The sequence below is a fragment of the Elephas maximus genome, chromosome 11, assembly GCF_024166365.1.
Source record: "Elephas maximus indicus isolate mEleMax1 chromosome 11, mEleMax1 primary haplotype, whole genome shotgun sequence".
In the NCBI taxonomy this organism is placed as follows: domain Eukaryota; kingdom Metazoa; phylum Chordata; class Mammalia; order Proboscidea; family Elephantidae; genus Elephas; species Elephas maximus.
In genome coordinates, this window is record NC_064829.1 from 94,905,331 (window position 1) to 95,399,120 (window position 493,790).

General features: G+C 43.1%; 10 protein-coding genes and 1 pseudogene across 39 annotated transcripts; all 11 read right to left on the bottom strand.

Annotated features, from left to right (window-relative positions):
- Window positions 1-2,402: 2,402 nt before the first annotated feature.
- On the bottom strand, window positions 2,403-169,795 carry LOC126086050 (zinc finger protein 613-like). Of its 12 annotated transcripts, XM_049902074.1 has the most exons (12): window positions 61,993-62,374; window positions 61,134-61,401; window positions 55,091-55,135; window positions 43,553-43,747; window positions 40,154-40,280; window positions 39,777-39,872; window positions 17,838-34,852; window positions 12,371-12,524; window positions 12,088-12,297; window positions 9,352-9,478; window positions 8,985-9,080; window positions 2,403-6,482 (listed from the first exon to the last, which is right to left on the bottom strand). In XM_049902074.1, exons 9-12 carry the CDS (start codon window positions 12,100-12,102, stop codon window positions 4,774-4,776), a joined length of 1,947 nt encoding a protein of 648 aa, XP_049758031.1. In that variant the 5' UTR covers window positions 12,103-12,297; window positions 12,371-12,524; window positions 17,838-34,852; window positions 39,777-39,872; window positions 40,154-40,280; window positions 43,553-43,747; window positions 55,091-55,135; window positions 61,134-61,401; window positions 61,993-62,374; the 3' UTR covers window positions 2,403-4,773. The 12 variants fall into 12 exon arrangements, 11 of the variants coding, with proteins under 11 accessions (XP_049758031.1, XP_049758029.1, XP_049758030.1 ...); XM_049902072.1 differs by lacking the exon at window positions 61,134-61,401; XM_049902073.1 differs by lacking the exon at window positions 61,134-61,401 and having other exon boundaries at window positions 43,543-43,747.
- Window positions 64,353-64,961, bottom strand: LOC126086072 (cysteine dioxygenase type 1-like; annotated as a pseudogene).
- On the bottom strand, window positions 68,446-99,916 carry LOC126086060 (zinc finger protein 350-like). 2 transcript variants are annotated; one of them, XM_049902101.1, is made up of 5 exons: window positions 99,535-99,916; window positions 87,407-87,608; window positions 79,994-80,120; window positions 79,626-79,721; window positions 68,446-75,153 (listed from the first exon to the last, which is right to left on the bottom strand). In XM_049902101.1, exons 2-5 carry the CDS (start codon window positions 87,419-87,421, stop codon window positions 73,703-73,705), a joined length of 1,689 nt encoding a protein of 562 aa, XP_049758058.1. In that variant the 5' UTR covers window positions 87,422-87,608; window positions 99,535-99,916; the 3' UTR covers window positions 68,446-73,702. The 2 variants fall into 2 exon arrangements, with proteins under 2 accessions (XP_049758058.1, XP_049758057.1); XM_049902100.1 differs by having other exon boundaries at window positions 99,506-99,916.
- LOC126086036 (zinc finger protein 350-like) lies at window positions 109,543-428,563 on the bottom strand. Of its 16 annotated transcripts, none has more exons than XM_049902020.1 (6): window positions 265,650-265,876; window positions 260,911-261,119; window positions 201,904-202,030; window positions 201,525-201,620; window positions 199,020-199,619; window positions 188,945-188,977 (listed from the first exon to the last, which is right to left on the bottom strand). In XM_049902020.1, the coding sequence occupies exons 2-6, from the start codon at window positions 260,944-260,946 to the stop codon at window positions 188,964-188,966; spliced, it is 873 nt and encodes a 290-aa protein (XP_049757977.1). In that variant the 5' UTR covers window positions 260,947-261,119; window positions 265,650-265,876; the 3' UTR covers window positions 188,945-188,963. The 16 variants fall into 16 exon arrangements, 15 of the variants coding, with proteins under 15 accessions (XP_049757971.1, XP_049757977.1, XP_049757975.1 ...); XR_007519393.1 differs by lacking the exons at window positions 188,945-188,977; window positions 199,020-199,619; window positions 201,525-201,620; window positions 201,904-202,030 and adding exons at window positions 236,373-236,974; window positions 238,673-240,899; window positions 255,666-255,761; window positions 256,024-256,150 and having other exon boundaries at window positions 265,650-265,776; XM_049902009.1 differs by lacking the exons at window positions 188,945-188,977; window positions 199,020-199,619; window positions 201,525-201,620; ... (1 more) ...; window positions 260,911-261,119; window positions 265,650-265,876 and adding exons at window positions 286,336-290,386; window positions 294,735-294,830; window positions 295,101-295,227; ... (1 more) ...; window positions 305,778-305,973; window positions 317,890-318,084.
- Window positions 142,879-156,150, bottom strand: LOC126086042 (zinc finger protein 432-like). Its single transcript, XM_049902048.1, has 7 exons — window positions 155,689-156,150; window positions 155,042-155,167; window positions 154,366-154,424; window positions 152,240-152,450; window positions 150,742-150,868; window positions 150,370-150,465; window positions 142,879-144,942 (listed from the first exon to the last, which is right to left on the bottom strand). Exons 4-7 carry the CDS (start codon window positions 152,252-152,254, stop codon window positions 142,979-142,981), a joined length of 2,202 nt encoding a protein of 733 aa, XP_049758005.1. The 5' UTR covers window positions 152,255-152,450; window positions 154,366-154,424; window positions 155,042-155,167; window positions 155,689-156,150; the 3' UTR covers window positions 142,879-142,978.
- On the bottom strand, window positions 163,711-188,856 carry LOC126086056 (zinc finger protein 613-like). Its single transcript, XM_049902094.1, has 4 exons — window positions 188,767-188,856; window positions 185,890-186,016; window positions 185,518-185,613; window positions 163,711-166,048 (listed from the first exon to the last, which is right to left on the bottom strand). Exons 1-4 carry the CDS (start codon window positions 188,779-188,781, stop codon window positions 164,499-164,501), a joined length of 1,788 nt encoding a protein of 595 aa, XP_049758051.1. The 5' UTR covers window positions 188,782-188,856; the 3' UTR covers window positions 163,711-164,498.
- Window positions 358,604-370,576, bottom strand: LOC126086047 (zinc finger protein 613-like). 2 transcript variants are annotated; one of them, XM_049902066.1, is made up of 4 exons: window positions 369,438-370,576; window positions 364,444-364,570; window positions 364,079-364,174; window positions 358,604-360,952 (listed from the first exon to the last, which is right to left on the bottom strand). In XM_049902066.1, exons 1-4 carry the CDS (start codon window positions 369,495-369,497, stop codon window positions 359,235-359,237), a joined length of 2,001 nt encoding a protein of 666 aa, XP_049758023.1. In that variant the 5' UTR covers window positions 369,498-370,576; the 3' UTR covers window positions 358,604-359,234. The 2 variants fall into 2 exon arrangements, with proteins under 2 accessions (XP_049758023.1, XP_049758024.1); XM_049902067.1 differs by lacking the exon at window positions 369,438-370,576 and adding an exon at window positions 369,227-369,428.
- LOC126086223 (zinc finger protein 350-like) lies at window positions 391,070-401,971 on the bottom strand. The gene is made up of 2 exons (XM_049902390.1): window positions 401,362-401,971; window positions 391,070-391,144 (listed from the first exon to the last, which is right to left on the bottom strand). Exons 1-2 carry the CDS (start codon window positions 401,969-401,971, stop codon window positions 391,107-391,109), a joined length of 648 nt encoding a protein of 215 aa, XP_049758347.1. The 3' UTR covers window positions 391,070-391,106.
- LOC126086224 (zinc finger protein 350-like) lies at window positions 423,859-424,935 on the bottom strand. The gene has a single exon (XM_049902391.1). It carries the CDS (start codon window positions 424,933-424,935, stop codon window positions 423,859-423,861), a length of 1,077 nt encoding a protein of 358 aa, XP_049758348.1.
- An 8,647-nt stretch (window positions 428,564-437,210) lies between the features above and the next one.
- Window positions 437,211-450,376, bottom strand: LOC126086059 (zinc finger protein 350-like). Of its 2 annotated transcripts, XM_049902097.1 has the most exons (4): window positions 450,287-450,376; window positions 445,500-445,626; window positions 441,477-441,542; window positions 437,211-440,724 (listed from the first exon to the last, which is right to left on the bottom strand). In XM_049902097.1, exons 1-4 carry the CDS (start codon window positions 450,320-450,322, stop codon window positions 439,247-439,249), a joined length of 1,707 nt encoding a protein of 568 aa, XP_049758054.1. In that variant the 5' UTR covers window positions 450,323-450,376; the 3' UTR covers window positions 437,211-439,246. The 2 variants fall into 2 exon arrangements, with proteins under 2 accessions (XP_049758054.1, XP_049758056.1); XM_049902099.1 differs by lacking the exon at window positions 441,477-441,542 and having other exon boundaries at window positions 437,213-440,724.
- A 15,376-nt stretch (window positions 450,377-465,752) lies between these two features.
- LOC126086064 (zinc finger protein 613-like) lies at window positions 465,753-486,562 on the bottom strand. Its single transcript, XM_049902114.1, has 4 exons — window positions 481,210-486,562; window positions 474,748-474,874; window positions 474,383-474,478; window positions 465,753-466,933 (listed from the first exon to the last, which is right to left on the bottom strand). The coding sequence occupies exons 1-4, from the start codon at window positions 481,273-481,275 to the stop codon at window positions 465,753-465,755; spliced, it is 1,470 nt and encodes a 489-aa protein (XP_049758071.1). The 5' UTR covers window positions 481,276-486,562.
- Window positions 486,563-493,790: the final 7,228 nt, after the last annotated feature.

The following is a 493,790-nucleotide window of genomic DNA, read 5'->3' on the forward strand; positions in this document are numbered from 1 at the left end:
GTTCTGTGTGGTCATTGCAACACATTATCTAACCCCAAAAAAGAAGTAGAGTGCCATGGGAAGGATAGCTGGTGTCAGAATTAGTAAAAAGGTTGGAGAGTGGAGGTATGTCTGAACTTTTCCTCACAGGGTGAGCCCTGAGCTGACAGTTATTCACCTTATCCCCCCTGAAGTTAAGACAGCTTCTGATGGTATTACTTGTTGTTAGGTGCCATTCAGTCGGTTCTGACTCATAGTGACCCTATGCACAACAGAACTAAACAATACCTTGGTCCTGCGCCATCCCCACAATCGTTGTTATGCTTGAGCCCACTGTTGCAGCCACTGCGTCAATCCATCTTGTTGAGGGTCTTCCTCTTTTTCACTGACCCTTTACTTTACCAAGCGTGATGTCCTTCTCCAGGGACTGATCCCTCCTGATAACATAACCATAGTATATGAGACAAAGTCTCACCATCCTTGCTTCTAAGGAGCATTCTGGCTGTACCGCTTCCAAGACAGATTTGTTTGTTCTTTTGGCAGTCCATGGTATATTCCATACTCTTCTCCAACACCACAATTCAAAGGCATTAATTCTTCTTCAGTCTTCCTTATTCATCGTCCAGCTTTCAAATGCATATGAGGCAACTGAAAACACCATGGCTTGAGTCAGGCGCACCTTAGTCTTCAAGGTGACATCTTTGCTTTTCAACCCTTTAAAGAGGTCTTTTGCAGTAGATTTGCCCAATGCGTCTTCTGATTTGTTGACTGCTGCTTCCATGGGTGTTGATTGCGGATACAAGTAAAATGAAATTCTTGACAATTTCAATCTTTTCTCCATTTACCGTGATGTTGCTTATTGGTCCAGTTGTGAGGATTTTTGCTACCTTTACGTTGAGGTGTAATACGTACTGAAGGCTGTGGTCTTTGATTTTCATAAGTACTACAAGTCTTCTTCACTTTCAGAGAGCAAGGCTGTGTCATCTGCATATCGAAGATTACTAATGAGTCTTCCTCCAATCCTGCTGCCCCCTTCTTCTTCATATAGTCCAGCTTCTTGGATTATTTGTTCAGCATACAGATTGAATAAGTATGGTGAAAGGATACAACCCTGACACGCACCTTTCTGGACTTTAAACAACGCAGTATCCCCCTGGTCTGTTCAAACGACTGCCTCTTGATCTATGCACAGGTTCCTCATGAACACAATTAAGTGTTCTAGGATTCCCATTCTTTGCAATCCATAATCTGTTATGATCCACGTAGTCAAATATCTTTGCACAGTCAGTAACACAGGTAAACATCTTTCTGAGATTCATCTGACATCAGCCATGATATCCTTCATTCCACGTTCTCTTCTGAATCCAGCTTGAATTTCTCACAGTTTCGTGTTGATATACTGCTGCAGCCACTTTTGAATGATCTTCAGCAAAATTTTACTTGCGTGTGATATTAATGATATTGATAATTTCTGCATTCCACTGGATCACCTTTCTTGGAAACAGGCATAAATATGGATCTCTTCCAGTTGGTTGGCCAGGTGGCTCTCTTCCAAATTTCTTGGCATAGTTGAGTAAGCACTTCCAGTGCTGCATCCATTTGCTGCAACTTCTCAGTTGGTATTCTGTCAATTCCTGGAGCCTTATTTTTTGCCAATGCCTTCAGTGCAGCTTGGACTTCTTTCGGTATCATCAGTTCCTGATCATATGCTACCTCCTGAAATGGTTGAACATCGACCCATTCTTTTCGATATAGTGACTCTGTGTATTCCTTCCATCTTCTTTTAATGCTTCCTGCAGTTTAGTATTTTCCCCATAGAATCCTCCAATATTGCAACTCAAGGCTTGAATTTTTTCTTCAGTTCTTCCTTTTTGGTTTTCTATCTCCAGGTCTTTGCACATTTCATTATAATACTGTCTTCTCGAGATGCCCTTTGAAATCTTCTCTTCAACTCTTTTACTTCATCATTTCTCCCTTTCACCTTAAATACTTTGCATTCAAGAGTAACTTTCAGAATCTCTTCCGACATCCATTTTGTTCTTTCTCTCCTGTCTTTTAAATGACTTCTTGCTTTTTTTCATGTATGATGTCCTCTACAACTCTTCTGGTCTTTGATCATTAGTGTTCCATGAGGAAAATGATGATGACTTTCCTCATTAGACTGGGGTTATACAATTTTGAAAAGAACACCTCAGAGTTGAAGTGTACTGCTCATCACCTCACACTGAAGTACATAGTATCAAAATGACTTAACATTGGTATCTGTTAAAGATAGGGTTTGACAGTTTTTCCCATAGTGAATTTACTATTTTTATCATTTCATACTCTATTCTTTGGAAAGCAGGTCACAAAGTAGTCCACACTCAAAGGCAGGGTAGTCAATTCTGCCTCTCGCTCAGTAGGATGTATCTACATATATAACCTTGAATTATCCCTAAAGAATATTTGTCCCTTCCCCATTTATTTATATAGTCATTATGCTTGGTAAAGGGTCAGTGAAAAGGGGGAAGACCTTCAATGAGATGGATTGACACAGTGGCTGCAACAATGGGCTCAAGCATAGCAACAATTGTGAGGATGCCACAGGACTGGGCAGTGTTTTGTTCTGTTGTGCACAGGATCACTATGAGTCGGAACTGATATTATGGATATTTATTTTATACTTTCAGCAAGTGACAGCTGTTACCACCTCCAGGGGAGAACTCTCACCACATGCAGGATAGTTCACTCACTCTATAGTTGGATGTGTCAGCTTGCCAAGAAAGACATAACTTAAACACAGACACTGGATGAAACAATGTTTTATTCAACCAGGGAAGAGACAAAGCAAGGCCAGTTTCAATAGGGGACCTCAGTTTGCCATGGCCAGTGGGTCACTCCCCACAGCCACTCGTGCAGGGATGAGGGTCTGCACACACCCCTCTTGTGCTGCAGAACACAGACCACCTTTCCTCCTCGACAGGAAAAGATAAAAACAGGGTTGGTCAGGTGTGATCTAATGCATATTTAGCTAAGCAGTTCATAGGAATGTTGACACGTGTTCAGGACAAGAGGAGATGATATGCTGATAGGCCACCATCTGCTGTAGAATGTGTGTTGCATCAAGATCCCTAGGCAAGGGAGTCAGCCCACACTGTCATCCCATCCAAAGAAGCAAATTCTTTTGGTGCTAAGCACAAGATTCATTTGTAGCTCCCAGGGAAAGCCAGCAGGTTGTGCTCAAACTGCCTTCTTCACATATAATTTGGAATATAATCCAATAGCATCATTATTTCATTAGTGAAATTGCTCCAGCTTTAGCTGTTGAGTGCTGTTTCAAGTTGGCTCCTGTCTTCCTTTGGCATGCCCCCATCCTTTTATGTTTTAGGCAATTCTGTACTTTCTGTCACTTCAAGATATTCCAAGGCTAATCTTGTACTCTACCTGTCCCAGCCCTAAAATCAATCATTTCTCTAAAGAGCCCTGGTTCTTTTTATAGGAGAGTAGCATTTAAAAACAAAGGTCTGGACTGGGGTGTGCTCACTGCTACTGGGGTGGGGGGGTCGTTATATCTAGATACTTTCTGTGAACATTGTTATTAACCCATGTATACCCACGTCTATAAATATGTATTCACCTAATAACATACATATCAAAGTAAATGAGTATATATTATATTCAGCTCTAATTCAGCATCGTAGGGTGCAATAAACACTTCATCCCTAAATTAGCTGTAGCTTCTTTTTTGACAGTGAAAAAACTGGCTACCATTATCTAAAATTGATTTACTTATCTCTTTAACCCTTGTATACATGTAAAAAAGTTGCAAAATTGTTATTCTATGCCTCTGTAAGGAAGTTTCCGGGTGACAATTCTGTTCTGTAAACTACCTTTCAATGGCTCATTCACTTCAATGCAAAACATTCAATTTATTGGTTCACTCACTCACTTTTCAAATCAATATATTATTTTTCTGTGTGCTAGAAAATATAAAAAGATGTAAACCAGTACTCTCCAATTATAACCTTCTGGAATAACAGAAATGATGGACATTTCTCTCAGTATACACATTTCAGCCATTGTCTGTGCTGTCCACATTGGCAGACAAGAGTCACATATGTGTACTGAACACTTCAAATATGGCCAGTGCTATAAGAAAGTGAATTTTAAATTTTGTTTATAATTTAACTTTAAAATTTAAATAGTCACAAGAACTATCAAGAATTTAAAATCTATCCAAGGAGATGAGATATGGGCATTAAAAAAATTAAATCTGTTTCCTAGGATGTTTTTAAATACCATTAAAAAAAATCATTGCTCCAGGAGTCTGTGTGTGGAAGAAGCAGTGAAAATGCTCAGGAGCTAATGAAAAGGTTGGAGGTTCAAGTCCACAGATACCTCAGAGGAAAGGTCTGGCAATCTACTTCCAAAAAGCAGCTATTGGCAACCTTTTGGAGCACAGTTCTAATCTAACATACACAGGATCACCATAAGTTAAAATCAACTCGATGGCCACTGCTTTTTGAAGAAGAAAGTATCGTAAGTTTTTCAAGATTTTCTAACTCCTAAAAATCTAACCAAACTCCTCATATAAATTACTCCATGTTTATTTAATCCATTGTAAATAATACATTCTTTGACCAGATTAGGAAACCCTGGTGGCGTAGTGGTTAAGTGCTACGGCTGCTAACCAAATGGTCGGCAGTTCGAATCCACCAGACGCTCCTTGGAAACTCTATGGGACAGTTCTAATCTGTCCTATAGGGTCGCTATGAGTCGGAATCGACTCGATGGCACTGGGTTTGGTTTGGCTGACTAGATTAGCTGCAGAGTAACATTTTCTGTGACATAAAATAAGACATAATTGATCACTGAAGGCACTACCACATTCCCTGGATTAATAAGGTTTCTCTCCTGTACAAATTCTCTGTTATTTCCCAAGGGCTCACATCTGGCAATAGGCTGTCCCACAAAGACTATATTCCTACTTGTTAGGCGTCCACTGGTGTTTAATGAAGACTGAGATGCCACAGAAGGCATCTGCAGGGTCACCGTATTAACTGGGGTTTTGTCCTGCATGAAATCACTGGTATGTGATGAGCTGTGACTCACTGAAGAAAGCTCTTCTAACTTGCCTGAATTTACATGTTTCTCTCGTGTGTGTATTAATTTATGGTTAAAACGTTCAAGCGTGGAATCAAAAGTTTTTCCACACACGTTGCAGACGCAGGGTCTGTTTCTTGTATGCATTCTTTTATGTAAATTTAGTTGTTTCTTTTGGTAAAAGGCTTTCCCACATTCACTGCATTTAAAGGATTTCTCTACTTTATGCATTTTCTGATGTATATTGAGCCATGATTTCTTAAGAAGGATTTTGCCACAGTCTGTGCCTGCAGAGGATATCTGTCTAGTATGAGTCCGCTGATGAACAATGAGACTTAACTCACGGATGAAGCATTTTCCACATTCACTGCATATATAAGGTCTCTCTCCTGTATGAACGCCTTTATGTAGAAGTAGTTGTTTCTTTCGGTTGAAGGCTTTTCCACATTCACTGCACTGAAAGTATTTCTTTACTTTATGTGTTTTCTGATGTATAGTAAGCCATGATTTCTTGACAAAGATTGTACCACAGTCTGTGCATGTATAGGATGACTGCCTATGAGTTCGCTGATGAACAATGAGACTTAACTCGCGGCTAAAGCATTTTCCACATTCACTGCATACACAGGGTTTCTGTCCTGTGTGAGTTTTCTGATGCATATTAAGTCCTGATTTTGTGACAAAAACTTTGCCACATTCTGTGCATTCGTAAGGTTTTTCTTCTGTGTGAGCTTTCTGATGGGTAGTGAGCATGAACTTCCGGAAGAAGGCTTTCCCACATACACTGCATCTGTGGGATTTCTCTACTTTATGAGTTTTCTGATTCATATTGAGCTCAGATTTCAAGGTAAATGCTTTGCCACATTCTGTGATTTTATAAGATTTTTCTACTGTGTGAGCTCTTTGATGTTCAGTAAGCATGTACTTTTTAGAGAAGACTTTCCCACATAGGCTGCATCTATGGGGTTTCTCTCCTGTATGAATCATCTGATGATTCATGAGCACAGACTTCCAGAAGAAGGCTTTCCCACATTCACTACATACATGCGGTTTTTCTGTCTTGTCGGTTTTATGGTACTCAGTGAGTTGGGACTTGATGTTGTTAGATTTGCGACTCTCATCGTAATTAAATTCAGTATGAAATTGCTCATAGTTTGTATGGAGAAAGATTTCCTCATCTTTATCAACCTTAGCAGAGTTCTTTATTTCGTATCTTTTCTGCTGACTGATTAATGTTAAAATTGATTTCACAGTTTTTCTGCGTAAGTCAAACATACTATGGTCTTGCTTTAAAGCAAAATGACTGTTGTGCTGATGAACAGTATTTTCAAACGCATTATCTTCATAGCATTGTTCTATCTTATTCACCTTGCTTTCATTTGGCATGGGCCCCAACAGATGATCATTAATTTTCTGGATTTCTAGAAAAGAAGAAAACAATGAATCCTTCCATCTTCTTGATTTGGAATAAAGATATTTCTAAAAATGCTCTGACGTGAGGTGACTCTTTAGTGACAATCTTATGATATGAGTATAAATAATACTCCATGTTTAATGTTCCTTGCACACTGGTTAAAAACACAACAATATAAACAATCTAAAAGGTAATGGCAGTCAGCATAGAAAATAGGTGAGATAATACATAATTGATAAATACATATTTGACTGTTCCTCAACAAGACCTTGCGATATATATAGAAACTATAAAATACAAGCAAGTCACTTTGAGTGCCAGACTACAGAGGCTGGAGGGCCACCCGATCCAAACTGGTGAAGAACAGATTCATTCCACAAATCCTCACTGAATGACAACTATGTACCAGGCATGGTGCTAGTGTTGAGGATATACACACACATTCCTTAGGTTTATAGAGCTGTGGTGAAATGAGTTGCTTCATGTGACCTTTTGCCTTGGTTCTTTGGAAAAACAGCTTGAGAGATTTTTCTCCTAAGCCCCAAGGAACTACCTTAGCCCTAGTTTTCTACCCCAGAAGGTTTGTTACTTTTGTCCAGGTTAATTGACATTTCCTAGGTAAGCTGTAAACAACTTATGGTTTGATTACTTTTTGTCTGGCCCTGGGCTATATATAGCCTGCCCTGTGATTGGTATACACCTTGCAGAATTGGTCAACAGACTATGCAAATCAGCTGTCTGTGGCCTTTTGAGAGGGGATTCGTCAACTCATGGCCCAGGTGGGAGGACTATGCGTTAAATTGATGAGGCGTTTGTTTACATACGGAGCCAACCCCACACAGGCAGGTAAACAGAAGCAGAAGGGAGAAAGAAAACAGAAAAGAAGGCAAGAGAGGGGAGGCCAAGATCCTCCTAAAAAAGCTGTAACAGGGGTTGAATGCTACAATACTGAAGACATCGAGATGCCCAGAAGGGGCCTGTAGCAGATCCAGTCGTGCAAGGCTTGGAAAGGGGCCTGTGGCATAGTCAGTGGTGACAGCGGAAACTTGCTGCTATGAATCCAGCTAAAAGAGCTCAACAAAACTGCTACACTGGTTACGAGTTGGGTCAGATAGCAGTGGAGATGCTGACGTCAGGGAGGCCAAAGACAGCACAGGCCAAAGGCCTAACTCTTGCATGGTGATCCTGTTCCTAACACATGTCCTTCTTCATTCTGTAGACCACCACCAAACAAACTTTCTCAAAACACTCATCTCACATTTACTGGAAATATCTTGTAGTCAACACTCCAAACTTTGGTCTAGCTAGGCCATTCTGCTCTATTCCTACAGAAAGAGGAAAACAATAATCCTTAGGAATATTACAACCAGACAAAAGAACACCTAATCTCTAGAAGCAAACAACTTGCCGCACTGGTTATGAGGATTGCCACCTTTCTCCTCACGCTGTACCGGCACTAGTTAAGAAATCGTCATACACAGACCTGTAAAGGAGAGGGACCCGACAAAGGCAGAATTCAAGGTTAATGACCAGATGACTACAATTTAAGAGATAGAGTACTAAAACCTAAACGTATAGGGTTGTCTGGGAAAGAATATGATTCTAGTTCCCTGGGGATATTGGGATATTGGTGTTGACAAGATAAGCAAAATACATAGAATTAAGCTGTATCTGCAGTCCCTAGGTGATGCAAACAATTAACATTCTTGGCTGCTAACCAAAAGCTGGAGGTTAAAGTCCACAAAAAAGCAATTCAGAAGAATGGCCTGGCAATGTACTTCTGAAAAACTAGCCATTGAGAATTCTATGGAGCACAGTTTTCCTCTGACACACATGAGGTTGTCATGGGTTAGAGTCGACTCAATGGCAACTGGTTGAAGTCTACATTAGACGATATGAAGGGAGATGTCAGTTGGCAGTCTCCTAGGGAACAGAAAGAGCTTAACTCATCAGAACAAAGAAAACTTTAAAGGTTATGAGAACAGATGAGAGAATGGAGATCAGACCTTTGGAGAACCTCAGAATAAGTGAAAATAGAAGCTAAGGAAGCAGGTAAAGGCACAATAAAAGACCAGTTTACTGTGGGAGCACAACATTCAACATGAGGTTGAATGTTAGAATGTGAAATCAGTATTACCCAATGGGTAGGAAGGTGCTGTACTCAGTAGGCTGTTATGAACTCAAAGTTCTCTCTTTGAAAGGCGGAATTTCAAAGCAAGGGAGGTAGAAGGACGTGATGAAAGAGGGAAAGATTTCAGAATCTTAGAAAGAAGAGTACTATAAAACAAAAATATCAAGATATAGAGCAAATAAACAAGGATCTGATTTCAGAAGAGACAAAGAGGTATATTTTTCTCTAAACTCAACAAAGAAAAAGAGGTTCCACACAGGAAAGGGATCCATGATGGCGCTGTTATGTACCCTCAGACACCCTTCACAGCTGTGATACCTTCTCTCACTAGAATGTGACTTCCACAGCATTCTCCCTTGATGGTTTTCATTCACTCACCTGAAAACTTTCGACTATGGATTTCATCTTCTAAACTCCAAGGTGGTTCTCCTCGTTCCAACCTGGAGAGTGCATCTGCTTTGCTGACTTGACACCCTGTTCATGGGAAATCATAGAATCTTAGACTCACCAAATTGGGCTTGGGTTTGTGAAGACTGCAGAATGTTACATTTGGGACAAAACAATTTCCACACATACAGTTTTTCTCTCAGGAGTAGGGAGTATATACCCACTCATCTAGGGCCAGAGATTAGGCTGAGGATCTACTACTTCAGAACACCAGAGACACTCCTAAGCTTTCAATAGATGAGAAAGGAAAGGTCACTGACTCGGCACCCCCTGAGTGACACAGGGAAGCTGTCCTTACCCACAGACACCAGGTTGTTGTAGTTCTCTAACATCACATCCCAGTACAGGTTCTTCTGAGCAGGGTCCAGGAGCTTCCACTCCTCCCAGGTGAACTTCACAGCCACATCGTCCAATTCCAGTGATACCTGTTACAACAGGGTCTTGTTTAGTGAAGTGATTTCCTTTTGATGATATAAATGAAATGTGAAGGAAGTTTTCCTGCTCATTTCCTCTATACAGGCTGCATCTATATACCTAATGTTGTTTTTTAAAAATACCTTATAAAAAATGCAAAATCATAACAAAATATTTTTTAATTGTGCATTCAATCATCCATCCATTCATCAAATGAGATGTTTCCATAATGTGGAGCAATTAAATGTTCTTGGTAACCTGGAATGTCTCACATTTACACATACATATATATATATACATACACACACATGTACGAGTGTATGTATGTATGTGTATATAGTTGTGTGTGTGTGTATGTGTTTGCATATTTGGCCACCTATTTGCTAAGTAATAAACATAATGGAAGTGACATCTGGGGCAATAAAATATGTTATTACATTAAACATGGGTCTTCACAACCAATATCAGAATCTACAGTGATGAGACTTGACATGTCCGAAGCAAGGAAGCACAAATGAAGAAAGACTGATGTTACGTGGAGATGAGTAAGGAACTGACAAAGTGAAGCTAAAGAGATGGAGATTTTTTCCCCCATAGCAGACAGACAGAGCCTTCCCCTATAGCTGGCACCCTGAATGAGGTCTTTTAGTCTGCTAAACTGTGAGAAATTTCTGTTCGTTAAATCCACCCAACTTGTGGTATTTCTGTTACAACAGAGTTAAGAAGCTAAGACATCACATATACCCTTCTCCAGGTTTTCTTACATAACTGTAGTACAATTTAATAACCAGGAAACTGACAGTGATACATTCAATCTACCTTATTCAGATTTACCAGCTTACATGACCTCTTTGTATGGGTGTGTTTAGTTAGCTGTATACAGCATTATCACATATGCAGACTCATGTGATCACCATATAGAACACAGTGATGGGTTCACAAAAAGGCATATGTAGACTATTGTGACCACCATATAGAACATGGTGACAGGTGCACAGCAGGGCAAATGTGATTAATGTCACTGAACTGTCCAACAGGTTGAAACAGCAAAGTTTTTGTGATATATATTTTACCACAATAAAAAAAGGAAACCAAACAGTTCCATCACAAGGATCTTTCACGGTACTTTTCTAACTTTGGACACTTCCCTCTCCCTCCTCCTATCAACCCTTGGCAACCCGTTAATTCACTTATCTCAAAAGGTTACACACTGTATGACTGTATTTATATAAACATTCTTGAAATTACAAAATTATAGAGATGGAGAATATATTTTTTAATGCCAAGGTCTGCCTCCACACACAAAAAAAAGACTATATGTATGATCATGTCCCTTTAAATCTGTTCAGATTAAATACTTGGTTCTCTCCCAAACCCCACTGTTGACAAATGTAATTTATTTTTTTCCAGTATGACTATGAACTCATGGAAATGCTCTTCAATGATACAGTAATAGTCTTTAGATGCTCAAACTATACCATCTAAGGCCAATGGAGAGTCCTTTCAAGTTGGCCTCTATGGTCTCTGTCATATGATTCCATTCATGTAAAATATGACAATATAAGTATTTCTGTATATATACATACTTATTCATATGTATATATACATAAACAATATAAACACACAAATCATGCAGGAAGTAATATACACATATACATCATGCAAGAAGAAAACACTACCAACAATTTAAAAAAGGAGATTAGGAAAGAACTGTACGTAGAGAGAACTTCTTTTTTGGTATGTTACTTTCTTACGATTTGAATCTTTTACCATTCAAATGTATCCATGAGTCATTTGTGTATTTTAAAAAAAATAATAAAGGCAATAAAGGCAGGTAAGAAGTGAATTTGAACATGTGGAAAGGCTCTGCATTTTCTAAGATGAGGTGAAGCTCTAAAGTAAATCTTATACATTCCAAGAATCCAAGCCATTATCAACTCGCTACTTCCAAGTCTGTACTCAAATGCGGGTTCACTGAGAACTGTTTAAAAGTTGTGCAATGCTTCCATTCTCCTAGAATGTTCAGGTTTCATCCCTGGATAAACAGAGACCACCACAAGGCTGAGTCCACAGGTTAGTTTGCGTTTGTCTCCTGTGTCCACTGAGTTTGCCTCATCTATTCCTATAGGGGTCTACGAGGAACCTGGGAATAAACAGCCATAGGAAACTTGCTTTTGCATTTATGAGAATGCTGCTGTTCAGGACACCATCCCCCACATCGCCTCTAGGAAGAACCATCAAAGAAACTTACTCAGACAAAAGTCCCACAAAATATTGAAATCCCTAAGAAACTGATCTTCTTTCTCCTTAAATCAGTGTTTATCATGTAAATTATAATGATTTTCTCATTTTTTGGTGAGAGATATTAAATGTAAGTTCACAGCAAATACAACCCACATGGTCTACCTGTCATACACCCTATTTCAACATCAGTAATTTGATGTTAATCCTATGAACAATACATTGGATCCTGCTTTGCCTCATGTTGAAGTCAGAGTCTAAGTTTATTTCTCTCCAGCTCCTATATTTCTACACTTTTCAGACTAACTGAACTGATATTTTATAAGTGTCTTCAAATCTATTAGGGAGCAAAGAAAAGCACAAAGCAAAGCAAAGTCACCTGTGTCTTCACCATTTTCTTTTGTTTTCAGGAAATGGCCAGCAACTGGGATGCTGTCTTTTGTGTCTTCTAGATCAGCTCTAAATTTCTCTTCAGCTATCTCAATCTCTAGTGAAGGGCGTCCCCAGAAATGACAATACCCAAATCCTGGAGCTTCTTCTTCCTTACTTCAATTGATTCTTTTGCTGCTGGGGAGTCAGGGCCTATAGGCTGAAGGGAAAGTTCGATATGAGTGGTAACGTTACCTATAGGCTCAGATGCTGTCACTGATTCTGGCACTCACCTTAACACAAGGCCTTCAATATTCCTGGCTGTCTCTTTATTTGGTGACTCAGAACATTTTCCATACCAGGGCGATAAAACTAAGACACAGAATTTGCACAGATATGGGTAAAAGATATCTTCGCAAAAAACGGTGCTTGGACAATCAGATATACCTGTGCAAAAAAAATAATAACGTTGATTCCTACTTCACAACATACACAAAAATCCACTGTGACCCTCAATAAGAAAGGAAAATCAATAAAGATTTAAGAAGGTAAGATGAAACTATGGTATGGAAACATATTTAAACAGACCACATAAAGCAGTAACTATACAGAGAAGAATATTCCACTGTTGGAACTGCAAAGTGGTAGAACCACTTTAGAAAACACCTGTTGCCGCTGAGTGGATTTCGACTCATCGCGAACCTATAGGACAGAGAACTGCCCCGTAACGTTTCCAAGGAGCAGCTGGTGGATTCAAAGTGTCAACCTTTTGGTTAGCAGCCAAATGCTTAACCAATGTGCCACCAGGGCCCCCAGAAAGCAGTTAAAAAAAGAAAAATTTAGGCGTCATCTATTAGGCTGACATTATACATACCCTTTGAAATAACAATTTAAGTCTAAGGTACACATCTAGGTATATATCCTCCAAAATTAAGTGCATATTTGAATCATAAGACATGTATAATTTTTACAGCAGCATTATTTATAATAGCCCAAACTTCAAACAGCCCAAATGTACATTAATAGTAGGAAAAACTGGTATATATTCAAACAATGCAATGCCATAGAGCAGCTACATCCTTTGAAAGGGAAAAATGCTTTTTAACATTTAAAAATATTATAAAACTAAACAAACAAAAATAAAGAATCATATGAGAGACCTCATGGGACCTACAAAGCCTAAAATATTTACAGAATAGCCATTTGCAGAATAAATTTACTAATTCTTGTTACAAAGTAAGTCCTAACAACATGAGTGATTCCCACAAGTACTAAGCTAAAGAATCTTTACACCTCCCCCCAAAAAACCCATGATACACAACTTATTTTCAGTTGAAAAAATATGAAACTAAATAAATTATAATGATTACATGGCAAAGGTATAAACAAAGTGGTGGAAGTGCATCTTATAAAGACCAGGATGGTAACTACCTTTGGGTGTGAAATCTGGATACGACTGGGAATACTGGGTGCTGGCAATGTTCGATTTGTCTAAGCAATGGTTGCTTACTTGGATATTGTCCCTTCACAGCTGAGCTGTACTTTTTTTTTTAAGATACATTTGGAAAAGTTAACAGAGAAATGATGGAAGAGCATCAATACAAAAATCTTGTTCTCTCAAAAGACCAATAATTATTTACATTTGTACTGAGATGATCAAAACTGAAAGTGATGCAAATAAAGAATAAAAGGAATTAATGGGGGTATGACCCAGATTAGACATTTTTTAGTCTTGAAATAATAATACAAACTTCATTATTTCATTAAGTTTCAAAACCTAGATCAATTTATAATTTGATGACACTACCACCTGGAAAGGTGCTAACTCTAGGCAATATGGCAAGTGAATTCTGTACCCCAAACCACAACCCTACTTTCCTATTTTGCACTAAAGGTACAGTACAGTGAATGACTTAATATGGCCTTTCTAGCCATAATCTTTTTAACTCCCACCAAATGACCGGGTGGGGCTATGCAAATGAGGTACTTGTGGCCCACCAAGGTGATTGGATAGTTTGCTAATAATGCAAATAAGGTAAATGGCACCTTTATGGGGGTGGAGCCATGCAAAAAAGATGCCTGAAAACCTAACAAGGGGATTGGTCAGTTTTGCCATCCCACTCTGCTTAAAAGGAGACATGGGGAGAGAGAAAGAGGAGCTATAACACAGAAGACAGCAAGAAACGGTGACGCAGCAGTGACAAGAGCAAAAAGCAGCAGCAGCAGAATCAGGAGAGCAGCAGGAGATGGCATGGTGGGCTTCCTGGCCAAAGAAGTGGGAGCTGAGCACCTTCGAGCCTAAGATTCCTGGTGGAGTGGAGTGCATTTGGGCACTTACTGGCGGAGTGAAGGGGCTTTTTAACACTTGCCCAAGCAGGGCAGAGGCCAGGCAGAGGGGCCAGTGGGCTGAAGGGTCAGAGAGAGACCTGTCTGTGAACATGGCTATGAGGAGTCTGTCCTGATGGAAGAGCTGCATCCTATTTTCTGTTCCTGAATTGTAACCTGTTACTTCCCTAATAAACCCCATAATCGTGAGTATGGTCTATGAGTTCTGTGTGGCCACTGCAATGAATTATTTCACCCAACAAAGAAGTAGAGAGTGCTGTTGGGAGGGACAAATGGTGTCAGAATTGATAAAAAGGTTGGAAGGTGGAGGCATGTCTGACTTCCACTTCATAGGAATAAGCCTTGGGCTGGTGGATGCTGATAATAAGTGTCTCTTCCCCTCCTGAAGTGAGAGGAGGTCAGATCCTGCTCCCAAGCCATTCTTACAGAAGGGCTGAACCAATGCATCACGATGAAAACAAGATGTAAACATTACAAAGTGGGAAAGAAAATTAAGGTTATCTTCAGACAATATAATCATCTATGTAGAAAAATAGACTCAAGGGATTGCCTATTTAAAAGAGAAAATGCTCTTCCACAAACCACAAGCAGATTTTCACAAATATCCTTGGCAAGGATTGTACAATACTCCTCAACTCATTTCCATGCCAACACTGTCACTCAACTACTAATGGGAACTGGAACCAAAATGACTGGCTAAGTGTATGAATAATAGCCAACAGAAGGCTGATTTCCAAAATGTGAAGATAACTCATATTCATCCATCTGCACGAGACACCCACATGGCACTACCTTTCTTTGACCCTAACCACCCAGAGCTACTCTGTCCTTCCAGCTCCTACATATAGGCAAACACTAGCCTCTCTGTTGGCTTTAACTGCCCTGCCCCTGGTCGGTTCAATAATTCGTTGAATGACTCACAGACCTCATGGAAACTATTTCCTATACTTATAGTTAACCATTTATTATAGCCAGAAATGATACAAATGAAGACATGTATCAAGCAAGGTTTATAAGAGGTTCCTGCACTGGGGCTTCTTTGAACCCAGGGCGGTGCAGGTCCCTCTCCTGTGCATGGATGTTCTTACCAATCCAGAAGGCCCCAAAGAGAGCACTCCAAGGTCTCAGGTCTCCTCGTTTTCCAGACCTCAATGAATATGCACGACTTGGGCCTTAATGCATAGCTATGATCCATCCAATAAACAAATGTGCATGACTACATCAGCTCCCCCTCCCTTCTTGAAATTAGTTCACCAGGTGTGGGGTCTATGTACCCCATACTTGCCTGGCTCTTTGGGAAAACAAAAGCATCTTGATTGCTCAGGTTATTTTCAGAAACCTGAGTCAAAGGGCCAAAGCAAGTTCTCTGTCCCACACTAAGATGCATAAGAACTCATTAACAAACTGGTATGAATAATTGCCAGAGGTATGAATAACTGACAAAACAGAGATTCAGTCAGCAGAGTAGAAAGAGTATACACGTATGAAGTTTTGTGGGCCCTAAAGTTTCTGTCACAGATTAGAAACAACTGCTATACAGGCAGGAACCCTGGTGACACAGTGGTTAATGTGCTCAACTGCTAACTGCTGAGGTTGGCAGTTCGAATCTACCAGCAGCTACACACGGGAAATATGTGGCAGTCTGCTTCCATAAAGATCACAGCCTTGGAAACCCTATGGAGCAGTTCTACTCTGTCCTTAGGGTCACTATGCGTCAGAATGGACAGGACAGCAACGGGCTTAGGCTATATACTAAGACAACGAATGCTATTGAGCAACTATCTGTATATGGCAGGGAAGCAGCCATAAACAATAAATAAACCTATGGGCATGACTGGATTGCTCCTTCTGTCTCTACTTAGCCAACCCATGAATTGGAGGAGAAAAGATAAATGATTATCTAAATCAAGGCTTTCAACTACTACCTGGAAACTGTTCTGGCTTCTGTCCCAGGAGTCGAAGTTCAAACCTCAACCCAACCACCATCCAAAGGTCCTAAGCTTCCAAAGCTTTAGTCCTTTCAGGACTCTGTACACAGATACAGATCACCCCCACCCCTACATTAATGGGAAATCTGGACCCGATGTCCATTCCCTCCCCCTCCAACATCACTGAGTTCCATATTAAATCCTGAACCCCACACCGCATTCATCGTAAATACTACCTCCACTCCTTACATGCAGAGTGGTCTGCAAAGACCCTGTACCCTGACAGTCGGGACAGCCTTAACCTTTGTACAAAGATGCTCCCTCACTCCATGTCTCACGTCTGTTAAATGTTCTAACTCAAGTCATAAATTTCAGCTATTTTCCCGGTAAACTGGGACATTTCCCAGGGCTATTTTACGGAGCTGCACACAATTTATGCCAAGTGTCCTGGGTAAAGTCTGACCTCTCTCAAGAGATGACGTTGTTGTTAGCTGCCATCGAGTCATGGCAACCCCATGTGTGACAGAGTACAACTGCGCCCCATAGAGTTTTCTTGCCTATAATCTTGGCTATAAGCCCTGGCGGAGCAATGGTTAAGCGCTCAACTGATAACCGAAAGGTTGGCGGTTAGAAGCACCACCACCCCCACCCCACCCACCCCCGCGCGCGCCCCAGCGGCTCCGCGGCCATAAAAGACCTGGCCCCCTCTGGTTTTGTAAAGATTACAGCCAAGAAAACCGTATGGGGCGGTTCTACTCTGCCACATGGGGTCAACTATGAGTCAGAAACAACTCCACTAAACACAACAAACAAATCTTTAAGGAAGTACATCACGCCAGGCCCTTTCTTCCCCAGAGCTGCTGGTTGGGTTCCAACCACCGACCTTTAGGTTATTGCCCATTGCAAACCGCTTGCACCACCCGGGAATGCACTATTTGGGAACTAAGAGACGGGTTTATGTCAGTTTGACTGTTAAAAGTTTCTCTGACCTAGTCGATCGAAGCCAACCAATTAAAAAGACATCAATACCCCATAGTAACCAATGAGTTATCTTTCGCCGTTTTTATAATTCTTCCCCCCCTCAAATTAAGATTTCTCGCTTAACCAATCCCTTAGAACTTCTGTTACCACTTCCTTCATTTTCTTAAAAACATTTTCCTTCGCTCCCCAACAACGAGTTTAGCATCAGTCATCTAGCAGATGACCCACTTAATACACTGTTTAAAGAACTCTATTTCTTTTTTCCTTTCCACACCCAAAAGGCACCGGACTCCCACCTGCTTGCCCCAAACACCTCCATCCCGGTGTTCCACTCAGGAACTCCATGGGTCCTCGCTACATGACGTCAACACACCTCCCCTACCCTGTTACAACGACAAAACACACACTGGCCTGTTTTTCTCCTGAACCACGACTTCCCAAACGTTGCACTTATTTCCATTAACGGATTCTATTTCTCGACCCCTCGCCCAGAAACCCCTCCCACCTACGGCGGCCGGCGAGGGTCTGCGACGAACAATTGGATTTAGGCAGGGCCTCGGGAGGTAATATGTCTGCGCCTTTCCTGGAGGCGGCCATATCTTAATACCGGCCGTACAGGGGGCAAAGTGACGTCTTTTCATGTCAGTAGCCAAGGACGACCTGGAGGCCGAGAAAGCCACGAGAACTGTGCGGTTTCCTGGCTCCTTGCAGAAAAGGGATAGATTTTCAGAGGCTCGAGCTTCACAAGGAAATCATGGGCCGGATTAAATTGCTTTCAGCAGGCTGGCCGAGACGCAATATGGCCACGCCCCTCTACAATTTAGTTTACCAAAAAAAAAAGTTCGGACGTGTAAAAGTGAGAATTCAAGGGTCTCTACAGCGGAGACGTGTTCAAAAAAAAAAAAACGTTAAGCGGACAACCACGGAAAGTTTCTGAAAGAAAATGAGTTGCAGGAAGCGGCTTTTAATGGCAAAAAGGTTTGGAGAAGGTGGTACTGTATGAGTGGCCAACACCGACGAGGACAAAGAGTGCGTAGAGTGAACCTAGGTTGTATTTGGACTGGGAACATAGGGAAAAGGCCACTAAAGGTGAGGCCAATAAAAGGCAGTAAAGTTCTGAAGCCAGTGGGAAGGTCAGAACAGCACTGTTCAGAAGGCAACAACAGAATTTAGAGTTCAAAAATATTATGGTCAATAGCTTTTTGCCATCGTTTAGGCTTTTCTGTAAGGAAGATTTGTCTTTTCTCCCATTTATTTATTTAGTCATTCAGTATATTTTTAATGTTAATATTGATCATGCATATTTGTCTTCTACTTTGGATTATAATCAATAGCATCATTATTTATTTGTTGTCAGATAATTCCAGCTTTAGCCATGGGCAGCTATTGCACTTTGGCTCCAGTGCCCCTTTGACCAGCACCCATTCTTTTGCTTTGGAAGCAATTCTTTCCTTAATGTAACTTCAAGATGCTCCAGGCTCACCCTGTTTTTTCCCTGTTGCAGCCCTAAAATCAGCCATTTCTGCATGGAGCCCAGGTTCCTTTTATTGGAGGGTGGTACTGAGAAACTGAGAATTGAATGGGGTATGCTCATTGCTATTGGGTATCATTGCTTCTGGTTCCTCTCAGTAGACACAGCTACAAATGTATCCTACATAATAACCCATGTGTACACATGTATCTCTAAGTATTTCTGTATCTACCAAATAATATATATACAAATGTAACTTTTGAGTGTTGTTACAGTCATCTCTAATCCAGCAACATTAGGTTTCATTCTAGTCTTTCCTCTTAGGTTAGTTTTACCTTCTTTCTATCAGAGTTAGAAGTCTGCCATTATCTAACGTTGATTTACGTTTCTCTTCAACCTTAGTATATATGTAAAGTAGGTTCAGAATTGCTATTCCATGCCTCTGTAATAAACATATTCCTAGAGAAGGAATAAACAAACTACAACTAGCCAACAAATCTAGCTTACAACCTGTTTTTGCATGGCTCATGAGATAATAATGGTTTTCATATTTTCAAAGTGTTGTAAAAAAAGCAAGCAAATACATGCATTAAAAAAAAAATCATGTGTGGTCTGGAAGGCCTAAAATATTGACTATCTGGCCCATTACAGGAAACCCTGGTGATGTTGTGGTTAAGTGTTATGGCTGCTAATCAAAAGGTTGGCAGTTCAAATCCATCAGGCACTCCTTGGAAGCTCTATGGGACAGTTCTACTCTGACTTACAGGGTTGCTATGAGTCGGAATCAACTCGATGGAAATGGGTTTTGGGTTTGGCCCATTACAGTGTAAGTTTCCCAGCGCCTAAAATCGAGTAAACTTGTGGTGCAGTGAATTACTTATTATGCCCTTCTAGCCATAGTTTTGTAACTCTCACCAAAAGATTCGGTAGTACTATGCAAATGAGGTGTTTGTGGCCTATCAAGGGGATTGGATAACTAAATGGATACTAAAGGAGCATAGCGCCCTTTTGCGGGTCGTTGTTTTTAGGTGCCATTGAGTTGATTCTGACCTACAGAGACCCCATGTACAACATAACAACGCACTACCCAGTCCTGTGCCAACTTCACAATGGTTGTTATGCTTGGGCCAATTGTTATAGCCACTGTGTCAATCCATCTCCTGAGGGTCTTCCTCTTTTTCCATGACCCTTGACCAAACATGATGTCCTTCCCCAGGGACTGGTCCTTCCTAATATCATGTCCAAAGTATGTGAGACGAAGTCCCGCCATCCTTGCTTCTAAGGCTGTACTTCTTCCAAGACACATTTGTTCATTCTTTTGGCAGTCTGTAGTATAATATTCAATATTCTTCACCAATACCGTAATTCAAAGGCATCAATTTTTCTTCCATCTTCGTTATTTAGTGTCTAACTTTCGCATGCATATGAGGTGATAGAAAATACTATGGCTTCAGTCAGGGACACGTTAGTCCTCAAAGTGACATCTTTACTTTTTAAACCTTTAAAGAGGTCTTTCACAGCAGATTTGCCCAATCCAATATGTCTTTTGATTTCTTGACTGCTGCTTTCGTGGGCGTTGATTGTGAATCCAGGTAAAATGAAATCCTTGACAACTTCAATCTTTTCTCTGTTTATCATGACGCTGCTTATTGGTCCAGTTGTGAGAATTTTTGTTTCCTTTATGTTGAAGTGCAATCCATAGTGAAAGCTGTGTGTGCCTCAAGTCTTTGACCTTCATCAGTAAGTGCTTCTTCACTTTCAGCAAGCAAGGTTGTGTCATCTACATATGACAGGTTGTTGATGAGTCTTTCCTCAATCCTAATGCCATGTTGTTCTTCATATAGTCCAGCTTCTCAAATTATTTGCTCAGCATACAGACTGAATAAGTACAATGAAAGGATACAACCCTGATGCACACCTTTCCTGACTTTAAACCAGAGAGTATCCCCTTGTTTTGTTCAAACGATTGCCTCTTGATCTTTGTACAGGTTCCTCATGAGCACAGTTAAGTGTTTTGGAATTCCCATTCTTCGAAATGTTATCCATAACTTGTTAGCGATCCACACAGTCAAAAGCCTTTGCATAGTCAATAAAACAAAAGTAAACATCTCTCTTGTATTTGCTTTCAGCCAAGATCCATTTGACATCAGCAGTAATATCTCTTGTTTTACGTCCTCTTCCAAATCTGACTTGAATTTCTGGCAGTTCCCTGTTGATGTTCTGCTGCAACCATTTTTGAATGATCTCCAGCAAAAATTTGTTTCTGTGTGATATGAATGACACTGTTTAATAATTTCTACATTTGGTGAAATCACCTTTCTTTGGAATAGGCATAATTATGGATCTCTTCCAGTTGGTTGGCCAGGTAGCTGTCTTCCAAATTTCTTGGCATAGACAAATGAGCACTTCCAGTGCTGCATCCATTTGTTGCAACATTTCAATTGGTATTCCGTCAATTCCTGGAGCCTTGTTTCTTGCCAGTGGGTTCTGTGCAGCATGGATTTCTTCCTTCAGTACCATTAGTTCTTGATCATATGCTGCCTCCTAAGATGGCTGAACACTGGCCAGTTCTTTTTAGTACAGTGACTCTATATTCTATCTTCTTTTGAAGCTTCCTGCATCATTCAGTATTTTGCCCATAGAATCCTTCAATATTGCAACTCAAGCCTTGAATTTTTTCTTCAGTTCTTTCACCTTGAGAAATGCCAAGCATGTTCTTCCTTTTTGGTTTTCTAACTCCAGGTCTTTGCACATTTCGTTACAATACTTTACTTTGTTTTCTCGAGCCACCCTTTGAAATCTTCTGTTCAGCTCTTTTACTTCATCATTTTTTCCTGTTGCATTAGCTACTGTACATTCAAGAGCAAGTTTCAGAGTCTCTTCTGACATCCATTCTGGTCTTTTCTTTCTTTCCTGTCTTTTTAATGATGTTTGCTTTCTTCATGTATGATGTCCTTGATGTTATTCCACAACTCATTTGGTCTTCAGTCATTAGTGTTCAATATATTAAATCTATTATGAGATGGTCTCTATCTTCAGATGGGATATACTTAAGGTCGTATGTTGGCTCTGGTGGACTTGAATTTTTTTCAGCTTCAGCTTGAACTTGCATAAAAGCAATTGATGATCTGTTCCATATTCAGCCCCTGGCCTTGTTCTGACTGATGATACTGAGCTTCTCCATCATCTTTTTCCACAGATGTAGTTGATTTGATTCCTGTATATACTACCTCATGGGGATAAAATAAAAAAAAATTAGGACCATAAAAATAAGGTGTATGGAACCCTAACAAGTGAATTGGTTATTTTTGCCATCCTGCTAGGCTTCAAGGGAGACAGAGAAGGAGGAGCTATAACATGGAAAATGGCGACAGATGGTAGCGCAGAAGTAGCAAGAGCAATAGGACTTATTCTGGGATGTTGTGCATGCATGATGCCTCTGGATCTTGGTTTGAGCCCCGGCGAGGGGTCCTTGTTCATGTTTGTCTCGTGTGAAAGGTCACACATAGTCCGCGTTGATCTTTACTGTGCATGCTCTGTACCTGGTGAAGCCTTGAAATATAACTCGGGAGGATTATCAGTAATTTATAGCTGGTCAAGCACACAGGGCTTTGAAATGTAGCCCCTTATCTTGTCTAAGCACCTAGTTTGTTAATCACAAGTAGTTCTCGGTTGCCAACAGTAAAAGTTATATGGTGGTCTGCAATTAGGTTTAGATTTAATTACAGCTGGTTGAGCACAGAGGGCCTTGAAATGTAGCCCTTATTTAATTCAACCACCCCGATCTCGTCCCTGTCTCACCCTGAGAAGGGAAACTGCCCCCTCCCCCTCTAAATACCCAGTGAGACACTCCAGAGGAAGCAGCTGACGTGGGCAAGAGAGCCCACTATTATTGTAACTATGTAATCCTACCCAACATGAATGGGGGTGGACTGAGGAGGAAGCACTTGCTGGACTGATCCTGCTACCAGCAATTTGGACTGGCACAGCAACTGAACTGATGTCCCTTCCCAAGGTGGAAAAGTGTGGGTAAAAATAAGTGACAAATGGAAGGAAGGAGAAATAATAGCTAAAGGTAAATAAATGAATAAATGCATTATGCAGCACGGGAAAATCTAACATTATGCTGATACCTGGAGAAAGACTCAGAGCAAGGGAATAACCTCTCAGTTAAATTTGATCAGAAGTCACAGAGGTGAAGCTGATTTCTGGAGAAACTGACCAGATTAGATGGTTACCTACAGCAGACCTGAATAATCTCACCCTTATGACTCCATAGGACTAATTGTTAATGACTGTTTTAGACTGGTAAAATGATTGGGAGGGGGAAGTTAATCTTCAAGTATGAAAGGGCCAATGGTTAGAAGAGCCAGGGGGTGGCCTGTGGTGCAGTGAATTACTTAATATGGCCCTTCTAGCCATAGTCTTTGTAACTCCCACCAAATGACTGGGTGGGACTATGCAAGTGAGGTGCTTATGGCCCACCCAGGGGATTGGATAGCTTGATAATAATGTAAATAAGCTACATGACACCCTTGTGGTGGGTGGGACCATGCAAATAAGTGTATGGAACCCTAAGGAGGGAATGGGTCAGCTTTGCTATCTGGCTCTGCTTAAAGGGAGACATGGGGGGGCAGGAGCAGACAGAGTGAGAGGAGCTTTAACACATTAAACAAAGAGAGGTAGTAGAGGTAGCAGAATCAGGGCAGAGAGGGAGAGCTGTAATACTAAAGACAGTGAGAAGCAGCGGCAGGAGACAGCGCTGTGAGCTTCCCAGCCCACTTAGCGAGAAATCTGAGGGCCTTCAGGCAGGAGGCTTGCTGGTGGAGTGGGGTGCCTCTGGGAAGCTGGTGGAGCTAGGTTTGCTAAACCACGAAGACAGAGCTAAGCACCTTCAAGTCGAGGCTTCCTGGCAGATCAGGGTGCCTCTGGGCACTTATCAGTAGAACTAAAAGAGCTTTTTATGACTTGCCTGAGCAGGGCAGAAGCTAGGTCATGGGGCCAGGGGCCAGTGAGAAACCTGCTTGCTGCAGGGCTGAGAAGAGGCTGTTCCTATCAAAGAACGGTATCCTGAGCATTTCTGAACCTGAATTGTAACCTGATACTTCCCTAATAAACCACATAATTGTGAGTACTGTCTGTGAGTTCTGTATGGTCACTGCAATGAATTACCCAGCCCAGCAGACAAGTAGAGTGCCATGGGAAGGACAGTTGGTGTTGAACTGGTAAAAAGGGGAGAGGGAGGAGGCATGTCTGACCTTTGCCTCACAGGAATCAGCTTTGGGATGTTGATCTTGATTCTCCTTCCCCCATCTGAAGTTAGAGCTCAGAGGACCCAGCCATGCCATTTTTATATTAAGGTAGGCTTTGACACGTTTCTCCATTATAGATTTACTATTTTTACTGTTCCATGCTGTATTCTTTTGGAAGCAATTCACGAATTCAGTCCACACTCGAAAGGACGGAAGCCAATTCTGTCTTCTGCCGGAGGAGAGGGTATATACATATAACCAAAAACCAAATCCATTGCTATGGAGTTGTTTCTGACTTATAGTGATCCTATCGGACAGAGTAGAACTGCCCCATTGGGTTTCCAAGGAGTGGTTGGTGGGTTCAAACTGCCAACCTTTTGGTTAGTGGCCGAGCTCTTAATCACTGCACCCCCAGGTCTCCATATACATAGATAACTTAAAGTTTATCTCTAAAGAATATTTGTCCTTTTCCCATTTATGTAGTCATTCAATAATTTTTTATATTGGTTTGGGTTATAGATATTTATTTTATATTGTCAAGTAAGTGACACCTGTTACCACCTCCAGGGGAGAATTCTCATCACATGTAGAATAGTAAGTAAGTCTGTAATTGGTGTCAGGGTCACCAAGAAAGACACGACTTAAACACTGGACCAAATAATGCTTTAATCAACTAGAGATGAGAAAAAGCAAGGTCAGCTTCAATAATGCACTTCATTCCCTGCAGTGCAGTGAATTACTTAATATGCCCCTTCTAGCCATAGTCTTTGTGACTCCCACAAAATGACTGGGTGGAACTATGCAAATAAGGTGCTCATGGCCAACCAAGGTGATTGGACAGCTTGCTAATGTAAAAAAGAGGTATGGAACCTGTGATGGTTATCTGTCACATTGGCTGGGCCAATTTTCAGTGGCTTAGCAATTATATAATGATGTAATTTGGCAGTTATATAATAACGAAGTCATCCTGCATGTTGTAGTCTGATGTAATTGTCCTACATTTTGTGATGTGTTGTAAATCCTAGCCTCTATAGGTCACATTCATTGTCAAAAAGATTTCAAGATCTATTCTGAAGTACAGCGCTGTCACTGATAGGATAATATCCACATGCCCACAAGTAAGACCAGTTAATATGACTACTAGTCAAATTTATGCACTAACCACTAATGCCAAAGATGAAGAAACTGAAGATTTTTACCAACTTCCACAGTCTGAAATTGATCAAACATGCAATCCAGATGCATTGATAATTCCTGGTGATTGTAATGTAAAAGTCAGAAATAAAGAAGGATCTGCAGTTGAAAATTTGGCCTTGGTGATAGAAATGATGCTGAAAATCATGACAGAATTTTGGAAGCCCAATGACTTATTCATTGGAAATGCCTTTTTTCAACATAATTGGTGACCATATAGATGGAGCAGAGCCCTGGTGGCACAGTGGTTAAGAGTTTGGCTGCCAACCAAAAGGTCAGCAGTTCAAATCCACCAGCCACTCCTTGGAAACCCTATGGGGCAATTCTACTCTGTCCTATAGGGTCACTATGAGTTGAAATTGAGTCGATGGCGGCAGATTTTTATACACATGGACCTCAGTCAGAACAAGGCCAGGGCCAACTGTGGAACAGATGATCAAGTGCTCATATGCAAGTTGAAGGTGAAGCTGAAGAAAATTAGAGCAAGTCCACAAGAGCCACAGTACCTTGAGTATATCCCATCTTAATTTAGAGACCATCTCAAGAATAGATTTGATACACTAAATACTAATGACTGAGGACCAGATGAGTTGTGGAATGACATCAAGGATATCCTACATGAAGAAAGCAAAAGGTCATTAAAAAGACAGGAAAAAAAGAAAAGACCAAAATGGATGTTAGAAGAGATTCTGAAACTTGCTGTTAAACACAGAGTAACTCAAGTGAAAGGAAGAAATGATGAAGTAAAAGAGTGGAGAGGAAAATTTCAAAGGGCAGCTCAAGAAAACATAAGTATTATAATGAAATGTACGAAGACCTGGAATTAGAAAACCAAAAAGGAAGAACACGATCAACATTTCTCCAGCTGAAAGAACTGAAGAAAAAATTCAAGCCTTGAGTTGCAATATTGAAACATCCTATAGGAAAAATGTTGAATGACACAGGAAGCATCGAAAGAAAATGGAAGCGCACTGCAGCACCACTTGGGGTGACCCTAAAGAATGGTAGTGATACGAATTCCTCCCAGGGAAAGAACTTAGGGCAATGAACCTTGTTGTTCATTTTGCTTGGAAGAAAATCTGGGCAGAGCTATGGATCTAGCTAGCTAGTCATGGACTTGTAAGGCACAAAATTGGAAAATTGTTATAAGGAGATCTAGAAAAGAGATATGCAGATAGACCTCTCCAAACTAACAGAATATGAGGGTATTTGTGTCCCATGTAAATTTTCACCAAAGGACTATCTCAGCAAAAGAGACTTAGAATAATCAGAGAGACAAAATGACCCTATGTGTGGATGTGAGTCAATTTTCCTCCACCAGCCACACCTTTCACTGCCCACCGTGCTTATAGCAGCAGGGATGAAGACGGTACAGTGACTTCCACTCACCAACGCTGCTGGCTACGGCCTATGCTGAGTGACAATATGCCAACAACAAAGATCAATACTGACTCCCCAAATATGGTACAGTTCCCTGGGAGGACCTGCCAGATGCCTGGTAGCAGTGATTTGTGCTAACTGAAATAAACACTTAGTCTGGATATGGTGGGGGGAAAGATAAAGATGGAAGAACTATACAGGGTCACGGTACCAAAAAGAATTGGTTGACATTTAACCACTTCAGGAGGTGGCATATGATCAAGAACCGATGGTACTGAAGGAAGAAGTCCAAGCTGTACTGAAGGCACTGGCGAAAAACAAGGCTCCAGGAATTGCCGGAATATCAACTGAGATGTTTCAACAAACAGATGCAGCTCTGGAAGTGCTGACTCGTCTGTGCCAAGAGATTTGGAAGACGCTTCCTGGCCAACCGACTGGAAAAGATCCATTTACATGCCCGTTCCAAAGAAAGGTGATAAAACAGAATGTGCAAATTATCAGACAATATTATTACATGCAAATAAAATTTTGATGAAGAAAATTCAAAACCAGTTGCAGCAATATATTGACAGGGAACTGCCAGAAATTCAAGCTGGATTCAGAAAAGGATGTGGAACAAGGGATATCATTGCTGACGTCAGATAGATCCTGGCTGAAAACAGAGAATACCACAAAGATGTCTACCTGTGTTTTATTGACTCTGCAAAGGAATTTGAGTTTGTGGAGCATAACACATTCTGGATACCATTTCGAAGAATGGGAATTCCAGAACACTTAATTGTTCTCATGAGCAACCTATACATAGACGCAGAAGCAGTCAGTTGAAGAGAACAAGGGGATACTTCGTGGCTTAAAATCAGCAAACCATACTTACTCAATCTGTATGCTGAGCAAATAATTTGAGAAGCTGGACTACATGAAGAAAAACATGGCATCAGGATTGGAGGATGACTCATTAACAACCTGCTATACACAGATGACACAACCCTGCTTGCTGAAAAAGTGAAGAGGACTTGAAGTGATTACTAATGAAAATCAAGACTACAGGCTTCTGTATGGATTATATCTCAACATAATGAAAACAAAATCCTCACAACTGGACCAATAAGCAACACCATGATAAACAGAGAAAAGACTGAAGTTATGGATTTCACTTTACTTGGATCCACAATCAATGCCCATGGAAGCAGTGGTCAAGAAATCAAACAACATATTGCATTGGGCAAATCTGCTGCAAAAGACCTCTCTGAAGTGTTAAAAAGCAAAGATGTCACCTTGAGGATCAAGGTGCGCCTGACCCAAGCCATGATATTTTCAATCGCCTCACATGCATGTGAAAGCTGGACGATAAATAAAACAGACCAAAGAAGAACTCATGCCTTTGAATTATGGTGCTGGCGAAGAATGTTGAATATATCATGGACTTCCAAAAGAATGAACAAATCTGTCTTAGAAGTACAGCCATAATGCTCCTCAGAAACAAGGATGGCGAGATTTCGTGTCACCTACTTTGGACAGGAGGAACGAGTCCCTGGAGAAGGGCATCATGCTTGGTAAAGAGGGTCAGTGCAAAAGGGAAAGAACTTCAGTGAGAAGGACTGACACTGTGGCTGCAACAATGGGTTCAAACAGAGGAATGATTGTGAGGATGGCACAGGATTTGGCAGTGTTTTGTTCTGTTGTAAACAGGGCCGCTATGAGTCGGAACTTGACAGCACCTAACAACAAACAAAACTATGTCTGTGGTTATGGTCCCAGTTGAGAGTGAGTTGTTATGTTAATGAGGCAGGATTAGGTAGGAAGTATCTGGAGTCATTGCCTTGCTAGAGGGTGTGACTCAAGTCATCACCCTTACCACCCTTATTCAAGTCACACTGTTGCACCACCTTACTCAGGTAAGGGGAGTTTTCTTGAGGGTATGATCTTCATGCAATATATATACAGATGCTCTGGCAAAGCTCTCTCTCTTGATCTGGATCCTGCATCTAGCTTGTCAGCATGTGACTTCCAGTTCTTGGCACGTGAACCAGCAGCCTATCACCTGACCTGATTTTCCAGCTTACCGTGGCCTTGTGAGCCAGCAGCCTGTAATCTGACCTGCCACTCTGGGTTCGTCAGCCCCTGCAAGCACATGAGTCAGCAGAATCCTCCAGCCTGATGCCTAACCCATGGATTTGGGACTTGCCAGGCTCCACAACTGCTTGAGCCATTGCCTTGACAGTTTGTGAGTTCTGAGATGTCGTGGCAAATTACGGAACCCAAAGATGGGAGGAAGAGTACTGAGTAGTTGATGTTAGAGGTGGAAAAACTGGAAATTTGAGACATCTTTAACCTCTGCCTCATAGGAACCAGTTTTGTACTGATTTTTATATCCTTTAGTCCCCCGTGGCCAGTGGGTCACTCCCCATAGCAGCTGATACAGGGATGGTCTGCACACACCCCTCTTGTGCTGCAGAAGAGACCTCCTTCCCTCCTTGACAGGAAAAGATAGAGAAATGGGGTCAGCCAAGTGCAATCTAACCTACACTTTTAGTTAAGCATTTCCTGAGAATGCTGACATGTGCTCTGAACAAGAAGAAAGGATGTGCTGATAAGCCACCATCTATTATAGGATGTGTTCTGGGTCAAGGGAGTCAGCCCACTGTCACCCAACCAAAGCAGCCAGGCTGACACTTCTGGTTCTGAGCACAAGGTTCATTTGTAGCTCACAGGGAACCCCACCAGGCTGTTCTCAGACTGTCCCCTACACATATACTCTGGACTATAATCTGATAGTATCATTATTTATTCTGTTACTAAAATTATTCTAGCTTTAGCTATTGGGAACCCCTGGTGGTATAGTGGCTAAGTGCTGTGGCTGCTAACCAAAAGGTCGACAGTTCAAATCCACCAGGTGCTCCTTGGAAACTCTATGGGGCAGTTCTACTCTGTCCTATAGGGTCGGAATCAGCTCAACGGCAATAGGTTTGGTTTTGGGTTTAGATACTGAGTGCTATTTCAGATTGGCTCCTGCGTCCCTTTGACATGCCCCCCCTAGTTTTTTTTTTAAAAAAGCAATTCTTCACTTTTTGTCACTTCAAGATATTCCAGGCTAATCTTGTATTTTAGCTATCCCAGCCCTAGAATCACTCATTTCTCCAAAGAGCCCTGGTTCTTTTTAGTGGAGAGTGGCATTTAGAAACCAAGATCTGGAAAGCAACATGCTCAGTGCTACTGGGCTGTCATTATATCTAGGTCCTCTTGGTAAACACAGCTAGTAACCCACATATATACACATCTGTAAGTATTTCTGTATCTTCCAAATAATATATATACTAAGGTATATATGATTTTCTATTACTATACTACTCTAATTCAGCACCATAAAGTTCATTATACACTTTACTCCTAGGCTACTTGTAGCTGAAAAATCTGGTTACCACTCCAGTATGAAGGATTACTTTGTGTGGCCTTTCTCACCATGGTCTTGAACTTCCCAGCCCACAGAGCGAGAAGCTGACTGCCTTTGGGTAGGAGGTTTGCTGGCAGAGTAGGGTGCCTCCAAGTACTTGGTGGAACTAGCTTTGCTGATCCATGGAGCTAGTTGAGTGGCTTTAGGCCGAGGCTTACTGTCAAGTGGTGTGCCTGTGGGCACTTATAGGCAGAGCTAAAAGAGCTTTCTAACACTTGCTGGAGCAGGGCACAGGCTGAGGGCCACAGAAGAAGCATGCCTGCAAGCACAGCTGGGAAGAGCCTGTCCTGATGGAAGAACTGTATCTTCAGTGTTCTTGAGCCTGAATTGTAACCTGTTACTTCCCTAACAAACCCCATAACTGTGAATATTGTCTGTGAGTTGTGCATGGCCATTGCAATGAATTATTGAACCCAGCAGAGAAGTAGAGAGTGCTGTGGGACTGAATTGGGGTCAGAATTGGTAAAGATGGTGGGGAGAGGAGGCATGTCTGACCTCTGCCTCACAGGAATCAGCCTTGGGCCACTGTTCTTGTTTCTCCTTCCCCCTTGTGAAGTTAGAGGAGGCTGCCACCCCCACACCGTTTTTCCAACCATTATCTAAAATTGATTTACTTATCCCTTCAATCCTAGTATATATTTAAAGGAGTTTCAAAATCGATACTCCATGCCTCAAGAAGTTTCCGGGCAGCAAATCTGTTCTGTAAACTGCCTTCTAATGGCTCATTCATTTCAATGACAAAACCCTCGTAGTTTACTGGTTCACTCATTCACTTTTCAAATCAATATATTAATTTTCTGTGTGCTGGGAAATATAAAATGATGCAAACCAGTGTTCTACAATATAACTTTCTAGAATAATAGGAATGATGGACATTCCTCTCAGTATATACACTTTCCAGTCACATGAAGAACTACAAAGTCTTGGTCATCATCTATGCTGTCCAAACTGTTACGCAACTGGCACATATGGGTACTGAACACTTTGATTATGGTTAGTGCCATAAGAAAGTGAATTTTAAATTTTATTTGTTTTGTATTTTAACCCTCGAATTTAAATATTCACAAGAACTATCAAGAAACTTATACTTGGAGAGATAAAATACGGGCATGTAAAAACAAGAAAAAAATCATATTTGTTTTCTAGGATGTTTAAGTACCATTAAAAGGAGTCCTTACCCCGGGAGTCCGTGGGTGAGACAAACAGTGGAAATGCTCAGCTGCTAATCAAAAGGTTGGAAGTTTGAATGGTTTCAGGGGATATCTAAGTCAATTGGCATAACAAAGTTTATTAAGAAAATGTTCTGCACCCCATCTTGGTGAGTGGCATGTGGGGTATCAAGAGCTAGCAAGCAGCCATCTAAGATGTATCCATTGGTCCCGACCCACCTGGAGCAAAGGAGAATGAAGAACGCCAAAGACACAAAGAAAATATGAGCCCAAGAGACAGAAAAGGTGATATAAACCAAAGGCTCCATCAGCCTGAGAGCAGAAAACTAGATGGTGCCCAGATGCCACCAATGACAGCCCTGACAGGGAGCACAACAGAGAGTCCCTGACAAAGCAAGAGAAAAGTGGGGTGCAGAACTCAAATCCTAGTAAGAAGACCAGACTTAATGGTCTAAGACTGGAGAGCCCTAGAACACATGGCCCCAGACTGTTAACCTTGAACTAAAACCATTCCTGAAGCCAACTCTTCAAAGATTAGACTGGACTATAAGATATAAAATGATACTCATGAAGAATATGCTTCTTAGTTCAAGTAGGTGCATGAGACTAAATGGGCAGCTCCTGTCTGGAGGTGAGATGAGAAGGCAGAAAGGGACAGGAGCTGGTTGAATGGGCACAAGAAATACAGGGTGGAAAGGAGTGTGCTCTCACATTATAGGGAGAGCAACTACGGTTACATAACAATGTGTGTATAAATTTTTGTATGAGAAACTAACTTGACTGTAAACTTTTACTTAAGGCACAATTAAAAAAAAAAGGGAGGGCCACATGAACCAGAAACCTGCATCATCCTGAGACCAGAAGAACTAGTTGGTGCCCGGCCACAATCGATGACTGCCCGGTCAGGGAGCACAATAGAGAACTCCTGAGGGAGCAGATCAGTGGGATGCAGACCCCAAATTCTCATAAAAAGACCATACTTAATGGTCTGACTGCGACTAGAGGAATCCCGGCGGCAATTCTCCCCAGACCTTCTGTTGGCACAGGACAGGAACCATCCCCGAAGACAACTCATCAGACATGAAAGGGACTGGTCAGCGGGGGGGGAGAGAGATGCTGATGAAGAGTGAGCTAATTAAATCAGGTGGACACTGGAGAGTGTGTTGGCAACTCTTGACTGGAGGGAGGATGGGAAGATAGAGAGAGGGAAGATGGCAAAATTGGCACAAAACGAGAGACTGAAAGGGCTGACTCAATAGGGGGAGAGCAAGTGGGAGAAGGGAGTAAGATGTATGTAAACTTACATGTGACAGACTGATTGGATTTGTAAATATTCACTTGAAGCTTAATAAAAGTTAATTAAAAAAAAAAAAGGGTTGGAGGTTTGAGATCACCCATAGATGACTCAAAAGTAAGGACTGACAATCTGTTTTCAAAAATCAGCCATTAAAACCCTTTGGTGCACAGGATCACCAAGAGTCAGAAGCAACTGGTTTTTCAAGAACAAATTATCGTGAGAAGTTTTAGGACTTTCCAACTCCTAAAAATCTAACTAAGCCCCTTATGGCAATTATTCTGTGTCTATTTCATGTAATGTAGATAATGTATCCTTTGACTAGATGAAAAAATGGTGTGGTGGAGGCATCTGACCTCCTTTAACTTCACAAGGGAGGAGAATCAAGGTCAGCATTGACAGCCCAAAGCTGATTCCTATGAGGTAGAAGTCAGACATACCTCCCCTCCAATCTTTTACCAGCCATCCCTCCCATGGTACTCTCCACTTCTCTGCTGTGTTTGATAATTCATTGCAATGGCCAAAGAGAACTCATAGACAATACTCATGATTATAGGGTTTATTAGGGAGGTAACAGGTTACAATTCAGGATCAGGAATGACTCAAGATACAGTTTTTCTATTAGATCAGCGTCTTCTCAGTCATGCCCGTAGGCAGGCCTCTCCCTGGCCGTTGGCCTCTCAGACCAGCTCTGCCCTGCTCGGTCAAGTGTTACAAACCTCTTTAGCTCCACCAATAAGTGTGCAAGGGAACCCCACTCTGCCACCAAGCCTCCTGCTCAAAGGTGCTTAACTCTCTCACTCCATGGGTTGGTGAGCCTAGCTCCGCCAAGTGCCTAGAGGCACCTCACTCCACCAGTAAGCCTCCCCCTCAAAGATGCTCAGCTTTCTCACTCTACCATGTCATCTCCTACCCATCTGCTAGTTCCGCTGCCTCCCTTTCTTTGTCACTGCTTCTCTCCTTCTTGCACCATCTCCAGAGTTACAGCTCTCTGTCTCCTGGTTCTAAGTTTCTCAGCATAGAGACCCTGGGTCCAAAGGATGCACTCCGCGCCTGTCTCTTTTTCTGCATTGTACTGAGGTCTCTATCTCTGCTTGCTTCTCTTTGTATCTCTTGTAAGATAAAAGGTGTGCCTCAAGTAAGGGCATGACTTGAAAAAAGGTGGTAAGGGTGGTGACTGGGGTAAGGGTGGTGACTTGAGTCACAACCTCTAAGAGGTGATGACTCAAGATATATGCTCCTTTAATCCTGCCTCATTAACATAACGAACAACTCAATCCCAAATGGGACCATAACACAGGCATAGAAGCTAGGATTTTCAACACATCACAAAATAGAGGATAACTACATCAGATCACAAAATGTAGGACAATTACATCAGACCACAAAATGGATGATGACATTACATAACTGTCAAATTACATCATTACCTAACTGCCAAACCACTGAAAATTATAGCCAACTTGACACACAACCTTAAAAATCATATATACCTCTTATTTGCATTAGCAGCAAGTTGTCCAATCCCATTGGTGAGCCACAATCACCTTATTTGCATTGTCCCACATATTCACTGTGTGGGACTCATAAAGACTATGGGTAGAAGAACCATATTAAGTAATTCACTGCCCTGTACTAGATTAGCTGGACAGTAATGTTTTCTGCAAGATAAAGTAAGACATAATTGATCCCAGAAGGCACTACCACATTCACTGGATTAATAAGGTTTCTCTCTTGAACAAATTCTCTGTTATTTCCTGAGGGTTCACATCTGGCAACAGGCTGTCTCACAAGGACTATATTCCTATTTGTTAGGAGTCCATTGGTGTTTAATGAAGACTGAGATGCCATAGAAGGCATTTGTAGACTCACTGCACTAACAGGGTTTTTATCCTGCATGAGATCACTGGTACGTGATGAGCTGTGACGTGCTGCAGAAGGATTTTCCACATTGACTGAATCTACGTATTTTTCTCCTGTGTGTATTAACTTATGGTTAAAATGATCAAGCATGGAGGCAAAATTTTTTCCACACACACTGCAGACATAGGGTCTCTTTTTTGTATGAATTCTTTCATGGAAATTTAGTTGCTGCTTTTGGTTGAAGGCTTTCCCACATTCACTGCACTGAAAGTATTTCTTTACTTTATGCGTGCTCTGATGTCTAGTCAGCCATGATTTCTTGAGAAAGACTGTGCCACAGTCTATGCATGCATAGGACAACTGTCTATGAGTTCGATGATGAACAAAGAGACTTAACTTTCGGATGAAACATTTTCCACATTCACTGCATATATAAGGCCTCTCTCCTGTATGAAAAAAAATTAAAGAAAATTAAAACAAGTCAACAAGAGCAAAAGTATGACATTGAGTATATCCCACCTGAATTTAGAGACCATCTCAAGAACAGATTTGAAGCACTGAACACTAATGGCAAAGACCAGACGAGTTATGGAATGACATCAAGGACACCATACATGAAGAAAGCAAAAGGTTACTAAAAAGACAGAAAAGAAAGCAAAGACCAAAATGGATGTGAGAAGAGACTCTGAAACTTGCTCTTGGAGAGTAGCTAAAGCACATAAAAGAAATGATGAAGTAAAAGAGCTGAACAGAGTATTTCAAAGGGCAGCTCGAGAAGGCAAACTACTGTAATAAAATGTGCAAAGACCTGGAGATAGAAAAACAAAAAGGAAGAGCTCATTTCAAGCCATGAGTTGCAATAATCAAGGACTCTATGGGCAAAATACTGAACGATGCAGGTAGCATCAAAAGAAGATGTGCCAAAAAGAATTGGTTGACATTCAACTATTTCAGGAGGTAGCATATGATCAAGACCCAATGGTACTGAAGGAAGAAGTTCAAGCCGTACTAAAGGCACTGGCAAAAAAACAAAACTCCAGGAATTGACAGAATATCAATCAAGATGATTCAATAAACTGATGCAACCCTGGAAGCACTCACTCATCTATGCCAAGAAATCTGGAAGAGAGCTACCTGGCTAACTATCTGGAAGAGAGCCATACATGTGCTGAATCCAAAAAAAGGTGATCGAACAGAATGCAGAAACTATCAAACAATGTCGATATCACACTCAAGAAAAACTCTGCTGAAGATCATTCAAAAATGGTTGCAATAGTACATCGAAATTCAAACCAGATCCTGAAGTAGATGTGGAAAGAAGGATATAATTGCTGATGTCAGACAGATCATGGATGAGCAGAGAATAACAGAAAAAATTTACCTGTGTTTTATCGACTGTGTAAAGGCATTTCACCGTGTGGATATTAAATTATGGATAACACTGTGAAGAATGGGAATTCCAGAATACTTAATTGTGATCATGAGGAACCTGTATGTAGATCAAGAGACAGTGCTTTGAACAGAACAAGGGGAGACTGCTTGGTTTAAGAATCAGGAAAGGTGTACATCAACTTTCTATCCTTTCACCATATTTATTCAATCTGTATGCTATGCAAATAATCTGAGAAGCTGGACAATACGAAGAAGAACGTGGCATCAGGACTGGAGGAAGACTCATTAACAACCTGTGATATGCAGATGACACAACCTTGCTTGCTGAAAGTGAAGATGACTTGAAGCACATACTGATGAAGATCAAAGACCACAGTCTTCAATATGAATTGCACCTCAACATTAAGAAAAAAAAAAAATCCTCACTAGACCAATAAACAATATCATGATAAATGTAGAAAAGACTGAAATTGTCAAGAATTTCATTTTACTTGGATCCACAACACCCATGGAGGCAGCAGTCTAGAAATCAAATGACATATTGCATTGGGCAGATCTGCTGCAAAAGACCTCAATGTTTCGTTCTGTAGTAGACAGGGTTGTTATGAATTAGAACTGACTCAACGGCCTCTGGCAAACAACTCCTATATGAATATTTCTATGTAAAAAGTTTTCTTTCACTTGAAGGCTTTCCCACATTCACTGCATTGAAATTATTTCTTTATGTGTTTTCTGATGTCTAGTGAGCCCTGATTTCTTGACAAAGACTATGCCACAGTCTGTGCATGCACAGGATGACTGTCTATGAGTTCACTGAGAAACAATGAGACTTAACTTGCAGCTGAAGCATTTCCCACATTCACTGCATATACAGGGTTTCTCTCGTATATGAGTTTTCTGATACATATTGAACCCTGATTTTGTGATAAACACTGTGCCACATTCTTTGCATTCATAAGGTTTTTCTCTTGTGTGAGTTTTCTGATGGTTAATGACCATGTACTTTTAAGAGAAGACTTTCCCACATAGACTGCATCTATGGGGTTTCTCTCCTATATGAATCATCTGATGATTCATGAACACAGACTTCCTCCAGAAGAAGGCTTTCCCACATTCAAAACATATGTGCAGTTTTTCTATCTTGTCAATTTTATGGTGTTCAGTCAATTGGTACTTCATGTTGTTGGATTTTCAACTCTCATGGGTATTTAAATTCAGTATGAAGTTGCTCACGGTTGGCATGCAGAAAGATTTCCTCCTTTCCGTTAAACTTAGCAGAGCTCTTTATTTTATATCTTCTGCTCTGATTGATTAATGTTAAAACTGATTTCACAGTTTTTGCACATAAGTCAAATATACTACGATCTTGCCTTAAGGCATAGTGACTCCTGTGCCGATGAACACTATTTTCAAATGCATTATCTTCATAGCATTTTTCTATTCTATTCACCCTGCTTTCATCTGGCATGTGCCCCAACAGATGATCATTAATTTTCTGGTTCTAGAAAAGAAGAGAACAATGAATCCTTCCATCATCTTGATTTGGAATAAAGCTATTTTAAAAAATGCTTTGATGTGAAGTGGCTCTTAGTGACAATCCTATGATATAAAAAAAAATAAAATAAAACTTCATGTTTAATGTTTCTTGCACACTGGTTAAAAACACGATATAAACAACCCAAAAAGTAAAAGCAGTTAGCATAAAAAAAAGGTGAGATAGTACATAATCAATAAATACATATTTGGCTGTTCCTCAGTAAGATCCTGTAGAACACACAGAAACTGTAAAATACATGCAAGTCACTCTGAGCAGCAGACCACAGAGGCTAGGGGACCATTTGATCTAAACTGAGGAAGAACAGATTCACTCGACAAATCCTCACTGAATGACAACTATGTACCAGGCATGGTGCTTGTGTTGGGGACACACACACACACACATTCCTCATGTTTATGGAGCTGTGGTGAGTTGACTCCCTTGATGTGGCCTTTTGCCTTGGTTCTTTGGAAAAACAGCTTGATTTTTCCCTCTAAGCCCTGAGGAGTTTCTTTGCTCTAGTTTTCTACCCCAGAGGGTTTGTTACTTTTGTCCAGGTTGATTGACATTTCCTAGTTGAGCTGTAAACAACTTGTGGTTTGATACATTTTATTTGGCCCTGGGCTACAGACTGCCCTGTGATTGGTACATGCATCACAGGGATTGGTTAATAGACTATGCAAATGAGGTGTCTGTGGCTTACCGAGAGGGAATTAGTCAACTCATGGCCATGCCTTGAAAATGACCAGGAGTTTGCTTATATAGGCAGCCAACCCCACAGAAGCAGACAGAAGCAGAATGAATAAAGAGAAAAGAAGCAGTGAAAGGGGAGGTCAGGATCTTTCTAAAAGAGCTGTTAACACGGGTTGAGTCCTTTAACACTGAAGATACTGAGAGGCCTGGAAGGGGCCCTGTGGCAAAGCCCGTGACAACAGGCCTGGAAAGGGCCCTGCGGCAGTTGGTGGTGACAGCAGAAACCTGCTGCTAGGAAGGCAGTTAAGAGAGCTGAACAAAACTTCTACACTGGTATCAGCTGGGTCAGGTAGCAATGGGGAGGCCAACGTGAGGGAGGCCAAAGACAGCCTAGGCCAAAGGCCTAACTCTTGCATGGTGATCCTGTTCCTAACACGTGTCCTTCTTTATTCTGCAGATGACCATCAAACAAACTTTCTCAAAACACTAATCTCACATTTACTGGAAATTTCTTATAGTCAACACTCCAAACTTTGGTCTGGCTAGGCCATTCTGCTCTATGCCTACAGAAAGAGGAAAACAATAATCCTTAGGGAATATTACAACAGGACAAAGGAGCACATAATCTCTAGAGGCAGACAACTTGCAGCACTGGTTATGGGGATTGCCACCTTTCTCCTCATGCTGTGCCGGCACTAGTTAAGAAATTATCATACACAGACCTGTAAAGGAGAGGGACCCAACAAAGGCAGAATTCAAGGTAATGACCAGATGACTACAATTTAAGAAGTACAGTACTAAAACCTAAATGCATAGAGTTGTCTGGGAAAGAATATGATTCTAGTTCCCTAGAGATACTGGGATATTGGTGTTGTCAAGATAAACAAAATACATAGAATTAAAATCTATATGCAGTCCCTGGATGATGCAAACAGCTAACATACTTGGGTGCTAACCAAAAGTTGGAGGTTAAAGTCCACACAACAGCACCTCAAAAGAAAGGCCTGGCAATCTACATCTGAAAAATCAGCCATTGAGAATTCTACGGAGCACAATTTTCCTCTGAAAGACGAGTCATCATGAGTCAGAGTCGACTCAATGGCAACTGGTTAAAGTCTATGATAGACGATATCAAGGGAGATGTCAATTGGCAGCCTCCTAGGGAACAGAAGGAGCTTAACTCATTGGAATGAAGGAAACTTTAAAGGTTATAAGAATACATGAGAAAAAGGAGATCAAACTTTTGGAGAACCTCAGAGTAAGGGAAAATAGAAACTAAGGAAGCAGACAAAAGCACAAGGAGAGACCAGTTTATTGAGGAGGTGCAACACTTCAGGTGGGGTTGCACGTTAGCATGTGAAACCAGTATTACCTAATGGGGAGGAGGGTGCTGTACTCAGCAGACTGTTACAGACTCAAGTTTGCTCTCTGAAAGGTGGAATTTCAAGGCAAGGTAGGTGGAAGGACAAAAAGGGAAAGATTTCAAAATCCCAGAAAGAGAACTATACAAGCAAAAATATCAAGATGCAGAGCAAATAAACAAGGATCTGATCTCAGAAGAGGCAAAGGGGTAGGCAAAGGGGTACATTTTACTCTAAACTCAACAAAGAAAAAGAGGTTCTACATGGGAGAGGAATACGTGGAAACACTGTTATCAATTCTCAGACACCCTTCATAGCTGTGACGCCCTCTCTCACTACAATGTGATTCCACAGCCTCCCCCTACTTGATGGTTTTCATTTGCTTACCTGAAAAGGTTCGACTATGGATTTTGTCTTCTATACTCCATGGTGGTTCTCCTCGTTCCAACCTGGATAGTGCAGCTGGCTTACTAACTTGATATCCTGTTCACAGGAAATGACAGAGGACTCAGACTATATCAAATTTGACTTGGGTTTGTGAAGACTGCAGAATGTTACTTTTGGGACAAAACAATTTCCACATGTATACAATAAAGAATGTTTTCTCAGGAGTGGGGACTATATACTCACTTATCTAAGGCCAGACTCTAGACTGACACTTTACTGTTTCAGAGAACTAGAAACACTTCTAAGCCTTCAATGGCTGAGAAAAGAAAGGTCACTGACTGGGCACCTTCCAAGTGACACAGGGAAGCTGTCCTCACCCACGGACACCATATTATTGTAGTTCTCCAACATCACATCCTGGTACAGGTCCTTCTGAGCAGGGTCCAGGAGCTGCCACTCCTCCCAGGTCCATTTCACAGCCACATCATCAAATGTCAGTGATTCCTGTTACAACAGGGTCCTGTTTAGTGAACTGATTTCCTTTTGATGATATAAATGAAATGTGAATGACATTGTTCTGCTCGTTTCCTCTACACAGGCTGCATCTATATACTTAATGTTGTTTTTTAAAATACCTTATAAAATAGAAAAATCATAACAAAATATTTTGTAATTATGCATTCAATCATCCATCCATTCATCAAATGAGATGTTTCCATAATGTGGAGCAATTCATTCTTCTTGATTAACCAAGAAACATCTCACATTCACATATACACACACACACACATGCACCTATATATATATGTGTCGGTGTACGTGTATATATAGGTGTGTGTGTATATATGTGTTCGCACATGTATGTGTTCACATATTTGGCCACCTATTTGCTAAGTGACAAACATTAATAAGTTACATCTGAGGGAATAAAACATGTAACTACATTAAACATGAGTCTTCACAACCTGTGTCAGAATCTGTGCTGAAGAGACTTGACATGCCAGTAGCAAGGAAGCACAAATGAAGAAAGTTCGATGCCACATGGAGATCAGCAGGATCCAAGAAAGAGAAGCTGAAAGAGACAAGGATTTTTCCTCCACAGCAACAGAGAATGTCTTCCCCTAGAACTGGTGCCCTGCATTTGAACTTTTAGCCTCTTTAACTCTGAGAAAATCAATTTCTGTTAGTTAAAGCATACACTTCTGTTTGTTAAACACCCCCAGCAGCATAGAGAACTAAGACAGCACATACACACTTCCCCAGGTTTTCCGCAACAGTAACACCTTAACATCAGGTCCTACAATACAGTCATCAGGAAACTGACGTTGATACGATCACTCTACCTTATGCAGATTTACCAGCTCACATGGCCTCTTTGTGTGGGTGTGTGTCACTAGCTCTACACAGCACTATCACATATGCAGACCCATGTGATCACCATATAGAACATAGTGATGGGTGCACAACAGGGCAAATATGATTAATGTCACTGAATCATACACTTAAAACAGGTTGAAACAGCAAAGTTCTGTGATATATATTTTACCACAATTTAAAAAAAAAGAAAGAAACCAAACAGCTGCATCACAAGGATCCTTCAGGGTACCTTTATAGCCTAAGACACCTCCTCCTTCTCTCTCCTCCTACCTAACCCTTGTAACCCATTAATCTGCTTATCACAAAAGGTTACACACCGTATGATTACCTTTATGTAACGTTCTTGAAATGACAAAATCATAAAGATGGAGAATATATTTTTTAAAGTCAGGGTCAACTTCTACACATAAAAAGACTTTATATGTATGATTACGTCCCTTTAAATTTGTTCAGATTAAATACTCGGTTCTCTCCCAAACCTCATTAGTGACAAATGTACTTTTTTTCAAGTATGACTATGAACTCATGGAAATGCTCTTCAGTGACACAGTAATTGATCTTTAGATGCTGTTACGGATTGAATTGTGTCCCTCAAAAATGTGTGTCAACTTGGGTAGGCACGATTCCCAGCATTTTGTGGTTGTCCACCATTTTGTGATCTGATGTGATTATCCCATGTGTTATAAATCCTAACTTCTAGAATGTTAATGGGGTAGGATTAGAGGCAGTTATGTTAATGAGGCAGGACTCAATCTACAGGATTAGGTCATATATTAAGTCAATCACTTCTGAGACATAAAAGAGAGAATTGAGCAGAGAGAGATAGGGGACTCCTACCACCAAGAATGAAGAACCAGGAGGGGAGCACACCCTTTGGACCCAGGGTCCTTATGATGAGAAGCTCCTAGACCAGGGGAAGATTGATGACAATAATCTTCCCCCAGAGCCACTACAGAGAGAAAGCATCCCCCTAAAGCTGGCACCCTGAATTTGTACTTTTAGCCTTCTAGGTTGTCAGAGAATAAATTTCGTTTTGTTAAAGCCATCCACTTGCAGTATTTCTGTTATAGCAGCACTAGATAACTAAGATAGATGCTCAAACTATACCATCTTAGGCCAACAGAGAGTCCCTTCAAGTTGGCCTCTGTGGTCTTTGTAATAAGATGCCACTCATGTAAAAATGTGGTAATAGTTGTGTTTCTGTATATATACATATTTATGCATATGTATACATATGAATAAATAATATACACATATACATCGTGCAGGAAGTTAACACTGCCGTTTAAAAAAGGAGATTAGAAAAGATGTGTAGAAAGGGAATGTCTTTTCTTGTATGTGTACTTTGTTATGATTTGAATCTTTTACCATTAAAATGTATTCATGAGTCATTTGTGTACTTAAAAAAATAATACAGGCAATAAAAGCCAGGTAAGAAGTGGATCTGAACATGGGGAAAGACTGCCTTCTCTAAGATGAGGTGAAGCTCTAAAGTAAATCTTATACAAGAATTATCAGACAAGAGTACTTTCAACTTCCTACTTCCAAGTCTGTACTCAAACACAGGTTCATTGAGAACTGTTTGAAACTTGTGCAATGCTTCCATTTTCCTAGGATGTTTAGGTTTCATTCCTGTGTAAACACAGACCACCACAAGGCTGAGCCCATTGGTTAACTTGGCGTTTGTCTCCTGTGTCCACTGAGTTTGCCTGGTCTATTCCTACAGGGATCTATGAGGAACCTGGGAAGAAACAGCCATAGGAAACCTGCTTTTGCATCTATGAGATGCTGCTGTTCAGGACACCATCCATCACATCACCTACAGGAAGAACCATCAAAGAAACTTACTAAGACTAAATTTCCACGAAATATTGAAATTCCCCAAGAAACTGATCTTCTTTCTCCTTAAATCAGTGCTGATCATGTAATGGAGACACAGTAGCACAGTGGTTAAGAGCCCAGCTGCTTATCAAAAGGTCAGCAGTTCAAATTCACAAGCTGCTCCTGGGAAACCCTATGGGGCAGTTCTACTCTGTGTTATCGGGTTGCTACAAGTTGGAATCGACTCGACAGCAATGGGTTTTTTTTTAAATCATGTAAATTATAATGGCATTCTTGTTTACTGGGTGAGAGAATTATTAAATGTAAGCTGATAGCTAGTGCAACCCTCAGAACCTACCTGTCACACACTATATTCCAACATCAGTAATTTGATGTTAATCCTATGAATAAATTCTGGATCCTGCTTTGCCTGATGTTGAAGTCAGAGTCTAAGTTTACTTCTGTCCAGCTCCTATACTTCCAAATATACACTTTTCACATTAACTGAACTGATATTTTACAGGCATCTACAAATTTATTAGGGAACAAAGAAAAGCATACAACAAACCAAAAGTCACCTGTGTCTTCATCATTTTGTTTCTGGGAAATGGCCAGCAACTTGGATGCTGTCTTTTGTGTTTTCTGGATCAGGTCTAAATTTTTGCTCAAATGTATCAGTCTCTGGTGAAGAGTGTTCCCAGAAATGATAATTCCAAAATCCCGGAACTTCCTCCTTCCTTCAATTGATTCTTTTGCTGCTGGGGAGTAAGGGTCTGTAGGCAAAGGGAAAATGCAAGCTGAATGGTACATTCCTTCCAGGTAGGGATGCTGTCACTGATCTTTGTACTCACATTAACACAAGGCCCCCAATACTGCTGACTATCCCTTTATTTGGTGACTCAGAACATTTTCCACACCTGGACAATAAAACAAGACACAGAATTTGCAAAGATATGGGTAAAAGGTGTCTTTTTAAAAAATAGTGCTTGGACAACTGGATATATAGGTGAAAGAAAAAATAATGTTGATCCCTACCTCACAACATAACAAAAATCAATATAAGGTCAACTGTGATTCTCAGAAAGGTACATCAATAAGGCTTTAAGAAGATGATATTATGGTATTGTAAAAATGGTATGGCAGAGGCACATGACCTCTTCTAACTTCACAAGGGGGAAGGAGAATCAAGATCAACAGCCCAAGACTGATCCCTATAAGGTGGAGGTCAGACATACTTCTCTCTCCAACCTTTCTGATGTCAGCCATCCCTCCCACGGCACTCTCTACTTCTCCGTTGGACTCTGTAATTCACTAAAATGGCCACATAGAACTCACAGACAATACTCGCAATTATGGGGTTTATTAAGTTAGTACCAGGTTACAATTCAGGATCAGAAACAACTTAGGATACAGTTCTTCAATCAGGACAGTCTCTTCTCAGATGTACTCACAGGCAGGCCCTCTCTGTCCCCAGGCCTTTCAGGCCTCTTGGGCTGGCCCGGACTCTACCTTGCTCAGGCAGGTGTTACAAAGCTCTTCAGTTTCACTGGTAAGTTCCCAGAGGCAGCCCGCTTTGCCAGTAAGCCTCAATTGGAAGGTGCTCAGCTCTCTAGCTCTGTGGGTCAGGAAGACTAGCTCTGCTGACAACTGCCCAGAGGTACTCCACCCCACTAGCAAGCCTCCTGCCTGAAGGCACTCATCTCTCTCACTCCATGGGATGGCAAGCCTAGGTCCACGAAGTGGCCAGGGGAACCCCACTCAAACAGAAAGCCTCCTGCCCAAAGTCACTCAATTTTCTTGCTCCATGGCTAGGAAGGCAACCGCACCATCTCTTGCCAGTCTTCTGGTTCTCCTGCCTCTGCTGCCACTGTTTCCCTGCCACTGCTTCTTGCGGTCTCTTGCTTTCTCCAGGGTTTACAGCTTTCTCTGTCTCCTGGGTCTCTCTCAGCAAAGGTGTCCGAGTTCCAAAGGCCACGACCTGCTCTCATCTCTTCTTCTTGGTGGTAGTCAAGTCCCCCTTTCTGCCTCTGGGATGGCTCATTTTAAGCCATTTTAAGCCCAGCAGGATGGCAAAACTAACCAATCCCTTTATTAGGGTTCCATACACCTTATTATCATGGTCCCACTCCCAGAAGGGTGCTGTGCACCTTATTTGCATTAGTAGCAAGCTATCCAATCCCCTTGGTGGGCCACAAGCACCTTATTTGCATACTGCCACCCAATCATTTGGTGGGAGTTACAAGACCGTGGGGAGAAATGCCACATAAAAGAGATCCATTGCACCACAGGTATGAAAAACTATTTTAAACAGGCCTCTTAAAGTACTAATTACACTGTGAAGAATATCCTGCTGCTGGAACTGCAAACTGGCTCAACTGTCGACAGCACTGGGTCTTTGTTGTTTATTACGTTGACGTTATACAAACCCTTCAAAATAACAATTTAAGTCTGAGGTATACATCTGGGTATACATCCACCCAAATTAACTGCACATCTGAACAAGACATGTAAAATTTTTATAGCAGCATTATTTGTAACAGCCCAAACGTCAAACAGCCCAAATGTATGTTGAGAGTAGGAAAAACTGCTATACAGTATATTCAAACGATGGAATGCTATACAACAAATATATCCTTTGAAAGGAAAGAATGCTTTTCAACATTTTTAAAGGATCATATAAAACTAAACACACAAAAATAATCATATGAGACACCTCATGTGACCTGCAAAGCCTAAAATATTTACAAAGTACCCACTTGCAGAATTAAGTTTGTTAATTCCTGTCACCAAGCAAAGTTCTAACAACATGAATGACTCTCACAAATGAAATGTAATTTTGAGCAAAGTAATCTTGACCCCTCTAAAAAAAATCCATGATACACGATTTCATTTATTTTCAGTTGAAAACAGGCAAAATTAAATAAATTATAATGATTAAACGGTAAAACTATAAGCACCAAAAGGCTGGAAATGCTTCCTATAAAGACCAGGATGCTAACTACCTTTGGGTGTGAGATCTGGATACGACTGGGAACATTGGATCCTGGCAGTGTTCTTTTTCTTTGCCTAAGCAATGGTTGCTTACCTGTATACTGTCCCTTAATAAATGAGTTGTATTTCTTTTTTTGGTTTAAGTTTGTGTGTGTGTGTTTTAGGTGAAAGTTTATAGCGCAAATTTCTCATTCAAAAATTGTTTTGTGACATTGGTTGCAATCCCCACAATGTGTCAGCATTCTCCCCCTTTCCCTTTATATCCTGAGTTTCCTGTGTTCATTTGTCCAGGTTTCCTGTCCCTCCTGCCTTCTCGTCTTTGCTTTTGGGCAGGTATTACCCATTAGGTCTCCTATACTTGACTGAACTAAGAAGCACATTTCTCATATGTGTTATTGTCTTATCTTTGGCTGAAAGGTGGACTTCGGGAATGGTTTCAGCTCTGAGTTAGCAGTGTGTCTGGGGGCCATAGTTTTGGGGGTTCCTCCAGTCTCCGTCAGACCAGTAACTCTGGTCATTTTCTGTGAATCTAAATTTTGTTCTACATTTTTTTCTCCCACTCTGTCCAGAAACCTCTATTGTGAGCCCTGTCAGAGTGGTCAGTGGTGGTAGCTGGGCACAATCTATTTCTTCTGGGCTCCGGCTGGTGGTGGTTGTGTTTCATGTGGTCCATTAGTCCTGTGGACTGATATTTTCCTTGCATCTTTGGTTTCCTTCATTCTCTTTTGCTCTGAACATGAAGGGACAAATAGATATATTTTACATGGCTGCTTGCAAGTTTTTAAGACCTCAGATGGCACTCATTGAAATAGGATGTAGAACATTTTCTTTATGAACTATGTTACGCCAATTGACCTAAATGTCACCCTGGACCATGGTTCCCAGGCCTCAGCCCCAGTAACTCAGTCCCTCGAGGTGTCTGGATGTGTCTAGGAAGCTTCTATGGCTTTGCCTTGGTTAAGTTGTGCTGACTTTCACTGCATTGTGCATTCTTTTCTTTCACCAAAGTTGATACTTGACTGCTATCTAGTTAGTGATTTCCCCTCCCCACTCTTCCTCTCCCTCATAACCATCAAAGACTGTTTTTTTCTGTGTGTAAATGTTTTCTTGAGTTTTTATAATAATGGCCTCATACAATATTTGTCCTTTGTGACTGACTTATTTCACTCAGCATAATGCCCTCCAGATTCATCCATGTTGTCAGATGTTTTGTGGACTTATCATTGTTCTTCATCATTGCATAGTATTCCACTGTGTGTATGTACCATAGTTGGTTTATCCATTCATCTGCTGATGGGCACTTAGGTTGTTTCCATCTTTTTGCTATTGTGAATAATGCTGCAGTGAACATGGGTGGGCATACGTCTATTTGTGTGATGGTTCTTATTTCTCTAAGATATATTCCTAGGAGTGGGATTGCTGGATCATGTGGTATTTCTATGTCTAGCTTTTTTAAGAAGGCACCATATCATTTTCCATAGTGGTTGTACTATTTTACATTCCCAGCAGCAGTATATAAGAGTTCCTATCTTCCCACAACCTCTCCAACATTTGTTTTTTTTTTTTTTTTTATTCATGCCAGTAATGTAGGGTGAGATGGTGTCTCACTGTAGTTTTGATTTGCATTTCTCTAATGGCTAATGATTAAGAGCATTTCCTCATGTGTGTGTTAGCTGCCTGAATGTCTTCTTTGGTCAAGTGTCTGTTCATATCCTTTGACCATTTTTAAATTGGGTTATCTTTTTTTTTTTTTGAGGTGTTAAGGTATTCTATTGATTTTAGAGATTAGATCATTATCAGGTATGTCATAGCCAAATTTTTTTCCCCCGTCTGCAGGTTCTCTTTTTACTCTTTTGGTGAAGTCTTTTGATGACCTAAATGCTTAATATTTAGGAGATCCCAGTTATCTAATTTATCTTCTGGTGTTTGTGCATTTTTACGGTTTGTATGCTATTTATGCCATATATTAAGGCCCTCAGAACTGTCCCTATATTTTCCTCCAGTTCCTATAGTTTTAGGTTTTACATTTAGGTCTTTGATCCTTTTTTAATTAGTTTTTGCGTATGGTGTGAGGCGTGGTTCCTGTTTCATTTTTTTTTACAATTGGACATCCAGTTTTGCCAGTACCATTTGTTAAAGAGACTGTCTTTTCCCCACTTATTGGACTTAGGCCTTTGTCAAAAATCAGCTGACTACAGGTAGATGGATTTATGTCTGGGTTCTCAATTCTGTTCCATTGGCCTATGTGTCTGTCATTACACCAGTACCAGGCTGTTCTGACTACCATGGCTGTAAAGTAGGTTCTGAAATCCCGTAGCGTGAAGCCTTCTACTTTGTTCTTCTTCTATTATGCTTTACTAAGCTGGGCCTCTTTCCTTTCCATATATAAAGTCAGTGGTTAGTTTTTCCATCCCATTAATAATGCTGTAGGTATCTAGATTGGGACAGCATTATAGCTGTAGATCGCTTTTGGTAGGATTGACATTTTTAAAATGTTAAGTCTTCCTATCCATGACCATGGTATGTTTTTCCATTTATGTAGGTCTCTGTTGGTTTCTCGCAGTAGTGTTTTGTAGTTTTCTTTGTATGGGTCTTTTACGTTCCTGGTTAGATTTATTCCTAAGTGTTTTACTTTTTTAGGGGCTATTATAAATGGCATTGTTTTCCTGATTTCCTTTTCAAAGTTCCCTTTTTTGATGTATAGGAATCCAACTGATTTTTATATGTTTATGTTGTATCCCACTACTCTGCTGAATCGATTAGTTCCAATAATTTTCTTGTGGAATCTTTAGGATTCTCTATATATAGCATCATATCATCAGCAAATAGGGACAGTTTTACTTCTTCCTTACCAATCTGGATGCCCTTTATTTCTTTTTCTTGCCTTATTGCTCTAGCTAGGACTTTCAGCACAATGTTAAATAGGAGTGATGATAAAGGGCATGCTTGTATTATTCCTGTTCTCGGGGGAATGCTTTCAGTCTCTCTCTATTGAGAGTGATACTGACTGCCATTGCCATCGAGTAGATTTCAACTCAAAGCAACCCTATAGGACAGAGAACTCCCCATAGGGTTTCCAAGGAGTGGTTGGTGGATTTGAACTGCCAACCTTTTGGTCCGCAGCCAAACACTTAGCCACTGTGCCACAGATACCTTTTATTTTGTTGAGTAATCTTCCTTTTATTTCTATTTTATTGAAACTTTTTATCAGGAATGGGCGTTGGGCTTTATCAAATGCCCTTTCTGAACTGAGATGATCAAGTGATTCTCTTCTCTTGTTGTATGTATGTGGTGCGTTACACTGATTTTCTAATGTTGAACCATTCTTGTATACCTGGGATGAATTCCACTTGCTTACAGTGTTTATTATATTTTTGATATCATGCTGAATTCTACTGGCTAGAATTTCATTGAGACTATTTGAATCTATATTCATGAGAGATATTGGTCTGTAATTTGTTTTTTTATCGTGTCTTTGCCTGGCTTTAGTATCAGGGTTATGCTGGCTTCATAGAATGCATTCGGGAGTATTCCTTCATTTTCTGTGCTCTGAAATAGGTTGAGTAGTACTGGTGTGAACTCTTCTCTGAATGGGTGGTAGAATTCTCCAGTGAAGCCATCCAGGTCAGGGTTGTTCAGAGTTTTTGTTTTTTATTATTACCTTTTCAGTCTCTTCTCTTGTTATGGGTCTTTTCAGATTTTCTACCTCAATTGTATTAGTTTTAGAGCCCTGGAGGCACAGCAGTTAAAAGCTCAACTGCTAAGCAAAAGGTCAGCAGTTCAAATTCACCAGCCACCCCTTGGAAATCCCATGGGGCAGTTCTGCTCTGTCCTACAGGGTTGTTGTAAGTCGGAATCGACTTCACCGCAATGGCAGCCAACATCATTCTCAAAGGAGAGAGGTTGAAAGTATTCCCCCTAAGAACAGGAATAATACAAGGATACTCCTTGGAAACCCTATGGAGCAGTTCTACTCTCTCCTATAGGGTCACTAGGAGTCAGAATCAACTCAATGGCAATGGGTGTAGCTGGAGGTGAGGGAGGTGCACAGGCCAGCATGCTCAGCTGCCAGGCAGCGCGGCAGAGCCTGTGGGGAGTGCTGGGGCGTAGACATGGAGGCAGGTCAACTCGCTGCTGCGGCTTGGAGCAGTCAGGAGTAAGGGGGTGTGAACTGCAGTCACCCAGCTGCCGCACACCAGGGAGGGAGTGGCTGGGCTGGGATGCACAGCTACTGGGGAGTGGGACGAAGCCAGTGGGGAGGGAATGGCACAGCTCCTGGGCAGTGGGGTGGAGCCAGTAGGGAGGGAGGGGGTGTAGGAATGGAGCTGAGTCTACTAGCTGCAGTACAGAGGCTCAGAGTCCACGGCGAGGGAAGTGGCACAGGTCCAGGTCACTCCACTGTGAAGCAGCTGGGCTAGTTGGCAGGGAGAGAGGTGTGAAGAGGTAGGTCACTAGGCTGCAGTGCAATGGGCTGTGGCTGGCAGGAAGAAAGATGTGGGTGGGGGCAGGGGGGGATGACCGAGTCTAGACTGGGGGAAAAATAGAGGAGTTTTGTACTGTGGTCCCTGTCAGTCAGGGCTGCTGGGGTAGGGTGGTTCTTGCCATTACTCACCAGAACAGTGGGAGCTGTAGGACCATGCTCTTCCAGTTACCATGTGAGACTGTCTGGGCACTTTCTTGAGCTATAGCCAACAAACAGGACCTTACTTTGCTCTGGGTATGTCCATGGTGTTCCTTATCTTCTATGCGGAGTTCTGTGAAGGTGCTTTTCTGTGTCCTTTGTGCTGGGTTTTTCAGCTTATCTCAAGGTGGTTGTGTTGTGCCGTGCCAGTCAGCAGGGAACCTCCACTGTGTATCTAACAGTTTCTTCTTCTCAGTAGCTTCCAATTTAATGCTTTTTCTGTGTCCTTTGTACCGGGTTTTTCAGTTTATCTCAAGGTGGTTGTGTTGTGCCGTGCCAGTCAGCAGGGATCCTCCACTCTGTATCTAACAGTTTCTTCTTCTCAGTAGCTTCCAATTTAATGCTTTTTCCATTCATTTAAAGTTCAGGGTTCCAGGGTTGATGTCTGAATCTGTTCTATTTGGTTTTTCAGGTCTTTGTTGCAGAGGGATGGCTTAGTGTGTCTGACTAGTCTGCAATCTTGGCTCTGAGTTGTATTTTTTTAAAGATACATTTAGAAAAATTAACAAAGAAATGGGAGAACAACAATATGAAAATAAAAGCATTAATTATTCACATCTCCATGGAGATGATCAAAATTAAAAGGGAAGTGACACAAACAAACAATACAAGGAATTAGAGATATGACCCAGATTAGACATTTTTCAGTCTTGATATTAATACAAACCTCATTATTTCATTAAATTTGAAATTCTAGATGAATTTATAATTTCATGACACTACCTCCTGGAAAACTGTTCAGTATACACAATTTAGCAAATGAATTCTATAAGTAAGCAACAAAACAAAGATTTGTACCCTGAACTATAACCTTACTTTCCTACTCTGTATTGAAGGACTGAACCAATGCATAATGATAAGAATAAGATGTAAACAATACAAAGTGGGGAAAAAAAGTAAGGTTATTTTCAGACAATATAATCATCCATATGGAAAAAGATTTAAAGAATTGTCTACTTAAAAGGCTCCTCCACAAACTCCCAAGCGGATTTTCATATATATACACATATGGACATACTTGGCAAGAATTGTACCATATTCCTCAACTCATTTCCATGCCAATCCTGTTACTCGCTACTAATGGGTACTGGAAACAAAATGATTGGATAAGTATATGAATAATAGCTGACATAAGGCTAGTTTCCAAAATGTGAAGATAACTCATATCCCTACTTTTCCACTTCATCCTTCTGACACTAGATACCCACCTGGCATTTTCTATCTTTAGAACTCTAACCACCCACTGCTGGGTCTCCACAAGTTAAGGCTCCGTCTTTACAGCCCCTGCCAAATAGGCAAACACCAGCTTCTCTGGGGCTTTCACTGCCCCTGATGGGTTCAATAATTTGTCTGAATGACTCACAGACCTCATGGACACTATTAGCTATACTTACCGTTATCCGTTCATTATAACCAGAAAGAATGCAAACGAAAAAACCTTTCAAGCAAGGTTTGAAGAGAGGCCCCTGCACTGGGCCTTCATTGTCCCCAGGGTTCTGCAGCTCCCTCTCCTGTGCATGGTTGTTCTCACCAATACAGAAGGGCCCAAAGAGAGCACTCCAAGGTCTCAGGTCTCCTAGTTTTCTAGACTTCAATGAATATGCATGACTTGAGCTTTAATGCATAGTTATGATCCATCCAGTAAATACATAAGCATGACTATATCAGCCACCCCTCCCTTCCTGAAGCTAGTCCACCAAGTGTGGGGTCTCTATACCTATACTTGCCTGGTTATTTTGGAAAACAAAGGCACTTTGATTGCTCAGGTTAGTTTAAGAAACCTGATTCAAAGGGCCAAACCAAGTTCTTTGCCCCACACTAAGACACACAAGAACTTATTGAAAAACTGGGATATGGGTCACTGCAGTGCAGTGACTTACTTAATATGGCCCCTCTAACTACGGTCTTTGTAATGCCCACCAAATGACTAGGTAGAACTATGAAAATGAAGTGCTTGTGGCCTCCCAAAGGGATTGGATAGCTTGCTGATAACGTAAATAAGATACATACGACACTTGTGGGCGTGTGTCATGCAAATAAGGTATATGGAACCCTACAAGGGGACTGGTCAGTTTTGCCATCCTGCTAGACTTAAAATGAGCTATGCCAGAGGCAGGAAGGGGGAACCTCACAACCACCAAGAAAAAGAAACAGGATGGGAACATGTCCTTTGGACAAAGGATCCCTGCACTGAGAACCTCTTTGATCCCAAAGACAGAGAGAAAAAGCTGTAACACCAGAGGTGATGGAAGACAGCAAAAAGCAGTGGCAGCAAAACCAGGACATCAGCAGGATATGGCGTGATGGGCTTCCCAGTCTATGGAGAGAGAAAGCTGAATGCTTTCGGGCAGGAGGCTTCCTGGAAGAGTAGAAGCCTCCGGGCCCTTGGTAGAGCTAAGTTTGCCAAACCATGGAGCTAGAATTGAGGGCCTTCGTGCCAAGGTTTACTGGTGGAGTGGGATGCCTCTGGGCACCTATCAGGAGAGCCAAAGAAGCTTTGTAACATTTGCCCAAGCAGGTTCAGAGTTCAGGCCAAGGAGCCAAGGATCAGTGAGATACTTGCCTGTGGCATGACTCAGAAGAGGCTGTCCTGATCGAAGAACTGTACCCTGAGCATTCCTGAACCTGAATTGTAACCTGTTACTTCCCTAATAAACCCCATAATTGTGAATATTGTGAGTTCTACATGGCCAATGAAATGAATTATCGAGCCCAAAAGAGAAGCAGAGTGCTGAGGGAGGCAACGTTGATGTCAAAATCAGAAAAAAGGTTGAAGGGTAGAGATGTCTGACCTCCGCCTCACAGGAATCAGCCTTGGGCGTTGATCTTAATCTTCCTTGCCCACTGTGAAGTAAGAGGAAGTGGGATGCTGCCCCCACACTATTTTTACATTTGGTGTCAGAACTGGGATTGCTGCAATTGCTCCATGCTCAAAGAAGCGTGGGACTCAGTAAAGACAAAGAACAAAAGGGCTTGCGAAGTAAAGTTTTGAATCTTAGACGGTTACTTGGTTGTTGTTATCTGTAATGGCTGATAGAAAAGTAAGAGATGTTACACTGCGGCTAAGGGGATAAAAGCCACATCTGGAATGGCTAGGGGCAAGAGCCAGGCCAAATAAGCAAATGACTGCAATGCAATGATTTACTTAATGTTGCCCTTCTAGCCACAGCCTTTATGACTCACAGACAATGATTGAGTAGACTATGCAAATAAGGTATGTGGAACCTATAATGGCTGGGGTTGTGTCAACTTGGCTAGGTCATGATTTCCAGTATTGTATGGTTGTCCTACATTTTGTGATCTGATGTAATTATCTTAATTATCCTCCATTTTATGTCTTGTAAATACTAATGTCTACATGTTAATGAGCAGAGTTAGTGTGGGATGCATTTTGAGTCACAGCCTTGCAGGAGGGCATGACTCAAGTCCCACCCTTATTCAAGTTATACCCTTTGCTGGGGCATGGCCTGCATAAAAGGTATATGTGGGTGCTCTGGAGGGGGTTCTCTCTCTCTCTTTGCACCTGTATCCTGCATCATTTTCTCTGACCTCTGGTTCTTGGGACTTGAGCTAGTGGCTGCCATCTAACCTGCCAATTCTGGGATTCACCAGTTTCTGCAGTTCTGTGGGGCAGCAGTCTATGATCTGACCTGATTCACCAGCTTCACAGCCTTGTGAGCCAGTAGTCTGTCACCTGGCCTGCCAATTTGGGCTCACAGGCCCTGGAGGCCACGCTTGTCAGGAGAAGCCTATACCTCTCCCATGGATTTGGGATTTGCCAGCCTCCACAACCACATAAGGCATTTCCTTGATACGGTTCATGAGTTCTGTGAGACATTACAGAAAACAACAGAACCCAGGGATGGAAGGCAGAGTGCTGAGGTGGGAAGAAGTAGTTGATATTAGAAATGATGTAGTGGTAGCAGACTGAAAAAGTTGACATTTGGGATGTTTTTAATCTTGACCTCATAGAGAACAGCTTTGTGCCAATACTTATAAAATAAATTATTTATTTAACCATTGGCAGGAGGCCAGGGTCTACTGGTAACACCCAGCTGGAGGCCCAAGGCCATAGGCATATGAATGGAAAAATAGTCAAGGTGCAAAGAAGATGAACCTGGAATGTTATTTAAAAGGGTCATGTGTTTATTGACTGTACCATGAATATACAGGATGTTTCTCCTACCTAGTGTTGTAAAGCAGACCCAAATATATGATAGAAATGAATACTGGATACATTTTGATTACAGAGTGCGTAACTCCACCTTCAGCCAATACTGGATTGGATATGCTAAAAGAGGAGCTAGGATCTGCCCGAAGAAACACAGGCTATTACAATGCGGTAGCTCTGTGTATCCAGTTTGTAGTCTTAGGTCGAAAACCTAAGCTCCACCCGTAACCTTCATACTAAGCAAATTTGCATTTGAAAGGCATTCAGACTCACCTAGAACTGTGGAAAGAACAGGAGATTCACATTTGAAGGAAGGACCTGCAAAAAAAAAAAAAAGACTTTTGCTTTTTAAATTTCAAGCACCAGTTTGTCTTTGGGTGCACTGAGGCAGGAAATGTCAGTGCCCATCAGAAACCCCTTCCAGGACTGAAAGTTAAAAAGAGCTGTGAGTAGACAGCCTTGTATGCTTGCTTTGGTAACCACCTAGGTTCACTTGATGACTGGAAATGGGAGAAGTTCAGCAATGAAGAGACAGGCTGAGTTTAGACATGTTACATTGGCACCCACTGAACTAGCCCATAGGGGGCTAGGTATAAGAGAGAAAGAGAAGCAGCTCGCTGATCTGAAGTGCTGGGAGGTGTGTGGACTCCTAAGCCAATGGCAGGTACCCACTGACCTAGATGGATGGCTAGGGAGGAGCTGACCAGAACCCAACCAAATGAAGAGAAAGATGTTTGACATCATAAACTGATATAAATTGGTACAATTTGATGGCTTACACTGGACTAGGCTTTGCTTATGAATGCAGATGCTCAAAGTTCCAACTGGAACTCTTCTATTCTTCAAGCCCAAGAAACACGCTTGTCTCCTCAGAGTATTGGTTTGATAAAAAAAAAAAAATTTTTTTTTTTTTTTTTTATAGGGACAGACAATTTAAACATCAGCTATCTACAATGGGGAGAGACAAAGGCATGAAGTCATGGCTATCTTACACGCTTTCTTGAGTGTGCTTACCCTCAAAATGAGGAGGACAAGGGAGGATCCCCACTGAATAGATTGCTATTTTCCTGCTGGGTCTAGGGAAGAGAGGGTGGGGAAGATGCTGATAGGATTATAGGATTCAGTTGTGAGTGCTGATTACAAGGTTATTGTGATTATAAAAACAGTAAAGCCTTAGGTGTGAAAGAGTAGACTAAAGCAGACTGCAATGCAGTGAATTACTTAATATGGCCCTTAAAAACATAGTCTTTGTGACTCACACACAATGACTGGGTGGAACTATGCAAATAAGGTATAGGTACCCTAACGAAGGCAATGGTCAGGTTTGACATCACACTATGGTTAAAATGAGTCATCCCACAGGTGTAAGGAGAGGATATCGCCACCACCAAGAAAGAAGAGCCAGGAGTGGAGAATGTCTTTTGGACCCGAGATCCCTACACAGAGAAGCTCCTGAACTGAGACAGACAGGGTTAACTGTGCCAGGCAGCTAAACAAGAGGTGTTAAAAGATTAGAAATAAGCACCTTCAGGCCAGGGCTTACTGGCAGAGTGGGGTCCCTCTGGGCACTTATCAACAGAGCTAAAAGAGCTTTGTAACACTTGCCTGAGCAGGGCAGAGGCCAAGGACCAGAGAGAGGCGTGCCTGCGAGCACACTTAAGAGACTGTGCTGATCGAAGAACTGTATCCTGAGTGTTCCTGAACCTGAATTACAACCTGTTACTTCCCTAATAAACCCCATAACTGTGAGGATTGTCTGTGAGTTCTGTGTGGCCACTGCAATGAATTATCAAACCCAGCAGAGAAGAAGAGAGTGCCATGCAAGGGACCGTTGGTGTCAGAACTGGTAAAAAGGTTGGATGGTGGAGGCATGTCTGATCTTTGCCTCATAGGAATCAGCCCTGGGTTGTTGATCATGATTCTCGTTCCCCTTGTGAAGTTAGAGGAGGTCACACAGCCCCACCACACCATTCTTACAACTGGTGTCAAAAGCAGTGATCATTGCAATGGCTCCAAACTCATGCAATCAGGCAACTTGGGAAGAGAAAGAACGAAGGGGCTTGGGAAGTAAAAGTTTTGATTCTTAGTTAGTTATTTTAGTTTTTGCTATCTGTAATGGCTGAAAGGAAAGTAAAAGATATCTGCAGCAGGGGAGAGAAAAGCCACATCTGGAATGATTTGGGGCCAAAGCCAGGCCGAATAAGCAAGATGATTGATAGGGGGCCAGGGCCTTCCGGTTCCACACAGCCAGAGACCCAGTGTCATATGCATATGAATGGCAAGATAGTCAAGAGGTACAGAAGATGAAACTGGAATGGTCTAAAAAGGGTTACATGTTTATTGGAATGCACTGTGCACACTGAATGTTTCTCCTACCTAGTGTTGTAAAGCAGGCCTAAACGTATTCTAGAAACAAATATTGGGTATTGTAGCTTATAAAGACCATGTAACTCTGACTTCAGCCAATATCTGATTGGATATACTAAAAAAAGGAACTAGAATTTTCCAAAAAAAACTCATGCTGTTGGTTTGAATACAGTAGACCTACATACAGAAAGAGCCCTGGTGGCTCGGTGGTTAAGTGTTTGGCTGCTAACCAAAAGACCAGCAGTTCAAATCCACCAGCCGCTCCTTGGAAACCCTATGGGGCAGTTCTACTCTGTCCCATAGGGTTGCTATGAGTAGGACTTGATTCTACGGCAATGATTTTTTTGTGTATAGAGTATATGGACCTTAGGTCAAAAACCTGAGCCCTACCAAGGAATTTTACATTTGAAGAGATATGCAGGCTGTCATGGATAAAATTGTGTCCCCAAAAATATGCATCAACTTGGTTTGGCCATGATTCCCAGTATCGTGTGGCTGTCCTCCATTTTGCGATTTTCCTATGTTATAAATCATAACCTCTGCCTGTGGTTAAAGAGGATTACAGTGGGATATAACATCCTTGCTCAGGGCATTATATCCCACCATAAAGGAAGCTTCCCTACGGTATGGCCTGCAACAGCTTTTATCTTACAAGAGATAAAATGAAAGGGAAGCAAGCAGAGAGTTGAGGTCCTCATACCACCAAGAAAGCAAAGGCAGGAGCAGAGGCTGTCCTTTGGACCTGAGGCTCCTGCACGGAGAAGCTCCTAGACCGAGGGAAGGCTGATGACAAGGACCTTCCTCCAGAGCCGGAAGCGTTCCCCTAGAGCTGTAGCCTACTAGACCGTGAGAGAATAAATTTCTCTTTGTTAAAGCCATCCACTTGTAGTATTTCTGTTACAGCAGCACTAGATGACTAACACACAGACCTACCCAGGGCTGCTGAGAACAGAAGATTTGTATTTGAAGGAAGGACCTACAGAAAAAAAAAAAAAAATGACTGTTTTGCTTTTCTGAATTTCAAGCAAACAATTTGTGTTTGGGTACACCAAAACAGAAAAAGTCAGTGCCCATCAGAAGGAGCCCCTGTCCAGAATGGAAGTTAAAGGCAGCCGGTGAATAGACAGCCTAGTCTGCTCGCTTGAAGTCACCACCTAGGCCCAGTCAATGAGTGGAAATGGGGAAAGTGCAGCAATGAAGAGATGGGCTGGTTTTGGAAATGTGCCATTGGCACCCACTGACCTAGCCCATGGAGACTAGGGATGAGGGACAGAGAGAAATGGCAGGCTGGTCAGACGTGCAGGGAGTTGTGTGGACTCCTGAGCTTCGGATGGTGCCTGCTGACCTGGCCCATGAGGGATAGGGATGAGAGAGGAGAGAGAAGGGGCTGGCTAGTCTGAAGTGCCGGGAGGTGTGTGTGAAATTCCGAGCTTACAGCTGGTACACATTGTAACCTAGCTTGGATGGCTAGGCGTGAACTGACCAGAACCCAAATTAATGAAGAGGAAGATGTCTGATACTGTGAGCCGGCATAAACTGCTACAATTTGATGGCTTGCTCTGGACTGGACTTTGCTTATAGATGCAGATGCTCAAAGTTCCAACCGAAATAGAAGATTCTGACCTCCACCTCATAGGAATCAGCACTGGGCTGTTGACGCTGATTCTCCTTCCCCATTGTGAAGTTAAAGAAGGTCATATGCCCCGCTGCGCCATTTTTATAGGGACACAGTGCTGGACTACAGTAGCCAAATCTAAACTCCCTTAAAAGTTCTGCTGACACCTGGTGAAGCTCAAAGCAATAATCTCTCAGTTTAATTTTATCAGATGCCAGAAAAGGTGAAGCTGAGATAACTTGCAAAGAACCTGACCAGATTAGAAAAACCTACAACAGACCTGAGTGGCTGGTACCTGAGTAACCTGACCCTGAGGACTATTTGCTACTGAAAGACTAATTATTAACAATTAAGACTTGTAAAATGATTGGAAGGGGGAAGTGAATCCTTCAAACACAAAAAGGCCAACAGCCAGAAGAACCAGAGGGTGGCCTGTGGAGCACTGAATTACTTAATACGGTCTTTCTAACCATAGTCTTTGAAACTCTCAACAAATATGTGGGTGGGACTACGCAAATGAGGTACTTCTTGCCCACCGAGAGGGCTGGATAGCTTGCTAATAACGTAAATAAGATGCATGGCATCCTTGTAAGGATGTGACCCTGGAAATAAGGTATATAGAACCCCAGCAAGATGATTGTTCAGTTTTGCCATCCCATTAGGCTTAAAATGAGTGATCCCCCAAGCAGGAAGGGGGGATCTCATGACCACCAAGAAGAGACAAGAGTGGTGTCAGTCCTCAGATCTGGTATCCCTGTACTGAGAAACTCTTTGACCCAAAAGACAGAGAGAGAGAACTGTAGCACCAGAGATATTGAGAGATGGCAAGAAGCAGTGACAATAGTACCAAGAGACAAGGAGGAAACTGGTATGAGATGGAACGGTGGGCTTTCTCACCTATGGAGTGAGAAAGCTCTGTGTCTTTGGGCAGGAGGCTTGCCGGCAGAGTAGGGTGCATCTAGGCACTTGAAGGAGCTAGGTTTGTCTACCCATGGAGGTAGAAATGAGCACCTACAGGCCAAGGCTTACTGGCAGGGTGAGGTGCCTATGGGCACTTACCGGCAGAACTAAAGGAGCTTTGTAACACTTACCTGAGTAGTGTAGAGGCCAGGCCTAGGGGCCAAGAGCTAGAGAGAGACCTGCCTGTGAGCATGGCTGAGAAGGGACTGTCCTGATTGAAGAGCTATATCCTGAGGGTTCCTGAACCTGAATTGTAACCTGGTACTTCCACAATAAACCCCACAATTGTGAGTATTATCTGCGAGTTCTGTGTGGCCACTGCAAAAATTTATTGAACCCAGCAGAGAAGTAGAGAATGATGTGGGAGGAAAAGCTGGTGCCAGAATTGGTTAAAAAAAAAAAATTTTGGAGGATGGAGGCATGTCTGACTTCTGCCTCACAGGAATCAGCCTTGGGCTATTGCTCTTAATTCTCCTTTCCTTATGAAGTTAGAGGAGATCATATGCCACCCCTATACCATTCTTACAGTCACTTTGCCAGAGGAAAGAATAAAGAACAAAATAGAGATCAGAGAGCAAACCAGAAAGTATCCATGCATATGAAGCTTTGTGGGCCCAAAGGTCTCTGTCACAGATTAGAATCAACTGCTATACATTCAGGAGCCCTTGCGATGAAGTGGTTAAAATGCCCAGCTGCTAACTGAAAGGTCACCAGTTCAAACCCCCCTGCCACTCCAGGGGAGAAAGGCATGACAGTCTGGTTCCAAAAAGATCACAGCCTTGGAAACCCAATGGGGCAGTTCAACTCTGTCCTGTAGAGTCCCTGTGAATCAGAAGGAATGGACCACAATGGGCTTTGGGCTTGGGCTATATATTCAAACAATGGAATCCTACTGAGCAACTATATGTATATGGCAGGAAAGCAAACAATACATAAACCAATGGGCATGACTGAATTGGAACCTCCACCTGTACTTAGCCAACCCATGAATTTAAGGAGAAAAGACATGTGATTATCTAAATCAAGCCTTTCAAACTACTGCCTGGGCACTGTACCTGCTTCTGTCCCAACAGTCGAGGTTCAAACCTCAACCCAACCACCAGCCAGGGGTCCTGGACATCCAAAGCTTCAGTCCTTACAAGCCTCTGAACCACAGGAACAGATCACATCCCCACCCTAGCATTACTGTGAAATCTGAACCCGATTTTATCTATCCCCCTCTTCACCCAACATGGCTGAGTCCCATTTTAAATCCTGAACCCTACACCGCGTAAACTGTAAAAACCACCCCCACTCCTTACAGAGTGATTCGCAAAGACCCCCCTTCCCTTAATCTTTGTACAAAGGCATGCCCCCCTCCCCAATGTCTCATACCTGTTAAACGTTCAAACTCAAGCCATAAATTTCAGCTATTCTCCCGGTAAACCAGGACATTTTCCACGGCTGTTTTTCAGAACTGCACACAATTTATGCCACCTGTCCTGGGTTAAGTCAGACCTCACTCAAAAGATGATGACGTTAGCTCCCATCGAGTCTGTACTTCATAGAGTTTTCTTGGCTATCTCTGAGGAGCCCTGGTGTCGCAATGGATAAGGGCTCAGCTGCTAATGGAAAGGTCGGTGGTTGGACCCACCCAGCGGCTCTGCGGAGAAAAAAGAACCGATGCTCGGTTCTTGTAAAGATTACAGCCAAGAAAACCTCATACGGCAGTTCTACTCTGTCTCATGGAGTCAACTACCAGTCAAAATCAACTTCACTAAACACAACAAACAAATCTTCACGGACGTAGACCGCCAGGCCTTTCCTTCCCCAGAGTTGCTAGTCGGGTTTCAACCCCCGACCTTTAGGTTACAGCCAAATGCAAAATGCAAGCGCCACCCGGAAATGCACTATTTGGGAACTAAGGGACGGGTTTATGTTAGTTTGACCGTTAAAAGTTTTTCTGACCCAGTCGACTGAAACCAACCAATCAAAAAGAAACCAGTACCCCATAGTAACCAATGGGTTACCTTTCGCCGTTTTTATAATCCCGCCCCTCAAAATTAAGACTTCTCGCTTAACCAATCCCTTAGAACTTCTGTTAGCGCTTCCTTCGTTTTCTTTAAAGCATTTTCCTTCGCTCCCCAACAACGAGTTTAGGGCCAGTCAGCTAGGAGACTATCCACTTAATACACTGTGTTTAAAAAAACTATTTCTTTTTTCCTTTCCACACCCAAAAAACACGCTTGCCCACCTGCTTGCCCCAAACACCTCCATCCCGGGGTTCCAATCAGGAACTCCATGGGTCTTCACTACATCAGGTCCACACACCTCCCTCGCTCTGTTCCAAGGACAAAACATGCACTGGCCTGTTTTTCTTCTGAAGCACGACCTCCCAAACGTTGCACTTATTTCCATTAACGGTTTCTACTTCTCGACCCCTCGCCCAGAAACCACGTCCGCCTACGGCGGCCGGCGAGGGCCTGCAACTTTTGGAGGACCGCGAACAATGGGATTTCCGGCACGGTCGGCGCTTTTCTCCTAGGAGGCGGCCATATCTGAATACCTGCCGTACAGAAGGGAATGTGACGTTGTTTTATGCCAGTAGCCAGGAACGACCTGGAAGCCGAGAAAGCCACGGAAATTGTCCTGTTTCCTGGCTCCTTGGCCCTTGAGGAAAAGGGATAGATTTCCAGAGGCTAGCGCTTCACAAGGAAATCATGGAACGGATTAAATTGCTTGCAGCCGCCGAGCCGAAAAGTAATATGGCCGCGCCCTGTTACAATTTTGTTTTTTAAAAAATTGGGGAACGTACAAGTGGGAGTTTAGTGTCTGACAGCAGAGACGTGCTCCTGGGAAGGGAAAAGACCAAAAAAAAAAAAAAGCCTGTAAGCAGACAATCACGGAAAGGTTCTGAAAGACAACGACTTGTAGGAAGCGGCTTTTAAAGACAGAAAAAGGTTTGGAGAAGCTGGAACTGTATGAACCAATACAGACCAGGTGAATGAGCGTAGGTTATATTTGGGCTGGGGAGATAGAGGAAAGGCCAGTAAAGGTGAGGCCAATAAAAGGCAGTAAAGTTCTGGAGCCAATGGGAAGATCGGAACATTGTTCTGAAGGCAGGAAAAGAATTTAGAGTTCAAAAATATTAAGGTTAACAGCTTTTTGCCACTCTTTTGAATTTTCCGTATGAAGATTTGTCTTTTCTCCATTTATTTAGTCATTCAATATATTTTTAATGTTAGTATAGATCATGCATATTTATCCTCTACTTTGGATTATAATCCATAGCATTATTATTTATTTAGTTGTCAAATAATTACAATCTTAACCATTGGGAGCTATTGCAGGTTGGCTCCTGTGTCCTTTGACCAGCTCCTGTTTTTTTGTTTTGGAAGCAATTCTTTCCTTTCTGTCACTTCGAGACGCTTCAGGCTCACCTTGTTTTTTCCCTATTGCAGCCCTAAAATCAGCCATTTCTCCATGGAGCCCAGGTTCATTTTACTGGAGCTTGATATTTAAAAATAGAATTGAATGGGGGTAGGCTTATTGCTACTGGGGTATCATTGCTTCTAGGTCCTCTCAGTGGACACATGTTAAGGATTGAATTTTGTCCCCCCAAAATATGTATTGTAAATCCTAACCACTATGCCTGTGGTTATATCTCATATGAGAGTGGGTCATCTTTGTTATGTTAACGTAGTACAATTAGTATAGGGTGTGTTTTTCGTCAGTCTCGTGTGTGTGTGTGTGTGTGTGTGTTCAAATCCAGTTTTAATTAAAATTTTTTGGCAATTTTGCTAGCAGTACAAATTCTTTGACTGTGATCACTGGATACATTAGACATGAGTTTATTTTGGTTTATTGTGGGTTTAGACAATTGTACTTTCCTAAATCCCCTACCCTTTGTTTCATTACCAGTTGGCAAAATGCCTTACGTTTCTCTATCCACAACAACCTATTACGCATAAAAAAAGGAATTCGTAAAATAAGATTGAAAAAATAAAATTCCCAGATTCAAAATATTCTCTTCAAATATTAAGAACATACAAAGTATATTAAAGACATCTACATTTAGTCCTCCAGGTAGCAAGGCAGGCTATTTGATGTCTGTAGTTTCTTGTTTTTACTTATTGCTAATTACAGTTCAGAGACCAAAGAGCTTCCAAAACCTATAAAACCTTCACTGACATTCCCAGTTCCAATGGAATTAGAGGGTAGAATAAGGAGAGCAGTTGATTTTGGTCTTTAAAATCACAAAGACTTTTTCTCCTGCAATAGCTCAGGACACTATCTGCATACTTACCCAGTGCCATCGAGTCGATTCCGACTCATAGCGACCCTATAGGACAGAGTAGAACTGCCCCATAGAGTTTCCAAGGAGCGCCTGGTGGATTTGAACTGCTGACCTCTTGGTTAGCAGCTGTAGCCCTTAACCACTACGCCACCAGGGCTTGCATTTGCATACTTAGTGCCTTCTAATTAGTGTCTACCCTACAGTAGATCTAAGTATTGGCTAATTTAAGTGTATTACTAGAGAGCAAATGATAGGAGGCCTTCCTGTTAAGGCAAAATGTTCAGCAGACCTTAACACTTCACAGGGTCTGGTGCTCCTTAGTTGTTCTCTAGTGAACCTTATGTTGTAAATGGTGTCCTGATTCCAATTTTTCTATGAAATGTCATGGTGATTTTGCTTTTATGTCCTGTTCTTTTATCAAAGGCATGGCACGTATCAAAAGGTAGACTGTACAGATGAAAGTTCACAGCAGATTCCTTTTGGCTGATATTCTCTACCCCATAAAAGTAAGCCAATAAAATGGTTGATGTAGGCTCACTCATTTCCCCTCAAGGTTCTTTAAGACTTCTTGATCATCTCATTGAACTTTTTGTCAGGCCAGGCAAATAGTGTCTCCTTTACAGTTCCTTGTAGCATCTTCAGAAAGCAGTAGGAGTCAGTATGATCATGGATACTGTTGCCGTGTCCTTCACCCCAACACAGAATCATCAGATTAAGTTTTCCATTTCCTTGATCCACAAGATTTCGGGTATATCTGCACTGGTCAAACTTAGCATACACTGCAGACTCGGTGGGGGGTCACTCTAGTATGTTTCCATGGCAATCTGCATCTCCCCCACATTGATCTCATCCCCGGTGAAAAACTGCTGTAGCATGCCGATCAGATCCGCCAAGGTTCCTGGCTTTAGCCCCTCGGTCCACTCCATCCCGCTCAGAGCTGGCGGCGCACGTGTCTCACTGTTGAGCTGCGGTGGAGTCACTAGCAGAGGAGCAGCGCGACGCACCCTAGCTGCCAGCTAGACAGCTACAGATACACACACACAAATCCCCCAGATGATCGAGTGCCAAAATGTAAAGAATCCCTCGCAAAGATGTTAAGATACCTGGGCTCCCTACAGCCACAGGTGCACACGAATCAAGATCAAATCTGCCTTGAATTAATCTTTTAATCTATAAAAGAGATTAAACAAGCAAGCCAGTGAGCAGAGATAGAGGAAGAAAGATGCCAAGCCAAATGAAGATCATCCAGCAGGAGAAGCTCAAAAAAGACACCTTCCTCCAGAGCCGACACAGAGAGAAAGCATTCTCCTAGAGTTGGCACCCTAACCTCAGATTCAGACTTCTAGCCTCCTATACTGTGAGAAAATAAATTTGTTCAAGCCACCCATTTGTGGTATTTCTGTCACAGCAGCACTAGATAACTAAGACAGAAGTTGGCACTGGAAGTCCAGTGCTGCTCTAACAGATACTTAAAATGTGGAAGGAGTTTTGGAATTGGGTAATGGCTGGAGGCTGGAAGAGTTTTAAGGTGATTAATAGTAACAGCCTAGATTGCCTTGAAGAGCCTGTTGGTAGAATTATGGATGTTAAAGGCAATTCTGATGAGGGCTCAGATGGAAGTGAGAAGAGCTACAAAGTCTCTATCATCTTAGAGAATACATATGGAACCAGCAGCAGAATGTTACTAGACATGTGGACTATTAAATGTGCTTCTGGTGAGGCTTTAAAAGAAAACTATGAATGTGTGATTGGACAATGGAGGACGGTCGATGCTTTTTTTGCAGTGGCAAAAAACTTGTCTGAATTATGTTCGAATGTTTGGTGGAAGGTAAAACTTGTGAGATTTCTAAGCAAGACCTTAAAGGGGTCACATGATTTTTTCTTGCTGCTTATAGTAAAACGCAAGAGGAAAGAGATGGACTTAAAAATGAACTGTGCAAAATGAAAACAGAACTTGAAAATTTGGAAAATTCTATTGTACAAACTAAGGACAGGTGTCTTAGATGTCTACACAGTGGCTACAAGGACATGGCTACACAATCTTTTGGTAACGAGATTGTCTTAGGCTGGGTTCTCTAGAGAAGCAAAACCAGTAAAGCATATAAATATATATAGGAAGAGATTTATATCAAAGAAATGGCTCAAGCAATTGTAGAGGCTAGAATGTCCCAAGTCCGTGGATTAGGATAGAGACTTCTCCTGATTCATATAGCTGCAGGGGCTAGCGAACCCAAGATAGGCAGGTGGGAAAGCAGGGCTCTTGCTCATAGGCTGTGAATATCAACAAATCTCACGACTGGCAGGCAAGACTTCAAGGCTTCTCCTGATTCACATAGCTGCAGGGGCTGGTGAGCCCAAGATTGGCAGGTGAGCTGACACCTTAAGTCCCAAGAACCGGAGATCAGATGAACAGGAGGCAGCTGCAGGGTCCGGAGCGAGCAAAAAGCCAGAACATCTGCTTTTAACGCCCTTTAAACTGATTGGCTACTCACAGTAGATTCCATCATGGGAGTGATCACATATAAACATTGAAAATCATGGCCCAGCCAAGTTGACACACAATCTTAACCATCACAGAGATTAAGCCTATGACTGAATGATCTAACCACTTAATACAGCAGAATACCCACCAGCTTAGACCGAAGGGGACAAAGAAAGGTTGACAGGAAAGAACACTGTCTGCCTTTTGGAATTCTATAGGCAAGAAACAGGCCAAAGGAGCTATACCTGTTGTCTTCCAAAAAAACAAAAGGACCATCCCTGGAGCAGCTTGGAGATCAGCAGAGCTGCTGGAAGGAGTACAGCAAGCAGGGTCTTCTTGGGTTCAAAGGGTGGAGCCACGGTCTCCTGGATCTCAAAGGGTGGGGCCACAGCCTCCAAGATTTCAAAAAGTCAGATCTTCACCAACTAGGTTCCGGAGTGTGGGGTTGTGCAGTGTGGCTTTTCTAGCCATGGTCTTGTAACTCCCACCCAAGAAATTGGGCAGGACTGTGAGATAGGGTAATTTTAGCCCATCAAAGGGATTGGTCAGTTTTGCCATCCCTCTGGACTTGAGGTGAGCCATCCCAGAGGCAGGAAAGAGAAGATCTCATCACCACCGAGGAAGAACATCCAGGAGCCAGCACATCCTTTGGACCCTGGGATCCCTGTACTGAGAAGCTCCTAGAGCCAAGATAGAGAGCTATAACACTGAAGACAGCAAGGCGTGGCAGCTGAGGCTTAGCAGCAGGAGATGGCAAGGTAGGCTCCCTGGCCCATGGATCAAGAAAGCTGAGTGCCTTTAGGCAGAGGCCGAGGGTCAGGGAGAGGTGGTGTTCCTGGGATCACAGCTGGGAAGAAGCTGTGCTGATTGAAAAAATGTATCCTGAGTGATCTTGAACATGAATTGTAACCTATTACTTCCCTGATAAACCCCACAATCATGAGTATGGTCTGTGAGTTTTGTGTGGCCATTGCAGTGAATTACCGAGCCCAAAAGAGAAGTAGTGTGCTGTGGGCTGAACAGTTGTTGTCAGGATTAGTAAAGATGGTGAAGGGAGGAGGCATGTCTGAACTCCACCTCATAGGAATCAGCCTTGGGATGTTGATCTTGATTCTCTTCTCCCCCTTGTGAAGTTAGAGGAGCTCAGACACTGCCTCCACGCTGTTTTTACAGGTTACTGTTAAGGCATACCTGTGGAATGGGGCCACCAACCAAAGCTAAGGGGGTAGGGCTGTCACGCCCAAGGAGCAGAAGGATGGTGCCTGCTGGGGCTGAGTTGGTGGGGCAGCCACTCAGATGGACTAGGAGAATGGGGCTGCCCAAAGCTGAGGGAGCAGAGCTGTCATCCCAGTGAGCCTGGAAGGCGGAGCTAAGGCCCAGGGCCGAGAAGCCTCCACCCAAAACCCAGACAGCATGGCCAACACCTAGAATCTGGAGGGCAGGGGCATTGCCTAGATGGTTCCAAAGAACAGAGGATTATTTTCAAGCCTTGAGAACTAATGTAAATTGTTCTGCTGGGTTTTGGACTTGCTTGGTGTCCATTATCCCTTCTTTCTGTCCAATTTCTCCCATTTGTAATGGAAATGTCTACCATGTGCCTGTTCCACCATTGTATTTTGGAAACAGGTAACTTTTAGATTTCACAGGTTCATAGTTGGAGGAATTTTGCCCCAGAATGGAATATGCCTAAAGTCTCACCCATATTTGATTTAGAAGATAAGATTTAACACTTTTAGGACCATGTTATGGGGTGAATGTGTTTTGCACATGGCCACGGCATGAATTTTTGCAGTCCAAAGGGTAGAATGTTATAGATTGAATTGTGTCCCCCATAAAATGTGTTGTAAATCCTAACCTCTAGCACATAATTTTTTTATAACATACACGTGTTTATACTAAGCAGTGATGAAATCAAATATCTGATTTTAATAAACCTTTTTTTATTTAGGAAAAAATTAGATTTACACAAAAGTTGCAAAGATACTACAAACAATTCCCATATAAAACCTTTCATTTTCCCCAATGGTTTAAGTGTCTTTGATGAGTATTCCAAACCACACCTGAAGGTTTATGACTTGTGTTGGGTGGAGGCTGACTGTGCCAGGAAGACACACCACATGATATCAACCTCCTGATACGAACCTCATGGTATCGACCAACCTAAGGAGGGGGAACTGTAATTAAAATATGTAATGAGGCCCTCAATAAAAGTTCTGGATACTAAAGATTCCTGGACTTCTTGGTTCATAAAAGACATTCCTATAGGTGGGAAGATAGCACATCCCTTTTTGGGACATAGAAGTTCCACGTTGAGAGCTATTGTGGATTGAATTGTGTTCCACATGATGTGTCAGCATCCTAACCCCTATACTTGTGGATGTAATCTCATTCAAAAATAGGGTTTTCTTTGCTATACTAACGAGGCTACATTAGTGTGTTGTTGTTAGGTGTCGTCAGGTCGTTTTCGACTCATAGCAACCCTATGTACAATGGAACAAAACACTGCCTGGTCCTGCAACATCCTCACGATCATTGTTATGTGTTAGCCCATTGTTGCAGCCACCGTGTCAATCCATCTCATTGAGGGTCTTCCTCTTTTTCACTGACCCTCTACCAAGCATGATGTCCTTCTCCAGGGACTGACCCCTTCTGATAACATGTCCAACGTATGTGAGACATAGTCTAGCCATCCTTGCTTCTAAGGAGCATTCTGGATATACTTCTTCAAGGCAGATTTGGTCATTCTTTTTGAAGTCCATGGTATATTCAATATTCTTCTCCAACACCACAATACAAAGGCATCAATTCTTCTTCAGTCTTCCTTATTTACCATGTAGTTTTGACATGCATATTAGGCTATCGAGAACACCACGGCTTGGGTCAGGCGCACCTTAGTCTTCAAGGTGACATCTTTGCTTTTTAACAATTTACAGAGGTCTTTTCAGGCTTAATGGTCTGACTGAGACTGGAGAGACCCCAGAGGACATAGCTCCCAGACTCTCTGTTAGCCCAAAACTAAAACTATTCCCGAAACCAACTCTTCAGACAAAGATTAGACTGAACTTTAAGACATAAAATGATACTGATGAAGAGCGTGCTTCTTAGCTCAAGTAGACACATGAGACTAAGTGGGCAGCCCCTGTCTGGAGCCGAGATGAGGAGGCGGAGGGAGACAGGAGCTGGTTGAATGGACACGGGAAATAGAGGGTGGAGAGAAGGTCTGTGCTGTCACATTATAGGGAGAGCAACTAGGATCACATAACAATGTGTGTATAAGTTTTTGTATGAGAAACTGACTTAAGGTCTTTTGCAGCAGATTTGCCCAGTGCAATGTGTCATTTGATTTCTTGACTGCTGCTTCCATGGGTGTTGATTGTGGATCCTAGTAAAATGAAATCCTCGACAACTTCAATCTTTTCTATGTTTATCATGATGTTCCCTCTTGGTCCAGTTGTGAGGATTTTTGTTTTATGTTGAGGTGTAATCCATACTGAAGGCTGTGGTCTTTGATCTTCATAAGTAAGTGTCTCAAGTCATCTTCAGTTTGGCCCACCAAGGGGAATGGACAGCTTGCTAATAGTACAAATAAGGTGTATGACATTCTTATGGGGGTGAGACCAGAAGGTGTGTGGAACCCTAACAAGGGGATTATTCAGTTTTGCCATCCCATTAGGCTTAAAATGAGCTATCCCAGAGGCCAAAGTGGGGACTTGACTACCACCAAGAAGAACAGACAGGAGTGCAGCGCATCCTTTGGATTCAGGATCCCTGCGTTGGGAACCTCCTAGGCCCAGGAGATGGAGAGTGAGAGCTGTAACACCAGAGATGGTGAGAAGCAGCTGCAGAGAAATGGCAGCAGCAGAGGTAGCAGTACCAGAAGACCCGCAGGAGACAGTACAGTGGGCATCCCAGACCATTAAAAAAGAAAACAGCACCTTAGGGCAGGAGGATTGCTGGTGGAGTAGGGTGCCTCAGGGCACTTGGCAGAGCTAGGTTTGCAGACCCACCCAACCGACTGACCCAACTGACGGAGACAGCCAAGCACCTTAGGACGTGAGGCTTGCTGGCAGAGTGGGGTGCCTCTGGGGACTTGTCGGTGGAGCTAGGCTTGCCAACCCCACGGAGTTAGAGCAGAGTGCCTTCAGGCCAAGGATTACTGGTGAAGTGGGGTTCTTCTGGGTACTTATCGGTAGAGCTAAAGAGCTTTGTAACACTTGCCTGAGAAGGGCAGAGACTGAGCTGGCCCAAGAGGCTCGAGGGCATGAAAGGCTAAGGGCCAGGGAGAGGCCTGCCTGTGGCACAGTTGGGAAGAGGCTGTCCTGATTGAAGAACTGTATTCTGAGTATTTCTAAACTTGAATTGTAACCTGTTACCTCCTTAATAAACCCATAAGTGTGAGCATAGTCTGTGAGTTCTGTGTGGCCATTGCAATGAATTACCAAACACAGCAGAGAAGTAGAGGGTGCTGTGGGAGGGATAACTGGTGTCAGAACTATTAAAAAGTTTGGAGAAAGGAGGTATGTCTGACCTCTACCCAACAGGAAAAAGCCTTGGGGTGCTGATCTTGATTCTCCTTCCCCTTGTGAAGTTAGAGGAGGTTAGTCGCCACCCTAACATTTTTACAAGAATAGTAACTCAGTCTATAGTTGGAGGTATGAGGATAGCCAAGAAAGACACGACTTACACTCAGGAACTGGATAAAACAATGCTTTACTCAGCCAGAGGAAGGACAGAGCAAGGTCAGCTTCAGTAGTGGAATTCCGACCCCTATGGCCAGCATGTCACTCCCCACAGCAGCTGCTGCAGGTATGATGGTCTGCATGCACCCCTCTTGTGATGCAGAAGACCTCCTTCCCTCCCCAACAGGAAAAGATATAAAAATGGGGTTATCCACGTGCGATATAATGCACACATTTAGCAAAATACTGACATATGCTCAGGACAAGAGGGGAAGATGAGCTGAGAGGCCACGATCTGCTGTACGATGTGTTTTGGGTCAAGAAACCTACGCAAGGGAGTTAGCCTACACTCTCATCCCCCCAGAGCAGCCAGGCTGACACTTCTGGTCCTAAGCACAAGATTCATGTGTAGCTCAAAGGGAAGCCAGCAGGCTGTTCCCAGACTGATCCCAACACATATACTTTGGACTATATAATCTGTTAGCATCATTATTATGTGACTAAAATTATTTCAGCTTTAGCTGTTCAGTGCTATTTCAGGTTGGCTCCTTTGTCCCTCTGACATGTCCCTATCCTTTTGTTTTTTAAGCAATTCTTTACTGTCACTTCAAGGTGTTCCAGGCTAATCTTGTATTCTACCTGTCCCAGCCCTAGAATCACTCATTTCACCAAAGGTATTTGATTTCTCTCAGTGGAGAGTGGTATTTAGAAACTAAGATCTGGACAGGAGTGTGCTCAGTGCTACTGGGGTGTCACTGCTTCTAGGTCCTCTCTGTGAACACAGCGAATAACCCATGTATACACTCATCTGTAAGTATTTCTGCATTTGCCTAATGATACACGTACTAAAGTAAATACGAATTTATATTTTTATATTCCACTCTAATCCAGCACCATAAAGTTCCTTATACACTTTCCTCGTAGGTTAGTTGTAGTTTCTTTCTCTGAGAGTGAAAAATCTGGCTGCTATTATCTGAAATTGATTTATTTATTTCTTCAACCCTAGTATATGTCTCAGAATCACTATTGAATACCTCAAGAAAGTTTCTGGGTGACAATTCCATTCTGTAAACTACGTTCCAATGGCCCGTTCACTTCAATGACAAAACACTCTTAGATTAGTTTACTGGTTCACTCATTCACTTTGCAAATCAATATATTAGTTTTCTGTGTGCCAGGAAATATAAAATGATGTAAACCGATGCTCTCCAATATAACTTTCTGTAATGACAGAAATAACGGACATTTCTCCCAGTATATACCTTCTAGCCATATAAGAGCTACAAAGTCTTACTCATTGTCTGGGCTGTCCAAACTGTTAGGCAACAGTCACATACTGAACACTTCAAATATGGCTAATGCCATAAGAAAGTAAAGTTTTAATTTTGTTTTTTTTTAACTTTAAAACTTAAATAGTCACAAGAACTATCAAGAAATTTATAGAGAGCAACGAGGAGTATATAGCAAGGTGTACATAAATTTTTGTATGAGAGACTGACTTGATTTGTAAACTTTCACTTAAAGCAGAATAAAATAAAAACAAAAAAAGAACTTCATAATCTACCCAGGGAAAAAGATATGAGCAAGCTAAAAGAAAAAAAAAAAAAGGTATTTTTTTCCTAGGTTGTTTTAGTATCATTACAAGGAGTCCTTACCCCAGGAGTCCGTAGGTGGGTGTCATGGGTTGAAATGTGTTCGCCCAAAAATGTGTGTATCAATTTGGCTGCGCCATGATCTCCAGTATTCTGTGGTTGTCTTCCATTTTGTGATTATAATTTTATGTTAAAGATGATTAGGGTGGGATTATAACACCCTTACCAGGTTACATCCTTGATCCAATGTAAAGGGATTTTCCCTGGGGTGTGGCCTATGCCACCTTTCCTCTCTCAAGAGATAAAAGGAAAGGGAAGCTAGCAGGGAGTGGGAACCTCATACAACCAAGAAAAAAGCACTAGGAGCAAAGCATATCCCTTGGACCCCAGGTTCCTGTGCAGAGATGCTCCCAGACCAAGGAAAGATTGATGACAAGGACTTCCTCCAGAGGTGACAGAGAGAGAAAGCCTTCCCCTGGAGCTGACTCACCGAATTTGGACTTGTAGCCTACTAGATTCTGAGAGAAAAAACTTCTCTTTGTTAAAGCCATCCACTTGTGGTATTTCTGTTATAGCAACACTAGATGACTAAGAGAGTGGGACAAACAGTGAAAATGTTCAGCTGCCCATCAAAAGGTCGGAGGTTTGAGACCACTCACAGATGCTTCAGAAGAAAGGTCTTACAATCTCTTTCCAAAAATAAGCCACTGAAAATCCTTGGAGCACAGTTTTAATGTGACACACATGGGATTACTACAAGTCGGATTCAATTCAATAACAACTGGTTTTTCAAGAAGAAATTATCGTAAGAAGTTGTTAGGACTTTCTAACTCCTAAAAATCTAACTAAACCCCTTATAGCAATTACTCTGTGTCTATTTTATATAAAGGAGATAATGTATGCTTTTACTAGACTCACTGGAGGGTAACATTTTCTGCAACATAAAATAAGACATAATTGATCACTGAAGGCACTACCACATTCACTGGATTAATAAGGTTTCTCACCTGTACAGATTCTCTGTTATTTCCTGAGGGTTCACATCTGGCAATGGGCTGTCCCACAAGGATTATGTTCCTACTTGTTAGGAGTCCACTGGTGTTTACTGAAGACTGAGATGCCACAGAAGGCATTTGTATAGTCATTGTATTAACAGGGTTTTTATGCTGCGTGAGACCACTGATACGTGATGAGCTCTGACTTGCTGCAGAAGGGTCTTCCACCTTGTCTGAATCTACACGTTTCACTCCTGTGTGTATTAATTTATGATTAAAACGATCAAGCATGGAAGCAAATTTTTGTCCACATACATTGCAGACATAGGGTCTCTTTCTTGTATGAATTCTTTCATGTAAATTTAGTTGTTTCTTTCGGTTGAAAGCTTTCCCACATTCACTGCATTGAAAGCATTTCTCTATTTTATGTGTTTTCTCATGTATATTGAGCCATGATTTCTTAAGAAGGACTTTGTCACAGTCTGCGCCTTCATAGGATGACTGTCTATGAATTCGCTGATGAGCAATGAGACTTAACTCACGGCTGAAGCATTTTCCACATTCACTGCATATACAGGGTTTCTCTACAGTATGTGTTTTCTGATGCATGTTGAGTCCTGATTTCGTGATAAATGACTTGTGACATTCTGTGCATTCATAAGGTTTTTCTCCTGTGTGAGCTTTCTGATGGTTAGTGAGCATGAATTTTCGGGAGAAGGTTTTCCCACATAGGCTGCATCTATGAGATTTCTCTACTGCATGAATTTTCTGATGCATATTGAGGTCTGATTTCATGGGAAACCCTTTGCCACATTCTGTGTTTTTATAAGGTTTATCTACCATGTGAGCTCTTTGATGTTCAGTGAGCATGTACTTTTTAGAAAAGGCTTTCCCACATAGACTGCATCTATGAGGTTTCTCACCTGTATGAATCATCTGATGATTCATGAGCACAGACTTCCAGAAAAAGGCTTTCCCACATTCACTACATACATGCGGTTTCTCTCTCTTGTGAGATTTCTGGTGCTTAATGAGTTGGGACTTCACAGTTTTGGATTTTCGACAATCAGAGAATTTAAATTCAGTATTAAATTGCTCATGGTTAGCATGGAGAAATATTTTCTCATCTCTATTAATCTTAGCTGAGTTCGTTATTCCATATCTTCTGCTCTGATTTATTAATGTTAAAATTGATTTCACCGTTTTTCCACGTAAGTCAAACATACTATGATTTTGCCTTAAAGCAAAATGGCTTTTGTGCTGATGAATAATAGTTTCAAACGCATTATCTTCATGGCATTGTTCCATTCTATTCACCCTGCTTTCATTTTGAGTGTTCCCCAGCAGATGATTACCAACTTCCTGGATTTCTAGAAAAGAAGAGAACAATAAATCCTTCCATCATCTTGATTTGATTTGAAATTGTGATTTTTAAAAATCCTTTGATGTGAGGTGCCTCTTTAATGACAATTCTGTGATATAAGTATAAATAAAACTTCATGTTTAATGTTCCTTGCACACTGGTAAAAAACACAATATAAACAACCCAGAAGGTGAAAGCAGTTAGTGTACAAAAAAAGGTTAGCTAAAACATAATTAATACATACACATTTGGCTGTTCCCCAACAAGACCTTAAAAAACATAAAGAGACTGTAAAATACAGGGAAGTCTCTGACCAAAAGATTACAGAGGTTGGAGAGCCACCTGATCCAAATTGGGAAGAACAGATTAATTCCACAAATCCTTACTGAATGACAATTACGCACCACGCACAGTACTAGTGTTGGGGATACACAAACACATTCCTTATGCTTATGCAATTGACATTTTAGTTTGGTAAAACAACCTAAGGCAAAAAAGCAAGGAAAGACATAGGGCTTATAATTAATGTTATCCAAACTTGGTCTTTGAGGGATATGGTTCCTGAGTGATAACTATAAACTCTTGGGTTTTCCTGAGTTACACATAGTTACATATAGTTTTCCAGAATGGATTTGACAGATTATGCTAATGAGGTGACTAAGGTGGGGTTCGCCAGGGGCAGTGCAGTGAATTACTTAATATGGCCCTTCGTGCCATGTATGATCTTGTGACTCCCACAAAATGACCTGATGGGACTATGCAAATAAGGTGCTTGTGGCCCACCAAGGGGACCGGACAGCCTTCTAATATTGTAAATAAGGAATATGGAACATGTGTAGGGGTGGGACCATGCAAATAAAGTGTACAGAACCCTAATGAGGGGATTGGTCACTTTTGCCATTCCTCTAGGCTTAGAATTAGCCATCTCAGAGGCGCAAAGAGGGGACTTTAATACCATCAAGAAAGAAGACCCAGGAGTGGAGTACATTCTTTGGACCTGGGGTCCTTGCGCTAAGAGCCTCCTAGACCCAGGAAAGAGAGAGAGAACTCTAACAGTAGACATGGCACAAGATAGGAAAAAGCGGCAACCAAAGAACAGCAGCAGCAGAACCAGGAGACCAGCGTGAGATGGCATTGTGGGCTTCTCATCCCACAAAGCAGGCACCTACAGTGTATTTGTCAACCCACAGAGCAAGAGAGCTGAGAATCTTTGGACAGGTGACTTCTTGGCAGAGCATGGTGCCTCCAGACACTTGTTGTAAGGCAGCTACAGTGGATGTGCCAACCCACGGACTGAGGGAGCTAAGAGCCTTGAGGTAGGAAGCTTCCTGATGGAGTGGGGTGCCTCCGACACTTGGTGGAGCTAGGCTTGCTGATCCATGGAGTGAGAGTGCTGAGTGCCCTCAGGCAGGAGGTTTCCTGGTGGGTTGGGGTGCCTCTGGGCACTAATCAGCTGAGCTAAAGAGCTTTAACACCTGCCCAAGCAGGGCAGAGGGTGGGCACCAGCAGGGGAGCGAGGGCCAAGAGGAACCCTCTCCTGAGGGGGCCAAGAGGAGCCTGTCCTAAGGGGCCCAAGAGGAGCCTTGCATGGCGGAGAGGAGCTGAGATAGATAGCTGTCCTGCAGTGAAGAAGGGAGACTTTCCCTACATGCTTCCTGATCCTGATCCCCAGTTGTAGCCTGTTGATCTTGATCCTGAGTTGTAAATTCTTACTTCCCTAATAAACCCCATAATCCTGAGTATTGTCTGTGAGTTCTATGTGGCGACTGCAACGAATTATCAAACCTAGCAGAAAAGTAGACGATGCCATAGGAGGGACAGCTGGTGTCAGGATTGGTAAAAAGCTTTGAGGGTGGAGTTATGCTTGACCTCCATCTCATAGGAATCAGCCTTGTGTGGATGCTGATGATGATTCTCTCCCATGATGAAGTCAGAGGAGGTCAGACTCCACCACCGCCACTTTTACGCCAGGCCAGGAAATCCACCTGACCACAGGGAGGTGGGCTGATTCAATCAATCATGCCTATGTTATGAGGCCCCAATAAAGCCTCTGGACATAGAAGCTCCGCCGGCTTCCTAGTTGGTGAAAGACATTGATGCAGGTCTTTTTGGGAAATAGAAGCTCCATACTGGAAACCCTCCCAAACATCTCCACATGTGTCTCTTCATTTGTATTCTTCTGCTACAACAAAACTGTAATCGTAAGTATACCACTGGCCTGAGTTGTCCTAGGGAATTATCAAGCCTCAAGGTAATACTAGAAACAAGCAGGTCTGAAGTGAGGAGAACCCCTGAGCTTAGGCTGTTATCCTGAGGGAGTGGAGATTTTGTAGCTAGTAGGTCAAAACTGAGAGATCCTGGGGGGCCCGAGAGCTTTGAGCTGACATTGTGAAGAGGTAGTGGGGAAACTCTGAATCTGTGGCCAGGGGATCCGAAGTAAGGGGGGCACTGGGGGCTTCCAAGCTCGCAGGCAACATCTGAATCTTGGGCCAACTTGGAAGCCTAGAGAACTGTGTCCTCTAACTTGTGAGCCCTGACCTAGCTCCAAGTGATTAGGAGAAGAAGTGCTGCATGGGCAGCTGGTGTCAGAATTTAACAGAGTTACAAGTTAGGTAGGGAATTTTGATTTATGAAAGACATAAAGTAAGAAGCTCAAGAGTGTGAAAGTAGTTTGAAAGAGGGGGATGGGAGAGGTGTAGGAAATCAAGATACATTTTAGAGGAAGAGAAGGCTCACTGATGGGTTCATTGTTGCCTGGGTGAGGATGGGAGGAGGAAAACAAACTGAGGAATCAAGGATTACTCCTAGTATTTGGCATGAGTGTAGTAATGGCTTTTAACGAGATGAAAAGTATCCTTGAAATACAGAATGTGGGGCGAATCAAGAGAACATTCTGAAGCATATCAACTTTAAGTGGTTATTACACATCCCAGTACATAAATGAAGATATCTGAGCAGGCCAGTCCTAAGGGAGCCAAGAGGAGTCCTTCGTGGCCCAGAGGGGGCATGCATGGCAGAGAGAAGGTCCTGCTTACTTGCATGGACAAGAGGACCTGAGAGAGATGTCCCGCATTGAAGAAGGAAGAGATGTGTTCTCTACTTCAAAGGAGCCTTCCAGGCTTTGCCTACATGCTTCCTGATCCTGAGTTATACCCTATTACTTCCTTAATAAACCACTTAACTGGAAGTATGTAAGTACTGCATTGGGCAAATCTGCTGCAAAAGACCTCTTTAAAGTGTTAAAAAGCAAAAATGTCACTTTGAGGCCTAAGGTGCACCTGACTCAGCCATGGTATTTTCATTCACTTCATATGAATGCCAAAGCTGGACAATGAATAAGGAAGATCGAAGAAGAACTGATGCCTTTGAATTATGGTGCTGGTGAAGAATATTGAACATATCATGGACTTCCAGAAGAACGAATAAATCTGTCTTGGAAGAAATATAACCAGAATGCTCCCTAGACACAAGGATGTGAGACTTCTCATGTACTTTGGACATGTTATCAGGAGGGACAAGTACCTGGAGAAGGACATCATGCTTGGTAAAGCAGAGGGTGAACGAAAGACCCTCAATGAGATGGACCTACACAGTGGCTACAACATTGGGCTCAAACATGGCAACGATTGTGAGGATGGTGCAGGACCAGGCAGTGCTTCATTCTGTTGTACACAGGGTCACTATGAGCTGGAACTGACTTGATGGCACCTAACAGTGACAACAATGGTCTGTGAGTTCTTTGTGGCCATTCCAACAAACTATCAAACCCAGCAGAGAAGAAGAGAGTGTCATGGGGAGGACGGCTGGTGTCTGAATTGGTTAAAAAAAAAAAAAAAAAAGGTTGGAGAGTGGAGGTATTTCTGACCTCCACCTCATGGGAATCAGCTTTGGGCTGATCTTGATTCTCACTGCTCCTCCAGAAGTTAGACAGGTTCTGGATCATACTGCTACCACAATTCAAGAACAAATGAGAAAATGGAAACCGAACCTTTCCAGAGTAACAGAAAACAGAAGCTAAGGAAACACATAACGGCACAGTGAGAGACCGGTTTACTGTGGGGGCACAACATCTAAGGTGGATTGGATGTGAGGAAAGGAAATTGGTATTACCCAATGGGGGAGGAAAGGTACCATATTCAGTAGACTGTTATGAACTTAAAGTTCGCTCTTCGAAAAGTGGAATTTCAAAGCAAGGGAGTGGAAGGATGTAAAGGAGGGCAAGATTTCAAAACACTAGAAAGAAGAGAACTATACAAACAAAAATATCAAGATGTAGAGCAAATAAACAAGGATCTGATCTCAGAAGAGGCAAAAGGAGATATTTTTCTCTAAACTCAAGAAAAAGAGGCTCCACATGGGAGAGGGATACGTGGAGGCACTGTTAGGAATCCTCAGACACCCTTCACAGCTGCAACGCCTTCTCTCACTAGAATGTGACTTCCACAGCCTTCCCCCTCTTGATGGTTTTCGTTCACTCACCTGAAAAGGTTGGGCTATGGATTTTGTCATCTAAAGTCCATGGTGGTTCTCCTCGTTCCAATCTGGAGAGCGCATCTGGTTTGCTGACTTGACACCCTGTTCATGGGAAATCACAGAATCTTAGACTCACCAAGGTGGGCTTGGGTTTGTGAAGACGGCAGAATATTACATTTGGGAGAAAAGAATTTCCACATGTACACAGTAAAGGTTTTTCTCTCGGGAGTAGGGAGTATATACCCACTTATCTAGGGCCAGAGATTAGACTGAGAATCCACCACTTCAGAGGCCCACAGACACTCCAAAGTTTTCAGTAACTGAGAAAGGCCAGCGACAGGGCATTCTGAATGACACAGGGAAGCTGTCCTCACCCACGGACACCAGGTTGTTGTAGTTCTCCAACATCACATCCTGGTACAGGTCCTTCTGAGCAGGGTCCAGGAGCTGCCACTCCTCCCTGGTGAACTTGACAGCCACATCATCGAATGCCAGTGATACCTGTGACAACAGCGTCTTGTTTAGTCATTTCCTTTAGATGATATAAATGAAATGTGAAGGACGTTGTTCTGTTCGTTTCCTTTATACAGGCTGCATCTATATACCTAATTTTTTTAAATACCTTATAAAAAAAACAAAATCATCACAAAATATGCTGTAATTATACATTCGATCATCCATCATTCATCAAATGAGATTTTTTTTTAATGTGGAGCAATTAATTCCTCTTTGTAACCAAGGAACATCTCACATTCACACATATATACTTAAATACACACGTGTGTCTGTGTATATATGTGTGTGTGTAAGTATGTGTTTGCATATTTGGCCATCTATTTGCTAAGCGATAAACATAATGTAAGTGACACCCAGGAGAATAAAACATGTTCTACATTCAACATGAGCCTTCACAACCAATATCAGAATCTACAGCAAAAACATCCTAGATATCAGAATTACAAGAAACTATGTATTTAATAACTGTGTTTAATATGATGAAAAGAATTAAAGAAACTATCAAATATATTTAAAGAATAAGAAACAAGATGATTAGGTGGATTTGGGGAAAATTATACACACACGTATGTCTGTATATTAACAGATCTATTAACAGCATGTTAAACACACTGAACAGATAATTAGTCAGCTGTAATGTACAAATGATGAAATTACACAAAGTGTAGCAGAGACATAAAGAGACAATAAAAAGGAGAGGCTAATAAACATGATAGATCGAGAATATGTAACATATGCCTATCCATAATTTCTGAATTATACCTCTTCCTTCAGAAGATGGAAGGATGCCAAGCAAGAAGGAAAGAAGCAATATGCTCTATACACTCAAAAATAATTTCTTACTGAATGAAAGACCTGTGGCAAGCAAGTTCTAAGGTGACCCAAAGATCGTCACCCTTCCAGTATTCACACCTTTGTACAGTCCCCTCTCCCTGAGCATGGGAGGGCCTAGCAACTTGCTCATACCTAACAGAAAGTGGTAAATGTGATGAAATGTAAGGTAGGACTTCTAGTAATAGTACCTTCAGAACCTATCTAACTTCAGGGAGGATGACAACCAGGATCAGCCCAAAGTTGACTCCTATTAGGTAGAGGTCTGACATACGTCCATTCTCCAACCTTTTTATCAATTCTGACACCAGCTGCCTGCAGTGTGATGGATCGCTTTTATATGGCCTTTCTCACCATGGTCTTGTAACTCCCACCAAATGACTGGGTAGGACTATGCAAATGAGGTGCTTGTGGCCCACCAAGAGGATTGGATAACTTGCTAATAACGTAAATGAAGTGGATGGGACCCTTGTGGGGTGGGACCTTGCAAATAAGGCGTATGGAACCCCAACAAGGGGATTGCTCAGTTTTGCCACCCCACTAGGCTTAACAGATGACACTGAGAAAGAGAGAGGAGCTGCAACATGGAAAACAGTGACAGACAGCAGTGCAGCAATAGCGGTGCAAAACAGCAGGAACCAGGAGGCCAGCGTGAGACAGCTGCAGTAGGGCTTGCTTGCCCATGGAGCTAAGAGTTGCAGCAATGCTCCAGCAGGGCCCAAGGCAGCGGGTGAGAAGGAGCTGTCCTGAGTTATTCCTGTTACTTCCAAGTTGATCCTGATCTTGAGTTGTACCCTGTTTTCTCTAATAAACCACTTAACTGTAAATATGGCCTGTGAGTTCTGTGTGACATTGAAGTGAATTACTGAACCCAAAGACAGGAGGGAGAGTACTGAGGGGAGGGGGAGTAGTTGATGTTAAAGATGATCGAGTAGTACAGCAGTTTGGAAAAGTTGCACATTTGGGACATCTTTAACCTCTGCCTCATAGGAACCAGCTTTGTGCTGATCCTTATAAAAGAAATTATTCGTTTACCATCCCTCCCATGGCACTCTGTACTTCACTGCTGGCTTCGATAATCTGTTGCAATGGCCACAGAAAACTCACAAACCATGCTCACAGTTATGTGGTTTATTAAGGAAGTAATAAGGTACAACTTGGGATCAGGATCAGGATCAGGATCAGGAAGCACATAGGCAAAGTCTCCCTTTTTCTATGCAGGACAGCTCTCTTAGCTCCTCTTGGCTGTGTAGGCCTCCTCTCAGACACCTGAAGACAGGCTTCTTCTTGGCCCCCGAGGACAGGTTTCTTCTCAGCCCTCTGAGGACAGTCCTCCTCTTGGCCTCCTCAGCACAGGTTCTTCTGGGCACCCTGAGGGTAGGCTCCTTTTGACCCTCTCAGGGCAGGCTCCTTTAGGCTCCTTCAGGACAGTCTGTTCTTAGCCCTGCAGTCTGTCATCATTGACGCTGCCGCAGAGCCCCTTCCAGGTCTGTTGCTGCCACCTCTGCCACTGTGTCCCTTCCAGGCCTCTCTCTGTCTTCAGTGTTACAGCCCTTGAACCGTGTTACAATTCTTCCTTGCCTGCTCTCTCTCTGCTTCTCTTTTTTCTTTTCTTCCTTCTGCTCCTACCTGCTGCATTTTTTCCTGTTTCTAAAATCTCTGTGATGTTGGCTGCTTATATCTAATACTCTTTGTCAATTTCAAGGCATGGCTCTCCCACCAGGGCCATGAAATAAACCATCCCTTCTCAGGTTTCTCAGTAGGCCACAGATACCTTATTTGCATAATAGACTACAGATACGTAATTTGTATAGTCTACAGTTACTTCATTTGCATACTCTTACTGACCAATCCCTGCAAGGTTCAAACCAATCACAAGGTCACTGAAAAAGTATCAAACTATCCTTGTTTACAAATTACCCAGGAAATGTCAATCAACATGCACAAAAGTAAGGAACACCCTGGGGTAGAAAACTAGGGCAAAGGTAACTTCTCAGGGTTTAGGGGAATAATCTCTGAAGCTGTTTTTCCAAAGAACCAAAGCAAAAGGCCACATAAAGAAACTCATTTCACTTCCATGATTAGATTATATATTAGCTGTTACTTCTTCCACCTTACTGGTTTTGATGAAGGAAGTTGCTATTTTGGGGAAGTTCATGTGGCAAGAGGGCTGCTTCTGGGCAACACACAGTGAGCAATTGAGGCACTCTATGAAACAAGCCTTGTGGAACTGATATCATCCCACAATCTAGTCAGTGAAATTGAAAGCAGAGCCCTCCCCATTTGAGCAGCCTGGTGAGACACCATGAAGCAATGCACCAAGAGAAACTGGGCCCATATTCCTGACCACAGAAGCTGTGTACTGCTTTAAGCCTCTAAAACTTTGAGATACTTTGCTAGGAAGCAATAGCTAAGTCATTGTAATGCTGTGAAATGAATCATCTACATTTACGAGGCATAAGAATTAGGATCAGCACAAAGCTGGTTCCTATAAGGTAGAGGTCAGACATAACCTCTGCTATCCAAGATTTTTACCAATTCTGACATCAGCCCCCCTCCCAGCCCCCAGGGTACTCTCTACTTCTCTGCTGGGTTCAATAATTTGTTGCAATGGCCACAGAGAACTCACAGGCCATAATCAGAGTTACGTGGTTTATTATGGAAGTAACAGGCTACAACTTGGGATCAGGATTGACTTGGAACTTGGGATCAGGATTGACTTGGAAGTAACACCATTAGGGTAAATTTTTATGATTTGTGTATTTTTTATGTATGCATTAAAATATATTTATAAGTTTATATGTAATCTTTCTAACCCATAAGGATAAATAAGGATAAGACTTATCAAGAAACTGATAATAAAAGGCAATCACAATGAAAACTACAATAAAAAAGAAGTACTTGACTTACATCGAGTCACCAGAACAGAACCCTGTCCTAAGTCACGGACTACCAGTATATACATATGTATGTATAAATACATGCACACACACACACGCACACACACACACAATCATGAAGAGAGTAAACACAACCAACAATTTAAAAAAGGAAATTAGAAAGGAAGCGTATGAAGAGAACTTTTTTGGTATGTGTACTCTGTTATGATTTTAGTCTTTTACCATTAAAACGTATCTGTGAGTCATTTGTTTACCTAAAAAAAAAAAAATAAAGGTAATAAAAGGCAAATAAGAACTGAATTTGAACATGGGAAAAGACTCTGCATTTTCTAAGATGAGGTGAAGTTCTGAAGTAAATCTTTACATTCCAAGAACCCAAGCCATTACCAGACAAGAGTACTTTGAACACCCTATTTCCAAATCTCAACTAAAATACCAGTTCATTGAGAACCATCTGACAGCTGTGCAATGCTTCCATTTTCCTAGGATGTTTAGGTTTAATTCCTGGATAAACACAGACCACCACAAGGCTAAGTCCAGAGGTTAGCTTGTGTTTGTCTCCTGTGTCCACTGAGTCGCCTCATCTATTCCTACAGGGGTCTTTGAGGAACCCTAGAAGAAACGGCCATAGGAAACCTGTTTTTGCATTTATGAGAACGCTGCTGTTCAGGATACCAACAACCACATCACCTCTAGGAACAAACATCAAAGAAACTTACTCCGTGTAAAATGGTGAAAGAAGTAGTAGTTGTAGTAGGATCACCTGAACCTGTCTAACTTCAAGGGGGATAATGACTAGGATAAACCCAAAGTTGATTTCCATGAGGTGGAGGTCAGACATACTTCCGCCCTCCAATCTTTTTACCAACTGTGACATCAGCAGTTCCTCCCAGGACATTTTCTATTTCTCTTATGGGTTTGATAATCTGTTGAAATGGCCACATAAAACTCACAGACCATACTTAGAGCTAACTGGTTTATTAAGAAACAGGGTACAACTTGGGATCAGCAAGTAGGCAAAGTCTCCCCTCTTCAGTGCAGGACAGCTTTCTCAGCTCCTCTCAGCAGGACAGGCCTCCTCTCGGCCCCTTGAGGACAGGCATCCTCTCGGCCCCCTCAGGACAGGCTTCTCTTGGCCCTACTGTCTGTTGCCACCAGCTCTGCCACTGGGCCCCTTCCGGTCCTCTTGCTGTCTTCAGTGCTATAACCCCTGGCCAGTGTTACAGCTCTTTTATGAGTTCCTTGCCTCCTCTCTCTCTACTTCTCTTCTTTCTTCCTTCTGCTTCTTCCTGCCTGCTCAACCTCTGTGGGGCTGGTTGTATGTGTGTATACATATATATATATACACATATATATATACACACAGACATAACTCCTTATCAATTTCAATGCATGGCCCCTCCCAATAAGGGGGCCACAAACAGACCAATCCCCTCTCAGTAGGCCACAGACACTTCATTTTCATAGTATGTGTAGTTGAGCTACAACTCATCTCATTTGCATTTAGTCTATTGACCAATCGCTGCAAGACACATACCAATCACAGGGCAGGCTGCAGTCCAGAATCAGAGAAAAAGCATCAAAACCAGGTTGTTTATAGCTTCCTGAGTAAATGTCAATCAATCTGGCAAAAGTAACAAATTCTCTGGGATAGAAAACTAGGGCAAAGGTAACTCCTTAGGGCTTGGGGAAAAAAATCTCTCAAGCTGTTTTTCCAAAGAACCAAGGCAAAAGGACACATAAAGAAACTCATTTTGGCATCTCCTGTCTGGAGGGGAGATGAGAGGGCAGAGGGGGTCAAAAGCTGGCCGAATGGACACAAAAAGAGAGAGTGGAGGGAAGGAGTGTGCTGTCTCATTAGAAGAGCAATTATGAGTATATAGCAAGGTGTATATAAATTTTTGTATGAGAGACTGACTTGATTTGTAAACTTTCACTTAAAACACAATAAAAAAAAATTCATTTTACCACTCAGACAAAAGTCCCATGAAATATTGAAATCCCCCAAGAAACTGATCTTTTTTCTCCTTTAACCAGTGTATATCATGTAAATTATAATGATTTTCTTGTTTGTTGATAAGAGATATTAAATGCAAGTTGATAGCTAATGCAACCCACAGTATCCACCTGTCATATATTGCAATATCAATAATTTAATGCTAATTATAAGAAAATGGTGTGGTGGGTGGCATTAGACCTCATCTAACTTCACAAGGGGGAGGAGAAAGAATCAAGATCAGCATCAGCCCAAGGCTGATTCCTATGAGATAGAGGCCAGGCATACCTCCTCTCTCCTCCCTCTTTACCATTTCTGACACAAACCGTCCTCCTATGATACTCTCTACTTCTCTGCTGGGTTTGTTAATTCATTGCAATGGACAAACTGAACTCACAGACAATACTCGAAATTATGACATTCATTAGAGAAGTAATAGGTTACAACTTGGGCTAAGGATCAACAGGCTACAACTCGGGATCAGGATCAGGAAGCATGTAGGCAAAGTTACCCTTCCTGAGTGCAGGACAGCTCTCCACTCCTCTAGACTGCGCAGGGCTCCTCTCGGCCTCCTGAGGACAGGCTTCTCTAAGTCTCCTGAGGATATGCCTCCTCTCTTGGTCCTCGGCCCCCACTCAGGCCTGGCCCCTGCCCTGCTTAGTCAAGTGTTACAAATCTCTTTAGCTCTGCCAGTAAGTGTCCGGAGCCACCCCACTCCACCAGTAAGCCTTGGCCTCGTGGCACTTAGGTCTCTTGCTCCGTGAGTCAGCGAGTCTAGGTCTGCCAAGTGCCCAGAGGCACCTCACTCTGGCCAGAAAGCCTCTTGCCCAAAGGCACTCAGCTCTCTCACTCTGTGGGTCAGCATGCTCATTGTAGTTGCCTTGCTCCATGGGCTGGGAAGCCCACTGAGCTGTCTTCTGCTGGTCTCCTGGTTCTGCTGATGCCATTTTTCTGCCATGCCTGCCGCTGCCTTCTTGCTGTCTTGTACCTTCTCCAGTGTTACAACTCTCTGTCTCCTGGGTCTAGGAGGCTCTCACCACAAGGACCTGGGATCCAAAGAACACACTCCACTCCTGGTTCTTCTTTCTTGGTGGTAGTGAGGTCCCCGTCTGCTCTGGGCTTGGTGATCTTTTAAAGCCTAGTGGAATGGAAAAACTAGCCAATCCCCTTGTTAGGGTTCCATGCACATTATTTCCATGGCCCCACCTCCACAAGGGTGCCATGCACCTTATTTGCATTATTAGCAGACCATCCAATCCCCTTGTTGAGCCACAAACAACTTATTGTCCCACCCATTTATTTTTTGGAGTTACAAGACCATGTAGAGTAAAAAGGGCCGTATTAAGTAACTCACCACATGCACTAAACCTGTGAACAATATTCCTGATTCTGCTTTGCCTAATGTTGAAGTCAGAGTCTAAATTTATTTATCTCTACCTCAACATTTCCAAATGCATACTTTTCAGATTAACTGAACCGATATTTCACAGGCATCTACAAATCTACTAGGGAATAAAAGATGCATAAAACCAAGCAAAAGTCACCTGTGTCTTCATCATTTTCTTTTGTTTTTGGAAAATGGCCAGCAGCTGGAATGCTCTGTCTTTCTGTCTTCTGGATCAGCTCTAAATTCCTGTTCAGACTATCCCAGTTTCCCATGAAGAGTATCCCCAGAAATGATACCCAAATCCTGGAACTTCTTCCTCCTTCCTTCAATTGATTCTCTTGCTGCTGGGGAGTCAGGACCTGTGGCAGAAGGGAAAACTCAGTGTGAATGGTACATTCCCTCTGGGTAGAGATGCTGTCCCTTATCTTTGCACTCACCTTAACACAGTTCCTCAATACTGTTGACTGTCCCTTTGCTTGGTGCCCCAGAACATTTTACACACCTGAGTAATAAAATTAAAGCACAGAATTTGCAGAGTAAAAGATATCTTTTCAAAAAAATGGTGCTTGGATAGAAAATCAGATATGTATGAGGGAAAAAAATTACACTGATCCCTACCTCACAAGATACACAAAAATCAACTGTGACTCTCAATGAGAAAGGTAAATCAACGAAGGTTTAAGAAAATAAGATGATATTACGGTATGGAAACATTTTAAGTAGGCCCCATAAAACACAACTATACAGTGAAGAATATCCTAATGATGGAACTGTAGAGTGGTACAACTACTTTAGAAATCACTTAGGCATCTCTATGAGGTTGATGTTACAGATACACTCTGAAATAACAACTTAAGTCTGATGTATACACTAGGTATATATCCATCCAAACTGAATGCACATTTGAACCACAAGACGTGTACAATATTCATAGCAGCATTATCCATAATAGCCTAAATGTACACTAATAGTAAGAAAAGCTAAATACAAACAATGAAATGCCGTACAAAACTACATCCATTGAAAGAGAAAAACAATGTTTAACATTTTAAGGTATTATAAAACTAAACAAATAATAAAGAATCATATGTGGGAGATCTCATGCGGCCTGCAAAGCCTAAAACATTTACACTGTAGCCATTTGCAGAATAAGTTGGTTAACTATTGTTACAAGGCAAAGCAAGTTGTAACAACACAAATGACTTCCAAATACAATATTGAGCAAGTAATCCTGACATAAAGGGTGCATGACACAATTCCATTTATATTCAGTTGAAAACAGGCAAAACTAAATATTAATGATAAGGAATAATTAACTGCATAGTAAAACTATAAACAAAAAGCTGGAATTGCTTGCTATAAAGACCAGGATGATAATTACCTCTGGGTGCGAGGTTTAGACAGGATCGGGAACACTGGGTGCTGGCAAGGTTCTATTTCTTTTTCTAAGCCATATTTGCATATATGTATATTGTCCCTTCAACGGCACTGGGCTTTTTTTTTTTATATTGTCCCTTAATAATTGAGTTATACATTTTTTTAAAGATACATTTTTAAAAAACAACAAAGAAATGGAAGAGTTCAACAATACAAAAAGCTTGTTGTTTGAACAGACCAATAAGATACACACATTTGTACTGAATTGATAAGAAAAAGAGAAGTGATGAAAATAAAAGAATATAAGGAATTAACAGGAGACATGACTCAGATAACAGACATATTTTTAGCCTTGAAATAATAATACAAACCTTGTTATATCATTACATTTGAAATACTAGATGAATTTATAATTTTATGGCACTTTTCCTGAAAAGATGCTAACTCTAGACAATATAGCAAGTGAATACTATGAGTAGCCAACAAAACAAAGCTCTGTACCTCAACTACAACCCTATTTTCCTATTCTGTACTGAGAGGCTGATCCAATGCATCATGATAAGACTAAGATGTAAACATTACAAAATGGGAAAGAAAATCAAGGTTATTATCAGACAGTAAGATCATTGCAGTGTGATGGGTTGCTTTTACATGACCTTTCTAGCTATGGTCTTATAACTCCCATCAAATGATTGAGTGAGACTATACAAACAAGGTACTTGTGGCACACCAAGGGGATTTGATAGCTTGCTAATAATGCAAATAAGATGCATGGCACCCTTGAGGGGATCGGACCGTATAAATAAGGTGTATGGAACCCTAATGTGGGGATTGGTCAATTTTGCCATTCTGCTAGGCTTAAAGGGAGACACGGGGGTGGGGGGGGGGGGGAGAAGAGAGAGAGAGGAGCTATAATACAGAAGACACCGAGAGATGGCAGCACCAGCAAGGCCCCCAGCAGGGCCTGGCGGCAGAGGGCAAGAAGAAGTTGTTCTGATCTAAGAACTATGTCCTGAATTGTTCCTGTTACTTCAAGTTGATCTCAGTCATAAGTTATACCCTGTTACTTTCCTTATAAGTCACTTAACTCTAAGCATGGTTTGTGAGTTCTGTGAAACGTTGCAGTGAATTACTCAACCCAAAGACAGAAGGGAGACTACTGAGTAAACAGGGAGTAGTTGATTTTAGAAATGATGAAGTGGTACAGCAGTGTGGAAAAGTCGGGCATATGCAACATTTTTAACCTCTGCCTCATAGGAACCACCTTTGTGCTGATGCTTATAAATTATTCATTTGGTTGGCGTCAGAAGTGGGATTTGTTGCAATGGCTCCAGACTGATGGAACCATGGAATTTTGCAAGAGAAAGAACAAAGTGATATAAGAAGTAAAACTTATGATTCTTAGATGGTTCCTTTGGTTGTTACCTGTAATGGCTGAAAGGAAAGTAAGAGGTGTTATGCTACAGCTAAGGGGAGAAAAGCTGCATCTGGAATGACTTGGGCAAAACGCTAGGCCAGATAAACACAATGATTGATAGGGGACTGGGGTCATCTGGTTCCACCCAGCCAGAGGCCCAAGGCCACATGCATATGAATGAGAAGATAGTCAACGTGCAGAGAAGATGAAACTGGAATGTTTTGGAAAGGGTTATGTGTTAATTTGAATGTATTATAGATACTGAATGTTTCTGCTACCTAGTGTTGTAAAACTGGCCTATAAGTATTATAAATAACAAAGAGCGTGTAACTCCGCCTTCAGCCAATACTTGATTTGATATGTTAAAAGGAGAACTAGGATTTTCCTGAAAGAACACAGGCTGTTGGCTTGAACGCAGTGGCCCTATGTATAGAGAGTATCAGGGGCTTAGGTCAAAAACCTAAGCATCTGAGAAGACACGCAGACCTACCCAGAACTGCTGAAAAAGTAGAAAATTTGCATCTGATGAAAAGCTTGCAGAAAAAAACTGGCTGTTTTGCTTTTTGAATTTCAAGCAAGTTGTTTGTTTTTGGGTGCATTAAGGTAGGACAAGTCAGTACCCACTAGAATGACCCTCTTCTGCAACTGGAAGTTAAAGGGAGTTGGCAAGTAGACAGCCTGTGGCAAGTAGACACCGCTTGCCTGCGGTGACCACGTGGGGGAAGACGCAGCAATGAAGAGATACGTTGAGTTTTGGACATGTTCCACTGGCACCTGTTGTCCTAGCCATGAGGGTAGGGATAAAAGAGAGAAAGGGCTGGCTGCTCTGAAGTACAGGGCATTGTGTGGACTCTTGAGCCTATGGGTGGTGCCCACTGCCCTAGCCTACAGGGGCTAGGGATGAGTGAGAAGGGGCTGGATGGCCTGAAGTGCAGGGAGTTGTGTGGATTCCTGTGCCCAGAGTTGATACACATTGACCCAGGAGCCAGGGATGAGATGAACAGAACCTGACTGAATGAGGAGCAAGATGTTTGACACTGTGAACTGCTGTAGACTGCTTGCTCTGGACTAGACTTTGCTTATGGATGCAGATGCTCCAAGTTCAAAAAGGAGGAGAAGATTCATCAGATAAAGGAAGATGCTTGTCCCCTCAGAGTACTGGTTTGATAGGGCTGGGCAATTTAAACAATGTCTACCTAGAATTTAAACAATGCCTATCTATCTACTCTGTCCTATAGGGTCGCTGTTGAGTCAGAACTGACTCCACGGCAGTGGGTTATCTAGGATGGGGGAAGATAACAGCATGAAGTGGCTGCCTTACATACTTTTGTGGGTGTGCTTAGACACAAAATGAGGGGGACATGGAAGGATCTCTACTGAGTAGGTTCCACATTTCCTCATGGGTCTAGGGAAGAAAGGGTGGGGGAAGATGTTGATAGGATTATTTGATTCAGTTGTGAGTGTTGACTGTTAACACAGTTAACTGTGATTGTAAAAAACTTTAATTGTAGAACCGTTAAGTGTGAAACAGTGGACTAAAGGAGGCACTGCTGAGCTGGAGTACAGTGGCTGAACCTAAAGTCCCTTAAAGGTTTTGCTACGCAGATACTTCATGAGGCTCAGAGCAAGCGAATAATCTCTCAGTTAAATTTTATCAGAGGCCAGAAAGGGTGAAGCCTAGACGACTTTTGGGGAACTTGACCAGATCAGATGGACATCCGCAGCAGACCTAAATGCCCGGTAACTGAGTAATTTCACCCTGAGGACTCATTACCTTATTGAAGGACTAATTGTTAATGGCTGTTTTGACTAGAAAAATGATTGGGAGGGAGAAGTTATCCTCCAAGTATGAGAGAACCAAAAGCCAGGGGGTGGCTTGTGGTGCGATGGGTCACTTTTATATGGCCTTTCTAGCCATAGTCTTGTAACTCCCACCAAATGATTGGGTGGGACTATGCAAATGAGGTGTTGGTGGCCCATCAAGGGGATTAGATAGCTTGCTAATAATATAAATAAGGTGCTTGGCATCCTTTTGGGGGTGCAACCGTGCAAATAAGGTATACGGAACCATAACAAGTGGATTAGTCAATTTTGCTATCCCACTAGGCTTAAAGGGAGATGCTGAGAGAATCCTTAACATGGAAGACAGCAAGAAATAGCCACAGCAAGACTCCCAGCAAGGCCTGACAGGAGAAGGCCTCTGGCAGGGCCTGGTGGCAGCAAGGCTCCAGCAGGGCCTGAAGGCAAAGGGTAAGAACAATCTGTCCTGAGTTGCTTCTGTTACTTCCAAGTTGACCCTGATCTCAAGCTGTACACATTACTTCCCTAATAAACCACTTAACTGTAAGTATGGTTCATGAGTTCTGTGAGATGCTGCAGCAAACTACCGAAACCACAGTCCAAAGGGAAAGTACTGAGTAGAGGAGGAGTAGTTGATGTTAAAAACGATGGAGTGGTACAGCAATTTGGAAAAGTTGAACATTCGAGACATCTTTAACATGTGCTTCATAGGAACCAGTTTTGTGCTGATCCTTATAAAATCAATTACTCATTTTACCATCTACATGAAAAAAGAGATTCAAAGAATTTTCTATTCAAAGATAAAATGCTATACCACAAATCCTCAAGCAGACTTCATATATATACACATAAACACTTGGCCAGAACTGTACCACACACCACACATACTCACTTCCATGCCAATGCTATCACTCACTACCAATGGCAACTGGAACCAAAAAGGTTGTATAAATGTATAAATAACAGTCAATATAAGGCTTATTTCCAAAATGTGAAGATAACTCATATCCCTACTTTCCCATGTCATCATTCTGACAGCAGCCACCTATGTGGCACTTTCTCTCTCTGACCTTAATAACCCAGAGTCAGATCTCCACAAGTGAGGACTCTCCTTCCAGCCCCTGCCAAATAGGCAAACACTAGCCTCTTTACTGGTTCTCACCGTCCCCGGAAAATTCAATAATTGGCTAGAATGACTCACAGAACTCACAGAAACTATTAGCTATACTTACCCATTTATTATAACCAGAAAGCATACAAAGGAAGAGACGCATCAAGCAAGGTTTCGGAAATGTCCCTGCATGGGGCCTCCAGTGTCCCCAGGGACATTGCAGTGTAATGAATTACTTAATATGGCCCTTCTAGCCATGACCTGCATGATTAAAAGTCAGGAAAGGTGTGCATCAGGGTTGTATCTTTTCACCATACTTCTTCAATCTGTATGCTGAGTAAATAATCCAGTAAGCTGGACTATATGAAGAAGAACACAGCATCATTAAAACCTGCCATATGCAGATGACACAACCTTGCTTGCTGAAAGTGAAGAGGACTGGATGCACTTACTGATGAAGATCAAAGGCCTTCAGTATGGATTATATCTCCAGGAACCGACTTGACAGCAATGGGTTTGGTTTGGATCAATAAGCAACATCATGATAAAAGGAGAAAACATTGAAGTTGTCAAGTACTTCATTTTACTTGGATCTACAATCAATGATCATGGAAGCAGCCGTCAAGAAATCAAACAACGCATTGCATTGGGCAAATTTGCTGCAAAAGACCTCTTTGAAGCATTAAAAAGCAAAGATGTGCTTTAAGGACTAAGGTGTGCCTTACCTAAGCCATGGTGCTTTCAATCGCCTCATTTGCATGCAAAAGCTGGACAATGAATTAGGAAGACGGAAGAAGAATTGATTGATGCCTTTGAATTGTGTTGGTGAAGAACACTGAATATACCGTGGACTGCCAGGAGAACGAACGAAATGCTCCTTAGGAGCAAGGATAGTGAGATTTCATCTCACATACTTTGGACATGTTATTAGGAGGGCCCAGTCCCTGGAGAAGAACATCATGCTTGGTAAAGTAAACAGCCAGAAAAAAAGAAGAAGACACTCAAAGAGATGGACTGACACAGTGGCTGCAACAATGGGCTCAAGCATAACAATGATTGTTAGGATGGCGCAGGACCAGGCAGTGTTTTGTTCTGTTGTACATCGCGTTGTTCTAAGTCAGAACCGACTCGATGGCACCTAAGAACATAACCTAACAGCCATGGTCTTTGTGACTCACGCAGAATGATTATCAAAAGACGCGTTGCATTGGGCAAATCTGCTGCAAAAGACCTCTTTAAAGTGTTGAAAAGCAAAGATGTCACCTTGAAGGCTAAGGTGAGCCTGGCCCAAGTCATGGTGTTTTCGATTGCCTCATAGGCGTGCGAAAGCTGGATGATGAATAAGGAAGACTGAAGAAGAATTGATGCCTTTGAATTACGGTGTTGGCGAGGAATACTAAATATACCATGGACTGCCAAATGAATGAACAAATGTCTTGGAAGAACAAACAGAATGCTCCTTAGAAGCAAAGACAACTAGACTACCTCTCACATACTTTGGACATGTTATCAGGAAGGATCAGTGCCTGGAGAAGCACATCATGCTTGGTAAAGTAGAGGGTCTGCAAAAAAGAGGAAGACCCTCAAAGAGATGGATTGACACAGTGGCTGCAACAGTGGGCTCAAGCACAACAATGACTGAGAATGGCATACAACTGGGCAGTGTTTCATTCTGTTGTACATAGGGTCGCTATGAGCAGGAACCAACTCCACAGCACCTAACAACAACAACAATGCAAATAAGGTCTCTGGAACCAGTGATGGTTGGGGTTATGTGTCAACCTGGGTAGGCCAAGATGGCCAATATTGTATGGTTGTCCTTCATTTTATGTGTGACCTCCATCTGTTGATGAGGCAGGATTGGTATGGGGTGTGTCTTAGATTGAAGCCCTGCAAGCAGGCATGACTCAAGTCCCACCCTTATTCAAGTTACTACATTCCCTGGGATGTGCCCTGCTGGGGCCCTCTCTTTCATTTCATCTGAATCCCACGTCCAGTTCATGAGATCATCTAACCTTCAGTTCTTGGGACTTGAGTCAGAGGTCTGCCATCTAACCTGCTGATTCTGGGATTTGCCAGCCTCCACAGCCCTGTGGGCCGGTGGCCTATCCTATGACCTGATTCACCAGCTTCCACAGCCTTGTGAGCCAGCAGCCTATGGTGTAAACTGCCAGTTTGGGTTCATCAGTCCCTGCAGCCACATGTGTCAAGAGAAGTCTATGCCTGACCCACAAATTTGGGACTTGGCAGCCTCCACAGCTGCATGAGCCATTTCCTTTACACAGTGAGTTCTGTGAGATGTCGCAGCGAATTACGGAACCCAAGGTTGAGAGGGAGCGTACTGGGTGGGGGTTGGGGGGAATAGTTGTTATTAGAGATGATGGAGTGGTCCAGCAGTTTGGAGAAGTTGGTCATTTGGAACATCTTTAACCTCTGCTTCACTTGGAACCAGTTTTGTGCTGATCCTTATAAAAGAAATTATTCGTTTAGATGTGCAGCTGCGTCTCCTGTGCATGGATGTTCTCACCAATCCAGGAGGTCCCAAAAAGGGCACTCCAAGGTCTCAGGTCCCCTAGTCTTCCAGATCTCAATGAAAATGCAAGACTTGGGCCTTAATGCACAGTTATAATCCATCCAATCAATGAATATGCATGACTGCATCAGGTCCCCCTTCCTTCCTGAGGTTAGTTCACCAGATGTAGGGCCTGGGTATCCCCAAATGCCTGGCTAATTTTGAAAAAAAGGCATCTTGATTGCTCAGGTCATTTTCAGAAACCAGAGTCAAAGGGCCAAACCAAGTTCTCTGAGCCACACTAAAAAACACAAGGACTTGCTAATAAACTGGCATACGGGTCACCTTGCCAGAGAGATGATGTGGTGAAATGAGTTCCTTTATGAGGCCTTTTGCCTTGATTCTTCGGAAAAACAGCTTGAGAGTTTTCTCTCCTAAGCCCTGAGGAGTTACCTTTGCCCTGATTTTCTACCCCAGAGGGTTTATTACTTTTGTCCTGGTTGACCGACATTTCCTAGGTAAGCTGTAAACAACCTTTTTGTCTAGCCCTGGGCTGCAATCTGTCCTGTGACTCGTATGTACCTTGCAGGGATTGGTCTATAAAATATGCAAAAAAGTAACTATAGATCATGCAAATAAGGTGTAGCCTACAATACAAAGTGTCTGTGCCCTACCAAAAAGGGATTGGTCAGTTCTTGGCATTGGTGGGAGGTTCATGCCTTGCAATTGACAAGGAGTTTGTAGATATAAGCAGCCAACCACACAGAGGTTTCACGGAGAGAAAGCAGGAAGAAAAGCAGCAGGAAGAAAAGCAGCAAGAAGAAGCAGAAGGTAGAAAGAAAAGAGGGAAGATGCGGAGAGAGAGAAAGGAGGCGAGGAAGCTCCTAGAAGAGCTGTAATACAGGTCATGGGCTGTTACACTGAAGTTGCCAACAGACCCAAAGTGGCCAAGCACAGAGGTGGTGGTGAGAGGCCCACAATAGGCCTTGCAGCAGAGTCAGTGGTGACAGACTGCAGGGCCAAGAGGAACCTGTCATGAGAGGGCCCAAAGAGCCTGTCCTCAGGGTGCTGAGATGAGGCTTGTCCTACTGAGAACTGCTGAGGACTGTCTTGCACTGAAGAAGGGAGAGTTTGCCTGCCTGCTTCCTGATCCTGATCCTGAGTTGTAGCATGTTGATCCTAATCCTGAGTTGTACCCTATTACTTCCTTAACAAGCCACTTATCTGTAGGCATGATTTGGTACAGTGAATTACTTAATATGGCCCTTCTAGTCATGGTCTTTGTAACTCCCACCAAATGTCTGGGCGGGACTATGCAAACAAAGTGCTGTGGCCCAAGGGGATTGGATAGCTTGCTATTAACGTAAATAAGGTGTACAGTACCCTAACAAGGGGACTGGTCAGTTTTGCCATCGCTCTAACCTTAAAATGAGCCATCCTAGAGGCTGACAAGGGGAACTCACTACCACCAAAAGAAGAGATGGGAGCGGAGCACATCCTTTGGGCCCAGAGTCCCTGCACTGGGAACCTCCTAGACCCAGGAGACAGGGAAAAAGAGCTCTAAAACAGAAGACAGTTAAAGATAATGGCAAGAAGCAGCAGCAGAGGCAGCAGAACCAGAAGACCCACAAGAGATGGCTCAGTGGGCTTCTCAGCCTTCAGGCAGAAGGCTTGCTGGCAAAGGGAGATGCCTCTGAGCACTTGGCAGAGCTAGACTTGCTGACCCACGGAGCTAAAAGCTCTATCACTTGCCTGAGAAGGCCTCGAGCAGGGCCCAGTGGCAGAGGGTTAGAATAAGCTGTCTTGATTAAGAATGGTATTCTGAATTGTTCCTGTTACTTTTAATTTGATCCTGATCCTGAGTTGTATCCTGTTACTTCCCTGATAAACCCCATAATTGTGAGTTTGGTTCATGAGTTCTGTATGGCCACTGAAATGAATTACCAAACTCAGCAGAGAAGTAGAGAGTGCCGTGGGAGGGTCAGTTGGTGTCAGAACTGGTCAAAACGTTGGTGAGAGGAGGTATATCTTACCTCCATATCACAGGGATCAGTCTTGGGTGGCTGATGCTGATAATGATTTTCCTTCTCCCTTGTGAAGTTAGAGGAGATCAAGGTCAGACACCTGCCCCGCCATGCCATTTTTACATATGGTCTGTGAGGTTTGTGTGTCCATTGCAGAGGATTATGGAACCCAGAAGAGAAGGAGAGAATGTCATGGGAGGGACGGCTGGTGTCAGTCTGCTAAAAAGGTTGGAGGGCAGAGGTATGTCTGACCTTCACCTCATGGGAATCAGCTTTAGGTTAATCCAGGTCATTATCCTCCCTGAAGTTAGACACGTTCTGATGCTACTACTATGACTTGACCATTTTTACAGATAAATAATTAACAAAATAGAGATTCTATCATCAAACCATAAAGCATGTATGTATGTGAAGCTTTTCGGGCCCTAAGGTCTCTGTCACAGATTGATAACAACTGCTGCATATTGGTTTCTCTATCTGTACTTAGCCAATCCATGAAATAGAGGTGAAAAGACATATGATTATCTAAATCAGAGCTTTCAAACTATTGCCCAGGGATCATACATCCTCTGTCCCAGCAGCCAAGATTTCAACCTCAATCCAACCACCAGCCAGGGGTCCTGGGCTTCGAAAGCTTCAGGTCTCACAAGCCTCTCTGTACCAGGCACAGCCACCCCATGCCCATATTAATGCAAAACCTGGACCAGATACCCCAAACGATGTCCATTCCCTGTCCCGCCCCAACATCAATGAGCCTCATATGAAATCCCAAACCTGAACCAGACACCGCATCCAAGATAAACACGACTTCCACCCCTTAGAAACAGAGAGGTCCACAAAGACTCCATACCCTGACAGTTGGGTCACCCTTAATCATTATACAAACATGCTTACCTCAAGCTCATGCCTGTTATATAAATGTTCAAACTCAAGGCATAAATTTCAACTACTCATTGCAGTACGCTGAGACTTTTCCCAGAGCTATTTTTCAGAGCTGCATAAAGTTTATGCCATGTGTCCTGGGTAAAGTCAAACCATACTCAAGAAATGATGCTGTTGTTAGTTGCCATTGAGTCATGGTGACCTCATGTGTGACATAGAAAAACTATGCTCCATAGGGTTTTCTTGGCAGTAATCTTTATGCAAACAATGGAATGCTACTGAGGAACTGCCTGTCTAAGGTAGGAAAAAAAGCAGCCATAAACAATAAGGAATACGGAGAAGGAAGACGGAAGAAAAACTGATGCCTTTGAATTACGGTGTTGGTGAAAAATACTGAATACACCATGAACCTGCGAGAAAAATGAACAAATCTGTCTTGGAAAAAGTAAAGCCAGAATGCTCCATAGAAGAGAGGACGGCGAGACTTTGTCTGACATACTTTGGACATGTTATCAGGAGGGATCAGTCCCTGGAGAAGGACATCACGCTTGGTAGAGGGTCAGTGAAAAAGAGAAAGACCCTCGACAGAGATGGATTGACACAGTGGCTGCAACAATAGGCTCTAACGTAGCAACGATTGTTGAGGATGGCATAGGACCGGGCACTGTTTATTTCTGTCGTACATGGGGTCGCTGTGTGTTGGAACGACTCAATGGCAGGCACCTAACAACAATTTAAGACGTAAGAGACTGGTTTATATCATTCTGACATTCAAATGTTGCTGACACAGTCAGTCGAAGCCAACTAATCATAAATCGATACCCATACTAACCAATGAATTCTTTCGCCGTTTTTATAATCCTTCCCGCCAAATTTAAGACTTCTCGCTTAACTAATCCTTCGGAGCTTGTTAGCGCTTCCTAACTTTCTTAAAACATTTTTCTTCGCCCCCAGCAACGAGCTTCGTGCCAATCTGCTAGCGGATTATCCACTTAAGAAGCCCTGTTTAAAGAATTTTGCATTTAAGCTTTTCTACACCCCAGAGGCACCGGACTCCCAACTGCTTGCCCCAAGCACCTCCATCCCGGCGCTCCCCTCACTACACCACGTCCACGCACCCCGCCCCCCCTCACCTTGTTCCAAGAACAAAACACACACTGACTTGTTTTCTTCCTGAACCACGAAGAGTTCCGAAACCTTGCACTTCCGTAAACAGCTCCTACTTTTCGACCCCTGGCCCAGAAACCTCGTCCACCTACGGCGGCCGGCGAGGGTCTGCAGTTTTTGACGGACGGCGAACAATTGGATTTCTGGCATTGCCGTAGGAAGTAATATGTCTGCGCCTTTCTCGCCGTGTCTCTCTGGAGTCGGCCATATCTGAATACCTGCCGTACAGAAGGCTAAGTGGCCCTTGTTTTATGCCAGGAGCCAGGGACCACCTGGAAGCCGAAAAACCGTGAAAACTGTCCGGTTTCCTGGCTCCTCAGCCCTTGCGGAAATTGGATAGATTTTCAGAGACTCGAGATTCACAAGGAAATTATGGACCGGATTAAGTTGCTTTCAAAGGGCTGGGCAGAGACTATGGCCACGCCCATTTACAATTTTTTTTTTTTTTAAAGTCTGGAAACGTACAAGTGTGAATTCAAGTGTCTGTACAGCAGCCAACGCGCTCCTGGGGAAGAAAAATGCAACAACAAAAAGCCGTTAAGGGACAACCCCGGAAAGCTTCTGAAGGAAAACGACGTGCAGGAAGCAGCTTTTAAAGACACAAAAAGGTTTGGAGAAGCTGGTACGGTATGAGAGTGGCCGACACAGAGGAGGAGAAAGAGCAGGTGGAATGAGCCTAGGTTATACTTGAGACAGAGGCATAGGGGAGAGGCTGTCCGTTTTTGGAACACGTAAGTTCCTCTTTGGGAATCCTCCCAGTCATCACCTAATGCATCTCCTTTTTTATGCTGACCCTAATTTGTATTCATTTGTTAAATCTGTAATAGTAAGTATAGCACTTTCCGTGACTTCTGTGAGTCAGTCCATTGCATTACTTAACCCAAAGGAGTAGGTGGAGCCAGCAGGTAAGGAGTGAGGGAGCCCATAGGCACTCCAGAGCTTGCCGTGGGAATCCTGAAGGGGGAAGGGAGACCTCAAATTCGTAGCTATCAGTTTGAAAGTGTGGCCGTCATGTGGATTCCCAGACTATGGCTAGCGTCTGCCTATTTGGCAGTCTGAAGGGCTGTGTACTTTTAACTTGTGAGATTCGACTTAACTCTGGGTGGATGTCGTTGCTGATAGGTGCCATTAAGTCGATTTGGACACATAGTGACCCCATGTGACAGGAGAACTGCCCCGTAGGGTTTTATTGGCTATAGTCTTTATGGGAGCAGATTGCCAGGTCTTTCTCCAGCAGGCCCAATGGGTGGGTTCAACCCGTCAACCTTTGTTTAGCAGGAGCTGGTATCAGAACTTAACAGAGAAGTGAAAAATTGGGTATTGTGATAATATTTTTTATTTGATATTGATTTGATTTGAGATTTCCATACAAAATGCACCCCAAACAACACTTGTTGTTTGTTAGGTGCTGTCAAGTTGGTTCCGATTCATAGTCACCCTATGCACAACAGAAGGAAACACTGCCCAGTCCAGAGCCATCCTTACAATCGTTGTTATGCTTGAGCTCATTGTTGCAGCCACTGTGTCAATCCACCTCATTGAGGGTCTTCCTCTTTTCCGCTGACCCTGTACTCTGCCAAGCATGATGTCCTTCTCTAGGGACTGATCCCTCCTGACAACATGTCCAAAGTATGTAAGATGCTGCGTAACGACACTTAGTAAGTGAATAATTCATTTTATAAGGATCTGCACAAAGCTAATTCCTATGAGGTGGAAGTTAAAGACGTCCCAAAAGTCCAGCTTCTCCAAGCTGCAGTATCACTCCATCCTCTCTAACATCAACTACTCCCCATCCCCTCAGTGCTCTCCCTCTGGTATTTAGGTTTGGTAATTTGCTGCTGTGTCTCACAGAACTCACAAACCATACTTACAGTTAAGTGGTTTATTAGGGAAGTAACAGGGTGCAACTTGGGATCAGGAATTTCTCAAAAGTAACAGAACAACTCAGGATACAGTTCTTGATCAGGACAGCTTCTTCTTGCCCTCTGCTGCTGGGCCCTACTCGGGGCCTTCTGCTGCCAGCATCTGCTCATGGACTTCTCTGGCAAGTGTTACAGCCCTTAGCTCCATGATCAGTAAGCCCCACTGCAGCCGTCCTGCGCTGGTGTCCTGGTTCCTGCCATCTTGCACTACTATCGCTTTTGCTACTGCTGCACTGCCATCTCTTGCTGTCTTCCATGTTATGGGTCCTTGTCTCCATGTCTCTCTTTAAGCCTAGCGGGATGGCAAAACTGGCCAATCCCCTTGTTAGGGTTCCATACACCTTATTTGCATGGTCCCATCCCCAAAGGTTTCCATGCCCCTTATTTGCATTATTAGCAATGCTGTCCAATCCCCTTGGTGGGCCACAAGCACCTTTTTTTGCATAGTCCCACCCAATCATTTAGTAGTAGTCACAAGGCCATGCACAGCCAAAAGCCCTATCTATATACCCACTCCTCGTTTATTGACATAGGTAGTACACGTAGGTCTTGGTTCAAATTACATCTGTCCAGAAAGTCTTTCTCTGAAAATTGTTACTAAAGCAGCTCCTCCATTACTATCTCCTCACTTCCTAGGATTTATTTTTCTTCATAGCACTTATCAGTTCTAGACATTATATTTTCTACTATTTGTCTCCCTTGGTATAACACAAGGTCCATAAAGGCTGTCACTTTGCCTCTTTTGTTCATTGATGTATCCCCAGTGTGTAAAAGAATAGTTAGTACAGTGATAGTGCTTTACAATATTTCTGAAGGATAAAATTACCCACTAACCCAGGATTTCAGACTGAATTCTGAGACAGCCATGGCATGGCAAATGTCCATCTTATTTCCTATAAGTAGAACTCACTGTAACTTTATATCTGTGAGTTAATGAATAACAATTTGTTGTCCTTGGTTTCTGAGACAACTCTTGGAAATTTTCTTGAGTAATTGCAGTGCTATGGAGCATTTTTATGTGGCCTCTCTCTCCACGGTCTTGTAACTCCCACCAAATGACTGGGTGGGACTATGCAAGTGAGGTGCTTGTAACCCAACAAAAAATTGGATAGCTAGCTAATAATGCAAATAAGGTGCATGGAACCGTTGTGGAAATGGAACCATGCAAATAAGGTGTATGAAACACTAATGAGGTGCAGTGTCATGGATCACTTTTATATGACCTTTCTCATCATGGTCTTGTAACTCCCACTAAATGACTGGCAGACTATGCAAATGAGGTGCTTGTGGCCCACCAGAAGAGATGGATGGATGGTTAATAATGTAAATAAGGTACATAGCACCCTTGTGGGAGTGGGGCCATGCAAATAAGGCATATGGAACCCTATCAAGGAGACTGGTCAGTTTTGCCATCCCCCTAGGCTTAAAATGAGCCATCCCAGAGGTGGAAAGGGGAAGAGGGGATCTCTACCACTAAGAAGAGACAAGAGTGAAGTGCATCCTTTGGGTCCAGGATCCCTGTGCTGAGAACCTTCTCAACCAGGACAGAGTGAGAGAGCTGTAACACCAGCGATGGTAAGAGACAGCAAGAAGGAGGGGCAGATAAACGGCCAGTGCAGAGGTGGCAGAACCAGGAAGGTGGCAGAACCAGGAGACTGGCAGGAGACATTGTGGTGGGCTTCCCAGCCCATAAAGCTAGAAAGCTGAGTGCCTTCGGGCAGGAGGCTTGTTGGCAGAATGAGGTGCCTCCAGGCACTTGTCAGCAGAGCTAGGCTTCCTGACCCACGGAGCTAGACAGCTGTGCACCTGCGGGCTGAGGCTTACTGGCAGAATGGAATGCTTCTGGGCACTTATTGGTAGAGCTAAAAGAGCTTTGTAACACTTGCCCAAGCAGGGCAGAGGCCAGGCCGGCCCAAGGGGCCTGAGGGGCTGAGGGTCAGAGAGATGCCTGCCTTCCACATGGCTGAGAAGAAGCTGTCCTGAGCAGAGAACTGTATCCTTAGTGTTCCTGAACCTGAATTATAACCCCATTACTTCCCTAATAAACCCTGTGTCTTAGGCTGGGTTCTCTAGAGAAGCAAAATCAGTAAAGCGTGTAGGTAGATAGGTGGGTGGGTAGGTGGATAGGTAGGTAGGTAGGGAGAGAAATAGATATATATACCAAAAAAAAAAAAAAAACCCCATGGCCGTCAAGTCAATTCTGACTCATAACGACCCTATAGGACAGAGTAGAACTGCCCCTAGGGTTGCCCAGGAGTGGCTGGTGGATTCAAACTGTCAGCCTTTTGGTTAGCAGCTGGTCTCTTAACCACTGAGAGATTTACATTAAGGAAATAGCTCACATAGTTGTAGAGGCTGGAACATGGCTCAAGCTGGAGGCTTCTCCTGATTCACGTAGCCACAGGGGCTGGCAAACCCAAGATTGGCAACTCAGACAATAGGGCTCTGACTCACAGGCTGTGAAGACCAATGAACCCCAAGATCGCCAGGCAAGACAGAAGGTAAGCTACTACCTCAGGTCCCAAGAACTGGAGGTCAGACGAACAGGAGCCAGCTGCAGGATCCAGTGTGACCAAAAGCCCTCAAGACTTGCCAGAAAGTCCGCTTATATTTGATGCAGAACACACCCCCAAGGGAACTCCCTTTCAACTGATTGGCTACTCACAGCAGATTCCATCATGGAGGTGATCATGTTATATCAAATCTCATCATGGAGTGATCACATCACTGCCAAACTACATCATAACTGCCAAACCACTGAGAATCGGTCCAGCCAAGTTGACGCACAACCTTAATGATCATACCCCATAACTGAGTATGGCCTGTGAGTTCTGTGTGGCCATTGTAACAAATTATCAAACCAAGCAGAGAAGTAGAGAGTGCTGTGGGAGGGATGGTTCGTGTCAGAATTGGTAAAGATGGTGGAGAGAGGAGGCATGTCTGACCTCCGTCTCATAGGAATCAACCTTCCACAGTTGACCGTGATTCTTCTGGCCCCTTGTGAAGTTAGAGCAAGTCAGACGCGTCCATCACGCCATTTTTACAGGATGGGATAGGTCAGTTTTGCCATCTAGTTGGGCTAAAAATGAGCCACCCCAGAGGCGAACAAGGGGAACCTCACCACCAAGAAAAAGAAGAGACGAGAGTGAAATATGTTCTTTGGATCCAGGGTCCCTGCACTGAGAACTTACTAGACCTAGGAGATGAGAGTTGTAACATCGGAGATGGCAAAAAACGGTGAGAAGCAGCAGCAGCAGTACCAGGAGACTGGCTCAAAATGGGGTAGTGGGCATCCCGGCCCATGGAGTAAGGTAGTTACAGTGGGTATGCTGACCCATGGAGTGAGAGAGCTGAATTCCTTTGGGCAGGAGGTTTCCTAGTGGAGTGGTGTGACTCCGGGCACTTGTCATCAGAACTAGGCTTACCAACTGCCAAGGCTTGCTGACGGCGTGAGGTGTCCCTGGGCCCTTATTGGTGGAGCTAAAGAGCTCTGTAACACTTGCCCGAGCAGGACAGAGACCAGCTGAGGGGCCAAGAGGTTGAGGGCCAGAGAGAGGCCTGCCTGCGAGCGTGGCCAAGGAACTGTCCTGACCAAAGAACTGTATCCTGAGTCATTCCTGATCCTGGCTTGTAACCTGTTATTTCCCTAATAAACCTCGTAACTGTGACTATAATCTGTGAGTTGTGTGTGGCCATTGCAATGAATTATCGAACCCAGCAGAGAAGTAGAATGCCGTGGGAAGGACAGCGGGGTCAGAATTGGTAAAAAGTTTGAAGAGAGGAAGTATATCTGACCCCAACCTCATAAGAATCACCTTTGGACTGATGCTGATGGTGATTCTTTGTCCCCTTTGTGAAGTTAGAGGAGGTTAGGTGCCCCCACCATGCCATTGTTACAGTAATTGAGGTGCTTTTTGTTATGTAGGATTACAGACTATACCTGAGGATTTGTGCTAATGAATAGGGCTTTGCCAAGCCAGAAGGAGCACCGTGTGGCTGACCTCAGGAAGAGAGGGCGGCATGATTCAATCAATCATACCTATGCAAAAAAGTGAGGCCTTAATCATGACTATGTAATAAAGCCAGTAAAGACTCCGGACATAGAAACTGTATGGGTTTCCTGGTTGGTGAAAGATATCCATGCATGTGAAATGGATGTGCATCCCTTTTTGGGGAATGGAAGCTGCCGTTGGCGCCCAAACCTTGTCCTCTTCGTTTGTATCCTTTTTGCTATAATAAAGCTGTAATTGTTTAAGTGTAGCATTTTCTGTGAGTCATTCCATGGAATTAACCCACTACCCACTGCCGTTGAGTCGATTCCAACTCATAGTGATCCTATAGGACAGAGTAGAACTGCCCAATAGTTTCCAAGGAGCACCTGGCGGATTCCAACTGCCGACCTCTTGGTTAGCAGCCGTAGCACTTAACCGCTATGCCACCAGCATTTCCACCATGGAATTGTCACCCCTAAAAGAAATTGTGGGGGTCAGAATCTAGGGGCCCCAGGGAAACTCCCGAGTTTGTGGTTGGTATCCTGAAGGGGTAGAAGAAACCCCCAAATTCATGGTCAGCAGGTTAGAAGTTAGGATGTTATGTGGATTCCCAAACATGAAGCTGGCATCAGCCTGTTTGGCAGTCCGAAGGACAGTGTCTTTTTAACTTGTGAGATCTGATCTGGCTCTGGGTGGATAGGGTCAGAGAAAAAAATGCTGCATGGGCAGCTGGTGTCAGAGCTGAACAAGGTAGGGAAGATGCAGGATTTGCTTGATCCTCATAGTGGGATTTCATTTATGATGATTTTCACCATCTACACAATATTATTATGGGATTAAAAGGAAAAACTCTAGATAGAGACAAGAGACAGTTCATGAGTCCCATTCACAGCAAAGTCAGAAAAAATGATAAAGAGAAATCACATCACAACTGAGCAGATTACAGAGAACCTGTAGTCTTTGAAATGGTGGCAGCTCTCAACAGTAATGTCTTAGGCTGGGTTCTCTAGAGGAGCAAAACCAGAGAAGCATATATATAAATATATAGAGACTGATTTCAAGAAAATGGCTCATGCAGTTGTGGAGATTGGCAAGTCCCAAATCCATAGTTACCTGGAGGCTTCTCCTGACTCACATGGTAATGGGCTGACGAACCCATAATCTGCAGGTCAGGAGGCAGGCCACTGTCTCACAGGGTTGTGGGAGCTGGCGAATCCAAAATCTGCAGGTCAGGTGGCAGGATGCTGATAAGATGAATGCAGGATCAAATACAGGATCAAGAGAGCGAGCTTTGCCAGAACATCCATATATATTAGATGCGGGCCACACCCCCAAGGGAACTCCCCTTTTAACTGATTGCCTGCTCACATCAGGTCACAAAATGGAGGATAATTACATAATGTCTGCCAAACTGAGAATCATGGCCTAGCCAAGTTGACGCATAACTATCACAGGTGATATGAGGGTTTATTTCTAAGACAACCCAAAAAGATTTTATCCTCTCCCATCTCATATACTGGCCTCCATTCTTAGAAGACTAAGCTTCTTCTCTTTTTGTTTGACTTATTCTGGGAATTTTTTTCCTTTTATGCCCTGCCCCTATAATATTCAGTGATTGCATCTCTCTAATCACTCAGGAAATGTTTCTGGGAGACAATTCCATTCCTTAAACTGCCTTCCAATTGCTCATTCACTTCAATGACAAAATACTCTTTGATTATTTCATTGGCTCATACATTTTTAAAAAAATCAATAGTTAAGTATCTTTGTGCTGAGAAATGTAAAATAATGTAAACCTGTACTCTCCAATTTAACTTTCTAGGATCCTGAAAATGATAGTGATTTCTCTGAGTATACAATTTCCAGCCATGCAAAGTGCTACAAAGTTTTGCACATTGTCTGTATTGTCCAATTTGGTAGGCATTAGTCACACATTGTAAAAAAGGTGTGGCAGAATGCCATCTGATCTCCTCCAACTTCACAACGGGGAAGGGGAATCAAGATGAACAGCCCAAGGCTGATTCCCGTGAGAAAAAGGAAAAACATACCTCCACCATCCAACCTCTTTACCAATTCTGGCACCAACCATATCTTCCACAGCACCCTCTACTCTCTGCTGAGTTCAATAATTTGTTGCAATGGCCACACAACTCACAGACCACACCCTGGAGTTTATTAAGGAAGTAACAGGTACCAATTCAGGTTCAGGAACACTCAGGATACAGTTCCTTAATCAGGACAGCCTCTTCTCAGCCGTGACAGCAGGCATGCCTCTCTCTGGCGTCTTGACCTCTGCCCTGCTTGGACAACTGTTACAAAGCTCTTTTAGTTCTGCCAATAAGTGCCTGAGGCACCCCATTCTGCCAGTAAGCCTTGGCCCGAAGGCATTCAGCTTTAGCTCCATATGTCGGCAAACCTAGCTCCACAAAGTGCCCAGAGCACCCTACTCCATCAGCAGGCCTCCTGCCTGAAGGCAGTCAGCTTTTTCACTCTGTGGGCTAGGAAGCCACTGCACTATCTTCTGCCAGCCTCCTGCCTCCGCTGCTATCATTTTTCTGCCACAGTTTCTCACCGTCTTCTGTGTTACAGCTCTCTCTCTCTGTCTCTGTCTCTCCCTCTCAATCTCCTGATTCCAGAAGCTTCTCTGCACAGGGATCCTGGATCCAAAGGATGCACTCCACTCCTGGCTTTTCTTCTTGGTGGTGAGATCCTCTGTTCCTGCCTGTGGGATGGCTCATTTTAAGCCTACTGGGATGGCAAAACTGACTAATCCCCTCTTTAGGGTTCCATATACTTTATTTGCATGGTCCTACTGCGACAAGGGTGCCTTGCACCTTATTTACATTATTAGCAAGCTATCTAGCCCTCTTGGTGGGCCACAGACACCTCATTTGCATAGTCCCACCCAGGCATTTGGTGGAAGTTACAAAGATTATGGCCAGAGGACCATATTAAGTAATTCACTGCACCACAAGGGAAAAAAAATACCTCAAAATCTTTGCTTTTCCAAAAAACCAAAGCAAAAGGCCACATAAAGGAACTCATTGCACTACTCGGGGTGTTCACTCTGACTTTAAAATATATTCTCTATGTAATTTTGTCCTTAAAAGAATGTTGTATAAATGTGATCATCAGTGTGTAACATTTTTAGATAGGCAGATTAGTGGGTTGCCAGGGGTTAGGGAGGTGGAGAAGGTGGGAAGTAGGTGAGGCTATAAAAGGGTGAAATGAGGGATTCTGTGATGGAACTGTTATGTATCCTTGTTTTAATGATAAAATATATATATCACCAAAAATTTGCTATTTCAAGAACCCCTGAGGGAGCAGGAGTGCAGAGGATACAGACCTCAAATTCTCATAAAAAGACCAGACTTAATGGTCTGACTGAGACTAGAAGGACCCCGGAGGTCACGGTCCCCAGACTTTCTGTTAGCTCAAGACAGGAACCACTCCCAAAGCCAACTCTTCAGACAGGGATTGGACTGGACTATGGGATAGGAAATGATACTGGTGACGAGTGAGCATCTTGGATCAAGTAGACACACGAGACTATGTGGGCAGCTCCTGTCTGGAGGGGAGATGAGAGGGCAGAGGGGGTCAGAAGCTGGCCAAATGGACACGAAAATAGAGAGTGGAGGGCAGGAGTGTGCTGTCTCATTAGGGGGAGAGCAACTAGGAGTATGCAGCAAGGTGTATATAAGTTTTTGTATGAGACTGACTTGACTTCACTTAAAGCACAATAAAAAAATTTTTTTTTAATTTGCTGTTTCAATGTGTCTTAGGTGTAAAATTCACTGCACACGTGGCTATTGAACACATGAAATGTGGCTAGTGCAACTAAGGAACTTAATTTTAGATTTATTTAATTTTTTTTAACTTTCAAATTGAAATACAAAAACTATCCAGGAATTTATAAACTACTTAAAGAAATAAGTCATGGGTATTAAAAAAATAATTTCTTTCCTAGGATGCTTAAATACCAATAAGGGAGTCCTTATCACAAAAAAAAAAAAAAAAAAAAAAAATTTTTTTTTTTTTTTAATCACAAGAATCCATGGGCGGTACAGATTGTTAAGGCACTCAACTGATAACTAAAAGCCCAACCAAAAGCAGCTTGGTAGAATGGCCTGGTGACTTGCTTTATAAAATCAGCCATGGAAAACTCTTATCGAGCACAGTTCTACTCTCATACATGAGATCACCACGAGTTGGAATCAACTTGATGGCAACTGATTTTTTTAATAAAATATTACCATAAGAACTTTTTAGGATTTTTCTCATTCCTAAAAATTCTAACTAAACCCCCTGTATCAATTAGTCCATGTCTGTTTCACCTGATGTGGATATTGCATCCTCTGACTAGATCAACTGAAATGTCAAAACTCCACTTAAATTATAATCCAGCTAACTCAGTGCTCTCCCCAAGAGGGCATGGAATTTTCCTTTATTAACTACTTCATCCTCACCTACTGGAATGGGACCATGTGACCCAGGAAGCATGTGACAAATATTCATTACATTAATGAATAGACTCAATGTAAGTCTATTGTTTCCTAGGTCCTTCTGCATAATATGAAGTTCTAAAACTTTATGGTGGATATTCTGGTTTTCAGTTAATCCTTCACACTGATCTGGGGAAAGTAAACTAACATGTATGTGCTTCAAATACCACCAGTCAAATATTGCCCCTTTCCAACCAACCAAGGACCTCCTAAGTGGTTTTTTATTTACAGCAACATTCCAGATACTGATTATCTTTTGTTTTAAAAATTCACATTACTTATTTGCTCCACTGAGATTAACTCAGACTTTTCTTTGTTTAATTGATACAGTAGACCAATTGATGTGTATGTGTTCAGATTAACATCAGATTATATCTATATTAAATTAGGATAACTTCATGAATAACTTTGACTATGAGAAACAGCATAAACCATCAAGTTGGTTCTAATGAGGCAGAGATTAAATATATTCCCACTTTCCAACTTCTCCATTACATCTGACACCAGCCATCCCACAACTCTATATATACTGAGTTCAATAATTCATTGAAATTCTAGCAGAGCTCACAGAAACACCGTACCTGAGATAGCAACTTTAATATAACAGAGAAGAATACAAACAGAGAAAGATATAAACAAAGGATGTGAACAGAGAAACATATAGTGTGAGGTGTGGGAGGGGTACAGCACAGAGCCATACCATCTCAAAGGGGACCCGCTTACCCTCCCAAGAACATATATTCACTCACATTAATCAGGAAACTTTCAACCAGGAAACTGTGGTCAGGACCTGGACAGCTCCCTACTAGCTGTCAATGAGGACCAAGATAGCTGTTTTCCAGGTGAGCTCTTTTTCAATCACTTCTTCCTACAGGGCTTTATTGTCATGCAGTGCTGTTTCCCTTGCTTGGGGCTCCAGCTTGGGTCAGTCCCTTTCTGTGGAAGGCCAGTTCAGCGCCACACACTTCTTGTACTCTGGGCCCTGTGCGCTGCTGCTTCTGTCTGGGCCAGGCCTATGCTTTCTACTTGGGTGCTGGTATATGTGCTCGCTTGAGGTGTCAGGCTCTGTACTGTCATTCTAGTCCCACGTCCCACGAAGCAGCAGCTACTGTCACTTGTGCTGTCTCTCTCTCCATGGCTCCTCTTCACCAGCTCTGCTCTTGTAGCTGACTGGCTCCAGCTCTCAACTAGCAGCTTCAAGATAGCTCCACTCATGCCACAGTCACTCTTCTCCCATCTTAGCTTTCATCAACACGGCTCTTTGCTCTATGCTGGCTCAGCATCCACTTACACTTGTCTCCACCGCTTATGGCAGTTACAGCCACTCCACCGTCCACAACTCTAAGCATGTTACACCTCTTTCATCCAAGCCTGGGATGGTTTCTGGCACGGTGCTTCTATGTTCTAATGGACCCGCCAACCCTCTCAGCTCTCAGCAAGAAGTCCCAAAAACCCTCTGTGTTTCCGTCCATTATGTAAGTCATTACTCATACTCCTTGTCGGTTACAAGTTAGGGTCCTCTCCTAGCCACACCAGAGCCCGACCAAACTTCAACTACCCAGGAAATGTGAATAAACTCATGCTCTGTGAATTACTTGGCAAAGGTATCTTGTGTTAGCTTTCTTGTCATTACACTGTCAATTACTAGGTGAGGTGGGGCCACCTAGACAGAACAGACAAAAGTAACAAACGATAAAGGGTAGAAAACAACTCTGGGTATCTCCTAAGTTATTTATCCAAGAATCAAGGGCAAAAGGCCACATAAAGGAACTCACTGTACCACAGATATCAATGCAATATTTACACAGGATGAGCCTATCAGGCTTTCCCAGTGTCTGCATTCATATGATTTCCATCTGGAAATCATATAATGAGGTATCAGCTAGAAAGTTTTGCTCAACCCTTTCCACACTGAATGTTTTTGAGCTTATCCTATGAGTTTTCTGTGACATAATAAAGGACATAATTGATCACTGAAGGTACTACCACATTCACTGCATTCATAAGGTTTCTCTCCTGTACAAATTCTCTGGTATCTCCTGAGTGTTCACATCTGGCAGCAGGCTGCCCCACCAGGACTATGTTCCTATCTGGTAGGACCTCGCTGATGTTTACTGATGTCTGAGCTGCCATGGAAGGTATTTGCATAGTCACTTTATTAACAGGGTTTTTGTCTTGCATGAGATCACTGGTATGTGATGAGCTGTGACTCACTGCAGAAGGGTCTTCCACCTTGACTGCATCTACATGTTTCTCCCTTGTGTGTATTCTTTTATGTTTAACAAGGCAGGACATGTAAGCAAAAGTTTTTCCACACTCTGTGCAGCCATACGGTCTCTCTCCTGTATGAGTTCTTTGATGTACAATTAGCTTTTGCTTTGTGGCAAAGGCTTTCCCACATTCACTGCATTGAAAAGGTTTCTCTCCTGTGTGAATTCTTTGATGTTTAATGAGACCTGACTTCTGAGAACAAGATTTTCCACATTCACTGCAAACAAATGGCGTCTTTCCTGTGTGAAATCTTCGATGTGCTATGAGACATGTCTTCTGGATGAAGCCTTTTCCACAATCACTGCATGTATATGGTTTCTCACCTGTATGAATTCGTTGATGAACAATGAGATTTCCCTTCTGGATAAAGCCTTTTCCACATTCACTGCATGTATAGGGTTTTTCTCCTGTATGAGTTTTCTGATGTATATTTAGCCGTGATTTCTTAAGAAAGGCTTTCCCACATTCTGTGCATTCATAAGGTTTTTCTCCTGTATGAGTTCTCTGATGTTCAGTTAGCATAAACTTTCTGGAGAAGGCTTTCCCACATAGACTGCATCTATGGGGTTTTTCTCCTGTGTGAATGATCTGATGATCAGTTAGCCAAGACTTCTTGATGAAGGCTTTTCCACATTCACTGCATACATGCAATTTTTCTATTTTGTGAGTTTTCTTATGCTTAATGATTTGGGACTTCATGCTGTTGGATTTTTGACTCTCAGAGAATTTAATTTCTGTATGAAATTGTTCATGGTTAGTATGGCAAAAGGCTTTTTCATCTCTATTAAGCTCAGCAGAGTTCTTTATTTCATAGCTTCTGCTGTGGTTGATTAAAGATAAATTTGATTTTGCAGTTTTTCCAAGTAAGTCAAATATACCATCATTTCGATGTAAAGTAAAATGACTTTTTTGCCAATTAAAAATATTTTCATATGCATTATATTCATGGCAGCTTTCCATTCTATTCACCCTTTCATTTTGCGACTGCCCAGGCAGATGATCATTAACTTTCCAAATTTCTAGGAAAGAAGAAAACAATGAATTCTTGCATTATCTTGATTTGGAATAAAGCTATTTTAAAAATATTTGGATGTGAAGTGGATCTTTAGTTAAAATCATATGCTGTGAGTGTATATAAACTCCACGTGAAATGTTCCTTGCACACTGGTAAAAACACAATAATATAAACAAAGCAAATGGTAAAAGGAATTAGTGTAGAAACAAGGTTAAATAATACATAACAAACAAATACAGATTTGACTGGTTCCTAAATAAGGCCTTGTAAAACATGCAGAGAGCGTAAAACCCAAGCAAGACACTGTGAACAGCAGACTAGAGAGGTAGGAAAGCCACCTTATCCAAACTGCTGAAAAATAGATTCATTCCACAAATCCTTATTGAATGACAACTATGTACCAGGCATAGTGCTACTGTTGGGGATACATAAACATATGCCTTATGTTTGTGTAGCCTATATTCTAGTTGGGTAAAACCATCTGAAAAAAAAAAAAAAAAGGAAGCAGAGTTTACAATTAAAGTGACCCAAACAAATTGGGTCTTTACCCTCAGTTCCTGGGCCATAACTCTAAACCCTTTGAATGTGTTGAGTAATTGAGGCACCTTTGTTATCAACAGATAACATTAGACATGACATATAAATATATTAGACATGACAGCTAATGAAGTGATGAAGGTAAGAGCTGGTAAGGCCAGAAAGACCACTCTGTGATATCTGCTGATCTCAGAGGAAGTAAATTGATTTGATCTATTATGCCTAGACAATGAGTCCACAATAAGTGTTCTGGACACAAAAGTCCTATGAGGTTCCTGTTTGGTGAAGGATAGCGATGTAAGTAAAAGGGCAGCATAGCCCTTTTTGGGACATGGAAGCTTCACATTGGGAACATAAGCAGACTTTGCCCTATGCATCTCCTCATTTGTATCCTTTTGCTATCTTAGAACTGTAATCATATAAATCAAATATATGGATGTGATCTCAGAAGAGATGCTGGTGTTGTTCCGACTCATAGTGACAATATAGGAAAGAACAGAACTGCCCCATAGGGTTTTTTTAGGCTGTAATCTCTATGGGAGCAGATCGCAAGGTCTTTTTTCCCACAGAGTGACTGGTGGGTTCAAACTGCCAATCTTTTTACTAGCAGCTGAGTGCTTTAACCATTGTGTCTCCAGGAATCCTTCAAAGACATAGAGGGGTGTATTTTTCTCTAAACTGCAATGAAGAAAAAGAGGTCTCACACAGGGAGAGCTACACGTAGAAGCACTCTGTTATGGATTGAATTGTGTCCCCCAAAATGTGTGTCAACTTGGCTAGCCCATGATTTCCAGTAGTGTGTGGTCATCCACCATTTTGTGATCTGATGTGATTATGCTATGTGTTGTAAATCCTAACCTCTATGATGTTAATGAGGCAGGATTAGAGGCAGTTGTGTTAATGATGCAGGACTCAATCTATTGGATTAGGTTGTATTGTCAGTCAATCTTTTTTGAGATATAAAAAAGAAGTAATCAGAGAGGAGGGGGGCCTCATTACCCCCAAGCAAGAAGACCCAGGAGCAGGGCACATCCTTTGGACCAAAGGTCCCTGTGCTGAGAAGCTCCCAGACCAAGTACAGATTGGTGACAAGAACTTTCCCCCAGAGCCAACGAAGAGAGAAAGCCTTCCCCTGGAGCTGGCACCCTGAATTTGGACTTCTAGCCTCCTAAACTGTGAAAGAATAAACTTCTCCTTGTTAAAGTCATCCACTTGTGGTATTTCTGTTATAGCAGCACTAGACAATTAAGACACACTCTTACATATTTTCAGATACTCTTTATAGCTGTGATCCCCCTTCTGGCTAGACTGTAACTTCCACAGCTTTCCACCCCTTGCTGGTACTTGCTTGCTTACCTGAAAAGGTTCGACTATGGATTTCATCTTGTACAGTCCATAGCTGTTCTCCTCTTCTCAACTTGCATGGTGCATTTGGTTTATTAACTTGATACCCTGTCCATGGAAAATGATAAAAGACTCAGACATAACAAATTGGCCTTGTGTTTGTAAAGAACGCAGAAAATTACATTTGAGACAAAAGAATTTTCACAAGTAAAAAGTGAAGATTTTTCCCTCAGAAGCAGGGAAAATATACCCACTGATCTAGAGCCAGATAGTGGACTGAGAATACACCATTTAAGAGCAGCACGGATACTCCCAATTTAAGTATCTGAGAAAGTAAAAGCCACTGACAAGGTGCCCTTTGAGTGACACCAGAGAGCTGTCCTCACCCACAGACACCAGGTTGTTATAGTTCTCCAACATCACGTCCTGGTACAGGTCCTTTTGAGCAGGGAGCAGGAGCTGCCATTCCTCCCAGCTGAACTCCACAGCCACATCGTTGAATGTCAGTGATTCCTGTAATAACAAGGTCCCATTTAATAAAGTGATTTCCTTTTGATGGTATGGTTGAAAAGTGAAGATAGTTGTTTTACTTATTTTCTCTATATATGTGCATCTATATACCTGTTGTTTTTTAAATACCTTGTAGAAGAAGAAAAATCCTCACAAAATATTCTGTCATTATGCGTTCCATCATCCATTCATTCATCAAACTAGAAGTTTTTATAATGTGTAGCAGTTGCAGTTAAGTCCTCTTGGTAACCTGGAAATATCTCACATTCATATATGTGTGTGTGTATTTGGCCACTGATTTGCTAAATGATGAATATGTTAGTGAAACTCATGGACTAAAACATGTCCCTACATTCAACATGAGCTTTCACAGCCAATATCAGAAACTACAGGGGAACTTCAGATGTCAGAATTATTAGGAAACTACATGTTTATTAGGTTGTGTGAAAATGGCATGGGGGCAGCATCTGACCTCCTCCAACTCCACAAGGGGGAAGGAGACTCGAGATCAACAGCCCAAGGCTGATTCCTATGAGGCAAGGCTCAGACATGCCTCCTCTCTCCACCATCTTTACCAATTCCGACACCAACCCTCCCTCCCGTGACACTTTCTACATCCCTGCTGGGTTTGGTAATTCGTTGGAATAGCCACACAGGACTCACAGACCATACTCACGATTATGGGATTTATTAGGGAAGTAACGTGTTACAATTCAGGCTCAGAAACACTCAAAGATACAATTCTTCCATTAGGACACCCTCTTCCCAGCCATGCTTGCAGGCACACCTCTAACTAGCCCTCAGTTTCTCTGCCCAAAAGCATTCAGCTTTCTCACTCCATGGGCCAGGAAGTCCACTACACCATTTCCTGTGGGTCTCTCCTGCTGGTCTCTGCTGCCTTCAGTGTCATATCTCTTTCTCTCTCTGTCTCCTAGTTCCAGGAGCTTCTCAGTACAGGGATCCCAGGTCCAAAGCCTCCCGGGTATTCTTCCTTGGTGGTGGTGGAATCTTCTTTTTCCTGCCTCTGGGGTGGTTCATTTCAATTCCAGCAGGATGGAAAAACTGACCAATCCCTTTGGTAGGACACAATTACCAAATCTGCACAGTCCTGCCCAATCATTTGGGTGGAAGTTACAAGACCACGGCTAGAAAGGCCACACAAAAGTAATCCACGGTGCCGCAGTTTGAAAGGAATAAAAGAAAGTATCAAAAATGTTTAAAGAACAATAGTATAAAAGATAATTAGGACCATTTACCAAAAACACCAAATCCGTTGCCATCAAGTTGATTTCAACTCAGCAGCACTATAGGACAGAGTAGAACTGTCCCACAGGGTTTCGAAGGAACAGATAGATTCGCACTGCCAACCTTTTGGTTAGCAGCTGTAGCTCTTAACCACTGCGCCACCAGGGATGCAAAAACAATTTAGGAAAAATACATCTAATACACATGCACAAATACACACATACATATATAAATACACACAATGTATGTATATTAACAGACAGGTTAACAACATATTAAATACACTAAACAGATAATTAGTAAAGTGTAATGTATAACTGATGAAATTTACCCAAAATGTAGCACAGGGAGAATGTAAAGAAGAGGTCAGAAAACATGGTAGAGTGAGAATGTCTAATATATGCCTATGCATAAAATGAAAAAGAGAGTAAGGGATAAACAATATCTAAATCTAACTACATGCTCAAAAATAATTTTTTACTAAGACTTGCAGAAGGCAGATTGTAAGATAGTCCAATGATTGTTTTACATCGAAAATATTTATCTTTATATGAATTTATTTTTACCTTTCAAGATAATTGTATTTATGTTTAGTTGTAAGAAATACAGAATGAGCACATATACCATTCACCCAGTTTCTTCCAATGTTAACATCTGCATAGCCATACAAATAGTAAAATAAAATAACCAGGAAATTGACATTGTCACAATAAATCCACCTTATTTAAAGATTACATAAACTTATTTGTACGTGTTCATGTTTTTAGAGCTCTATGCAATTTTATCGCATCTGTAGATTCATGTGACCACTATAATTAAAAAGGGTGCTGCAGTGCAATTGATCACTTTTGTGTGGCCTTTCTTGCCATGGGCCCACAAATCACTTGGGTAGAACTGCGCAAATAAGGTAATTGTGCCCAACCAAGGGGACCGGTCAGTTCTGCCATCCCGCTGAGCTTGAAATGAGCCAACTCAGAGGCAGCAAAGAGAAGGACCCACTACCATAACGGGAGAACAGTCAGGAGTGGAGAGCACATCCTTTGGACCTGGGATCCCTGTGCTGAGAAGCTCCTGAAACCAGGAGATGCCGGGGGGAAGGGGTGTGTGCAAAGTGAGTTCTCAAGAAATGGTGGCAGAGAAACGACGGCAGGAGATGGCACGGTGGGCTTCCCAGTCCATGGAGCAAGAAAGCTGAGTGCCGTTGGGCAAGAGGCTTGTTAGCAGAGTAAGGTGCCTCTGGGCACTTATTTGCAGAGCTAAAAGAGCTTTTTAACATTTGCCTGAGCAGGGCAGAGGCAGAGGGCGAGAAAGACATGCCTGCGAGTACGACTGAGAAGAGGCTGCCCTGATGGAAGAACTGTATCCTGGGTGTTGCTGAGCCTCAACTGTAACCTGCTACCTTCCCTAATAAACACCACAATCATGAGTATTGTTGTGAGTTCAGCGTGGCCATTGTAACGAACTGTCAAGCCCAGCAGAGAAGTAGAGAATGCCATGGGAACAATGGCTGGGGTCAGAATTGGTAAAGATGGTGGAGAAAGGAGACATGTCTGACCTCTACCTCATAGGAATCAACCTTGGGCTGTTGGTCTTGATTCTCTTTCCCCTTTGTGAAGTTAAAGGAGGTCAGACACCACCCCCATGCCATGTTTAAAGGCACATATCATGGCGAATGTAGTTAATGTCACTGAATTGTATACCTAAGACATGTTGAAACAGCATTTTTTTTTTATATTTATTTTACCACAAACATAAAAAAAAAAAATACAAAAGTAACACCAACAGGATCCTTCATGGTACCCTTTTACAGCCTCAGCCACTTCCCTCCCTCCCCTCCTATCTAACCCCAGGCAACCCGCTAATCGTCTTATTTCAAAAGGTTATACACTGTATGTGGTAAAATAAGTTTGTGTGGTCTTTTGCCTTGGTTTTTCAGAAAAAAACAGCTTGAGAGATTTTTTTCCCTAAGCCCTGAGGAGTAACCTTCTGTAAAAATAGTGTGGGAGTGGCGTCTGACCTCGTCTAACTTGACAAGGGGGAAGGAGAATCAAGACCAGCAACCCAAGGCTGATTCCTCTGAGGCAGAGGTCAGACATGTCTCCTTTCTCCGCCATCTTTACCAATTCTGACACCAACCATCCCTCCCACAGCACTCTCTACTTCTCTGTTGGGTTTGATTAAATCATTGCAATGGTCAAACAGAACTCACAGACAATATTCATGATTATGGAGTTTATTAGGGAAGTACCAAAACCAAACCAAACCCAGTGCCGTTGAGTCGATTCTGACTCATAGCAACCCTACAGGACAGAGTAGAACTGCCCCATAGAGTTTCCAAGGAGTGCCTGGCGGATTCGAACTGCCGACTCTTTGGTTAGCAGCTGTAACACTTAACCACTATGCCACCAGGGTTCCCATTAGGGAAGTAACAGGTTACAATTCAGGTTCAGAAATGCTGAGGATACACCTGTTCCATCAGGGCAGCTTCCTAGCTGTGCCATGGGCACACCTCTCTCTGGCCCCTTGGCCTCTACCTTTTTTGCTCCATGGGCCAGGAAACTCACTGCACCATCCTGATGGTCTCTCCTGCCACCACTTCTTGCCATCTTCAGTGTTACAGATCTCTCTGTTTCCTGGTTCCAGGAGCTTCTCAGCAAAGGGATTCTGGGTCCAAAGGACACGTTCCGCTCTTGGTTCTCCTTCCTTGCTGGTGATGGGATCTTTCTCTCTTTTCCCTGAGGTGGTTCATTTCAGGCCTAGCAGGATGGCAAATCTGACCAATCCCCTTAGTAGGTCACAATTATCCTATTTGTACAGCCCCACCCAATTACTTGGGTGTGAGTTACAAGACCATGGTGAGAGAGGCCACAAAAAAGAGATCAATCTCACCATACCTTTGCCTTAGTTTTGTATCCCAGAGGGTTTGGTACTCTTGTCCAGGTTGATTGACATTTCCTGGGCAAGCTGTAAACTACTTTTGTCTGGCCTTGGGTTGCAGCCTGCTCTGTGATTGGCATGTACTTTGCAGGGATTTGTTCAATAGACTATATGCAAATGAAGTATATGAGGCCTACCAAAAGGAGACTGGTCAGTTCATGGCCTGGATGGGAGGGCCACACTGTGAAGCTGATGAGGAGTTTATAGATGTAAGCAGCAAACCTCACAGAGGTTTTTCAGATGGAAAGAAGCAAGAAGAGAAACAGCAGGAGTAAGTGGAAGGAAGAAGAGAGATGAAATAAGCAGAGAGGCAAGGAACCTCCTAAAAGAGCTGTTAACATGGGTCAAGGGCTATAACACTGAAGACAGTGAGAAACCCACAAAGGCCCAGTGGCAGAGCCAATGATGACAGGCCCAGAAGGGGTCCAGCAGCAGAGCCGGCAACAACATACGGCAGGGCCAAGAGGAGCCTGTCCTGGGGGCCCAGAAGGATATGTCCTGAGAGAGTCAAGAGGAGCCTGAACTAAAGGGGCCATGAAGAACCTATGCTCAGGGGGACAAGAGGAGGCCTGTCCTCAGGGGACTGAGAGGGGGCTTGCATGGTCAAGAGGAGCTGCAAGAGCTGTCCTGCACTGAAGAAAGACATGCTTCTTGATCCTGATTCCAGGTTGCTACTTCCTTAAAAAAACACTTAACTGTTAAGTATAGTCTGTGAGTTCTGTGCAGCTATTGTAATGGATTATCGAACCCACAAGAGGAGTACAGATTGCCATGGGAGGAACAGCTGGTGTCAGAACTAGTAAAAAGGCTGGAGAGTGGAAGTATGTCTGACCTTCACCTCATACAGCTCAGCCTTGAGCCAGCCTTGATTTCCATTACCTATTTTTTTTTTACTCTGAAGTTAGACAGTTTCTGATGCTCGTCTACTCCCACCATTTAAAACTGTATAATTACATTTACAATGACAAAATTATAAAGAATACATTTACAAGTTAGAGTCATATGTGTACATATTCATATATATACATATGTGTATGTATGCGTGTGCCTTAGTCATCTAGTGCTGCTGTAACAGAAATACCACAAGTGGATGGGGCTAACAGAAGTTTATTCTCTCACAGTCTAGTAGGGTAGAAGTTCAAATTCAGGGTGTCAGCCCCAGTGGAAGGCTTTCTCTGTCGGCTCTGGAGGAAGGTCCTTGTCGTCAATCTTCCCCTGGTATAGATTCTCCGCACAGGAACCCTGGGTCCAAAGGACAAGCTCTGCTCCCAGTGCTTCTTCTTTGGTGGTATGAGGTCCCCATGCCTCTCTGCTCACTTTTCTCTTCTATATCTCAAAAAAGATTGGTTTAAGACACAACCCAATCTTGCAGATCTCATCAACATAACTGCCACTAATCCATCGCATTAACATCATAATGATGGGATTTACAAAGCATAGGAAAATCACACCAGATGACAAAATGGAGGACAATTCAATCCATGACAGTGTGTATTTGGCCATCAACTTGCTAAGTGCTGCTAAACAAGCTAATGCCATTTGGAGAATAAAACATGTTTCTAATTTCAACATGAGCCTCCACGGCCGATATAAGGTATCCCCTGCTTTTTCAAAGTTCGCTTTACACCACTTGGCTTTTATGAAAGGCCTACATCAGAGCCTGTTTTCAGTAACTGAAAGAAATTCAACAAGGATTTTCACTTTGCAGTGCAGTGAATTACTTAATACGGCACTTCTAGCCATAGTCCTTGTAACTTCCACACAATGATTGAGTGGGACCATGCAATAAGGTGTTTGTGGCCCACCAAGGTGAATGGATAGCTTGCTGTGAATGCAAATAAGGTGTATGGAACCTGATGGTTAGTTATGTGTCAACTAGACTGGGCCATGATTTTCAGTGGTTTGGCAGTTACATATTGATGTCATTTGGCAGTTATATAATATAATCATCCACTTTGTGGTCTGATGTAATTGTCTCTTATTTTGTGATCTGATGTAATTATCCTCCATTTTGTGATGTGTTGTAAATCCTAGCCTTTATGTCTGTGGCTATGATTTCATTTGAAAATGAGTTGTCCATTGTGTTAATGAGGCAGGATTAGGGTAGGATGTATCAAGTCATCACCTTACTAGAGGGTATGACTCAAGTCAACACCCTTACCCATCACCACCCTTACCACCCTATTCAAGAAGTCACACTCTTGCACTGCCTCGCTCAAGTAAGGGGAGTGTTTTTGAGGGTATGATCTGTATCAAATATAGGTATGAATACTTAAGCAAAGTTCTCTCTCTTGCTCTAGATCCTGCATCTGGCTTGTCATCATCTGACCCCTGGTTCTTGGAACGTGAGGCAGCAGCCTATCATCTAACCAATTTGCCAGCTTCTGCAGCCTTATGAGCCAGCTGCCTATCATCTGACATGCTGACTTGGGCTCGTCAGCCCCTGTAACCACATGAGTCAGGAGAAGCCTCCAGCCCGATGCCTGACGCCCATATTTGGGACTTGCCAACCTCCACAACTGCGTGGGCTATTTCCTTGACAGTGTTTGAGTTCTGTGAGATGTTGCAGTGAATTACAGAACCCAAAGATGGGAGGGAGAGTATGATGGGAGGAGGAGTAGATGAGGTTAGAGATGATGGAGTGGTACGGCAGTGTGGAAAAGTTGGACATTTGGGACATCTTTAACCTCCACCTCAAAGCAACCAATTTTGTGATGATCCTTCTTGAATAATTTGTTCATTTATACTTTTACAAAAAAAGGCAAAAAGGAGAAGTGGTGTTCAGTGTTTGTTTTGCAGCAAGCTGAGTAGTGAGAGTGGCGTCGCCAAGCTCCTTTGCTGGGAACTACACTCAGCATCTCAGTATCAAACCAGTGTACGTACATTATTTCTACATTATAAAAAAAAAAACAAAAAACATTATATAGGCTGTGTATTTATCATATCATTCCTGCTTCTACTATATGTTAGTGTTATTTTAGGTTTTATGTTATTTGGTATGATTTTGTAGATTTTTGGGAGGGCTGAGGACACTCAAAAATTTTTCCAACATAAATTAATGGTAACTGCTTCTTCACTTAATGCCATTTTGGCTTATGAAAGGTTTCATAGGAACCCCCTACTTTCGGATAGTGGGGAAACCTGTATCAGAAACCACAGTAAAGGAGCTTCAGATATTAGAATTAGGAAAAAGTACAAGTTAAATAAGGTTATTTAATACATTCAAAGGAATAACAGAAACTACAAAAATGGTTAAAGAACACGAGACTAAAATAGATTATTAGGAAGATTTGTGAAAAATAAATTTAATACACACACACATATACATATATACACATTATGTATATTAACAGATAGGTTAAGAGCATATAAAATACAACACACAGATAATTAGTAAAATACAATATATAATAGATAAAATTACTCAAAATGTAGCAGAGAGCAAGAGAACATATAAATGAAGAATTAGTAAATATGGACAGAGTAAGAATGTCTAGCATATGCCTATCCATTAACTTCTGAAAGAGGAAAGAGAAGGGAGAAGAAATATTCAAAGATACAACTATACACTCAAAAATCACCACTTTTTGCTGAATAAAAGACCTAAGACAGGCAGATTCTAAAATAGCCCAACGATTGTTTTACTTTGAAATTATTGGTTATCTTTTATTGATTATCCATACACTGTTTGGTGTGATGGATTGCTTTTATACGGCCTCTCTAGCCACAGTCTTCTCACTCCCACCAAATGACTAGGTGGAACTATGCAAATAAAGTGCTTGTAGTCCACCAAGGGGACTGGATAGCTTCCTCATAATGCAAATAAGGTGCACTGACCTATTGTGGCAGTGGGGCCATGCAAATAAGCTATATGGAACCCTAATAAGGCGATTGGTCAGTTTCACCATCCCATTAGGAATGAGATGAGCCATCTCTGAGATAAAAAGGGGGCCTCACTACCAGCAACAGACAGGAGCGAAGCGCGTCCTTTGGGCCTGGGGTCCCTGTGCTGAGAACCTTCTAAACCCAGGAAACAGAGAGAGAAAGCTGTAACACTGGAAATAATGAGATGGTAACAAGCTGTGGCAGCAGAACCAGGAGATAGTGTGAGATGGCGTAGTGGGCTTCCCAACCCATGGAATGAGAGAGCTGAGAGCCTTCAGTGGTGCCTCCAGCCACTTGCTGGCATAGCTAGCCTTGCTGACCCGTGAAGCAAGAGAGCTGAATGCCTTTGGGTAGAGGCTTACTGGCAGAGTGGGTGCCCCCCAGGGACTTACTGGTGAAGCTAAAGAGTATTGTAACACTTGCCTATGCAGGGCAGATGGGGTGAAGGGCAGAGAGGCCAAGTGCCAAACAGAGTCCAGTCTGCAGGCATGGCTGAGAAGAGGGTGTCCTGATCGAAGAACTGTATCCTGAGTGCGTCCTGATCCTGAATTGGAAACTGTTACTTCCCTAATAATCTCTGTGATTATGGTCTGTGAATTTTATGTAGCCATTAGCAATAAATTATCAAACCCAGAAGAGAAGTAGAGAGTGCTGTGAGAGGGATGGCTGGGGTCAGAATTGGTAAAAAGGCTGGAGAGAGGAGGCATGTCTAACCTCCTCCGCCTCATAGGTATCAACCGTTGGCTGATGTTAATCTTTTCTCTCCCCCTCGTGAGTCGAAAGCAATGGGTTTTGTATGGGTTTCATGAAGTTAGAGGAAGTTAGATGATGACGACACACCATTTTTACAGTGAGCGTGAGAAGCAGTACTTCTTGCAATGACTCCAGAATCATGGAAGCACAAGACTTTGCAAGAGAAATAACAAAGGGGCGTGGGAACTGAGACTTTTTATTCTTAGATCATTACCTTGGTTGGTGTCATCTATAATGGCTGAAAGTAAGAGATGTTATGCTGTGCTGCAACTGAGGGAAGAAAAAACGCATCTGGAGTGGCCAGTTAAACACGATGATTGATATGGGGCCAGGGTCTGCTGGTTCCATATAGCCAGAGGCCCAAATCCATATGCAGATGAATGGGAAGATGGTTAAGGTGTAGAGAAGACAAAACTGGAATGTTTAAAAAGGTTATGTGTTTATTTGAATGTATTAGAGATACTGAATGTTTCTCCTACCTAGTGTTGTAAAGCAGAACTATAAGTATGATGGACATGAATACCGGGTATTATAGATAACAGAGAGTATATAACTTCACCTTCAGTCAATACTTGATTGGATATGCTAAAACAGAACTAGGATTTGCCCAAAGGAAACACTGGGTGTTGGTTTGAATGTAGTAGCCCTGTGTATAGAGTATTGGGGGCTGAGGGTTGAAAACCTGAGCCCCACTCAGAGCCTTCAAAGTCAGGAAATTTGCATTTGAAAAGAAACACAGACCTATTCAGAACTACTGGGAGAGCAGAAGATTTGCATTTGAAGGAAGAAACTGGAGGATAAAAATGATTGTTTTGCTTTTTTGAATTTTGAGCAAGCAGTATGCCTTTGGGTACACACAGGCAGGAAGTCAGTGCCCATCAGAAGAACTCCCTTCCAGCACTGGAAGTGAAAAGGAGCTGGCGAGTAGACAGCCTGTCATGCTCACTTGTGGTGACCACCTCAGTCCATTTGATGCGTAGAAGTGGGGGAGGTGCAGCAATGAAGAGACAGCCGGACACGTTCCACTGGCACCTGTTGACCTAGCCCACAGAGGCTTGGGCTAAGAGAGAGAGAAATAGCTGGCAGGTCTGAACTGCAGGAAGGTATGTGGAGTCCCTAGCTTACGGCTGGTACCCATTGACTCAGACCAGAGAGGCTAGGGACGAGCTGACTAGAACCTACCCAAACGAAGATAAAGATTTTTGACACTGTGGGCTGGAGCAGATTGCTGCAACTTGATGGCTTGCTTTGGACGTGTCTTTGCTTATGAATGCAGATGCTCAAAGTCCCAACGGGAACAGAACATTCTTCAGATCAAGAAATATGTTTGTCTCCTCAGAGTACTGCTTTGATAGGGATGTGCAATTTAACCACTGGCTATCTAAAATGGGGGGAGATAAAGCCATGAAGTGGCCAGCTTACATGCTTTCATTGGCGTGCTTACACTCAAAATGAGGGAGACAGGAAGACTCCCACTGAATAGATTCCTCTTTTCCTGATGGGTCTGAGGAAAGATGCTGATAGGATTATACCATTGAGTTGTGAGGGTTGACTGTTGACAGAGTTGTGATTATAAAAACTGTAACTGTATAAGCAATAAGGGTGAAATGGTCAACTAAGGGAGTGGCACTGCTGGATTGGGGTATATTGGCCCAACCTAAAATCCCTTCAAGGTACTGCTATGCTGATACCTTGAGAGGCTCAGAGCAGGGAAATAATTTTCTCTCACTTAAATTTTATCAGAGGTCAGAAAGGATGAGGATGAGACAATTTATGGAAAATCTAAAAGACCAGCAGATCTGAATAGCTGGTACCTCAGCAACCTCACCCTGGGACCTCTTTGGCCTACTGAAGGATTGTTAATGACTGTTTTGGACTCTGTAAGAATGGCACAGTAGGGGTGTCTAGCCTCTAACTTCACGAGGGAGAGAGAGAATCATTATCAACAATGCAAGGTTGGATCCCACAAGACAGAGGTCACACATACCTCCTCTCTCCGACCTTTTTGTTAACAATCCTAACACCAATTGTCCTTCCCACAGCACTCTCTACGTCTCTGTACGTTCAATAATTCATTGCAATGGCCACACAGAACTCAGACTATACTCATGATTATGGAATTTATTAGGGAATGGGTTACAATTTAGGATCAGGGATAACTCAGGATACAGTTCTTTGATCAGGACAGTCTCTTCTCAGCCATGCTAGCAGGTAGTCCTCTCTCTGCCCCTTGGTCTAGCTCTGTTCTCCTTGGGTAAGTGCTACAAAACTCTTTACCACAGCCAGTAAGTGCTTGGAGGCAGCCTACTCCACCAGGAAGCCTGGGGCTGAAGGTGCTCGGCTCTCTCCCATCACAGATTGGTGAGCTGAGCTCTGTCCGCCAAGCGCCTAGAGGCACCAACTCTGCCAGAAAGGCTCCTGCTGGGAGGCGTTCAGCCTGCTTGCTCTGTGGGCCAGGAAGCCCGCCCCACTGTTGCCTGCTGGTCTCATGGTTGCTGCCATCTTGCGCCACTATGGTTCTTGCTGCTGCTGCACCACCATCACTCGCTGTCCTCCATGTTACAGCTCTTCTCTGTCTGTCTCCTGGATCTAGGAGGGTCTCGGCGCAGGGATCCCAGGTCCAAAGGACATGATCTGCTCCTGTCTCTTCTTGGTGGTAGTCAGGTCACTCCCGTCCTGCCTCTGGGATGGCTTATTTTCAGTGTAGCAGGATGACAAAACTGACCTATCCCCTTGTTAGGGTTCCATGTACATTGTTTGCCTAGTCCCGCCCCTACAAGGGCACCACACACCTTATTTGCATTATTAGGAAGCTGTCCAATCCCCTTGGTGGGCCACAGGCCCACACAACAATTTGGTGGGGATAACTCAGGATACAGTGAAAAAGACTATAAAAAGCAATCCAGTGCACTGCAGACTGGTAAAATGATTGGGAGGGGAAGTTATCCTCTGAGTATGAAAAAACCACGGCTAGTAAAAAAAAAAAAAAAAATTTTTTTTTTTTTTTTTAGTAAAGCCAGGGGGCAGCCTGCAGTGCAATGGATCGTGTTCAGGCCAAGGCTCGCTGGCAGCGAAGGGCCTCCCTGGGCACTTACTGGCAGAGCTAGAGTTTTGTAACACTTGCCCAAAAAGGGCAAAGGCCAGGCCAAGCAGCTAAGGGCCAGAGAGACCTGCCTGCAGGCATGGTTGAGAAGAGGCTGTCCTGATCAAAGAACTGTATCCTGACCTTTCGTGAACCTGAACTGTCACCTGTTACTTTCCTAACAAAGCCCATAACGTGAGTATGGTCTGTGAATTCTCTGTGCACATTGCAATGAATTACCAAACCCAGCAGAAAAGTAGAGTGCTGTGGAAGGGATGGTTGGGGTCAGAATCGTAGAAAGGTTGGAGAGTGGACGCCTGCCTAACCTCCACCTCATAAGAATCAGCCTTGGGCTGTTGATCTTGATTCTCCTTCCCCTTGTGATGTAAGAGGAGATTAGATGCTGCCCCACACCATTTTTACATCCCCTAAGCCTTGAGGAGTTATCTTTGCCCTAGTTTTCTACCTCAGAGGGTTTGTTACTTTTGTCCAGTTTGATTGACATTTCCCAGGTAAACTATAATCAATGATGGTTTGATACTTCTTTTCTGGCCCTGGGCTGCAGCATGATCTATGATTGGTATGCACTTTGCAGGGATTGATCAATAGACTATGCAAATGCTGTGACTTTGGACTGTACAAATGCAGTAACGTTGGACAATGCAAATGAGGTGTCTGTAGCCTATTATGCAAATGAAGTATCTGTGGCCTACTGAAAGGGAATTGGTAAGTTTGTGGGCCTGGTGAGAGGGCCATGCTTTGAAATTGACAAGGAGTTGTAGATATAACCAGCCAATCCTTCAGAGGTTTTTAGACAGGAAGCAAGAAGACAGGAAGCAGGAAGGAACAGAAAGGAAAATGGATAAGGGAGAAAAGAGAAGCCGCAGAGCAAAAGGAGGCAAGTAACCTTCTAAAACAGCTATAACACAAGTCCAAGGTGATATACTGAAGACAGTGACAGCCCTGGAAGTGGGTCAGCAGCCGAGCTGGTGGCGACAGGCCGAAAAGGGGCTCTGTGGCAGTTGGTGGTAAGAGACGGCAGGGCCAAGAGGAGCCTGTCCGAAGGGGGCGGAGAGTAGCCTGTCTTGAGGTAGCCAAGAGGTGCCTGTGATCAGGGTGTCAAGAGGAGGCCTGTCCTCTGGGGGCTAAGAGGAGACCTGCATGGTGGAGAGAAGCTGAGAGAGCCATCCTGCACTGAAGAAGGGACATGTTGCCTACATGCTTCCTGACCCTGAACCGTACCCCGTAACTTCCTCAATAAACCACTTAACTGTTAAGTATGGTCTGTGAGTTCTATGCGTCCACCGCAACCGATTATCAAACACAGAAGAAAAGTAGAGCGTCGTGGGAGGGACAGCTTCTATCAGAATTGGTAAAAAGGTTAGAAGGTGGAGTTATATATTCCCCCCACCTCATGGGAATCAGCTTTGTGCTAATCTTGATTCCCATTATCTACCCTGAAGTTAGACGAGTTCTGATTCTACTATTACTGCCCCCATTTTACAACTCCCTCCTACATAAAAGAACATGTTTGACGGTACCCCATTATTTTTCAAATCAAATATTTAGTTGTCTCCCAACCCGCAATGTTCTTTATTTTTTTCAGATATAACTACAGAATCAGGGAAATGTTTCTCAATAAACTGCAGTCATTTCCCTTTAGACATTCAAAGTGTGCCACCTAAGGTCAAAACTGAGTCCCTTCACATTGGCTGCTATGGTCTTTGGACTACAATTCCATTCATGTGAAAATATTATAATAGCTATATATATACACACACACACACACAAACACACATCAGGCAGAGAGTAACCACTGCCAACTTTTAAAAACACAGATTACGAAAGAAGTGCATGAAGAAGGAGCTTATATTTTGTGATGTTTATTTTATGATTTCAGTCTTTTAGATTTAAAATACATTCCTGAGGCATTTGTGTACTTAAAAACAATAAAGACAATTTTTTTTTTTTTTAACAAGGACAATAAGGATCAGATTCGAACAAGGGGAAATACCTCTGCATTTTCTAAAATGAGGTGAAGTACTAAAGTCAATCATACATTTCAACAGCCCCAGACATTACCAAACAACAGTACTTTCAACTCCCTACTTCAGAATCTGTACTCAAAAACAGGTTCATTGGAACCATTAGAAAGCTGTGTATGCTTCCATTTCCAAGGATGATTAGGTCTAACTCCTGAATAAATCCAGACCACCACAAGGCTGAGTTGACAGGTTAACTTATATTGATCTCCTGTGTCTACTGAGTTTGCTTAGCGTATTCCTACAGAGGTCTATGAAAAACCCTGGAAGAAACAGCCAAAGGAAACCTGCTTTTGCAAATATGAGAACGCTGCCGTTCAGGACAACATCTACCGAATCCCTGCTGGAAGAACCATCAAAAAATTTACTCAGACCAAAGTCATATGAAATATTGAAATCACCTGAGGAACTGATCTGCTTTCTTCTCAAAATCAGTGTATATAAATTATAATGATTCTATTGGGTTGGCCAGAGATATTAAACGTAAGTTGACAGCTAATGTAACCCACAGGATCCTCCACTGGCATGTTGCAACATCAGTATTTAGTGTTAATCCTATGAACAGTATATTCCCAATCCTATCTTGCCCGTTGTTAAAGTCAGAGTCTAAGTTTCTCTTCAGCTCCTATTTTTACAAATTGATACTTTTCGGATTAATTGAACAAATATTTTTCAGGCCTCTACAACAGAAAACAAAGGAAAGAACAAGACAAACCAAAAGTCACCTGGGCCTTGATCATTTTTTTGTTTTGTTTTTGTTTGGTTTGGTTCTCGGGGAGTAGCCAGCAATTGGGATGCTCTGTCTTTGTATCTTCTGGATCAGTTGTAAATTTCTGTTCAAAAATCTCAGTCTATCGAGGGTTTCCCCAGATATGACAATACCAAAATCCTGCAACTTCTTCCTCCTTCCTTCAACTGATTCTCTTGGACTTGGAAATCAGGACCTGTGGGCTGAAGGGAAAATTGAATTGAGTGATACACTATCTATGGGTCCAAATCCTATAACTGCTCATAGCACTCAACTTAACATGATGCACCCAATATAGCTAACTATTCCTGTAATCGGTGTCACAAAAATTTTTACAACCTTAGGAAATAAAACCTAAGATTCAGAATGTGCAGTGTTACAAGTATGCACGGCAGTGAATTACTTAATATGGCCCCCTTTTTTTTTTAGCCATTCATGGCTCTTGTGACTCCCACAAAATGATTTTGTGGAATGTGATGTGATGGACCACTTTTGTGTGGCCTTTCTCACCATGGTCTTGTAACTCCCACCTACGTGACTGAGTAAGACTGTGCAAATGAGGTAACTGTGGGAGAAAAGCAGCATCTGGAGTGGCCTGGGCTAAAGCCAGGCCAGATAAGCAAGATGACTGATAGGGAGTCAGGGTGTACTGGTTATACACAGCCAGAGGCCCAGGGCCATATGCATATGAATGGGAAGACAGTCAAGGGGTGGAGAAGAGAAGATGCAACTGGAATGTTTTAAAAAGGAGTTATATGTTTATTTGAATGTACTCTGGATATTGGATGTTTCTCCTACCTAGTGTTGTAAAGCAGACCTAAATGTATGATGGAAATGAATACGGTGTATTACAGATAACAGAGGATGTAACTCTGCCTTCATCCAGTACTTGATTGGATACGCTAAAAGGGGAGCTAGGATTTGCCCAAAAAAAACACAGTGTGTTGGTATGAATTCAGTAACCCTGTGCAACCTGAGCCCCACCCAGATTTTGCATTTCAAAAGACATGCAGACCAATTCAGAACTGCTGAGAGAACAGAAGTTTTGCATTTGAAGAAAGGATCTGCAGGAAAAAAAGGTCTGCTTTTTTTAATTTCCAGCAAACAGTTTGCCTTTGGGTGCATCAGGGCAGGAAAAGTCAGTGCCCATCAGAAGGAACCCCCTACCAGGACTGGAAGTTTAAAGGGAGCCGGTGAGTAGACACGTTGGTATGCTCACTTGTAGAGACCACTTCAGTCCACTCATGAGCGGATGGGGGAAAGTGCAGCAACAAAGAGACAGACTGAGTTTGGACATGTTCCATTGGCAGCTGTTGACCTAGCCCACTGGGGCTAAGGATGAGAGGAAAGGCTGGCTGGTCAAAAATGAAGGGAGTTGTGTGGACTCCTAAGTTTATGGGTGGAACCCACTGACCTAGCCCAAGGAGGATAGGGATAAGAGAGAGAAAAAGAGAGAAGGTGCTACCCATTGTGACCTAGCTCGGAAGACTAGGAATGAGATGACCAGAACCCAACTGAATGAAGAGGAAGATGTTTGACACTGTGAGCTGATGTAGACTGCTGTAATTTGATGGCCTGTTCTGGAATGGACTTTGCTTATGGATGCAGATGCTCAAAGTTTCAATGAGAACAGAAGATTCTTCAAGACCAAGGAACATGCTTGTCTCCTCAGGTAATTTAAACACCGGCTATTTTTTTTTTATCTAAAATGGGGGGAGATAAGGGCATGGCTGGCTTACATGCTTTTGTGAGCATGCTTAGACTCAAAATGAGGGAAACAAGGGAGGATTCCCGCTGATCCGATGTTTCTTTTCCTGATGGGTTTGGAGAAGACAGGGTAGGGGAAATGCTAATAGGATTATATGGTTCAGCTGTGAGTAATGATTGTTAACAGGGTTAACTGTAATTGTAAAACCTAACTGTAGAATCTGTAAGTGAAAGAATGGACTAAAGGGGAGGCACTGCTGGACTGAAGTACAGTGGCTGAACCTAAAGTCCCTTAAAGGTTTTGCTATGCTGATACCTCATGAAGCTCACAATAATCTTCTCAGTTAAATTTTATCAGACACCAGAAAAGGTGAAGCCAAGATGACTTTTGGAGAACCTGACCAGGGGGAAACCTCAGCAGACCTGAATGGCTGGTACCCGACTAACCCCACTCTTAGGACTTTCTTGCCCTACCACAAGATTAATTGTTAATGGCTGTTTGGGACTGGTAAAATCCCTGGGAGGGGGAAGCTATCCTCCAAGAATGTAAGAGCCATGGCTAGAAAAGCCAGAGGGTGCCTGCAGTGCGATGGATCACTTTTGTGTGGCCTTTCTCTCCCTGTCTTGTAACTCCCACCCAAATGATTAGGTGTGACTGTGCAAATAAGGTAATTGAGGCCCATCAAGGGAATTGGTCAGTTCTGCCATCATGCTAGGCTTAAAAGAGGGCCCATTTCATAGCAGGGAGAGGCTATCACCGCCACCAAGGAAGAAGAGCCAAGAGCGGAGCATATTCTTTGGACCCAGGATCTCTGCAGGGAGAAGCTCCTGGAACCAGGAGATCTAGAAAGAGAGCTATTACACTGAAGATATGCCTTTGGGCAGGAGGCTTGCTGGTAGAGTAGGGCGCCTCTGGGCACTTGGTGGAGCTAGGTTTGCCTACCCACAGAGGTAGAACTGAAAGCCTTCAGGCTGAGGCTTACTGGTAGAGTGGGACGCCTGAAGGCACTTATGGGCAGTGCCAAAAGAGCTTTGTAACACCTGACCCAGGGCAGAGGCCATGGGGCCAGAGAGAGGCGTGCCTGTGGGCATGGCTGAGAAAAGGCTGTCCTGTTGGAAGAACTGTTTCCTGAGTATTCCTGAACCTGAATTGTAACCTGTTTACTTCCCTAATAGAATGGGGCATCAGGACAGGAGGAAGATTCGTTAATAACCTTCAATATGCAGATGATACAACCGTATTTACTGCAAGTGAAGAGGACTTAAAGCACTTACTGATGAAGATCAAAGACCACAGCCTTCTCTATAGATTATACTTCAACATTAAGAAAACCAAAATCCTCACAACTGGACCAATAAGCAACATCACAATAAATGGAGAAAAGATTAAAGTTGTCAAGAATTCCACTTTACTTGGATTCACAATCAACACTCATGATGGCAGCAGTCAAGAAATCAAAAGACACACTGCACTGGGCAAATCTGCTGCAAAAAAACCTCTTTAAAGTGTTCAAAACCAAAGACGTCACCTTGAAGACTAAGGTGAACCTGATCCAAGCCATGGTGTTTTCAATCACCTCATATGCATGTGAAAGCTGGACTATGAATAAGACCAAAGAACTGATGCCTTTGAATTATGGTGTTGGAGAAGAATATTGGGTATACCACAGACTACCAAAAAAAATGAACAAATCTGTCTTGGAAGAAATACAACCACAATGTTCCTGAGAAGCATGTTATCAGGAGGGATCGGCCCCTGGAGGATATCATGCTTGGTAAGGTGGAGGGTCATTAAAAAAGAGGAAGACCCTCAACAAGATGAACTGACACAGTGGCTGCAACAATGGATTTAAGCATAACGATTGTGAGCATGGCGCAGGACCAGGCAGTGTTTTGTTCTGTTGTACATAGGGTCTTACATAGGGTCACCATGAGTCAGAACCAACTCAACGGCACCTAACAACAACAACAACTTCCCTGATAAACCCCATAATTGTAAGTATCATCTGTGAGTTCTGTGTGACCACTGTGATGAATTATTGAACCCAGCAGAGAAGTAGAGTGCCACTGGAGGGATGGTTCGTGTCAGAGCAAGTAAAAGACAGTGGAGAGAGGAGGTGTGTCTGACCTCTGCCTCATAGGAATGTTGGGGGAATGGTCTGCCTCTGTGCCTCCCACCAAGGCAGCCAATATAAATGCCTTGGGCCCAGAGCATGCTCTCATAAGGATGCTGGGAACTGGGTCGCCTTCTCTCTCCCAGTTGCTTCTCCTTATCAGAGAAGTCTCCCCGCCACTCTAGGCACATGGTAACTTCCTCTGTGTCTTACACATGCTCGAGCACCATATGGCACCTGGTCAACCCCACTTCAACATCTGTTCCCAGAGGAGAGGGGACAGGATCTCTCATACTATGACACAATAGGGGGAGCATGCCAGATTGTAAGAACCAACCTCGAGGGGGTGAACTGAAGGGGAACCAGGCTTTGCAAGGCCAAATACTAATGCCCTTATGTGGTCCGTCAGTTCACTACCATTTGCTGAGTGGTACTTATGCAATCTCCTGGCTTCTAGCCACTATTGTACACCACCACTATAAAACCTCTGTCCTCCTACTGTGGGGTGTGGAGATCTGCTGTGGTCCTGCTGCCTCCCAGGACTTGCCTCATATGTAAGCCTCCCTAATAAACTCCTTTGCTGCCACCCTGAAGCTGTCCACCTCTTTCTTTGATCCCTTGGCACCCTCCATTTTTGGAGGCAAATTTCAAGTTAGTGGTCCATGCCTGGACAAGAAATCAGCCTTGGGCTATTGATCTTCATTCTCCTTCCCACCTGTGAAATAGAGGAGGTCAGACGATGCTGCTGATCCCATGTCATTTTTACATGAGGCTATGCAAAGAAGGTGCTTGTGGCTCACCAAGGTTATTGGACAGCCTAATTATGCAAATAGAGTGCATGAAACCCTTGCAAGGGATGGATCATGCAAACAAGGTGTACAGAACACTAGCAAGGGGATTGGTCAGTTCTGCCATCCTGATAGGCTTAAAAGGACCCAATCCCAGAAGTAGAAAGGAGACCTAACTACCATCAAAAAAGAAAAGCCAGGAGCAAAGCGTGTCCTTTGGACCTGGGGTCCCTACACTGAGAACATCCCAGACCCAGGAGACAGAGCTATAACACCGAGACAGTGTGAGAGGGCAAGAAGCGGCAGTAAGCACAGCAGAGAAAAGGCAGCAGCAGAACCAGGAGACAAGGACAAGACAGCGTGGTGGGCTTCCTGGCCCAGAGAATGAGATGGTGTGCCAACCCACAGAGCAACAGAGCTGGGTGGCTTTGGGCAGGAAGCTTGCTGTAGGAGTGGGGTGCCCCCAGGCACTTACTGGTGGAGCTTTGTAAAACTTGCCCAAGCAGGTAGAGGCTGGGCCAGGGACTAAGAGGCCTTGAGGCCAAGGTCCAGAAAGAGACCTGCCTGCAGGCATGGCTGAGAAAAAGCTGTCGTGATTGAAGAACCGTATCCTGGGTCATTCCTGATGCAGAATTGTAACGTGTTACTTCCCTAATAAACCCCATAATCATGAATATTGTCTGTGAGTTCTGTGTGACCATTATGACTGTGAAAATGGTGTGGTAATGGCGTCTGACCTCTAACTTCACGAGGGCAAAGAAGAATCAAGATCAAGAGCCCAAGTCTGATTCCTATGAGGCAGAGGTCAAACACGCCTCCTCTCTCCCTCATCTTTATCAATTCTGATACCGACTGTCCCTCCCATGACACTCGCTACCTCCCTGCTGAATTCGATAATTCATTGCAATGACCACACAGAACTCACAACAGTACTCACAATTATGGATACAGTTCTTCCATCAGGACAGCTTCTTTTCCGTTGTGCCCACAGGCACGTCTCTCTCTGGACCCGTGGCCTCTGCCCTGCTAGGGCAAGTGTTACAAAGCTCTTTTAGCTCTGCCTATAAGTATGAAGAGGCACTCCACTCAGCTTTATCGCTCTGTGGGCCTCTGCTGCCACCATTTCTTTGTCTCTGTGTCTTGCTGTCTTCAGTGTTACAACTCTCTCTCTCTCTCGGCCCCCTGGTTCTAGGAGCTTCTCAATCCAGGGATTCTGGGTCCAAAGGACATGCTCCACTCTTGGCTCTTCTTCCTTGGTGGTGGCTAGATCCTCTCCTTCCCAACTCTGGAATGGTTCATTTTAAGCCTAGCAGGATGGCAAAACTGACCAATCTGTTTCTTATGGTTCCACAGACCTTATTTGCATAGTGCCACCCAGTCACTTGGGTGGGAGTTACAAGACCATGGCGAACAAAGCCACAAAAAAGTGATCCATCTCACCACTGCATAGGAGGGACTGCTGATGTCAGAACTGGTAAACAGTTGAAGAGCAGAGGTATGTCTGACCTCCACTTCATGGGAATCAACTGTGGGCTGATGCTGATCATGATTCTCCCTGTTCATGAAGTTAGAGTTCTGTACACCTAAGACACCATCATACCATTCTCACAGGGTAAAAGATACCTTTTTAAAAAACGGTACTTGGACAATCAGAAGAAAAAAGAATAAGGTTAATCCCTCCCTCACAACATACACAAATATTAATTTGGGGTCAAATGTGACTCTCAATGAGAAAGGTAAATCAATAAAGATTTAAGAAGATAAGATCACATTAGATATAGAAAGATATTTTAAATAAGCCACATAAAGCACTAACTATAAAGTCATGACTGTTTTGCTGGAGACACCGTAAAATGTTACACCAGCTTTAGGAAACAGGCATCACCTATTAGTTGAAGTTATACATATCATATTTCCCTACAATAAACATACATTTGAACCACAAGGCATGTACAAATATTTTCATAGCAGCATTATCTGTAGTAGTCCAAACTTCAAACAATTCAAATGTACATCGATAGCAGAAAAAAACTGCTGTAAGTTTTCAAACTATAGAACGTTACACATCAAGTACAACTTTTGGCAAGCCTGCAAGCAAAGAGTGCTTTTTATTGTTTTAAAGGTTTGTAAATAAAAAACAAAGAATCATGTGAGTCCTTACGTGGCCTGCAAAGCCTAAAATATTTCCTATCTATTCACGGGATAAGTTTGCCAGCTCTTGTTACAGAGAAAGTAAATACACCTATGTGTAACAATACCAATGACTGTCACAAATATAATATTGAGCAAATAAATCCTGATACAGAAAATGAATTACATATAAATTCTTCGATAGTCAGTTGAACATAGGCAAACCTAAATAAATTACACTGATTAGGAATAATTAACTACATGGCAAAACTATAAAGAAAGGCCAGAAAGGGCTTGCTACTGAGAGCAGGGTGGTAATGATCTCTGGGTGTAAGGTTTGGGTATAACTGGGAAGGGGATCACAGAACACCACTTGGGTGCTGGCAATGTTCTACATCTTGCCTTGGGCATTGGTTGGTTACATGAATACTGTCTTTACATTAAGTTGTAATATTAAACAAAAGCTCAACAATTCTAAAAGCTTCTTCTCTGAAAAAACTAATAAATTATACACACTTGTAAAGAGATGGAACAAAAGAGAAAGAGAACTGTTGCAAAGAAAGAACATAAGGAATTAATGGGAGATATGTTTTTTATGATCCAGATAAAAGAGGCATCTTTTAATTTTGAAATAATATAAAAACTTCTCTAAGTCATTAAATTTGAAATCCTGGGTGGATTTACATCTCAATGATCCTAGCTCCTGGAAAGATGCTAACTCTAGACACTAAAAACCAAACCAAACCAAACCCATTGCGGTTGAGTCAATTCTGACTCATAGCGACCCTATAGGACAGAGTAGGATCACCTCATAGAGTTTCCAAGGAGCACCTGATGGATTCGAACTGCAGCCACAGCGCTTAACCACCACACTACCAGGATTTCTCCAGACACTATGGCAAGTGAATTTTATGAGTAGGCAACAAGACAAAAATGTTGTAGCCCTAATACCACCCCGCTCTCCTATTTTATATGGAAAACTAAGCATCATCATAAAGCAAAAGGTAGATACAATACAAATTGTGAAAGAAAATTGAGGTTATTATCAGACAATGGGATAATCTACATGGAAAAAGAGATTTAAAAATTGCCTATTTAAAATACCACCCCCCCCCGGAAATCCCCAAGCCGATACTCACATACATAAAAAAAAAACTTGACTAGAATTGCACCATAAACCTAAATTCATTTCTTTGCCAATTCTATCACTAGCAATGGGAACCGAAACTGGACCCACACGAATTTAACAATAAACTGGGATTATGTGACTTACTAATAAACTGGAATATGCGCTATATGGCCAAAAGGACGAATAATTAACAAAACAGAAATTCTGTTAGCAAAGTATAAAGTGTAAATGCATGTCAATCTTTGGGGTCGAGAAGGTGTCCGACACAACGACTCAACTCTACTTTTTTTTGCAGCGCTAAAAGGCTGATAGGCATAGTTGGTCTGCCCGTCGATTTGCGGAGAAAGACATAAGATTATCTAAATCAAGTGTTTCAGGCTACTTGCCCCGGCAATACGCCGCCTTCTGTTCCAGCAGCCTAGGTTCCAACCTCAACCCAACCACCAGCCAGGGGTCCTCGGCATCGAAAGCTTCAAGCCTCTGTACCACAGACAGAGCCCACTCCCATTCCAGATTAACACGAAACCTGGGCCAGACACCCCCTACGATGTCCATCCCCCCACCTCCCCGGCTCCAACTTCACTGAGCCCCGTTTTAAATCCCGAAACCGAAACAAACACCGCATTCATCGTAAAAAACCACCTCCACCCCTTACAAGCAGAGGGATCCGCAAAGACCCGGTTACCCTAACAGTCAGGACAGCTTTAATCGTACAAAGGCGCGCCCCTCCTGACTGATCCCAAAGGCACCGACTCCCACCTGCTTCCCCTTACACACCTCCCCCCCAGAGCTCCCTTCAATAACTCCATGTGTCCTCACTACTCCACGTACACACATCCTCGCCCAGTTTCAAGGACAGAACACACACTGACCTTCTCTTGAACCACTAGGAATTCCGAAACATTGCACTTACTTCCGGGAACTGCTTCTACTTTTTCACTCTTCGGCCAGAGTCCGCTTACGGCGGCCGGCGAGGATACGACACTTTAATAGGATCGCGAACAACAGGATTTCCGGCATTGTCTTCGGAGGTAATATGTCTGCGCCCTTCGTGACATCTCTGTCCGGAGGCGGCCATATTTGAAAACCCGCCGTAAGGAGAGCAATGCCAGTTTTTGTAACCAGGAGCCAGGGACCGCCAGGAAGAAAAGTAACTGAAATCCTCCGGTTTCCTGGTTTCTTGACCCTCGTGAAAATAGACTGTCAGAGTCTCGAGCTTCAAAAGGAAACATGGCGCGGATTAAATTCCTTTCCACAGGCAGAGTAAAGAAAAATGAGTAGTACGATAGCACACCTTGAACACTTTGTTTAAAAAAAAAAAAAAAAAAAACTACGGCAAGTAGGGGCTTAAGTGTCTGTAGAACAAAGACGTGCTCCTGTCCCGGGAAGGTAAAAGTCAAAAGGCTAGTAAACTGCCCTGAAAGCCAAGCGAGGTTATGTGCCCTTTGCTTAGGGAACCTTAACAGAGGTTGCCCGTCCTTGTATCTCTTCTTGACGCTGAACTTAAGAGTAGGATCCTGTTACTTCTGGTTGTACTTGGTTATTACCCTAATAAACCACACAACCATAAAATAGGCCTCCAGTTCTGTGAAACTTTAGGAAGAATTATCAACCCAACACGGAACGAGTGCAATGGAAAAAAAAAAAAAAGTGGGGATATAACTGACCTCCCCCTCAGAGGAGCCAGCTTTATGCTGATTCTTATTCATATACTTGTTTCACAAATGTATCCCCAGTGTGTAAAACCGGCTGGTACAGTGATGGTGCCTGAAAATATTTCTGAAGTAGATTACCCAACAACCCAGAGTATCAGACAATTCTGAGACAGGGTCTGCATGGCAAATTTCCATCTCTTTTTCTATGAGCAGTACTCACTGTGACTTACATGGCATTAAGAAAAGGAACTCTGGATAGAGGAGACAGGCCAAAAGCCCCACTCCAGTCAAAGCAAGAAGGAATGATGTAAATAGTAAGAATCACATATCTCAACTCACCGAGGAACTGAAGTCTCTAAATAGTGGCAACTTTCCAAGGGTGATATAAGGGTTTACCACAAAGACAACCCAAAAGGATTTCACCTGCTCCCATTTCATATACTCTCAACCATTCTTAAGAGACCAAAGTTCTTTCCTTGCTTTGTGTTTGACTTATTTACGGGATCCTTCTTTTATGTTCTGCCACCTTTTTATTATTAGAGCTAATGACACACGAAAACCTTTCAGGAGGGCAGTTCCATTCTGTAAACTGCATTGCAGCGACTCAGTTACTTCAATGACAAAATAAACCTGTATTAGTTCATGAGGTCATTCATACATTTTCCAAATCAATACATAATTACTTTTGTTTGCTGGGAAATATAAAATCATGTAAACCAGTGCTCTTTCTGGGATGATGGCAACTTCTTTCAGTATATACTTCCCAGCTGTCTAAAGAGCTGGAAAGCCTTGCTCATTGTGTCCAAACTTGTAGGCAATACTCACACAAGGCTATTGATCATGTGAAATGTAGCTAGTGAGATTAAAGAACTGAACTTTTTATTCCATTTGTTTTCACTTTTTTTCCTAACTTTAAAATTTAACCATTTTGTGACTGAATTATTTTAGGTCTGTAATTTTTTTGTGATGTCATGTTTTTTCACTAATAGAATGCATGCCGAATCATTGAGTGTTGGTAATTTTTTATGTCTGATGAATTTTTATAAATATTATGTAGGATAACATATGTCCCAGTGGATTCCAGAGGTAGGATAGGTGGAATAAGGCAGGGCAAAGCTCATTTTATTGTACCTATTTTGTGTGTGTGTGTGAAAATTTTGAACATAGTGTAACACATAAAGGCACATTGCACTTGCTGCACAGGATTGTTATCAATTTGATTTTGAAAAATTTGAAAACACAGGTGACACATAAAGGCACTTTGTACTTGCTGCACACAATCGTTGTTCGAGTGTGTTTCTTCTTAGTGCTGCATTCTCTGCATCACTTTTGATTGTCTTGACAGGTAAGTGATTTCCAACCTGTCTGAACCAGACATCAAACTCTACGGTGCAGTTTCACACCGTCCTACGCTATGAGTCGGAATCAACTCAACGGCGGTGGGTTTGGTTTGGTTTTGGGAATGTCTACAATAAACCTTTAGAGGCAGAAAAAGTACTTGGTTTCTAGAGGTAGCTATAAGCACAAAAGGGAAAACAGTCACAAAAACTATGAAGGCATTTATAATCTACTTGGGCGTAAACAGACACAAACATTATCAATAAATTTATAATCTACTTGGGGAGACAAAATGTAAGCATTAAAAAAAAATAATGTATTTGTATCCTAGATGCTTAAGTAACATAAAAAGGAGTCCTTACCACAGGACTCTGTGGGTGGCAAGAATGGTTAACATAATCGGCTGCTAACCTGAAAGGCTGGAGGCTTGAGTCTACCCAGAGACACCTCAATAGAAAGGCCTGGAAATTGACTTCTGAAAAATCAGCCACGAACAACCCTATGGAGCACAATTCTACACTCACACACACGGACTCACTATGAGTTAGAATCAACTTGAGAGCAATTTTTTTTTTTTGAAGAAATATTCATGTTTTTAGGATATTCTAACAAAGCCATTTATAGCAATTATTCCCCATGTCAATTTCACTTAATGGATACTGCACCCCTTGACTAGATAAAGTGGAGTGTACAGATTCTATTTAAATATAATTCAACTCAGTGCTCTCCCCAAGGGGGCATGGACTTATTTTTCATTGACCACTGTATCCTCAACACCTTGAAGAAGACCATGGACAAAGAAAGTATGTGTTATATTAATGGACAGACTCCATATAATGCCACAAAGATCACTGTGCATAACGTAAAGTTCTAAAAGTTTATGGTAGGTGTTCTGGTTTTCAATGAGAGCTTCACACTAAGCTGGGAAAACTGAACTGATATATATGTGCCACAATTCCCACCAATCCAGTGTTGCCCCTTTCCCACCAACCACCTCCTGTGTGGTTTTTCAACTATAACAACATACCAGCTACTGATGACCTTTTATTTTTAAAATGCACTATTTATTTCCTCCACTAAGATGAACTCAAACTTTCATCCATTTAATTTGCACAACAGAGCAATCAATGTGTACATATTTGGATTAACATCAGATTATGTCTCGATATCAATGAACATCTTTATGAAAGATCAATATCAGTCTCTGCATTCACATAATTTCCCTAAGGATACATTTCATTGCCAAACAATTAGGCAGAAATTTTTGCTCAACTCAATTCCCCAGTGAATGTATATGGGGTTATCCTACACATTTTTTGTGACATAAAATGAGATGTAATGTGATCACTGAAGGCACTTCCATATTCATTGCATTCATAAGATTTCTCTGCAGTACAAATTCTGTTCTCTCCTGAGGTTTCAGATCTGCCACTAGGCTGACCCACAAGGAATACGCTCCTATGTGACAGAAGCCCACTCATGTTTACCAATGTCTGAGCTACCACAGAAGGCATTTGCAGTCATTGTTTTAACAGGGTTTTTATTCTGCTTGAAATCACTGGTATGTGATGAGCTGTGATGAGCTGCGGAAGCATCTTTCTCTATGCCTGAATCTATACATTCCTTTCTTGTATGTATTCTGCTATGTGAAGCAAGACTATACATGTAAGGAAATGTTTTTCCACACTCACTGCAGTCATACGGTCTCTCTCCTGTATGAGATCTTTGATGTACAGTGAGTGTTTGCTTCATGGGAAAGGCTTTCCCACATTCACTGCATTGGAAGGGTTTTTCTACTGTGTGAATTTTTTGATGTTCGATGAAACTTGACTCCTGAGAATAAGACTGTCCACATATACTGCATGCAAGGTGACTCTTTCTGTGTGAAATCTCTGATGTGTTATGAGGTGTGACTTTTTTCTGAAGCCTTTACCACATTTGCCACATACATAGGGTTTCTCTCCAGTATGAATTCGCTGATGAGTAATGAGGCTTCCTTTCTGGTTGAAGCCTTTTCCACATTCAGTGCATATGTAGGGTTTCTCTCCACTATGAATTCGCTGATGAATAATAAGATTTCCCTTTTGGATGAATCCTTTTCCACATTCACTGCATATATAGGGCTTCTCTCCAGTATGAATTCGCTGATGAATAGTGAGATTTCCCTTCCGGGTGAAGGCTTTTCCACATTCCCTACATATATAGAGTTTCTCCCCAGTATGAATTCGCTGATGAATATCGTAATCTCTCTTCTGTATGAAACCATTCCCACATTCAGTGCATATGTAGGGTTTCTCTCCACTATGACTTCGCTGATGAACAATGAGCTTTCGCTTCTGGATGAAGCCCTTTCCACATTTGGTGCATATGTAGGGTTTCTCTCCACTATGGATTCGCTGATGAATAATGAGATGCCCCTTACGGATAAAGCCTTTTCCACATTCACCGCATACGTAGGGTTTCTCTCCAGTATGAGTTCGCTGATGAATAACGAAATCTCTTTTCTGTATGAAGCGTTTTCCACAATCAGTGCATACATAGGGTTTTTCTCCACTATGAATTCGCTGATGGATGATGAGATATTGCTTCCGGATGAAGTCTTTTCCACATTCACCACATGCATAGGGTTTCTCTCCAGTATGAATTCGCTGATGAATAATGAAATCTCTCTTCTGTATGAAGCCTTTTCCACATTCAGCGCATATGTAGGGTTTCTCTCCACTATGAATTCGCTGATGAATAATGAGATTTCCCTTCTGGCTGAAGCCTTTTCCACATTCACTGCACGCATAGGGTTTCTCTCCAGTATGAGTTCTCTGATGAATAATGAAATCTCCCTTCTTTATGAAGCCTTTTCCACATTCAATGCATATGTAAGATTTCTCTCCAGTATGAATTCGCTGATGAAGAACGAGGTTTCCTTTCCACATGAAGCCTTTTCCACATTGACCACATACGTAGGGTTTCTCTCCAGTATGAATTCGCTGATGAATAATGAGATTCCCTTTACGAATAAAGCCTTTTCCACATTCGCTGCACATGTAGGGCTTCTCTTCAGTATGAATTCGCTGATGACTAATGAGATTTCTCTTCCAGGTAAAGCCTTTTCCACACTCACTGCATTTATACCATTTTTCATCTGTATGAATCTTCCGATGTGTATTCAGCTGTGATTTCTTGAGAAAAGCTTTACCACGTCCCATGCATTCCAAAAATTCTTCTCCTCCATGTTTTCTCTGATGATGTTCAGTAAGCTTAAACTTTCTGGAGAAGGCTTCCCCACATGAATAACCCCTATGGGGTCTCTCTCCTGAATGAATGATCTGATGACTAATGAGCCAAGATTTCCTGATGAAGGCTTTCCCACATTCACTACATACATGTGGTTTCTCTATTTTGTGAGTGTTCTGATGCTTAATGATTTTAGACTTAGTGCTGTTGGATTTTTGACTCTGAGGGAATTTTATTTCAGCATGAAATTGCTCATGGCTGGCATGGAGAAAGGCTTTTTCATCTCTATTAAACTCAGCAGAGTTCTTTACTTCATAGCTTCTGCTTTGGTCAATTAAAGTTAAATTTGATTTCAAAGATTCTTCATCTAAGTCAAATATATTATGATTTTGCCTTAAAGAAAAATGACTTCTACGCTGATGAAAAATATTTTCCCATGTATTACGTTCCTGGCATCGTTCCAATCTATTCACCCTGCTTTCATTTCGTAGGTGCTCAGGCAGATGATCAACAACTTTCCGGATTTCTACAAAAGAAGAAAGTAATGAATCCTTCCATTATCTCAATTAGTAATAAAGGTGACTTAAAAATGCCTTGATGTGAGATGGCTCTTTAGTGACAACCCTGTGATATCAGTGTAAATAAAAGTCCAAGCTTAATGTTTCTTAAAGGCTGGTAAAAAGACAAAAACATACACAACCCAAACAGTAAAAGCAGACAGGGTAGAGACAAGTTTAGATAATACATAGTGAAGAAATACAGATTTGGCTGCTTCCTAAATCAAGCCTTGTAAAATATTCAGAGACTGTAAAATACAAGCAAGTCACTGTAAACAGCAGACCAAAAAGGCTGGAGGGCTACCTGATCCAAACTGGTGAACAACAGACTCGTTTATTCCACAAAACCTTACTGAACGACAACTATGCACCAGACATATTTGCGTTTGTGAAGAATGCAGAATGTTATGTTTGGGACAAAACAATTTTTCCACATGCATAGTAAAGGTGTTGAGGACACACAAACATATTCCTTATGTTTACAAAGCCAACACTGAAGTTTGATAAAACCACTAAAATAAGCAAGGAAAGACATAAAGCAAGTAGCTATACGATGAAGTCCTGATGCGTGCCACAACATGGATAAACCTAGAAAACATTATGCTAAGCGAAAGTGCATCAAAACAAATGATGGATAACATTACGAAGAATGAGAATTCCGGAACACTTAATTGTGCTCATGAGGAACCAATACATAAATGAAGAGGTAGTCGTTCAAACAGAACAAGGGGATACTGTGTGGTTTCAAGTCAGGAAAAGTATGCATCAGAGTTGTATCCTTTCACCACACCTGTTCAATCTGTATGCTGAGCAAATTATCCAAGAAGCTGGACTATATGAAGAAGAACACGGCATCAGGATTGGAGGAAGACTCATTAACAACCCATTTTATGCAGATGACACAACCTTGCTTGCTGAAAGTGAAGAGAACTTAAAGCACTTACTGGTGAAGATCAAAGACCACACCCTTCAGTATGGATTACACCTCAATGTAAAGAAAACAAAAATCCTCACAACCGGACCAATAAGCAACATCACGATAAATGGGGAAAAGATTGAAGTTGTCTAGGATTTCATTTTATCTGGATCCACAATCAATATGCACAGAAGCAGCACTCGAGAAATCAAATGATGCATCGCACTGGACAAATCTGCTGCAAATGATCTCTTTAAAGTGTTGAAAAGCAAAGGTGTCACCTTGAAGACTAAGGTGCACCTGACCCAAGCCATGGTGTTTTCAATGGCCTCATATACATGTGAAAGCTGGACAATAAATAAGGAAGAACGAAGAAGAATCAACGCCTTTGAATTGTAGTACTGGTGAAGAATATTGAATATACCAGAGACTGCCAGAAGAATGAACAAATCTGTCACGGAAGAAGTATGACCAGATGCTCCTTAGAAGGAAGGATGGTGAAAACTACACTTCATGTACTTTGGACACGTTATCAGGAGGGATCAGTCCTTAGAGAAGGACATCATGCTTGGTAAAGTAGAGGGTCAGCAAAAATGAGGAAGACCCTCAACGAGATGGACTGACACAGTGGGTGCAACAGTGGGCTCAAGCATAACGACAATGGTGAGGATGGTGCAGTACCGGGCAGTGTTTCGTTCTGTTGTACACACTGTCACTATGAGTTGAACATACTTGATGGCACCTAACAACTACAACAAGTGAAATAACACAGTCCTAAAGGACAAATACTCTATGATTTCACATGTACAAAATAATAAAAGATATAAAAACAAAAAAATAATTAGTCGTTACCAATGCATGTTCCTCACAGTGGGATAATTTTGAAAAACGATACTGAGAACAGTTGCATAACTTGAAGAATGTAATCAATGTCACTATATTATACATGTAAAAATTGTTGACTTGCTGTATGTTTTATTGTATTTTCACCACAATAAAAAAGAAAGAAAAGTAGGTGGAAATTGTGAAAAGTGGTATGAAAGAGAGTGTGGGAAGAGATGGAAGAAATGAGGATACATTTTGGAGGAAGAGAAGGTTTACTGATGGTTTCACTGTTGCTTGGGTTAGAGCACTGCGGTGTGGTAAGGAAAGCGAGGAATCAAGTGTTGCTGCTAAGTATTTAGATTGAGCCATGCGGTAGTACTGTCTTTTAATGAGGTGAGGGATATCACTGAAGAAAAGAATGCTCAAGCAAACATTCTTATAGCATATCAACTTTAAGGTGGTAACGACATATCCAAGTAAAAAAATGAAGAACTCAGAAGGATGCATAAATCTTGAGAAAAGTCTTGACTAGAGATAACACATGGACAAACTTCAGTATATTAATATGGACAGAGAACACAAATATAAATAAGAACAGATAACACAAAAAGATCATGTTCAGGTATAATGTACATTAAAAAAAAAGATGAATACCAAGGTTTTAATCACTCTCACCTTTAAAGCTTTGGAACTGAAGAAGTTTCCTGAGGAAGTGAAGTAAATACAGTGATAACATTTACAGAGAACTAGGAAAATGATCAGAATTAGTAAATATATAATGGTATTAAATTGACATAGACACGAATTATGATCTGGATAATACAGGAACTGAGAATGCAGGGTGTTAAAAATGTTTTCTCTAGTAAGAAATTACTAGGACTAGCACAGACCTTTAAAGCAGAGAGCCCTGCAGGTAGGGCACAGTCAAGGTAACTGCTGAGATGGCTCGGATTTTAGATGTACTACTGTGCAGCGGATCGCTTTTGTGTGGCCTTTCTCACCATGGTCTTGTAACTCCCACCCGGGTGACCGGGCGGGACTGTGCAAATAGGGTAATCATGGCCCACCAAGGCACTGGTCAGTTTTGCCATTCTGCTGGGCTTAAAATGAGGCACCCTGAGATGGTAAAGAGAGGATCCTACCACCACTAAGGAAGAACAGCCAGGAGTAGAGAGCACATCCTTTAGACCTGGGATTCCTGCACTGAGAAGCTCCTGGACCCAGGAGACATGGAGTGAGCTTTAACCCTGAAGACAGCTAGAATCGATGGCACAGAAGCAGTGGCGGGAGAGACTGGAAGGAAAGACCGCACAGTGAGCTTCCCAGCCCATGGAGGGAGAAAGATGAGTGCCTTTGGGCAGAAGCAGAGGGCCAGGGACACACGTCTCTGTGAGCAAAGCTGGGAAGAGGCTGTCCTCATGGAAGAACTGTATCCTGAGTGTTACTGAACCTGAATTGTAAATGTTCCTTCCCTAATAAACCCCAAAATCATAAATATCGTCTGTGAGTTCTATGTGACCATTTCAATGAATTATCGAACCCAGCACAGAAATAGAAAGTGCTGTGGGAGGGACGGCCGGTGTCAGAGTTGGTAAAGATAGTGGGGAGAGGAGGCATGTCTGACCTCCGTGTCATAGGAATCAACCTTGGCTTGTTCTCTTGATTCTCCCTCCCCCTTGTGAAGTTAGAGGTCAGATACTGACTCCACGCCATTTTTACATGTACTGACAGGGATTTTCTTGGCGGAGAGATGATGTAGTTCCTTGCATATATTGGGAACTCACAGGAGAATTATCATCAAGATGAGTAAAATATATAGAAAAAACTCTATGTCGGACAATATCAAGGAAGATGGCAGTTTCAGTGTCCTCTAGGAAACAGAAGGAGCCTCACTTAGTAGACTGAGGGAAACTTTAAAGGGTTAGGAGAACAAAGAAATGAATGGAAATTACAAATTTTGGAGAACCTCAGAATAGAAAAAAAGTGAAGCTCAGGAAGCAGATAAACACACAGTGAGAGACAGTTCACTGTGGGGCACAATATCCAAGGTGGGTTTGGATGTAAGGAAGGAAAATCAGTATTAAACAAAAGCAGACGAAGGTGCCTTACTCAGAGGACAGTTAGGAATTCAAAGTTCTCTCTCTGGAGAGAGGACTGAAAGGTGGAATTTCATAGCAAGGGCGGTGAGAGGTGTGGTGAAGTGAGTTCCATTATATGGCTTTTGCTTTCTTTGGAAAAACAGCTTGAGAGATTTTTCTCCTAAGCATTGACGAGTTACCTTTGCCCTAGTTATCTACCTCAGAGGGTTTGTTACTTTTGTCCAGATTGATTAACATTTCCTGGGTAGGCAGTAAACAACTTCATGGTTTGATGCTTTTTGTCGGTCCTTGGCTACAGCCTCACCTGTGATTGGTCAATTTTATGCACCTTCCAGGGATTGGTCAATATGCTACAGACTATGGAAATGAAGTGATTAAAGGCTATGCACATGAAGCAGATATGGTACAGGGGGGACTGGCCAATTCCTGGCTTTTTGGGGAAGGCCATGCCTTAAGATTAACAAGCAGTTTACTGATATAGGCAGCTAACCCCACAGAGGTTTCAGAAAAAAGAAAAAAGGCAAGAAAGGTTACAAGAGAGAAGAAACACAGAGAGAGGAGACAAGGAACTTCATAAGACAGCTGCAAAAAGGTCAAGGGCTGCAACACTGAAGACTGTGAGAGGCCTGTAGGAGGCACTGCGGCAGAGCCAGTGACAACAGGCCCAGAAGGGGCCCTGCAGCAGAGTCGGTGGTGACGGCAGAAACCTGCTGCTAGGAATACAGCTAAGAGTGCTGAAAGCTGCTACACTGACTTGGGTCAGCTTGCAATGGAAAGGCCAGTGGCAGGAAGGCCGACAGCAGAGAGGCCTGCAAGGGTGACGGGGGACGTGCACAGCCAAGAGAAGACCTGCGAGGTCTGAGGAAACATTCATGACAGAGAGAAAGGCCTGCTTACTTGCATGGCCAAGAAGAGGTGTCCTACACTGAAGAAGGGCGGGATGTGCTCTCCACTTCAGGGAAGACTTCCAGTCTTTGCCCGCATGCTCCCTGATCCTGATTGCAAGTTGTAGCCTGTTAATCCTGATCCCATGTTCTACCTCGTTACTTGCTTAATAAACCACCTAACTGGAAGTATTGCATGTGAGTTCTGTGTAGCCATTGCAACTATCGAACCCAACAGAAAAGTATAGAGTACCGTGGGGAGAATGGCTGGTGTCAGACAGAAGTTGGAGAGTGGCGGTACATCTGACCTTAACCTCATAAGAATCAGCTTTGTGCTGACAGTAATTCTCTCTCCTCATCCTGAAGTGAGAGGACTTTAGTCACTACTAGGACATTATAAGAGGATATGAAGATGGCAAAGATTCGAAAATCCTAGGAAGAAGAAAACTACCAAAAATATCAAAGTATTGATCAAATAAAAAGGGATCCTTTCTCAGAAGAGATAGAGGGGTGTATTTTTCTCTAAATTCCTACAAAGAAAACGAGGTCTCAAATGGGGAGAGGGATACGTGGAGGTCTGTTAATGTATCCTCAAACACCCCTCACAGCTGTATGACTCGACTAGAATGTGACCTCCACAGCCAACCCACTTGGTGGTTTTTGCTCGCTCACCTGAAATGTTTCGACTATTGATTTCATCTAATATATTCCATGGCAGTTCTTCTCTTTCCAACCTGGAGAGTGCATCTGGTGTGGTAACTTGATACCCTGTTCACGGAAAATGACAAGACTTAGACATACCAAATTAGCCTCAGCTTTGTGATTACTGGAGAATGTTACATATGGGACAAAACAATTTTCAAACATATGAAGTAAAGATTTTTCTCTCAGGAGTAGGGAGAATATGCCCACTTGTCTAGGGCCAGAGAACAGATTGAGAATCTACCACTTCAGAGACCCACAGGCACTCCAAAGGTTTCAGCACCTAATAAAGGAAAGGCTAATGGCAGGGCATTCTGACTGACACAGGGAAGCTGTCCTCACCCATGGACACCAGGTTGCTGAAGTTCTCCAACATCACGTCCCAGTATAGGTTCTTCTGAGCAGGGTCTAGAAGTTGCCACTCCTCCCAGGTGAACTTCACAGCCACATCCTCGAATGCCAGTGATTCCTATATTAACAGGGTTCTGTTTAATGAAATTATCTCCTTTTGGATGATGTGAGTAAAATTTCGGGACAGTAGTTCTGCTCATTTCTTCTATACAGACTGCTACGTTGATATGCCTAGTGTTTTTTTAAAACCTAACAAAATATTCTATATTTGTATTCAGCCATCCATCCATTCATCAAATGAGATGTTTCTATAAAGTGTAGCAGTGAAATTGTAAGCCAGAAATATCACGTTCACACACAAAAACATATACACACGAATGGATATGTATCTGTATACATGTATATATACATGAGTGTATGTAAATACATGTGTACATATGGCTGTGTGTATCTGACCACCTATTTGCTAGGAGATAAATAAATGCTAGTGACATCGGGAGAATAAAATATATTCCTACATTCAACATGAGTCTTCACAGCCAATATCAGAATTACGGTGAAAAGATGCCAGACGTCAGAATTACAAGAAAGTACGCATTGAATATGTGTGTATGATATGTGGAAAGGAATGAAAAAAACTATCCAAAAAGTCTAAAGAACAAGTCACAAGATGATTAGGCCCATTTTGGAAAAATAAATAATATGCAAACACAAAAAGATATACTCAAACGTGTATGTATATTAACAGACAACAGCATATCAAATACCCTAAACAGATGATTTGTCAACAGTAATGAACAGTTGAAGAAACTATAGCAGAATATAGCAGAGAAAGAGAGAGAGAACATATAGGAGAGGTTAGTAAAAATGAACAAAATAAGAAGTCTTACATACAACTATCCATAACTTCACAAAGAGAAAATGGTGTAAAGGAAAAGCAGTATTGAAACATCTGTGAACTCAAAAATAATTTTTTACTGAGTGAAAGACCTGTGGTAGGCAGATTCCACCACCGCCCCATGGTCACCTTCACACCTTTGTACAGTCTCCTTTCCTTGAGTATGGGTTGGCCTACTAACTTCCTCCTATCTAACAGAACGTGGCAAAGGTGATGGAATGTCATTCTGTGATTAGGATATATATTAGATGTTACTTCTGTGTGGCTGGTTTTAATGAAGCCAGCTGCCATGTTGGGGAAGCCCACGTGGCAAGTCAGTGAGCGCTGCCTCTGGGCAACACACAGTGAGGATATAAGACCCTCGTGGAACTAAATCCTGCCCATAATCAAGTAAGTACTTTAGCGTTAATCCTATGAAATGTGTATATTTCTGATCCTATGTTGCTGAATGTTGAAGTTAGAGTCTAAGTTTATTTTCTCCAGTTCCTACATTTCCAAATGTATATTTTTCAGATGAACTGAAATGATATTTTATAGGTCTCTACAAATCCATTAGGGAACAAAGGAAAGCCTAAAACCAACCAAAATCACCTGGGCCTCGATCATTTTCTTTTGTTCTTGAGACACGGCCAGCAACTGGGATGCTCTGTCTTAGTCTTTTCTGGATCAGCTCTAAATATCTACTCAAAAATCTCAGTTTCCTGTGAAGGTTGTTCCCAGAAACGACAATATGAAAATCATGCAGCCTCTTCCTCCTTCCTTCAAGTGATCCTCTTGCTGCTGGGGAGTCAGGACCTGTAAGCTGCAGGGAAAATTCAATGTGAGTGGTACCGTACCTCTGGGCCCAGATGCTGTCACTGCTCCTGGCACTCATCCTAACACAAGGTCCCCAATACTGATGACTGTCACTTTATTTCTTGCCCCAGAACATTTTATACTCCTGGGCAATAAAACCTAAGATTCAGAATTTGCAGAGATATGAGCAAAAGATGTCTTTTCAAAACAATGGCACTTGGGCAATCAAATATATCTACCTCATAACATATAAAATTATCAATTCAGGGTCAGCTATGACTCTCCATGAGAATGGCAAATCAATAAAGCTTTAGGAAGAAAACTTTACATTATCAGAGTTCTATAGATCTTCACAAAGTAGAACTGTCCCCAAGAGTTTCCAAGGAGCACCTGGTAGATTAGAGCGGCTGACCTTTTGGTTAACAGCCATAGCACTTAACCACTACACCACCAGGGTTTCCAACTTTACATTAGGATATGGACACATTTTACACATACCACATAAATCACTGTGAAGACTATTCTCCTGGAGGAACTGTAAAGTGAAAGAACCACTTTAGACAACTCTTATGCACCATCTACTAAAAAAAAAAAAAAAAAAAAAAATTTTTTTTTTTTTTTTTTTTTTTGGGTAGAAGTTAATTTGAGTCTGAGGTGTAAAGCCAAACACCCATTGTCGTTGATTCGATTCTAGCTCGTTGCATGCAACTCTATAGGACATACAACTGTCCCACAGACTTCCCAAGGCTGTAATCTTTATGGAAGCGAACTGCCACACCTTTCTCCTGCAGAGCCATTAGTGTGTTCGAACCACCAACCTATTGGTTAGCACCCGAGAGCTAGTGGATATATATCCCCCCATAATGAGTGCACATTTGAACAACAAGACATGCACCAATATTTTCAAAGGAGCATGTGTAGTAGTCCAAACTTCAAACAATCAAAGTGTACATTAATAAGAGAAAAAAATGCTCTATATTGAAACAATGGAATGCTACAGAGCAACCAAAACCTTTGGCCAGACTACAAGCTAAGAACCCCTTGTATATTTTTTAAAGGGTTGCTAAAAAAAAAAAAGCAAAGCAGCATGCAATTCTATGTGAGAGAATTTATACAGCCTGAAAAGCCTAAAATGTTTACTATGTAACCATTCACAAAGTTTGCCAATTCTTATCACAAAGTAAAAACACCTGTGTGTAACAACATGCGTGACTCTCCCAAATATAATATTGAGCAAACCAACCCTGATTTAAAAAAAATTGACTGTACACAACTCCATTTATACTCAGTTGAAAAGAGGCAAAACTAAATAAATAATATTGATCAGAGAAATTAGATTAATGGAAATGGAACAACGAAAACAGAAATGAGAGGTTCACACACTGTTAAGAATGTAAGCAATGCCACTGAACAACTTGTATAGAAATTGTTGAATGAGAGCCTAAACTGTTGTGTAAACCTTCACTGAAAACATGATAAATTATCATTTTGAAAAAGTTATGATGATCAGGAATAATTAAGTATGCGGGAAAACTATAAGGAAAAACCTGGAAGTACTTGCTACAGAGAGCAGAATGGTAATGACCTTAGAGTGTGAGGTTGGGATATGATTGGGACAAGGCACCACTTGGGTGCTGGCAATGTTCTATTTCTTCTTTTGGGCAGTGGTTAGTTACATGTATATATACCAGTTATAATTTTTTAAAAGATAAATTTAGAAAAATGAAAGGAACGAAAGAGCCCAAAAACACCAAAAGCAAAATGAAGAGCCCAGAAATACCTAAAGCTTGTTCTGTGATAAGACCAAGAAAATATAAACATTCATAGCAAGATGGATCAAAAGATGAAATGGCACAAAAAAAGAACATAAGGAATTAACAGGAGAAATGACCCAGATAAAATCAACAAACAATACTACAAACCTCGTTATGTTATTAAATTTGAGGTCCTGGATGAATTGATGATTTTATGATCCCACTTCCTGGAAAGACAATACAGCAAATGAATTTTATGAACAGGCAACAAAACAAAGATGTACGAGAAACTACCAACCTACTTATCTATTTTGTATTGAAGAACAGAGCCAGTGCATCATGATACAGCTCAAACAGAAACATTACAATGACAGACAAAAAATTAAGGTTATTTTCATCTATATGGAAAAGGGGATTGAAGGAATCGCCTATTTCAGACAAAAGAGTCCCCCAGGAAGCAAGGAGCAGATTTTCTACACACCTGTTGTTTTTGTTGTTGTTAGGTGGAGCTGATTCTGACTCATGGTGACCCCATGTGTGCAGAACAGAACCGCTCCATAGTGTTTTCAATGTTGTGACCTTTCAGAACAGACCAGCAGCCTGAAACATGAGGCTCCTCTGGGTAGGTCCGAACCTCCAACCTACCGGCTAGTAGTTGAATGCTTTTACGGACATACTTGGGTAGAACTGCTCAACTCCATGCTATTCTTAACACTACCAATCGGAACTGGAACCGGACCTATAAGGACTTACTAATAAACTGGAACACGGCACACCTTGCCAGAGGATAAATAATCAACAAAATAGCGATTCTCGGTCAGCACAGCAAAAAGCGGGCACGTACGTGAAGCTCTGCAGTTCATCAGGTCTCCCACACAACGACTCACTTCTACTTTTGCAGCGCGAAAGGCAACCCTAGACCGATGGGCAGCGTGGTGGATTAGTCCCTCTGTCAGTAGTCAGCCAAGTACTGGATAAGAGGTAAAATATGTATTATGAAAATATCTGATTACACCAAGGTTTTCCAACTACTGTCTAGGGAATATACCGCCTTCTGTCCCAGCAGCCGAGGTTCCTGGGGTCCTGGGCTTCCAAAGCTTCGTCCTCACCAGCCTCTTTGGTACAGACACTGAGCACCCTCACGCCCTTATTAAGGGGAAACCTAGACAGACACGCTTATGATGTCCAACACCGGTTCCAACTTCGCTGAGCCCCACATTAAATCCAGAACCCGAACCAGACACCGCATTCATCGTAAATGCCACCTCCATTCCTTACAAGCAGAGTGATCCGCAAAGACCCCGTACCCTGACAGTCGGGACAGCCTTAATCCTTGTACAAAGGCGCTCACCCCATGTCTGATCCCAAAGGAACCGGACTCCCACCTGCTACGCCTCAAACACCTCCACCACGGCGCTCGCCTGAGAAACTCCATGTCACCACGACCACAAACCGCCCTGGCCCTCTTCCAAGGACAAAGCATACACTGACCTGTTTTCTCTCCTAAATCACAAGGCGTTCGAAAAAGTTGCATTTACTTCCGTGAAGCGCCTCGACTTTTCCGCTCCCCCGGCGCAGAATCCCTGTACTCCTACGGAGGCCGGCGAGCGTCTGGGACTTTAGAAAGAGCCCCAAAACCAAACCCAGTGCCGACCAGTCGATTCCGACTCCTACCGACCCTATAGGGCAGAGTAGAACTGCCCCATAGAGTATCCAAGGAGGGCCTGGCGGATTCGAACTACCAACCCTTTGGCTAGCGGCCTTAGCACTTAACCACTACGCTACCGGAGTTTCTGGAAAGAGCACCGGCAAGGTCATTTCCAGCGCGGCCTTCAGCGGTGATATGTCTGCGCCCATCTAGATGTGTGTTACTGGAGGCGGCCATATTTGAAAATCAGCCGTACAGAAGGCAGAGGTTCCCCCCACCCCTTCCTTCTTTTTTTTTCTTTTTGTGGTACAGTGGTTAAGGGCTTAATGGGTCAGATGCTACCCAAAATTCCAGACTGCAGAAGCGGGTAAAAATCTTCAATTTCTTTATCGGGATTAGTGGTTGGTACGTAAATTTGAAAACAGTGATATTAACTGGTCTTCCTTTGAGGCTTAAGGATAAGTACTTTGGAATAGATCTTGACATGTTCTTTCTCAGGATTACTGTGATGCCATTCCTCTTCAATTCGTCATTCCTAGCATAGTGGATCATATGATTGTCCAAGTCAAATGGCTAATACCAATTCATTTCAGCTCACTAATGCCTAGGATATCGATTTTTATGTGTTCTAGTTCATTTTTGACAACTTCCAATTTTCCTGGATTCATACTTTGTACATCCTATGTTCTGATTATTAATGGATGTTCGCAGCTGTTTCTGTTCATTTTGAGTCGTGCCATATCAGCAAATGAAGGTTCCCGAAAGCTTAACGCCATCAACGTCATTAAGGTCGACTCTACTTTGAGGAGGCATCTCTTCCACAGTCATATTTCGAGTGCCTTCCAACCTGAGGGGCTCATCTTCCAGCACTATACGAGACAATGTTCTGCTGCTATTCATAAGGTTTTCACTGGTCAATTTTTTCAGAAGTGACTACCAGGGGCAGCTAGCTCTATTCTGTCACATGGGGCCTTTATGAGTCGAATATCCACTCAATGGCAACTAAAGTCTCAAGTCTTGGATGGCCTGGAAGACCAGAAAGGCACTAAAAGTGTCTGGATTCCTGGTGGGCCACAATTACGCTATATGAATGACAAGATGGTGGCCGCCTTTGACATGCATGAGCTGGGAATGGAAACAGGACCTCCCACATGAAAGGGGAGAATTCTACCGCTGAACCACCACTGCCCTCAACTTCTCATTCATTCCATGTCTCAGCCAGAAGTCATTGCACAAACAGTTAGGAATGGAGATTTGGGGGATTATCTGAAATACAGGGTATTGGAGGTTGAATAGAAAATGCCAAAAGTTCACATGTTGAACCACTTCCCCTGTTGACGGCATTTCAAAAATGGCTCTTGGATCACTCTTTTTTCTGTCCTCTTTGCTTCACCTCATTTCTCTGAATTGCTGTTGAATTTGCCACCTCACTGGTCCCTACAAGTGACTCTACAACCAAAGTTTTATTCAAAAGATGAAACTGCTCCATGGGAAACCCTTGCCTCAGTGCGTGACAGCCCTTGTAATCAAGCTACAGATTTATAATTAAAGTTGGACACACCTATATCCTCAATTCCTCCTTCTCTTCTCACTAGGACTAATAAGAACAATACCTTTATTAATTGCCTGATTTCCAGCTTTTTTTTTTTATTGTGCTTTTTAAATGAAAGTTTACAAATCAAGTCAGTCTCTCATACAAAAACTTACACATGCCTTGCTATGTATCCCTAGATGCTCTCCCCCTAATGAGACAGCACACTCCTCCTCTCCACCCTGTATTCCCTGTGTCCATTCAACCAGCTCCTGACCCCCTCTGCCTTCTCATCTCCCCTCCAGACAGGAGCTGCCCACATAGTCTCATGTGTCTACTTGAGCCAAGAAGCTCACTTCTCACCAGTATCATTTTCTGTCTTATAGTCCAGTCCAATCCCTGTCTGAAGAGTTGGCTTTGGGAATGGTTCCAGTCTTGGGCTAACAGAAGGCCTGGGGACCATGACCTCCAGGGTCCTTCTAGTCTCAGTCAGACCATTAAGTCTGGTCTTTTTATGAGAATTTGAGGTCTGCATCCCACTGCTCTCCTGCTCCACCAGGGATTCTCTGTTGTGTTCCCTGTCAGGGCACCGTCTAGTTCTCCTGGTCTCAGGCTGATGTAGTCTCTGGTTTATGTAGCCCTTTCTGTCTCTTGGGCTCGTATTTACCTTGTGTCTTTGGAGTTCTTCATTCTTCTTTGCTTCAGGTGGGTTGAGACCAATTGATGTATCTTAGATGGTCATTTGCTAGTGTTTAAGACCCCAGACGCCACTCACCAAAGTGGGATGCAGAACATTTTCTTAATACATTTTGTTATGCCAATTGACCTAGATGTCCCCTGAAACCATGGTCCCCAGATCCCTGTCCCTGCTACTCTGGCCTTCGAAGCATTCAGTTATATTTAGGAAACTTCTTTGCTTTTGGTTTAGTCCAGTTGTGCTGACCTCTCCTGTATTGTGTGTTGTCGTTCCTTTCACCCAAAATAGTTCTTGTCTACTATCTAGTGAATACCCCTCTCTCTCCCTCCCCACCCTCGTAACTATCAAATAATATTTTCTTCTCTGTTTAAACCTTTTCTTGAGTTTTATAATAGTGGTCTCATACAATATTTGTCCTTTTGCAACTAATTTCACTCAGCATAATGCCTTCCAGATTCTTCCATGTTATGTTTCACAGATTCATCATTATTCTTGTTTTGTAGTATTCCATTATGTGAATATACCATAATTTATCCATTCATCTGTTGATGGGCACCTTGGTTGCTTCCATCTTTTTGCTATTGTAAACAGTGCTGCAATAAACATGGGTGTGCATATATCTGTTCGTGTAAAGGCTCTTATTTCTCTAGGATATATTCCAAGGAGTGGGATTGCAGGATCATATGGTAATTCTATTTCTAGCTTTTTAAGGAAGCGCCAAATCGATTTCCAAAGTGTTTGTACCATTTTACATTCCCACCAGCAGTGTATAAGTGTTCAGTCTCTCCACAACCTCTCCAACATTTATTATTTTGTGTTTTTTGGATTGATGCCAGCCTTGTTGGGGTGAGATGGTATCTCATTGTGGTTTTGATTTGCATTTCTCTAATGTCTAATGATCGTGAGCATTTCCTCTTGTATCTGTTAGCAGCCTGAAGGTCTTCTCTGGTGAAGTGCCTGCTCATATCCTTTGCCCATTTTTTAACTGGGTTGCCTTTTTGTTGTTGAGATTTGGCAGTCTCATGTAGATTTTAGAGATCAGCCGCTGATCGGATTTGCTGTAGCCAAAAACTCTTTCCTAGTGTGTAGGTGAAGTCTTTGGATGAACATGAATGTTTGATTTTTAGGAGCTCCCAGGTATCTGGTTTCTCTTCTGGTGTCTGTGCATTGTTAGTAATGTTCTGTGTACTGTTTATGCCATGTATTAGGGCTCCTAGCGTTATCCCTATTTTTTCTCCCATGACCTTTATTGTTTTAGATATTGTATTTAGGTCTTTGATCCATTTTGAGTTAGTTTTTGTGCATGGTGAGGTATGGGTCTTGTTTCATTTTTTTTTTTTTTTTTTTGCAGATGGATATCCAGTTATGCCAGCACCATTTGTTAAAGAGACTGTCTTCCACATTTAACAGATTTTTGGACCTTTATCAAATATCAGCTGCTCATATGTGGATGGATTTATGTCTGGATTCTCAATTCTGTTCTATTGGTCTATGTATCTGTTGTTGTACCAGTACCAGGCTGTTTTGACTACTGTGGCAGTATAGTATAGTCTAAAATCAGGTAGTATGAGGCCTCCCACTTTGTTTTTCTTTTTCAGTAATGCTTTACTTATCTGGGGTCTCTTTCCCTCCCAGAAACTGTTTTAACTACAGTCATGCATTGCTTAATGTCCACGATACGTGCTGTGAAATACGATGTTATGTGATTTGGATGTTCTTTGAACACCATATTATATACAGGCAGTCCTCAAGTTATGAACATCTGACTTACATGCAACTCGTAGTTACAAATCAATACTCATAAAGCATATTATATTAAAACCTTATTTGTGCCCACTTCCAACTGTCATCGTCGCTGTTGCTGTTGCTGCTGCTGGAGTGGCTGTTGGAGGCCAGAGAAATGGGTGGCAGTGGTGGCTGAGAGGGCAGCGATGTGAGTGGAGATATAGGAAGCAAGTGAGGAGCAAGCAGAGTGCACCCAGTCCTGTCCACAGCTCCACCTGCCTGAGGAGCAGGAACAGCCAGGCCTGCAGCCCCCACCACCGCCACCCATCTGCCTGCCCGACAAAGCCTGAGAGCCCGCACCCAGAGCCACAGACATGTATGTGGTCAGACCTGGGGCTGATAAACCAGTAAGCACGATTTGTACCAGCTTACCATAAGCAAAGTATAAACCAAAACCAAACCCAGTGCCGTCGAGTTGATTCCGACTCATAGAGACCCTATAGGACAGAGTAGAACTGCCCCATAGAGTTTCCAAGGAGTACCTGGTGGATTTGAACTGCCGACCCTTTGATTAGCAGCCGTAGCTCTTAGCCACTACGGTCTCCAAGCAAAGTATGCACAGGTTTAATTGTGCTTACTTACTCATCTGTAGTGCACATCTTTGATATGGTGAAACCCAGGTGAAATCGTGCGCTACGGATTAGAAAGCAAACACAATTAAACCCATGGATACCTTGCTTATTGGGTAATCCGTCCCTGGGTTGGACATTGCCCAAATGGACATTATGCCATGTGTGACTGTACTTTCCACAAACACTCTATGAAGCAGTAATTGTTTTAAGATAAAATTGGGACACAGGTAAGTTAAGTACTCAGTGTTGCTCAACAGCTTATAGCTGGGGCATGGACTCAACTCCTCACCCTGGCAGTGTGACTTCAGAACTTACTCCTAACCACCATGTGATAATACTGCCTGTCAGCTCAGAAGAAACCTAGCTCATGGGGAAAGGTCAAGGGTGATTTCACTGGGACAAGGAGGATCCCGGGTTTGGTGGCAGGAGCTGTGCCTACCAGGCCCAAGTGTGCATCGGGCCTCCTTCACCAGGGCTTGCACTAATGAATGGTGGCTGTCCAAGCCAGAAAGACCCTTGTGGCCTGATATCAGCTGACCTTAAGGAGTGGGGGTGGGGGGCAGTAATGATTCGATCAACCATGATTATGAACTGAAACCCCAATCATTACTGCAAAATTAAGCCAATAAAACTCTGGACACAGAAGTTCCATGGGCTTCCTGATTGATGAAAGACATCCAGCCACATGAGAGGGTAACAAAGCCTTTGGATAAGTACCCAGAGGAACCCCACTCTGCTAGTAAGCCTAAACCAAAGGCGCTCAGCTCTAGCTCTGTGGACCAGCAAATCTAGCTCCACCAAGTGCCCTGAGGCACCCTACTCCACCAGCAAGCCTCCTGCCGAAAGGCACTCAGCTGTCTCACTCCATGGGCCGGGAATTGGCTCTCTTTTAAGCCTAGCAGGATGGCAAAATTGACTAATCCCCTCATTAGGGTTCCATATACTTTATTAGCATGGTCCCACCCAATCATTTGGTGGGTGTGGAGTTACAAGACCATGGCAAGAAAGGCAACAAAAGTGATCCATCACACCACACCACTCATGGTGACCGCATGAGTGTGAGAGTAGATTTCTGCTCCCTAGGATTTTTCGGAAGTAGATAGCCAGGCCTCTGGGTAAACTCAAACCTCTAGCTTTTCAGGTTAGCAGCCAAGTGCATTAACTCTTTGCACTACTCCCCAATTTTGGGGTAAAGAATCCTTTTAATGGTGCTTAAGCATCCTAAAAAACAAATAAGTTCTTTTTTAATCCCAATGTCTTATCTCTCCAGGTAGAAAATAAAATTCTTGATAGTTTTTTTTATTTCTCCACTAATTAAATTCTTTGATAGTTTTTCTGAGTATTTATACCCATCAAATATAAATAACTTCACAGTAATAACTTGTGATGATTCAGTGCAATGTATTGCTTAAAATGGTCCTTCTACCCATGGTGTTTGTGACACACACAATGATTGAGTGGGACTATGAGAATAAGGTATATGGAACCTGTGATCATTTGGGTTATGTGTCAACTTGGTTAGGCCATGGTTCCCAGTACTGTGTGGTTGTCCTCCATTTTGTGATGTGCTGTGAATCCTTGGAGCCCTGGTGTCACAGTGGTTAAAAGCTCGGCTGTTAACCAAAAGCGGAAACCCTGGTGGTGTAGTGGTTAAGTGCTACGGCTGCTAACCAAAGGGTCGGCATTCTGAATCTGCCAGGTGCTCCTTGGAATCTCTATGGGGCAGTTCTACTCTGTCCTATAGGGTCGCTATGAGTCGGAATCGACTCAATGGCACTGGGTTTGGTTAACCAAAAGGTCGGCAGTCTGAATCCACCAGCCATTCCTTGAAAATACTATACAGCAGTTCTACTCTGTCCTGTAGGACCACTATGAGTCAGAATCAACTCAATGGCAACGGGTTTTGTTTTGGTTTTGTGAATCCTAGCCTCTATGCATGTGGTCGTGTTAATGAAGCAGGATTAGGGATGTATCTTGAGCCGTCACCTTACTAGAGGGTGGGACTCAAGTCATTATCCTTACCCCAGTCACCGCCCTTACTAAAAGGCATGACTCAAGTCACTGCCTTCTCAAACAGCAGGAAGTTTCCTTGACCGGAAATATATGTAAATTATGTGGGGAAGTTCTCTCTCACTCAGCATCCTGCATCTGGTTTATGATCATCTGACCTCCAGTTCTTAGGACTTGAGCCACCAGCCTGCAGTCTGACCTGCTGATTCTGGGATTTGCCAGTTTCCACAGCTCCATGGGCCAGAAGCCTATCATCTGACCTGACTTGCCAGCTTCCACAGCCTTGCAAGTCAGCAGCTTGTCACTGGCCTGCCAATTTGGGTTCCTCAGCCTCGGCAGCCATGTGTCAAGAGAAGCGTATGCCTGACCCATGGATTTGGGGCTTGCCAGCCTCCACAACTGGGTGAGGTATTTCCTTGAATTCCCGAAAAGTCTGATTATTTTCTTTTCCCCAATGAACAGTCACTCTTGTAAAAGGCTGTAGATCCCTTTGGGGAAGGCTGGGCGAAAGATTAACAGTATAAATTTTTGGCAGTGTACTGAGGTCCTTTCTCAAGGGGACTCAGCCTCCCCTTCATTCAAGGGGTTGTGGGTCTTTAAACTTGCTCAAGTCTGGGAACTGATTAAGGGGCTGTGATTATTTATTCTGGCGATTCGTGTTAGGCTGCTGTTCACTTGACCTAGAATTCTTCTACTTGTACAAATCAAGTAAATATTTAGTGGATTTCCTATCTATTTCACTCCTAGGAACACCGTGACTAAGCAGTCAATGCTAAGTCCATACGAGTCAGACTATTCTGATTACTGCTTTGACTCCGCTGTCCATTACGGTAACCACATTCAGCTTGTCTTTGTCAACCAAGAGACAACTTGGCCCCTACCACCACAGGGTCCAGTTACCCCCATTGTAGTTAGGTGTCAAATCTGCAAGGCTCTCATGTCCAAAGTTACTTCCCTAATAAACCCCATAATTCTTAAGAATTGTCTGTTGTGTGTGGCCACTGCAGTGAATTATTGAACCCAGCAGAGAAACTGGGAGTGCAGTGGGAGGACCAGCTGGTGTCAGAATTGGTAAGGATGGCAGAGACAGGCGGCATGTCTGATCTCTGCCTGTAACAATCAGCCTTGGGCTGTTGCTTTTTAATCTCCTTCCCATTTGTAAAGTTTGAAGAGGTCAGACACTGCCCCTACATCTTTACAAGTGGAAAACAACAAGAAATTGTCATGACACGTTTTTAGGGTTTTTTAACTCCTAAAAGTTCTAATTAAACACCTTGTACCAATTAACCCATGTCTGTTTCACCTAACGTAGCTATTATACTATTTGACTAGATGACCTGCAGTATAAAGATTTCACTTAAATATAATCCAACTAACTCAATGCTCTCTCCAAGAGGGTGTTGACTTTTTCTTTTTGATTCACCACTGTATTCTCAGCTTCTGGAAACAGGCCCAGGTACAAAGGCAATATGTGACAAATTTTCATTACATTAACGAATAGATTCAATGCAAGGCTACTGTTTCATAGATCCCTGTGCAAAATATAAACTTCTAAAGTGCAAAATATAAACTTCTGAAAGTTCATGGTAGACATTCTCACTTCCAAATGAACCTTCACAGTGATCTTGGGAAAGTGAGCCAATAAATATGTGCCCCAAATCCCACCGATCCAATACTACCCCTTACGGTTTCTCTCCTAAGTGGTTTCTCATTTGCAGCACATGCGGTTACCATGAATGGGAATCCACTCCACAGAAACTAACGACAAGAAGCAACATTCCAGGTACCGATTCTTTTCCGTTTTAAAAATTCACAGTACTTATTTCATCCACTGACATAAAGTGATGCTTTCATTCAATTGACACAATAAAGCAATCAATATGTATGCACTTGGTTTAACATCAGATTGTCTTGATACCAATGCACATATTTATGTACAGTGAGCTATCAGGCTTTCCCAGTTCCTGCATATAATTTCCCTCAGGATACACTTCGTAGCTATACAATGAAGTAGAAATTTTTGCTAATCACTAACCCCAGTAAATATATCTGTTTACCCTACAGGTTTTGTGGTGCATAAAATAAGACGTAATTGGTCACTGAAGGCACGACCACACTCACTGCATTCACAGGCACTATCACATTTACGGTATTCATCAGATTTCTCTGCTGTACAAATTCTCTGTTATCTCCTGATGGTTCACTTCCGGTAACAGGCTGTCCCACAAGGACCACATTCCTATTTGATAGGAGCCCGCTCATGTTTACTGATGTCTGAGCTGCCACAGAAGGCATATGCATAGTCACATTACCAGGGCTTTTGTCCTGCATGAGATCACTGGTATGAGATGAGCTGTGACTTGCTCTGGAAGGATCTTCCGCCTTGACTGAATCTACACATTTCTCTCTTGTGTGTATTCTTTTATGTTTACCAAGGCAGTACACATAGGCAAAAGTTTTTCCACACTCGTTGCAGCTATATGGTCTCTCTCCTGTGTGAGATCTTTGATGTATAATGAGCCTTTGCTTCGCAGCAAAAGCTTTCCCACATTCACTGCATTGAAAGGGCTTCTCTCCTGTGTGAATTCTTTGGTGTTCAATGAGACTTGACTTCTGGGAAAAAGGTTTTCCACATTCACTGCATACAAAGGGACTCTTTCCCGTGTGAAATCTCTGATGTGCAATGAGGCGTGACTTCTGGCTGAAGCCTTTACTGCATTCACCACATACATAGGGTTTCTCTCCAGTATGAGTTCGCTGATGAGTAATGAGACTTCCCTTCTGGATGAAGCCTTTTCCACATTCACCACATACAAAGGGTTTCTCTCCAGTATGAGTTCGCTGATGGATAATGAGGTTTCCCTTCTGGATAAAGTCTTTTCCACATTCACTGCATTTGTATGGTTTCTCTCCAGTATGAGTTCGCTGATGGATAATGAGATTTCTCTTCTGGATGAAGCCTTTTCCACACCCACTGCATATATAGGGTTTCTCTGCCATATGAGTTTTCTGATGTTTATTGAGCTGTGACTTACAGAGATATGCTTTGGCACATTCCATGCATCTATATGGTTTTTCTCCTCTGTGACTACTCTGATGATGTTCAGTGAGCTTGAATTTTTTGGAGAAGGCTTTCCCACAAAGACTGCATCTATGGGGTTTCTCTTCTGTATGAATGATCTGATGATGAATGAACCAAGACTTCTTGATGAAGGTTTTCCCACATTCACTACGTACATGTGGTTTCTCTACTTTGGGAGCTTTCTGGGGCTTAATGATTTGGGACTTACTACTGTTGTGGTTTTGGCTTTCAGGAAATTTAGTTTCAATATGAAATTGCTCATGGTTAGCATGGAGAAAGGTTTCGTCTCTGTGAAGCTCAGCAGAGTTGTTTACTCCATGGCTTCTGTTCTGGTTCATTAAAGTTAATTTTGAATTCACGATTTTTTCATCTAAATCAAAGACACCATGATTTTGCCTTAAAGGAAAATTACTTTTGTGCTGATGAATGGTATTTTCCAATGCATTATGTTCATGGCATTGTTCCATTCTATCCACTCTGCTTTCATTTTGTGAGTGCACATGCAGATTATCAACTTTCCAGATTTCTAGAAAAGAAAAGAACAATGAATCTTTCCATCACCTTGATTTGGATAAAGCTATTTAAAAAATGCTTTGATGTGACAGCTCATTAATGAAAACCCTATGATATGTGTGAATAAAATGTTATACTTACTGTTCCTTGCATACTACTTAAAAAAAACAACAGTATAAACAATCCAAATGATAAAAGCTGTTAGTATAGAAACAAAGTTAGACAATACATAATGAATAAACACAGATTTGGCTGCTTCTTAAATATGGCCTTAGAAGACATGCAAAGACTGTAATATAAAAGCAAGTCATTGTGAACAGCAGACCGCAGAGATTGGAGGGCCTCCTGATCCTAACTGGTGAAGGGCAGATTCATTCACTCCACAAATCCTTAGTGAAAAACAACTATGTACTAGCCACAGTTGGGTATATGAAGAATGCAAAATGTAACATTTGGAAGAAAATAATTTTCACATATACATGGTAAAGTTGTTGAGGATTGTGGTGCAGTGAATTACTTAATGCGGCCCTCCAAGCTACATTTTTTTGTAACTCCCACCAAATGACTGGGTGCAAATATGCAAATGAGGTGCTTGTGGCCCACCAAAGGGATTAGAAAGCTTGTTAATGATGTAAATAAGGTGTGTGGCACCCTTGTGGGGGTGGGACCATGCAAATAACGCACATGGAATGCTAGTGTGGGGATCGGTCAGTTTTGCCACCCTGTTAGGCTTAAAATGAGCCAGCCCAGAGGCGGACAGGGGGACCTCACGATCACCAAGAAAGAAGAGCCAGGAGTGAAGCACGTTCTTGGACCCAGGATCAATGCACTGAGACCCTCCTAGATCCAGGAGACAGAGGGAAAAACCTGTAGCACAGAAGACAGCAAGAGATGAGAGTGCAGGACAGTAGGAATCAGGAGACCAGCATGAGTTGGCTGTGGTGGGGCTTGCCAAATCATGGAGCTAAGGGGCGTAACACTCGGACAGGAGGCCCCAAGCAGGGTCCAGTGGCAGAAGGTGAGAAGAAGCTGTCCTGATTGAGGAACTTCATCCTGAATTGTTGTCCTGTTACTTCCAGGTGGATCCCAATCCGGAGTTGTACCCTGTTACTTCACTAATAAACCACTTAACTTTAAGTACAGTTCATGAGTTCTATGAGATGTTACAGTGAATTACAGAACCCAAAGACGGGAGCGAGAGAGGGGAGGGGGAGTAGCTGATATGAGATGATGAAGTGGTACAGCAGTTTGGAAAAGTTGGACATTTACGACATCTTTAACCTCCACCTCATAGGAACTAGCTTTGTGCTGATCCTTATAAAAGAAATTATTCATTTAGGGATACACAAACACATTCCTCATGTTTACGGACCCTACATTCTAGTTTTGTAAACCACTGAAAAAGAGCAAGGAAAGTCATAAAGAAGGTAACAGTAGATTGTGAAAAGTAAGTTTTTTGATTGGACTAGCAAGGTGTAAAAAAGCCACGGTGGGAGTGTCTGACCTCCTCTACTGTCATGATGGGGAGAGAGAATCACGACCAGCATCAGCCCAAAGCTATGAAGTGAGGTCAGACTTACCTATTCTCTCCAATCTTTTCGCCAATTCTGAGACCAGCCATTCCCACCATGGCACTCTACTTCTCTGCTGGGTTGGATAGTTCGTTGCAATGGTCACAAAGAACTCACAGATAGTACGATTATGGGGTTTACTAGAGAAGTAACAGGTTACAATTCAGGACCAGGAACGACTCAGGTTACAGTTCTTTGGTCAGGACAACTTTTCAGCTGTGCCCACAGGCAGGCCTCTCTCTGGCAATTGGCCTCTTGGCACTCCACCTCTCAGCCCTTCGGACTTTTTGGGCCTGCCTGGCCTCTGTCCTGCTTGGGAAAGTATTACAAAGCTCTTTAGGTCCACTGATAAGTACCCAGAGGCACCACACTCCACCAGCAAGCATCCTGCCAGAAGGCACTCAGCTCTCTTGCTCTGTGGGAAGCCAGGCCTAGCTGCATCAAGTGCCCAGAGGCAACCCACTCTGCCAGCAAGCCTCCTGCCCGAAGGCAATCAGCTTTCTCACCCCGTGGGCTGGGAAGCCCACCGTGCCATCTCCTGTCAGTCTCCTGTTTCTGCTGCTGTTGGTTCTCTTCTGCACTTGCCACCACATCTCACCATCTTGTACCATCTCTGATGCTACAGCTTTCTGTCTCCTGGGTCTAGGAGGTTCTAAGTGCAGGTACCCCAGGTTCAAAGGATGTGCTCCACTCCTGGCTCTTCTTTATTAGTGATAGCAAGGTCCTCCCTTTCTGCCTCTGTGATGGCTTATATTAAGCTTAGTGGGACAGCAAAACTAACCAATCCTCTTTTTAGGGTTCCATATACCTTATTTGCATGGCCCCACTCCCAGAAGGGTGTCATGCACCTTAATTGCATTATTAGCAAGCAGTTCAATCCACTTGGTGGACCACAAGCACTGTATTTGCATAGCCCCACCCAATCATTTGGTGGGAATTATAAGACCATGGTGAGAAAGGCCATATAAAATGATCCATTGTACCACATTCATTAATAAACCACTTAATTGTAAGTACAGTTCGTGAGTTCTTGTGGCCATTGCAACAAATTATCAAAAGAAGCAGAGACGTATAGAGTGCCATCGTAGGAACGACTGGTGTCAGAAATGGTGAAAAAACTGGAGAGCAGAAGAGGTATGTGTGTCCTCCACCTCATAGGAACCAGCTTTGTGCTGATTCTGATTCTTATCTTTTAGGAATCTAGGCGACTGTTTACACCTCATTACACCAAGGAACCTCCCTAAGTAGATTATTACATACATCTCCTCCTCCCACTGCTGTCAAGTCAATTCCAACTCATAGCAACCCTATACATACTTAGGTAGAATTTAGCCATATACCCAAACTCACCTCCATGCCATTTCTAACACTAGCAGTAGGAAATGAAATTGGACAAACAAGGGCTTACCAGGATATAAGACTTATTAATAAACTAGGATAAGGGTCATATTCTCAGAGGGATGAATAATTAACAAAACAGAGATTCTGTCGGCAAAGCAAAAAGTTAATTTATGGCAAGCTTTGTGGGCCATAAGGTCTCCGACACAACTCAAATCTACCTTTGCAGCGCGAAAGCAGCCCTAGACAGATGGATGGGTGGATTAGTCCCTAGGCCTGTACTTAGCCAATCCATAGACTAGAGAAGGAAACAATTAGGATTATCTAAATCAAGAATTTCAAATGACTGCCTGGGGACTGAACCACCTCTGATCCAGCAGCTGAGTTTCCAACCTCAGCTCAACCACCAGCCATGGATCCTAGGTTTCCAAAGTTTCAAGCCTCACAAGCCTCTGCAGCACAGAAACAGACTACCCCCAGTCCCATATTAATGTGAAACCTGGACCAGATACCCCATACGATGTCCACCCCTCCGGCTCCAAATTCACTGAGCCTCATATTAAATCCCAAACCCTTTCTAAACACCATATTCATTGTAAATACCACATCCACCCCTTACAATCAAAGAGATCTACAAAGACCCCATACCCTGACAATTGAGACAGCCTTAATCATTGCACAAAGGTGTGTCCCTCCTGATTGACCCCAAAGGCAACAACTCTCACCTACTTGCCACAAAAACCTGACCCCAACACTCCCCACAAGGAATTCCATGGATCCTCATTACATCATGTCCACACACCTCCCTTGCCATGATTCAACAACAAAATACACACTGGCCTGTTTTTCTCCTGACTACGAAGAGTTCCAAAGAAGTTTTACTTACTTCTGTGACAGCTTCTACTTCTCTGCTCATCAAGCAAACCCTTGTCCGCCTACACAGGCTGGCAAGGGTCTGAGACTTTGGCAGGAGCACAGACAATGGAATTTTCCTTATTGTCCTGTTGTTATGTGCCATCAAGTCAGTTTTGATTCACAGTGCTGTGTACAACAAAATGAAACACTGTCCAGTCCTGTGCCATACCCACAATCATTGCTATCTTTGATCCCATTGTTGTAGCCATTGTGTCAATCCATCTCATTGAGGGTCTTCCTCTTTTTCACTGGCCCTCTGCTTTACCAAGCATGATGTCCTTCTCCAGGGACTTGTCCCTCCTGATAACATGTCCAAAGTACGTGAGATAAAGTTTCATCATCCTTGCTTCTAAGGAGCATTCTGGCTGTACTTCTTCCAACACAGATTTGTTCGTTCTTCTAGCATTCCACGGTATATTCAATATTCTTCACCAACACCATAATTCAAAGGCATAAATTCTTCTTTGGTCTTCCTCATTCACTGTCCAGGCTTCACATGCACTTTATTATTTTTTTAATTAATTAATTTATTGTGCTTTAAGTGAAAGTTTACAAATCAAGTCAGTCTCTCATACAAAAAGTTATACACACCTTGCTATGTACTCCTAGCTGCTCTCCCCGAGACAGGACATTCCTTCTCTCCACCCTGTATTCCCTGTGTCCATTCAACCAGTTCCTGTCCCCTTCTTCCTTCTCATCTGGCCTACAGACAAGAGTTGCCCACATAGTCTCATCACATGCACTTTAAAGAAGCCTTCTGCAGCAGATTTGACCAATGCAATATATCGTTTGATTTCTTGACTTTTGCTTCCAGGGTGTAGACAGTGGATCCAAGTAAAATGAAATCCTTAAGAAGTTCAATATTTTCTCTATCATGATATTGCTTATTGGTCCAGTTGTGGGAACTTGTGTTTTATGTTGAGGTGTAATCCATATTGAAGGCTGTAGTCTTTGATCTTCATCAGTGCAGTGTAGTGAATTACTTAAAACAGCCCTTCTAACCACTGTCTTTGTAACTCACACACAATGATAGAGTGGTACTATGCAAATAAGGTGTACGGAACCCTAACAAGGGGATTGATCAGTTTTGCCGTCCCTTTAGGCTTAAAATGAGCCATTCCAGAGGTGAGAGTGGAGGATCTCACCACCACCAAGGAAGAAGAACCAGAAGTTAAAACTTGTCCTTTGGACCCAGGTTCCCTGTGCCGGGTAGTTCCTGGAAACAGGAGTACGAAAGAGAGAGAGAGAGAGTACACTGTAACAATGAACATGGCAAGAAGTAGTGGCAGAGAAATGGTGGCAGCAGAGGAAGATTGGCAGGAGACTGGCAGGAGATGGTGTGGTGGTCTGAGAGCCCATGGAATGGAAAAGTTAAGTGCCTTTGGACAGGAGGCTTGCTGGTGGAGTAGGGTGCCTCCTGGAACTTCGTGGAGTTAAGTTTACCAACCCACAGAGCTAGAGCTGAGTGCCTTTGGGCCAAAGCTTACTGGCACGGTGGAGTTCTTTGGGGCACTTACAGGCAGAGCTACAAGAGCTTTGTTACACTTGCCTGAGCAGGGCTGAGGCTGAGGGCCAGAGAAGTGTATTTGCAGGCACGGCTGAGAAGAGGCTATCCTGATGGAAGAACTGTATCCTGAGCATTCCTGAACCTGAACTGCAACCTGCTGCTTCCCTAATAAACCCCATAATTGTAAGCATTGTCTGCGAGCTCTGTGTGGCCACTGCAATGAATTATTGAACTCAGTAGAGAAGTAGAGTGTCAAGGGAGAGATAGCTGGTATCAGAATTGGTAAAGACTAAGGAGCGAAGGGGCATTCCTGACTTATGCCTCAGAGGAATCATCCGTGGGCTGTTGATCTTAATTCTCCTTCCCCTTTGTGAAGATAGAGGAAGTCAGATACCTCTACCACACCATTATTACAAAGGGACATCAGTTTCAGTTGCTGTGCCAGTCCAGAATGCTGGTAGCAAGTGCTTCCACCTCAGTCCACTCTCATTCACGTTGGGTAGGGTTACATAGGTAAACACTAATGGCCTATCTCACTCACTAGGCAATACAGCAGTATTCAGTCAACTTCAATTTTGCCAGGTTGGGGGATGGTACAATCAATTCTATTAGGCCCTTGGGAATTCCGGCATACAAGTTCAGGGGTATAGTTACAGTTTCTTGCTTAGGGCTCACCTGATTCCAGTACCTGCAGCTGCATCCCTGGTCCTGGGACCACAGCATCCAGTAGCAAAAAAGTTTTAGGTTATGTGGGGAAGAATGGTAGTGACACCAGTGTCCTCCCCTACCCCTCTTCCCCAGATCCCCCAGAGAAGCCCAGGAATCTGTCCAGTGGTGGTCCTGCCTTTGCCCTCTCACGCTGAGTATAAGCACACACTCATGAAGGTGTGTGAGACAGCTCTTCATGCCTTTATCTCTCCCCATTTTAGATAACAAATGTTTCAACTGCCCATTCCAAGGTGGTATGCAACATGGTATGTCCATTTAATATGATGTTTCTTGGCCCACTGCTGCACTCTGTGAGCTCTAAAGTATGTTCTTTGGTCTGATGAAATACAACTCAGTGTTCCAAATTGGTACAGTATATTTTGCTCCAATACCTTTCTGGTGTTTTTGGCATTTGTATCCGTCATGGGGTATGCAAAGCCAAGTCCAGAGTATCTATTCCTGTGAGGACCCATTTGCAGTTACCTGGTGCCACTGGCATCATTAGTTCAATAGTTGCCAGCTATGTGCAAGGCCTCCCCTCACCCCTCCTAGGGAATGTATGCCGTAGCCATCTGCAACCTTTATCGCTGGTAAGTGTACAGAGCAGTCCTTATTGGCATTTTATGACTCAGAGGGTGCAAAAGGGATGTGTCTAGATTCGGCTCATCTCTGCATTGTTACAGCACCCCCATGTCTACTCATGTCACGGACCCAACTGGCCACCTCAAGTGAGCATACCAGCAGGTCCACTTGCCAATTCCAATCACCTTCTAATCCAGTAAGGGGGTTCTTCTGATGGGCATCAACGTGTCCCATTCTAATGTACCCTCTAAATTCCCAGAGTGCTTTCCATAGGTCCATACCCCACACTACTGTCCCCTTTATAGTCCCATTTTCTATTGCCCATTTCCCTGACCATACAGCCAGGTCGTTGGCTATTGCCCATGAGTCGGTAAAAATCCAAACATATGGGCTCTCACAACTGCTCAATTCTTCCATCACAGCTAGGAAGTGCACTGAGCTGACCTGTTCTTATCTTCTTTAATCAGGGGGTTTTTTCATCTGTCGGTCTTAATGCAGCAGCTTTCCACATCAAATGTTGTCCATGTAACCTGGAACTGCCATCCATGAACAAAGCAGCCTTCTGCTGGTCCACAGAGAGTTGTTCATAGAGGGCTGTCCACGTAGTAATGAGCACTGGCAGCTTCTCAGGTGGTTTCAGGCTAGGACCTATGGGAAAAGAGACTACCTGCTCATGGATACAGTGGGTGCCTCCCTACATTCCCTCAGCAACTTGTTCTTACATGAACCATTTCAGTTTTATTATGGAACAATTTTGGGTATTGCCTTTCTTATTAGATTATTTCTCTGACATCACCCAAGACATTATGGGTATTTCTCATGATAATTTTATGTCCTTCTGTCATTGAAGCAATCTCAATCAATGCCCAATAGCAGGCGAGTAATTGCCTTTCAAATGCTGTGTATTGTGCTGTAGCATCTGGAAACCTTTTAGTCCAAAATCCTAGCAGTCGCCATAGCACAGCATTCTCAGGGTTTTGCCATAAGCTTCAGTCTGCATAAGCACATGTGACAGACACCTCTAAAGTCATGTTTGAATATGGATCGTAAGGGCCTAAAGCCAGGGAGAATGAGACTGCTTTCTGTAATTCAGACATAGCCTGCTGTTGCTCTGGCCCCCATTCAAATGCAGTTTTCTTCTGAGTAGATTTGTGGATGGGAGCCAGTAATATTCTCAGATGTAGAATATGTTTTCTTCAAAATCCCAAAAGACAAACCAAATGTTGGGTCTCCTGCTTAGTTTGGGGGATAGGTAGGAACAGCAACTTATTCTTGGATGCCTGCAGAATGTCATGGGTGGCTCCTGCCCAAGTTATTCCCAAGAACCTCACTGCTTCAGCAGGGCCCTGGACTTTTGCTGGATTTATTATCCAGCCTCTGTTGGTCATGTGGGCCATCACTGTATTCACATTAGCCCTAGCTTGTTCTTCAGTGTTTGATATTAACACAGTATCACCAATGTAACATATCATTACACTTGCGATCTGCACCAAGTCCAAGTCTCTTCTAACCAAACTATGACAGTAAACTGATGAATTCAAGTAACCCTGTGGCAATAGAGTGAATGTAAATTGGAATCCTTCCCACATAAAGCAAACTGTGGCCGGTGTCTTAGGCTGGGTTCTCTAGAGAAGCAAAACCAGTAATGTGTATAAATATTTAGAAGAAAGACTTATATTAAGGAAACAGCTCATGTGATTGTAGGGGTTGGAATGTCCCAAGTCCTTGGATCTGGATAGAGTCCCTTCCCAATTCACAGAGCCACAGAGGCTGGTGAACCCAAGATGAGCAGGTTGGAGAGCAGGGATCGTGCTCACCAGTTGTGACAGTCAAGGAATCCGCAAGGTCCACGGGCAAGACCACAAGGTTTCTCCTGAGTCAGCTGCAGGGGCTGGCAAACCCAAAATAGGCAGGTCGGGGAGCAGGACTCTTGCTTGCAGGCCATGAAGACTGGCAAACCCCAAGATGGACAGGTCAGCTGCTAGCACAAGTCCCAAGAACCAGAGGTCAGACAAGAGACAGCTGTTGGGTCCAGAACAAGCCAACAACCTTTGCAAGGCGACCAGGAAAAAGGAAGGAGATGGGGGAAGGCAAAGAGACTGAAGGCAGAGGGGGTGGTGAGTCGCCACAAACCCCACCCCCACTGGTACCACTCAGCAGATCCCATCATGGGGGTGATCACATATTAAATTTCAACAGGAAGTGGCATCTGGGGTCTTAAACGCTAGCAAGCAGCCATCTAAGATGCATCAATGAGTCTCAACCCACCTGGATCAAAGGATAATGAAGAGCACCAAGGACACAAGGTAATTACAAGCCCAAGAGACAGAAAGGGCCACATGAACCAGAGACTACATCATCCTGAGACCAGAAGTAGATGGTGCCCAGCTACAACCGATGACTGCCCTGACAGGGAACACAACAGAGAAGCCCTGAGGAAGCAGAGGAGCAGTGGGATGCAGACCCCAAATTCTCATAAAGACCAGACTTAATGGTCTGACTGAGACTAGAAGGACCCCAGTGGTCATGGCCCCCAAACCTTCTGTTGGCCCAGGATAGGAACCATTCCCGAACCCAACTCATCAGACATGGATTGGACTGGACAATGGATTGGAGAGGGATGCTGGTGAGGAGTGAGCTACTTGGATCAGGTGGACACTTGAGACTACGTTGGCATCTCCTGCCTGGAGGGGAGATTGGAGGGTAGAGGGGGTTAGAAGCTGGCAAAATGGACACGAAAAGAGAGGGTGGAAGGAGGGAGTGGGCTGTCTCATTGGCAGGAGAGTAACTGGGAGTATGTAATAAGGTGTATATAAGTTTTTATGTGAGAGACTGATTTGATTTGTAAACTTTCACTTAAAGCACAATAAAAATTATTAAAAAAAAAAAATTTCAACAGGAAAGTGAATCACAACATCGTACAACTGTCAAAACACTGAGAATCAAGGCCCAGCCAAGTTGACACACAATCTTAACCATCACAGCTGGCTCTTTTCCAAGACTACGATGGAGAAAAAGTCATTTTCGAGATCAGTCACTGGATACCAGTCCTTAGCCTTCTGTATCTTCTGCATTGTTGATACCATGTCTGGAACAGCTGAAGCCACAGGTGGCATTATTTATTTAGGCCTCAATAGTCTACTGTCAGCCTCCATAAGCCACCTGCCTTTTTCACAGACCATACAGGGCTATTATACAGAGAATCTGCTGGTACCAACACTCTGGCCTACCACATGTCTTTCATCAAAGCAATAATCTTTTGTCCACCAGGAATTCTATGTTGTTTCACATTAACAACCTAAGTGGTTAGGGCAATTCTAAATGGTTCCCATTTAGCATGTCCAATCAATATTGCCATAAAGTCAGATTTACACACCTTCAACTTTACATTATCAGATAGAAGGTGTGTGCCCCTATTAGATATAATATCCATACCAATGATACACTCAGGTAAAGGAGATGCAACTGCTTCATACAAGATTTGTTATATTTTCCAGTTCTCATCTAAACTTTCACCTTAGTCCCATCTGCATTCCCATATCCCTCCAGTTTAACCTTAGGCCCCTTCAAGATTTTATTGACAGGCTTGGGGATTACAGGGCATTGGGCTCCTGTCTCTTCCCCACCCCTCAGCCATTTCACTGACACATGTACATAGGGCCTGGTGTCACCTGTGGGACTGAACCAGAAGACACTGGCCCCTTGTCAACCCTTATTTTGACTGCCTAGCTGAGCTTCTGCTCCAAATGGTCCTAGGTGGGACTTCCCATTACTAATTTCCTCCCAACTGTGATAAATAGAACACACTTGTTCAGGCCTCTTCAATGTTGGGGCACCAGTACGAGTTTCCATTTGGCCCACCCAACCTCCTGTTGTGAAGCATTAGAAACTTTGTCCATCAATGTCCACTATACTCATCCCATTTCTTAGTAACCATTTAAAAATCTCCACCCTGCTGCAGTAAGTTCTTTCCCCATTGCCTCTTCCCACTATCCTATGAATCACTCTTATATTCGTGCATCTGTAAGACCAATGCAAGGAAGCTACGCCAACAGATCTGACAAGGCTTCTCAGATTATTGCTTTGTTTCACAGTAGCAAGTTTATATGGAGTACCCATGTAGAAGGGGCTTCCTTGATTACCATATCTGCCGTGATCTGTGTCAAGGGCATACTCATTGGGTAAATATTCTGATCATCATAAAGCCATGACTTGCATAAGCAGCACATAAGCTGCTTCCTCTGGAGTGTTCCCTTGACTATTCAGAGTGGAAAAGTGCAGTTTCTCTTCTCAGGGTAAACAAATCTCACTGCAAATTTTATCCTTCAGGCTGGCTGTACCCTTTGGGTTAACCAGCTCTGTACCTGTATCTTATATCGTCATTCATGACTGTTCCATAATGAGTTGTGGGTCTTGCATCTACCCAAACATACTCTTCCATTCTGCAGCATTCAAAACTAGACACTGCCCTTAAATTAGTCACTCTCACAATCCATTTGAGTAACAGTCCTCCAAAATCTGATGATACCCATCTACAAACTGAAGCAACTCCTTTACCTTATACACCCTAGTTTCAGTCATTTCTTGATTTTGCCCGTTCCCCTCCCAACTACATTCCTGGTGATCAGCAGTCATAGCAATATTTCCTTTGTTCTAACACAATTTTTCCTTTCCCGGTCGACCCTGAGACTAGTAGCCATAGCTACGACCAGACTGGATCTAGGCTTGGTTAAGTGCTCCAATTCACCCCTACATTCTTTTTCCCTGCCATTGCGGCTATCACTGGTAACAGCAGCCAAGAAATTTTATGTCTCTTCCTTTCCTTATCACTCTGTATTTCCTTATGTACCCAAATAGCCAATCCCTCAGGAGTCAGACCTGCCACTCCTACTTTCCACGGATAGCTTTTGCCTTGGGTAACTGATTTCATGCAAACACACGTAATAGCTGCTTTTTCAACCCATGGATGTTTTTTATCCCATCCAGATTCAAAGGTTTCTCATTCTCCCACTTACCACCTTTTTTCCAAAACCATATATTCCAGTGAGTTTGGGCTGTTACAGCAAATCCCACCATTCTGACATTAAGTAAATGAATAATTTCTTTTATAAGGACCAGCACAATGGTGGTTCCTATGAGACAGAGGTTAAAGATGTTCCAAATGTCCAAGTTTTTCAAACTGCTGTCCCACTCCCTCATCTTTAACATCAACTACTGCCACTCCCCTCAGTACTCCCTCCAATCTTTGGGTTCCATAACTCACTGCAACATCTATCAGAGCTCACAAGCCATACTTACAATTAAGCGGTTTATTAGAAAAATAACAGGGTACAATTTGGTATCAGGAATGACTCAGAAGTAACAGAAACAACTCAGAGTACTAGTTCTTGATCAGGACAGCTTCTTCTTGCCCTCTGCAGCTGGGCCCTGCTCAGGGCCTTGCTGCCACTGGGCTCTATTACTACTCTCAGCTCCATGGGTTGGCAAGTCCCACCAAAGCTGTCTCACACCAGTCTCCTGGTTCCTGTTGCCTCAAGCCACTACTGCTCTTGCTATTGCTATGCTGCCATCTCTCACTGTCTTCCATTGCCACTATCTCTAGCTATCTTCCATGTAACAGCTCCTCTTTCTGTGCCTCCTTTTAAGCCTAGCAGGATGGCAAAACTAACCAATCCCCTTGTAAGGGTTCCATACACCTTATTTTCATGGTCCCAGTTGCTCAAGGGTTTCGTACACCTTATTTGCATTATTAGTATGCTATCCCATCCCCTTATGGGCCACAAGCACCTCATTTGCATAGCCCTACCCAGTCATGTAGTGGAAGTTACAAGACCATGGCAAGAAAGGCCATATAAAAGCAATCCATCATACCACATGGGTCTAGGAGGTTCTCAGCATAAGGACCCCAGGTCCAAAGGATGCACTCTGCCCCTGGCTCTTCTTTCTTGACGGGAGCAAGGCTCCTTTTCTACTCTGGGATTGGCTATCTTTTTAAGCCTAGCTCAATGATAAAACTGACCAATCCCTTCAATAGGGTTCCATACACCTTATTTGTACGGTCTTACCCCCACAAGGGTACCATGCACTTTATTTACATTATTAGCTAGTCATCCAATCCCTTTGATGGGCCACAAGCACCTCATTTCCACAGCCCCACCTAGTCATTTGGTGGGAGTTATAATAACATGGTGAGAAAGGCCATATAAAAGTGATTTATCACAGTACATGGGTCTAGGAGGTTCTCAGCATAGGGACCCTTGGTCTAAAGGATGCGGTCCGCTCTGAGTCTTCTTTCTTGATGGTGGCGAGGCCCCCATCCTGCTGTCATTGGCTCGCATTTTAAGTCTAGTGGGATGGCAAAACTGACCAATCCCCTAGTTAGGGTTCCATATACTTATTTTGCATGGTCCCACCCCCTCCCTGCAAGGGTTTCATGAACCTTATTTGCATTGTTAGCAAGCTATTCAATCCCCTTGGTGGACCATAAGTACCTTATTTGCATAGCCCTACCTAATCATTGTGCAGGAGTTATAAGACCATGCATAGCAATATTAAGTAATTCATTGCACCGCAGTTACGGAAGCTTCTGTTGAGAACCCTACCAGACTGATCTATGCATGTCTTTGTACCTTTTTTTTGCTATAACAAAGCTGTAATTATAAAGACAGCACTTTTCGTGAGCACTGTGAGTCATTCTATGTTAGTCATTCTAGCAAATTATGAAACACGAGGTATTAGTGTGAGCCACCAGGTCAGAAGGATGTTGGGAAACTCTGACCTTGTGGCTGGTATACTATGGGGGTAGAGGAAACCCCCAAATTTGTAGCAAGTACATCCCCAGACTTGTGGCTGAAATTCTGAAGCAATAGTGGGAAAACCCTGAATCTGTAGGTCAGAAGCAAGGGGAGGTTTTAGGCATCCAAGGTCTCGGGTTCAAGGACAGTGTCCTTTTCACTAGTGAGATCTGACCCAACCATGAGTGGCTAGTGTCAGAGACAGAAGTACTGCATGGGTGGCTAGCGTCAGAGCTGAACAGCAGCGAAAATGAGGATTTGGATTTAATTTGATGATTATGCTCACAGTTGATGTGAGAATAGTGAGAATTCTGAGATTCTCACACAAGCAGACTCAGAGGACAAGTAGAAGGGATGGCAAGGTTGCTGGAGCATATATTTCTGAATCTTTACTGGACATCCCCCACTCACTGGAAAAATATGCCCAGAATCCATCCTGTTATAGTGTGGGGTGTTAAGTGGAGCACTAAACCAAGCTTTAGGTCAGAGATGTTGAAAATTAAGTGGGCACGACACAGCAATTCCCATCGTAGGTATACCCAGTAATGAAGGATGGAACACGAACAGAAAACGTTATACCAGTGTTCACTGCAGCACTTTTCATCACAATAGCCAAAAGGTGTAAACAACCAAAATGGCCATGAATAGATGAATGGATAAACAAAATGTGGTTTATCCATATAACGCAGTATTACTCAGCCATAAAAAGAAATTCAGTCTTGATGTACGACAAAAGGTGGATGAACCTTTAAAACATCATGCTGAGCAAAATAAGTGAGTTGCAACAGGAAACTACTGTATGAAGTAACTTACATGAAATAAGGGAATATATAGAAACCAAAGATTATTAATGGTTAGAAGTGGCAGGAGGGAGGTAGAGGGCAAAGCTTTTGTTTGGGGTCAATGAGTTTATGTTAACGGTGGTGGAATATTTTGGAAAATGATAGCGATTATGGTGGTGGAATATGAAAAACATAATCAGTCACTGAATTGTATATGTGCAAGTTCTAATTGGTGAATCTTGTGATGTGTATCTTCATCACAATCTAAAAAAGCTCAATGTGCAGCAGGAAGCCCTTGTTATAAATACAGATTCCTCTCAGTATACATATTCCAGCCATATAAAGAGTGACAAAATCTTGCTTGTTGTTTCTGCTGTCTACTTGGTGAGGCACTAGTCACGCATGGCTGCTGAACACATGAAATGTGGCTAATGCAACTAAGGAACTGAATTTTTTTTATTTTAAAATTTAAATAGTCATAAATTATTGCTATCAAGTTATAGATAATAATAAAAGAAAGCAAACCCATTGCCGTTGAGTCAATTCCAACTCATAGCAACCCTATAGTACAGAACTGCCCCACAGGGTTTCCAAGGCGCAGCTGGTGGATTCGAAATGCCTACCTTTTGATTAGCAGCTGTAGCTCTTACTCACTGAGCCACCAGGGTTCCATCAATCAACTCAGGTCTTGTTAGTTACCACACTAGGACTGACAAAAGTATGAAACCAAGTTGTTTACACCTAACCCAAGAAATGTCAATCAGCATGGGGAATTCCCTGGGCAAAAGTAACAAACTCTCTGGGGGTAAAAAACAATCTGGGAGCACTCGCTGCTAAGCCGTAAGGTTGGAGGTTTACGAGTCCACCCAGAGCTGCTATGAAAGAAAGACCTATCTACTTCCAAAAAATCACCCACGGACAACCTTAGGGAGAAGAATTCTAATCTCACACACACGAGATCATCAGGAATGGGAATCAACTCAACGGCAACTAGACTTTGACAAGAAACTGTCATTAGAAGTTTTAAGGATTTTCTAACTCCGAAAACTTCTAACTAAACCCTTTATACCAATAACTCCATGTCTGTTTTACTTAATATAGATATTGCATCATCCTCTGACTAGATTAGCTGGAGTGTCAAGACTCCACTTAAATATAATCCAACTAACTCAATGCTGTCTCCAAAAGGGCATCACCTTTTTCTTTTTTATTCACCACTGCATCCTCAGCTCCCGGGAACACGGCCAAACACAAAGACAGTACGTGAGAAATATTCCTTACATTCATGAACAGGCTCAAAGTTAAGTCTACTGTGTCATAGGTCTCTCTGCATAATATAAAGTTAAAAAATTGATGATAGACATTCTGGTTTTCAATTGTTCCTTCACATAGATCTGGGGAAAATTGAACTAATATCTATGTTCAAATCCCACCAATCCAATATTGCCCCTTAGGGTTTCTCTCCTAAGTGACTGTTCATTTATACCACATGAGGTCAACATGACTCACAGTCTACTCCACAGGAACTAACAGGTAACAATTTCAGATACTGGTTATCGCTTCTGTTTTAAAATCTCACATTACAACCAATGTCACAAAACAATATATATATTAACTGTTTCATGAGAAACTAATTTGTTCTGTAAGCTTTCACCTAAAGCATAATTTAAAAAAAACAAAGTAAAATAAAAGATAGTACAATTAAAAAAAAACGATTGCTCGATGAATAAAAACAAAGTTAAAAAAAATAAAAATAAGGATATACGGATGGCTCATGGAACCCAAGGATAGCAAGAAATAAAAATTAAGACTGTATTTGAAAAAAAATTCACATTATTTCATCTACTGATATAAACTTGGACTTTCATTCACTTAATTGACACAATACAGCAATCAAACTTTATGTGTTTAGGTTAAAATTGGATAACGTCATGATATGAATCCACATATTTACGTACAATGAGCATGTCAGGCTTTCCCAGTTCCTGAATTCATATGATTTCCCTCAGGATATACTTTGTAGCCATACGATGAAGTATAAATGTTTGCTAATCACTAGTCCTCAGCGAATGTTATCTCAGCTTACCCTACGGGTTTTGTGAGGCATAAAATAAGATGTAATTGGTCACTGAAGGAACTACCACGTTCACTGTATTCATAAGGACTCTCTGCTGTACAAATGCTTTGTTATGTCCCCATGGTTCCCTTCTGGCAACAGGCTGTCCAACAAGGACTACGTTCCTATTAGGAGCCCACTGGTGTTCACTGAGGTCTGAGCTGCCACAAAAGGCATTTGCACAGTCACTGTACTAACAGGCTTTTTGTCCCGAATGAGATCACTGGCAGGTGAGGAGGCGTGGCTCGCTGGGGAAGGGTTTTCTACCTTGCCTGAATCTACACGTTTCTTTCTTGTGTGTTTTCTTTTGTGTCTAAGAAGGCAAGACATGTTAAAAACCAAACAAACAAACCTGTTGCCGTCGAGTGGACTGACTCATAGCAACCCTACAGAATGGAGTAGAACTGCCCCACAGAGTTTCCAAGAAGCACCTCGTATATTCGAACTGCTTATCTTTTGGTTAGCAGATGTAGCTCTCAAACACTATACCACCAGGGTTTCCTGGCAAGACATGTAGGGGAACTTTTTTCCATACTCACTGCAGCCGTGCCACCTCTCTCCCATATGCGTTCTTTGATGTATAATAAGTTTGTGCTTTGTGGGAAAAGCTTTGAACATTTACAGCACTGAAACAGTTTGTGACAATTCTGATGTCTGACCAGCCAAGACTTCTTGATGAAGGCTTTCCCACAATCACTGCATACATGCAGTGTGTCTACCTTTTGAGCCTTCTGCTGCTTAATGAGTTGGGACTTAGTAGTGTTGCATAACCCACTCTCAGGGAATTCAGACTCAATATGAAATTGCTCATGGTTAGCATGGAGGAAGATTTTTCTCACCTCTGTTAAGCTCAGCAGAGTTGTTTAGTTCATAGTTTCTGCTGTTTGATTAAAGTTAAATCTAACTTTACAGATATTTTGTATAAGTCAAATATACCACGGTTTTGCCTTAAGGGAAAAAGACTCTTATGCTGATAAATAATCATTTCTAATGCATTATGTTCACAGCATTGGCATTGTTTCATTCTATCTTCCCTGCTTTCATTTTGCAAGTGCTCAGGTAGATGATCACCAAATTTAGAGATTTCTAGGAAAGAAGAGAACAGTGAATCCTTCCATCATCTCTGTTAGGAATAAATTGACTTAAACGTGCTTTGATGTTAAAAAAAAAAAAAAAAAAAATTTTTTTTTTTTTTAATGTAAGGTGGCTCTTCAGTGACAACCCTATGGTATGAACGTAAATAAAACTCCATGTTTAATGTTCTGTGCACACTGGTAAACACACAATAATATACACAACCCCAAGAGTAAAAGCAACTACTACAGAACAAGGTTACAACATACAAAACAAGTAAATACAGAATTGGCTCCTTCCTACGAAAGGCCTAGTGAAACTGTAAAATATAAATACCGTGAACAGCAGACCACAGAGGCTGGAGCGCCACGTGCTCCACACCGGTGAAGGATAGATTCATTCTTTCCACAAATCCTTACTGAATGACAACTATATAGCAGGCACAGTTGGGTATGTGAAGAATGCAGAAGGTTACATTTGGGACAAAACAAATTCCACACATACAAACTAAAGGTATTGGTGGTACACAAACATATTTCTTATATTTATGCAGCCTACATTCTACTTCAGTAAAATCACTAATAAAGGAAGGGAAAAGATAAAGGAGCTGTAGATTGTTAAACGCGGTTTGAAAGAGAGGATGGGGAGAAGCGGAGGAAATGAGGATTCATTCTGGAGGAACAGAAGGCTCACAGATGGATTCATTGCTGCTGGGGTTGGGGGATTGGGCTGGGGTAAAGACAGTGAGGAATCGAGAGGCACGGCTAAGTATTTGTCTTGAGCCACAGGTAGTACTGTCCTTTAATAAGATGAGAAATATCACTGAAGCATAGAATAATTAAGCAAACACTCTGAAACATCAATTCCTAGATGGTCATTACATGAAATGAAATTCACAAGGCTTTATAAATCTTGAGAAAAATCTTAACTGGAGGTGAAACTTTAGTATATAAATATGATCTGAGGACAGAGAACAGAAGGTCATGTTCAGAGACCATGTATATTAAAAGAAGAGGAACAACAAAGTTCTAATCATTCTAACCTATAGAGCTTTGGAACTGGAAAAGTTCCCTGAGGGACAGAGGTGAATAAATTGGTGACATTTACAATGAACTAGGAGAAAGATCAGAAAAGGTAAATATACAAAAAAATTAAATTCAGGTAGGTATTAGTTATGATCTGGTTTATGTTGGATCTGAGAATGCAGAATGTTAAAAAAGATTTTTCAAGTGAGTAAAATATACAGAACAAAGTTTTTGTTGGACAATATGAAGGAAGATGTCAATTTGAAAGTCCCTAAAAAAATTTAAAAGTCTCTAGGGAACTGAAAAAGGTTAACTCACTAGAATGAAGGAAATTTTAAAGGATAAGGAGAACAAATGAGAAAATGAAAATCAGCACCTCAGACTGGAAGAAAAGAGAAGTTGAGGAAGCAGATACCACTATTACTACCTGCTGCCGTCAAGTAGATTCCGACTCACAGCAACCCTAGAGCACAGACTGGAATTGCCCCACAGGGTTTCCAAGGAGCAGCTGGTGGATTTGAACTGCTGACCCATAGGCTAGCAACCGAGTTTTTAACCACTGCACCACCAGGGTTCCAAGGACGCAGACAGAAGCATAAGAGAACAGTTTACTATGGAAGGACAATATCCATGGTGAGGCAGGATGACAGGAAGGGAAATCTCTATTGCTCAATGTGGAGGGAAGGTGCCATACTGAGAGGACAGTTATGAGTTCAAAGTTCTCTCTGTGGAGAGAGGCCTGGAGGGTAGAATTTCATATCAAGAAAGGTGGAAAGATACGGAAGAAGGGAAAGATTTGAGAATGCTATGAAGAAGAAAACTATGCAAACAAAAATATAAAGATGTATGTAAAAAAAAGAAAAAAAAAAAAAAAAACAGGGATCTGATCACAGAAGAGACACAGGGCACATTTTTCTCTAAACTCCTACAAAGAAAAAGATGATTCACATGAGAGAGGGCTGTGTGGAGGCACTGCTACGTATCCTCAGACACCCTCAAAGCTGAGAACAGTCTCTGACTAGACTGTGACTTCCACAGACTTCCCCCATCGCTGCTTTTCACTCACTCACCTGAAAACGTTCGACTGTGGCTTTTGTCTAAGATAGTCCATGGTTGTTCTCCTCGTTCCAACCTGGAGAGTGCATCTGGTTTGCTAACTTCATACCCTGTTCATGGGAAATCACAGAATCTTAGACTCACCAAGTTGGAATTGGGTTTGTAAAGACTACAGAATGCTACATTTGTCAAAAACTAGTATTCAATCATACGAAGTAAAGGTTTTTCTCTCAGGAGAGGGAGAATATACCCACTTATCTAGGGGCACAGAGCGGACCAAAAATCTACCACTTCAGTGCACCAGACATTCCAAAGTTTGCAACAGCTAAGAAAGGAAAGGCCACTGACTAGCCACCCTCTGAGGGACACAAGGGAGCTGTCCTCACCCATAGACAGCAGGTTCCCATAGTTCTCCAACATCACATCCCGGTACAGGTCCTTCTGAGCAGGGTCCAGGAGCTGCCACTCCTGCCAGGTAAACTCCACAGCCACATCGCTGAATGTCAGTGATGCCTGTAATAACAGGGTTCCATTTCATGCAGTTACTCCCTTTTAATGATACGGTTGAAATGTGAAGAGAGTTGTTTCACTGCTTTCCTCTATACACTGGGTATGCCGCATCTATATATTGAGTGTTGTGTTTTCTTAATATCTTATAGAAGAAGCAAAATTCTAAAAAAAATTCTGTATTTGTATATTTAATCTTCCACCCAGTCCTCATATTAGAAGTTTCTACAATGAGTAGCAGTGAAATCTTCTTACTAAGTTAGAAATATCTCACATGTTCACATACACACACATACACATGTATATCCACAAATACACAGAAACACATACACACACACACACACACACACACACGTGTGTGTCTGTGGATGTGTATTTGGCCACCTAACTGTTAATGTCAGTCAGAAGAAGAAAACACGTTCCTACATTCAACATGAGCCTTCACAGCCAATATCAGAATCTACAGAAAAAAGACCCCAGGTCTCTGAATTACAAGAAATGACACGTTTAATAAGTGTATTTAATCTCTTATAGAAAGGAATTTAAAAAGCTATCAAAAATACTTAAAGAACAAAAGACAAGATAATTGGGTAGATTTGAGAAAAATAAATAATAGACATAGTAACACAGACCTGAACATATACATAAACACACATGATGTATGTATATTAAAAAATAAGTTAACGGCGTGTAAATACACTAAACAGATAATTGTCAGTGGTAATTCACAGTTTAAGAAATTACTAAAAATGTAGCAGAGAGTAAGACAGAATTTAAAGGAGAGGTTAGTAAACCACAAATAGAGGGAGAATGTCTGAAATGTGCCTATTTATAACTTCAGAAAGAGAAAAGAGTAAGGTAGAAGTATTATCCAAAAATCTCACTCTGCACTCAAAAATAAGTTTTTACTGAACGAAAGACCTGTGGCAGGCAGGTTCTAAGACAGCCCCATGATCATCTTCACACCTGTGCACAATCCCCTGTCCTTCAGCACGGGCTACCCTCGTGCCTTGCTCCTATCTAACAGACTATGACCAAGGTAATGGAATGCCATTCTGTCACTAAGTTACATATTACATGTTACTTTCATCTGGCTGGTTTTAATGAAGTAAGTTGCCATGTTGGGGAGGCCCACATGGCAAGTACCTGAGGGCTGCCTCTGGCTAACACGCAGTGAGGAACCAAGGCCCTCATGGGACTGAATCCAGCCCACAACCAGGTAAGTGACCTTGAAAGCAGATCCTTCCCCGTTCGAGCCTCAGATCAGACCCCAGCCCTGGCCAACAACTTGACTGAAGTCTTGTGAGAGTCCAAGAAGCAGAGCACCAAGAGAGCCTGTACATGGATTCCTCACCACAGAAGCTGCGAGGTGATAAATGTGGGCTGTTTTAAGCCTCTAAAATGTTCAAAAGCTTTGCTAGGAATCAATAGATAAGTCATATAAGACTTAAACTTAAAAAAAAAAAAGTATAACAATAATAAAAGAAAATGTAGAATATAGTTATGACAAAATTCAAAAGCCAGAAAGGGAAAATCTGAAATTCTGTGACAAAGTTTTAATAAAAAATGAAAACTTCTTGCATGGAAAAAGACAAGTGACAGTTTGGAAAAAATATTATCAAAAAAATATTTTAAAAAAAGATCAATACACAGTACGTAGACACAATTCCTTTAAATCAGTAAGACTAACGAGAATTTATAAACGAGCACAGGATATGGACAGATATTTCAGAAAATAAATATTCTAACTGCTCAACACAAGAAAGTTCTCAGCCTCACCAGTAACTAGAAAAATACAACACAAAGCAAGACAGGAGAATATTTTACCAGGTAGACTATTGAAAGTAATGACATTTGATACCACGATAATAGCAAGTATTGGAAAGGCTGGGGGCACTGGATGCTCTTTCATATCACTTACTAGACACTCTTCTACACACTATAAATAGACTGACTAATTTCATCTCCACAATAACCATATGAGAAACCTTTATCATCATCCCATTCTACAGATGGAAGAATTCAGGTGTACAATAGCTGTAAACAGTGTGTGCAAGATCACAGAGCTACTTCCTACTTCCAAATCTGTACTCAAACAACAGTTCATTGAGAATCATTTGACAGCTGTGCATTGCTTCCATTTTCCAATCATGTTTAGGTTTAACTAATAGATCGCCTAGATCACCACAAGGCGAGTCCATAGGCTAGCTTGATTTGTCTCCTGTGCCACTGAGTTTGCTTGGTCTGTTTCTACAGGGGTCTATGAAGAACCGGGGAAGAAACAGCCATAGGAAACCTGCTTTTGCATTATGAGAATTCTGCTGTTCAGGAGACCATCCACCACATCACCTACAGAAGAACCATCAAAGAAACTTACTTAGACAAAAGTCCCATAAAACACTAAAATCACCTGAAGCACTGATCTTCTTTCTCCTCAAAAACTGGGCATACCATTTAAATTGTAACGATTCTCATGTGTTGGCCAGAGAAGTATTAGATTTGAGTGAACAGCTAATGTAACCCATAGGATCGTCTAGTCACACATTATTTTCAATGTCAACAATTCAGTGTTAGTCCCGTCAACAATACATTCCTGAACCTACTTTGCCTGATGTTGAAGTCAGGGTCTAAGTTTTTTTCTCTGTAGCTCCTACTTTTTCAAATATATACTTTTTAGATTAACCGAACTGATATTGTACAGGCCTCTAAAAATCCATTAGGAAACAAAGTAAAGCATAAGACAAAATAAAAGTCACCTGTGCCTTGACCATTTTCTTTTATTCTTGTGCCATGGCCAGCATCTGGGATATTCTCTCTCTGTGTTTTCTGGGTCACCTCTAAATTTCTGTTCAGAAATCTCAGTCTCCTGTGAAGGGTGTCCCCAGAAATGACAATACCCAAATCCTGGAAACTCTTCCTCCTTTCTTCAATTGATTCTTCTGTTGCTGAGGAGTCAGGACCTGTAGGCTGAAGGAAAAATTCCATGTGAGTGGTACATTTCCTCTAGGCACACGTGTTGTAACCAAACAACAACAACAAAAAAACCTATTGCCCTCGAGTCAATTCCAACTCAGCGACCCTACAGGACAGAGTTGAACTGCCCCATAGAGTTTCCAAGGAGTACCTGGTGGATGCCTACTGCTGACCATTTGGTTAGCAGCCACAGCACTCAACCACTATACCACCAGGGTTGTCACAGCTTTTTGGCAATCATCTTAACACAAAGTCCCCAATACTGCTGACTGTCCCTTTATTTGGTGCCTCAGAACATCTTACATCCATGAGCAATAAAACCTACAATTCAGAATTTGCAGATATATGGGTACCATAATTATTCAATCTGTATGCTGAACAAATAATCTAAGAAGTTGGACTACATGAAGAACACAGCATCAGGGTTGGAAGAAGACTCATTAAACAACCTGCAATAAGCAAATGACACAACCTTGCTTGCTGAAAGTGAATACGATTTGAAGCACTTACTAATGAAGATCAAAGACCACGGCCTTCAAAGTGGATTACACCTCAACATAAAGAAAACAAAAATCCTCACAACTGGATTAATAAGCAACATCATGATAAATGGAGAAATGATTGACGTTGTCAAGAATTTCATTTGACCTGGATCCACAATCAACACCCATGGAAGTAGCAGTCAAGAATCAAAGGACCCCCAACTAGGGTCACATAACAATGTGTGTGTAAGTTTTTGTATGAGAAACTGACTTGAGTTGGAAACTTTCATTTAAAACACACACACACAAAAAAATCAAAGGATGCATTACATTGGGCAAATCAGCTGCAAAAGACCTCTTCAAAGTGCTCAAAAGCAAAGATATCACTTTAAGGACTAAGGTGTGCCTGACTCAAGCCATGGTGCTTTCATTTGCCTCATAAGCATGTAAAAGATAGACAATGGATAAGGAGAAGAATACTGAATATACCATGGACTGCCAGAAGACCAAACAAGTCTGTCTTGAAAGAAGTACCGCTTGAATGCACATTAGAAGCAAGGACGGCAAGACTTTGTCTCACACACTTTGGACATGTTGTTAGGAGGGACCAGTCCCTGGAGAAAGACATCATGCTTGTTAAAGTAGAGGGTCAGCAAAAAAGAGGAAGACCCTGAATGAGATGGAATGACACACTGGCTGCAATAATAGGCTCAGGCATAACAATTGTGAGGATGGCAAAGGACCAGGCAGTGTTTTTTTCTGTTGTACACAAGGTCGCTGTGAGTTGGATGTGACTCGACAGCACCTAACAACAGCAACAACATGGGTAAAAGCCGTCTTTTGAAAACACAGTGCCTGGACAGTCAGATGTACATGTGAAAGAGAAAAATAAGGTTGATCCCTACCTCAAAACATACACAAATACCTATTCTTGTTTAATTGTGACTCTCAATGAGAAACCATATCCATAAAGTTTTAAGAAGATAAGATGACATTACGGTATTGAAACATATTTTAAACAGGCCACCTATAACACTAGTGTGAAGTGAAGATCATTCATTCCACTGAATGAACTGTTAAGTAGTACAACCTCCTTAGAAAACTCTTAGGCATCATCTGTTAGGTGCAAGTTATACCTACACCTTGACATAATTTAAATTTGAGGTATACATCAAGTACATATCCTCCCATAATGACCACACATTTCAACCACAAGTGCAGTGCAGTGAATTACTTAATATGGCCCTTTTAGCCATGCACAGTCTTGTAACTCCCACAATAATTGGGTGGGACTGTGCAAATAAGTGGCTTGTGGCCCACACAGGGGATTGGACAGCTTGGTAATAATGCAAATAAGATGCATGGCACCACTGTGGTGGTGGAACCATGCAAATAAGGTATATAGAACCCTAATGATGAGATAGTCAATTCTGCCATCCCGTTAGCCTTAAAAAGAGAGCCAATTCCAGAGAAGAGGGGGGACCCTCACTGCCACCAAATAAGAAAAAACAGGAGCAAAGCATGTTCTTTGGCCCAGGAGTCCCTGCGCTGAGAACCTCTTAGACCAGGAGCTAGAGACAGAGAGAACTGTAACACTGGAGATGGGGTAAAATGGCAAGAAGCAAAGAAATAGTGGCAGCAGAACCAGGAGACAAAGGTGTGGTGGGCTTCCTGGCCCATGGAGCAAGGCGACTACAGTGGGTGTGAAGACCGACGAAGCAAGACAGCTGACAGTCTTTGGGCAGGAATCTTCCTGAAGAACAGGGTACCTTCAGGCATGTGTCAGTGGAGCTACTCTTGCAGACCCACCGAGGGAGACAGTTCAGTGCCTTAGAGCCAAGGCTTACTGGCAGAGTGGGGTACCTCTGGACACCTACAGGTGGAGCAAAAGGGCTTTGTAACACTTGCTAGACCAGGGAAGCACTGAGGCCAAGGGGTTGAGGGCCAGAGAGAGGCCTGGCTGCAGGCACAGCTGAGAAGACACTGTCCTGATTGAAGAACTGTATCCTGAGTCATTCCTGATCCTGAATTGTAACCTGTTACTTCTCTAATAAACCCTGTAATCATGAGTATAGTGTGTGAGTTCTTGTAGTCAATGCAATGAATTATCGAACTCAGCAGAGAGGTAGAGAGTGCTGTGGGAGGGATGGCTGGTGTCAGAATTGGTAAAAAGTTTGGAGGGTGGAGTTACACCCTGTTATTTCCAAATTGATTCTGTTCCCAAGTTGTACCATGTTACTTCCTTAATAAACCACTTAACTGTAAGTACAGTTTGAGTTCTCATAGCCATTGCAATGAATTATCAAACCCAGCAAAGAAGTAGAGAGTGCCTTGGGGGAATGGCTGCTGTCAGAAATGGTGAAATAATTGGAGAGCACAGGTATGCGTGACCTCCACTGTAAAAATGGTGCAACAGTGTCAGGAGACCACCTGTAACTTCACAAGGCGGGCAGAATCATCAGCATCAGTCCAAGGTTGATTCCTATGAGGTGGAGGTCAAACATACCTCCACCCTCCAACCTTTTCACCCATTCTGACAACAGCCATCCCTACTTCTCCGCTGGGTTCAATAATTCATTGCAGTGGTCACACAGAACTCACAATACTCACAATTATGGGGTTTATTAGGGAAGTACTAGCTTATTATTTGGGATCAGGACAGACTCAGGATGCAGTTCTTTAATCAAGACAGCCTCTTCTCAGCTGTCCCCACTGAGGGGCATGTTTCTGGCTTGTGGCCTCTCAGCCCCTGCCCTGCTTGGGCAAGGTTACAAAGCTCTTGAGCTCTGCCAGTAAGTGACCAGAGGGACCTCACTCCACGAGGAAGCATCCTGCACAGAGGTGCTCAGGTCTTTCTCACGCAGTAAGCCTAGGTACACCAAGTGCCTGGAGACACCCCACTCTGCCAGTAAGCCTCCTGCGTGAAGGCTCCCAGCTCTTTCGCTCCATGGATCAGCACACTCACTGTAGTCACCTTGCTCCGTGGCCGGGAAGCCCACCGTGCCTTCTCATATCGGTCTCCTGGTGGTGCTGCCACTGTTTCTCTACCACCACATCTCATTGTATTGTGCCATCTCCAGTGTTACACCTCTCTTTCCATCTTCTGGGTCTAGGAGGTTCTCAGGGCAAAGACCCTAGGTTCAAAGGACACATTCCACTGCTGGCTCTTCTTTCTTGGTGGTAGTGAGGTTCCCTATCTACCTCTGGGATGGCTCATTTTATGCCTAGAGGGATGGCAAAACTGACCAATCCCCTAGTTAGGGTTCCAAGCACCTTATTTGCATGGTCCTACCCACAAAGGTCCCATGCACCTTATTTGCATTAGCAGCAAGCTGTCCAATCCCCTTGGTGACTCACAAGACCTTGTATGCCTAAAACCAAAAACACCAAAGCTGTTACTGTCAAGTTGATTCTGACTCACAGTGACCCTACAGGACAGAGTAGAATGGCCCCATAGGGTTTCCAAGGAGTGGCTGGTGGATTCAAATTGGAGACCTTTTGGTTAGCAGCCAAGCTCTTAACCACTGGGTCACCAGGGCTTCATGTATGCCTAGAAGGAATCACTGCACCACATCCACCTCGTAAGAACCACCTCACAGCTTTGTCCTAATCCTGAATCATATCCCACAGGAATCTACGCGATTGTTTACACCTCAAAGTCGGAATCGACTCGACGGCACTGGGTATGGGTACACCAAGGAACTCCCCAAGCAGATTTTTACATACATACTTGGATAGAATTGCTCCATACACACAGGCTCATCTCTTTGCCTTTCCTAAACACTAACAGTGGGAACTGAAATTGTACAAACAAGGGATTACTGGAACATGGAACTTTCCAATAAGCTAGAATACGGGTCATGTTGCCAGAGATACGAAAAATTAACAAAATAAAGTTTATTATAAAGAAAAATGTGAGCATTTATGCCCAGCTTTGTGAGCCATAAGGCCTCCCACACAACGACTCAGCTCTACGTTTGCAATGGGAGAACAGCTATAGACCCACGTTTGTTGTGGATTAGTCCCTAGGTCCGTACTTAGCTAATCTACGGATTAGAAAAGAAAAGACATATGATTATCTAAATCAAGATTTCCAACTACTGCCCGGGGACTGTACCGCCTTCTGTCCCAGCAGCTGATTTTCCAACCTCAAATCAACCACTAGCCAAGAGTCCTGGGTTCCCAAAGCTTCCGTCCTCACAAGCGGCTGTAGCCTATTAATGCGAAACCTAGACCACACACCTGTACGAACCTCAATCCCCGGTTCAAACTCACTACGCCCCATATTAAATCCCGAACCCGAACCAGATGCCGCATTCGTCGTAAATACCACCTGCACCCCTTACATGAAGAGAGATCTGCAAAGACCCCGTACCCTGGCAGTCGGGACAGCTTTAATCGTTGTACAAACGCGCTCACCCCATATCTGACCCCAAAGACACCGACTCCTACCTGCTTGCCCTCACACACCTCCACCATGGCGCTCCCCTCAGGAACTCCATGGGTCCTCACTACACCATATCCACACACCTTCCCAGCCCTGCTCCAAAAACAAGACTAACACTGACCTGTTTTTCTCCTGAACTACCTGCAGATCCGAAAAGTTGCACTTACTTCCGTGAACAGCTTCGACTTCTTGACCGGTGTTGCACTAACCTTGTCAGCCTACGGGGGCCGGCGAGGGTCAGTACCATTTGACGGGGAACTGTAAACCAAGTTTCCGATACGGCCTTACGAGCTAATATGTCTGCGCCGTCTTAACAGAGTTAGAGGTGGCCATATTTGAACACTGGCCGTACAGCACGCAAGGAGCCCTTTTAGAGACACTGGCCACCAGGTATGGCCAGGAAGACAAGAAGCCACCGACACTGTCCTGTGTCCCGGCTCCTCGACCCTTGCAGAAAATAGAAAGATTTTCAGAAGCTCGAGCTTCACAAGGGAAACGGAATCAATTAAATTGATACGAGACGGCTTGGCATAAAAATAACATGGCCGCGCCGTTTTAAATGGTATGTTTAAAAGAAAAAAGTTTAGAAATAGAGAAGTGGGAGTTCAAGACTGGGAAAATAAAAGCGAAAGGCAAAAAAACAGGAAGCGGACAACCAGGGAAATCTGACTGAAAACGCCTTGCAAGAAGCAGCTTTAAGGACAGAAAAAGGTTTAGAGAAGGAGGTACTGAATGCCCATCACAAACAGGGCAAAAGAGCAGATGGGATGAGCCTAGGTTGTATTTGGAGTGGAATACAGGGGAAAGTCTATTAAGAGATGAGTAAAAGGCAAGTAGATTGCCAGGCCTTTCTTCCTAGTCCATCATAGTAGGGAAGCTCTGATGAAATCTATTTAGCATCATAGTAACATGCAAACCTCCATTGACAGAATGGTGGTTATGCTTATGGTGCACTGGCTGGGAATCAAACCCCATCTCCTACGTGGAAGGCAAGAATTCTACCACTGAATCACCACTACCCTCAACTTCTTCATTCCATTTCTCAGGTATTAGTATTACATGTAACAATGGCCTGAGGGCAGCGTCTAACCTCCAGCTTCACAAGGGGGAAGGAGAATCAAGATCAATAGCTCTAGGCTGGTTCCTTTAAGGTGGTTGCTATGAGTGGGAATCGACTCAAAGAGCAACAGGTTTGTTTTTCTGGAGGACAGACACCACCCCTCTCCAACCTTTTTACCAATTCTGACACCAGCCATCTCTTCCTATGGCACAGTCTACTTCTCTACTGGGTTTGATAATTCATTGCAATGGCCACACAGAACTCTCAGACCATACTCACAGTTATGGAGTTTATAAGGGAAGCGCCAGGTTATAATTCAGGATCAGGAAGAACTCAGCATACAGTTCTTCGCTCAGGACAGCCTCTTCTCAGCCGTGCCCGCAGGCCCCCTTGGACCATCAGCCTGGCCTCAGTCCTGCTCAGGTAAGCCTTACAAAGCTCTTTAGCTCTGCCGAAAAGTGCCCAGAGGCACCCCACTCTGCCAGTAAGCCTTGGCCCGAAAGCACACAGCTTTCTCACTCCGTGGGCGGGGAATCCCACTGTTCCATCTCCTGCCTCTGCTACTTCAGCTGCAAAATGATTGCAGCGGTACATTGCCAGGGAAGTGCCAGAAATTCAAGCCAGATTCAGAAGAGGACATGAAAGCTGGACAATGAATAAGGAAGACCAAAGATGAATTGATGCCTTTGAATTGTGGTGTTGGTGAAGAATGTTGAATTTACCATGGACTGCCAGAGGAACGAATAAATTTTGTCTTGGATGAAGTATGGCCAGATGCTCCTTAAAAGAGAGGACAACGAGACATCATCTTACATACTGTCATGGATTGAATTGTGTCCCCCAGAAATATGTCGACTTGGCTAGGCCATGATTTCCAGTATTGTGTGTGTACAAAAAGCATGGGGACAGTGACCTCCTCCAACCCTACTATGGGAAAGGAGAACAAAGATCAACAGTCCAAGGCTGATTCTTATTAGGCACAGATCAGACATGCCTTCTCTCTCCATTTTTACCAACTCTGACATCAATTATACCTACCACAGCACTCTCTACTTCTCTACTGGGTTCAGTTATTCATCGCAATGGCCACACAGAACTCACAGACCACACTCATGATTATGGGGTTTATTACGGAAGTAACAGACTTTGGGCTCAGGAACACTCAGGATACAGTTCATCAGGACAGCCTCTTCTGAACTGTGCTCATGTTATTTGCTCAACATACACATTGAATAAGTATGATGAAAGGATACAACTCTGATGCACAAGTTTCCTGATTTTAAAGCAGTATCCCCTTGTTCTGCTCAAACAACTGCCTCTTCATCTATGTACAGGTTCCTCATGAGCACAATTAAGTGCTCTGGAATTCCCATTTTTCTCAATGTTATCCATAATTTATTATGATCCACACAGTGGAACACCTTTGCATAGTCAATAAAACACACATAAACATCTTTCTGGTATTCTCTGCTTTCAGCCAGGATCCACCTGACATCAGCAATAATATCCCTAGTTCCATGCCTCTCCCTGACCCTAGGTCTCTCCCAAAGGCACTCAGCTTTCTCTCTCCATGGGCTGGGAAGCCCAATGTGCCAGGTCTCTGCTGCCAGGTCTTTCCTGCCACCACTTCTCACCATCTTCGAGGTTACAGCTTGCACTCTCTCTCTCTCTCTCTCTGCAGGAGTTTCTCAGCACAGGGATCCTGGGTTCAAAAGATGTGCTCTCTGCTCCTGGCTGTTCTTCTTGGTGGAGGTAGGATCCTCTCTCCGCTCTGGAAATGGCTCTTTTAAGGCAAAACTGACCAATCCCCTTGGTATACCACCATTACCCTATCACACAGTCCCACCCAATCACCTGGATGAGAATTATAAGACCATGGCTAGAAAGGCTACACAAAAGTAATCAATTGCACCACATTGTAGTTGTCCTCCAGTTTGTGATCTAATGTAATTATCCTACAGTTTGTGATGTGTTGTAAATTCTAGTTTCTATGCCTGTGGTTACAATCCCATTTGTAAATCAGTTTTTGTTATGTTAATAAGGCAGAATTAGGTTATGTTAATGAGGATTAGGTTCTGTTTGTTAAGTCATCACCCTTACTTAAATCACCATCCTTCACACCCTTGCTTCAGTCACACCTTTTATATTACAAGAAATAAAAGGAGAGAGAAATGAGCACAGAGGAGAGGGGCCTTACTACTACCAAGAAAGAAGAGCTAGGAGCAGAAAGTGTCCTTTGGACCCAGGGTCCCTGTGCTGAGAACCTCCTAGACCTAAGGGCAGATTAATGTCAAAACACATGGAAATCTGCAAGGAATGAAGAGTGTACAGATGTTGAAGAGAGACGACAACGTTCCCCTGGAGCCAAAAGAGAGAGAAAGTCTTCCCCTAGAGCTGGCACCCTGAATTCAGACTTCTAGCCTCCTAAACTGTGAGAGAATAAATTTCTGCTTGTTAAAGCCACCCATTAATACAGTATTTCTTATAGTTGTTGTTGTGTGCTGTCGAGATGATTCCAACTCATAGCAGCCCTACAGGGCAGAGTAGAACTGCCCCATAGGGTTTCTAAGGAGTGGCTGGTAGATTCAAACTGCTGACCTTTTGGTTAGAAACCTCAGCTCGGGAGTCTACACGCACCTCCAGCACTTCAGACTAGCCACCCCCTTGTCCCTCTCATCATTAGCCCCCATGAGCTAGGTCAACATGCACTATCTATAGGCTCAGGAGTCCACACAACTCCCTCACTTCAGACTAGCTACCTTTCTCTCTCTCTCTCTCATCTGTAGCCCCCATGGGCTAGATCAGCGGGTACCAATGGAAACTGTCTCTTCTGTGCTGAATTTCCCCCACTTCGTCTCATGAGTGGACCCAGGGGGTCACCACAGGCAAGGATACTAGGCTGTCTACTCGCCAGCTCCCTTTAACTTCTAGTCTTGGAAGGGGCTTCTTCTGATGGGCACTGACTTTTCCTCCCTCATTTCTATCATACATTTAGTTCTGTTTTACAGCACCAGGACAGAGAAACATTCAATATCCATAGTACATTCAATAAACACATAACCCTTTTTAAAATATTCTAGTTTTATTTTCTCCACCTCTTCCCATTCATATGCATATGGCCTTTTGCTGGGTGCAACCAGTAGACCTGGCCCTGTATCAATCATATTGTTTAATCAACCTGGTTTTTGCCCCAGGCCACTCTAAATGCAGCTTTTCTCCACTCAGCTGCCATATAACATCACTTTCTTTTCAGCCATTTGTGACACATGGGATCACCATGAATGGGAATCAACTCAACAAAAACTAACAAGATGAAGGAACATTCGAGATACCTACCATTTCTGTTATAAAAATTCACAGTACTTAATTCATCCACAGGCATGAACTCAGACTTACATTCATTTAATAGACACAACAGAGCAATTGATACATATGCTTTTGGTTTAAAATCCGATTATGTGTCAATATCAGCGCACGTATTTATGTACAGTGAGTGTTCCAGGCTTTCCCACCTCCTGCATATGATTTCCCTCAGGATACGATCTATAGCCATATAATGAGTAGAAATTTTTGCTCATCACTAGCCCCAGGGAATTTCTCTCAGTTTATCCTATGGGTTTTGTGGCACATAAAATAAGACATAACTGGTCATTGAAGGCACCACCACATTCACTGCACTCATAGGCACTACTACATTCACTGCGTTCATAACGATCCTCTGCTGTACAAAATTAGTGTTACCACCTGCTGTTTCACTCCTGGCAACAGGCTGTCCCGCAAGGACCACGTTCCTGTTTGGTAGGAGCCCACCGAGGTTTACCGATGTCTGAGCTGCCACAGAAGGCAGCTGCACAATCACTGTATTAACGGGGCTCTTCCCCTGCATGGGATCACTGGTATGTGATGAGCTGCGATTCACTGCGGAAGGGCCTTTCGCTTTGACTGAATCTACACATTTCTCTCTTGTGTGTATTCTTTTATGTTTAACAAGGAAATACATATAGGCAAAAGTTTTTCCACACTCTTGGCAGCCATACGGTCTCTCACCCGTGTGAGATCTCTGATGTATAACGAGCCTTTGCTTCGTGGCGAAGGCTTTTCCACACTCACTGCACTGAAAGGGTTTCTCTTTTCTGTGGCGTTTCTGATGTCTAATGAGACTTGACTTCTGAGAAAAAGATTTTCCACATTCCGTGCACCGAAAGAGTTTGTGACATTTCTGATGACGAATGAGCCAAGACTTCTTGATGAAGGCCTTCCCACATTCACCGCATACATGCAGTTTGTCTACCTTTTGAGCTTTCTGGTGCTTCATGAGTTGGGACTTAGTGGTGTTGGATATCTGATTCTCAGGGAACTTGGATTCAATATGAAATTGCTCATGGTTAGCATGGAGGAAGACTTTCTCACCTCTGTTAAGCTCAGCATTTATTTCATAGTTTTTGCTTTGTTTGATTAAAGTTAAATTTGACTTCACAAATTTTTCACGTAACTCAAATATACCGTGGTTTTGTCTAAAGGGAAAACAACCCTTGCGCTGATGAACAGTATCTTCCAATACAATATGTTCATAGCATTGTGTTATCCTATCTTCCCTGCTTTCATTTTGCAAGTGCTCAGGTAGATGATCATCGAATATCCAGGATTCTAGGAAAGAAGAGAACAATGAAACCTTCTATCATCTCCATTAAGAATAAATTCATTAAAATGTGCTTTGATGTAAGGCGGCTCTTTAGTGACAATCCTATGGTATGAATATAAATAAAACTTCACATTTAATGTTCCCTGCACACTGGTGAACACGTAATAATACACAGAGTCCAAATAATAAAGGCAGTTAACGTAGAAACAAGGATAGATCATACATAACAAATAAATACAGATTTGGCTGCTTCCTAAAAAACGCCAAGCGAAATGTGTAGAGACTGTAAAATACAAGCAAGTCACTGTGAACGGCAGACAATGAAGGACGGAGGGCCACCTGCTCCAAACTGATGAAGCACAGATTCGTTCATTCCACAAATCCTTGCCAAATGACAACTATGCAGCAGCAATGTTGGGTTTGGGAAGAGTGCAGAATGCTACATTTGGGACAAAACAATTCTGACACCTACATAGTAAAGGTACTGGTGGTACACAAACATGTTCTTTTTGTTTACGGAGCCTATATTCTGCTTTGGTAAAATCATTTTAAAAAGCGAGGAAAAACATAAAGAAAGTTAGCTGTAGATTGTAAAATGCGGTTTGAAAGAGACGGTAGAGAGGCGAGGGGGAAATGAAGATTTATCTTGGAGGCAGAGAAGGCTCTCTGATGGAATAATTGTTTCCGACGTTGCGAGGGTCGGGTTCAAGAAAAGAAAGAAAGGAATCATGAGTTGTGGCTAAGTATTTGACTTGAGCCACAGGGTAATACTGTCTTTTAATAAGATGAGAAATTATTAATTTCTGAATTAACTGAAATAACTAAAGCATAGAGACGGTTCAAGCAAACATTCTGAAACATATCAATTTCTAGATGGTTATTATATATCCAAGTACAGAAATGAAACTCACAAGGATTCATAAATCTTGAGAAAAGTCTTGACTGGAGATAAAAATTCAGAAAACTTTAGTATATAAATATGACTAAGGACACATAAGAAGATCATGTTCAGAGAACACAGATTAAAAGAAGATGAACACCAAGGTTTTAATGATTCTAACTATAGCTTTGGAACTAGAACAGTCTCCTGAGGCACTGAAGTGAACTGAGTGATAACATTTACAACGAACTAGGAAAAAGATCCGAATTAGTAAATATACGAAGAAATTATATTGAAGTAGATATTATTATGATCTGGTTTATGTTGGATCTGAGAACGCAGGATTTTAAAAATGATTTTTCAAATAAGTAAAATATATAGAACAAAGTTTTTGTTAGACAATATCAAAGGAGAAGGAAGGAATTTTAAAGGGTTAGGAGAACAAATGAGAAAATGAAAATCAGCACCTTAGAAGTACCTCAGAGTAGGGGAAAGAGAAGCTGAGGAAGCAGATAGCAGCACAATGAGAGACCAGTCTACTGTGGGGGTACAACATCCACGATGGGGTTGGATGTTAGGAAGTGAAATCAGTACTTCCCAGTGGAGATCACTTCTCAGCCTTCTGGCTAACATCAAGTGTAGTATTACCAATGGGGGAGGGAGGTGCCGTACTCGGAGGACAGTTACGAATTCAAAGTTCTCTCTGTGGAGAGAGGCCTGGAAGGTAGAATTTCATAGCAAGAGAGGTGGAAGGATATGATGAATGTAAGGACTTAAGAATCCTATGAAGAAACAAACTATGCAAACAAAAGTATAAAGATACATGGCAAATAAATGGGGACCTGATCACAGAAGAGATACAGGGATCTATTTTTCTCTAAACTCCTACAAAGAAAAAGATGATTCACATGAGAGAGGGCTGTGTGGAGGCACTGTTACGTATCCTCAGACACCCTGAGAGCTAAGAACAGTCTCTGACTAGACTGTGACTTCCACAGACTTCCCCCATCGCTGCTTTTCACTCACTCACCTGAAAATGTTCGACTGTGGCTTTTGTCTAAGATAGTCCATGGTTGTTCTCCTCGTTCCAACCTGGAGAGTGCATCTGGTCTGCTAACTTCATACCCTGTTCATGGGAAATCACAAAATCTTAGACTAACCAAGTTGGCCTTGGTTTTGTGAAGACTACAGAATCCTACATTTGTCAAAAAAAAAAAAAAAACATTTAATTGTAAGAAGTAAAGGTTTTTCTCTCAGGAGAGGGAGAATATACACACTTATCTAGGGGCACAGAGCGGACTGAAAATCTACCACATCAGAGCACCAGGCACTCCAAAGCTTGCAACAGCTAAGGAAGGAAAGGTCACCGACTGGTCACCCTCTGAGGAACACAGGGGAGCTGTCCTCACCCAGGGACACCAGGTTCCCATAGTTCTCCAACATCACATCCCGGTACAGGTCCTTCTGAGCAGGGTCCAGGAGCTGCCACTCCTGCCAGGTAAACTCCAAAGCCACATCGCTGAATGTCAGTGATTCCTATAATAAAAGGATTCCATTTCATGAAGTTACTTCCTTTTGATGATATGGTTGAAATGTGAAGAAAGTTGTTCTGCTGATTTCCTCTATATACCAAGTGTTGTGTTTTTTTTAATACCTTGTAGAAGAAGCAAAATTGTAAAGAAATATTCTGTATTTGGGTATTGAATCATCCATTCAATTATCAAATAAGAAGTTCCGATAATGACCAGCAGTGAAATCCTTTAAATTAGAAACATCTCATATTCACACACACACACTCACATGTGTGTGTGTGAATATGTATCTGTACACATGTGGACATATGTGAGTGGGGGTGTGTATGTGTGTACACATATATGTGTATGCCAGGGATTGAAATGTGTCCCCCCAAACATGTGTATCAATTTGGCTGGGCTATGATTCCCAGTATTGTGTGGTTTTCCTCCATTCTGTGATTGTAATTTTATGTTAAAGAGGATTAGGGTGGGATTATAACACCCTTACTAAGGTCACATCCCTGATCCAATGTAAAGGGAGTTTCCCCATGGTGTGGCCTGGAACACCTTTTATGTTACAAGAGATAAAAGGAAAGGGAAGCAAGAAGCAGAGAGTGGGGGACCTCATACCACCAAGAAAGCAGTGCTGGGAGCAGAGGGTGGAGAAGCTCCTAGTCTGGGGGAAGATTGATGAGAAGGCCAAGAAGGCAGACAGAGAAAGAATGCCTTCCCCTAGAGCTGACGCCCTGAATTTGGACTTTTAGCCTACTTTCCTTTGAAGAAATAAATTTCTCTTTGTTAAAGACATTTCACTTGTGGTATTTCTGTTTTAGCAGCACTAGATAACTAAGACAGTATATATACACGTAAAAATGCGTGTGGGTGTAAGGGTATATATGTATTTGGCCATCTATATGCTAAGAGATAAATGTTAGCGACAGAGGGAGAATAAAACATGTTCCTATATTCAACACAGGCCTTCAGAAACGATATCAAAATCTACAGAAAAAAGACTCAGGTATCTGAATTACAGAAAATGACATGTTTAATAAATGTGTTTAATCTGTAGAAAGGAATTAAAGCTATCAAAAATACAGAACAAGAGACAAGATAATTGGGTGGACTCGGGAAAAATAATAAACACATACACATACATATATACACACATACGTATGATATATATGAACAGACAAGTTAACAGCATATAAATACACTAAACAGTTAACTGTCAGCTATAATTTACAATTTAAGAAATTACTGAAAATGTAGCAGAGAGTGACAGAGAATGTAAAGGAGAGGTTAGTAAACATGAATAGTGTGAGAAAGTCTAACACATGTCTGTTCATAACTTCCAAAAGAGAGAACAGAGTAAGGTAGAAGCAATATCCAACAATCTCACTCTGCACTCAAAAATAAGCTTTTACCGAATGAAAGACCTGTGGCAGGCAGATTCTATGACAGCCCTGTGATCATCTTCACACCTCTGCAGTCGTGACTTGCTCCTATGAGACTATGACAAAGAGGATGGAATACCATTCTGTCACTAGATTACATATTAGATACGTTACTTCCGTCTGGCTGGTGTTAGTGAAGTAAGCTGCCATGTTGGAGAGGCCCACATGGTAAGTACCTGAGTGCTGCCTCTGACCAACATGCAGTGAGGAACTGAGGCCCTCATGGAACTTAATTCAGCCCACAACCAAGTGAGTTTGAAAGCAGACCCTCCCCGATTCGAGCTTCAGATCAGACGCCTGCTCTAGCCAACACTTTTATTGCAGTCTTGTGAGAGACCAAGAAGCAGAGCACCAAGAGAGGCTGTACCTGCATTCCTGACCACAGAAGTCTCGAGATCATAAATGTCATCTATTTTAAGCCTCTAAAATGTTGGAACATTTTGCTAAGAACCAATAGATAATTCATATAAGAATTAAACTTAAAAAACAAAAAACGAGGTATGAAAATAATGGAAGAAAATAAAGAATACATTTATGACACAAGTCAAAAGCCAGAATGGGAAAATGTGTAAATTTATAACTTCTACATAAAAAAAAAAAGTGAAGTTTGGAAAAAATATTCTCTAAAAAAAAACCTTTTACAAAAAGATCAATACACAGTGCATAGGAACAATTCCTTCAAATGAGTAAGTCAAATCGGAATTTATTTATTTCAGAAAACAATCAAACTGACTGTCTTAGTCATCTAGTGCTGCTATAACAGAAATACCACAAGTGGATGGCTTTAACAAAGAGAAATTTATTCTCTCGCCACCTAGTAGGCTAGAAGTCCAAATTCAGGGCATCAGCTCCAGTGGAAGGCTTTCTCTCTCTGTTGGCTCTAGGGAAAGGTCCTTGTCATCAATCTTCCCTTGATCAAGGAGCTTCTCAGGTGCAGGGACCCTGGGTCCCAAGGAGGTACTCTGCTCCTGATGCTGCTTTCTTGGTGGTATGAGGTCCCCTACTCTCTGCTTGCATCCCTTCCTTTTATCTTTTGTAAGATAAAAGGTGGTGCAGGCCACACCCCAGGAAAACTCCCTTTACATTCGATCAGGGATGTGACCTGAACTAGGGTGTTACATTCTACTCTAATTCTCTTTAACTATAGGTATACATTATGATTTATAACACAAATAGAAAAATCACAAAATGGAGGACAACCACACAATACTGGGAATCATGGTCTAACCAAGCTTACAGATATTTTGGGGGGACACAATTCAATCCATGACACTGACCAATACAAGAAAGATCTCAGCCTCGCCAGCAATTAAAAAATACAAAAGAAAGCAAGATGGGAAAATATTTGACCATGTAGGTTGTTGACAGTCATGACATTTGATACTGCTGCAATAACAAGTATTGTAAAGATTGGGGGCACTGGATGCCCTTTCATACCACATATTAGAACTCTTCTAAATAGACTGATTTCATCTCCACAAGAAAAATATGAGATACCTCTATCATCATGCCCATTTCACAGATAAGAAAACTCAGATGTATAGCAGCTAAAGGGCTTGTGCAAGGTGACAGAACTCACTCCCTACTTTCAAATCTGTACTCAAACAACAGTTCATTAAGAATCATCTGAGTCCTGTGCATTGCTTCCATTTCCACTCATGTTTAGGTTTAATTAACATATAAAACTAGACCACCACAAGCTGAGTCCACTGAGTTTGCTTGGTCTATCCATACAAGGCTCTGTGAGGAACCCTGGAAAAAACAGCCATAGGAAACTTCCTTTTGCATTAATGAGAATGCGACTGTTCAGGACACCATCCACCACATCACCTCTAGGAAAAACCATCAAAGAAACTTACTTAGACAAAAGTCCCATGAGATACTAAAATCACCTGAGACACTGATCTTTTTTCTCCTCAAAAACTGGGCTTATTATTTAAATTATACTGATTCTCTTGTTTTGGCCAGAGAAATATCAGATGCTACTTGACAGTTAATGTAACCCCCAGGATTGTCCAGTACATACTAGGTTCAATGTCAGTAATTTAATTTAGTGTTAATTACATGAACAATATATTCCTGAACCTATTTTGCCTGGTGTTGAACTCAGAGTCTAAGTTTATTTTTCTCCAGCTCTGACTTTTCCATATTTATACATTTTAGATTTTAGATTAACTGAACCAATATTTTATAAAAAAACAAAAAACAAACCCGTTACTGTTCAAGTCGATTCCGACTCATAGCTACATTATAGGACAGAGTAGAACTGCCCCATTAGGTTTCCAACGAGTTGGGGGTAGATTCGCAGTCAAGCTGTTTAGCTGTTTAGCAGCCCAGCTCTTAACCACTGTGCCACCAGGACTCCGAGGGCCACCAGGCCTCTACAAACCCATTAGGGAACAAAGGAAAGCATAAAACAAACCAAAAGTCACCTGGCCCTTGACCATTTTCTTTTATTCTTGTGACATGACCAGCATCCAAGATGCTCTCTGTATTTTCTGGATCAGCTCTAAATTTTCATTCAGAAATCTCAGTCTCCCTTGAAGGGTGTCCCCGGAAATGACAAAACTCAAATCCTGGAACCTCTTCCTCCTTTCTTCAATAGATTCTGTTGCTACTGGAAAGTCAAGACCTGTAGGCTGAAGGGAAAATTCAATGTGAGCAGTTGTAAAAATGGCATGGTGGCATCTGACCTCCTCTAACTTCACAAGGAGGAAGGAGAGTCAAGATCAACCACCCAAGGCTCAATCCTATGAGGCAGGGATCAGACATGCCTCCTCTCTCCGCCATCTTTACAAATTCTAACACCAACCATCCCTCCCAAGGTATTCTCTACTTCTCTGCTGGGTTTGATAATTTATAATAATGGCCACACAGAATTCACAGACAATACTCAAGGTTTCTTAGGGAGATAACAGGTTACAATTCAAGTTCAGGAATGCTCAACATACAGTTCTTCCATCAGGACAGCCTTTTCTCAGCCGTACCCACAGGCACATTTTTCTCTGGCCCTTGGCCTCTAGCTGGTTTGACCAAGTGTTACAAAGCCCTTTCAGCTCCTCCGATAAGTGCCCAGAGGCACCCCACTTAGCCAGGAAGACTTGGGCAGAAGACTCACAGCTATAGCTCAATAGGTCTGCAAACTAGCTCCACCAAGTACCCGGAGGCACCCTACTTCGCCAGCAAGCATCCTGCCCGAAGGCACTCAGCTTTCTCACTCTGTGGGCCAGGATGCTCCTTGCGCTGTCTCCTGCGGGTCTCCTCGCTGTCTCCTGGTTCTGCTGCCGCTGATTCTCAACAACTTTGGTGCTATAGTTCTCTCTGTCTCCTGGTCCCAGACGCTTCTCAGTTCAGGGATCCCAGGTCCAAACGATTCACTCCACTCCTGGCTCTTCTTCCTTTGTAGTGGTGTGATTCTCTTTCCTTCTTGCCACTGGGATGGCTCATTTTAAGCCTAGTGGGGTGGCAAAACTGACCAATCCCTTCATTACAGTTTCTTAGGCCTTATTTGCATGGCCCCACCCATAGGGTCACTATGAGTCAGAATTGACTCGATGGCAACAGGTACAACAGGTACCCAATCACCTGGACAGGAGTTATAAGACCATGGCAAGAATGGCCACATAAAAGTGATCCACCATAACACAGTGGTACATTTCCTTTAAGCACACATGTTGGATTGTGAAAATGGCATGGTGGGGGAGGCATCTGACTTCTTCTAACTTCACAAGAGGAAAGGAGAATCAAAAATTAACATACCAAGGCTGATTCCTATGAGGCGGAGCACAGACATGCCTTTACCCTCTAACCTTTTTACCAATCCAGCTACTACTTCCCTGTTCAGTTCGATAGTTCATTGCAATGGCCACACAGAAAACACTCACAATTATAAGGTTTATTAGGGAAATTCTCAGGTACAACTCAAGGAACAGCTCTTTGTCAGGACTGCATCTTCTCAGCAGTACCCATAGGCTCTCTCTGGAGTGTGGGCCATCGGGCCCTGCTATGCTTGGGCAAGGATACAAAGCTCTTCATCTCCACCAATAGGTGACCAGAGGCAACCGGCTCCACCAGGAAGCCTGCTGCCTGAAGGCACTCACCTCTCTCGCCCTGTGGGTCGGTGGGCCTAGCTCCACCAAGTTCCTGAACCACTCTACTCCTCTAGTAAGCCTCCTGCCCAAAGGCTGTCAGCTCCTTCTCTCAGTGGGTCAGCGCATTCACTGGCGCCACCTTGCTCCATGGTCGGGAAGCCCACCATGCCATTTCACACCAGTCTCCTGCCGCCTTTTCTTTTTTTTTTTTAATTTTAGATGAATGTTTACAGAACATACTAGTTTCTCATCAAACAGTCAGTACACGCATTGTTGTATGACATTGGTTAACAACCCCATGACATGGCAACACTCCCCCTTCTCAACCCCAGGCTCCCCATTACCAGCTTTCCTGTACCCTTCTACCTTCCAGTCCCTGCCCCAGGGCTGCTGCGCCCCTTTAGTCTTGTTTTGTTCCACAAGACTGTACAATCTTTCGCTGAATGGTGAACCTCAGGAGGGACCTCATTACTGAGCTGAAAGGGTGCCTGGGGGCCATACTCGCAGGGTTTCTCCAGTCTCTGTCAGACCAGCAAGTCTGTTCTTTGTTTTTGGGTTAGAATTTTGTTCTACATTTTTCTCCAGCTCTGTCTGGGACCCTCTATTGTGATCCCTGTCAGGGCAGTCAGTGGTAGTAGCCAGGCACCATCTCATTGTACTGGACTCAGTCTGGTGGAGGCCGTGGTAGATGTGGTCCTTTAGTCCTTTGGACTAAAATTTCTCTTGTGTCTTTAGTTTTCTTCATTATTCCTTGCTCCCAAAGGGCTGAGACTAGTGGAGTATCCTAGATGGCTGCTCACAGGCTTTTAAGACCCCAGACGCTACTCACCAAAGTAGAATGTAGAACACTTTCTTTACAAACTCTGGTATGCCAGCTGGCCTAGATGTTCCCGGAGACCATGGTCCCCACAGCCCTCAGCCCAGCAATTCGGTCCCTCAGGGAGTTTGGATGCGTCTACAGAGCTACCATGGCCCTGCCTTGTACAAGTTGTGCTGGTTGCCCCAGTATTGTGTACAGTCTTACCCTTCACCAAAGTTACCAATTACTCATTGCCTATTAACTCTTTTTCCATCCCCAACCTCCCCTCCCTTGTGGCCATCAAATACTGCTTCTTTTTGTATGTAAACCTTTTCATGAGTTTTTACAGTAGTGGTCTCGCACAACATTTGTCCTTTTGTGATTGACTTATTTCACTTAGCATAATGTCCCCCAGACTCATCTATGTTATGAAATGCTTCACAGATTCATTGCTGTTCTTCAGCGCTGCCTAATACTCCACTGTGTGTATGGTACCACGGTTTGTGTATCCATTCATCTGTTGATGGGCATCTAGGTTGTTTCCATCTTTTTGCTATTATGAACAATGCTGCAATGAAGATGGGTGTACATATATCTATTTGTGTGATGACTCTTATTTCCGTAGGACACATTCCTAGGAGTAGGAATGCTAGATCATATGGTTATTTCTATTTCTAGCTTTCTAAGGAAGCACTATATTGTTTTCCAAAATGGTTGTATCATTTTGCATTCCCACCAGCAGTCCGTAAGAGTTCCAATCTCCCTGCAGCCTCTCCAACATTTGTTATTTTCTGTTTTATCGATTAGTGCCAGTAATGCGGGGGTGAGGTGGTATCTCATTGTGGTTTTGATTTGCATTTCCCTAATGCCTAGTGATCGTGGGCATTTCCTCATGTGTCTGTTGGCCGCCTGAATGTCTTCTTTGGTGCAGTCTGTTCATTTCCTTTGCCCATTGTTTAACTGGATTATTTATCTTTTTGTTGCAGAAGTGTTGGATTTTCTTGCAGATTTTAGAGATCAGACCTTTGTCTCATTTGCAATAGCAAAAATTTTTTCCCAGTCTGTAAGTTCTCTTTTTCACTCTTTTGGTGAAGTCTTTTGTTGAACCTAAGTGTTTAATTTTTAGAAGATCTCAGTTATCTAGCTTAACCTCTGAAGCTTGTGTGTTGTTGGTTGTGATTTGTATCCTGTTAATGCCATGTATTAGGGTCTCTAGTGTTGACACTATGTTTTCTTCTATGAACTTCATAGTTTTTGGCTTTATATTTAGGTGTTTGATCCACTTTGAGTTAGTTTTTGTATATGGTGTGAGGTATGGGTCCTGTTTTTTTTTTATGGTCCTGTTTCATTTTTTTGCAGATGGACATCCAGTTTTGCCAGCACCATTTGTTAAAAAGATTGTCTTTTCCCCATTTGATGGACCTTGGGCCCTTGCCAAAGATCAGGTGACTATTGGTGGATGGGTTTACATCTGGGTTCTCAATTCTGTTCCACTGGTCAATGTATGTCGCTCTACCAGTACCAGGCTGTTTTGACAACTGTAGCCGTATAGTAGGTTCTGAAGTCAGGTAGTACAAGTCCTCTTCCTTTAAGCTTCTTCTTCAATAGTGCTTTACTTATCCCAGGCCTCTTCCCTTTCTGTATAAAGTTAATATAAGTTTTTCCATCTCTTTAAAGAATGTTGTTGGTATTTGGATTGGTATTGCATTGCATTTGTAAATCGCTTTGGGTAGAATTGTCATTTTCACAATGCTGACTCTACCTATCCGTGAGCATGGTATGTTCTTTCATTTATGTAGATCTCTTTCGGTTTCTAGCAGTAGTGTTTTGTAGTTTTGTTTGTATAGGTCTTTTACATCCCTAGTTAGACTTATTTCCAAGTATTTTATTTTTTTTAGGTGTTTTCCTAATTTCCTTTTCATTATTCATTTTATTGGTATATAGGAATCCAGCTGATTTTTGTATGTCTATCTTGTATCCTGCTGCTCTGCTAAGTCTTTCTTTAGTTCCAGTACTTTTCTCGTGGAGCCTTTTGGATTTTCTTAGTATCACACCATCCGCAAATAGGGATGGTTTAACTTCTTCATTACCAATTTGGATGCCCTTTATTTCTGTTTCTTCTCTTATTGCTCTAGCTAAGACTTCCAACACAATGTTAAATAGAAGTGGTGATAAAGGGCATCCTTGTCTTGTTCCTGTTCTCAAGGGGAATGTTTTCAGCCTCTCTCCATCAAGAACAATGTTTGCTGCCACCATTTCTATGCTGCTGCTTCTTGCTGTCTTGCGCCATCTCCCCATTACACCTTTCTCTCCATCTCCTGGGTCTAGGAGGTTGCAGTGTGATAAACCGCTTTTGTGTGGCCTTTCTCACCATGGTCGTGTAACTCCCACCCAGGTGATTGGGCAGGACTGTGCAAAAAACGTAATTGTGTCCCCCATGTGTCTGTCAGTTTGTCATACTGTAGGGGCTTGTGTGTTGTTATGATGCTGGAAGCTATGTCACCAGTATTCAGATACCAGCAGGGTCACCCATGAAGGACAAGTTTCAGCTGAGCTTCCAGATTAAGACAGACTAGGAAGAAGGACCCGGCAGTCTACTTCTGAAAAGAATTAGCCAGTGAAAGCTTTATGAATAGCAGTGGAATCTTGTCTGATATAATGCCAGAAGATGAGCCCCCCAGGTTGGACGGCACTCAAAAGACAACTGGGAAAGAGCTGCCTCCTCGAAGTACAGTCGACCTTAATGATGTGGATGGAGTAAAGCTTTTGGGACCTTCATTTGCTGACGTGGCACATCCATTAATAATCGGAACCTGGAATGTATGAAGTATGAATCTAGGGAAATTGGAAATCGCCAAAAATGAAATGTAATGCATAAACATCGATATCCTAGGCATTAGTGAGCTGAAATGGACCGGTATTGGCCATTTTGAATTGGGCAATCATATTGTCTACTATGCCAGGAATGACAATGTGAGGAGGAATGGTGTTGCGTTTGTCACCAAAAAGAACATTTCAAGGGCTATCCTGAAATACAATGCAGTCAGTGATACGATACTATCCATACGCCTATAAGGAAGACCAGTTAATACCACTATTACTCAAAATTCATGCACCAACCACTAAGGCCAAAGATGAAGAAACCGAAGATTTTTACCAACTTCTGCGGTCTGAAATTGATTGAACATGCAATCAGGATGCACTGGTAATTACTGGTGATTGGGATGCAAAAGTTGGAAAAAAAGAACACGGATCGGTAGTTGGAAAATACGGACTTGGTGACAGAAACAATGCCGGAGATTGAATGATACAACTCTGCAAGACCAAGGACTTCTTCACTGCAAATACATTTTTTCACCAACATAAACGTGAACTATACACATGGACCTCACCAGATAGAATACACAGGAATCAAATCGACTGCATCTGTAGAAAGAGACGATGCAAAAACTCAGTATCATCAGCCAGAACAAGGTCAAGGGCCGACTGCAGAACAGACCATCAATTGCCAATATGCGACTCCAAGTTGAAACCGAAGAAAATAAGAGCAGCTCCAGGAGAGCCAAAGTATGACCTTGAGTATATCCCACCTGAATTTAGAGACCATCTCAAGAATCGAGTTGAAGCGTTGAACACTAACGACCATGAACAAGGCAAGCTGTGGAATCACATCAAGGACATCACACATGAAGAAAGCAGAGGTCATTGAAAAGACAAGAAAGACAGAAAAGATCAAGATGGAGGAAAGAAACAAAAGATCAAGACAGAGGAGACTGAAACTTGCTCTTGAATGTCGAGCAGCTAAAGCAAAAGGAATGATGAAGCAAAAGAACTGAACAGAAGATTCAAAGGGCAGCTTGAGAAAACAAAGTATTATGATCACATGTGCAAAGAGCTGGAGATAGAAAACCAAAAGGGAAGAACACGCTTGGCGTTTCTCAAGCTCAAAGAACTGAATAAGAAATTCAAGACTTGAGTTGTGATAGTGAAGGATTCTATGGGGAAAATATTAAATGATGCAGGAAGCATCAAAAGATGGAAGAAATACAGGGTCATTATACCAAAAAGAATTAGTCTACATTCAACCATTTCAATAGATAGCGTATGATCAGGAGCTGATGGTAGTTAAGGAAGAAGTTCAAGCTGCACTGAAGGCACTGGCAAAAAACAAGGCTCCAGGAACTGACAGAATATTAACTGAGATGTTTCAAGAAATGGCTGCAGCCCTGGAAGTGCTCACTCATCTATGTCAAGAAATGTGAAAGACAGCTACCTGGCCAACCCACTGGAAGGGATCCATATTTATGCCTATTCCCGATAAAGGTGATCCAACTGAATGTGGAAAATTATCAAACAATATCATTAATATCATATGCAAACAAAATCTTACTGAAGATCATTCAAAAGCAGCTGCAGCAGTATATCGACAGGGAACTGCCACCAGAAATTCAGGCCGGATTCAGAAGAGGGCCTGGAATCAGGGATATCATTGCTGGTGTCATATGGATCCTGGCTGAAAGCAGAGAATACCAGAAGGATGTTTACCTGTGTTTCACTGACTATGCAAAGACATTCGACTGCGTGGATCCTAACAAATTATGGAGAACATTGTGAAGAATGGGAACTCCAGAACACTTAATTGTGCTCATGAGGGACCTGTACATAGATCAAGAGGCAGTCATTCGAACAGAACAAAGGGATACCTAGTGGTTTAAAGTAAGGAAAGGTGTGCACCAGGGTTGTATCTTTTCACCATACCTATTCAATCTGTATGCTGAGCAAATAATGCAAGAAGCTGGACTCTATGAAGAAGAACAAGGGATCGGGATTAGAGGAAGACTCATTAACAACCTGTGTTATGAAGATGACATAACCCTGCTTGCTGAAAGTGAAGAGGACTTGAAACACTTACTGATGAAGATCAAGGACTACAGCCTTCAGCATGGATTACATCTCAACGTAAAGGAAACAAAAATCCTCACAACTTGATCAATAAACAACATCATGATAAACAGAGAAATGACTGAAATTGTCAAGGATTTCATTTTACTTGGATCCACAACCAACACCCATGGAAGCAGCAGTCAAGAAATCAAAAGACACACAGCATTGGGCAAATTTGCTGCAAAGGACATCTTTAAAGTGTTGAAACGTGAAGACGTCACCTTGAAGACTAAGGTGCGCCTCATCCAAGCCAAGGTATTTTCAATCACGTCATATGCATGCGGAAGCAGGACAATGAATAAGAAGACCGAAAAAGAATTGACGCCTTTGAATTGTGGTGTTGGGAAAGGATATTGATTATACCACGGACTGCCAAAAGAATGAATAAATCTGTCTTGGATAAAGTACAACCAGAGAGCTCCTTAGAAGCAAGGATGGCGAGATGGTGTCTTACATACTTCGGACATGTTGTTGGAACGGATCAGTCCCTGGAGAAGGACATCATGCTTGGTAAAGTACAGGGTCAGCGGAAAAGAGGAAGACCCTCAATGACATGGACTTACACAGTGGCCGCAACAATGGGCTCAAGCACAACAATGATTGTAAGGATAGCACAGGACCAAGCAGCGTTTCGCTCTCTGGCACACAGGGTTGCTATGAGTTGGAACCAACTCGACAGCACCTAACAACAACACAACGAAGGGACTCGTTGGTTTTGCCATTCCAGTAGGGTTAAAATGACCTATCCCAGGGGTGTAAAGGAGAGAATCTCACCACCACCAAGGAAGAAGAGCCAAGAGCAAAGTGTGGCTTTTGGACAGGGGATCCCTGTGCTGTGAAGCTCCTGGAACTAGGAAACCAAGAGACAGAGAATGTAAAAATGGTGTGGGGGCAGTGTCTGACCACCTCTAAACCCACCAGGGGGAAGGAGAACCAAGAGCAACAGCACAAGGCTGACTCCGATGGGGCTGAGGCCAGACAAGCCTCCTCTCTCTGCCATCTTTACCAATTCTGACACCAACCATCCCTCTCATGGAAGTCTCTACTTTTCTGTTGGGTTCAATAATTCATTAAAATGGTCACACAAAGCTCACAACAATGCTCATGATTATGGGGTTATTAGGAAAGTAACAGGTTACAATTCAGGCTCAAGAACACTCGAGAATACAGTTCTTCCATTAGGACAGCCTCTTTCCAGCCATACTTGGAAACATGCATCTCCCTGACCTCTGGCTTCTGCCCAAAGGCACTCAGCCTTCTCTCTCCTTGGGCCAGGAAGCCCACCACACTGTCTCCTGCTGCCAGGTCTCTGCTGTCACCACTTCTTACCATCTTCAGGGTTACAACTCGCTCTCTCTTTCTCTGTCTCTTGGTTTCCCACTTCCAGAAGCTTCTCAGCACAGGGATTCCATGTCCAAAGGATGCAATCTCTACTCCTGGCTTTTATTCCTTGGTGCTGGTGGTATGTTCTCTTTCCTGCCTCTGGGTGGTTTATTTCAAGCCCAGCAGGATGGGAAAACTGACCAATCCCTTTGGTGGGCTGCAATTACCATATCTGCTCAGTCCTGGCCAATCACTTGGGTGGGAGTTTGTCTTAGGGTGGGTTCTCTGGAGAAGCAAAATAAGTAAAGCACATAAATATAGACAGAGAGAGATTTATAGCAAGGAAACGGCTCATTAGATTGTAGATGCTAGAACATGCCAAGTCAGTAGATCAGGACGGTAGCTTCTCCCCATTCACGAAGCCACAGGGGCTGACAAACTCAAGATGGGCAGGTTGGAGATCAGGGCTCTTGCACACAGGCTGTGAAGATCTAAGAATCCCGAGATCAGCAGATAAGCTGATAGCTCAAGTCCCAGGAACCAGAGGTCAGACACACAGGAGGCAGCCGCAGGATCCAGAGTGAGCAAAAAGCCAAAACGTCTGCTTATATTTGGATGCAGGCCACACGCCAAAGGAAGTTCCCTTTCAACTGATTGACTACTTGCAGCAGATCCCATCATGGGAGTAATCCCATACAAACACTGAGAATCATGACCCAGTGAGGTTGACACACCATCTTAACCATCACAGAGTTACAAGACCATGTTAAGAAAGGCCACACAAAAGTGACCCATCACACTGTAGCGAGAAAGAGCTGTAACACTGAAGATGGACCGGCAGGAGAGACCAGCAAGACATGGCGCAGTGTGATTCCCCGCCCACAGGGTGAGAAAACAGGGTGTCTTTGGACAGGAGGCTTGCTGGCAAAGTAGGATGCCTCTGGGCACTTAGTGGAGCTAGGTTTGTTGACCCACAGAGCTAGAGTAGAGCACCTTTGGGTTGAGGCTTCCTGGCAGAGTGTGGTGCTTCTGGGCACTTATGGGCAGAGCTAGCAGAGCTTCAAAACACTTCTCCGAGAAGAACAGAGGCCAAGGGGCTAGAGAATGGTACGCCGGCAGACACACCTAAAAAGACACCATCGTGATGGAAGAACTGTACCCTGCGTGTTCGTGAACCTGTACTGTAGCCTGTTATTTTCCTAATAAATCCCATGATCATGATTGTTGCCTATAATAAATTACTAAACCCAGCAGAGAAGTAGAGTGCCATGGGAGGGATGATTGGTGTCAGAATTGGTAAATATGGTGGCGAAAAGAGGCATGTCTGACCTCTGCCTCATAGAATCAGCCTTGGCCTATTGATCTTGATTCTCCTTACACCCGGTGAAGTTGGAGATCAGACGCAACCTCACACCATTTTCACAGAGGTTCTCAGCTGCAGAGACCCAGGCCAAAGGGCGCACTCAACTCCTGGCTCTTCTTTCTTGGCAGTAGTGAGGTCCCCCTTTCCACTCTTGGATTGCTCATTTAAAGCCTAGAGGAATGGCATAACTGACCAATTCCTCCTTAGGTTTCCATATACCTTATTTGCAATGGTGCCACCCACAAAGGTCCTCTGCACTTTATTTACATTGGCAGCAAGTGGTCCAATTCCTTTGGTGGGCCAAAAGCACCTTATTTGCATAGTCCCACTCAATCATTTTGTAGGAGTCATAAAGCCACACATGCTTAGAAGGGCTGTATTAAGTGATTCACTGCACCACATTCACCTCACAAGATCAGGCTTTGTGCTGATCCTGCTTTTTATCCTTCAGGAATCTCACTGCACCAAGAAACCCTGAAGCAGATTTTTACATACATACTTGGGTAGAATTGCGCCATATATATGGGAACTCACCTTATGTCTTTCCTAAACACTAGCAGTGGGAACTGAAATAAGACAAAATGGGTTTAACGTGATGTGGAACTTTCGAATAAACTAGGATAAGGGTCGTGTTGCCAGAGGAATGAAAAATTAACAAAATACAGATTGTCAGCAAAGCAAAAAGTGTGAATTTATATCCAGTTTTGTGGGCTGCAATGTTTCCCACACAAAGACTCAAGTCTGTTTGCAATGGCAGTGCAGCTACAGACCCATGAGTGTTGTGGATTAGTCCCTAGGTCTGTATTTAGCTAATCCACGGATTAGAGAAGACATATGATTATCTAAATCAAGAATTTCCAACTACTGCCGGGGAACTGAACCGCCTTCTGTCCCAAGAGCTGATTTTCCAACCTCAACTCAACCACTAGTCAGGGGTCCTGGGCTCCCAACGCTTCCGTTCTCAGTAGCTGCGGTAGCCCGGACTCTTACCACGCCCCGTATTAACGCAAAACCTGGACTTCACACCCTGTAGGAAGGCCATCCCCCCGGTTCAAACATTATTGCGCCCCATATTAAATCCCGAACTCGACCCAGACGCCACATTCTTCGTAAATACCACCTCTACCCCTTGCACGAAGAGAGATGCGCAAAGGCCCCGTATGCTGACAGTCGGGACAGCCTTAACTTTTATACAAAGGCGCTCACACGTTACCTGACCCCATGGCACCGATTCCCACCTACTAGCCCCCAAACACCTCCTCCATGGCGTTCCCTTCAGGAACTCCATGGGTCCTCACTACACCAAGTCCACACACCTCCATAGCCTTGTTTCAAAGAGAAAACACTGACCTGTTCTTCTCTTGCACTACGATAAGTTTCGAAAAGTTCCACTTCCGTGAACAGCTTCCACTTCTCGACCAGTAGTGCAGAATCCTTGCCCGCCTACGGGTACCGGCGAGGATCCCGAGGGATGCGGTAAACGGGTTTCCTGTAGTCCCGACAAGGTAATATGTCTGCGCCCTCTTAGCAACCAGAGGCGGCCATATTTGAATACCGGCCGTACAGAACGCAAGATGCAGTTCCAGAGCTAGGAGCCTGGAATGGCTAGGGAGGACAAGAAGCTGTTGACACGGCTCTTTTCCTGGTCCTCGATCTTTTTACACAAAATAGATTTCAGCGGCTCGAGCTTCCCAAAGAAAACATGGAACCAATCAAATTGACACCAGCGGGCTTGGCATAAAAATAATATGACCGCACCCCTTTAAACAGTGTGTTTAAAAGAAAAAAAGTTTTCGAGCAGAGTGGGAGTTCAGATGTCTGTGTAGCAGAGGCGCGACAAGCCAGTAAGTGGACAACCACGGAAATCTTCTGGCTGAAAACAGCTTGCAAGAAGCTGCTTTAAGTTTAGAAAAAGCTTAGAGAAGGTGGTACTGAATGAGAGTGACAATCATAGGGCAAAAGAGCAGATGGGATGAGCCTAGGTTATATTTGGAGTGGAACATAGCGGAAAGTCCGTTAAAAATAAGGCCAGTAAAAGGCAAGTAGATGGCCAGGCCTTTCTTCCTAGTCTGTCTCAGTAGGGAAGCTCCACTGAAATCTCTTCAGCATCATAGAAATGGGCAAGCTTCCACTGACAGGAGGTGAGCGCACTTGAGGTGCATTGGCTGGGAATTAAACCCAGGCCTCCCACGGGGTAGGTGAGAATTCTTCTGCCGAATCACCACTGCCCTCAACTTATTTCTCCTCCACTCTGTTTCAGACCCACCCAGCTGTCATTATTGCACAAGTGTGGTGCAGTGAATTATTTAATATGGCCATTCTAGCCATAGTTTCTGTAACTACCACCAAATGACTGAGACTATGCAAATAAGGTGCTTGTGGCCCACCAAGGAGTCTCGATAGCTTGTTAATAATGTAAATACAGTACATGACACCCTTGTGATGACAGGACCATGCAAATAAGTTGTAGGATCTCTAATGAGGGGATTGGTCAGTTTTGCCAACCCACTAGGCTAAAGGGAGGCACAGAGAGAAAGAGGAGCTATAACACGGAAGACAGTGAAAGACAGCAGGGCAAGATGCCTGCAGTCAGGCTTGCCGACTGATGGAGCTAATAAGTGTAACACTTCCTGGAGAAAGCCCTCACAGGTCCCAGTGGCAGCAAGTCCTCAGCAGGGCCTGGCAGCTGAAGGCCCCCAGCAGCACCTGGCACCTAAAGGCCTTTAGTGGGGCCTGGTAGCAGTGTTCAACAATAGGCTAACCTGATCAAGGAGCTGCTTCCTGAGTTGTTCCTATTATTTCCAAGTTGATCTCAATCCCAAGCTGAACACTGTAAGTCATCCAATAAACCCCAGTACTATGAGTATGGTCTGTGAGTTCTGTGTGGCTACTGCTATGAATTACCAAACCCAGCAGAGAAGTAGAGAGTGCCATGGGAGGGACAGATGGTGTCAGAAAAAAAAAAAAAAAAAAAAGGTTGGTGGGTGAAGGCATGTATGACCTCCACCTCATAGCAATCAGCCTTAGGCTGTTCATCTTGATTCTTCTTTCCCCTTGTGAAGTTAGAGGTGCTCAGATGCCCTTGCCTCACCATTTTTATAGTTGGCTTCAGGAACGGGATTTGTTTTAATGGCTCTAAACTCATAGAAGCAATGGACTTCATAAGAGAAAGAACAAAGGGGTGTGGAAAGGAAAACTTTTGATTCCTAGATGTTAACTTAGGTTGTTGTTACCTGTAATGGCTGAAAGGAAAGTAAGAGATGGTATGCTGCACCTAAGGGGTGAAAGCCACACCTGGAGTACATAGGGGCAAAAGCCAGGCCAGTTAAGCAAGATTGTTAATAAGGGGCCAAGGTATTCTGGTTCTACCCAGCCGGAGGCCAAGGCCATATGGATACAAATGGAAAGCTAGTCAAGCATTGGAGAAGAGATGAAACTAGAAAGTTTTATGGATATTGAACGTTTCTCCTACCTAGTGTTGTGAAACAGACCTAAATATATGAGAGAAATGAATATTGGGTATTATAGATTACAGAGAGTGTGTAACTCCTGCTTCAGACAATACTTGATTGGATTTGCTAAAAGGGGAACTAGGATTAGCCTGAAAGAAACACAGCCTGTTGGTTTCAATGCAGTATACATGCGTGTAGAGTATTAGGGGCTTAGGTTGAAATATTGAGCCCTACCCTGAACCGTCAGAACCAGGAAATTTGCTTTTGAGAAGACATGCAGACCCACCCAGAACTGCTGAGAGAGCAGAAAATTTACATTTGAAGGAAGGCCCTGTAGAAAAAAAATGACTATGACTTTTTGAATTTTGAGCAAGAAGTTTGCCTTTGGGTGCTTTGAGGAAGGAAAAGTCAGCGCCCAGCAGAAGGAACCCCCTTCCAGGACTGGAAGTTAAAGGGAACCAAGGAGGAGACAGCCTGCTGTGCTCACTTGACTTGACCACGTGGGTCCACAAGATGAACTGAAGTGGGGGAAGTATGGCAATGCAGAGACGGGCTGAGTTTGGGCATGATCTGTTGGCACATATTGACCTAGCCCACAGAGGCTAGGGATGAGAGACAGAGAAAGGGCTGGCAACTCTGAAGTGCAGGGAATTGTGGGGACTCCTGAGCCTATGGGTGCACCCGTTAGCCCAAAGGGGCTAGGACTGAGCTGACAGAACCACACCTAATAAAGAGAAATATGTTTGACTCCATGAAAAAAAAAAAAAGAGCGGGTGTAAATTGCTACAATTTGATGGCTTGCTCTGGACTGAACTTTGCTTATGGACACAGATGCTCAAAGTTCCAACTGAAACAGATATTTGTCAGATCAAGGAATATGTCTCCTCAGGTACTGATTTGATAGGGACTGGCAATTTAAACATTGGTCATATAAAATGAAGGGAGATATAGGCATGAAGAAGATGGCTTACACACTTTTGTGAGTGTGCTTACACTCAAAATGAGGGGGACAAGGGAGGACTCCCACTGAATAGATTTCTCTTTTCCTCCTGGGTTTGGGGAAGAGACAGTGGGGGAAGATGCAGATAAGATTATATAATTTAGTTGTGAGTGTTGATTGTTAGCAGGGTTGTGATTGCAAAACCTGTAATTGTAGAAGCAGTAACTGTGAAAGGATGGACTAAGGGGGAGGCACTGCTGGACTGGAGGATAATGGCCAAATCTAAAGTCCCTTAAAGGTTTTGCTATGCTGATATCTCAGGAGGCTCAGAGGCTCTCACTGCAAGAGCATAGTCTTCTCTACGTTAAATTTTATCAGAGGCCAGAGGAGGTGAACCTGAGACAACTTTTGGAGAACCTGACCAAATCAGATGGACACCTGCAGTAGATATGAATGGATGGTACTTGAGTGTTATGGATTGAATTGAGTTTACCCTCCCCCACTCATAAAAACGTGTGTCAACTTGACTAGTCCATAATTCCCAGTATTGTATGATTGTCCACCATTTTGTCATTTGATGTCATTTTCCTACGTGTTGTAAATCCTACCTCTATGATGTTAATGAGGTGGCATTAGCGGCAGTTATGCTAATGAGGCAGGACTCAATCTACAAGATTGGGTTGTGTCTTGAGCCAATTTCTTTTGAGATATAAAAGAGAGAAGCGAGCAGAGAGACAGGGGACCTCATACCACCAAAAAAACAGCACCGGGAGCAAAGTGTGTCCTTTGGACCCAGGGTTCCCAATCAGAGAAGCTCCTAGTCCAGGGGAAGATTGATGATGATAAGTTTCCTCCAGAGCTGACAGAGAAAGCCTTCCCCTGGAGCTGATGCCCTGAATTTGGACTTCTAGCCTACTAGACTGTGGGAGAATAAATTTCTCTTTGTTAAAGCCATCCACTTGTGGTATTTCTGTTACAGCAGCACTAAAGGACTAAGACAATTAAGTTGTGTCTTAGGTCAATCTTTTTCTAGATAAAAAAGAAAAAAATGAGTAGGGACACGTGGGGACCTCATACCACCAAGAAATAAGAGCTAGGAGAACAGTGACAAGGACATTCCTCCACATCCAACAGAAAGAGAAAGGCTTCCCCTGGAGCTGGCACCTGGAATTCAGACTTCTAGCCTACTAGACTGTGAAAGAATAAAGTTCTCTTTGTTAAAGCCATCCACTTGTGGTATTTCTGTTATAGCAGCACTGGATAATTAAGACACTGAGTAACCTCAGCCTAAGGACTCTTTGCCCTACTGAACAACTAATTGTTAATGAGTGTTTTGGACTGGTAAAATGATCGGGAAGGGGAAGTTAATCTTTCAAGTATGAAAGGGCCAATGGCTAAAAGAGCCAGGTTTGGCCTGTGGTGCAGTACATTACTTAATATAGCCCTTCGAGGTATAGTCTTTGTAATTCCCACCAAATGACTGGGTGGTACTATGCAAATGAGGTGCTTGTGGCCCACGAAGGAGATTGGATAGCTTGCTAATAATATAAATAAGATGCCTGGTATCCTTGTGGGGGTGAAACCATGCAAATAAGGGTGTGGTACACTAACAAGGGCATTGTTCAGTTTTGCCATCCCATTAGACTTAAAGGGAGACAGAGAGAGGAGATGTAACACAGAAGACAACAAGAGATGGCAGCATAAGACTGCAGGAATCAGGAGACTGGTGCAAATTGGCTGTGATGGGACTTGCTAATTCAAGGAGCTAAGTGATGTAACATTTCTTCAAGAAGGCCCCCATCAAAGCCCTGTGGCAGAAGGTCCCCAGTGGGGCCCAGTGGCAGAGGGTGAGAAGCTGTCATAATAGAGGAACTGTGGCCTGAGCTGTTCCTGTTACTTCCAAGTTGATCATGATCCTGAGTTGTACCATGTTACTTCCCTAATAAACCCCATAACTGTGAGTATGGTCTGTGAGTTTGGTGTGGCCATTACAATGAATTATCAAACCCAGCAGAGAAGTAGAAAGTGCTGTGGGAGGGATGGTTGTTGTCAGAATTGGTAAAAAGGTTGAAGGGTAAAGGCATGCCTGACCTCTGCCTCATAGAAATCAAACCTTGGGCTATTGATCTTTATTCTCCCTCACCCTTGTGAAGTTAGAGGAGGTCAGACGCCTCTCCTACCATGCCATTTTTAAGACAAGCAATTAAGAATGGATATTTTTGAAATTATCTAGAATGCGGGTTATTGGAGGTTGATGAGAAAAGGTCAAAGGATCAACCCAAACACAACTGTATGTCATTCTCACACTTGGCACCACTTTCTATTGATGCTATCTCAAAAATAACACTTGGATCACCCCCTCTTCTCCATCCTTACTGCTTTACTTCATTTTGCTAAATTTCTACTCCATTTGCCACCTCACTGGATCATACAAGTTATTTTGCAACCAATGAATTATTCAAAAGATTAAACATTTGGGTATATGGGAAACTCTAGGCTCAGTGCATGACACCCCTTGTCTTCAAGCTTGAGATTTATGATTAAAGACAGGTATACATATATTCTCAACTTCTCCTCCTCTTCTCACTAGTACTATGGTGATATTTGTTCTTTATGTGGCTTTTTGACTTGGTTCTTTGGAAAAACAGCTTGAGAGATTCTTCCTCTAAGCCCTTTGCACTGGTTTTCTACCCCACAGGGTTTGTTACTTTTGTCCAGGTTGACAGACATTTCCTGGGTAAGCTGTAAACAATTTGGTTTGATAGTTTTGTCTGTTCCTGGGCTGCAGCCTACCCTATGATTGGTATGGACCTTGCAGGGATTGATCAATAGACAATGCAAATTAAGCATCTGCACCCTATTATACAAATGAAGTATCTGTGGCCTACCCAGATGGGATTGGTCAGTTCATGGCTCTCATGGGAGGATCATGACTTGAAATTGAAAAGGAGTTTGTGTGTATATGCAGTGATCCCCACAGAGGATTTTGAGACAGAAAAAAGCAGGAAGAGAAGAAACAGAAAGAATCAGAAGGAAGAAGCAGAGATAGAAGAGGCAAGGAACCTCCTAAGAGAGCTGTAACACAGGTCAAGGGCTGTAACGCTGAAGACTGTGACAGGCCTGGAAGGGGCCCAGCAGCAGAGCCTGCAGTGAACAGCCAGGAAGGGACCCTGGAGCAGAGTCGACGGTGACAGACAGCAGGGCCAAAAGGAGCGTGTCCTGAGGGGGCATGAGGAGCCTTTCCTCAGGATACAAGAAAAGCCTGTCCTGAGAGGGCTGAGAGGAGCCTGACCTGAGAGGGCCAAGAGGAGCCTTTCCTAAGAGGACTGAGAGGAGGCCTGCAAGGACAAGAGGAGCTGGAAGCTGTCCTGCACTGAAGGGAGACTCTGCCTACATGCTTCCTGATCCTGATCCAGGTGCTGATCCCAGGTTGTACACTGTTAGTTCCTTAATACACCACTTAATTGTAAGCGTGGTCTGAGAGTTCTGCAAGGCCAATTGCAATGGATTGCTGAACCTAGCAGAGGGGTAGAGTTTGCCGTGGGCAGGACAGCTGGTGTCAGAATTGGTAAAATGGTTTGAGAGTAGAGGTATGTCTGACCTCCACCACAAGGGTATCAGCTTTGGGTTGATCCTGAAATTAGGTTCTGACACTACTACTCCTCCCACCATTTTACGTGTAATAATAAGAGACTCTGAACTTGCTCTTTAACATCAAATACCTAAAGCAAATGGAAGAAAAGATGAAGTAAAGAGCTGAACAGAAGATTTCAAAGGGCGGCTAGAGAAGACAACATAAACTATTATAATGACATGTGCAAAGACCTGGAGATAGAAAACCATGCTCAGCATTTCTCAAGCTGAAAGAATTGAAGAAAAAATTCTAGCCTTGAGTTGCAATATTGAAGGGTTCTATGGGGAAAATATTAAAGGACAGAGGGAGCATCCAAAGAAGATGGAAGGAATACACAGAGTCACTATACCAAAAAGAACTGGTCAACATTCGGAATTTCAGAAGGTAACATATGGTCAGGAACTGCTGGTACTGAAGGAAGAGGTCCAGGCTGCACTAAAGGCAATGGTCAAAAACAAGGCTTCAGGAATTGGCAGAATACCAATTGAGATGTTTCAATAAATGGATGCAGCACTGGAAGTGCTCACTTGTCTATGCCAAGAAATTTGGAAGACAGATACCTGGCCAATCAACTGAGATCCATATTTATGCCTATGCCAAAGAAAGGTGATCCAACTGAATGTGGAAATTATTGAACAATATCATTAATATCACACATAAGTAAAATTTTGCTGAAGATCATCCAAAAGCAGGTACAGCAGTACGTTGACCAGGAGCTGCCGGAAATTCAAGCTGGTTTCACAAGATAACATGCAACCAGGGATATCATTGCTGATGTCAGATGGATCCTGGCTGAAAGCAAAGAATACCAGAAAGATGTTTACCTGTGTTTTATTGTCTATGCAAAGGCACTTGACAGTGTGGATCATAACAAATTATTGATAATATTGCAAAGAATGGGAATTCCAGGACACTTAATTGTGCTCATGAGGAAACTTTACATAGATTAAGAGGCAGTCATTCAAACAGAACAACGGGATACTGCGTGGTTTAAAGTCAGGAAAAGTCTGCTTCAGGGTTGTATCCTTTCACCATACTTATTCAATCTGTATGCTGAGCAAATAATCCGAGAAGCTGGACTATACGAAGAAGAACAGGGCATCAGGACTGGAGGAAGACTCATTAACACCTGCATTACACAGATGACACAACCCTGATTGCTGAAAAGTGAAGAAGACTTACGGCACTTACTGATGAAGATCAAAGACCACACCCTTCAGTGTGGATTACACCTCAACATAAAGAAAACAAAAATCCTCACAAGTGGATCAATAAGCAACAGCATGATAAATGGAGAAAAGATTGAAGTTGTCAAGGATTTTATCTTACTTGGATCTGTAACGAACACCCATGGAAGCATCAGTGAAGAAATCAAAAGACGCATAAACCAAAAACCAAACCAAACCCAATGCCGTCGAGTCACTTCCAACTCATAGTGACCCTATGGGACAGAGTAGAACTGCCCCATAGAGTTTCCAAGGAGCGCCTGGCGGATTTGAACTGTCGACCCTTTGGTTAGCAGCTGTAGCGCTTAACTAGTATGCTACTAGAGTTTCCAAAAGATGCATAGCATTGGGCAAATCTGCTGTAATAGACATCTTTAAAGTGTTGAAAAGCAAAAATATCACCTTGCATACTAAGGTGTGCCTGACCCAAGCCATGGTGTTTTCAATCACCTCATATGCATGCGAAAGCTGGAGGATGAATAAGGAAGACTGAAGAAGAGTTGACACCTTTGAATTGTGGTGTTGGTGAAGAATATTGAATATATCACGGACTGCCAAAAGAACGAGCAAATCTGTCTTGGAAGAAATACAACCAGAGTGCTCCTTAGAAACAAGGATGGCGAGACTACATCTCACATATTTTGGACATGTTATCAGGAGGGATGAAAGCCTGGAGAAGGATATCATGCTTGGTAGAGGGTCAGTGAAAAAGAGGAAGACCCTCAATGAGATGGATTGACACAGTGGCTCCAACAATGGGCTCAAGCATAGCAACCATTATGAGGATGGCACAGGACCGGGCAGCGTTTTGTTCCATTGTACACAGGGTCACTATGAGTTGTAACTGACTAGGTAGCACCTAACAACAAGAAGAACAATAACTTTGTTGATTGCCTGTTTGACAGGCACTGTCTTAGCTAAGTTTTACAACCACCTTATGAGGCAGATAATTATTTTAAAGATAAAATCAAGATATAGGTAATTTAAGTAACTCGCTGAAGAGCATACAACTGGAGCATGGCAGGACAGGATTCAAAACCAGAAGCGTGATTTCAGAACTCACTCCTCACCATTATGTAATAACATGGGCTCTCACCTCAGAAGGAACAGAGTATATGGAGACAGGTAAAGGGTGATCTACACTGGGACCACGAGGATGACTGGGTTTGGAAGCAGAGGCTGTGTGTACCAGGTATAGGTATACACCGGGCTTCCTTCACCTGGGATGCCAACCTCTGAGAGGTAAGTTCAGCACCTGGTCCGAAGGGCTCAGGGCAGGCCTGGCCATGACATCCTGGGACTCTGATGAGTTCACAGAATGCAATAATCTGACTTTCCATGGCGCAATGTGCAGTGTGGGGTGTACAATTAACCTTACCTAAAGGAATTTGGTCTTTGCCCACAGTTCCTGAAAGATAACTAAAAATTCTGTAATATCCTAAAGTGACTGAGGTGCCTTTGTTATCTGGGCCAATATTTGAGGGCTTGTCCTAATGAGCGGGGGATGTCCAAGACAGAAAGACCAACTCCTGTCCTAATATCAGCTGACCTCAGAGAATGAAGTGGTCAAGAATCAATCAATCATGCCTATGCAACGAGGTCCCAGTCATGATTATGTAATTAAGCCAATAAAAGCTCTGGATACAATAGTGCCGTGGGTTTCCTGATTGGTGAAATATATCCATACACATGGGGAGACGGTAGCATAGAGTTTGGGACATAGAAACTTCATGATAGGAATTCTCCCAGGCTTCAGCTATGCGTGCCTTCATTTGTGCCCTTTTTTTTGCTGTAATAAAGTTCTAATGGTAAGTACAGGACTTTCAGTGAGCTCTGTAATTCTAGCAAATTACCAAACTCAAGGACTTAACGGGAGCCACCAGGTCAGAAGTGAGTCTACTAGAGAACCCTAAGCTTGCTGCTAGAATGCTAAGGGGGTATTTGTAGAGAAGGTCATAAGTGAGGGAGGCCTGTGGTGGTTCATAGGCTTATGGATGGCATCATGAAGTGATGGAGGGAAAACCCTGAACATGCAGCCAGCTGGTCAAAAGTGAGGGAAGCCTTGTGGCATCCGAGGTTTTGAGCTGAAGGACGGTGTCGTTTTAGCTCATGAAATCCGACCTAGCTCTTAGTGGCCAGAGTAAGAGAAAGTAGCTCTACATGGGTGGCTGGTGTCAGAACTGAACAGCAGTAAGAAATGTGCATTTGGATTGTTTTGATGCTTATCCTCATAGTTGATGTCAGAACAGTCAGGATTCTGAGATTCCCATACATGCAGATTCAAAGGACAAGTGAAGAGGAGGGTGTGGTTTGTGGCGCACCCATTTCTGACTCTTTGCTGGAAAGTATCTGCCATGAACCCATCCTGTTATAGAGTTGGGGTGGTGAGGGGAGCAGTAATCCAAACTTCAGGACAGAGATGTTCAGAATTCAGTGTGCATGACCCAGCAATTCCAATCTTAGGTATTTACTCAGAAGTGAAGTCAGGAACGAAGAGGTGCACATCAATGTTCAGAGCAGCAGTCTTCACAAGAGCCCAAATATGGAAACAACCAAAATGTCCATCAACAGATAAATTGATAAACAAAATGTGGTATATACAATGAAATATTACTATCTTAAAGAGAAATGAAGTCCTGATGCAAGTAACACATGGCTGAATCCGGAAAACATCATGCTGAGTAAAATATGTCAGTCACAAAAAAACAAGTACTGTATGATCTCACTTATATGAAATAAGCAAATATATAAACACTAATTATTAATGTTTACCAGGAGTGGGATGGAGGGGGGAAGGAGAGTTTTTATTAGGGGTGCTGTCCTGGATTGAATTGTGTTCCCAAAAAGTATCAACTTGGCTAGGTCATGATTCCCAGTACTGTGTGACTGTCGAACATTTTGTCATCTGATGTGATTTTTCTATGCATTGTAAATTATATCTCTATGTTAATGAGGTGGGATTAGTGGCAGTTATGTAGACTCAATCTATAAGATTAATCTACAACTTAAGCCAATCTCTTTTGAGATATAAAAGAGAGAAGCAAACAGAGACAGGGAGACCTCATGCCACCAAGAAAGAAGAGCCAGTATAGCGCATCCTTTGGACCCTGGGGTCCCTGTGCTAAGCTCCTGGACCAGGGAAGATTGATGACAAAGACTTTTTCCCAGAGCCAACAGAGGAATGCTTCCCCTGGAGCTGGCACCCTGAATTCGGACTTCTAGCCTCCTACCAGAGTGTGAGAATAAATTTCTTTGTTAAAGCCATCCACTTGTGGTATTTCTGTTATACAAGCACTAGATGACTAGGACAGGTATGGTGAGTTTTTGTTAATGGTGGTAGAATATTTTGGAAAACTATTGCAATAATGGCAACACTACATGAAAAATGTAAGCAGTTGTTAAACTGTAAGTGCAGCATTTGTTGGGCTGGTGTGTTCTGATGTATATTTTCACAATAAAAAAAAAATAGCTTGCAGCAGAAAGCCTTGCTATAAATGCATAGGCCTGGGTCCCAGGCCCAGTTCAGGAGGTCTGGAATGAGACCCAGGACTGTGCTTTTTTTTTTTTTTTGCAAGCTTCTGAGAGAATCCTGAGTCAGGAAGCTTTCAAATATTGTGATGGTTGGCTTCACTCACTAAAGTCTTGGCTCAAAGTATCTGTCCAGAAAAGCCTTCCCTGAATATTCTTACTAAAACAGCTCCTCCATTACTATCACTACACTTACTAGGCTTTATTTTTCTTCATAGTAATCATTGCTTCCTGATGTTTTATTCTCCACTTTAGTGTATGTCTTCCTTGCTAGACTAAAAGGTTCATAGGGTTGTTTCTCTTCCTGTTTGGTGCCTGACATATCCCTAGTGTGTAAACCAGTGACAGTGCTTTAGAACTCATCTACAAGATTGGATTACCCACTGACCCAGGATTTCAGACTGAGTTAGCAGAACAGCACGGCAAATTACCATCTCTGTTCTTATGAGCAGGTCTCAGTGTAAGGTGGTGGTTGTTGTTGTTAGGCACCCTTGAGTCAGTTCTGACTCATAGCGACCCTACGTACAAGAGAATGAAACACTGCCTGGATCTATGCCATCCTCACAATCTATGTTATGTTTGAGCCCATTGTTGCAGCCACTGTGCCAATCCATCTTTTTGAGGGTCTTCCCCTTTTTCTCTGACCCTCTACCTTACCAACCATAATGTCCTTCTCCAGGGACTGGTCCCTCCTGATAACATGTCCAATGTATGTGAGATGAAGTCTTGCCATCCTCACAAGGAGCATTTAGCTGTACTTCTTTCAAGACAGATTTTTGTTCTTCTGGGAACCCATGGTATATTCAATTATTTTTTGCCAGCACCATAATTCAAAGGCATCAATTCATCTTCAGTCGTCCTTATTCATTGTCCAGCTGTCACACACATATGAGGCAACTGAAAATACCATAGCTTGGGTCAGGTGCACCTTAGTCCTCAAAGTGGTATCACTGCTTTTTAACACTTTGCAGATTTGCCCAATGCAATACGTCATCTGATTTCTTGACTGCTTACTCCATGGGCATTGATTTTGGGTCCAAGTAAAATGAAATCCTTGACAACTTCAATCTTTTCCCCATTTATTATGATGTTTATTGGTCCAGTTGTGAGAATTTGTTTTTTTTTATGTTGAGGTGTAATGCATACCGAAGCTTATAGTCTTTGATCTTCATCAGTAAGCGCTTAAGTCCTCTTCACTTTCAGCAAGAAAGGTTGTGCCATCTGCACACTGCAGGTTGTTAATGAGTCTTCCCATCATGATGCTCCATTCTTCTTTATTTAGTCCAGCTTCTCGGATTACTTGCTCAGCATACAGATTGTATGGTGAAAGGATACAATGCTGACACATGTATTTCCTGATTTTAAACCATGCAGTATATCCCCTTGTTCTGTACGAATGATTGCCTCTTGGTATGTACAGGCTCCTCGTGAGCACAATTAAGTGTTCTGGAATTCCCATTCTTCATAATGTTATCCATAATTATTCTGATCCACACAGCCGAATGCCTTTGCATAGTCAATAAAACACAGGTAAACATTTTTCTGGTATTCTCTGCTTGTAGCCAAGATCCATTTGACATCAGCAATGATATCCCTAGTTCCACATCCTCTTCTGAAATCGGCTTGAGTTTTCTGGCAGCTCCCTGTTGATGTACTGCTACAATCACTTTTGAATGATTTTCAGTAAAATTTTACTTGCACGTGATATTAATGATATTGTTCGATAATTTCCACATTCGGTTGGATCACTTTTCTTTGGAATAGGCATAAATATGAATCTCTTCCAGTTGGTTGGCCAGGTAGCTGTCTTCCAAATTTCTTGGCATAGATGATTGGACATTTCCAGCACTGAATCTGTTTGTTGAAATATCTCAGTTGGTATTCTGTCAATTCCTGGAGATTTGTTTTTCACCAGTGCTTTCAGTGCAGCTTGGACTTCTTTCTTCAGTGCCATCAAGTCTTCATCATATGCTACCTCCTGAAATTGTATGTAGACCAATTCTTTTTTGTACAGTGACTCTGCATATTCCTTTCATCTTCATTTCATGCTTCCTGCATCATTTAATATTTTCCCCCCTGGAATCCTTCAATACCGCACCTTGAGGCTTGAACTTTGTTTTCAGTTCTTTCAGCTTGAGAAATGCCAAGTGTTTTTCTCTTTTGATTTTCTAATGCCAGGTCTTTGCACGTCATTGTAACAGTTTACACCGTCTCTCATAGGGTCGCTATCAGTTGGAATTGACTCAGTGGCAATGGGTTTTTGTCTTCTTGAGCTGCCCTTTGAAATCTTCTGTTCAGCTCTTTTACTTCATCGTTTCCTCCATTGCTTTAGCTACTTGATGTTCAAAAGCAAGTTTCAGAGTCTCTTCTGACATCCATTTTGGTCCTTTCTTTCCTGTCTTTTTAATGGCCTCTTGCTTTCTTCATGTATCATGTTCATGATGTCCTTCCGCAACTCATCTGGTCTTCGGTCATTAGTGCTCAATGTGTCAAATCTATTCTTGATCTCATCTCTAAATTCAGGTGGGATACACTCTGGGTCATATTTTGGCTCGCATGGAATTGCTCTAATTTTCTTCAGCTTCAACTTGAACTTGCATATGAGCAACTGATAATCTGTTCCACAGTCATCCTCTGGCCTTGTTCTGATGATACTGAGTTTCTCCATTGTCTTTAACCAGGTGTAGTCAATTTGGTCCCTGTGCATTCTATTTGGTGAGGTCCACATGTATAGTTGCCATTTATGTTGCTGAAAAAGGTATTTGCAATAATCATTGGTCTTGCAAAATTCTATCATGCAATCTCTGGCATCATTCCTATCGACAAGGCCATATTTTCTGACTCTGTTCCTTCTTTTTTCGCATTCCAATCCCCAGTAACTATCAATGCATCTTGCTTGCATATTTGATCAACTTCAGACTACAGACCTTGGTAAAAATCTTCAGTTTCTTCACGTAACATATCTTCATATTCTTCGTGTAAGTTTCTTCAGTGTAACATAGCATATAGAAGTAAGGAAAGGAACTCTGGAAAGAGAAGGGTCTAGAGCCTCACGCTCAGCAAAGTGAGAAAAAATTATGAAGCGAAATTACGTCTCAATTCAGAAGGTCACAGAGAACCTGGGATCTTTGAAATTTAAATCTGAAGGGTAATATAGCAGTTTCCATCCAAGACAACTGTGATGCAGTGAATTACTTAATATAGTCCTTCTAGCCATAGTCTTTGTAACTCCCACCAAATGACTAAGTGGAAGGATACAAATGAGGTGCTTATGGTGCACCAAGAGATTGGACAGCTTGCTAATAATGCAAACTAGGTGCATGGCATCCTTGTCCAGGTGGGACTATGCAAATAAGGTGCATGGAACCCTACCAAGAGGATTGGTCAGTTCTGCCATCCCACTAGGCTTAAAGGGAGACAGAGAGGAGCCATAGCACAGAAGACAGCAAGAGACGGCGGTGAAGCAGTATGAAGAGTGCCAGCAGTGTGAGACAGCAGGAAACAAGAGACCAGTGTGAGATGGTTGCAGTGGGGCTTGCTGACGAACAGAGCTAAGAGTTATAACACCTGCTGAGAAGTCCCCCAGCAGGGCCTGGTGGCAGAGGGCAAGAAGCTGTCCTGACTGAGGAACTGCATCCTGAGTTGTTCCTGTTATCCCAAATTGCTCCCAATCCCAAGTTGTACCGTATAACGGTACAATCCCAAATTGTACCATTACTTCCCTAATAAACCACTTAACTGTAAGTATGGTTCATGAGCTCTGTGAGACTTGCAGTGATTTACTGAACCCAAAAATGGGAGGGAGAGTATTGAGGGGAGAGGGAGTAGTTGACATTAGCAGTTTGGAGAAGTCAGACTTCTGAGACATCTTTAACCTCCGCCTCATAGGAACTAGCTTTGTGCTGATTTTTATAAAAGAAATTATGACTTATAAACCTCTTCCCATCTCCTATACTCTGCTCCATGCTTGGAGTCCCTGGGTGAAGCAAATGGTTAAGTGCTGGAATACTAACCAAAAGGTGGGTGGTACAGACCCACCAAGAGACGCCTCACAAGACAGGCCTGCTGATCTGGTTCTGAAAGGTCACAGCCTTGAAAACCCAGTGGAGCAGTTCTAGTTTGTATACACGTAATCTCCATGAGTCAGAATCGACAACCGCCACCACCTCCGTTCTTAGAAAGTAAAAGCTCTTGCTTTGCATTTTATTCTACTTATTCTGGGGACCTTCTTTTATGCTCTTCCATCTCTATATTCAGTTACTTATTCTCTCAAATGACACATGAAAATGTTTCTGGGGGACAATTCTTTTCTGTAAACTGCCCTCTAATGGCTCATTCACTTCAATGACAAAAGCTCTTTGATTAGTTAATGGGATCATTCATTTACTTCCAGATCAATATATAATTATCTTTCTGTGTGCTGGGAAATACGAAATAATATAGAACAATTGTTCTCCAATATAATTCTCTGGGATGATAGAAATAATGGAGATTCCTCTCACTATACTATCTCCAGAAATATAAGAAAGTCTCGCTCATTGTGCTAATTTGGTAGTCACCAGTGAACACGTGAAATGTGGCTAGTGGAACTAAGATTTTTTTTTAAGTCACATATAATTGCTATCAAGTTATTGATAATATACTTGGGCATAAATACTCAGAAAAACTATCACGTACTTTTAAAATCATTTGGGGATAAATAATTGTGGTGCAGCACAAGGATCTGTCTAAATACTCGATGGATTCTGTCTTAGTCATCTAGTGCTGCTATTGCACAAATACCACAAGCAGATGGCTTTAACAAACAGAAATTTATTTTCTCACAGTTTAGGAGGCTAGAAATTCGAATTCAGTGCACTGGCTCTAGGGAAAGGCTTTCTTTCTCTATCGGCTCTGGAGGAAGTCTTTGTCTCTTTAGCTTCTACTTCTGGTTCCCTGGAGATTTCCATGAGTCCTGGCATCTGTCCTACCCCATCTCTCCTCTGCTACTTGCTTAATTTCTTTTATATCTCAAAAGAGATTAACTCAAGGGTATTGCAACAAATGTCACAGAACAATTTGTGTATGAATCACTGAATGAAAAACTAATGTGCTGTGTAAACTTTCATGTAAAGCACAAGAAAATGTTAAAAAGAAAAAAAAAAAGATTGACTCAAGATACACCCCACACTAATTCTGCCTCATTAGTATAACAAAGACATCCATTCTGAAGCACAAACATAGAGGTTAGGATTTACAACACATATTTTTGGAGAGCATAATTTAATCCAAAACATTCCACTCTGTGGGCCCAAAAAATTCACATCCTTGCCACAATCAAAATACATTCAACCCATCACATCATTCCGAAAGTCTTCAGTCAACTCCAAGTCCAAAGTCTCATCTTCTGAAATCATCTAAATCAAATATGGATGAGACTTTAATCGTATTTCATCCTGGAACAAAATTCTTCATCTGTGAACCTGTGAAACCTAGAATTCAAGTTATCTGCTTCCAAAGTACAATGGTAGAACAGGCACAAGCTAGACATTTCCATTCTAAATGGGAAAAATTGGAGATAAAGAAGGGGTAACAAGCACCAAGCATGTCCAAAACCCAGCAGAACAAATTACATTAGCTCTCAAGGCTTGAAAATAAATATTTCTCTGTTTTGGTCAATGGCCCCCATACCCTCCAGACTCTGAGTGCTAGCTACACCCTCTGTATTCTGGGTGGAGGCCCTTGGCCCTGGCCTTCAGCTCCACCTTCCAGACTCACTGGGACAGCAACTAAGCTCTCTCAGCTATGGGCAGCTTCATTCTCCTAGTCCATTTGAGTGGTGACCCCATCCCCTCTGTCCTCACAGCCCCAGTTCTTCTGCCCTTTGGGCATGGCAGCCCCACCCCCTCAGCTTTGGACAGCAACACCATCCCCCTGGCACACCTTAATGACAGCCTCACACTCTTGAACTAAGCTGATGAAGATCAGACTCTGAAAAAATATCAAAAGCAAAATGAAGAGCCCCAATACACCAAAAGTTTGTTCTTTGATAAGACCAATAAAATACACATTCTTAATGATGTTGATTAAAATGGAAAGAGAAGTGGCATATGTAAACAATGTAAGGAATTAATGGAAGAAATGACTCAGATGAAATTGACTTTTTCTAGTAGTCAAGCACTTTTACATATATACTTCATATATACTTGGGTAGAATTGCTCCACATACCTAAGCTCATTTGCATGCCATTTCTAACACTACCAACAGGAACTGGACACACGATGACTTACTAATAAACTGGGAAATGGCTCCCCTTGTCAGAGGATAAATAATGAACTGTCAATCTTTTGGACCATTTGGGAAACGGCCCTGTCCTCCAGACTCTAGATGTTGGCCACACCATCCTGATTCTGTGTGGAGGACCCTCGGCCCTGGGCTTCAGCCCTGCCTTCCAAGCCCTCTGTGATGGTAACTCTGTTTCTTTGGTTTTGGGTGGCCCCATTCTTCTAGTGGCAACCCCACCCTCTCAGCCCCAGCAGGCCCTGTTCTTCTGCTCCTTGGGTATGGGAGCCCCACCCCCTCAGCTTTGGGCAGCAGCCCCATCCCTCTGGCATACCTTAATGGCAGTCCCACACTCCAGAACTGAGTTGGTGAAGATCAGACTCTAAAATCTAGAAGGCTATGGCCCCACCCTTTGAAGCCCAGAAGGCCCTGATTCTTGTGCTCCTTCCAATAGTTCTGCTGATCTCTGAGCTGCTCCAGGGACAGTCCTTTTCTTTTCTTGGAGAACAACAGGTATAGCTCCTTTGGCCTGTTTCCTGTCTGTAGAATTCCAACCAGCAGACAGTGTTCTTCTGTTTTGTTTTTCTGTCTCCTTCAGTCTAAGCTTTGGGTTTTCTGCTGTGGTAGTTTGATCCAGCAGTCACAGGCGAAATCTCTTTAACAATAAAGACTGTGTAGCCACATCCTTAGTGAACATTCTAGGACATGTGTCCTTAGCTTGTACAACAGAAGTTTCCAAATCTTTCCAAGTTCTGGTTTCATTTTACACAATTCATATTTAACTCCATCTCTTTTCTCTTGCATTTTACTATAAGCAGCAAGGAGAAGCCACACAGCACCTTTAAGATCTTGCTTAGAAATCTCATTAGCCAGATATCCAAGTTCATCACTTACAAATTCTACCTTCCACAAAATATCTGAATATAACTCAGGCAAGTTCTTTGCCATTGAATAAAAACCACTGCTCTATCTCCACTGTCCAAACACATGTTAACATTTTCTTTTAAAGCCTCACCAGAAGCACATTTAATGCCCACATTTCTAGCCACACTGTGTTGCTGGCACCATATGTATTCTCTAAGACGACAGAAACTTTCTCTACAGCTCTTCTCACTTCCTTCTGAGCTCTCACCAGAGTTGCCACTGACATCCATAATTCTACCAACAATCTCTGCAAGGCAATCAAGGTTTTTACTATTAGGCACCTTAAAACTGTTCTAGCATCTACCCGTTACTCAATTCCAAAACCAATTTCACATATTAGGTATCTATTAGAGAAGCACCCCCACTTCTTGGTACCAAATTCTTAGTTATGTTTTGCTGCTATAACAGAAATACCACAAGTAGATGGCTTTAACAAACAGACATTTATTTTCTCAGAGTTTAGGAGGCTAGATGTCCAAGTCCAGAGCATCACCTCTAGGGGAAGGCTTTCTATCTCTGTCAGCTCTGAAGGAAGGTCTGTCTCTTAAGCTTCTGCTTCCTGCTTCTTCAGAGAGCTCCATTTGTCTTGGCACTTACCTTACCCCATCTCTCTCTCTGTCAGCTTGTTTAATCTTTTCTGTATCTCAAAATAGGTTAATTCAAAACACATCCTACACTAATCCTGCCTCATTAACATAATGAAGACAACCCATCCCCAAATATGATTATAACCACAGGCATAGACGTTAGGACATACAACACATATTTTGGGGGGACATAATTCAATCCTAACAGATAAGAATCTGGATCAGCAAAAAGCTGGATCCTACAAGAAGGAGGTCAGACATACCTCTGCTCTCCAGCTTTTTCACCATTTCTGACACCTGCAATTCCACGTACAGCGCTCTCTACTTCTCTGCTCAGTTTGTTAATTCATTGCAATTCCCACAGAGAACTCAAGAACCATACTTACAGTTATGGGGTTCATTAGGCAGGTAACAGGCTACAGCTCAGAATCAGGATCAGCTAAAAAGTAATAGGATGCAACTAGGGTGAAACTGGTCAGTGTGGACAGCTTTATTGCAGGATAACCCTTGGAGTAAAAATGCTCCCTGCTGATGCAGTGGTAAATGAGGACCTCAAAACAGTTCTCTGCTGTTGAAGCCTCTCTACTGTCTGGCTCCATCACCACTGGCTCCCTGCCATTGGCCTCTTCGCTGCTAACGGGCCCAGCTCGCAATCAGTGTAGCAGCCTGCTCAGCTATCTCAGTTGGTGCTCTCAGAAACAGCTCTCTCCCAATGGGCCTTTCTGCTGTAGTCTATCCATGATCAGTCTCTCTGTTGTCAACCTATCCGCAGCTAAACAGCACAGATGACAGACAGGGTAGCAGACCCCTCAGGCCCCTCCACCATTGGCATCTCCAAGGTTGGCATCTCAGCTGCTAACTGGCCTAGCTCATGGCCCGTGTATCAGCTTACTCAGCTCTTCGGGGTTCTCTACACAGGGCCTCTCAGCTGTCATGCCTTTTCACTGTCAACTGGCCCAGCTCATAGCCAGTATAGCAGCATGCTCAGCTCTCACAGATGCTCTGAGCTTCTCTGTCGTCAGACCTCTCTGCCATCAGCCTTTCTGCCATTGGCTGCTCCTCTGCTAGCTGGCCAAGCTTAAATCCAGTGTAGCAGCTTCATAACCACTCAGCTCCCATGTACCTCGGCTTCTCTGCCACCCCAGCTCTTAACTAGCATCTCTTCTGCCATCTGGAAGGCCTCCCCAAAAATCCTCCATTTCAGCCATTTATATATCCTGATTCTCATTAATTACAAAGCAGGGCCTCTTCCCTCACCAGACCAGTGTTCAACCAATCCTTATTTACCCATGAGATATCAATCAACTCAGGTCTTAATCACCAGAAGGGGCCAGTAAAAACTATCAAACCATCAAGTTGTTTACAGTTCACCTAGAAAATGTCAACCAACACAAGGAATTCCCTGGGCAAAAGGAACAAACACACTGGGGTAGAAAACAACCTGAGAGACTGAACCCTCAACAGGGTTTCTCTAAAAAACTAGAACAAAGGTTAACAGCTCCAAAGGGCTTAGGGTAAAAAAATCTCCCATGCTGTTTTTCAAAAAAACCAAGGCTAAAGGTCATATAAAGAAACTCATCTCACCAAAATAGTCACAAAAATTATCACGGAATTTATAATCTCCTTAACTGCTACAACTGCTAACCAAAGGGTCGGCAGTTCAAATCCGCCAGGCACTCCTTGGAAACTCTATGGTGCAGTTCTACTCTGTCCTATAGGGTCGCTATGAGTCGGAATCAACTCGACGGCACTGGGTTGGGTTAAGGAGATAAGACACGGGCATTAAAATAAATACTATGTTTCCTAGGATGGTTAGGTACCATTAAAAGGAGTCCTTACCCCAAGAATCGTGGGTAGCAAAAATGGTTAATGTACTTGGTTGCTAATCAAAAAGGCTGGAGGTTCAAGTCCACCCAGACATATCTAGAAAGAAATTTCTGGTGACGCAGTTCTGAAAAAATCAGCCATGATTATGGTGCACAGTTCTACCCTCACACATGTGGAATCACCATGAGTGAGAATCAACTCCATGGCAAATAGATTTTGACAAGAAATTGTCATTAATTTTTAGGATATTTGCACGCCTAAAACTTCTATTAAACCTTTTGTACCAATTATTCCACATCTATTATCTCACCTCATGTAGATATGTCATCAGCCTTTGACTAGATAAGCTGGAGTGTCAAGATTCCACTTAAACATAATCCAACCAACTCAATGTTATCTCCAAGAGGGCATGGTCTTTTTTCTTTTTTCTTCACCACTGTATCCTCAGCTCCTGGAAACAGGGCCAGGTACAAAGGCAGTTATGTGACAGATACACTTTACATTCATGAATAGACTCAATGTAAGACTGTTGTTTCATAGGTCCCTCTATATAATATAAAGTTCTAAAATTGGTTGTAGACATTCTGGTTTTCAATTGATCCTTCACACTGATCTGGACAAACTGAGCTGATATTTATGTGCCTCAATTCCCACCAACCCAATACTGCTTTTACCTACCAACCACTTCTCATGTGATGTTTCATTTGTAACACTTGGAGTCACCATGAGTCATAACTGACTCGACAGCAACCACATGCAACATTTCTAATACCGATTATCTTTTCTGTTTTAAAAGTTCACATTACTTATTTTGTCCACTAACATGAACTTGGATTTTCATTTGTTTAATTGACACTATAGAGTAACTGATGTGTATGCATTTAGGTTAAAATTAGATTTTGTCTTGATATCCATGCATACATTTACGTAGACCGAGCACTTCAGGCTTTTCCAGTGTCTGCATTTATATGATTTCCCTCAGGATACATTCTGTAGCCATATGATGAGGTAGAAATTTCTGCTCATACGTTTTCCCCAGTAAATGTATCTGAGTTTATCCTACGGGTTTTGTGTGGCATAAAATAAGATATAATTCATCACTGAAGGCACCACCCCATTCACTGCATTCATGGGCACTACCACATTCACTGCATTCATAAGGATTCTGTCCTGTACAAATTGTCTGTTATCTCCAGAGGGTTCACATCTGGCAACGGGCTGTCCCACAAGGACTACGTTCCTATTTGATAGGAGCCCACTGATGTTTACTGATGTCTGAGCTGCCATAGAAGGAATCTGCACATTCACTGTATTAACGGGGCTTTTCTCCTGCATGAAATTCTTGGTATGTGATGAGCTGTGACTCGCTGTGGAAGGGTCTTCTAACTTGATTGAATCTACACATTTCTCACTTGTGTGTTTTCTTTTATGTAAATATAAGGAAGAAGTATAGGCAAAAGTTTCTCCACATTCACTGCAGCCATACGGTGTCTCTCCTGTATGACATCTTTGATGTACACGAAGCTTTGGTTTCGTGTTGAAGGCTTTTCCACATTCACTGCATTGAAAGGGTTTCTCTCCTGTGTGAATTTTTCGATGGCTAATGAGACCTGACTTTTGGGAGTAAGGTTTTCCACATTCACTACAGACAAAGGGACTCTTTCCTGTGTGAAATCTCTGATGTCCTATGAGGCATGACTTTTGGCTGAATCCTTTACCACATTCACCACATACATAGGGTTTCTCTCCAGTATGAGTTCGCTGATGGATAATGAGATTTCCCTTCTGGATGAAGGCTTTTCCACATTCACTACATATATAGGGTTTTTCTCCTGTATGAATTCGCTGATGAATAATGAGATCCGCCTTCTCGAAGAAGCCTTTTCCACATTCAGTGCATATATAGGGTTTCTCTCCTCTATGAGTTTTCTGATGTTTAATAAGCCCTGATTGATAGAGATAGGCTTTGCCACATTCTGTGCATTTATATGGTTTTTGTCCTTTATGAGTTGTCTGATAATGTTCAGTGAGCTTGAACTTTTTAGAGAAGGCTTTCCCACACAGGCTGCATCTATGGGGTTTCTCTCCTGTATGAACGATTTGATGATTAGTGAGGAAAGACTTCCTAATGAAGGCTTTTCCACATTCACTACATACATGCATCTTCTCTATTTTGGGAGTCTTCCGATGCTGACTGAGTTGGGACTTGGTGCTGTTGGATTTTCGATTTTCTGGAATTTTCATTTCTGTACAAAATTGCTCAGGATCAGCACAGAGAAAGGTCTTCTCATCTTCATTAAGCTCAGCAGAGTTCTTTATTTCATCATTTTTACTCTGGTTGACTGCTGGAGAAGTTAAATTTGATTTCACAGCTTTGTCATCTAAATCAAATGTATTATGATTTTCCCTTAAAGGAAAATGATTTTTGTGCCGATGAACATCTTCCAATGCATTACACTCATAGCACTGTTCCATTCTGTCCACCCTGCTTTTGTTTTGCAAGTGCCCAAGCAGATGATCATCAACTTTCTGGATTTCTAGAAAAGAAGAGAAAAATGAATCCTTCCGTTGTCTTTATTCAGATTAAAGCCATTTTAAAAATGCACTGCAATAAGGTGGATCTTTAGTGACAACCCTGTGATATGACTGTTAATAAAACATGCTTAATGTTCCTTGCACACTGATAAAACTACAATAACATAAACAACCCTAATGGCAAACTACTGTAGAAAGAAAGTTAGGTAATACATGATAAATACAGACACAGCCACTTCTTAAATAAGGCGTTATGAAATATGCAGAGACTGTCACAAACAAGCAAGTCACTGTCATCTGCAGACCACAGAGGTTGTAAGGCCTCCTGATTCCAGCTGGTGAAGGACAGATTCACTCACTCCACAAATCCTTACTGAAAGACAACTGTTCACCAGGCAGAGTTAGGTATATGAAGAATGCAGAATGTTACATTTGGGAGATAACAATTTTCACACGTACACAGTAAAGTTGTTGTGGCTACACAAACATATTCCGTATGTTTACAGCACCTACATCCTAGTTTCATAACTACTGAAAAACAGCAGGGAAAGCCATAAAGGAAGGAGCTGAAGGTTGGAAAAAGTGGTTTTTATGAGAGAGGTAGGGAAAGGAGGAGGAAATGAGGATACATTCTGAAGGAAGAGAAGGCTCACTGATGAAATCATTCTTGTCAGGGTGGGATAAAGAAAGTGATCAGATTGAGTGACTTTCTTATATAAGCAGCCAACCAGACAGGGTTTTTAGAGAGAAGATGGAGAGATTGGACAGGAGCCTCCTAAAAGAGCTGTAATAGAGGTCAAGAGGTCTAACACTGAACATAGTGAGACATGGCATGACACAATGCAAGATGTATGCAGTGGGCTTGCTGTGCCACATAGTGAGAGAGGTGAGCGCCTTCAGGCAAGAGGCTTGCTGACAGAGTGAGGTCCCTCTGGGCACCTGCCGACACAGCCAGAAGAGCTGTAACACTTGCCCGAACAGGAAGGAAGCCCAGTAAGGCTTGGCACAAGCACAGCCGAGAGAGATGCTGCTTGCCTACGGGCAGGGCAAGAGAAGTAGCTGAGAAAGGGCTTGGCTGGAAGCTTTTCTGGTTGAGGAACTGTCTCCTATGTTGTATCCTGCTACTTTTAAGTTGATCCCAATCTTGAGTTGTAGCCTATTACTTCCCTAATAAACCACATAATTGTGAGTATAATCTGTGGGTTCTGTGTGGCCACTGCAATGAATTATCAAACTCAGCAAGAGTAGAGAGTGCTGTGGTGGTGGTGGTGCTAGAAATGGCGAAAAAGATGGAGAGTAGAAGTATGTCTAACCTGCACCTCACAGGAATCAGCTTTGTACCTATTTTGATTCTCATTCCTCCCCTTGAAATTAGATGAGGTCTTAAGCTAGTAGAATACAACTGGCATCATGAACAGGATTACGCTGACCTTACCCAAACTGGCTGGGGAGCCCCTCCAGGTCCGTCCTATACTGAGACTGGGGGGAAGAACTGTGGAGCCTGTCCGATAATTGATATTTAACCAGATTGCGGGAGGAGGCCTGCCCAGTACAACCTTTATCTGGATTGCCTGGGGAGTCCTGCTCCCTCATGAGAACTGGCCTACATGAAGGGCAAAAACACTGAGGATTTTGGGGAGCCCTGGTGCCACAGTGGTTAAGAGCTCAGCTGCTAACCAAAAGGTGGGCAATTCAAATCCACCACCACTCCTTGGAAACCCTATGGGACAGTTCTACTCTGTTCTATGAGGTCGATATGAACTGGAATCAATTTGATGGCAATGGGTCTGTTTTTTATTTTTCTTTCTAGTTTTCTGATCGATGAGAGCCAAGAAGAGGAAATGAGTTCGTACATTAGACATGGTGCCCTGTGTTGAGATTCTTGCAGATCCAGGTAAGAAAGTTGTAACACACTTGCATCTGTAACACCACTAGAGGAAGCGCCTATGGGAACAAAAAGCTGTGGAAACAAGTGAACTTGGATGGCTGCAGCAGTGTGTAAAGGCCGAACTGCAACCAGGACCTGTAAAACTCTGAGGGACCGGGCATACCAAGCAGATGGCTGCTATGACGGAGGGGCCAAACTGAAGGTAGCTCTACACCAAGAGATGTCATGAAGTGAGCCTAGAGATATTGCCAGCCTAAAGTACCTAGGACTGCCCAAGAAGTGAGACCACCTAAGAGCTATCCTGGACCCAGCCAGGAGAAGACGGGAACCAGTTGAGAAGACAGATGACAGCAGAGCCTCCTGAGCGACATCACACAACTGTTCCTGCTTAGGAGGTTTCCTAGTTGACGAGAGTGCTGAGAGGGTAAGCGGATGCACTTGTCAAGTTAAGCTTACATCCAGGAAACCCTCAAGGACCTCCCTCCTATGTATTTCCTCGTTTATATTCTTTCTTCACAAGCTTCTGTGTTATATTAAAAGTTGTTATCACAGGCATAGTGTTTCCGTGAAGTCTCTGTGGTCACTGTAACATATTACCAAGCCCAAGAGAAAAAGAAAGTACAGAGGAAGAATAGCTGATAACAGAAACAATACAGAAGTGGGGATGTTGGGATATGTTTGACCTCTACCTCATAGGAACCAGATTTGCATTGATTCTCATACTCAGAAGTTATCACATCAGTAGACATAAGTTATGACTTATGATAGAACTCAGAATGCAGGATGTTAAAAATGGTTTTCCTAGTTAAAAAATTGAAAGGAAGAGCAAAGACTTTAAAGGAAGAGAGCCCTGTATGTAGAACATTCTAGGTAACTGCCAGATGGCTAGGATTTCAGATATACAGTATTAAAAGGATAACCTAAGCTGACAGTTTTCTTGGTGGGAAGATGATACTAGCTACTTGTAGATACTGGGAACTCATATGGAAGATTTATCAGAAGAATAAAATAGAGGAGGTGGGGCCAAGACAGCAGAATAGCAGATGCTTCCAGCGATCCCTCTTATAAAAAGACCCAAAAAATCAAGTGCAACAATTATATTTATGACAAGCGAGGAGCCCTGAACAACAAAGGCAAAGTTAGAAAATGGACTGAGCAGAAGGGGGAGAGACGATTCAGAAGGTGACAGGAGCTGCTGGACCTGAATCGCTGGGATCCCTCAGGAACCACTCCCAGGAGCGCCTGCGGCAGGCTTGTGATAGCATTCAGCTGCAGTTTCCTCAGGGAGAAGCAGGCAGCTGCACAGCCTACTCACAGCTCCGGAACCAGAGAAGAACGGCGTTCTCAGCAAAAGCTAAGTACTTACGTACACTTTACCGCACCCCAGACCCCAAGCTGGCTTCAGCGGCTGTTCATTTCTATGGGCCTGAAACAGACACTTCTGAGCACCCTGAGCCATGCTCCCAGACATGGAGAAGGGATAAATTCACAAGACGGAGAAAAGATAATTTGCCACATCCACTAACGTGCAGAGCTCAGGACAGAAGTGACTCCTATCCAGGCATAAACGATCCCTGGACTATGAATACCTTTCCCCCTGTGAGGACCTGTGTCGGCCTATTTCAGGAGAGAATAGGTCCTTGTTGGCAGACTGCAACTGTTTAAGCGGTGTGGAAGAGAGGTGGGTGTTTGATATTTGACACCGCTTCGCCTACTAAACAGGGTCCTCACCTACCCACATCAGGGGCATAAAGACTGGTGGCTCCACTCAGGTCTCCCAGCCACTCACGACAGGGGTCCAAGGATAACTGGTAACTCCCAGCCCTTACAACCAAAAGCACTGGGTGCCCATGGTCCATCTTCAGAACCCACCCAGCTGTATGCTCCAGGGAACAGGGACATGCTTTCCTCAGAGACACTTGGGGGACAGTTCTCAGCCTCCTGCCTTGTTCAGAGCATGACCCCCTGCTGCAACCAGATACAAGTATCTACACCAAACACCCCTCCCCCCTAAGAATGTAGGACAGAGCTTGCACCACACAGTTGATGACCACCTACCTGGACACCTGAGCAGAATCCACACAAGAGAAGTGAATGGACTCATAAGATCATATACCTGATAACGGCTCTAGCCAAACTACAACAGGACATCAGACCCCAACAGCGAAAATAAGCTAGCTCACTCAAGCAACCCATTAGGAGATATCAAAACAAACCAAAGCAGGAAGCTAGCATACAGTAAGCAAACATAAAATAAACTAATACAATAACTTACAGATGGCTCAGAGACTACAGTCAATATCAACCACATAAAAAAACAGACCACGACTGGTTCAACAAGCTCTCAAAACAGAGAATCAAAGGATCTTCTGGATGAAGGTGACTTCCTGGAATTACCAGATGCAGAATTCAAAAGATCAATATACAGAACTCTTCAAGACATCAGGAAGAAGATCAGGCAACATACAGAACAAGCCACGGCACACAGAGATAAAAAAGTTGAAGAAATTAAAAAGGTTATTCAAGGACATAATGAAAATTTTAATAAGCTATAAGAATCCACAGAGAGACAGCAATCAAAATTTCAGAAGATTAACAATAAAATTACAGAAATAGATAATTCAATAGAAAGTCAGAGGAGCAGAATCGAGCAAGCGGAAGGCAGAACTGGTGACCTTGAAGATAAAGCACCTGGCACCAATACATCTGAAGAAAAATCAGATAAAAAAAATTAAAAAAATTAAAAAAACTTAAGAATCATGTGGAACTCTATCAAGAGAAATAACGTACAAGGGATTAGAGAACCAGAACAGGGAGGGATAACAGAAAACACAGAATTGATGAAGATTTGTTGGCAGGAAACTTCCCTGATATCGTGACAACTGAGAAGATATCAATCCAAGATGCGCATCGAACTCCACATAAGGTAGATTTTAAAAAGAAAGTCACCAAGACATATTATAATCAAACTTGCCAAAACCAAAGATAAAGAAATTTTAAGAGCAGCTGGGGATAAACGAAAAGGCACATACAAAGGACAGTTAATAAGAATAGGCTCAGACTACTCAGCAGAAACCATGCAGGCAAGAAGGCAACGGGATGACTTATGTAAAGCACTGAAGGAAAAAAATTGCAGCCAAGAATCACATACCCAGCAAAACTGTCTCTGGAATATGAAGGCGAAATTAGGATATTTCCAGATGAACAGAAGTTTAGGGAGTTCATAAAAACCAAACCAAAACTACAAAAAATACTAAAGGGAGTTCCTTGGTTAGAAAATCAAAAATATCAGATATCAACCCAAGACTAGAACACTGGACAGAACAAACACATGTTAATCCAGACTGGGAAATCACAAAAATAAACCAATAAAAAAAAACACTCAAAACAGGGAAACATCAATGTCATTTTGTGAAAAAAAAAAAAAAACCAACATTAAAATAATAAAGAGAGAATAAGAAATGTAGTCATGGAGCTTTCATATGGAGAGGGAAACAAGGCAATATAAAGGAATAAATGTTAGGTTTAAACTTGGAAAAATATGGGTAAATATTAAGGTAACCACAAAGGAGACTAACTATCCCACTCATCAAAATAAGATACAAGAAAAAAAGAGACTCAGCAATAACAAAATCAACAACAACGAATAAGAGGTAAAGAAAATATATAAACTACTCAGTACAAAAAAATTAAGTGGGAAAAAGAAACTGTCAACAACACACAAAAAAAGACATCAAAATGATAGCACTAAACTCATACCTATCCATAATTATGCTGAATGTTAATGGCCTAAATGCACTGATAAAGAGACAGAGAGTGGCAGAATAAATTAAAAAAGAAGATCTGTCTATATGCTGCCTACAAGAGACACACCTTAGACTTAAGAGACACAAACTAAAACTCAAAGGATGGAAAAAAATATATCAAGCAAACAACAATCAAAAAAGAGCAGGAGTGGCAATATTAATTTTTGACAAAATAGACTTTAAAGTTAAATCCACCACAAAGGATAAGGAAGGACACTATATAATGATTAAAGGGACAATATACCAGAAAGATATAACCATATTAAATATATATGCACCCAATGATAAGGCTGCAAGATACAAAAAACAAACTCTAAAAGCATTGAAAAGTGAAACAGACAGCTTCACAATTAGGAGACTTCAACATACCACTTTCAGTGAAGGACAGGACATCCAGAAAGAAGCTCAGTAAAGACATGGAAGATCTAAATGTCACAATAAAACAAATTGACCTCATAGACATATATAGAATGCTTCACCCAACAGCAGCCATGTCTACCTTCTTTTCTGGCGCACATGGAACATTCTCTAGAAGAGACCACATATTACGCCGTAAAGCAAGCCCTGGCAGAATCCAAAACGTAGAAATATTGCAAAGCGTCTTCTCTGACCATAAGGCCATAAAAGCAGAAATTTATAACAAAAAAAGCAGGGAAAAGAAATCAAACACTTGGAAACTGAACAATACCCTGCTCAAAAAAGACTGGGTTATAGAACACATTAAGGAGGGAATAAAGAAATTCACAGAATCCAATGAGGAGGACAACACCTCCTTTCAGAACCTTTGGGACACAGCGAAAGCAGTGCTCAGAGGTCAATTTATATCAACAAATGCACACACACAAAAAGAAGAAAGGGCCAAAATCAAAGAATTATCCCTACAACTTGAACAAATAGAAACAGAGCCACAAAAGAAAACTTCAGGGACCAGAAGAAGGCAAATAATAAAAATTAGAGAAGAACGAAATGAAATAGAAAACAGGAAAACAATTGAAAGAGTTAACAAGACCAAAAGCTGGTTCTTTAAAAAAATTAACAAAATTGAGCACTGGCCAAACTGACAAAAGAAAACAGGAGAGGATGCAAATAACCCGAATAAGAAATAAGATGGTGATATTACAACAGACCCAACTGAAGTTAAAAGAGTCATATCAGATTACTATGAAAAACTTACTCTAGGAAACTTGAAAACCTAAAAGAAAAGCATGAATTCCTAGTAACATACTACCTACCTAAACTAACGCAAACAGAGGTAGAGCAACTAAACAGACCCATAACAAAAGAAGAGATTGAAAAGGTAATCAAAACAACTCCCCCCAAAAAAGCCCTGGCCTGGGTGGCTTCACTGCAGAGTTCTACCAAACTTTCAGAGAACAGTTAATACCACTACTACTAAAGGTATTTCAGAGCATATAAAAGGACAGAATACTCCCAAACTCATTCTATGAATCCAGCATATCCCTGATACCAAAACCAGGTAAAGACACCACAAAAAAAGAAAACCACAAACCTATATCCCTTATGAACTTAGATGCAAAAATCCTCAACAAAATTCTAGCCAAGGGAATTCAACAACATATCAAAAAAATAATTCACCATGACCAAGTGGGATTCATACCAGGTATGCAGGGATGGTTCAACATCAGAAAAACAATGTAATCCATCATGGAAATAAAACAAAAGACAAGAACCACATGATTTTATCAGTTGATGCAGAAAAGACATTTGACAAAGTTCAACACCCACTCATGATGAAAACTCTCAGTAAAATAGGAATAGAAGGAAAATTCCACAACATAATAAAGGGCACTTATACAAAGCCAACAGCCAACATCATCCTAAATGGAAAGCCCAAAAACCCAGTGCCATCGAGTTGATTCCGACTCATAGCAACCCTATAGGACAGAGTAGAACAGTCTGAAAGCATTCCCCTTGAGATCGGGAACCAGACAAAGATGCCCTTTACCATCACTCTTATTTAACATTGTGCTGGAGGTCCTAGCCAGAGCAATTAGGCTAGATAAAGACATGAAGGGCAACCAGATTGGTAAGGAAGAAGTAAAAATATCTCTATTTGCAGATGACATGATCTTATACACAAAACGCCCTAAAGAATCCTCAAGAAAACTACTGAAACTAATAGAAGAGTTCAGCAGAGTTTACGGATACAAGATAAACATACAAAAATCAGTTGAGTTCTTCCACACCAACAAAAAGAACATTGAAGAGGAAATCACCAAATCGATACCATTCACAGTAGCCCCCAAGAAGATAAAATACTTAGGAATAAGTCTTATCAAAGATGTAAAAGACCTATACATAAAAAACTACAAGACACTATCGCAAGAAACCAAGAGAGACCTACATAAGTGGAAAAACATACCTTGCTCATGGATAAGAAGACTTAACATAGTAAAAATCTCTATTCTACCAAAAGCAATCTATAGATACAATGCAATTACGATCCAAATTCCAATGACATTTTTTAATGCAATAGAGAAACAAAGCAGCAAGTTCAAATGGAAGGGAAAGAGACCCCAGATAAGTAAAGCATTACTGAAAAAGAAGAACAAAGTGGAAGGCCTCACTCTACCTGATTTTAGAAACTATTAAACCACCACAGTAAAGCTTTCAGGACCTTCATTTGCTGCTGTGGCTCGACTCAAAAGGAGAAGAAACAGCTGCAAACATCCATTAATAATCGGAACCTGGAATGTACGAAGTATGAATCTAGGAAAATTGGGAATCATCAAAAATGAAATGGAACGCATAAACATCGATATCCTAGGCATTAGTGAGCTGAAATGGACTGGTGTTGGCCATCCTGAATCAGACAATCAAACAGTCTACTATGCTGGGAATGACAACTCGAAGAGGAATGGTGTTGCATTCATCATCAAAAAGAACATTTCAAGATCTAACCTGAAGTACAATGCTGTCAGTGATAGGATAATATCCATACGCCTACAAGAAAGACCAGTTAATATGACTATTATTCAAATTTATGCACCAACCGCTAGGGCCAAAGATGAAGAAACAGAAATTTTTATCAGCTGCTGCGGTCTGAAATCGATCGAACATGCCATCAAGATGCATTGATAATTACTGGCGATTGGAATGCGAAAGTTGGAAACAAAGAAGAAGGATCAGCAGTTGGAAAATACGGCCTTGGTGACAGAAACAATGCCGGAGATCGAATGGTAGAATTTTGCAAGACCAACGACTTCTTCATTGCAAATACCTTCTTTCACCAGCATAAGCGGTGACTATACACATGGACCTTGCCAGATGGAACATACAGAAATCAAATTGACTACATCTGTGGAAAAGAGACGATGGAAAAGCTCAATATCATCAGTCAGAACAAGGCCAGGGACCGACTGTGGAACAGACCATCAATTGCTCATACGCAAGTTCAAGCTGAAACTGAAGAAAATCAGAGCAAGGCCACGAGAGCCAAAATATGACCTTGAGTATATCCCACCTGAATTCAGAGACCATCTCAAGAACAGATTTGATGCATTGAACACTAGTGACCAAAGACCAGACAAGTTGTGGAATGACATCAAAGACATCATCCATGAAGAAAGCAAGAGGTCACTGAAAAGACAGGAAAGAAAGAAAAGACCAAGATGGATGTTAGAGGAGACTCTGAAACTTGCTCTTGAGCGTTGAGCAGCTAAAGCAAAAGGAAGAATTCATGAAGTAAAAGAACTGAACAGAAGATTTCGAAAAGGCCCTCTCGAGAAGACAAAGTGAAGTATTATAATGACATGTGCAACAACTGGAGATGGAAAACCAAAAGGGAAGAACATGCTCGGCGTTTCTCAAGCTGAAAGAACTAAAGAAAAAAGTCAAGCCTCAAGTTGCAATAGTGAAGGATTCCATGGGGAAAATATGAAACGACGCAGGAAGCATCAAAAGAAGATGGAAGGAATACACAGAGTCATTATACCAAAAAGAAAGTCGATATTCAACCATTTTGAGAGGTGGCATATGATCAGGAACCGATGGTACTGAAGGAAGAAGTCCAAGCTGCTCTGAAGGCATTGGCAAAAAAACAAGGCTCCAGGAATTGATGGAATATCAATTAAGATGGTTCAACAAACAGACGCAGCACTGGAGATGCTCACTCGTCTATGCCAAGAAATATGGAAGACAGCTTCCTGGCCAACTGACTGGAAGAGATCCATATTAATGCCTATTCCCAAGAAAGGTGATCCAACCGAATGTGGAAATTAAAGAACAATATCATTAATATCACACGCAAGCAAAATTTTGCTGAAGGTCATTCAAAAACAGCTGCAGCAGTATATTGACAGGGAACTGCCAGAAATTCAGGCTGGTTTCAGAAGAGGATGTGGAACCAGGGATATCATTGCTGATGTCAGATGGACCTGGCTGAAAGCAGAGAATACCAGAAGGATGTTTACCTGTGTTTTATTGGCTACGCAAAGGCATTCGACTGTGTGGATCATAACAAACTATGGATAACACTGCAAAGAATGGGAATTCCAGAACACTTAATTGTGCTCATGAGGAAGCTTTACATAGACCAAGAGGCAGTTGTTCGGAGAGAACAAGGGGGTACTGATTGGTTTAAAGTCAGGAAAGGTGTGCATCAGGGTTGTATTCTTTCACCACACCTATTTAATCTGTATGCTGAAAAAATAATACAAGAAGCTGGACTATATGAACAAGAACAGGGCATCAGGATTGGAGGAAGACTCATTAACAACCTGTGTTATGCAGATGACACAACCTTGCTTTTTGAAACTGAAGAGGACTTGAAGCACTTACTAATGAAGATCAAAGACCACAGCCTTCAGTATGGATTACACCTCAACATAAAGAAAACAAAAATCCTCACAACTGGACCGATGAGCAACATCATGATAAACAGAGAAAAGATTGAAGTTGTCAAGGATTTCACTTTACTTGGATCCACAATCCACACCCATGGAAGCAGCGGTCAAGAAATCAAAAGACGCATTGCATTCGGCAAATCTGCTGCAAAGGACCTCTTCAAAGCGTTGAAGAGCAAAGATGTCACCCTGAAGACTAAGGTGCGCTGGACCCAAGCCATGGTATTTTCAATCACATCATATGCATGTGAGAGCTGGACAATGAATAAGGAAGACCAAAGAATTGACGCCTTTGAATTGTGGTGTTGGCAAAGAATATTGACTATACCATGGACTGCCAAAAGAACCAACAAATCTGTCTTGGAAGAAGTGTGGCCAGAATGCTCCTTAGAGCCAAGGATGGCGAGACTGCGTCTTACATACTTTGGACATGTTGTCAGGAGGGATCAGCCCCTGGAGAAGGATATCATGCTTGGCAGAGTACAAGGTCAGTGGAAAAGAGGAAGACCCTCAACAAGGTGGACTGACACAATGGCTGCAACAATGAGCTCAAGCATAACAATGATTGTAAGGATGGCGCAGGGCCGGGCAGTGTTTCGTTCTGTTGTGCATAGGATCACTATGAGTCGGAACCAACTTGAGGGCACCTAACAACAACAACATACCACCGCAGTAGTCAGAACAGCCTGGTACTGGTACAACAACAGATACATAGACCAATGGAACAGAATTGAGAATCCAGATATAAATCCATCTACATATGAACAGCTGATATTTGACAAGGGTACAAAGTCAGTTAAATGGTGAAAAGACAGTCTTTTTAACAAATGGTGCTGGCATAACTGGATATCCATCTGCAAAAAAATGAAACAAGACCCATACCTCACACCATGCACAAAAACTAACTCAAAATGGATCAAAGAACTAAGCATAAAACCTAAAACGATAAAGATCATGGAACAAAAAATAGGGACTAATAGGGACAACACTAGGGGCCCTAATACATGGCATAAACAGTATACAAAACATTACTAATAATGCAGAAGAGAAACCAGATAACTGGGAGCTCCTAAAAATCAAACATCTATGCTCATCCAAAGACTTCACCAAAAGAGTAAAAAGATTACCTACACACTGGGAAAAAGTTTTTAGCTGTGACATTTCCGATTAGCATCTGATCTCTAAAATCTATACGATACTGCAAAAGCTGAACTACGAAAAGACAAATAACCCAATTAAAAAATGGGCAAGGATAAGAACAGACACTTCACTAAAGAAGACATTCAGGTAGCTAACAGATACATGAGGAAATGCTCACGATCACTGGCCATTAGAGAAATGCAAATCAAAACTACAATGAGATTCCATCTCACTCCAACAAGGCTGGCATTAATCCAAAAAACACAAAATAATAAATGCTGGAGAGGCTGTGGAAACCCTGGTGGCGCAGTGGATAAGTGCTACAGCTGCTAACCAAGAGGCTGGCAGTTCAAATCCGCCAGGCGCTCCTTGGAAACTCTATGGCACAGTTCTACTCTGTCTTATAGGGTCTCTATGGGTCGGAATCAACTCGACGGCAGTGGGTTTGGTTTGGTTTTTTGGTTTGGAGAGGTTGTGGATAGACTAGAACACTTATACACTCCTGGTGGGAATGTAAAATGTTACAGCCACTTTGGAAATTGATTTGGTGTTTCCTTAAAAAACTAGAAATAGAACTACCATATGATCCTGCATTCCTACTCCTTGCAATATATCCTAGAGAAATAAGAGCCTTTATACGAACAGATATATGCACACCCATGTTCACTGCAGCAGTGTTTACAATAGCAAAAAGATGGAAGCAATCGAGGTGCTCATCAACGGATGAATGGGTAAATAAATTACAGTAAATTCACACAGTGGAATTTTACACATCACTATTAAGAACAACGATGAGTCTGAGAAACATTTCATAACATGGAGGAACCTGGAAGGTATTACGCTCAGTGATATTAGTCAGCTGCAAAAGGACAAATATTGTATAAGACCCCTATTATAAGAACTCGAGAAATAGTTTAAACAGAGAAGGAAATATTCTTTGACAGTTATGAGGAGGGGAGAAGGAGAGAGGGAGGGAGAGAGGTTTTCACTTATTAGATAATAGATAAGAACTGTTTCAGGTGAAGAGAAAGAGAACACACAATACAGGGGAGGTCAGCACAATTGCACTAAACCAAAAGCAAAGATGTTCCCTGAATAAACTGAACGCTTTGAAGGCCTGCGTAGCAGGGGCAGGGGTTTGGGGACCATGGTTTCAAGGCACATCTAAGTCAATTAGTATAACACAACCTATTAAGAAAACATTCTGCATCCCACTTTGGAGAGTGGCGTCTGGGGTCTTAAATGCTAGCAAGCGGCCATCTAAAATGCATCAACTGGTCTCAACCCAACTGCAGCAAAGGAGAATGAAGAACGCCAAGGACACAGGGTAATTATGAGCCCAAGAGGCAGAAAGGGTCACATAAAGCAGAGACTACATTAGCCTGAGACCAGGTGCCCAGCTACAACTGATGACTGCCCTGACAGGGAACACAACAGAGAACTCCTGAGGCTGCAGAGCAGTTGGGATACAGACCTCAAATTCTCGAAAGAAGACCAGACTATATGTTCTGACTGAGACTAGACTGACCCCAGAGGTCATGGTCCCCAGACCTTCTGTTAGCCCAAGACAGGAACCATTCTCAAAACCAACTCTTCTGACAGGGATTGGACTGGACTATGGGATAGACAATGATACTGGTGAAGAATGAGCTTCTTGGATCAAGTAGACACATGAGACTATGTTGGCATCTCCCATCTGAAGAGGAGATGAGAGGGTAGAGGGGGTCAGAAGCTGGCTGAATGGACACAAAAAAAAAGAGAGTGGAGGGAAGGAGTGTGCTGTCTCATTGTGGGGGATAGGAAAAAGGAGTATACAGCAAGGTGTTTACAAATTTTTGCATGAGAGTCTGACTTGATTTGTAAACTTTCACTTAAAGCACCATAAAAAAAAAAATACTAATAGAGCTAAAAATAAAACCTATTATTTAAACACAAACAAAAAAATGTATTCTCAACCCCTCCTACTTTTTCTTACTTTACACACTGGAAAACTGAATATTCGATTTCCCAGTTTTTCTTACAGTTAGTAGTAGCTGTTTGACAGAGTTTTGGCAAATTCAATGTAAATACATATTTACTGAGGAGTATTCTGGGAACACTTCTGTTTTCCTGATGAAAGGGGAATAGATACAGCTACCACTACTTTTTGCAACTTTGCCTTACCCTCTTCTTTCTACCTGGAATATTGTGCAAAGCCTGTGGGCAGAGCAACCATCTTGCAACTATGAAACAATTAAGTATGAGTTGACTGTCTGTCCCCTAATGATGGTGCAGAAATAAGATGGGAAGAATATGAGTTCCTGATGGCATACTTGAGCTGGTCAATTAGCTCTATAATTCCGACCTTCGGATTTCTTGTTTTATAAGAAAAAATAAAGTGCTTTGTATTAAAAAAAAAAAAAAAAAAGAGTAAAATATATAGAAAAAAAGCCTATGTTGGACAATTCCAACGGAGATGTCAATTGGACAGTCTCCTCTAGGAAACATATGGAGCTTAACTCATTAGAATGAAGAAAATTTTAAAGGGTTAGGAGAACAAATAAGAAAATGGAATCCAGAATCTTTAGAGAACATCAGAATAGGAGGACAGACAGCAAAAAGCAGATACAGGCACAATGAAGGCTAGTTTACTGTGTGGTGCAACATTCAAGGTAGGGTTGGATGTTAGGAAATAAAATCATATTACCCAATGAGGGAGGAAGGTGCTGTGCTCAGAGGACAGTTATAAAATGCAAAGATCTCTTCAGAGAGAAACCTGAAAGGTGGAATGTCATAGCAATGGAGGTGGAAGGATGTGAAGAACATAAAGATTTGAGTCTCATAGAAGAAAAAAATTACGGTACCAAGAATTACCAAATATAGATTAAACAAACAGGGATCTGATCTCAGAAGAGGTAGAGTATATACTTCTCTAAGCTCCCAGGAAAAAAAAGAAGTCTCACATGGGGAGAGGGATATACGCTCAGGTATCTTTATGTACCCTCAGACACCCTTCACAGATGTGACGCCTTCTCTCACTTGAATGTGCTCTCTACACCCTTCCCCCCTTACCGCTTTTCACTTGCTCACCTGAAAAGATTCCACTATGACTTTCGTCTAATATAGTCCATGGTTCTTCTCCTTGTTCCAACCTGGAGAGCGCATCTGGTTTGCTAACTTGATACCCTGTTCGTGGGAAATCACAAAATCTTAGACTCACCAAATTGGCCTTGGGCCTGTCAAGACTGCAGAATGCTATATTTGTAAAAACAATCTTCAAACATATAATTCAATGCTTTGTCAGGAGTAGAGGGAATAGACCCACTTACCTACAGCCAGAGTAGACTAAGAATCTGCCACTTTAGAGTGCCACAGACGCTTCAAGGATTTCAGCAGCTGAGAAAGAAAAGGTCAGTGACAGGGCTAACAATAGGAGAATTGTTCTCACCAATGGACATTAGGTGGCTATAGTTCTCCAACATCACGTCCCAGTACAAGTCCTTCTGAGCGGGGTCCAGGAGCTGCCACTCCTCCCAGGAGAACTTCACAACTACGTCGCTGAACGTCAGTGATTCCTGTATTAAGAGGATCCTGTTTAATGAAGTATTTTCCATTTGATATGAATAAATTTGTGAAAGAAGTTGTTCTGCTCCTGTCCTCTATATAGGCTGCTACATCTACATACCTTTTTTTTTAATGTCTTATATAGAAAAAGCAAAATTGTAATAAATTATACTAAATTTGTGCATTCCATAGTCCACCCACTCGTGAAATTAGAATTTTCTGTAATGTGTAGCACTGAAATTGTCTTCATAAGTTAGAAACATACTCTCGATTATGGGGTGTTTCGTTCTGTTGTGCACAGGGTCGCTATGAGTCGGAACCGACTCAACGGCACCTAACAACAACAACAACATGGGGTTTATTAGGGAAGTAACAGGATACAATTTAGGTTTCAGAACACTCAAGATACAGCTCTCTGTCAGGACAGCTTCTTTTCAGTCGAGCCTGCACACACACCTCTCAATGGCCACTTGGCCTCTGTCCTACTTAGGCAACTGTTACAAAGCTATTTTAGCTCTGCCGATAAGTACCCTGAAACATCCCACTCTGCCAGGATTCCTCAGTCGAAGGTACTCAGCTCTAGCTCTGTGGGTCAGCAAACCTAGCTCCACCAAGTGCCCAAGGGGGCCCTACTCCGCCAGTAAGCCTCTTAACCAAAGGAACTCAGCTCTCTTGCTCCTTGGCCTCAAAGCCCACCATGCCATCCTCTTCCTGCTGCCGCTTCTAGCTGTCTTCAGTGTTCTAGTTCTCTCTCCATCTCCTTGTTCCAGGAGCTTCTGAACACAGGAATCCTGGGTTGAAAGGACATGCTTCAGCTCTTGGCTCCTCTTCTTTGCTGGTGCTGAGATCCTCTCCTGCCTCTGGGATGGCTCATTTTAGGCCTAGCAGGATGGCAAAACTGACCTATCCCCGTGGTGGGCCATAATTATCTCATTCGCCCAGTTCCACCCAATCATTTGGGTGGGAGTTACAATATCATAGTGCCAAAGGCCACACGAAAGTGACCCAATGTACCTCAACATGCCAAGTAACTGAGGGCTGCCTCGGGCCAACATACATTGAGGAACTGAGGCCCTATGAAACTGAATCCTGCCCTCGACCAAATAAATGAGCTTCAATTCAGATCCTTCTCCATATGACCCTCAGGTGAAACCCCAGTCCATCTCCTGTGACCACTGAGGTTGCCTGCTCTATTCCTAGAGCGGTCTATGAGGGAGCCTGGAAGAAACAGCTATGGGAAACCTGCCTTTGCACTGTGGTGAAATGAGTTCCTTTATGTTGCTTTTGCCTTGGTTCTCTGGAAAAACAACTTGAGAGATTTTCTCCCTTAAGCCTATGGAGTCACCTTTCCCCTAGCTTCCTATTCCAGAGCATTTTGAGACTTTTGTCCAGATTGACTGACATTTCCTGGGTAAGCTGTAAACAAAGTGGTTTGATAGATTTTGCCTGGCCCCAGGCTAAAGCCTGTCCTGTGACTGCTAAGTACCTTCCAGAAACTGGTCTACAAACTCTGCAAATGAAGCGTCTACGGCGTACCAAGAAGGCACCAGTTATTTTGTAGGCCTGCTGAAGGTGCCATGCCATAAAAGTGACAAGGAGTTTTACAAGGAGTTGTATATATGACCGGCCAACTCTACAGAGGTTTCAGATACAGAAAGAAGCAGGAAAAGCAGCAGAAGGAAGACAGAAGAGGCAAGGAACCTCCTAAAACATCTGTAGCATGAGTCAGAGGCTGTAAAGCTGAAGATGGCAATAAGCCCAGAAAGGGCCCATCAGCAGAGCCAGCGGCAATAGGCCCAGAAAGGGTACAGCGGCAATGCCCGTGGTGATAGGCCCAGAAGAGGCCCTGCAGGAGATTCAGAGGTGACAGACAGCAGGGCCAAGAGGAGGCTATACTGAGAGGGCCAAGAGGAGCCTGTTCTCAGGGGGCTGAGAGAAGGCCTGTACTCAGAGGGCCCAAGAGAAGCCCATGTTCATGGGATTGAGAGGAGGCTGGCAGGGCCAAGAGGAGCTGAGAAGCTGTCCTGCACTGAAGAAGGGAGGCTTTGCCTACATGCTTCATGATTCCGATCCCAAGTTGTACCCTGGTACTTCCTTAACAAACAACTGTAAGTATATAGTCTGTGAGTTCTGTGTGGCCATTGTAACAAATTATCAAACCCAGAAGAGAAGTAGAGCGTGCTGTCGGACAGACGGCTACTGTCAGAGTCGGTAAAAAGTTTGTAGAAAGAAGGTATAGTTGACCTCCACCACACAGAGTTTAGCTTTGGGCTGATCCTGGTCGTAATTCCCCCTGAAGTTAGACAGGATCTGAAGCTACTACTTTCAGTGCAATGCCTTATTTAATATGGGCTTTCTAGCCATAGCCTTTGTGACTCCCACACAATGACTGGGTGGAACTATAAAAATAAAGCGCTTGGGGTCCATCAAGTGGAGTGAACAGCCTGCAAATAATGCAAATAAGGTGTGGGAAAACCTTGTGGGGGTGGGACCATGCAAATAAGGTATATGGAACCCTAAAAAGGGGATTGGTCAGTTTTGCCATCCAAGTAGCCTTAAAATGGGCTTGTGGCAGAGGCCAAATAGGGGATCTCACTACTAACAAGAGCCAGAAGCACAGCACGTCCTTTTGAACAGGGCTCCCTGTGCTGAGAAACTCCTAGGCCCAGGAGACTGAGCTGTGAACCAGAGAAGGCACGAGACAGCAAGAAGTGATGACAAGCACAGCAGAGTCCGGTGGCAGAGAAACAGTGGCAGCAGAGCCAGGAGACTGGTGAAAGAAGGCATGGTAGGCTTACCTTCAGAGCAAGGCAGAGTCCAGGCCAAGAGCCTAGGGAGGGAGTCTGTCCTTAGGGAGGCAAGAGGAGCCTGTCCTGAGGGGGGCTGAGAGGAGCCGGCCAAGAAGAGACAGAAAAAGTTGTCCTGCACCGAAGGAAGACTTTGCCTATATGCTTCCTTATCATTATCCCAAGTTGTAGACTTTTGATCCTGATATCGAGGTATCACGCGTTGTTATTGTTGTCAGATACCATCTTGTCAGGTTCGACTCATAGAGACCCTATGTACAACAGAACAAAACACCGCCTGGTCCTGCACCATCCCCATAACCGTTGTTATGCTTAAGCTCACTGTTCAGCCACTGTGTCAATCCATCTCATTGAGGGTTTTTCTTTTTTTCACTGACTCTCTACTTTACTAAGCATGATATCCTTCTCCAGGGACTGGTCCCTCCTAATAACATATCCAAAGTACGTGAGACAAAGTCTTGCCATTCTCTCTTCTAAAGAGCATTCAGGCTGAACTTCATCTAAGATAGATTTGTTTGTTCTTCTGGGCGTCCACGGTATATTGAATATCCTTCAACACCGCCATAATTCAAAGACATCAATTCTTCTCTCGTCTTTATTCATTGTCCAGTTTTCACATGCTTATGAGGTGACAGAAAGTACTGTGGCTTGGGTCAGGCTTACCTTAGTCTTCAAAGTGACATCTTTGCTTTTTAACATTTTAAAGAGGTCTTTTGCAGCAAATTTGCACAATGCAAATACATTGTTTTATTTCCTGACTATTGCTTCCATGGGTGCTGATTGTGTATCCAAGTAGAAGGAAATCCCTGACTACTTCAGTATTTTTTCCGTTTACCATGATGTTGCTTATTGGTTCAGTTGTGAGGATTTTTGTTTTCTTTATGTTGAGATGCAATCCATACTGAAAGCTGCAGTCTGTGATCTTCATCAGTAAATGCTTCAAGTTCTCTTCATTTTCCACAAGCAAAGTTGTGTCATCTGCATATTGCAGGTTGTTAAAGAGCCTTCCTCCAATCCTGATGCCGTATTCTTCTTCATATAGTCCAACTTCTTGGATTATTGCTCAGCACACAGATTAAATAAGTATGGTGAAGGGACACAACTCTGACGCACAGCCTTCCCGACTTTAAACCACACAGTATCCTCTTGTTCTATTTGAATGACTGCCTCTTGGTCTACACATAAGTTACTCATGAGGACAATTAAAGTTCTGGAATTCCTGTTCTTATAGCTTGTTACTTCCCTAATAAACCCCATAACTATGAGTATGATCTGTGAGTTATGTGTGGCCATTGCAACCAGTTATCGAACCGAGCAGAGAAGTAGAGAGTCCTGAGGGAGGGGTGGCTGGTGTCAGAATTGGTAAAGAGGTTGGAGGGTGCAGGTATGTTTGACCTTCTCCTCACAGGAATCAGCCTTGGGTTGATGTTGATGATGACTCTCTCTCCTATCCCTGAAGTTAGAGGAGGTTGGAAGCCCCCACCATTTTGTACTACTATTGCTACTAGTCTCATTTTACATGCATCTATGAAAATGCTGCTGTTCAGAACACTATCCACCTCACCTCTAGGAAAAAACATCAAAGAAACTTTCTCAGATGAAAGGTCCATGAAATACTGAAATTAAGGAGCTGATCTTCTTTCTCCTCAAAAACTGTGCATAGCACTTAGGTTAAGATTCTTTTGGTTGGCTATAGAAATATTAAATGCAAGTTGAAAGCTAACATAACCCCAAAAAATCCCCAGTCACATACTATGTTCAGTGACAATAATTTAGTGTTAATCCCATGAACAATATAGTCCTGATCCTATATTGCCTGGTGTTGAAGAGAGAGTCTAAGTTTATTTCTCTGTTGTTCCTGCTTTTCTAAATTTATACTTTTCAGATGAACTGAACTGATATTTTACAGGCCTCTACAAATCTATTAGGAAACAAAGGAAAGCATAAAACAAACCAAAAGTCACCTGGGCCTTGACCATTTTCTTTTGTTCTTGGGACATTGCCAGCAACTGGGAAGCTCTGTCTTTGTGTTTTCTGGATCAGTTCTAATTTCTGTTTGGAAATTTCAGTCTCCTGTGAAGGGTGTACCCAGAATGATAATACCCAAATCCTGCAACCTCTTCCTCCTTCCTTCAAGTGGTTCTCTTGCTGCTGTGGAGTCAGGACCTGTAGGCTGAAGGGGAAATTCATTGTGAGTGGTACATAACCTTCAGGCCCATGTGCTGTCACTGCTCTGGCATCCTTCTTAACACAAGGCCCTCAATACTGTTGACTGTCCCTTTATTTGGTGATTCATAACATTTTACACTCATGGGCCACAAAACCAAAGATCTCAAAATTTGCAGAGATATGAGTAAAAGATTCATAGCAACCCTATAGAACACAAAAGACCTGCCCCATAGGGTTTCCAAGGAGCAGCTGGTGATTCAAACTGCCAACCTTTTGATTACCAGCTGTAGCCTTGACCATTGCACCACCTATGAGTCGGAATCAACTTGACGGCAATGGCGTTTTTTAATGGGTAAAAGATGTCTTTTCGAAAAATAACAATTAAGCAATAATGTATACATGTGAAGAAAAAAATAAACTTGATCCCTACCTCACAACACAGAAAACTATCAATTGGTGGTCAAGTGTTACTCTAAATGAGAATGACAAATCAATGAAGCTTTAAGAAAGTAAGTTTACATTAGGGTCTGGAAATATAATTTAAACATGCCATATAATGTACTACTATAAACTAAAGACTGCTGGAGAAACTGTAAAGTTGTACAACCACTTTAGGAAACACTTAGGCATCATCTATCAGGTTGAAGTTGTACATACACTTTGAAATAACAATTTAAGTCTGAGGTATATATCCCCCCCATAATGAGTACACATTTGAACCAAGACAAGTACCAATATTTTCAAAGCAGAATTATTTGTAGTAACCCAAGGCGGTACGATGCATGGCTTTCACATGGCCTTTCTTGCCATGGTCTTGTAACTCCCATTAAAGGACTGGATAGGACCATGCAAAAAAGGTGCTTGTGGCCCACCAAGGAGATTGGACAGTTTGTTAATAATGCAAATGAGGTACACGGCACCCCCGTGGGGGTGGGACCATGCAAATAAGGTATATGGAACCCTAAGGAGGATGAAATTTTGCCACCAGTTAGGCTTAAAAGAGAGCCAATGGCAGAGCAGAGGAGGGATTTCACTACCATCAAGAAAGAAGAAATGGGAGCAGAGTGCATCCTTTGGATGTGCGGTCCCTGTGCTGGGAACCTCCAAGACCCAAGAGACAGAGAGAGAGATGTAATACGAGACTGCAAAAGATGGCAAAAACCACTGGCAGAGGAGGTATGTCTGACCTCCTCCTCATAGGAATCAGCCTTGGGCTGTTGATCTTAATTGTTCTTCATCTTTGTGAAGTTAGATGAGGTCAGATGTCTCTGCCATGCCATTTGTACAAGAGCAAAGCAAATACATCTATGTGTAACAACATGAATGACTCTCAGGAATATTGAGGAAACTAATCCTGATTTTAAGAAATGGATTATATAAAATTCCATTTATACTCAGTTTAAAATACGAAAAATTACATAAATTACGATCATTAGGAATAATTATCTACAAGGTAAAACCATAAAGAAAAGCCTGCAAGTGCTTGCTATAACCACTTGTGTGCTGGAAAAGTTCTAGTTCTTTCCCATGGCAGTGGTTAGTTACACATATATTGCCTTTATACTACTGAAGCTGTACATTTTTAAAAAAGAAGATAAATTTGGAAAAATAAAACAAATGGAAGATTCCCAAAATACTAAAAGCTAAATGGAAAGCCACAAAATATCAAAGTTTGTTATCTGATAAGACCAATATGACACACATTCTTAATGAGATGGATTAAAAGAGAAAGAGAAGTGGCACACATAAAAAATACAAGGAATTAATTGGAGAAATGGCCCAGATAAAATCGACATCTTTCTAGTAATCGAGTGCTTTTACGTATATACTTGACTAGAATTGCTCCATGTACCTAAGCTTATCTGCATTCCATTCCTAACACTATCAAGGGGACCTGGACACACAATGACTTGCAAAGACACTGGGATATGGCTCACCTTGCTAGAGGACAAATGATGAACAATCAGTTTTGGGGCCATCTGGGAAAGGCCCTGTCTTCCAGACTCTGGGTGTTGGTCACGCCCTCTGGATTCTAGGTGGAAGACCTGCAGCCCTGGGCTTTCAGCTCTGCCTTCCAAGCCCTTTGTGATGGCAACACTGCTCCCCTGGGTTTTGGGCAGCCCCATTCTCCTAGTCCACCTAAGTGGCAACCCCATACTCTCAGCCCCTGCAGGCCCTGTTCTTCAGCTCCTTGGGTCTGGGAGCAGCCCTACCCCGTCAGCTTTGGGCAGTGGCCCCATCCCTCTGTCACATCTTAATGGCAGCCCCACACTCCAGAACTGAGTTGGCAAAGATCAGACTCTTTGAAACCTAGGAGGCTGTGGCCCCACCCCTTGAGATCAGGAGACTGTGCCCCCCCCCCCCCCACTTTGAATCCCAGAAGGCCCTGATTCCTGTGCTCCTTCCATCAGTTCTACTAATCTCTGAGCTGCTCCAGGGATGGTCTTTCTCTTTTCTTGGAGGACAACAGGTTTAGCTCCTTTGGCCTGTCTCCTGTCTATAGAATTACAACAGGCAGACAGCATTCTTTCATTGTGTTTTTTCTCTGTCCCCTTCAGTCTAAGTTACGGGTTTTCTGCTGTGGTAGTTGGTTTGATCCATCAGTCACAGGCTAAATCTCTTTAATAGAAAGATTGTGTAGCCACATCTTTGGTGAACATTCTAGGACATGTGTCCTTAGTTTGTACAACAAAATTTCCCAAATCTTTTTGTTTTCATTTTGCAGAGTTAATTTTTAAGTCCATGTCTTTCCGTTCACATTTTACTATAAGTGGCAAGGAGAAACCTCATGGTCCCTTTTTCTTGCTTAGAAATCTCATCAGCCAGATATCCAAATTGATCACTAACAAATTCTACCTTCCACCAAACATTTGAATATAATCCAGGGAAGTTCTTTGCCACTGCATAAAAAGCTCTGCCCTTCCTCCACTGTCCATCATATGTTCATTATTCTCTTTTAAAGCCTCACCAGGAGCACATTTAACTTCTACCTTTCTAGCAACATTCTGTTGCTGGTGCCAAGTGTATTCTCTAAGACAGCAGAGATTTCTCTACAGATTGCCTCACTTCCCTCTGAACTGATGCCAAAATTGCCATTGCCATCCATAATTCCACCAACGGTCTCTTCAAGGCAATCTAGGCTTTTACAATTAGCCTCCTTAAAAGTCTTCCAGCATCCACAAATTACCCAATTCCACAACCACTTCCACCTTATATGTACTTGTTAGAGCAGCACTCCCACTTCTCCGTACCAAATTCTTAGTTATGGAGTGCTGCTGTAACAGAAATACCACAAGTGGATGACTTTAACAAACATGAATTTATTTTCACACAGTTTAGGCGGCTAGAAGTCCTATTTCAGGGCACCAGCTCTTAGGGAACGTTTCTTTCTCTCTGCCGGCTCTGAGGGGCGTTTCTTATCTCTTCAGCTTCTGTTTCCTGGTGCTGAGAGATCTCCATACGGTTTGGCATCTATCTTTCCCCATCTCAGCTTACTGGCTTTCTTGGTTAATCTCTTTATATCTCAAAAGAGACTGACTCAAAAAACACTCTGCAATGATCTGTCTCATTAACATAACAAACACAACCCGTTCTCTAATGGGATTATCATCACAGGCATAGAGGTTTGGGTTCACAACACATATTTTGGGGGGAAACAATTCAATTCATAACAGTCAGCAAAGCAGAAAATGTGCTTGTATGTGAAGTTTTGTGGGCCATAAGGTCAGCTACACAACGACCCACTTCTACTTCTGCAGTGTGAAAGCTGCCCTACACCGATGGGCAGAGCAATGGATTAGTTCCTCCTTCAGTAGTTAGCCAACTACCGGATGAGTGGAGAAAATACATGATTATCTAAACCAAGATTTTCGAACTACGGCCCCAGGAATAGACCACCTTCTGTTCCAGCAGCCAAGGTCCCTGGGCTTCCAAAGCTTCGACCTCACAATCCTCTGTACCACAGATACAAACCACCAAAACTAAAAAAAAAAAAAAAAAAGGGTAGAGTAGAACTGCCCCATAGGGTTTCCAAGTCTGTAAATCTTTACTGAAGCTGACTGCCACATCTTTCTTCCACTAAGTGACTGATGGGTAAAAAGCGCAGAATTTTCTGTTAGCAGCCAAAGGCTTTAACCACTGCGCCACTAGTGGTCTATTACTGTTAAAATTATATACCAACTTCACGCCCTTATTAACGCGAAACCTAAACCAGATACCCGATACAATGTCCATCCTACGGCTCCAACTTCACTGAGCCCCATATTAAATCCCGAACCCAAACCAGACACCGCATTCATCTTTAACACCACCTCTATCCCTTACGAGAAGAGCGATCAGCAAGCCTCCGTACCCTGACAGTCGGGACAGCCCCAATCTTTGCACTAAAGTGCCTGACCCCAAAGGCACTAGAGTCCCACCAGCTTCGCCTCAAGTACCTCCACCACGGCGCTCCCCTCGGGAGCTCCATGTGTCCTCACGACACCACTTCAGACAGCTACCTCTCCTTGTTTCAAGGACAGAGACACACACTGACCTGTTTTTCTCCTGAATCACCTGAAGTTCCGAAAAGTTGCAATACTTCCGTGAACTGCTTCTACTTCTCCACCCCTCGAGCAAAATCCTTGTCCGCCTACGGCGGCCGGCGAGGGTAGGAACTTTTGAAGGAGCGCGCACAAAGGCATTTCCGGCATTGCCGTACGAGGTGGTATGTCTGCGCCCTTCTTGTCGCGTCTGTATGTAGGCGGCCATATTTCAGTACCGGCCGTACGAAACAAACGGGGCCTTTTTTTGTGCAAGTAGCTAGGAACGGTCAGGAAAAGGAGAGAGCCAACGAAACTGTCCGATTACCTGTCTCCTCGACCACTGCAAAAAGTGGATAGATTTCCAGTGACTCGAGCTTCACAATGAAAACATATCACGAATCAAATTTCTTTCCGCAGTCAGGGCAAAAAAGTAATATGGCCGCTTCCTTAAATACTATGTGAAAAAAAAAAAAAAAGAACGGAAGGAAGGAAGAAAAAAATTGAAAAAGGGCAAGTGGAAGTTCAAGTGTCAGTACAGTGGAGACGCGCTCCTGGAAAGAATAAAGGGAAAGCGCTGGTAAGCGGACAACCGCAAGTAGTTTTTGACTGAAGAAGGCTGGCAGGAAGCGGCTTTAACAACAAAAAGTTTTGGAAAAACTGGTATTATATAGAGTGTCCATCACAGACAGGGCAAAAGAGCTAGTGGGAGAGGCCTAGGAAAGGCCACTACAGGTGAGGCCAGTGAAAGACAAGTAGATCCCCAGGCCTTTCTTCCTAGTCATTCGTAGTAAGGAAGTGCTACGGAAACCTGTTCAGCATCATAGAAACATTCAAGTCTCCACCGACATCCTGGAGGTGTCAGTGCTTGAGGAGCATTGGCCGAGAATCAAATCCTGGCCTCACACATAGTGGTTGAGAGTTCTCCCACTGAATCAACACTGCCCTCAACTTACTTCTCCTTCATTCCATTTTTCAGCCAGCAGTCATTAATGCACAGGCAATTAAGAATTGATATTTTTGAGAATTATCTAGAATATAGGTTTTTAGAGGTTGATGAGAAAGTGTTAAAAGATCAACGAAAAACACAACATATGGTACCACATACTGTTGATGGTATCTCAAAAATAATACTGGAATACTCCCTCTTCTCTGTCCTCATTGCTTTACTTCATCTCTGAATTACTGCTTAATTTGTCACCTCTTTGGTCCCTACAAGTGAGGCTGTGACCAAAACATTACTCAAAATATTATACAGTATGTGTAAAATGGTAGTAGTACAAGTAGTGCCTGAAGTCCTCTTACTTCAGGAGGAGGAGGGAGACTCACCATCAGCACAAAACTCATGGTGATTCCTATGAAGTGGCAGTGAGACATATCTCCACTCTCCAACCTTTTTACCACTTCTGACAAGTCATCCCTACTATGGCACTCTCTACTTCTCTACTGTGTTGGATAATTTACTGCAATGGCCACACAGAACTCACTGACCATACTTACAGTTAACTGGTTTATTAAGGACGTAACAGGATACAACTTGGGATCAGGATCAGAAGGTATATAGGCAACGTCTCCCTTCTTCAGTGCAGGACAGCTCTCTCAGCTGCTCTCTGCCGTGCAAGCAAGCAGGCCTTCCTCTCTGCTATGCAGGGCTCTTTATCAGCAGTTTCAAGATAGGCCTCCGGTCAGCTCCCTGAGGACAGGCCTCCTCATGGCCCTCTCAGGACAGGCTGTTCTTGGGCCTACCTGCCTCCACTGATTCTGCTGCAGGACTCCTTCCAAGGCTGTGGCTGCCAGCTCTGCCACTGGGACCCTTCTAGGGCTGTCACTCTCAGCTCTGCCATCCGGCCCCTTCCGTGCCTCTTGTTGTCTTCAGTGTTACAACCCTTGACCAGTGTCATGCAGTGAACTACTTAATATGGCCCTTCTAACCATAGTTTGGAAACCCTGGTGGCATAGTGGTTAAGAGCTACAGCTGCTAACCGAAAGATCAGCAGTTCAAATCCACCAGGCGCTCCCTGGAAACCCTATGGGGTAATTCTACTGGGTCCTATAGGGTTGCTATAGGATCACTATGAGTCAGAATCAACTCAACAGCAACAGGTTTGGTTTTTTTTTTTTTTAGCCAGTTTTTGTAACTCGCACCAAATGACTAGATATGACTATGCAAATGAAGGCTTGTGGCCCACCAAGGGGATTGGCTTGCATGCTAACGATGTAAATAAAGTGCATGGCACGCTTGTGGGAGTGGGACCATGCAAATAAGATGTATGGAACCCTAATAAAGGGATTGTTCAGTTTTGCCATCCCACTAGGCTTAAAGGGAGACAGAGAGAGCAGATACAACACGAAAGACGGCTAGAGATGGGAACAAAAGACGACAGGAATCGGGAGACTGGCTGGAGGTGGCTGTGGTGGGGCTTGCTGACCCAAGGTGTAACACTTGCCCAAGAAGGCCCACAGCAGGGCCAGGCAGCTAAAGGCCCCCACGAGAGCCCTGGGACAGAAGGCCCCCAGCGGGGTCTGGTGGTAGCAAGGTCCAAACAGAGCCCAGCAGCAGCTAAACCCCACTATCCATAGTACATTGAGATAAACACATCACCTTTCTAAAACGTTCTAGTTTCATCTTCCCTTCTCTACACTTTAACTGCCTTCCCATTCATATACATAAACCAGTAGACTCTGGCCTCCTATCAATCATCTTGTTTAGTTAGCCTGGCTCCTGGCTTTGCCCCAGGCCATTTAAGATGCAGGTTTTTCCCCCTCAGCTTCAGCATAACAACTCATTGTAAAAACGGTGTGGTGGAGGTGTCAGATCTCCTTTAATTTCATGAGGAGAAAGAATCATTATCAGCATCAACAGGCCTGATTCCTATGAAGTAGAGGTCAGACATGCCTCCACCTTCCATCCTTAGCAACTCTGACACCAGCCATCCTCCCCACAACACTCTCTACTTCACTGCTGGGCTCCATAGCTCATTGCAATGGCCAGACAACTCAGAGATCATATTCACTGCTATAGGGTTTATTGAGGAAGTAATGGTACAACTAGGAACGAGGATTAACTTGAAAGTAAAGGGAAAAACTCAGGATGCAGTTTTTCAATCAGGACAGCTTCTTCTGGCCCTCTGCCACCAGGCCCTGCTGGGGCCTCCTGCTGCTGGGTCCTGCTCGGGGCCTTTTCGGGCAAAAGTTACAACTCTCAGCTCCATGGTTCAGCAATCCCACCACAGCCATCTCAAGGTGGTCTCCTGGTCCCTGCCATCTCCCACCACTTTTGCTCTTGCTACCGCTGCACCGCCATCTCTTGCTGTCTTCCGTGTTACAACTCCCTTCTCTTTCCATGTCTCCATTTAGCCTAGTACGATGGCAAAACTGTCCAATCCCCTCATTAAGGTTACATGCACTTTATTTACATTATTAGCAAGCTATCCAATCCCCTTGGTGGGCCGTAAGCATGTAATTTGCATACTCCCACCCAGTCATTTGGTGAGAGTTACAAGATCATGGTGAAAAAGGGCATACAAAAGCAATCCATCGCACTACATCCTGGCTGAAATTACATCTGTCCAGAAAAGCCTTCCCTGAAAATTCTTACTTTAAAATAACTTCTCACTTACTATCTAAACGTTTACTAGTTTTTTTTCTTCGTAGCAATAATTGCTTCCTGATGTCTTATTTTCCATTTTACTGTGTGTCTCTCTTGATAGACTGTAACATCCATAAACGCTGTTTCTTTGCTTGTTTTTTTTCCCCCAGCGTATCCCCAATTTGCAAAAGTGCCTGAAACAGTAATGGTGCTTAGAAGTATTTCTGAAGGACTGAATTACCCACTAACCCAGGATTTCAGACTGAGTTCTGAGATAGCAACAGCATGGCAAATTTCCATCTCTATTCCAATGAACAACACTCACTGTAATTTACCATATCGGATTAAGGAAAGGAAGTTTGGATAGAGAAGACTGTCCAAGAGTCCCATTCACAGTGAAATGAAATGGAATAATAAAGATAAGAGAAATCACATGTCTCAATTCAGCAGGTCGCAGAGAACCTGGGATCTTTGAACTGGTGCAAATCTCAAGATCGATATAATGGTTTACCCCCAAGACAACCCAAAAGGATTTCACCCCCTTCCATCTCCTATATACTGCTCCATTCTTAGAGTCCCTGTGTGGCATAAATGGTGAAGTGCTGAACTACTAACCCAAAGATTGGTGGTTCAAACCTACCCAGATAAGCCTTGCAAGACAGGCCTGGAATCTGCTTCTGAAAATGTCACAGCCTATGGAGTGCAGTTCTACTCCATACACATGGGGTCGCCATGAGTTAGAATCAACTTGACAACAACTTATAACAACAACAACCTCCATTCATAGAGATTAAGGTTCTTGCTTTGTGTTTTATTCTACTTATCCTGGGAATCTTTCTCCTTTCTGGTCTTCCATCTCTATATTCAGTTACTGAGTCTCTCAAATGACACATGAAAATATTTTTGGGGGACAATTCCATTCTGTAAGCTGCCTTGCAATGGCTCACTAACATCAATGACAAAACACTCTTTGATTAGTTCATGGAATCATTCATTCACTTTCCAAATCAATATGGACTTTATTATTTTTCTGAGTGCTGGAAAATATAAAATCATGTAAAGCAGTGCTTTTCAATATTTTCTGGGATGATTGAAATGATAGAGGTTCAGTACACACTTTCCAGCCATAGAAAGAGCTAAAAAGTCTTGCTCATTGTCTGTGCTGTTCTGTTTGGTAGGCACTTGTCACACATGTCTACTGAACATGTGAAATCTGGCTAGTACAACTAAAGGGAATTTTTAATTTTATTATTTTAAAATTAAAAGTCACAAATTTCTATCAGTTATTGATAATCTATTTGGCTACAAAAACTCAGAAAAGCCATAAAAATTTAAAATAATGGGATAAATAGTTATGGTGTAGCATAAGCATTTGTCTAAATACATGAGGGATAATAGAGTCAGCACAAAACTGGTTCCTATGAGGTAGAGATCAGACATACCTCCGCTGTTCAACTCCTTCTCCATTTCTGACACCAACAGCTTACCCCTGTGGCACTCCCTACCTCTCTGCTGGGTTGGCAATTGGTTTCAGTTGCCACACAAAACTCACAGTTTCATGGTTTATTAGGGAGGAAACAGGCTACAACTTGGGAATAGGATCAATTTAGAAGTCAGTAGCAGGATACAAGTAGGATGCTTGGTCAGTCAGGGCAGTTTTCCTGCACCATAACCCTTGGAACAAAAATACTCCGTGCTGATACAATTCCTGATTACTACCACAGACAGTTCTTTGTCACCAGAGACTCTCCCCTGTATGCAACTTCCACCACTGGCTCTCCACCATCGGCCTCTGTGCTGGTAACTGGTCTAGCTCAAAGCCAGTATGGCAGCTCACTCAGCTGGTCTTTGACATCAGTCTTCTCCATCATCGGCCTCTCTGCCACTAGCTGGTCTAGTTCACAGCCAGTGTAGCAGCTTGCTCAGCTCTTAGCTATTCTCTACACAGGCCTGTCAGCCATCATACCTCTCTGCTGTTAGACTTTCTGCCATCAGCCTCTCCACTGCTAACTGGCCTAGCCCATAGTCAGTATAGCAGCATGCTCAGCTCTCCTAAATGCTCTCTGCCATCAGACCTCTCCACTATAAAATCTCTTCAATGTCAGCCTTTCTGTCATCAGTCACTTCACTGCTAATCGGCCAAGTTCACAGACAGTGTAGCAGCTTCTTAGCCATTTTGCTCCCATGTGGCTCTGATTCATTGCCATCCCAGCTCTAAGCCAGCATCTCTTCTGCCATCCAGAAAGCCTCACCCAAAAGTCTCCATTTCAGCTGTTTATATATCCTAACTCTCATCAGTTGCAAGGTGGGGCCTCCCTCACAATACCAGAGTTCAGCCAATCCTTAATTACCCATGAGATGACAGTCAACTCAAGTCTTGTTAATTACTAGGCCAGGCTGGACAAAAATAGCTAACCATTAAGTTGTTTATGCCTTACCCAGGAAATGTCAATAAACCCGGGAATCCACTGGGCAAAAGTAATAAACCTTCTGGGGTAGAAAACAAGCTGGGAGACCCCCTCCCCCATGTTGCTTTTCTAACAAATTAGGGTGAGGTAACAACACCTCAGGGTTTAGGGGGGCAATCTCCCAAGCTGTTTAAAAAACAAAAAACAAGGCAAAAGGTGGCAAAAAGAACCTCATTTCACCAAAATAGCCACAAAAACTATCAAGGAATGCATAATCTCCTTGGGGAGATAATTTGTGGACATTAAAATAAATACCTCATTTCCTAGGATGGTTAAGTACCATCAAGAGGAGTCCCTTCCCCAAGAATCTGTGGGTAGTGCAAACGGTTAATGCATTCAGCTGCTAACCCAAAAGGTTGGAGGTTTGAGTCCACCCAGAGGTGTCTTATAAGAAAGGTCTGGTGATCTAATTCTGAAAAATCACCCATGGAAAACCCTAGGGATCAGAGTTCTAATCTCACACACACGGGGTCATCAGGAGAGGGAATCAACTCAATGGCAACTAGATTTTCATAAGAAATTGTCATTAGAAGTTTCTTAAGAATTTTCTAATTCCCCAAACTTCTAATTAAAATCTTTGTACCAATTATCCCATGTCTACTTCACCTTATGTAGATGTTGCATCATCCTTTGACTATATTAGCTGGAGTATCAAGATTCCAATTAAATATAATCCAACTAAGTCAATGCTGTATCCAAGAGGGTATAAGTATTTTCTTTTTTATTCACCACTGTTATCTTCAGCTTCTGGAAACAGGGTGTCTTAGTTATCTAGTGCTGCTGTAACAGAAATACCACAAGTGGATGGCTTTAACAAAGAGAAGTTTATTTTCTCATAGTAAAGGAGGTTAAAAGTCCAAATTCAGGGTGTCAGCTCCAGGGGAAGGCTTTGTCTCTCTCTGTCAACCTTCTCTTCAATCTTCCCCCAGACTAGGAGCTTCTCTGTGCAGGCACACCAGGTCCAAAGGACATGCTCTGCTCCTGGCACTGCTTTTTTGGTGTTACGAGGTCCCCAACTCTCTGCTTGCTTCCCTTTCATCTCTTGAGAGAGAAAAGCTGGCGCAGGCCACATCCCAGGGAAACATCCTTTACATTGGATCAGGGATGTGATCTTAGTAACAGTGTTATAATTCCACCCTAATCCTCTTTAACATAAAATTACAATCACAAAATGGAGGACAGCCACACAATTTGGCCTAACCAAGTTGACACATATTTTTGGGGGACACAATCCAATCCATGACGTTGGGCTAGGCACAAAGGCAGTATGTGAAAAATATCCATTACATTCATGAATACACTCAATGTTAAGACTATTGTTTCATAGGTCCCTCTTCATAATATAACGTTCTAAAATTGGTGGTAGACATTCTGGTTTTCAATTGAGCCTTCACCGTGATCTGGACAAACTGAACTGATATAAACATGCCCCAATTCCCACCAATCCAATATGGCCCTTTACCCACCAACTGGTTTGTCTTAGTTATCTAGCACTGCTATAACAGAAATACCACAAGTGGATGGCTTTAACAAAGAGATATTTATCCTCTCACAGTTTAGGAGGCTAGAAGTTGGAATTCAGGGCACTAGCTCTAGGGGAAGGCTTTATCTCTCTGTTGGCTCTGGTGGAAGGTCCTTGTCATGAATCTTCCCCTGGTCTAGGAACTGCTCAGTGCAGGGACCCTGGGTACAAAGGACACACTTCACTCCTGGCTCTTCTTTCTTGGTGGTATGAAGTCCCTCTCCTCTCTGCTCCTTTCTCTCTTATATCTCAAAAGAGATTGATGCAAGATACAACATAATCCTGTAGATTGTGTCCTGCCTCATTAACATAACTGCCTTTAGTCCCACCTTATTAACATCATACAGGTTAGGATTTACAACACAGAGGTAATAACATCAGATCACAAAATGAAGGACAATCACACAACACTGGGAATCATTGCCTAGTCAAGTTGACACAGATTTTGGGGACACACAATTCAATCCATAACACACCTCCTCTGTGTTTTTTTTATTTATAACACTTGGAGTCACCATGAGTCAGAATCAACTTGATGGCAACAAACAACAAGCAACATTCTAGATACCGATTATCTTTTGTGTTTTAAAAATTCACAGGATGTAAAGAATTTTTTTTTCCAGATGAGTAAAATATATTTAAAAAAAAAAAGTTAATGCTAAATGATATCAAAGTGTCAATTCGATAGTCTCCACTGCGGGAAATAAGGAAGTTAACTCATTAGAATGAAGGAAATTTTAGAGTTAGAACAAATGAGAAATTGAAATGGATGCCTTTGGAGAACCTCAGAGTGGGGCAAAAGACAAGCTAAGGAAGGAGATAAAGGCACAACGAGAGACAAGTTTACTGTGGGGATGCAACATCCATGGTGGAGTTGGATGTTAGGAAGTGAAATCAGTATTTCCCAATGGGGGAGAAATGTGCCGTACTCAGAGGACAGTTATGAATTCAAAGTTCTGTCTTTGGAGAGAGGCCTATAAGTTAAAATTTCATAGCAGGAGTGGTGGAAGAACATGAAGAAATGAAAGATTTAAGAATCCTATGAAGAAGCAGAAACCCTGGTGGCATAGTGGTTAAGTGCTACGACTGCTAACCAAAGTGTCAGCAGTTTGAATCCACCAGGCGCTCCTTAGAAACTCTATGGGGCAGTTCTACTCTGTCCTATAGGGTAACTATGAGTTGGAATTGACGTGACAGCGACGAGCTTGGTTGTTTTTGGTTTTATGAAGAAGAAAACTATGGAAACAAAAACATAAAGATGTATGTCAGATAAACAGAGATCTGATCACAGAAGACATTGTTGTTGGGTGCCGTCGAGTTGGTTCCGACTCTTAGTGACCCTATGCACAACAGAACAAAACACTGCCCAGTCCTGCACCATTTTTACAATCGTTATGCTTGAGCCCATTGTTGCACCCACTGTGTCAGTACATCTCTTTGAAGATCTTCCTCTTTACTGCTGACTCTGTACTTTACCAAGCATGATGTCCTTCTCTGGGGACTGATCCCTCCTGACAATATGTTCAAAGTATGTAAGATGAAATCTCAGATATTTGCAACGGTTTCTTCTCATTTTGAGTCATGCCACATCAGCAAATGAAAGTCCCGAAAGCTTTACTCCATCCACATCATTAAGGTCAACTCTTCTTTGAGGAGGCAGCTCTTCTCCAGTTGTCTTTTAAGTGCCTTCCAACTTGGGGGGCTCATCTTCCAGCACTATATCAGACAGTGTTCTGCTGCTATTCATAGGTTTTCACTGGCTAATTCTTTTCAGAAGGAGATTGCCAGGGCCTTCTTCCTAGTCTGTCTTAGTCTGGCAGCTCAGCTGTAAGCTGTTCTCCATGGGTGACCCTGCTGGTATCTGAATACCAGTGGCATAGCTTCCATCATCACAGCAACACACAAGCCCCCACAGTATCACAAATTGACAGACACGCGGGGGACAGAAGAGATAAACCCACCCGCTGCCATCGAGTCGATTCCGACTCATAGCGACCCTATAGGACAGAGTAGGACTACCCTGTAGAGTTTCCAAGGAGCGCCTGGTGGATTCAAACTGCCGACCTTTTGGTTAGCAGCAGTAGCACTTAACCACTACACCACCAAGATAGATGGGTATATTTTTCCCTAAACTCCTACACAGAACACGAGATCTCACGTGAAAGAGGGATACGTGGAGGCCCTGTTATGTATCCTCAGACCCCCTTCACAGTTTGACACCTTGGATTAGAATGTGACTTCCAAAGCTGTGGTGACATGAGTTCCTTTATGCAGCCTTTTGCCTTAATTCTTTGGAAAAACAGCTTGAGAGATTTTTTTCCCCTAAGCTGAGGAGTAACCTTTGCTCAGTTTTCTACCTCAGAGGGTTTGTTACTTTTGTCCAGGTTGATTGACATTTCCTGTGTAACCTGTAAACAAAGTGGTTTGATAATTTTTGACTGATCCTGGACTGCAGCCTGACCTGTGATTGGTATGCATCTTGCAGGGGCTGGTCAATATACTATACAAATGAAGTGACTATAGACTATTCAAAAAAAGTTACTATAGCCTACTATGCCAAAGAAATGTCTGTGGCCACCTGAGAGGGATTGGTCAGCTAGTGGCCCCTGCTGGGAGGGGCCATGCTTTGAAATTGACAAGGAGTTGTGTATATATGCAGCCAGCCCCACAGAGGTTTTTAAGACAGAAAGAAGCAGGACGGGTAGCAGAAGGAAAAACGAAGACAGAAGAAGTAGAAAGTGAGGAGACAAGGAGCTTCCTAAAAGAGCTGTATCGTGGGTCAAGGGCTGTAACACTGATGACAGTGAGAGGCCCAGAAGGGGCACAGTAACACAGCTGTTGGTGACAGGCATGGCAGGAGCCCTGGGGCAGAATTGGTGGTGACAAATAGCAGGGCCAAGAGGAGCTTGTTATGAGGGGCACCTTTCCTGAGGGGTCCAATGGGACCTAACCCTCAGGGAGCCTAGAGGAGCCTGTCCTCAGGGGAAATAGAGGAATCTGCCCTCAGGGGCTGGAGGGGAGCTTGTCCTCAGAGGACTAAAGGAGAATGTCCTGAGGGGGGCAAGAGGAAGCCTGCATGGCCAAGAGTTGCTGAGAGAGCTGTCCTGCACTGAAGAAGGGAGATTTTGCCTACATGCATCCAGATCTTGGGTTGTAGCCTGTTGATCCTGATCCCAAGTTGTACCTAGTTACTTCATTAATAAACCACATAACGATAAGTAATGTCTGTTAGTTCTTTGTGGCCATTGCAATGGATTATTGAACCCTGCAAAAAAGTAAAGAGTGCCTAGGGAGGATAGCTGATGTCAGAATTGATAAAAAGTTTGCAGAATTGAGGTATGTATGACCTTGAGGTGCAGTGAATTATTTAATATGGCCCTTCTAGCCATTCCTGGTCTTGTGACTCCCATTAAATGACTCTGTGGGACTATGTAAATAAGGAGCATGCAAAGATCAAATAGTTTGCTAAAGCAAATAAGGTACATGGAATGCTTCTGGGGGTGGCTGCGGTACAGTTAATTACTTAATATGGTCTGTTTTAGTTATCTAGTGTTGCTATAACAGAAATACCACAAGTGGATGGCTTTAACAAAGACGAATTTATTCTTTCACAGTCTAGGAAGCTAGAAGTCCAAATTCAGGGTGCCAGCTCCAGGGGAAGGCATTCTCTTTCTGTCAGCTCTGGGGGAAGGTTCTTGTCATCATCACTCTTACCTTGTCTAGGAGCTTCTCAGCACAGGGACCCTGGGTCCAAAGGACACACTCCCCTCCTGGTTCTTCATTCTCGGTGCTAGGAAGTCCGCATCCTCTTTGCTCAATTCTCTTTCTTATATCTCAAAAGACATCAACTCAAGATACAACCTAATCCTGTAGATCAAGTCCTGCCTCATTAACATAACTGCCTCTAATCCTGCCTCATTAACATCATAGAGGTTAGAATTTACAACACAGGATAAATCACATCAGATCACAAAGTGGTGGACAACAATACAATACTGGGAATCATGGCCTAGCCAAGTTGAAACAGATTTTTGGGAGACACAATTCATAATATTCTATCCTTTGGCCCCCCAAAATTCATGTCCTTGCCACATATTTTACTCCATCATGTCATCCCAAAAGTCTTAAACCAACTGCAAGTCCAAATTCCATCCTGGGGCCAAATTCCTCTTCATCCGTGAAATCTATAACACAAGTTATTTGCTTCCAAGGATGATGGTGGAACAGGCACAAGGTAGGTATTTCCATTACAAATGGGAGAAATTGGAGGGAAAGAAAGGATAACAGGCACCAAACAAGATCAGCAGAACACATTGCGTTAGCTCTCCAGACTTGAAAATAATCCTCTGTTCTCTGAGACCATTTAGGCAATGGCCCTCCTCTCCAGACTCTGGGCATTGGCCACACTTTCTGGATTCTGAGTGGAGGCCCCTCAGCCCTGGATATAAGCTCCACTTTCCAGGCCCACTGGAATGGCAACTCTGCTCCCTTGAGTTTGGGTGGACCCATTCTCCTAGTCTATCTGAGTGGTGACCCTACCCATTTGGCCCTGGCAGGCCCCACTCTTCTGTCACTTGGGGATGGCAGTCCTGCCCCCTCAGCTTTGGGCACAGGATCTGGCCCCATCTTGCTAGCACTCATGAATGCCAACACCACACTCCAGAACTGAGTTGGTGAAGATTTAACTCTTTAAATACTATAAATATTTCCCCCACACATCTGTCAATTTGTTGTACTGTGGGGGCTTGCGTGTTGCTGTGATGCTGGAAGTTAGGCCAGCTGTGTTTGACGCCATGAGCTGGTATAGATTGCTGCAACATGGTGGCTTGTTCTGGACTGGACTTCGCTTATGGAAGCAGATGCTCAAAGTTCCAACCTGAACAGAAGATTCTTCAAGACCAAGGAACATGCTTGTCTCCTTAGAATACTGGTTTGATATGAGCAATTTAAATGTTGGCTAAAATAAAGGAAGATAAAGGCATGAAGTGGCTGGCTTACAGCCTTTCATGGGTGTATTTACACTCAAATGAGGGGAACAAGGGAGGATTTCCACTGAATAGATTCCTCTTTTCCTGATGTGTCTGGGGAAGAAAGGGTGGGGGCAGATGCTGATAGGATCATATGATTCAGTTTTGTTACGTTGTCATCAATCTTCCCCTTGTCTAGGAGCTTCTTAGCACGGGGACCCTGGATCCAAAGATGCACTCTGCCCCCAGCTCTGCTTTCTTGGTGGTAAGAGGTCCCCCTGTCTTTCGGCTCACTTGTCTCTTATATCTCAAAAGAGATTGACTCAAGACGCAACCTAATCTTGTGGATTGAAATCCTGCCTCGTTAACACAATTGCCTCTAATCCTGCTTCATTAACATCATAGAGGTAGGATTTACAACATATAGGAAAATCATATCAGATAACAAAATAGTGGACAGACACAATACTGGGAATCATGGGCTAGCCAAGTTGACATACATTTTGGGGGGACACGATTTGATCCATAACATTCTACCCTTTGGCCTCCCCAAATTCATGTCCTTGCCACATGTAAAACACATTCACCCCATCATATCATAGCAAAAGTCTTAAATCAACTCCAAGTCCAAAAACCAAAAATTCCTCTTCATCTGTGAAATCTAGAATACAAGTTATCTGCTTCCAAAGTATAGCCTAGACATTTCCATTACAAATGGGAGGAATTGGAGGGGAAGAAGGGATAGCAGGCACCAAGCAAGTCAGTAGATTACCTCTTGAGACTTGAAAATAATTCTCTGTTCTCTGAGAGCATTTAACCAATGGCCCTTCCCTCCAGACTCTGGGTGTTTGCCACATACTCTGGATTCTGAGTGGAGGTCCCTTGACCCTGAGCTTCAGGCCTACTGGAATGGCAACTCTGTGCTTTCAGCTTTGGGTGGCCTCATTCTCCTAGTCCATCTGAGTGGTGACCCTATCCCCTCAACCCGGCAGGCCCCGTTCTTCTGCCCCTTGGGCATGGTAGCCCCACCCCCCTCAGCTTTGGGCAGTAGATCTGGCCCCATCCACTTGCACTTATGAATGGCAGCCCCACACTCCAGAACCAGTTGGTGAAGATCTGATTCTGAATCCGATGGGGCTGTGGCCCCACCCTTTGAAACCCAAGAGGTCATGGACCTACCATTTGAGGTAGAGACTGGTCTGCTTCTTTTTCCACCATTTTTTTTTTTTTTAACTTTTATTGAGCTTCAAGTGAACATTTACAAATCAAGTCAGACTGTCACATATAAGTTTATATACACCTTACTCCGTACTCCCACTTGCTCTCCCCCTAATAAGTCAGCCCTTCCAGTCTCTCCTTTCGTGACAATTTTGCCAGCTTCCAACTCTCTCTATCCTCCCATCCCCCCTCTGGACAGGAGATGTGGTCTGCTTCTTGTGTTCCTTGTCTCTTCAGCTTCTGCTTCCTGATTCCTCAGCCTCTGGGCACCTTGGGCCTCGCTGCCTGCATCAGCCCTGCTCATGCAAATGTTCCAAAGCTCTTTAGACCCTCCAACAATGGCTTGGAAGCACCTCACTCCACCAGTAAACTTTGGCTGGAAGGCACTCAGCTCTCTTGCTCCTTGGGTTGGCATGTCTAGCTCCACCAACAAATGCCCCGAGACACCACATGCTGCAAGGAAGCCTCCTGTACAAAGGTACTCAGCTCTCATGCTCTGTGGGTCAGCTTCTGGTCACACAGGTACCAGCCATTCAGGTCTGCTGCGGGTATTCATCTGATTTGGTCAGGTTCTCCAATAGTTGTCTTGGGTTCACCCTGCTTGGTGTCTGATAAAATTTAACTAAGATTATTCCCTTGCTCTGAGCCTCACGAGGTATCAGCATAGCAAGACCTTTGAGGGACTTTAGGTTCAGCCACTGTGCTGGAATCCAGCAGTGCCTCCCTCTTCATTCACTCTTGCACACTTACTGCTTCTACAATTAGAGCTTTTACAATCACAACTAACCCTGTTAACAATCAACACTCACGAATGAATCATATAGTCCTATCAGCATCTCCCAAAATCATTAAAAAATCAAGGAAAGAGAGTAGTTGTAGATTGTGAAACACTGTTTGAAAGAGAGGGTGGGAAGTGGAGGAAATGAGGATAACTTTGGAGAAAGAGAAGGCTCACTGATGGATTCACTGTTGCCGGGTTTGGTGGGTTGGGATGAGGTAAAGAAAGTGAGGTGTTAAAAGTTGCTGTTAAGTATTTGGCTTAGTATATTTGCCCCCATTACTCCATTTTTACAGACTGCTTGCCAGGCGCAGTTATAACTACATTCCGCCACCACCTATGAGGCAGATAATTATTTTAAAGATAAAATGGGTCACAGGTAAGTTCAGTAACTTGCTCAAGGCTATACACCAGGATCGTGGCAGGGCAGCATTCACACCCAGGCGGTGTGACTTCAGGACTCACTCCTAACCACTATGTGATAATACTGTCTCTCAGCCCAGAAGAAACTGAAGACATGGGGACAGGTAATGGGCGATCTTCACTACGACTATGAGGATCCCAGGTGTGGGAGCAGAGGCTGTGTATACCAGGCATAGATACGCAGTGTGCCTCCTTCACCTGAGATGTCAACCTTTGAGAGGTGTGTTTAACACCAGGTTTGCAGGGCTCCGGAAAGGCCTGGTCATCCTATCCTGGGACCTTTACTGATCAGTTCGGGGAATGGAATGATCTGACTTGGTGTAGTCTAGCATCAGGACTCGTGTAACTTCCCAAGGGATAAGAATCAGCATAAGCACAGAGTTGGTTCTTATGAAGTGGAAGTGAGACATACTTCCACTCTCCAACTTCTTTACCATTTCTGACACCAGCTGTTACTTCCACAGTACTTACACTTCTCTGTTGCCTTGAATAATTTGTTTAATGGCCACACAGAACTCACAGGCCATACTCACAGTTATGTGATTTCTTAGTGAAGTAACAGAAACAACTAGGAACCAGGATCAGGAAGCTCACAGATGAGGCTGAACAGCTCCCCAAGGTAGAGAAAACATCCCTCTCTTCGTTAGTGTAGGACAGCTTCCAACCAGGACAGCTCTCTCAGATGCTCTCAGCCATGCAAGAAAGCAGAATTTCTTAACCGTGCATGCAACATCTGGCAGGTCTGCTCTCCACCCCCTCTGGACAGGCCTTTTAAAAATGCCATGGGGGTGCCATCTGACCTCCTCTAACTTCACAAGGGAAAAGGAGAATCATGATCAACAGCCCAAGTGTGGACAGCAGGCTAGCTGAAAGCAAACAACATGTGAAGAAAGGAGATAAAGAAGATGATGCAACCTAGAGGAGAAAAACAACCTTATCAACAGAAGACACCGGGACCAACTAAGTCACAAGCAATGACTTATCAATACCAGCCAAACGGGCTCAAAGAGCTCCAACGTGTATAAAAGAAGGGACACTAAGACTCAGCTTTGCTCAGAGTCATAACCAGAGCCAACTCGGTCATACGTTGCGGACTGGGAAGCACTAGGCTGCAGCAGCTCGCTCAGGCTTACTCTCGACCTTCACCCTAGTTTAACATACGTTTCTTGCTGCTCCGCTATCTCGGTCATACGTTGAGCGTCGAGACTGAATGAGCTAGGAAGCAGTGGGCTGCGACAGCTCGCCTGGGTTTACTCCTAGTTCACTCCCGACCCAACACACGTTGCTTTGGCCATACATTGAGAGCTAAGAGATGATAAGCCCTTGTGCTCCAGAGACATGACAGAGATCCATGAGAGATTCTCGGGGATCAAGGCTGATTTGACATCCAAGCCATCGACGACGATGGCGTGGTCAAGAGTTGGCCTGGACCAGAAAACTACAACGCCCAAACACTGTCCTCATTTTCCGTAAGCTTGCTTGCTTTCTCTCTCCTTTTCCCTGGTGAATTGAGATCTCTGGCATCTGGGGTAGCCAAGAACCTGTGTGCCTAATAATTAATAAAGACATTGTGGAAAGACACAAATCATTTGGAGTAGTCGTTGTGACCCCCTCCTCACGACACCAAGGCTGATTGCTATGAGGTGGAGGGTCAGACATGCCTCCACCCTCCAAACTTTTTACCAATTCTTGTAACAACTGTCCCTCACAGGGCACTCTCCATTGCTCTGTTGAGTTCTGTAATTTGTTGCCATTGCCACACAAAACTCACAGACAATACTCACGATTATGGGACTTATTAGGGAAGTAACAGGCTACAATTCAGGTTCAGGAAAGCTCAGGACACAGTTCTGCCATCAGGACACCCTCCTCTCAGCCATGCCTACAGACACACCTCTCTCTGGCCCATGGCCTCTGCCCTGCTCAGACAAGTGTTCCAAAGCTCTTTTAACTCTGCTGATAAATTCCCAGAGGCACCCCACTCTGCCAGTAAGCCTCAGCCTGAAGGTGCTCAGCTCTAGCTCCATGAGTCAGCAAACCTAGCTCCACCAAGTGCCTGGAGGCACTCTACTCCATCGGCAAGCCTCCTGCCTGAAGGCACTCTGCTTTTGCCCTATGAGGGCTGAGAAGCCAACCTCACAGTCTCCTGCTGGTCTCCCGGTTCTGCTGCCATTTCTCTGTTGCTGATTCTTGCTGTCTTCAGTGTTATGGCTCTCTCTCTCTCTCTGTCTCCTGGTTCTAGGAGCTTCTCAGAGCGTGGATCCCAAGTCCAAAGGATGCAATCCACTCCCGGCTCTTCTTTCTTGGTAGTGGTGAGATCCTCTTCTCCCGTGTCTAGGATGGCTCATTTTAAGCCTAGTGGGATATTAAAACTGACCAATCCCTTCTTTAGGGTTCCATATACCTTATTTGCATAGTCCTGCTCAATCATTGTGTGTGAGTCACAAAGACTCTGGCTAACGAGGGCCATACCAAGTAATTTCAGTGCACTGCAGGCCTCCTCTTGTCCCCCTCAGGACAAGTCTCTTCTTGGCCTCCTTTTGGCTCTCAGGCCTGACCCCCTCTAGGTCTTAGTGCTGCAGCTCTGAGCAGAGCTGGGACATCTGCCATTGCCAAAGGCAGGCCAGCTTGGTACCACACTGCTGTTTGCTAGGGCATCCACCTACATGGCCTTGGATTGTGGCTGCTTTCTTTTTATGGGGCACCCAGCTCTCTTGGCAACTTTCTGCCAAGTGCCCAGCTATGCTCCGTGGGCCCACCATTGCTGTCTGCTGCTCTCATGGTTCCCACCACTGGTACTGTTGCCACCATTTCTCTGCTGCTGAGCCACCTTCTGGGCTCTTCTTATCTTCAGCGTTACAGTGCTTGACTCATATTACAGCTCTTTTAGGAGGTTCTCTCTCCTCTTCTCTCTCTCTCCTAAAAACCTGTGTGGTTGGCTGCTTGTATAGGCAAACTGCTTGTCAATTTTCAGGCATGGCCTTCCCAGAAGGACAAAGAGCCAAATAATCCCCTTGGTGAAGTGCAAGTCACTCAATCCCATTGGGTGTATTTTCAAATCACTACTGTATTTGTATAGCAGATTGACCAATCCCTGCAAGATGCATAAAATAGACTAATCACAGGGAAGACTTCAGCTCAATCAATTATTTTGGCAGAATTACAAACTGCAGTGTAATGAATTACTTAATATGGCCCTTCTAGCCATGGTCTTTGTGGCTCACACACAATGACTGAGTAGGACTATGCAAATAAGTTATATGGAACCTGTGATGGTTGGGATCATGTGTCACCTTGGCTAGGCCATGACTGCCAATATTGTATGGTTGTCCTCCATTTTATGTGTTGTGGATCCTGACCTCTACATGTTGATGAGGCAGAATTGGTGTAGGGTGTGTCTTGGGTCACAGCCTTGCAGGAGGACATGACTCGAGTCCTACTCTTACTCAAGTTATGCCCTTCCCTGGGGTGTGGCCTGCATCTAAGATATATGTGTGGATGACCTGGCGGGGCTCTCTCTTCTCTCTTTCTCTGCATCTGGCTCCTGAGTCTGGTTCATTATCAGTTGACCTCTGGTTCTTGGAACTTGAGCCAGAGGCCTGCTGTCTGACCCTGTGGGCTGGTGGCCTATCATCTGACCTGATTCACCAGCCTGTCGTCTGAATTGCCGGTTTGAGTTCGTCAGCTACTGCAGCCATGTGGGTTGGGAGAAGCCTATGCCTGACTCACGCATTTGGGTCTTCACAGCCTCCACAACTGTGTGAGCCATTTCTTTTATATGGTTCATGCATTCTGTGAGATGTCATAGTGAACCCAAGATGGGAGGGAGAGTACTGAGGAGAGAGGGAGTACTTGATGTTAGAAATGGAGTAGTACAGCAGTTTGGAAAAGTTGGACATTTGGGATATCTTTAGCCTCCACCTCATAGGAACCAGCTTTGTGCTGATCCTTATAAAAGATATTATTCATTTACAAACACAGGGCCAGAAGAAGAGAATCCATTGTACTGCACTTGCTATGGCAGGGTGTGGTGAATGGGGCTTACAATTAACCTTACTTAATTTGGTCTTTGCCCTTAATTCTTGAGAAATAACTCTAAAATCTTCTAATATGCTGAGTAATTGAGGTACTTCTGTTATCTAGACCAATACCTGAGGGCTTGTGCTAATGAGTGGGGCTATCCAAGCCAGAAAGATGACCTCCTGGCCTGATATCAGATGACCTTAGGGAGTGAGAGGGAGTAAGTAATGATTCAATCAACTATGCCTGAGCATTGAGGCCCCAGTCATGACTACGTAACAAAGCCAATACAAGCTCTGTACATGGAAGTTGATGAGTTTCCTGGTTGGTGAAAGATGTCCATGTGGATGGGAGGGTAGCATGTCCTTTGGGACACGAACCATTCATGTTGGGAACTCTCCCAGACCAGGCACTGTGCATCTTTGTATCTTCTTTTGGTATAATAAAGCTGTAATCTCAGGTATAGTATTTTACAAGCGTTCTGGGTGTTGTTCCAAGGAATTACCAGACCCTAGGGAATAGTGGAACCCAGGAGGTTAGAAGTGAGATGGCTGGGTACCCCTAAGCTGTGGCTGGTGTCTTGAAGGGTAGAAGGAACACACCCAAATTTGTAGCAAGTCAGAAGTGAGGGAGCCCAGGGGTACCCCAAGCTCATGACTGCCATCTTGAAAAAAAAAAGGGTCCTAGGAAAACCCTGAATCTGTAGCCAGCAGGCCAGAAGCAAAGGGAGCCCCGGGCACTCCAAAGCTTGCAGCTGGCATCTGAAATCCTAGGCTGAAAGATGGTGTCCTTTTTAACTTGTGAGATCTGGCCTAGCTCCGAGCAGCTAGGGTCAGAGAAAGAAGTGCTGCATAGGTGGCTGGAGTCAGAAGAGCAGTGAAAAATGAGGATTTGGATTTGATTTCATGATTATCCTCATAGTTGATGTCAGGATAGCAGGGATTCTGAGATTTCCACAGGTGCAGATTCACAGGACGAGTGGAGGGGAAGGCGTGGGGGCTGCAGTGTCCATTTCTGATTCTTGGCTGGAAAGTACCCTGAATTCATCCTGTTATGGTGTGGGCTGGTGAGGGGAGCACTAATCCAAGCTGTAGGGCAGGTATGTTCAAAATAAAGTGTGCATCAGAATGCCCTGGTTATGAATGCAGAGCTGGCCCCAGACCCAGAAGGACGTGACCCAACAACGGGCATTACTTCGCAAGCTTCAGAGAGACTCCTGAGGCTGGAAGCTGGCTCACAGACAACACGTAGAAAAGTCCTGTAGTGTTTTCTTTCAAGTATGATGACGGGTGGCTCAGCTCAGCTAACTTAGGTCTTAGCTTATATATCTGCTCAGAAAAGCCTTCCCCGAAAATTCTTATTAAAATACTCCTCCATTACTATCTCTACACTTATTAGCCTTTATTTTTCTTCATAGCACTCATGCTTCCTAATGTTTTATTATCCATCTTACTGTAAGTCTCCCTTGCTAGACTGTAAGGTTCATAAAAGCTGTTTGCCTGTTCACTGCTGTATCCGCAGTGCGTGAAACAGTGCCTGGGGTGGTCACGTTGCTTTAAATTATTTCTGAAGGGGTGAATTATCTACTAACCCAGGATTTCACAATGAATTCTGAGACAGCCTCTGCAGGCATATTTTCATGTCTTTTCCTATGAGCGGAACTCACTATAAATTAGTACACTATATATATATATATATGGAATGGAACTTAATGGATAGAGGAGAGAGGCTAAGAGCCCCGCTTCCAGCAAAGAAAGAATGATGAAGATAAAAGAAATCACGTCTCATATCAGCAGGTCACAGAGTACACAGCATCTTTGAAATGGTGGCACCCCTCAAAGGTGATAAAAGGGTTCACCTCTAAAACAACCTAAAAGGACTTCAACTCCTCCCATCTCTGGTCCTCTCCTCCATTCTTACACAGTATGGTTCTTGCCCTACTTTTTATTTTACCTATTTTGGGCATCCTTCTCCTTTCCTACTGTCCCCTTTATGTTCAGTTATTGAGTTTCTCTAATCTCACATGAAAATAGTTCCTGGGGGAAAGTTCTGTTCTATAAACTGCCCTCCAATGGCTCACTCACTTCAATGACAAAATATCATTTGACTAGTTCATCAGCTCATTTATTCCTTTTCCAAATCAATATATTAGATGTATTTTTGTGCTGGGAACATAAAATCATGTAAACCAGTGCTCTCTGATATAATTTTCTGGGATGATGGAAATTATGTAGATTTCCCTCAGTATACACATTCCAGCCATATAAAGGGCTAGAAAGTCTTGCTCATTGTTTCTACTGTCCACTTGGTAAGGCATTAGTCACACATGGCTACTGAACACACGAAATGTGGCTAGTGCAACTAAGGAACTGATTTTTAATTTTATTATTACTATTATTTTTTAATTTAAACAGTCCCAAGTTATAACTATCAAGTTATTTATAATCTACTTGGGTATAAATACTCAGAACAACTATCAAGGAATTTAAAACAACTTTGGGAAAAACAGTCACAAAAACTATCAAGGAGTTTATACGCTACCTGTTGAGATATGATGTGGGCATTAAAAAATAACTGTTTCCTAGGCTGCTTAAGTATCATTAAAACGAGTCCATACCCCAAGAGTCCGTTGGTAGTGCAAATGGTTAATACACTCACTAACCCAAAAGACTGGCAGTTCGAATCCACCCAGAGGCATCTCAGGAGAAAGGTCTGGCAATCTACTTGTGAAAAATCAGCCACGGAAAACCCTTGGGAGCAAAATGATACTCACACACATGGGGTCACTGTGAGTCGGGATTAACCCAATGCCAACAAGATTTTGATGAGAAATTTATAAGAATTTTTTTTAGCATTTTCTAACTCCTAAAACTTCTAAGCCCCTTGTAACAAGAATTCCATATTCACCTAATATAGATATTGCATCTTTTGGCTAGATTAGTGGGAGTATCAACATTCCACTTGAATATGATTCAGCCCAATGCTCTCTCCAAGAGGGCATGGCCTTTGTCCTTTTTATTCACCACCGTATTCTCAGCTCCAGGAAACAGGGCCAGGTACAAAGGTAGTATGTAACAAACATTTGTTACATTAATGAGTAGACTCAATTTAAGGCTATAGTTTCATAGGACCTTTTGCATAATATACAGTTCTATTATGTATGGTAGACAGTCTGGTTTTCAGTTCATCCTTCATACTAATCTGGGGAAACAGAACTTATATATATGTGTCCCATATCCCACCAGTTCAGTATTGCGCCCTTCCCACCAACCAAATCCTATGTGGCTCTGCACTTATAGCAACATTCCAGATACTGATGATCTTTTCTGTTTTAAAAATTCACAGTATTTATTTTCCCCACAGAGGTTTACTCAGGCTTTCATTCATTTAACTGGCACAACAGAACAACTGATGTGTTTGTGCTAACATCAGATGTCTCAATATCAAAGCCCATATTTACATAGGATGTGTGTGTCAGGCATTCCCAGTCTGCATTCATATGACTTCCCTCAGGATAACTATGTAGCCATACAGTGAGGTAGAAATTTTTGCTCAGCCCTTGTCCCCAGTGAATGTATCTGAGTTTATGCTATGCGTTTTGTGGGGCATAAAATAAAATACAGTTGGACACTGAAGGTACTACTACATTCACTGCATTGACAGGCACTACCACATTCACTGCGTTCATGGGCACTACCACATTCACTGTGTTCATAAGGTTTCTCTCCTGTAAAAATTCTCTGTTATCTCCTGAGGGTTCACATCTGGCAACAGGCTGTCCCACAAGGACTATGTTCCTATTAGTTAGGAGCCTACTGATGTTTACTGATGTCTCAGCGGCCACAGAAGACATTTTCATAGTCACTGTATTAGCTGGGCTTTTCTCTGGCATGAGATCGTGGGCATGTGATGGGCTGTGATGAGCTGCGGAAGGGTCTTCCACCTTGATTGAATCTACACGTTTCCCTCTTTTGTGTTTTCTTTTATGTGAATAAAAGTTAGAATCATAGGCAGAAGTTTTTCCGTATTCATTGCAGCCATACGGTGTCTCTCCTCTATGAGATCTTTGATGTACAGTGAGTTCTCGCTTTGTTTCAAAGGCTTTCCAACACTCATTGCATCGAAAGGGTTTCTCTCCTGTGTGAATTTTCTGATGTCTAATGAGACTTGACTTCTGGGAATAAGATTTTCCACATTCACTACATGAAAAGGGCATCCTTCCTGTGTGAAATATCTGATGTGCTATGAGGCATGACTTCTGGTTGAAGCCTTTTCCACATTCACTGCAGATATAGGGCTTCTCTCCAGTATGATTTCGCTGATGAATAATGAGATATCTCTTCTGAATGAAGCCTTTTCCACATTTACTGCATATGTAGGGTTTCTCTCCAGTATGAGTTCGCAGATGAACAGTGAGATCTCCTTTATGGCTGAAGCTTTTTCCACATTCGTTGCATATATATGGCTTCTCTCCAGTATGAGTTCGCTGATGAATAATGAGATTTCCCTTATGGATAAAGCCTTTACCACATTCACCGCATACACAGGGTTTCTCTCCAGTATGAGTTCGCTGATGAATAATGAGATTTCCCTTCTGGTTGAAGCCTTTTCCACATTCACTGCATATATAGGGTTTTTCTCCAGTATGAGTTCGCTGATGAACAATGAGATTTCCCTTATGGTTGAAGCCTTTTCCACACTCACTGCATACACAGGGTTTCTCTCCAGTATGAGTTCGCTGATGAATAATGAGATTTCTCTTCTGGATGAAGCCTTTCCCACATTCACTGCATATATAGGGTTTCTCTCCAGTATGAGTTCGCTGATGAATAATGAGAGATGACTTCTCGATGAAGCCTTTTCCACACTCACTGCATATATAGGGCTTCTCCCCAGTATGAGTTCGCTGATGAATAATGAGATTTCTCTTCTGGATGAAGCCTTTTCCACATTCACGGCATACATAGGGTTTCTCTCCAGTATGAGTTAGCTGATGAACAGTGAGATTTCTCTTCTGGATAAAGCTTTTTCCACATTCATGGCATACATAGGGTTTCTCTCCAGTATGAGTTCTGTGATGAATAGTGAGATGCATCTCCCGGATGAAGCCTTTACCACATTCATAGCATATATAGGGTTTCTCTGCCATATGAGTTTTCTGATGTTTACTGAGCTGTGATTTATGGACATAGGCTTTGCTACAATCCATGCATTTATAGGGTTTTTGTCCTTTATGAGTTGTGTGATGATGTTCAATGAGCTTGAACTTTTTAAAGAAGGTTTCCCCACATAGACTGCATCTATAAGGTTTCTCTCCTGTATGAATGATCTGATGATTGGTGAGTAAAGACTTTTTGATGAAGGTTTTCCCACATTCACTACATACATGCATTTTCTGTATTTTGGGAGTTTTCTGATGCTGAATGAGTTGGGACTTCATGCTGTTGGATTTTTGACTCTTGGAGAATTTCATTTGACTACAAAATTGCTCCTGATCATCATGGAGAAAGGTTTTCTCATCTCCCTTAAGCTCAGCAGAGTTCTTTATTTCATCGCTTCCGCTCTGGTTGACTGCCGGTGAAAAATTTGATTTCACAGCTTTTTCATGTAAGTCAAACATAGCATGATTTTCTCTTAAAAGAAATTGATTTTTGTGTCGATGAACAATATTTTCCAATGCATTATGTTCACAGCATTGTTCCATGCTGTGCACCCTGCTTCCATTTTGCGAGTGCCTGAGCAAATGATCATCAACTTTCTGAATTTCTAGGAAAGAAAAGAACAATGAACCCCTTCATTAACTTGATTTGGAACGAACCCATTTAAAGAATGCATTGATGGAAGGTGGATCTTTAGTGACAATCCTCTAATATGAATGTAAATAAAACACCACACTTAGTGTTCCTTCCACACTGATAAAACTACAATAATATAAACAACCCAAAGCAGTTAGTGTAGAAACAAAATTAGATAATACATAATAAATGAATACAGATTTGGCTACTTCTTAAATAAGGCCTTGCAAGACATGCAGAGAATGTGAAATACCAGCAAATCACTGTAACCACAGGGGTTTGAGGGTATCCTGATTCCAACTGGTGAAGGACAGATTGATTCACTCCATAAATCCTTACTGTAAGACAACTATTTACCAGGTATAGTTGGGTATGTGAGGAATGCAGAATGTTACATTTGGGAGAAAACAACTTTCACACGTCCATAGTAAAGGTACTAGAAATACATATTTCTTAAGTTTATGGAGTCTATTTTCTAGTTTGGTAAACTACTGAAAAACAGCAAGGAAAGCTATAAAGAAAGTAGCTGTAGATTGTGAAAAGTAGTTTTTATGAGAGGGCCAGCAAGGGGTGGAGGAAATGAGGGAGGGTACATTATGAAAGAAGAGAAGGCTCACTGATGCATTCACTGTTGCCGGGGTTGGGTAAGGAATGTGAGGAATAAATGGTTACTGCTAAGTATTTCACTTGAGCCATGGGGTAGTACGATAGTGTCTTTTAAAGAGATGAAAATCATCATCGACGTACAGAATGTTCAAGAGAACATTCTGAAGCATATCAACTTCAAGATGGTTATTACATATCAAAGTGCAGAAATGAAGAAATCTGAAAGAAGAATAAATCTTGACTGGAGGTAACAATTTGGAAAACTTTACTATTTAAACATGATTTAAGGACAAAGAACAGAATAACATCATGTTCAGAGAACATGTACATTAAAAGATGAACACCAAGGTTTTATTTTATTTAATTAATTAATTTATTGTGCTTTAGGTGGAAGTTTACAAAGCAAGTCAGTCCCTCATACAAAAAGTTATACACACCTTGCTATGTACTCCTAGCTGCTCTCCTCCTAATGAGACAGGACATTCCTCCTCTCCACCCTGTATTCCCCATGTCCATTCAACCAGCTCCTGTCCCCCTCTTCCTGCTCATCTCGCCATCAGCTGAGCTGCCCACATAGTCTCATGTGTCTACTTGAGCCAAGAAGCTCATTCCTCAACAGTATCATTGTCTATCTTCTAGCCTAGTCCAATCCCTGTCTGGAAAGTTGGCTAACGAAGGGTCCGGGGACCATTGCCATCAGGGTCCCTCCAATCTCGGTCATACCATTAAGCCTGTTCTTTTTACAAGAATTTGAGATCTGCATCCTTCTGTTCTCCTGCTCTGTTAGGGATTCTCTGTTGTGTTCCCTGTCAGGGCAGTGATCAGTGATAGCCAGGCACTATCTAGTTCCAGTCTCAGACTGATGGAGTCCCTGAACACCAAGGTTTTAAACATTCTAACATTTAGAGGTTTGGAAATGGAAAAGTCCACTGAGGGACTGAAGTCAATACGGTGGTAAAATTTACAATAAACTAAGAAAAAAAGTAGAATCAGTATGGGACTAAGAACTCAATTTGGCTTTTGTCTTTTGTCCCTTGAAAGATTAAAAAAAAAAAAAATCAAACCCATCAACATCAAGTCGATTCTGACTCATATCAACCCTGCAGTAAACCCATAGGATTTCCAAAGCTGTAACCTTTATGGAAGCAGACTGCCACATCTTTCTCTCACAGAGCAGCCAGTTGGTTCAAACCACTTAACTTTCAGTTTGATTGGAATTTGAGAGTTGGAAACAAAGAAGGATCAGCAGTTGGAAAATATGGCCTTGGTGACAGAAACGATGCCAGAGACCGCATGATAGAATTTTGTGAGACCAACAACTTCTTCACTGCAAATATCTTTTTCAGCAACATAAATGCCAACTATACATGTGGACCTCACCAGATGGAACACATAGGAATCAAATGAACTACATCTGTGAAAAGAGACGATGGAAAAGCTGAATATCATTAGTCACAACAAGGCCAGGGGCCAATTGTGGAACAGATCATCAACTGCTCATACCAAGTCCAAATTGAAGCTGAAAAAAATTAGAACAAGTCCACGAGAGCCAAAGTACGACCTTATGCATACCCCACCTGAATTTAGAGAGCATCTCAAGAATAAATTTGACGCGTTGAACACTAATGACTGAAGACCAGATGAGCTGTGGAATGACCTCAAGGGTATTATACATGAAGAAAGCAACAGGTCATTAAAAAGACAGGGAAGAAAGAAAAGACCAAAATGGATATCAGAAGAGACTCTGAAACCTGCCCTTGGACATAAAGTAGCCAGAGAAAATGGAAGAAATAATGAAGTAAAAGAGCTGAACAAAAGATTTCAAAGGGCAGCTTGAGAAGATGATGACATGTGCAAACACCTGGCGTTACAAAACCAAAAGAGAAGAACATGCTTGGCATTTCTTAAGCTGAAAGAACTGAAGAAAAAATTCAAAGCTCGAGTTGCAATACTGAAGGATTCTACAGGGAAAATATTAAACGATGCAAGAAGCATCAAAAGAAGATGGAGGGAATACATAGAGTCACTATACCAAAAAGAATTGGTCAACATTCTACCATTTCAGGATGTAGCATATAACCAAGAAGAGAAGTCCAAGCTGCCCTGAAGGCACTGGCAAAAAACAACTCTTCAGGAATTGAGAGAACACCAACTGAGATGTTTCAACAAATGGATGCAACACTGGAAGTGCTCACTCATCTATGCCAAGAGATTTGGAAGATGGCTGCCTGGCCGACCAACTGGAAGGGATCCATATTTGTGCCGATTCCAAAAAAAGATGATACAACAGAATGCAGAAATTATTGAACAATATCATTAATATCACACAGAAGTAAAATTTTGGTAAAGATCATTCAAATGAGGTTGCAGCAGTATATTGACAGGAAACTGCCAAAAGTTCAAGCCAGATTCAGAAGAAGATTGCTGATGTCTGATGGATCTTGGCTGAACGCAGACAATACTGGAAAGATGTTTATCTGTGTTGTATTGCCTATGCAAAGGCATCCAACTATGTGAATCATAACAAATTATGGATAACATTGTGAAGAATGGGAATTCCAAAACAATTGTGCTCATGAGGAAACTGTACATAGATCAAGAGGCAGTCTTTCTAACAAAGCAAGGTGATACTGTGTGGTTTAAAGTCAGAGAAGGTGTGCATCAGGGTTGGATCCTTTCACTATACTTATTCAATTGGTATGTTGAGCAAATAATCCAAGAAGGTGAACTATACGAAGAAGAACATGGCATTAGGGTTGAAGGAAGGCTCATTTACAACCTGTGTTGCAGATGACATAACCTTGCTTGCTGAAAGTGAAGAGGACTTGAAACACTTACTGATGAAGATCAAAGACCACAGCCTTCAGTATGGATTACACCTCAATATAAAGAAAACAAAAATCCTCAGAACTGGACCAATAAGGAACATCATGGTAAATGGAGAAAAGACTGAAGTTGTCAAGAATTTCACTTTACACAGATCCACAATCAACACCCATGGAAGCAGCAGTCAAGAAATTAATCGATGCATTGCATTGGGCAAATTTGTTGCAAAAGACCTCTTTAAGGTTTTAAAAAGCAAAGATGTCACTTCAAGGACTAAAAAGCACCTGACCCAAGCCATGATGTTTGTAATCACCTCACATGCATGCGAAAACTGGGCAATGAATAAGGAAGACTGAAGAATCAATACCTTTGAGTTATGATGTTGGCAAAGAATGCTGAATATATCATGAACTGTCAAAAGAACGAACAAATGTGTCTTGGAAGAACTACAGCCAGAATGCTCCTTAGAAGCAAGGATGGCAAGACTTCATCTTACATACTTTGGACATGTTATCAGCTGGGACCAGTCCCTGGAAAAGGACATCAGGCTTGATAAAGTAGAGGGTCAGCAAAAAGAGGAAGATCCTCGATAAGATAATAGACACAGTGGTTGCAACAATGGGCTCAAGCATAACAATTGTGAGGACGGCGTAGGAAACAGGCAGTATTTCATTCTGTTGTACATAGGGTCACTATGAGTTGGAACCGACTCGATGGCACCAAACAATGACAAAAACTCATAGAAAAAAAAAGAGATCTCACACTGGGAGAGAAATACACGGAGGTATTTTTATGTATCCTTAGAAATCCCTCACAGATGTGACACGTTCTCTCACTTGAATGTGACTTTCACAGCCTTCCCCCATAACTGCTGTTCACCTGCTCACCTGAAAAGATTCCACTATGGCTTTCGTTTAATACAGTCCATGATTGTTGTCTTCGTTCCAATTTGGAGAGTGCATCTGGCTTGCTAACTTGATACCCTGTTCATAGGAAATCACAAAATCTTAAGACTCATCAAATTGGCCTTGGTTCTGTGAAGATAGCAGAATGTTGTATTTGTGAAAAGCAATTTTCAAACACACAAGTCAATGCTTTTTCTGTCAGGAGTAGGAAGAATATACCCACTTATCTAGAGTCAGAGAGTGGACTGAGCACCTGCTACTTTAGAACACCACAGACACTCCAAAGATTTCAGCAGCTGAAAAAGGAAGGACCAATGACAGGGCCAATGACAGGAGAGTTGTCCTCACCAATGAACACCAGGTTGCTATAGTTTTCCAACATCACGTCCCAGTACAGGTCCTTCTGAGCAGTGTCCAGGAGCTGCCACTCCTCCCAGGTGAACTTCACAGCCACGTCAATGAATGTCAGTGAGTCCTGTATTAAGAGGATCCTGTTTAACGATTTTCTATTTTGCTATATGAATGAAACGTGGGGGAAGTTGTTCTGCTCATTTCCTCTATATGGCTGCAGTATTTACATACCTATGGTTTTATTAATATCTTATTGAAAAAGCAAAATTGGAATAAACTATTCTGAATTTGTACATTCCATAATTCCCCAACTTATGAATGGGTAGGACTGTACAAATTGGGTAATTGTGGCCCATCAAGGGTATGGTCAGTTTTGCCATCCTGCTTGGCTTGAAATGAGCAACTCCAGAAGTGGGAAGGAGGGGATCTCACCACCACCAAGGAAAAAGGGCCAAAAGCAGAGCACATCCTTTGGACCCAAGATCCCTGCACTGAGAAGCTTCCTGGAACCAAGAGACCTGGACAAAGAAAGAGTTGTAACACTGAAGACAGTGAGAAGCAGTGGCAGACAAACAGGGGCAGGAGAGACAGGCAGGGAACACTGGCAGGAGATGGCGCAGTGGGCTTCCCAGTCCCTGGAGCAAGAAAGCTGAATGACTTCGGGCAGGAGGGCTGCTGGTGGAGTAGGGCGCCTCTGGACAACTTGGTGGAATTAGGATCGTTTATCCATGGAGCTAGAGCTGAGCGCCTTTGGACCAAGGCTTACTAGCGAAGTGGGGTACCTCAGGGCACTTATCAACAGAGCTAAAAGAACTCTGTTACACTTGCCTGAGTAGGGCAGATTCAAGGGCCAGGGAGGCGTGCTTGAGAACACAGCTGGGAAGAGGCTGTCCTGATGGAAGAACTGTATACTGAGTGTTCTTGAACCTGAACTATAACCTGTGACCTTCTTAATAAACCCCATGATCACGAGTATTATCTGTGACTTTTGTGTGGCCATTACAATGAATTATTGAATATAGCAGAAAAGTAGAGTGGCATGGGAGGGATGGTTGGTGTCAGAATTGGGCAGACAGGAGAAATCAGCCTTGGGCTGTTGATCTTGACTCTCTTTCCTCCTCATGAAGTTAGAGATGGTCAGATGCCGCCTCCACTCTGGTTTTTCAATAGCATATTGTGAAATGGGATTAGGGATAGTAGCAGTTATCAGTAGCATCATCAGAACCTGTTTACCTTCAGGGGCAATAATGATCACGGTTGGTTCAAGGTTGAGCCCTAGGAGGTGGAGCTCAGACATACTTCCATCCTCCATCTTTTTACCAATTCTGACACCAGCTGTCCCTCCCACTCTACTCTACTTCTGATCTGAGTTTGAGAATCCATCACAACAGCCACACAGAACTCCCAGACCATATTTACAGTTCAATGGTTTATTAAGTAACAGGAAACAACTCGAGATCAGGACCAACAGGTTACAACTCAGGATCAGGATCAGGAAGCACCTAGGCAGAGTCTCCCTTCTTCAATACAGAACAGCACCCTTAGCTACTCTCAGCCCCTGAGGACAGGCTCCTCTTGGTCTTGCCATCTGTCACCCCTGGCTGTGCTGCTGGGCCCCTTCTGGGCCTATTGCCACTGGCTCTGCCCCCAGGCTTCATCTGGGCCTGTCACCACTGGCTCTGCTCATGGGCCCTTTCTACGCCTGCCTCTGGCTCTGCCACAGGGCTTCTTCTAGGCTTCTCTCTGCCTTCAGTGTTATAGCCCTTGACTACTGTTACAGCTCTTACAGGAGACTCCTTGTCTCCACTCTCTCTCTGCTTCTTCTTTCTCCTTTCTTCCTTTTGCTTCTTCCTGCTGCTTTTTTTCTTGCTTCTGTCTGACAAACCTCTGTGGGGCTGGCTGCTTATACATACAAACACCTTGTTAACTTCAAGACGTGGCTATAAATTGACCAATCTCCTCTTGGTAGGACTCGGACACTTCATTTGCATAGTAGGTTTGGCTGGGCAACAGTTCACCTCATTTGCATAGTCTTCTGAACAATCCCTACAAGGTGCATACCAATCACAGGGCAGTCTGCAGCCCAGGGCTAGGCAGAAAGTGTCAAATCAGGTTGTTTACAATTTACCCAGGAAATGTCAACCAACCTGGACAAAAGCAACAAATCTTCTAGGGTAGAAAACCAGGGCAAAAGTAGCTCCTCAGGGCAGGCTGCAACCTAGGGCCAGGCAGGAAGTTTCAAACTATAAAAATGGTGGTGTGGCGGAAGCATCTGACCTCCTCTAACTTCAGGAGGGGGAGAGAGAATCATCAGCATCAATGGCCCAAGGCTGATTGCTATACAGCAGAGGTCAGACAGACCTCTTGTCTCTACCATTTTATCAATTCCAACACCAACTGTCCCTACCGTGGCACTCTCTACTTCTCTGCTGGGTTCAATAGATAAGTTGTTGCAACGGCTACACAGAACTAATAGACCATCTCACAGATGTTTGGTTATTAGGGAAATATCACGTTACAAATCAGGTTTAGGAATACACAGGATAAAATTCTTTGATCTGGACAACTTATTCTCAGCCACGCCACAGGCAGGCCTCTCCCAGGGCCTTGAACCTCTCAGCCCCTCGGCCAGGCCTCTGATCTGCTTGGGCCAGTGTTAAAAAGGTCTTTGAGCTAAGCCAATAGGTGTCCAGAGGCATCTCACTCCACCAGTAAAACTTGGCCCAAAGATGCTCAGCTCTCTTACCCCATGGGTTGGTGAACCTAGCCCTGCCAAGTGGACGGAGAAACCCCATCCACCAGCAAGCCTCCTGCACAAAGGTGCTCAGCTCTCTCACTCTGTGGATCAGCACACCCAACGTGCCATCTCCTGCTGGTCTCCTGATTCTGTTGCCTCTGCTGCCACCGTTTCCCTGCAGCCAATTTTTGCCATCTTCGTTGTTACAACTCACTCTCTTGCAGTCTCCTGGTCCCAGGAGCTTCTCAGTGCAGGGATCCCAGGTCCAAAGGAACACACTCCACTCCCTGCTCTTCCCTCTTGATGGTTGTGAGGTTTTTCCCCCTCTGCTCCACATCTGGCTCTCTTTTAAGCCTAGTGGGATGGCATAACTGACCAATCCCCTCGTTAGGGTTCCATACACCTTATTTGCATGGACCCACTCCAACAAGTGTGCCATGCACCTTATTTATATTACCAAACTATCCAATCCCCTAGATGGGCCACAAAAGCACCTCATTTACATATTCTCCCCCAGTCATTTGTTGGGAATTCAAAGACTACGGGTAGAAGGGCCATATTAAGTAATTCACTGTACCGCACAAACAAAATTGACTACAACTTACCCACAAAATGTCAACTAACCTGGACAAAAGTAATCAACTCTTTCGGGGTAGAAAACCAAGGCAAAAGTAACTACTCAGGGCTTAAGGGAAAAAAATCTCTCAAGCTGTTTTTCTAAAGAACCAAGGCAATAAGCCACATAAACGAACTCATTTCACCACACATATCAAATACTAAAGAGATAACTAGTCAACTTTAATGTACAACTGAAGAAATTATCCAAAATGCAGCAAAGAGAGAAACAGAAAATAAAGAAGTTAGGTAATGTGGATAGAGTGAGAATGTCTACCTGTGGTAAAATCAGTTCTTTTATGTGGCCTTTTGCCTGGGTTCTTTGAAAAAACAGCTTGAGATTTTTCCCTAAGCCCGAAAGACTTACCTTTGCCCTAGTTTTCTAACCCTGAGGGTTTGTTACATTGCCTGGGTAAGTGGTAAACACCATGGTTTGAAACTTTTAGTCTGCTCCTGGGCTGCAGCCTATCCTGGTAATTGGCATGTACATTGCAGTGATTGGTCAATATACTGTGCAAAGGAAGTGACTATAGTCTATTATGCAAATGAAGTGTCTATGGCCTACTGAGAAGGGATTGGTCAGTTCGTGGTCCTGTGAGGAGGGCCATGCCTTGAAATTGACAAGGAGCTTCTGTAAATATACAGCCAATGCCACAGGTTTTTCAGATATGAAGCAGAAAGAAGAAAAGGCAAGAAAGAAGTAGAGAGAGAGGAGGCAAGGAACCTCCTAAAAGAGCTGTGACATGGAATAAGGACTATAACACTGAAGTCAGCAAGAGGCTCAGAGAGGCCATATGGCAGTGTCAGTGTGACAGGCCCAGAAGAGGTGCAGCGGCAGAGCTGGCAGTGATAGGCCTGGAAGGAGTCCAGTGGCAGAGTTGGTGGTGACAGACAGCAGGGCCAAGATGAGCCTGTTCTGAGAGGGCTGAGAGTAGGCTGTCCTGAGGGGGCTGACAGAAGCCTGTCCTGAGGGAACTGAGAGGAAGCCTGATCAGCTGAGAGGGAGTGTGCATGCAGAGAGAAGGGCCTGTTTGTTTGCACAGCCAAGGGAAGCTAAGAAAGCTGTCCTACACTGCAGAAGGCAGACTTTGCCTACATGCTCCTTGATCCTGATCCCAAGTTGTAGGCTTCTGATTCTGATCCTGAGTTGTAACCTGTTACTTCCTTAATAAACCACTTAAGTGGTAAGTACAGTTTGTGATTTCTGTGAGAGGTTGCAGCAAATTGCTGAACCCAAATGAAGGAAGGAAAGGTGCTGAGGAGACCGTGAGTAGCCAGTGTCGGAGATGGGAGTGGTTCAGTAGCTTGGAGAATGTGGAAATCTGGGATATATTGTCGTCCACCTCATAGGAATTGGCTTTGTCCTGATTCTTATATTTTAAATTATTCGTACACTAACATGCCTATCCATAACTTCTGAAAGAGAAAACAGAGTTGGGGAGAAGAAACAGCCAAAGATCTCACGCTGAATCTCAAAATAATTTTTTACTGAATGAAAGACTTGTGGCAGGCAGATTCTAAGATAGTTCCATAATCATATTTGGACCTCTGGACAGTCCCCTCTGCATGACTATGTGCTGGCCTAGTTCCTGCCTAACAGAATATGCTAAGGTGAAACAATGTTATTCTGTGATCAGATTACATACTAGGTGTTATTTCTGTCTGGCTGGTATTGATGAAGCAAGTTTCCATGCTGGGGAGGTTCACATGTGTAAAACTGGTGGGAGGGCAGCATCCGACTTCCTCTAATTTCACAAGGAGAAAGGAGGATCAAGATCAACAACCCAAGGCCGATTCCTATGAGACAGAGGTCAAACATGCCTCCTCTCTCCACCGTCTTTACCAATTTTGACGCCATTTGTGGCTCTCACAGCACTCTCTACTTCTCTGCTGGGTTTGATAATTCTTTGCAATGGCCACACAGAACTCACAGACAATGCTCACGATTATGGGGCTTATTAGGGAAGTAACAGGTTACAATTCAGGTTCAGGAACACAGTTCAGGATACAGTTCTTCATCAGGACAGCCTCTTTTCAGCTGTGCCTGCAGGCATACCTTTTTCTGGCCCTTTGATCTCTGCCCTGCTCGGGCACATGTTACAAAACTCTTTCAGCTCTGCTGATAAGTATCCTGAGACACTTCACTTCACCAGCAAGCCTCCATCAGAAGGCATTCAGCTCTAGCTCCATGGCTGGCAAATCCAGCTCCACCAAGTGGCCTGAGGGACCCTACTCTGTCAGCAAGCCTTCTGCCCGAAGGCACTCAGCCTTCTTGCTCCCTGGGCCAGGAAGCCCAATACGCTGCCTCCTGCTGGTCTATCCTGCCACTGATTCTTGTCATCTCCAGTGTTACAGCTCTCTGTCTCCTGGTTCCAGGAACTTCTCAGTGCAGGGATTCCGGGTCCAAAGGACATGCTCCACTCTTAGCTCCTCTTCCTCGGTGGTGGTGAGATCCTTTCTTTCCTTCCTCTGGGATGGGTCATTACAAGCCTAGTAGGATGGCAAAACTGACCTATCCCCTTGGTGGGCCACAATTATCTTATTTGTACAGTGTCACCCAATCATCTGGGTAGGAGTTACCCTCAGATAAGAGTACAGTCTATTGCCTATGATCACTCATTTTGCTTGCTGTATTGCTACAGGGGTCTCTGTGGGATCCCAAAAGAAATAGCCATAGGAAACCTGCTTTTGCATTGTGGTGAAATGAGTTCCTTTATGTGGCTTTTGCCTTGGTTCTCTGGAAAAACAGCTTGAGAGGTTTTTCCCCTAATCCTACAGTTACCCTTGCCCTAGTTTTGTACCCCTGGGGGTTTGATTCTGTTGTCTAGGTTGACTGATATTTCCTCAGTAACCTATAACTAAAGTGGTTTGATAGTTTCTGTCTGGCTTTGGGCTGCAGCCTGCCCTGTGACTGATAACCACCTTGCATGGATTTGTCTATAGACTATGCAAATGAAGTCTCTGTAGCATACTATGCTAATGAAGTGTCTGTGGCCTACTGAGAGGGGATTGGTTAGTTTGTGGGACCGCTGGAGGGGCCTTTCCATGAAACTGACAAGAAGTTGTACATATAAGCAGCCAAGCCCACAGAGAATTCAGAGACGGAAAGAAGTAGGAGGAAGAAAGAAGAGAGAAGCAGGGAAAGAGAAGAGGCAAGAAACCTCCTAAAAGAGCTGTAACATGGGTCAAGAGCTAAAACTGTGAAGGTGGCAACAGGCCCAGAAGGGACCCAGCAGTAGAGCCAGCAGCAATAGGCCAAGAAGGGGCACAGCAGCAGTGACAGGCCAAGAAAAGACCCTGCAGCAGTCGGTGGTGACAGATGGCAGGGTCAAGAGGAGCATATCCTGTCTTGAGGGGGTTGTGAGGAGGCCGACAGGCCTGAGAGGAGCTGAGAGAGCTGCCTGCACTGAAGAAGGGGTCTTTGCCTCCATGTTTCCGGATCCTGATCCTGAGTTGCAGCCTGCTGATCCTGATCCCTAGTTGTACCCTGTTCCTTAATAAACCACTTAACTATAAGTATGGTCTGTGAGTTCTGTGTAGCCATTGTAACAAATTATCAAACCCAGAAGAGAAGTAGAGAGTGCCGTTGGAGGGACAGCTCGTGTCAGAATTGGTAAATAGCTTGGAGAGTGGAGGTATGTTTGACATCCACTTCATAGGGATTTGCTTTGGGCTGATTCTGGTCATCACTCCCCATGATGTTAGGCAGGTTCTGATGTTACTACTTTCGGTGCAGTGAAAGTCTTTGTGGCTCCCACACAACGACTGGGTGAGATGTTGAAATAAGGTGCTTCTGGCCCATTGAGGGGATTAGACAGCCTCCTAATAATGTAAATAAAAAAAAAAAATAAGGTGCATAAAATCCTTGTGGGGGTGGGACCATGCAAATAAGGTGTGTGGAGCCCTACGAAGGGGAATGGTCAGTTTTGGCATTCCAGGAGGCTTAAAATGAGCTCATCTTGGAAGTGAAAGAGGGGACCTCACTTCCAAAAAGAAGGGCCGAGAATAGAGCATGTCCTTTTAAACAGGGGTTCCTGCTCTGAGAACCATCTAGACCCAGGTCACACTCAGAGAAGGTGTGAGACAGAGGGACCTCATGCCACTAAGAATGAAGAACAAGGAGGGGAGCACGTCCTTTGGATCTGAGTTCCCAACACTGAGAAACTCCTAGACCGGGCAAGATTGATGACAAGGACCTTCCCCCAGAACCAACAGAGAGAGACTGCCTTCCCCTGGAGCTGGCACCCTGAATTTGGACTCTGAGCCTTCTAGGCGGTGACAGAATTAATTTCTCGTTGTCAAAGCCATCCGTTTCTGGTATTTCTGTTGTAGCAGCCATAGATAACTAAAACAGGGATACTGTGTGGCTTAAAATCAGGAAAGGTGTGCATCAGGGTTGTATCCTTTCACCATACTTATTCAATCTATATGCTAAGTAATAATCTGAGAAGCTGGACTATATGAAGAAGAACGGGGCAACAGGATTGGAGAAAGAGGCATTAACAACCTGCATTATGTAGATGATACACCGTTGCTTGCTGAAAGTGAAAAGGACTTGAAGTACTTACTAAAGAAAATCAAAGACCACAGACTTCAATATGGATTGTACCTCAACATAAAGAAAACGAAAATCCTCACAACTGGACTGATACAGATTGAATCCTGCCTCATTAACATAACTGCCTCTAATTCTGCCTCATTAACACCATAGGAAGGGTTTATAATACATAGGAAAATCACATCAGATCACAAAATGGTGGGCAATCGCACAGAACTGGGAATCATGGCCTAGTCAAGTTCATACACATTTTTAGGGGACACAATTCAATCCATAACATTCCATCCTTTGGCCCTCTAAAATTTACATCCTCGCCACATGTAAAATACATTCACCCCATCATACCATAGCAAATATCTTAATTCAACTCTAAGTCCAAAATCCAAAAATTCCTTTTCATCTGTGAAATCCAGAATATAAGTTATCTGCTTCCAAATACAATGGTGGAACAGGCACAAGGTAGATATTTCCATTACAAATGGGAGAAACTGGAGGGAAAGAAGGGATAACAAGCACCAAGCAAGTCAGCAGAACACATTACATTAGCTCTCAAGGCTTGAAAATAATCCTCTGTTCTCTGAAACCCTTTAAACAATGGTCCAGCCCTCCAGACTGGGTGTTGGCCACACTCTCCAGATTCTGAGTGGAGGTCCCTTGGCCCTGGGCTTCAGCTCTGCCTTCCAGGCTCACTGGAACAGCAACTCAGCTCCCTCGAGTTTGGGTGTTCCCATTCTCCTAGTCTGTCTGAGTCACGACCCTATACCTTCAGCCCCAGCAAGGCCCTGTTCTTCTGCTCTTTGGGCATGGCAGCCCTGCCCCCTCAGCTTTTGGCAGTGGATCTGGCCCCATCCCGTTGGAACTCATGAATGGTAGCCCCATACTCCAGAACCTAGTTGGTGAAGATCTGACTCTTTGAAACCTAGGAGCCTGTGACCACACCCTTTTAAGCCCCAGAGGCCATGGTTCCACCCTTTGAGACCCCAGACTTCATGGCCCTACCCTTTGAGACTGAGGCAGCTCTGATTCCTGTGTTGTCTCTTCAGCTTCTGCTTCCTGGTTCCTTGGCTTCTCGGCTGCTTGGACCTTTGGGCCTGCCAGTGTCTGCCATGCTTAGGGAAGTGTTCCAAAGCTCTTTAGCTCCACCAGTAAGTGCTTGTAGGCACTCCACTCTGCCAGGAAGCCTCCTGAGCAAAGGCAGCTCTCACTGCATGGGTCAGCTTTAGTGCTGTCTTGCACCAGTATCATGGTTTTACTGCTGCAGTTTTTCTACGGCTGTTTCTTGCCATCTGTGGCAACAGCTTTCCTCACTTCCTTCTGAGTCCTCACCAAAACTGTCTGACATCCATAATTCCACGAAGTCTCTTCAAGGCAATCTAGGCTTTTACATCAGGTACTTTGAAACTCTTGCAGCCTCTACCCGTACACACTTTCAAAATCACTTCCACATCTTAGGTATCTGCTACATTTTAGGTATCTGTTACAGTAGCACCACACTCTCAGTATCAAATTTTGTCTTAGTTATCTATAGCTACTATAACAGAAATGGATGGCTTTAACAAAGAGAAATTTATTCTCTCACAGTCTAAGAGGCTAGAAGTCCAAATTTAGGGTGCCAACTCCAGGGGAAGGTTTCCTCTCTCTATCAGCTCTGGGGAAAGGTCCTTGTCACCAATCTTCGCCCGGTCTAGGAGCTTCTCAGCACAGGAACTTTGGGTCCAAAGGACATGCTCCCCTCCTGGTTCTTCATTCTTGGTGGCATGAGGTTCCCCTGTCTCTCTGCTTGCTTCCATCTTTTATATCTCAAAGGACACTGACTCAGGACCCAACCTAATATTGTACATTGAGTCCTGCCTCGTTAACATGACTGGGAATGACAGCCTAGACAAGCTGACACACATTTTTTGGGGCCACAATTCAATTCATAACAAATCCCTTGTTCTGTTTGAACCACTGCCTCTTGGTCTAAGTATGGGTTCCTCATGAGCCCAATTAAGTGTTCTGAAATTGCCATTCTTATGAATAAACTGTTACTTCCCTAATAAATCCCATTACTGTAAGTATGGTCTGTGAGTTCTGTGAGGCCATTACAACCAATTATCAAACCCAGCAGAGAAGTACAGTGTCCCTTGCGGGGACGGCTAGTGTCAGAACTGGTAAAAAGGTTGGAGGGTGCACATGTTTGATCACCACATCACTGGAATCAGCTTTGTGTTGATATTAATAGTGATTCTCTCTCCTACCCCTGAAGTTAGAGGAAGTCGGAAGCCACCTGCCTTTTTATACTACCACTACTACCAGTCCCATTGTAAAGGCATCTATGAGGATGCTACTGTTCAGGACACTGTCCACCACACCACCTCTAGAAAGAAACATCAAAGAAATTTACTCAGACAAAAGTCCCACGAGATACTGAAATCCTCCAAGGAACTGATCTTCTTCCTCCTCAAAAACTAGGCATAACGTTTAAATTATAATGATTCTTTTGGAGTTGGCCACAGAAATATTAAATACGAGTTAACAACTAACATAACCCAAATTCCCAGTCACATACTATGTTCAACAATCAATAATTTAGTGTTAATCCCGTGAAAAATATATTCCTGATTCTACCTTGCCTGATGTTGAACTCAGAGTCTAAGTTTATTTCTCTGTAGCTTCTACTTTTCCAAATTTATTCTTTTCAGATGAACTGAACTCATATTTTACAGGTCTATGCAAATTCATCAGGGAAAGAAAGGAAAGCATAAAACAAACCAAAAGTCACCTGGGCCTGAACCATTTTCTTTTGTTCTTGGGACATTGTTAGCAACTGGGATACTCTGTGTTTTCTGGATTAGCTCTAATTTCAGTTCAGAAATTCCAGTATCCTGTGAAGGCTGTCCCCAGAATGATAGTATTCAAATCTTGCAACTTTTTCCTCCTTCCTTCAAGTGATTCTCTTGCTGCTGAGGAGTCAGGACCTGTAGGTTGAAAGGAAAATTCAATGTGAGTGGTACACTACCTCTAGGCCCAGATGCTGTCACTGCTCCTGGCACTCTTCTTAACACAGGGTCCTCAATACTGTTGACTGTCCCTTTTTGGTGACTCAGAACATTTTATACCAGTGGGCAATAAAACCTAAGATTCAAAATTTGCAGAGATATGGATAAAAGATGTCTTTAAAAAAAATGGCAATTAGACAATCAGATACACATCTGGAAGAAAAAAAAATAAGCTTGATCTCTACCACACAACATACAAAACTATCAATTCATGGTTAAGTGTGACTCTCAATGACAAATCAATGAAGCTCTGAAAAGATCAGTTTATACAATGAGATTCCATCTCACTCCAACAAGGCTGGCGTTAATCCAAAAAACACAAAATAATAAATGTTGGAGAGGTTGTGGAGAGACTGGAACACTTATACACTGCTGGTGGGAATGTAAAATGGTACAACCACTTTGGAAATCAATTTGGCGCTTCCTTAAAAAGCTAGAAATAGAACTACCATATGATCCTGCAATCCCACTCCTTGAAATATATCCTAGAGAAATAAGAGCCTTTACACGAACAGATATATGCATACCTGTGTTCACTGCAGCACTGCTTACAATAGCAAAAAGATGGAAGTAACCAAGGTGCCCATCAACGGATGAATGGATAAATAAATTATTCACACAATGGAATACTAAACATCGATAAAGAACAGTGATGAATCCGCGAAACATTTCATAACGTGGAGGAATCTGGAAGCCATTATGCTGAGTGAAATTAGTTGCAAAAGGACAAATATTGTATAAGACCACTATTATAAGAACTCAAGAAATAGTTTAAACAGAGAAGAAAATATTCTTTGATGGTTACAAGAGGTGGGACGGAGGTAGGGTGGGAGAGGGGCACTCACTAATTAGATAGTAGATAAGAACTACTTTAGGTGAAGGGAAAGACAACACACAATACAGGGGAGGTCAGCACAACTGGACTAAACCAAAAGCCAAGAAGGCTGAATGTTTCGAAGGCCAGCATAGCAGGGGCAGAGGTTTGGGGACCATGGTTTCAGGGGACATCTAGATCAAATGGCATAATAAAATTAAGAAAACATTCTGTATCCCACTTTGGAGAGTGGCATCTAGGGTCTTAAACGCTAGCAAGCAGCTATCTAAGGTGCATCAATTGGTCTCAACCCACCTGGACCAAAGGAGAATGAAGAATACCAAGGACACAAGGTAATTACAAGCCCAAGAGACAGAAAGGGCCACATAAACCAGAGACTATGTCAGCCCGAGACCGGAAGAACTAGATGGTGCCCAGCTACAACTGATGACTGCCCTGACAGGGAACACAACAGAGAACCCCTGAGGGAAGAGGAGAGCAGTGGGATGCAGACCCCAAATTCTCATAAAAAGACCAGACTTAATGGTCTGACTGAGACTAGAAGGACCCCAGTGGTCATGGCCCCCAGACCTTCTGTTGGCCCAGGACAGGAACCATTCCCAAAGCCAACTCTTCAGACAGGGATTGGACTGGACAATAGGATGTGGAGGGATGCTGGTGAGGAGTGAGCTTCTTAGATCAGGTGGAAACTTGAGACTATGTTGGCATTTCCTGTCTGGAGGGGAGATGAGAGGGTAGAGGGGGTTAGAAGCTGACGGAATGAACACGAAAACAGAGAGTGGAGGGAGGGAGCGGGCTGTCTCATTAGGGGGAGAGCAATTGGGAATATGTAGCGAGGTGTATATAAATTTTTGTGCGAGAGACTGACTTGATTTGTAAACTTACCCTTAAAGCACAAAAAAAAAAAAAAAGGGTAAGTTTACACTGGAGCCTGGAAACATATTTTAAACATGCCACATGAAGCGCTAACTATAAACTGAAGACTATTCTGCTAGAGAAACTGTCAAGTTATACAACTACTTTAGAAAACACTAAAGTATAATCTATTAGGTTGAAGTTATACATACAGTTTGAAATAACACTCTAAGTCTGAGGTATGTATTCCCCCATAATGAGTGCACATTTGATCCACAAGAGAGGTACCAATATTTTCAAAGTAAAATTACTTGTGGTAACCCAAGGCAGTGTGATGGATTGTTGTTAATGGCTTTTGTAGCAATGGTCTTGTAACTCCCACCAAATGATTGGGTCAGACTATGCAAATAACCCCACACGTCTATCAGTTTGTCATACTGTGGTGGCTTGCATGTTGCTGTGATGCTGGAAGCTATGCCACTGGTATTTCAAATTCCAGCAGGGTCACCCACTGTGGACGGGATTCAGCTGAGCTTCCAGACTAAGACAGACTAGAAAGAAGGACCTATAGCCAGTGAAAAAAATTAATCAGTGAAAACTTTATGAATAGCAGTGGAACACTGATATAGTGCTGGAAGATGAGCCCCTCAAGTTGGAAGACACTCAAAATATGACAAGGGAAGAGTTGCCTCCTCAAAGTAAAGTTGACCTTAATGATGTGGATGGAGTCAAGCTTTTGGGACCTTCATTTGCTGATGTGGCACAATGCAAAATGAGAAGAAACAGCTGCAAACAACCATTAATAATAGGGACATGGAATGTACGAAGTATGAAAATTGGAAAATCGGAAATTGTCAAAAATAAGATGGAATGCATAAACATCAATATCCTAGGCATTAGTGAGCTGAAATGGACTGGTATTGGCCATTCTGAATCAGAAAATCATATGCTCTACCATCCCAGCAAATGTTAGGTGCTTGTGGCCCACCAAGGGGATTGGACAGCTTGCTAATAATGCAAATAAGGCGCATGGCAGCCCTGTGTGGGTGGAACCATGCAAATAAGGTATATGAAACCCTAACAAAGGGATTGGTTATTTTCCCAACCACTAGGCTTAAAAGAGAGTCAATACCAGAGCGGAAGGGTAACCTAATCACCACCAAGAAAGAAGAGATGGGAACGGAGCACGTCCTTTGGACCAGAGGTCCCTAGGCTGAGAACCTTCTAGACCCAGGAGACAGAGAGCAAGCTGTAACAGCAGAGATGGCATGAGATGGCAAGAAGTGGAGGCAGGGAAATGATGGCAGCAGAATCTGGAGACCAGTCAGAGATGGCGCATGGGCTTCCCGGCTGAGAGAGTAAGGCAGCTATAGTATGTGTGTCAACCCACAGAGCAAAAGAGGTAAGCATCATTCTGCAAGAGGCTTACTGGTGGAATGGGGTGCCTCCGGGCACTTACTGGTGCGCTAAAGAACTTTGTAACACTTGTCCAAGCAAGGAAAGGGCCTGTCTGAGGGACGGAGGAGCTGAGAGGCTGAAGGCCAGGGAGGGGTCTGTCTGCAGGCATAGCCGAGAAGAGGCTGTTCTGATCAAAGAACTGTATCCTGAGTTCCTGGATTGTAATTTGTTACTTGCCTAATAAACTCCATAACTGTAAGTATGGTTTGTGAGTTTGTGTGAGCATCGAAATGAATTATCCAACTCAGCAGAGAAGAGAGTGCTTTGGGAGGTACGGCTAGTATAAGAATTGGTTAAAACGTTGGAGACAGGTATATCTGACTGCCGCCTCATAGGAATCAACTTTGGGCTGTTTGTCTAGATTCTCCTTCCCCCTTGTGAAGTCAGAGGAGGCCAGATGACTCAGCCATGCCACTTTTACAAGAGCAAAGTAAATACATCTATGTGTAACAATATGAATGACTCTCACAAACGTTGAAGAAACAAATCCTGATTTTTTTTAAAAAGGGTTATATGCAATTGCATTTATACTCAGTTTAAAATAGGCAAACTACATAAATTATAAAGATTAGGAATAATTAGCTACATGGTAAAACTATAAAGAAATGTCTGGAAGTGCTTGCTATAACCACTTGGGTGTTAGCAAAGTTCTATTTCTTGCCCAGGGCAGAGGTCAGTTATACATATATTGCCCTTATACTAGTTAAGTTGTACATTTTGGAAAAAAAAGATAAATTTAGAAAAATTAAAGGAATGGAAAAGCCCAAAAATATCAAAACCAAATTGAAGAGCCCCAATACACAGAAAGTTTGTTCTTTGATAAGACCAATAAAATACACATTCTTAATGAAATTGATTAAAAGAGAAAGAGAAGCGGCACACATAAAGAATGTAAGGAATTAATGGGAGAAATGACCCAGATGAAATCGACATCTTCTAGTAGCCAAGCACTTTTCCGTACATACTTGGATAGAACTGCTCCACATTCCTAAGCTCATCTGCATGCCATTTGCAACACTACCAATGGGGACCAGACACACAATGACTTACTAATAAACTCGGATATGGCTCACCTTCCATAGGATAAATAATGAATGGTCAGTTTTGGCAGCATTTGGGAAGTGGCCCTGTCCTCCAGACTCTGGGTGTTGGCCACACCCTATGGATTCTGGGTTGAGGACCCTCTGCCCTGAGCTGCAGCTCTGCCTTTCAGGCCCAATGGGATGGCAACTCTGTTCCCTTCCCTTTGGGTGGCCCTATTCTCCGAGTCCATCTGAGAGGCAATTCTACCCCCCGGTCCTGGCAGCCCCCATTCTTCAGCACCTTGGAAATGGCAGTCCCGACCCCTCAACTTTGGGGGGTGGCCCCATGCCCCTGGCACAGGTTAAGGACAGCCCCACACTCTAGAACCAAGTTGGTGAAAATCTGACGCTTTGGAACCTAAGGGGCTGTGACCCCACCCTTCGAGATCAGGAACTGTGGCCACACATCCTTAGAAACCGAGAAGACCTTGCTTCCTGTACACCTTCCAACAGTTCTGCTGATCTCCAGGCTCCTCCAGGGATTGTCCTTTTCTTTTCTTCAAGGACAACATAAGTAGCTCCTTTGGCCTGTTTTCTGCCTATAGAGTTCCAACAGACAGACAGTGTCATTTCCTTCTGTTCTTTCTCTACCACTTTCAGTCTAAGCTATGGGCTTTCTGCTGTGGTAGTTGGTTAGAACCATCTGACACAGGCTTAATATCTTTAATAAAAGAATGTGTAGCCACATCCTTGCTGAACATTCTAGGATATCGGTCCTTAGTTTGTACAAATGAATTTTCCAAATCTTTAAGTTTGCACAGTTCATTTTTAAGTCCACCTCTTTCCTCTGGCATTTTACTGTAAGCAGCAAGAAGAAACCACACAGCCTCTTTAAGATCTTGCTTAGAAATTTCATTAGTCAGGTATCCAAGTTCATCACTTACAAGTTCTACCTTCTACCAAACATTTGAACATAATTCAGACAAGTTCTTTGCCACAGCATGAAAAGCATTGCCCTTCCTCCATTGTCCATCACATGTTCATCATTTTCTTAAAGCCTCACCAGAAGCACACTTAATGTTCACATTTCTAGCAACACTTTGTTGCTAGAACCAGGTATATTCTCTAAGATTTTTCCTGGAGCTCTTCTCAGTTCCTTCTGAGCCCTTGCCAGAATTACTTTTGACATTCATAATTCTACCAACAGTTTCTTCAAGACAATCTAGGCTTTTCTATCAGGCACCTTAAAACTTTTCCAGCCTCTACCCATCACCCAATTCCAAAACTACACCCACATTGTAGGTATTTGTTAGAGCAGCACTCCCACTTCTCAGTACTTGCAGTGAAATGGCTTGCTTTTGTGTGCCCTTTCTCACTGTGGTTTGAAGCTCGCACCCAAGTGAGGACAGTGCACATAAGGTAATTGTGGCCCACCAAGGGGATTGGTCAGTTTTGCCATCCCTCTAGGCTTAAAATGAGACATCTCAGAGGTAGGAAGAGATGATCTCACCACCACCAAGAAAGAAGAGCCAGGAGTGGAGTGTGTAATTTAGACCCAGGATCCCTGCACTGAGAAGCTCCTGGAACTAGGAGATCGAGAGAGAGAGAGAGGCAACAATGAAGACAGCGAGAAGCAGTGGCAGAGAAACAGCTGCAGTAGAGACTGGCAGGATATGGTATGGCAGGCGTACTGGCTCACGGAGTGAGAAAACTGCATGCCTTTGGGCAGGAGGCTTGCTGGTGGAGTAGGTTGCCTCTGGGCACTTGGCAGAGCTAGGTTTGTCAACCCACACAGCTAGAGCTGAGTGGATTCAAGCCGAGGCTTACTGGCAGAGTGGGGTGCCTCTGGGCACTTACTGGCCGAACTGAAGAGCTTTGTAACACGTCCCACAGCAAGGCAGAGAGGCTTAGAGGCCAGAAAGAGGTGTGCCTGCAGGCATGACTGAGGAGAGGCTGTCCTGAAAGAAGAACTGTATCCTGAGCATACCTGAACCTGAATTGTAACCTGTTACTTTCCTGACAAATTCCATAATTGTGAGTATTGTCTGTGAGTTCTGTGCGGCTGTTGCAATGAATTATCAAACCCAGCAGAGAAGTAGAGAGTGCTGCGGAAGGGGCAGTTGTGGCAGAATCGGTAAAGATGGAGGAGAGAGGAGGCATGTCTGACCTCCTCCTCATAGGAATCAATCTTGGGCTGCTGATCTTGATTCTCCTTCCCCCTTGTGAAGTTAGAGGAGTCAGATGCTGCCACTACACTATTTTTATAGTTGGCATCAGAAGTGGGGCTCTTTGCAATGGCTCCATACTCATGGAAGCATGGGACTCTGTAAGAGAAAGAACAAAGGGGCTTGGGAAATGAGGCTTTTAACTCTTAGATGGTTACTTTTGTTGTTCTTACCTATTGTTAGGGATTGAACTTTGTCCCCCCAAAATGTGTGCCAACTTGGCTAGGCTATGATTCCCAGTATTGTGTGGCTGTCCTCCAATTTGTGATGTGTTGTAAATCTCTATGATGTTTATGAGACAGGATTAGAAGCAGTTGTGTTAATAAAGAAAGATACGATCTACAGGTTTAGGTTGTATCTTGCTTGAATCAATCTCTTTTGAGATATAAAAGAAAGAAGCAAGCAGAGAAGTGAGAGACCTCATTACCTCCAAGCAAGACCAAGGAGTGGAGTGCATCCTTTGGACCTGAGGTCCCTGTGCTGAGAAGCTCCTACAGCAGAAGAAGACTGATGACAAGGACCTTCCCCCAGAGCTGACAGAGAAAGCCTTCTCCAGGAACTGGAGCCCTGAATGTGGACTTCCAGCCTCCTCCATTGTGAGAGAATAAGTTTCTGTCTGTTGAAGCCAGCTACTTGTGATATTTCTGTTATAGCAGAACTAGATAACTAAGACACATGTAGTGGCCTGGGGCAAAAACTAGGCCAGATAAGCAAGATGATTGATAGGGGTCCAGGGTCTACTGGACCCACCCATCCAGAGGCCAAAGGGCATATGCATATGAACTGAAAGATAATTAAGAGGTGTAAAAGATGTAACTAGAATATTTTTTAAAAGGGTTATGTGTTTATCTGAACATACTGTGAATACTGAATGTTTCCCCTACCTAGTGTTGTAAAGCAGATCCACAAGTAAGATGGAAATGAATACTGGATATTATGGACAGTGTGTAAGGCTGCCTTCAGCCAATACTTTACTGGATATGCTAAAAGAGAAACTAGAAATTTGCATGAAAGAAACACAGGCTGTTGTTTTGAATACAGTAGTCCTGCATATAGAGTATTGGGGCCTTAAGCCAAAAACCTGGGGGCCACCCAGAAAATATGCATTTTAAAAGACACACACAACCACCCAGAATTGCTGGGACAACAGAATATTTGCATTTGAAGGAAGGACCCACAGAGAAAAAACAAAAAATGACTGTATTGCTTTTTGAATTTTGATCAAGCCAGCAGTTTGCCCTTGGATGTATCAAGCCAGGAAAAGTCAATGCTCATCAAAATCCCCTTCAAGGAATGGAAGTTAAAGGGAGTTCGTGATTAGACAGCCTAGTATACTCACTTGAGGTAACCCCCTGGGTGCACTCAAAGAGTGGAAGTGGGGAAAGTATATTAAAGAATAAAAAAAAAAAAAAGATGGGCTGAATTTAGACATGTTCCACAGGTATCTACTGAACTATCCCATGGACAGTAGGGACGAGAGACGGGCTGGATGGTTAAAAATGCAGGAAGTTGTGTGGACTCCTGAGCTGATGGGTGGAGCCCATAGACCTAGGCCAAGGGGGCTAGGGATGAGAGAGAAAAGGGGCTGTCTGGTCTGAAGTGTCAGGGGCGTGTGTCATCTCTTGGGCCTAAGGCTGCTACCCATTGTGACCTAGCTTGGATGGCTACAGATGAGCTGACAACAACCCAACAGAGTGAAGAGAAAGATGTTTGACACTGTGAGCTGATGTAAATTGCAGTAATTTGATGGCTTATTCTGGACTGGACTTGGCTTATAGATGTAGATGCTCAAAATTACAACCGTAACAGAAGATTCTTCAAGACTAGGGAACATGCTTTTCTCCTCAGAGAACTGGTTTGACGTTGTTGTTAGGTATCCAGTTGGCTCCAACTCATAGTGACCCATGTACAACAGAATGAAACACTGCCCAGTCCTGCGCCATCCTCATGATCGTAGTTATGCTTGAGCCCATTGTTGTAGCCACTATGTCAATTTATCTCGTTGAAGGTCTTGGCCCTTTTTCACTGACCCTCTACTTTACCAAGCCTGATGTCCTTCTCCAAGGACCGGTCCCTCCTGATAATACGTCCAAAGTATGTGAGAGAAAGTCTCACCACCCTGGCTTCTAAGGAGCATTCTGGCTGTACTGCTTCCAAGACAGATTTGTTCATTTCTTTGGCAGTCCAGGGGATAGTCAACATTCTTCACCAACACCATAACTGAAAGGCATCAAATTTCTTCTGTCTTCCTTATTCATTGCCCAGCTTTCACATGCATACGAAGCGACTGAAAACACCACTTGAGTAAGGCTTGAGTAAGGCACACCTGAGTCCTTAAAGTGACATATTTGCTTTTTAACACTTTAAAGTGGTTTTTTGCAGCAGATTTGCCCAATGCAATATGTCGTTTGATTTCTTGACTGCTGCTTCCATGGATGTTGATTGTGGACCCAAGTAAAATGAAATCCTTGACGACTTCAATCTTTTCTCCGTTTATCCTGATGTTGCTTATTGATGCAGTTGTGAGGATTTTTGTTTTCTTCATGTTGAAGTGTCTTGGTCATCTAGTGCTGCTATAACAGAAATACCACAAGTGGATGGCTTTAACAAAGAGGAATTTATTCTCTCACAGTCAAGTAGGCTACAAGTCCAAATACAGGGTGTCCACTCTAGGGGAAGGTTTTCTCTCTCTGTTGGCTCTGAAGGAAGGTCCTTGTCAACAATCTTCTCCTGGTTGAGGAGTTTCTCAGCACAGTGACCTCTGGTCCAAAGATCACGCTATTCTCCTGGTTCTTGTTCCTTGGTGGTATGAGGTCCTCCTGTCCCTCTGCTCACTTCTCTCTTTTATATTTCAAAAGAGAAGAGAGTGCCTTAAAATGTAGATTAATCTTGTGGATTGAGTCTACATAACTGCCGTTAATCCCATCTCATTAACATCATGGAGATAGGATTTACAACACACAGGAAGTTCACATCAGATGACAAAGTGGTGGACAATCACACAATACTGGGAATCATGACCTAGCCAAGTTGAGATATTTTGGGGGGACACAATTCAATCCATGACGAGGTGTAATCCATATTGAAGGCTGCAGTCTTTGATCTTATCTGTAAGTGCTTCAAGTCCTCTTCACTTTCAGGAAGTAAGCTTGTGTTATCTGCACAATGAAGGTTGTTATAAGCCTTCCTCCAATCCTGATGCCCTGTTCTTCATATAGTCCAGCTTCTCGGATTATTGCTCAGCATACAGATTGAGTTAATATGGTGAAAGGATATAACCCTGACACACACCTTTCCTGACTTTAAACCACTGTATCCCCTTGTTCTGTTCACCCGACTGCCTCTTGATCTATGTACAGGTTCCTCATGATCACAATTAAGTGTTTCGGAATTCCCATTCTTCGCAATGTTATTCATAATTTGTTATGATCCACACAGTTGAATGCCTTTGCATAGTCAATAAAACACGGGTAAACATCTTTCTTGGTATTTTCTGCTTTCAGCCAGGATCCATCTGACATCAGCAATGATATCCCTCGTTCCACATCTTTTTCTGAATCCGTTTTGAATTTCTGGCAGTTTCCGGTTGATGTCCTGCTGCAACTGCTTTTAAATGACCTTCAGCAAAATTTTACTTGTGTATGACATTAATGATATTGTTCGGTAATTTCTGCATTTGGTTGGATCACCTTTCTTTGGGACAGGCATAAATAAAGATCTCTTTCAGTCAGTTGGCCAGGTAGGTGTCTTCCAAATTTCTTGGCATAACACTTTAAAGAGATCTTTTGCAGCAGATTTGCCCAATGCGATGCATGGTTTGATTTCTTGTCTGCTGTTTCCACGCTGCTGACACATGGTGAAAGATGCCAACCCATGGCGCTACAGCTGAGCACCCTTGGGCTAAGGCTTACTGGTGGAGTGGGGTGGCCTGGGGCACTTACTGGCAGAGTTAAAGAAGCTTTGTAACACTTTCCTGAGCATGGCAGAAGCCGAGGGGCCAGAGAGAGGTCTGCCTGTGGGCAGAGCCAAGAAGAGGTTGTCCTGATGGAAGAACTGTATCCTGAGCATTTCTGACCCTGAATTGTAACCTGTTACTTCCCTAATAAACCCCATAATCACGAGTATTATCTGTGGAGTTCTGTGGGCCACTGCAATGAATTATCGAACCCAGGAGAGAAGTAGAGGGCATTCTGGGAGGGACAGTTAGTGTCAGAAGTGGTAAAGACGACTGAGAGAGGAGGCATGTCTGACCTTCGCCTCATAGGGATCAGCCTAGATCTGTTGATCTTGATTGTCCTTCTCCTTTGTGAAGTTGGAGGAGGCCAAACACCGAACATATGCCATTTTTACAGTACCAAATTCTTAGTTATCTAGTACTGCTGTAACAGAAATAGCACAACTGGATGGATGTAAAAAACAAGAATTTATTTTGTCACAGTTTAGGAGGCTAGAAGTCCTAATTCAGGGCTTCAGCTCTAGGGGAAGGCTTCCTCTCTCTCTGTCAGGTCTGGGGTAACGCCCTGGTCTTTTCAGCTTCTGTTTCCTGCTTCCTTGGAGATCTCCATGTGGCTGGCATCAATCTCCCCCCGTCTCTGCTTGCTAGCTTGCTTGTTTCATCTCTTTTATATCCCCAAAGTGACTGACTCGAGATACACCCCACACCAATCTTACCTCACTAACAAAACAAACACAGCCCATTCCCAAATGGGATTATAAGCACAAGCACAGAGGTTAGGATTTACCAGGCGTATTTTTAAGGGACACAATTCAATCCACAGTCAGCAAAGCAGAAAGTATGCACGTATGTGGAGCTTTGTGGGCCGTAAGCTCTCCTACACAACCACTCAACTCTCCCTCTGCAGCGCGAAAACAGCCCTAGACCTATGGGCGGCGTGGTGGATTAGTTCTTCAGACAGCAGTTAGCCAACGACTGGCTGAGAGGAGAAAATAGATGATAATAAAAACCAAGGCTTTCGAACTACTGGCCGGGGAATATACCGCCCTTTGTCCCACCAGTCGAGGTTCCTGGGGTTCTGGGCTTCCAAATATTCGTTCTCACAAGCCTCTGTACCAGAGACACAGACCACCTTCACGCCGTTATGAAGACGAAACCTAGACGAGACATCCCTAAGATGCCCATCCCTCGGCTCCAACTTCACTGATCCCATATTAAATCCCGAACCAGACACCGCTTTCATCGTAAATACCCCATCCACCGCTTACGTGCAGAGAGATCCGCAAAGCCCCCGGACCCTGACAGTCAGGACAAGCCTTAATCGTTCTACAAAGGCGCTCACCCCATCTCTGACCCCAACGGCGCTAACACCTGCTTCCCCTCTCACAGCTTCACCCCGGCGCCCCCCTCAGGAAATCAGTGTCATCAGGACACCACGTCCACACGCCTACCTCGCGCTGTTTCAAGACAGAAACACACACTGACCTGTTTTTCTTCTGAATCACCCCAAGTTCCGAAAAGTTGCACTGATTTCCGTGAACTATTTCTTCTTCCCCACTCTCCGCGCTGAATCCCTGTCTGCCTACGGCGACAGGCGAGGGTCGAGACTTTTGAAGGAGCGCGGACAAGGGCATTTCCGGCACTGCCTTTTCAAGTCATACGTCTGAGCCATTCCCGTTGTGTGTGTGTGTGTGTGTGTGTGTGTGTGTGTGTGTGCGCGCGCGTGTGTGTGCGTGTGTGTGTGTGGAGGCGGCCATATTTGAGTACCGGCCGTACAGAACAAATGTAGCAGCTTCTTTGTGCCAAAAGCCAGGAGGAGGAGAAAGTTAGCGGAACTGTTGGATATGCTGTCTCCTCAACCCTTGCAAAAAATGGATAGATTTTCCGTCGCTCGAACTTCACTAGGAAAACAAGGCAGAGATCAAATTGCATGGGCAAAAAAGTAATATTGTCGCTTCCTTTAAACACTTTGTAAAAAAAAAATCAGAATGAAAATACATTTGAAAATGGACAAGCAGGAGTTCAAGAGTGTGCATCAGAGATAGGCTTCTGAAAAGAATAAAGGGTAAAGGGAAAAAGCCGGTACACGGACAACCACGAATAGCTTCTGACTGAAAAAGTCTTGCAGGAAGCGGTTTAAGGACAGAAAAAGATTTGAAGAAACAAACTGGTTTTATATGAGAGTGTCCATCACAGACAGGGCAAAAAAGCTGGTGGAATAAGCCTAGGTTATATTTGGAGTGGGGTATATGAGAAAGACTACTACAGGTGAGGCCAGTAAAAACAAGTAGATCGCCTAGCCTTTCTTCCTAGTCCAACTTGGTGCCATGTGATGGATTGCTTTTCCGTGGCTGTAAGAGTGGCTTGGGGGTGGCTGGGTCCCAATTCAATGCAGTTGCCACACAGTACTCACAGACAATACTCACAGTTGAGAGGTTTATTAAGGAAGTTACAAGCAGGTTACAATGCAGGTTCAGGAACATCAGGATATAGTTCTTCCATCAGGACGGCCTCTTCATAGCCATTCCCGCAGGCGTGCCTCTCTCTGCCCTGCTCAGGCAAGTGTTACAAAGCTCTTTTAGCTCTGTTGATAAGTGCCAGGAGGCACCCCACTTGGCCTGTAAGCCTTGACCCGAAGGTACTCATCTCTCTCACTTGGCAGGTCCGCACACCCACTGTAACCACCTTGCTCCATGGGCCGGGAAACCCACCATCTTGCATATAAAAGCAATCCATCACACCGCAATGGCCTTTCTTGCCACAGTCTTGTAACTTCCACCAAGTGACTGGGTGAGACTATGTAAATGAGGTGCTTGTAACCCACCAAGGGTATTGGATAGCTTGCTAATAATGCAAATAAGGTTTATTACACACTTTTGTGGGGGTGGGATCATACAAATAAGGTGTATGGAATCCTAATGAGGAGATTGGCAGGTTTTGCCATCCTGCTAGGCTTAAAGTGAGCCATCTCAGAGGTGGATAGGGGAGGGGGCAGGGACCTAATTAGCACCAAGAAGAAGAGCTAGGAGTGCAGCACATCCTTTGGAGCTGGGATCCCTGCACTGAGAACCTCCCAGACCCAGGAGACAGAGAGAGTTGCAACACCTGAGACAGCTAGAGACAGTGAGAAGCAGCGGCACAGAAAGAGCGGCAGCAGATGCAGCCAGAACCAAAAGACTGAAAGACAATGGCAAGGTGGGCTTCCAGGCCTACTGAGCAAGAAGAATAATCGCCTTTGGGTAGGAGGCTTGCTGGCAGATTGGGGTGCCCCCAGGCACTTGGTAGAGCTAGGCTTGCTGACCCACGGAGAGAGCTGAGCGCCTTCAAACTGAGGCTTACTGGTGGAGTGGGGTACATCTGGGCACTTAATGGTGGAACTAAAGTGCTCTGTAACACTTGTCTGAGCAGGGCAGAGGCTCTGCTAGCCCAAGAGGCCCTAGGGGCAGAGGCTGAGAGGCTGAGGGCCAGGGAGAGACCTGCCTGTGGGCACAGCCGAGAAGTGGTCCTGACTGAAGAACTATATCCTGAGTCATTCCTAATCCTGTTACTTCCCTCATAAACCCCATAATCATGAGTAGTGTCTGTGAGCTCTTTGTGGCCATTGCAAGGGGTTATTGAACCCAGCAGAGTAGTAGGGAGTGCAGTGGAAGGGACACGGGAATGAGAACTGGTGAAAAGGTTGGAGGATGGAGGTATGTCTGACCTCCAACTCAGAGCAGTCAGCCTTGGGCTGTTGATGCTGATTATGATTCTCCTTCTCCCTCAAGAAGTTAGACAAGGAGGTCTGATCCTGCCGCCATGCCATTTTTACAGTTGGAATCAGAAGTGGGACTTAGTGCAATGGCTCCAGACTCATAAAAGCACGGGAATTTGTAAGACAAAGAAGGAAGGGGCGTGGGAAGTGAAACTTTTGGTTCTTAGATGGTTGCTTTGGTTATTGTTACCTGTAACAGCTGACAGGAAAGTAAGAGATGTTATCCTTTAGCTGAGTGGGGAAAGGCCACATCTGGAGTGGCTTGGGGAGAAAGCCAGGCTGGTTAAACAAGATGATTGATGTGGAGCTAGGGTCTTCTTCTTCTTCTTTTTTTTTTCTTTTAACATTTTCTTGCTCTTTAGGTGAATATGTACATAGCAAATTAATTTTCCAACCAATGATTCTTACATAAATTTTTCATGACATTGGTTGTGATCCCTGCAGTGTGTCAGCACTCTCCCCATTTTCTCCCTAGTTTCTATTTGTCTGGTTTCGTTGTCCTTCCTTATCGTCTTATCTTTGGTTTGGGCAAATGTTGCCCTTTTGGTCTTGTATAGTCAACTGTTCCAAGGAGCACATTCATCACGGATGTTATTGTTTATAGTCCTGTCTACTATTTGGCTGAAAGGTGGCCTCCAGGTATGTTTATAGCTTCAAGTTGGAAAGTTGTCCTAGGGCAACAGTGTTGGGGGGGTCTTCCAGTTTCACTCAGATTAGTATGTCTGTTTTTATTTTTTAGTTTGTATTTCATTCTACATTTTCTACCCATTCTTTCTATTGTGATCCCGGTGAGAGCGGTTGGTAGTGGTAGCCAGGCACCATCTAGTTCTTCTAGTTCTTTGACTGAAGCTTACTGGTTGTGTGAGGTGCCTCTGGGTACTTATTGGCAGAGCTAAAAGAGCTTTATAACACTTGCCTGAGCAGGGCAGAGGCTGGGCCATCCCAAGGGGCTTGAGGAACCGAGGCTGGGAGTTAATGGCCAGGGAGAAGAATACCAGTAGGCACAGCCAAGAAGCTGGCCTCACCAAAGAACTGTATCCTGAGTCACTGTGAAGTTAGAGGAGGAGGACTTACCCTGTCGCCATGCCATTTTCACAGTAAGCGAGCTTCACTGAAACCTGTTCATCATCGATACATGCAAGCCTCCACTGACATACAGGACGTATCTCTGCCTGAGGTGCATTTGCCAGGAATGGGACCGTGGCCTAACACACGGTAGTCTCGCATTCTCCCACTGAATCAATGCCACCCTCAATTTACTTCTCCTCCAGTCCATTTGTCAGCCAGCAGTCATTAATACACAAGCAATTAAGAATTGATATTTCGGAGTATTATCTGGAATATAGATTACTGGAGGTTGATGAGAATAGGTTAAAGGATAAAACGAAAACACAACCCATGGGTCATCCTCATACTTGGCACCACTTACTGTTGGTACTATCTCAAAAATAACATTGGTTCACTCTTCTCTAATCCTCTTTACTTCATTTCTCCTAATTACTGCTTAATTTGCCACTTCATTGGTCTCTACAAGTGACCCTGTAAGCAAAATATACAAAAGATTATACAGTATGTATAAACTGGTAGTAGTACTAGGAGTGCCTGAAGTCCTCTTCCTTTAGGAGGAGGAGAGAGAACCACCATCAGCACAAAGCTCATGGTGATTCCTATGAAGTGGAGGTCAGACTTAACTCTACTTCCCTGCTGGGTTTTATAATTCATTGCCATGGCCACAGAGAACTCACAGATCATACTCACAAGTACAGGGTTTATTAGGGAAGTAACAGGTTACAATTCAGGATCAGGAATGACTCAGGATACAGTTCTTCCATCAGGACAGCTTCTCAGCCATGCCCACAAGCAGGCCTCTCTGGAACTCACCCCTCAACCCAGCCTCTTTTCTGCCCAGGCCAGTGCTACAGATCTTAGCTCCATGGGTTGGCAAGCCCCACAGCAGCCATCTGGCATTGGTCTCCTGGTTCCCGCCACCACCATTTCTGCACTGCTGCTTGTTGCTGTCCATCGTGTTACAACTCCTGTGTCCTGGGTCTAGGTTTTCAGCACAGGGACCCTGGGTCCAAAGGACATGCTCTGCTCCTATATCTTCTTGGTGGTAGTGATGTCCCCCATCTGCTCTGGGATTGGCTGTCTTTTAAGCCTAGTGGAATGGCAATACCGATCACTGTTTTTAGGGTTCCATATGCCTGCTTTGCATTGTCCTACTTCACAAGGGTTTCATGCACTTTATTTGCATTATCAGCAAGCTGACCAATCCCGTTGGTAGGCCACAAGTACCTTATTTGCTTAGTCCCACCCACTTGGTGGGATTTAGAAAACCATGGCAAAAGGGCCATATAAAAGCAATCCACAGACCCCTTCCAATTCTGTCTCCTCCTGCTCTGCTGCTGGGCCCCTTCTGGGGCTGTCATCGCTGGCTTTGCTGCTTAGGCCTTCTGGCGCATTTGCTGCCAGCTCTGCCACTGGGCCTCTTCTGGGCTTTTCACTGTCTTCAGCATCACAGCCTTTGACCAGTGTTACAGCTCTTTTAGGAGCTTCATTGCCTCCTCTCTTTCTGATTCTTCTCTCTTGCCTTTTCTCCTTTCTGCTTCTTGTCTACTCTTTACTGCTTTTGAAACCTCTTTTGGGTTAGATATATATGTAAGCAAATTCCTTGTCAATTTCAAGGTATGACCTTCCCACCAGGGCCACAAACTGACCAATCCTTTCTTGGTAGACCACTGATACTTCCATTTCCAAAGTAGGCTATAATGACTTTATTTGCGTAGCATATTGACCAAACCCTGGAAGGTGCGTACCAATCACAGTGCAGACAAAAATACCAAACCAACTAGTTTACAGCTTACCCAGAAAATTTAACAAACCCTCTGGGGTAGAATATTAGGGCAAATGTAACTCCTCAGTGATTAGGGGAAAAAAAATCTCCCTCAAGCTGTTTTCCAAAGAACCAAGGCAAAAGGCCACACAAAGGAACTCATTTTGCCACAGACCCTGCCTGATTAGTTCAGGGAATGCAATGATCAGACTTGCCCTGACAGGATGTGCAGTGTGGGGTTTACAATTAACCTTACCTAAAGGAATTTGGTCTTTGCCCTCAGTTCCTGATAAATAACTCTAAAAATCCTGTAATAACCTGAGTCATTGAGGTGCCTTTTTTATCTGGGCGAGTATCTGAGGGTTTGTGTGGGGAGATGTGCAAAACAGAAAGACCACCTCATGGCCTTATATCAGCTGGCCTCAGGGATTGAGGGGGTCATGATTCAATCCATCATGCCTATGGAATGAGGCCCCAATCATGATTATGAAATGAAATCAATAAAAGCTCTGGATACGGAAGTTCCATGGTTTTCCTGGTTGGTGAATGTAAAAATGGCAGAGTTGGGGTGAAGGTGTCAGACTTTTTCGTCTGATTTCACAAGAGGGAGGAGAGAGAATCAAGATCATCAGCATCAGCCCAAGGCTTATCCCTATGAGGAGGAAGTCAGACATACCTCCTCTCTCCAACCTTTTTCCAACTCTGACATCAGCCGTCCCTTCCACGACACTTTCTACCTCTCTGTTGGATTCAATAATTCATTGCACTGGCCATACAGAACTCATATATGATACTCACAGTAATGGGGTTGATTTGGGAAGTTAACAGGTTACAATTCAGGAACAGTTCTCTGATCAAGACAGCTTCTTCTCAGCCATGCCTACAAGGCAGGCCTCTCTGGCCCTCAGCCCCTCAGCTCCCTTGGCCTCTCAGACCTGACCTGCTCAGGCAGGTGTTACAAAGCTCTTTATCTCTGTCAATAAGTGCCCAGAGGCACCCCACTCCGCCAGGAAGCCTTGACCCAAAGGTGCTCGACTCTGTCAGCAAGCCTTCTGTATGAAGGTGCTCAGCTCTTTTGCTCTGTGGGTCAGCACACCTACTATAACCACCTCACTCAGTGGGGCGAAAAGTTCACTGCACCATTTTGTTCCAGTCTCCTGGTGCTGCTGCCTCTGTTTCTCTGCTGCTGCTTCTTAGAGGCTCCATTGTTAACAGCTCTCTGTCTCCTGGGTCTAAGGGGTTCTTGCGCAGGAACTCCAGGCCCAAAGGACACACTCTACTCCTAGCCTTCATTCTTGGTGGCAGTGAATTCCCCCTTCTAGTAATGAGGTGGAAACCCTGGTGGCGTAGTGGTTAAGTGCTACGGCTGCTAACCAAAGGGTCAGCAGTTCAAGTCTGCCAGGTGCTCCTTGGAAACTCTATGGGGCAGTTCTACTCTGTCCTATAGGGTCGCTATGAGTCAGAATCGACTCGACGGCACTGCGTTTGGTTTTTGGTTTTTTGGTAATGAGGTCCCTCCTTTGCTCTGGAATTCTCTTTTTAAGCTTACTAGGATGGAAAAACTGAGCAACCCCCTTTTTAGGGTTCCATACACTCCTACCTGTGACAAGGATTCCGTGGACCTTTTTTGCATTCTTAGCAAGTTGTGCAATCCACTTGGTTGGCCACAAACACCTTATTTGTAGAGACCAACCCAATCATTGTGTGGGAGTCACAAAGACTATGTCTAGAAAGGTCATATTAAGTATTTCACTGCACTGCAGTGAAATACATCCATGCACATCAAGAGGCAGTAGCACAGCCTTTGTAACATAGAAGCTTTGCAATGGACAGCCTCTCAGGCTTCAACCTATGCATGCTTTTGTTTGTATCATTTTTTTGGTATAACAAAGCTTTAATTGTAAGTACAGCACTTTCTATGAGTTTTGTGAGTCATTCTAGCAAAGCAGGAAACCCAAGAGATTAGTGTGAGTGACCAAGACAGAAGTGAGGTACTGAGAAATCTTAGCTGGGAAACTAAGAGGGTATAAGGAACTCCTGAATTTGTAGCCAGTAGGTCAGAAGTGAGGGGAGCCCGATGGCACCAGATGTCTTAGACTGAAAGATGGTCCTTTTAACTGATGAGATGACCTACCTCGGAGTGGCTAGAGCCGAAGTGTTGCATAGGTGGCTGGTAATGAACAATATCGACAAATGAGGATTTGGAATTGATTTGATCTTTATCCTTATTGCTGATGACAGAATAGTGGAGATTTTGAGATTTCCACACATGCAGATTCACAAGGCAAGTGGAGAGGAGACTGTGGTTGGTTGAGCACCCATTTCAGATTCTTTGCTGGAAAGTGTCTGCCATGAATCCATCCTGTTATGGTGTGAGGGTGATGAGGGGAGCAGTAATCCAAACGTCAGCGCAGAGATGTTCCAACTTCAGTGTGCATGACCTAGTAATCCAAATTCTAGGCATATACCCAGAAGAAATCAGAAACACAAATAGAAACCTGTACACTAATGTCCACTACATCTCTCTTCACGAGAGCCAAACTATGGAAACAATAGAAATATCTATCAACATATAAAAGGATACACAAAATGTGGTATATCCATACAATGAATATTACTCAGTGGTGAAGAGAAATGAAGTCCTGATGCATGCCACAAATGGATGAAACTTGAAGACACTATACTGAGCAAAATATGTCAGTCACAAAAGAACAAGTACTGTATGATCTCACTTACATGAAATAAGCAAATACATAAAAACGAAAGACTATTACTGTTTACCAGGAGTGAGAAAAGGGGGGAAGGGAAGCTTTTGTTTGGGGTGCAGTGCGTTTTGGTGAATGGGAGTGGAATATTTTGGGAGATGATAGCCATAATGGTAACGCTACATAAAGATAACATCAGTAATTAAATTTTAAGTGTGGCATTTGTTGGGCTCGAGAAGGTTTTGATGTATAATTTCACAACAATTAAAAAAAAATGTGTGCAGCAGAAAGCCTTGTAATAAATGCATAATCCCCAGCCCAAGGCCCAGAAGGCCTGCTCTAGGGGGTCTGGGATGTGTCCCAGGAATGTGCATTCTCCCGCAAGTTTCTGAAAGAATCTTTAGGCAAGAAGTTCACAGACATCGCTTAGAAACTTGTTTCGATTTGCATTCTCTGCTTTAAAATATGATGATGCTTGGCTCCACTCAGTACACTTAAGTCTCGGTTCAAGTTACATCTGTCCAGAAAACGCCTCCCTGAAAATTTTTACTAAATAACTTCTCCCTAACTCTACACTTGCTGTTGTTGTTGTTAGGTGCTGTCAAGTCGGTTTCAACTCATAGCAACCCTATATACCTCAGAACAAAACAATGCCCAGTCCTATGCCATCCTTACAATCATCGCTACGCTTGAGCCCATTGTTGCACCCACTGTGTCAATCTCATTGAGGGTCTTTCTCTTTTCCGCTGACCCTCTATTTTAACAAGCATGATGTCCTTTTCCAGGGACCGATCCCTCCTAACATGTCCAAAGCATGTAAGATGCAGTCTCGCCACGCAGTCTCGCCATCCTTGCTTCTAAGGGGCATTCTGGTTGTACTTCTTCCAAGACAGATTTGTTCATTCTTTTGACTGTCCATGGTATATTCAATATTCTTTGCCAACACCACAATTCAAAGGGGACAATTCTTCGGTTTTCCTTATTCATTGTCCAGCTTTCACATGCATATCATGTGACTGAAAACACCATGGCTTGGGTCAGCACACCTTAGTCTTCAAGGTGACACCTGTGCTTTTCAACACTTTAAAGAGGTTCTCTGAGGCAGATTTGTCCAATGCACTGCCTCTTTTGATTTCTTGACTGCTTCTTCCATGGGTGTTGATTGTGGCTCCAAGTAAAATGAAATCCTGAAATCCTTGACAACTTCAATATTTTCTCCATTTATCATGATGTTCCTTATTAGTCCAGTTGTGAGAATTTTTGTTTTATGTTGAGGTGTAATCCATACTGAATGAAGCCTGTAGTCTTCAATCTTCATCAGTAAGTGCTTCAAGTCCTCTTCACTTTCAGCAAGCAAGGCTATGTCATCTGCATAACACAGGTTGTTAATGAGTCTTCCTCCAGTCTTGATGTCGCATACTTCTTCATACAGTCCAGTTTCTCAGATTATTTGCTCATCATACAGATTAAATAGGTATGGTGAAAGGATACATCCTGGATGCACACCTTTCCTGACTTTAAACCACTCAGTATCCCCTTTTTCCTCATGAGCACAATTAGGTGTTCTGGAATTCCCATTCTTTGCAATGCTATCCATAATTTGTAATGATCCACACAGTCGAATGCCTCTGCACAGTCAATAAAACACACATAAACATCCTTCTGGTATTCTCTACTTTCAGCCAGGATCCATCTGGCATCTGAAATGATATCCCTGGTTCCACGTCCTCCTCTGAATCTGGCCTGAATTTCTGGCAGGTCCCTGTCGATATACTGCTGCAGCCACTTTTGAATGAACTTCAGCAAATTTTGCTTGCATGTGATATTAATGATATTGTTCAATAATTTCCTCATTCGGTTGGATCACCTTTCTTGGGAATAGGCATAAATATGAATCTCTTCCAGTTGGTTGGCCAGGTAGCTGTCTTCCAAATTTCTTGGCATAGACAAGTGAACACTCCCAGCACAGCATCTGTTTGTTGAAACATCTGAATTGATATTCTGTCAATTCCTGTAGCCTTGTTTCTTGCTAATGCCTTCAGCGCAGCTTGGACTCTTTCCTTCAGTACCATAGGTTCCTGGTCATATGTTACCTCTTGAAATGGTAGAACACTGTCAGTTCATTGTACTGTGGGGTCTTGCGTGTTGCTGTGATGCTGGAAGCTATGCCACTGGTATTCAGATACCAGCAGGGTCACCAATGGAAGGCAGGTTTCAGCTGAGCTTCCAGACTAAGACAGACTAGGAAGAAGTACCCTGCAGTCTACCGCTGAAAAGAATTAGCCAGTGAAAACCTTATGAATAGCAGCGGAACACTGTCTGATATAGTGCTGGAAGATGAGCCTCCCAGGTTGGAAGGCACTCAAAAGACGACTGGGGAAGAGCTGGTTCCTGAAAGTAGACTCAATCTTAATGATGTGGATGGAGTAAAGCTTTTGGGACCTTCATTTGGTGATGTGGCATGACTCAAAATGAGAAGAAACAGCTGCAAATATCCATCAGTAATCAGAAGAGGGAATGTAAGAAGTGTGAATCTAGGAAAATTGGAAATCATCAAAAATGAAATGGGACGCATAAACATTGATATCCTAGGCATTAGTGAGCTGAAATGGACTGGTATTGGCATTCTGAATTGGACAATCATACAGTCTACTATGCCGGGAATGCCAACTTGAAGAGGAATGGTGTTGCACTCATCGTCAAAAAGAACATTTCAAGATCTATCCTGAAGTACAACACTGTCAGTAATAGGATAATATCCATACGCCTACAAGGAAGACCAGTTAATAACACTATTATTCAAATTTATGCACCAACCACTAAGGCCAGCTTCTGCGGTCTGAAATTGATTAAACATGCAATCACGATGCATTGATAATTACTGTTGATTGAACATGAAAGTTGGAAACAAAGGAGATGGATCGGTAGTTGGAAAATATGGCCTTAGTGAAAGAAAAAATGCTGGAGATCGAATGATAGAATTTTGCAAGACCAACGACTTCTTCATTGCAAATACCATTTTTCACGAACATAAATGGCGACTATATACACGTGGACTTCATCAGATGGAATACACAGGAATCAAACTGACTACATCTGTGGAAAGAGACGACAGAAAAGCTCAATATCATCAGTCAGAAGAAGGCCAGGGGCTGACTGTGGAAAAGACCATCAATTGCTCATATGCAAGTTCAAGCTGAAACTGAAGAAAATCAGAGCAAGTTCATGAGAGCCAAAGTTCCACCTTGAGTATATCCCATCTGAATTTAGAAACCATGTCAAGGATAGATTTGACGCATTGAACACTAATGACCCAAGGCCAGAAAAGTTGTAGAATGACATCATACATGAAGAAAGCAAGAGGTCATTGAAAACACAGGAAAGAATGAAAAGACCAAGATGGATGTCAGAGGAGACTCTGAAACTTGCTTTCGAACATCGAATAGCTAAAGCAAAAGGAAGAAATGATGAAGTAAAAGATCTGAAGATTTCCAAGGGTGGCTCGAGAAGACAAAAAACAAAAACCCAAACCCACTGCCGTCGAGTCGATTCCGACTCATAGCGACCCTATAGAAGACAAAGTAAAATATTATAATGACATGTGCAAAGAGCTGGACATGGAAAACCAGAAGGGAAGAACACATTCGGCAATATCAAGCTGAAAGAACTGAAGAAAAAATTCATGCCTCGAGTTGCAATAGTGAAGGAGTCTATGGGTAGTCCTTATTTTCCTTCACAGCAATTATTGCTTCCCAATGTTGTATTCTCCACTTTACCGTATGTCTCTCTGCTAGACTGTATAAAAAAAAAAAAAAGACTGTATAGTATCCATAAAATCTGTCTTTTTCCACCATTGTATCCTTAGTGTGTAAAAGTGCCTGAAACAATGATGGTGCTTGAAAGTATTTCTAAAGGACTGAATTGCCCACTAACCCAGGATTTCAGACGGAGTTCTGTGATAGAAACAGCATGGCAAATTTCCATCTCTGTTTCTTTGAACAACACTCACTTAACTTACTATATGGAATTAAGGAAACTGCATAGAAGAGACAGGCCAAGAGCCTCACTCCCAGCAAAGGGAGAAGGAATAATGAAGAGAAGTAACATGTCTCAATTCAGCACATGACAGAGAACCTGGAATCTTTGAAATGGTGCAAATCTCAATGTTGATATAAGGGTTCACTTCCAAGGTACTGCAAAAGGATTTCACCTCCTCCCATCCTTGTGCTCTGCTCCATTCTTGGAGTGTTTAGGTGGCACAAATGGTGAAGTGCTGGACTACTAACCAAAGGTTGGCAGTTCAAACCCATCCAGACAAGCCTCACAAGACAGGCCTTGCAATCTGGCTTATGGGGGAAATCTTCCAAGCCATTAAAAAAAAGAAAAACAAGAAACAGCAAAAGGCCACATAAAGAAACTCATTTCACCAAAATGGTCACAAAAACTATCAAGGAATGTATAATCTTCTTGGGGAGATAAGACATGGACATTAAAATAAATACCTTGTTTCCAAGGACTGTTGTTTTTATTAGGTGCCCTTTTTTTTTTTTTTTTTTAAGTTGGTTCCAATGGATAGTGACCCTACGTACAACAGAACGAAACATTGCCTGGTCCTGTGCCATCCTCACAATCATTGTTATGCTCCAGCCCACTGTTGCAGCCACTGTGTCAATCCATCCCGTTGAGGGTCTTCCTTTTTTTGCTGACCTTCTACTTTACCAAGCATGATGTCCTTCTCCAGGAACTGATCGCTCCTGATAACACTTCCAAAGTATGTAAGACGAAGTCTCACCACCCTTGCTTCTAAGGAGCATTCTGGTTGTACTTCTTCCAAGACAGATTTGTTTGTTCTTTTGGCAGTCCACAGTACATTTGTTATTCTTCACCAACAACAACTTAACAAGTATTGTTAACTACCATTAAAAGGAGTCCTTACCCCAACAATCTGTGGATAGTGCAAATAGTTAACTGAATTTGGCTGCTAACCTGAAAGGTTGGAAGCTCGAGTCTACCCACAGGTGCTTCGAATAAAGGCCTGATGATCTACTTCTGAAAAATCAGCCATGGAAAACCCCAGGGAACATGGTTCTATTCTCATATGCATGGGGTTATCAGGAGCAGGAATCAACTCAAATGGCAACTAGATTTTGACAAGAAATTGTCATTAAAATTTTTTAGGACTTTCCCACTACCAGAACTTTTAACTAAAACCGGTGTACCAATTATTCCATGTCTACCTCAACTGATGTAGATATTACATCATCCTTTGTGGTGCAATGGGTCACTTTTATCACCATGGTCTTGCAGCTATGCTGCAGAAGTCATCAAGAGCTCAGCTCAGGCTGCTAACCAAAAGGTCGGCAGCTCGAATCCACCAGCCATTCCTTGGAAACCCTATGGCGCAGTTCTACTCTGTCCTATAGGGTTTTTATGAGTTGGAATCGACTCCATGGCACACGACAACACGGGAATTAAGGTAATTGTGGCCTACCAAGGGGACTGGATACCCTATTAACAATAAAATAAAGTTCAGGGCACCCATGTGGTGGTGAGACCATCTAAATAAGGTCTATGGCACCCTAACAAAGGGACTGGTCAGTTTTGCCATCCCATTAGGCTTAAAACGAGCCATCTCAGAGGTGGGAAGGAGAGGGTCACACTGCCACAAAGAGCCAGGACTGGAGCGCTCCCTTTGGACCTGGGATCCCTGCAAGAAGCTCCTAGAGCCAGGAGATTGAGAGAGACCTGTAACACTGAAAACAGCCAGAGGTGGTGGCACTGAAATGGAGGCAACAGAATTAGATGACCAGGAGGAGATGGTGCAGTGGGCTTCTGCAGAACGATAAAGCTGAGTGCCTTTGGGCGGAGGTTTGCTGGTGAAGGGTGTCTCTGGCCATCCGGTGGCACTAGGCTGCAGACCCATGGAGCCAGACCTGAGTGCCTCCGGCCCAAGGCTTACTGGCAGAGTTGGGTGCCTCTGGCCACTTATCAGCAGAGTTAAAAAAAAGATTTTTAACACTTGCCCTAGCAGGGCAGAGGCTGAAGGGCCAGAGAGGGGCATGCCTGTGGGCATGGCTGAAAAGAAGCTGTCCTAATTGAAGAAATTTATCCTCAGCGTTTCTGAGCCTGAATTGTAACCTGTTATTGCCCTAATAAACCCCGTAACTGTGAATATGGTCTGTGAGTTCTGTATGGCATAACAATGAATCATCAAACCCAGCAGAGAAGTAGAGTGCCATGAGAGAGACGGTTGGTGGCAGAATTGGTAAAGATGGTGGGGAGAGGAGGTACATTTGATTTCCCCTTCATAGGACTCAGCCTTAGGCTGTTAATCTTGATTCTTCTTCCTCCTTGTGAAGTTACAGAAGGTCAGACACCTCTGCCATGCCCACATCCTTTGACTAGATTATCTGGAGTGTGAAGACTCCGTTTAAATATAATACAACTAACTCAATGTCTCTCCAAAACAGCATAGACTTTTTTTTATTCCCCACTGTGTCCTCAGCTCCCGGAAACAGGGTCAGGCAAAAAGGCAGTATGTGAGAAATACTCCTTACACTCATGAATAGACTCAACGTAAGTCTATTGTTTCATAAGTCCCCCTGCAAAATATAGAATTCTAAAATTAACGGTAGACATTCTGGTTTTCAATTGATCCTTCCCACTGATCTGGACAAACTGAACTGACATAAATGTGCCCCAATTCCCACCAATCCAATGCTGCCCTTTACCCACCAATCACCTCCTATGTGATTTTTTTTATACCACATGGGGTTGCCATGAATCACAATTGATTTGATGGCAAATAACTGGCAACATTCCAGATACTGATTATTTTTTCTGTTTTAGAAACCCATGTTCCCTATTTTGTCCACTGACATGAACTCAGACTTTCAGTCATTTAATCAACAAAACAGAGCAATCCAATGTGTACGCACTTTGGTTAAAATCAGATTACGTCTCGATATCAATGGATATATTTACGTACAATGAGCATATCAGCTTCCCTAGCTCCTGCATTCATATGATTTCCCTCAGGATATACTTACTACCTATACAGTCAAGTAGAAATTTTTGCTAATCACTAGTCCCGACTGAAGGTATCTGAGTTTATCCTACGGGTTTTGTGGAACATAAAATAAGATACAGTTGGACACTGAAGGTACCACCACATTCACCGCATTCATAGGCACTACCACATTCACCGCATTCACGGGCACTACCACATTCACCGTGTTCATAAGGACTCCCTGCTGTACAAATTCTCTGTTATCTCCTGAGGGTTCCCTTCTGCCAACAGGCTGTCCCACAAGGACCACGTTCCTACTAGCTAAGAGCCCACTGGTGTTTACTGATGTCTGAGCTGCCACAGAAGGTATCTGCACAGTCACTGTACTAACAGGGTTTTTATCCCGCATGAGATCACCGGTATGTGATGAGGAATGACTTGCTCGGGAAGGGTCTTCCACTTTGCCTGAATCTACACGTTTCTTCCTTGTGTGTTTTATTTTATGTCTAAAAAGGCAAGACATGTAAAGAAAAGTTTTTCCACACTCGTTGCAGCCATGCCGTCTCTCTTTATGAGTTCTTTGATGTATAATAAGCTTGTGCTTTGTGGAGAAAGCTTTCGAACATTCACTGCACTGAAAGAGTTTCTCTTTTCTGTGACATTTCTGATGTCTAATGAGACTTGACTTCTGGGTAAGAGATTTTCCACATTCACTACATACAAAGGGACCCTTTCCTGGGTGAATGATCTGATGACGAATGAGCCAAGACTTCTTGATGAAGGCTTTCCCACATTCACTGCATACCTGCAGTTTCTCTATCTTGTGAGTTTTCTGGGGCTTAGTGAGCTGGGACTTAGTAGTGTTGGATATTCGATTCTCAGGGAATTTAGACTCAATATGAAACTGCTCCTGGTCAGCATGGAGAAAGGTTTTCTCAACTCTGTTAAGCTCAGCAGAGTTTTTTATTTCATCGCTTTTGCTCTGGTTGATTAAATTTGATTTCACAGCTTTGCCATGTAAGTCAAACATACCATGATTTTCCCTTAAAGGAAAATGACTTTTGTGCTCATGAATAATATTTTCCAATGCATTATGCTCAGAGCGCTGTTCCATGCTGTCCACCTGGCTTTCATTTTGCTGGTGCCCAGGCAGATGATCATCAACCTCCCAGATTTCTAGGAGAGAAGAGAACAATGAGTCCTTCCATCATCTCCATTAGGATTAAACTGATTAAAAAAATGTTTTGATGTAAGGTGTCTCTTTAGTGACAATCCTATGGTATGAGTGCAACTAAAACTCCATGTTTAACGTGCCTTGCACACTGGTAAACACAAGTGAACACACAATAATATAAACAAGTAAAACTTCAAAGCAGTTAGTACAGAAACAAGGTTAGATCATCCATAACAAATAAATACCTAAAGAAGGCCTTCAGAAACTTGAGGAGACTGTAAAGTACAAGGATATCACTGTGAACAGCAGACCATAGAGGCTGGAGGGATACCTGTTCCAAACTGGTGAAGGTAAGATTCATTCGTTCCACAGACCCTTACCGAATGACAACTATGCAGCAGGCATAATTGGGTGTCTGAAGAATGCAGAATGTTACAAATGGGACAAAACAAATTTCACACGTACGCAGTAAACATATTGGTGGTACACAAACATATTCCTCATGTTTATGGAGCTTACATTGTACTTTGGTAAAAGTCAATAAAAAAAGCAAGGAAATACAGAGAAAGTAGCTGTAGATTGTGAAGCGTGGTTTGAAAGACGGTGGAGAGAGGAGAAGGAAATAAGGATTTATTTGGAGGAAGAGAAGGCTCACCGATGGATTCACTGTTGCCAGGGTGGTAGGTTGCGGTGAAGTAAAGAAAGTAAGGAATTAAGAGTTGCTGTTAAGTATTTGGGTTGAGCGATGGGGTAGTATTGTCTTTTAACGAGATCAGCAATATCACTGAAGTATAGAATGTTCAAGCAAAAGTTCTGAAGCATATCAACTTCTAGACAGTTATTAAATATCCAAGTACAGAAATGAAGATCTCAGCAGGATTCATAAATCTTGAGAAAAGTCTCGACTGGAGGCAACAATTTAAAAAACTTTAGTATATAAATACGATATAAGCACAGACAAGGGAAGAAGATCATGATCATACAACAAAAAAAATATACATTAGAAGAAGAGGAACACCAGAGTTTTGTTGTTGTTGTTAGGTGCCGTTGAGTTTTACTCATTCTCACGTTTAGAACTTTGGAATGGAAGTTCCCTGAGGGACTGAAGTGAATACAGTGGTAACGTTCACAATGAACTAAGAGAAAGATCATAATTAGTAAATACATAAAGAAATTAAATTGAAGTAGACATTAGTTATGATATGATTTATGGTGGAACTGAGAATGCAGAATGTAAAAAATGTTTTTTTGGATGAGTAAAATATGTATATATAAAAGGTTTATGTTATATGATATCAAGGGAGATGTCAATTCAACAGCCTCTTCTAGGGAAGCGAAGGAGGTTAACTCATTAGAATGAGGGAAATTTTAAAGTGTTAAGAGAACAAATGAGAAAATGAAAATCAGCACCTTAGGAGCACCTCAGTGTGGAGGAAAGAGAAGTTGAGGAAGCAGATAGAAGCACAGTGAGACCAGCTTACTGTGAGGGTGCGACATCCAAGGTGTGGCAGGATGATAGGAAGGGAAACCAGTATTTCTCAGTAAGGGAGGAAGGTGCCATACTCAGAGGACAGTTATGATTCAAAGTTCTCTCTTTGGAGAGTAGCCTGGCAGTTAGAATTTCACGGCAAGAGTGGTGGCAGGATATGAAAAAGTTAACATTTATGAATCCTAATAAGAAGAAAAGTATACAAATAAAAACAAGATGTCAAATAAACAGGGATCTGATCACAGCAGAGACAGATGGGTGTATTTTCCTCTAAACTCCTACAAAGAACAAGAGGTCTCACATGGGAGAGACACTGTAGAGACACTGTTATGTGTCTGGCCTACTGAGTAGCCCCACCGGCAGTGGTCATGACTTGAAGCTGACAACGAGTTGTTAAGTGGTATGGGGGCTGCATCTGACCTCCTCTCTCTTAACAAGGGGGGTGGAAAATCAAGATCAACATCCCAAGGCTGATTCCCATGAGGCAGAGGTCAGACAGTCCTCCTCGCTCCGCCACCTTTACCAATTCTGACGCCAACTGTCCCTACCACAGCACTCTCTACTTCTCTGCTGGGTTTGATAATTCACTGCAGTGGCCATACAGAACTCACAGACGGTACTCACAATTATGGGGTTTATTAGGTAAGTAACAGTTCAAAATTCAGGTTTAGGAACACTCAGGATACAGTTCTTCCGTCAAGACAGCTTCTTGCCAGCTATGCCGCAGGCATGCCTCTCTGGGGCCCCTCAACCTCTGTCCTGTTCAGGCAAGTGTTACAAAGCTCTTTTAGCTCTGCCAATAAGTGCCCAGAGGCACCACAATCCACCGGTAAACCTTGGCTCAAAGGCACTCAGCTTTCTCGCTCTGTGTGTTCTCTTGCCACTTTCTCTGTCACCGTTTCTCACTGTCTTCAGTTCCATCATTCTCTCTTTCGCTTTCTTCTCTATGGGGCTCATGGTTCCAGGAGCTTCTCAGCACATGGATCCTAGATCTAAAGGACACGCTCTACTCTTGGCTGTTCTTCCTTGGTGGTAGTGGGATCCTCTCCTTTCCACCTCTGGATGGCTCACTCCAAGCCCAGCAGGATGGCAAAACTGACCAATCCCTTGGTGGGCCACAATTATCCTATTTGCACAGTCCCACCCAATCGACTGGGTTAGAGTTACAAGACCATGGCGAGAAAGGCTATACAAAAACGATCCACCACACCACAGGTACGTGGATCCCTTATTTGGGACTGGTTAGTTCATGGTCTTGCTGGAAGGGACCACACGTTCAAATTGATAAGAAGCTTGCTATATGACAAGCTTATCTGTCAGAGGTTGGAAGAGGGAGTCAGAAAGAGAGAGAGGAGCTGTAACACTGAAGGCAGCAGCAAGAGGAACAGCAGCATGAGACGTCAGGAACCAGGAGACTAGTGCAAGATGGCTGTGGCGGGGCTTGCCAATCCATGGAACTAAGACTTGTAACACTTGAGTGAGAAGGCCCCGAGCAAGGCCCAGCAGAAGGCCCCAAGCAGGGCCCAACAGCAAAGAGCAAAAAGAACCTGTCCTGATTGAAGAACTGTATCCTGAGTTGTTCCTCTTGCTTCCAAGTTTATCCTGATCTGAGCTGTACCCTCTCTCTTCCCTAATAAACCACTTAACTTTAAGTACTGTTTATAAGTCCTGTGAGATGTTGCAGCAAATTAGGGAACCCAAAGACGGAAGGCAGAATACTGAGGGGAGGTGGAATAGCTGATGTTAGAGATTATGGAGTGGGATAGCAGTTTCAAGAAGTTGGACATTTTGAACATCTTTAACTTCCAACTCACGGGAACTAGCTTTGTACTGATTCCAATAAAAAGTTAGTTTTTCAGACCTCCACCTCATGGGAATCAGCTTTGGGCTGATCTTGATTCTCATTATTCCCCTAAAGATAGACAGGTTCTGACAATGCTACTACCATTCCACCATTTTACGACAGGCTTCCCGCCTTGCTGCTTTTCAATCACTCACCTGAAAAGTTTCGAGTATGACTTTCGTCTGATATAGTCCATGGCTGTTCTCCTCGTTCTAACCTGGAGAGTGCGTCTGGTTCGCTAACTCGATACCCTGTTGGTGGGAAATCACAGAATGTTAGACTCACCAAATTGGCCTTGGGATTGTAAAGCCTGCAGAATGCTACATTTGTGAAAAACAATCTTCAGACATACGGAGTACAGGTATCTCTCAGGAGCCAGGAGTGTATATTCACTCATCTAGGGCCACAGACTGGACTGAGAATCTACCACTTCAGAGCACCAGAGACACTCCTAAGCTTTCAACAGCTGAGAAAGGTTATTGACTGGCCACCCTCTGAGTGACACAGGAGAACTGTCCTTACCTGCCAACAGCAGGTTGTTGTAGTTCTCCAACATCACATCCCAGAACAAGTCCTTCTGAGCAGGGTCCAGGAGCTGCCACTCCTCCCAGGTGAACTCCACAGCCACATCACTGAATGTCAGTGATTCCTGTAATAACAGGGTTCCATTTCATGAATTTACTTCCTTTTGATGATACGGTTGAAATGCGAAGAAAGTAGTTCTGCTGATTTCCTCTACATATGCTGGAACCACAAGGCTAGTGTTTTTTTCAACACCATGTAAGAGACATGAAATCTTAACAAAATATTCTGAATTTGTGTATTCAATCATCTACCCATTTATCAAATCAGAAGTTTCTATAATGAGTAGCAGTGAATCCTCTTACTAACCCAGAAACATCTCACATCCACACACAGAAACACGTGGTGTGTGTACGTGTATATGTATTTATGTGGATAAAAGAGAGTGTATGTATGTGTGCATATGTGTATATATACATGGATATATATACAGACACACACACATATGTAAGTGTGTATGTGTTAGGCCACATATGTGCAAAGAGATAAATACATGTTAGTGACAGCCAGAAGAATAAAACACATTCCTACATTCAACATGAGCCTTCGGAACCAATAACAGAATCTACAGAGAAAAAAACCCAGGTATCTGAATCACAACAAATGATATACTTAATATATGTGTTTAATCTATAGAAAGTAATTAAAGAAGCCATCAAAAATATTTGAAGAATAACAGACAAGATAATTGGGTAGATGTGGGAAAAACAGAATAACATACACACACAAAAATACACAGACATGTATATACATATATACAAACACTTATGGATATATGTGAACAGACAAGTTAACAGCATATAAATACTCTAAACAGATAACTGTCGGCCATAATTTACAATTTAAGAAATCACTGAAAATGTAGCAGAGACAAAGAATGTAAAGGAGAGGGTAGTAAACATGAATAGTGTGAGAATGTCTAACACATGTCTGTTCATAACTTCTGAAAGGGAAAACAGAGTAAGGCAGAAGCAATATCCAAGGACCTCACTCTGAACTCAAAAACAATTTTTCACTGAATGAAAGACCTGTGGTAGGCAGATTCTATGACAGCCCCGTGATCATCTTTATACCTGTGCACAGTCCCCTACCCTTCAGCAGGGGCTGCCCTCGTGACTTGCTCCTATCTAACAGACTATGACAAAGGTGATGGAATGCCATTCTGTCACTAGATTACACATTAGAAAAGTTACTTCTGTCTGGCTGGTTTTAATGAAGTAAGTTGCCATGTTGGGGAGGCCCACATGGCAAGTATCTGAGGGCTGCCTCTGGCCAACACACAGTGAGGAACTGAGGCCCTCATGGAAATGAATCCAGCCCACAACCAAGTAAGTGAGCTTGAAAGCAGACCCTTCACCATTCGAGCCTCAGGTCAGACGCCAGCCCTAGCCAACACTTTTTTTTTTTAAATAATTTTTATTGTGCTTTAAGTGACAGTTTACAAATCCAGCCAGTCTCTCACACAAAAACCCATATATACCTTGCTACACACTCCCAATTACTCTCCCCCTAATGAGACAGCCTGCTCTCTCCCTCCACTCTCTCTTTTCGTGTCCTTTTCGCCTAGCCAACACTTTTATTGCAGTCTTGTGAGAGACCAAGAAGCAGAGCACCAAGAGAGGCCATGTCTGGATTCCTGACCACAGAAGCTGGGAGACAGTAAATGTGAACTGTTTTAAGCCTCTAAAATGTTGGGAACACTTTGCTGGGAACCAACAGATAAGTCATATTAAGACCTAAACTTGAAAAAAAAAAAGGTATGAAAATGTAGAATATATTTATGACACAAGTCAAAAGCCAGAATGGGAAAATGTGTAAATTTATAACTTCTGCATGGAAAAAGACAAATGACAGTTTGGAAAAAATATTTTCCAAAATAGAAAGATCAATATACAGTACATAGAAACAATTCCTTTAAATCAATAAGACTTATCAGAATTTATAAATGAGCAAAGAATATGGACGGTTCCTTGCAAAAATGAATAATCTAACTAGCCAACACAAAGGAGATCTCAACCTTACCAGTAATTAGAAAAATCCAAAAGCAAGCAAGACAGGAAAACACTTGACCATGAATGTTGCTGAAAGTGTTAACATTTGGTAACACTGCAATAACAAACACTGGAAAAACTAGGGGCACTGGATGCTCTTTCATATCACTTATTAGACACTCTTCTATGAGCTTTAAATAGACTGACTAATTTCATCTCCACATGAGGCACCTTCATCGTCATTCCTGTTTCACAGATAGGAAAACTCAGGTGCACAACAGCTTAACAGTGTGTACAAGGTCACAGACCTACTCCCTACTTTCAAATCTCTACTCAAACACCAGTTCATTGAGAATTGTTTGAAATCTGTGCATTGCCTCCATTTACCAAGGATGTTTAGGTTTAATTCCTAGATAAACACAGACTGCCACAAGCTGAGGGCACAGGCTAACTTGCATTTGTCTCCTGTGTCCACTGAGTTTGCTTGGTCTATTCCCACAGGGGGTCTACGAGGGACCTGGGAAGAAACAGCCATAGGAAACCTGCTTTTGCATTCATGAGAATGCTGCTGTTCAGGACAGCATCCACCACATCACCTAAAACACGAGCCATGAAAGAAACTTACTCTGACAAAAGTCCCATAAAATACTAAAATCACCTGAGGCACTGATCTTTCTCCTCAAAAACTGGGCATATCATTTAAATTATAAAGTTTCTCTTATGTTGGCCAGAGAAACATTAGATGCTAGTTGACAGCTAAGGTAACCTGTATGATTGTTCAGTATGTATTGTGTTCAACATCAATAATTTAGTGTTAATCCCATGAACGATATATTCCTGAACCTACTTTGCCTGATGTTGAAGTCAGAGTCTATTTCTCTCCGGGTCTGACTTTTCCAAATTTATACTTTTCAGATGAACTGAATTGGTATTTTACAGGCCTCTAAAAATCCACTAGGAAACACAGGAAGGCATAAAACAAACTAAAAGTCACCTGGACCTTGACCATTTTCTTTTATTCTTGTGACAAAGCCAGCATCTGGGATCTCTCTCTCTGTGTTTTCTGGATCTGCTCTAAATTTCTCTTCAGAAATCTCAGTCTCCTGTGAAGGGTGTCCCCAGAAATGACAATACCCAAATCCTGGAAACTTTTCCTCCTTTCTTCAATTCATTCTCTTGCAGCTGAAGAGTCAGGACCTGTAGGCTGAAGGAAAAATTCAATGTGAGTGGTACATTTCCTCTAGGCACACATTATCACTGCTTTTGGCAATCACCCTAACACGATGATCCCCATACGTTGACTGTCCCTTTATTTAGTGCCCTAGAACATTTTACATGAATGAGCATTGAAACCTAAGATTCAGAATTTGCAGATATATGGGCAAAAGATCTCCTTCCAAAAAATGGCACGTGGGCAATCAAATATATATATGAAAGAAAAAAATAAGGTTGACCTCACAACATACACAAATATACAACCTTGTTCAACTGTAACTCTCAATGACAAAGCAAATCCATAAAAGTTTAAGAAGATACTAGTGTACTGAAACATATTTTAAACAGGTCACCTAAAACCTAACCGAAAAGGGAAGACCCTTCTGCTGCAGAAACTATTAAGAAGTACACACACTTTAGGCAACATTTTTGTTGTTGTTGTTAGGTGCCATTAACTGGGTTCCAACTTACAGTGACCCAATACAGAAGAGCATGAAACACTGCCAGGTCTTGCGCCATCCTCACAATCATTGCCGTGTGTGAGCCCATCGTTGCAGCCGCTGTGTCAATCCATCTCGTTGAGGGTCTTCTTCTTTATCAAGCATGATGTGGTCCTCCAGGAACTCATTCTATGTAACTATGTGCATAGACATCAAGACATAATATAATTTTAACCTAAACGCATATGCATTGATTATTGTGTCAATTAAATGAACGAAAGCCCGAGTTGATGTCAGTGGACAAGATCATTAATGTGAATTTTTAAAACACAAAAGATAATTGGTATCTGAAAAGTTGCTTGTTGTTGTTAGTTGCTGTCGACTTGACACTGATTCAGGGTGCCTCCAAGTGTTAAAAAAACAAACCCAGTGCCATCGAGTTGATTCTGACTCATAGCGACCCTATAGGACAGAGTAGAACTGCCCCGTAGAGTTTCCAAGGAGCGCCTGGCAGATTCGAACTGCCGATCCTTTGGTTAGCAGTCGTAGCACGTAACTACTATGCCACCAGGGTTTCCCTCCAGGTGTTATAAATGAAAAATCATAAAGGAGGTGACTGGTGGGTAAAGGGCAGTACTGGATTGGTGGGAATTGGGGCACATTTGTATCAGTTCAGTTTGTCCTCATCACTGTGAAGGATCAGCTGAAAACCAGAATGTCTACCATCAATTTTAGAACCCTATATTACGTAAAGGGACTTATGAAACAATAGACTTACACTGAGTCTATTTATGAATATAAGGAATATTTGTCACATGCTGCCTTTGTACCTGGCCCGGGACCTGAGGATACAGAGGTGAATAAAAAAGAAAACATCCATAACCTTTTGGAGACAGCACGGAGTTAGCTGGACTATATTTAAGTGGAATCTTGACTCTCCAGCTTATCTAGTCAAAGTATGATAAAGTATCTCTGTTAAGTGAAATAGACATAGAATAATTGGTACAAGAGTTTTAGTTAGAAGTTTTGGGAATTGCTGTTAGGTGCTGTTGAGTCGGTTACGATTCATAGTGACCCTACGTACAACAGGATGAAACACTGCCCAGTCCTGCACCATGCCCACAATTATTGTTATGCTTGAGCCCATTGTTGCAGCCACTGTGTCAATCCATGTCATTGAGGGTTTTCCTCTTTTCTGCTGACCCTGTACTTCACCAAGCCTAATGTCCTTCTCCAGGGACTGATCTCTCCTGATAACATGTCCAAAGTACGTAAGACACAGTCTCGCCATCTTGATTCTAAGGAGCATTCTGGTTGTACCTCTTCCAAGACAGATTTGTCCATTCTTTTGGCAGTCCATGGTATATTTAATATTCTTTGCCAACACCACAATTCAAAGGCATCAATTCTTCTTCGGTCTTCCTTATTCACTGTCCACGTTTCACATGCGTATCAGGTGATTGAAAATACCATGGCTTGGGTCAGGCACACCTTAGTCTTCAAGGAAACATCTTTGCTTTTCTACACTTTGAAGAGGTCCTCTGAGGCAGACTTGTCCAATGCACTGCCTCGTTTGATTTCTTGACTGCTTCTTCCATGGGTGTTGATTGTAGATCCAAGTAAAATGAAATCCTTGACAACTTCAATATTTTCTCCATTTATCATGATGTGGCTTATTGGTCCAGTTGTGAGGATTTTTGTTTTATGTTGAAGTGTAATTCATACTGAAGACTGTGGTCTTTGATCTTTGTCAGTAAGTGCTTCAAGTCCTCTTCACTTTCAGCAACAAGGTTGTGTCATCTGCATAACATAGGTTGTTAACGAGTCTTCCTCCAATCCTGATGCCCCGTTATTCTTCATATAGTCCAGCTTCTTGGATTATTTGCTCAGCATACAGATTGAATAGGAATGGTGAAAGGATACAACCCTGACTCACATCTTTTCTGACTTCAAACCACTCAGTATCCCCTTGTTCTGTCCAAACAACTGCCTCTTGATCTATGTAAAGGTTCCTCGTAAGCATAATCAGGTGTTCTGGAATTCCCATTCTTCGCAATGTTATCCGCAATTTGTTATGATCCACACAGTCGAATGCTTTTGCATAGTCAATAAAACCAGGTAAACATCCTTCTGGTATTCTCTGCTTTCAGCCAGGATCCATCTGAGATCAACAATGATATCCCTGGTTCCACCTCCTCTTCTGAATCTGGCCTGAATTTCTGGCAGTTCCCTGTTGATATACGGCTGCAGCCGCTTTTGAAAGATCTTCAGCAAAATTTTACTTGCATGCGATATTAATGACACTGTTCAATAATTTAAACATTTGGTTGGATCACCTTTCCTGGGAACAGGCATAAATATGGATCTCTTCCAGTTGGTTGGCCAAGTAGCTGTCTTCCAAATTTCTTGGCATAGACGAGGGAGCATTTCCAGTGCTGCATCCGTTTGATGAAACATCTCAATTGATATTCCACCAATTCCTGCAGCCTTGTTCTTCACAATGCCTTCAGATCAGCTTGAACTTCCTCCCTCAGCACCATCAGCTTCCCGCTAATATGCTACCTCTTGAAATGGTTGAGCATCAACTAATTCTTTTTGGTATAATGACTCTGTGTATTTCTTCCATCTTCTTTTGATGCTTCCTGCATCGTTTAATATTTTCCCCATAGAATCCTTCACTATTGCAACTTGAGGCTTGAATTTTTTCTTCAGTTCTTTCAGCTTGAGAAACGCTGAGCATATTCTTCCCTTTTGGTTTTCTATCTCCAGCTCTTTGCACATGTCATTATAATACTTTACTTTGTCTTCTCGAGCCGCCCTTTGAAATCTTCTGTTCAGTTCTGTTACTTAATCCATTCCTCCTTTTACTTTAGCTGCTCAACAATCAATAGCAAGTTTCATAGCCTCCTCTGACATCCATCTTGGTCTTTTCTTTCCTGTCTTTTCAGTGACCTCCTGCTTTCTTCACGTATGATGTCCTTGATGTCATTCCACAACTCGTCTGGTCTTCAGTCATTAGTGTTTAACGCGTCAAATCTATTCTTGAGATGGTCTCTAAATTCAGGTGTGATATACTCAAGGTTGTATTTGGCTCTCGTGGACTTGCTCTGATTTTCTTCAGTTTCAACTTGAACTTGCATACGAGCAATTGATCATCTTTTCCACAGTCAGCCCCTGGCCTTGCTCTGACTGTTGATATTGAGCTTTTCCATCATCTCTTTCCACAGATGTAGTCGATTCGATTCCCGTGGCAAGGCCCATGTGTATAGTTGCCATTTATGTTACTGAAAAAAGGTATCTGTGATGAAGAAGTCGTTGGTCTCGCAAAATTCTATCATTTGCTCTCTGCCATTGTTTCTATCACCAAGGCCATATTTTCCAATTACCGATCCTTCTTCTTGAAGAGGAATGGTGTTGCTTTCATCATCAAAAAGAACATTTCCAGATCTATCCTGAAGTACAACGCTGTCAGTGATAGGATAATATCCATACACCTTCAAGGAAGACCAGTTAATATGACTACTATTCAAATTTATGCACCAACCACTAAGGCCCAAGATGAAGAAACTGAAGATTTTTGTCAGCTTCTGCAGTCTGAAATCAATCGAACATGTAATTAGGATGAACTGATAATTCCACGCGAAAGTTGGAAACAAAGGATAGAGTTACAGACTGTTATTTCCAAGTTGATCCTGATCCCAAGTTGTGCTGTTTTGCTTCATTAATAAACCACTTAACTTTAAATACAGTTTGAGACTTCTTATAACCATTCCAAAAAAATTACCAAGTGCAGCAGAGGAGTGCCATGAGGGGAATGGCTGGTATCAGAAACTATGAGGTATTTGGAAGCCGGGGTATGTATGACCTCCACTCTGAACATGGTGCAACAGTGTCATCAGGCCTCCTGTAACATCAGAAGGCAGGGAGAATCATCATCATCATCCCAAGGCTGATTCCTATCAGGTGGAGGCCAAACATACCTCCAATCTCTAACCTTTTACCAATTCTGACACCAGGCATCCCTACTTCTCTGCTGGGTTTGATAATACATTGCAACAGCACACAGAACTCACAGATAATACTTATGATTATGAAATTTATTATGGAAGTAACAGGTTACAGTTCAAGATCAGGAAGGACTCGGGATACAGTTATTTAATCAGGATAGCCTCTGCTCAGCTGTGCCTGCAGGCGGCCTCTCTCTGGCCCTCAGCCCCTGCCCTGCTCAGGCAAATGTTACAAAGCTCTTTAGCTCCACTGAAGTGCCCAGAGGCCCTCCACTCTGTCAGGAAGCCTCCTGTCAGAAGGCACCCAGCTCTCTCTTGCTCCATGGGTCAGTGAGCCTAGCTCCATCAAGTGCCTGGAGGCATTCTACTCCGCCAGTAAGCCACCTGCCTGAAAGCTCTCAGCTTTTTCACTGCATGGGTCAGCACATAAACTGTAGCCACCTCACTCTGTGGCCTGGAAAGCCCACTCACCTGTCTCACCTCATTCTACTGCAGCCATTTCTCTGCTTTAGCTTCTTGCCATCTCTGGTGTTACACCCCTTTCTGTTTCCTGGCTGTGGAGATTCTCAGCACAGAGATCTCAGGTCCAAAGGACATGTTCCACTCCTGGGTGTCCTTTTTTGGTAGTAGAGGTCCCCCTTTCTGACTCTGGGATGGCTCGTTTTGCAGGATGGCAATACTGACCAATCCCCTCTTTAGGATTCCAGCAACTTTACTTGTGAGGTCTCACCCCCACGAGGGTCTCAAGCACCTTATCTGCTATCCAATCTTCTTGGTGGGCCACAAGGACCTTATTTGCATAGTCCCACACAATCATTCTGTAGGAGTCACCATGGACCATATTAAATAATTCACTGCACCACATTCACCTGATAAGAACCAGCTGTGTTCTGATCCTGATTCTTATCCTTCAGGAATCTAGGCAATTCTTTATACCTCATTACAGACAGAAACCCCCAAGCAGATTTTTACATACATACTTGGATAGAATTGCTCCATATAAACATGCTCATCTCTTTGCCTTTCCTAAACACTAGCAGTGGGAACTGAAATTGGACAAACAAGGACTTACTAGGACATTGAACTTTCAAATAACTAGGATAAGGATTACATTGCCACAGAAATAAAAAATTAACAAAATACAGATTATTGGCAGAGTAAAAAGTGTGAATTCTGTCCAGCTTTGTGGGCCATAAGGTCTCCCACACAACAACTCAACTCTATGTTTGCAATGGCAGAGCAGCTACAGACCCGTGGATGTTGTGGATTAGTCCTTAGGTCTATACTAGCTAAGCCATGATCAGAGGATTACCTAAGTTAAAAATTTTCAACTACTGCCCAGGGACTGTACCCGCTTCTGTCCCACCAACTGATTTTCCAATCTCAACTCAACCTCTAGCCAGGGGTCCTGGGCTCCCAAAGCTTCAGTCCTCACAAGCCGCTGTAGCACAGACACTTAACCACCCCCCGTAATAATGCAAAACCTGGACCACACACCCTGTAGGAAGTCCAATACCCCCGGTTCAAACATCACTGCACCTCATACTAAATCCTGAATCCGAACCAGACACCGCATTCGTCGTAAATACCACCTCCACCGCTTACAAGAGTGATCCACAAAGACCCTGTGCCCTGACATTCGGAACAGCCTTAGCCGTTGTACAAAGGCGCTCGCCCCCTATCTGACCCCAAAAAGCACCAATTCCTACCTGTTTGCCCCCAACCACCTCCACCACGGCGTTCAGTTCAGGAACTCCACAGGTCCTCACTACACGGCGTCCACATACTTCCCTCGCCCTGTCTCAAGAACAAAACAAACACTAATCTGTTCACATCCTGAACTACGAAGAGTTCCAAAAAGTTTGCACTTACTTCCGTGAACTGCTTGTACTTCTCCGCCGGTCGAGCAAAATATTTGCCCGCCTACGGAGGCCGGCCAGGGCCACAAACATTTGATGAAGTGCAAACCCAGAGCCGTCGAGTCGATTCCGACTCATAGCGAACCTAAGATGAACGGCGGTAGATGAGGTTTCCGGTATGGCCTCACAAGGTAATATGTCTGCGCCTATCCCAAAAGAACTATATAGAGGCAGCCATATTTGAATAACAGCCGTACAGAACGCAAGACAAAGTTCAAGAGCCAGTCTCCAGGAATGGCTAAGAGAAAAAGAAGCCACTGACGCTGTCCTGTTTCCTGGCTCCTCCACCCTTGCAGAAAATAGATAAATTTTCAGAGGCTCGAGCTTCACAAGGAAATCATGGAACCAATCAAATTGCTATCAGCGGGCTGGGCAGAAAAATAATATCCACGCGCCATTCTTAACGGAATGTTTAAAAAACAAAAAAAGCTTGGAAACAGACGAGTGGGAGTTCAAAGGTCTGTATAGCAGAGACTCGCGACTGGGAAAATGAACGAGAAAAGCCAGTAAGCGGACAACAACGGAATCGGCTTTAAGGACAGAAAAAGTTTTAGATAAGGTGGTAGTGAAATAGAGTGACCATCACAGACAGGGCAAATATAGGTTATTGGAGACTGATGAGAGAAGATCAAAGGATCAACTGAAAACACAACCATGTGTTATCCTCACACACACCACAACTTTTTATTGATGCTATTTCAAATAACACTTGGATTACTCCCTCTTATCTGTGCTGATTGCTTTACTTCATTTCTCCAAATTGCTGTTTAATTTGCCACCTCACTGACCCCTACATGGGACTCTGCAATCAAAGGATTACTCAAAGGAATAAACTCCTCAATAGGAAAACCTTGGCTCGGTGCATGACAACCCTTGTCGTCATCAAGCTACAGATTTATGATTAAGGTCGGGTATATCTATGTTCTCAATTCCTCCTCCTCTTCTCACTAGTAAGATACCGTGGTGATATTAGTTCCTTTATATGGCCTTTTGCCTCCCTTCTTTGGAAAAACTTCTTGAGAGATTTTTCCCCTAAGCCCTAAGGTAGAAAACTTTGCCCTTTTTTTTTTTTTAAACCTCAGAGTCTTTCTTACTTTTCTCCAGGTTGACTTATATTTCCTGGGTAAACTGTGAACAACTTGGTTTGATACTTTTGGTCTGGCCCTGGGCTACAGCCTGACCTGTGATTGGTATGTATTTTGCAGGGATTGGTCAATAGACTATGCAGATGAAGTGTCTGTAAACTACTATGCAAATAAAGTGTCTCTGCCTACTGAGAGGGGATTGGTCAGTTTTGGCCCTGGTGCAAGGGCCCTGCCTTGAAACTGACAATGAGTTTGTGTATATGTGCAGCCATCCCCACAGAAGTTTTGAGACAGAAAGAAACAGAAGAGAAGCAGCAGGAAGAACCAGAAGAACAGAGAAGTAGAAAGATAAGCCAAGGAACTTCCTAAAAGAGGGCAGTAACACTGATGACCTTCACAGACTCAGAGGGGCCCAGTGGCAGATGGCCGTGACAGCCATGGAAGGAGCCCAACAGCAGAATCAGTGGTGATAGACAGCAGGGCCAAGAGGAGCCTGTCCTCAGGGGGCTGAGAGGAGGCCTGAATGGCCAAGAGGAGCTAAGAGAGCTGTTCTGCAATGAAGGGAAACTTTGATTACATACTTCCTGATCCTGAGTTTTAGCCTGTTGATCCTGATCCCTAGTTGTGCCTGGTTACTTCCTTTAATAAACCACTTAACTGTAAGTATGGTCTGTGAGTTCCGTGTGGCCATTGCAACGCGTTTTTGAACCCAGCAAACTAACAGAGAGTGCCGTGGGGAGGACAGCTCGTGTCAGAGCTGGTAAAATGGTTGGAGAGTGGAGGAATGCCTGACCTACACCTCACAGGAATCAGCTTTTGGCTGATCCTAGTCATTATCCCCCTGAAGTTTGATAGGTTCTGATGCTACTACTCTTAACGCTTACTATTTTACAAGGATTATATTAAAAAAAAGGAAAAAAAAATTTTTTTTTTTTAATATGATGCTCCTTGGAAACCCAATGGGCCAGTTCTATTCCATCCTATAGGGTCACTATGAGTCAGAATCGACTCAATGGCAACCCTTTTTTTTTGCAAGAATAATACCTTCATTGATTGTTTGCCAGGCACCGTTTTAACTACTTTCCACAACCACCCTATGAGGCAGATAATTTTTTAAAAGATAAAATCAAGACATAGATAAGTTAACGTGCTCAAGGGCCTACAACTGGGGAATGGCAAGATTCAAACCCAGGCAGTCTGACTTCAGAACTCACTCCTAACCACTATGTAATGATATCGCCTGTCAGCCCAGAAGGAATGGAATATATGGAGAAAGGTGAAGGGTGATCTGCACTGGGATCATGAAGATCCTGGGTTTGGACACAGAGGCTGTGTGTACCACACGTAAGTATACACTGGGCTTCCTTCACCTGGGATGTCAACGTTTGAGAGGTGATTCAGCACCTGGTCCAAAAGGCTCAGGGCAGGCCTGGCCATGCCATCCTGGGACCCTGTCTGATCAGTTCATGGAATCTCATACTCTGACTTGCCATGGCAGGATGTGCAGTGTGGGGGTGTACAACTAACCTTACCTAAAGGAATTTGGTCTTTGCCTGCAGTTCCTGAGAGAGAACTAAAAATCCTATATCCCGAGTGATTGCGGTACCTTTCTTATCTGGGCCAGTGTTTTGAGGGCTTGTGCTAATGAGTGGGTGATGTCCAAGACAGAAAAACCACCTCGTGGCCTTTTCTCAACTGAACTCAGGGAATGTGTGTGTTTGGGGGGGGTCATCAATCAATCAATCATGCCTACGCCATGAGGCCCCAATCATAATTATGTAATTAAGCCAATAAACACTCTGGATATGAAAGTTCCATGGGTTCCCTCGTTGGTGAAATACATCTATACACAGGGGAAGGATGGTACTGTAGCCTTCAGGACACAGCAGCTTTGTGATCAGAATCCTCCCAGGCTTCAGCTATGCATGCCTTCATTGGTATGCTTTTTTGCAATAATAAAGCTCTAATGGTGAGCACAGCACTTTCAGTGAGCTCTGTGATTCTAGTAAATTATCATTCTCAAGGAATTAAAAGGAGCCACCAGGTCAGAAGTGAGTCCACTGGAGAATCTTAAGCTTGCGGCTAGGATGTTAAGGGGGTGTTTGTAGGCAGTCATAAGTGAGGGAGGCCTGAAGGAGTCCATAGGCTTATGGATGGCATCTTGAAGGGGTAAAGGAAAAACCCAAATCTGTAGTCAACGGGTCAAAAGTGAGGAGACCATCATTGCATCCAAAGCCTTGGGCTGAAGGTCGGTGTCATTTTAGCTCATAAAATCTGACCTAGCTCTGAGTGGCTAGAGTAAGAGAAAGAACCGCTGCATGGGTAGCTAGTGTTAGAACTGAGCAGCAGTGAAAAACGGATTTGGGTTTTTTGATGCTTATCCTCATAGTTGATATCAGAATAGTGAGGATTCTGAGATTCCCACACATGCAAATTCACAGGACCAGTGGAGGGGAGGGCGTGGCTTGTGGCGCACTGCTGAAAATTATCTGCCATGAATCCATCCTGTTACAGTGTGGGGGTGGTGAGGGAAGCAGTAATCCAGGCTTCAGAGTAGAGATGTTCAAAATTCAGTGTGCATGACTCAACAATCCCAACCTAGCTATATACCCAGAAGAAGTGAATTCAGGAAGGCAAACAGAAACCTGTACACCAATGTTCACTATATCTCTCTTCGCAAGAGCCAAAATGGAAACTGAAATATCCAACAGATAAAAGGATAAACAAAACGTGGTATATACATACAATGAAATAGTACTCAGCCTTACAGAGAAATGAAGTCCTGATGTATGTCATACATGGATGAACCCTGAAAATATTATGCTGAGGGAAATATGTCAGTCACAAAAGAACAAGTAAAGTATGATCTCACTTACATGAAATGAGTGGATTTATAAAAACCAAAGATTGTTAATCTTTACCAGGAGTGGGAAGAAGAGGGAAGGGGAGCTTTTGTTTGGGGTACAGTGAATTTTCGTTAATGGTGGTGGGACATTTTGGAAAATGATCGCAATAATGGTAACACTACATGAAAAATATAATCAGTTATGAAATTGTAAATGTGCCATTTATTGTGCTGGCAAATGTTCTGACATATATTTTCACAACAATTAAAAAAAATTAAGTGTGCAGAAGAATGCCCTGCTATAAATACATAATCCCAGGCCCAGAAGGCCTCGTCTAGGAAGTCTGGGATATGTGAGCCTGGAGTGTGCATTCTTTTGCAAGCTTCTGAGAGAATGTTCAGGCAAGAAGTTTACAGAAAACCATTAGAAACGGTTATCTGTTTTAAAATATGACAATGCTTGGCCCTGTTCAGTACACTTAAGTCTTGGCTCAGTGTTAGCAGCCTGCTCAGGTCTCTCAGGTGCTCTCTGCCATCAGGCCTCTCCACCACGAGCGTCTCAATAGTTGGCCTCTCAGCCACTAACTGGCCTAGCTTACAGCCAGTGTATCAGCTTGCTCAGCTCTTAGGAGCTCTCTATATTGGGGCTCTCAGCCATCATGCCTCTCTGCTGCAAACTAGTCCAGCTGATACCCAGTGTAGCAGCATGCTCAGTTCTCATAGATGCTTTCTGCTTTTGGGCTTCTCTGCCATTAGGCCTCTCCATCGTTGGTCTTTCTGCCATCAACTGCTCCTCTGCTAATTGGCCAAGCTCACAGCCAGTGCAGCTGCTCTGCAACCACTCAGCTCCCACGTGGCTCTGCTTCTCTGCCATCCCAGCTCTTAGCCAGCATTTCTCCTGCCACCCAGAAGGTCTCCCAAAAATCTCTCTTTTAGCCCTTTATATATCCTGATTCTCATGAGTTGCAAGGCAGGGCCTCCTTCACCAGACCAGAGTTCAACCAATCCTCAATTACCCATGAGATGTCAGTCAGCTCAGGTCTTGTTAATTACCAGGAGAAGCCTGACAAAAGTATCAAAATCATCAAGTTGTTTACAGCTTACCCAGGAAATGTCAACCAAGGCAAGGAATTCCCTGGGCGAAAGTAACAAACACATTGGGGAGTAAACAATCTGGGAGACTCAACCCTCAACAGTGCTTCTCCAAAAGACTAAGACAAAGGTAACAACTCCTAAGGGCTTAGTGGAAAAACTCTTCCACACTGTTTTTTTAAAAAAAACCAAAGCTAAAGGACACATAAAGGAACTCCTTTCACCACAACAGTCACAAAAACTATTAAGGAATTATAATCTCTTTATGGACATAAGACATGGGCATTAAATAACTTGTTTCCTAGGATGGTTAAGTACCATTAAAGGGAGTCCTTATTCCAAGAATTCGTGGGAGTGCAAATGGTTAATGCACTCAGCTGCTAACCCAAAAGGTTGGAGGTTCGAGTCCACCCAGACTTGTCTAGAAAGTCCTGGTGATGTAGTTCTGAAAAACCAGCCATGGGAAACCATAGGGAACAGTTCTACTCACACACAGGGTCACCATGGGTGAGAATGAACTAGATGGCAACTAAATTTTGACAAGAAATTGTCAAAAGAAATTTTTTAGGATTTTCTCTCAGGAAAGGTGTGTGTTAGGGTTGTATCCCTTCACCATACCTATTCAATCTGTATGCTGAGCAAATAATCTGAGAAGCTGGACTATATGAAGAAGAACAGGGCATCAGGATTGGTGGAGGACTAATTAACAGTCTGCATTATGCAGATGACACAACCTTGCTTGCTGAAAATGAAGAGGACTTCAAACACTGATGATCAAGGACCACAGCCTTCAGTATGGACTGTGCCTCAACATAAAACAAACAGAAATCCCCACAACTGGTGCCCATGGTCCCTCTGCAGAGCCCACCCACCGGCATGCTCTAGGGAACAGAGACACGTTTTCCTCAGACACTTGGGAGTCGGTTCTCAGCCCCCTGCCTTGTTCAGAGCGTGACCCCCTGCTGCAATAGGTATACCCAATATATACCCCCTATTGGCGTATATATTGGGTATATAGGCCAATCACCCCTGCCCCTCAAAGACTGCAGACAGAGCCTGTACCACACACTTGATAGCAGCTACCTGGAAACCTGAGCTGAATTTATACAAGAAAACTGAATGGACTCCTAGACTGATATACCTGATAACAGCTCTAGCCAGCTGGGGACAGGACATCAGAGCTCCAAAGGGGAAAATAATCAAGCTAGCTCACTCAAGCAACCCATAGGGGTAGACCAAAACAAAACAAAGCAAGCAGCTACGACACAGTAAGCAAGCATAAACTAATACAATAACTTAGAGATGGCTCAGAGACAACAGTCAATATCAAGTCACATAAAGAAAGAGGCCATGATCACCTCAACAGGCTCTCAAAACAAAGAATCCAGGGAGCTTTTTGATGAAAGTGCATTCCTGGAATTACCAGATGCAGAATACAAAAGTTGAACATACAGAACCCTTCAAGACATCAGGAGGGAAATGAGGCAATATGCAGAACAAGCCAAGGAACACACAGATAAAGCAACTAAAGAAATCAGAAAGATTATTCAGGGACATAATGAAAAGTTTAATAAGCTGGAAAAATCCATAGACAGCAATCAGAAATTCAGAAGATTAACAATAAAATTACAGAATTAGATAACTCAGTAGAAAGTCAGAAGAGCAGAACTGAGCAATAGAAGCTAGAATTTCTGAACTCGAAACTAAATCACTTGGCACTAATATATTTGAATAAAAATCAGATAAAAGAATTAAAAAAAAAGAAGAAACCTTTAGAATCATGTGGGTCTCTATCAAGAGAAATAACCTACGAGTGATTGGAGTACCAGAACAGGGAGGGATAACAGAAAATACAGAGAAAATTGTTAAGGATTTGTTGGCAGAAAACTTCCCTGATATTATGGAAGATGAGAAGATATCTATCCAAGATGCTCATCGAACTGCACATAAGGTAGACCTTAAAAGAAAGTCACCAAGACATGTTATAATCAAGCTTGCCAAAACCAAAGATAAAGAGACAATTATAAGAGCAGCGAGGGATAAAAGAAAAGTCACCTACAAGGGAGAGCCAATAAGAATAAGCTCGGACTACTCGGCAGAAACCATGCAGGCAAGAAGGCAATGGGATGACATATTTAAAAAACTGAAGGAAAAAAATTGCCTGCCAAGAATCATATATCCATCAAAACTGTCTCTTAAATATGAAGGTGAAATTAAGACATTTCCAGAAAAACACAAGTTGAGGGAATTCATAAAAAACAAACCAAAACTACAAGAAATACTAAAGGGAGTTCTTTGGTTACAAAATCAATAATATCAGGTATTGACCCAAGACCAGAATACTGGGCAGAGCAACCAGAAGTCAACCCAGACAGGGGAAAAAAAAAAAAACAAAGCAAGATTAAAAAAAAAGCCCAACACAGGGTAACAGCAATGTTATTATATAAAAGAAGACAACATTAAAATAATAAAGAGGGACTAAGAAATGTAAACATACACCTTCCATATGGAGAGGAAAATACAGCAATACAAAGAAACAAAAGTTAGTAATAAATTTAGAAAAATAGGGGTAAATAATAAGGTAACCACAAAGGAGACAAACTATCCTACTCATCAAAATAAAATACAAGGGAAAAATACAGACTCAGCAGAAACAAAATCAACGACAACAAATATGAGGAAAGGACAATATATAAAGAAAATCTACTCAGCACATAAAATCAAGTGGGAAAAAGAAGCTGTCAACACACAAAGACATCAAAATGATAGCACTAAATTCATACCTATCCATAATTACTCTGAATGTAAATGGACTAAATGCACCAATAAAGAGACAGAGAGTGGCAGAATGGATTAAAAAACAAGAGCCGTCTATATGCTGCCTACAAGAGACACACCTTAGACTTAGAGACACAAACTAAAACTCAAAGGATGGAAAAAAATATATCAAGCAAACAACAATCAAAAAACAGCAGGTGTGGCAATATTAATTTCTGACAAAATAGACTTTAAAGTTAAATCCATCAGAAAGGATAAGGAAGGCCACTATATAATGATTAAAGGGACAATACACCAAGAAGATATAACCATATTAAATATTTATGCACCCAATGACAGGGCTGCAAGATACATAAAACAAACTCTATCAGCATTGAAAAGTGAGACAGACAGCTCCACAGTAATAGTACTTCAACACACCACTTTCGGTGAAGGACAGGACATCCAGAAAGAAGCTCAATAAAGACGCAGAAAATATAAATGCCACAATCTACCAACTTGACCTCGTAGACTGGTATAACAACAGATACATGGACCAATGGAACAGAATTGAGAATCCAGACATAAATCCATCCACAAAACAGTTAAATGGGGAAAACACAGTCTTTTCAACAAATGGTGCTGGCAGAACTGGATATCCATCTGCAAAAAAATGAAACAAGCCCCATACCTCACTCCATGCACAAAAACTAACTCAAAATGGATCAAAGACCTAAATATAAAATCTAAAACGATAAAGATCATGGAAGAAAAAATAGGGACGTTAGGAGCCCTAATACATGGCATAAACAGTATAGAAAACATTACAAAGAATGTAGAAGAAAAACTAGATAACTGGGAGCTCCTAAAAATCAAACACTTATGCTCATCCAAAGACTTCACCAAAAGAGTAAAAAGACTATCTACAGACTGGGAAAAAGTTTTTAGCTATGACATTTCTGATCAGTGTCTGATCTCTAAAATCTACATGATACTGCAAAAACTCAACTGCAAAAAGACAAATAACCCAATTAAAAAATGGGCGAGATATGAACAGACATTTCACTAAAGAAGACATTCAGGTAGCTAACAGATACATGAGGAAATATTCACGATCGTTAGCTATTAGAGAAATGCAGATCAAAACTACAATAAGATTTCATCTCACTCCAACAAGGCTGGCATTAATCCAAAAAACACAAAATTATAAATGTTGGAGAGGCTGCGGAGAGATTGGAACACTTCTACACTGCTGGTGGGAAGGTCAAATGGTACAACCACTTTGGAAATCGATTTGGCACTTCCTTAAAAAGTTAGAAATAGAACTACCATACGATCCAGCAAGCCCACTCCTTGGAATATATCCTAGAGAAATAAGAGCCTTTACACGAACAGATATATGCACACCCATGTTTATTGCAGCACTGTTTACAATAGCAAAAAGATGGAAGCAACCAAGGAAGGTGCCCATCAATGGATGAATAGATAAATTATGGTATATTCACACAATGGAATACTACGCATTGATAAAGAACAGTGAGGAATCTGTGAAACATTTCTTAACACAGAGGAACCTGGAAGGCATTATGCTGAGTGAAATTAGTCAGTTGCAAAAGGACAAATATTGTATAAGACCGCTATTATAAGAACTTGAGAAATAGTTTAAACTGAGAAGAACACATTCTTTTGTGGTTATGAGGGGGGGAGGGAGGGGGGTGGGACAGGGGCATTCACTAATTAGATAGTAGATAAGAACTACTTTAGGTGAAGGGAAAGACAGCACACAATACAGGGGAGGTCCGCACAACTGGACTAAACCAAAAGCAAAGAAGTTTCCTGAATAAACTGAATGCTTCCAAGGCCAGCATAGCAGGGGCAGAGGTCTGGGGACCATGGTTTCAGGGGACATCTAAGTCAATCGGCATAATAAAATCTATTACGAAAACATTCTGCATCCCACTTTGAAGAGTGGCGTCTGGGGTCTTAAACGCTAGCAAACAGCCATCTAAGATGCAGCAATTGGTCTCAACCCATCTGGATCAAAGGAAAATGAAGAACACCAAGGACACAAGGTGATTACGAGCCCAAGAGACAGAAAGGGCCACATGAACCAGAGATTACATCATCCTGAGACCAGAGGAACTAGATGGTGCCCAGCTACAACGGGTGACTGCCCTGACAGGGAACACAACAAAGAACCCCTGAGGGAGCAGGAGAGCAGTGGGATGCAGACCCCAAATTCTTGTAAGACCAGACTTAATGGTCTGAGACTAGAAGGACCACGGTGGTCATGGCCCCCAGACCTTCTGTTGGCCCAGGACAGGAACCATTCCTGAAGCCAACTCTTCAGACATGGATTGGACTGGACAATGGGTTGGAGAGGGATGCTGGTGAGGAATGAGCTTCTTGGATCAGGTGGACACTTGAGACTATGTTGGCATCTCCTGCCTGGAGGGGAGATGAGGGGGTGGAGGGGGTTAGAAGTTGGCGAAAAGGACACGAAAAGAGAGAGTGGAGGGAGAGAGCAGGCTGTCTCATTAGGGGGAGAGTAACTGGGAGTGTGTAGCAAGGTGTATATGGGTTTTTGTGTGAGAGACTGACTTGATTTGTAAACTTTCACTTAAAGCACAATAAAAACTTAAAAAAAAAAAAAAATCCCCACAACTGTACCAATAAAACCCACATCGTGATAAATGTAGAGAAGACTGAAGTTGTCATGTATTTCATTTCACTTGGATCCACAATCAATTCCCATGGAAGCAGCAGTCAAGAAATCAGAAGGCATGTTGCATTGGGCAAATCCGCTGCAAAAGAACTCTTTAAAGCATTGAAAAGCAAAGATATCACCTTGAAGACTAAGGTGCACCTGACCCAAGCCATGGTATTTTCAATAGCATCATATGCATGGGAAAGCTGGACAATGAATAAGACAGAAGAACAGAATTTCAATTGTGGTGCTGGGGAAGAATATTGAATATACCATGGACTGCCAAAAGAACATGGTCTGGGATGAAGTACAACCTGAATGCTCCTTGAAGCAAAGAATGGTGAGACTATGTCTTGCATAATTTGGACATAATGTCAGGAGAGATCATTCCCTGAAGAAGGACATAATGCTTGGTAAAATACAGGGTCAACGAAAAAGAGGAAGACCCACAACAAGATGGATCAACACAGTGGCTGCAACAATGGGCTCAGGTATAACAATTGTGGGCACGGCACAGGACTGTGAAGTGTTTCATTCTGGTGCACATAGGGTCGCTATGAGTCGGAACTGACTTGACAGCACCTAACAGCAACAGCTCCCAAAACTTCTAACTCCTTGTACCAAGTATTCCACGTCCATTTTGCTTAACGTAGATACTGTATCATCCTTTTTTTTTTTTTTTGACTAGATAAGCTGGAGTATGAAGATTCCACTTAAATATAATCCAACTCAATGCTGTCTCCAAAAGGGCATGGACTTTTTCTTTTTTATTCACCTCTATATCCTCAGGTCCTGGAAACAGGAACAGGTACAAAGGCATTATGTGACAAATATTCCTTATATTCGTGAATAGACTAAATGTAAGCCTGTTGTAAGTCCCTCTATATAGACTTCTAAAATTGATGGTAGACTTTCTGGTTTTCAACTGATCCTTCAGACTGATCTGGGCAAGCTGAACTGATATAAATGTGTCCCAATGCCCACCAATTCAATACTGCCCTTCACCCACCAATCACCTTGTAGTGATTTTTCATTTGTAACACTTGGAGGCACCATGAGTCAGTATCAACTTGACAGCAACTAACAACAAGCAACATTCCAGATACCAATTATCTTTTGTGTTTTAAAAATTCACATTAATTATTTTGTCCACTGACATCAACTTGGACTTTCATTCAATTGACACGATAATCAATGTATATGTGTTTAGGTTAAAATTATATTATGTCTTGATGTCTATGCACATATTTGCATAGAATGAGTGTTTCGGGCTTTCCCAGTGTCTGCACTCATATGATTTCCCTCAGATATATTTCGTAGTCATACAATAATGAAGAAATTCTTGCTCATCCCTATTCCTCAGTGAATGTATCCAAGTTTATGTTACAGCTTTTGTGTGGTATAAAATAAGATATAATTCATCACTGAAGGCACTACACCAGTCACTGCACTCATAGGCACTACCACATTCACTGCATTCATAAGGTTTCTCTCCTGTACACATTCTCTGTTATCTCCAGAGGGTTCACATCTGGCAACAGGCTGTCCCACAAGGACTATATTACTATTAGTTAAGGGCCCACTGATGTTTCCTGATGTCTGAGGTGTCACAGAAGGCATCTGTAGAGTCACAGTATTAACAGGGCTGTTACTCTGCCTGAGATCACTGGTATGTGATGAGCTGTGATGAGCTGTGGAAGTGTCTTCCACCTTGACTGAATCTATACGTTTCTCACTTGTATGTTTTCTTTTATGTAAATAAAAGGAAGAAGTATAGGCAAAAGTTTTGCCACACTCATTGCAGCCATATGGTGTCTCCCCTGTATGAGATCTTTGATGTACAATTAGCTTTGACTTTGTAATGAAGGCTTTCCCACATTCACTGCATTGAAAGGGTTTCTCTCCTGTGTGAATCTTTTGGTGACTAATGAGACCTGACTTCTTGGAATAAGGTTTTCCACATTCGATGCATACAAATGGACTCTTTCCTGTGTGAAATCTCTGATGCCCTATGAGGCAAGACTTGTGGCTGAAGCGTTTACCACATTCACCACATACATAGGGTTTCTCTCCAGTATGAGTTCGCTGATGGATAATGAGATTTCCCTTCTGGATGAAGCGTTTTCCACATTCGCTACATATATAGGGTTTCTCTCCAGTATGAATTCGGTGATGAATAATGAGAGCTGACTTCTCAATGAAGCCTTTTCCACAGTCACTGCATATGTACGGTTTCTGTGCCATATGTCTTTTCTGATGTTTACTGAGCTGTGAATTATAGAGAAAGACTTTGCCACATTCCAAGCACTCATACTTTTGTCGTTTATGAGTTCTTTCATGATGTTCAATGAGCTTGTATTTTTTGGAGAAGGCTTTCCCACATTCACTACATATATAGGGATTCTCTTCAGTATGAATTTGCTGATGAATAACGAGATCTGCATTCTCGAAGAAGCCTATTCCACATTCACTGCATATATAGGGTTTCTCCCCTCTATGAGTTTTCTGATGTTTAGTGAGACCTGATTCATGCAAATACGCTCTGCCACATTCCATGCATTTATATGGGTTTTGACCTTTATGAGCTGTCTGATAATGTTCAGTAAGCTTGAACTTTTTAGTGAAGGCTTTCTCACACAGAATGCACCTATGTGGTTTCTCTCCTGTATGAATGATCTGATGATTAGTGAGGAAAGATCTCCTGATGAAGGCTTTCCCACATTCACAGCATACATGTGGTTTCTCTATCTTGTGAGTTTTCTGGTGCTTAGTATGTTGAGATTTAGCGGTGTTGGATATCCGACTCTCAGGGAACTTAGATTCAGTACCAAATTGCTCAGGGCTAGCATGGAGAAAGGTTTTCTCAACTCTGTTAAGCTCAACAGAGTTCTTTATTTTATAATTTTTACTCTGGTTGATTAAATCTGATTTCACAGCTTTGTCATGTAAGTCAAACATACCATGATTTTCCCTTAAAGGAAAATGATTTTTGTGCTGATGAATATTTTCCAATGCATTATGTTCATAGCACTGTTCCGTGCTCTCCACCCCGCTTTCATTTTGCTGGTGCCCAGGCAGATGATCATCGACTTCCCAGATTTCTAGGAAAGAAGAGAACAACGAGTCCTTCCATTATCTCCATTAAGATTAAATTGATTAAAAAAATGCTTTGACGTAAGGTGGCTCGTTAGTGGCAATCCTATGGTTTGAGTGTAACTAAAACTCCACATTTAATGTTCCTTGCACAGTGGTAAACACACAATAATATAAACAAGTGACATTTAAAAGCATTTAGTAGAGAAACAATACAGATTTGGCTGCTTCCTAAAAGAAGGCCTTGAAAAACTTGTAGAGACTGTACAAGGAAATCACTGTGAATAGCAGACCACAGAGGCTGGAGGGCCACTTGATCCAAACTGATGAAGGAAAGATGTATTCATTCCACAAACCCAAGCCCCAAGCCCGGTGCTGTCGAGTCGATTCTGGTTCATAGCTACCCTATAGGACAGAGTAGAACTGCCCCATAGAGTTTCCAAGGAGCTCCTGGCGGATTTGAACTGCCAACCCTTTGGTTAGCAGCCGTAGCACTTAACCACTATGCCACCAGGTTTTCCTTCATTCCACAAATCCCTACCAAATGACAATTATGCAGCAGCCATTGTTGGGTGTCTGAAGATTGCAGAATGTTACAACTGGGACAAAACAAATTTCACGTGACAAAGTAAATGTATTGGTGGTACACAAACATACTCCTTATGTTTATGGAGCCTACATTTTACTTTGGTAAAAATCATTAAAAAAAAAAAGCAAAAAATGACAAAGAAAATAGCCACAGATTGTGAAACATGGTTTAAAAGAGAGTGTGGAGAGAGGTGGAGGAAATGAGGATATATTTGAAGGGAGAGAAGGCTCACTCATGGATTCACTGTTGCCAGGAGTTGTGGGTTGGGGTGAGGTAAAGAATGTGAGGTGTCAAGAGTTGCTGCTAAGTTTCTGGGTTGAGCTACAGGGTAATGCTGTCTTTAATGAGATAAGGAATATCACTGAAGTATAGAATGCTCCAGCAAACATTCTGAAGCACATCAACTTCAAATATCTGAGTACAGAAATGAAGATCTCAGAAGGATTCATAAACCTTGAGAAAAGTCTTATCTGAAAGTAACAATTCGGAAAACATTAGTATATAAATATGATTTAAGCACAGGGAAGAGGAGATCATGCTCATAGAACAAGAGAACATGTACATTAAAGGAAGGTGAACACCAAGGTTTTAATCATTCTAACATTTAGAGCTTTGGAACAGAAAAAGTTCCACGAGGGACTGAAGAGAACATAGTGGTAAAGTTTACAATGAACTAGGAGATGGATCCTGAGTAATAAATATATAAAGAAATTAAAATGAAGTAGACATTAGTTATGATCTGATTTATGCTGGTACCTCAAGATGTAGGATGAAAAAAATGTTTTTTTTTTTCAGATGAATAAAATATATTAAAAAAAATTTTATGTTAGACGATATTAAGGGAGATCTCAACTTGACAGCCTCCTCTAGGGAAGCGAAGGGGGCTAATGCATTAGAATGAAGGGATTTTAAAGGGTTATAAGAACAAATGAGAAATGAAAATCAGCACCTTAGGAGCACCTCAGAGTGGGAAAAAGAGAAGCTGAGGAAGCAGATCGCATAGTGAGAGACCAGTTTACTGTGGGGGCACAATATCCACAGTGGGGCTGGATGTTAGGAAGTGAAATCAGTACTTCTCAATGGGGGAGGAAGGTGCTGTACTCAGAGGACAGTTATGAATTCAAAGTTCTCTCTATTGAGACAGGACTGGAAGTTAGAATTTCATAGCAAGAGTGATGGAAGTATATGGAGAAGTTAAAGATCTAAGAATCCTATGAGGAAAGCTATACAAATAAAAATATCAAGACGTCAAATAAACAGGGATCTGATCACAGAAGGCATAGATGGGTATATTTTCCACTAAACTCCTACAAAGAAAAGGAGGTCTCATATGGGAGAGACACTGTTATGAGGTAACAGTGGAGACACTGCTATGTATCCTCAGATGCTCCTCAGTTATGATTCCTTCTCTCACCAGAATGTGACTTCCAAAATTGTGGTGAAATGAATTCCTTTATGTGGCCTTAGCCTTGGTTCTTTGGAAAAAACAGCTTGAGAGATTTTTTCCCCTAAGCCCTGAGGAGTTACCTTTGCTGGAGTTTTCTACCCAAGAGGGTTTGATACTTTTGTCCAGGTTGATTGACATTTCCTGGGTAAACTGTGAAAAACTTGTGGTGTGATACTTTTTTGTCTGTTCCTAGTCTGTGGCCTGCCCTGTGATTGGTATGCACCTTGAATTGATTGGTTAATATAGTATAGAAATGAAGTGACTACAGACTACTGAAATGAAGATACTGTAGCCTACTATGCAAACAAAATGTGTCTGGCCAATAAGAGGGGATTGGTTAGTTCATGGTCTTTCCTGAAGGGGACAACATCTTGAAATTGATAAGCAGCTTGCTATGTAACAAGATTACCTGACAGAGGTTTTAACAGAGGGACACGGGGAAACAGAGAGAGAGAGAGAAGGAGCGGTAAAGGCAGAGAGAGATGGTGGCATGGCAGCAGCAAGAGTGATAGCAGGGCAAGACATCAAGAACCAGGAGACCAATGCCAGAGCACTGTGGTAGGGCTTTTCAACCCATGGAACTAAGAGCTGTAACACTTGCTCAAGAAGGCCTCGAGCACAGCCCAGGGTTATAGGACAAAAAGAAGCTGTCCTAAACAAAGAAATGTATACTGAGTTGTTCTTGTTACTTCCTGTTGATCCTGATCCTCATTTGTAACGATACTTCCTAATAAATGACTTAACTGTAAGTATGGTGCCTGAGTTCTGTGAGATGTTGCAGTGAATCACCAAAGCCAAAGATGTGAGGAAGAGTACTGAGGATAGGGGAAGTAGCTGTTAGAGATGATGGAGTGGTACACCAGTTTGGAGAAGTTGTACATATGGGACATCTTCAACCTCCATTTCATAGGACACAGCTTTGTGCTGATTCTTATAAAAAGAAATTATTCTTTTTAGACTTCCACCTCATGGGAATCAGCTTTGGGCTGATCTTGACTCTCATTATTCCCCCTAAAGTTAGATAGGTTCTGACAATGCTACTACTATTCCCACCATTTTACAACAGCCTTCCCTCCTTGCTGGTTTTTGCTGACTCACCTGAAAAGTTTCGAATATGTTTTTTGTCTAATACAGTCCATGGTTGTTCTCCTCGTTCCAACCTGGAAAGTGCATCTGGTTTCCTAACTTGATACCCTGTTCATGGAAAATCAGAGAATCTTAGACAAACCAATTTGGCCTTGGGTTTATGAAGACTACAGAATGTTACATTTTTGGAAAAATAATATTCAAAAGTAAGAAGTAAAGGTTTTTCTCTCAGGAGTAGGGAGAATACACTCACTTGTCTAGAACCACAGAGTGGATTAAGAATCTACCATTTCAGATACACCTAAGCTTTCAATAGCTGAGAAAGGAAAGGTTACTGACTGTCCACCTTCTGAGTGACACAGAGGAGTTGTCCTCACCCATTGACACTAGGCTGTTATAGTTCTCCAACATCACATCCTGGTAGAGGTCCTTCTGAGCAGGGTTCAGGAGCTGCCACTCCTCCCAGGTGAACTCCACAGCTACATCGCTGAATGTCAGTGATTCCTGTAATAACAGGGTTCCATTTCATGAAGTTACTTCCTTTTGATATGGCTGAAATGTGAAGAGAGTTGTTCTGCTGATTTCCTCTACATACGCTGCAAGTTCATGTCTAGTGTTTTTTTCAACACCTTATAAGAGACTCAAAATCCTACAAAATATTCTGAATTTGTGTATTCAATCATCCATCTAATCATAGTACTCAATGCATTAAATCATCAAATCAGAAGTTTCTATAATAAGTAGCAGTGAAATTCTCTATGACACATCACATTCACAGAAACATGCGTGTGTATATATACTTGTATACATGTGGATGTATGTGAGTGTGCGAGTGTATAAACACACACACGTGTTTCTTAGGCAAGTGTTACAATTCTTAGTTGTGTATACGCAGTGCAGTGAATAACCTAATATGGGTCTTCTGTCCATAGTTGTAACTCCCACCAAATGACTGGGTGGAATTATGCAAATGAGGTACATGCAACCCTAACAAGGGGAATGGTCAGCTTTGCCATCCCACTAGACTTAAAGGGAGCGACTGACAGAGTAGGAGCTGTAACAAAGGAGACAGAGGGAGAGCTGTAACACTGGAGATGGTGAGAAGCAGCAGCAGAAAATGGCAATAACAGAACCAGGTGACCCACAGGAGGCCAAGTGAGATCGGCAAGAGCCTGGGAGATGGCACAGTGGGCTTCCTGGCCCATGGAGAGAGAAAGCTGAGTACCTTCAGGCAGGACACTTGCTGGCAGAATAGGGTGCCTACCGGCACCTTGTGGAGCTAGCTTTGCTGACCCATGAACCTAGACCTAAGCCCTTTCAGACTGAGACTAACTGGTGGAGTGGGGTGCTTCTGGGCCATTAACAACAGAGCTAAAAGAGCTTTGTGAAACCTGCAGAGCAGGGCAGTGGCTAGGCAGAGGGGCCAAGGAGAGACCTGCCTGCAGGCATGGCTGAGAACAGGGTGTCCTGATTGAAGAACTGTATCCTGAGCATTTCTGAATCTGAACTGTAACCTGTTACTTTCATAATAAACCTCATAATCATGAGAACTGTCTGTGAGTCGTGTGTGGCCATGGTAACCAATTATTGAGCTCAGCAGAAAAGTACAGTGCACCATGAGAGGGTGAGGTCATGTCAGAATTGGTAAAAAGAGCTGCCAGGAGGAGGTGTGTCTGACCTTCACCTCACAGGAATCAGTCTTGGGCCGCTAATCTTAATTCTCCTTCCCCCTTGCAATGTTAGAAGAGGTCAGATGCCCCTGTCATGCCATTTTTAATGTTGGTGTCAGAGTTGGGATTTGTTGAAATGGCTCCAGAGTCATGAAAGCACAGGACTTTGTAAGGGAAAGAATGAAGGGCCATGGGATGTGAAATTTTTTGATTCTTAGATGCTTACTTTGGTTGTTACCTGTAATGGCTGAAAGGAAAGTAAGAGATGCTATACTGCAGCTGAGGGGAGAAAACTCACATCTGGAGTGGCCTGGGGAAAAAACCAAGTTGATTAAACAAGATGACTGAAAGGGGGCCAGGCTCTCCTGGTTCCAACCAACCACAGGCCCAAGGCCATGTGCATATGAATGCAAATATAATCAATGGGTGGAGAAGATAAAACTAGAATGCTTTTAAAAGGGTTATGTGTTTATTTGAATGTACTATGGATATCGAATATTTCTCACATCTAGAGCTGGAAAACATACCTAAATGAATGATAGAAATGAATACTGGATATTATAGATTACACAGACCATGTAACTTTGCCTTCAGCCAATACTTGATTGGATATGCTGGGATTTGCTGGAAAGAAACCAGGCTGTTCATTTCAATGCAGTAGCCCTTTGTATACTTGACCCCCACCCTAACCCTTGGAAGTCAGAAAATTTGCATTTGTAGAGACATGCAGACCAACCCCCCCTCTCAGCTGCTGAGAGAAGAGATTTACATTTGAAGGAAGGACGTGCAGAAACAAACAAAAAAGACTGTTTTGCTTTTGAATTTTCATCAAGTGATTTGCCTTTGAATACACCGAGGTAGGAAAAGTCAGTACTCATTCAAAAACCCCATTCTAGGACTGGAAGCTAAAGGAAGGCAGCAAGTAGACAGCCTGGTACATGTGCCTGTGGTGACAATCTGGGTCCACACATAAGTGAAATTGGGGGAGGTGCAGCAATGAAGAAACAGGCTGAGTTTGGACATTTTCCATTGGCACCTGTTGACCTAGCCCAAGGAGACTGGGGATGACAGAGAGAAAGGGCTGGCTGGTTTGAAGTGCAGACTGTTGTATGGACTCCAAATCCTACGGGTAGTGCCCCCGTGGGCTAGGGATGAGAGGGAAGGGGCTGGTTGATCTAAAGCGCTGGGAGGTGCGTGAACTCACAAGCCTACAGCTGGTACCGATTGACCTAGCCCACAGGTACTACAGATGAGCTGACAACAACTGGACCTAATGAAGAGAAAGATATTTGACACCATAAGCTGGTGTAGATTGCTGCAATTTGATGGATTGATTTAGACTAGACTTTGCCTACGGATGCAGATGTTCAAAGTTCCTATCAGAACGGAAGATTCTTGGACAAAGGTACATACTTGTCTCCTCAGAGTACTGGTTTGATATGGACAGGCAATTTATACATTGGCTATCTAAAATGGGGGGAGATAAAGACTGGCTTACATGCTTTTGAGAGTGTGTTTATATAAAATGATGGGGAGAAGGGAGGGTCCCCACTGATTTCTCTCTTCCTGACAGGTCTGGGGAAGAAGGTGGATGGAGATGCTGATCGCGTATGATTCAGTTGTGAGTGTTGTTATCAGGGATAACTGTGATTATAAAAAGTATAATTGTAGAAGCAGTGTCATGGATTGAATTATGTCCACCCTCAAAATGTGTGTATCAACTTGGTTAGGCCACTATTCCCAGTATTCTCTGGTTGTCCTCCATTTTGTGATTGTAATTTCATGTTAAAAGGATTAGGGTGGGATTGTAACACCAACCTTACCCAGGTCACCTCCCTGATCCAAGGTAAAGGGAGATTCCCTGGGTTGTGGCCTGCACCACCTTTTATCTCTCAAGAGATCAAAGGAAACGGAAGCAAGCAGAGAGTTGGGGACATCATACCACCAAGAAAGCAGCACAAGGAGCAGAGCACGTCCTTTGGACATGGGGTCCCTGCGCAATAGAGAAGCTCCTTGACCAGGGGAAGATTGAAGACAAGGACCTTCTTCCAGAGCCGACAGAGAGAGAAAGCCATCCCCTGTAGCTGACACCTTGAATTTGGACTTTTAGCCTACTTTATCACGAGGAAATAAATTTCTCTTTGTTAAAGCCATCCACTGTGGTATTTCTGTTATGGCAGCACTAGATGACTAAGACAAGCAGTAACTGTGAAAGTACTAAGGGGGAGGCACTGCTGGAATGAAGTACATTAGCTGAACCTAAAATCCCTTAAAGGTTTTGCTATGCTGCTACCTCAGGTGGCTCAGAGCAAGGGAATAATCTTCTCTCTGTTATATTTTATCAGACACCATATAGGGTGAAGAAAAGACGAACTTTTGGTGAACCTGACCAGATCAGATAGACACCTGCAGTAGACCTGAATGGTTTGTACTTGAATAACCTCACCCCGAGGACTCTTTGCCCTACTGAAGGACTAATTGTTAATAGCTGTCTTAGACTGGTAAAATGATTGGGAGGGGGAAGTTAATATTTCAAGTATGAAAGAGCCAATGGCTAGAAGAGCCAGGGGGCAGCCTGCAGTGCAGTGAATTACCTAATATGGCCCTTCTACCCATAGTCTTAGTAACTCCCACCAAGGGACTAGGTTGTTTGTGTTAGGTGGTTGTGAATTGGTTCCGACTCCCAGTGACTCCATGTACAACAGAATGAAACACTGCCTCGTTCAGGCCTTCCTCACAATTACAGCTATGCTTGACCCCATTGTTGCAACCACTGTGTCAATCCGTCTTAAGGGTTTTCCTCTCTTTTGCTGACCCTCTGCTTTACCAAGCATGATGTCATTTTCCAAGGACTGGTACCTCCTGATAACATATTCAAGATACATAAGATGAAGTCTTGCTATCCTCACTTCTAAGGACAATTCTGGCTATACTTCTTCCAAGACAGATTTGCTTGTTCTTCTGGTATTCAGTGGTATATGGTATATATAACTGGGTGGGGCTATGCAAATGAGGTGTACGGAACCCTAGAGAGGGGATTGGTTGGTTTCACCATGCTGCTAGGCTTCAAGGGAGACACTGAGATAGAGAGACTAGGAGCTGTAACACAGAAGACACAGGAGAGCTGTAACATCTGTCAGTTTGTCGTATTGTGGTGGCCTGCATGTTGCTCTATACTGGAACTATGTGACCGGAATTTCAAACTCCAGCAGGGTCATCTGTGGCAGACAGGTTTCTGTGGACCTTCCAGACTAAGACAGGCTAGCAAAAAGGACCTGGCAGTCCACTTCTGAAAAAATTGGCCAGTGAAAACACTATAAATAGTATTGGTGAAGAATACTGAATATACCATGGACTTCCAGAAGAATGAACAAATCTTTCTTGGAAGAAGTATAACCAGAATGCTCCTTAGAAGCAGCTAAGCATGACATCCTTCTCCAGGGAATGGTCCCTCCTGATAACATCCAAATTATATGAGACGGAGTCTCACCATCCTTGCTGCTAAGGAGCATTCTGGCTGTACTTCTTCCAAGAAAGATTTGTTAGTTCTTCTGGGAGTTCATGGTATATTCAGTATTCAATATTCTTCGCCAACACCATAATTCAAAGGCATCAATTCTTCTTTAGTCTTTCTTATTCATTGTCCAGCTTTCACACACACATGAGGCAATTGAAAATACCATGGCTTGGGTCAGGCACACCTTAGTCATCAAAGTGATATCTTTGCTTTTAGTACTTTCAAGAGGTCTTCTGCAGCACATTTGCCCAATCCAAATACGTCATTTGATTTCTTGACTGCTGCTTCCATGGGCATTGATTGTGGATCCAAGTAAAATGAAATCCTTGACAACTTCAATATTTTCTCCATTTCTCATGATGTTGCCTATTAGTTCAGTTGTGAGGACTTTTGTTTCCTTTATGCTGAGGTTCAAGCCATACTGAAGGCTGTAGTCTTTGATCTTCATCAGTACTTCAAGTCCTCTTCACTTTCAGCAAGCAAGGTTGTGTCATCTACATATCACAGGCTGTTAATGAGTCTTCCTCCAATCCTAATACCCCGTTCTTCATACAGTCCAGCTTCTTGGATTATTTGCCAGCATATAGACTGTGTAATATGGTGAGAGGCTATAATCTTGACGCACACCTTTCCTGACTTTAAATGACAGTATCCCCTTGTTCTTTTCAAACGACTGCTTCTTGGTCTATGCACAGGTTCTGCATGAGCACAATTAAATGTTCTGGAATTTCCACGCTTCACAGTGTTATCCGTAATTTGTTATGATCCACACAGCCGAATGCCTTTGCATAGTCAATAAAACACAGGTAAACATCTTCAGGCAAGATTTATCTGGCATCAGCAATGATATTCCTCGTCCTCCTCTGAATTCAGCTTGAACTTCTGGCAGTTTCCTGTCGATGCACTACTGCAACTGCTTTCGAATGAGCTTCAGCGAAGTTTTACTTGTGTGTGATATTAACAATATTGTTCAATAATTTCCACATTCTATTGTATCACCTTTCTTTGGAATGGGCACAAATATTCATCTGTTCTAGTCAGTTGGCCAGGAAGCTGTCTTCCAAATTTCTTGGCATAAATGAGTGAGAGCTTCCATTGTTGCATCCATTTGTTGAAACAACCCAATTGGTATTCCATCAATTCCTGGAGCAGTCTAGGAGGCTAGACGTCTGATTTCAGGGTGCTGACTCTAAAGGAAGGCTTTGTCTGTCAGCTCTCAAGGAAGGTAGTTATCTCTTTAACTTCTGTTTCCTGGGCCTTGGAGATCTCCATGTGTCCTGGCATTTGTTCTCTAGAGAAGCAAAATCAGTGAAGTGTATATACATATACATGTGTATATAGAGAGAGAGATTTATCTCAAATGGAATGGCTTCTGCAGTTGTAGAGGCTGGCAGATCCCAAGCCAATAGGTCAGGGTCAGCCTGGCAGGTCCCAAGTCCTCAGGTCACATAGCTGCAGGGGCTGACGAACCTAAGATTGATAGGTCAGAAAGCATGATGCTGGCTCACAGGCTGTGGGCTGATGAATCCAAGATCAACAGGTAAAATGGCAGGCTGCTCGCTCACAGGCTGTGGAAACAGATGAATCCCAAAATCAGCAGGTAAGCTGCTAGTTCAAGTTCCAAGAACTAAAGGTCAGGTTATGATAAGCCAGATGCAGGACCCAGAGAGAGTCTTGCTAGAAGATCCACCGATATACTGAGGCAGGGCACACCCTCAAGGAAACTCCCTTTCAACTGATTGACTACTCAAAGTAGATCATATCATGGAAGTGATTACATTATATAAGATCTTATCATGCAGGTGATTATATCATTACATAACTGCCAAACTACATCATAACTGCCAAACCACTGAGAATCATGGCCTAGCTAAGTGGACACCTAACTTTAACCAGTAAAGTCCACGCCTTGTCAACCTGGCACCCATACACATCTCCTTCAACCATACATAACCTCAAAAAGAGAATTATAAAATCATATTTGCGCCTCACATGATAAAACTAACATGTACAACTGGAAATACACTAGTCCTGCTTACATCTTATATTGTATAAGAAACAAAAATAATTGATACACACATAAAAGGAATAAATACTCATAACAATTACAGTCCTCATTTCTGCAACTGGTCATGTGGTCAAAGCTGGTATTTAGAACTGCCTTTTTTCCACCACCCATTTCAAATTCCCTCTACCCTCAGCAAGCTCCTCAGCTGGTAATGGTCCTTTGCCTGGTGGGGTGACCCAAACCTTCATTCCTTAAAGGCCTGGGCTATTAGTAGTCATGTCAGTGTTGGCTTGGTGTAGTTTTCCATTGACTTTAATCACAGGGCATGGTAGTACCAAGAGATGCCCTAAGGGATCTCCTGTATTCCAGGCATACTCTTCTTTACCTTCATTATGTAATGGTAATCCGATGTACTTTTGGTAACCAGGAGCAATCAAACCAGCCAGTATGGTAACTCCCTTCTTTGCCTTTTGATCCAGAGGCATGAGGAACCTAAAATGGCTGGGTGGCATTCTTATTGTTGAGTTCAAAGGAATCAGTGATGTGTCTCCAGGTGGAAGCATTCCCACAGAGCATAGGGTTGCAGGGACAGGAAGCAAAAATTTTGTGAGTATGTTGCTAGGGGCAATAGTGAGTGGTGCCACTCCCACCTGCACCCCATAATTCCTGGGCCCATGAAGCCTGGCTATGGGAAAAACAGCACCATATACTGGACACTGGTTTAGAGCATATACAGCCTCCTGGAGAACACTGCCCAATGCGGCAGGGTATTGCCACCTAGATGGCATAATAATTGTGTCTTTAGAAGGCTATTCCACTGTACTATCAAGCCAGCTGCTTCAGGATGATGGGGAACACGCTAAGACCAGTGAATTCCACGAGCACGGGCCCATTGTGGCGCTTCATTTGCTGTAAAGTGAGTCCCTTGGTTTCAGGCGATGCTGTGTGGGATACCACGCTGGTGGATAAGGTGTTCTGTAAGGCATTCTGGTAGTTTTGGCAGAAGTATCACATGCAGGGAAGGCAAATCTGTATCCAGAGTGTCTATTCCAGCAAGAACAAAACGCTGCCCTTTCTATGATGGAAGCAGTCCGGTGTAACCAATCTGCCACCAGGTTGCTGGCTGATCACCTCCAGGAAGTGTACCATATCGGGAACTCAGTGTTGGTCTCTGCTGCTGGCAGACTGGGCACTCAGCAGTGGCTGTAGCCAAGTCAGCCTTGGTGAGTAGAAGTTCATGTTGCTGAGCCAAAGCACAACCTCCCTCCCTGCACCCATGACCACTTTCTTCATGAGCCCATTAGGCAATGATGGGAGTGGCTGAGGAAAGAGGATGGATGACTGGTTTCCACAGAATGGGTCACCCTATCCACTTGATTGTTAAAACTCTCCTTTACTGAGGTCATCCTTTGGTGAGCATTCACATGACCATCCAGAGAGGTATACCCACATACTTCTTCCCCAAACCTCTTTGTCACCAATGTTCCAACCATGTGTCTTTGAAGTCCCTGGCCATGCAGCCAAACCATTGGCAACAGCCCACGAATCAGTCTACAATGCACACCTGTTCACTTATCTGTCGGTGAACAATCAGGTGCACTGCTCAAAGTTCTGTCCATTGGAAGGATTTCCCTCTGCCACTGACCTTCAGGAAGGTCCCAGAAAGTGGCTACAGTGCTAACACTGTCCACTTTGTAGAGGTGCTTGCATATGTTTCAGAACCATCTGTAATCAAGCATGCATTTTTCTTCCTCAGTCAACTGATTATCAATTCCTCATGAAGACATCTGTGCTGGCTGGAGGAAGACAGGTAATGTGACAGGAGCAGGGACCATTGGCATTTGGGCCACTTCCTCACACAACTTACTTGTGCCTTCAGGTCCTTCTCAGGCCCGATCACGTATATACCATTTCCTTTTAATGATGGAGTGCTGCTGGGCAAGTCCAACGTTATGACTCTCTGGGTCAGACAACCCCCAGTTCATGATGGACAGCTCAGGCTGCATAATGACTTGGTAGCCCATGGTTACACGTTCAGTCTCTATTAAGGCCCAGTAACAAGTCAAAAGCTGTATCTCAAAAGGAAAGTAGTTATCTGCATAGGATGGCTGGACTTTGCTCCAAAATCCTAACGGTCTGCCCTGTGATTCATCAATAGGAGGGGCCTGTCAAACACTCTGAATAGCATCTCTATCTGCCACTGACACTTCAAGCACCATTGGGTCAGCTGGATTATATGGCCCAAGTGGCAGAGCCTCTTGCGTGGCAGCCTGAACCTGTTGCAGAGCCTTCTCTTTTTCTAAGCCCCACTCAAAACTAGCAGCTTTTCGAGTGACTTGATAAATAGGCCATAGCAGTACACCCAGATGAGGAATATGTTGCCTCCACAATCCAAACAGGCCCACAGGTGTTGTGCCTCCTATTTAGTTTTGGTAGGGGTCAGATGTAATAAATTATCCTTCACTTTAGAAGGAATAACTTGGCATGCCCCACACCAGTGGACCCCTAGAAATTTCACTGAGGTGGAAGGTGACTTAATTTTTGTCAGACTGAGATTTTAGCATGCAAATGGAAACCCTGGTGGCATAGTGGTTAAAAAGTCAGCAGTTCGAATCCACAAGGCGCTCCTCGGAAACTCTGTGGAGCAATACTCTGTCCTATAGGGTTGCCATGAGTTGGAATGGACTTAACGGCAATGTGGTTTTTTTTTTTGTTTTTTTTTTTTAGCATGGAAATGTTTTATCAATAAGTCTAGAGTCTGTGACACTTCTTCCTTACTAGGTCCAATCAGCATAATGTCATCAATGTAATGGACCAGAGTGACATCTTGTGGAAGGAAGGGAAAGGCAATTAAGGTCCCTGCAGACTAAATCATGACATAGGGCTGGAGAATTGACATACCCCTGAAGTAGGACAGTGAAGGTGTATTGCTGGCCTTGAGAGCTGAAGTTAAGCAGTTTCTCGTGGTCCTTTGAAATAGGTACAGAGAAAAAGGCATTAGCCAGATCAACAGCTGCATACTAGGTACCAGGAGATGTATTAATTTGCTCAAGTGATGAAACCACATCTGGAACAACAACTGCAATTGGAGTCACTAACTGGTTAAGTTTTTAATAATCCACTATCTTTCTCCAAGATCTATCTGTTTTTCACACAGGCCAAACAGGCTAGTTGAATGTGGATGTGGTGGGAATCACCACCCTTGCATCCTTCAAGTCCTTGATGGCGGCAGTGATTGCTGCAATTCCTCCAGGAATGTGGTACTGTATTTGGTTTACTATTTTCCTAGGGAAGGGTAGTTCTACTGGCTTCCATGGGCTTTTCCCACCATAACAGCCCTTACTGCACTTGTCAGGGAGCCAAGGTGGAGGTTCTGCCAGTTGCTGAGTATTCTATTCCAATTATACATTTTGGAACTGCAGAAGAACTGCAGGAAATCACTACAGGATGGGTCTGGGGATACACTGAACCCACTGTAAGATGAATCCAAGTTAAGACTTTCATTAATAACCTAACCTTCATATGCACCCACTCTGACTGGTGGCCACAGTGACATTTTGGGTCACCTGGAATTAATGTCAGTTCAGAGCCAGTATCCAGAAATCCCCCAAAGTCTGAATATTTCCTTTTCCCCAATGAACAGTCATTCTCTTAAAAGGCAGAAGATTCCTTTGGGGAAAACTAGGAGAAAAATTAAGAGCATAAATTTTTGGCAATGTAGTGGAGTCTTCCTTCAAAGGAACTTGGCCTCCCCTTCATTCAAGAGGTTGTGGGTCTGTAAACTCACTCAACTCTGCGAACTGGCTGAGGGGCCGTGACTTTCTATTCTGTCAATTTGAATTAGACAGCCATTCACTTGACCTAGAATTCCTCTGCTTGTACAGATCAAGTAAATATTTAGTAGTTTTTCTAATATATTTCACTCCTAGGGACACCAAGACTAAGTAGCCAACACCATAAGTCCATACAAGTCAAGACTATTTTGATTACCGCTTTGACTCCATTGTCCGTATGGTAACAACCACGGCTATCTTTTCTTTGTTGATTGAATGCTGCCACTATCAGCCCTACCACCATGGGGTCCAATCAGCCCCATTGTAGTTAGGTATCTTCAGTTTGGGCAATTCCCACTGTCAAATCTGACTTACATAAATTAGCAATCACAGCACTATTCAGGGATGCTGGGGTTGCCTTCACAATTTGATCCTCAATGTTGTGAGAAAATGTGTGACCTCTGGGTACTCCAAGTCTGGGTCTATGGGTCTAACCTGATAAATAACATGCCAATTTTCCTAAGCCTTTGGGTACCTTCTACAGTATATCAAGGGAGGTCTGGTGTTTCAACTTTAGTATAGGCCACATGTAATCCATGTTTCAGTGAACTAACCTAATAAACTATTAGATTCGTTCTTAACCTCTCAAGCTGAAACACTGAGCAAACAATCTGTGCTTAGAGGACCCATATCAATAAACTCAGATAATCCGGTTCACCCTTCAGCCAAAGACTGGACAGGACCATAAAACAAAACAAGACTAAAGGGGCACACCAGCCCAGGGGCAAGGACTTGTGGGCAGGAGGGGACAGGAAAGCTGGTAATAGGGAACCGAATGTCGAGAAGGGAGAGTGTTGACATGTCATAGGGTTGTTAACCAATGTCATAAGACATCATGTGTACTAACCAATGGAAAGCTAGTTTGTTCTGTAAACTTTCATCTAAAGTACAATAATAAAAAAAAAAAAACCTCAGATGATCCAATTTTATGTTCCTTGCACCATTATCCCTCACCCTTAATAGCCATTCCCACACATATTTCCCAGGTTTCTGTTTGTACATATTAGAAATGTAAAGCAATTCTTTTGTGCAGAAACCCTTGTAGCATAGTGGTTAAGAGCTATAGGTCAGCAGTTCAAATCCACCAGGTGCTCCTTGGAAACTCTATGGGGCGGTTCTACTCTGTTCCACAGGGTTGCTATGAGTTGGCATTGACTCAATGGCAACGGATTTGGTTTTGGTACCTCCTGCTGGGTCATGCTTTCTACTTCACTTTTTGAGGCTCACTGAGACTTAAGTCTAGTTATAGATCTAGAAGCAAATATGTGTAGTGGGAATGTGTTCTAAGAATATTCAGCAATGTCTTGTAAGGCATCTCGCTCAGGCTATGCCCCAGGCAATGACTCAGATGCCATTCTAGGCTCTTCACACACAGCTGGGTTAATCTCATCTGATCAGGGTAGGGGCTAATGGTTTTACTGTGGTGGGTGGCATAGCAGACAAAAATGGAGTAATCTCCAGATGGGAGTAAACAGGCTGGTTCTGTTGGCAGGAGTGATTCAATGAAATTTAGGGGCTCAATGCCCCCAGCTTCCTGTTTATTTACTCATATGTCCTCATTCCAAGTTTCAGGATTCCATTTCTTCCCAATTAATGCCCTCACTTTAACATCAGGTGTCACTTGAGGTTGGGAATTCTGTTGGCCTTGTAATTCAGCCACTCTTACAATAAGACTCTGGGTTTGGTTTTCGGCAACATCAGCTCTGTTACTAGAAGAAATAAGGCTTTCTTTCAGGGCAAAAGTGGTTAACTTTGAGGTCTTTTATGCGGCACTTTAGCTGTGACTCTGAAGCCCTTCATCTCTTTCTTTCACCACTTTGTCTGGCAAAAGTAGGACCAACCAACCAGCTTCCCTATACTTCTCATTCTGACCAAATTATAGAAAAGTATCAAAACGTGATCATACAGAGCCTCGCTTCACACCAATACTTCACTTATTGGCAGTGATATTTTGCATATTAATATTGCCACCTCACAGCATGGATTAGTAGCACCCTCTTTACTACTGTAGGTAGAGACATAAGCACCTTTAAGACTAGTCAGACTTGAGAACCAATTTAGAAAACTTATCCTTATGATTTTGTTCCTCCAGAATCACTCTCGGTACCAAGATCTCAACCTCTCTAGGAATAAGAAAAATATAAAAGAAATAAAAACAGAAAAATATATGACCATGAAGACTGCTAAAAGTGATGACATTTGATAACACTGTAATAGAAACAAATGGAAAAAGTGGGAACACTGGATGCTTTTTCATATCACATGTCAGACACTCTTCTACATGCCTTAAATACGTTAACTAATTTCATCTCCACAATAACTGTATAAGACAGGCATCATTATCATCATCACTATTTTATAAACAAGAGAACTCGAATGTACAATACTTATAAATGGTGTGTGCAAGGTCATAGAGCTACTCCCTACTTCCAAATCTGTACTCAAATACCAGTTCATTGAGAGTCATTTGACACCTGTGCATTGCTTCCGTTTTACAAGCATGTCTAGGTTTAATTCCTAAATAGCCCTGGACCACCTCAAGGCTAAGTCCATGGGGTTACATGTGTTTGTCTCTTATTTCCACTGAATTTGCTTGGTCTATTCCTACAGGGGTCTATGAGGGACTGCAGTGCAATGAATCACTTTTATATGGCCTTTCTTGCCATGGCCTTGTAACTTACTTCAAATGATTGGGTGGGACTATGCAAGTAAGGTACTAGTGGCCCACCAAGAGGATTGGATGGCTTGCTAAATAATGCAAATAAGGTGCATGGCATCCTTGTGAGGGTGGGACAATGCAAATAATGTGTATGGACCCTAATGAGGGATTGGTCAGTTTTGCCTTCCTGCTAGGCTTAAAATGAGCCATCCCAAAGGCAGAAAGGTAGGACCTCACTATCACTAAGAAGAGATGGGAGTAGAGAGCATTCTTTAAACAACTGGTTCCTGCACTGAGAAATTCTTACACCCAGGAGACAGCTGTAACGCCGGAGATGGCGCAAGACAGCAAGAAGCACGGGCAAACACAGCAGAAAATAGGCAGGAGCAGAACGAAGAGATGGGCAGGAGATGACCCGATGGTATAAAAACGGGATGAGAGCAGCATCTGACCTCCACTTACTTCACAAGGGAGAAGTAGAATCAAGATTAATAATAGCCCAAGGCTGATTCCTATGGGGCAGAGGTCAGATAATGGCTCCTCTCTCCTCCATCTTTACCATTTCTGACACCACCCATCCCTCCCCCACTGGACTCTCTACTTCTCTGGTGGGTTCAATAATTCATTGCAATGGCCATACAGAACTCACAGACAATATTCACAGTTATGGGGCTTATTAGGGAAGTAATAGGTTACAATTCAGATTCAGGAATGCTTAGGATACAGTTCTTCGATCAGGACAGCCTCTTCTCAGCCACGCCCACAGACATACCTCTCTCTAGCCCCTCAGTCCCTGCCATGCGTGGACAGGTGTTACAAAGCTCTGTCAATAAGTGCCCCAAAGTAACGCATTCTATCAGTAAGCCTCAGCCTGAAGGCACTCAGCTCTAGCTCCAGAGGTTGGCAAACGTAGCTGCACCAAGTACCCAGAGGCACTGTACGCCTGTCCAAAGGCACTGAACTTTCTCACTCCGTGGGCCAGCAAGCCCACCACGCTGTCTCCTGCTGGTCTCTCCTGGCCATTTCTCTGCCACCAGTTCTTATTATCTCCACTGTTATGCCTTTCTCTCTCTCTCAGTCTCCTAGTTCCAGGAGCTTCTCAGTGCAGGGATCCAAATGACGCGCTTCACTCCTGCCCTTTCTTCCTTGTTTGTGGTGAGATCCTCTCTGTGTTTGGGAATTGGCTCTCTTTTAAGCCTAGTGGGATGGTAAAACTGACCAATCCCCTTGGTGGGCCACAATTACCTTATTTTCACAGTCCCACTCAATCATTTGGGTGGGAGTTAAAATACCAATGCAGGAAAGTCCACACAAAAGCAATCCACCACACCACAGGTGGGCTTCCCAGGCCACAGAGCAAAGAAGCTAAGCATCTTCAGGCAGGAGGCCTGCTGGTGGAGTGGGTGCCTCTGGGATCTAGGCTTGCTAACCCACAAAGTGAGAGAACTGAGCTCCTTCAGGCAGAAGGCTTACTGGCATAGTTGGTTACACCAGCCACTTGTTGGTGGAGCGAGGCTTGCTGACCCATGGAGCTAGAGAACTGAGTGCCTTTGGGCTGAGGCGTACTGGTGGAATGGGGTGCCTCTGGGCACTTATCAGTAGAGCTAAAAGAGCTTTGTAACACTTGCCCAAACAGGGCAGAGGCCAGGCCAAGGGGCTAAGAGCCAGAGAGATACCCGCCTGTGGCATAGCTGAGAAGAGGCTGTTCTGATTGAAGAACTGTATCCTGAGTGTTCCTGAACCTGTAAATTGTAACCCCATAACTGTGAGTATGGTCTGTGAGTTCTGTGTGGCCATTGCAATGATTTATTGAACCCAGCAGAGAAGTAGAGTGCAATAAGAGGGACAGTTGGTATTAGGATTGTTAAAAAAGGCTGCAGGGTGGAGGCATGTCTGACCTAAACCTCACAGGAGTCAGTCTTGGGCCGCTGATCTTGATTTTCCTTCCTCCTTGTAAAGTTACATGAGAAGGTCTGATGCCCCTGCCACACCAATTTTACAAGGGGATACCTGTATCTCTATTTGTAGATGATATGCTCCTATATAAAGAAAATCCCAAAAAGTTCACTAGAAAACCTTTAGAGCTAATAGAGGAATTCAGCAAAGTTGCAGGTTACAAGGTCAACAAACAAAAATCAGCTGGGTTTCTATACACCAGCAATGAGAAATCTGAAAGGGAAATTAGTGAAGCAATTCAATTTACAGTAGCACCTAAGAGAATAAAATACCTAGGAATAAACCCAACTAGGGACGTGAAGGACTTATACAATGAAAACTCTAAAACACTGCTGAAAGACATTAAAGAAGACTTAAATAAATGGAAAGATGTTCACGGATTGAAAAACTTAATATTGTTAAGATGTCAACACTAACCAAAGCAATCTACAAATTCAACACAATCCTGATCAAAATTTCAAGAGCCTTCTTTACAGAAATAGAAAAACCAATCCTCAACTTTATATGGAATGGCAAGAGGCCCCGAATAGCTAAAACAATATTGAAAGAGTAGAACATAGTAGGAGGATTCACACTTCCTGACTTTAAAACATACTATACAGCTATACTAATCAAAACAGCCTGGTACTGGTGTAACAATAGACACATTAAAAAAAAAAAAAAAAAAAAACTCATTGCCATCAAGTCAATTTCAACTCGTAGCAACCCTAAAGAACTACAGAATAGAGTTCAGAATCCAAAAATAAACCCACACATCTATGGTCAACTGCTTTTTGACAAGGGTGCTTAGTCCATCTGATGGGAAAAGAAGAATCTCTTCAAATAAATAGTGCTGGGAAAACTGGATTTCCAAAAGCAGAAAAATGATACAGGATCAATGCCCCACACCATACACAAAAACAAATTCAAAATTGATTAAAGACCTAAATGCACAAACTAAAACCATAAAATTTTTAGGACAACAAGCAGGGGCAATACTGTCAGGCCTAGGTTTCAATAATGGATTATCTAATATGATAACAAAAGCACACACACAAAAAAGCAAATAACTCAGATCTCATAAAAATTAAAAAATTTTGTCCATCACAAGACTTTAACAAAAAAGTGAAAAGACAAGCTACTGACTGGGAAAGTATCATAGAAAACCATATATCCAACAAGGCTCTAATAATCAAAATATATATAAGACTTCAACAAATTAACAACAAAAAGACAAACAACCTGATCATAAAATGGGTAAAGGACTTGAATAGACTTTTCACCAAAGAAGACATTCAAATGGCCACCGAACACATGAAAAGATACTCAGCATCATTAGCCATCAGAGATATGAATCAAAACCACAATGAGGTACCATTTCATGCCCATTAGGATGGGTAGGAGCCTTGGTGGTGTAGTGGTTAAAGAGCTCGGCTGCTAACCAAAGGGTCGGCAGTTTGAATCTACCAGCTGCTCCTTGGAAACTCTATGGGGCAGTACTACTCTGTCCTAGAGGGTTGCTATGAGTCAAAACTGACTCAAAGGCAATGGGTTTTAACAGAGGATGGGTAAGAATAAAAAAAATAAAATAAAATAACAAATGTTGGCGAGGATGTAGAATGACTACAGCCTTTATCCATTGCTGGTGGGAATGCAAAATGGTACAGCCATTGTGGAAAACAGTGTGGCGATTCCTCAAAAAACAAAAATAAAACTACCATAAGACCCAGCAATTCCGTTCCTGGGTACATACCCAAAAGCAGTCAGTTTATGATAATGAGAGAGGAACAACTCAGAAAAGGAGGGTGAGAATGGTTGCACGACTCAAAGAATATAATCAATGTCACTGGATTATACATGAAGGAACAGCTGACTTGGTTATGTTTTGCTGTGTATATTCTCAACAACAAAATTAAAAAAAAAACGGACATATCATTTAAATTATAATGATTCTCTCGTGTTACCCACAGCAATATTAAATGCAAGTTGAGAGCTAATGTAACCCACAGGACCCTCCAGTCACATATCGTGTTCAATGTCAATAATTTAGTGTTAATCCCATGAGCAATAAAGTCCTGATCCTATGTAGCCGGATGTTGAAGTAAGAGTAGAAATTCATTTCTCTCCAGTTCCTACTCTTCCAAATTTATACTTTTGAGATTAACTGAATGGATATTTTACAGGCACTTATAAATACATCAAGGAACAAAGGAAAGCACAAAATCAACCAAAAGTTACCTGTGCCTTGATCATTTTCTCTTGTTCTTGTGACGTGGCCCACAACTGGGATGCTGTGTCTTTGGGTGTTCCGGACGAACACTAAATTTCTGTTCAGAAACCTCAATCTCCCGTGAAAGGTGTCCCCAGAAGTGACAATCCCCAAATCCTGCAACCTCTTCTTCCTTCCTTCATTGCATCTCTTGCTGCTGGGGAGTCAGGATCTCTGGGCTGAAGGGAAAATTCAATGTGAGTGGTACATTTCCCCTAGGCTCAGCTGATGTCACTGCTCATGTCATTCTTAACACAATGCCCCCAATACTGTTGAATATCCCTTTATTTGGTGCCCCAAAATATTTTACATCCATGGGCAATAGAAACCCCATCCTGGACTGGAAGGCAATTGGAATCAGCAAGTGGACCTGTTGGTATGCTCACCTGAGGTGGCCAATCGAGTCCATGAAATGAGCAGCAATGTAGCGATAGGCTGAATCTAGACATCCCTCTTGTACCCTCTGAGGCACAAACTGCCAATAAGGACTGTTCTGTCTCCAGCAAGAAAGACAGAGGTTGCAGATGACGATGAGGCAGATTCCCTGGGTAGGGGGAAGAGGGGAGGCCCTGCACATAGCTGGCAAGTTGATTATATTGGAACAATAACTCCCATGGCATCAGGGGGCTACAAATGGGTCCTCACAGGAACATTTATTCTGGACTGGGCTTTGCATATCCTGTGAAAAATGCAAATGCCAAAAACACCATTAAGGGATTGGACCATAAGATACTGTAACGATTTGGGACATCAAGTTATATTTCATCAGACACCCCTGCCACACCATTCTTACAACCACCTAACTCTATGTACCGTTGACAAATTACTGCAAAGTCTGAGTTCTGTGAGACTTTGCAGTAATTTGTCAAACCCAAATAGGGGAGGGAAGAGTGCTGAGAGGGGGGAGAGTGGCTAATGTCAAAGATCAAGTGGTACAACAGCTTGCAGAATGCGGAAATTTCAGATATATTTGACCTCCGCCTCACAGGAATTGGTTTTGGACTGATTCTTATATTTGAAGTTATTTGTACATTTGCACATTAAATAAATAAATTTAGAAAACTTAAAGGGAAGACCCCTGAAACTACTAAAAGCTTGTTCTTTGAAAAGACCAATAAAATATAAACATTCGCTGTGGTGCAGTGAATTACTCAATATGGCCCTTTTAGCCATGCATTGTAATCCCCACACAGTAACTGGGTGGGACTATGCAAATAAGGTGATTGTGGCCCACCAAGGGGAATGGACAGCTTGCTAACAATGCAAATAAGGTGCATGGAACACTTGCAGAGGTGGGACCAAGCACATAAGGTATATGGACTCCTAACGAGGGGACTGGTCAGTTTGCCATCCCACTAGGCTTAAAATGAGCCATTCCAGAACCAGGAAGTGGGGGACTTCAGTACCACCAAGAAGAAGAGACGGTAGAAGACCACATCCTTTGAACCTGAGGTTCATGCGGATAGATAGAATCTCCTAGACTCAGAAGTCAAAGAGAAAGAGCTGCAACACTGGAGACAATGCCAGACAGCAAGAAGCAGTGACACAGATACGGTGGTAGTAGAACTACAAGGCCAGATCAAGACAGCGTGGGGGGCTTCCTGGACAACTGAACAAGGTGGCTACAGTAGGCATGCCAATCCATGGAGCAAAAGAGCTGACTGTCTTTAGGCAGGAGGCTTCCTGGAGGAGTAGGGTGCCCCCAGGCACTTAATGACAGAGCTAAAGAGCTTTGTAACACTTGCCAGATCAGGGCAGAGGCCAGGCCAAGGGGACCGAGGACCAGATAGAGGCCTGCCTGTGGGCACTGCTGAGAAGAAGCTACCCTGACTGAAGAACTGTATCCTGAATTGTTCCCTCATCCAGAATTGTAATCTGTTACTTCCCTAATCATTTCCTGTGGTGCTATGACTCAAAATGACAAGAAACAGCTAAAAACATCCATTAATATTTGGAACATGGAATGTACGAAGTATGAATCTAGGAAAATTGGAAATCTTCAAAAATGAAATTGATCCCATAAAGATCAATATCTAGGCATCAGTGAGCTAAAATGGACAGGTATTGGCCATTCTGAATCCGACAATCATACGGTCTACTATGCTGGGAATGACAAATTGAAGAGAAACATTTCCAGACCTAATCTGAAGTACAACGCTGTCAGTGATAGGATAATATCCATATGCCTACAAGGAAGACCAGTTAATATGACTACTATTCAAATTTAAACACCAACCACTAACACCAAAGATGAGGAAATTGAAGATTTTTACCAACTTTTGCGGTATGGAATTGATCAAAATGATCAAACAAGCAATCAAGATCCATTGATAATTACTGGTGATTGGAATGTGGAAGCCAGAAACAAAGAAGAATCAGTAGTTGGAAAACATAGCCTCGGTGACAGAAATGATGCCAGAGATCACATGATAGAATTTTGGAAGACCAACGATGTCTTCATTGCAAATACATTTTTGCAACAACATAAATGGCAACTATACACGTGGACCTTGTCAGACAGAATACACAGAAATCAAATCAACTACATCTGGGGAAAGAGATGATGGAGAAGCTCAATATTATCAGTCAGAACAAGGCCAGGGGCCAACTGTGGAACAGACCACCAACTGCTCATAGGCAAGTTCAAGTTGAAGCTGAAGAAAATTAGAACAAGTCCACAAGAGCCAAAATATGACCTTGAGTATACCTACCTGAATTCAGAGGCCATCTCAAGAACAGATGTGACGCACTGAACACTTATGACCAAAGGCCAGATGAGGTGTGGAATGACATCAAGGATGTCATACATGAAGACAGCAAAAGGTCACTAAAAAAACAGGAAAGAAAAAAAAGCCCAAAATAGATGTCAGAAGAGACTGTGAAACTTGCACTTGAATGTAGGGTAGCTGCAGTGAATGGAAGAAATGAAGTAAAAGGGCTGAACAGAATTCAAATGGCAGCTTGAAAAGACAAAGTAAATTATTATAATGAAATGTGCAAAGACTTGGAGTTAGAAAACCAAAACGGAAGAACACGCTCAGCATTTCTCAAGCTGAAAGAGCTGAAGAGAAAATTCAAGCCTCAAGTTTCAATACTGAAGGATTCCACAGGGAAAATACTGAACAGTGCAAGAAACATGCAAAGAAGATAGAAGGAATACACAGAGTCATGTACAAAAAAGAACTGGTCAACATTCAACCATTTCAGGAGGTGGCATATGATCAAGAACCAATGGTACTGAAGGAAGAAGTCCAAGCTGTATTGAAGGGAATGATGAAAAACAAGGCTCCAGAAATTGATGAATACCAATTAGATGTTTCAACAAATGGATGAAGTGCTGGAGATGCTCACTCATCTATGCCAAGAAATTTGGAAGAAAGACAGCCTCCTCGTCTGACCCACAGAACAAGACAGCTGAGTGTCCTGAAGCTGGAGGCTTCCTGGCAGACTGGGGCACCCTCAGGCACTTGCCCAAGCAGGGCAGAGCTCAGGCTGAGGGGTTGAAGGGCCAAGAGGCCGAGGACCAGATAGAGGCCTACTGCAGACATGGCTGAGAAAAGGCTGTCCTGAGCAGAAAACTGTATCCTGAGTTATTCCTGGTCCTGAATTGTAACCTGTTACTTTCCTAATAAACCCTGTAACTGTGAGTATGGTCTGTGAGTTCTGTGTGGCCACTGCAACAAATTATCAAACCCAGCAGAAGAGTAAAGAGTGCCCTGGGAGGTACAGCTGGTATCAAAATTGATAAAAAGTTTGGAGAAAGGAGGTATGTCTGACTTCCATCTCACAGGAATCAGCTCTTGACTGATGTTGTCAACCTTGATTCTCCCTCCTTCCTCTTGTGAAGTTAGACAAGGAGGTGTCACGAGGCCCTGAAGCCATTTTTTACATTCATATTGAGAGGGATCAAAAGAGAAGTGTCACAAATAAAAAAAAATATTAATGGGAGAAATGACCTAGACGAAACAGTTTTTATTCTTGAAATAAACCTACAAACCTCTTTATTTCATTAAACTTGAAATCTTGGATGCATTTATAATTTTATGATTTTTTTTAATCCTGAAAAGGCAATATAGCAAATGCATTTTATGAGTGGGCAACAAGACAAAGACATTGTAGTAAAGACTACCAACCTACTAATCGCTTTGTACGGAAGAGCTGAGCCAACAGCATCATGATAAGCCTAAGGTATAAACATTACACAGGAGGACTGAAAATTAAGGTTATTTTCAAACAATACGATCATCTACATGGAAAAAAGAGATTCAAGGGCTTGCCTATTTAAAAGTGAAAATACTCCCCCCAAAAATCTCCAAACACATTTTTACGCACATCCAAAAAAAAAACCCAAATTTGTTCCTCTCAAGTAGATTCTGACTCATAGTGACCCTACAGGACAGACTAGAACTGCTCCCATAGGGTTTCCAAGGCTGTAATCTTTACGGAAGCCGACTGCTTCAAGAGTGTTTCTATCACACACACGGATCAACCTAACCCCCGTATTAATGCGAAACCTGGACCAGACCCTATAAAGTCTACCCTGCCGGCTCCAACTTAATTCAGCCCCATATTAAATGCCGAACCTGAACCAGACACCGCAGTCATCGTAAATACGACCTCCACCCCTTATAAGCAGAGTGATCCGCAAAGACCCCGTACCCTGACAGTTGGGACAGCCTCAATCGTTGTACAAAGGCGCGCCCCTCCTGACTAACCACAAAAGCACCGACTCTCAACTACTTGCCCCCAAAACCCCCACTCCGGCACACTTCTCAGGAACTCCATGGGTCCTCACTACCCCACCTCCACAAGTCCCCCTCGCCTTGTTCCAAGAACAAAACAACATACTGACCTGTTTTTCTCCTGTACCACGAAGACTTCCGAAAAGTTGCCCTTAGTTCCATGAACAGCTTCTTCTCGACCTGTCGCGCTGAATCCTCGTACACCTACGGTGGCCGGCGAGAGTCAAAAAGTTTGGAGGCGCGTGAACAACAGCATTTCCGGTATTGCCTTGGGAAGTAACATATGTGCGCCCAACGTTACCTGTTTCCCTGGAAATGGCCATACTCGGATCCCTGCCATTCAATAGGCACAGTGGCTGTTTTCGAGGCAGTAGGCAAGGACCGAAGGAGTCTTTGTTGTGCAGAGGTTAAGCACTCATCTGCTAACTGAAAGTTCCGTGGCATCAACTCACCAGCGGCTCTGTGGGAGAAAGATGTGGCAGTCAGCTTCCGTAAAAATATATAGCCTTGAAAACCCTATGGAGAAGTTTTACTCTGTCCTTTGTCGCTATGGAAACCCTCCTGGCATAGTAGTAAAGAGCTACTGCTGCTAGCCAAAAGGTCAGCAGTTCGAATCCTCCAGGCCCTCCTTGGAAACCCTATGGGGCGGTTCTACTCTGTGGTGTAGGGTCGCTATGAGTTGGAATTGCCCCTGGGGAAACTTTTTCGTTTTTAATGTCTGTATGAGTCGGAATTGACAACCGGTTTTGTTTGTTTGTTAATATAGGATCATGATGAGTCCAGTCAGAATCAAGTCGTGGGCAACGGGTTTGGTTCTTTTGTTTTAGGCAAGTATTGCCTAGAGGACAGGAAGACACTGAAACTGTCCATTTTCCTGGATCCTCTACCCTTGCAAAAATGGATAGATTTTCAGAGACTCGAGCTTCAGAAGGAAATCATGGAAAGTATCAAATTGCTTTAAGCGTGCTGGGCAGAAAAAATAATATGGCCCCACCGTGAAAACAATGTATTTAAAAAGAAAAAACAAATTGGAAACGGACAAGTAGGAGTTCAGGTGTCTGTACAGTACTTTATACTTCTCTGCTGGCTTGGACATACTCCTGGGAAGAGAAAAGACAAAAAACCTTGTAAACTGAGCACCAAGAAAATATTGTGACAGAAATCAGTTTTTAGGAAGTAGCTTTAAGGCTTTAAGAAAAAGGTTTGGAGAAACTGGTATTGTATGACAGTAGTCACCAAAGGCAGGGCAAAAAAGAAGGTGGAATGAGCCTAGGATATATTTGGAGTGGGGCATAGGGAAAAGGCAACTAAAGGTGAGGTCAGTAAAAGGCAAGTTGATCGCCAGGCCTTTCTTCCTAGTCTGTCTTAGTAAGGATACTCTGATGAAACTGGTTCAGCATCACAGAAATATGCAAGCCTCCACCGACTCAGGTGGAGATGCAATGGTGAGAATCAAACCCCATCTCTTGCAAGGAAGATGAGAATTCTACCACTGAATCACCGTTGCCCTCAACGTACTTCTCCGTTGCATCTTTCAGCCACCAGTCATTAAACACAAACAAGAATGAAAAATATGGATATTATCTTGAATATACAGTATGAGAGTGGGATGAGAAAAGGTCATAGGATCAACTCAAAACACAATCCATGTGTCGTCCTCACACTTGGCACCACTTCCTGTTCATGCTTTCTCGAATGTGACATTGAATCTGTCCTCATTGCTTTACTTCATTGCTCTTACAATTAGTACTTAATTTGCCACCTTACTGGCCCCAGCAAGTGAGTCTGCAACCCAAGGATTAGCAAAAAGATTAATTATGATATATGGGATATCCTTGGCTCAGTGCATGACAACACTTGTTTTCATAAAGCTACAGATTTATGATAAAGGTCAGACACCCCTACTGTGGGGGCAGTGTCTGACCTCTAACTTCACAAGGGGGAAGGAGGATTAAGATCAACAGCCCAAGGCTGATTCCTACTAGCCAGAGGTCAAACTTGCCTCCTTTCTCCACCATCTTTACCAATTTTGCCACCAACCATGCCTCCCATGGCACTCTCTACTTCTCTGCTGGGTTTGATAATTCATTGCGATGGCCACGCAAAACTCACAGGCAATACTCATGATAATGGGGTTTATTGGGGAAGTAAAAGATTACAATTCAGATTCAGGAATGCACAGGATACAATTCTTCCATCAGGACAGCCTCTTCACAGCTGTGCTCACAGGCACACCTCTCTACCCCTCCACCTCTGCCCTGATCAGGCAAGTATTACAAAGTTCTTTTAGCTGTGCCTGTAAGTGCCCAGAGGCGCTCAGCTTTCTTGCTGTAAGAGCTGAGAAGCCCACTGCGCTGTCTCCTGCCAGTCTGTCCTGTTGCCATTTCTCTGCCACCATTTCTTGCCATCTTCAGGGTTACAGCTCACTCTCTGTCTCCTGGGTCCAGGAGCTTCTCAGTGCAGGGATCTCGGTCCAAAGATGCATTCTCTGCTCCTGGTTGTTCTTCCTTGGTGTTGGTAGCATCCTCTCCTTCCATCTCTGGAATGGCTCACTTCAAGCCTAGCAGAATGGCAAAACTGACCAATTCCTTTGGTGGGCCACAATTACCCTATCACACAGTCCCACCCAATCACTTGGGTGGGAGTTACAAGACCGTGGTGAGAAAGGCCACACAAAAACAATGCATCGCACCACACCAATAATCTCAATTTCTTCTCTTCTCACTAGGACTAATAAAAAGAATAATAACTTCATTAATTGCCTTTTTGCCAGGTGCTGTTCTAACTACTTTCCACAACCACTCTATGAGGCAGATAATTATTTAAAAAAATAAAATGGAGATACAGGTAAGTAACTTACTCAAGGTCATACACCTGGGTTGTGGCAGGGACTGAGGCCATGGAGACAGGTGAAGGGTGATCTTTACTAGGACCATGAGGATCCTGGGTGTGGGAGCAGGGACTTTGTGTACCAGGCATACATATCCACTGGGACTCCTTCACCTGGGATGTCAATGTTTGAGAGGTGAGTTGAGCACTTGGTCTGTAGGGCTCAGGGCAGGCCTGGCCATGCCATCCTGGGACCCTAACTGATTAGTTTCAGAAATAGAATGATTTGACTTCGTGTAATCTAGCATCAGGATTCACATAACTTCCGAAGAATCAGAATCAGAATAAGCACAAAGCTGATCCCTGTGACGTGGAGGTCAAACATACCTCCACTCTCCAGCTTCTTTACCATTTCTGACAACAGCCGTTCCCTCCAGAGTACTTTATACTTCTCTGCTGGCTTGGATAATTCCTCGCAATAGCCACACAGAACACACAGAGCATATTCTCAGTTACGTAGTTTCTTGGGGAAGTAATAGGAACAACCAGGAATCAGGATCAGGAAGCACATAAAACCAAAAACCAAACCCACCGCTGTCGTGTCGATTCTGACTCATAGCAACCATATAGGATAGAGTAGAACTGCCCCATAGCATTTCCAAAGAGAATCTGGTAGATTCAAACTGCCAGCCTTTTGGTTAGCGGCTGAACTCTTAACCACCATGACACCAGCGTTTCCCACGAAGCAGATAGACAGGTTGAAAGGCTCCCCTGGGGTGGAGAGAGCATCCCTCCCTTCATCAATGTAGGACAGCTGTCACGCAGGACAGCTCTCCCAACTGCTCTCAGCCGCACACAGAAACAGGCCCTTCTCAACAGTGCATTGTGACCTCAGGCAGGATTCCTTTGAGCCCCCTCTGGACAGGTTTCCTCTTTGCCTTCTCAGGACAGGCCTCCTCTCAGCCCCACCTTGGCAATTTCAAGAGGATTGCCTCCTCTTGGCAATTAGGCCTGGCTCCCTGTAAGTCTTAGGGTTATAGCTCTCGGCAAAGCTGGGGCATCAGCCATTGCCAATGGCAGGCCAGCTTGGTCCCACACTGCTGTTTGATTGGATATCCATCTGCATGGCCCCAGAGTGCAGCTGCTACCCATTTACTAGGCACCTAGCTCTCTTGGCAACCTGTTTCCAGGAGATGCCCCGCTATGCTCCATTGGCTGACTTGCCCACCATCACTCTCTGCCAATCTCATGGTTCCCACCACTGGTATGACTTTTGCCCTTTCTCTGCTGCTCAGCTCTGCTGCGTGTGCTGCTGTTTCTCTGCTGATGGGCCCCCTTCTTCACCTCTTCTCTCCTGAATTTGATAATTCATTGCAATGGTCACATAGGACTCACATAGAATACTCACACTTATGGGTTTATTAGGGAAGTGACATATTTATTCAATCAGTAGTTGGAAAATATGGCCTTGGTGATAGAAATGATGCTGGAGATCGCATGGTAGAATTTTGGAAGACCAACGACTTCATCACAAATACCTTTTTTCAACAACATAAATGGTGACTATACACATGGGCTTCACCAGATAGAAAACACAGGAATCAAATTGACTGCATCTGTGGAAAGAGACAATAGAAAAGCTCAATATCATCAGCCAGAACAAACCAGGGATGACTGCAGAACAGACCATCAACTGCTCATATGCAAGTTCAAGTTGGAGCTGAAGAAAATTAGAACAAGTCCATGAGAACCAAAGCATGACTGTCATGGATTGAATTGTGTCCCCTCCCAAAATATGTGTTGACTTGTTTAGGCCATGATTCCCAGTATTGCACAGTTGTCTTCCATTTTGTGACGGTAGTTTTATGTTAAAGAGGATTAGGATGGGATTGTAACACCACCCTTACCCAGGTCACATCCCTGATCCAACGTAAAGGGAGCTTCCCTGGGGTGTGGCCTGCACGACTTTTTCTCTCTCAAGAGATAAAAAGGAAGGGCAAGCGAGCAGAGAGGGGGACCTCATACCACCAAGAAAACAGTGCTGGGAGCAGAGCGCATCCTTTGGACCCAGGGTTCCTGTGTGAAGAAGCTCCTAGTCCAGGGGAAGATCAATGAGAAGGACCTTCCTCCAGAGCTGACAGAGAGAGAAAGCCTCCCCTGGAGCTGACACTCTGAATTTGGACTTCTAGCCCGCTAGACTGTGAGAAAATAAATTTCTCTTTGTTAAAGCTATCCACTCATGGTTTTTTCGGTTATAGCAGCACTAGATAACTAAAACAATGACCTTGGTATTTCCCATCTGAATTCAGAGGCCATCTTAAGAATAGATTTAGTGCATTAAACACTAATGACTGAAGATCAGAAGAGTTCTGGAATGATATCAAGGACATCATACATGAAGAAAGCAAGAGATCATTAAAAAGGCAGGAAAGAAAGAAAAGACCAGAATGGATGTCAGAGGAGACTCTGAAACTTGCTCTTGAATGTCGAGTAGCTAAAGCAAATGAAAGAAATGATGAAGTAAAAGAGCTGAACAGAAGATTTCAAAAGGCAGTTCTAGAAGACAAAGTAAAGTATTATAATGACATATGCAAAGACCTGGAGTTAGAAAACTAAATGGGAAGGACATGCTCAGCACTTCTCAAGCTGAAAGAACTGAAGAAAAAATTCAGGCCTCAAGTTGCAATATTGTAGGAGTCTATGGGCAAAATACTGAACGATGCAGGAAGCATCAAAACAAGATGGAAGGAATACACAGAGTCACTGTACCAAAAAGAATTGGTCGACTTTCGATCATTTCAGGAGGTAGCATACGATCAAGAACCGATGGTACTGAGGAAAGAAGTTCAAGCTGCACTGAATGCATTGGCAAAAAACAAGGCTCCAGGAATTGACAGAATACCAATTGAGATGTTTCAACAAACGGATGCAGGGAGGGAGTTGCCCACTCGCCTATGCCAAGAAATTTGGAAGTCAGCTACCTTACCAACCAACTGGAAGAGATCCATATTTATGCCTATTCCAAAGAAAGGTGATCCAACAGAGTGTGGAAATTATTGAACAATATCATTAATATCACACTCAAGCAAAATTCTGCTGAAGATCATTCAAAAGTGGTTGCAGCAGCACATCAACAGGGACTGCCAGAAATGCAAGCTTGATTCAGAAGAGGACATGGAACGAGGGATATCATTGCTGATGTCAGATGGATCCTGGGTGAAAGCACAGAATAACAGAAAGATGTTTAACTGTGTTTCATTGACTATGCAAAGGCATATGACTATGTGGATCATAACAAATTATGGATAACATTGCAAAGGATGGGAAGTCCAGAACACTTAATTGTGCTTGTAAAGAGCCTGTACATAGACAAAGAGGCAGTCGTTTGAACAGAACAAGGGGACACTGCATGGTTTAAAGTCAGGAAAAGTGTACATCAGGGTTGTATCCTTTCGCCATGTTTATTCAATCTGTATGCTGAGCGAATAATCCAAGAAACTGGGCTATGTGAAGAACGAGGCATCAGGATTGGAGGAAGACTCATTAACAACCTATGTTATGCAGATGACACAACCTTGCTTGCTGAAAGTGAAGAAGACTTGAAGCCTATACTGAAGAAGAACAAGCACTATAGCCTTTAGTACGGACTACACTTCAACATAAAGAAAACAGAAATCCTCACAACTGGACCAATAAGTGACATCATGATAAATGGAGAAAAGATTGAAATTGTCAAGGATTTTATTTTACATGGACCCACAATCAACACTCATGGAAGCAGCAGTCAAGAAATCAAAAGACATATTGGATTGTGGAACTCTTGCTTCAAAAGACCTCTTTTAAATGTTAAAAAGCAAATATGTCACTTGAAGGATTAAGTTGCGCCTGACCCAAGTCATGGTGTTTCCAGTCTCCTCATATGCACGTGAAAGCTGGACAGCGAAAAAGGACAACCAAAGAATTGTTGCCTTTGATTTGTGGTGTTGGCAAAGAATATTGAATATACCATGGACTGCCAGAAGAATTAACAAATCTGTCTTGGAAAAAGTACAGCCAGGATACTCCTTAGAAACAGGGATGGCAAGACTTCATCTCACATAGTTTGGGCATGTTATCAGGAGGTACCAGTCCCTTGAGAAGGACTTCATGCTTGTTAAAGTAGAGGGTCATCGGAAGAGAGGGAAAACCCTCAAGGAGATGGACTGACACAGTGGCTGCAACAATAGGCTAAAGCATAACAACAATTACGAGGATGGCACAGGACAGGGCAGTGTTTCTTTCTGTTGTACATGGTGTTGCTATGAGTTGGAACCAACTGGATGGCACCTAACAACAACATTTGAATAGCAAATCAACCAATTCCAGCAATGTTCATAAGATAGGCCAATCATAGGGCAGACTGTAGCCCGACCAATCATATTTGGCAGAATTACAAATGCAGGGCCAGAAAAGCCATAATAAGGGAAATGCATTGCACTGCGCTTGCCATGGCAGGATGTGCAGTGTTGGGTTTGCAATTAACCTTACTTAATTTGGTCTTTATGCTCAGTTCCTGAGAGATATCATTAAAATCTTGTAATATCCTGAGTAACTAAGGTGGCTTTGTTATCTAGGGCAACATCTGAAGGCTTTTGCCAATGAGCAGGTGCTGTCCAAGTCAGAAAGACCACCTCATAGCCTGATATCAGCTAACCTTAGGGAGTGTGAGGGAGTAATGATTCAATCAACTATGCCTACATACAGAGGCCCCATTCATGACTATATAATGAAGCCAATAAAAGCTCTCTGTACATGAAAGTTGGATGTGTTTCCTGGTTGGTAAAACACGTCCATGCACATGAAAGGATCCGGTGCAGTGAATTACTTAATATGGTCTTAGCCGTAGTTTTTTTAAGTGCTACAAAATGACTAAGACTATGCAAATGAGGTGCTTGTGCTCCACAAAGCGGATCGGATAGCTTGCTAATAATGTAAGTGAGGTTTCTGGCACTCTTGTGGGAGTGGGACCACGCAAATAAAGTATATGGAACCCTAACAAGGGGACTGGTCAATTTTGCCATCCTGCTAGGCTTAAAATGAGCCGTCTGAGAGGCTGGAAGGGATTATCTTACCAACACAAAGAAGGGCTAGGAGTGGAGTGTGACCTATGGACTTGGGATCCCTGTGATGAGAAGATCTTGGAACCAGGAGACCAAGAGAGAGAGTTGTAACACCAAAGATGGTGAGAAACAGCAGCAGAGAAATGGCAGCAGGAGATGGCATGGTGGGTTTCCTAACCCACAGAGTGAGAATCTTCCATTCTAGTTGGAACTTTGATAATCTGCATCGATGAGCAAAGTCCATTTCAGAGCAAGCCATCAAATTGTAGCAATTTACACCAGCTCATGGTGCCAAATATATTTATCTTCATTTGGTCAGGTTCTGGTCAGCTCATCCCTAGCAATCCAAGCTAGGTCACAAAGGGTACCAGCTGTAAGATCAGGGGTGGACACACACCTCCCAGCACTTCAGACCAACCAGCCTCTTCTCTGTCCCTCATCCCTAGCCCCCATGGGCTAGGTTAGTGAACATCACCAGAAAGCTCAGCTCAGAAGTCCACACAACTTCTTGCACTCCTGACCAGAGAAAACTTTAACTTCTCCCTCTCTAGTCCCTAGCCCCCATGGGCTAGGTCAACAGGTGCCAGTGGTACATGACTAAACTTAGCCCATCTCTTCATTGCTGCACTTCTCTCACTTCCACTAATTGAGTGGACCCAGGTGGGCCCCTGAGGCAAGAATACCAGGCATACTATTCACCAGCCCCGTTTAACTTCCAGTCATAGAAGGGAGGTTTTACTGATGGGAACTGACTTTTCCTGCCTCAATGCATCCAGTGGCAAACCACTTGCTCATAATTCAAAAAGCAAAACAGTCCCTTTTATTTTTGCAGGTTCATCCTTCAAGTGCAAACCTCCTGTTCTCTCAGCAGGTCTAGGTAATTCTGAGTGTCTTTTCAAATGCAAAATTCCTAGGTGGGGCTCAGGTTTTTGACCTATGATTTTCAAATCTATACACAGGGCTACTGCATTCAAACCAATAGCTTGTATTTCTTATGGCAGATTCTAATACCCTTTTAGCATATCTAATCAAGTATTTTTTAATCAAGTATTGGCTAAAGGTGAAGTTACATGCTCTCTGTAATCTATAATATTGAATATTCATTTCTGCCATACATTTAGGTCTGCTTTACAACACTAGGTAGGAGAAACATTCAATATCTACAGTACATTCAAATAAACACATAACCCTTTTTAAAACATTTCAGGTTCATCTTCTCCACCACTTGACTATCTCCCATTCATATGCATATGGCCTTGGGCCACTGGCTGAGTGGAACCAGAAGACCCTGGCCCCCTATCAATCATGCTGTTTAACTGACCTGGTCCTTGCCCTAACCCACTCCAGATGTGGCTTTTCTCCCCTCACCTGCAGCATAACTTTCCTTTCAGCCATTGCAGGTAACAAAAACAAAGTAACCATCTAACAATCAAAAGTTTCACTTCCCAGACCCATTCATTCTTTCTCTTTCAAAGTCTCATGCTTTCATGAATCGGGAACCATTACAACAAATCCCACTTCTGACGCCAACTGTAAAAATGATATGTCAGAGACGTCTGACTTCCTCTAACTTCTCAAGGGGGAAGGAGAATCAAGATCAACAGCCCAAGGTTGATTCCTATGAGGCACAGTCAGACATACCCCATCTCACCAGCCGTATTTACAAATTCTGACACCATCTGTCCCTCCTACGGTACACACTACTTCTATGCTGAGTATGATAATTCATTGCAATGGCCACACAGAATTCACAGACCATACTTATGATAATGAGGTTTATTAGGAAAGAAACAGGTTACAATTCAGGTTCAAGAATGCTCAGGATACAGTTCTTTGATGAGGACAGCCTCTTCTCAGCTGTGCCTGCAAGAAGGCCTCTCTCTGGCCCTTGTCTCCTTGTCTTGGCCTCTATAGTACTTGGACAAGTGTTACAAAGTGTTACAAAGCTCTGTTAGCACCCCACTCCACCAGTAAAACTGAAAGTGCCCAGCTCTAGTTTCATGGGTTGGCAAACCTAGCTTCACCAAGTGCCTGGAGGCATCCTCCTCCACCAGCAAATCTCCTGCCTCACGGCACTCAGCTTTCTCACTCCGTGGGCCAGATAGTCCACCGTGTCATCTCCTGCTGGTTTCCTGCTGGTCTCCTTAAGTCTCCTGGTTCTGTTGCTGCCATTTCTCTGCCACTGCATCTTGCCAACTCTGCTGTTATGGCTTTCCCTCTCTGTCTTCCGTGTTATAGCTCCTAATCTCTCTCTTTCAGTGTCTCTCTTTAAGCCTAGCAGGATGACAAAATTGACCAATCCCCTTATTGAGGATCCATACACCTGTATGCATGATCCTACCCAGTCAGTTGGTAGGAGTTATAAAACCATGGCTGGAAAGGCCATATAAAATCAATCCATTGCACGACACCTGCCTCAGGTACACCTGAGAAGAAACTGTCCTGATCTAAGAACTGTATCATGGGCATTCATGAACCCAAACCTGTTACTTCGTCTGTGAGTTCTGTGTGACCATTGTAATGAATTATCAAACTCATCAGAGGAGTAGACAGTGCCACGGAATGAACGGTTGGTGTCAGAAATGGTAAAAAAAAAAAAAAAAAAAGCTGCAAGATGGAGGCATATCTGAACTCTGCCTCATAGGAATCAGCCTTGGGCTGTTGATCTTGGTTCTCCTTCCCTTTATGAAGTTAGAGGCCGGACAATACCCCTGCCACACCATTTTTACAGAGGGAGCATGCTCTTTGGGACATGGACCCTTCATGTTGGGAATCCTCCCAGATCTGGTACTATGCATCTTTATACCTTCTTTTGGTATAATAAAGCTGTTTCCCTAGGTATAGTGCTTTTCATGAGGCCTGGTTATTGTTCCAATGAATTATTAACCCTAGGGAATAGTGGTGGAGTCCAAGTGGTGCAATGGTTAAGAGCTAGTGGAACTCAGCAGTTTAGAAGTCAGGTGGCTCAGAACCCCTAAGCTGTGGCTGGTATCCTGAGGGGGTAGAGGGTATACAGCCAAATTTGTAGTAACCAAGTCAGAAGTAAGGAAGCCCAGGGTCACCCCAAGCTCATGACTGGCATCCTAAAGAGGTCATGAGAAAACCTCGAATCTATAGCCAGCAGATCAGCAGCAAGAGGAGCACCAGGGACTCCCAAGCTTGCAGTTGGCATCTGAAATCATAGGCTGAAAGATGGTGTCTGTGTTGTGATGACTTTTGTGTGGTCTTTCTAGCCATGGTCTTTGTAACTTCCGTCTAGGAGTTTTGTGATAGGGTAATTGTGGCCTACCAAGCGGATTGGTTGGTTTTGCCTTAAAAGAGACCCAATTCCAGGGCAGAGAGGAAGATCCAAACACCACCAAGGAAGAACAGCCAGAAGCTGTCTCTGGGAGGCCCCTGGAACCAGGAGACATAGAATGATCTGTAACCCTGAAGACATTAGAAGCAGTGGCAGGAGAGATGCAACAGCAGGAGATGGCACGGTGGGCTTCCCAGCCCACAGAGAGAAAGCTGAGTGCCTCTGGACGGAGACTGAGGGCCAGGGAGAGGCATGCCTGTAAGCACAGCTGGGAAGAGGCAATCCTAATGAAGTAACTGTATCCTGAATGTTCCTGAGCCTGAACTGTAGCTGTTGCTTCCCTAATAAACCCCATAATTGTATGGTTTGTGAATTCTGTATGGCTATTGCAATGAATTATCTAACCCAGTAGAGAGTGTTGTGCAAGGAACAGTTGGTGACAGAATTAGTAAAGATGGCGGAGAGGGGAGGCTTGTCTTGGCCTCTACCTCATAGGAGTCAGACTTGGTCCTCCTTCCCCCTTGTGGGGTTGGAGGAGGTCAGACACTGCCCCCAAATCGTTTTTACAGTGTCCTTTTAACTTGTGAGAGCTGACCTAGCTCTAAGTATGTAGGGTCAGAGAAAGAAGTGCTGCATGGGTCACTGGTATCAGAACTGAACAGCAGTAAAAAATTAGAATTTGGATTTAATTTTATGATTATCCTCAGAGTTGATGTCAGAATAGTGAGGATTCTGAGATTTCCACACATTTAGATTCACAGGATAAGTGATGGGAGGGCGTGGTTGGTGCAGCATCCATCCGTTTCTGATTCTTTGCTAGAAGGTGTCTGCCCTGAATGCATTCTGTTACTCTGTCATGGTGTGGGTGTGGTGAGGGGAGCAGTAAAGTAATCCAAACTTTAGGGCAGAAATGTTCAGAATAAAGTGTGCAGCAGTGCAGTGCAATGAATTACTTAATTTGGCCCTGCTAGCCATAATTTTGAGTATTGTCTGTGCGTCCTGTGTGGCCACTGCAATCGATTATTGAACTCATCAGAGAAGTAGAGAGTGCTGTGGGAGGGATGTTTGGTGTCAGGACTGGTAAAGATGGAAGAGAGAGGACATCTGTCTAACCTCCGCCTCATCAGAATCAGCCTTGTGCTGTTAACCTTTATTATTCTTCCCCCTGGTGAAGTTAGAGTAGGTCAGAAGCCTACATCACTCCATTTGTACAGAGGCCAAGAGCCCAACCCCCAGCAAAGTGAGAAGGAATGCTGAAGATAGACGAAATCCCATGTCTCATATCAGCAGGTTAGAGGACACAGGATCTTTGAGATGGTGGCACCCCTTAAAGGTGATATAATGGTTCACCTCTAAGACAACCCAAAAGGACTTCATCTCCTCCCATCTCCTATCCTCTCCTACATTCTTAGGAGGCAGAGTCAGCTGTAACCCTGAAGACATGAGAAGCCCTACTTTCTATTCTGGGGATCCTTCTCCTTTTCTACTCTGCCCCCTTTACATTCAGTTACTGAGTTTCTCTAATCCCACATGAAAAGCTCCTGGGGCAGAATTCCGTTCTGTAAACTGCTTTCCAATGAATCATTTACTTCAATAACAAAATACCATTTGATTAGTTCATCAGCTCAATTATTCAATTTCCAAGTCAATATATAATTAGATGTATTCTGTGTCCTGGGAAAATAAAATCAAGTAAACCAGTGCTGTTTGATGTAATTTTCTGGGATGATACAAATACCTCGGTATACACACTCCAGCCATAAAAATAAAAGAAAGTCTTGCTCATTGTTTGTGCTGTCCAATTGTGTGTACACTAGTCACACATGGCTACTGAACACATAAAATGTGGTGAGTGCAACTAAGGAACTGATTTTTAATTTTATTTTTAAAATTTAAATAATCACAAGTTATACCTATCATGTTATTTATAATTTACTTGGATATACTCAGAAAAACTGAAGGAATTTAAAATAACTTGGGGTCACAAAAACTATCAAGGGATTTATAATCTACCTGGGGAGATAAGGCATGGGCATTAAAAAAAATGACTGTATCCTAGGCTGCTTAAGTACCATTAAGAGGAGTCCTTACCCTAAGAATCCGTGGGTAGTACAAATGTTAATGCACTCAGTTACTAACCCAAAAGATTGGAGGTTCAAGTGCACCCAGAGGCAACTCAGAAGAAAGGCATGGCCTATCTACCTGTTAAAAATCAGCCATGGAAAACCCTACAGAGCACAGTTCTACTCTCACACTCATCTGGTCACCATGAGTTGGAATTAACTCAATGGCAACTAGAGTGTGACAAGGAATTGTACAAGAAGTTCTTAGCATTTCTAATTCTTAAAACTTCTAACTAAACCCTTTGAACCAATTATTCCACGTCTATTTCACCTAATGTAGATATTGCATCCTCTGACTAGATTAACTGGAGTGTAAAGATCCCACTTAAATATGATTCAACTGAATGCCCTCTTGAAAAGAGCATGGGCTTTTTCTTTTTTATTCACCACTGTATGTTTGACTCCTGGAAAAAGAGCCAGTTAAAAGGAAGTATGTGACAAATATTCATTAATGAATAGACTTAATGTAAGACTACTGTTTAATAGGTCCCTCTGCATAATATAAAGTTCTATTATGTATGGTAGATCATCTAGTTTTTAGTTAGTCCTTCATACTTACCTGGGGAAACTGAACTGATATGTATGTGCCCCATATCCCACCAATTCAGTATTGCACCTTTCCCATCAACCAACTCCTATGAGGTTTTTCATTTATAGCAACATTCCAGATACTGATGATTTCTTCTGTTTCAATAATTCACAGTATTTACTTCCTTTACACAGATTAACTCAGGCTTTCATTTATTTAATTGGCACAAGAGAACAAGTGATGTGTATGTGTTTGTGTAAACATCAGAGTATGTTTCAATATCGAAGCACATATTTACGTAGGATACATGCATCAGGCTTTCTTAGTCTCTGCATTCATATGATTTCCCTCAGGATACATTTCGTAGCCACACAATGAGGTAGAAATTCCCCAGTGAATGTATCTGAGTTTATCCTATGGGTTTTGTGGGGCATAAAATAAGATGTAATTGGACAATGAAGGCACTACTACATTCACTGTATTCATAAGGATTCTCTCCTGTATGAATTTTCTGTTATCTCCTGGGGGTTCACATCTAGCAACAGCCTGTCCCAATCACATTCTTATTAACTAGCAGCCCACTGAAGTTTATCGATGTCTGCGCTGCCACAGAAGGTATTTGCGTAGTCACTGTTTTAACAGGGCTTTTCTCCCGCATGAGATCACTGGTTTGTGATGAGCTGTGGAAGAGTCTTCCACCTTGATTGAACCTACATATTTCTCTCTTTTGTGTTTTTATGTGAATAAAAGTTAGAAGCATAGGCAAAAGTTTGTACATACTCACTGCAACCAGATAGTGTCTCTCCTGTATGAGATCTTTGATGTACAATGAGCTTTGATTTCCTTGCAAAGGTTTTCCAACATTCACTGCATTGAAAGTGTTTCTCTCCTGTATGAATTTTCCGATGTCTATTGAGACTTCCCTTCTGGTTGAAGTCTCTTCCACATTCACTGCGTATGTAGGGTTTCTCTCCAGTATGAGTTTGCTGATGAATAATGAGATGTTCCTTCTTGTTAAAGGCTTTACCACATTCACCGCATACACAGTGTTTCTCTCCCGTATGAGTTCGTCGATGAACAATGAGATCTCCTTTATGGATGAAGCCTTTCCCACATGCACTGCATATATGGGGTTTTTCTCCTGTATGCGTTTTCTGATGATTATTCAGCAGTGATTCAGAGCAAAAGGCCTTGCCACGTTCCATGCATTCATAAGGTTTTTCTCCTGTATGAATTTTCTGATGCACAGTAAGCTTGTACTTTTTTGAGAAGGCTTTCCCACATATACTGCATTTGTGGAGTTTCTCTCCTGGGTGAATGATCTGATGACGACTTAGCCAAGGCTTCTTGATGAAGCCTTTCCCACATTTACTGCATACATGCAGTTTCTCCATCTTTTGGGTTTTCTGGCGCTTTATGAGTTGGGACTTAGTGGTGTTGGATATCTCATTTTCAGGGAATTTAGATTCAGTATGAAATTGCTCCTGGTTAGCATGCAGAACAATTTTCTTACCTCTGTTAAGCTCAGCAGAGTTATTTCATAGCCTCTGCTTTGGTTGATTAACGTTAAACTTGATATAGTTTTTTCATGTAAGTCAAACATACCAAGATTTTGCGTTAAAGGAAAATGACCTTTGTGCTGATGAACAATATTTTCCGATGCATTATGTTCATCCATTGTTCCATTCCATCCAACTTACTCTCATTTTGCCAGTGCTCAGGCAGATGATCATCGACTTTCCAGGTTTCTAGGAAAAAAGAGAACAATGAATCCTTCTGTTACCTCATTAGGAATACATTGGTTAAAAAAATGCTTTGATGCAAGGTGGCTCTTTAGTGACAATGCTATGGTATGAGTGTAAATAAAACTCCACGTTTAATGTTCCTTGCACACTGGTAAACACACTGTAATATACACAACCCAAACAGCAAAAGCAGTTAGTACAGAAACAAGGACAGATCATACATGACAAATAAATACAAGTTTTGGCTGCTTACTAAAGAAGGCCTTAAAAAACTTGTAGAGACTGTAAAACACAAGTATGTCACTGTGAACAGCAGACAACGGAGGATGGAGGGCTACCTGCTCCAAACTGGTGAAGGACAGATTCATTCATTCTATAAATCCTCACTGAATGACAAATATGCAACAGGCATAGTTGGGTTTGTGAAGTCCGGTGCGGTGGATTAACTAATACGGTTCTTCTAGCTATAGTTGCCTCTGCTTTTCTGTCAGTTTGTCGTACTGTGGTGGCTTGCATGTTGCTGTGATGCTGGAAGCTATGCCAGTGGCATTTCAAATACCAGAAGTGTCACCCATGGTGCACAGGTTTCAGCAGTGCTTCCGGACTAAGACAGACTAGGAAGAAGGACCTGGCAGTCTACTTTTTAAAAAAACTGGCCAGTGAAAACCTTACGAATAGCAGTGGAACATTGTCTGCTATAGTGCCGAAAGACGAGCCCCTCAGGTTGAAAGATACTCAAAATACAACAGGGAAATGGCTGTCTCCTCAATATAGAGTCAACCTCAATGACATGTGTGGAGTAAAACTTTTGGGACCTTCATTTGCTGATGTGGCAGGACACAAACTGAGAACAGCAAAAAACATCCATTAATAGTTGGAATGTAGGATTATGAAGATGAATCTAGGAAAACTGGAAGTCATCAAAAATGAAATGGAACACATAAATATCAATATCCTAGGCATTAATGAGCTGAAATGGACTGGTATTGGCCATTTTCAATTGGATAATCATATGCTCTACTATACAGGTAATGATAAATTGAAGAGGAATGGTGTCACACTCGTCACCAAAAAGAATATTTCAAGCCCCATCATTGCAAAAATGGGGGGTATGGCATCTGACCTCCTCTAACTTCACAAGGGGGAAGGAGAACCAAGAACAATGGCTCAAGGCTGATTCCCAGGAGGCAGAGGCCAGACATGCCTCCTCTCTCCACCATCTTTATCAAATTTGACACCAACCGTCCCACCCACAGCACGTTCAACTTCTCTGCTGGGTTCAGTAATTCATTGCAACGGCCACCCAGAACTCAGATAATACTCACAATTATGGGGTTTATTAGGGAAGTAACATTATAATTCAGGTTCAGGAATGCTCAGGATACAGTTCTTCCATCAGGACAGCCTCTTTCTAGCTATGTTTGCAGCCATGCCTCTGTCCGGCCTGAGGCCTCTGCCCTTGCTCAGGCAAGGGTTACAAACCTCTTTTAGTCCCTGCCAATAAGTGCTCAGAGGCACCCCACTCTGCCAGTAAGCCTCGGCCCAAAGGCACTCAGCCAGGAAGCCCACTGCACAATCTCCTGCCTGTCTCTCCTGGTTGTTTCTCCACCACCACTTCTCATAGTCTTCAGTGTTACAGCTCTCCATCTCTTGGTCTACCTTATTTGCACAATCCCACGCAATCATCGTGTGTGAGTCACAAAGACCAGGGCTAGAAGGGCCACATTTAGCAATTTATTACACTGTAATCTTAAAGTACAACACTATCAGTGACAGGATAATATCCACAACGCTACAAGGAAGACCAGTAATACAACTATAATTCAAATTTGTGCACCAACCACTGAGGCCAAAGATGAAGAAATTGAAGATTTTTATCAACTTCTGAAGTCTGGAATTGATCAAACATGCAATCAAGATGCACTGACAATTACCGGTGATTGGAATTTGAAAACTGAAAACAAAGAAGGATCGGTAAATGGAAAATACAGCCTTGGTGATAGAAATGAAGCTGGAGATCACATGATAGACTTTTGCAAGACCAATGACTTCTTCATTGTAAATATCTTTTTTTAAACAACATAAATGGCAACTATACATGTGGACCTCACCAGATGGAATATGCAGGAGTCAAACCGACTACATCTGTGGAAAGAGACGATAGAGAAGCTCAATATCATCAGTGAGAACAAACCTGAGGCCAACTGTAGAACAGACCATCAGTTGCTCATAAGAAATTCAAGTTGAACCTGAAGAAAATTAGAGCAAGTCCATGAGAGCCAAAACACAAACTTGAGTATATCTCATCTGAATTTAGAGACCATCTCAAAAACAGATTTGACACATTAACACTAATGGCTGAAGAACACTAGATGAGCTTGGCAATCATACATGAAGAAAGCAAAAGGTCATTAAAAAGACAGGAAAGAAAGAAAAGACAAAAATGGATGTCAGAAGAGACTCTGAAACTTGCTCTTGAAAATAGAGCAGCTAAAGCGAACAGAAGATATGATAAAGTAAAAGAGCTGAACAGAAGATTTCAAAGGGCAGCTCGAGAAGACAAAGTATTACAACGACATCAGCAAACACCTGGAGTTAGAAAACCAAAAGGTAGGAATACACTCAGCATTTCTCAAGCTGAAAGAACTGAAGAAAAAATTCAAGCCTCGAGTTGCAATACTGAAGGATTCAGCAGGAAAAGTATTGAAGCATCAAAAGAAGGCAGAAGGACTATACAGAGTCACTGTACCAAAAAAAAAATTGGTCAACATTCAACCATTTCAGGAGGTAGCATATAATCAGGAACACATGGTATTGAAGGAAAAAGTCCAAGCTGTACTGAAGGCAATGGTGAAAAACAAGGCTCCCGGGATTGACGGAATATCAATTGAGATGTTTCAACAAACAAATGCAGTGCAGGAGGTGCTCACTCATTTAAGTCAAGAAATTTGGAAGACAGATTCCTGGCCAAATGACTGGAAGAGATCCATTATTTATGCCCATCCCAAAGAAAGGTGATTCAACAGAATGCAGAAATTATCAAACAATATCATTAATATCACACATAAGTAAAGTTTCGCTGAAGATAACTCAAAAGTGGTTGCAGTATACATCAACAAGGAACTGCCAGAAATTCAAGCTTGATTCAGAAGAGCATGTGGAACAGGAGATATCATTGCTGATGTCAGAAGGATCCTGGATGAAAGTAGAGAATACCAGAAAGATGTTTACCTGTGTTTTATTGACTATGCAAAGTGCGATGAAATGAATCACTTAATATGGCCCTTCTAGCCATGGTCTTTGTGACTCACACACAATGACCGAGTGGGGCTATGCAAATAAAGTATATGGAACCTGTGATGGTTGGGGTTATGTGTCACCTTGACTAGACCGTGATTCTCAATACTGTATGGGTGTCCTCCATTTTATGTGTTGTGGATCCAGACCTCTACATGTCGATGAGGCAGGTTTGGCATAGGGTATTTCTTGGGTCACAGCCTTGCAGAAGAACATGACTCATGTGCCATCTTCACTCAAATTCTGCCCTTCCCTGGCATGTGGGCTGCATCTAAGATACATGTGTGAATGACCTGGTGGGGCTCGCTCACTCTGCACCTGGATCCCACATTCAGTTTGTGATCAACTGACCTCCGCGTTCTTGGGACTTGAGCCAGAGGCCTGCTGTCTGACCTGCCAATTCTGAGATTCACCAGCTTCCATCATTACCACCAGCTTCTGCAGCTTTGTGAGCCAGCAGCCTGTAGTCTGAACTGCTGGTTTGGGTTCATCAGCCCCTGCAGCCGCATGGACCAGGAAAAGCCCACGCCTGACCCAGGGATTTGGGACTTGCCAGCCTCTACAACCATATGAGCCATTTTCTTTTTTAATTTTTATTGAGCTTCAAGTGAATGTTTACAAATCAAGTCAGTCTGTCACATATAAGCTTATATACACCTTACTCCATACTCCCACTTGCTCTCCCCCTAATGAGTCAGCCCTTTCAGTCTCTCCTTTCGTGACAATTTTGCCAGCTTCCAACCCTCTCTACCCTCCCATCCCCCCTCCAGACAGGAGATGCCAACACAGTCTCAAGTGTCCACCTGATACAAATAGCTCACTCTTCATCAGCATCTCTCTCCTACCCACTGTCCAGTCCCTTCCATGTCTGATGAGTTGTCTTCGGGAATGGTTCCTGTCCTGGGCCAACAGAAGGTTTGGGGACCATGACCACCGGGATTCCTCTAGTCTCAGTCAGACCATTAAGTATGGTCTTTTTGTGAGAATTTGGGGTCTGCACCCCATTGATCTCCTGCTCCCTCAGGGGTTCTCTGTTGTATGAGCCATTTTCTTTATATGCTTCATGAGTTCTGTGAGACGTCGCAGCAAATTACGGAATCCAACGACTAGAGGGAGAGTATTGAGGGGAGAGGGAGTAATTGATGTTAGAGGTGATGGAGCGGTAGGTACAGCAGTTTGGAAAAGTTGGACATTTGGGACATCTTTAACCTCCACCTTATAGGAACCAGCTTTGTACTGATCCTTATAAAAGAAGTTATTCATTTATAAAGGCATTCAACTGTGTGGATCATAACAAATTATGGATAACTTTGCAAGAATGGGAATTCCAGAACACTTAATTGTGCTCATGAGAATCCTGTACAAAGACCAAGAGGCAGTCATTCAAACAGAACAAGGGGGTACTGCGTGGTTTAAAGTCAGGAAAGGCATGTGTCAGGATTGTATCCTCTAACCATGCTTATTCAATCAGTATGAGCAAATGTTCCTAGAAGTCTGACTGTATGAAGAAGAATAGGGCACCAAGGACTGGCAGAAGACTCATGAACAACCTGCAATATGCAGATGACACAACCTTGCTTGCTGAGAGTGAAGAGGATTTGAAGCACTTACTGATGAAAACCAAAGACTACAGCCTTCAGTATGGACTGCAACTCAATATAGAGAAAACAAAAATCCCACAACTGAATCAATAAACAACATCATGATAAATGGAGAAAGTTGTCAAAAATTTTACTTTACTTGGATCCACAATCAATGTCCGTGGAAGGAGCAGTCAAGAAATCAAATGATGTATTGCATTGGACAAATCTGCTGCAAAAGATCTCTTTAAAGTGTTAAAAAGCAAAGCTCTCACTTTGAGGACTAAGGTATGCCTGACCCAAGCCATGGTATTTTCAATTGCTTCATATGCATGTGAAAGCTGGACAACGAATAAGGAAGATGGAAGAAAATTGATGCCTTTAAATTATGGCGTTGGTGAAAAATACTGACCATACCATGGACTGCCAGAATGAACAAATTTGTCTTGGACACGCAGAATGCTCGTTAGAAGCAGCAATGGTGAGAGTCTGTCTCACATGCCCTGGACATGTTATCAGGAGGAATCAGTCCCTGGAGAAGGACAACATGCTTCGTAAAGTATAGGGTGAGTGAAATAGAGGAAGACCCTCAAGGAGATGGACTGACAACATGATTGCAACAATGGGCTCAACCATAACGACAACTGTGAGGCTGGTGCAGGACTGGACAGTGTTTTGTTCTGTTGTACACATGGTCACTATGAGTTGGAACTGACTCTACAGCATATAACATCAACAGCCATAGTCTTTGTAACTCCCACCAAGTGACTAGGTGGGAATATGAAAATAAGGTGCTTGCAACCCATCAAGGGGATTGAACAGCTTGCTAATAATGTAAATAGTTACCTTCATGGGGTACCCTTGTGGGGGTGGGACAATGCAAATAAGGTGTATGGAACCCTATGGGGGATTGGTCAGTTCTGCCATCCTGCTGGGGTTAAAATGAACCCTCCCACTGCTGACAGAGGGACCTCATGACCGTCAAGAATGAAAGAAGAGCCAGGGGTGGGGTGTATCCTTTGGACCTGGCATCCCTGCAGTAGGAGGCTCCTGAGCCCAAGAGACACAGAGAGCTGTAACATTAGAGAGAACGGAAGAGATGGTGAGAAGCCACGGCAGCAGAGGCAGCAGAATCAGGAGACCGGCAGGAGATGGCTCAGTTGGCTCCCCAGCCCACAGAGCAAGGAAGCTGAGCACCTTTGAGGAGGCTTGCTGGTGGAGTGGGGTGCCTCTGCACACTTGGGGTGACTAGGTGCGCAGACCCACGGAGCTGAATCTGAGTGTCTTCCGGCTGAGGCTTACTGGCGGAGTGGGGTGTCTCTGGGCACTTAGTGGCAGAGTTAAAAGAACTTTGTAATATTTGCCTGAGCAGGGCAGAGGCCAAGGGGCCAGAGAGAGGCGTGCCTGTGATCATGGCAGGTAAGAGGGTGCCCCGATGTAAGAACTGTATCCTGAGTATTTCTGAACCTGAATTGTAACCTGTTACTTCCCTAATAAACCCCATAATTGTGAGTATTATCTGTGAGTTCTGTGTGGCCGCTGGAATGAATTATCTAACCCTGCAGAGAAGTAGAGACCACTAAGGGAGGGATGGTTGGGTGTCAGAATTGGTAAAAAGGTTGGAGGGTGGAGGCATGTCTGAAGTTCGCCACATACGAATCAGCTTTGGGCTGTTTATCTTGATTCTCCTTCCCCCTTGTGAATTTAGAGGAGGTCAGAACACACCTCTATGCCATTTTCACAAGTATGTTTAAAAGAAAAGAAAAAAGCTTGGAAACAGGACGTGTGGGAGTTCCAAGTATCTGTATAGCAGAGACACGACTGGAAAAATAAAAGGAGCAAAGCCAGTAAGTGGGTAATCAGGTAAATCTCAGTGAAAACAGCTTATAAGAAGCAGCTTTAAGGACAGAAAAAGGTTTAGAGAAGGTGGTACTGAATGACAGTGACCATCACAGACAGGGCAAAAGAGCAGATGGGATGAGCCTACGTTATATTCGGAGTGGAACACAGGGGAAAGTCCGTTAAAACTGAGTCCAGTAAAAGGCAAGTAGATCGCCAGGCCTTTCTTTCAAGTCTTAGTCTGGAAGCTCCACTGAAACCTCTTCAGCATCACAGAAACACGCAAGCCTCCACTGACAGACAGGAGGTGGGTGCAACTGAGGTGCACTGGCCAGGAAACAAATCTGGGCCTTCCACGTGATAGATGAAAATTCATCCACTGAATCACCACTGCCCTCAACTTACTTCTCCTCCATTCCATTAAGCTGTCAACCCTCATTATTGCACAAGCAATTAAGAATGGATCTTTTGGGAACTATCTAGACTATAGGCTATTGGAGGTTAATGAGAAAGGTCAAAGGATCGACCCAAACCCAGCTATTTGTCATCCACACACTTGGCACTGCTTTCTGTTGATGCTATTTCAAAAATAACTTGGATCACACGCTCTTCTCTGTCCTCATTGCTTTACTTAATTTCTCTGAATGTCTACTTCATTTGCCACCTCACTAGATCCTACCATATGAATTTGCAACCAATGCATAATTGAAAAGATTAAACATTTTGGTAAATAGGAAACCCTTGGCTCAATGCTTTGAAAACGCTTGTTTGTCAACAAGCTAGAGATTTTATGATTAAGGTCACATATCTTATCCATTCCTCCTCCTCTTCTCAATAGTACTGTGGTGATGTTAGTTCCTTTATGTGGCCTTTAACCTTGGTTCTTTGCAAAAACAGCTTGAGAGATTTTTCCCTAAGCCCAGAGGAGTTATCTTTGTGTTAGTTTTCGACCCCAGAGGTTTTGTTACCCTTGTCCAGGATGATTCATATCCCAGGTAAGCAAGCTGTAAACAACTTGGTTTGATACTTTTGGCCTGATCCTGGGCTGCAGCCTGCCTGTGATTGGTATGCACCTTGCAGTGACTGGTCAACAGACTATGCACACGAAGTGTCTGTAGCCTACTATGTAAATGAAGTGTCTGTGGCCTACTGAAAGGGGAGTGGTCAGTTTGTGGCCTTGTTGGGAGGCCCATGTCTTAAATTTGATGAGGAGTTTGTCTATACTTGTAGCCAACCCTACAGAGGTTTTTGTGACAGAGAGAAGCTGCAGGAAGAATCAGAAGGAAGAAAGCAGAGAGAAGAAGTAGAGAGGCAGAGAAGAGTCAAGGAACCTCCTACAAGAGCTGTACATGGATCAAAGGCTGTAAAACTGAAGATGGTGACAGGCCTCAAACTGGCCCAGCAGCAGAGTCTGCTGTGACAGGTCGGAAGGGGCTCTACAGCAGAGTCAGTGGTGACAGACAGCAGGGCCTGAGCAGAGCCTGTCCTGAGCAAGGCAAGAAGAGCTTCTCCTGAAGAGGACAAGTAGAGCCTTTCCTAAAGGGGCTGAGAAGAGGCCTACAAGGGAACAAAAGAAGCTGGGAGAGCTGTCCTGTACTGAAGAAGTGAGACTTTGCATACATGCTTCCTGATCCTGATCCCAAGTTGTACACTATTACTTCCTTAATAAACCACTTAGTTTTACGTATGATCTGTGGATCCTCTATGGCCACTGCAACGGATTATCGAACCCAGCAAAGAAGTAGAGAGCCATGGCGAGGGCAGCTGATGTCAGAATTGGTGAAATGGTTGGAGAGTGGAGCTATGTCTGGCCTCCACCTCATGGGAAATCAGCTTTGGGCTGATGCTGGTCATCATCCCCTGTGAGGTTAGACAAGTTCTGATGCTACTCCTCCTCCTCCTAATATTTTACAAGCACAGTGAGCCCTCTGTATCTGCCGGTTCCCCATCCATGGATTCAACCAACTGTGGACCAAAAATTTTAGAAGAAAAAAGTTACGTTGTTGCTGACATGTACTATGTAGTTAGGCCTATGGTGGTTGTGTCTGTGCTGAACATGTACAGACTTTTTTTTCTTGTCATTATTCATTAAACAATACAGTATGAAAACCATTTATATTGTATTAGGTATTGTAAGTAATCTAGAGATGATTTAAAGTATATGGGGAGGATGTGTGTAGTTTACATGCAAATACTACACCATTTTATATAAAGCACTTGAGTATCCTCAGTTTGGTATCCATGGAGGGTCTTGGAACTAACCCCCCAAGGATACCTAGGGACAACGGTACTAATAATGAGAACAATACCACTGTTGATTCTCTGTTTGTCAGGCACTGTTTTAACTACTTTCCACAACTACCCTATGAGGCAGATAATTATTTTAAAGATATAATCAACAAGCAGGTAAGTTAAAGGCCTACAACTGGGGAACGGCAGGGCAGGATTCAAACCGAGGCAGTGTGACTTCAGAACTCACTCCTAACCACTATGTAATGATACAGCCTCTCGGCCCAGAAGGAATAGAGTATATGAAAACAGGTGAAGGGTGATCTATACTGGGATCATGAAGACCCTGGGTTTGGACGCAGAGGCTGTGTGTACCAGGCACAGGTATACACTGGGCTTCCTTCACCTGGGATGTCAACTTTTGAGTGGTGAGTTCAGTACCTGGTCTGCAGGGCTCAGGGTATGCCTGGCTATGCCATCCTGGGACCCTGACTGATGAGTTCACAGAATGCAATACTCTGACTTGCCATGGCAGGATGTGCAGTGTGGTATACAATTAACCTTGCCTAAAAGAATTTGATCTTTGCCCACAGTTCCTGACAGATAATTAGAAATCCCGTGATATCCTGAGTGATTGAGGTGCCTTTGTTATCTGGGCCAATATCTGAGGGCTTATGCTAATGAGTGGGAGATGTTCAGGCCAGAAAGACCACCTAGTGTCTTGATATCAGCTGACCTGGGGGTGGGGGATCATGAATCAAGACTATGCAATGAGGCACCAATCATGATTATGTAATTAAGCCAATAAAACCTCTGGATATGAAAGAAACATAAGTTTCCTGATTGCTGAAATACCTCCATACACATGGGAAGGATGGCTGCAAAGCCTTTGGGACACAGAAGCTTTGTGATGGGAATCCTCCCAGGCTTCAGCTATGCATGCCTTCCTTGGTATCCTTTTTTGCTGTAATAAAAGCTCTAATGGTAAGTATAGCGCTTTCAGTGAGCTCTGTAATTCTAGTAAATTATCAATCTCAAGGAATTAATGGGAGCCCCCAGGTCAGAAGTGAGTCCACTGGAGAACTTTAAGCTTACTGCTAGGATGCGTAAGGGGGTATTTGTATATATATGGTCATAAGTGAGGGAGGCCTATAGGGGTCCACAGGCTTATGGATGACATCTGGAAGGGGTAAAGAGACAATCTCAAATCTGTAGCCAACAGGTCAAAAGTGAGGGGAGCTTGGTGCACCCTAAGTCATGCGCTGAAGGATGGTATCATTTTAGTTCGTGAAATCTGACCTAGCTCTGAGTGGCTAGAGAAAGAGAAAGAACTGCTGCACGGGTGGCTGATGTCAGAACTGAACAGCAAAAAGAAATGCAGATTTGGGTTGTTTTGATACTTACCCTCATAGCTGATATCAGAATAGTGAGGATTCTGAGATTCCCACACATGCAAATTCACAGGACAAGGGAAGGGGAGGGTGTGGTTTGTGGCGCACACATTTCTGATTCTTTGCTGAAAAGTATCTGCATGAATCCATCCTGTTAGAGTGCGAAGGCGGGGAGGGGAGCAGTAATCCAAGCTTGGGGCAGAGATGTTCAAAATTCAATGTGCATGACCCAGCAATCCCAATCCTAGGAATATACCCAGAAGCAGTGAAGTCAGGAACGCAAACAGAAACCTGTACACCAATGTTCACTGCAGCTCTCAACACAAGAGTCAAAATTTGCAAACAACTGAAAAATCCATCAACAGACAAATGGATAAACAAAATGTGGTATATACATACAATGGAATATTACCCAGGCTTAAAGAGAAATGAAGTCTTGATGCATGCCACACATGGATGAACCTTGAAATATTATGCTGAGCAAAATATTTCAGAAAAGAACAAGTACTATATGATCTCACTTACATGAAACAAGTAAATATATAAAAACCAAAGCTTATGAATCTTTACCAGGAGTGGGAAGGAGAGGGGGAAGGGAGCTTTTGTTTTGGGTGCAGTGAGTTTTAGTTAATGGTGGAATATTTTGGAAAACCATAGTGATATTGGTAATGCTACATGAAAAATATAATCAGTCTTTACATTGTAAATGTGGCATTTGTTGTGTTGGTGTATATTTTTGATGTACATTTTCAGAATTAAAAAAAAATTAAGTGTACAGCAGAAAGTCTTGTTCTAAACACACAGGCCTGGGCACCAGGCCCAGAAGGTCTACTTCAGGAGGTCTGGGATGTGACTCAGGAATGTGCATTCTTCTGCAAGCTTCTGACAGAATCCTGAGGCAGGAAACTCGCACACAACACTTAGAAACAGTCCCGTAGTTTTCTATCCCTTCAAATACTCCAATGGCTGGCTCCACTCAGTGCACTTAAGTCTTGGCTCAATTGATCTGTTCAGTAAACCCTTTCCTGAAAATTCTTACTAAGATAGCTCCTCCATTACAATTGCTACACTTACTAGGCTTTATTTTTCTTCATAACAATCATTGCTGACGCTTTATTCTCCACTTTAGTGTCTGTCTCCTCTGCTGGATTATAAGGTTCATAAAGGTTGTTTCTTTGCCTGTTTTGTTGCCCTATGTATCCCCAGTGTGTAAGACTGTGCCTGGTACAGTGACGGTGCTTCAAAATATTTCTGGAGGACTGAATTACCTGCTAATGAGGGATTTCAGACTGAGTTCCAAGAAAGGAGCAACACCATGGCAAATTACCATCTCTGATCCTCTGAACAGGACTCAGTGTAACACACAATATTGGATTAAGGAAAGGAACTCTGAATAGACGACACAAACCTAGCCACATGGTCAGGAAAATGGGCAATGGAACACTGGACTATTAAGGGGACACCCGTGTTGGGCATGGACCTATGGAAAGCACTCTGGGAATTTCGAGGGCACATTAGAGTAGGACATGTCAATGCCCATCAAAAGAACCCCCTTCTGGATCGGAAGGCGACTGGAATCAGCAAGTGGACCTGGTGGCACACTTACTTGAGGTGGCTCATTGGGCCCGTGAAATGACCAGACATGGGTGCGCTGCAGCAATACAGAGATGGGCTGAAATTAGACACATCCCTCTTGCACCCTCTGAGACACAAACTGCCAATAAGGACTGCTCAGCCTGCCAGCAAGAAAGGCAGAGGTTGCAGATGGCTATGGGGTAGACTGCCTGGGCAGAAGGCCCTGCACATAGATGGCAAGTTGATTATACTGGACCGACAATGCCAGTGCCACCAGGTGGCTACATATGGGTCCTCACAAGAATACATACTTACTCTGGACGTGGCTTTGCATATCCTGTGAGAGAAGCAAATGGCGAAAACACCATTAAAGGTTTGGAAAAAAAGACACTGTACCAAATTGGGCCACCAAGTTATATTTCATTAGACCAAGGAATACACTTTACAGGGGTCAGCCATAGGCCAAGAAACATCATATTAAATGGACATACCATGCTGCACACCACTCTCAGAAAAATGGTTTGATAGAGAATTGGAATGAGCAACATTTATTACCTAAAACAGGGGGAGATAAAGGCATGAAGGGCTGGCTCATACACCATCATGACTGTGTCTCACATACAACATGAGGGGGGCAAAGACAGGATCACCAATGGACAGATTCCTACACTTCTCTGGAGGACGTGAGGAAGAGAGGGAGGGGGAGGATGCTGGTGCCACCATACAGTTCTTCCCCACATCACCTAGAATCGCTTTCTTCCTACTGGATGCTGCAGTCCCTGGACCAGGGATGCAGCTGCAGGTGCCGGAAGCACGGGTGAGCCCTAAGCAAGAGACTGTAACTACACCCCTGAACTCATATGCCAGAATTCCCAAGGTCCTGATGGGATGGGTTGTACCTTCCCCTCATCTAGCAAAACTGGGGCTGACAGTGAATACTGCCTTTTTGCCTAGTGGTTGAGACAGCCCATTAGTGCAGTACGTATGTAACCTTACCCAACACGAATGAGAGTGGACTGAAGGGGAAGCACTTGATAGACTGGTCTTGCTATCAGCAATCTAGAGTGGCACAGCAGCTGAACTTGATGTCCTTTCCCAAGGTGGAAAAGTTTGAAGGTAAAGGAATGAATAAATGAGTTATACAGTGGGGAAATCTAACATTTATGCAGATACCTTGAAAGAGACTCAGAGCCAAGGGAACAATGTTCTGTCAGTTAAATTAAAAAAAAAAAAATTAAAAGAGGACCAAAGGAGAATTGACACCTTTGAATTGTGGTGTTGGCGAAAAATATTGAATATACTGTGGACTGCCAAAAGAACGAACACATCTGTCTTGGAAGAAGTACAGCCAGAATGCTTCCTAGAAGCAAGGATAGCAAGACTGCATCTTACATGCTTTGGACATGTTGTCAGGAGGGATCAGTCCCTGGAGAAGGACATCATGCTTGGTAAGGTACAGAGTCAGCAGAAAAGAGGAAAATCCTCAATGAGGTGGATTGACACAGTGGTTGCAACAATGGGCTCAAGCACAACAACGATTGTAAGGATGGTGCAGGACCAGGCAGTGTTTCGTTCTGTTGTACACAGGGTCGCTATGAATCAGAACTGACTCGATGGCACCTAACAACAACAGTTAAATTTTATCAGAGGCCAGAAAGGGTGAAGATGAGATGAACTTTTGCAGAACCTGACCAGATCAGATACACCTAGAGCAGACCTGAATGACTGATACCTGAGTAACCTCACCCTTAGGACTCTGTTGCCCTCCTGAAGGACTAATTGTTAATGACTGTTTTGGACTGGTAAAACGATTGGGAACGGGAAGTTAATCCTTCAAATATGAAAGAGGGAATGGCCAGAAGCGCCAGGGGGTGGTCTGAGGTACAATGAATTACTTAATATGGCCCTTCTAGCCATAGTCTTTGTGACTCACATACAAAGACTGAGTGGGCCTATACAAATAAGGTGTATGGAATCTGTGGTGGTTGGGGTTATGTGTCGCCTTAGATAGGCCATAATTCCCAGTATTGTATGGCTGTCCTCCATTTTGTGATCTGATAAATTATCCTTCATTTTATGATGCGTTGTGAATCCTAGCCTTTATGCCTTTGGTTGTGTTAATGAGGCAGGAATAGGGATGTATCTTGAGGCACCACCCTTTCACCAGTCACAACCCTTACTAAGGGGCATAACTCAAGTCACTGACTTCTCAAGTGGGGTAGTGTCCTTGATGGTATGGTCTGCATCAAATGTTCATGAATGCTCTGGGGAAGTTCTCTCTCACTCTGGATCCTGTATCTCGTTCGTGATCATGTGACCTTCAGCCCTTGGAGCTTGAGCCAGCAATCTGCTGTCTGACTTACCAATTCTGGGATTCATCAGCTTCTGCCACTCCTTGAGCCAGCAATCTTATCATCTGATCGAATTCACCAGCTTCCATAGTTTTGTGAGACAGCAGCCTTTCTGACCTGCTGGTTTGAGTTTATCAGTCCCTAAAGAGATGAGGGTCGGGAGAATCCTGATGTCTGATGCCTGACCCACGGATCTGGGACTCGCCAGCCTCCACAACCAGGTGAGTTATTTCCTGGAGATACGGTTCATGACTTCTGAGACATTGCAGCGTATTACAGAATCCAAAAACAGGCGAGAGAGTCCTAAGGGGAAGAGTAGGAATTGATGTTAGAAATAATGAAGTAGGACAGCAGTTTGGAAAAGCTGGACTTTCAGGACATCTTTAACCTCTGCCTCATAGGAACCAGCTTTGTGCTGGTCCTTATAAAAGAAATTATTCATTTAATATGGTATTAAGTAAAGGAACTCTGGATAGAGGAGCTAGGCCAAGAGCCCCACACTCAGAAAAGTGAGAAATATGATGAATATAAATCACATGTCTCAATTCAGTAGGTCACAGAGAATCTGGGATCTTTGAAACGGTGTAAATCTCAAGGTTAATATAATGGTTCACCTCCAAGACAACCCAAAAGGACTTAACCGCCTCCCATCTCCTATACTTTGCTCTATTCTCGGAGTCCCTGGGTGGAGCAAACGGTTAAGCACTGGAATACTAACCAAAAGACTGGCAATTCAAACCCACCCAAAGGTGCCTCACAGGACAAGCCTGGTGATCCGCTTCTGAAAGGTCACAGCTTTGAAAACCCTACGGAGAATTTTTACTCTGTATATATAGGGTCTGTCTTAGGCTAGGTTCTCTGGAGAAGTAAAACCAGGAAAAAAAAATATATATATATATGTACGTATACACACACACACACACAGTGAGAGAGAGCAAGAGATATGAGGGAAATGGCTCACATGGTTGTAAAGGCTGGAAAGTCCTAAAACCGTAGGTCAGGCTGGAGGCTTCTCCCAACTCACGGAGCTGCAAGGGCTGGCAAACCCAAGATTCAGACCGCAGAGGTTGACAAATCCCAAGGTCATCAGGTAAGCTGCTAGCTCAAGTCCCAAGAACCAGAGGTCAGATGAACAGGTGCCAGCTATAGTATACAGAGCAAGCAAAAGCCCCAAGCCATGCCAGAAAGTCCACCTCTACTGGATGCAGGCTATACCCCCAAGAAAATGCCCTTTCAACTGACTGGCTACTCACACCAGATCCCATCATGGAAGTGATCACATTATATCAAATCTCATCATGGTGGTGATCCCATCATTATACTACTGTCAAACTACATCATAACTGCCAAACCACTGAGGATCATGGCCCAGACAAGATGACACACAACTTTAACAATCAGTTTCCGTGCACCAGAAACAACTCAAGGGCAACTAACAACAACCTCCATTCTTAGAGACTATGGTTCTTGCTTTGAATGTTTTATTCTACTTATTCTGGACATCCTTCTTCTTTTCTACTCTTTCATCTCTATATTCAGCTGCTTATTCTCTCAAATGACACATAAAAATGTTCCTTGGGGGCAGAGTAGCAGGCGCAGGGGTTTGAGGACCATGGTTTCAGGGGACATCTATGTCAATTGGCATAACAAAGTGTATTAAGAAAACATTCTACATCCCACTTTAGCGAGTGTTGTCTGGGGTCTTAAACGCTAGCAAGCGGCCATCTAAGGTGCATCAGCTGGTCTCAACATACCTGGAGCAAAGGACAATGAAGAACACCAAAGATATAAAGAAAATATGAGCGCAAGAGAAAGAAAGGGACACACAAACCAGAGACTCCATCAGCCTGAGACTGGAAAAACTAGATGGTGCCTGGCTACCACCAATGACTGGCCTGACAGGGAACACAACAGAGAATCCCTGATGGAGCAGTAGAAAAGTGGGATGCACACCTCAATTTCTAGTAAAAAGACCAGACTTAATGGTCTGACTGAGACTGGAGGGACCCCAGAGATCACGGCCCCCGGACTCTCTGTTAGCCCAAAACTAAAACCATTCCCGAAGCCAGCTCTTCAGAGAAAGATTAGACTGGACTATAAGACATAAAATGTTACTGGTGAGTCATGTACTTCTTAGCTAAAGTAGACACATGAGACTAAGTGGGCAGCTGCTGTCCAGACATGAGATGAGAAGGCATAGGGGTATAGGTGCTGGCTGAATGGACACAGGAAATACAGGGTGGAGAAGAGTGTGCTGTCATAGTGTAGGGAGAGCAACTAGGGTCGAACAACAACGTGTGTATAAGTTTTTGTATGAGGAACTGACTTGAATTGTAAACTTTCACTTAAAGCACAATTAAAAAAAAAAAAGTACTATCCACATGGGATCAAATTGACAACAGCAAAAGATTAGATAAAACCTTAGGGAAAAGTGAGTTTAAGATAATGAGAGAGGAACAACTCAGAAAAGGAGGATGAGAATGGTTGCACAACTCAAAGAATGTACTCAATGTCACTGAATTGCACATGTAGGAACGGTCAAATTGTTGTATGCTTTGCTGTGTATATTCTCAATAACGACAAAATTATAATTAAAAAAACAGTTCCTTGGGGACAATTACGTTCTGTAAATTACCTTTCAATGGTCCAGTCACTTCAATGACAAAACACTCTTTGATTTACTTTCCAAATTAATATACTATTATTTTTCTGTGTGCTGAGAAATATAAAATAATGCAAACCATATGCTCTATAACATAATTTTCTGGGATAAAAGAAATAAATAGAGATCCCTTTCAGTACATACTTTCCAGGCATTTAAGAGATACAAAGTCTTGCTCATTGTCTGGTAGGCACTAGTCACACATGGCTACTGAACACATGAAATGTGGTTAGTGCAACTAAGGAACTGAATTTTTTTATTTTAAAATTTAAAGTCGCAAATTATTCCTATCAAGTTATTGATAGTCTGTCGTTGTTGTCAGGTGCCGTTGAGTTGGTTCCAACTCAAAGTGACCCTACATACAACAGAACAAAACACTGTCTGGTCCTACGTCGTTCTCACAATCATTGCTATGTTTGAGCCCATTGTTTCAGCCACTGTGTCAATACATCCCACTGAGGATCTTCCTCTTTTTTGCTGACCCACTACTTTCCCAAGCATGATGTCCTTCTCCAGGGACTGCTCTCTCCTGATAACATGTCCAAAGTAGGTGAGATGAAGTCTTGCCAGCCTCCATTATAATGAGCTTTCTGGCTGTACTTCCTAGACAGATTCGTTGGTTCTTCTGGCAGTCCATGGTATATTCAATATTCTTCCTCAGCTCCATAATTCAAAGGGGTCAATTCTTCAGTCTTCCTTATTCACTGTCCAGCTTTCACAAGCATGTGAGGCGACTGAAAATACCATGACTTGGGTCAGGCGTACCTTAGTCTTCAAGGTGACATCTTTGCTTTTTAACACTTTAGAGAGGCCTTAGCAGCAGATTTACTCAATGCAACACGTTATGTGACTTCCTGACTGCTGCTTCCATTGGCGTTGATTGTGGATTCAAGTAAAATGAAATCTTTGACAACTTCATTTTCTCCATTTATCACGATGTTGCCTATTTGTCCAGTTGTGAGGATTTTTGTTTTCTTTATGTTAAGATGTAATCCATAGTGAAGGCCGTAGTCTTTGATCTTTATCAGTAAGTGCTTCAAGTCCTCTTCACTTTCAGCAAGCAAGGTTGTGTCACCTGCATATTGCAAGTTAATGAGTCTTCCTCCAATCCTGATGCCCCATTCTTCTTCATATAGTCCAGCTTCTCGGATTACTTACTCAGCATACAGATGGAACAAGTATGGTGAAAGAATACAACCCTGATGCACACCTTTCCTGATTTTAAACCATGCAGTATTCCCTTGTTCTGTTCGAACAACTGCCTCTTAGTCTGTGCACAGGTTCCACATAAGAACAATTAAGTGTTCTGGAATTCACATTTTTTGCAATGTTATCCATAATCTGTTTTGATCCCCACAGTCAAATGCCTTTGCGTAGTCAATAAAACACAGGTAAACATCTTTCTGGTATTCTCTGCTTTCAGTCAAAATCCATCTGACATGAGCAGTTATATCCCTTGTCCCACATTCTCTTCTGAATCCAGCTTGAATTTCTGGCAGTTTCCTGTCGATGTAGTGATGTAACCATTTTTTAATTATCTTCAGCATAATTTTATTTGTATGTAACATTAATGATATTGTTCGATAATTCCCACATCCTGTTGGGTCTCCTTTCTTTGGAATAGGCAAGTATGAAGATCTCATCCAGTTGGTTGGCAAGCAGCTATTTACCAAATTGATAATCTACTTGGGTATAAATATTCAGAAAAACTATTAAGGAATTTAAAATAATTTGGGGATAGCTGTGGTGCAGCATAAGGATTTGTCTAAATACTTGAGGGATAAGAGATAAGATCAGCAAAAAGCTGGTTCCTTTGAGATGGTGGTTAGACATACTCCTGTCATCCAACTTCTTTACCATTTTTGACACTGGCAATTTGCTGTATGGCATGCCCTACTTCTCTGCTTGGTTTGTTAACTCATTGCAATGGCTACACTGAACTCGCAGACCACAGTCACAGTTACGTGGTTTATTAGGGAGGTAAGAGGCTAAGGCTTAGAATCAGGATCAACTTAAAAGTAACAAGATACAACTATGATGCAACTGGTCAGACTGGACAGCTTACTTGCAAGATAACCCTTACAGCAAAAATGTTCCATGCTGTTACAATTCTAGATGAGGACCTCAGTGCTCTGCTGTGAGAGCCTCTCTACCATCTGGCTGCTTTGCCACTGGCTGTCCACCATAGGACCCTCTGCTGCTAGCTGGCCCAGCTCACAATCAGTATAGCAGACCAGCCAGCTCTCTCCCCTGGTGCTTTTAGAATCAGCTCTCTGTCCTTGGGTCTCTCTTGTCAGCCAATCCATGATTGGCCTCTCTACCATCGGCCTATCCACAGCTCACAGACAGTGTAGCAACCTGCTCAGGTGTCTCAAGTGCTCTCTGCCATTAGGCCTCTCCACCATCAGCACCTCCATATACGGCCTCTCAGCCACTAACTGGCCTAGCTCACAGCCAGCGTATCAGGTTGCTCAGCTCTTAGGTGCTCTCTATATTGGGCCTCTCAGCTGTAATGTACCTTCACTGCAAACTAGCCCAGCTCACAGCCAGTGGAGCAGCATGCTCAGCTCTCACAGATGCTCTCTGCCATTAGCCTTCTCTGCTGACAGGGCCTTCTGCTGTTGGCCTCCTGCCATTGGCTGCTACTTGCTAACTGGCCAATCTCACAGGCAGTGTAGCACCTTCCTAACCACTCAGCTCCCACGCAGCTCGGTTTCTCTGCCATCCCAGCTCTCAGCCAGCACAACTAGATGGTTCCCCGCTACCACCACCAACTGCTCTCACAGGGATCACAATAGAGGGTCCCAGACAGAGCTGGAGAAAGACGTAGAACAAAATTCTAACTCCCAAAAAAAGACCAGCCTTACTGGTCTGACAGAAATCGGAGAAATTCTGAGATTATGGCCCCCAGATACCCTTTTAAGTCAGTGCTGAAGTCACTCCTGAGGTTCACCCTTCAGCCAAGATTAGACAGACCTATTAAACAAGATTAAATGGATACACCAGGCCAGGGGCAAGGACAAGAAGGCAGGAGGGGACAGGAAAGCTGATAATGGGAAATCCAAGGTCAAGAAGGAGAGAGTGCTGACATGTCATGAGGATGGCAACCAATGTCACAAAACAATATGTGTATTAATTGTTCATTAAGAAACTAATCTGCTCTGTAAACCTTCATCTAAAGTACAATTAAAAAAAAATCAAAAGCAAACGATCAACAGCCCAAGGCCGATACCTATGAAGCAGACATCAGACATACCTCCTTTCTCTGCCATCTTTACCAATTCTGCAACCAACCATCAACCATTGCTCCCAGAGTCTCTCTACTTCTCTGCTGGATTTGATTATTATTTTTTTTTTGCAATGGCCACACAGAACTTAACAGACCATACTCATAGTTATTGGGTTTATTATAGAAGTAACAGTTTATGGTTCAGGGATGCTGAGGATACAGTTTTTCGATCAGAACAGCCTCTTCTCCACTGTGCCTACAGGAAGTTCTCTCTCTGGCTCTTGGCTCAGCTTCTGCCCTGCTTGGGTGACTATTACAAAGCTCTTTTAGCTCTGGTGATAAGTGTCCAGGCACACCGCATTCCACTAGTAAGCCTCGGCCCCGTGGCTCTCAGCTCTAGCTCCATGGGTTGGCAAACCTAGTTCCACCAAGTGCCCAGAGGCACCCTACTGGGTTGGCAAGCCTCCTGCCCAATGACACCCAGCTTTCTCACTCTGTGGGCTGGGAAGCCCACTATGCCATCTCCTGGCGGTCTCCTGGTGCTGTTTCTCTGCCACTGCTTCTCACCACCTCCAATGTTGCAGCTCTACTTCTGTCCTGGTTCTGCTAACTCTTCTGCCTCTGTCTTCTATGTTACAGCTCCTCTCTCTCTGTCTCTGTGTCTCCCTTAAAGCCTAGGTAGATGGCAAAACTGTCCAATTCACCCATTAGGTTACATATACCTTATTTATATTGTCCCATCTCCAAAAGGGTGCCATGTACCTTATTTACATTAACAGTAAGCTATCCAATCCCCGTGATGGGTACAAGCACCTCATTTGCATAAACCCACAAGTCATTTGGTTAGAGTTACAAACACTGTGGCTAATCCACTGCTGTTGAGTAAATTCCAACTCATAGCAATCCTACGGGATAGAGTAGAACTGTCCCGTAGGGGTTCCAAGGATTGGCTGGTGGATTTGAACTGCCAACCTTTTGGTTAGCAGCCTAAGCTTTTAACCACTGTGCCACCAGGGCTCCACACTATGGCTAGAAGGGCCATCTTAAGTAATTCACCGCACCACAGCAACTAACAACGAGCAACATTCCAGATACTATTATCTTTTCTGTTTAAATAATTCACATTACTTATTCTGTCTACTAATGTGAACTCAGACTTTCATTCGTTTAATTGACACAATAGAGCAATTGATGTTTATGCATTTAGGTTAAAATTAGATTATGTCTTGATATCAATGCACATATTTATACAGAATGAGTGTATCAGGTTTTTCCAGTGTCTGCATTCATATGATCTATTTCCCTCAGGTTACAGTTTGTAGCCATACAATGAGGTAAAGATTTTTGCTCATCCCTATTCCCCAGTGAATGTATGAGTTTGTCCTATGGGTTTTGTGTGTCATGAAATAAGATATAATTGAACATTGAAGGCATTACCACATTCACTGCATTGGTAAGGATTCTCTCCTGTACAAATTCTCTGTTATCTCCAGAGGGTTCACATCTATCAGCAGGTTGTCCCACAAGGACAACATTCCTATTTGTTAGGAGGCTACTCTTGTTTACTGATGTCTGAGCTGCCACAGCAGGTATTTGCATAGTCACTGTATTAACAGGTCTTCTCTCCTGCATAAGATCACCAGCATGTGATGAGCTGGGCCTCCCCGTGGAAAGGTCTTCCACCTTGACTGAATTTACACGTTTCTCAATTGTGTGTTTTCTTTTATGTTTAACAAGCCAACATATGGAGGTAAAAGTTTTTCCACATTCACTGCAGCCATAGGATGTCTCTTCTTTATGAGATCTTTGATGTACATTGAGCTTTCGTTTTGCGTTGAAGGCTTTCCAACATTCACTGCATTTAAATGGTTTCTCTCCTGTGTGAATTCTTTGATGTTCAATGAGACTTGACTTCTGAGAATAAAATTTTTCACATTCACTACATAAAAAGGGAGTCATTCCTGTGTAAAATCTCTGATGCCCTATAAGGCATGACTTTTGAATGAAGGATTTACCACATTTACTACATACATAGGGTTTCTCCCCAGTATGTATTTGCTGATGAGTAATGAGATTTCCCTTCTGGATGAAGCCTTCTCCACATTCACTACATATATAGGGTTTCTCTCCAGTATGAATTCGCTGATGAATTTTGAAATCTGCCTCCTTGAAGAAGACTTTTCCACATTCACTGCATACATAGGGTTTCTCTCCTCTGTGAGTTTTCTGGTGTCTTTTCAGCACTGATTCCCACAGATAGCCTTTGCTACATTCCATCCATTTATATGGTTTTTGTCCTTTATGAGTTGTCTGATAATGTTCAGTGAGCTTGAAATTTTTAGAGAAGGCTTTCCCACATAGACTGCATCTCTGTGGTTTCTCTCCTGTATAAATGATTTGATGATCAGTGAGGAAAGACTTCCTGATGAAGGCTTTCCCACGTTCACTGCATACATGCATTTTCTCTACTTCAGAAGTTTTCTGATACTTAATGAGTTGGGACTTCGTGCTGTTGGATTTTTGACTCTCAATGAATTTTTCAGTAAAAAATTGCTCCTGGTCAGCATGAAGAAAAATTTTCTCATCTTCATTAAGCTCAGCAAAGTTCTTTATTTCATCACTTCTGTTCTGGTTGGCTGCTGGTAGTTAAATTTGACTTCACAGCTTTGTCATGTAAGTCAAATATACCATGATTTTCCCTTAAAGGAAAATAATTTTTGTGTCTATGAACAATATTTTCCAATGCATCATGTCCATAGCACTGTTCCATTCTATCCACCCTGCTTTCATTTTTCAAGTGCCCAAGCAGCTGACCATCAACTTTCCGGATTTCTAGGAAAGAAGAGAGCAATGAGTCCTTCCACTGGCTTGATGTGGAATGAAGTCATTTTAAAAAATGCATTGATGTGAGGTGGACCTTTCATGACAACCCTTTGATATGAGTGTAAATAGAACACCATGCTTGAGGTTCTTTGCACAACATAAAAACACAATAATCTAAACAACACAAACAGTAAAAGCAGTATAGAAAGAAGGTTAGATAATACATGATAAATACATACACATACAGCTGCTTCTTACATAAGGCATTACAAAACATGCAGAGACTGTAATATATAAGGAAGTTACTGTGAACTGCAGTCCACAGAGTTTGGTGTAACTCCTGATCCCAACTGGTGAAGGACAGATTCATTCACTCCACAAATCCTGAGAAAGACAACTATACAGCAGGCATAGATGGGTATGTGAAGAATGCAGAATATAACATTTGAGAGAAAACAATTTTCATACGAACATAATGAAGTTGTTGGGGATATACAAACATATTCTTTATGTCTATGGAGCTTACATTCTAGTTTTGTAAAGCACTGAAAAACAGCAAGGAAAGCCACAAAAAAAGTAGCTGCAGATTGTGGAAAGGAAATGAGGATACATTTTGCAGGAAGAGTAGGGTCTCTGATAAAGAAAGTGAGAAATAAAGGGTTGCTGCTAAGTATTTCACTTGATCCACGGGGTAGTAGTGTCTTTTAATGGGATGAGATCATGCAAATAAGCTGTATGGACTCCTAACAAGGAAAATTGGTCAGTTTTGTTATCCTGCTAGGCTTAAAATGAGCCATCCCAAAGGCTGGAAGAGAGGAGCTCACCACCACTAAGAAAGAAGAGCTAGGAGTGGAACGAGTCCTTTGAACTCGGGATCCCTGAGCAGAGAAGTGCCTGGAACCAGAAGACTAGAGAGAGCTGTAATACCAAAGACAGAGAGATGCTGCGGCAGAGAAACAACGGAAGCAGAGGCAGGAGACAACTTGTGGGCTTTCCAGTGCATGGGATGAGAAAGCTGAGCACACTGGGCAGGAGACTCGCAGGCAGAGTAGAGTGACTCCAGGCACTTGACAGAGCTAGGTTTGCTGACCCACAGAGCTAGAGCCAAGCACCTTTGGGTCGATACTTACTGGCAGAGTGGGGGCCTCTGGGTACTTACTGGCAGAGCTAAAAGAACTTTGAAACACTTGTCCGAGCAGGGCAGAAGCCAGGCCAAGGGGTCGAGGATCAAAGAGAGACCTACCTGCAGGGACAGCTGAGAAGAGGCTGTCCTGATTGAACAACTGTATCCTGAGCATTCCTGAACCTGAATTGTAACCTGCTGTTCCCTAATAAACCCCTTAACTCTGAGTATGGTCTATGAGTTCGGTGTGGCCATTGCAATGAATTACTGAATCCAGCAGAGAAGAAGAGTGGCATGGTATGGATGGTTTGTGGCAGAAATGATTAAAAAAAAAAAAAAAGTCGGAGAGGAGGTATGTCTGACCTCCACCTCATAGGAATCAGCCTTGGGCTATTGATATTGATTCTCCTTCCCCCTTGTGAAGTTAGAAGAGGTCAGATGCCCCTGCCAAACCATTTTTACAATCCTATATCCTGAAAAGACAATATAGCAAGTGCATTTTATGAGTGGGAAACAAGAAATTGTAGCAAAAATTACCAACCTGAAAGTCAGCTCAACTGGACTGGACCAAAAGCAAAGAAGTTTCCTGAATAAACTGAACGCTTCGAAGGTCAGCGGAGCAAGGGCGGGGGTTTGGGGGCTATGGTTTCAAGGGACATCTAAGTCAATTGGCAAAATAAATTCTATTATGAAAACATTCTGCATCCCACTTTGAAGTGTGGCATCTGGGGTCTTAAATGCTAACAAGTGGCCATCTAAGATGCATCAATTGGTCTCAACCCACCTGGATCAAAGGAGAATGAAGAACACCAAGGTCTCAAGGTAATTATGAGCCACAGAATGGGCCACGTGAACTAGAGACTTACATCATCCTGAGACCAGAAGAACTAGATGGTGCCTGGCCACAACCGATGACTGCCCTGACAGGGAGTACAACAGAGAACCCCTGAGGGAGCAGGAGAACAGTGGGATGCAGACCCCAAATTCTCATAAAAAGACCAGACTTAATGGTCTGACTAAGACTAGAAGAATCCTGGCGGGCATGGTCCCCAAACCTTCTGTTGGTCCAGCGCAGGAACCATTCCAGAAGACAACTCATCAGACATGGATTGGACTGGACAATGGGTTGGAGAGAGATGCTGATGAGGAGTGAGCTACTTGTATCAGGTGGACACGTGAGACTATGTTGGCATCTCCTGTCTAGAGGGGAGATGGGAGGGTAGAGGGGGTTAGAAACTGGCAAAACAGTCAGGAAAGGAGAGACTGGAAGGAGGGAGTGGGCTGACTCATTAGGGGGAGGGTCAGTGGGAGTATGTAGTAAGGTGTATATAAGTTTATATGTGAGAGACTGGCTTGATTTGTAAACCTTCACTTAAAGTACAAGGAAAATTATTTTTTAAAAATTACCAACCTATTTATCGATTTTGAATGAAAAGTTGAGCCAGTGGATCGTGATAAGGAAAAGATATAAACATTACAAAGTTGGAGATAAAATCAAGGTTATTTCCAAAGAATATGATCATCTACATGGAAAAAAGAGATTAAAGGAATTACCTATTTAAAAGTTAAAACGCTCCCCAAGAAACTCCCAGATTTTTACATACATCAAAAAAAAAAAAAAAAAAAAAAACCCCGTAGCAGTCATATCGATTCCCACTCACAGTGACTCTATAGGACACTGTAACTGCTCCATAGGATTTCCATGGCTGTAATCTTCACGGAAGCGGTCTGCTTCACAATTCTCTGTACTACACACAGACCACTCCCGCCTCCCATTAATGCGAAACCTGGACCTGCACCCTTGGGAAGTCCATCCTCCGGGCTCAAACTTCGCTGAGTCTCATATTAAATTCCGAACGCCCAGGAGACACCGCCTTCATCATAAATACCACCTCCACCCCTTACAGGTAGAGTGATCCGCAAAGACCCCGTATCCCGACAGTCGGGAAGCCTTAATCGCTGTACAAAAGCGCGCCCCTCCTGACTGACCTCAAAAGCACCGACTCCCACCTACTTGCCCCCAAAACCACCACCTATACGCTCCCCTCAGGAACTCCATGGGTTCTCACTAATCCACATCCACACATCTCCCTCACCCTGTCCTAAGACCAAAAACGCACAGTGACCTGTTTTTCTTCTGAACCACGCAAGGTTACGAAAAGTTGCACGTCCGTGAGCTTGTGCAAGTCCTGGACGGGTCTCACAGACGCTCGCCCGTGTACGGCGGCAGGCGAGGGTTAGAGAGTTCTAAAGGCGCGTGAACAACGGCATTTCCATTACGGTCTTAAAAGGTAATATGTCTGCGCCCTATGCGACATGTCTTTTTGGAAGAGGCCATATTTGAATACCAGCCGTGCAGGAGGCACCAACCAAAAAACCAAACCCATTGCCGTAATGTCTGTTCAGCCTCATAGCGACCCTACAGGACAGAGTAGACCTGTCCCATAGGGTTTCCAAGGAGCGCCTGATGGATTCAAACTGCAGACCTTTTTGGTTAGCAGCCAGAGCTCTTAACCACTATGCCACCAGGGTTTCCGTGGGCATCACAGACAGGGCAAAAGAGCGAGTGGGATGAGCCTAGGTAATCTTTGGAGTGGGGCATAGGGAAAAGGCCACTAAAGTTTATGTGACATTGGTTGCAATCCCTGCAATGTGACAGCACACTTGCCTTTTCTGCCCCAGGTTTCTTGTGTCCATTCAACCAGTTCTGTCCCTTCCTGCCTCCTCATCGTGCTTCCAGACAGGAGCCGCCCATTTGGTCTCCTGTATCTGATTGAATTAAGAAGCACACTCTTCACAAGTATTATTTTTGTTTTATAGTCCAGTCCAATCTTTGTCTGAAGAGTGGGCTTCAGCAATGGTTTTAGGTCTGGGTTAACAGAGTATCTGGGGGCCATAGTTTCGGAGGGTCCTCCAGTCTCTGTCAGACCATTAAGTCTGGTCTTTTTACGTGAATTTGAGTTCTGCTCCGCATTTTTCTCCCGCTCTGTTCAGGACTTTGTGTTTTGTTCCCTGTCAGGATGGTTATTGGTGGTAGCCAGGCACCATCTAGTTCTTCTGGTCTTCTGGTCTCTGATGGAGTCTCCGGTTTATGTGGACCTTTTGTCTCTTGGACTAATATTTTCCTTGTGTCTTTGGTGTTCTTCATTCTCTGTTGCTCCAAGTGGGTTGGGACCAATTGATGCATCTTAGAGGGTCGCTATGAGTGGGAATTGACTCGATGGCACTGGGTTTGGGTTTTTTTTTGGTTTTTAGATGATCACTTGCAAGCTTTTAAGGCCCCAGATGCCACTCATCAAAGTGGGATGCAGAACATTTTCTTAATAAACTTTATTATGCCAGTTGACCTAGATGACTCCTGGAACCTTCCACAGTACTTTATACTTCTCTGCTGGCTTGGATAATTTGTTGAAACGGCCACACAGAACTCACAGAGCGTTCTCACAGTTATGTGGTTTCACAGGGAAGTAACAGGAACAACTAGGGATCACGATCAGGAAGCACAAAGACAAGGTTGAATGGTTCCCATGAGGTGGACAGAACATCTCTCCCTCCATCAGTGCAGGTTAGCTTCCAACCAGGACAGCTCTCTCAGGTGCTCTCAGCTGTGCAAGCAAGCAGGCCCTTCTTGGCCTTGCATGTGACCTCTGGCAGCCTCCTCAGGACACGTCTCCTCTCAACCGCTTTAGGACAGACCTTCTCGCACCCCTCTCAGGACAGGTCTCTTTTTGGCCTCCTCTTGGCCCTCAGGCCTGGCTCCCTCTGGGTCAGGGTTATACCTCTCAGCAGTGACACGGCATCTGCTGTTGCCAAAGGCAGGCAACTTGGTTCCACCCTGCTGTTTGCATCGCTTGTGTGTCCACCTGCATGGTCTCAGACTGCAGCTGCTCCCTGTTTACGGGACACCTAGCTCTCTTTGCAACCTTCTGCCAGGAGGTGCCCAGCTATGCGCCACTGTCAATTTGCCCATCATCACTGTCTGCCAATCTCATGGTTCCCACCACTCGTACTGCTTCTCCAGTTTCTCTGCCACTCAGGTTTGCTGTGCTTGCCACCATTTCTCTGTTGCTGGGGCCCTTTCTGGACATATTACTGTCTGCAGTATTACAATGCTTGACCCATATTGCAGCTCTTTTCAGAGGTTCCCTCCTCCTCTCTCTTTCCTAAAAACCTCTGTGTGCTTGACCACCATATTAGCAAACGCCTTGTCAATTTCAGGGCATGGTCCTCCCAACAGGACCCCGAAACAAACAATCCCCTTGGTGGACTGCAAGTCACTCAATCCTATTGGGTGAATTTTCAAAACACTATTTGAATAGCAAATTGACCAATCACTACAAGGTGCGTAAAACAGACCAATCACAGGCCAGACTGTGGCCCAACCAATGATTTCTGGCAGAATTACAGCCCCAGGGCCAGAAAGGACATATATGAGAGAAACCCATTGCAGTGTACTTGCCATGGCAGGATGTACAGCGTGGGGTTTACAATTAACCTTACTGAAAGTAATTTAGTCTTTGCCCTCCGTTCCTGAGAGATACTGTTAAAATCTTGTCATGTCCTGAATGTCATGGATTGAATTGTGTCCCTTAAAAATATGTGTCAACTTGTGACATGTTGTGGGGTTGTTAACCAATGTCATAGAACAATATGTGTACTAACTGCTTAATGAGAAGCTAGTTCGTTCTGTAAACATTCATCTGAAGTACAATTTAAAAAAAGCATTGAAATGTTAAAAAAAAAATATGTGTCAACTTGGCTGGGCCATGATTCTGTTTTGTGTGGTTGTCCTACATTTTATGATCTGATATAATTTTCCTATGTGTTGTAAATCCCAGTCTCTGCCTGTGGTTAATAAAGCAAGATTAGTTTATGTTAAAGAGGATTAGGTGGGATCAACACCCTTACTCAGGTCACAGCCCTGATCCAATATAAAGGGAGTTTCTCCAAAGTGTGGCCTGCATCACCTTTTATCTTACAAGGGATAAAAGGACAGAGAAGGGAGCTGAGAGACAGGGACTTCATGTGACCGAGAAAGAGCCAGGAAATAGCGCATCTCTAGGACCCAGGGTCCTTGCACTGAGAAACTCCTAGACTCAAGGAAAGACTGATGACAAGGACCTTTCCCCAGAGCTGATGGAGAAAGAAACCCTTCCCCAGAGCTGGCACCCTGAATTCAGACTTCTACCCTCCTAGACTATGAGAGAATAAATTTCTCTTCGTTAAAACCATCCACTTGTGGTATTTCTGTTACAGCATCACTAGCTAAGATACGGAGTAATTCAGGTGTTTTTGTTATCTAGGCCAGTACCTGAAGGCTTGTGTTGATGAGTGGGGGCTGTCAAGCCAGAAAGACCACCTCGTAATGTGGTATCAGCTGACCTTAGGGATTGTAAGGGAGTAAGTAATGATTCCCCTACACATCTGTCAGCTTGACTCATTAACAACCTGTGATATGCAGATGACACCACCTTGCTTGCAGAAGTCAAGGGGACTTAAAGCACTTACTGATGAAGATCAAAGATTACAGCCTTCAGTATGGATTGCAACATAAGGAAAACAAAAATCCTCACAACTGGACCAATAAGAAACACCATGATAAATGGAGAAAAGACTGAAGTTGTCAAGGACTTCATTTTACTTGGATCCACGATCAATACTCATGGGAACAGCAGCCAGGAAATCAAATGACGTGATACATTGGACAAATCTGCTGTAAAAGACCTGTTTAAAGTGTAGAAAAGCAAAAATATCACTTTAAGAACTAAGGTGTGCCTAACCCAAGTCATGATATTTTCAGTTGCCTAATGTTCATGTGAAAGTTGAACAATGAATGAGGAACACCGAATAACGAACACCGAAGAATGGACACCTTTGAATTATGGTGTTGGCAAAGAATATTGAACATACCACGGACTGTTAGAAGAATGAACAAATTTGTCTTGGAAAAAGTACAGCCAGAATGTTCCTCAGAAGCAAGGATGGCGAAACTTCGTCTCATGTACTTTGAACATGTTAGCAGGGGACAAGTCCCTAGAGAATGATACTGCACTTGGTAATGTGGAAGGTCAGCGAAAAAAAGGAAGACCCTCAATGAGATGGATTGACACAGTGGCTGCAACAATGGGCTCAAGCATACCAATTGTGAGGATGGTGCAGGACCGGCCAGCATTTCATTGTTATACATAGGGTAGCTATGAGTGGAAACTGACTTAATGGCACATAACAACAAAAGGATTGGTCAGGTTTTCCATTAAAATGGAAACCCTGGCAGTGTAGTGGTTATGTCCTACAGCTGCTAACCCAAAGGTTGGCAGTTCAAATGCACCAGGCACTCCTTGGAAGCTCTATGGGGCAGTTCTACTCTGACCTATAGGGTTGCTATGAGTCAGAATTGACTTGATGGCAATGGGTTTGGTTTTGGGGCTTTTTTTAAGCTTAAAATGAACCTTCCCAGAGGTCGGAAAGAGAGCATCTCACTGCCACCAGGGAAGAAGAGCCAGGAGTGGAGTGCATCCTTTGGATCTGGGATCCCTATGCTCAGAAGATCCTGGAATCAGGAGACCGAGAGAGAGAAATAGAGCTGTAACACTGAATACAGTAAGAAATGGTAGCAGAGACATGGCGGCTAGAGAGAGCAGTAGGAGATGGAGTCATGTGCTTCCCAGTGAAAAAATGGGAGCCTTTGGACAGGAAGCTTGCTGGCAGAGTAGGGTGCCTCTGGGCACTTGGTAGAGCTAGGTTTGCCAAATCATGAAGCTAGAGCTCAGTGCCTTTGGTCCAAGGCTTACTGTCAGAGTGGGTTGCCTTTAGGTACTTATTGGCAGAGCTAAAAGTGCTTTGCAATACTTGCCTGAGAAGGGTAGAAGCTGAGTGTCCAGAGAGGGGCATGCCTGTGGGCATGGCTGAAAAGAGGCTGTCTTAAGGAAAGACCTGTAACCTGAGTGTTTCTGAAGCTGAATTGAAACCTGTTTCCTTCCCTAATAAACCTCATAATTATGAGTACTGGTATTGTCTTTTAAGTCTGTGTGGCCTGTTAATTCTGTGTGGCCACTGCAATGAATTATTGAACCCAGCTGTGGGAGGTATGGTTGGTTTAAGAATTGGTAAAGATGGCAGAAACCAAAACCAAACCTGCTGCCATTGAGTCGATTCCGACTCATAGCGACTAGAGAGGAGATATGTCTGATCTCTGCCCCATAGGATTCAGCCTTGGGCTGTTAATCTTGATTCTCCTTCCCCCTTGTGAAGTTAGAGAAGGTCAGACACCACCCCCACGCCATTTTTACAGTTGGTGTCGGGAGTGAGATTCATTACAATGGCTCCAAAATCATGGATGCATGGGGCTTTGTAAGAGAAAGAATGAAGGGGCTTGGGAAGTGAAACTTATGATTTTCAGATTGTTACTTTGTTGTTACCTATAATGGCTAAAAGGGAAGTTATCCTACAGCTGAGGGGATAAGTGCCACATCTGGAGTGGCACTGGCAAGATCCAAGCACTTAAAGGTGATGATTGATAGAGGACTAACATCTTCCGGTTCTACCTAGCCCAAGGCAAAAACCATATGCATATGAATAAAAGACAGTCAAGGGGTATAAAAGATGAAAATGAAATGTTTTAAAAAAGGGATATGTGTTTATTTGAATGTACTATGGGTATTGAAGATTTCTCCTACCGAGCATTGTAAAGCAGACCTAAATGCATAATAGAAATGAATATTGGGTGTTATAGATTACAGAGAGTGTATAACTCTGCCTTCAGCCAATACTTGATTGGATATGCTAAAAGAACTAGGATTTGCCTTGGAGAAACACCAACTTTTTGTTTCAAGCTAGTAGCCCTGTGTTTAGAGTGGGCTTAGGTAGATTGAGTGCCACCATTTGACCCCTACTACTACAGGATCCAATCAACCCCATTGTAGTTAGGTGTCTTAATTCAGTTTAGGCAGCTCCCACTGTCAAATCTGACTTACATAATATAGCAATCACAGCAGTCTTCAAGGATTTTGGGGCTCCCTTCACAAATTTGTTCCTCATCATTGTTGTAAAAGGTGTGTCTTCTTGGCACTCCATGTGTGAGTCTGTGGGTCTAACCTGATAAATCCCCTCTAATACGCCAATTTTCCTAAGGCTTTTTCTACAGTATACCAAAGCAGGTCTGGTACTTCAACTGGATTTAGTGTGGGCCACCAGGTAATCCATGCTTCAGCAGCTCAACAAATTAAATTAGACCCTTTCCTAACCTCTTGAACTGAAACACTTAATGAAGAATCTGTGCTTAGTGGGCCCATATCAGTAAGCTTAGACTGATCCATCTTTATATTCCTTGCACCATTATCCCACACCATTAATAGCCATTCCCACACATATTCCCCAGATTTCTGTTTGTACATATTAGAAAAGTCAAGCAGTTCTTTTGGAGTGTAGCATACCTTCACCTGGATCACACTTTGTACTTCACGTTTTGGGGCTCGCTAGGACTTAAGTCTAGTTATAGGTCTAGAAGCCAAAATGGGTGTTGGGGGATGTGTTTTGAAACATTCAGTATTGTCTTGTAAGGTATCTGCCTCAGGCAATGGCTCAAAGTTTCTTTAGATGCAGCTGGGTTAATCTCATCAGATGGGGGTGGGGGGCTAGTGGTCTTACTGGGGAGGGTGGCTTTGCAAAGATGGAGTAATCTCTTCAGATGGGAGCGAGAGGGCTGGATCTGTTGGCTGGAGGGATTCAATGGAATTTGGGGGCTCAGTGTCTCCAGCTTCCTGATTATCTGCCCATATGTTCCCATCCCAAGTTTCAGGATCCCTTTTCTTCCCAATCAATGCCCTCCCTTTAACTTCAGATGCCACTCAAGTTTGAGAATTCAGTTGGCATTGTAACTCAGTCACTGTTATGATAAAACTCTGGGTTTGATTTTCAGCAACATCAGCTCAGTTACTACAAGAAATAATGCTTTCTTTCAAGGCACAAGTGTAAACTTTGAGGTCGTTTATGTGGCCTTGAGCTTTGGTTCTGAAGCCCTGAGCTTATCGCTTTCTTTTACCACTTTTAGCAAAAGTAGGACCAACCAACCAGCTTTCTTATACTTCTCATTATGACAAAACTGTAGAGAAGTATCAAACACGTGATCACCCAGAGCCACACCTTTCACCAATTCCTAATCTATTTGTTGTGACATTTTGTGTATTTCTATTGCCACCTCACACCATGGATTAGCAGTGCTCTCTCTACTACTAGAACAGAGTCATCAACATCTTTGACTACTAGAATTCAGAACCAATTTAGAAACTCATCCTTACAGTTTTGTTTCTCTAGAACCACTCTCGGTACCAAATGTCATAGGCTGGGTTCTCTAGAGAAGCAAAACTGGTAAAGTGTATAGACATATACAGAGAGATTTATATTATGGGAATGGCTCACATAGTTGTGGAGGCTGGAACTTCCCAAGTCTGTGGATCAGGCTGGAGACATCTCCTGATTCATGTAGCTACTGTGGCTGGTGAACCCAAGATTGCTCACAGGCAGCAAAGACCAAAGAATCCCAAGATCAGCAGGCAAGATGGCAGGTAAGCTGTTAGCACAAGTCCCAAGAACCAGAGGTCAGATGAACAGGAGCCAGCTGCAAGATTCAGAGCGAGCAAAAGCCAGGAACCTTGCCAGAAAGTCCACCTATATTGGATGCAGGCCACACTCCCAAGGAAACTCCCTTTCAACTGATTGCCTACTCACAGCAAATTCCATCTTGGAGGTGATCACATTATATTAAATTTCATCATGGAGGTGATCACATCATCATACAACTGCCAAACTACATCAAAACTGCCAGATCACTGAGAATAATGGCCCAGCCAAGTTCACAACCCAACTGTAATGATCACAGTCTTGTAACTCCCACCCAAGTGATTGGGTAGGACTGTGGTATGAGTTGGAATCAACTCAATGGTAACAGGTTTGGTTTTTGGTGTAAATAAGGTAATTGTAGCCCACACAGGAGATTGACCAGTTTTGCCATCACGCTAGACTTAAAATGAACCATCCCACAGGTGGGAAAGGATAGCACCACCATCAAAGAAGGGCCAATAGCACAGTGCATCCTTTGGACCCAGGATCGCTGCCCTGAGAAGCTCCTGGAACCAGGAGACAAAGAGAGAGAGCTGTAATGCTGAACATGGCGAGAAGTGGTAGCAGAGATATGGTGACAGGAGAGAATGGCAGGAGATGGCATTGTGGGGCTTCCCAGTGAGAAAGCTGAGTGCCTCTGGCAGGAAGTTTGCTGGAGTAGGGTGTCTCTGGGCACTTTGTGGAGCTAGGTTTGCCGGTCTATGAAGTTAGAGCAGAATCCCTTTGGGCCGAGGCTTACTGGTGGAGTGGGGTGCCTCTGGGTACTCATCAGCAGAGCTAAAATTAGAGCTTTGTAACACTTGCCCAAGAAGGACAGATTTAAGGGTCCAGAGACAGACGTGCCTGTGTGCATGGCTGAGAAAAAGCTGTCCTAATGAAGGAACTGTATCCTGAGTGTTCCTGAACCTGAACTGTTTACTTCCCTAATAAACTACATAATCATGAGTATTGTCTGTTAGTTCTGTGTGGTCATTGCAATGAAATTATCAAACAGGGCAGAGGGGTAGAGTGCCGTGGGAAGTACGGTTGGTGTTGGAACTGGTAAAACGGCTGCAGGGTGGAGGTATGTCTGACCTCCACCTTATAAGAACCAGCCTTGAGTTGATGCTGATGGTGATTCTCTCTCCCCTCTCGTGAAGTTAGAGGAGATCAAACACCTCTGCCACCATTCTTACCATCTCCCAAGCTGTTTTTCCAAAAAGCCAAGGCAAAAGTCCACATAAAGAAACACCTTCCACCACAACAGTCACAACAGCTATCAAGGAATGTATAATCTCCATGGGGAGATAATACGTGGACATTAAAATAAGTAACCTTTTTTCTGAAATGGCTAAGTACCATTAAAAGGATTCTTTACCCGAAGAATCCATGGATAGTGTAAATGGTTAATGCACTTCTGAAAATCAGCAATGGAAAACCCATGGGAGCAGAGTTCTAATCTCACACGTGTAAGGAGTAGGAATCAACTCAAAGACAACTAGATTTTGACAAGAAATTGTCGTTAGAAGTGTGGTGCAATGAATTACTTAATATGGCCCTTCTAGCCATAGCCTTTGTAACTCACACACACTGAGTGAGACTATTAAGAGCGTGGAATCTTAACAAAGGGATTGGTCAGGTTTACCACCCCACTAGGCTTAAAATGAGTCATCCCAGAGGTGGGAGGAGATGATCTCACCCCACCAAGAAAGAAAAGCCAGGAGTGGAATGCATCCTTTGGACCCAGAATCTCTGCGCTGATGAAGCTCCTGGAACCAGGAGACCCAGAGAGAGAAAGAGAGAGCTGTAACACAAAAGATTAAGAGAAACAGTGGCAGAGAAACTACGGCAGCAGACGGCACGGTACACTTCCTGGCCCATGGAGCGAGTGCCTTTGGGCAGGCAGGAGGCTTGCTGGTCGAGTAGGGTGACTCTGGTCACTTGATGGAGCTAGGTCTGCTAACCCCTAAAGCTAGAGCTGAGCTCCTTCGGGCTGAGGCTTATTTGGCAGAATGGGGTGCCTTGGGGCACTTATCGGCAGAGCTAAAAGAGCTAACACACAAACAGGGCAGAGGCCGAGAGGCCAGTGAGAAGCATGCCTGGGGGTCTGGTTAAGAGCCTGTCCTGATTGAAGAACTGTATCCTGAGCATTCCTGAACCTGAATTGTAACCTGTTACTTCTCTAATAAACCTTGTCATTGTGACTATTGTCTGAGTTCTGTCTGGCCACTACAACAAATTATCAAACTAAGCAGAGAGGTAGAGAATGCCACAGGAGGGAGAGTTGGTGTCAAAATGGAGAAAAGGTTGGCACGTGGAGGCATGTCTGACTTCTGCCTCATAGGAATCAGCCTTCAGCTGTTGATCTTAATTCTCCTTCCCACTTGTGAAGTTAGATGAGGTCAGATGCCCCTGCCACGCTACTTGTAGCTCCCAAAACTTCTATCTAACCCCCTTGTACCAATTATTCGATATCTATTTATCCTGATGTAGATACTGCATCATCCTTCGACTACATAAGCTGCAGTGTCAAGATTCCACTTAAATATAATCCAACTAAGTCAACGCTCTCTTCAAGAAGGCACGGACTTTTTCTTCTTTATTCACCACAGCATCTTCAGCTCCTGGAAACAGGGCCAAGTACAAAGGCAATATGTGACAAACATTCCTTACAATCATGGATAGACTCAAACTCAGTCTATTGTGTCATAGGTCCCTCTGCACAATATAAAATTCTAAAATTGATGGTAGACATTCTGGTTTTCAATTGCTCCTTCACACTGATCTGGGGGATCTGAACTAATGTATATATGTCCAAATCCCACCCATCCAATATTGCCCCTCAGGTTTCTTCCCTAAGTGATTTTTCATTTATACCACATGGGGTAGCCATGTCTCATAACTGGCTTGAAGGCAAGTAACAAGAAGTAACATGCCGGATACCAATTATCTTTTCTGTTTCCAAAATTCACATTACTTATTTTGTTCACTGACGTGAACTCAGACTTTCATTCATTTAATTGACACAACAGAGCAATCAATGTGTATGAGTTTTGGTTAAAATCAGATTGTCTCGATATCAATGCACACATTTAGATACAATAAACTTATTAAGCTTTCCCAATTCCTGCATTCATATGATTTCCCTCATGATACACTTTATAGCTATATAATGAAGCAGAGATTTTTCCTAATCACTAGTCCCCAGTGAATGCATCTGAGTTTATCCTATGGGTTTTGTGGAATATAATATAAGATATAATTGGACACTGAAGGTACTACCACATTCACTGCATTCACGGGCACTACCACATTCACTGCGTTCATAAGGACTCCCTGCTGTACAAATTCTCTGTTATCTCCTGATGGTTCCCTTCTGGCAACAGGCTGTCCCACAAGGACCACATTGCTATTAGTTAGGAGCCCGCTGGTGTTCACTGATGTCTGAGCTGCCACAGAAGGTATCTGCACAGTCACTGTACTAACAGGCTTTTTGTCCCAAATGAGATCACTGGTAGGTGAGGAGGCATGACTCGCTGAGGAAGGGTTTTCCACCTTGCCTGAATCTACACGTTTCTTCCTTGTGTGTTTTCTTTTATGTCTAAGAAGGCAAGACATGTAGGGGAAAGTTTTTCCACACTCATTGCAGCCATGCCGTCTCTCTCCTGTATGAGTTCTTTGATGAACAATAAACTTGTGCTTTGTGGGGAAAGCTTTTGGACATTCACTACATTGAAAGAGTTTCTCTCTTCTGTGACTTTTCTGATGTCTAATGAGACTTGCCTTCTGGGTAAGAGATTTTCCACATTCACTGCATACAAAGGGACTCTTTCCTGTGTGAAATCTCTGATGTGCAATAAGGCATGACTTCTGGCTGAAGCCTTTACCACACTCACCACAAACATAGGGTTTCTCTCCAGTATGAGTTCGCTGATGAATAATGAGATTTCCCTTCTGGATGAAGCCTTTTCCACATTCACTGCAGATATAGGGTTTCTCCCCAGTATGTGTTCGCTGATGAATAATGAGAAATGACTTCTCAGTGAAGCCTTTTCCACATTCATGGCATATAAAGGGTTTATCTGCCATATGAATTTTCTGATGTTTATTGAGCTGTGAATTATAGAGAAAGGCTTTGCCACATTCTGTGCATTCATACGGTTTTTGTCCTTTATGAGTTCTTTGATGATGTTCCGTGAGATTGTACTTTTTAGAAAAGCCTTTGCCACATAGACTGCATCTGTGGGGTTTCTCTCCAGTATGAGTTATCTGATGATGAATGAGCCAAGACTTCTTGATGAAGGCTTTACCACATTCGCTGCATACATGCGGTTTCTCTACCTTGTGAGTTTTCTGGTGCTTAAAGAGTTGGGATTTAGTGGTGTTGGATATCTGACTCTCAGGGAATTTAGATTCAGTAACAAATTGCTCAGGGTGAGCATGGAGAAAGGTTTTCTCATGTCTGTTAAGCTCTGCAGAGTTCTTCAGTTCATAGCTTCTGCTCTGGTTGACTGCTCGTAAAGTTAAATTTGATTTCACAGCTTTTCCATGTAATTCAAACATATGACTTTGCCTTAAAGGAAAACGACGTTTGTGTTGATGAACAATATTTTTCAATATATTATGTTCATTGCACTGTTCCATTCCATCCACTCTGCTTTCATTTTGCCAGGGCCCAGGTAAATGATCATCAAATTTCCAGATTTCTAGGAAAGAAAAGAACAACGAATCCTTCTATCATCTCCATATGGAATAAATTGATCAAGAAATGTTTGGATATAAGGTGGTTCTTTAGTGACAACCCTATGGTATGAGTGTAAATAAATTTAATGTTCCTTGCACACTGGTAAACACACAGTAATATAAACAAGCAAAGTTAAAGCAGTTAGTAGAGAAACAAGGTTAGATCATACATAACAAATAAATACAGATTTGGCCACTTCCTAAAGAAGGCCTTGAGGAATTTGTAGAGAAAATAAAATGCAAGTAAATCACTGTGAACAGCAAGACCACAGAGACTGGAGAGTCATCTGATCCAAAGTAGTAAAGGACAGATTCATTCATTCCACAAATCCTCACTAAATGACAACTATACACCAGGCATAGTTGGGTTTGTGAAGAATGCAAGGTTACACTTAGGACAAAAAAAATTTCACACGTACACAGTAAAGGTACTTGTATTACACTGCAGTGCGATGGATCCCTTTTTTATAGCTTTCCTCACCACGGTTTTGTAACTCCCACCAAATGACTGGGTGGGACTGTGCAAATAAGGTGCTTGTGGCCCATCATGGGGATTGGACAGCTCGCTAATGATGCAAATAAAGTACATGGCACCTTTGTGGGAGTGGGAGCATACAAATAAGGTGTATGGAACCATATGGAGGGGACTAGTCAATTTTGTGATCCCACTAGGCTTAAAATGAGCTATCCCAGTGGTGGAAAGGGGAGATCTCACCACAATGAAGAAGAGATGGGAGCAGAGCACATCCTGTGATCCTGGTGTCCCCGTTTTGAGAACCTCCTAGACACAGGAGACAGAGACAGAGAGTTGTAACACTGGAGATGGCATAAGACAGCAAGAAACAGTGGCAGAGAAACAGCAGCACCAGAACCAGGAGACCAGTGTGAGATGGCGCAGTAGGATTCCCAGCCTACGAACCAAAGTGGTTACAGAAGACTTGCCGACCCATGGAGCAAAACAGCTGAAAATCTTTGGGAAGGAGAATTCCTGGTGCTGTGGAGTGCCTCTGGGTACTTACTGGGGAGCTAAACAGTCTTTTAACACTTGCCTGAGAGGGAAGAGGCGAGCCCAAGGGACCCAGAGGCTGAAGGAGAGGGCTGCCTGAAGGCACAGCCGAGGAGGTGTCCTAGCGGAAGAACTGTATCCTGAGTTGTTCCTGATCCTGAACTGTAACCTGTTACTTCCCTAGTAAACCCCTATTCATAACTATGGTCTTTGTGGCCATTGCAACAAATCATCAATAGCAGCAGAGAAGTAGAGACTGACATGGGAGTGAGTGACGACTGGTGTCAGGATTGGTAAAAAGGTTGTGTAGAGGAAGCATGTCTGACTTCCACCTGATAGGAATCAGCCTTGGGCTGATGTTGATTCTCTCTTCTCCCCATGGAGTTACAGGAGATCAGACAGCCCCGATGCCATTTTTACATACACAAACATATTCCTTATGTTTACAAAGCCTACATTATACTTCAGTAAAAACCATTAATAAAAGCATGGAAAGACAAAGGAAGTAGGTGTAGATCGTGAAATGGGGTTTGAAAGAGATGGTGGGAAGAGGTGGAGGAAATGAGGACGCATGCTGGAGGAAGAGAAGGCTCACTGATAAATTCAATGTTGCGGGGGGTGGATTGGGATGGGGTATCAAGTGAGGCATTTAAAGTTGCTGGTAAATATTTGGCTTGACTTGAGTGATGGGGAAATATTGTCTTTTGAAGAGATAAGGAATATCACTCAAGTATAGAATGTTCAAACATTCTGAAGCATATCAACTTACAGATGGTTATTAAATATGTAAGTATGGAAATGAAGATCTCAGAAGGATTCATAAATCTTGAAAAAAGCCTTGAATGGAAGAAAGAGTTCAGAAAACTTTATAAAAAAATGATTGAAGAGGATAATGAAGAACACCAAGGACACAAGGTAATTACGAGCCCAAGGGACAGAAAGGGCCACATGAACCAGAGACTACATCAGCCTGAGACCAGAAGCACTAGATGATGCCCGGCTACAACCGATGACTTCCCTGACAGGGAACACAACAGAGAACCCCTGAGGGAGCAGGAGAGCAGTGGGTTGCAGACCCCAAATTCTCATAAAAAGACCAGACTTAATGGTCTGACTGAGTCTGGAAGAGCCCCAGTGGTCACGGCCTCCAGACCTTCTGTTGGCCCAGGACAGGAACCATTCCCGAAGCCAACTCTTCAGACATGGATTGGACTGGGCAATGGGATGGAGAGGGATGCTGGTGAGGAGTGAGCTTCTTGGTTTAGGTGGATACTTGAGACTATGTTGGCATCTTGTGCCTGGAGGGTAGATGAGAGGGTAGGGGGGTTAGAAGCTGGCGAAATGGACACAAAAAGAGAGAGTGGAGGCAGAGAGCGGGCTGTCTCATTAGGGGGAAGTAATTGGGAGTAAGTAACAAGGTGTATATGGGTTTTTGTGTGAGAGACTGACTTGATTTGTAAACTTTCATTTAAAGCACAATAAAAATTTTAAAAAAGGAAAAAAATGATTTAAGGACAGAGGACAGAAGATCATGTTCACAGAACAAGAGAACATGTACATTAAAATTACAGGAATACCAAGGTTTTAATCATTCTCACATTTAGAGCTTTCAAATGGGAAAAGTCCCCTGAGGAACTGAAGTGAACATGGGGGTAACATTTACAATGAACTAGGAGAAAGACTGGAATTAGTAAATATGCAGAGAGATTAAACTGAAGTAGACATTAGTTATGATGTAGTTTATGCTGCAACTAAGAATGTAGGATGTAAAAAATGTTTCTTCAGAGGAGTAAAGTATGTTTTTAAAAAGTTTATATTAGACTATATCAAGAGAGATGTCAATCTGTCAGTTTCCTCTAGGGAAGCAAAGGAGGTTAACGCATTAGAATGGAGGAAATTTTAAAGGGTTAGAAGAAAAATTGAGAAAGTGAAAATGACCACCTTAGGAGCACCTCAGAGTGGGGAAAAGAGAGGCTGAGGAGGCAAATAGAAGCACAGTGAGAGACCAGTTTACTGTGGGGGTGCAACATCCACGGTGGGGCTCGATGTTAGGAAGTGAAACCAGTATTTCCCAATGGGGGAGGAATGTGCCGTGCTCAGAGAACAGTTATGGATTCAAAGTTCTCTCTCTGGAGAGAGGCCTGGAAGGTGGAATTTCATAGCAGGAGTGGTGAAAGGATATGAAGAAGTTAAAGACTGAGAATCCTACGAAGAAGTAAAGAGATGTCAAATAAAAGGGATCTGATCATAGAAGAGATAGAAAGGTGCATTTTTCTTTAAACTCCTACAAAGAACAGGAGGTCTCACATGAGAGAGGGACACGTGGAGGTGCTGTTACGTAGCCTCAGACAACCCTCATGGTTGTGATGCCTTCTCTGGCTGGAATGTGACTTCCAAAGCTGTGGTGAAATGAGTTCCTTTATGTGGCCTTTTGCCTCGGTTCTTTGGAAAAACAGCTTGAGAGATTTTTCCTCTAAGCCCTGGGGAGTTCCTTTTGCCCTAGTTTTCTACCCCAGAGGGTTTGTTAGTTTTGTCCAGGTTGACTGACATTTCCTGGGTAAACTGTAAACAACTGTGGTTAGATATTTCTGTCTGCTCCTGGGCTGTAGCCTGCCCTGTGATTGGTATGCACATTCCATGGAATGGTAAATAGACTATGCAAATGAAGTGACTACAAACCACTTTGCAAATGAAGTGTCTGTGGCCTACTAAGGGGATTGGTCGGCTTGCAGTCCCTGCTAGAAGGGGTCATATCTTGAAATTGACAAAGAGTTGTATATATATATATATGCAGCCAGCCCCACAGAGGTTTTTCAGACAGAAAGAAACAGGAAGAGATGCAGCAGGAAGCAGCAGAAGGAAGTAAGAAGAGAGAAGAGTCAGAGAGAGATAAAGAATCTCCTAAAAGAGCAGTAATAGAGTCAACGGCTGTTATATTGCAGACAGTGAGAGGCCCTGAATGGGCACAGTGGTAAACCCGGTGATGACAGGCCCGGAAAGGACTATGCAGCAGAACTGGTGGTGACAAATGGCAGGGTGAAGAAGAGCCTGTCCTAGGGGCCAGAGAGGAGGTCGACATGGCCGAGAGGAGCTGAGAGAGCTGTCCTGCACTCAAGAAGGGAGATTTTGCCTACATGCTTCCTGATCCTGAATTGTAGCCTGTTGACCCTGATCCCAAGTTGTACCCTGTTACTTCCTTAATAAACCATTTAAGTATTGTCTGTGAGTTCTGTGTGGCGGTTGCAATGGATTATAGAACTCAGCAGAGAAGCAGAGAGTGCCATGGGGAGGATGGCTGATGTCAGAATGGGTAGAAAGACTGCAGAGTGGAGGTATGTCTGACCTTGTGGTGCAATGAATTATTTTATATGAACTTTCCAGCTATTCATGGTCTTATGACTCCTGTTAAATAACTGGGTGGGATTATGTAAATTAGGTACATGCAGGGATCAAAGAGACTGCTAATGCAAATAAAGTGGTTAGACAAACTAAATTGGTCTTGGGTTTGTGAAGCCAGTAGAATGCTACATTTGTGAAAAAAAAACAATATTCAAGCATACGAAGTAAAGGTTTTTCTCTCAGGAGTAGGGAGTGTATACCACTTGTCAAGGGGCACAGAGTGGGCTGAGAATCCACCACTTCAGAGCACCACAGACACTCCTAAGCTTTCAACAGGTGAGAAAGGAAAGGTCACTGGCCACCTCCTGAGTGACACACGGAAACTGTTCTCACCCAGTGACACCAGGTTGTTGTAGTTCTCCAACATCACATCTTGGTACAGGTCCTTCTGAGCAGGGTCCAGGAGCTGCCACTCCTCCCAGCTGAACTCCACAGCCACATCGCTGAATGTCAGTGATTCCTGTAATAACAGGGTTCCATTTCATGAATTTACTTCCTTTTGATGATACGGTTGAAATGCGAAGAAAGTAGTTCTGCTGATTTCCTCTACATACGCTGCAACCACAAGTGTAGTGTTTTTTTCAACACCTTGTAAGAGACTAGAAATCTTAACAAAATATTCTGAATGTGTGTATTCAATCATCCATCCATTCATCCAATTAGAAGTTTCGATAATGAGTAACAGTGAAATCCTTTTAATAAGCTAGAAACATCTCACATTCACGCATGCACACACATACAAATGTGTGGATGTGTATATGTATCTGTATGTATGTGGATATACCTGAGTGTATGTGTGTGTGTATATGCATGTATATGCATATATATTTAAAAAAAAAACAAAATCAAACCCGTTGCTGTTGAGTCGATTCTGACTCACAGCGACCCTATAGGACAGAGTAGAACTACCCCATAGGGTTTCCAAAGAGTGCCTGGTAGATCTGAACTGCTGACCTTTTGGTTAGCAGCCCACTATGTCATCAGGGTTTCCAGGCATATATATATACACATGCTTATATGTATATATATATGTGAGTATGTGTACTTGACCACCTATATTCTAAGAGATAAATAAATATTAGTGTCAGCCAGGAGAATAGAACATATTCCTACATTCAACATGAGCCTTCAGAGCCAATATCAGAATCTATAAAGACCCCAGGCATCTAAATTACAAGAAATGACAGGTTTATTAAGTTAATAAGTTAATCTGTAGAAAGGAATTAAAGAAACTATCAAAAATATTTAAAGAACAAGAGACAAAATAATTGGGTGGATTTGGGAAAAATAAATAATACATACACGCATAAACACCTAGACATAGACATTAACAACAAACACACATACGTATGCACGTTAACATAAAGGTTCACAGCATATCACATATACTAGACAGATCATTTTCAGCTGTAATTTACAGTTTAAGAAATCACCGAAAATGTAGCAGTGGGAGACAACGTAAAAACATGGGAAGAATGAGAATGTCTTAGCATACACCATTCCATAACTTCCGAAAAAGAAATGAGAGTGAGGGAGATGCAATATTCAAAGACCTCACTCTGCACTCAAAATTAAGTTTTTACTGAACAAAAGACCTGTGGCAGGCAGATTCTAAGACAGCCCCATAATCACATTCACACCTGTGTACAGTCCCCTCTCCTTCAGCATGGGCTACCCTCGTGACTTGCTCCTATCTAACAGACTATGACAAAGGTGATGGAATGCCATTCTGTCACCAGACTACATATTAGATATGGTACTTCTGTCTGGCTGGTTTTAATGAAGCAAGCTGTCATGTTGGGGAGGCCCACATGGCAAGCACCTGAGGGCTGCCTCTGGCCAACACGTACTGAGGAACCGAGGCCCTCACGGAACTGAATTCAGCCCACAACCAAGTGAGTGAGCTTGAAAGCAGACCCTTCCCCATTCGAGCCTCAGATCAGACCCCAGCCCTGGCCAACACCTTGACTGCAGTCTTGTGAGAGACCAAGAAGCAGAGCACCAAGAGAGTCTGTGCCTGCATTTCCTCACCACAGAGGCTACGAGATAGTAAGTGTCAACTGTTTTAAGCCTCTAAAGTGTTGGAACACTTTGCTAGGAAGCAACAGATAATTCAAAACTTAAAAAAAAAAGGTATGAAAATATAGCATATATTTATGCCACAAGTGCAGTACAGTGAAATTACTTAATACAGCTTTTCTAGCCATAGTCTTTGTGACTCCCACACAATGATTGTGTGGGGCTATGCTAATAAGGTGCATTGAACCCTTGTGGGGGTGGGACCAGGCAAAGAAGGTGTATGGAACCCTAATAAGGGGATTGGTCAGTTTTGCCATTCTAGTAGGCTTAAAATGAGCCATGCCAGAGGTGGAAAGGGGGGACCTGACTACTACCAAGAAGAGAATGGAAGGGAGCACGTCCTTTGGAACCAGGAAGGACCCCTGCACTGAGAGCTTCTAGACCCAGGAGACTGAGAGACAGCGAGAAGCAGCGACAGAGAGACAGCAACAGCAGAGGCAGAAGAACCAAGAGACTGGCAGGAGACCTACGGAGTGAGAGAGCTGAGCACTTTTAGACAGGAGGCTTGCCAACAGAGTGAGATGCCTCCAGGCACATGGCAGAACTAGGCTCGCCCACCCACAGTACAAGAGAGCTGAGTGTCTTCAGGCTGAGACTTACTGACCGAGTGGAGTGCATCTGGGTACTCATCAGTGGAGCTACAAAGCTTTGTAACACCTGCCTGAGCATGGCAGAGGCTGGGCCATGCTGGCCCAAGAGGCCCGAGGGGCTGGGGGTCAGGGAGAGGTCTGCCTGCAGTCACAGCTGAGAGCAGGCTGTCCTATTGGAAGAACTGTATCGAGTTGTTTTTGATCCTGAATTGTAACCTGTAACTCCCTAATAAACCCAACAATTGTGAGTATTGTCCGTGAGTTGTGTGTGGCCATTGTACCAAATTCTGGAACCCAGAAGAGTAGTAGAGTGCTGTGGGAGGGATGGCTGGTGTCATAATTGTTATAAAAAAAAAAAAAAGGTTGGCAGGTGGTGGTATGTCTGACCTCTGCTTCACAGGAATCACCTTGGGATGACGATGCTGATAATGCTTCTCTCCCCGCCTCATGAAGACAGAGGAGGTCAGATTCCTCTGCCACGCCATGTTTATAACTCAAAAGCCAGGAAGGAAAAATTGGAAATTTTAGAGCAAAGATTTAATTAAAACTTCTGCCTGGAAAAAGACCAGTGACGGTTTGGAAAAAATATTTTCCAAAAGAGATTTTTACAAAAAAGATCGATACACGTTACATATAAACAATTCCTTTAAATTAGGATGACAAATTAGGATTTATAAATGACCAAAGGATATGGTCAAGTATTTCAGAAAATGAATAATTTAACTGACCAATACAAGAAAGACCTCAATCTCAAAAGTTATTAGAAAAATACAAAAGAGAGTAAGACAGGAAAATTTTTGACCATGTAGACTATTCAAAGTTATGACATTTGATAACTGTGTAATGATAAGTACTGGAAAGAACTGCGGACACTGGATGCTCTTTCATATCACATACCAGAGACTCTTCTAAATGCTTTAAATAGACAGGCACCATTATCATCATCACTACTTTACAGATTAGAGAACTCAGGTGTACCACAGCCATAAACAGCAATGTGCAAGGTCACGGAGCTACTCCCTACTTCCAAATCTGTACTCAATCACCAGTTCATTGAGAATCGTGTGACAGCCGTGCATTGCTTACATTTTACAAGTATGCTTAGGTTTAATTCCTATATAAACCTAGAGACCACCACAAGGCTATGTCCATGGGCTAACAGGTGCTTGTCTCCACTGTCCACTAAGTTTGCTTCATCTATTCCCACACAGGGCTATGAGGAACCAAACGAATAATTTCTTTCACAAGGGTCAGCATAAAGCTGGTTCCTATGAGGCAGAGGTTAAAGATGTCCCAAATGTCCAACTTCTCCAAATTGCCATACCACTCCATCATCTCTAACACCAACTACCCTCCCTTCTCCTCATACTCTCCATCCAGGCTTTGGGCTCCGTAATTCCTGCAACATCTCACAGAACTCACAAACCATACTTACAGTTAAGAGGTTTATTAGTGAAGTAATAAAATATAACTCAGGATCAGTAAAAGGAACAACTGAGAATACAGTTCTTGATCAGGAAAACTTCTTCTCACCCTCTGATGATGAGTCCTGGTCAGAGCCTTCTTGAGCAAGCACTACAACTCGTAGCTCAGTGGGTCGGCAACCGCACTGCAGCTGTCTTGCACGTCTCCTGGTGCCTGCCGTCTTACATCGCTATTGCTCTTGCTATTGCTATTGCAATGCTGTCTCTCACTGTGTTCCATGTTACACATCCTCCCTTTCTCTCTGTGTCTCCCTTTAAGCCTAGCATGATGGCAAAGCTGACCAATCCCCTTGTTAGGGTTTCGTATACCTTATTTGCATGGCCCCACCCCCACAAGAGTTCCACACACCTTATTTGCATTAGCAGCAATCCCCTTGGAGGGGAACAACCACCTTATTTGCACAGTCCTACCCAATTATTGTGTGGGACTCACAAACATTTTGGTACAAGGGCCATATTAAGTAATTCACACACTGGAGGGACCCTGGAAGAAGCAGCCATAGGAAACCTGCTTTTGCATCTATGAGAATGCTGCTGTTCAGGACATCATCTACCACACAAACTCTAGGAAAAAAACTATCAAAGAAACTTACTCAGAAAAAGTACCATGAAATATTGATATCCTGGGAGGAAATAATCTCCATTCTCCTCAAAAAAAGGGAATATCATTTAAATTGAAATGATTCTCTTGTGTTGGCCAGAGCAATATTAAATGCAAATTGCCAGCTAATTTAACCCACAGGAGCTTCCAGTCATATGTCATGCTCATTGTCAATAATTTAGTGTTAAATCCCATGAACGATATAGTCCTGATCCTATTCTGTCTGATGTTAAAGTCAGAATCTAAGTTTATTTCTCTCCAGCTCCTACTCTCCAAACGTACACTTTTGAGATAAAACTGATATTTTACAGCCCTCTATAAATTCATTAGGGAACAAAGGAAAGCAGAAAACCAACCAAAAGTCACCTGGGCCTTGATCATTTTCTTCTGTTCTCGAGACATGACCAGCAACTGAGATGCTCTTTGTTTTCTGGATCAGATCTAAATTTCTGGTCAGAAACCTCGGTCTACCATGCCGGTTGTTCCCAGAAACAACAATACCCAAATCTTGCAACCTCTTCCTCCTTCCTTCCATTGGTTTTCTTGCTGCTGGGCAGTCAGCATCTGTGGGCTAAAGGAAAAATTCAGTGTGAGTGGTACATTTCCTTTAGGCCCGGATGTTGTTACTGCTCCTGGCACTCACCTTAACACAAGGCCCCCAATACTGTTTACTGTCCCTTTATTTGGTGCCCCCAAAACATTTTACATCCATGAGCAACACAATCTCTTTCTGGATCTGAAGGTGATTGGAATCAGCAAGTCCACCTGTTAGCACACTCACTTGAGGCGGCCAATTCAGTCCATGAAATGAGTGGGCATGGGGTGCTGCAGGGACACAGAGATGGGCTGAATCTGGACATATCCCCCTTGTACTCTCTGAGGCACAAAGTGCAATAAGGACTGCTCGGTCTGCCAGCAAAAAAGACAAAGGTTGCAGGTGGCTATGAAGTATGCCTGGGGGGAAATCCCTGCATATAGCTGTTAAGTTGACTATACTGGACCAATGACACTGGTGGCACCAGAGGACTACAAATGGGTCCTCACAGGAATAGATGCTGCGAATTGGGCTTTGCATATCTCATGAGATACAAATGCCAAAAACACCATTAAGGGATTGTAACAAAAGATACTGTATCAATTTGACCCACCAAATTATATTTCATCAGATGCCCCTATAAAGCTTTTCTTACAACCACTTAACGGCAAGTACAGTTCCTGAGTTCTGTGAGACTCTGAAGCAATTTGCAAACCCAAATGGGGGAGGGAAGAATGCTGAGGTGAGGGAGAGCGGCCAGTGTCAGAGACAGAGTAGTTTAGCAGTTTGGAGTATGTGGAATTTGCAATATATTTGATCTCCGCCTCTTAGGAATTGGTTTTGTGCTGGTTCTTATATTTGAAATTATTCATACAATTGTACATTTAAAAAAAAGACAAATTAAAAAAATTTAAAGACTAGAAGAGCCCAAAAATACAAAAAGCTTGTTGACGGAAACAATCAATAATATACACACATTCGTTGTGGTAAAGTCAATTACTTAATATGGCCCTTTTAGCCATGCATGGCTTTGCAACTCTCAGTGATTGGGTGGGACTATGCAAATAAGGACAGACAGACACAACCTTGCTTGCTGAAAGTGAAGAGGACTTGAAGCACTTACTAATTAAGATCAAAGATCACAGCCTTCAGTATGGATTACACCTCAGCATAAAGAAAACAAAAATCTTCACAACCAGACCAATGAGAAACATCATGATAAACGGAGAAAAGACTGAAGTTGTCAAGGATTTCATTTTACTTGGATCCACAATCAACACCCATGGAAGCAGCAGTCAAGAAATCAAAAGACGCATCGCATTGGGCAAATCTGCTGCAAAGGACCTCTTCAAAGTGTTGAAGAGCAAAGATGTCACCCTGAAGACTAAGGTGCGCCTGACCCAAGCCATGGTATTTTCAATCACATCATATGCATGTGAAAGCTGGACAATGAATAAGGAAGACTGAAGAAGAGTTGACACCTTTGAATTGTGGTGTTGGCGAAGAATATTGACTATACCATGGACTGCCAGAAGAATGAACAAATCTGTCTTGGAAGAAGTGCAGCCAGAATGGTCCTTAGAGGCAAGGATGGCGAGATAGCATCTTACATACTTTGGACATGTTGTCAGGAGAGATGAGTCCCTGGAGAAGGACATCATACTTGGCAGAGTACAGGTCGGCGGAAAAGAGGAAGACCCTCAACAAGGTGGATTGACACAGTGGCTGCAACAATGAACTCAAGCATAACAACAATTGTAAGGATGGTGCGGGACTGGGCAGTGTTTCATTCTGTTGCGCATAGGGTCGCTATGAGTCGGAACCAACTCGATGGCACCTAACAACAACAACAGCATGCAAATAAGGTGCTTGTGGGCCACCAAAGGGAATGGACAGCTTGCTAACAATGCAAATAAGGTATATGGAACGCTAGCAGGAGTGGGACCATGCAAACAAGGTATGTGCAAGCCCTAATGAAATCAGTTTTGCCATCCATTAGGCTTAAAATCAGCCATCCCAGAGGCAGAGAGGGAACCTCATTAGCACCAAGAAGACAAGACAGTATGGAACAAGTCCTTTGAACACAGGGTCCCAATGCTGAGAACCTCTTAGATCCTGGAGACAGACAGGAAGAGAGCTCTAACAACGGAGGTGGCGCAAGGTAGGAAGAAGCAACAGCAGAGAAGCGGCAGCAGCAAAATCAGGAGACTAGTGCAAGAGAGCATGGTGGCAACACACAATACAAGGAAGGTCAGCCTAATTGGACTGGACTAAAAGCAAAGAGGTTTCCGGGATAAAATGAAAGCTTCAAAGGTCAGCGGAGCAGGGGCTGGGGTCTGGGGAACATGGTTTGAGGAGACTTCTAAGTCAATGGGCAAAATAATTCTATTTTGAAAACATTCTGCATCCCACCTTGAAATGTGGCGCCTGGGGTCCTAAATGCCAACAAGCGGCCATCTAAGATACATCAATTGGTCTCAACCCACCTGGAGCAAAGGCAAAGGAAGAACACCAAGGCCACACGACAACTAAGAACCCAAGAGACAGAAAGGGCCACATGAACCAGAGACCTACATTATCCTGAGACCAGAAGAACTAGTTGGTGCCTGGCCACAATCGATGTCTGCCCTGCTAGGGAGCACAACAGACCACTCCTGAGGGAGCAGGAGGCCAATGGGATACAGACCCCAAATTCTCATAAAAAGATCATACCTAATGATATGAATGCGACTAGAGGAATCCCAGAGACAATGCTCCCCAGAACTTCTGATGGCACAGGACAGGAACCATCCCCGAAGACAACGCATCAGGCATGAAAAGGACTGGTCAGCGGAGGGGAGAGAGATGCTGATGAAGAGTGAGCCAATTAAATCAGGTGGACACTGGAGAGTGTGTTGGCAACTCTTGACTGGAGGGGGGATGGGAAGATAGAGAGAGAGGGAAGATGGCAAAATTGGCATGAAACGAGAGACTGAAAGGGCTGACTCAATAGGGGGAGAGCAAGTGGGAGAAGGGAGTAAGATGTATGTAAACCTACAGGTGACAGACTGATTGGAATGGTAAATGTTCACTTGAAGCTTAATAAAAATTAATTGAAAAAAAAAAAAAAGAGAGCATGGTGGGCTTCCCAGCTCACAGAGAAAGGTAGCCACAGTGGGCATGCCAACCTATGGAGCGAAAGCTGAGTAACTTCAAGCAGGAGGCTTCCTGGTGGACTGGGGTGCCACCAGGCAATAACTGGGAGAGCTAAAAAGCTTTGTAACATTTGCCTGAGCAGGGGGGAGGTCACGCTGAGGGGCTGAGGAGCCAAGAGGCCAAGAACCAGATAGAGTCCTGCCCACAGGCAAGACTGAGGGTGTCCTGATTGGAGAACTGCATCCTTAGTCATTCCTGATCCTGAATTGTAACCTGTTACTTCCCTAATAAGCCCCATAACTGTGAGTATAGCCTGTGAGTTGCGTGTGTCCACTGCAACAAATTACTGAAGCCAGCAGAGGAGTACAGAGTGCCGTGGGAGGTACGGTTGGTGTCAAAATTGGTAAAAAGGTTGGAGACCGGAGGTACACTAGCTCCCCCATCTGTGGTTTCACTTTCCAGTTTCAGTTACCCGCAGTCAGCTACGGTCCGAAAATATTAAAGGAAAAATTCCAGAAATAGACAATTCTTATGTTTTAAATTGCACTTCTAAGTAGCATGATGAAATCCCTCACTGTCCTGCTCCTGCCCACCGAGAACGTGAGTCATCCCTTTTTTCAGCATATCCAAGCTGCATACACTACCTGCCCCTTTAGTTAACTTAGTAGCTGTTTTGGTTATCAGATCAACTGTCGAGGTATCCCAGGGTTTGAATTCAAATAACCCTTGTATTACTTAATACTGGCCCCAAATTGCAAGAATAGTGATATGCCAAAGAGAAGCTGTAAAGTGTTTCTTTTAAGTGAGAAAGTGAAAGTTCTCAACTTAATAAGGAAAGAAAAATCATATGCTGAGGTTGCTAAGGTCTACTGTAAGAAGGAAACTTCTATCCGTGAAACTGTGCCTAATTGAGACATTAAGCTTTATCGTAGGTATGTATGCATAGAAAAAACACAGTACATATAGGGTTGCATCAGGATTGGACGAAGACTCATTAACAACCTGTGTTATGCAGATGACACAACCTTGCTTGCTGAAAGTGAAGAGGACTTGAAGCACTTGCTAATGAAGATCAAAGACCACAGCCTTCAGTATGGATTGGACCTCAACATAAAGAAAACAAAAATCCTTACAACTGGACCAATGAGCAACATCACGATAAACAGAGAAAAGATTGACGTTGTCAAGGATTTCATTTTACTTGGATCCACAATCAACACCCATGGAAGCAGCAGTCAAGAAATCAAAAGACGCATTGCACTGGGCACATCTGCTGCAAAGGACCTCTTTAAAGTGTTGAAAAGCAAAGATGTCACCTTGAAGAATAAGGAGCGCCTAACCCAAGCCATGGTATTTTCAATTGCATTACATGCATGTGAAAGCTAGACAACGAATAAGGAAGATGGAAGAAGAACTGATGCCTTTGAATTGTGGTGTTGGCGAAGAATACTGAATACACCATGGACTGCCAAAAGAACAAACACATCTGTCTTGGAGGAAGTACAGCCAGAATGTTCCTTAGAAGCAAGGATGGCGAGGCTGCGTCTCACATACTTTGGACATGTTGTCAGGAGGGACTGATCCCTGGAGAAGGACATCATGCTTGGTAAAGTACAGGATCAGCAGAAAAGAGGAGGGCCTTCAACAAGATGGATTGACACAGTGGCTTCAACAACGGGCTCAAGCACAACAAAGATTGTAAGCATGGCACAGGACTGGGCTGTATTTTGTTCTGTGGTCGCTATGAGTTGGAACCAACTCAAGGGCACCTAACAACAACAACACATAGTGAACAGACAATACAGCAAGCACGTTTTATAAGTGGGCAACAAGACAAAGACATCTTAGCAAAAACTACCAACCTACTTACGGACTTTGTATGGAAGAGCTGGGCCAATCCATCATGATAAGCATAAGGTATAAACATTACAAGGTAGGATGGAAAATTAAGATTATTTTCAAACAGTATGATCATCTCCATGAAAAAAGAGACTCAAGGAATTGCCTACTTAAAAGTCATAATGCTCCCCAAGAAACTCCCAGATTTTTACATACATCCAAAAATCCTCAAACTCGTTGCAGTTAAGTTGATTCTGACTCAAAGTGATCCTTTAGAACAGAATAGAACTGCCCCATAAGGTTTCCAAGGCTTTGGGTTTTTAATCTTTACGGAAGCAGACTGCCTCACAAGCCTCTGTACCACAGACACAGATCAATCCAAGACCCGTTTCAATGCAAAACCTGGACCAGACACCGTCCTACTAAGTCCGTTCTCCCACCCCGCCCCCAGACTACAACATCACTCAGCCGCATATTAAATAATGAACCAGATACCCCATTCATCGTAAATACCACCTCCACCCCTTACCAGCAGAGAAATCCACAAAGACTCCGTACCCTGACAGCCTTAATCTTTGTACAAAAGTGCTCACCCCATGAACGAACCCAAAGACACCGGACTCCCATTTGCTTCCCCTCAAGCACCTCCATCCCTGCGCTCCTCTCAAGGAACTCCAAGTGTCCTCACGACACCACTTACCTCCCCCTGTTCCAAAGACAAAAACACACATTGTTTTTGTCCCTCGAACAGTTTTTCTCCTGAACCACGAACAGTTCGGCAGTTCCACTTTCTTCCGTGAGCAGCTACTACTTCTGGACTTGTCACGCACAAACTTGTCCGTTTACGGCAGCGGGGAAGGTCAAGGAACTTAAGGAGTGGCACAAAGTCATTTCCGGCTTAGCTTTAAAAGGTAATATGTCTGCGCCGTACTCGCCACGTCCCTCCGGAAGCAGCCATGTTTGAAAATCGGCCGTACAGAAGGCGCAGTGGCTGTTTTTCAGGCAGTGGACCAAGTCGGGGGGAACCCTAGTAGCATAGTTGTTAAGAGATGGGGCTGCTAACCAAAAGATCAGCAGTTTGAATCCACCAGGTGCTCCTTGGAAACCGAACGGGGCAGTTCTACTGTGTCCTATAGGGTCACTAGGAGTTGGAATTGACTTGATGGCAGTGGGTTTGGTTTTTTGTTTTTTTTTTTTGCTTAGGCAAGGAGGACTGGTTGCACAGTAGTTAAAAGCTCCACTGCTAACCAAAAGGTCTGCAGTTGGAATCCACCAGCCGCTCCGTGGAAACCCTGTGGGACAGACAGTTGGGTCGCTATGAGTCTGAATCGATTCCACTTTAATGGTTTTTGCTTTGGGTTTGGTTTAGGGAGGGACTGAAGGACCTTGCTGGCACAGTGGTTAAGAGCGCGCTTGCTGTGGGTCGGAATAGACTCCATGACAAAGGGTTAGGCAAGGTGCAGACTCCTGATGGCACAGTGGTTAAAAACTCAGCTACTAACCAGTGGTCCATAGTTCAAATCCACAATGCCGCTCTTCGGAAATCCTATGGGGCAGTTCTACCCTGTCCTACAGGGTCGCTATGAGTCAGAATCCAGTCGACAACCATGGCCTTGGTTTTCAGGTATGTAGGCAAGGACCATAGGAGGGCTGGTGGCTCAGGTCAGTGGTTCCCCTGCCAGTTCCCCCAAGGGAGAAAGCACGCTGAAACTGTCCAGTTTCCCTGATCTTCTACCCTTGCTGAAGAGGCTCAAACTGCATAGGAAAAACATGGACCACATCGAACTGCTTATAATGGGTTGGGCAGAAAAATAATATGGCCCCACCTTAAAACAGTATGTTTAAGAAAATAAAATTGTAAATGTCTAAGTAGGAGTTCAAGTGTCTGTACAGCAGAGACATGCTCCTGGGAAAGCAAAAGGCAAAAAGTTGGTAAATGGAGCACCTCGGAAGTATTCTCACTGATAATGGCTTTCAGGATGTGGCTTTAAGGACAGAAGAGGGTTTGGAGAAACTAGTGGCCAACACAGAGCAAAAGAGTGGATGGCATGAGCCTAGGTTATCTTTGGAGTGGGGCATAGTGGTAAGGCCACTAAAGATGAGACCAGTAAAAGGCAAGCAGGTTGCCAGGCATTTCTTCCTCATCCATCTTAGTTAAGGATGCTCTGATGAAACTTGTTCGGTATCACAGAAACATGCAAGCCTCCACTGACACAGGTGGTGGCTGCACTTGAGGTGTACTGGGCAGGAGCTGAACCCCATCTCCTGCATGGAAGGCAAGAATTCTACCACTGAATCACCACTGCCCTCCACTTACTTCTCCTTCGTTCTGTTTCTCAGCGGCAGTCATTATAACACTTGGCACCAGTTCCTGTTCATGTTATCTCAGAAATAACATGGGCTCACTCCCTTTTCTCTGTCCTCATTGCTCTACTTCACTGCTCTGAATTACTGCTTAATTTGCCACCTTACTGGCTACCAAAGGATTATTACAAAGATTACACAGTATGGGATACCGCTGGCTCGTTGGATGACAATAGTCATTTTCATCAAGCTATAGATTTATGATTAGGGTCAGATACCCCTACGTTCTCAATTCTTTCTCCTCACAAGGACTAATGAAAACGGTAACACCATTATTAATTGCCTGTTTGCCAGGAGCTGTTCTTACTTCTTTCCACGACCACCCTATGAGGCAGATAATTATTTTAAAGAAAAAGTGGAGACACGGGTTTCAAACCCAGGCAGTAAGACTTCAAGACTCACTCCTAACCACTACTTGATTATACTGCCTCACATGGCTGAGCCCATGGGGACAGGTGAAGGGTGACCTTCACTGGGACCATGAGAGTCCTGGGTGTGGGAGCAGAGGATGTGTGTACCAGGTATAGGTATGCACTGGGCCTCCTTCACCTGGGACAGCAACCCTTTGAGAGGTGAGTTCAGCACCAGGTCTGCAGGGCTCAAGGCAGGCCTGGTCATCCTATCCTGGGACCCTGACTGATCCGTTCAGGTAATGGAATGATCTGACTTGGTGTAATCTAGCATCAGGACTTTGGTAACGTCCCAATGGATAAGAATCGGGATAAGCACAGAGCTGGTTTTTATGAGGTGGAGGTCAGACATACCTCCACTCTTCAACTTCTTTGCCATTTCTCATACCAGCCATTCCTCCCACAGTATTTTATACTTCTCTACTGGGCTGGTTGATTTATTGCAATAGCCACACAGATCTCACAGACTATACTCACCATGGTTGTAAGAATGGTGTGGGGGTGACATCTGACCTTCTCTAACTTCAAAGGAGGAAGGAGAATCAAGATCAACACCCCGAGGCTGATTCTTATGAGGCAGAGGTCAGATATGCCTCCTCTTTCCACCATCTTCACCAATTCTGACACCAACTGTACCTCCCACGGCACACTCTACTTCTGTACCAAACCAAATCAAACCTATTGCCATCGAGTCGATTCCAACTCATAGTGACCCTATGGAACAGAGTAGAACCGCCCCGTAGAGTTTCCAAGGAGCACCTGGTGGATTTGAACTGCTGACCTTTTGGTTAGCAGCCATTGATCTTAACCACTATGCCACCAGGGTTTCCACTTCTGTACTGGGTTCGATAATTCATTGCAGTGGCCACACAGAACTCACAGACAACACTCACAATCATGGAGGTTATCAGGGAAGGAACAATTACAATTCAGGCTCAGGAACACTCAGGATACAATTCTTCCATCAGGACAGCCTCTAACCAGCTGTGCTCACAGGCACGCCTCTCCCTGGCCCTCAGCCTTCACCCAAGTGCTGTGGGCCAGGAAGCCCACCATGCCATCTCTTGCTGCCAGGTCTCTGCTGTTGCTTCTTGCTGTCTTAAGTGTTACTGCTTGCTCTCTTTCTTGGTCTCTTGGTTCCAGGAGCTTCTCAGCACAGAGATTCCACCACTGCCAGGGAAGAATGCGTCAGGAGCGGAGTGTGTCTTTTGGATCCAGGATCCCTGTGCTGAGAAGCTCCTGGAACCAGGAGACACAGAGAGAGAGAGCTGTAACACTAAGGATGGAGAGAAGAGATGGTAGAGAAACAATGGCAGGAAAGACTGGCTGGAGATGATGCACTGGGTTTACTGGCCCAAGAAGTGAGAAAGCTGAGTGCCTTTGGGCCAACTGTAGAGGCTAGAACACCCCAAGTCTGCGGGTCAGGATAGAGGCCTCTCTTGATTCATGAAGCCTCAGGAGCAGATGAATCCAAGATCGGCAGGCCGGACAGCAGGGCTCTTGCTCACAGGCTCTGAAAGAGAATCACAAGATCGTCAGGCAAGACAGCAGGTAAGCTGCTAGCTCAGGCCCAAATAATTGGAGGTCAGACAAACAGGAGCCAGTTACAGGATCCAGAGAGAGCAAAAGCCCCTAAGCCTTGCCAGAAAGTCCACTTATATTTGATGCAGGCCACACCTGCGAGGCGACTCCCTTTCAACTCAGTGGCTACTCACAGAAGATCCCATCATGGAGGCAATTGCATAATATCAAATCTCATCATGGAAATGATCACATCATCATATGACTGCCAAACTGTAAGTGCCAAGCCACTGAGAATCATGGCCCAGCCAAATTGGCACACAACCTTAATGATCACACCCATAATCAGGATTATTGTCTGAGTTCTGCGTAGCCATCGCAATGAATTATCAAACTCAGCACAGAAGTAGAGAGTGCTGTGGGAGGGAAGGCTGCTGTCATGGATTGAATTGTGTCCCCAAAAAAATGTGTGTCAACCACATGATTCCCAGTATTATGTGGTTATCCTCCATTTTGTGATTGTAATTTTATGCTAAAGAGGATTAGGGTGGGATTGTTACACCACCCTTACTCAGGTCACCCCCCTGATGTAAAGGGAGTTTCCCCGGGGTGGGGCCTGCACCACCTTTTATCTCTCAAGATATAAAAAGAAAGGGAAGCAAGCAGAGTTGGGGACCTCATACCACCCATAAAGCAGCACCAGGAACAGAGAGTATCCTTTGAACACAGAGTCCCTGTGCCTGAGAAGTTCCTTGACCAGGGGAAGATTGAGGACAAGGACCTTCCTCCAGAACCGACAGAGAAAGCCTTCCCTGGGAGCTGACACCCTGAAATTTGGACTTTTAGCCTAAAACCCTGGTGGCGTAGTGGTTAAGCACTATGGCTGCTAACCAAGAGGTCGGCAGTTCAAATCTGCCAGGCGCTCCTTGGAAACTCTATCGGGCAGTTCTACTCTGTCCTATAGGGTCACTATGAGTAGGAATCCACTCAACGGCAGTGGGTTTGGTTTGGGTTTTGGTGGTGGTGTTGTTGTTAGGTGCCGTTGAGTCGGTTCTGACTCAGCAATCCTATGCCCAAAAGAATGGAATATTGCCTGGTCCTGCGCCATCCTTACAATCATTGTTATGCTTGAGCTCATTGTTGCAGCCACTGTGTCAATCCACCTTGTTGAGAGTCTTCCTCTTTTCACCGACCCTGTACTCTGCCAAGCATGATGTCCTTCTCCAGGGACTCATCCCTCCTGACAACATGTCCAAAGTATGTAAGATGCAGTCTCGCCATCCTTGGCTCTAAGGAGCATTCTGGCCGCACTTCTTCCAGATTTGTTTGCTCTTTTGGCTGTCCATGGTATATTCAATGTTCTTCGCCAACACCACAATTCAAAGGTGTCAACTCTTCTTCAGTCTTCCTTATTCATTGTCCAGCTTTCACATGCATATGATGTGATTGAAAATACCATGGCTTGGGTCAGGCGCACCTTAGTCTTCAGGGTGACATCTTTGCTCTTCAACACTTTGAAGAGGTCCTTTGCACCAGTCAAGAAATCAAAAGATGCATTGCATTGGGCAAATCTGCTGCAAAGGATGGGTTTTGGTACTGTGAGGAAATACACTTCTCTTTGTTAAAGCCAAATATTTGTGGTATTTCTGTTACAGCAGCACTAGATGACTAAGACAGTTGGTGTCAGAATTGGTAAAGATGGCGGAGAGAGGAGGCGTGTCTGACCGCAGCCTCATAGAAATCAGTGTTGGGCTGTTGATCTTGATTATCCTTCTCGCTTGTGAATTTAAAGGATGTCAGACATCACCCCCATGCCATTTTTACAACAGGTCTTCTCTTGGCTCCCTCTGGACAAGCGTACTCTCACCCCTACTCTGGACAGGGTGCCTCTAAGACTCCTCTTGGCTCTCAGGCCTGGTCCCCTCTAGGTCTCAGGGTTACAGCTCTCAGCAGAGCCAGGGCATTTTGCTACTGCCAACAGCACGACAGCTTGGTCCTACACTTCTGTTTGATTGCTTGGGTGTTACCTGCAAGACCTTGGCAGCTCCCTTTACAGGGAACCCAGCTCTCTTGGGGACCTCCTGCCAGGTGCCCAGCTATGCTCCATGGCCGACTCATCTATTGTAGCTGTGTGCCGGGTTCATGGTTCCCACTGCTTGTACTGCTATTGCAGTTACTTTGCTGCTCAGCTCTGCTGTGCTTGCCACCATTTCTCTGCTGCTGGGCCCCCTTCTGGGCCTCTCACCATCTTCAGTGTTACAGTGATTGACCCATATTACTGCTCTTTTAGGAGGTTCCCTCCTCTTCTCTCTCCTAAAAACCTCTGTGGAGTTGGCTGCTTATATAAGCCATATCCCTCTCAAAAGGACGACAAACCAAACAATTCCCTTGGTGAACCACAAGTCACTCAATACTATTGGGTGGATTATCAAACCACTAATTGAACAGCAAATTGACCAATCCTTGCAAGGTACATCACATAGACCAATCACAGGGTAGACTGTGGCTCAACCAATCATTTTTCACAGAATTACAAACCCAGAGGCAGAAAGACCATATGGCAGTGCAGTAAAATTCTTAATATGGCCCATCTAGTCATAATCTTTGTAACTCTCACCAAACGACTGAGTGGACTATGCAAATGAGCTTCTTGTGGCCCACAGGAAGGGGACTGGATAGCTTAATAGTGTAAATAAGGTGCGTAACACCCTTCTGGGGGTGGGACCATTTAAGTAAGGTGTGTGGAACCCTAACAAGGGGATTGGCCAGTTTTGCCACCCTGCTAGGCTTAAAATGACCAATCCCAGAGGCAGGAAGGAACCACCACCAACAAAGATGAGCCAGGAGTGAAGTACATCCTTTGGACCCAGGATCCCTGTGCTGAGAACCAGGAGACAGAGAAAGAGAGAACTGGAGAACGCTGGAAATGAGAGATGGCCAGAAGCAGCAGCACAGAAACAGCAGCAGCAGAGGCAGCAGAACCAGGAGGTTGGCAGGAGACAGCAAGGTGGGCTTCTTGGCCCAAAGAGCAAGAAAGATGAGTGCCTTTGGGCAGGGGGCTTGCTGTCAGAGTAGGCTGTCTATGGGCACTTGGTGAAGCTAGGTTTGCTGACCCACAAAGCTAGAGTTGAGCATCCTCAGGCTGAGACTTACTGAGACAGTAGAGTGCTTCTGGGCACATTATCGGCAGAATGAACAGAGCTTTGTAACACTTGTCTGGGCAGGGTGGAGGCCAGTCCAGAGGCCCTAAGGTCAGAGAGAGGTATGTCTGTGGACAAGGCTGAGAAGAAGCAGTCCTGATTGAAGAATTGTATTCTGAGCATCTCTGATCCTGAGCTGTAACCTATTATTTCCATAAAAAACCCATAACTGAACTATGGTCCGTGAGTTCTGTGTGGACATTGCAATGAATTGTCAAATGCAGCAGAGAAGTGGTGAGTGCCACTGGAAGGATAGTTGGTGTCAGGTTGGTGAGAGGAGGCATGTCTGACTTCCACCTCATAGGAATCAGCCACGGGCTGTTGATCGTGATTCTACTTCCCCCTTGTGAAGTTAGAGGTCAGAAACTTCTGCCACCATGTCATTTTTACAGTTGGTGTCAGGAGTGGGACTTGTGGCAACGGCTCCAGATTCATGGCACCATGGGACTTTGTAAGAGAAAGAACAAAAGGGCTTGAGAAGTGAAACTTTTGATTCTTAGATGGTAACTTTGTTGTTACTTGTGATGGCTGAAAGGAAGGTAAGAGATGTAATGGTGCAGCTGAGGAGAGAAAAGTCACATCTGGAGTGTCCTGGGGCAAAAGCCGGTTTGATTAAACAAGATGATTGATAGTGGGCTAAGGTCTACTGTTTCCACCCAGGCAGAGGCCTGAGGTCATAAAAATATGAATGGGAAGATAGTCAAGGCCTGGAGAAGATAAAACCTTTATGTTTTTTTAAAAAGGGTTATGTGTTTATTTAAATGTACTATGGATAGTATTTCTCCTACCTAGTATTGTAAAGCAGACCGAAATACATGATAGAAATGAATATTGAATATTATAGATAACAGCTTGCAACTCTGCCTTCAGCCAATACTTGATTGGATATGCTAAAAGAGGAACTAGAACTTGCCTGAGAGAAACACAGGCTGTTGGTTTGAATGCAGTAGCCCTGTGTACAGAATACTGAGATTAGGTTGAAAGCCTGAACCCCACTCAGAATCTTTCTGCTTAGGGAATTTGCATTTAAAAAAGACATTGTTTTACTGTTCATTCAACTAGTTCTTTGGTCCATCAAGACTAATCATCCTGGTACTCTCAATCAAAGTCCAATATAATTGTCCCTCAGATGCAAATCTCCTAATCTCACAGGCTTTTGGCAGAAACCCCATTTACTATCACCCTCTTTTAGCATGTCCAATCAAGTATTGCCTGAGGGGTGGAGTTACATGCTCTATTTCCATCATACATTCAGGTCTGTTTGACAACACCAGGTATGGAAAAAACTCCTTTAGTCAGACAAATACAGTATGTTCAGGTAAGTAACCTTTTTAAACATTGCAGTTTCATCTTCTGTTTTCCAGCATCTATCTTACCCACTGGTAAGCATATGGATTTAGTTCTTTAGCTGGGTCAAATCACAAGCCCCTTGTCCCCTATCAATCATCTTGCTTAATCTGCTGGGCTTTTACTGTAAGCCACTCAAGGTACAGCTTTCCTATCCACTGCTGCAGCATACCATCTCTTACTTGTATTTTAGCCATTGCATATAGCAAAAATCAAATAAACACCCAGAATCAAAATCTTCTCATGCCATGCCCACTCATCCTTTCTCTTCAAAAACCCGTGTTTTCATGAGTCAGGAGTCATTACAACGAATCACACTTCTGACACCAACTTAAGTTCTAGCACTAGTAGCAAATAAAGTCCTCTAACTTCAGGAGGAGAGCGAATCACCAACAGCCCAAAGGTGATTCCGGTGAGGTGAAGCTCAGACATACCTCCACTCTCCAAACTTTTTACCAATTTAGACACCAGCTGACCTCCCCATAGTACTCTCTAGTTTTCTGCTGCGTTCGATAAATCATTTTAGTGTCCACACAGAACTGACAGACCATACTTAAAGTTAAGTGGTTTATTAATGAATAGACTCAATGTAAGACCATTATTTCACAGGTCTATCTGCATAATATAAAATTCTACTACGTATACAATCTAGTGTTGGTTAATCCTTCACACTGATCTGGGTAAACTGAACTTATATATATGTGTCCCATACCCCGCCAATTCAATATTGCCCCTTTCCTGTCAACCACCTACTATTTGGTTTTACATTCACAGCAACATTCAGACACCAACGATCTTATGTGATTTAAAGATTCACAGTATTTATTTCCTCCACACAGATTAACTCAGACTTTCATTCAACTGGCACAATAGAACAATTGATGAGTATGTGTTTGTGTGTTAACATCAGACTGTCCCAATATCAAAACACATACATATGTATGATGAGTGTATCAGGCCTTCCCAGTCTCTGCATTCACATGATTTCCCTTGGAATACATTTTGTAGCCCTATAATGAGGTAGAAATTTTTGCTCAATCCTTGTCCCTAGTGAACGTACCTGAGTTTATTTGCCATAAAATAAGACAAAATTGACCACTGAAAAGCACCACCAAGTTCACTGCATTCATAAGGCTTCTCTGCTGTACAAATTCTCTCTTGTCTGCTGAGGCTTGACATGTAGCAATACGCTGTGTCACAAGGACGAAGTCTGTATTAGTTAGGAGCCCACTGATGTTTACTGATGTCTCAGCTGCCACAGAAGGCATCTAAAGTCGCTGTATTAACCAGGCTTTTCTCTTGCATGAGATCACCGGTATTTGTATGAGCTGTGACTTGTTGTGGAAAGGTCTTCCAACTTGACTGAATCTACACCTTTCTTTCTTTCGTGTGATCAAAAGACGTATAGGCAAAAGTTTGTCCACACTCACTGCAGTAATACGGTATATCTCCTGGATGAGATCTTCGATGTTCAATGACCTCTAGCTTTGCTTCAAAGGCTTTCGAACATTAACTGCATTGAAGGGTTTCTCTCCTGTGTGAATTTTCCGATGTCTAATGAGAGTTGCATTTTGGGAATAAGAGTTTCCATTTTCACTGCGTGAAGAAGGCATCTTTCCTGTGTGAAACCTCTGATGTGCTATGAGGCGTGACTTCTGGCTGAATCGTTTACCACATTCACTGCAGATATAGGGTTTCTCTCCAGTATGAATCCGCTGATGAATAATGAGATTTCCCTTGTGGCTGAAGTTTTTCCCACATTCACTGCATACATAGGGTTTCTCTCCAGTATGAGTTCGCTGATGAATAGTGAGATCTCCTTTCTGGATGAAGCCTTTCCCACATGCATTGCATACATAGGGTTTCTCTCCAGTATGAGTTCGCTGATGAACAATGAGATGTCCCTTCTGGTTGAAGCTTTTACCACATTCGCCGCATATATAGGGCTTCTCTTCAGTATGGATTCGCAGATGAACAGTGAGATGTGTCTTCTGGGTGAAACCTTTGCCACAGTCACGGCATATATAGGGTTTCTCTGCCAGGTGAGCTTTCTGATGATTATTGAGTTGTGATTTATGCAGATAGGCTTTGCCACATTCTGTGCATTTATACGATTTTTGTCCTTTATGAGTCGTGTGATGATGTTCAATGAGCTTGAACTTTTTAAAGAAGGTTTCCCGACAGACACTGCACCTATAGCGTTTCTCTCCTGAATGAATAACCTGATGCTCAGTGAGGAAAGACTTCCTGATGACAGCTTTCCCATGGTCACTGCATACATGTGATATCTCTGTTTTGTGAGTTTTCTGATGCTGAGTGTGTTGAGATTTCGTGCTGTTGGATTTTTGACTTTCAAGGAATTTCATTTCAGTACAAAATGGCTCCCGGTCATCATGGAGAGAGGTTTGCTCATCACGATTAAGCTCAGCAGAATTCTTTACTTCATTGCTTTTGCTCTGGTTGACTGCCAGTAAAGTTAAATTTGATTTCACAGGTTTTTCACGTAAGTCAAACACGGCATGATTTTCCCTTAGAGGAAACTGATTTTTGTGCTGACAAACAGTATTTTCCAATGCATTATGCTCATAGCATGGTTCCAATCTGTCTACCCTTCTTTCTTTTTGTGAGCACCCAAGCAGATGATGATCAATGTTCACGATTTCTAGGAAAGAACAGAACAATTAGTCCTTTTATTGTGTTGTTTAGAATGAAGCCATTTAAAAAACTTCATTGACATAAGGTAGATCTTTAGTGACAACCCTCTGATAAGAGTGTAAATAAAACACCACGCTAAATATTCTCTGCACAGTGATAGAAATAATATAAACAGTAAAAGTGATTAGTGTAGAAACAAGGTTAGATAATACAAAAGAATGAATACAGATTTGGTTGCTTCTTAAAGAAGGCCTTGCAAAACACGCAGAGAATGTAAAAGACAAGCCAAGTCACCGTGACCCACACACCACAGAGGTTGTACGGCTTCCTGATTCCAATTGGTGAAAGACAGATTCATTCACTCTACAAATCCTTGCTGGAAGTTAACCAATCACTAGGCACAGTATGTGAAGAATGCAGAATGTTACTTTTGGTAGATGCAGTGCAATGGATCACTTTTGTCTTGTAACTCCCACCCAAGTGTCTGGGTGGGACAGTGCAAATAGGATAACTGTGGATCACCAAGGGGATTGGTCAGTTTCATCATTCTATTGGGCTTCCAAACCAGAGGTGGGAAGGAGAGGATCCCACCACCACGAATGAAGGACAGCCAGGAGCGGAGAGTGCATCCTTTGAACCCAGGATTCCTGTGCTAAGAAGCTCCTGGAACCAGAAGACAGAAAGAGAGCTCTTGAGAAGCAATAGCAGAGAAACAATGGCAAGAGACAGTAAGAGACAGAGTGGTGGGATTTCCGGTCCATGAAGTGAGAGAGCTGAGTGCCTTTGGGCAGGAAGCTTGCTGACGGAGTAGGGTGCCTCTGGGCACTTATCAGCAGAGTGATAAAAGCTTTGTAACACTTGTTCCAAGCAGAGCAGAGGAAAGCAGAACAGAGCAGAGGCTGAGGGGCACAGGCATCCCTGAAAACATGGCTAAGGGGCTGTCCTGATGGAATAGCTGTATCCTGAGCATTCCTGAACCTGAACTGTGATCTGTTATTTCCCTAATAAACCCCATAATGGGGAGTACTGTCTGTGAGTTCTGCGTGGCCACTGCAATGAGTTATCAAACCCAGCAGAGAAGTAGAGAGTGCCATGGGAGGGATGGGTGGTGTCAGAACTGGTAAAGATGGTGGCGAGAGAAGGCATGTCTGACCACCATCTCATCGGAATCAACCTTGGGCTGTTGATCTTGATTCTCCTTCTCCCTTGTGAAGTTAGAGGAGGTCAGATGCTGCCCCCACACTGTTTTTACAGAAGATGAACACCAAAGTTTGGATCACTCTAACATTTAGACCTTTGGAATGGGAAAAGTTCACTGAGGGACTGAAATTAATTCAGTTGTAATATTTACAATAAACTAAGAGAAAGATTAGAATTAGTGTGGGACTAAGAACTCAAGACTCATTATTAACAAGCTGCGATAAGCAGATGACACAACCTTGCCTACTGGAAGTGAAAAGCACTTGGAGCACTTACTGATCAAGGTCAAGGACTACAGCTTTCAGTAACAAAAAAAACAAAAACTCTCACAACTAGACCAATAGGCAACATTAAACTAAATGGAGAAAATGTTGAAGTTGTCAAGGATTTCATTTTACTTGGATCTACCATCAAGTAAAAACAAACCAGTAGCAGTCAGAAATTCAAATGACATATACCACTGAGCAAATCTACTGCAAAAGACATGTTTAAAGTGTTGAAAAGCAAAGATGTTACTTTGAGAATCAAGGTATACCAGAACCAAGCTATGGTATTTTCAATCACCTCATATGCATGTGAAAGCTGGACAACGAATAATGAAGACTGAAGAACTGATGCATTTGAATTATTACACTGGTTAAGAATACTGAATAAGGACTGCAAGAAAAACGAACAAATCTGTCTTGGAATAAGTACAGCCAGAATGTTCCTGAGCAGCGAGAATAGTGAGACTTCATCTGACATACGTTGGATATATATCTGGAGGACCAGTCCCTGATGACATCATACTTGGTAAAGCAGACATCAGCAAAAATGAGGAAGACCCTCAGTGAGACAAACTGCAACAATAGCAGTGACTGTGAGAACAGAGCAGGACTGGGCAATGTTTGGTTTTGTTGTACATAAGGTCACCGTGAGTCGAAAGCTACTCGATAGCACCTAACAACAAGAACTCAATTTGGCTTTTGTCTTTGATGCCTTGAAAGATTAAAACGAACAAAAAAAACCATTGATGTTAGGTCAATTCTGACTCATAGAGACTCTATATGACAGAGCAGAACTGCCCCATAGGGTTTCTAAGGTTGTATTCTTCATGGAAGCAGACTGCCACAACTCTCTCTAGGAGAATGGCTGCTGCATTCAAACCACTGACCTTTTGGTTAGCAGCCGAGTGCTTAACCACTGTGAAACCATGGCTCCTGCCTTGAAAGAGAGCTCTTGGAATTTTCCAGTCATCGAGGTGCCCATATTTTTTTTTTTATAACAGTCAGGAAACACTTTAGAATGTCTGGAAATGATTGGGGGCTACACAAATATACTTGTAACTAACCTGAAGATGAGAAGGGTGCTTGATGCAAGCAATCATGCATATTCATTTTTTCAACTGATGTTGCCTATGCATTGAGGCCTCAGTCACAAGTATAAAATGAAACAATCAAAACGCAATAAAACAGAAGTCCGAAGCTTCCTGGACTGCTGAAGACATCCATGCATGGAAAGTGGATGTAGCTGGACGCAATGGAAGTGCCATGCTGGGACCTCTCCTAGACCACGCTTGTCTCTTCCTTTCTATCCTCTCTGGTTATTATAAATGGCTAAATCCAAGTAAGTGGAGCCCTTGTGGTGCAGTGGTTATGTACCTTGGCTGCTAACTGAAAGGTCAATGGTTTGAAACTACTAGGTGCTCCATGGGAGAAAGATATGGCAGTCTACTTCCATCAAGATTAAAGCTTTGGAAACTCTATGGACTAAATAAACGGCAATGGGTTTGGTTTGGAATTGTATAGATACTCTTGGTGAATTCTGTGTCTTTCTAAAGAATCAACAAACCCAAAGGGGACAATGAGCCCGACGCCTGGTGCCTCCCCTTTTAGCACTCAGAGAACATAGTCATTCTAACTTGTAACTCTGAGTGCTCAGAGTGGCTAACTCAGTGAGGGGCAGGGCAGACAGTTGACCAGGAGGACTGCAACCTTCTAACTTGCATATTTTGACCTGGTTCAGGATGTGCAGGACACAGAAGACCTGGCCCCAGGTAGCTGGCAATGAAAAGACCTGGCCCCTGGGCAGCCATGATCAGCGGACCTGGGTCCGGGTATTCAGGGAGGAGAGGATTTGGTTTCGGGCAGCCAGGGAGGAGAAACTGCCATATGAGTGGCAAAAATGATAACACAGAATTGGTTTCATGCTGATAGTAACCAAAGAGTTAACAGTGAAGGTGGGGTTTGCCCTAACTGCGCCTTTTTCGTGCAGTTAGCTCAATTAGTGCATATACAAAGGAATTCAAGGGAAGTGGCATGGTGCAGAAGGCTCCCCATGTGGCTGCAGTGCAATGGTCTGCTCTTATACACGGTCTTTCCGACCCTGGGTTTTTACATTCTGCCTAAAGTAACTGAACGGGTCACAATCTTCAAGGCTTGGTTAGTCTACTATGCAAATAGGGTACATAATACCACCCAATAGTGCTGACTTTCTTATAAAATCAGACAACCCAACAGCGATATTCAGAGAGAGACACATGCACAGAGACAGTAAGGGAACCTCCTAATAGAACTGTAATACTGAAGACAGTGCGACAAGGCACGAGACAATCTGGAGTGGATTTACAACAGGAGATTAAGCTCCTAAGGGCAGGAGGCTTGCCGGTGGAGTGGGGTGACGCCGGGCACTTGTCAGTGGAGCTAAAAGAATTTTAACGCTTGCCGAGCAGGACAATGGCCCAGCAAGGCCCAGTGGTTGGCACAGCCAGGAAAAGGGCTGCCTGCCTGTGGGCACTGCAAGAAAAAGAGCTGAGAGCTATCTTGGTTGGCTGAGGAACGGTAATGTGTCCCCTTAATTGATTCCATTACTTCTAAGTTGATATGATCCCATGTTGTAGCCTGCAACTTCCTCAATAAAGAACATAATTCTGAGTATACTACAGTGAATTACTTAATACAGTCCTTCTAACCATAGTCTTTGTCACTACAACACAATGATTGGGTGGGACTATACAAATAAAGTGCTTGGGGCCCACCAAGGGGTTTGGACAGTTTGCTACTAATGCAAATAAGGTACATGGAAACCCTGCTGAGGGTGGGACCATGCAATAAGGTGTATGTAGGGTATTGGTCTGTTTTGCCATCCTGCTGGACTTAAAAAGAGAGCTAACTCCAGAGCAGAGAGAAAACGTTCTACCACCAAGGAGAGCCAGGATTAGAGTGTATCCTCTGAACTTGGAGTCCCTGTGCTGAGAACCTACTAGACCCAGGAGACAGAACTGTAAAATTGGAGCCGGCAAAAAACAGCAGAAAGCACCACAGAACCCAGTGGCAGAGAAGTGGTAGCTGCGGAAGCAGGTAACCAAGACAGCTGCAGTGGGCTTCCCAGCCAACTGAGTGAGGGGGCTACAGTGGCGTGCTGAACCATGCAGCAAGAGATCTGAGTGCCTTCAGGCTGGAGGCTTGCTGGTAAAGTTGGGTACCTCTAAAAACTTATCAGCAAACCTGAAAGAACTTTTTAAACACTGGCCCAAGCAGTGCAGAGGCCAAGCAAGCTCTGAGGGCAAAATGGCAAGAGATCAGTCTGTCCCGAGGGGGCCAAGAGGAGATGAGAGAGCTGTCCTGCACAGAAGAGAGACTTTGCCAACATGCTTTCTGATCCTGAACTGTAACCCGTTACTTCCCTAATAAATCCCCTAATTTTGAGTATGGTCTGTGAGTTGTGTGTGCCCATGGCAACAAATTATCAAACCCAGCAAAGAAGTACAGAATGCTGTGGGAGTGACAGCTGGTGTCAAAGTAGATAAAAGGATGGAGAGAGGAGGTATGTCTGACCTCCACTTAATAGGAATCAGCCGTAGGCTAATGTTGATTCTCTCTCCTCCCCCTTGTAAGGTCAGATGTCGCCCCACCATTTTACAGCCAGTAAGGTCTGTGAGTTCTATGTGGCCATCACAATGAATTATAAAACCTAGCAGAGAAGTAGAGAGTGCTAAGGGTGGGGTGGTGGCTCATGTTAGAAATGGTGAAAAAGATGCAAAGTGGAGGTATGACTGACCTCCACCTCACAGGTATCAGCTTTGTGTTGATTTTGATTCTCATTCCTACTCTTGAAGTTAGATGAGGTCTGACGCTAGTAGAAAACAGGCTTCACAAACGGCATTACAGTGACCTTACCCAGCTTGGCTTGGGACTGCGGCCTGGTCCATCCTTTACTGGAATTGGTTAGTAAGAATGGTCAGTCTGACGTTTACTAGGATTGGCCATGGAACCTGTCCAATAATTGATCTTTACCCAGACTGGTGAGGGAGACATGCCCAATTTGACGTTTACCTGCATTGCCTTGGGGACCCCGCCCAGGCTTAAGGACTGGCCCGCATGAAGGACAAAAACACTGAGGATTTTCCGGGGAGGGGGGGCTCCCTAATTAGTGACATCCAACCAGAGGAAGTGAGCTCATCCTTTGGACATAGGGGCCCTGTGTTAAGTCCCCCTCAGACCCAGTTAAGGTATAACACACAGAGCTGTGATGGCAACAGAAGAAGCGCCTACAATAAGATGTGAAGCTGTGAAAACAAGCGGATTTGGATGGTGGCAGCAGAGTTTAAGGGCTGAACCCTAGCCGGGACATGTAACAGTCTGAGGGATAAGGAACCATGAGCAAGGGGCTGCCCGCAGACGAGGGCGTACCACTAAGGTAGTTCTGCACCAAGAGCTGTTGTGAAGCTCTCCTAGAGCTGTGGCTGACCTAGAGTAGCTAGAAACGCCTAAGAACTGTGACCAACTGAGAGCTGTCCCAGAGCTGGCCAGGAGAAGAGCAGTTAATAGTGGAGCCCCCTGAGTGACATCACGGAACAGTTCCTGGTTATAAGGTTTCCTGGTTCCTGAAGTGAACATTTGTTTCAGGAAGAGTAAGGGAACGCCCTTGAGGTGTTGAGGCTCTCTAGGAAACACATACAGACCTCGTCCTTCTATGTTTCTTTATTTATATCCTTTGCTTATATACATCTTTGTTATATTAAATATTGTTATCGCAGATATGGTTTTTCTGTGAACTCTCTATGACCTTTGCAACAAACTACCAAACCCACTAGAAAAAGAGAGTGCTGAAGAAGAATGTCTGGTGTTAGAAATAAAGTCAAGGTGGGGAATTTGGGATCTATTTGACCTCAGCCTCAGAGGAACCATCTTTGGGCTGATTCCTATAGTCAGAGTTATCATTTCAGTAGATACGAGCTATGATCTGGTTTACGATAGAACTAAAAATGTAGAATGTTAAAAACATTTTTCTAGTTAAAAAAATCATCAGGAAGAGCAGAGATCTTTAAAGAACAGAGCCCTGCAGGTAGGAAAATTAAAGGCAAATTGCCAGGATGGCTAGAATATCAGATGTACTCTGTACAAAAGGATAACTTAAGCTGCCAGGAGTTTTCTTGCAGGGAAGACAATCCTAGTTACTTGCAAATATTGGGAGCTCGCAGGCAAGTTTCACCAAGGTGAGTAAGATATACACAAAAAAGTCTATGTTACACAATTTCAAAGGAGCCATCGATTTGAGTCATCTCTAGGAAACAGAAGATTAACACATGAGAATGGAGCAAACATTAAAGGGTTAGGAGAACCGTAAGAGAAGCTAAGGAAGCAGGTAAGAGCACAATTAGAGACCAGTTTACTTTGTGGGCGCAACACCAAAGTGGGGTTGGATGTGAAGAAGTAAAATTAGTATTACTCAAAGGGGGAATGAGGTGCTGTACTCTGAGGACAGTTATGAATTCAAATTTCTATCTTTGGAGAGACACCTGGAAGGTAGAATTTCATAGCAACAGGTGGAAGGATACAACGAAGGGAAAGATTTGAGAACGCTAGGAAGAAGGAAATTATGAAACCGAAATTATCAAAAAGCAGATCAAATACATGGGGATCTATCTCAGGAGAGATAAAGGACCATCCATAAAAAAGAACCAAACCAAACCTGTTGCTGTCGAGTCGATTCCAATGCATAGCGAACCTAAAGGACACAAGAGAACTGTCCCATAGGGTTTCCAAGAAGTGCCTGGTGGATTCGAACTGCCGACCTTTTGGTTAGCAGCAGTAGGTCTTAACCACTACGCCACCAGGTTTGGACTACATATTTCTCTAAACTCCCAAAAAGAAAAAGAGGAATCACATGGAGGTACTTTTATGTACCCTCGGACACTCCACCCAGATGTGACACCTTCTCTTACTTGTACAGGACTTCCACAGCCTTCCTTCTTTCCCACTTTTCACTTGCTCACCTGAAATGATTCCATTATGATTTCTGTCTATTAACATAGTCCATGGTTGTCCTCGTTCCAACTTGGAAAGTGCGTCTGGTTTGCTAACTTGACACCCTGTTCATAGGAAATCACAGAATCTTAGACTCAGCAAATTGGCTTTGGGTTTGTGAAGACTGCAGAATGTTGGATTTGTGAAAGAACAATTTTCAAAGTACATATTAACGGTTTTTCTGTCATGAGTAGGGAGAATATACCCACTTATCTAGAGCCACAGATTGGACTGAGAATCTGCCACTTCAGAGCACCACGGACATTCCAAGAACTTCAGCAGTTGAAAAAGGAAAGACCAGTGACAGGGCCAATGACGGGAGAGTTGTCCTCACCAATGGACACCAGGTTGCGATAGTTCTCCAACATCACGTCCCGGTACAGGTTCTTCTGAGCAGGGTTCAGGAGTTGCCACTCCTCCCAGGTGAACTTTACAGCCACGTCGATGAATGTCAGTGATGCCTATATTAAGAGCACCCTGTTTAATGGAGTGATTTCCTTTACATGGTATGAATGAAGCGTGAAGTAAGTTTTCCTGCTGGCTTTCTCTGTATAGGCTGCTACTGTCTATATACATACCAAACCAAAACCAAACCCAGTGCCATCGAGTCGATTCCGACTCATAGCTACCCTATAGGACAGAGTAGAGCTGCCCCATAGAGTTTTCAAGGAGCGCCTGGCGGATTCAAACTGCCAACCCTTTGGTTAGCAGCCGTAGCACTTAACCACTATGCCACCAGGGTTTCCATCTATACACATAGTTTTTTTTTTTTTTAATATCTTTAAAAAAAAAAAAAATCATAATAAACTATTCTGTATTTGTGCATTCCAAAATCCACCTGCTCATGAAATTAGTTTTCTCTAATGTGTAGCAGTGAAATTGTCTTCGTAAGCTAGAAACATCTCACACCTATACAGAGATACACACACGCTACATAAACACATGTTAAGGTCACTGTGAAATGGGACTAGCAGCAGCAGCAGTATCAGCAGCGTTGTCAAAACCTAACTTCAGTGTGGATAACGATCTGGATCAGTTCAAGTCTGAGCCTTATGAGGGGAAGGTCAGACATACCTCCACCCTCCAACATTTTACCAGCTCTAACAGCCACCACCCTCATGGCACTCTCTACCTCTCTTCTAGGTTTATTAAAATGTTGCAATGGCCACGCAGAACTCACAGACCATATTTACAGTTAAGTGGTTTATTAAGGAACAGGGTACAACTTGAGATCAGAATCAGGAGACATGAAGGCAGTCTCCTTTCTTCAGTGCAGGACAGCTCTCTTGGCCCTTTTAAGTCAGGTTCCTCTTGGCTCCCTCAGGAAGGACTCCTCTTGGTACTGCTGTCTGTCACCACCGACACTGCCCCGGGCGCCTTCTAGGCCTGTTCCCACTGGTTCTGCCACTGAGCTGCTACTGCGCCTCTCTTTGTTTTCAGTGTTATAGCCTTTGATCAGTGTTACAGCTCTTCTAGGAGGTTTCTTATCTCTCTCTCTCTGCTTTCTCTTTCTTATTTCTGCTTCTTCCTGCTGCTTCTCTTCTCCCTTCTTTCTGTCTGACAAACCTCTGTGGTGCTGGATACTTACACCTACAAATTCCTCACCAATTTCAAGGCTAGGCTATGAACTAACCAATCACCTCTCCGTAGGCCACAAACACCTCATTCGTATAGTCTATTGAACAATCCCTACACTGTGCGTATCAATGACAGGGCAGGGTACAGCCCAGGGCCAGGCAGAAAGAATCAAACCAAGCTGTTTACAATTTACTCAGGAAATATCTATCAACCTGGACAAAAGTAACAATCTCCTTGGAGCAGAAAACAAGGGCAAAGGTAACTCACAGGGCTTAGGGGAAAAAAATCTTTCAAGCTGTTTTCTCAAAGAGCCAAGACAAAAAGCCAAATAAAGGAACTCCTTTAACCCACACATCAAATACACTAAAGAGATAATTAGTCACCTTTAACATATAACTGAAAAAATTACCCCAAATGCAGCAAAGACAGAAAGAGAATATGAAGGAGGTGTTAGTAAATATGGATAGAGTGGGAATACCTATCTGTGGTGAAATGACTTACTTTATGTGGCCTTCTGCCTTGGTTCTTTGGAGTAACAGTTTAAGAGATTTTCTCCCTAAGCCCTGAGGAGTTACCTTTGCCCTGTTTTTCTACCTCAGACAGTTTGTTACCTTTCCTGGCTAAGTTGTAAACACCTCGGTTTGATACCTTTTGTCTGCGCCTGGGTGCCAATCTGCCCTATGAATGGTATACACTTTGCATTGATTGGTCAACATACTATGCAAATGAACTCACTATAGCCTACCCTGCAAATGAAGTGTCTGTGGCCTACCAAGAGTGGATTGGTCAGTTCATCGCCCTTCGAGGAGGGCCATGCCTTGAAATGAGAAGTTTGTGAGTGTGCACAGCCAATACTACAGGTTTTTCATAAAGGAATAAGGAAGCAGAAAGGAGAAAAGGCAAGAGAGAAGGCAAGAAATCCCCTAAAAAAAACTGTAACAAGTAACACTGAAGACAGGAAGAGGCGTGTAAGGGGCCCTGAGGCAGTGTCAACAGCAACAGGCCTGGAAAGGGCCCAATGGCAGAGCCAGAGGCAACAGGCTGCAGGGCTAAGAGGCGTCTGTCATGTGGGGTGTAGAGAAGCCTGTCCTGAGGGGGCTGACAGGAGGCCTCTTCTGAGGGAACTGAGAAGAGGCCTGAACAGCTCAGAGTGTGTCCACACAAAGAGAAGAGACTGCTTATTTGCATGGCCGAGAGGAGCTTAAGAAAGCTATTTTGCATTGAAGAAGGCAAACTTGACCTACATGTTCCTTGATCCTGATCCCGAGTTGTAACCTGTTACTTCCTTAATGAACCACTTACTTAACTGTGTATACGGTTAGTGACTCTTGTCTAGTGATTTCTGTGAGACGTTGCTGCCAATGACCCCAAACCAGGGAGGGAAGAGTGCTGAGGGAAGGGTGAGTGGCTGGTGTCAGAGACGGAGTGGCAGAGTAACTCAGATAATGTGGACATCTGGGATATATTTGATGTCATAGGAATTGGCTTTGTGATGATTCCTTTATTTGAAGTTATTCGTACACTAACATATGCCTATTCATAACTTCTGAAAGATAAAATAACTGAGGAGAAGAAATAGCCAAAGACCTCACGCCGCAATAAAAAATAATTTTTCACTGAATGAAAGACCTGTGGCAGGCAGATTCTAAGACAGTCCCATGACTGTACACACCTGTGTACAGTCCCCTCTCCATGAACACACACTGGCCTAGTTCCTCCTTTCTAACAAAATGTGCTAAGGTGATACAATGTTATTCCATGAATAGATTACATATTCAGTGTTATTTTAGTCTTCCTGGTACTGATGAAGCAAACTGCCATGTTGGAGAGGTCCATATACAAGTAATTGATGATTTCCTCTGGCCAACGCACATTGAGGAACTGAGGACCTCATGGAAATGAATCATGCCCACCACCAAGTAAGTTAGCTTCAAATGAGATCCTTCCTCATTCGATTCTCAGATGAGACCCTAGTCCACCTTCTGTGACCACTGAGGTTGCTTGGCCTATTCCTATGAGGGCCTATGAGGGACCCTGAAAGGAAGAGCCATAGGAAACCTACTTTTACCTTTGGTGAAATGAGTTTCTTTGTATAGCTTTTGTCTTGGTTCTTTGGAAAAACAACTTGAGAGATTTCTACCTAAATCCAGAGAATTCCCTCAGGACTGCCTCCCGTCTTTGGGTTCCCTAATTTGCTGCAACATCTCACAGAACGCATGAACCACATAAAAGAAATAGCTCACATGGTTGTGGAGGCTTGCAAAAATCCCAAATCTGTGGGTCAAGCATAGGCTTCTCCCAATCCACATGGCTGCAGGGGCTGATGACCTGAAACTGGCAGTACAGATCACAGCAGGCCTCTGGGTCAAGTCCCAAGAACCAGAGATCAATCGATCACAAACCAGATGAAGGATCCAGATACAGCGAGAGAGAGAGCTTCACCAGGACACAAATATATATTTTAGACGCAGGCCACACCCCAGGGAAGGAACTTGAGCAAGGGTGGGATTTGAGTCATGCCCTCCTGCAAAGATGCAACCCAAGACACATTCTACCCCAATTCTGCCTCATCAATATATAGAGGTCAGGATCCACAACACATAAAATATAGGACAACCATACAATATTGGGAATCATGTCCTAGCCAAGTCGACACATAACCTCAACCATCACAGGTTCCATATACCTTATTTGCACAGTTCCACTCAATCACTGTGAGTCACAAAGACCATGGCTAGATCAACCATATTAATTCATTGCACCACATCCGCACAAGGCAGAGATTGGTCAATAGGCTATGCAAACGAAGTACCTGTGGCATACCACGCAAATGATGTATCTGTGGCCTACCGAGAGGGGATTTCTGTCAGTTTGTGGGTCCACTGGATGGGCATGCCATGAAATTGACAAGGACTTGTAGCTATAAGCACTCAAGCCTACAGAGGTCTGAGAGACAGAAGGCAGGAAGAAAAGCAAAAGGAAGAAGAGAGAAGAAACAGAGAGAGAGGAGACAAGGAATCTCTTAATAGAGCTAAAACGTAGATCAAGGGCAATAATACTGAAAACGGTAAAAGGGGCACAGTGGCAGTGCTGCCAGTAACAGGCCTAAAAGGGGCCCTGCAACTGAGTTGGTGGTGACAGACAGCAGGGCCAAGAGGAGCTTGTTCTGGTGGGGACAAGAGAGGCCTGTCCTCAGGGTCTGAGAGGAGTCCTGTACTCAGGGAATTGAGAAGCCTGTCCTGAGAGGGCTGAGAGGAGGTCTGCATGGCTGAGGAGATGAGAGAGTTGTCCTGCACTGGAGGAGGGTGTCCTTATCTACATGTTTCCTGCAACAGGTCCTGAGTTGTAGCCTGTTCATTCTGACCCTGAGTTGTATCCTATTCCTTAATAAACCACTTACCTGTTACTAAGGTCTGTGAGGTCTGTGTGGCTAATGCAACAACGTTTTGAACCAGGAAAGAAGTAGAAAATTCCATCAGAGAGACAGCAGTGTCAGAACTGGTAAAAAAGTTGGAGAGTGGACGTACATTTGACCTTCACCTCATAGGGATTATCTTTGTGCTGATCCTGGCCGTTATCTCCCCTAAAATTAGACAGGTTCTGAAGCTACTACTTGCAGTGCAGTGAATTACTTAATATGGCCTTCTAGCCAGTCTTTATGACTCCCACACAATGACTCAGTACAACTGTGCATATAAGGTGCCCACCAAAGGGATTGGACAATCTCCTAAGAACACAAATAAGGTGCATGGAACTGCTTTGAGGGTAGAAGCATGCAAATAAGGTGTATGGAACCCTAACAAGGGCATTGGGTAAGTTTTGCCATCCCACTATGCTTAAAATGAGCACATCTCAGAAGCGAGACAACCTCACTAACAACTAGAAGAGCTGGGCGCAGAACATGTCCTTTCAACCTGAGTTACCTATGGTGAGAACTTCCCAGACCCAGGAGATAGTGAGCTCCAACACTACAGAAGGCACAAGAGAGAAGTGGCGGCAAAAACAGCAGAGTCTGGTCTTAGAGAAACGGTGGCAGAACCAGGAGATGGGAATAAGCAGGAAAGGTGGGCTTGCAGGGCCATGGGGCAAAGTGGATACAGTGGTGTGCCGAGTGGCAGCTAAAGTGCGCGGGAACGACTTCCAGAAGTAGACTTACTAGCAGAGTGGGTGCATCTGGGTGCTTATTTTCGGAGTTATGGTGCTGTGCAACACTTGACCAAGCAGGACAGAGGCCAGGCTGAGAGCCTCGAGGGAACCTGTCCTGAGGGGGCTGACAGGAGCCTGAACTCAGGGGACCAAGAGGAGCTATTCTCAGGGGGCCGAAAGGTGCCTGTCTTGAAGGGGTCAAGCAGAGCCCTACATGGGTGAGAGGAGACAGAGAGAGCTATCCTGCACTGGAGAAGGGAAACATTTTGTACACGCTTCCTGAACCTGATTCCGACTTGTAGACTGTTGTTCGTGATCCTGAATAATCATCTTTTACCTCCCTAATAAAACACCGTAACTGTGAGCACGGCCATTACAATGAGTTATCAAACTCGGTGAAGAAGTAAAGTGCCGGGGGAGGGATGGCTGGCGTCATAATTGGTAAAAAGGTTGGAGAGTGCAAGTATGTTTTACCTCTATGTCAGAGAAATCAGCTTTGAGCTGATTTTGATAGTGATTCTCTCTCCTACCCCTGAAGTTAGAGGCTGTCAGAGTCTGCCTGCCATTTTTATACCACTATTACTAGTCCCATTTTACACACATCTATGACTCGACGGCACTGGGTTTATGAGAATGCTGCCATATAAGACACTGACCACCACATCACCCCCAGGAGGAAACATCAAAAAAACTTACTCAGGAAAAAGTCCCATGGAATACAGAAGTCTCTCAAAGAACTGATCTACTTTCTCCTCAAAAACTGGACATAGCATTTAAATTATAATGGACCTCTTTTTTTGGTCAGAGAAATAGTAAATGCAAGTTGACAGTAATGTGATGCAAAGAATCACCAGTCACATATCATGTTCAACGTCAATAATCAGCGTTAATCCCCCAAACAATGTATTTCTGATCCTACACTGCCTGATTTTGAAGTTGGAGTCGAAGTTTATTTCTCTCCAGCTTCTACTTTTCCAAATTCATATTTTTCAGATAAACTGCACTGATATTTTACAGACCTCTACAAGTCCGTTAGGGAACAAAGAAAAGCACAAAACAAGCCAAAAGTCACCTGCGCCTTGACCATTTTCTTTTGTTCTTGAGACATTCGCCAGCAACTGGGATGGTCTGTCCTCATGTTTTCTGGATCAGCTCTATTTTCTGTTCAGAAAACTGTCTCCCATGAAGGTTGTCCCCCAAAATGACAATACTCAAATCCTATAATCTCTTCCTACTTTCTTCAAGTGGTTCTCTTGCTTCCTGGGAGTCAGGACCTGTAGGCTGAAGCAAAACTTCAATGTGAGTGGTACATAACCTCTAGGCCCAGATGCTGTCACTGCTTACGGCACTCTTCTTAACACGAGACCCTCAATACTGTTGACTGTCCCCTTATTTGGTGACTCAGGACACTGTACACCCATGGACGATAAAACCTAAGATTTAAAATGTACAGAGATATGGGTAATAGATGTTGTCTCAAAAAAAATAGCACTTGAACAATCAGATATACATGCGAAAGAAAATAAGATTGATCCTTACCTCACGACATGCAAAACTATCAATTCATGGTTAAGTGTGAGCCTCAGTGAGAAGGACAAACCAACGAAGCCTTAAGAAGGTAAGTTTACATTACAGTCTGGAAATACATTTTAAACATGCCACGTAACACGCTAACTATCAAATGAAGACTATGCTGCTGGAGTAACTGTAAAGCTGTACTGCCATTTTAGAAAACACTTAGGCATCATCTATTAGGTTTAAGTTATATATACATTTGGAAATAACAATTTAAGCCTGAGGTTTATATCCCCACATAAGGAGTGCACATTTGAACCACAAGACATACACCAATATATTTAAAGCAGCATTAGTTGTAGTAACCCAATGTGGTGAAACAGATTTCTTCCATATGGCCTTTCTAGCCAAGGTCTTGTAAATTCTACCAGATGATTGAGGGAGACTATGCAAATAAGGTGCTTGTGCCCCAATACAGGGACTGGACAGCTAGTTAATAATGCAAATAAGGTGCATGACATCAAGGTGTGGATAGGACCATATAAAAAAAATGTACAAAACCCTAACTAGGGGACTGGTTAGTTTTGCCATCTGCTGGACTTAAAAGAGAGCCAATCCCAGATTAGAGGAGGGACTTTATTACCACCAAGAATAAGAGACAGATGTAAAGTGCATCCTTTGGTTCCAGGACCCTGCACTGAGAACCTCCTAGACCAGGAAATAGGAAGAGAGAGAGCTATAACACAGGAGCTGGTGCAAGACAGTCAGACAGCGGCAGAGAAACAGTGGCAGGTGTAAAAGTGACGTGGGCGCACTGTCTGACCTCCTCTCATTTCATAGAAGGGATGGAGAATCAAGATCAACAGCCCAAAACTGACTGCCACGAGGCAGAGGTTAGACGTATCTTCTCTCCACCATCCTGACCAATTCTGACAACAACCATACCTCCCACGGTACTCTCTACTTCTCTACTGGGTTCGTTAGTTCATTGCAATGGCCACACAGAACTCACAGACAAAACTCACAATTATGGGGTTTATGAGGGAAGTAATAGATATAATTCAGAATCAGGAACACATGGAATACAATTCTTCCATCAGGACAGCCTGTTCCTAGTTGTGCTCACGGGAACGCCTCTCCCTGGCCCCCTGTCTCTGCCCAAAGGCACTCGGCTTTTTCACTCCATAAGCTGGGAAGCCTACCGCATGGTCTCCTGCTGCTGGTTCTCCGTATTCAGTGTTACATCTTTGTCTCTCTCTGCCTCCTGGTTCCAGGAGCTTCTCAGTACACGGATCCCAGGTTCAAAACATGCTGGCTCCTGGCTGTTCTTCCTTGGTGGCAGTTGAATTTTTCTCTTTCCCGCCCCTGGTTTCAAGCCCAGCAGGATAGCAAAACTGACCAACGCCTTTGGTGGGCCACGATTACCCTATTACACAGTCCACCCAATCACATGTGTAGGCATTAGGAGACCAGGGCTACAAAAGCCACAGGTCAGCCCCTGGCTTTTCTAGTCAGGGTTCTTTCATATTTGGAGGGTAACTTCCCCCTCCCAAATGGTTTACCAGTATGAAACAGTCATTAACAATAAGTTCTTCAATAGGACAAAGAGTTCACAGGGTAAGGTTACTCAGTTACCGGCCATTCAGGTCTGCTGTAGATTTCATTTGATCTGGTCACATTCTTTAAAAGTCGACTCATCTTCTCTTTCTGGCCCCTGATAAAATTTAACTGAAAGAAGATTATTCCTTTGCTCTGAGCCTCACCTGAGGTATCAAAGTGGCAAGACCTTTAAGGGTCTTCAGGTTTGGCAACTGGAGTCCAGCAGCGCCTCCCCCTTAGTCCGCTGATTCACATTTACAGCTCTTAGAGTCACAGTTTTTACGATCACAATTAACCCTTTTAGCAATCAACACTCACAGCTGAATCATATAATCCTATCACCTTCTCCCCCACCCTTTCTTCCCCAGAGCTATCAAGAAAAATTTAATTCAGTGGGGATCCTCCCTTGTGCCCCTCATTTTGAGTGTAAGCACACCCCACGAAAACATGTAAGCCAGCCACTTCATGCCTTTATCTCCCCCACTTTTTAAGACAGCCAATTCTAAATTGCCCATCCCTACAAATCAGTACTGAGGAGCCAAGCATGTTCCTTGGTCTTGAAGATTTTCTATTCCCGTTGGAATTTTCAGTTTCTGCATCCATAAGCAAAGTCCAATCCAGAGCAAGCCATCAAATTGCAGCAATCTACACCAGTTCATGGTGTCAAGTATCTTTCTCTTCATTCAGTTGGGGTTTTGGTCCGCTCATCCCTAGCCGCCCAAGCTAGGTCACAATGGGTAGCAGCCTTAGGCTCAGGAGCTCACACACACCTCTATGAACTTCAGAAAGTCCCTTCACACTGTGATCCCTAGCCCCCTTGGGCTACCTCAACGAACCCATAAACATAGAAGTCCACATATCTCCCTTGATTTCTAACCTGCCCAGCCCTTCTTCTCTCTCTCCCTCATCCCTAGCCCCCATGGGCTAGGTCAACGGGTAGCAGTGGAACATGTACAAGCTCAACCCATCTCTTCCTTGCTGCACTTCCCCTGCTTCCACTCATGAGTGAACCTAGGTGGTCAGAAGCAAGCCGACCAAGCTGTCTACTCACTGGCTCCCTTTAACTTCCAATCCTGGAAGGGAGTTCTCTGTTAGGCACTGACTTTTCCTACTTCTATGCATCCAACAGCAAACTGCTTATATGAAATTCAAAAGGCAAAACAGTCCCTTTTTTTTTTCTTTTTTTTGCAGGTCCTGCTTGCAAATGCAAATCTCATTCTCCCAGCAGTTCTGGGAGGTTCTGCAAGTCTCTCCAATGCAAATCTGGGTTGGCCCCGGTTTTCAACCTAAGCCCCACCCTCTATACACAGGGCTACTGCATTCAAACCGACAGGCTGTGTTTCCCTGGGGCAAATCCTAGTTCCTCTTTTAGCATAAAAAACCCCCAATCAAATCTTGGCCGAAGGTGCAGTTACATGTGCTCTACAGTCTCTAATACCCAATACTCATTTCCACTATACATTCAGGTCTGCTTTACAACACTAGGTGGGAGGAACATTCAATATCCATAGTACATTCAGATCAATACATAATCCTAAACACATAAACCTTTTTAAAAACATTCCAGTTGCATCTTCTCCACACCTTAATGCTTTCCATTTATATGCATGTGGCCTTGGAGCTCTGGCTGAATGGAACCAGATCCCAGCCCCCTATCAATAATTCTACTTATCTGGCCTGGCTTTTGCCTCAGGCCACTTCAACTGCAGCTTTTCAGCCATTACAGGCAACAACAATCAAAGCAACCATCCAAAAATCAAAAGGTTCACTTCCCAAGCCCCTTCCTTCTTTCTCTTACTACGTCCCATGCTTCCGTGAGTCTGAACCATTGCAAAGAATCTTGCTTCTGACAACTGTAAAAAACCGTGTGGGGGTGATGTCTGACCTCTGCCTTATAAGAACCAGCCTGGGGCTCTTGATCTTCATTCTCCTTTCCCCTGTGAAGTTAGAAGAGATCAGAGACTGTCCCCAAGTCGTTTTTACAGCAGCAGAACAGAGACTGGTGCTGGGTGGCAGGGGAGACAACCCACAGAGCAAGAAGGCTGAGAGCCTTCAGACAGGAGGCTTCCTAACGAGGTGGGGTGCCTCTGGGCCCTTATCCGTGACTCTTCGGAGCTGGGAAACCCTGGCGGCGTAGTGTTTAAGTGCTACAGCTGCTAATCAAGAGGTTGGCAGTTCGAATCTGCCAGGGGCTTCTTGGAAACTCTATGGTGCAGTTCTCCTCTGCCCTATAGACTCGCTATGAGTCGGAACTGACTCAAGAGCACGGGGGGGTTTGGTTTGGCTACAGACCTGTGTACTACTAGCCCGACTAAGGCAAAGAGCAGTCCGGCCCAAGACTCTCTAGGGGCTGAGGGATTAGGGGACAGACAAGCCAAGGGCCACAGAGAGACCTGCCTGCAGGCACCCAGAAAAAAAACCCAGTGCCGGCACAGCTGAGAAAAAGCTGTCTGATCAAAAAACTGTATCCTGCGTTCCTAAATTGTAACATGTCACGTCCCTAAAAAAACCCATAAACGTGAGCATAGTTTGCGACTTTTGTGTGGCCACTGTAAGGAATTACAGAACTTAGTACAGAAATATGCCATGGAAGGGACGGTTAGTGTCAGAATTGGTAAAAAACAAGAGCCAGAGAAGGCATGTCTGAGCTCCGCCTTATAGAATCTGCCTTGGGCTGATGCTGATTCTCCCTCTTCCCAGCAAAGTAACAGGAGGTCAGATGCCGCCCCCGCGCCATTTTTACAAGTCTCTTAAAGGCAATCTAGGCTTACCAGACACCGCATTCATCATAAATACCACCTCCAACCCTTACAAGCAGAACGATCGGCAAAGAACCCGCACCCTGTCAGTAGGGAGAAAAAAAAAAAAAAAAAACCGTCGCCGTTGATTGGATTTCGACTCACAGAAACCCTACAGGACAGAGTAGAACTACCCCACAGAGTTTCTAAAGAGCGCCTGGCGGATTCGAACTACCGACCCTTTGGTTAGCAGCCATAGCACTTAACCGCTACGCTTCCCCTGTCAGTCCGGACAGCCTTAATCCTTGTACTGAAGCGCTCACCCCAAGTCTGACCCAAGGAGCATCGGACTACCACCTGCTTCCTCTCGAACACCTCCACCACGAGGCTCCCTTCAGGAACTCCACGGGTCCTCACGACACCACGTCCACACACCTACCTGCCCTGTTTCAAGGACGAAAGTACACGCTAACCCGTTTTTCTCCTAAATCACCAGAAGTTTCGAAACGTTGCAACGTTTTCGTAAACTGCTCCTACTTTCCCACCTCGCGCACAAAATCTTTGTCAGCCTACGGAGACCGGCGAGGGTCTATATGTTTTGCAGAACGGCGGATAACGGCCTTTCCGGCGTTGCCTTACGAGACAATATGTCTGCGCCCTACCTGTCTTGTCTCTCCGAAGGCAGCCATATTTGAATACTTGCCGTACCGGCCAAAAGGGGACCCTTTTTTTTTTTTTTTTTGCGCCAGTAGCTAGGGAAGGCCACCAGGAAAAGGAGAAAGCCAAGGAAAGTGTCCGATTCCCTGTTTTCTCGATCCTTGCAAAAAATGGATAGATTTTCAGTAGTTCAGGCTTCACAAGAAAATCATGGAATCGATCAAATTACTTTTAGCGGGCTAGGCAGAAAAATAATACGGCCCCACATTTAAACAGTATGTTTTTTAAAAAAGTAGGAGTTCAAGTGTCTGTACAGCAGATGGTCGCTCCTGGAAAGGTAAAAGGCAAAAAGCTGGTAAACTGAGCACCAAGGAAATTATTCTAGATGAAAATGGCTTTCAGAAAGTGGCTTTAAGGACAGAAAAAAGGGTTGGAGAAACTGATGTTGTATGAGACTGCCATTAACAGTGCAAAAGAGCAGGTGGGATGAACCTAGGCTATATTTGGAGTGGGGCATAGGGGAAAGGCCACTAAAGGTGATGCCGGTAAAAGGCAAATAGATCACCAGGCCTTTCTTCCTATTTATCTTAGGTTGCTCCAATAAAACCCGTTCGGCATCACAGCAACATGCAAGCCTCTACTGACACAAGTGGTGGCTGCACTTTAGGTACGGTGGGCATGAATTGAAGCGCATCTCCCGCATCGCAGTCAAGAAATTCTACTATTGAATCACCACTGCCCTCAACTTACTTCTCCTTCATTCCATTTCTCAACCAGCAGTCATTATAACACAAACAACTAAGAATGGAAAATATAGATACTATCTTGAATGTAGGATACTGGAGGATAATGAGAAAAGGTCAAAGGACCAACTCAAAACATAACCCATGTGTCATTCCCACAAATGGCACCAGTTCCTGTTGATGCTATCTGAAAAATATCATTGAATCAATTCCTCTACTCTGTCCTCATTGCTATACTTCACTGCTCTGGATTACTGCTTAATTTGCCACCTCACTGGCCCGACAAGTGACTCTGCCACCACGGGATTATTCAAAAGGTTAAATGCTATGATATATGGGATACCCTTGGCTTAGTGCATGAAAACACTTGTTTTTATCAAACTACAGATTTACAATCAAGGTCAGACAACACTATTTCTCAACTATTCCTCCTCTTCTCACTAGGACTACACAAAAAAGAATAATACCTTTATTAATTACTTGTTTGCCAGGTGCTATTTTAACTACTCTCCAAAACCACCGAATGAGGCAGATACTAATTTCAAAAATAAAATGGAGTCACAGTTAAATTACCTGTTATATACCTGGTTCATGTCAGGGCAGGATTCAAACCCAGAAAGTGTTACTTCAGGAGTCACTCCTAAATGCTATGTGATAATACTGCCTCTCAGCCCAGGAGGAACTGAGGCCATTGAGACAGGTAGGTGAAGGGTGATCTTCACTGGGACCAAGAGGACCCTGGGTGTGGGAACAGAGGCTGTGTATACCAGGCATAAGTATACACTGGGACTCTTTCACCTGGGATGTCAATATTTGACAGACTAGTTCAGCACATGGTGTGCAGTGCTCAGGGCAGGTGTGGTGGGATGGATCACTTTCACTTGGCTTTTCTTGCTGTGTTCTTGTGCAGATAGTGTAATTGTGGCCCACAAAACGGATTGGTCACTTTTGCCATCCTGGTGGGCTTGAGGTGAGCCATCCCACAGGCGGGAGAGAGAGGATCCTACCACCACCAAGGAAGAACACCCAGGAAAGGACAGTGCATACTTTGCACCCATGATCCGTGTGCTGAGAAACTCCTGGAACCAGGATACTAAGAGAGAGAGCTGTAACCCCAAAGAGGGCAAGAAGTGGTAGAAGGAGAGACCTACAGGAGAACCTGTAGTGGGCTTCCCTGTCCACAGACTGAGAAAGCTTAGTGACTGGGGTGCCTCTGGGGACTTACTGGTAGGGGTTAAAAGAGCTTTGTAACATTTGCCCAAGCAGGGCAGAGACTGAGGGCCAGAGAGGTGTGCCTTCGGGCATGGCTTAGAAGAGGCTGTCCTGATGGAAGAACTGTTTCCTGAGCATTCCACGACATGAATTGTAACCTTTACTTCCCTAATAAACCCCATAATTGTGAATATTGTCTATGAATTCTGTGTAGCCATTGCAATGAATTATCGAACCCAGGAGTGCAGCAAAGAGCATCATGGGAGGGACGGTTGGTGTCAGAATTGGTAAAGATGGCAGAGAGAGGAGGCATGTGTCACCTCTGCACATAGAAATCAGCCCTGGGCTGTTGATCTTGATTCTCCTGCCCCCTCATGAAGTTGGAGGTCAGACTCAGCCCCCACACCATTCTTACATCAGGCCTGTTCAACCTATCCTGGGACCCTGACTGATCAGTTCAGGGAATGGAAAGATCGGACATGGTGTCATCTAGCATCAGGATTCACATAACTTCGTAAGAATCACGATGAGCACAAACCTGGTTCTTATAAGGTGGAGGTCAGATATACCTCCACTCTCCACATTCTTCACCCTTTCTGACACCAGCCATTCCCTCCACAGTACTTTGTACTTCTCTGCTGGCTTGGATAATTTGTTGCAATGGCCACACAGAACTCACAGAGCATACTCACAGTTATGTAGTTTCTTAGGGAAGTAACAGGAACAACTATGGATCAGAATCAGGAAGCACAGAGACAAGGTTGAATGACTTCCCTGAGTTGGATAGAACATCCCACCCTTCATCCATGTAGGATAGTTGCCAACCAGGACAGCTCTCTCAGGTGTTTTCAGCTGTGCAAGCAAGCAGGCCCTTCTAGACATGCATGCAATCTCTGGCAGGTCTTCCCTTGGCCCCCCTCTGGACAGGCCTCTTCTTGGCCTCCTCAGGAGAGGTCTCCTCTTGGCCTCATCAGGACAGGTCTCCTCTTGGCCCCATCAGGACAGGTCTCCTCTCATTCCTATCAGGACAAGTGTCCTTTTGGCCTCCTTTGGGTGCTCAGGCCTGGCTCCCTCTCAGTGTCAGAGTTACAGTTCTCAGCAGAGCCAAAGGCAGGCCAGCTTGGTCCCATATTGCTGTTTGTTTTGCTTGAGCATCCAACTGTGCAACCTTGGCCTGTGACTGCTTACCGTTTATAGGGCAACCAGCTCTGTTCGTGCCCTTCTCATAGATGCTCCATGAGCTGACTCACCCGACTTGGGCACCCTTCTTGGCTTGTCTCTGTCTTCAGTTTTACAGCCATAGGCGCAAGGGAAGCGCTAGGTCAGAGAGGATTCAACAACAGAGAACTGTCCAAAGCCCTCATCGAAAATTATATCAGCAGGCGGTATTTTTGCTCCAAGGGTAAAGCTGTGAGAAAACTGTCCAGATTGACCAATTGCATCCTACCTTCAAGCTGATCCTGATTTCTGAGCTGTAGCCTGTTGCCTAAAAAACATATAACTCTGAGTATGGTTTGTGAGTTTTGTGTGGCCACTGCAATGGATTATCAAACCTAGAAGAGAAGGAGGGAGTGCCCTCGGTGGAACAGCTTATGTCACCAGTGGTGAATGATTTGGAGAGTGGAAGTTTGTATGGCCCCCAACTCATAGAAACCTGCTGTGGGCCGATCCTGATTATTAGCCGTCACGTATTTAAACAAATTCTTACGCTACACCACAACTATTTAACCCCATATTGTTTTAAGTTCCTTGATGGATTTTCTGAGTGTTTATATGAAAGTAGATAATAAATAATGATATAATTTGTGACTGTGTAAATTTTAAAATTAAAGTTTCATTTACTTATCTGCACTATTCACATTTCACATGTTCAATAGCCATGTGTGAGTAAACCAAAAACCCATTGCCATCGGGTCGATTTCAACTCATAGTGACCCTATACAACAGAGTAGAACCACCCCATAGGGTTTCCCAGAAGTGGATGGTGCATTCAAACTGTCAAACTTTTGGTTAGCAGCCTAGATCTTAACCACTGTGCCATCAGGCCTTAAATGGGTGACCGTTGTTGTTGTTATTAGGTGCCATTGAGTCAGTTCTGACTCATAGCGGCCCTATATACAACAGAACAAAACACTGCCTGGTCCTGCACCATCCTCACAATAATTGTTATGTTTAAGCCCACTGTTGCGGCCACTGTGTCAATCCATCTCTTTGAGGATCTTCCTCTTTTTCGCTGACCCTTTACTTTATCAAGCATGATGTCCTTCTCCAGGAATTGATCTCTCCTGACAACACATCCAAAGCATGTGAGTTGTGGTCTCACCATCTTTGCTTCTAAGGAGCATTCTGGTTGTACTTCTTCGAAGGGATTTGTTTGTTCTTTTGGCAGTCCCTGGTGTATTCAATGTTCTTCTCCAACACCACAATTCAAAGGCGTTAGTTCTTTCGTCTTCTTTATTCATCGTCCAGCTTTCAAAAGCATAGGAAGCAATTGGAAACACCATGGCTTGGGTCAGATCCACCTTAGTCTTCAAGGTGACATCTTTGGTTTCAACACTTTAAAGAGGTCTTTTGCAGCAGATTTGCCCAATGCAACGCGTCTTCTGATTTCTTGACTGCTGCATGGGTGTTGATTGTGGATCCAAGTAAAATGAAATCCTTGACAATTTCAATCTTTTCCCCATTTATCATGAAATTGCTTGTTGGTCTAGATGTGAGGATTTTTGTTTTCTTTCTGTTGCGGTGTAATCCATACTAAAAGCTGTGGTCTTTGACCTTCAGTTAAGTGCTTCAAGTCCCTCTTCACTTTCAGCGAGCAAGGTTGTGTCATCTGCATAGTGCAGGTTGTTAATAAGTCTTTCTCCAATCCTGATGCCCCATTCTTCTTCATATAGTCCAGCTTCTCGGATTATTTGCTCAGCATACAGATTGAATAGTTACGGTGAAACGATACAACCCTGAAGTACACCTTTCCTGACTTTTAACTAGGAAATATCATCCTCTTGTTCTACTGTAACGACTGCCCCCCTGATCTGTGTACAGGTTCCTCATGAACACAATTACGTGTTCTGGAATTTCCATTTTTTGAGACGTTATCCATAATTTATTATGATCCACACAGTCGAATGCCTTCACATAGTCAATAAAACACATGTAAACATCTTTCTGGTATTCTCTGCTTTCAGCCAATATCTATCTGACATCAGCATCCCTGGTTCTGGGTCCTCTTCTAAATCCAGCTTGAATTTCTGCCAGTTCCCTGTGAATATACTGCTGCAGCCACTTTTGAATGATCTTCAGCAAAATTTTACTTGCGTGTGATATTAATGATATTTTTTGATAATTTCTGCATTTGATGGGATCACCTTTCTTGGGAATAGGCATAAATATGTGTGACTAGTGTCTACCATTTGGACAGCACAGACAATGAGCAAGACATTTTAGCTCTTTATATGGCTGGAGCATATATACTGAGAGAAAGCTCCATCATTTCCATCATCCCAGAAAATTATATTAGAGAGCACTGTTTTATATAATTTTGTATTGCTCAGCACACAGAAAAATAACCAATTATATATTTATCTGGAAAATGGATGAATGATCCCATGAACTAATTTAGGACTGTTTTTTCATTGAAGGGAATGAGCCACTGGAAGTCAGTTTACAGTGCAGAATTGTCCTCCAGAAATATTTTCATGTGACATTTGAGAGATTTAATAACTGAAGAGAGATGGAAGAAGAGAAACGGAGATGGATCCTCAGAATAAGTAGAACAAAATGCAAAGCAAAAACCTTAGTCTCAACAAACAATACAGGAGAGGTTAGCACAACTGGACTAAGCCAAAAGCAAAGAAGTTTCCTGAATAAACTGAATGCTTCAAAGGCCAGAGTAGAGGGGTAGGGATTTGAGGACCATGGTTTCAGGGGACATCTAGGTCAATTGGCATAATAAAATCTATTAAGAAAATACTCTGAATCCCACTTTGGAGAGTGGCATCTGGGGTCTTAAATGCTAGCAAGCGGCCATCTAGGATGCATCAATTGGGCTCAACCCACCTGGAGCAAAGAAGAATGAAGAACACCAAAGACACAAGGTAATTATGAGCCAGAAAGAGCCACGTAAATCAGAGACTACATCAGCCTGAAACCAGAAGAACTAGATGGTGCCTGGCTACAACTGAAGACTGCCCTGACAGGGAACACAACAGAGAATCCCTGATGGAGCAGGAGAGCAGAGGGATGCAGACCTCAATTTCTCATAAAAAGACCAGACTTAATGGTCTGACTGAGACTGGAAGGACCTCAGAGATCACGGTCCCCAGACATTTGTTAGTCCAAAACTGGAACCATTCCCAAAACCAACTCTTCAGACAGGGATTGGACTGGACTATAAAGATAGAAAATGATACTGGTGAGGAGTGAGCTTCTTGGCTCAAGTAGACACATAAGACTATGTGGGCAGCTCCTGTCTGGAGGTGGGATGAGAAGGCAGAAGGGGACAGAGGCTGGCTGAATGGACACGGGAATACAGGGTGGAGAGAAGGAGTGTGCTGTCTTATTGGGGGAGAGCAACTAGGAATATAGCAAGGTGTATATCAATTTTTGTATGAAAGACTGACTTGATTTGTAAACTTTCACTTAAAACACACACAAAAAAAACCCTTAGTCTTTATGAATGGAGGTTGTTGTTGTTTGTCATAGAGTCGACTCTGACTCATGGTGACTCCTTGTATACAGAGTAGGAAAGTTATGCAGAGTTTTCAAGACCGTGACCTTTCAGAAGCAGACCGCCAGGCCTGTATTTTGACGTGCCTCTGGGTGTGTTTCCATCACCAGTCTTTCTGTTAGTATTCCAGTGACTAAACATGTCTGCCACGCAGGGACTCCAAGAATGGAACAGTGTATAGGAGATGGGAAGATGTGACATATTTTAGGATTTTCTCGGAAGTGAACTCTTATGTCACCCTTGATATTAACACCATTTCAGAGAACCCAGGTTGTCTGTGACCTCCTGAATAGAGACTGTGATTTCTCCAATCTTCACCATTCCTTCTCATGTTGCTGTGCATGAGGCTCTTGGATAGTCATCTCTAGTGCACAGATCATTTCCTTAATCACATATGCTGTTGTTAAGTGCTCTCAAGTCAGTTCTCACTCATAGTGACCCTATGTACAACAGAACGAAACAC

Bases quoted from the DNA above. Each gene is read 5' to 3' on its own strand.
- LOC126086050 (XM_049902082.1), bottom strand. The intron at 9,081-9,351 runs GTAAGGACAGCT...TCCCATGAACAG, and splicing joins CAACAACCTGGTGTCTGTGG to GGTGTCAAGTCAGCAAAGCA. The intron at 6,483-8,984 runs GTGAGTGAATGA...CTTCTTTTCTAG, and splicing joins CCATAGTCGAAAGTTTTCAG to AAATCCAGAAAATTAATGAT.
- LOC126086060 (XM_049902101.1), bottom strand. The intron at 79,722-79,993 runs GTGAGGACAGCT...TCCCATGAACAG, and splicing joins CAACAACCTGGTGTCCGTGG to GGTGTCAAGTCAGCAAACCA. The intron at 75,154-79,625 runs GTGAGTGAACGA...CTTCTTTTCTAG, and splicing joins CCATAGCCCAACCTTTTCAG to AAATCCAGGAAGTTGGTAAT.
- LOC126086042 (XM_049902048.1), bottom strand. The intron at 150,466-150,741 runs GTGAGGACAGCT...TTCCGTGAACAG, and splicing joins CAGCAACCTGGTGTCCATGG to GGTATCAAGTTACCACACCA. The intron at 144,943-150,369 runs GTGAGCGAGCAA...CTTCTTTTGTAG, and splicing joins CAATAGTCGAAACATTTCAG to AAATCCGGAAAGTTGTTGAT.
- LOC126086056 (XM_049902094.1), bottom strand. The intron at 185,614-185,889 runs GTGAGGACAGCT...TCCCATGAACAG, and splicing joins TGGGAACCTGCTGTCTATGG to GGTATGAAGTTAGCAAACCA. The intron at 166,049-185,517 runs GTGAGTGAGTGA...TTTCTTTTCTAG, and splicing joins CCACAGTCGAACGTTTTCAG to AAATCTGGAAAGTTGATAAT.
- LOC126086036 (XM_049902007.1), bottom strand. From the start codon at position 305,813: ATGTCCCAAGAACAAAAGAAAATGGTTCAGGCCCAG. The intron at 295,228-305,777 runs GTGACTTTTGGT...CTCTTAATACAG, and splicing joins AGAAAATGGTTCAGGCCCAG to GACTCACTGACATTCATTGA. The intron at 294,831-295,100 runs GTGAGGACAACT...TCCTATGAACAG, and splicing joins TAGCAACCTGGTGTTCATTG to GGTATCAAGTTAGCAAGCCA.
- LOC126086047 (XM_049902066.1), bottom strand. From the start codon at position 369,497: ATGTGCTGCAGAAGACCTCTTGAAAGTACTAAAAGCAAAGATATCACT. The intron at 364,571-369,437 runs GTGTGCCTGACC...CTGTTATTACAG, and splicing joins ATATCACTTTGATGACTAAG to GAATCACTGACATTCAGCGA. The intron at 364,175-364,443 runs GTGAGGACAACT...TTCCATGAACAG, and splicing joins TAACAGCCTAGTGTCAATGG to GGTATCAAGTTAGGAAACCA.
- LOC126086223 (XM_049902390.1), bottom strand. From the start codon at position 401,971: ATGGAGAAACTGCATGTATGCAGTAAATGTGGGAAAGGCTTCATCAAG. The intron at 391,145-401,361 runs GTGAGTATGTAC...CTCTTTCCACAG, and splicing joins AGAGACACTATCTGGTTGCA to ATGCAGTCAATTTGATTCCT.
- LOC126086224 (XM_049902391.1), bottom strand. From the start codon at position 424,935: ATGCATGTATGCAGTGAACGTGGGAAAGCCTTCATCAGGAAGTCTTTC.
- LOC126086059 (XM_049902097.1), bottom strand. From the start codon at position 450,322: ATGTCTCGAGAACAGAAGAAAATGATCAAGGCCCAG. The intron at 441,543-445,499 runs GTGAGAACAGTT...TCCTGTGTCTAG, and splicing joins CAACAACCTGGTGTCACTGG to GAGGTTCTCAAAACGGGGAC. The intron at 440,725-441,476 runs GTGAGATCTCCC...TTTCTTTCCTAG, and splicing joins CCCATCTCTTCTTCATTGTG to AAATCTGGAAATTTGATGAT.
- LOC126086064 (XM_049902114.1), bottom strand. From the start codon at position 481,275: ATGAGGACAGACCATCCCAGTTGCTGGCGAATGTCTCAAGAACAAAAG. The intron at 474,479-474,747 runs GTGAGGACAACT...TCCTATGAACAG, and splicing joins TCGCAACCTGGTGTCCATTG to GGTGTCAAGTTAGCAAACCA. The intron at 466,934-474,382 runs GTGAGCAAGTGA...GTTCTTTCCTAG, and splicing joins TCATAATGGAATCATTTCAG to AAATCGTGAACATTGATCAT.